Source organism: Leiobunum rupestre, chromosome 1 (genome assembly GCF_980474605.1).
Source record: "Leiobunum rupestre chromosome 1, qqLeiRupe1.1.hap1, whole genome shotgun sequence".
NCBI classification, from domain to species: domain Eukaryota; kingdom Metazoa; phylum Arthropoda; class Arachnida; order Opiliones; family Sclerosomatidae; genus Leiobunum; species Leiobunum rupestre.
Window position 1 is genome coordinate 63,903,326 of NC_143384.1, and position 552,949 is coordinate 64,456,274.

At 38.1% G+C, this 552,949-nt stretch overlaps 4 protein-coding genes, 1 long non-coding RNA gene, 273 other non-coding genes and 1 pseudogene across 278 annotated transcripts; 276 read left to right on the forward strand and 3 right to left on the reverse strand.

The window, feature by feature from the left end:
* Positions 1 to 397: 397 nt before the first annotated feature.
* LOC149964659 (uncharacterized) lies at positions 398 to 103,718 on the forward strand. The gene is made up of 3 exons (XM_090167259.1): positions 398 to 462; positions 532 to 1,026; positions 103,615 to 103,718. The coding sequence occupies exons 1-3, from the start codon at positions 444 to 446 to the stop codon at positions 103,716 to 103,718; spliced, it is 618 nt and encodes a 205-aa protein (XP_090023385.1). The 5' UTR covers positions 398 to 443.
* On the forward strand, positions 11,126 to 11,198 carry TRNAK-CUU (transfer RNA lysine (anticodon CUU)). Its single transcript has one exon. It is a non-coding gene; the product is annotated as a tRNA-Lys (tRNA).
* On the forward strand, positions 12,074 to 12,146 carry TRNAK-CUU (transfer RNA lysine (anticodon CUU)). The gene has a single exon. It is a non-coding gene; the product is annotated as a tRNA-Lys (tRNA).
* TRNAK-CUU (transfer RNA lysine (anticodon CUU)) lies at positions 13,022 to 13,094 on the forward strand. The gene has a single exon. It is a non-coding gene; the product is annotated as a tRNA-Lys (tRNA).
* On the forward strand, positions 13,970 to 14,042 carry TRNAK-CUU (transfer RNA lysine (anticodon CUU)). The gene has a single exon. It is a non-coding gene; the product is annotated as a tRNA-Lys (tRNA).
* Positions 14,918 to 14,990, forward strand: TRNAK-CUU (transfer RNA lysine (anticodon CUU)). The gene has a single exon. It is a non-coding gene; the product is annotated as a tRNA-Lys (tRNA).
* On the forward strand, positions 15,866 to 15,938 carry TRNAK-CUU (transfer RNA lysine (anticodon CUU)). Its single transcript has one exon. It is a non-coding gene; the product is annotated as a tRNA-Lys (tRNA).
* Positions 16,814 to 16,886, forward strand: TRNAK-CUU (transfer RNA lysine (anticodon CUU)). The gene has a single exon. It is a non-coding gene; the product is annotated as a tRNA-Lys (tRNA).
* TRNAK-CUU (transfer RNA lysine (anticodon CUU)) lies at positions 17,762 to 17,834 on the forward strand. Its single transcript has one exon. It is a non-coding gene; the product is annotated as a tRNA-Lys (tRNA).
* On the forward strand, positions 18,710 to 18,782 carry TRNAK-CUU (transfer RNA lysine (anticodon CUU)). Its single transcript has one exon. It is a non-coding gene; the product is annotated as a tRNA-Lys (tRNA).
* Positions 19,657 to 19,729, forward strand: TRNAK-CUU (transfer RNA lysine (anticodon CUU)). The gene has a single exon. It is a non-coding gene; the product is annotated as a tRNA-Lys (tRNA).
* On the forward strand, positions 21,553 to 21,625 carry TRNAK-CUU (transfer RNA lysine (anticodon CUU)). Its single transcript has one exon. It is a non-coding gene; the product is annotated as a tRNA-Lys (tRNA).
* On the forward strand, positions 22,501 to 22,573 carry TRNAK-CUU (transfer RNA lysine (anticodon CUU)). The gene has a single exon. It is a non-coding gene; the product is annotated as a tRNA-Lys (tRNA).
* TRNAK-CUU (transfer RNA lysine (anticodon CUU)) lies at positions 23,448 to 23,520 on the forward strand. The gene has a single exon. It is a non-coding gene; the product is annotated as a tRNA-Lys (tRNA).
* On the forward strand, positions 24,395 to 24,467 carry TRNAK-CUU (transfer RNA lysine (anticodon CUU)). Its single transcript has one exon. It is a non-coding gene; the product is annotated as a tRNA-Lys (tRNA).
* Positions 25,422 to 25,494, forward strand: TRNAK-CUU (transfer RNA lysine (anticodon CUU)). The gene has a single exon. It is a non-coding gene; the product is annotated as a tRNA-Lys (tRNA).
* Positions 26,451 to 26,523, forward strand: TRNAQ-CUG (transfer RNA glutamine (anticodon CUG)). Its single transcript has one exon. It is a non-coding gene; the product is annotated as a tRNA-Gln (tRNA).
* TRNAK-CUU (transfer RNA lysine (anticodon CUU)) lies at positions 27,480 to 27,552 on the forward strand. Its single transcript has one exon. It is a non-coding gene; the product is annotated as a tRNA-Lys (tRNA).
* TRNAQ-CUG (transfer RNA glutamine (anticodon CUG)) lies at positions 28,509 to 28,581 on the forward strand. Its single transcript has one exon. It is a non-coding gene; the product is annotated as a tRNA-Gln (tRNA).
* TRNAK-CUU (transfer RNA lysine (anticodon CUU)) lies at positions 29,538 to 29,610 on the forward strand. Its single transcript has one exon. It is a non-coding gene; the product is annotated as a tRNA-Lys (tRNA).
* TRNAQ-CUG (transfer RNA glutamine (anticodon CUG)) lies at positions 30,567 to 30,639 on the forward strand. Its single transcript has one exon. It is a non-coding gene; the product is annotated as a tRNA-Gln (tRNA).
* Positions 31,596 to 31,668, forward strand: TRNAK-CUU (transfer RNA lysine (anticodon CUU)). Its single transcript has one exon. It is a non-coding gene; the product is annotated as a tRNA-Lys (tRNA).
* TRNAK-CUU (transfer RNA lysine (anticodon CUU)) lies at positions 32,545 to 32,617 on the forward strand. The gene has a single exon. It is a non-coding gene; the product is annotated as a tRNA-Lys (tRNA).
* On the forward strand, positions 33,492 to 33,564 carry TRNAK-CUU (transfer RNA lysine (anticodon CUU)). Its single transcript has one exon. It is a non-coding gene; the product is annotated as a tRNA-Lys (tRNA).
* On the forward strand, positions 34,519 to 34,591 carry TRNAK-CUU (transfer RNA lysine (anticodon CUU)). Its single transcript has one exon. It is a non-coding gene; the product is annotated as a tRNA-Lys (tRNA).
* TRNAQ-CUG (transfer RNA glutamine (anticodon CUG)) lies at positions 35,548 to 35,620 on the forward strand. Its single transcript has one exon. It is a non-coding gene; the product is annotated as a tRNA-Gln (tRNA).
* Positions 36,577 to 36,649, forward strand: TRNAK-CUU (transfer RNA lysine (anticodon CUU)). The gene has a single exon. It is a non-coding gene; the product is annotated as a tRNA-Lys (tRNA).
* TRNAQ-CUG (transfer RNA glutamine (anticodon CUG)) lies at positions 37,606 to 37,678 on the forward strand. The gene has a single exon. It is a non-coding gene; the product is annotated as a tRNA-Gln (tRNA).
* On the forward strand, positions 38,635 to 38,707 carry TRNAK-CUU (transfer RNA lysine (anticodon CUU)). Its single transcript has one exon. It is a non-coding gene; the product is annotated as a tRNA-Lys (tRNA).
* Positions 39,664 to 39,736, forward strand: TRNAK-CUU (transfer RNA lysine (anticodon CUU)). Its single transcript has one exon. It is a non-coding gene; the product is annotated as a tRNA-Lys (tRNA).
* Positions 40,690 to 40,762, forward strand: TRNAK-CUU (transfer RNA lysine (anticodon CUU)). The gene has a single exon. It is a non-coding gene; the product is annotated as a tRNA-Lys (tRNA).
* Positions 41,719 to 41,791, forward strand: TRNAK-CUU (transfer RNA lysine (anticodon CUU)). Its single transcript has one exon. It is a non-coding gene; the product is annotated as a tRNA-Lys (tRNA).
* Positions 42,745 to 42,817, forward strand: TRNAK-CUU (transfer RNA lysine (anticodon CUU)). The gene has a single exon. It is a non-coding gene; the product is annotated as a tRNA-Lys (tRNA).
* Positions 43,773 to 43,845, forward strand: TRNAK-CUU (transfer RNA lysine (anticodon CUU)). The gene has a single exon. It is a non-coding gene; the product is annotated as a tRNA-Lys (tRNA).
* On the forward strand, positions 44,802 to 44,874 carry TRNAK-CUU (transfer RNA lysine (anticodon CUU)). Its single transcript has one exon. It is a non-coding gene; the product is annotated as a tRNA-Lys (tRNA).
* Positions 45,831 to 45,903, forward strand: TRNAK-CUU (transfer RNA lysine (anticodon CUU)). Its single transcript has one exon. It is a non-coding gene; the product is annotated as a tRNA-Lys (tRNA).
* TRNAK-CUU (transfer RNA lysine (anticodon CUU)) lies at positions 46,860 to 46,932 on the forward strand. Its single transcript has one exon. It is a non-coding gene; the product is annotated as a tRNA-Lys (tRNA).
* TRNAK-CUU (transfer RNA lysine (anticodon CUU)) lies at positions 47,888 to 47,960 on the forward strand. Its single transcript has one exon. It is a non-coding gene; the product is annotated as a tRNA-Lys (tRNA).
* TRNAK-CUU (transfer RNA lysine (anticodon CUU)) lies at positions 48,916 to 48,988 on the forward strand. Its single transcript has one exon. It is a non-coding gene; the product is annotated as a tRNA-Lys (tRNA).
* On the forward strand, positions 49,946 to 50,018 carry TRNAK-CUU (transfer RNA lysine (anticodon CUU)). Its single transcript has one exon. It is a non-coding gene; the product is annotated as a tRNA-Lys (tRNA).
* On the forward strand, positions 50,975 to 51,047 carry TRNAK-CUU (transfer RNA lysine (anticodon CUU)). The gene has a single exon. It is a non-coding gene; the product is annotated as a tRNA-Lys (tRNA).
* On the forward strand, positions 52,003 to 52,075 carry TRNAK-CUU (transfer RNA lysine (anticodon CUU)). The gene has a single exon. It is a non-coding gene; the product is annotated as a tRNA-Lys (tRNA).
* Positions 53,032 to 53,104, forward strand: TRNAK-CUU (transfer RNA lysine (anticodon CUU)). Its single transcript has one exon. It is a non-coding gene; the product is annotated as a tRNA-Lys (tRNA).
* On the forward strand, positions 54,061 to 54,133 carry TRNAK-CUU (transfer RNA lysine (anticodon CUU)). Its single transcript has one exon. It is a non-coding gene; the product is annotated as a tRNA-Lys (tRNA).
* On the forward strand, positions 55,090 to 55,162 carry TRNAK-CUU (transfer RNA lysine (anticodon CUU)). The gene has a single exon. It is a non-coding gene; the product is annotated as a tRNA-Lys (tRNA).
* Positions 56,119 to 56,191, forward strand: TRNAK-CUU (transfer RNA lysine (anticodon CUU)). The gene has a single exon. It is a non-coding gene; the product is annotated as a tRNA-Lys (tRNA).
* Positions 57,147 to 57,219, forward strand: TRNAK-CUU (transfer RNA lysine (anticodon CUU)). The gene has a single exon. It is a non-coding gene; the product is annotated as a tRNA-Lys (tRNA).
* Positions 58,175 to 58,247, forward strand: TRNAK-CUU (transfer RNA lysine (anticodon CUU)). Its single transcript has one exon. It is a non-coding gene; the product is annotated as a tRNA-Lys (tRNA).
* TRNAK-CUU (transfer RNA lysine (anticodon CUU)) lies at positions 59,203 to 59,275 on the forward strand. The gene has a single exon. It is a non-coding gene; the product is annotated as a tRNA-Lys (tRNA).
* TRNAK-CUU (transfer RNA lysine (anticodon CUU)) lies at positions 60,231 to 60,303 on the forward strand. The gene has a single exon. It is a non-coding gene; the product is annotated as a tRNA-Lys (tRNA).
* On the forward strand, positions 61,258 to 61,330 carry TRNAK-CUU (transfer RNA lysine (anticodon CUU)). The gene has a single exon. It is a non-coding gene; the product is annotated as a tRNA-Lys (tRNA).
* Positions 62,286 to 62,358, forward strand: TRNAK-CUU (transfer RNA lysine (anticodon CUU)). Its single transcript has one exon. It is a non-coding gene; the product is annotated as a tRNA-Lys (tRNA).
* Positions 63,313 to 63,385, forward strand: TRNAK-CUU (transfer RNA lysine (anticodon CUU)). Its single transcript has one exon. It is a non-coding gene; the product is annotated as a tRNA-Lys (tRNA).
* On the forward strand, positions 64,342 to 64,414 carry TRNAK-CUU (transfer RNA lysine (anticodon CUU)). The gene has a single exon. It is a non-coding gene; the product is annotated as a tRNA-Lys (tRNA).
* On the forward strand, positions 65,371 to 65,443 carry TRNAK-CUU (transfer RNA lysine (anticodon CUU)). The gene has a single exon. It is a non-coding gene; the product is annotated as a tRNA-Lys (tRNA).
* On the forward strand, positions 66,400 to 66,472 carry TRNAK-CUU (transfer RNA lysine (anticodon CUU)). Its single transcript has one exon. It is a non-coding gene; the product is annotated as a tRNA-Lys (tRNA).
* On the forward strand, positions 67,429 to 67,501 carry TRNAK-CUU (transfer RNA lysine (anticodon CUU)). The gene has a single exon. It is a non-coding gene; the product is annotated as a tRNA-Lys (tRNA).
* Positions 68,458 to 68,530, forward strand: TRNAK-CUU (transfer RNA lysine (anticodon CUU)). Its single transcript has one exon. It is a non-coding gene; the product is annotated as a tRNA-Lys (tRNA).
* Positions 69,486 to 69,558, forward strand: TRNAK-CUU (transfer RNA lysine (anticodon CUU)). Its single transcript has one exon. It is a non-coding gene; the product is annotated as a tRNA-Lys (tRNA).
* On the forward strand, positions 70,516 to 70,588 carry TRNAK-CUU (transfer RNA lysine (anticodon CUU)). The gene has a single exon. It is a non-coding gene; the product is annotated as a tRNA-Lys (tRNA).
* TRNAK-CUU (transfer RNA lysine (anticodon CUU)) lies at positions 71,545 to 71,617 on the forward strand. Its single transcript has one exon. It is a non-coding gene; the product is annotated as a tRNA-Lys (tRNA).
* TRNAK-CUU (transfer RNA lysine (anticodon CUU)) lies at positions 72,574 to 72,646 on the forward strand. Its single transcript has one exon. It is a non-coding gene; the product is annotated as a tRNA-Lys (tRNA).
* Positions 73,604 to 73,676, forward strand: TRNAK-CUU (transfer RNA lysine (anticodon CUU)). Its single transcript has one exon. It is a non-coding gene; the product is annotated as a tRNA-Lys (tRNA).
* TRNAK-CUU (transfer RNA lysine (anticodon CUU)) lies at positions 74,552 to 74,624 on the forward strand. The gene has a single exon. It is a non-coding gene; the product is annotated as a tRNA-Lys (tRNA).
* On the forward strand, positions 75,500 to 75,572 carry TRNAK-CUU (transfer RNA lysine (anticodon CUU)). Its single transcript has one exon. It is a non-coding gene; the product is annotated as a tRNA-Lys (tRNA).
* On the forward strand, positions 76,529 to 76,601 carry TRNAK-CUU (transfer RNA lysine (anticodon CUU)). The gene has a single exon. It is a non-coding gene; the product is annotated as a tRNA-Lys (tRNA).
* Positions 77,477 to 77,549, forward strand: TRNAK-CUU (transfer RNA lysine (anticodon CUU)). Its single transcript has one exon. It is a non-coding gene; the product is annotated as a tRNA-Lys (tRNA).
* On the forward strand, positions 78,587 to 78,659 carry TRNAK-CUU (transfer RNA lysine (anticodon CUU)). Its single transcript has one exon. It is a non-coding gene; the product is annotated as a tRNA-Lys (tRNA).
* Positions 79,859 to 79,931, forward strand: TRNAK-CUU (transfer RNA lysine (anticodon CUU)). The gene has a single exon. It is a non-coding gene; the product is annotated as a tRNA-Lys (tRNA).
* TRNAK-CUU (transfer RNA lysine (anticodon CUU)) lies at positions 80,969 to 81,041 on the forward strand. Its single transcript has one exon. It is a non-coding gene; the product is annotated as a tRNA-Lys (tRNA).
* TRNAK-CUU (transfer RNA lysine (anticodon CUU)) lies at positions 81,998 to 82,070 on the forward strand. The gene has a single exon. It is a non-coding gene; the product is annotated as a tRNA-Lys (tRNA).
* On the forward strand, positions 83,108 to 83,180 carry TRNAK-CUU (transfer RNA lysine (anticodon CUU)). The gene has a single exon. It is a non-coding gene; the product is annotated as a tRNA-Lys (tRNA).
* TRNAK-CUU (transfer RNA lysine (anticodon CUU)) lies at positions 84,218 to 84,290 on the forward strand. Its single transcript has one exon. It is a non-coding gene; the product is annotated as a tRNA-Lys (tRNA).
* TRNAK-CUU (transfer RNA lysine (anticodon CUU)) lies at positions 85,328 to 85,400 on the forward strand. The gene has a single exon. It is a non-coding gene; the product is annotated as a tRNA-Lys (tRNA).
* On the forward strand, positions 86,438 to 86,510 carry TRNAK-CUU (transfer RNA lysine (anticodon CUU)). The gene has a single exon. It is a non-coding gene; the product is annotated as a tRNA-Lys (tRNA).
* On the forward strand, positions 87,467 to 87,539 carry TRNAK-CUU (transfer RNA lysine (anticodon CUU)). The gene has a single exon. It is a non-coding gene; the product is annotated as a tRNA-Lys (tRNA).
* TRNAK-CUU (transfer RNA lysine (anticodon CUU)) lies at positions 88,496 to 88,568 on the forward strand. Its single transcript has one exon. It is a non-coding gene; the product is annotated as a tRNA-Lys (tRNA).
* TRNAK-CUU (transfer RNA lysine (anticodon CUU)) lies at positions 89,526 to 89,598 on the forward strand. The gene has a single exon. It is a non-coding gene; the product is annotated as a tRNA-Lys (tRNA).
* TRNAK-CUU (transfer RNA lysine (anticodon CUU)) lies at positions 90,636 to 90,708 on the forward strand. Its single transcript has one exon. It is a non-coding gene; the product is annotated as a tRNA-Lys (tRNA).
* TRNAK-CUU (transfer RNA lysine (anticodon CUU)) lies at positions 91,746 to 91,818 on the forward strand. The gene has a single exon. It is a non-coding gene; the product is annotated as a tRNA-Lys (tRNA).
* Positions 92,856 to 92,928, forward strand: TRNAK-CUU (transfer RNA lysine (anticodon CUU)). Its single transcript has one exon. It is a non-coding gene; the product is annotated as a tRNA-Lys (tRNA).
* On the forward strand, positions 94,047 to 94,119 carry TRNAK-CUU (transfer RNA lysine (anticodon CUU)). The gene has a single exon. It is a non-coding gene; the product is annotated as a tRNA-Lys (tRNA).
* TRNAK-CUU (transfer RNA lysine (anticodon CUU)) lies at positions 95,157 to 95,229 on the forward strand. The gene has a single exon. It is a non-coding gene; the product is annotated as a tRNA-Lys (tRNA).
* Positions 96,348 to 96,420, forward strand: TRNAK-CUU (transfer RNA lysine (anticodon CUU)). Its single transcript has one exon. It is a non-coding gene; the product is annotated as a tRNA-Lys (tRNA).
* On the forward strand, positions 97,458 to 97,530 carry TRNAK-CUU (transfer RNA lysine (anticodon CUU)). Its single transcript has one exon. It is a non-coding gene; the product is annotated as a tRNA-Lys (tRNA).
* TRNAK-CUU (transfer RNA lysine (anticodon CUU)) lies at positions 98,568 to 98,640 on the forward strand. The gene has a single exon. It is a non-coding gene; the product is annotated as a tRNA-Lys (tRNA).
* On the forward strand, positions 99,678 to 99,750 carry TRNAK-CUU (transfer RNA lysine (anticodon CUU)). The gene has a single exon. It is a non-coding gene; the product is annotated as a tRNA-Lys (tRNA).
* Positions 100,990 to 101,062, forward strand: TRNAK-CUU (transfer RNA lysine (anticodon CUU)). Its single transcript has one exon. It is a non-coding gene; the product is annotated as a tRNA-Lys (tRNA).
* TRNAK-CUU (transfer RNA lysine (anticodon CUU)) lies at positions 102,100 to 102,172 on the forward strand. The gene has a single exon. It is a non-coding gene; the product is annotated as a tRNA-Lys (tRNA).
* On the forward strand, positions 103,129 to 103,201 carry TRNAK-CUU (transfer RNA lysine (anticodon CUU)). The gene has a single exon. It is a non-coding gene; the product is annotated as a tRNA-Lys (tRNA).
* Positions 103,719 to 104,238: 520 nt separating the features above from the next.
* Positions 104,239 to 104,311, forward strand: TRNAK-CUU (transfer RNA lysine (anticodon CUU)). The gene has a single exon. It is a non-coding gene; the product is annotated as a tRNA-Lys (tRNA).
* Positions 104,312 to 105,550: 1,239 nt separating this feature from the next.
* Positions 105,551 to 105,623, forward strand: TRNAK-CUU (transfer RNA lysine (anticodon CUU)). The gene has a single exon. It is a non-coding gene; the product is annotated as a tRNA-Lys (tRNA).
* A 1,037-nt stretch (positions 105,624 to 106,660) lies between these two features.
* On the forward strand, positions 106,661 to 106,733 carry TRNAK-CUU (transfer RNA lysine (anticodon CUU)). Its single transcript has one exon. It is a non-coding gene; the product is annotated as a tRNA-Lys (tRNA).
* Positions 106,734 to 107,689: 956 nt separating this feature from the next.
* Positions 107,690 to 107,762, forward strand: TRNAK-CUU (transfer RNA lysine (anticodon CUU)). The gene has a single exon. It is a non-coding gene; the product is annotated as a tRNA-Lys (tRNA).
* A 956-nt stretch (positions 107,763 to 108,718) lies between these two features.
* On the forward strand, positions 108,719 to 108,791 carry TRNAK-CUU (transfer RNA lysine (anticodon CUU)). Its single transcript has one exon. It is a non-coding gene; the product is annotated as a tRNA-Lys (tRNA).
* A 1,037-nt stretch (positions 108,792 to 109,828) lies between these two features.
* TRNAK-CUU (transfer RNA lysine (anticodon CUU)) lies at positions 109,829 to 109,901 on the forward strand. The gene has a single exon. It is a non-coding gene; the product is annotated as a tRNA-Lys (tRNA).
* A 956-nt stretch (positions 109,902 to 110,857) lies between these two features.
* TRNAK-CUU (transfer RNA lysine (anticodon CUU)) lies at positions 110,858 to 110,930 on the forward strand. Its single transcript has one exon. It is a non-coding gene; the product is annotated as a tRNA-Lys (tRNA).
* A 956-nt stretch (positions 110,931 to 111,886) lies between these two features.
* Positions 111,887 to 111,959, forward strand: TRNAK-CUU (transfer RNA lysine (anticodon CUU)). Its single transcript has one exon. It is a non-coding gene; the product is annotated as a tRNA-Lys (tRNA).
* Positions 111,960 to 112,996: 1,037 nt separating this feature from the next.
* On the forward strand, positions 112,997 to 113,069 carry TRNAK-CUU (transfer RNA lysine (anticodon CUU)). The gene has a single exon. It is a non-coding gene; the product is annotated as a tRNA-Lys (tRNA).
* Positions 113,070 to 114,025: 956 nt separating this feature from the next.
* TRNAK-CUU (transfer RNA lysine (anticodon CUU)) lies at positions 114,026 to 114,098 on the forward strand. Its single transcript has one exon. It is a non-coding gene; the product is annotated as a tRNA-Lys (tRNA).
* A 956-nt stretch (positions 114,099 to 115,054) lies between these two features.
* Positions 115,055 to 115,127, forward strand: TRNAK-CUU (transfer RNA lysine (anticodon CUU)). Its single transcript has one exon. It is a non-coding gene; the product is annotated as a tRNA-Lys (tRNA).
* A 956-nt stretch (positions 115,128 to 116,083) lies between these two features.
* On the forward strand, positions 116,084 to 116,156 carry TRNAK-CUU (transfer RNA lysine (anticodon CUU)). Its single transcript has one exon. It is a non-coding gene; the product is annotated as a tRNA-Lys (tRNA).
* A 956-nt stretch (positions 116,157 to 117,112) lies between these two features.
* TRNAK-CUU (transfer RNA lysine (anticodon CUU)) lies at positions 117,113 to 117,185 on the forward strand. Its single transcript has one exon. It is a non-coding gene; the product is annotated as a tRNA-Lys (tRNA).
* A 956-nt stretch (positions 117,186 to 118,141) lies between these two features.
* Positions 118,142 to 118,214, forward strand: TRNAK-CUU (transfer RNA lysine (anticodon CUU)). The gene has a single exon. It is a non-coding gene; the product is annotated as a tRNA-Lys (tRNA).
* A 956-nt stretch (positions 118,215 to 119,170) lies between these two features.
* Positions 119,171 to 119,243, forward strand: TRNAK-CUU (transfer RNA lysine (anticodon CUU)). Its single transcript has one exon. It is a non-coding gene; the product is annotated as a tRNA-Lys (tRNA).
* A 956-nt stretch (positions 119,244 to 120,199) lies between these two features.
* On the forward strand, positions 120,200 to 120,272 carry TRNAK-CUU (transfer RNA lysine (anticodon CUU)). The gene has a single exon. It is a non-coding gene; the product is annotated as a tRNA-Lys (tRNA).
* Positions 120,273 to 121,228: 956 nt separating this feature from the next.
* TRNAK-CUU (transfer RNA lysine (anticodon CUU)) lies at positions 121,229 to 121,301 on the forward strand. The gene has a single exon. It is a non-coding gene; the product is annotated as a tRNA-Lys (tRNA).
* Positions 121,302 to 122,256: 955 nt separating this feature from the next.
* TRNAK-CUU (transfer RNA lysine (anticodon CUU)) lies at positions 122,257 to 122,329 on the forward strand. The gene has a single exon. It is a non-coding gene; the product is annotated as a tRNA-Lys (tRNA).
* Positions 122,330 to 123,851: 1,522 nt separating this feature from the next.
* Positions 123,852 to 123,924, forward strand: TRNAK-CUU (transfer RNA lysine (anticodon CUU)). Its single transcript has one exon. It is a non-coding gene; the product is annotated as a tRNA-Lys (tRNA).
* Positions 123,925 to 125,446: 1,522 nt separating this feature from the next.
* Positions 125,447 to 125,519, forward strand: TRNAK-CUU (transfer RNA lysine (anticodon CUU)). Its single transcript has one exon. It is a non-coding gene; the product is annotated as a tRNA-Lys (tRNA).
* A 955-nt stretch (positions 125,520 to 126,474) lies between these two features.
* TRNAK-CUU (transfer RNA lysine (anticodon CUU)) lies at positions 126,475 to 126,547 on the forward strand. Its single transcript has one exon. It is a non-coding gene; the product is annotated as a tRNA-Lys (tRNA).
* A 1,239-nt stretch (positions 126,548 to 127,786) lies between these two features.
* Positions 127,787 to 127,859, forward strand: TRNAK-CUU (transfer RNA lysine (anticodon CUU)). The gene has a single exon. It is a non-coding gene; the product is annotated as a tRNA-Lys (tRNA).
* Positions 127,860 to 129,098: 1,239 nt separating this feature from the next.
* TRNAK-CUU (transfer RNA lysine (anticodon CUU)) lies at positions 129,099 to 129,171 on the forward strand. Its single transcript has one exon. It is a non-coding gene; the product is annotated as a tRNA-Lys (tRNA).
* A 1,239-nt stretch (positions 129,172 to 130,410) lies between these two features.
* On the forward strand, positions 130,411 to 130,483 carry TRNAK-CUU (transfer RNA lysine (anticodon CUU)). The gene has a single exon. It is a non-coding gene; the product is annotated as a tRNA-Lys (tRNA).
* Positions 130,484 to 132,005: 1,522 nt separating this feature from the next.
* On the forward strand, positions 132,006 to 132,078 carry TRNAK-CUU (transfer RNA lysine (anticodon CUU)). Its single transcript has one exon. It is a non-coding gene; the product is annotated as a tRNA-Lys (tRNA).
* A 1,521-nt stretch (positions 132,079 to 133,599) lies between these two features.
* TRNAK-CUU (transfer RNA lysine (anticodon CUU)) lies at positions 133,600 to 133,672 on the forward strand. Its single transcript has one exon. It is a non-coding gene; the product is annotated as a tRNA-Lys (tRNA).
* A 954-nt stretch (positions 133,673 to 134,626) lies between these two features.
* Positions 134,627 to 134,699, forward strand: TRNAK-CUU (transfer RNA lysine (anticodon CUU)). The gene has a single exon. It is a non-coding gene; the product is annotated as a tRNA-Lys (tRNA).
* A 956-nt stretch (positions 134,700 to 135,655) lies between these two features.
* On the forward strand, positions 135,656 to 135,728 carry TRNAK-CUU (transfer RNA lysine (anticodon CUU)). The gene has a single exon. It is a non-coding gene; the product is annotated as a tRNA-Lys (tRNA).
* Positions 135,729 to 136,967: 1,239 nt separating this feature from the next.
* Positions 136,968 to 137,040, forward strand: TRNAK-CUU (transfer RNA lysine (anticodon CUU)). The gene has a single exon. It is a non-coding gene; the product is annotated as a tRNA-Lys (tRNA).
* Positions 137,041 to 137,996: 956 nt separating this feature from the next.
* TRNAK-CUU (transfer RNA lysine (anticodon CUU)) lies at positions 137,997 to 138,069 on the forward strand. The gene has a single exon. It is a non-coding gene; the product is annotated as a tRNA-Lys (tRNA).
* A 954-nt stretch (positions 138,070 to 139,023) lies between these two features.
* TRNAK-CUU (transfer RNA lysine (anticodon CUU)) lies at positions 139,024 to 139,096 on the forward strand. The gene has a single exon. It is a non-coding gene; the product is annotated as a tRNA-Lys (tRNA).
* Positions 139,097 to 140,052: 956 nt separating this feature from the next.
* TRNAK-CUU (transfer RNA lysine (anticodon CUU)) lies at positions 140,053 to 140,125 on the forward strand. Its single transcript has one exon. It is a non-coding gene; the product is annotated as a tRNA-Lys (tRNA).
* Positions 140,126 to 141,363: 1,238 nt separating this feature from the next.
* TRNAK-CUU (transfer RNA lysine (anticodon CUU)) lies at positions 141,364 to 141,436 on the forward strand. The gene has a single exon. It is a non-coding gene; the product is annotated as a tRNA-Lys (tRNA).
* A 1,239-nt stretch (positions 141,437 to 142,675) lies between these two features.
* Positions 142,676 to 142,748, forward strand: TRNAK-CUU (transfer RNA lysine (anticodon CUU)). Its single transcript has one exon. It is a non-coding gene; the product is annotated as a tRNA-Lys (tRNA).
* A 1,239-nt stretch (positions 142,749 to 143,987) lies between these two features.
* Positions 143,988 to 144,060, forward strand: TRNAK-CUU (transfer RNA lysine (anticodon CUU)). The gene has a single exon. It is a non-coding gene; the product is annotated as a tRNA-Lys (tRNA).
* Positions 144,061 to 145,016: 956 nt separating this feature from the next.
* Positions 145,017 to 145,089, forward strand: TRNAK-CUU (transfer RNA lysine (anticodon CUU)). The gene has a single exon. It is a non-coding gene; the product is annotated as a tRNA-Lys (tRNA).
* A 2,551-nt stretch (positions 145,090 to 147,640) lies between these two features.
* On the forward strand, positions 147,641 to 147,713 carry TRNAK-CUU (transfer RNA lysine (anticodon CUU)). The gene has a single exon. It is a non-coding gene; the product is annotated as a tRNA-Lys (tRNA).
* A 1,239-nt stretch (positions 147,714 to 148,952) lies between these two features.
* Positions 148,953 to 149,025, forward strand: TRNAK-CUU (transfer RNA lysine (anticodon CUU)). Its single transcript has one exon. It is a non-coding gene; the product is annotated as a tRNA-Lys (tRNA).
* A 2,551-nt stretch (positions 149,026 to 151,576) lies between these two features.
* Positions 151,577 to 151,649, forward strand: TRNAK-CUU (transfer RNA lysine (anticodon CUU)). Its single transcript has one exon. It is a non-coding gene; the product is annotated as a tRNA-Lys (tRNA).
* Positions 151,650 to 152,605: 956 nt separating this feature from the next.
* TRNAK-CUU (transfer RNA lysine (anticodon CUU)) lies at positions 152,606 to 152,678 on the forward strand. The gene has a single exon. It is a non-coding gene; the product is annotated as a tRNA-Lys (tRNA).
* Positions 152,679 to 153,632: 954 nt separating this feature from the next.
* TRNAK-CUU (transfer RNA lysine (anticodon CUU)) lies at positions 153,633 to 153,705 on the forward strand. The gene has a single exon. It is a non-coding gene; the product is annotated as a tRNA-Lys (tRNA).
* Positions 153,706 to 154,658: 953 nt separating this feature from the next.
* On the forward strand, positions 154,659 to 154,731 carry TRNAK-CUU (transfer RNA lysine (anticodon CUU)). Its single transcript has one exon. It is a non-coding gene; the product is annotated as a tRNA-Lys (tRNA).
* A 1,238-nt stretch (positions 154,732 to 155,969) lies between these two features.
* On the forward strand, positions 155,970 to 156,042 carry TRNAK-CUU (transfer RNA lysine (anticodon CUU)). Its single transcript has one exon. It is a non-coding gene; the product is annotated as a tRNA-Lys (tRNA).
* A 1,239-nt stretch (positions 156,043 to 157,281) lies between these two features.
* On the forward strand, positions 157,282 to 157,354 carry TRNAK-CUU (transfer RNA lysine (anticodon CUU)). The gene has a single exon. It is a non-coding gene; the product is annotated as a tRNA-Lys (tRNA).
* Positions 157,355 to 158,593: 1,239 nt separating this feature from the next.
* Positions 158,594 to 158,666, forward strand: TRNAK-CUU (transfer RNA lysine (anticodon CUU)). The gene has a single exon. It is a non-coding gene; the product is annotated as a tRNA-Lys (tRNA).
* A 1,239-nt stretch (positions 158,667 to 159,905) lies between these two features.
* On the forward strand, positions 159,906 to 159,978 carry TRNAK-CUU (transfer RNA lysine (anticodon CUU)). Its single transcript has one exon. It is a non-coding gene; the product is annotated as a tRNA-Lys (tRNA).
* Positions 159,979 to 160,934: 956 nt separating this feature from the next.
* TRNAK-CUU (transfer RNA lysine (anticodon CUU)) lies at positions 160,935 to 161,006 on the forward strand. The gene has a single exon. It is a non-coding gene; the product is annotated as a tRNA-Lys (tRNA).
* Positions 161,007 to 162,244: 1,238 nt separating this feature from the next.
* TRNAK-CUU (transfer RNA lysine (anticodon CUU)) lies at positions 162,245 to 162,317 on the forward strand. The gene has a single exon. It is a non-coding gene; the product is annotated as a tRNA-Lys (tRNA).
* A 1,985-nt stretch (positions 162,318 to 164,302) lies between these two features.
* TRNAK-CUU (transfer RNA lysine (anticodon CUU)) lies at positions 164,303 to 164,375 on the forward strand. The gene has a single exon. It is a non-coding gene; the product is annotated as a tRNA-Lys (tRNA).
* A 956-nt stretch (positions 164,376 to 165,331) lies between these two features.
* TRNAK-CUU (transfer RNA lysine (anticodon CUU)) lies at positions 165,332 to 165,404 on the forward strand. The gene has a single exon. It is a non-coding gene; the product is annotated as a tRNA-Lys (tRNA).
* Positions 165,405 to 166,360: 956 nt separating this feature from the next.
* On the forward strand, positions 166,361 to 166,433 carry TRNAK-CUU (transfer RNA lysine (anticodon CUU)). The gene has a single exon. It is a non-coding gene; the product is annotated as a tRNA-Lys (tRNA).
* A 956-nt stretch (positions 166,434 to 167,389) lies between these two features.
* TRNAK-CUU (transfer RNA lysine (anticodon CUU)) lies at positions 167,390 to 167,462 on the forward strand. Its single transcript has one exon. It is a non-coding gene; the product is annotated as a tRNA-Lys (tRNA).
* Positions 167,463 to 168,499: 1,037 nt separating this feature from the next.
* On the forward strand, positions 168,500 to 168,572 carry TRNAK-CUU (transfer RNA lysine (anticodon CUU)). Its single transcript has one exon. It is a non-coding gene; the product is annotated as a tRNA-Lys (tRNA).
* Positions 168,573 to 169,528: 956 nt separating this feature from the next.
* TRNAK-CUU (transfer RNA lysine (anticodon CUU)) lies at positions 169,529 to 169,601 on the forward strand. Its single transcript has one exon. It is a non-coding gene; the product is annotated as a tRNA-Lys (tRNA).
* Positions 169,602 to 170,557: 956 nt separating this feature from the next.
* TRNAK-CUU (transfer RNA lysine (anticodon CUU)) lies at positions 170,558 to 170,630 on the forward strand. Its single transcript has one exon. It is a non-coding gene; the product is annotated as a tRNA-Lys (tRNA).
* Positions 170,631 to 171,586: 956 nt separating this feature from the next.
* TRNAK-CUU (transfer RNA lysine (anticodon CUU)) lies at positions 171,587 to 171,659 on the forward strand. The gene has a single exon. It is a non-coding gene; the product is annotated as a tRNA-Lys (tRNA).
* A 956-nt stretch (positions 171,660 to 172,615) lies between these two features.
* TRNAK-CUU (transfer RNA lysine (anticodon CUU)) lies at positions 172,616 to 172,688 on the forward strand. Its single transcript has one exon. It is a non-coding gene; the product is annotated as a tRNA-Lys (tRNA).
* Positions 172,689 to 173,641: 953 nt separating this feature from the next.
* TRNAK-CUU (transfer RNA lysine (anticodon CUU)) lies at positions 173,642 to 173,714 on the forward strand. Its single transcript has one exon. It is a non-coding gene; the product is annotated as a tRNA-Lys (tRNA).
* A 955-nt stretch (positions 173,715 to 174,669) lies between these two features.
* TRNAK-CUU (transfer RNA lysine (anticodon CUU)) lies at positions 174,670 to 174,742 on the forward strand. The gene has a single exon. It is a non-coding gene; the product is annotated as a tRNA-Lys (tRNA).
* A 956-nt stretch (positions 174,743 to 175,698) lies between these two features.
* On the forward strand, positions 175,699 to 175,771 carry TRNAK-CUU (transfer RNA lysine (anticodon CUU)). Its single transcript has one exon. It is a non-coding gene; the product is annotated as a tRNA-Lys (tRNA).
* A 953-nt stretch (positions 175,772 to 176,724) lies between these two features.
* On the forward strand, positions 176,725 to 176,797 carry TRNAK-CUU (transfer RNA lysine (anticodon CUU)). The gene has a single exon. It is a non-coding gene; the product is annotated as a tRNA-Lys (tRNA).
* Positions 176,798 to 177,752: 955 nt separating this feature from the next.
* On the forward strand, positions 177,753 to 177,825 carry TRNAK-CUU (transfer RNA lysine (anticodon CUU)). The gene has a single exon. It is a non-coding gene; the product is annotated as a tRNA-Lys (tRNA).
* A 955-nt stretch (positions 177,826 to 178,780) lies between these two features.
* On the forward strand, positions 178,781 to 178,853 carry TRNAK-CUU (transfer RNA lysine (anticodon CUU)). The gene has a single exon. It is a non-coding gene; the product is annotated as a tRNA-Lys (tRNA).
* A 954-nt stretch (positions 178,854 to 179,807) lies between these two features.
* Positions 179,808 to 179,882, forward strand: TRNAK-CUU (transfer RNA lysine (anticodon CUU)). The gene has a single exon. It is a non-coding gene; the product is annotated as a tRNA-Lys (tRNA).
* A 951-nt stretch (positions 179,883 to 180,833) lies between these two features.
* Positions 180,834 to 180,908, forward strand: TRNAK-CUU (transfer RNA lysine (anticodon CUU)). Its single transcript has one exon. It is a non-coding gene; the product is annotated as a tRNA-Lys (tRNA).
* A 950-nt stretch (positions 180,909 to 181,858) lies between these two features.
* On the forward strand, positions 181,859 to 181,931 carry TRNAK-CUU (transfer RNA lysine (anticodon CUU)). The gene has a single exon. It is a non-coding gene; the product is annotated as a tRNA-Lys (tRNA).
* A 952-nt stretch (positions 181,932 to 182,883) lies between these two features.
* On the forward strand, positions 182,884 to 182,956 carry TRNAK-CUU (transfer RNA lysine (anticodon CUU)). The gene has a single exon. It is a non-coding gene; the product is annotated as a tRNA-Lys (tRNA).
* Positions 182,957 to 183,908: 952 nt separating this feature from the next.
* On the forward strand, positions 183,909 to 183,981 carry TRNAK-CUU (transfer RNA lysine (anticodon CUU)). Its single transcript has one exon. It is a non-coding gene; the product is annotated as a tRNA-Lys (tRNA).
* Positions 183,982 to 184,934: 953 nt separating this feature from the next.
* Positions 184,935 to 185,007, forward strand: TRNAK-CUU (transfer RNA lysine (anticodon CUU)). Its single transcript has one exon. It is a non-coding gene; the product is annotated as a tRNA-Lys (tRNA).
* Positions 185,008 to 185,959: 952 nt separating this feature from the next.
* On the forward strand, positions 185,960 to 186,032 carry TRNAK-CUU (transfer RNA lysine (anticodon CUU)). Its single transcript has one exon. It is a non-coding gene; the product is annotated as a tRNA-Lys (tRNA).
* Positions 186,033 to 186,985: 953 nt separating this feature from the next.
* Positions 186,986 to 187,058, forward strand: TRNAK-CUU (transfer RNA lysine (anticodon CUU)). The gene has a single exon. It is a non-coding gene; the product is annotated as a tRNA-Lys (tRNA).
* A 953-nt stretch (positions 187,059 to 188,011) lies between these two features.
* Positions 188,012 to 188,084, forward strand: TRNAK-CUU (transfer RNA lysine (anticodon CUU)). The gene has a single exon. It is a non-coding gene; the product is annotated as a tRNA-Lys (tRNA).
* A 953-nt stretch (positions 188,085 to 189,037) lies between these two features.
* TRNAK-CUU (transfer RNA lysine (anticodon CUU)) lies at positions 189,038 to 189,110 on the forward strand. Its single transcript has one exon. It is a non-coding gene; the product is annotated as a tRNA-Lys (tRNA).
* Positions 189,111 to 190,062: 952 nt separating this feature from the next.
* Positions 190,063 to 190,135, forward strand: TRNAK-CUU (transfer RNA lysine (anticodon CUU)). The gene has a single exon. It is a non-coding gene; the product is annotated as a tRNA-Lys (tRNA).
* A 953-nt stretch (positions 190,136 to 191,088) lies between these two features.
* TRNAK-CUU (transfer RNA lysine (anticodon CUU)) lies at positions 191,089 to 191,161 on the forward strand. Its single transcript has one exon. It is a non-coding gene; the product is annotated as a tRNA-Lys (tRNA).
* A 952-nt stretch (positions 191,162 to 192,113) lies between these two features.
* Positions 192,114 to 192,186, forward strand: TRNAK-CUU (transfer RNA lysine (anticodon CUU)). The gene has a single exon. It is a non-coding gene; the product is annotated as a tRNA-Lys (tRNA).
* A 953-nt stretch (positions 192,187 to 193,139) lies between these two features.
* TRNAK-CUU (transfer RNA lysine (anticodon CUU)) lies at positions 193,140 to 193,212 on the forward strand. Its single transcript has one exon. It is a non-coding gene; the product is annotated as a tRNA-Lys (tRNA).
* A 951-nt stretch (positions 193,213 to 194,163) lies between these two features.
* TRNAK-CUU (transfer RNA lysine (anticodon CUU)) lies at positions 194,164 to 194,238 on the forward strand. The gene has a single exon. It is a non-coding gene; the product is annotated as a tRNA-Lys (tRNA).
* Positions 194,239 to 195,189: 951 nt separating this feature from the next.
* Positions 195,190 to 195,262, forward strand: TRNAK-CUU (transfer RNA lysine (anticodon CUU)). Its single transcript has one exon. It is a non-coding gene; the product is annotated as a tRNA-Lys (tRNA).
* Positions 195,263 to 196,215: 953 nt separating this feature from the next.
* On the forward strand, positions 196,216 to 196,288 carry TRNAK-CUU (transfer RNA lysine (anticodon CUU)). The gene has a single exon. It is a non-coding gene; the product is annotated as a tRNA-Lys (tRNA).
* Positions 196,289 to 197,242: 954 nt separating this feature from the next.
* TRNAK-CUU (transfer RNA lysine (anticodon CUU)) lies at positions 197,243 to 197,315 on the forward strand. Its single transcript has one exon. It is a non-coding gene; the product is annotated as a tRNA-Lys (tRNA).
* A 953-nt stretch (positions 197,316 to 198,268) lies between these two features.
* TRNAK-CUU (transfer RNA lysine (anticodon CUU)) lies at positions 198,269 to 198,341 on the forward strand. Its single transcript has one exon. It is a non-coding gene; the product is annotated as a tRNA-Lys (tRNA).
* Positions 198,342 to 199,294: 953 nt separating this feature from the next.
* Positions 199,295 to 199,366, forward strand: TRNAK-CUU (transfer RNA lysine (anticodon CUU)). Its single transcript has one exon. It is a non-coding gene; the product is annotated as a tRNA-Lys (tRNA).
* Positions 199,367 to 200,319: 953 nt separating this feature from the next.
* TRNAK-CUU (transfer RNA lysine (anticodon CUU)) lies at positions 200,320 to 200,394 on the forward strand. Its single transcript has one exon. It is a non-coding gene; the product is annotated as a tRNA-Lys (tRNA).
* Positions 200,395 to 201,345: 951 nt separating this feature from the next.
* Positions 201,346 to 201,418, forward strand: TRNAK-CUU (transfer RNA lysine (anticodon CUU)). The gene has a single exon. It is a non-coding gene; the product is annotated as a tRNA-Lys (tRNA).
* Positions 201,419 to 202,371: 953 nt separating this feature from the next.
* TRNAK-CUU (transfer RNA lysine (anticodon CUU)) lies at positions 202,372 to 202,444 on the forward strand. The gene has a single exon. It is a non-coding gene; the product is annotated as a tRNA-Lys (tRNA).
* Positions 202,445 to 203,389: 945 nt separating this feature from the next.
* Positions 203,390 to 203,462, forward strand: TRNAK-CUU (transfer RNA lysine (anticodon CUU)). The gene has a single exon. It is a non-coding gene; the product is annotated as a tRNA-Lys (tRNA).
* A 953-nt stretch (positions 203,463 to 204,415) lies between these two features.
* TRNAK-CUU (transfer RNA lysine (anticodon CUU)) lies at positions 204,416 to 204,488 on the forward strand. Its single transcript has one exon. It is a non-coding gene; the product is annotated as a tRNA-Lys (tRNA).
* Positions 204,489 to 205,441: 953 nt separating this feature from the next.
* On the forward strand, positions 205,442 to 205,514 carry TRNAK-CUU (transfer RNA lysine (anticodon CUU)). Its single transcript has one exon. It is a non-coding gene; the product is annotated as a tRNA-Lys (tRNA).
* Positions 205,515 to 206,467: 953 nt separating this feature from the next.
* Positions 206,468 to 206,540, forward strand: TRNAK-CUU (transfer RNA lysine (anticodon CUU)). Its single transcript has one exon. It is a non-coding gene; the product is annotated as a tRNA-Lys (tRNA).
* Positions 206,541 to 207,493: 953 nt separating this feature from the next.
* TRNAK-CUU (transfer RNA lysine (anticodon CUU)) lies at positions 207,494 to 207,566 on the forward strand. The gene has a single exon. It is a non-coding gene; the product is annotated as a tRNA-Lys (tRNA).
* A 954-nt stretch (positions 207,567 to 208,520) lies between these two features.
* TRNAK-CUU (transfer RNA lysine (anticodon CUU)) lies at positions 208,521 to 208,593 on the forward strand. Its single transcript has one exon. It is a non-coding gene; the product is annotated as a tRNA-Lys (tRNA).
* A 954-nt stretch (positions 208,594 to 209,547) lies between these two features.
* On the forward strand, positions 209,548 to 209,620 carry TRNAK-CUU (transfer RNA lysine (anticodon CUU)). The gene has a single exon. It is a non-coding gene; the product is annotated as a tRNA-Lys (tRNA).
* A 953-nt stretch (positions 209,621 to 210,573) lies between these two features.
* Positions 210,574 to 210,646, forward strand: TRNAK-CUU (transfer RNA lysine (anticodon CUU)). The gene has a single exon. It is a non-coding gene; the product is annotated as a tRNA-Lys (tRNA).
* A 953-nt stretch (positions 210,647 to 211,599) lies between these two features.
* Positions 211,600 to 211,672, forward strand: TRNAK-CUU (transfer RNA lysine (anticodon CUU)). The gene has a single exon. It is a non-coding gene; the product is annotated as a tRNA-Lys (tRNA).
* A 953-nt stretch (positions 211,673 to 212,625) lies between these two features.
* Positions 212,626 to 212,698, forward strand: TRNAK-CUU (transfer RNA lysine (anticodon CUU)). The gene has a single exon. It is a non-coding gene; the product is annotated as a tRNA-Lys (tRNA).
* Positions 212,699 to 213,652: 954 nt separating this feature from the next.
* Positions 213,653 to 213,725, forward strand: TRNAK-CUU (transfer RNA lysine (anticodon CUU)). Its single transcript has one exon. It is a non-coding gene; the product is annotated as a tRNA-Lys (tRNA).
* A 953-nt stretch (positions 213,726 to 214,678) lies between these two features.
* TRNAK-CUU (transfer RNA lysine (anticodon CUU)) lies at positions 214,679 to 214,751 on the forward strand. The gene has a single exon. It is a non-coding gene; the product is annotated as a tRNA-Lys (tRNA).
* Positions 214,752 to 215,704: 953 nt separating this feature from the next.
* On the forward strand, positions 215,705 to 215,776 carry TRNAK-CUU (transfer RNA lysine (anticodon CUU)). The gene has a single exon. It is a non-coding gene; the product is annotated as a tRNA-Lys (tRNA).
* A 954-nt stretch (positions 215,777 to 216,730) lies between these two features.
* On the forward strand, positions 216,731 to 216,805 carry TRNAK-CUU (transfer RNA lysine (anticodon CUU)). Its single transcript has one exon. It is a non-coding gene; the product is annotated as a tRNA-Lys (tRNA).
* Positions 216,806 to 217,756: 951 nt separating this feature from the next.
* On the forward strand, positions 217,757 to 217,831 carry TRNAK-CUU (transfer RNA lysine (anticodon CUU)). The gene has a single exon. It is a non-coding gene; the product is annotated as a tRNA-Lys (tRNA).
* Positions 217,832 to 218,773: 942 nt separating this feature from the next.
* On the forward strand, positions 218,774 to 218,846 carry TRNAK-CUU (transfer RNA lysine (anticodon CUU)). The gene has a single exon. It is a non-coding gene; the product is annotated as a tRNA-Lys (tRNA).
* A 953-nt stretch (positions 218,847 to 219,799) lies between these two features.
* On the forward strand, positions 219,800 to 219,872 carry TRNAK-CUU (transfer RNA lysine (anticodon CUU)). Its single transcript has one exon. It is a non-coding gene; the product is annotated as a tRNA-Lys (tRNA).
* A 953-nt stretch (positions 219,873 to 220,825) lies between these two features.
* TRNAK-CUU (transfer RNA lysine (anticodon CUU)) lies at positions 220,826 to 220,898 on the forward strand. The gene has a single exon. It is a non-coding gene; the product is annotated as a tRNA-Lys (tRNA).
* Positions 220,899 to 221,851: 953 nt separating this feature from the next.
* On the forward strand, positions 221,852 to 221,926 carry TRNAK-CUU (transfer RNA lysine (anticodon CUU)). Its single transcript has one exon. It is a non-coding gene; the product is annotated as a tRNA-Lys (tRNA).
* Positions 221,927 to 222,877: 951 nt separating this feature from the next.
* On the forward strand, positions 222,878 to 222,950 carry TRNAK-CUU (transfer RNA lysine (anticodon CUU)). Its single transcript has one exon. It is a non-coding gene; the product is annotated as a tRNA-Lys (tRNA).
* Positions 222,951 to 223,901: 951 nt separating this feature from the next.
* TRNAK-CUU (transfer RNA lysine (anticodon CUU)) lies at positions 223,902 to 223,974 on the forward strand. Its single transcript has one exon. It is a non-coding gene; the product is annotated as a tRNA-Lys (tRNA).
* Positions 223,975 to 224,926: 952 nt separating this feature from the next.
* Positions 224,927 to 224,999, forward strand: TRNAK-CUU (transfer RNA lysine (anticodon CUU)). Its single transcript has one exon. It is a non-coding gene; the product is annotated as a tRNA-Lys (tRNA).
* A 952-nt stretch (positions 225,000 to 225,951) lies between these two features.
* On the forward strand, positions 225,952 to 226,024 carry TRNAK-CUU (transfer RNA lysine (anticodon CUU)). The gene has a single exon. It is a non-coding gene; the product is annotated as a tRNA-Lys (tRNA).
* A 952-nt stretch (positions 226,025 to 226,976) lies between these two features.
* Positions 226,977 to 227,049, forward strand: TRNAK-CUU (transfer RNA lysine (anticodon CUU)). Its single transcript has one exon. It is a non-coding gene; the product is annotated as a tRNA-Lys (tRNA).
* A 953-nt stretch (positions 227,050 to 228,002) lies between these two features.
* Positions 228,003 to 228,077, forward strand: TRNAK-CUU (transfer RNA lysine (anticodon CUU)). Its single transcript has one exon. It is a non-coding gene; the product is annotated as a tRNA-Lys (tRNA).
* A 950-nt stretch (positions 228,078 to 229,027) lies between these two features.
* TRNAK-CUU (transfer RNA lysine (anticodon CUU)) lies at positions 229,028 to 229,100 on the forward strand. The gene has a single exon. It is a non-coding gene; the product is annotated as a tRNA-Lys (tRNA).
* Positions 229,101 to 230,052: 952 nt separating this feature from the next.
* TRNAK-CUU (transfer RNA lysine (anticodon CUU)) lies at positions 230,053 to 230,125 on the forward strand. The gene has a single exon. It is a non-coding gene; the product is annotated as a tRNA-Lys (tRNA).
* A 7,089-nt stretch (positions 230,126 to 237,214) lies between these two features.
* TRNAK-CUU (transfer RNA lysine (anticodon CUU)) lies at positions 237,215 to 237,287 on the forward strand. The gene has a single exon. It is a non-coding gene; the product is annotated as a tRNA-Lys (tRNA).
* Positions 237,288 to 238,240: 953 nt separating this feature from the next.
* On the forward strand, positions 238,241 to 238,313 carry TRNAK-CUU (transfer RNA lysine (anticodon CUU)). Its single transcript has one exon. It is a non-coding gene; the product is annotated as a tRNA-Lys (tRNA).
* A 952-nt stretch (positions 238,314 to 239,265) lies between these two features.
* On the forward strand, positions 239,266 to 239,337 carry TRNAK-CUU (transfer RNA lysine (anticodon CUU)). The gene has a single exon. It is a non-coding gene; the product is annotated as a tRNA-Lys (tRNA).
* Positions 239,338 to 240,290: 953 nt separating this feature from the next.
* Positions 240,291 to 240,365, forward strand: TRNAK-CUU (transfer RNA lysine (anticodon CUU)). The gene has a single exon. It is a non-coding gene; the product is annotated as a tRNA-Lys (tRNA).
* A 951-nt stretch (positions 240,366 to 241,316) lies between these two features.
* Positions 241,317 to 241,389, forward strand: TRNAK-CUU (transfer RNA lysine (anticodon CUU)). Its single transcript has one exon. It is a non-coding gene; the product is annotated as a tRNA-Lys (tRNA).
* A 952-nt stretch (positions 241,390 to 242,341) lies between these two features.
* TRNAK-CUU (transfer RNA lysine (anticodon CUU)) lies at positions 242,342 to 242,414 on the forward strand. Its single transcript has one exon. It is a non-coding gene; the product is annotated as a tRNA-Lys (tRNA).
* Positions 242,415 to 243,367: 953 nt separating this feature from the next.
* TRNAK-CUU (transfer RNA lysine (anticodon CUU)) lies at positions 243,368 to 243,440 on the forward strand. Its single transcript has one exon. It is a non-coding gene; the product is annotated as a tRNA-Lys (tRNA).
* A 953-nt stretch (positions 243,441 to 244,393) lies between these two features.
* TRNAK-CUU (transfer RNA lysine (anticodon CUU)) lies at positions 244,394 to 244,465 on the forward strand. Its single transcript has one exon. It is a non-coding gene; the product is annotated as a tRNA-Lys (tRNA).
* A 944-nt stretch (positions 244,466 to 245,409) lies between these two features.
* On the forward strand, positions 245,410 to 245,482 carry TRNAK-CUU (transfer RNA lysine (anticodon CUU)). The gene has a single exon. It is a non-coding gene; the product is annotated as a tRNA-Lys (tRNA).
* A 953-nt stretch (positions 245,483 to 246,435) lies between these two features.
* On the forward strand, positions 246,436 to 246,508 carry TRNAK-CUU (transfer RNA lysine (anticodon CUU)). The gene has a single exon. It is a non-coding gene; the product is annotated as a tRNA-Lys (tRNA).
* A 953-nt stretch (positions 246,509 to 247,461) lies between these two features.
* On the forward strand, positions 247,462 to 247,534 carry TRNAK-CUU (transfer RNA lysine (anticodon CUU)). The gene has a single exon. It is a non-coding gene; the product is annotated as a tRNA-Lys (tRNA).
* A 953-nt stretch (positions 247,535 to 248,487) lies between these two features.
* TRNAK-CUU (transfer RNA lysine (anticodon CUU)) lies at positions 248,488 to 248,562 on the forward strand. Its single transcript has one exon. It is a non-coding gene; the product is annotated as a tRNA-Lys (tRNA).
* Positions 248,563 to 249,513: 951 nt separating this feature from the next.
* TRNAK-CUU (transfer RNA lysine (anticodon CUU)) lies at positions 249,514 to 249,586 on the forward strand. The gene has a single exon. It is a non-coding gene; the product is annotated as a tRNA-Lys (tRNA).
* A 953-nt stretch (positions 249,587 to 250,539) lies between these two features.
* On the forward strand, positions 250,540 to 250,614 carry TRNAK-CUU (transfer RNA lysine (anticodon CUU)). Its single transcript has one exon. It is a non-coding gene; the product is annotated as a tRNA-Lys (tRNA).
* A 951-nt stretch (positions 250,615 to 251,565) lies between these two features.
* On the forward strand, positions 251,566 to 251,638 carry TRNAK-CUU (transfer RNA lysine (anticodon CUU)). Its single transcript has one exon. It is a non-coding gene; the product is annotated as a tRNA-Lys (tRNA).
* Positions 251,639 to 252,590: 952 nt separating this feature from the next.
* On the forward strand, positions 252,591 to 252,663 carry TRNAK-CUU (transfer RNA lysine (anticodon CUU)). Its single transcript has one exon. It is a non-coding gene; the product is annotated as a tRNA-Lys (tRNA).
* Positions 252,664 to 253,615: 952 nt separating this feature from the next.
* TRNAK-CUU (transfer RNA lysine (anticodon CUU)) lies at positions 253,616 to 253,688 on the forward strand. Its single transcript has one exon. It is a non-coding gene; the product is annotated as a tRNA-Lys (tRNA).
* Positions 253,689 to 254,641: 953 nt separating this feature from the next.
* TRNAK-CUU (transfer RNA lysine (anticodon CUU)) lies at positions 254,642 to 254,714 on the forward strand. The gene has a single exon. It is a non-coding gene; the product is annotated as a tRNA-Lys (tRNA).
* Positions 254,715 to 255,667: 953 nt separating this feature from the next.
* TRNAK-CUU (transfer RNA lysine (anticodon CUU)) lies at positions 255,668 to 255,740 on the forward strand. Its single transcript has one exon. It is a non-coding gene; the product is annotated as a tRNA-Lys (tRNA).
* A 953-nt stretch (positions 255,741 to 256,693) lies between these two features.
* Positions 256,694 to 256,766, forward strand: TRNAK-CUU (transfer RNA lysine (anticodon CUU)). Its single transcript has one exon. It is a non-coding gene; the product is annotated as a tRNA-Lys (tRNA).
* A 952-nt stretch (positions 256,767 to 257,718) lies between these two features.
* Positions 257,719 to 257,791, forward strand: TRNAK-CUU (transfer RNA lysine (anticodon CUU)). Its single transcript has one exon. It is a non-coding gene; the product is annotated as a tRNA-Lys (tRNA).
* A 951-nt stretch (positions 257,792 to 258,742) lies between these two features.
* Positions 258,743 to 258,815, forward strand: TRNAK-CUU (transfer RNA lysine (anticodon CUU)). Its single transcript has one exon. It is a non-coding gene; the product is annotated as a tRNA-Lys (tRNA).
* Positions 258,816 to 259,767: 952 nt separating this feature from the next.
* Positions 259,768 to 259,840, forward strand: TRNAK-CUU (transfer RNA lysine (anticodon CUU)). Its single transcript has one exon. It is a non-coding gene; the product is annotated as a tRNA-Lys (tRNA).
* Positions 259,841 to 260,792: 952 nt separating this feature from the next.
* TRNAK-CUU (transfer RNA lysine (anticodon CUU)) lies at positions 260,793 to 260,865 on the forward strand. Its single transcript has one exon. It is a non-coding gene; the product is annotated as a tRNA-Lys (tRNA).
* Positions 260,866 to 261,818: 953 nt separating this feature from the next.
* On the forward strand, positions 261,819 to 261,891 carry TRNAK-CUU (transfer RNA lysine (anticodon CUU)). Its single transcript has one exon. It is a non-coding gene; the product is annotated as a tRNA-Lys (tRNA).
* A 1,844-nt stretch (positions 261,892 to 263,735) lies between these two features.
* On the forward strand, positions 263,736 to 263,807 carry TRNAK-CUU (transfer RNA lysine (anticodon CUU)). Its single transcript has one exon. It is a non-coding gene; the product is annotated as a tRNA-Lys (tRNA).
* A 952-nt stretch (positions 263,808 to 264,759) lies between these two features.
* TRNAK-CUU (transfer RNA lysine (anticodon CUU)) lies at positions 264,760 to 264,831 on the forward strand. The gene has a single exon. It is a non-coding gene; the product is annotated as a tRNA-Lys (tRNA).
* Positions 264,832 to 265,784: 953 nt separating this feature from the next.
* Positions 265,785 to 265,857, forward strand: TRNAK-CUU (transfer RNA lysine (anticodon CUU)). The gene has a single exon. It is a non-coding gene; the product is annotated as a tRNA-Lys (tRNA).
* Positions 265,858 to 266,810: 953 nt separating this feature from the next.
* On the forward strand, positions 266,811 to 266,883 carry TRNAK-CUU (transfer RNA lysine (anticodon CUU)). Its single transcript has one exon. It is a non-coding gene; the product is annotated as a tRNA-Lys (tRNA).
* Positions 266,884 to 267,754: 871 nt separating this feature from the next.
* Positions 267,755 to 267,827, forward strand: TRNAK-CUU (transfer RNA lysine (anticodon CUU)). Its single transcript has one exon. It is a non-coding gene; the product is annotated as a tRNA-Lys (tRNA).
* Positions 267,828 to 268,780: 953 nt separating this feature from the next.
* TRNAK-CUU (transfer RNA lysine (anticodon CUU)) lies at positions 268,781 to 268,853 on the forward strand. Its single transcript has one exon. It is a non-coding gene; the product is annotated as a tRNA-Lys (tRNA).
* Positions 268,854 to 269,806: 953 nt separating this feature from the next.
* TRNAK-CUU (transfer RNA lysine (anticodon CUU)) lies at positions 269,807 to 269,878 on the forward strand. Its single transcript has one exon. It is a non-coding gene; the product is annotated as a tRNA-Lys (tRNA).
* Positions 269,879 to 270,831: 953 nt separating this feature from the next.
* TRNAK-CUU (transfer RNA lysine (anticodon CUU)) lies at positions 270,832 to 270,906 on the forward strand. Its single transcript has one exon. It is a non-coding gene; the product is annotated as a tRNA-Lys (tRNA).
* A 951-nt stretch (positions 270,907 to 271,857) lies between these two features.
* TRNAK-CUU (transfer RNA lysine (anticodon CUU)) lies at positions 271,858 to 271,930 on the forward strand. The gene has a single exon. It is a non-coding gene; the product is annotated as a tRNA-Lys (tRNA).
* A 953-nt stretch (positions 271,931 to 272,883) lies between these two features.
* TRNAK-CUU (transfer RNA lysine (anticodon CUU)) lies at positions 272,884 to 272,956 on the forward strand. The gene has a single exon. It is a non-coding gene; the product is annotated as a tRNA-Lys (tRNA).
* Positions 272,957 to 273,910: 954 nt separating this feature from the next.
* Positions 273,911 to 273,983, forward strand: TRNAK-CUU (transfer RNA lysine (anticodon CUU)). Its single transcript has one exon. It is a non-coding gene; the product is annotated as a tRNA-Lys (tRNA).
* A 953-nt stretch (positions 273,984 to 274,936) lies between these two features.
* On the forward strand, positions 274,937 to 275,009 carry TRNAK-CUU (transfer RNA lysine (anticodon CUU)). Its single transcript has one exon. It is a non-coding gene; the product is annotated as a tRNA-Lys (tRNA).
* Positions 275,010 to 275,962: 953 nt separating this feature from the next.
* TRNAK-CUU (transfer RNA lysine (anticodon CUU)) lies at positions 275,963 to 276,034 on the forward strand. Its single transcript has one exon. It is a non-coding gene; the product is annotated as a tRNA-Lys (tRNA).
* Positions 276,035 to 276,987: 953 nt separating this feature from the next.
* TRNAK-CUU (transfer RNA lysine (anticodon CUU)) lies at positions 276,988 to 277,062 on the forward strand. The gene has a single exon. It is a non-coding gene; the product is annotated as a tRNA-Lys (tRNA).
* A 951-nt stretch (positions 277,063 to 278,013) lies between these two features.
* Positions 278,014 to 278,086, forward strand: TRNAK-CUU (transfer RNA lysine (anticodon CUU)). Its single transcript has one exon. It is a non-coding gene; the product is annotated as a tRNA-Lys (tRNA).
* A 953-nt stretch (positions 278,087 to 279,039) lies between these two features.
* Positions 279,040 to 279,112, forward strand: TRNAK-CUU (transfer RNA lysine (anticodon CUU)). Its single transcript has one exon. It is a non-coding gene; the product is annotated as a tRNA-Lys (tRNA).
* Positions 279,113 to 280,066: 954 nt separating this feature from the next.
* TRNAK-CUU (transfer RNA lysine (anticodon CUU)) lies at positions 280,067 to 280,138 on the forward strand. The gene has a single exon. It is a non-coding gene; the product is annotated as a tRNA-Lys (tRNA).
* A 953-nt stretch (positions 280,139 to 281,091) lies between these two features.
* Positions 281,092 to 281,164, forward strand: TRNAK-CUU (transfer RNA lysine (anticodon CUU)). Its single transcript has one exon. It is a non-coding gene; the product is annotated as a tRNA-Lys (tRNA).
* Positions 281,165 to 282,036: 872 nt separating this feature from the next.
* TRNAK-CUU (transfer RNA lysine (anticodon CUU)) lies at positions 282,037 to 282,109 on the forward strand. The gene has a single exon. It is a non-coding gene; the product is annotated as a tRNA-Lys (tRNA).
* Positions 282,110 to 282,984: 875 nt separating this feature from the next.
* TRNAK-CUU (transfer RNA lysine (anticodon CUU)) lies at positions 282,985 to 283,057 on the forward strand. Its single transcript has one exon. It is a non-coding gene; the product is annotated as a tRNA-Lys (tRNA).
* An 874-nt stretch (positions 283,058 to 283,931) lies between these two features.
* TRNAK-CUU (transfer RNA lysine (anticodon CUU)) lies at positions 283,932 to 284,004 on the forward strand. The gene has a single exon. It is a non-coding gene; the product is annotated as a tRNA-Lys (tRNA).
* An 870-nt stretch (positions 284,005 to 284,874) lies between these two features.
* TRNAK-CUU (transfer RNA lysine (anticodon CUU)) lies at positions 284,875 to 284,947 on the forward strand. The gene has a single exon. It is a non-coding gene; the product is annotated as a tRNA-Lys (tRNA).
* An 873-nt stretch (positions 284,948 to 285,820) lies between these two features.
* On the forward strand, positions 285,821 to 285,893 carry TRNAK-CUU (transfer RNA lysine (anticodon CUU)). Its single transcript has one exon. It is a non-coding gene; the product is annotated as a tRNA-Lys (tRNA).
* An 874-nt stretch (positions 285,894 to 286,767) lies between these two features.
* Positions 286,768 to 286,840, forward strand: TRNAK-CUU (transfer RNA lysine (anticodon CUU)). The gene has a single exon. It is a non-coding gene; the product is annotated as a tRNA-Lys (tRNA).
* Positions 286,841 to 287,793: 953 nt separating this feature from the next.
* On the forward strand, positions 287,794 to 287,866 carry TRNAK-CUU (transfer RNA lysine (anticodon CUU)). Its single transcript has one exon. It is a non-coding gene; the product is annotated as a tRNA-Lys (tRNA).
* An 874-nt stretch (positions 287,867 to 288,740) lies between these two features.
* TRNAK-CUU (transfer RNA lysine (anticodon CUU)) lies at positions 288,741 to 288,813 on the forward strand. Its single transcript has one exon. It is a non-coding gene; the product is annotated as a tRNA-Lys (tRNA).
* A 953-nt stretch (positions 288,814 to 289,766) lies between these two features.
* Positions 289,767 to 289,839, forward strand: TRNAK-CUU (transfer RNA lysine (anticodon CUU)). The gene has a single exon. It is a non-coding gene; the product is annotated as a tRNA-Lys (tRNA).
* A 953-nt stretch (positions 289,840 to 290,792) lies between these two features.
* TRNAK-CUU (transfer RNA lysine (anticodon CUU)) lies at positions 290,793 to 290,865 on the forward strand. The gene has a single exon. It is a non-coding gene; the product is annotated as a tRNA-Lys (tRNA).
* Positions 290,866 to 291,818: 953 nt separating this feature from the next.
* TRNAK-CUU (transfer RNA lysine (anticodon CUU)) lies at positions 291,819 to 291,891 on the forward strand. Its single transcript has one exon. It is a non-coding gene; the product is annotated as a tRNA-Lys (tRNA).
* Positions 291,892 to 292,762: 871 nt separating this feature from the next.
* TRNAK-CUU (transfer RNA lysine (anticodon CUU)) lies at positions 292,763 to 292,835 on the forward strand. The gene has a single exon. It is a non-coding gene; the product is annotated as a tRNA-Lys (tRNA).
* Positions 292,836 to 295,843: 3,008 nt separating this feature from the next.
* On the forward strand, positions 295,844 to 295,916 carry TRNAK-CUU (transfer RNA lysine (anticodon CUU)). Its single transcript has one exon. It is a non-coding gene; the product is annotated as a tRNA-Lys (tRNA).
* An 871-nt stretch (positions 295,917 to 296,787) lies between these two features.
* Positions 296,788 to 296,860, forward strand: TRNAK-CUU (transfer RNA lysine (anticodon CUU)). The gene has a single exon. It is a non-coding gene; the product is annotated as a tRNA-Lys (tRNA).
* Positions 296,861 to 299,860: 3,000 nt separating this feature from the next.
* On the forward strand, positions 299,861 to 299,933 carry TRNAK-CUU (transfer RNA lysine (anticodon CUU)). The gene has a single exon. It is a non-coding gene; the product is annotated as a tRNA-Lys (tRNA).
* A 1,896-nt stretch (positions 299,934 to 301,829) lies between these two features.
* Positions 301,830 to 301,902, forward strand: TRNAK-CUU (transfer RNA lysine (anticodon CUU)). The gene has a single exon. It is a non-coding gene; the product is annotated as a tRNA-Lys (tRNA).
* Positions 301,903 to 303,797: 1,895 nt separating this feature from the next.
* Positions 303,798 to 303,870, forward strand: TRNAK-CUU (transfer RNA lysine (anticodon CUU)). Its single transcript has one exon. It is a non-coding gene; the product is annotated as a tRNA-Lys (tRNA).
* Positions 303,871 to 304,741: 871 nt separating this feature from the next.
* On the forward strand, positions 304,742 to 304,814 carry TRNAK-CUU (transfer RNA lysine (anticodon CUU)). The gene has a single exon. It is a non-coding gene; the product is annotated as a tRNA-Lys (tRNA).
* Positions 304,815 to 305,687: 873 nt separating this feature from the next.
* Positions 305,688 to 305,760, forward strand: TRNAK-CUU (transfer RNA lysine (anticodon CUU)). The gene has a single exon. It is a non-coding gene; the product is annotated as a tRNA-Lys (tRNA).
* Positions 305,761 to 306,630: 870 nt separating this feature from the next.
* On the forward strand, positions 306,631 to 306,703 carry TRNAK-CUU (transfer RNA lysine (anticodon CUU)). The gene has a single exon. It is a non-coding gene; the product is annotated as a tRNA-Lys (tRNA).
* Positions 306,704 to 307,574: 871 nt separating this feature from the next.
* On the forward strand, positions 307,575 to 307,647 carry TRNAK-CUU (transfer RNA lysine (anticodon CUU)). Its single transcript has one exon. It is a non-coding gene; the product is annotated as a tRNA-Lys (tRNA).
* An 871-nt stretch (positions 307,648 to 308,518) lies between these two features.
* On the forward strand, positions 308,519 to 308,591 carry TRNAK-CUU (transfer RNA lysine (anticodon CUU)). Its single transcript has one exon. It is a non-coding gene; the product is annotated as a tRNA-Lys (tRNA).
* Positions 308,592 to 309,464: 873 nt separating this feature from the next.
* TRNAK-CUU (transfer RNA lysine (anticodon CUU)) lies at positions 309,465 to 309,537 on the forward strand. The gene has a single exon. It is a non-coding gene; the product is annotated as a tRNA-Lys (tRNA).
* Positions 309,538 to 310,408: 871 nt separating this feature from the next.
* On the forward strand, positions 310,409 to 310,481 carry TRNAK-CUU (transfer RNA lysine (anticodon CUU)). Its single transcript has one exon. It is a non-coding gene; the product is annotated as a tRNA-Lys (tRNA).
* An 873-nt stretch (positions 310,482 to 311,354) lies between these two features.
* TRNAK-CUU (transfer RNA lysine (anticodon CUU)) lies at positions 311,355 to 311,427 on the forward strand. The gene has a single exon. It is a non-coding gene; the product is annotated as a tRNA-Lys (tRNA).
* A 2,171-nt stretch (positions 311,428 to 313,598) lies between these two features.
* On the forward strand, positions 313,599 to 314,024 carry LOC149964930 (uncharacterized). The gene is made up of 3 exons (XR_016480243.1): positions 313,599 to 313,688; positions 313,762 to 313,899; positions 313,990 to 314,024. It is a non-coding gene; the product is annotated as an uncharacterized LOC149964930 (long non-coding RNA).
* A 312-nt stretch (positions 314,025 to 314,336) lies between these two features.
* Positions 314,337 to 315,545, forward strand: LOC149964931 (M-phase inducer phosphatase-like). The gene is made up of 4 exons (XM_090167270.1): positions 314,337 to 314,604; positions 314,697 to 314,797; positions 314,861 to 315,096; positions 315,169 to 315,545. The coding sequence occupies exons 1-4, from the start codon at positions 314,337 to 314,339 to the stop codon at positions 315,425 to 315,427; spliced, it is 864 nt and encodes a 287-aa protein (XP_090023396.1). The 3' UTR covers positions 315,428 to 315,545.
* An 8,793-nt stretch (positions 315,546 to 324,338) lies between these two features.
* LOC149964932 (signal recognition particle RNA) lies at positions 324,339 to 324,481 on the reverse strand (annotated as a pseudogene).
* A 13,236-nt stretch (positions 324,482 to 337,717) lies between these two features.
* TRNAR-UCG (transfer RNA arginine (anticodon UCG)) lies at positions 337,718 to 337,790 on the forward strand. The gene has a single exon. It is a non-coding gene; the product is annotated as a tRNA-Arg (tRNA).
* A 434-nt stretch (positions 337,791 to 338,224) lies between these two features.
* On the reverse strand, positions 338,225 to 338,521 carry LOC149964934 (signal recognition particle RNA). Its single transcript, XR_016473314.1, has one exon.
* Positions 338,522 to 338,643: 122 nt separating this feature from the next.
* TRNAK-UUU (transfer RNA lysine (anticodon UUU)) lies at positions 338,644 to 338,716 on the forward strand. Its single transcript has one exon. It is a non-coding gene; the product is annotated as a tRNA-Lys (tRNA).
* Positions 338,717 to 340,227: 1,511 nt separating this feature from the next.
* LOC149964936 (glutamate receptor 1-like) lies at positions 340,228 to 346,231 on the forward strand. The gene is made up of 7 exons (XM_090167274.1): positions 340,228 to 340,271; positions 340,393 to 340,483; positions 341,568 to 341,726; positions 341,867 to 342,005; positions 344,360 to 344,580; positions 344,636 to 344,931; positions 346,126 to 346,231. Exons 1-7 carry the CDS (start codon positions 340,228 to 340,230, stop codon positions 346,229 to 346,231), a joined length of 1,056 nt encoding a protein of 351 aa, XP_090023400.1.
* Positions 346,232 to 386,826: 40,595 nt separating this feature from the next.
* LOC149964937 (uncharacterized) lies at positions 386,827 to 389,246 on the reverse strand. Its single transcript, XM_090180929.1, has 2 exons — positions 389,088 to 389,246; positions 386,827 to 388,022 (listed from the first exon to the last, which is right to left on the reverse strand). Exon 2 carries the CDS (start codon positions 387,999 to 388,001, stop codon positions 386,907 to 386,909), a length of 1,095 nt encoding a protein of 364 aa, XP_090037055.1. The 5' UTR covers positions 388,002 to 388,022; positions 389,088 to 389,246; the 3' UTR covers positions 386,827 to 386,906.
* Between the last annotated feature and the right edge of the window lie 163,703 nt (positions 389,247 to 552,949).

Sequence of the window (552,949 nt, forward strand, 5' to 3'; positions counted from 1 at the left end):
TTGTGGTATTTTGAAAACGTTTCTACCGTAAAATTGTAACTTTTTTCACTGTAGTTCTCAAAATGGTATTAAAAGTATACTAATTTTATGTTAATTTCTATTAATTGTATTGTTTTCTAGGATATGATTGCATCACAACCTCTCGAGAGGAAACTACAATGGGTTTTTTTCTTCTTCCAAGTGGATTAATATGTGACGTCAATGGGAATAATTAGAGGCAGTTTCGAGCACGGGACGGTTTAATTTCGAGTGTCTAGAACTGTTATCTCAGAGTGACAGCCGATAGAATTTGAAGGTTATTTGAAGGTTATTTGAAGTTTAGATCACGTGATGAATTAATCTCAACAAGATAGGAACTGATTAATCACCCATGCGTCATTTCTCTCTGAGACGCTGAACTGAAAAGAAGTGCATCCGCTTTGCTCTCGACATCTACCGTAAACATGGAAAAACGATCTATTGGTAAGCATTATTTTATTAATACTATTACTATTTCAATAGACAAAGGCTTAACATTTTCATTTTCTATAGCCGAGACGCATACCGTATCCAAACGCCGGGGCAAAGAAAGACGTATCAACATAAAAATCACGTTAGGAGGATCAGTCTACATTTCTTTTGGTTTCGACGGATCAAAATTACAAGTTCTCTTCTTCAAAAAATCGAACGAAAATATTCTGTTCCTGACCTCCGAAGCTTTCACCAATCTACTCTCTCTTTGGGGAGAGCTTTTCGCCGCCGCTACGCAAACCGGAGCATCGTCTCTAACCCACAACATCATCGACTATCACGACAACAACGTATCCGTCGTCGCCACGATCAACAACATCAAATTGAACTCTGCCTACGGTCATGTTCTGGATCTGGGAGCTCGCGAAATCGGTGAGTTCCAAAAAAAAATTGATTTTATTCGGTTTCAAATAAATCTTTTAAACGAACATAAAAATGTTATCGAATGCATGTACTTAGCTATTGTTAAAAACCTTAAAAAAATTCACGAATTATTATATGGAAAACCTTTCGAGGGTTTATTTTTGTACCCAGATCAATTTAATTCGTACCATCAAGTAAAATCTTATTTTGGGTGTTTTAAATCACCCTCAGAAGTACTACAAGATTTTACTAATTTACTCGTAGATAATCAATTAACCTGTAAACTTAGCTACTTTAATTTGTTTTCATTGTGTAATGCACAAGATAACCATCTAATGGAATATCTGATAGTACCTACTAACATGTAAACCAAAGTTCTAAAATAAAAAAATTAAATGTAAATAACTTGTTTTTATTACCTAGAGATTAGAAATTAAGGGGTTCAGAAGCGATAAGCAAACGGGTAAAAAATCTAATCTCCAGATATCCGCGCGAGGAAAACAAATTCTGGAGAATGGGGATGGGGGAAAGCAACTGGTGATTAGAAGGGGTGAAAGCAATGGGGGAAAGGAGCTGGTGAACGAGAGATAAAGTATCCAGTGAATGGGGGTTGGGGGGAAAGCAACCCGTGAACGGGAGAATCTGGTGAATAGAAATTCTGGTGATTAGAAATTCTGGTGATTAGAAATTCTGGTGATTGAGAGAGAGGCGCGGGTGGGGGAGGAACGGGAGAGGCGCGGGTGAACGGCGGGAGCCAAGCTCTTTGTGTCTATTTGGTGATTGAGAATGAAATTCTCAATCACCAGATAGACACCCTTCTCTCTTGAAAACGTATTAAGAGTCCTTCAAAGTACTATAAAAGGATTTTATTTACGAACTTAATTCATATTTTCTTCAAACTTTCAATTCGCTTTTATTACTATTTAAATACGGTAAAATATAATTCTTATACACAAATATAGTCAGAAAGATACTATAAAACACTAAAATTAAAATTTAATTAAATTTGTGTGGATAAGATTTGTAAATATCATTTTGAAACTAATAACTTTCACGCTTTATTTAAGTCAAGCCAATAAAAACAATTACCTATATTTTAAATACGGTAAAATATAAATACATTTCCGATATGTAAATAGGTAGAATAACACTATTAAAAGTTCCTTTTTCTTCTTTTAATACGACAACACACAACTCTGATACGCAAATATATAAAGAAAAAAAAAATTACTCTACGTTCGATACGTTAAAATACATTTCCGATACACAAATATAGATAAAGAAATACTATAAAATGTAAAAAGGTAGAAAAATACTACACATTAACCATTATGAATTTAAGCTTACAACATCCTTCACGTATAGAGCATAACATATATGTTCAGAGTTAACTTGTTTCCTCGTTATCTTTATCGCATGTGTTTTAAATAGCGTATGGAATAAGTTAAGAATGTACTGAAATGGTGTATGTTTAAACCTCGTAGAATAAAGAGTAAAACATATGTTCAGAGTCGGCTTGATTACTAAAGCGAATAACACAGAGACGTTTCCGGTGTAGTCACGTAGGAAGAAAAATACTACAACACTCTCTATACTCTACATTCAACACGTTAAAATATACTTCCGAAATGCCAATATAGGTAGTAAAATACTACAAAATCTCTATACTTTACCTTCAATACGTTAAATTACATTCCAATATGTAAATATAGGAGGAAAAATACTACAAAAGCCTCTTTTCTTGGCGTTCAATATGTTAAAATAGATTTCTGAAATGCAAATGTAGGTAGTAAATACTACAAAATCTCTATACTCTACCTTCAATACGTTAAATTACATACCAATATGTAAATATAGGTAGTAAATACTACAAAAGCCTCTTTTCTTGGCGTTCAATATGTTAAAATAGATTTCTGAAATGCAAATATAGGTAGTAAATACTACAAAAGCCTCTTTTCTTGGCGTTCAATATGTTAAAATAGATTTCTGAAATGCAAATATAGGTAGTAATTACTACAATTTAAAAAACGTTGGTAAAAAGAATATCATTTTAACTTATTTAATTGTGTTTTTTACCCAACCAAGCATTTATTTGAATAAAAGTGGTATTTATTTAAATAACCAATAGTTAAATAAAAATTGTTAAATGTTTAAATAATCGAAAGTGAACAAGCCTATTTTTTAAATAAAACAAACAGACTTTAGAGTTGATAAGATTTGTAAATATCATTTGAAACTAATAATTTTCACGCTTTATTTAAGTCAAGCAATTACATTTGTAAATATTGTAAATATTTTTAGGTAATAAAGAAATTAAGAAATGTTTTAATTAAAATATCTTTCATTTTCTACTACATTTTTAAAAATGAAAGAAGTTTAACAATATAATTATTCTAATATAATTTCAAAATCAGGTATTATTTAAAGTACAAATGCATAATTTAGTGAAGCAATTCTTATTTAAATACTTTTATTTAATTAATTTGTGTATCTGAAATGTATTTATTGAAAAATAAGTGGGTTTTACTATTTATCACGGTTTTATATATATATATATATATATATATATATATATATATATATTGGAATTGTTACAAAAGGTTCTTTTAAACGTAACTTAGTACATTAATTTATTTTGGAAGTTCAAAACGTATTAAGAGCCCTTCAGAGTACTATAAAAGGATTTCATTTACAAACTAAATTAATATTTTCTTCAAACTTTCAATTCGTTATAATTCGAATTTAAATGAAAACATCATGGATTATAGGTGCGTAATCTACTATTAGACCGAACGGATTAAAAAATACTTAAAGTAAGTGGTTTTACTGATAAACTAAAGGAATTTAACTTTAAAGGGTATCTTAGATTATTGTTTTTAATATTATTCAAATTCAAAACGTATAAAGAGTCCTTCAAAGTAATTTAAAAGAATTTTATTTACGAACTAAATCCATATTTTGAAGTTAGTTTGTATGAAATACTTACTAATACCTGAAAAATGGACTTTAGAGTTGGTAAGATTTGTAAATATCATTTGAAACTAATAATTTTCACGCTTTATTTAAGTCAAGCAATTACATTTTTAAAAATGAAAGAAGTTAAACAATATAAAAATTTGTAAATATTGTAAATATTTTTAGGTAATAAAGAAATTAAGAAATGTTTTAATTTAAATATCTTTCATTTTCTACTACATTTTTAAAAATGAAAGAAGTTTAACAATATAATTATTCTAATATAATTTCAAAAGCAGGTATTATTTAAAGTACAAATGCATAATTTAGTGAAGCAATTCTTATTTAAATACTTTTATTTAATTAATTTGTGTATCTGAAATGTATTAATTGAAAAATAAGTGGGTTTTACTATTTATCACGGTTTTTTATATATATACATATATATTGGAATTGTTACAAAAGGTTCTTTTAAACGTAACTTAGTACATTAATTTATTTTGGAAGTTCAAAACGTATTAAGAGCCCTTCAGAGTACTATAAAAGGATTTCATTTACAAACTAAATTAATATTTTCTTCAAACTTTCAATTCGTTATAATTTGAATTTAAATGAAAACATCATGGATTATAGGTGCGTAATCTACTATTAGACCGAACTAATTAAAAAAATACTTAAAGTAAGTGGTTTTACTGATAAACTCTAAAGGAATTTTGGAATTTTCTAGAATAGCAAAGTAAAACTAAGACGTAAACCAAGTTTAAAACGAAACTAATAACTGGGAGAAAGGTTGAAGTAAGTAATTTTTTTTGATTTTTCGTTTTTTTAATTTTTGAGTTCCCTATATTATTATAAACTAAATTAAATATAATTTATGAAAATTTGTGATAAAAGATCTGCTCCTTCGTGTTTTACATATATTTAAAAACTCGAGATTTTAATGAATTGTTTTCAAAGCATGAAAAAAATAGCAGATCCTTTGATTTTAATTGTAGTTAGTAGTTACTTAAAAAAAGTCGCTAGCTGACTTGGAGCTGGTGTAGTTAAATTTTAAAAATGTGTATTTTAAATTTTGTTTGTAAAAGGTTTTTTTGAAAAAGTTTAGTATTATAGTTTAAATTTATTAAATAAAATAAAATATAAATTATACATTTGGTTTAGTATTTTACTATTGCAAGTAAAATTAATAGTAATTTCAATTACTTTTTTAGTTTTTTTTTGACAAATATGCAAACTATTTAGTTATTTCAAAAACAAATACGTCGAATTATTTGGTATTCGAAATACTATTGGTTAGTTTTTATATCTTTAATTTTATTTTTCAGAACAATTTCTCTTTGTCTAGCTTCTTCTAACTTTAATTTAGATGGCCTTAAAGCCAAGTATTTAACAAATTTTGTAACCATGTAGATGGAGCTTTAAACAATTTTTCTGTCATGTAGTCAAGGAAATGTTCAAATATACGTGTATTTGGTCATTTTGATGGTCAAATAGCCCAGTATGGAACTGCGAGATGATAGTCAGACATTGAGACGCGGGTGGCGCCCGTGCCCCAGCGTCCGCGCCAGCCCCGTCGGTGCCCCATTTCACATTTCAGACGTCGACGGAGGCTCGGGGCACCATCAGGGCGAGGGCGCGGACGCTGGGGCACGGGCGCCACCCGCGTCTCAATGTCTGACTATCATCTCGCAGTTCCATACTGGGCTATTTGACCATCAAAATGACCAAATACACGTATATTTGAACATTTCCTTGACTACATGACAGAAAAATTGTTTAAAGCTCCATCTACTTGGTTACAAAATTTGTTAAATACTTGGCTTTAAGGCCATCTAAATTAAAGTTAGAAGAAGCTAGACAAAGAGAAATTGTTCTGAAAAATAAAATTAAAGATATAAAAACTAACCAATAGTATTTCGAATACCAAATAATTCGACGTATTTGTTTTTGAAATAACTAAATAGTTTGCATATTTGTCAAAAAAAAACTAAAAAAGTAATTGAAATTACTATTAATTTTACTTGCAATAGTAAAATACTAAACCAAATGTATAATTTATATTTTATTTTATTTAATAAATTTAAACTATAATACTAAACTTTTTCAAAAAAACCTTTTACAAACAAAATTTAAAATACACATTTTTAAAATTTAACTACACCAGCTCCAAGTCAGCTAGCGACTTTTTTTAAGTAACTACTAACTACAATTAAAATCAAAGGATCTGCTATTTTTTTCATGCTTTGAAAACAATTCATTAAAATCTCGAGTTTTTAAATATATGTAAAACACGAAGGAGCAGATCTTTTATCACAAATTTTCATAAATTATATTTAATTTAGTTTATAATAATATAGGGAACTCAAAAATTAAAAAACGAAAAATCAAAAAAAATTACTTACTTCAACCTTTCTCCCAGTTATTAGTTTCGTTTTAAACTTGGTTTACGTTTTAATTTTACTTTGCTATTCTAGAAAATTCCAAAATTCCTTTAGAGTTTATCAGTAAAACCACTTACTTTAAGTATTTTTTTAATTAGTTCGGTCTAATAGTAGATTACGCACCTATAATCCATGATGTTTTCATTTAAATTCAAATTATAACGAATTGAAAGTTTGAAGAAAATATTAATTTAGTTTGTAAATGAAATCCTTTTATAGTACTCTGAAGGGCTCTTAATACGTTTTGAACTTCCAAAATAAATTAATGTACTAAGTTACGTTTAAAAGAACCTTTTGTAACAATTCCAATATATATGTATATATATAAAAAACCGTGATAAATAGTAAAACCCACTTATTTTTCAATTAATACATTTCAGATACACAAATTAATTAAATAAAAGTATTTAAATAAGAATTGCTTCACTAAATTATGCATTTGTACTTTAAATAATACCTGATTTTGAAATTATATTAGAATAATTATATTGTTAAACTTCTTTCATTTTTAAAAATGTAGTAGAAAATGAAAGATATTTAAATTAAAACATTTCTTAATTTCTTTATTACCTAAAAATATTTACAATATTTACAAATTTTTATATTGTTTAACTTCTTTCATTTTTAAAAATGTAATTGCTTGACTTAAATAAAGCGTGAAAATTATTAGTTTCAAATGATATTTACAAATCTTATCAACTCTAAAGTCCATTTTTCAGGTATTAGTAAGTATTTCATACAAACTAACTTCAAAATATGGATTTAGTTCGTAAATAAAATTCTTTTAAATTACTTTGAAGGACTCTTTATACGTTTTGAATTTGAATAATATTAAAAACAATAATCTAAGATACCCTTTAAAGTTAAATTCCTTTAGTTTATCAGTAAAACCACTTACTTTAAGTATTTTTTAATCCGTTCGGTCTAATAGTAGATTACGCACCTATAATCCATGATGTTTTCATTTAAATTCGAATTATAACGAATTGAAAGTTTGAAGAAAATATTAATTTAGTTTGTAAATGAAATCCTTTTATAGTACTCTGAAGGGCTCTTAATACGTTTTGAACTTCCAAAATAAATTAATGTACTAAGTTACGTTTAAAAGAACCTTTTGTAACAATTCCAATATATATATATATATATATATATATATATATAACCGTGATAAATAGTAAAACCCACTTATTTTTCAATAAATACATTTCAGATACACAAATTAATTAAATAAAAGTATTTAAATAAGAATTGCTTCACTAAATTATGCATTTGTACTTTAAATAATACCTGATTTTGAAATTATATTAGAATAATTATATTGTTAAACTTCTTTCATTTTTAAAAATGTAGTAGAAAATGAAAGATATTTTAATTAAAACATTTCTTAATTTCTTTATTACCTAAAAATATTTACAATATTTACAAATGTAATTGCTTGACTTAAATAAAGCGTGAAAATTATTAGTTTCAAATGATATTTACAAATCTTATCAACTCTAAAGTCTGTTTGTTTTATTTAAAAAATAGGCTTGTTCACTTTCGATTATTTAAACATTTAACAATTTTTATTTAACTATTGGTTATTTAAATAAATACCACTTTTATTCAAATAAATGCTTGGTTGGGTAAAAAACACAATTAAATAAGTTAAAATGATATTCTTTTTACCAACGTTTTTTAAATTGTAGTAATTACTACCTATATTTGCATTTCAGAAATCTATTTTAACATATTGAACGCCAAGAAAAGAGGCTTTTGTAGTATTTACTACCTATATTTGCATTTCAGAAATCTATTTTAACATATTGAACGCCAAGAAAAGAGGCTTTTGTAGTATTTACTACCTATATTTACATATTGGTATGTAATTTAACGTATTGAAGGTAGAGTATAGAGATTTTGTAGTATTTACTACCTACATTTGCATTTCAGAAATCTATTTTAACATATTGAACGCCAAGAAAAGAGGCTTTTGTAGTATTTTTCCTCCTATATTTACATATTGGAATGTAATTTAACGTATTGAAGGTAAAGTATAGAGATTTTGTAGTATTTTACTACCTATATTGGCATTTCGGAAGTATATTTTAACGTGTTGAATGTAGAGTATAGAGAGTGTTGTAGTATTTTTCTTCCTACGTGACTACACCGGAAACGTCTCTGTGTTATTCGCTTTAGTAATCAAGCCGACTCTGAACATATGTTTTACTCTTTATTCTACGAGGTTTAAACATACACCATTTCAGTACATTCTTAACTTATTCCATACGCTATTTAAAACACATGCGATAAAGATAACGAGGAAACAAGTTAACTCTGAACATATATGTTATGCTCTATACGTGAAGGATGTTGTAAGCTTAAATTCATAATGGTTAATGTGTAGTATTTTTCTACCTTTTTACATTTTATAGTATTTCTTTATCTATATTTGTGTATCGGAAATGTATTTTAACGTATCGAACGTAGAGTAATTTTTTTTTCTTTATATATTTGCGTATCAGAGTTGTGTGTTGTCGTATTAAAAGAAGAAAAAGGAACTTTTAATAGTGTTATTCTACCTATTTACATATCGGAAATGTATTTATATTTTACCGTATTTAAAATATAGGTAATTGTTTTTATTGGCTTGACTTAAATAAAGCGTGAAAGTTATTAGTTTCAAAATGATATTTACAAATCTTATCCACACAAATTTAATTTAATTTTAATTTTAGTGTTTTATAGTATCTTTCTGACTATATTTGTGTATAAGAATTATATTTTACCGTATTTAAATTGTAATAAAAGCGAATTGAAAGTTTGAAGAAAATATGAATTAAGTTCGTAAATAAAATCCTTTTATAGTACTTTGAAGGACTCTTAATACGTTTTCAACTTGAATAAAATTAAAAACAATAATCTAAGATACCCTTTAAAGTTAAATTCCTTTAGAGTTTAACAGTAAAACCACTTTAAGTATTTTTTCAATCCTTATACCTATATTTACATATTGGAATTGTTACAAAAGGTTCTTTTAAACGTAACTTAGTACACTAATTAAGTATTTTTAATTTACCGTAATTAAAATATAGGTAAGTGGTTTTTATCTTATTTTATACCTACGGAAGCGATAAATAAATTAAAGCAATAAATTTTTGGAGTTTGGAGATGGGTGGGAAAAAAAAAAATAAGGCTCTTCGTTTTTCCAACTGCTTTTCTGATGTACCCAAAAATGGACCAAAATAGAACAAAAGTACCCTTAAAACGACCAAAGTCACCATTTTCGGCCCTATGTACCCCATTTCGGACCAAAAGTACCCCAAACTGGACCTATTAGCTTTATTGTAATGTTAAACTCCCATAGAGATTCCCCTAAAAGAAAAAAACTTGCGGTCCAATTTTGGGTACATGAATTATTTCGGAGAGGGAATCCATGTTTTAAATTCAAATTAGCCGCGCGCCCGGGCAATCCGCGCCTCCCAGGTAATCCACGCCTCCCAGGTAATCCACGCACGCGCGCGCTATCTTCCTGCCTAGGTTATCAAGTATCATACAACTTACATAATTTCTACTTATTTCGTACGATAAAACGCGATCGAGATATACGTTTTAAGAAATACTCGTGAGATTGGTTCAAGTGTCAAGCATACTACAATGATATTAAAATGAAGTTTAAAAATATTTCCATTCTACTTTAACAACGAATATTCCATGACGTCAAAACACTTCAATTCAAATTAACCGCGTCCCCCGGGGTAATCTGCGCACGCGTCGCCTAGGTTATCAATTTTTACATCATTTCAACTTATTCCGTACGATAAAACTTGATAAGATATACGTTCAAGTATCTTTCGAGATAAGCGTAGATAAATGAACAAGTTGGCCTGGACACAATATGTTGATATACGGGAAAACAAATCGTCGCGAGAAATACCCTAAATACATTGACTTTTCGACGATTTTACCCCCATTTCACCCCTTAAATCCCGGACCCCGATCCCGAACCTGACCCCGTCCCCGGGATCGGAGCCTCGCCCTCACTTTCCTTCTACTTTCGTGACCTTGAAAAAAAGCGGAAGTTATTTATTTCCAAATCCAAATATTGAACTACTTACATCTGTTCGTCAGGCGTTGTTTTAAATGACTTATAGTCAGAGTCCTTTTCGTTGTTACTCGTAGCCCATACTGGAATTTAAATAAAAAATGTTGTATAAAAATCTTTTAATTTTTTTTCTATTGCATAGAAACTGTTTTTCATGTTTTAAAAAAAATGAATAGAAACTGACTTTCTTGGGTGGTCTGATAATTAAAACCGCACTTAAAGGCCAACCAATGACGGTTTCCCACGGGAAATTTTGTGTGCTGCATTAAGACCTTAGCCAGTTCTTACGTCGTTATAAAACCTTGTTCAGTTTGGGCTCTCCGAGTGCCCCATACTGACGGCAAATTTCACGCGGTAGTTATATCTCCACAGCCCGATGATCGTCAGAGTCTCCACCCTCATAAAATCCTCTAATTTATGCTTCCAAGACGCTGGATAACTAATGGACGCCTCAATTCCTAGTCAGCGCCAGTTGCCAAGGTGGAAACTTTCAATCATAATGACGTTTCTTTTTTAACATATGAATAAAAAGGGCTTTTAATATATTAACAGAAGAAAATGAATAAAAAGAAATTATCCGCAATTTTCAAGAAGATGAGCGCTGGAAGAGCCAGGATAGCTTAGTCGGTAAAGCTTGAGGGTTTTAACCTAAAGAGCCTCTGTTGAAGCCACAGTTTAAGAGGGAAGCCTGTTTGAAGAAAACTAAAATTTTTAAATTTCGTTCTCGGTTTTATTGAATGTTGTGACGTTACGATTTTGCCCGCTGAGGGTCGCCCGTGTAGCTCAGTCGGTAGAGCGTTAGGCTCTTAACCTAACGGTCCTGGGTTGGAGCCTCAGTTCGGGTGCTTAACCTTTTGCGGGAAGTTAAGAAACGTTCGACGGATGTGGTTTGCGATAAATTCGTGACCTTGAAGAAAAGCGGAAGTTATTTATTTCCAAATCCAAATATTGAACTACTTACGTCTGTTCGTCAGGCGTTGTTTTAAATGACTTATAGTCAGAGTCCTTTTCGTTGTTACTCGTTGCCCATACTGGAATTTAAATAAAAAATGTTGTATAAAAATCTTTTAATTTTTTTTCTATTGCATAGAAACTGTTTTTCATGTTTTCAAAAAAATGAATCGAAACTGACTTTCTTGGGTGGTCTGATAATTAAAACCGCACTTAAAGGCCAACCAATGACGGTTTCCCACGGGAAAATTTGTGTGCTGCATTAAGACCTTAGCCAGTTCTTACGTCGTTATAAAACCTTGTTCAGTTTGGGCTCTCCGAGTGCCCCATACTGACGGCAAAATTCACGCGGTAGTTATATCTCCACAGCCCGATGATCGTCAGAGTCTCCACCCTCATAAAATCCTCTAATTTATGCTTCCAAGACGCTGGATAACTAATGGACGCCTCAATTCCTAGTCAGCGCCAGTTGCCAAGGTGGAAACTTTCAATCATAATGACGTCTCTTTTTTAACATATGAATAAAAAGGGCTTTTAATATATTAACAGAAGAAAATGAATAAAAAGAAATTATCCGCAATTCTCAAGAAGATGAGCGCTGGAAGAGCCAGGATAGCTTAGTCGGTAAAGCTTGAGGGTTTTAACCTAAAGAGTCTCTGTTGAAGCCACAGTTTAAGAGGGAAGCCTGTTTGAAGAAAACTAAAATTTTTAAATTTCGTTGTCGGTTTTATTGAATGTTGTGACGTTACGATTTTGCCCGCTGAGGGTCGCCCGTGTAGCTCAGTCGGTAGAGCGTTAGGCTCTTAACCTAACGGTCCTGGGTTCGAGCCCCAGTTCGGGTGCTTAACCTTTTGCGGGAAGTTAAGAAACGTTCGACGGATGTGGTTTGCGATAAATTCGTGACCTTGAAAAAAAGCGGAAGTTATTTATTTCCAAATCCAAATATTGAACTACTTACATCTGTTCGTCAGGCGTTGTTTTAAATGACTTATAGTCAGAGTCCTTTTCGTTGTTACTCGTAGCCCATACTGGAATTTAAATAAAAAATGTTGTATAAAAATCTTTTAATTTTTTTTCTATTGCATAGAAACTGTTTTTCATGTTTTAAAAAAAATGAATAGAAACTGACTTTCTTGGGTGGTCTGATAATTAAAACCGCACTTAAAGGCCAACCAATGACGGTTTCCCACGGGAAATTTTGTGTGCTGCATTAAGACCTTAGCCAGTTCTTACGTCGTTATAAAACCTTGTTCAGTTTGGGCTCTCCGAGTGCCCCATACTGACGGCAAATTTCACGCGGTAGTTATATCTCCACAGCCCGATGATCGTCAGAGTCTCCACCCTCATAAAATCCTCTAATTTATGCTTCCAAGACGCTGGATAACTAATGGACGCCTCAATTCCTAGTCAGCGCCAGTTGCCAAGGTGGAAACTTTCAATCATAATGACGTTTCTTTTTTAACATATGAATAAAAAGGGCTTTTAATATATTAACAGAAGAAAATGAATAAAAAGAAATTATCCGCAATTTTCAAGAAGATGAGCGCTGGAAGAGCCAGGATAGCTTAGTCGGTAAAGCTTGAGGGTTTTAACCTAAAGAGCCTCTGTTGAAGCCACAGTTTAAGAGGGAAGCCTGTTTGAAGAAAACTAAAATTTTTAAATTTCGTTCTCGGTTTTATTGAATGTTGTGACGTTACGATTTTGCCCGCTGAGGGTCGCCCGTGTAGCTCAGTCGGTAGAGCGTTAGGCTCTTAACCTAACGGTCCTGGGTTGGAGCCTCAGTTCGGGTGCTTAACCTTTTGCGGGAAGTTAAGAAACGTTCGACGGATGTGGTTTGCGATAAATTCGTGACCTTGAAGAAAAGCGGAAGTTATTTATTTCCAAATCCAAATATTGAACTACTTACGTCTGTTCGTCAGGCGTTGTTTTAAATGACTTATAGTCAGAGTCCTTTTCGTTGTTACTCGTTGCCCATACTGGAATTTAAATAAAAAATGTTGTATAAAAATCTTTTAATTTTTTTTCTATTGCATAGAAACTGTTTTTCATGTTTTCAAAAAAATGAATCGAAACTGACTTTCTTGGGTGGTCTGATAATTAAAACCGCACTTAAAGGCCAACCAATGACGGTTTCCCACGGGAAATTTTGTGTGCTGCATTAAGACCTTAGCCAGTTCTTACGTCGTTATAAAACCTTGTTCAGTTTGGGCTCTCCGAGTGCCCCATACTGACGGCAAATTTCACGCGGTAGTTATATCTCCACAGCCCGATGATCGTCAGAGTCTCCACCCTCATAAAATCCTCTAATTTATGCTTCCAAGACGCTGGATAACTAATGGACGCCTCAATTCCTAGTCAGCGCCAGTTGCCAAGGTGGAAACTTTCAATCATAATGACGTTTCTTTTTTAACATATGAATAAAAAGGGCTTTTAATATATTAACAGAAGAAAATGAATAAAAAGAAATTATCCGCAATTTTCAAGAAGATGAGCGCTGGAAGAGCCAGGATAGCTTAGTCGGTAAAGCTTGAGGGTTTTAACCTAAAGAGCCTCTGTTGAAGCCACAGTTTAAGAGGGAAGCCTGTTTGAAGAAAACTAAAATTTTTAAATTTCGTTCTCGGTTTTATTGAATGTTGTGACGTTACGATTTTGCCCGCTGAGGGTCGCCCGTGTAGCTCAGTCGGTAGAGCGTTAGGCTCTTAACCTAACGGTCCTGGGTTGGAGCCTCAGTTCGGGTGCTTAACCTTTTGCGGGAAGTTAAGAAACGTTCGACGGATGTGGTTTGCGATAAATTCGTGACCTTGAAGAAAAGCGGAAGTTATTTATTTCCAAATCCAAATATTGAACTACTTACGTCTGTTCGTCAGGCGTTGTTTTAAATGACTTATAGTCAGAGTCCTTTTCGTTGTTACTCGTTGCCCATACTGGAATTTAAATAAAAAATGTTGTATAAAAATCTTTTAATTTTTTTTCTATTGCATAGAAACTGTTTTTCATGTTTTCAAAAAAATGAATCGAAACTGACTTTCTTGGGTGGTCTGATAATTAAAACCGCACTTAAAGGCCAACCAATGACGGTTTCCCACGGGAAAATTTGTGTGCTGCATTAAGACCTTAGCCAGTTCTTACGTCGTTATAAAACCTTGTTCAGTTTGGGCTCTCCGAGTGCCCCATACTGACGGCAAAATTCACGCGGTAGTTATATCTCCACAGCCCGATGATCGTCAGAGTCTCCACCCTCATAAAATCCTCTAATTTATGCTTCCAAGACGCTGGATAACTAATGGACGCCTCAATTCCTAGTCAGCGCCAGTTGCCAAGGTGGAAACTTTCAATCATAATGACGTTCCTTTTTTAACATATGAATAAAAAGGGCTTTTAATATATTAACAGAAGAAAATGAATAAAAAGAAATTATCCGCAATTTTCAAGAAGATGAGCGCTGGAAGAGCCAGGTTAGCTTAGTCGGTAAAGCTTAAGGGTTTTAACCTAAAGAGCCTCTGTTGAAGCCACAGTTTAAGAGGGAAGCCTGTTTGAAGAAAACTAAAATTTTTAAATTTCGTTGTCGGTTTTATTGAATGTTGTGACGTTACGATTTTGCCCGCTGAGGGTCGCCCGTGTAGCTCAGTCGGTAGAGCGTTAGGCTCTTAACCTAACGGTCCTGGGTTCGAGCCCCAGTTCGGGTGCTTAACCTTTTGCGGGAAGTTAAGAAACGTTCGACGGATGTGGTTTGCGATAAATTCGTGACCTTGAAAAAAAGCGGAAGTTATTTATTTCCAAATCCAAATATTGAACTACTTACGTCTGTTCGCCAGGCGTTGTTTAAAATGACTTATAGTCAGAGTCCTTTTCGTTGTTACTCGTAGCCCATACTGGAATTTAAATAAAAAATGTTGTATAAAAATCTTTTAATTTTTTTTCTATTGCATAGAAACTGTTTTTCATGTTTTCAAAAAAATGAATCGAAACTGACTTTCTTGGGTGGTCTAATAATTAAAACCGCACTTAAAGGCCAACCAATGACGGTTTCCCACGGGAAAATTTGTGTGCTGCATTAAGACCTTAGCCAGTTCTTACGTCGTTATAAAACCTTGTTCAGTTTGGGCTCTCCGAGTGCCCCATACTGACGGCAAAATTCACGCGGTAGTTATATCTCCACAGCCCGATGATCGTCAGAGTCTCCACCCTCATAAAATCCTCTAATTTATGCTTCCAAGACGCTGGATAACTAATGGACGCCTCAATTCCTAGTCAGCGCCAGTTTCCAAGGTGGAAACTTTCAATCATAATGACGTTCCCTTTTTAACATATGAATAAAAAGGGCTTTTAATATATTAACAGAAGAAAATGAATAAAAAGAAATTATCCGCAATTTTCAAGAAGATGAGCGCTGGAAGAGCCAGGATAGCTTAGTCGGTAAAGCTTGAGGGTTTTAACCTAAAGAGTCTCTGTTGAAGCCACAGTTTAAGAGGGAAGCCTGTTTGAAGAAAACTAAAATTTTTAAATTTCGTTGTCGGTTTTATTGAATGTTGTGACGTTACGATTTTGCCCGCTGAGGGTCGCCCGTGTAGCTCAGTCGGTAGAGCGTTAGGCTCTTAACCTAACGGTCCTGGGTTCGAGCCCCAGTTCGGGTGCTTAACCTTTTGCGGGAAGTTAAGAAACGTTCGACGGATGTGGTTTGCGATAAATTCGTGACCTTGAAAAAAAGCGGAAGTTATTTATTTCCAAATCCAAATATTGAACTACTTACGTCTGTTCGCCAGGCGTTGTTTAAAATGACTTATAGTCAGAGTCCTTTTCGTTGTTACTCGTAGCCCATACTGGAATTTAAATAAAAAATGTTGTATAAAAATCTTTTAATTTTTTTTCTATTGCATAGAAACTGTTTTTCATGTTTTCAAAAAAATGAATCGAAACTGACTTTCTTGGGTGGTCTAATAATTAAAACCGCACTTAAAGGCCAACCAATGACGGTTTCCCACGGGAAATTTTGTGTGCTGCATTAAGACCTTAGCCAGTTCTTACGTCGTTATAAAACCTTGTTCAGTTTGGGCTCTCCGAGTGCCCCATACTGACGGCAAAATTCACGCGGTAGTTATATCTCCACAGCCCGATGATCGTCAGAGTCTCCACCCTCATAAAATCCTCTAATTTATGCTTCCTAGACGCTGGATAACTAATGGACGCCTCAATTCCTAGTCAGCGCCAGTTGCCAAGGTGGAAACTTTCAATCATAATAACGTTCCTTTTTTAACATATGAATAAAAAGGGCTTTTTATATATTAACAGAAGAAAATGAATAAAAAGAAATTATCCGCAATTTTCAAGAAGATGAGCGCTGGAAGAGCCAGGATAGCTTAGTCGGTAAAGCTTGAGGGTTTTAACCTAAAGAGTCTCTGTTGAAGCCACAGTTTAAGAGGGAAGCCTGTTTGAAGAAAACTAAAAATTTTAAATTTCGTTCTCGGTTTTATTGAATGTTGTGACGTTACGATTTTGCCCGCTGAGGGTCGCCCGTGTAGCTCAGTCGGTAGAGCGTTAGGCTCTTAACCTAACGGTCCTGGGTTGGAGCCTCAGTTCGGGTGCTTAACCTTTTGCGGGAAGTTAAGAAACGTTCGACGGATGTGGTTTGCGATAAATTCGTGACCTTGAAAAAAAGCGGAAGTTATTGATTTCCAAATCCAAATATTGAACTACTTACGTCTGTTCGTCAGGCGTTGTTTTAAATGACTTATAGTCAGAGTCCTTTTCGTTGTTACTCGTTGCCCATACTGGAATTTAAATAAAAAATGTTGTATAAAAATCTTTTAATTTTTTTTCTATTGCATAGAAACTGTTTTTCATGTTTTCAAAAAAATGAATCGAAACTGACTTTCTTGGGTGGTCTAATAATTAAAACCGCACTTAAAGGCCAACCAATGACGGTTTCCCACGGGAAATTTTGTGTGCTGCATTAAGACCTTAGCCAGTTCTTACGTCGTTATAAAACCTTGTTCAGTTTGGGCTCTCCGAGTGCCCCATACTGACGGCAAAATTCACGCGGTAGTTATATCTCCACAGCCCGATGATCGTCAGAGTCTCCACCCTCATAAAATCCTCTAATTTATGCTTCCAAGACGCTGGATAACTAATGGATGCCTCAATTCCTAGTCAGCGCCAGTTGCCAAGGTGGAAACTTTCAATCATAATGACGTTCCTTTTTTAACATATGAATAAAAAGGGCTTTTAATATATTAACAGAAGAAAATGAATAAAAAGAAATTATCCGCAATTTTCAAGAAGATGAGCGCTGGAAGAGCCAGGATAGCTTAGTCGGTAAAGCTTGAGGGTTTTAACCTAAAGAGCCTCTGTTGAAGCCACCGTTTAAGAGGGAAGCCTGTTTGAAGAAAACTAAAATTTTTAAATTTCGTTGTCGGTTTTATAGAATGTTGTGCCGTTACGATTTTCCCCGCTGAGGGTCGCCCGTGTAGCTCAGTCAGTAGAGCGTTAGGCTCTTAAACTAACGGTCCTGGGTTCGAGCCCCAGTTCGGGTGCTTAACCTTTTGCGGGAAGTTAAGAAACGTTCGACGGATGTGGTTTGCGACAATTTCGTGACCTTGAAAAAAAGCGGAAGTTATTTATTTCCAAATCCAAATATTGAACTACTTACGTCTGTTCGCCAGGCGTTGTTTAAAATGACTTATAGTCGGAGTCCTTTTCGTTGTTACTCGTTGCCCATACTGGAATTTAAATAAAAAATGTTGTATAAAAATCTTTTAATTTTTTTTCTATTGCATAGAAACTGTTTTTCATGTTTTCAAAAAAATGAATCGAAACTGACTTTCTTGGGTGGTCTGATAATTAAAACCGCACTTAAAGACCAACCAATGACGGTTTCCCACGGGAAATTTTGTGTGCTGCATTAAGACCTTAGCCAGTTTTTACGTCGTTATAAAACCTTGTTCAGTTTGGGCTCTCCGAGTGCCTCATACTGACGGCAAACTTCACGCGGTAGTTATATCTCCACAGCCCGATGATCGTCATAGTCTCCACCCTCATAAAATCCTCTAATTTATGCTTCCAAGACGCTGGATAACTAATGGACGCCTCAATTCCTAGTCAGCGCCAGTTGCCAAGGTGGAAACTTTCAATCATAATGACGTTCCTTTTTTAACATATGAATAAAAAGGGCTTTTAATATATTAACAGAAGAAAATGAATAAAAAGAAATTATCCGCAATTTTCAAGAAGATGAGCGCTGGAAGAGCCAGGATAGCTTAGTCGGTAAAGCTTGAGGGTTTTAACCTAAAGAGCCTCTGTTGAAGCCACAGTTTAAGAGGGAAGCCTGTTTGATGAAAACTAAAAGTTTTAAATTTCGTTGTTGGTTTTATTGAATGTTGTGACGTTACGATTTTGCCCGCTGAAGGTCGCCCGTGTAGCTCAGTCGGTAGAGCGTTAGGCTCTTAATCTAACGGTCCTGGGTTCGAGCCCCAGTTCGGGTGCTTAACCTTTTACGGGAAGTAAAGAAACGTTCGACGGATGTGGGTAGCGAGAAATTCGTGACCTTGAAAAAAGCGGAAGTTATTTATTTACAAATCCAAATATTGAACTACTTACTTCTGTTCGCCAGGCGTTCTTCAAAATGACATATAGTCAGAGTCCTTTTCGTTGTTACTCGTTGCCCATACTGGAATTTAAATAAAAAATGTTGTATAAAAATCTTTTAATTTTTTTTCTATTGCATAGAAACTGTTTTTCATGTTTTCAAAAAAATGAATCGAACCTGACTTTCTTGGGTGGTCTGATAATTAAAACCGCACTTAAAGGCCAACCAATGACGGTTTCCCACGGGAAATTTTGTGTGCTGCATTAAGACCTTAGCCAGTTCTTACGTCGTTATAAAACCTTGTTCAGTTTGGGCTCTCCGAGTGCCCCATACTGACGGCAAAATTCACGCGGTAGTTATATCTCCACAGCCCGGTGATCGTCAGAGTCTCCACCCTCATAAAATCCTCTAATTTATGCTTCCAAGACGCTGGATAACTAATGGATGCCTCAATTCCTAGTCAGCGCCAGTTGCCAAGGTGGAAACTTTCAATCATAATGACGTTCCTTTTTTAACATATGAATAAAAAGGGCTTTTAATATATTAACAGAAGAAAATGAATAAAAAGAAATTATCCGCAATTTTCAAGAAGATGAGCGCTGGAAGAGCCAGGATAGCTTAGTCGGTAAAGCTTGAGGGTTTTAACCTAAAGAGCCTCTGTTGAAGCCACCGTTTAAGAGGGAAGCCTGTTTGAAGAAAACTAAAATTTTTAAATTTCGTTGTCGGTTTTATAGAATGTTGTGCCGTTACGATTTTCCCCGCTGAGGGTCGCCCGTGTAGCTCAGTCAGTAGAGCGTTAGGCTCTTAAACTAACGGTCCTGGGTTCGAGCCCCAGTTCGGGTGCTTAACCTTTTGCGGGAAGTTAAGAAACGTTCGACGGATGTGGTTTGCGATAATTTCGTGACCTTGAAAAAAAGCGGAAGTTATTTATTTCCAAATCCAAATATTGAACTACTTACGTCTGTTCGCCAGGCGTTGTTTAAAATGACTTATAGTCGGAGTCCTTTTCGTTGTTACTCGTTGCCCATACTGGAATTTAAATAAAAAATGTTGTATAAAAATCTTTTAATTTTTTTTCTATTGCATAGAAACTGTTTTTCATGTTTTCAAAAAAATGAATCGAAACTGACTTTCTTGGGTGGTCTGATAATTAAAACCGCACTTAAAGACCAACCAATGACGGTTTCCCACGGGAAATTTTGTGTGCTGCATTAAGACCTTAGCCAGTTTTTACGTCGTTATAAAACCTTGTTCAGTTTGGGCTCTCCGAGTGCCTCATACTGACGGCAAACTTCACGCGGTAGTTATATCTCCACAGCCCGATGATCGTCATAGTCTCCACCCTCATAAAATCCTCTAATTTATGCTTCCAAGACGCTGGATAACTAATGGACGCCTCAATTCCTAGTCAGCACCAGTTGCCAAGGTGGAAACTTTCAATCATAATGACGTTCCTTTTTTAACATATGAATAAAAAGGGCTTTTAATATATTAACAGAAGAAAATGAATAAAAATAAATTATCCGCAATTTTCAAGAAGATGAGCGCTGGAAAAGCCAGGATAGCTTAGTCGGTAAAGCTTGAGGGTTTTAACCTAAAGAGCCTCTGTTGAAGCCACAGTTTAAGAGGGAAGCCTGTTTGATGAAAACTAAAAGTTTTAAATTTCGTTGTTGGTTTTATTGAATGTTGTGACGTTACGATTTTGCCCGCTGAAGGTCGCCCGTGTAGCTCAGTCGGTAGAGCGTTAGGCTCATAATCTAACGGTCCTGGGTTCGAGCCGCAGTTCGGGTGCTTAACCTTTTACGGGATGTAAAGAAACGTTCGACGGATGTGGGTAGCGAGAAATTCGTGACCTTGAAAAAAAGCGGAAGTTATTTATTTCCAAATCCAAATATTGAACTACTTACGTCTGTTCGCCAGGCGTTGTTTAAAATGACTTATAGTCGGAGTCCTTTTCGTTGTTACTCGTTGCCCATACTGGAATTTAAATAAAAAATGTTGTATAAAAATCTTTTAATTTTTTTTCTATTGCATAGAAACTGTTTTTCATGTTTTCAAAAAAATGAATCGAAACTGACTTTCTTGGGTGGTCTGATAAATAAAACCGCACTTAAAGACCAACCAATGACGGTTTCCCACGGGAAATTTTGTGTGCTGCATTAAGACCTTAGCCAGTTTTTACGTCGTTATAAAACCTTGTTCAGTTTGGGCTCTCCGAGTGCCTCATACTGACGGCAAACTTCACGCGGTAGTTATATCTCCACAGCCCGATGATCGTCATAGTCTCCACCCTCATAAAATCCTCTAATTTATGCTTCCAAGACGCTGGATAACTAATGGACGCCTCAATTCCTAGTCAGCGCCAGTTGCCAAGGTGGAAACTTTCAATCATAATGACGTTCCTTTTTTAACATATGAATAAAAAGGGCTTTTAATATATTAACAGAAGAAAATGAATAAAAATAAATTATCTGCAATTTTCAAGAAGATGAGCGCTGGAAGAGCCAGGATAGCTTAGTCGGTAAAGCTTGAGGGTTTTAACCTAAAGAGCCTCTGTTGAAGCCACAGTTTAAGAGGGAAGCCTGTTTGATGAAAACTAAAAGTTTTAAATTTCGTTGTTGGTTTTATTGAATGTTGTGACGTTACGATTTTGCCCGCTGAAGGTCGCCCGTGTAGCTCAGTCGGTAGAGCGTTAGGCTCTTAATCTAACGGTCCTGGGTTCGAGCCCCAGTTCGGGTGCTTAACCTTTTACGGGAAGTAAAGAAACGTTCGACGGATGTGGGTAGCGAGAAATTCGTGACCTTGAAAAAAAGCGGAAGTTATTTATTTCCAAATCCAAATATTGAACTACTTACGTCTGTTCGCCAGGCGTTGTTTAAAATGACTTATAGTCGGAGTCCTTTTCGTTGTTACTCGTTGCCCATACTGGAATTTAAATAAAAAATGTTGTATAAAAATCTTTTAATTTTTTTTCTATTGCATAGAAACTGTTTTTCATGTTTTCAAAAAAATGAATCGAAACTGACTTTCTTGGGTGGTCTGATAAATAAAACCGCACTTAAAGACCAACCAATGACGGTTTCCCACGGGAAATTTTGTGTGCTGCATTAAGACCTTAGCCAGTTTTTACGTCGTTATAAAACCTTGTTCAGTTTGGGCTCTCCGAGTGCCTCATACTGACGGCAAACTTCACGCGGTAGTTATATCTCCACAGCCCGATGATCGTCATAGTCTCCACCCTCATAAAATCCTCTAATTTATGCTTCCAAGACGCTGGATAACTAATGGACGCCTCAATTCCTAGTCAGCGCCAGTTGCCAAGGTGGAAACTTTCAATCATAATGACGTTCCTTTTTTAACATATGAATAAAAAGGGCTTTTAATATATTAACAGAAGAAAATGAATAAAAATAAATTATCTGCAATTTTCAAGAAGATGAGCGCTGGAAGAGCCAGGATAGCTTAGTCGGTAAAGCTTGAGGGTTTTAACCTAAAGAGCCTCTGTTGAAGCCACAGTTTAAGAGGGAAGCCTGTTTGATGAAAACTAAAAGTTTTAAATTTCGTTGTTGGTTTTATTGAATGTTGTGACGTTACGATTTTGCCCGCTGAAGGTCGCCCGTGTAGCTCAGTCGGTAGAGCGTTAGGCTCTTAATCTAACGGTCCTGGGTTCGAGCCCCAGTTCGGGTGCTTAACCTTTTACGGGAAGTAAAGAAACGTTCGACGGATGTGGGTAGCGAGAAATTCGTAACCTTGAAAAAAGCGGAAGTTATTTATTTACAAATCCAAATATTGAACTACTTACGTCTGTTCGCCAGGCGTTCTTCAAAATGACATATAGTCAGAGTCCTTTTCGTTGTTACTCGTTGCCCATACTGGAATTTAAATAAAAAATGTTGTATAAAAATCTTTTAATTTTTTTTCTATTGCATAGAAACTGTTTTTCATGTTTTCAAAAAAATGAATCGAACCTGACTTTCTTGGGTGGTCTGATAATTAAAACCGCACTTAAAGACCAACCAATGACGGTTTCCCACGGGAAATTTTGTGTGCTGCATTAAGACCTTAGCCAGTTTTTACGTCGTTATAAAACCTTGTTCAGTTTGGGCTCTCCGAGTGCCTCATACTGACGGCAAACTTCACGCAGTAGTTATATCTCCACAGCCCGATGATCGTCATAGTCTCCACCCTCATAAAATCCTCTAATTTATGCTTCCAAGACGCTGGATAACTAATGGACGCCTCAATTCCTAGTCAGCACCAGTTGCCAAGGTGGAAACTTTCAATCATAATGACGTTCCTTTTTTAACATATGAATAAAAAGGGCTTTTAATATATTAACAGAAGAAAATGAATAAAAATAAATTATCTGCAATTTTCAAGAAGATGAGCGCTGGAAGAGCCAGGATAGCTTAGTCGGTAAAGCTTGAGGGTTTTAACCTAAAGAGCCTCTGTTGAAGCCACAGTTTAAGAGGGAAGCCTGTTTGATGAAAACTAAAAGTTTTAAATTTCGTTGTTGGTTTTATTGAATGTTGTGACGTTACGATTTTGCCCGCTGAAGGTCGCCCGTGTAGCTCAGTCGGTAGAGCGTTAGGCTCTTAATCTAACGGTCCTGGGTTCGAGCCCCAGTTCGGGTGCTTAACCTTTTACGGGAAGTAAAGAAACGTTCGACGGATGTGGGTAGCGAGAAATTCGTAACCTTGAAAAAAGCGGAAGTTATTTATTTACAAATCCAAATATTGAACTACTTACGTCTGTTCGCCAGGCGTTCTTCAAAATGACATATAGTCAGAGTCCTTTTCGTTGTTACTCGTTGCCCATACTGGAATTTAAATAAAAAATGTTGTATAAAAATCTTTTAATTTTTTTTCTATTGCATAGAAACTGTTTTTCATGTTTTCAAAAAAATGAATCGAACCTGACTTTCTTGGGTGGTCTGATAATTAAAACCGCACTTAAAGACCAACCAATGACGGTTTCCCACGGGAAATTTTGTGTGCTGCATTAAGACCTTAGCCAGTTTTTACGTCGTTATAAAACCTTGTTCAGTTTGGGCTCTCCGAGTGCCTCATACTGACGGCAAACTTCACGCGGTAGTTATATCTAAACAGCCCGATGATCGTCATAGTCTCCACCCTCATAAAATCCTCTAATTTATGCTTCCAAGACGCTGGATAACTAATGGACGCCTCAATTCCTTGTCAGCGCCAGTTGCCAAGGTGGAAACTTTCAATCATAATGACGTTCCTTTTTTAACATATGAATAAAAAGGGCTTTTAATATATTAACAGAAGAAAATGAATAAAAATAAATTATCCGCAATTTTCAAGAAGATGAGCGCTGGAAGAGCCAGGATAGCTTAGTCGGTAAAGCTTGAGGGTTTTAACCTAAAGAGCCTCTGTTGAAGCCACAGTTTAAGAGGGAAGCCTGTTTGATGAAAACTAAAAGTTTTAAATTTCGTTGTTGGTTTTATTGAATGTTGTGACGTTACGATTTTGCCCGCTGAAGGTCGCCCGTGTAGCTCAGTCGGTAGAGCGTTAGGCTCTTAATCTAACGGTCCTGGGTTCGAGCCCCAGTTCGGGTGCTTAACCTTTTACGGGAAGTAAAGAAACATTCGACGGATGTGGGTAGCGAGAAATTCGTGACCTTGAAAAAAGCGGAAGTTATTTATTTACAAATCCAAATATTGAACTACTTACGTCTGTTCGCCAGGCGTTCTTCAAAATGACATATAGTCAGAGTCCTTTTCGTTGTTACTCGTTGCCCATACTGGAATTTAAATAAAAAATGTTGTATAAAAATCTTTTAATCTTTTTCCTATGCATAGAAACTGTTTTTCATGTTTTCAAAAAAATGAATCGAACCTGACTTTCTTGGGTGGTCTGATAATTAAAACCGCACTTAAAGGCCAACCAATGACGGTTTCCCACGGGAAATTTTGTGTGCTGCATTAAGACCTTAGCCAGTTCTTACGTCGTTATAAAACCTTGTTCAGTTTGGGCTCTCCGAGTGCCCCATACTGACGGCAAAATTCACGCGGTAGTTATATCTCCACAGCCCGATGATCGTCAGAGTCTCCACCCTCATAAAATCCTCTAATTTATGCTTCCAAGACGCTGGATAACTAATGGACGCCTCAATTCCTAGTCAGCACAAGTTGCCAAGGTGGAAACTTTCAATCGTAATAACGTTCCTTTTTTAACATATGAATAAAAGGGGCTTTTAATATATTAACAGAAGAAAATGAATAAAAATAAATTATCCGCAATTTTCAAGAAGATGAGCGCTGAAAGAGCCAGGATAGCTTAGTCGGTAAAGCTTGAGGGTTTTAACCTAAAGAGACTCTGTTGAAGCAAGAAGATGAGCACTGGAAGAGCCAGGATAGCTTAGTTGGTAAAGCTTGAGGGTTTTAACCTAAAGAGCCTCTGTTGAAGCCACAGTTTAAGAACTAAGCCTGTTTGAAGAAAACTAAAATTTTTAAATTTCGTTGTCGGTTTTATTGAATGTTATGACGTTACGATTTTGCCCGCTGAGGGTCGCCCGTGTAGCTCAGTCGGTAGAGCGATAGGCTCTTAACCTAACGGTCCTGGGTTCGAGCCCCAGTTCGGGTGCTTAACCTTTTGCGGGAAGTTAAGAAACGTTCGACGGATGTGGTTTGCGATAAATTCGTGACCTTGAAAAAAAGCGGAAGTTATTTATTTCCAAATCCATATATTAAATTACTTACGTCTGTTCGCCAGGCGTTGTTCAAAATGACATATAGTCAGAGTCCTTTTCGTTGTTACTCGTTGCCCATACTGGAATTTAAATAAAAAATGTTGTATAAAAATCTTTTAATTTTTTTTCTATTGCATAGAAACTTTTTTTCATGTTTTCAAAAAAATGAATCGAACCTGACTTTCTTGGGTGGTCTAATAATTAAAACCGCACTTAAAGGCCAACCAATGACGGTTTCCCACGGGAAATTTTGTGTGCTGCATTAAGACCTTAGCCAGTTCTTATGTCGTTATAAAACCTGGTTCAGTTTGGGCACTCCGAGTGCCCCATACTGACGGCAAACTTCACGCGGTAGTTATATCTCCACAGCCCGATGATCGTCAGAGTCTCGACCCTCATAAAGTCCTCTAATTTATGCTTCCAAGACGCTGGATAACTAATGGACGCCTCAATTCCTAGTCAGCGCCAGTTGCCAAGGTGGAAACTTTCAATCATAATGACGTTCCTTTTTTAACATATGAATAAAAAGGGCTTTTAATATATTAACAGAAGAAAATGAATAAGAAGAAATTATCCGCAATTTTCAAGAAGATGAGCGCTGGAAGAGCCAGGATAGCTTAGTCGGTAAAGCTTGAGGGTTTTAACCTAAAGAGCCTCTGTTGAAGCAAGAAGATGAGCGTTGGAAGAGCCAGGATAGCTTAGTCGGTAAAGCTTGAGGGTTTTAACCTAAAGAGCCTCTGTTGAAGCCACAGTTTAAGAAGGAAGCCTGTTTGAAGAAAACTAAAATTTTTAAATTTCGTTGTCGGTTTTATTGAATGTTATGACGTTACGATTTTGCCCGCTGAGGGTTGCCCGTGTAGCTCAGTCGGTAGAGCGTTAGGCTCTGAACCTAACGGTCCTGGGTTCGAGCCCCAGTTCGGGTGCTTAACCTTTTGCGGGAAGTTAAGAAACGTTCGACGGATGTGGTTTGCGATAAATTCGTGACCTTGAAAAAAAGCGGAAGTTATTTATTTCCAAATCCATATATTAAATTACTTACGTCTGTTCGCCAGGCGTTGTTCAAAATGACATATAGTCAGAGTCCTTTTCGTTGTTACTCGTTGCCCATACTGGAATTTAAATAAAAAATGTTGTATAAAAATCTTATAATTTTTTTTCTATTGCATAGAAACTTTTTTTCATGTTTTCAAAAAAATGAATCGAACCTGACTTTCTTGGGTGGTCTAATAATTAAAACCGCACTTAAAGGCCAACCAATGACGGTTTCCCACGGGAAATTTTGTGTGCTGCATTAAGACCTTAGCCAGTTCTTATGTCGTTATAAAACATGGTTCAGTTTGGGCACTCCGAGTGCCCCATACTGACGGCAAACTTCACGCGGTAGTTATATCTCCACAGCCCGATGATCGTCAGAGTCTCCACCCTCATAAAATCCTCTAATTTATGCTTCCAAGACGCTGGATAACTAATGGACGCCTCAATTCATAGTCAGAGCCAGTTGCCAAGGTGGAAACTTTCAATCATAATGACGTTCCTTTTTTAACATATGAATAAAAAGGGCTTTTAATATATTAACAGAAGAAAATGAATAAAAATAAATTATCCGCAATTTTCAAGAAGATGAGCGCTGAAAGAGCCAGGATTGCTTAGTCGGTAAAGCTTGAGGTTTTTAACCTAAAGAGCCTCTGTTGAAGCAAGAAGATGAGCACTGGAAGAGCCAGGATAGCTTAGTTGGTAAAGCTTGAGGGTTTTAACCTAAAGAGCCTCTGTTGAAGCCACAGTTTAAGAAGGAAGCCTGTTTGAAGAAAACTAAAATTTTTAAATTTCGTTGTCGGTTTTATTGAATGTTATGACGTTACGATTTTGCCCGCTGAGGGTCGCCCGTGTAGCTCAGTCGGTAGAGCGTTAGGCTCTTAACCTAACGGTCCTGGGTTCGAGACCCAGTTCGGGTGCATAACCTTTTGAGGGAAGTTAAGAAACGTTCGACGGATGTGGTTTGCGATAAATTCCGTGACCTTGAAAAAAAGCGGAAGTTATTTATTTCCAAATCCATATATTAAACTACTTACGTCTGTTCGCCAGGCGTTCTTCAAAATGACATATAGTCAGAGTCCTTTTCGTTGTTACTCGTTGCCCATACTGGAATTTAAATAAAAAATGTTGTATAAAAATCTTTTAATTTTTTTTCTATTGCATAGAAACTTTTTTCATGTTTTCAAAAAAATGAATCGAACCTGACTTTCTTGGGTGGTCTGATAATTAAAATCGCACTTAAAGGCCAACCAATGACGGTTTACCACGGGAAATTTTGTGTGCTGCATTAAGACCTTAGCCAGTTCTTATGTCGTTATAAAACCTGGTTCAGTTTGGGCACTCCGAGTGCCCCATACTGACGGCAAACTTCACGCGGTAGTTATATCTCCACAGCCCGATGATCGTCAGAGTCTCGACCCTCATAAAGTCCTCTAATTTATGCTTCCAAGACGCTGGATAACTAATGGACGCCTCAATTCCTAGTCAGCGCCAGTTGCCAAGGTGGAAACTTTCAATCATAATGACGTTCCTTTTTTAACATATGAATAAAAAGGGCTTTTAATATATTAACAGAAGAAAATGAATAAGAAGAAATTATCCGCAATTTTCAAGAAGATGAGCGCTGGAAGAGCCAGGATAGCTTAGTCGGTAAAGCTTGAGGGTTTTAACCTAAAGAGCCTCTGTTGAAGCAAGAAGATGAGCGTTGGAAGAGCCAGGATAGCTTAGTCGGTAAAGCTTGAGGGTTTTAACCTAAAGAGCCTCTGTTGAAGCCACAGTTTAAGAAGGAAGCCTGTTTGAAGAAAACTAAAATTTTTAAATTTCGTTGTCGGTTTTATTGAATGTTATGACGTTACGATTTTGCCCGCTGAGGGTCGCCCGTGTAGCTCAGTCGGTAGAGCGTTAGGCTCTGAACCTAACGGTCCTGGGTTCGAGCCCCAGTTCGGGTGCTTAACCTTTTGCGGGAAGTTAAGAAACGTTCGACGGATGTGGTTTGCGATAAATTCGTGACCTTGAAAAAAAGCGGAAGTTATTTATTTCCAAATCCATATATTAAATTACTTACGTCTGTTCGCCAGGCGTTGTTCAAAATGACATATAGTCAGAGTCCTTTTCGTTGTTACTCGTTGCCCATACTGGAATTTAAATAAAAAATGTTGTATAAAAATCTTATAATTTTTTTTCTATTGCATAGAAACTTTTTTTCATGTTTTCAAAAAAATGAATCGAACCTGACTTTCTTGGGTGGTCTAATAATTAAAACCGCACTTAAAGGCCAACCAATGACGGTTTCCCACGGGAAATTTTGTGTGCTGCATTAAGACCTTAGCCAGTTCTTATGTCGTTATAAAACCTGGTTCAGTTTGGGCACTCCGAGTGCCCCATACTGACGGCAAACTTCACGCGGTAGTTATATCTCCACAGCCCGATGATCGTCAGAGTCTCCACCCTCATAAAATCCTCTAATTTATGCTTCCAAGACGCTGGATAACTAATGGACGCCTCAATTCATAGTCAGAGCCAGTTGCCAAGGTGGAAACTTTCAATCATAATGACGTTCCTTTTTTAACATATGAATAAAAAGGGCTTTTAATATATTAACAGAAGAAAATGAATAAAAATAAATTATCCGCAATTTTCAAGAAGATGAGCGCTGAAAGAGCCAGGATTGCTTAGTCGGTAAAGCTTGAGGTTTTTAACCTAAAGAGCCTCTGTTGAAGCAAGAAGATGAGCACTGGAAGAGCCAGGATAGCTTAGTTGGTAAAGCTTGAGGGTTTTAACCTAAAGAGCCTCTGTTGAAGCCACAGTTTAAGAAGGAAGCCTGTTTGAAGAAAACTAAAATTTTTAAATTTCGTTGTCGGTTTTATTGAATGTTATGACGTTACGATTTTGCCCGCTGAGGGTCGCCCGTGTAGCTCAGTCGGTAGAGCGTTAGGCTCTTAACCTAACGGTCCTGGGTTCGAGACCCAGTTCGGGTGCATAACCTTTTGAGGGAAGTTAAGAAACGTTCGACGGATGTGGTTTGCGATAAATTCCGTGACCTTGAAAAAAAGCGGAAGTTATTTATTTCCAAATCCATATATTAAACTACTTACGTCTGTTCGCCAGGCGTTTTTCAAAATGACATATAGTCAGAGTCCTTTTCGTTGTTACTCGTTGCCCATACTGGAATTTAAATAAAAAATGTTGTATAAAAATCTTTTAATTTTTTTTCTATTGCATAGAAACTTTTTTCATGTTTTCAAAAAAATGAATCGAACCTGACTTTCTTGGGTGGTCTGATAATTAAAATCGCACTTAAAGGCCAACCAATGACGGTTTACCACGGGAAATTTTGTGTGCTGCATTAAGACCTTAGCCAGTTCTTATGTCGTTATAAAACCTGGTTCAGTTTGGGCACTCCGAGTGCCCCATACTGACGGCAAACTTCACGCGGTAGTTATATCTCCACAGCCCGATGATCGTCAGAGTCTCGACCCTCATAAAGTCCTCTAATTTATGCTTCCAAGACGCTGGATAACTAATGGACGCCTCAATTCCTAGTCAGCGCCAGTTGCCAAGGTGGAAACTTTCAATCATAATGACGTTCCTTTTTTAACATATGAATAAAAAGGGCTTTTAATATATTAACAGAAGAAAATGAATAAGAAGAAATTATCCGCAATTTTCAAGAAGATGAGCGCTGGAAGAGCCAGGATAGCTTAGTCGGTAAAGCTTGAGGGTTTTAACCTAAAGAGCCTCTGTTGAAGCAAGAAGATGAGCGTTGGAAGAGCCAGGATAGCTTAGTCGGTAAAGCTTGAGGGTTTTAACCTAAAGAGCCTCTGTTGAAGCCACAGTTTAAGAAGGAAGCCTGTTTGAAGAAAACTAAAATTTTTAAATTTCGTTGTCGGTTTTATTGAATGTTATGACGTTACGATTTTGCCCGCTGAGGGTCGCCCGTGTAGCTCAGTCGGTAGAGCGTTAGGCTCTGAACCTAACGGTCCTGGGTTCGAGCCCCAGTTCGGGTGCTTAACCTTTTGCGGGAAGTTAAGAAACGTTCGACGGATGTGGTTTGCGATAAATTCGTGACCTTGAAAAAAAGCGGAAGTTATTTATTTCCAAATCCATATATTAAATTACTTACGTCTGTTCGCCAGGCGTTGTTCAAAATGACATATAGTCAGAGTCCTTTTCGTTGTTACTCGTTGCCCATACTGGAATTTAAATAAAAAATGTTGTATAAAAATCTTATAATTTTTTTTCTATTGCATAGAAACTTTTTTTCATGTTTTCAAAAAAATGAATCGAACCTGACTTTCTTGGGTGGTCTAATAATTAAAACCGCACTTAAAGGCCAACCAATGACGGTTTCCCACGGGAAATTTTGTGTGCTGCATTAAGACCTTAGCCAGTTCTTATGTCGTTATAAAACCTGGTTCAGTTTGGGCACTCCGAGTGCCCCATACTGACGGCAAACTTCACGCGGTAGTTATATCTCCACAGCCCGATGATCGTCAGAGTCTCCACCCTCATAAAATCCTCTAATTTATGCTTCCAAGACGCTGGATAACTAATGGACGCCTCAATTCATAGTCAGAGCCAGTTGCCAAGGTGGAAACTTTCAATCATAATGACGTTCCTTTTTTAACATATGAATAAAAAGGGCTTTTAATATATTAACAGAAGAAAATGAATAAAAATAAATTATCCGCAATTTTCAAGAAGATGAGCGCTGAAAGAGCCAGGATAGCTTAGTCGGTAAAGCTTGAGGTTTTTAACCTAAAGAGCCTCTGTTGAAGCAAGAAGATGAGCACTGGAAGAGCCAGGATAGCTTAGTTGGTAAAGCTTGAGGGTTTTAACCTAAAGAGCCTCTGTTGAAGCCACAGTTTAAGAAGGAAGCCTGTTTGAAGAAAACTAAAATTTTTAAATTTCGTTGTCGGTTTTATTGAATGTTATGACGTTACGATTTTGCCCGCTGAGGGTCGCCCGTGTAGCTCAGTCGGTAGAGCGTTAGGCTCTTAACCTAACGGTCCTGGGTTCGAGACCCAGTTCGGGTGCATAACCTTTTGAGGGAAGTTAAGAAACGTTCGACGGATGTGGTTTGCGATAAATTCCGTGACCTTGAAAAAAAGCGGAAGTTATTTATTTCCAAATCCATATATTAAACTACTTACGTCTGTTCGCCAGGCGTTTTTCAAAATGACATATAGTCAGAGTCCTTTTCGTTGTTACTCGTTGCCCATACTGGAATTTAAATAAAAAATGTTGTATAAAAATCTTTTAATTTTTTTTCTATTGCATAGAAACTGTTTTTCATGTTTTCAAAAAAATGAATCGAAACTGACTTTCTTGGGTGGTCTGATAAATAAAACCGCACTTAAAGACCAACCAATGACGGTTTCCCACGGGAAATTTTGTGTGCTGCATTAAGACCTTAGCCAGTTTTTACGTCGTTATAAAACCTTGTTCAGTTTGGGCTCTCCGAGTGCCTCATACTGACGGCAAACTTCACGCGGTAGTTATATCTCCACAGCCCGATGATCGTCATAGTCTCCACCCTCATAAAATCCTCTAATTTATGCTTCCAAGACGCTGGATAACTAATGGACGCCTCAATTCCTAGTCAGCGCCAGTTGCCAAGGTGGAAACTTTCAATCATAATGACGTTCCTTTTTTAACATATGAATAAAAAGGGCTTTTAATATATTAACAGAAGAAAATGAATAAAAATAAATTATCTGCAATTTTCAAGAAGATGAGCGCTGGAAGAGCCAGGATAGCTTAGTCGGTAAAGCTTGAGGGTTTTAACCTAAAGAGCCTCTGTTGAAGCCACAGTTTAAGAGGGAAGCCTGTTTGATGAAAACTAAAAGTTTTAAATTTCGTTGTTGGTTTTATTGAATGTTGTGACGTTACGATTTTGCCCGCTGAAGGTCGCCCGTGTAGCTCAGTCGGTAGAGCGTTAGGCTCTTAATCTAACGGTCCTGGGTTCGAGCCCCAGTTCGGGTGCTTAACCTTTTACGGGAAGTAAAGAAACGTTCGACGGATGTGGGTAGCGAGAAATTCGTAACCTTGAAAAAAGCGGAAGTTATTTATTTACAAATCCAAATATTGAACTACTTACGTCTGTTCGCCAGGCGTTCTTCAAAATGACATATAGTCAGAGTCCTTTTCGTTGTTACTCGTTGCCCATACTGGAATTTAAATAAAAAATGTTGTATAAAAATCTTTTAATTTTTTTTCTATTGCATAGAAACTGTTTTTCATGTTTTCAAAAAAATGAATCGAACCTGACTTTCTTGGGTGGTCTGATAATTAAAACCGCACTTAAAGACCAACCAATGACGGTTTCCCACGGGAAATTTTGTGTGCTGCATTAAGACCTTAGCCAGTTTTTACGTCGTTATAAAACCTTGTTCAGTTTGGGCTCTCCGAGTGCCTCATACTGACGGCAAACTTCACGCGGTAGTTATATCTAAACAGCCCGATGATCGTCATAGTCTCCACCCTCATAAAATCCTCTAATTTATGCTTCCAAGACGCTGGATAACTAATGGACGCCTCAATTCCTTGTCAGCGCCAGTTGCCAAGGTGGAAACTTTCAATCATAATGACGTTCCTTTTTTAACATATGAATAAAAAGGGCTTTTAATATATTAACAGAAGAAAATGAATAAAAATAAATTATCCGCAATTTTCAAGAAGATGAGCGCTGGAAGAGCCAGGATAGCTTAGTCGGTAAAGCTTGAGGGTTTTAACCTAAAGAGCCTCTGTTGAAGCCACAGTTTAAGAGGGAAGCCTGTTTGATGAAAACTAAAAGTTTTAAATTTCGTTGTTGGTTTTATTGAATGTTGTGACGTTACGATTTTGCCCGCTGAAGGTCGCCCGTGTAGCTCAGTCGGTAGAGCGTTAGGCTCTTAATCTAACGGTCCTGGGTTCGAGCCCCAGTTCGGGTGCTTAACCTTTTACGGGAAGTAAAGAAACATTCGACGGATGTGGGTAGCGAGAAATTCGTGACCTTGAAAAAAGCGGAAGTTATTTATTTACAAATCCAAATATTGAACTACTTACGTCTGTTCGCCAGGCGTTCTTCAAAATGACATATAGTCAGAGTCCTTTTCGTTGTTACTCGTTGCCCATACTGGAATTTAAATAAAAAATGTTGTATAAAAATCTTTTAATCTTTTTCCTATGCATAGAAACTGTTTTTCATGTTTTCAAAAAAATGAATCGAACCTGACTTTCTTGGGTGGTCTGATAATTAAAACCGCACTTAAAGGCCAACCAATGACGGTTTCCCACGGGAAATTTTGTGTGCTGCATTAAGACCTTAGCCAGTTCTTACGTCGTTATAAAACCTTGTTCAGTTTGGGCTCTCCGAGTGCCCCATACTGACGGCAAAATTCACGCGGTAGTTATATCTCCACAGCCCGATGATCGTCAGAGTCTCCACCCTCATAAAATCCTCTAATTTATGCTTCCAAGACGCTGGATAACTAATGGACGCCTCAATTCCTAGTCAGCACAAGTTGCCAAGGTGGAAACTTTCAATCGTAATAACGTTCCTTTTTTAACATATGAATAAAAGGGGCTTTTAATATATTAACAGAAGAAAATGAATAAAAATAAATTATCCGCAATTTTCAAGAAGATGAGCGCTGAAAGAGCCAGGATAGCTTAGTCGGTAAAGCTTGAGGGTTTTAACCTAAAGAGACTCTGTTGAAGCAAGAAGATGAGCACTGGAAGAGCCAGGATAGCTTAGTTGGTAAAGCTTGAGGGTTTTAACCTAAAGAGCCTCTGTTGAAGCCACAGTTTAAGAACTAAGCCTGTTTGAAGAAAACTAAAATTTTTAAATTTCGTTGTCGGTTTTATTGAATGTTATGACGTTACGATTTTGCCCGCTGAGGGTCGCCCGTGTAGCTCAGTCGGTAGAGCGTTAGGCTCTTAACCTAACGGTCCTGGGTTCGAGCCCCAGTTCGGGTGCTTAACCTTTTGCGGGAAGTTAAGAAACGTTCGACGGATGTGGTTTGCGATAAATTCGTGACCTTGAAAAAAAGCGGAAGATATTTATTTCCAAATCCATATATTAAACTACTTACGTCTGTTCGCCAGGCGTTGTTCAAAATGACATATAGTCAGAGTCCTTTTCGTTGTTACTCGTTGCCCATACTGGAATTTAAATAAAAAATGTTGTATAAAAATCTTTTAATTTTTTTTCTATTGCATAGAAACTTTTTTTCATGTTTTCAAAAAAATGAATCGAACCTGACTTTCTTGGGTGGTCTAATAATTAAAACCGCACTTAAAGGCCAACCAATGACGGTTTCCCACGGGAAATTTTGTGTGCTGCATTAAGACCTTAGCCAGTTCTTATGTCGTTATAAAACCTGGTTCAGTTTGGGCACTCCGAGTGCCCCATACTGACGGCAAACTTCACGCGGTAGTTATATCTCCACAGCCCGATGATCGTCAGAGTCTCGACCCTCATAAAGTCCTCTAATTTATGCTTCCAAGACGCTGGATAACTAATGGACGCCTCAATTCCTAGTCAGCGCCAGTTGCCAAGGTGGAAACTTTCAATCATAATGACGTTCCTTTTTTAACATATGAATAAAAAGGGCTTTTAATATATTAACAGAAGAAAATGAATAAGAAGAAATTATCCGCAATTTTCAAGAAGATGAGCGCTGGAAGAGCCAGGATAGCTTAGTCGGTAAAGCTTGAGGGTTTTAACCTAAAGAGCCTCTGTTGAAGCAAGAAGATGAGCGTTGGAAGAGCCAGGATAGCTTAGTCGGTAAAGCTTGAGGGTTTTAACCTAAAGAGCCTCTGTTGAAGCCACAGTTTAAGAAGGAAGCCTGTTTGAAGAAAACTAAAATTTTTAAATTTCGTTGTCGGTTTTATTGTATGTTATGACGTTACGATTTTGCCCGCTGAGGGTTGCCCGTGTAGCTCAGTCGGTAGAGCGTTAGGCTCTGAACCTAACGGTCCTGGGTTCGAGCCCCAGTTCGGGTGCTTAACCTTTTGCGGGAAGTTAAGAAACGTTCGACGGATGTGGTTTGCGATAAATTCGTGACCTTGAAAAAAAGCGGAAGTTATTTATTTCCAAATCCATATATTAAATTACTTACGTCTGTTCGCCAGGCGTTGTTCAAAATGACATATAGTCAGAGTCCTTTTCGTTGTTACTCGTTGCCCATACTGGAATTTAAATAAAAAATGTTGTATAAAAATCTTTTAATTTTTTTTCTATTGCATAGAAACTTTTTTTCATGTTTTCAAAAAAATGAATCGAACCTGACTTTCTTGGGTGGTCTAATAATTAAAACCGCACTTAAAGGCCAACCAATGACGGTTTCCCACGGGAAATTTTGTGTGCTGCATTAAGACCTTAGCCAGTTCTTATGTCGTTATAAAACATGGTTCAGTTTGGGCACTCCGAGTGCCCCATACTGACGGCAAACTTCACGCGGTAGTTATATCTCCACAGCCCGATGATCGTCAGAGTCTCCACCCTCATAAAATCCTCTAATTTATGCTTCCAAGACGCTGGATAACTAATGGACGCCTCAATTCATAGTCAGAGCCAGTTGCCAAGGTGGAAACTTTCAATCATAATGACGTTCCTTTTTTAACATATGAATAAAAAGGGCTTTTAATATATTAACAGAAGAAAATGAATAAAAATAAATTATCCGCAATTTTCAAGAAGATGAGCGCTGAAAGAGCCAGGATTGCTTAGTCGGTAAAGCTTGAGGTTTTTAACCTAAAGAGCCTCTGTTGAAGCAAGAAGATGAGCACTGGAAGAGCCAGGATAGCTTAGTTGGTAAAGCTTGAGGGTTTTAACCTAAAGAGCCTCTGTTGAAGCCACAGTTTAAGAAGGAAGCCTGTTTGAAGAAAACTAAAATTTTTAAATTTCGTTGTCGGTTTTATTGAATGTTATGACGTTACGATTTTGCCCGCTGAGGGTCGCCCGTGTAGCTCAGTCGGTAGAGCGTTAGGCTCTTAACCTAACGGTCCTGGGTTCGAGACCCAGTTCGGGTGCATAACCTTTTGAGGGAAGTTAAGAAACGTTCGACGGATGTGGTTTGCGATAAATTCCGTGACCTTGAAAAAAAGCGGAAGTTATTTATTTCCAAATCCATATATTAAACTACTTACGTCTGTTCGCCAGGCGTTTTTCAAAATGACATATAGTCAGAGTCCTTTTCGTTGTTACTCGTTGCCCATACTGGAATTTAAATAAAAAATGTTGTATAAAAATCTTTTAATTTTTTTTCTATTGCATAGAAACTTTTTTCATGTTTTCAAAAAAATGAATCGAACCTGACTTTCTTGGGTGGTCTGATAATTAAAATCGCACTTAAAGGCCAACCAATGACGGTTTACCACGGGAAATTTTGTGTGCTGCATTAAGACCTTAGCCAGTTCTTATGTCGTTATAAAACCTGGTTCAGTTTGGGCACTCCGAGTGCCCCATACTGACGGCAAATTTCACGCGGTAGTTATATCTCCACAGCCCGATGATCGTCAGAGTCTCGACCCTCATAAAGTCCTCTAATTTATGCTTCCAAGACGCTGGATAACTAATGGACGCCTCAATTCCTAGTCAGCGCCAGTTGCCAAGGTGGAAACTTTCAATCATAATGACGTTCCTTTTTTAACATATGAATAAAAAGGGCTTTTAATATATTAACAGAAGAAAATGAATAAGAAGAAATTATCCGCAATTTTCAAGAAGATGAGCGCTGGAAGAGCCAGGATAGCTTAGTCGGTAAAGCTTGAGGGTTTTAACCTAAAGAGCCTCTGTTGAAGCAAGAAGATGAGCGTTGGAAGAGCCAGGATAGCTTAGTCGGTAAAGCTTGAGGGTTTTAACCTAAAGAGCCTCTGTTGAAGCCACAGTTTAAGAAGGAAGCCTGTTTGAAGAAAACTAAAATTTTTAAATTTCGTTGTCGGTTTTATTGAATGTTATGACGTTACGATTTTGCCCGCTGAGGGTCGCCCGTGTAGCTCAGTCGGTAGAGCGTTAGGCTCTGAACCTAACGGTCCTGGGTTCGAGCCCCAGTTCGGGTGCTTAACCTTTTGCGGGAAGTTAAGAAACGTTCGACGGATGTGGTTTGCGATAAATTCGTGACCTTGAAAAAAAGCGGAAGTTATTTATTTCCAAATCCATATATTAAATTACTTACGTCTGTTCGCCAGGCGTTGTTCAAAATGACATATAGTCAGAGTCCTTTTCGTTGTTACTCGTTGCCCATACTGGAATTTAAATAAAAAATGTTGTATAAAAATCTTATAATTTTTTTTCTATTGCATAGAAACTTTTTTTCATGTTTTCAAAAAAATGAATCGAACCTGACTTTCTTGGGTGGTCTAATAATTAAAACCGCACTTAAAGGCCAACCAATGACGGTTTCCCACGGGAAATTTTGTGTGCTGCATTAAGACCTTAGCCAGTTCTTATGTCGTTATAAAACCTGGTTCAGTTTGGGCACTCCGAGTGCCCCATACTGACGGCAAACTTCACGCGGTAGTTATATCTCCACAGCCCGATGATCGTCAGAGTCTCCACCCTCATAAAATCCTCTAATTTATGCTTCCAAGACGCTGGATAACTAATGGACGCCTCAATTCATAGTCAGAGCCAGTTGCCAAGGTGGAAACTTTCAATCATAATGACGTTCCTTTTTTAACATATGAATAAAAAGGGCTTTTAATATATTAACAGAAGAAAATGAATAAAAATAAATTATCCGCAATTTTAGAGAAGATGAGCGCTGAAAGAGCCAGGATAGCTTAGTCGGTAAAGCTTGAGGTTTTTAACCTAAAGAGCCTCTGTTGAAGCAAGAAGATGAGCACTGGAAGAGCCAGGATAGCTTAGTTGGTAAAGCTTGAGGGTTTTAACCTAAAGAGCCTCTGTTGAAGCCACAGTTTAAGAAGGAAGCCTGTTTGAAGAAAACTAAAATTTTTAAATTTCGTTGTCGGTTTTATTGAATGTTATGACGTTACGATTTTGCCCGCTGAGGGTCGCCCGTGTAGCTCAGTCGGTAGAGCGTTAGGCTCTTAACCTAACGGTCCTGGGTTCGAGACCCAGTTCGGGTGCATAACCTTTTGAGGGAAGTTAAGAAACGTTCGACGGATGTGGTTTGCGATAAATTCCGTGACCTTGAAAAAAAGCGGAAGTTATTTATTTCCAAATCCATATATTAAACTACTTACGTCTGTTCGCCAGGCGTTTTTCAAAATGACATATAGTCAGAGTCCTTTTCGTTGTTACTCGTTGCCCATACTGGAATTTAAATAAAAAATGTTGTATAAAAATCTTTTAATTTTTTTTCTATTGCATAGAAACTTTTTTCATGTTTTCAAAAAAATGAATCGAACCTGACTTTCTTGGGTGGTCTGATAATTAAAATCGCACTTAAAGGCCAACCAATGACGGTTTACCACGGGAAATTTTGTGTGCTGCATTAAGACCTTAGCCAGTTCTTATGTCGTTATAAAACCTGGTTCAGTTTGGGCACTCCGAGTGCCCCATACTGACGGCAAACTTCACGCGGTAGTTATATCTCCACAGCCCGATGATCGTCAGAGTCTCGACCCTCATAAAGTCCTCTAATTTATGCTTCCAAGACGCTGGATAACTAATGGACGCCTCAATTCCTAGTCAGCGCCAGTTGCCAAGGTGGAAACTTTCAATCATAATGACGTTCCTTTTTTAACATATGAATAAAAAGGGCTTTTAATATATTAACAGAAGAAAATGAATAAGAAGAAATTATCCGCAATTTTCAAGAAGATGAGCGCTGGAAGAGCCAGGATAGCTTAGTCGGTAAAGCTTGAGGGTTTTAACCTAAAGAGCCTCTGTTGAAGCAAGAAGATGAGCGTTGGAAGAGCCAGGATAGCTTAGTCGGTAAAGCTTGAGGGTTTTAACCTAAAGAGCCTCTGTTGAAGCCACAGTTTAAGAAGGAAGCCTGTTTGAAGAAAACTAAAATTTTTAAATTTCGTTGTCGGTTTTATTGAATGTTATGACGTTACGATTTTGCCCGCTGAGGGTCGCCCGTGTAGCTCAGTCGGTAGAGCGTTAGGCTCTTAACCTAACGGTCCTGGGTTCGAGCCCCAGTTCGGGTGCTTAACCTTTTGCGGGAAGTTAAGAAACGTTCGACGGATGTGGTTTGCGATAAATTCGTGACCTTGAAAAAAAGCGGAAGTTATTTATTTCCAAATCCATATATTAAACTACTTACGTCTGTTCGTCAGGCGTTGTTCAAAATGACATATAGTCAGAGTCCTTTTCGTTGTTACTCGTTGCCCATACTGGAATTTAAATAAAAAATGTTGAATAAAAAACTTTTAATTTTTTTTCTATTGCATAGAAACTGTTTTTCATGTTTTCAAAAAAATGAATCGAACCTGACTTTCTTGGGTGGTCTGATAATTAAAACCGCACTTAAAGGCCAACCAATGACGGTTTCCCACGGGAAATTTTGTGTGCTGCATTAAGACCTTAGCCAGTTCTTATGTCGTTATAAAACCTTGTTCAGTTTGGGCTCTCCGAGTGCCCCATACTGACGGCAAAATTCACGCGGTAGTTATATCTCCACAGCCCGATGATCGTCAGAGTCTCGACCCTCATAAAGTCCTCTAATTTATGCTTCCAAGACGCTGGATAACTAATGGACGCCTCAATTCCTAGTCAGCGCCAGTTGCCAAGGTGGAAACTTTCAATCATAATGACGTTCCTTTTTTAACATATGAATAAAAAGGGCTTTTAATATATTAACAGAAGAAAATGAATAAGAAGAAATTATCCGCAATTTTCAAGAAGATGAGCGCTGGAAGAGCCAGGATAGCTTAGTCGGTAAAGCTTGAGGGTTTTAACCTAAAGAGCCTCTGTTGAAGCAAGATGAGCGTTGGAAGAGCCAGGATAGCTTAGTCGGTAAAGCTTGAGGGTTTTAACCTAAAGAGCCTCTGTTGAAGCCACAGTTTAAGAAGGAAGCCTGTTTGAAGAAAACTAAAATTTTTAAATTTCGTTGTCGGTTTTATTGAATGTTATGACGTTACGATTTTGCCCGCTGAGGGTCGCCCGTGTAGCTCAGTCGGTAGAGCGTTAGGCTCTTAACCTAACGGTCCTGGGTTCGAGACCCAGTTCGGGTGCATAACCTTTTGAGGGAAGTTAAGAAACGTTCGACGGATGTGGTTTGCGATAAATTCCGTGACCTTGAAAAAAAGCGGAAGTTATTTATTTCCAAATCCATATATTAAACTACTTACGTCTGTTCGCCAGGCGTTTTTCAAAATGACATATAGTCAGAGTCCTTTTCGTTGTTACTCGTTGCCCATACTGGAATTTAAATAAAAAATGTTGTATAAAAATCTTTTAATTTTTTTTCTATTGCATAGAAACTTTTTTCATGTTTTCAAAAAAATGAATCGAACCTGACTTTCTTGGGTGGTCTGATAATTAAAATCGCACTTAAAGGCCAACCAATGACGGTTTACCACGGGAAATTTTGTGTGCTGCATTAAGACCTTAGCCAGTTCTTATGTCGTTATAAAACCTGGTTCAGTTTGGGCACTCCGAGTGCCCCATACTGACGGCAAACTTCACGCGGTAGTTATATCTCCACAGCCCGATGATCGTCAGAGTCTCGACCCTCATAAAGTCCTCTAATTTATGCTTCCAAGACGCTGGATAACTAATGGACGCCTCAATTCCTAGTCAGCGCCAGTTGCCAAGGTGGAAACTTTCAATCATAATGACGTTCCTTTTTTAACATATGAATAAAAAGGGCTTTTAATATATTAACAGAAGAAAATGAATAAGAAGAAATTATCCGCAATTTTCAAGAAGATGAGCGCTGGAAGAGCCAGGATAGCTTAGTCGGTAAAGCTTGAGGGTTTTAACCTAAAGAGCCTCTGTTGAAGCAAGAAGATGAGCGTTGGAAGAGCCAGGATAGCTTAGTCGGTAAAGCTTGAGGGTTTTAACCTAAAGAGCCTCTGTTGAAGCCACAGTTTAAGAAGGAAGCCTGTTTGAAGAAAACTAAAATTTTTAAATTTCGTTGTCGGTTTTATTGAATGTTATGACGTTACGATTTTGCCCGCTGAGGGTCGCCCGTGTAGCTCAGTCGGTAGAGCGTTAGGCTCTTAACCTAACGGTCCTGGGTTCGAGCCCCAGTTCGGGTGCTTAACCTTTTGCGGGAAGTTAAGAAACGTTCGACGGATGTGGTTTGCGATAAATTCGTGACCTTGAAAAAAAGCGGAAGTTATTTATTTCCAAATCCATATATTAAACTACTTACGTCTGTTCGTCAGGCGTTGTTCAAAATGACATATAGTCAGAGTCCTTTTCGTTGTTACTCGTTGCCCATACTGGAATTTAAATAAAAAATGTTGAATAAAAAACTTTTAATTTTTTTTCTATTGCATAGAAACTGTTTTTCATGTTTTCAAAAAAATGAATCGAACCTGACTTTCTTGGGTGGTCTGATAATTAAAACCGCACTTAAAGGCCAACCAATGACGGTTTCCCACGGGAAATTTTGTGTGCTGCATTAAGACCTTAGCCAGTTCTTATGTCGTTATAAAACCTTGTTCAGTTTGGGCTCTCCGAGTGCCCCATACTGACGGCAAAATTCACGCGGTAGTTATATCTCCACAGCCCGATGATCGTCAGAGTCTCGACCCTCATAAAGTCCTCTAATTTATGCTTCCAAGACGCTGGATAACTAATGGACGCCTCAATTCCTAGTCAGCGCCAGTTGCCAAGGTGGAAACTTTCAATCATAATGACGTTCCTTTTTTAACATATGAATAAAAAGGGCTTTTAATATATTAACAGAAGAAAATGAATAAGAAGAAATTATCCGCAATTTTCAAGAAGATGAGCGCTGGAAGAGCCAGGATAGCTTAGTCGGTAAAGCTTGAGGGTTTTAACCTAAAGAGCCTCTGTTGAAGCAAGATGAGCGTTGGAAGAGCCAGGATAGCTTAGTCGGTAAAGCTTGAGGGTTTTAACCTAAAGAGCCTCTGTTGAAGCCACAGTTTAAGAAGGAAGCCTGTTTGAAGAAAACTAAAATTTTTAAATTTCGTTGTCGGTTTTATTGAATGTTATGACGTTACGATTTTGCCCGCTGAGGGTCGCCCGTGTAGCTCAGTCGGTAGAGTGTTAGGCTCTTAACCTAACGGTCCTGGGTTCGAGCCCCAGTTCGGGTGCTTAACCTTTTGCGGGAAGTTAAGAAACGTTCGACGGATGTGGTTTGCGATAAATTCGTGACCTTGAAAAAAAGCGGAAGTTATTTATTTCCAAATCCATATATTAAACTACTTACGTCTGTTCGTCAGGCGTTGTTCAAAATGACATATAGTCAGAGTCCTTTTCGTTGTTACTCGTTGCCCATACTGGAATTTAAATAAAAAATGTTGTATAAAAATCTTATAATTTTTTTTCTATTGCATAGAAACTTTTTTTCATGTTTCAAAAAAATGAATCGAACCTGACTTTCTTGGGTGGTCTAATAATTAAAACCGCACTTAAAGGCCAACCAATGACGGTTTCCCACGGGAAATTTTGTGTGCTGCATTAAGACCTTAGCCAGTTCTTATGTCGTTATAAAACCTGGTTCAGTTTGGGCACTCCGAGTGCCCCATACTGACGGCAAACTTCACGCGGTAGTTATATCTCCACAGCCCGATGATCGTCAGAGTCTCCACCCTCATAAAATCCTCTAATTTATGCTTCCAAGACGCTGGATAACTAATGGACGCCTCAATTCATAGTCAGAGCCAGTTGCCAAGGTGGAAACTTTCAATCATAATGACGTTCCTTTTTTAACATATGAATAAAAAGGGCTTTTAATATATTAACAGAAGAAAATGAATAAAAATAAATTATCCGCAATTTTCAAGAAGATGAGCGCTGAAAGAGCCAGGATAGCTTAGTCGGTAAAGCTTGAGGTTTTTAACCTAAAGAGCCTCTGTTGAAGCAAGAAGATGAGCACTGGAAGAGCCAGGATAGCTTAGTTGGTAAAGCTTGAGGGTTTTAACCTAAAGAGCCTCTGTTGAAGCCACAGTTTAAGAAGGAAGCCTGTTTGAAGAAAACTAAAATTTTTAAATTTCGTTGTCGGTTTTATTGAATGTTATGACGTTACGATTTTGCCCGCTGAGGGTCGCCCGTGTAGCTCAGTCGCTAGAGCGTTAGGCTCTTAACCTAACGGTCCTGGGTTCGAGACCCAGTTCGGGTGCATAACCTTTTGAGGGAAGTTAAGAAACGTTCGACGGATGTGGTTTGCGATAAATTCCGTGACCTTGAAAAAAAGCGGAAGTTATTTATTTCCAAATCCATATATTAAACTACTTACGTCTGTTCGCCAGGCGTTTTTCAAAATGACATATAGTCAGAGTCCTTTTCGTTGTTACTCGTTGCCCATACTGGAATTTAAATAAAAAATGTTGTATAAAAATCTTTTAATTTTTTTTCTATTGCATAGAAACTTTTTTCATGTTTTCAAAAAAATGAATCGAACCTGACTTTCTTGGGTGGTCTGATAATTAAAATCGCACTTAAAGGCCAACCAATGACGGTTTACCACGGGAAATTTTGTGTGCTGCATTAAGACCTTAGCCAGTTCTTATGTCGTTATAAAACCTGGTTCAGTTTGGGCACTCCGAGTGCCCCATACTGACGGCAAACTTCACGCGGTAGTTATATCTCCACAGCCCGATGATCGTCAGAGTCTCGACCCTCATAAAGTCCTCTAATTTATGCTTCCAAGACGCTGGATAACTAATGGACGCCTCAATTCCTAGTCAGCGCCAGTTGCCAAGGTGGAAACTTTCAATCATAATGACGTTCCTTTTTTAACATATGAATAAAAAGGGCTTTTAATATATTAACAGAAGAAAATGAATAAGAAGAAATTATCCGCAATTTTCAAGAAGATGAGCGCTGGAAGAGCCAGGATAGCTTAGTCGGTAAAGCTTGAGGGTTTTAACCTAAAGAGCCTCTGTTGAAGCAAGAAGATGAGCGTTGGAAGAGCCAGGATAGCTTAGTCGGTAAAGCTTGAGGGTTTTAACCTAAAGAGCCTCTGTTGAAGCCACAGTTTAAGAAGGAAGCCTGTTTGAAGAAAACTAAAATTTTTAAATTTCGTTGTCGGTTTTATTGAATGTTATGACGTTACGATTTTGCCCGCTGAGGGTCGCCCGTGTAGCTCAGTCGGTAGAGCGTTAGGCTCTTAACCTAACGGTCCTGGGTTCGAGCCCCAGTTCGGGTGCTTAACCTTTTGCGGGAAGTTAAGAAACGTTCGACGGATGTGGTTTGCGATAAATTCGTGACCTTGAAAAAAAGCGGAAGTTATTTATTTCCAAATCCATATATTAAACTACTTACGTCTGTTCGTCAGGCGTTGTTCAAAATGACATATAGTCAGAGTCCTTTTCGTTGTTACTCGTTGCCCATACTGGAATTTAAATAAAAAATGTTGAATAAAAAACTTTTAATTTTTTTTCTATTGCATAGAAACTGTTTTTCATGTTTTAAAAAAAATGAATCGAACCTGACTTTCTTGGGTGGTCTGATAATTAAAACCGCACTTAAAGGCCAACCAATGACGGTTTCCCACGGGAAATTTTGTGTGCTGCATTAAGACCTTAGCCAGTTCTTATGTCGTTATAAAACCTTGTACAGTTTGGGCTCTCCGAGTGCCCCATACTGACGGCAAAATTCACGCGGTAGTTATATCTCCACAGCCCGATGATCGTCAGAGTCTCCACCCTCATAAAATCCTCTAATTTATGCTTCCAAGACGCTGGATAACTAATGGACGCCTCAATTTTTAGTCAGCGCCAGTTGCCAAGGTGGAAACTTTCAATCATAATGACGTTCCTTTTTTAACATATGAATAAAAAGGGCTTTTAATATATTAACAGAAGAAAATGAATAAGAAGAAATTATCCGCAATTTTCAAGAAGATGAGCGCTGGAAGAGCCAGGATAGCTTAGTCGGTAAAGCTTGAGGGTTTTAACCTAAAGAGCCTCTGTTGAAGCAAGAAGATGAGCGTTGGAAGAGCCAGGATAGCTTAGTCGGTAAAGCTTGAGGGTTTTAACTTAAAGAGCCTCTGTTGAAGCCACAGTTTAAGAAGGAAGCCTGTTTGAAGAAAACTAAAATTTTTAAATTTCGTTGTCGGTTTTATTGAATGTTATGACGTTACGATTTTGCCCGCTGAGGGTCGCCCGTGTAGCTCAGTCGGAAGAGCGTTAGGCTCTTAACCTAACGGTCCTGGGTTCGAGCCCCAGTTCGGGTGCTTAACCTTTTGCGGGAAGTTAAGAAACGTTCGACGGATGTGGTTTGCGATAAATTCGTGACCTTGAAAAAAAGCGGAAGTTATTTATTTCCAAATCCATATATTAAACTACTTACGTCTGTTCGCCAGGCGTTGTTCAAAATGACATATAGTCAGAGTCCTTTTCGTTGTTACTCGTTGCCCATACTGGAATTTAAATAAAAAATGTTGTATAAAAATCTTTTAATTTTTTTTCTATTGCATAGAAACTGTTTTTCATGTTTTAAAAAAAATGAATCGAACCTGACTTTCTTGGGTGGTCTGATAATTAAAACCGCACTTAAAGGCCAACCAATGACGGTTTCCCACGGGAAATTTTGTGTGCTGCATTAAGACCTTAGCCAGTTCTTATGTCGTTATAAAACCTTGTACAGTTTGGGCTCTCCGAGTGCCCCATACTGACGGCAAAATTCACGCGGTAGTTATATCTCCACAGCCCGATGATCGTCAGAGTCTCCACCCTCATAAAATCCTCTAATTTATGCTTCCAAGACGCTGGATAACTAATGGACGCCTCAATTTTTAGTCAGCGCCAGTTGCCAAGGTGGAAACTTTCAATCATAATGACGTTCCTTTTTTAACATATGAATAAAAAGGGCTTTTAATATATTAACAGAAGAAAATGAATAAGAAGAAATTATCCGCAATTTTCAAGAAGATGAGCGCTGGAAGAGCCAGGATAGCTTAGTCGGTAAAGCTTGAGGGTTTTAACCTAAAGAGCCTCTGTTGAAGCAAGAAGATGAGCGTTGGAAGAGCCAGGATAGCTTAGTCGGTAAAGCTTGAGGGTTTTAACCTAAAGAGCCTCTGTTGAAGCCACAGTTTAAGAAGGAAGCCTGTTTGAAGAAAACTAAAATTTTTAAATTTCGTTGTCGGTTTTATTGAATGTTATGACGTTACGATTTTGCCCGCTGAGGGTCGCCCGTGTAGCTCAGTCGGAAGAGCGTTAGGCTCTTAACCTAACGGTCCTGGGTTCGAGCCCCAGTTCGGGTGCTTAACCTTTTGCGGGAAGTTAAGAAACGTTCGACGGATGTGGTTTGCGATAAATTCGTGACCTTGAAAAAAAGCGGAAGTTATTTATTTCCAAATCCATATATTAAACTACTTACGTCTGTTCGCCAGGCGTTGTTCAAAATGACATATAGTCAGAGTCCTTTTCGTTGTTACTCGTTGCCGATACTGGAATTTAAATAAAAAATGTTGTATAAAAATCTTTTAATTTTTTTTCTATTGCATAGAAACTGTTTTTCATGTTTTAAAAAAATGAATCGAACCTGACTTTCTTGGGTGGTCTGATAATTAAAACCGCACTTAAAGGCCAACCAATGACGGTTTCCCACGGGAAATTTTGTGTGCTGCATTAAGACCTTAGCCAGTTCTTATGTCGTTATAAAACCTTGTACAGTTTGGGCTCTCCGAGTGCCCCATACTGACGGCAAAATTCACGCGGTAGTTATATCTCCACAGCCCGATGATCGTCAGAGTGTCCACCCTCATAAAATCCTCTAATTTATGCTTCCAAGACGCTGGATAACTAATGGACGCCTCAATTTTTAGTCAGCGCCAGTTGCCAAGGTGGAAACTTTCAATCATAATGACGTTCCTTTTTTAACATATGAATAAAAAGGGCTTTTAATATATTAACAGAAGAAAATGAATAAGAAGAAATTATCCGCAATTTTCAAGAAGATGAGCGCTGGAAGAGCCAGGATAGCTTAGTCGGTAAAGCTTGAGGGTTTTAACCTAAAGAGCCTCTGTTGAAGCAAGAAGATGAGCGTTGGAAGAGCCAGGATAGCTTAGTCGGTAAAGCTTGAGGGTTTTAACCTAAAGAGCCTCTGTTGAAGCCACAGTTTAAGAAGGAAGCCTGTTTGAAGAAAACTAAAATTTTTAAATTTCGTTGTCGGTTTTATTGAATGTTATGACGTTACGATTTTGCCCGCTGAGGGTCGCCCGTGTAGCTCAGTCGGAAGAGCGTTAGGCTCTTAACCTAACGGTCCTGGGTTCGAGCCCCAGTTCGGGTGCTTAACCTTTTGCGGGAAGTTAAGAAACGTTCGACGGATGTGGTTTGCGATAAATTCGTGACCTTGAAAAAAAGCGGAAGTTATTTATTTCCAAATCCATATATTAAACTACTTACGTCTGTTCGTCAGGCGTTGTTCAAAATGACATATAGTCAGAGTCCTTTTCGTTGTTACTCGTTGCCCATACTGGAATTTAAATAAAAAATGTTGTATAAAAATCTTATAATTTTTTTTCTATTGCATAGAAACTTTTTTTCATGTTTCAAAAAAATGAATCGAACCTGACTTTCTTGGGTGGTCTAATAATTAAAACCGCACTTAAAGGCCAACCAATGACGGTTTCCCACGGGAAATTTTGTGTGCTGCATTAAGACCTTAGCCAGTTCTTATGTCGTTATAAAACCTGGTTCAGTTTGGGCACTCCGAGTGCCCCATACTGACGGCAAACTTCACGCGGTAGTTATATCTCCACAGCCCGATGATCGTCAGAGTCTCCACCCTCATAAAATCCTCTAATTTATGCTTCCAAGACGCTGGATAACTAATGGACGCCTCAATTCATAGTCAGAGCCAGTTGCCAAGGTGGAAACTTTCAATCATAATGACGTTCTTTTTTTAACATATGAATAAAAAGGGCTTTTAATATATTAACAGAAGAAAATGAATAAAAATAAATTATCCGCAATTTTCAAGAAGATGAGCGCTGAAAGAGCCAGGATAGCTTAGTCGGTAAAGCTTGAGGTTTTTAACCTAAAGAGCCTCTGTTGAAGCAAGAAGATGAGCACTGGAAGAGCCAGGATAGCTTAGTTGGTAAAGCTTGAGGGTTTTAACCTAAAGAGCCTCTGTTGAAGCCACAGTTTAAGAAGGAAGCCTGTTTGAAGAAAACTAAAATTTTTAAATTTCGTTGTCGGTTTTATTGAATGTTATGACGTTACGATTTTGCCCGCTGAGGGTCGCCCGTGTAGCTCAGTCGCTAGAGCGTTAGGCTCTTAACCTAACGGTCCTGGGTTCGAGACCCAGTTCGGGTGCATAACCTTTTGAGGGAAGTTAAGAAACGTTCGACGGATGTGGTTTGCGATAAATTCCGTGACCTTGAAAAAAAGCGGAAGTTATTTATTTCCAAATCCATATATTAAACTACTTACGTCTGTTCGCCAGGCGTTTTTCAAAATGACATATAGTCAGAGTCCTTTTCGTTGTTACTCGTTGCCCATACTGGAATTTAAATAAAAAATGTTGTATAAAAATCTTTTAATTTTTTTTCTATTGCATAGAAACTTTTTTCATGTTTTCAAAAAAATGAATCGAACCTGACTTTCTTGGGTGGTCTTCTTAATTAAAATCGCACTTAAAGGCCAACCAATGACGGTTTACCACGGGAAATTTTGTGTGCTGCATTAAGACCTTAGCCAGTTCTTATGTCGTTATAAAACCTGGTTCAGTTTGGGCACTCCGAGTGCCCCATACTGACGGCAAACTTCACGCGGTAGTTATATCTCCACAGCCCGATGATCGTCAGAGTCTCGACCCTCATAAAGTCCTCTAATTTATGCTTCCAAGACGCTGGATAACTAATGGACGCCTCAATTCCTAGTCAGCGCCAGTTGCCAAGGTGGAAACTTTCAATCATAATGACGTTCCTTTTTTAACATATGAATAAAAAGGGCTTTTAATATATTAACAGAAGAAAATGAATAAGAAGAAATTATCCGCAATTTTCAAGAAGATGAGCGCTGGAAGAGCCAGGATAGCTTAGTCGGTAAAGCTTGAGGGTTTTAACCTAAAGAGCCTCTGTTGAAGCAAGAAGATGAGCGTTGGAAGAGCCAGGATAGCTTAGTCGGTAAAGCTTGAGGGTTTTAACCTAAAGAGCCTCTGTTGAAGCCACAGTTTAAGAAGGAAGCCTGTTTGAAGAAAACTAAAATTTTTAAATTTCGTTGTCGGTTTTATTGAATGTTATGACGTTACGATTTTGCCCGCTGAGGGTCGCCCGTGTAGCTCAGTCGGAAGAGCGTTAGGCTCTTAACCTAACGGTCCTGGGTTCGAGCCCCAGTTCGGGTGCTTAACCTTTTGCGGGAAGTTAAGAAACGTTCGACGGATGTGGTTTGCGATAAATTCGTGACCTTGAAAAAAAGCGGAAGTTATTTATTTCCAAATCCATATATTAAACTACTTACGTCTGTTCGCCAGGCGTTGTTCAAAATGACATATAGTCAGAGTCCTTTTCGTTGTTACTCGTTGCCCATACTGGAATTTAAATAAAAAATGTTGTATAAAAATCTTTTAATTTTTTTTCTATTGCATAGAAACTGTTTTTCATGTTTTAAAAAAAATGAATCGAACCTGACTTTCTTGGGTGGTCTGATAATTAAAACCGCACTTAAAGGCCAACCAATGACGGTTTCCCACGGGAAATTTTGTGTGCTGCATTAAGACCTTAGCCAGTTCTTATGTCGTTATAAAACCTTGTACAGTTTGGGCTCTCCGAGTGCCCCATACTGACGGCAAAATTCACGCGGTAGTTATATCTCCACAGCCCGATGATCGTCAGAGTCTCCACCCTCATAAAATCCTCTAATTTATGCTTCCAAGACGCTGGATAACTAATGGACGCCTCAATTTTTAGTCAGCGCCAGTTGCCAAGGTGGAAACTTTCAATCATAATGACGTTCCTTTTTTAACATATGAATAAAAAGGGCTTTTAATATATTAACAGAAGAAAATGAATAAGAAGAAATTATCCGCAATTTTCAAGAAGATGAGCGCTGGAAGAGCCAGGATAGCTTAGTCGGTAAAGCTTGAGGGTTTTAACCTAAAGAGCCTCTGTTGAAGCAAGAAGATGAGCGTTGGAAGAGCCAGGATAGCTTAGTCGGTAAAGCTTGAGGGTTTTAACCTAAAGAGCCTCTGTTGAAGCCACAGTTTAAGAAGGAAGCCTGTTTGAAGAAAACTAAAATTTTTAAATTTCGTTGTCGGTTTTATTGAATGTTATGACGTTACGATTTTGCCCGCTGAGGGTCGCCCGTGTAGCTCAGTCGGAAGAGCGTTAGGCTCTTAACCTAACGGTCCTGGGTTCGAGCCCCAGTTCGGGTGCTTAACCTTTTGCGGGAAGTTAAGAAACGTTCGACGGATGTGGTTTGCGATAAATTCGTGACCTTGAAAAAAAGCGGAAGTTATTTATTTCCAAATCCATATATTAAACTACTTACGTCTGTTCGCCAGGCGTTGTTCAAAATGACATATAGTCAGAGTCCTTTTCGTTGTTACTCGTTGCCGATACTGGAATTTAAATAAAAAATGTTGTATAAAAATCTTTTAATTTTTTTTCTATTGCATAGAAACTGTTTTTCATGTTTTAAAAAAATGAATCGAACCTGACTTTCTTGGGTGGTCTGATAATTAAAACCGCACTTAAAGGCCAACCAATGACGGTTTCCCACGGGAAATTTTGTGTGCTGCATTAAGACCTTAGCCAGTTCTTATGTCGTTATAAAACCTTGTACAGTTTGGGCTCTCCGAGTGCCCCATACTGACGGCAAAATTCACGCGGTAGTTATATCTCCACAGCCCGATGATCGTCAGAGTGTCCACCCTCATAAAATCCTCTAATTTATGCTTCCAAGACGCTGGATAACTAATGGACGCCTCAATTTTTAGTCAGCGCCAGTTGCCAAGGTGGAAACTTTCAATCATAATGACGTTCCTTTTTTAACATATGAATAAAAAGGGCTTTTAATATATTAACAGAAGAAAATGAATAAGAAGAAATTATCCGCAATTTTCAAGAAGATGAGCGCTGGAAGAGCCAGGATAGCTTAGTCGGTAAAGCTTGAGGGTTTTAACCTAAAGAGCCTCTGTTGAAGCAAGAAGATGAGCGTTGGAAGAGCCAGGATAGCTTAGTCGGTAAAGCTTGAGGGTTTTAACCTAAAGAGCCTCTGTTGAAGCCACAGTTTAAGAAGGAAGCCTGTTTGAAGAAAACTAAAATTTTTAAATTTCGTTGTCGGTTTTATTGAATGTTATGACGTTACGATTTTGCCCGCTGAGGGTCGCCCGTGTAGCTCAGTCGGAAGAGCGTTAGGCTCTTAACCTAACGGTCCTGGGTTCGAGCCCCAGTTCGGGTGCTTAACCTTTTGCGGGAAGTTAAGAAACGTTCGACGGATGTGGTTTGCGATAAATTCGTGACCTTGAAAAAAAGCGGAAGTTATTTATTTCCAAATCCATATATTAAACTACTTACGTCTGCTCGCCAGGCGTTGTTCAAAATGACATATAGTCAGAGTCCTTTTCGTTGTTACTCGTTGCCCATACTGGAATTTAAATAAAAAATGTTGTATAAAAATCTTTTAATTTTTTTTCTATTGCATAGAAACTGTTTTTCATGTTTTCAAAAAAATGAATCGAACCTGACTTTCTTGGGTGGTCTGATAATTAAAACCGCACTTAAAGGCCAACCAATGACGGTTTCCCACGGGAAATTTTGTGTGCTGCATTAAGACCTTAGCCAGTTCTTATGTCGTTATAAAACCTTGTTCAGTTTGGGCTCTCCGAGTGCCCCATACTGACGGCAAAATTCACGCGGTAGTTATATCTCCACAGCCCGATGATCGTCAGAGTCTCCACCCTCATAAAATCCTCTAATTTATGCTTCCAAGACGCTGGATAACTAATGGACGCCTCAATTTTTAGTCAGCGCCAGTTGCCAAGGTGGAAACTTTCAATCATAATGACGTTCCTTTTTTAACATATGAATAAAAAGGGCTTTTAATATATTAACAGAAGAAAATGAATAAAAAGAAATTATCCGCAATTTTCAAGAAGATGAGCGCTGGAAGAGCAAGGATAGCTTAGTCGGTGAAGCTTGAGGGTTTTAACTTAAAGAGCCTCTGTTGAAGCAAGAAGATGAGCGCTGGAAGAGCCAGGATAGCTTAGTCGTTAAAGCTTGAGGGTTTTAACCTAAAGAGCCTCTGTTGAAGCCACAGTTTAAGAAGGAAGCCTGTTTGAAGAAAACTAAAATTTTTAAATTTCGTTGTCGGTTTTATTGAATGTTATGACGTTACGATTTTGCCCGCTGAGGGTCGCCCGTGTAGCTCAGTCGGTAGAGCGTTAGGCTCTTAACCTAACGGTCCTGGGTTCGAGCCCCAGTTCCGGTGCTTAACCTTTTGCGGGAAGTTAAGAAACGTTCGACGGATGTGGTTTGCGATAAATTCGTGACCTTGAAAAAAAGCGGAAGTTATTTATTTCCAAATCCATATATTAAACTACTTACGTCTGTTCGTCAGGCGTTGTTCAAAATGACATATAGTCAGAGTCCTTTTCGTTGTTACTCGTTGCCCATACTGGAATTTAAATAAAAAATGTTGTATAAAAATCTTTTAATTTTTTTTCTATTGCATAGAAACTGTTTTTCATGTTTTCAAAAAAATGAATCGAACCTGACTTTCTTGGGTGGTCTGATAATTAAAACCGCACTTAAAGGCCAACCAATGACGGTTTCCCACGGGAAATTTTGTGTGCTGCATTAAGACCTTAGCCAGTTCTTATGTCGTTATAAAACCTTGTTCAGTTTGGGCTCTCCGAGTGCCCCATACTGACGGCAAAATTCACGCGGTAGTTATATCTCCACAGCCCGATGATCGTCAGAGTCTCCACCCTCATAAAATCCTCTAATTTATGCTTCCAAGACGCTGGATAACTAATGGACGCCTCAATTTTTAGTCAGCGCCAGTTGCCAAGGTGGAAACTTTCAATCATAATGACGTTCCTTTTTTAACATATGAATAAAAAGGGCTTTTAATATATTAACAGAAGAAAATGAATAAAAAGAAATTATCCGCAATTTTCAAGAAGATGAGCGCTGGAAGAGCAAGGATAGCTTAGTCGGTGAAGCTTGAGGGTTTTAACTTAAAGAGCCTCTGTTGAAGCAAGAAGATGAGCGCTGGAAGAGCCAGGATAGCTTAGTCGTTAAAGCTTGAGGGTTTTAACCTAAAGAGCCTCTGTTGAAGCCACAGTTTAAGAAGGAAGCCTGTTTGAAGAAAACTAAAATTTTTAAATTTCGTTGTCGGTTTTATTGAATGTTATGACGTTACGATTTTGCCCGCTGAGGGTCGCCCGTGTAGCTCAGTCGGTAGAGCGTTAGGCTCTTAACCTAACGGTCCTGGGTTCGAGCCCCAGTTCCGGTGCTTAACCTTTTGCGGGAAGTTAAGAAACGTTCGACGGATGTGGTTTGCGATAAATTCGTGACCTTGAAAAAAAGCGGAAGTTATTTATTTCCAAATCCATATATTAAACTACTTACGTCTGTTCGTCAGGCGTTGTTCAAAATGACATATAGTCAGAGTCCTTTTCGTTGTTACTCGTTGCCCATACTGGAATTTAAATAAAAAATGTTGAATAAAAAACTTTTAATTTTTTTTCTATTGCATAGAAACTGTTTTTCATGTTTTCAAAAAAATGAATCGAACCTGACTTTCTTGGGTGGTCTGCTAATTAAAACCGCACTTAAAGGCCAACCAATGACGGTTTCCCACGGGAAATTTTGTGTGCTGCATTAAGACCTTAGCCAGTTCTTATGTCGTTATAAAACCTTGTTCAGTTTGGGCTCTCCGAGTGCCCCATACTGACGGCAAAATTCACGCGGTAGTTATATCTCCACAGCCCGATGATCGTCAGAGTCTCGACCCTCATAAAGTCCTCTAATTTATGCTTCCAAGACGCTGGATAACTAATGGACGCCTCAATTCCTAGTCAGCGCCAGTTGCCAAGGTGGAAACTTTCAATCATAATGACGTTCCTTTTTTAACATATGAATAAAAAGGGCTTTTAATATATTAACAGAAGAAAATGAATAAGAAGAAATTATCCGCAATTTTCAAGAAGATGAGCGCTGGAAGAGCCAGGATAGCTTAGTCGGTAAAGCTTGAGGGTTTTAACCTAAAGAGCCTCTGTTGAAGCAAGAAGATGAGCGTTGGAAGAGCCAGGATAGCTTAGTCGGTAAAGCTTGAGGGTTTTAACCTAAAGAGCCTCTGTTGAAGCCACAGTTTAAGAAGGAAGCCTGTTTGATGAAAACTAAAATTTTTAAATTTCGTTGTCGGTTTTATTGAATGTTATGACGTTACGATTTTGCCCGCTGAGGGTCGCCCGTGTAGCTCAGTCGGTAGAGCGTTAGGCTCTTAACCTAACGGTCCTGGGTTCGAGCCCCAGTTCGGGTGCTTAACCTTTTGCGGGAAGTTAAGAAACGTTCGACGGATGTGGTTTGCGATAAATTCGTGACCTTGAAAAAAAACGGAAGTTATTTATTTCCAAATCCATATATTAAACTACTTACGTCTGTTCGTCAGGCGTTGTTCAAAATGACATATAGTCAGAGTCCTTTTCGTTGTTACTCGTTGCCCATACTGGAATTTAAATAAAAAATGTTGTATAAAAATCTTTTAATTTTTTTTCTATTGCATAGAAACTGTTTTTCATGTTTTAAAAAAAATGAATCGAACCTGACTTTCTTGGGTGGTCTGATAATTAAAACCGCACTTAAAGGCCAACCAATGACGGTTTCCCACGGGAAATTTTGTGTGCTGCATTAAGACCTTAGCCAGTTCTTATGTCGTTATAAAACCTTGTTCAGTTTGGGCTCTCCGAGTGCCCCATACTGACGGCAAAATTCACGCGGTAGTTATATCTCCACAGCCCGATGATCGTCAGAGTCTCCACCCTCATAAAATCCTCTAATTTATGCTTCCAAGACGCTGGATAACTAATGGACGCCTCAATTTTTAGTCAGCGCCAGTTGCCAAGGTGGAAACTTTCAATCATAATGACGTTCCTTTTTTAACATATGAATAAAAAGGGCTTTTAATATATTAACAGAAGAAAATGAATAAGAAGAAATTATCCGCAATTTTCAAGAAGATGAGCGCTGGAAGAGCCAGGATAGCTTAGTCGGTAAAGCTTGAGGGTTTTAACCTAAAGAGCCTCTGTTGAAGCAAGAAGATGAGCGTTGGAAGAGCCAGGATAGCTTAGTCGGTAAAGCTTGAGGGTTTTAACCTAAAGAGCCTCTGTTGAAGCCACAGTTTAAGAAGGAAGCCTGTTTGAAGAAAACTAAAATTTTTAAATTTCGTTGTCGGTTTTATTGAATGTTATGACGTTACGATTTTGCCCGCTGAGGGTCGCCCGTGTAGCTCAGTCGGAAGAGCGTTAGGCTCTTAACCTAACGGTCCTGGGTTCGAGCCCCAGTTCGGGTGCTTAACCTTTTGCGGGAAGTTAAGAAACGTTCGACGGATGTGGTTTGCGATAAATTCGTGACCTTGAAAAAAAGCGGAAGTTATTTATTTCCAAATCCATATATTAAACTACTTACGTCTGTTCGCCAGGCGTTGTTCAAAATGACATATAGTCAGAGTCCTTTTCGTTGTTACTCGTTGCCCATACTGGAATTTAAATAAAAAATGTTGTATAAAAATCTTTTAATTTTTTTTCTATTGCATAGAAACTGTTTTTCATGTTTTAAAAAAATGAATCGAACCTGACTTTCTTGGGTGGTCTGATAATTAAAACCGCACTTAAAGGCCAACCAATGACGGTTTCCCACGGGAAATTTTGTGTGCTGCATTAAGACCTTAGCCAGTTCTTATGTCGTTATAAAACCTTGTACAGTTTGGGCTCTCCGAGTGCCCCATACTGACGGCAAAATTCACGCGGTAGTTATATCTCCACAGCCCGATGATCGTCAGAGTGTCCACCCTCATAAAATCCTCTAATTTATGCTTCCAAGACGCTGGATAACTAATGGACGCCTCAATTTTTAGTCAGCGCCAGTTGCCAAGGTGGAAACTTTCAATCATAATGACGTTCCTTTTTTAACATATGAATAAAAAGGGCTTTTAATATATTAACAGAAGAAAATGAATAAGAAGAAATTATCCGCAATTTTCAAGAAGATGAGCGCTGGAAGAGCCAGGATAGCTTAGTCGGTAAAGCTTGAGGGTTTTAACCTAAAGAGCCTCTGTTGAAGCAAGAAGATGAGCGTTGGAAGAGCCAGGATAGCTTAGTCGGTAAAGCTTGAGGGTTTTAACCTAAAGAGCCTCTGTTGAAGCCACAGTTTAAGAAGGAAGCCTGTTTGAAGAAAACTAAAATTTTTAAATTTCGTTGTCGGTTTTATTGAATGTTATGACGTTACGATTTTGCCCGCTGAGGGTCGCCCGTGTAGCTCAGTCGGAAGAGCGTTAGGCTCTTAACCTAACGGTCCTGGGTTCGAGCCCCAGTTCGGGTGCTTAACCTTTTGCGGGAAGTTAAGAAACGTTCGACGGATGTGGTTTGCGATAAATTCGTGACCTTGAAAAAAAGCGGAAGTTATTTATTTCCAAATCCATATATTAAACTACTTACGTCTGTTCGCCAGGCGTTGTTCAAAATGACATATAGTCAGAGTCCTTTTCGTTGTTACTCGTTGCCCATACTGGAATTTAAATAAAAAATGTTGTATAAAAATCTTTTAATTTTTTTTCTATTGCATAGAAACTGTTTTTCATGTTTTAAAAAAATGAATCGAACCTGACTTTCTTGGGTGGTCTGATAATTAAAACCGCACTTAAAGGCCAACCAATGACGGTTTCCCACGGGAAATTTTGTGTGCTGCATTAAGACCTTAGCCAGTTCTTATGTCGTTATAAAACCTTGTACAGTTTGGGCTCTCCGAGTGCCCCATACTGACGGCAAAATTCACGCGGTAGTTATATCTCCACAGCCCGATGATCGTCAGAGTGTCCACCCTCATAAAATCCTCTAATTTATGCTTCCAAGACGCTGGATAACTAATGGACGCCTCAATTTTTAGTCAGCGCCAGTTGCCAAGGTGGAAACTTTCAATCATAATGACGTTCCTTTTTTAACATATGAATAAAAAGGGCTTTTAATATATTAACAGAAGAAAATGAATAAGAAGAAATTATCCGCAATTTTCAAGAAGATGAGCGCTGGAAGAGCCAGGATAGCTTAGTCGGTAAAGCTTGAGGGTTTTAACCTAAAGAGCCTCTGTTGAAGCAAGAAGATGAGCGTTGGAAGAGCCAGGATAGCTTAGTCGGTAAAGCTTGAGGGTTTTAACCTAAAGAGCCTCTGTTGAAGCCACAGTTTAAGAAGGAAGCCTGTTTGAAGAAAACTAAAATTTTTAAATTTCGTTGTCGGTTTTATTGAATGTTATGACGTTACGATTTTGCCCGCTGAGGGTCGCCCGTGTAGCTCAGTCGGAAGAGCGTTAGGCTCTTAACCTAACGGTCCTGGGTTCGAGCCCCAGTTCGGGTGCTTAACCTTTTGCGGGAAGTTAAGAAACGTTCGACGGATGTGGTTTGCGATAAATTCGTGACCTTGAAAAAAAGCGGAAGTTATTTATTTCCAAATCCATATATTAAACTACTTACGTCTGTTCGCCGGCGTTGTTCAAAATGACATATAGTCAGAGTCCTTTTCGTTGTTACTCGTTGCCCATACTGGAATTTAAATAAAAAATGTTGTATAAAAATCTTTTAATTTTTTTTCTATTGCATAGAAACTGTTTTTCATGTTTTAAAAAAAATGAATCGAACCTGACTTTCTTGGGTGGTCTGATAATTAAAACCGCACTTAAAGGCCAACCAATGACGGTTTCCCACGGGAAATTTTGTGTGCTGCATTAAGACCTTAGCCAGTTCTTATGTCGTTATAAAACCTTGTTCAGTTTGGGCTCTCCGAGTGCCCCATACTGACGGCAAAATTCACGCGGTAGTTATATCTCCACAGCCCGATGATCGTCAGAGTCTCCACCCTCATAAAATCCTCTAATTTATGCTTCCAAGACGCTGGATAACTAATGGACGCCTCAATTTTTAGTCAGCGCCAGTTGCCAAGGTGGAAACTTTCAATCATAATGACGTTCCTTTTTTAACATATGAATAAAAAGGGCTTTTAATATATTAACAGAAGAAAATGAATAAGAAGAAATTATCCGCAATTTTCAAGAAGATGAGCGCTGGAAGAGCCAGGATAGCTTAGTCGGTAAAGCTTGAGGGTTTTAACCTAAAGAGCCTCTGTTGAAGCAAGAAGATGAGCGTTGGAAGAGCCAGGATAGCTTAGTCGGTAAAGCTTGAGGGTTTTAACCTAAAGAGCCTCTGTTGAAGCCACAGTTTAAGAAGGAAGCCTGTTTGAAGAAAACTAAAATTTTTAAATTTCGTTGTCGGTTTTATTGAATGTTATGACGTTACGATTTTGCCCGCTGAGGGTCGCCCGTGTAGCTCAGTCGGAAGAGCGTTAGGCTCTTAACCTAACGGTCCTGGGTTCGAGCCCCAGTTCGGGTGCTTAACCTTTTGCGGGAAGTTAAGAAACGTTCGACGGATGTGGTTTGCGATAAATTCGTGACCTTGAAAAAAAGCGGAAGTTATTTATTTCCAAATCCATATATTAAACTACTTACGTCTGTTCGCCAGGCGTTGTTCAAAATGACATATAGTCAGAGTCCTTTTCGTTGTTACTCGTTGCCCATACTGGAATTTAAATAAAAAATGTTGTATAAAAATCTTTTAATTTTTTTTCTATTGCATAGAAACTGTTTTTCATGTTTTAAAAAAATGAATCGAACCTGACTTTCTTGGGTGGTCTGATAATTAAAACCGCACTTAAAGGCCAACCAATGACGGTTTCCCACGGGAAATTTTGTGTGCTGCATTAAGACCTTAGCCAGTTCTTATGTCGTTATAAAACCTTGTACAGTTTGGGCTCTCCGAGTGCCCCATACTGACGGCAAAATTCACGCGGTAGTTATATCTCCACAGCCCGATGATCGTCAGAGTGTCCACCCTCATAAAATCCTCTAATTTATGCTTCCAAGACGCTGGATAACTAATGGACGCCTCAATTTTTAGTCAGCGCCAGTTGCCAAGGTGGAAACTTTCAATCATAATGACGTTCCTTTTTTAACATATGAATAAAAAGGGCTTTTAATATATTAACAGAAGAAAATGAATAAGAAGAAATTATCCGCAATTTTCAAGAAGATGAGCGCTGGAAGAGCCAGGATAGCTTAGTCGGTAAAGCTTGAGGGTTTTAACCTAAAGAGCCTCTGTTGAAGCAAGAAGATGAGCGTTGGAAGAGCCAGGATAGCTTAGTCGGTAAAGCTTGAGGGTTTTAACCTAAAGAGCCTCTGTTGAAGCCACAGTTTAAGAAGGAAGCCTGTTTGAAGAAAACTAAAATTTTTAAATTTCGTTGTCGGTTTTATTGAATGTTATGACGTTACGATTTTGCCCGCTGAGGGTCGCCCGTGTAGCTCAGTCGGAAGAGCGTTAGGCTCTTAACCTAACGGTCCTGGGTTCGAGCCCCAGTTCGGGTGCTTAACCTTTTGCGGGAAGTTAAGAAACGTTCGACGGATGTGGTTTGCGATAAATTCGTGACCTTGAAAAAAAGCGGAAGTTATTTATTTCCAAATCCATATATTAAACTACTTACGTCTGTTCGCCGGCGTTGTTCAAAATGACATATAGTCAGAGTCCTTTTCGTTGTTACTCGTTGCCCATACTGGAATTTAAATAAAAAATGTTGTATAAAAATCTTTTAATTTTTTTTCTATTGCATAGAAACTGTTTTTCATGTTTTAAAAAAATGAATCGAACCTGACTTTCTTGGGTGGTCTGATAATTAAAACCGCACTTAAAGGCCAACCAATGACGGTTTCCCACGGGAAATTTTGTGTGCTGCATTAAGACCTTAGCCAGTTCTTATGTCGTTATAAAACCTTGTACAGTTTGGGCTCTCCGAGTGCCCCATACTGACGGCAAAATTCACGCGGTAGTTATATCTCCACAGCCCGATGATCGTCAGAGTGTCCACCCTCATAAAATCCTCTAATTTATGCTTCCAAGACGCTGGATAACTAATGGACGCCTCAATTTTTAGTCAGCGCCAGTTGCCAAGGTGGAAACTTTCAATCATAATGACGTTCCTTTTTTAACATATGAATAAAAAGGGCTTTTAATATATTAACAGAAGAAAATGAATAAGAAGAAATTATCCGCAATTTTCAAGAAGATGAGCGCTGGAAGAGCCAGGATACCTTAGTCGGTAAAGCTTGAGGGTTTTAACCTAAAGAGCCTCTGTTGAAGCAAGAAGATGAGCGTTGGAAGAGCCAGGATAGCTTAGTCGGTAAAGCTTGAGGGTTTTAACCTAAAGAGCCTCTGTTGAAGCCACAGTTTAAGAAGGAAGCCTGTTTGAAGAAAACTAAAATTTTTAAATTTCGTTGTCGGTTTTATTGAATGTTATGACGTTACGATTTTGCCCGCTGAGGGTCGCCCGTGTAGCTCAGTCGGAAGAGCGTTAGGCTCTTAACCTAACGGTCCTGGGTTCGAGCCCCAGTTCGGGTGCTTAACCTTTTGCGGGAAGTTAAGAAACGTTCGACGGATGTGGTTTGCGATAAATTCGTGACCTTGAAAAAAAGCGGAAGTTATTTATTTCCAAATCCATATATTAAACTACTTACGTCTGCTCGCCAGGCGTTGTTCAAAATGACATATAGTCAGAGTCCTTTTCGTTGTTACTCGTTGCCCATACTGGAATTTAAATAAAAAATGTTGTATAAAAATCTTTTAATTTTTTTTCTATTGCATAGAAACTGTTTTTCATGTTTTAAAAAAATGAATCGAACCTGACTTTCTTGGGTGGTCTGATAATTAAAACCGCACTTAAAGGCCAACCAATGACGGTTTCCCACGGGAAATTTTGTGTGCTGCATTAAGACCTTAGCCAGTTCTTATGTCGTTATAAAACCTTGTACAGTTTGGGCTCTCCGAGTGCCCCATACTGACGGCAAAATTCACGCGGTAGTTATATCTCCACAGCCCGATGATCGTCAGAGTGTCCACCCTCATAAAATCCTCTAATTTATGCTTCCAAGACGCTGGATAACTAATGGACGCCTCAATTTTTAGTCAGCGCCAGTTGCCAAGGTGGAAACTTTCAATCATAATGACGTTCCTTTTTTAACATATGAATAAAAAGGGCTTTTAATATATTAACAGAAGAAAATGAATAAGAAGAAATTATCCGCAATTTTCAAGAAGATGAGCGCTGGAAGAGCCAGGATAGCTTAGTCGGTAAAGCTTGAGGGTTTTAACCTAAAGAGCCTCTGTTGAAGCAAGAAGATGAGCGTTGGAAGAGCCAGGATAGCTTAGTCGGTAAAGCTTGAGGGTTTTAACCTAAAGAGCCTCTGTTGAAGCCACAGTTTAAGAAGGAAGCCTGTTTGAAGAAAACTAAAATTTTTAAATTTCGTTGTCGGTTTTATTGAATGTTATGACGTTACGATTTTGCCCGCTGAGGGTCGCCCGTGTAGCTCAGTCGGAAGAGCGTTAGGCTCTTAACCTAACGGTCCTGGGTTCGAGCCCCAGTTCGGGTGCTTAACCTTTTGCGGGAAGTTAAGAAACGTTCGACGGATGTGGTTTGCGATAAATTCGTGACCTTGAAAAAAAGCGGAAGTTATTTATTTCCAAATCCATATATTAAACTACTTACGTCTGTTCGCCGGCGTTGTTCAAAATGACATATAGTCAGAGTCCTTTTCGTTGTTACTCGTTGCCCATACTGGAATTTAAATAAAAAATGTTGTATAAAAATCTTTTAATTTTTTTTCTATTGCATAGAAACTGTTTTTCATGTTTTAAAAAAATGAATCGAACCTGACTTTCTTGGGTGGTCTGATAATTAAAACCGCACTTAAAGGCCAACCAATGACGGTTTCCCACGGGAAATTTTGTGTGCTGCATTAAGACCTTAGCCAGTTCTTATGTCGTTATAAAACCTTGTACAGTTTGGGCTCTCCGAGTGCCCCATACTGACGGCAAAATTCACGCGGTAGTTATATCTCCACAGCCCGATGATCGTCAGAGTGTCCACCCTCATAAAATCCTCTAATTTATGCTTCCAAGACGCTGGATAACTAATGGACGCCTCAATTTTTAGTCAGCGCCAGTTGCCAAGGTGGAAACTTTCAATCATAATGACGTTCCTTTTTTAACATATGAATAAAAAGGGCTTTTAATATATTAACAGAAGAAAATGAATAAGAAGAAATTATCCGCAATTTTCAAGAAGATGAGCGCTGGAAGAGCCAGGATACCTTAGTCGGTAAAGCTTGAGGGTTTTAACCTAAAGAGCCTCTGTTGAAGCAAGAAGATGAGCGTTGGAAGAGCCAGGATAGCTTAGTCGGTAAAGCTTGAGGGTTTTAACCTAAAGAGCCTCTGTTGAAGCCACAGTTTAAGAAGGAAGCCTGTTTGAAGAAAACTAAAATTTTTAAATTTCGTTGTCGGTTTTATTGAATGTTATGACGTTACGATTTTGCCCGCTGAGGGTCGCCCGTGTAGCTCAGTCGGAAGAGCGTTAGGCTCTTAACCTAACGGTCCTGGGTTCGAGCCCCAGTTCGGGTGCTTAACCTTTTGCGGGAAGTTAAGAAACGTTCGACGGATGTGGTTTGCGATAAATTCGTGACCTTGAAAAAAAGCGGAAGTTATTTATTTCCAAATCCATATATTAAACTACTTACGTCTGCTCGCCAGGCGTTGTTCAAAATGACATATAGTCAGAGTCCTTTTCGTTGTTACTCGTTGCCCATACTGGAATTTAAATAAAAAATGTTGTATAAAAATCTTTTAATTTTTTTTCTATTGCATAGAAACTGTTTTTCATGTTTTCAAAAAAATGAATCGAACCTGACTTTCTTGGGTGGTCTGATAATTAAAACCGCACTTAAAGGCCAACCAATGACGGTTTCCCACGGGAAATTTTGTGTGCTGCATTAAGACCTTAGCCAGTTCTTATGTCGTTATAAAACCTTGTTCAGTTTGGGCTCTCCGAGTGCCCCATACTGACGGCAAAATTCACGCGGTAGTTATATCTCCACAGCCCGATGATCGTCAGAGTCTCGACCCTCATAAAGTCCTCTAATTTATGCTTCCAAGACGCTGGATAACTAATGGACGCCTCAATTCCTAGTCAGCGCCAGTTGCCAAAGTGGAAACTTTCAATCATAATGACGTTCCTTTTTTAACATATGAATAAAAAGGGCTTTTAATATATTAACAGAAGAAAATGAATAAGAAGAAATTATCCGCAATTTTCAAGAAGATGAGCGCTGGAAGAGCCAGGATAGCTTAGTCGGTAAAGCTTGAGGGTTTTAACCTAAAGAGCCTCTGTTGAAGCAAGAAGATGAGCGTTGGAAGAGCCAGGATAGCTTAGTCGGTAAAGCTTGAGGGTTTTAACCTAAAGAGCCTCTGTTGAAGCCACAGTTTAAGAAGGAAGCCTGTTTGAAGAAAACTAAAATTTTTAAATTTCGTTGTCGGTTTTATTGAATGTTATGACGTTACGATTTTGCCCGCTGAGGGTCGCCCGTGTAGCTCAGTCGGTAGAGCGTTAGGCTCTTAACCTAACGGTCCTGGGTTCGAGCCCCAGTTCGGGTGCTTAACCTTTTGCGGGAAGTTAAGAAACGTTCGACGGATGTGGTTTGCGATAAATTCGTGACCTTGAAAAAAAGCGGAAGTTATTTATTTCCAAATCCATATATTAAACTACTTACGTCTGTTCGTCAGGCGTTGTTCAAAATGACATATAGTCAGAGTCCTTTTCGTTGTTACTCGTTGCCCATACTGGAATTTAAATAAAAAATGTTGAATAAAAAACTTTTAATTTTTTTTCTATTGCATAGAAACTGTTTTTCATGTTTTCAAAAAAATGAATCGAACCTGACTTTCTTGGGTGGTCTGATAATTAAAACCGCACTTAAAGGCCAACCAATGACGGTTTCCCACGGGAAATTTTGTGTGCTGCATTAAGACCTTAGCCAGTTCTTATGTCGTTATAAAACCTTGTTCAGTTTGGGCTCTCCGAGTGCCCCATACTGACGGCAAAATTCACGCGGTAGTTATATCTCCACAGCCCGATGATCGTTAGAGTCTCGACCCTCATAAAGTCCTCTAATTTATGCTTCCAAGACGCTGGATAACTAATGGACGCCTCAATTCCTAGTCAGTGCCAGTTGCCAAGGTGGAAACTTTCAATCATAATGACGTTCCTTTTTTAACATATGAATAAAAAGGGCTTTTAATATATTAACAGAAGAAAATGAATAAGAAGAAATTATCCGCAATTTTCAAGAAGATGAGCGCTGGAAGAGCCAGGATAGCTTAGTCGGTAAAGCTTGAGGGTTTTAACCTAAAGAGCCTCTGTTGAAGCAAGAAGATGAGCGCTGGAAGAGCCAGGATAGCTTAGTCGGTAAAGCTTGAGGGTTTTAACCTAAAGAGCCTCTGTTGAAGCCACAGTTTAAGAAGGAAGCCTGTTTGAAGAAAACTAAAATTTTTAAATTTCGTTGTCGGTTTTATTGAATGTTATGACGTTACGATTTTGCCCGCTGAGGGTCGCCCGTGTAGCTCAGTCGGAAGAGCGTTAGGCTCTTAACCTAACGGTCCTGGGTTCGAGCCCCAGTTCGGGTGCTTAACCTTTTGCGGGAAGTTAAGAAACGTTCGACGGATGTGGTTTGCGATAAATTCGTGACCTTGAAAAAAAGCGGAAGTTATTTATTTCCAAATCCATATATTAAACTACTTACGTCTGTTCGTCAGGCGTTGTTCAAAATGACATATAGTCAGAGTCCTTTTCGTTGTTACTCGTTGCCCATACTGGAATTTAAATAAAAAATGTTGAATAAAAAACTTTTAATTTTTTTTCTATTGTATAGAAACTGTTTTTCATGTTTTCAAAAAAATGAATCGAACCTAACTTTCTTGGGTGGTCTGATAATTAAAACCGCACTTAAAGGCCAACCAATGACGGTTTCCCACGGGAAATTTTGTGTGCTGCATTAAGACCTTAGCCAGTTCTTATGTCGTTATAAAACCTTGTTCAGTTTGGGCTCTCCGAGTGCCCCATACTGACGGCAAAATTCACGCGGTAGTTATATCTCCACAGCCCGATGATCGTCAGAGTCTCCACCCTCATAAAATCCACTAATTTATGCTTCCAAGACGCTGGATAACTAATGGACGCCTCAATTCCTAGTCAGCGCCAGTTGCCAAGGTGGAAACTTTCAATCATAATGACGTTCCTTTTTTAACATATGAATAAAAAGGGCTTTTAATATATTAACAGAAGAAAATGAATAAGAAGAAATTATCCGCAATTTTCAAGAAGATGAGCGCTGGAAGAGCCAGGATAGCTTAGTCGGTAAAGCTTGAGGGTTTTAACCTAAAGAGCCTCTGTTGAAGCAAGAAGATGAGCGCTGGAAGAGCCAGGATAGCTTAGTCGGTAAAGCTTGAGGGTTTTAACCTAAAGAGCCTCTGTTGAAGCCACAGTTTAAGAAGGAAGCCTGTTTGAAGAAAACTAAAATTTTTAAATTTCGTTGTCGGTTTTATTGAATGTTATGACGTTACGATTTTGCCCGCTGAGGGTCGCCCGTGTAGCTCAGTCGGAAGAGCGTTAGGCTCTTAACCTAACGGTCCTGGGTTCGAGCCCCAGTTCGGGTGCTTAACCTTTTGCGGGAAGTTAAGAAACGTTCGACGGATGTGGTTTGCGATAAATTCGTGACCTTGAAAAAAAGCGGAAGTTATTTATTTCCAAATCCATATATTAAACTACTTACGTCTGTTCGTCAGACGTTGTTCAAAATGACATATAGTCAGAGTCCTTTTCGTTGTTACTCGTTGCCCATACTGGAATTTAAATAAAAAATGTTGAATAAAAAACTTTTAATTTTTTTTCTATTGTATAGAAACTGTTTTTCATGTTTTCAAAAAAATGAATCGAACCTAACTTTCTTGGGTGGTCTGATAATTAAAACCGCACTTAAAGGCCAACCAATGACGGTTTCCCACGGGAAATTTTGTGTGCTGCATTAAGACCTTAGCCAGTTCTTATGTCGTTATAAAACCTTGTTCAGTTTGGGCTCTCCGAGTGCCCCATACTGACGGCAAAATTCACGCGGTAGTTATATCTCCACAGCCCGATGATCGTCAGAGTCTCCACCCTCATAAAATCCACTAATTTATGCTTCCAAGACGCTGGATAACTAATGGACGCCTCAATTCCTAGTCAGCGCCAGTTGCCAAGGTGGAAACTTTCAATCATAATGACGTTCCTTTTTTAACATATGAATAAAAAGGGCTTTTAATATATTAACAGAAGAAAATGAATAAGAAGAAATTATCCGCAATTTTCAAGAAGATGAGCGCTGGAAGAGCCAGGATAGCTTAGTCGGTAAAGCTTGAGGGTTTTAACCTAAAGAGCCTCTGTTGAAGCAAGAAGATGAGCGTTGGAAGAGCCAGGATAGCTTAGTCGGTAAAGCTTGAGGGTTTTAACCTAAAGAGCCTCTGTTGAAGCCACAGTTTAAGAAGGAAGCCTGTTTGAAGAAAACTAAAATTTTTAAATTTCGTTGTCGGTTTTATTGAATGTTATGACGTTACGATTTTGCCCGCTGAGGGTCGCCCGTGTAGCTCAGTCGGAAGAGCGTTAGGCTCTTAACCTAACGGTCCTGGGTTCGAGCCCCAGTTCGGGTGCTTAACCTTTTGCGGGAAGTTAAGAAACGTTCGACGGATGTGGTTTGCGATAAATTCGTGACCTTGAAAAAAAGCGGAAGTTATTTATTTCCAAATCCATATATTAAACTACTTACGTCTGTTCGTCAGGCGTTGTTCAAAATGACATATAGTCAGAGTCCTTTTCGTTGTTACTCGTTGCCCATACTGGAATTTAAATAAAAAATGTTGAATAAAAAACTTTTAATTTTTTTTCTATTGTATAGAAACTGTTTTTCATGTTTTCAAAAAAATGAATCGAACCTAACTTTCTTGGGTGGTCTGATAATTAAAACCGCACTTAAAGGCCAACCAATGACGGTTTCCCACGGGAAATTTTGTGTGCTGCATTAAGACCTTAGCCAGTTCTTATGTCGTTATAAAACCTTGTTCAGTTTGGGCTCTCCGAGTGCCCCATACTGACGGCAAAATTCACGCGGTAGTTATATCTCCACAGCCCGATGATCGTCAGAGTCTCCACCCTCATAAAATCCACTAATTTATGCTTCCAAGACGCTGGATAACTAATGGACGCCTCAATTCCTAGTCAGCGCCAGTTGCCAAGGTGGAAACTTTCAATCATAATGACGTTCTTTTTTTAACATATGAATAAAAAGGGCTTTTAATATATTAACAGAAGAAAATGAATAAAAAGAAATTATCCGCAATTTTCAAGAAGATGAGCGCTGGAAGAGCCAGGATAGCTTAGTCGGTAAAGCTTGAGGGTTTTAACCTAAAGAGCCTCTGTTGAAGCAAGAAGATGAGCGCTGGAAGAGCCAGGATAGCTTAGTCGGTAAAGCTTGAGGGTTTTAACCTAAAGAGCCTCTGTTGAAGCCACAGTTTAAGAAGGAAGCCTGTTTGAAGAAAACTAAAATTTTTAAATTTCGTTGTCGGTTTTATTGAATGTTATGACGTTACGATTTTGCCCGCTGAGGGTCGCCCGTGTAGCTCAGTCGGTAGAGCGTTAGGCTCTTAACTTAACGGTCCTGGGTTCGAGCCCCAGTTCGGGTGCTTAACCTTTTGCGGGAAGTTAAGAAACGTTCGACGGATGTGGTTTGCGATAAATTCGTGACCTTGAAAAAAAGCGGAAGTTATTTATTTCCAAATCCATATATTAAACTACTTACGTCTGTTCGTCAGGCGTTGTTCAAAATGACATATAGTCAGAGTCCTTTTCGTTGTTACTCGTTGCCCATACTGGAATTTAAATAAAAAATGTTGAATAAAAAACTTTTAATTTTTTTTCTATTGTATAGAAACTGTTTTTCATGTTTTCAAAAAAATGAATCGAACCTAACTTTCTTGGGTGGTCTGATAATTAAAACCACACTTAAAGGCCAACCAATGACGGTTTCCCACGGGAAATTTTGTGTGCTGCATTAAGACCTTAGCCAGTTCTTATGTCGTTATAAAACCTTGTTCAGTTTGGGCTCTCCGAGTGCCCCATACTGACGGCAAAATTCACGCGGTAGTTATATCTCCACAGCCCGATGATCGTCAGAGTCTCCACCCTTATAAAATCCACTAATTTATGCTTCCAAGACGCTGGATAACTAATGGACGCCTCAATTCCTAGTCAGCGCCAGTTGCCAAGGTGGAAACTTTCAATCATAATGACGTTCTTTTTTAACATATGAATAAAAAGGGCTTTTAATATATTAACAGAAGAAAATGAATAAAAAGAAATTATCCGCAATTTTCAAGAAGATGAGCGCTGGAAGAGCCAGGATAGCTTAGTCGGTAAAGCTTGAGGGTTTTAACCTAAAGAGCCTCTGTTGAAGCAAGAAGATGAGCGCTGGAAGAGCCAGGATAGCTTAGTCGGTAAAGCTTGAGGGTTTTAACCTAAAGAGCCTCTGTTGAAGCCACAGTTTAAGAAGGAAGCCTGTTTGAAGAAAACTAAAATTTTTAAATTTCGTTGTCGGTTTTATTGAATGTTATGACGTTACGATTTTGCCCGCTGAGGGTCGCCCGTGTAGCTCAGTCGGTAGAGCGTTAGGCTCTTAACTTAACGGTCCTGGGTTCGAGCCCCAGTTCGGGTGCTTAACCTTTTGCGGGAAGTTAAGAAACGTTCGACGGATGTGGTTTGCGATAAATTCGTGACCTTGAAAAAAAGCGGAAGTTATTTATTTCCAAATCCATATATTAAACTACTTACGTCTGTTCGCCAGGCGTTGTTCAAAATGACATATAGTCAGAGTCCTTTTCGTTGTTACTCGTTGCCCATACTGGAATTTAAATAAAAAAATGTTGTATAAAAATCTTTTAATTTTTTTTCTATTGCATAGAAACTGTTTTTCATGTTTTCAAAAAAATGAATCGAACCTGACTTTCTTGGGTGGTCTGATAATTAAAACCGCACTTAAAGGCCAACCAATGACGGTTTCCCACGGGAAATTTTGTGTGCTGCATTAAGACCTTAGCCAGTTCTTATGTCGTTATAAAACCTTGTTCAGTTTGGGCTCTCCGAGTGCCCCATACTGACGGCAAAATTCACGCGGTAGTTATATCTCCACAGCCCGATGATCGTCAGAGTTTCGACCCTCATAAAGTCCTCTAATTTATGCTTCCAAGACGCTGGATAACTAATGGACGCCTCAATTCCTAGTCAGCGCCAGTTGCCAAGGTGGAAACTTTCAATCATAATGACGTTCCTTTTTTAACATATGAATAAAAAGGGCTTTTAATATATTAACAGAAGAAAATGAATAAGAAGAAATTATCCGCAATTTTCAAGAAGATGAGCGCTGGAAGAGCCAGGATAGCTTAGTCGGTAAAGCTTGAGGGTTTTAACCTAAAGAGCCACTGTTGAAGCAAGAAGATGAGCGCTGGAAGAGCCAGGATAGCTTAGTCGGTAAAGCTTGAGGGTTTTAACCTAAAGAGCCTCTGTTGAAGCCACAGTTTAAGAAGGAAGCCTGTTTGAAGAAAACTAAAATTTTTAAATTTCGTTGTCGGTTTTATTGAATGTTATGACGTTACGATTTTGCCCGCTGAGGGTCGCCCGTGTAGCTCAGTCGGAAGAGCGTTAGGCTCTTAACCTAACGGTCCTGGGTTCGAGCCCCAGTTCGGGTGCTTAACCTTTTGCGGGAAGTTAAGAAACGTTCGACGGATGTGGTTTGCGATAAATTCGTGACCTTGAAAAAAAGCGGAAGTTATTTATTTCCAAATCCATATATTAAACTACTTACGTCTGTTCGTCAGGCGTTGTTCAAAATGACATATAGTCAGAGTCCTTTTCGTTGTTACTCGTTGCCCATACTGGAATTTAAATAAAAAATGTTGAATAAAAAACTTTTAATTTTTTTTCTATTGTATAGAAACTGTTTTTCATGTTTTCAAAAAAATGAATCGAACCTAACTTTCTTGGGTGGTCTGATAATTAAAACCGCACTTAAAGGCCAACCAATGACGGTTTCCCACGGGAAATTTTGTGTGCTGCATTAAGACCTTAGCCAGTTCTTATGTCGTTATAAAACCTTGTTCAGTTTGGGCTCTCCGAGTGCCCCATACTGACGGCAAAATTCACGCGGTAGTTATATCTCCACAGCCCGATGATCGTCAGAGTCTCCACCCTCATAAAATCCACTAATTTATGCTTCCAAGACGCTGGATAACTAATGGACGCCTCAATTCCTAGTCAGCGCCAGTTGCCAAGGTGGAAACTTTCAATCATAATGACGTTCTTTTTTTAACATATGAATAAAAAGGGCTTTTAATATATTAACAGAAGAAAATGAATAAAAAGAAATTATCCGCAATTTTCAAGAAGATGAGCGCTGGAAGAGCCAGGATAGCTTAGTCGGTAAAGCTTGAGGGTTTTAACCTAAAGAGCCTCTGTTGAAGCAAGAAGATGAGCGCTGGAAGAGCCAGGATAGCTTAGTCGGTAAAGCTTGAGGGTTTTAACCTAAAGAGCCTCTGTTGAAGCCACAGTTTAAGAAGGAAGCCTGTTTGAAGAAAACTAAAATTTTTAAATTTCGTTGTCGGTTTTATTGAATGTTATGACGTTACGATTTTGCCCGCTGAGGGTCGCCCGTGTAGCTCAGTCGGTAGAGCGTTAGGCTCTTAACTTAACGGTCCTGGGTTCGAGCCCCAGTTCGGGTGCTTAACCTTTTGCGGGAAGTTAAGAAACGTTCGACGGATTTGGTTTGCGATAAATTCGTGACCTTGAAAAAAAGCGGAAGTTATTTATTTCCAAATCCATATATTAAACTACTTACGTCTGTTCGTCAGGCGTTGTTCAAAATGACATATAGTCAGAGTCCTTTTCGTTGTTACTCGTTGCCCATACTGGAATTTAAATAAAAAATGTTGAATAAAAAACTTTTAATTTTTTTTCTATTGTATAGAAACTGTTTTTCATGTTTTCAAAAAAATGAATCGAACCTAACTTTCTTGGGTGGTCTGATAATTAAAACCACACTTAAAGGCCAACCAATGACGGTTTCCCACGGGAAATTTTGTGTGCTGCATTAAGACCTTAGCCAGTTCTTATGTCGTTATAAAACCTTGTTCAGTTTGGGCTCTCCGAGTGCCCCATACTGACGGCAAAATTCACGCGGTAGTTATATCTCCACAGCCCGATGATCGTCAGAGTCTCCACCCTTATAAAATCCACTAATTTATGCTTCCAAGACGCTGGATAACTAATGGACGCCTCAATTCCTAGTCAGCGCCAGTTGCCAAGGTGGAAACTTTCAATCATAATGACGTTCTTTTTTTAACATATGAATAAAAAGGGCTTTTAATATATTAACAGAAGAAAATGAATAAAAAGAAATTATCCGCAATTTTCAAGAAGATGAGCGCTGGAAGAGCCAGGATAGCTTAGTCGGTAAAGCTTGAGGGTTTTAACCTAAAGAGCCTCTGTTGAAGCAAGAAGATGAGCGCTGGAAGAGCCAGGATAGCTTAGTCGGTAAAGCTTGAGGGTTTTAACCTAAAGAGCCTCTGTTGAAGCCACAGTTTAAGAAGGAAGCCTGTTTGAAGAAAACTAAAATTTTTAAATTTCGTTGTCGGTTTTATTGAATGTTATGACGTTACGATTTTGCCCGCTGAGGGTCGCCCGTGTAGCTCAGTCGGTAGAGCGTTAGGCTCTTAACTTAACGGTCCTGGGTTCGAGCCCCAGTTCGGGTGCTTAACCTTTTGCGGGAAGTTAAGAAACGTTCGACGGATGTGGTTTGCGATAAATTCGTGACCTTGAAAAAAAGCGGAAGTTATTTATTTCCAAATCCATATATTAAACTACTTACGTCTGTTCGCCAGGCGTTGTTCAAAATGACATATAGTCAGAGTCCTTTTCGTTGTTACTCGTTGCCCATACTGGAATTTAAATAAAAAAATGTTGTATAAAAATCTTTTAATTTTTTTTCTATTGCATAGAAACTGTTTTTCATGTTTTCAAAAAAATGAATCGAACCTGACTTTCTTGGGTGGTCTGATAATTAAAACCGCACTTAAAGGCCAACCAATGACGGTTTCCCACGGGAAATTTTGTGTGCTGCATTAAGACCTTAGCCAGTTCTTATGTCGTTATAAAACCTTGTTCAGTTTGGGCTCTCCGAGTGCCCCATACTGACGGCAAAATTCACGCGGTAGTTATATCTCCACAGCCCGATGATCGTCAGAGTTTCGACCCTCATAAAGTCCTCTAATTTATGCTTCCAAGACGCTGGATAACTAATGGACGCCTCAATTCCTAGTCAGCGCCAGTTGCCAAGGTGGAAACTTTCAATCATAATGACGTTCCTTTTTTAACATATGAATAAAAAGGGCTTTTAATATATTAACAGAAGAAAATGAATAAGAAGAAATTATCCGCAATTTTCAAGAAGATGAGCGCTGGAAGAGCCAGGATAGCTTAGTCGGTAAAGCTTGAGGGTTTTAACCTAAAGAGCCACTGTTGAAGCAAGAAGATGAGCGCTGGAAGAGCCAGGATAGCTTAGTCGGTAAAGCTTGAGGGTTTTAACCTAAAGAGCCTCTGTTGAAGCCACAGTTTAAGAAGGAAGCCTGTTTGAAGAAAACTAAAATTTTTAAATTTCGTTGTCGGTTTTATTGAATGTTATGACGTTACGATTTTGCCCGCTGAGGGTCGCCCGTGTAGCTCAGTCGGAAGAGCGTTAGGCTCTTAACCTAACGGTCCTGGGTTCGAGCCCCAGTTCGGGTGCTTAACCTTTTGCGGGAAGTTAAGAAACGTTCGACGGATGTGGTTTGCGATAAATTCGTGACCTTGAAAAAAAGCGGAAGTTATTTATTTCCAAATCCATATATTAAACTACTTACGTCTGTTCGTCAGGCGTTGTTCAAAATGACATATAGTCAGAGTCCTTTTCGTTGTTACTCGTTGCCCATACTGGAATTTAAATAAAAAATGTTGAATAAAAAACTTTTAATTTTTTTTCTATTGTATAGAAACTGTTTTTCATGTTTTCAAAAAAATGAATCGAACCTGACTTTCTTGGGTGGTCTGATAATTAAAACCGCACTTAAAGGCCAACCAATGACGGTTTCCCACGGGAAATTTTGTGTGCTGCATTAAGACCTTAGCCAGTTCTTATGTCGTTATAAAACCTTGTTCAGTTTGGGCTCTCCGAGTGCCCCATACTGACGGCAAAATTCACGCGGTAGTTATATCTCCACAGCCCGATGATCGTCAGAGTCTCCACCCTCATAAAATCCACTAATTTATGCTTCCAAGACGCTGGATAACTAATGGACGCCTCAATTCCTAGTCAGCGCCAGTTGCCAAGGTGGAAACTTTCAATCATAATGACGTTCTTTTTTTAACATATGAATAAAAAGGGCTTTTAATATATTAACAGAAGAAAATGAATAAAAAGAAATTATCCGCAATTTTCAAGAAGATGAGCGCTGGAAGAGCCAGGATAGCTTAGTCGGTAAAGCTTGAGGGTTTTAACCTAAAGAGCCTCTGTTGAAGCCACAGTTTAAGAAGGAAGCCTGTTTGAAGAAAACTAAAATTTTTAAATTTCGTTGTCGGTTTTATTGAATGTTATGACGTTACGATTTTGCCCGCTGAGGGTCGCCCGTGTAGCTCAGTCGGTAGAGCGTTAGGCTCTTAACTTAACGGTCCTGGGTTTGAGCCCCAGTACGGGTGCTTAACCTTTTGCGGGAAGTTAAGAAACGTTCGACGGATGTGGTTTGCGATAAATTCGTGACCTTGAAAAAAGCGGAAGTTATTTATTTCCAAATCCATATATTAAACTACTTACGTCTGTTCGCCAGGCGTTGTTCAAAATGACATATAGTCAGAGTCCTTTTCGTTGTTACTCGTTGCCCATACTGGAATTTAAATAAAAAAATGTTGTATAAAAATCTTTTAATTTTTTTTCTATTGCATAGAAACTGTTTTTCATGTTTTCAAAAAAATGAATCGAACCTGACTTTCTTGGGTGGTCTGATAATTAAAACCGCACTTAAAGGCCAACCAATGACGGTTTCCCACGGGAAATTTTGTGTGCTGCATTAAGACCTTAGCCAGTTCTTATGTCGTTATAAAACCTTGTTCAGTTTGGGCTCTCCGAGTGCCCCATACTGACGGCAAAATTCACGCGGTAGTTATATCTCCACAGCCCGATGATCGTCAGAGTCTCCACCCTCATAAAATCCACTAATTTATGCTTCCAAGACGCTGGATAACTAATGGACGCCTCAATTCTCAATCAGCGCCAGTTGCCAAGGTGGAAACTTTCAATCATAATGACGTTCTTTTTTTAACATATGAATAAAAAGGGCTTTTAATATATTAACAGAAGAAAATGAATAAAAAGAAATTATCCGCAATTTTCAAGAAGATGAGCGCTGGAAGAGCCAGGATAGCTTAGTCGGTAAAGCTTGAGGGTTTTAACCTAAAGAGCCTCTGTTGAAGCCACAGTTTAAGAAGGAAGCCTGTTTGAAGAAAACTAAAATTTTTAAATTTCGTTGTCGGTTTTATTGAATGTTATGACGTTACGATTTTGCCCGCTGAGGGTCGCCCGTGTAGCTCAGTCGGAAGAGCGTTAGGCTCTTAACCTAACGGTCCTGGGTTCGAGCCCCAGTTCGGGTGCTTAACCTTTTGCGGGAAGTTAAGAAACGTTCGACGGATGTGGTTTGCGATAAATTCGTGACCTTGAAAAAAAGCGGAAGTTATTTATTTCCAAATCCATATATTAAACTACTTACGTCTGTTCGTCAGGCGTTGTTCAAAATGACATATAGTCAGAGTCCTTTTCGTTGTTACTCGTTGCCCATACTGGAATTTAAATAAAAAATGTTGAATAAAAAACTTTTAATTTTTTTTCTATTGTATAGAAACTGTTTTTCATGTTTTCAAAAAAATGAATCGAACCTAACTTTCTTGGGTGGTCTGATAATTAAAACCGCACTTAAAGGCCAACCAATGACGGTTTCCCACGGGAAATTTTGTGTGCTGCATTAAGACCTTAGCCAGTTCTTATGTCGTTATAAAACCTTGTTCAGTTTGGGCTCTCCGAGTGCCCCATACTGACGGCAAAATTCACGCGGTAGTTATATCTCCACAGCCCGATGATCGTCAGAGTCTCCACCCTCATAAAATCCACTAATTTATGCTTCCAAGACGCTGGATAACTAATGGACGCCTCAATTCCTAGTCAGCGCCAGTTGCCAAGGTGGAAACTTTCAATCATAATGACGTTCTTTTTTTAACATATGAATAAAAAGGGCTTTTAATATATTAACAGAAGAAAATGAATAAAAAGAAATTATCCGCAATTTTCAAGAAGATGAGCGCTGGAAGAGCCAGGATAGCTTAGTCGGTAAAGCTTGAGGGTTTTAACCTAAAGAGCCTCTGTTGAAGCAAGAAGATGAGCGCTGGAAGAGCCAGGATAGCTTAGTCGGTAAAGCTTGAGGGTTTTAACCTAAAGAGCCTCTGTTGAAGCCACAGTTTAAGAAGGAAGCCTGTTTGAAGAAAACTAAAATTTTTAAATTTCGTTGTCGGTTTTATTGAATGTTATGACGTTACGATTTTGCCCGCTGAGGGTCGCCCGTGTAGCTCAGTCGGTAGAGCGTTAGGCTCTTAACTTAACGGTCCTGGGTTCGAGCCCCAGTTCGGGTGCTTAACCTTTTGCGGGAAGTTAAGAAACGTTCGACGGATGTGGTTTGCGATAAATTCGTGACCTTGAAAAAAAGCGGAAGTTATTTATTTCCAAATCCATATATTAAACTACTTACGTCTGTTCGTCAGGCGTTGTTCAAAATGACATATAGTCAGAGTCCTTTTCGTTGTTACTCGTTGCCCATACTGGAATTTAAATAAAAAATGTTGAATAAAAAACTTTTAATTTTTTTTCTATTGTATAGAAACTGTTTTTCATGTTTTCAAAAAAATGAATCGAACCTAACTTTCTTGGGTGGTCTGATAATTAAAACCACACTTAAAGGCCAACCAATGACGGTTTCCCACGGGAAATTTTGTGTGCTGCATTAAGACCTTAGCCAGTTCTTATGTCGTTATAAAACCTTGTTCAGTTTGGGCTCTCCGAGTGCCCCATACTGACGGCAAAATTCACGCGGTAGTTATATCTCCACAGCCCGATGATCGTCAGAGTCTCCACCCTTATAAAATCCACTAATTTATGCTTCCAAGACGCTGGATAACTAATGGACGCCTCAATTCCTAGTCAGCGCCAGTTGCCAAGGTGGAAACTTTCAATCATAATGACGTTCTTTTTTTAACATATGAATAAAAAGGGCTTTTAATATATTAACAGAAGAAAATGAATAAAAAGAAATTATCCGCAATTTTCAAGAAGATGAGCGCTGGAAGAGCCAGGATAGCTTAGTCGGTAAAGCTTGAGGGTTTTAACCTAAAGAGCCTCTGTTGAAGCCACAGTTTAAGAAGGAAGCCTGTTTGAAGAAAACTAAAATTTTTAAATTTCGTTGTCGGTTTTATTGAATGTTATGACGTTACGATTTTGCCCGCTGAGGGTCGCCCGTGTAGCTCAGTCGGTAGAGCGTTAGGCTCTTAACCTAACGGTCCTGGGTTCGAGCCCCAGTTCGGGTGCTTAACCTTTTGCGGGAAGTTAAGAAACGTTCGACGGATGTGGTTTGCGATAAATTCGTGACCTTGAAAAAAAGCGGAAGTTATTTATTTCCAAATCCATATATTAAACTACTTACGTCTGTTCGCCAGGCGTTGTTCAAAATGACATATAGTCAGAGTCCTTTTCGTTGTTACTCGTTGCCCATACTGGAATTTAAATAAAAAATGTTGTATAAAAATCTTTTAATTTTTTTTCTATTGCATAGAAACTGTTTTTCATGTTTTCAAAAAAATGAATCGAACCTGACTTTCTTGGGTGGTCTGATAATTAAAACCGCACTTAAAGGCCAACCAATGACGGTTTCCCACGGGAAATTTTGTGTGCTGCATTAAGACCTTAGCCAGTTCTTATGTCGTTATAAAACCTTGTTCAGATTGGGCTCTCCGAGTGCCCCATACTGACGGAAAAATTCAAGCGGTAGTTATATCTCCACAGCCCGATGATCGTCAGAGTCTCGACCCTCATAAAGTCCTCTAATTTATGCTTCCAAGACGCTGGATAACTAATGGACGCCTCAATTCCTAGTCAGCGCCAGTTGCCAAGGTGGAAACTTTCAATCATAATGACGTTCTTTTTTTAACATATGAATAAAAAGGGCTTTTAATATATTAACAGAAGAAAATGAATAAAAAGAAATTATCCGCAATTTTCAAGAAGATGAGCGCTGGAAGAGCCAGGATAGCTTAGTCGGTAAAGCTTGAGGGTTTTAACCTAAAGAGCCTCTGTTGAAGCAAGAAGATGAGCGCTGGTAGAGCCAGGATAGCTTAGTCGGTAAAGCTTGAGGGTTTTAACCTAACGAGCCTCTGTTGAAGCAAGAAGATGAGCGCTGGAAGAGCCAGGATAGCTTAGTCGGTAAAGCTTGAGGGTTTTAACCTAAAGAGCCTCTGTTGAAGCCACAGTTTAAGAAGGAAGCCTGTTTGAAGAAAACTAAAATTTTTAAATTTCGTTGTCGGTTTTATTGAATGTTATGACGTTACGATTTTGCCCGCTGAGGGTCGCCCGTGTAGCTCAGTCGGTAGAGCGTTAGGCTCTTAACCTAACGGTCCTGGGTTCGAGCCCCAGTTCGGGTGCTTAACCTTTTGCGGGAAGTTAAGAAACGTTCGACGGATGTGGTTTGCGATAAATTCGTGACCTTGAAAAAAAGCGGAAGTTATTTATTTCCAAATCCATATATTAAACTACTTACGTCTGTTCGCCAGGCGTTGTTCAAAATGACATATAGTCAGAGTCCTTTTCGTTGTTACTCGTTGCCCATACTGGAATTTAAATAAAAAATGTTGTATAAAAATCTTTTAATTTTTTTTCTATTGCATAGAAACTGTTTTTCATGTTTTCAAAAAAATGAATCGAACCTGACTTTCTTGGGTGGTCTGATAATAAAAACCGCACTTAAAGGCCAACCAATGACGGTTTCCCACGGGAAATTTTGTGTGCTGCATTAAGACCTTAGCCAGTTCTTATGTCGTTATAAAACCTTGTTCAGATTGGGCTCTCCGAGTGCCCCATACTGACGGAAAAATTCAAGCGGTAGTTATATCTCCACAGCCCGATGATCGTCAGAGTCTCGACCCTCATAAAGTCCTCTAATTTATGCTTCCAAGACGCTGGATAACTAATGGACGCCTCAATTCCTAGTCAGCGCCAGTTGCCAAGGTGGAAACTTTCAATCATAATGACGTTCTTTTTTTAACATATGAATAAAAAGGGCTTTTAATATATTAACAGAAGAAAATGAATAAAAAGAAATTATCCGCAATTTTCAAGAAGATGAGCGCTGGAAGAGCCAGGATAGCTTAGTCGGTAAAGCTTGAGGGTTTTAACCTAAAGAGCCTCTGTTGAAGCAAGAAGATGAGCGCTGGAAGAGCCAGGATAGCTTAGTCGGTAAAGCTTGAGGGTTTTAACCTAAAGAGCCTCTGTTGAAGCAAGAAGATGAGCGCTGGAAGAGCCAGGATAGCTTAGTCGGTAAAGCTTGAGGGTTTTAACCTAAAGAGCCTCTGTTGAAGCAAGAAGATGAGCGCTGGAAGAGCCAGGATAGCTTAGTCGGTAAAGCTTGAGGGTTTTAACCTAACGAGCCTCTGTTGAAGCAAGAAGATGAGCGCTGGAAGAGCCAGGATAGCTTAGTCGGTAAAGCTTGAGGGTTTTAACCTAAAGAGCCTCTGTTGAAGCCACAGTTTAAGAAGGAAGCCTGTTTGAAGAAAACTAAAATTTTTAAATTTCGTTGTCGGTTTTATTGAATGTTATGACGTTACGATTTTGCCCGCTGAGGGTCGCCCGTGTAGCTCAGTCGGTAGAGCGTTAGGCTCTTAACCTAACGGTCCTGGGTTCGAGCCCCAGTTCGGGTGCTTAACCTTTTGCGGGAAGTTAAGAAACGTTCGACGGATGTGGTTTGCGATAAATTCGTGACCTTGAAAAAAAGCGGAAGTTATTTATTTCCAAATCCATATATTAAACTACTTACGTCTGTTCGCCAGGCGTTGTTCAAAATGACATATAGTCAGAGTCCTTTTCGTTGTTACTCGTTGCCCATACTGGAATTTAAATAAAAAATGTTGTATAAAAATCTTTTAATTTTTTTTCTATTGCATAGAAACTGTTTTTCATGTTTTCAAAAAAATGAATCGAACCTGACTTTCTTGGGTGGTCTGATAATAAAAACCGCACTTAAAGGCCAACCAATGACGGTTTCCCACGGGAAATTTTGTGTGCTGCATTAAGACCTTAGCCAGTTCTTATGTCGTTATAAAACCTTGTTCAGATTGGGCTCTCCGAGTGCCCCATACTGACGGAAAAATTCAAGCGGTAGTTATATCTCCACAGCCCGATGATCGTCAGAGTCTCGACCCTCATAAAGTCCTCTAATTTATGCTTCCAAGACGCTGGATAACTAATGGACGCCTCAATTCCTAGTCAGCGCCAGTTGCCAAGGTGGAAACTTTCAATCATAATGACGTTCTTTTTTTAACATATGAATAAAAAGGGCTTTTAATATATTAACAGAAGAAAATGAATAAAAAGAAATTATCCGCAATTTTCAAGAAGATGAGCGCTGGAAGAGCCAGGATAGCTTAGTCGGTAAAGCTTGAGGGTTTTAACCTAAAGAGCCTCTGTTGAAGCAAGAAGATGAGCGCTGGAAGAGCCAGGATAGCTTAGTCGGTAAAGCTTGAGGGTTTTAACCTAAAGAGCCTCTGTTGAAGCAAGAAGATGAGCGCTGGAAGAGCCAGGATAGCTTAGTCGGTAAAGCTTGAGGGTTTTAACCTAAAGAGCCTCTGTTGAAGCCACAGTTTAAGAAGGAAGCCTGTTTGAAGAAAACTAAAATTTTTAAATTTCGTTGTCGGTTTTATTGAATGTTATGACGTTACGATTTTGCCCGCTGAGGGTCGCCCGTGTAGCTCAGTCGGTAGAGCGTTAGGCTCTTAACCTAACGGTCCTGGGTTCGAGCCCCAGTTCGGGTGCTTAACCTTTTGCGGGAAGTTAAGAAACGTTCGACGGATGTGGTTTGCGATAAATTCGTGACCTTGAAAAAAAGCGGAAGTTATTTATTTCCAAATCCATATATTAAACTACTTACGTCTGTTCGCCAGGCGTTGTTCAAAATGACATATAGTCAGAGTACTTTTCGTTGTTACTCGTTGCCCATACTGGAATTTAAATAAAAAATGTTGTATAAAAATCTTTTAATTTTTTTTCTATTGCATAGAAACTGTTTTTCATGTTTTCAAAAAAATGAATCGAACCTGACTTTCTTGGGTGGTCTGATAATTAAAACCGCACTTAAAGGCCAACCAATGACGGTTTCCCACGGGAAATTTTGTGTGCTGCATTAAGACCTTAGCCAGTTCTTATGTCGTTATAAAACCTTGTTCAGATTGGGCTCTCCGAGTGCCCCATACTGACGGAAAAATTCAAGCGGTAGTTATATCTCCACAGCCCGATGATCGTCAGAGTCTCGACCCTCATAAAGTCCTCTAATTTATGCTTCCAAGACGCTGGATAACTAATGGCCGCCTCAATTTATAGTCAGCGCCAGTTGCCAAGGTGGAAACTTTCAATCATAATGACGTTCCTTTTTTAACATATGAATAAAAAGGGCTTTTAATATATTAACAGAAGAAAATGAATAAAATGAAATTATCCGCAATTTTCAAGAAGATGAGCGCTGGAAGAGCCAGGATAGCTTAGTCGGTGAAGCTTGAGGGTTTTAACTTAAAGAGCCTCTGTTGAAGCAAGAAGATGAGCGCTGGAAGAGCCAGGATAGCTTAGTCGGTAAAGCTTGAGGGTTTTAACCTAAATAGCCTCTGTTGAAGCCACAGTTTAAGAAGGAAGCCTGTTTGAAGAAAACTAAAATTTTTAAATTTCGTTGTCGGTTTTATTGAATGTTATGACGTTACGATTTTGCCCGCTGAGGGTCGCCCGTGTAGCTCAGTCGGTAGAGCGTTAGGCTCTTAACCTAACGGTCCTGGGTTCGAGCCCCAGTTCGGGTGTTTAACCTTTTGCGGGAAGTTAAGAAACGTTCGACGGATGTGGTTTGCGATAAATTCGTGACCTTGAAAAAAAGCGGAAGTTATTTATTTCCAAATCCATATATTAAACTACTTACGTCTGTTCGCCAGGCGTTGTTCAAAATGACATATAGTCAGAGTCCTTTTCGTTGTTACTCGTTGCCCATACTGGAATTTAAATAAAAAATGTTGTATAAAAATCTTTTAATTTTTTTTCTATTGCATAGGAACTGTTTTTCATGTTTTCAAAAAAATGAATCGAACCTGACTTTCTTGGGTGGTCTGATAATTAAAACCGCACTTAAAGGCCAACCAATGACGGTTTCCCACGGGAAATTTTGTGTGCTGCATTAAGACCTTAGCCAGTTCTTATGTCGTTATAAAACCTTGTTCAGATTGGGCTCTCCGAGTGCCCCATACTGACGGAAAAATTCAAGCGGTAGTTATATCTCCACAGCCCGATGATCGTCAGAGTCTCGACCCTCATAAAGTCCTCTAATTTATGCTTCCAAGACGCTGGATAACTAATGGACGCCTCAATTCCTAGTCAGCGCCAGTTGCCAAGGTGGAAACTTTCAATCATAATGACGTTCTTTTTTTAACATATGAATAAAAAGGGCTTTTAATATATTAACAGAAGAAAATGAATAAAAAGAAATTATCCGCAATTTTCAAGAAGATGAGCGCTGGAAGAGCCAGGATAGCTTAGTCGGTAAAGCTTGAGGGTTTTAACCTAAAGAGCCTCTGTTGAAGCAAGAAGATGAGCGCTGGAAGAGCCAGGATAGCTTAGTCGGTAAAGCTTGAGGGTTTTAACCTAAAGAGCCTCTGTTGAAGCAAGAAGATGAGCGTTGGAAGAGCCAAGATAGCTTAGTCGGTAAAGCTTGAGGGTTTTAACCTAAAGAGCCTCTGTTGAAGCCACAGTTTAAGAAGGAAGCCTGTATGAAGAAAACTAAAATTTTTAAATTTCGTTGTCGGTTTTATTGAATGTTATGACGTTACGATTTTGCCCGCTGAGGGTCGCCCGTGTAGCTCAGTCGGTAGAGCGTTAGGCTCTTAACCTAACGGTCCTGGGTTCGAGCCCCAGTTCGGGTGTTTAACCTTTTGCGGGAAGTTAAGAAACGTTCGACGGATGTGGTTTGCGATAAATTCGTGACCTTGAAAAAAAGCGGAAGTTATTTATTTCCAAATCCATATATTAAACTACTTACGTCTGTTCGCCAGGCGTTGTTCAAAATGACATATAGTCAGAGTCCTTTTCGTTGTTACTCGTTGCCCATACTGGAATTTAAATAAAAAATGTTGTATAAAAATCTTTTAATTTTTTTTCTATTGCATAGGAACTGTTTTTCATGTTTTCAAAAAAATGAATCGAACCTGACTTTCTTGGGTGGTCTGATAATTAAAACCGCACTTAAAGGCCAACCAATGACGGTTTCCCACGGGAAATTTTGTGTGCTGCATTAAGACCTTAGCCAGTTCTTATGTCGTTATAAAACCTTGTTCAGATTGGGCTCTCCGAGTGCCCCATACTGACGGAAAAATTCAAGCGGTAGTTATATCTCCACAGCCCGATGATCGTCAGAGTCTCGACCCTCATAAAGTCCTCTAATTTATGCTTCCAAGACGCTGGATAACTAATGGACGCCTCAATTCCTAGTCAGCGCCAGTTGCCAAGGTGGAAACTTTCAATCATAATGACGTTCTTTTTTTAACATATGAATAAAAAGGGCTTTTAATATATTAACAGAAGAAAATGAATAAAAAGAAATTATCCGCAATTTTCAAGAAGATGAGCGCTGGAAGAGCCAGGATAGCTTAGTCGGTAAAGCTTGAGGGTTTTAACCTAAAGAGCCTCTGTTGAAGCAAGAAGATGAGCGCTGGAAGAGCCAGGATAGCTTAGTCGGTAAAGCTTGAGGGTTTTAACCTAAAGAGCCTCTGTTGAAGCAAGAAGATGAGCGTTGGAAGAGCCAAGATAGCTTAGTCGGTAAAGCTTGAGGGTTTTAACCTAAAGAGCCTCTGTTGAAGCCACAGTTTAAGAAGGAAGCCTGTATGAAGAAAACTAAAATTTTTAAATTTCGTTGTCGGTTTTATTGAATGTTATGACGTTACGATTTTGCCCGCTGAGGGTCGCCCGTGTAGCTCAGTCGGTAGAGCGTTAGGCTCTTAACCTAACGGTCCTGGGTTCGAGCCCCAGTTCGGGTGTTTAACCTTTTGCGGGAAGTTAAGAAACGTTCGACGGATGTGGTTTGCGATAAATTCGTGACCTTGAAAAAAAGCGGAAGTTATTTATTTCCAAATCCATATATTAAACTACTTACGTCTGTTCGCCAGGCGTTGTTCAAAATGACATATAGTCAGAGTCCTTTTCGTTGTTACTCGTTGCCCATACTGGAATTTAAATAAAAAATGTTGTATAAAAATCTTTTAATTTTTTTTCTATTGCATAGGAACTGTTTTTCATGTTTTCAAAAAAATGAATCGAACCTGACTTTCTTGGGTGGTCTGATAATTAAAACCGCACTTAAAGGCCAACCAATGACGGTTTCCCACGGGAAATTTTGTGTGCTGCATTAAGACCTTAGCCAGTTCTTATGTCGTTATAAAACCTTGTTCAGATTGGGCTCTCCGAGTGCCCCATACTGACGGAAAAATTCAAGCGGTAGTTATATCTCCACAGCCCGATGATCGTCAGAGTCTCGACCCTCATAAAGTCCTCTAATTTATGCTTCCAAGACGCTGGATAACTAATGGACGCCTCAATTCCTAGTCAGCGCCAGTTGCCAAGGTGGAAACTTTCAATCATAATGACGTTCTTTTTTTAACATATGAATAAAAAGGGCTTTTAATATATTAACAGAAGAAAATGAATAAAAAGAAATTATCCGCAATTTTCAAGAAGATGAGCGCTGGAAGAGCCAGGATAGCTTAGTCGGTAAAGCTTGAGGGTTTTAACCTAAAGAGCCTCTGTTGAAGCAAGAAGATGAGCGCTGGAAGAGCCAGGATAGCTTAGTCGGTAAAGCTTGAGGGTTTTAACCTAAAGAGCCTCTGTTGAAGCAAGAAGATGAGCGTTGGAAGAGCCAAGATAGCTTAGTCGGTAAAGCTTGAGGGTTTTAACCTAAATAGCCTCTGTTGAAGCCACAGTTTAAGAAGGAAGCCTGTTTGAAGAAAACTAAAATTTTTAAATTTCGTTGTCGGTTTTATTGAATGTTATGACGTTACGATTTTGCCCGCTGAGGGTCGCCCGTGTAGCTCAGTCGGTAGAGCGTTAGGCTCTTAACCTAACGGTCCTGGGTTCGAGCCCCAGTTCGGGTGCTTAACCTTTTGCGGGAAGTTAAGAAACGTTCGACGGATGTGGTTTGCGATAAATTCGTGACCTTGAAAAAAAGCGGAAGTTATTTATTTCCAAATCCATATATTAAACTACTTACGTCTGTTCGCCAGGCGTTGTTCAAAATGACATATAGTCAGAGTCCTTTTCGTTGTTACTCGTTGCCCATACTGGAATTTAAATAAAAAATGTTGTATAAAAATCTTTTAATTTTTTTTCTATTGCATAGAAACTGTTTTTCATGTTTTCAAAAAAATGAATCGAACCTGACTTTCTTGGGTGGTCTGATAATTAAAACCGCACTTAAAGGCCAACCAATGACGGTTTCCCACGGGAAATTTTGTGTGCTGCATTAAGACCTTAGCCAGTTCTTATGTCGTTATAAAACCTTGTTCAGATTGGGCTCTCCGAGTGCCCCATACTGACGGAAAAATTCAAGCGGTAGTTATATCTCCACAGCCCGATGATCGTCAGAGTCTCGACCCTCATAAAGTCCTCTAATTTATGCTTCCAAGACGCTGGATAACTAATGGACGCCTCAATTTATAGTCAGCGCCAGTTGCCAGGGTGGAAACTTTCAATCATAATGACGTTCCTTTTTTAACATATGAATAAAAAGGGCTTTTAATATATTAACAGAAGAAAATGAATAAAATGAAATTATCCGCAATTTTCAAGAAGATGAGCGCTGGAAGAGCCAGGATAGCTTAGTCGGTGAAGCTTGAGGGTTTTAACTTAAAGAGCCTCTGTTGAAGCAAGAAGATGAGCGCTGGAAGAGCCAGGATAGCTTAGTCGGTAAAGCTTGAGGGTTTTAACCTAAAGAGCCTCTGTTGAAGCAAGAAGATGAGCGCTGGAAGAGCCAGGATAGCTTAGTCGGTAAAGCTTGAGGGTTTTAACCTAAAGAGCCTCTGTTGAAGCCACAGTTTAAGAAGGAAGCCTGTTTGAAGAAAACTAAAATTTTTAAATTTCGTTGTCGGTTTTATTGAATGTTATGACGTTACGATTTTGCCCGCTGAGGGTCGCCCGTGTAGCTCAGTCGGTAGAGCGTTAGGCTCTTAACCTAACGGTCCTGGGTTCGAGCCCCAGTTCGGGTGTTTAACCTTTTGCGGGAAGTTAAGAAACGTTCGACGGATGTGGTTTGCGATAAATTCGTGACCTTGAAAAAAAGCGGAAGTTATTTATTTCCAAATCCATATATTAAACTACTTACGTCTGTTCGCCAGGCGTTGTTCAAAATGACATATAGTCAGAGTCCTTTTCGTTGTTACTCGTTGCCCATACTGGAATTTAAATAAAAAATGTTGTATAAAAATCTTTTAATTTTTTTTCTATTGCATAGGAACTGTTTTTCATGTTTTCAAAAAAATGAATCGAACCTGACTTTCTTGGGTGGTCTGATAATTAAAACCGCACTTAAAGGCCAACCAATGACGGTTTCCCACGGGAAATTTTGTGTGCTGCATTAAGACCTTAGCCAGTTCTTATGTCGTTATAAAACCTTGTTCAGATTGGGCTCTCCGAGTGCCCCATACTGACGGAAAAATTCAAGCGGTAGTTATATCTCCACAGCCCGATGATCGTCAGAGTCTCGACCCTCATAAAGTCCTCTAATTTATGCTTCCAAGACGCTGGATAACTAATGGACGCCTCAATTCCTAGTCAGCGCCAGTTGCCAAGGTGGAAACTTTCAATCATAATGACGTTCTTTTTTTAACATATGAATAAAAAGGGCTTTTAATATATTAACAGAAGAAAATGAATAAAAAGAAATTATCCGCAATTTTCAAGAAGATGAGCGCTGGAAGAGCCAGGATAGCTTAGTCGGTAAAGCTTGAGGGTTTTAACCTAAAGAGCCTCTGTTGAAGCAAGAAGATGAGCGCTGGAAGAGCCAGGATAGCTTAGTCGGTAAAGCTTGAGGGTTTTAACCTAAAGAGCCTCTGTTGAAGCCACAGTTTAAGAAGGAAGCCTGTTTGAAGAAAACTAAAATTTTTAAATTTCGTTGTCGGTTTTATTGAATGTTATGACGTTACGATTTTGCCCGCTGAGGGTCGCCCGTGTAGCTCAGTCGGTAGAGCGTTAGGCTCTTAACTTAACGGTCCTGGGTTCGAGCCCCAGTTCGGGTGCTTAACCTTTTGCGGGAAGTTAAGAAACGTTCGACGGATGTGGTTTGCGATAAATTCGTGACCTTGAAAAAAAGCGGAAGTTATTTATTTCCAAATCCATATATTAAACTACTTACGTCTGTTCGTCAGGCGTTGTTCAAAATGACATATAGTCAGAGTCCTTTTCGTTGTTACTCGTTGCCCATACTGGAATTTAAATAAAAAATGTTGAATAAAAAACTTTTAATTTTTTTTCTATTGTATAGAAACTGTTTTTCATGTTTTCAAAAAAATGAATCGAACCTAACTTTCTTGGGTGGTCTGATAATTAAAACCACACTTAAAGGCCAACCAATGACGGTTTCCCACGGGAAATTTTGTGTGCTGCATTAAGACCTTAGCCAGTTCTTATGTCGTTATAAAACCTTGTTCAGTTTGGGCTCTCCGAGTGCCCCATACTGACGGCAAAATTCACGCGGTAGTTATATCTCCACAGCCCGATGATCGTCAGAGTCTCCACCCTTATAAAATCCACTAATTTATGCTTCCAAGACGCTGGATAACTAATGGACGCCTCAATTCCTAGTCAGCGCCAGTTGCCAAGGTGGAAACTTTCAATCATAATGACGTTCTTTTTTTAACATATGAATAAAAAGGGCTTTTAATATATTAACAGAAGAAAATGAATAAAAAGAAATTATCCGCAATTTTCAAGAAGATGAGCGCTGGAAGAGCCAGGATAGCTTAGTCGGTAAAGCTTGAGGGTTTTAACCTAAAGAGCCTCTGTTGAAGCAAGAAGATGAGCGCTGGAAGAGCCAGGATAGCTTAGTCGGTAAAGCTTGAGGGTTTTAACCTAAAGAGCCTCTGTTGAAGCCACAGTTTAAGAAGGAAGCCTGTTTGAAGAAAACTAAAATTTTTAAATTTCGTTGTCGGTTTTATTGAATGTTATGACGTTACGATTTTGCCCGCTGAGGGTCGCCCGTGTAGCTCAGTCGGTAGAGCGTTAGGCTCTTAACTTAACGGTCCTGGGTTCGAGCCCCAGTTCGGGTGCTTAACCTTTTGCGGGAAGTTAAGAAACGTTCGACGGATGTGGTTTGCGATAAATTCGTGACCTTGAAAAAAAGCGGAAGTTATTTATTTCCAAATCCATATATTAAACTACTTACGTCTGTTCGCCAGGCGTTGTTCAAAATGACATATAGTCAGAGTCCTTTTCGTTGTTACTCGTTGCCCATACTGGAATTTAAATAAAAAAATGTTGTATAAAAATCTTTTAATTTTTTTTCTATTGCATAGAAACTGTTTTTCATGTTTTCAAAAAAATGAATCGAACCTGACTTTCTTGGGTGGTCTGATAATTAAAACCGCACTTAAAGGCCAACCAATGACGGTTTCCCACGGGAAATTTTGTGTGCTGCATTAAGACCTTAGCCAGTTCTTATGTCGTTATAAAACCTTGTTCAGTTTGGGCTCTCCGAGTGCCCCATACTGACGGCAAAATTCACGCGGTAGTTATATCTCCACAGCCCGATGATCGTCAGAGTTTCGACCCTCATAAAGTCCTCTAATTTATGCTTCCAAGACGCTGGATAACTAATGGACGCCTCAATTCCTAGTCAGCGCCAGTTGCCAAGGTGGAAACTTTCAATCATAATGACGTTCCTTTTTTAACATATGAATAAAAAGGGCTTTTAATATATTAACAGAAGAAAATGAATAAGAAGAAATTATCCGCAATTTTCAAGAAGATGAGCGCTGGAAGAGCCAGGATAGCTTAGTCGGTAAAGCTTGAGGGTTTTAACCTAAAGAGCCACTGTTGAAGCAAGAAGATGAGCGCTGGAAGAGCCAGGATAGCTTAGTCGGTAAAGCTTGAGGGTTTTAACCTAAAGAGCCTCTGTTGAAGCCACAGTTTAAGAAGGAAGCCTGTTTGAAGAAAACTAAAATTTTTAAATTTCGTTGTCGGTTTTATTGAATGTTATGACGTTACGATTTTGCCCGCTGAGGGTCGCCCGTGTAGCTCAGTCGGAAGAGCGTTAGGCTCTTAACCTAACGGTCCTGGGTTCGAGCCCCAGTTCGGGTGCTTAACCTTTTGCGGGAAGTTAAGAAACGTTCGACGGATGTGGTTTGCGATAAATTCGTGACCTTGAAAAAAAGCGGAAGTTATTTATTTCCAAATCCATATATTAAACTACTTACGTCTGTTCGCCAGGCGTTGTTCAAAATGACATATAGTCAGAGTCCTTTTCGTTGTTACTCGTTGCCCATACTGGAATTTAAATAAAAAATGTTGTATAAAAATCTTTTAATTTTTTTTCTATTGCATAGGAACTGTTTTTCATGTTTTCAAAAAAATGAATCGAACCTGACTTTCTTGGGTGGTCTGATAATTAAAACCGCACTTAAAGGCCAACCAATGACGGTTTCCCACGGGAAATTTTGTGTGCTGCATTAAGACCTTAGCCAGTTCTTATGTCGTTATAAAACCTTGTTCAGATTGGGCTCTCCGAGTGCCCCATACTGACGGAAAAATTCAAGCGGTAGTTATATCTCCACAGCCCGATGATCGTCAGAGTCTCGACCCTCATAAAGTCCTCTAATTTATGCTTCCAAGACGCTGGATAACTAATGGACGCCTCAATTCCTAGTCAGCGCCAGTTGCCAAGGTGGAAACTTTCAATCATAATGACGTTCTTTTTTTAACATATGAATAAAAAGGGCTTTTAATATATTAACAGAAGAAAATGAATAAAAAGAAATTATCCGCAATTTTCAAGAAGATGAGCGCTGGAAGAGCCAGGATAGCTTAGTCGGTAAAGCTTGAGGGTTTTAACCTAAAGAGCCTCTGTTGAAGCAAGAAGATGAGCGCTGGAAGAGCCAGGATAGCTTAGTCGGTAAAGCTTGAGGGTTTTAACCTAAAGAGCCTCTGTTGAAGCAAGAAGATGAGCGTTGGAAGAGCCAAGATAGCTTAGTCGGTAAAGCTTGAGGGTTTTAACCTAAATAGCCTCTGTTGAAGCCACAGTTTAAGAAGGAAGCCTGTTTGAAGAAAACTAAAATTTTTAAATTTCGTTGTCGGTTTTATTGAATGTTATGACGTTACGATTTTGCCCGCTGAGGGTCGCCCGTGTAGCTCAGTCGGTAGAGCGTTAGGCTCTTAACCTAACGGTCCTGGGTTCGAGCCCCAGTTCGGGTGCTTAACCTTTTGCGGGAAGTTAAGAAACGTTCGACGGATGTGGTTTGCGATAAATTCGTGACCTTGAAAAAAAGCGGAAGTTATTTATTTCCAAATCCATATATTAAACTACTTACGTCTGTTCGCCAGGCGTTGTTCAAAATGACATATAGTCAGAGTCCTTTTCGTTGTTACTCGTTGCCCATACTGGAATTTAAATAAAAAATGTTGTATAAAAATCTTTTAATTTTTTTTCTATTGCATAGAAACTGTTTTTCATGTTTTCAAAAAAATGAATCGAACCTGACTTTCTTGGGTGGTCTGATAATTAAAACCGCACTTAAAGGCCAACCAATGACGGTTTCCCACGGGAAATTTTGTGTGCTGCATTAAGACCTTAGCCAGTTCTTATGTCGTTATAAAACCTTGTTCAGATTGGGCTCTCCGAGTGCCCCATACTGACGGAAAAATTCAAGCGGTAGTTATATCTCTACAGCCCGATGATCGTCAGAGTCTCGACCCTCATAAAGTCCTCTAATTTATGCTTCCAAGACGCTGGATAACTAATGGACGCCTCAATTTATAGTCAGCGCCAGTTGCCAGGGTGGAAACTTTCAATCATAATGACGTTCCTTTTTTAACATATGAATAAAAAGGGCTTTTAATATATTAACAGAAGAAAATGAATAAAATGAAATTATCCGCAATTTTCAAGAAGATGAGCGCTGGAAGAGCCAGGATAGCTTAGTCGGTGAAGCTTGAGGGTTTTAACTTAAAGAGCCTCTGTTGAAGCAAGAAGATGAGCGCTGGAAGAGCCAGGATAGCTTAGTCGGTAAAGCTTGAGGGTTTTAACCTAAAGAGCCTCTGTTGAAGCAAGAAGATGAGCGCTGGAAGAGCCAGGATAGCTTAGTCGGTAAAGCTTGAGGGTTTTAACCTAAAGAGCCTCTGTTGAAGCCACAGTTTAAGAAGGAAGCCTGTTTGAAGAAAACTAAAATTTTTAAATTTCGTTGTCGGTTTTATTGAATGTTATGACGTTACGATTTTGCCCGCTGAGGGTCGCCCGTGTAGCTCAGTCGGTAGAGCGTTAGGCTCTTAACCTAACGGTCCTGGGTTCGAGCCCCAGTTCGGGTGTTTAACCTTTTGCGGGAAGTTAAGAAACGTTCGACGGATGTGGTTTGCGATAAATTCGTGACCTTGAAAAAAAGCGGAAGTTATTTATTTCCAAATCCATATATTAAACTACTTACGTCTGTTCGCCAGGCGTTGTTCAAAATGACATATAGTCAGAGTCCTTTTCGTTGTTACTCGTTGCCCATACTGGAATTTAAATAAAAAATGTTGTATAAAAATCTTTTAATTTTTTTTCTATTGCATAGGAACTGTTTTTCATGTTTTCAAAAAAATGAATCGAACCTGACTTTCTTGGGTGGTCTGATAATTAAAACCGCACTTAAAGGCCAACCAATGACGGTTTCCCACGGGAAATTTTGTGTGCTGCATTAAGACCTTAGCCAGTTCTTATGTCGTTATAAAACCTTGTTCAGATTGGGCTCTCCGAGTGCCCCATACTGACGGAAAAATTCAAGCGGTAGTTATATCTCCACAGCCCGATGATCGTCAGAGTCTCGACCCTCATAAAGTCCTCTAATTTATGCTTCCAAGACGCTGGATAACTAATGGACGCCTCAATTCCTAGTCAGCGCCAGTTGCCAAGGTGGAAACTTTCAATCATAATGACGTTCTTTTTTTAACATATGAATAAAAAGGGCTTTTAATATATTAACAGAAGAAAATGAATAAAAAGAAATTATCCGCAATTTTCAAGAAGATGAGCGCTGGAAGAGCCAGGATAGCTTAGTCGGTAAAGCTTGAGGGTTTTAACCTAAAGAGCCTCTGTTGAAGCAAGAAGATGAGCGCTGGAAGAGCCAGGATAGCTTAGTCGGTAAAGCTTGAGGGTTTTAACCTAAAGAGCCTCTGTTGAAGCAAGAAGATGAGCGTTGGAAGAGCCAGGATAGCTTAGTCGGTAAAGCTTGAGGGTTTTAACCTAAATAGCCTCTGTTGAAGCCACAGTTTAAGAAGGAAGCCTGTTTGAAGAAAACTAAAATTTTTAAATTTCGTTGTCGGTTTTATTGAATGTTATGACGTTACGATTTTGCCCGCTGAGGGTCGCCCGTGTAGCTCAGTCGGTAGAGCGTTAGGCTCTTAACCTAACGGTCCTGGGTTCGAGCCCCAGTTCGGGTGCTTAACCTTTTGCGGGAAGTTAAGAAACGTTCGACGGATGTGGTTTGCGATAAATTCGTGACCTTGAAAAAAAGCGGAAGTTATTTATTTCCAAATCCATATATTAAACTACTTACGTCTGTTCGCCAGGCGTTGTTCAAAATGACATATAGTCAGAGTCCTTTTCGTTGTTACTCGTTGCCCATACTGGAATTTAAATAAAAAATGTTGTATAAAAATCTTTTAATTTTTTTTCTATTGCATAGAAACTGTTTTTCATGTTTTCAAAAAAATGAATCGAACCTGACTTTCTTGGGTGGTCTGATAATTAAAACCGCACTTAAAGGCCAACCAATGACGGTTTCCCACGGGAAATTTTGTGTGCTGCATTAAGACCTTAGCCAGTTCTTATGTCGTTATAAAACCTTGTTCAGATTGGGCTCTCCGAGTGCCCCATACTGACGGAAAAATTCAAGCGGTAGTTATATCTCTACAGCCCGATGATCGTCAGAGTCTCGACCCTCATAAAGTCCTCTAATTTATGCTTCCAAGACGCTGGATAACTAATGGACGCCTCAATTTATAGTCAGCGCCAGTTGCCAGGGTGGAAACTTTCAATCATAATGACGTTCCTTTTTTAACATATGAATAAAAAGGGCTTTTAATATATTAACAGAAGAAAATGAATAAAATGAAATTATCCGCAATTTTCAAGAAGATGAGCGCTGGAAGAGCCAGGATAGCTTAGTCGGTGAAGCTTGAGGGTTTTAACTTAAAGAGCCTCTGTTGAAGCAAGAAGATGAGCGCTGGAAGAGCCAGGATAGCTTAGTCGGTAAAGCTTGAGGGTTTTAACCTAAAGAGCCTCTGTTGAAGCAAGAAGATGAGCGCTGGAAGAGCCAGGATAGCTTAGTCGGTAAAGCTTGAGGGTTTTAACCTAAAGAGCCTCTGTTGAAGCAAGAAGATGAGCGTTGGAAGAGCCAGGATAGCTTAGTCGGTAAAGCTTGAGGGTTTTAACCTAAATAGCCTCTGTTGAAGCCACAGTTTAAGAAGGAAGCCTGTTTGAAGAAAACTAAAATTTTTAAATTTCGTTGTCGGTTTTATTGAATGTTATGACGTTACGATTTTGCCCGCTGAGGGTCGCCCGTGTAGCTCAGTCGGTAGAGCGTTAGGCTCTTAACCTAACGGTCCTGGGTTCGAGCCCCAGTTCGGGTGCTTAACCTTTTGCGGGAAGTTAAGAAACGTTCGACGGATGTGGTTTGCGATAAATTCGTGACCTTGAAAAAAAGCGGAAGTTATTTATTTCCAAATCCATATATTAAACTACTTACGTCTGTTCGCCAGGCGTTGTTCAAAATGACATATAGTCAGAGTCCTTTTCGTTGTTACTCGTTGCCCATACTGGAATTTAAATAAAAAATGTTGTATAAAAATCTTTTAATTTTTTTTCTATTGCATAGAAACTGTTTTTCATGTTTTCAAAAAAATGAATCGAACCTGACTTTCTTGGGTGGTCTGATAATTAAAACCGCACTTAAAGGCCAACCAATGACGGTTTCCCACGGGAAATTTTGTGTGCTGCATTAAGACCTTAGCCAGTTCTTATGTCGTTATAAAACCTTGTTCAGATTGGGCTCTCCGAGTGCCCCATACTGACGGAAAAATTCAAGCGGTAGTTATATCTCTACAGCCCGATGATCGTCAGAGTCTCGACCCTCATAAAGTCCTCTAATTTATGCTTCCAAGACGCTGGATAACTAATGGACGCCTCAATTTATAGTCAGCGCCAGTTGCCAGGGTGGAAACTTTCAATCATAATGACGTTCCTTTTTTAACATATGAATAAAAAGGGCTTTTAATATATTAACAGAAGAAAATGAATAAAATGAAATTATCCGCAATTTTCAAGAAGATGAGCGCTGGAAGAGCCAGGATAGCTTAGTCGGTGAAGCTTGAGGGTTTTAACTTAAAGAGCCTCTGTTGAAGCAAGAAGATGAGCGCTGGAAGAGCCAGGATAGCTTAGTCGGTAAAGCTTGAGGGTTTTAACCTAAAGAGCCTCTGTTGAAGCAAGAAGATGAGCGCTGGAAGAGCCAGGATAGCTTAGTCGGTAAAGCTTGAGGGTTTTAACCTAAAGAGCCTCTGTTGAAGCCACAGTTTAAGAAGGAAGCCTGTTTGAAGAAAACTAAAATTTTTAAATTTCGTTGTCGGTTTTATTGAATGTTATGACGTTACGATTTTGCCCGCTGAGGGTCGCCCGTGTAGCTCAGTCGGTAGAGCGTTAGGCTCTTAACCTAACGGTCCTGGGTTCGAGCCCCAGTTCGGGTGCTTAACCTTTTGCGGGAAGTTAAGAAACGTTCGACGGATGTGGTTTGCGATAAATTCGTGACCTTGAAAAAAAGCGGAAGTTATTTATTTCCAAATCCATATATTAAACTACTTACGTCTGTTCGCCAGGCGTTGTTCAAAATGACATATAGTCAGAGTCCTTTTCGTTGTTACTCGTTGCCCATACTGGAATTTAAATAAAAAATGTTGTATAAAAATCTTTTAATTTTTTTTCTATTGCATAGAAACTGTTTTTCATGTTTTCAAAAAAATGAATCGAACCTGACTTTCTTGGGTGGTCTGATAATTAAAACCGCACTTAAAGGCCAACCAATGACGGTTTCCCACGGGAAATTTTGTGTGCTGCATTAAGACCTTAGCCAGTTCTTATGTCGTTATAAAACCTTGTTCAGATTGGGCTCTCCGAGTGCCCCATACTGACGGAAAAATTCAAGCGGTAGTTATATCTCTACAGCCCGATGATCGTCAGAGTCTCGACCCTCATAAAGTCCTCTAATTTATGCTTCCAAGACGCTGGATAACTAATGGACGCCTCAATTTATAGTCAGCGCCAGTTGCCAGGGTGGAAACTTTCAATCATAATGACGTTCCTTTTTTAACATATGAATAAAAAGGGCTTTTAATATATTAACAGAAGAAAATGAATAAAATGAAATTATCCGCAATTTTCAAGAAGATGAGCGCTGGAAGAGCCAGGATAGCTTAGTCGGTGAAGCTTGAGGGTTTTAACTTAAAGAGCCTCTGTTGAAGCAAGAAGATGAGCGCTGGAAGAGCCAGGATAGCTTAGTCGGTAAAGCTTGAGGGTTTTAACCTAAAGAGCCTCTGTTGAAGCAAGAAGATGAGCGCTGGAAGAGCCAGGATAGCTTAGTCGGTAAAGCTTGAGGGTTTTAACCTAAAGAGCCTCTGTTGAAGCAAGAAGATGAGCGTTGGAAGAGCCAGGATAGCTTAGTCGGTAAAGCTTGAGGGTTTTAACCTAAATAGCCTCTGTTGAAGCCACAGTTTAAGAAGGAAGCCTGTTTGAAGAAAACTAAAATTTTTAAATTTCGTTGTCGGTTTTATTGAATGTTATGACGTTACGATTTTGCCCGCTGAGGGTCGCCCGTGTAGCTCAGTCGGTAGAGCGTTAGGCTCTTAACCTAACGGTCCTGGGTTCGAGCCCCAGTTCGGGTGCTTAACCTTTTGCGGGAAGTTAAGAAACGTTCGACGGATGTGGTTTGCGATAAATTCGTGACCTTGAAAAAAAGCGGAAGTTATTTATTTCCAAATCCATATATTAAACTACTTACGTCTGTTCGCCAGGCGTTGTTCAAAATGACATATAGTCAGAGTCCTTTTCGTTGTTACTCGTTGCCCATACTGGAATTTAAATAAAAAATGTTGTATAAAAATCTTTTAATTTTTTTTCTATTGCATAGAAACTGTTTTTCATGTTTTCAAAAAAATGAATCGAACCTGACTTTCTTGGGTGGTCTGATAATTAAAACCGCACTTAAAGGCCAACCAATGACGGTTTCCCACGGGAAATTTTGTGTGCTGCATTAAGACCTTAGCCAGTTCTTATGTCGTTATAAAACCTTGTTCAGATTGGGCTCTCCGAGTGCCCCATACTGACGGAAAAATTCAAGCGGTAGTTATATCTCTACAGCCCGATGATCGTCAGAGTCTCGACCCTCATAAAGTCCTCTAATTTATGCTTCCAAGACGCTGGATAACTAATGGACGCCTCAATTTATAGTCAGCGCCAGTTGCCAGGGTGGAAACTTTCAATCATAATGACGTTCCTTTTTTAACATATGAATAAAAAGGGCTTTTAATATATTAACAGAAGAAAATGAATAAAATGAAATTATCCGCAATTTTCAAGAAGATGAGCGCTGGAAGAGCCAGGATAGCTTAGTCGGTGAAGCTTGAGGGTTTTAACTTAAAGAGCCTCTGTTGAAGCAAGAAGATGAGCGCTGGAAGAGCCAGGATAGCTTAGTCGGTAAAGCTTGAGGGTTTTAACCTAAAGAGCCTCTGTTGAAGCAAGAAGATGAGCGCTGGAAGAGCCAGGATAGCTTAGTCGGTAAAGCTTGAGGGTTTTAACCTAAAGAGCCTCTGTTGAAGCCACAGTTTAAGAAGGAAGCCTGTTTGAAGAAAACTAAAATTTTTAAATTTCGTTGTCGGTTTTATTGAATGTTATGACGTTACGATTTTGCCCGCTGAGGGTCGCCCGTGTAGCTCAGTCGGTAGAGCGTTAGGCTCTTAACCTAACGGTCCTGGGTTCGAGCCCCAGTTCGGGTGCTTAACCTTTTGCGGGAAGTTAAGAAACGTTCGACGGATGTGGTTTGCGATAAATTCGTGACCTTGAAAAAAAGCGGAAGTTATTTATTTCCAAATCCATATATTAAACTACTTACGTCTGTTCGCCAGGCGTTGTTCAAAATGACATATAGTCAGAGTCCTTTTCGTTGTTACTCGTTGCCCATACTGGAATTTAAATAAAAAATGTTGTATAAAAATCTTTTAATTTTTTTTCTATTGCATAGAAACTGTTTTTCATGTTTTCAAAAAAATGAATCGAACCTGACTTTCTTGGGTGGTCTGATAATAAAAACCGCACTTAAAGGCCAACCAATGACGGTTTCCCACGGGAAATTTTGTGTGCTGCATTAAGACCTTAGCCAGTTCTTATGTCGTTATAAAACCTTGTTCAGATTGGGCTCTCCGAGTGCCCCATACTGACGGAAAAATTCAAGCGGTAGTTATATCTCCACAGCCCGATGATCGTCAGAGTCTCGACCCTCATAAAGTCCTCTAATTTATGCTTCCAAGACGCTGGATAACTAATGGACGCCTCAATTCCTAGTCAGCGCCAGTTGCCAAGGTGGAAACTTTCAATCATAATGACGTTCTTTTTTTAACATATGAATAAAAAGGGCTTTTAATATATTAACAGAAGAAAATGAATAAAAAGAAATTATCCGCAATTTTCAAGAAGATGAGCGCTGGAAGAGCCAGGATAGCTTAGTCGGTGAAGCTTGAGGGTTTTAACTTAAAGAGCCTCTGTTGAAGCAAGAAGATGAGCGCTGGAAGAGCCAGGATAGCTTAGTCGGTAAAGCTTGAGGGTTTTAACCTAAAGAGCCTCTGTTGAAGCAAGAAGATGAGCGCTGGAAGAGCCAGGATAGCTTAGTCGGTAAAGCTTGAGGGTTTTAACCTAAAGAGCCTCTGTTGAAGCCACAGTTTAAGAAGGAAGCCTGTTTGAAGAAAACTAAAATTTTTAAATTTCGTTGTCGGTTTTATTGAATGTTATGACGTTACGATTTTGCCCGCTGAGGGTCGCCCGTGTAGCTCAGTCGGTAGAGCGTTAGGCTCTTAACCTAACGGTCCTGGGTTCGAGCCCCAGTTCGGGTGCTTAACCTTTTGCGGGAAGTTAAGAAACGTTCGACGGATGTGGTTTGCGATAAATTCGTGACCTTGAAAAAAAGCGGAAGTTATTTATTTCCAAATCCATATATTAAACTACTTACGTCTGTTCGCCAGGCGTTGTTCAAAATGACATATAGTCAGAGTCCTTTTCGTTGTTACTCGTTGCCCATACTGGAATTTAAATAAAAAATGTTGTATAAAAATCTTTTAATTTTTTTTCTATTGCATAGAAACTGTTTTTCATGTTTTCAAAAAAATGAATCGAACCTGACTTTCTTGGGTGGTCTGATAATTAAAACCGCACTTAAAGGCCAACCAATGACGGTTTCCCACGGGAAATTTTGTGTGCTGCATTAAGACCTTAGCCAGTTCTTATGTCGTTATAAAACCTTGTTCAGATTGGGCTCTCCGAGTGCCCCATACTGACGGAAAAATTCAAGCGGTAGTTATATCTCCACAGCCCGATGATCGTCAGAGTCTCGACCCTCATAAAGTCCTCTAATTTATGCTTCCAAGACGCTGGATAACTAATGGACGCCTCAATTCCTAGTCAGCGCCAGTTGCCAAGGTGGAAACTTTCAATCATAATGACGTTCTTTTTTTAACATATGAATAAAAAGGGCTTTTAATATATTAACAGAAGAAAATGAATAAAAAGAAATTATCCGCAATTTTCAAGAAGATGAGCGCTGGAAGAGCCAGGATAGCTTAGTCGGTGAAGCTTGAGGGTTTTAACTTAAAGAGCCTCTGTTGAAGCAAGAAGATGAGCGCTGGAAGAGCCAGGATAGCTTAGTCGGTAAAGCTTGAGGGTTTTAACCTAAAGAGCCTCTGTTGAAGCAAGAAGATGAGCGCTGGAAGAGCCAGGATAGCTTAGTCGGTAAAGCTTGAGGGTTTTAACCTAAAGAGCCTCTGTTGAAGCCACAGTTTAAGAAGGAAGCCTGTTTGAAGAAAACTAAAATTTTTAAATTTCGTTGTCGGTTTTATTGAATGTTATGACGTTACGATTTTGCCCGCTGAGGGTCGCCCGTGTAGCTCAGTCGGTAGAGCGTTAGGCTCTTAACTTAACGGTCCTGGGTTCGAGCCCCAGTTCGGGTGCTTAACCTTTTGCGGGAAGTTAAGAAACGTTCGACGGATGTGGTTTGCGAAAAATTCGTGACCTTGAAAAAAAGCGGAAGTTATTTATTTCCAAATCCATATATTAAACTACTTACGTCTGTTCACCAGGCGTTGTTCAAAATGACATATAGTCAGAGTCCTTTTCGTTGTTACTCGTTGCCCATACTGAAATTTAAATAAAAAATGTTGTATAAAAATCTTTTAATTTTTTTTCTATTGCATAGAAACTGTTTTTCATGTTTTCAAAAAAATGAATCGGGTGCTTAACCTTTTGCGGGAAGTTAAGAAACGTTCGACGGATGTGGTTTGCGATAAATTCGTGACCTTGAAAAAAAGCGGAAGTTATTTATTTCCAAATCCATATATTAAACTACTTACGTCTGTTCGCCAGGCGTTGTTCAAAATGACATATAGTCAGAGTCCTTTTCGTTGTTACTCGTTGCCCATACTGGAATTTAAATAAAAAATGTTGTATAAAAATCTTTTAATTTTTTTTCTATTGCATAGAAACTGTTTTTCATGTTTTCAAAAAAATGAATCGAACCTGACTTTCTTGGGTGGTCTGATAATTAAAACCGCACTTAAAGGCCAACCAATGACGGTTTCCCACGGGAAATTTTGTGTGCTGCATTAAGACCTTAGCCAGTTCTTATGTCGTTATAAAACCTTGTTCAGATTGGGCTCTCCGAGTGCCCCATACTGACGGAAAAATTCAAGCGGTAGTTATATCTCCACAGCCCGATGATCGTCAGAGTCTCGACCCTCATAAAGTCCTCTAATTTATGCTTCCAAGACGCTGGATAACTAATGGACGCCTCAATTTATAGTCAGCGCCAGTTGCCAAGGTGGAAACTTTCAATCATAATGACGTTCCTTTTTTAACATATGAATAAAAAGGGCTTTTAATATATTAACAGAAGAAAATGAATAAAATGAAATTATCCGCAATTTTCAAGAAGATGAGCGCTGGAAGAGCCAGGATAGCTTAGTCGGTGAAGCTTGAGGGTTTTAACTTAAAGAGCCTCTGTTGAAGCAAGAAGATGAGCGCTGGAAGAGCCAGGATAGCTTAGTCGGTAAAGCTTGAGGGTTTTAACCTAAATAGCCTCTGTTGAAGCCACAGTTTAAGAAGGAAGCCTGTTTGAAGAAAACTAAAATTTTTAAATTTCGTTGTCGGTTTTATTGAATGTTATGACGTTACGATTTTGCCCGCTGAGGGTCGCCCGTGTAGCTCAGTCGGTAGAGCGTTAGGCTCTTAACCTAACGGTCCTGGGTTCGAGCCCCAGTTCGGGTGTTTAACCTTTTGCGGGAAGTTAAGAAACGTTCGACGGATGTGGTTTGCGATAAATTCGTGACCTTGAAAAAAAGCGGAAGTTATTTATTTCCAAATCCATATATTAAACTACTTACGTCTGTTCGCCAGGCGTTGTTCAAAATGACATATAGTCAGAGTCCTTTTCGTTGTTACTCGTTGCCCATACTGGAATTTAAATAAAAAATGTTGTATAAAAATCTTTTAATTTTTTTTCTATTGCATAGAAACTGTTTTTCATGTTTTCAAAAAAATGAATCGAACCTGACTTTCTTGGGTGGTCTGATAATTAAAACCGCACTTAAAGGCCAACCAATGACGGTTTCCCACGGGAAATTTTGTGTGCTGCATTAAGACCTTAGCCAGTTCTTATGTCGTTATAAAACCTTGTTCAGATTGGGCTCTCCGAGTGCCCCATACTGACGGAAAAATTCAAGCGGTAGTTATATCTCCACAGCCCGATGATCGTCAGAGTCTCGACCCTCATAAAGTCCTCTAATTTATGCTTCCAAGACGCTGGATAACTAATGGACGCCTCAATTCCTAGTCAGCGCCAGTTGCCAAGGTGGAAACTTTCAATCATAATGACGTTCTTTTTTTAACATATGAATAAAAAGGGCTTTTAATATATTAACAGAAGAAAATGAATAAAAAGAAATTATCCGCAATTTTCAAGAAGATGAGCGCTGGAAGAGCCAGGATAGCTTAGTCGGTAAAGCTTGAGGGTTTTAACCTAAAGAGCCTCTGTTGAAGCAAGAAGATGAGCGCTGGAAGAGCCAGGATAGCTTAGTCGGTAAAGCTTGAGGGTTTTAACCTAAAGAGCCTCTGTTGAAGCAAGAAGATGAGCGCTGGAAGAGCCAGGATAGCTTAGTCGGTAAAGCTTGAGGGTTTTAACCTAAAGAGCCTCTGTTGAAGCCACAGTTTAAGAAGGAAGCCTGTTTGAAGAGAACTAAAATTTTTAAATTTCGTTGTCGGTTTTATTGAATGTTATGACGTTACGATTTTGCCCGCTGAGGGTCGCCCGTGTAGCTCAGTCGGTAGAGCGTTAGGCTCTTAACCTAACGGTCCTGGGTTCGAGCCCCAGTTCGGGTGCTTAACCTTTTGCGGGAAGTTAAGAAACGTTCGACGGATGTGGTTTGCGATAAATTCGTGACCTTGAAAAAAAGCGGAAGTTATTTATTTCCAAATCCATATATTCAACTACTTACGTCTGTTCGCCAGGCGTTGTTCAAAATGACATATAGTCAGAGTCCTTTTCGTTGTTACTCGTTGCCCATACTGGAATTTAAATAAAAAATGTTGTATAAAAATCTTTTAATTTTTTTTCTATTGCATAGAAACTGTTTTTCATGTTTTCAAAAAAATGAATCGAACCTGACTTTCTTGGGTGGTCTGATAATTAAAACCGCACTTAAAGGCCAACCAATGACGGTTTCCCACGGGAAATTTTGTGTGCTGCATTAAGACCTTAGCCAGTTCTTATGTCGTTATAAAACCTTGTTCAGATTGGGCTCTCCGAGTGCCCCATACTGACGGAAAAATTCAAGCGGTAGTTATATCTCCACAGCCCGATGATCGTCAGAGTCTCGACCCTCATAAAGTCCTCTAATTTATGCTTCCAAGACGCTGGATAACTAATGGACGCCTCAATTTATAGTCAGCGCCAGTTGCCAAGGTGGAAACTTTCAATCATAATGACGTTCCTTTTTTAACATATGAATAAAAAGGGCTTTTAATATATTAACAGAAGAAAATGAATAAAATGAAATTATCCGCAATTTTCAAGAAGATGAGCGCTGGAAGAGCCAGGATAGCTTAGTCGGTGAAGCTTGAGGGTTTTAACTTAAAGAGCCTCTGTTGAAGCAAGAAGATGAGCGCTGGAAGAGCCAGGATAGCTTAGTCGGTAAAGCTTGAGGGTTTTAACCTAAATAGCCTCTGTTGAAGCCACAGTTTAAGAAGGAAGCCTGTTTGAAGAAAACTAAAATTTTTAAATTTCGTTGTCGGTTTTATTGAATGTTATGACGTTACGATTTTGCCCGCTGAGGGTCGCCCGTGTAGCTCAGTCGGTAGAGCGTTAGGCTCTTAACCTAACGGTCCTGGGTTCGAGCCCCAGTTCGGGTGCTTAACCTTTTGCGGGAAGTTAAGAAACGTTCGACGGATGTGGTTTGCGATAAATTCGTGACCTTGAAAAAAAGCGGAAGTTATTTATTTCCAAATCCATATATTAAACTACTTACGTCTGTTCGCCAGGCGTTGTTCAAAATGACATATAGTCAGAGTCCTTTTCGTTGTTACTCGTTGCCCATACTGGAATTTAAATAAAAAATGTTGTATAAAAATCTTTTAATTTTTTTTCTATTGCATAGAAACTTTTTTTCATGTTTTCAAAAAAATGAATCGAACCTGACTTTCTTGGGTGGTCTGATAATAAAAACCGCACTTAAAGGCCAACGAATGACGGTTTCCCACGGGAAATTTTGTGTGCTGCATTAAGACCTTAGCCAGTTCTTATGTCGTTATAAAACCCTGTTCAGATTGGGCTCTCCGAGTGCCCCATACTGACGGAAAAATTCAAGCGGTAGTTATATCTCCACAGCCCGATGATCGTCAGAGTCTCGACCCTCATAATGTCCTCTAATTTATGCTTCCAAGACGCTGGATAACTAATGGACGCCTCAATTCCTAGTCAGCGCCAGTTGCCAAGGTGGAAACTTTCAATCATAATGACGTTCTTTTTTTAACATATGAATAAAAAGGGCTTTTAATATATTAACAGAAGAAAATGAATAAAAAGAAATTATCCGCAATTTTCAAGAAGATGAGCGCTGGAAGAGCCAGGATAGCTTAGTCGGTAAAGCTTGAGGGTTTTAACCTAAAGAGCCTCTGTTGAAGCAAGAAGATGAGCGCTGGAAGAGCCAGGATAGCTTAGTCGGTAAAGCTTGAGGGTTTTAACCTAAAGAGCCTCTGTTGAAGCAAGAAGATGAGCGCTGGAAGAGCCAGGATAGCTTAGTCGGTAAAGCTTGAGGGTTTTAACCTAAAGAGCCTCTGTTGAAGCCACAGTTTAAGAAGGAAGCCTGTTTGAAGAAAACTAAAATTTTTAAATTTCGTTGTCGGTTTTATTGAATGTTATGACGTTACGATTTTGCCCGCTGAGGGTCGCCCGTGTAGCTCAGTCGGTAGAGCGTTAGGCTCTTAACCTAACGGTCCTGGGTTCGAGCCCCAGTTCGGGTGCTTAACCTTTTGCGGGAAGTTAAGAAACGTTCGACGGATGTGGTTTGCGATAAATTCGTGACCTTGAAAAAAAGCGGAAGTTATTTATTTCCAAATCCATATATTAAACTACTTACGTCTGTTCGCCAGGCGTTGTTCAAAATGACATATAGTCAGAGTCCTTTTCGTTGTTACTCGTTGCCCATACTGGAATTTAAATAAAAAATGTTGTATAAAAATCTTTTAATTTTTTTTCTATTGCATAGAAACTGTTTTTCATGTTTTCAAAAAAATGAATCGGGTGCTTAACCTTTTGCGGGAAGTTAAGAAACGTTCGACGGATGTGGTTTGCGATAAATTCGTGACCTTGAAAAAAAGCGGAAGTTATTTATTTCCAAATCCATATATTAAACTACTTACGTCTGTTCGCCAGGCGTTGTTCAAAATGACATATAGTCAGAGTCCTTTTCGTTGTTACTCGTTGCCCATACTGGAATTTAAATAAAAAATGTTGTATAAAAATCTTTTAATTTTTTTTCTATTGCATAGAAACTGTTTTTCATGTTTTCAAAAAAATGAATCGAACCTGACTTTCTTGGGTGGTCTGATAATTAAAACCGCACTTAAAGGCCAACCAATGACGGTTTCCCACGGGAAATTTTGTGTGCTGCATTAAGACCTTAGCCAGTTCTTATGTCGTTATAAAACCTTGTTCAGATTGGGCTCTCCGAGTGCCCCATACTGACGGAAAAATTCAAGCGGTAGTTATATCTCCACAGCCCGATGATCGTCAGAGTCTCGACCCTCATAAAGTCCTCTAATTTATGCTTCCAAGACGCTGGATAACTAATGGACGCCTCAATTTATAGTCAGCGCCAGTTGCCAAGGTGGAAACTTTCAATCATAATGACGTTCCTTTTTTAACATATGAATAAAAAGGGCTTTTAATATATTAACAGAAGAAAATGAATAAAATGAAATTATCCGCAATTTTCAAGAAGATGAGCGCTGGAAGAGCCAGGATAGCTTAGTCGGTGAAGCTTGAGGGTTTTAACTTAAAGAGCCTCTGTTGAAGCAAGAAGATGAGCGCTGGAAGAGCCAGGATAGCTTAGTCGGTAAAGCTTGAGGGTTTTAACCTAAATAGCCTCTGTTGAAGCCACAGTTTAAGAAGGAAGCCTGTTTGAAGAAAACTAAAATTTTTAAATTTCGTTGTCGGTTTTATTGAATGTTATGACGTTACGATTTTGCCCGCTGAGGGTCGCCCGTGTAGCTCAGTCGGTAGAGCGTTAGGCTCTTAACCTAACGGTCCTGGGTTCGAGCCCCAGTTCGGGTGTTTAACCTTTTGCGGGAAGTTAAGAAACGTTCGACGGATGTGGTTTGCGATAAATTCGTGACCTTGAAAAAAAGCGGAAGTTATTTATTTCCAAATCCATATATTAAACTACTTACGTCTGTTCGCCAGGCGTTGTTCAAAATGACATATAGTCAGAGTCCTTTTCGTTGTTACTCGTTGCCCATACTGGAATTTAAATAAAAAATGTTGTATAAAAATCTTTTAATTTTTTTTCTATTGCATAGAAACTGTTTTTCATGTTTTCAAAAAAATGAATCGAACCTGACTTTCTTGGGTGGTCTGATAATTAAAACCGCACTTAAAGGCCAACCAATGACGGTTTCCCACGGGAAATTTTGTGTGCTGCATTAAGACCTTAGCCAGTTCTTATGTCGTTATAAAACCTTGTTCAGATTGGGCTCTCCGAGTGCCCCATACTGACGGAAAAATTCAAGCGGTAGTTATATCTCCACAGCCCGATGATCGTCAGAGTCTCGACCCTCATAAAGTCCTCTAATTTATGCTTCCAAGACGCTGGATAACTAATGGACGCCTCAATTCCTAGTCAGCGCCAGTTGCCAAGGTGGAAACTTTCAATCATAATGACGTTCTTTTTTTAACATATGAATAAAAAGGGCTTTTAATATATTAACAGAAGAAAATGAATAAAAAGAAATTATCCGCAATTTTCAAGAAGATGAGCGCTGGAAGAGCCAGGATAGCTTAGTCGGTAAAGCTTGAGGGTTTTAACCTAAAGAGCCTCTGTTGAAGCAAGAAGATGAGCGCTGGAAGAGCCAGGATAGCTTAGTCGGTAAAGCTTGAGGGTTTTAACCTAAAGAGCCTCTGTTGAAGCAAGAAGATGAGCGCTGGAAGAGCCAGGATAGCTTAGTCGGTAAAGCTTGAGGGTTTTAACCTAAAGAGCCTCTGTTGAAGCCACAGTTTAAGAAGGAAGCCTGTTTGAAGAGAACTAAAATTTTTAAATTTCGTTGTCGGTTTTATTGAATGTTATGACGTTACGATTTTGCCCGCTGAGGGTCGCCCGTGTAGCTCAGTCGGTAGAGCGTTAGGCTCTTAACCTAACGGTCCTGGGTTCGAGCCCCAGTTCGGGTGCTTAACCTTTTGCGGGAAGTTAAGAAACGTTCGACGGATATGGTTTGCGATAAATTCGTGACCTTGAAAAAAAGCGGAAGTTATTTATTTCCAAATCCATATATTCAACTACTTACGTCTGTTCGCCAGGCGTTGTTCAAAATGACATATAGTCAGAGTCCTTTTCGTTGTTACTCGTTGCCCATACTGGAATTTAAATAAAAAATGTTGTATAAAAATCTTTTAATTTTTTTTCTATTGCATAGAAACTGTTTTTCATGTTTTCAAAAAAATGAATCGAACCTGACTTTCTTGGGTGGTCTGATAATTAAAACCGCACTTAAAGGCCAACCAATGACGGTTTCCCACGGGAAATTTTGTGTGCTGCATTAAGACCTTAGCCAGTTCTTATGTCGTTATAAAACCTTGTTCAGATTGGGCTCTCCGAGTGCCCCATACTGACGGAAAAATTCAAGCGGTAGTTATATCTCCACAGCCCGATGATCGTCAGAGTCTCGACCCTCATAAAGTCCTCTAATTTATGCTTCCAAGACGCTGGATAACTAATGGACGCCTCAATTTATAGTCAGCGCCAGTTGCCAAGGTGGAAACTTTCAATCATAATGACGTTCCTTTTTTAACATATGAATAAAAAGGGCTTTTAATATATTAACAGAAGAAAATGAATAAAATGAAATTATCCGCAATTTTCAAGAAGATGAGCGCTGGAAGAGCCAGGATAGCTTAGTCGGTGAAGCTTGAGGGTTTTAACTTAAAGAGCCTCTGTTGAAGCAAGAAGATGAGCGCTGGAAGAGCCAGGATAGCTTAGTCGGTAAAGCTTGAGGGTTTTAACCTAAATAGCCTCTGTTGAAGCCACAGTTTAAGAAGGAAGCCTGTTTGAAGAAAACTAAAATTTTTAAATTTCGTTGTCGGTTTTATTGAATGTTATGACGTTACGATTTTGCCCGCTGAGGGTCGCCCGTGTAGCTCAGTCGGTAGAGCGTTAGGCTCTTAACCTAACGGTCCTGGGTTCGAGCCCCAGTTCGGGTGCTTAACCTTTTGCGGGAAGTTAAGAAACGTTCGACGGATGTGGTTTGCGATAAATTCGTGACCTTGAAAAAAAGCGGAAGTTATTTATTTCCAAATCCATATATTAAACTACTTACGTCTGTTCGCCAGGCGTTGTTCAAAATGACATATAGTCAGAGTCCTTTTCGTTGTTACTCGTTGCCCATACTGGAATTTAAATAAAAAATGTTGTATAAAAATCTTTTAATTTTTTTTCTATTGCATAGAAACTGTTTTTCATGTTTTCAAAAAAATGAATCGAACCTGACTTTCTTGGGTGGTCTGATAATTAAAACCGCACTTAAAGGCCAACCAATGACGGTTTCCCACGGGAAATTTTGTGTGCTGCATTAAGACCTTAGCCAGTTCTTATGTCGTTATAAAACCTTGTTCAGATTGGGCTCTCCGAGTGCCCCATACTGACGGAAAAATTCAAGCGGTAGTTATATCTCCACAGCCCGATGATCGTCAGAGTCTCGACCCTCATAAAGTCCTCTAATTTATGCTTCCAAGACGCTGGATAACTAATGGACGCCTCAATTTATAGTCAGCGCCAGTTGCCAAGGTGGAAACTTTCAATCATAATGACGTTCCTTTTTTAACATATGAATAAAAAGGGCTTTTAATATATTAACAGAAGAAAATGAATAAAATGAAATTATCCGCAATTTTCAAGAAGATGAGCGCTGGAAGAGCCAGGATAGCTTAGTCGGTGAAGCTTGAGGGTTTTAACTTAAAGAGCCTCTGTTGAAGCAAGAAGATGAGCGCTGGAAGAGCCAGGATAGCTTAGTCGGTAAAGCTTGAGGGTTTTAACCTAAATAGCCTCTGTTGAAGCCACAGTTTAAGAAGGAAGCCTGTTTGAAGAAAACTAAAATTTTTAAATTTCGTTGTCGGTTTTATTGAATGTTATGACGTTACGATTTTGCCCGCTGAGGGTCGCCCGTGTAGCTCAGTCGGTAGAGCGTTAGGCTCTTAACCTAACGGTCCTGGGTTCGAGCCCCAGTTCGGGTGCTTAACCTTTTGCGGGAAGTTAAGAAACGTTCGACGGATGTGGTTTGCGATAAATTCGTGACCTTGAAAAAAAGCGGAAGTTATTTATTTCCAAATCCATATATTAAACTACTTACGTCTGTTCGCCAGGCGTTGTTCAAAATGACATATAGTCAGAGTCCTTTTCGTTGTTACTCGTTGCCCATACTGGAATTTAAATAAAAAATGTTGTATAAAAATCTTTTAATTTTTTTTCTATTGCATAGAAACTTTTTTTCATGTTTTCAAAAAAATGAATCGAACCTGACTTTCTTGGGTGGTCTGATAATAAAAACCGCACTTAAAGGCCAACGAATGACGGTTTCCCACGGGAAATTTTGTGTGCTGCATTAAGACCTTAGCCAGTTCTTATGTCGTTATAAAACCCTGTTCAGATTGGGCTCTCCGAGTGCCCCATACTGACGGAAAAATTCAAGCGGTAGTTATATCTCCACAGCCCGATGATCGTCAGAGTCTCGACCCTCATAATGTCCTCTAATTTATGCTTCCAAGACGCTGGATAACTAATGGACGCCTCAATTCCTAGTCAGCGCCAGTTGCCAAGGTGGAAACTTTCAATCATAATGACGTTCTTTTTTTAACATATGAATAAAAAAGGCTTTTAATATATTAACAGAAGAAAATGAATAAAAAGAAATTATCCGCAATTTTCAAGAAGATGAGCGCTGGAAGAGCCAGGATAGCTTAGTCGGTAAAGCTTGAGGGTTTTAACCTAAAGAGCCTCTGTTGAAGCAAGAAGATGCGCGCTGGAAGAGCCAGGATAGCTTAGTCGGTAAAGCTTGAGGGTTTTAACCTAAAGAGCCTCTGTTGAAGCAAGAAGATGAGCGCTGGTAGAGCCAGGATAGCTTAGTCGGTAAAGCTTGAGGGTTTTAACCTAAAGAGCCTCTGTTGAAGCCACAGTTTAAGAAGGAAGCCTGTTTGAAGAAAACTAAAATTTTTAAATTTCGTTGTCGGTTTTATTGAATGTTATGACGTTACGATTTTGCCCGCTGAGGGTCGCCCGTGTAGCTCAGTCGGTAGAGCGTTAGGCTCTTAACCTAACGGTCCTGGGTTCGAGCCCCAGTTCGGGTGCTTAACCTTTTGCGGGAAGTTAAGAAACGTTCGACGGATGTGGTTTGCGATAAATTCGTGACCTTGAAAAAAAGCGGAAGTTATTTATTTCCAAATCCATATGTTAAACTACTTACGTCTGTTCGCCAGGCGTTGTTCAAAATGACATATAGTCAGAGTCCTTTTCGTTGTTACTCGTTGCCCATACTGGAATTTAAATAAAAAATGTTGTATAAAAATCTTTTAATTTTTTTTCTATTGCATAGAAACTGTTTTTCATGTTTTCAAAAAAATGAATCGAACCTGACTTTCTTGGGTGGTCTGATAATAAAAACCGCACTTAAAGGCCAACCAATGACGGTTTCCCACGGGAAATTTTGTGTGCTGCATTAAGACCTTAGCCAGTTCTTATGTCGTTATAAAACCTTGTTCAGATTGGGCTCTCCGAGTGCCCCATACTGACGGAAAAAATCAAGCGGTAGTTGTATCTCCACAGCCCGATGATCGTCAGAGTCTCGACCCTCATAAAGTCCTCTAATTTATGCTTCCAAGACGCTGGATAACTAATGGACGCCTCAATTCCTAGTCAGCGCCAGTTGCCAAGGTGGAAACTTTCAATCATAATGACGTTCTTTTTTTAACATATGAATAAAAAGGGCTTTTAATATATTAACAGAAGAAAATGAATAAAATGAAATTATCCGCAATTTTCAAGAAGATGAGCGCTGGAAGAGCCAGGATAGCTTAGTCGGTGAAGCTTGAGGGTTTTAACTTAAAGAGCCTCTGTTGAAGCAAGAAGATGAGCGCTGGAAGAGCCAGGATAGCTTAGTCGGTAAAGCTTGAGGGTTTTAACCTAAATAGCCTCTGTTGAAGCCACAGTTTAAGAAGGAAGCCTGTTTGAAGAAAACTAAAATTTTTAAATTTCGTTGTCGGTTTTATTGAATGTTATGACGTTACGATTTTGCCCGCTGAGGGTCGCCCGTGTAGCTCAGTCGGTAGAGCGTTAGGCTCTTAACCTAACGGTCCTGGGTTCGAGCCCCAGTTCGGGTGCTTAACCTTTTGCGGGAAGTTAAGAAACGTTCGACGGATGTGGTTTGCGATAAATTCGTGACCTTGAAAAAAAGCGGAAGTTATTTATTTCCAAATCCATATGTTAAACTACTTACGTCTGTTCGCCAGGCGTTGTTCAAAATGACATATAGTCAGAGTCCTTTTCGTTGTTACTCGTTGCCCATACTGGAATTTAAATAAAAAATGTTGTATAAAAATCTTTTAATTTTTTTTCTATTGCATAGAAACTGTTTTTCATGTTTTCAAAAAAATGAATCGAACCTGACTTTCTTGGGTGGTCTGATAATAAAAACCGCACTTAAAGGCCAACCAATGACGGTTTCCCACGGGAAATTTTGTGTGCTGCATTAAGACCTTAGCCAGTTCTTATGTCGTTATAAAACCTTGTTCAGATTGGGCTCTCCGAGTGCCCCATACTGACGGAAAAAATCAAGCGGTAGTTGTATCTCCACAGCCCGATGATCGTCAGAGTCTCGACCCTCATAAAGTCCTCTAATTTATGCTTCCAAGACGCTGGATAACTAATGGACGCCTCAATTCCTAGTCAGCGCCAGTTGCCAAGGTGGAAACTTTCAATCATAATGACGTTCTTTTTTTAACATATGAATAAAAAGGGCTTTTAATATATTAACAGAAGAAAATGAATAAAATGAAATTATCCGCAATTTTCAAGAAGATGAGCGCTGGAAGAGCCAGGATAGCTTAGTCGGTGAAGCTTGAGGGTTTTAACTTAAAGAGCCTCTGTTGAAGCAAGAAGATGAGCGCTGGAAGAGCCAGGATAGCTTAGTCGGTAAAGCTTGAGGGTTTTAACCTAAATAGCCTCTGTTGAAGCCACAGTTTAAGAAGGAAGCCTGTTTGAAGAAAACTAAAATTTTTAAATTTCGTTGTCGGTTTTATTGAATGTTATGACGTTACGATTTTGCCCGCTGAGGGTCGCCCGTGTAGCTCAGTCGGTAGAGCGTTAGGCTCTTAACCTAACGGTCCTGGGTTCGAGCCCCAGTTCGGGTGCTTAACCTTTTGCGGGAAGTTAAGAAACGTTCGACGGATGTGGTTTGCGATAAATTCGTGACCTTGAAAAAAAGCGGAAGTTATTTATTTCCAAATCCATATATTAAACTACTTACGTCTGTTCGCCAGGCGTTGTTCAAAATGACATATAGTCAGAGTCCTTTTCGTTGTTACTCGTTGCCCATACTGGAATTTAAATAAAAAATGTTGTATAAAAATCTTTTAATTTTTTTTCTATTGCATAGAAACTTTTTTTCATGTTTTCAAAAAAATGAATCGAACCTGACTTTCTTGGGTGGTCTGATAATAAAAACCGCACTTAAAGGCCAACGAATGACGGTTTCCCACGGGAAATTTTGTGTGCTGCATTAAGACCTTAGCCAGTTCTTATGTCGTTATAAAACCCTGTTCAGATTGGGCTCTCCGAGTGCCCCATACTGACGGAAAAATTCAAGCGGTAGTTATATCTCCACAGCCCGATGATCGTCAGAGTCTCGACCCTCATAATGTCCTCTAATTTATGCTTCCAAGACGCTGGATAACTAATGGACGCCTCAATTCCTAGTCAGCGCCAGTTGCCAAGGTGGAAACTTTCAATCATAATGACGTTCTTTTTTTAACATATGAATAAAAAAGGCTTTTAATATATTAACAGAAGAAAATGAATAAAAAGAAATTATCCGCAATTTTCAAGAAGATGAGCGCTGGAAGAGCCAGGATAGCTTAGTCGGTAAAGCTTGAGGGTTTTAACCTAAAGAGCCTCTGTTGAAGCAAGAAGATGCGCGCTGGAAGAGCCAGGATAGCTTAGTCGGTAAAGCTTGAGGGTTTTAACCTAAAGAGCCTCTGTTGAAGCAAGAAGATGAGCGCTGGTAGAGCCAGGATAGCTTAGTCGGTAAAGCTTGAGGGTTTTAACCTAAAGAGCCTCTGTTGAAGCCACAGTTTAAGAAGGAAGCCTGTTTGAAGAAAACTAAAATTTTTAAATTTCGTTGTCGGTTTTATTGAATGTTATGACGTTACGATTTTGCCCGCTGAGGGTCGCCCGTGTAGCTCAGTCGGTAGAGCGTTAGGCTCTTAACCTAACGGTCCTGGGTTCGAGCCCCAGTTCGGGTGCTTAACCTTTTGCGGGAAGTTAAGAAACGTTCGACGGATGTGGTTTGCGATAAATTCGTGACCTTGAAAAAAAGCGGAAGTTATTTATTTCCAAATCCATATGTTAAACTACTTACGTCTGTTCGCCAGGCGTTGTTCAAAATGACATATAGTCAGAGTCCTTTTCGTTGTTACTCGTTGCCCATACTGGAATTTAAATAAAAAATGTTGTATAAAAATCTTTTAATTTTTTTTCTATTGCATAGAAACTGTTTTTCATGTTTTCAAAAAAATGAATCGAACCTGACTTTCTTGGGTGGTCTGATAATAAAAACCGCACTTAAAGGCCAACCAATGACGGTTTCCCACGGGAAATTTTGTGTGCTGCATTAAGACCTTAGCCAGTTCTTATGTCGTTATAAAACCTTGTTCAGATTGGGCTCTCCGAGTGCCCCATACTGACGGAAAAAATCAAGCGGTAGTTGTATCTCCACAGCCCGATGATCGTCAGAGTCTCGACCCTCATAAAGTCCTCTAATTTATGCTTCCAAGACGCTGGATAACTAATGGACGCCTCAATTCCTAGTCAGCGCCAGTTGCCAAGGTGGAAACTTTCAATCATAATGACGTTCTTTTTTTAACATATGAATAAAAAGGGCTTTTAATATATTAACAGAAGAAAATGAATAAAAAGAAATTATCCGCAATTTTCAAGAAGATGAGCGCTGGAAGAGCCAGGATAGCTTAGTCGGTAAAGCTTGAGGGTTTTAACCTAAAGAGCCTCTGTTGAAGCAAGAAGATGAGCGCTGGAAGAGCCAGGATAGCTTAGTCGGTAAAGCTTGAGGGTTTTAACCCAAAGAGCCACTGTTGAAGCCACAGTTTAAGAAGGAAGCCTGTTTGAAGAAAACTAAAATTTTTAAATTTCGTTGTCGGTTTTATTGAATGTTATGACGTTACGATTTTGCCCGCAGAGGGTCGCCCGTGTAGCTCAGTCGGTAGAGCGTTAGGCTCTTAACCTAACGGTCCTGGGTTCGAGCCCCAGTTCGGGTGCTTAACCTTTTGCGGGAAGTTAAGAAACGTTCGACGGATGTGGTTTGCGATAAATTCGTGACCTTGAAAAAAAGCGGAAGTTATTTATTTCCAAATCCATATATTAAACTACTTACGTCTGTTCGCCAGGCGTTGTTCAAAATGACATATAGTCAGAGTCCTTTTCGTTGTTACTCGTTGCCCATACTGGAATTTAAATAAAAAATGTTGTATAAAAATCTTTTAATTTTTTTTCTATTGCATAGAAACTGTTTTTCATGTTTTCAAAAAAATGAATCGAACCTGACTTTCTTGGGTGGTCTGATAATAAAAACCGCACTTAAAGGCCAACCAATGACGGTTTCCCACGGGAAATTTTGTGTGCTGCATTAAGACCTTAGCCAGTTCTTATGTCGTTATAAAACCTTGTTCAGATTGGGCTCTCCGAGTGCCCCATACTGACGGAAAAAATCAAGCGGTAGTTATATCTCCACAGCCCGATGATCGTCAGAGTCTCGACCCTCATAAAGTCCTCTAATTTATGCTTCCAAGACGCTGGATAACTAATGGACGCCTCAATTCCTAGTCAGCGCCAGTTGCCAAGGTGGAAACTTTCAATCATAATGACGTTCTTTTTTTAACATATGAATAAAAAGGGCTTTTAATATATTAACAGAAGAAAATAAATAAAAAGAAATTATCCGCAATTTTCAAGAAGATGAGCGCTGGAAGAGCCAGGATAGCTTAGTCGGTAAAGCTTGAGGGTTTTAACCTAAAGAGCCTCTGTTGAAGCAAGAAGATGAGCGCTGGAAGAGCCAGGATAGCTTAGTCGGTAAAGCTTGAGGGTTTTAACCCAAAGAGCCACTGTTGAAGCCACAGTTTAAGAAGGAAGCCTGTTTGAAGAAAACTAAAATTTTTAAATTTCGTTGTCGGTTTTATTGAATGTTATGACGTTACGATTTTGCCCGCTGAGGGTCGCCCGTGTAGCTCAGTCGGTAGAGCGTTAGGCTCTTAACCTAACGGTCCTGGGTTCGAGCCCCAGTTCGGGTGCTTAACCTTTTGCGGGAAGTTAAGAAACGTTCGACGGATGTGGTTTGCGATAAATTCGTGACCTTGAAAAAAAGCGGAAGTTATTTATTTCCAAATCCATATATTAAACTACTTACGTCTGTTCGCCAGGCGTTGTTCAAAATGACATATAGTCAGAGTCCTTTTCGTTGTTACTCGTTGCCCATACTGGAATTTAAATAAAAAATGTTGTATAAAAATCTTTTAATTTTTTTTCTATTGCATAGAAACTGTTTTTCATGTTTTCAAAAAAATGAATCGAACCTGACTTTCTTGGGTGGTCTGATAATAAAAACCGCACTTAAAGGCCAACCAATGACGGTTTCCCACGGGAAATTTTGTGTGCTGCATTAAGACCTTAGCCAGTTCTTATGTCGTTATAAAACCTTGTTCAGATTGGGCTCTCCGAGTGCCCCATACTGACGGAAAAAATCAAGCGGTAGTTATATCTCCACAGCCCGATGATCGTCAGAGTCTCGACCCTCATAAAGTCCTCTAATTTATGCTTCCAAGACGCTGGATAACTAATGGACGCCTCAATTCCTAGTCAGCGCCAGTTGCCAAGGTGGAAACTTTCAATCATAATGACGTTCTTTTTTTAACATATGAATAAAAAGGGCTTTTAATATATTAACAGAAGAAAATAAATAAAAAGAAATTATCCGCAATTTTCAAGAAGATGAGCGCTGGAAGAGCCAGGATAGCTTAGTCGGTAAAGCTTGAGGGTTTTAACCTAAAGAGCCTCTGTTGAAGCAAGAAGATGAGCGCTGGAAGAGCCAGGATAGCTTAGTCGGTAAAGCTTGAGGGTTTTAACCCAAAGAGCCACTGTTGAAGCCACAGTTTAAGAAGGAAGCCTGTTTGAAGAAAACTAAAATTTTTAAATTTCGTTGTCGGTTTTATTGAATGTTATGACGTTACGATTTTGCCCGCTGAGGGTCGCCCGTGTAGCTCAGTCGGTAGAGCGTTAGGCTCTTAACCTAACGGTCCTGGGTTCGAGCCCCAGTTCGGGTGCTTAACCTTTTGCGGGAAGTTAAGAAACGTTCGACGGATGTGGTTTGCGATAAATTCGTGACCTTGAAAAAAAGCGGAAGTTATTTATTTCCAAATCCATATATTAAACTACTTACGTCTGTTCGCCAGGCGTTGTTCAAAATGACATATAGTCAGAGTCCTTTTCGTTGTTACTCGTTGCCCATACTGGAATTTAAATAAAAAATGTTGTATAAAAATCTTTTAATTTTTTTTCTATTGCATAGAAACTGTTTTTCATGTTTTCAAAAAAATGAATCGAACCTGACTTTCTTGGGTGGTCTGATAATAAAAACCGCACTTAAAGGCCAACCAATGACGGTTTCCCACGGGAAATTTTGTGTGCTGCATTAAGACCTTAGCCAGTTCTTATGTCGTTATAAAACCTTGTTCAGATTGGGCTCTCCGAGTGCCCCATACTGACGGAAAAATTCAAGCGGTAGTTATATCTCCACAGCCCGATGATCGTCAGAGTCTCGACCCTCATAAAGTCCTCTAATTTATGCTTCTAAGACGCTGGATAACTAATGGACGCCTCAATTCCTAGTCAGCGCCAGTTGCCAAGGTGGAAACTTTCAATCATAATGACGTTCTTTTTTTAACATATGAATAAAAAGGGCTTTTAATATATTAACAGAAGAAAATGAATAAAAAGAAATTATCCGCAATTTTCAAGAAGCTGAGCGCTGGAAGAGCCAGGATAGCTTAGTCGGTAAAGCTTGAGGGTTTTAACCTAAAGAGCCTCTGTTGAAGCAAGAAGATGAGCGCTGGAAGAGCCAGGATAGCTTAGTCGGTAAAGCTTGAGGGTTTTAACCCAAAGAGCCACTGTTGAAGCCACAGTTTAAGAAGGAAGCCTGTTTGAAGAAAACTAAAATTTTTAAATTTCGTTGTCGGTTTTATTGAATGTTATGACGTTACGATTTTGCCCGCTGAGGGTCGCCCGTGTAGCTCAGTCGGTAGAGCGTTAGGCTCTTAACCTAACGGTCCTGGGTTCGAGCCCCAGTTCGGGTGCTTAACCTTTTGCGGGAAGTTAAGAAACGTTCGACGGATGTGGTTTGCGATAAATTCGTGACCTTGAAAAAAAGCGGAAGTTATTTATTTCCAAATCCATATATTAAACTACTTACGTCTGTTCGCCAGGCGTTGTTCAAAATGACATATAGTCAGAGTCCTTTTCGTTGTTACTCGTTGCCCATACTGGAATTTAAATAAAAAATGTTGTATAAAAATCTTTTAATTTTTTTTCTATTGCATAGAAACTGTTTTTCATGTTTTCAAAAAAATGAATCGAACCTGACTTTCTTGGGTGGTCTGATAATAAAAACCGCACTTAAAGGCCAACCAATGACGGTTTCCCACGGGAAATTTTGTGTGCTGCATTAAGACCTTAGCCAGTTCTTATGTCGTTATAAAACCTTGTTCAGATTGGGCTCTCCGAGTGCCCCATACTGACGGAAAAAATCAAGCGGTAGTTATATCTCCACAGCCCGATGATCGTCAGAGTCTCGACCCTCATAAAGTCCTCTAATTTATGCTTCCAAGACGCTGGATAACTAATGGACGCCTCAATTCCTAGTCAGCGCCAGTTGCCAAGGTGGAAACTTTCAATCATAATGACGTTCTTTTTTTAACATATGAATAAAAAGGGCTTTTAATATATTAACAGAAGAAAATGAATAAAAAGAAATTATCCGCAATTTTCAAGAAGATGAGCGCTGGAAGAGCCAGGATAGCTTAGTCGGTAAAGCTTGAGGGTTTTAACCTAAAGAGCCTCTGTTGAAGCAAGAAGATGAGCGCTGGAAGAGCCAGGATAGCTTAGTCGGTAAAGCTTGAGGGTTTTAACCCAAAGAGCCACTGTTGAAGCCACAGTTTAAGAAGGAAGCCTGTTTGAAGAAAACTAAAATTTTTAAATTTCGTTGTCGGTTTTATTGAATGTTATGACGTTACGATTTTGCCCGCTGAGGGTCGCCCGTGTAGCTCAGTCGGTAGAGCGTTAGGCTCTTAACCTAACGGTCCTGGGTTCGAGCCCCAGTTCGGGTGCTTAACCTTTTGCGGGAAGTTAAGAAACGTTCGACGGATGTGGTTTGCGATAAATTCGTGACCTTGAAAAAAAGCGGAAGTTATTTATTTCCAAATCCATATATTAAACTACTTACGTCTGTTCGCCAGGCGTTGTTCAAAATGACATATAGTCAGAGTCCTTTTCGTTGTTACTCGTTGCCCATACTGGAATTTAAATAAAAAATGTTGTATAAAAATCTTTTAATTTTTTTTCTATTGCATAGAAACTGTTTTTCATGTTTTCAAAAAAATGAATCGAACCTGACTTTCTTGGGTGGTCTGATAATAAAAACCGCACTTAAAGGCCAACCAATGACGGTTTCCCACGGGAAATTTTGTGTGCTGCATTAAGACCTTAGCCAGTTCTTATGTCGTTATAAAACCTTGTTCAGATTGGGCTCTCCGAGTGCCCCATACTGACGGAAAAATTCAAGCGGTAGTTATATCTCCACAGCCCGATGATCGTCAGAGTCTCGACCCTCATAAAGTCCTCTAATTTATGCTTCCAAGACGCTGGATAACTAATGGACGCCTCAATTCCTAGTCAGCGCCAGTTGCCAAGGTGGAAACTTTCAATCATAATGACGTTCTTTTTTTAACATATGAATAAAAAGGGCTTTTAATATATTAACAGAAGAAAATGAATAAAAAGAAATTATCCGCAATTTTCAAGAAGATGAGCGCTGGAAGAGCCAGGATAGCTTAGTCGGTAAAGCTTGAGGGTTTTAACCTAAAGAGCCTCTGTTGAAGCAAGAAGATGAGCGCTGGAAGAGCCAGGATAGCTTAGTCGGTAAAGCTTGAGGGTTTTAACCCAAAGAGCCACTGTTGAAGCCACAGTTTAAGAAGGAAGCCTGTTTGAAGAAAACTAAAATTTTTAAATTTCGTTGTCGGTTTTATTGAATGTTATGACGTTACGATTTTGCCCGCTGAGGGTCGCCCGTGTAGCTCAGTCGGTAGAGCGTTAGGCTCTTAACCTAACGGTCCTGGGTTCGAGCCCCAGTTCGGGTGCTTAACCTTTTGCGGGAAGTTAAGAAACGTTCGACGGATGTGGTTTGCGATAAATTCGTGACCTTGAAAAAAAGCGGAAGTTATTTATTTCCAAATCCATATATTAAACTACTTACGTCTGTTCGCCAGGCGTTGTTCAAAATGACATATAGTCAGAGTCCTTTTCGTTGTTACTCGTTGCCCATACTGGAATTTAAATAAAAAATGTTGTATAAAAATCTTTTAATTTTTTTTCTATTGCATAGAAACTGTTTTTCATGTTTTCAAAAAAATGAATCGAACCTGACTTTCTTGGGTGGTCTGATAATAAAAACCGCACTTAAAGGCCAACCAATGACGGTTTCCCACGGGAAATTTTGTGTGCTGCATTAAGACCTTAGCCAGTTCTTATGTCGTTATAAAACCTTGTTCAGATTGGGCTCTCCGAGTGCCCCATACTGACGGAAAAATTCAAGCGGTAGTTATATCTCCACAGCCCGATGATCGTCAGAGTCTCGACCCTCATAAAGTCCTCTAATTTATGCTTCCAAGACGCTGGATAACTAATGGACGCCTCAATTCCTAGTCAGCGCCAGTTGCCAAGGTGGAAACTTTCAATCATAATGACGTTCTTTTTTTAACATATGAATAAAAAGGGCTTTTAATATATTAACAGAAGAAAATGAATAAAAAGAAATTATCCGCAATTTTCAAGAAGATGAGCGCTGGAAGAGCCAGGATAGCTTAGTCGGTAAAGCTTGAGGGTTTTAACCTAAAGAGCCTCTGTTGAAGCAAGAAGATGAGCGCTGGAAGAGCCAGGATAGCTTAGTCGGTAAAGCTTGAGGGTTTTAACCCAAAGAGCCACTGTTGAAGCCACAGTTTAAGAAGGAAGCCTGTTTGAAGAAAACTAAAATTTTTAAATTTCGTTGTCGGTTTTATTGAATGTTATGACGTTACGATTTTGCCCGCTGAGGGTCGCCCGTGTAGCTCAGTCGGTAGAGCGTTAGGCTCTTAACCTAACGGTCCTGGGTTCGAGCCCCAGTTCGGGTGCTTAACCTTTTGCGGGAAGTTAAGAAACGTTCGACGGATGTGGTTTGCGATAAATTCGTGACCTTGAAAAAAAGCGGAAGTTATTTATTTCCAAATCCATATATTAAACTACTTACGTCTGTTCGCCAGGCGTTGTTCAAAATGACATATAGTCAGAGTCCTTTTCGTTGTTACTCGTTGCCCATACTGGAATTTAAATAAAAAATGTTGTATAAAAATCTTTTAATTTTTTTTCTATTGCATAGAAACTGTTTTTCATGTTTTCAAAAAAATGAATCGAACCTGACTTTCTTGGGTGGTCTGATAATAAAAACCGCACTTAAAGGCCAACCAATGACGGTTTCCCACGGGAAATTTTGTGTGCTGCATTAAGACCTTAGCCAGTTCTTATGTCGTTATAAAACCTTGTTCAGATTGGGCTCTCCGAGTGCCCCATACTGACGGAAAAATTCAAGCGGTAGTTATATCTCCACAGCCCGATGATCGTCAGAGTCTCGACCCTCATAAAGTCCTCTAATTTATGCTTCCAAGACGCTGGATAACTAATGGACGCCTCAATTCCTAGTCAGCGCCAGTTGCCAAGGTGGAAACTTTCAATCATAATGACGTTCTTTTTTTAACATATGAATAAAAAGGGCTTTTAATATATTAACAGAAGAAAATGAATAAAAAGAAATTATCCGCAATTTTCAAGAAGATGAGCGCTGGAAGAGCCAGGATAGCTTAGTCGGTAAAGCTTGAGGGTTTTAACCTAAAGAGCCTCTGTTGAAGCAAGAAGATGAGCGCTGGAAGAGCCAGGATAGCTTAGTCGGTAAAGCTTGAGGGTTTTAACCCAAAGAGCCACTGTTGAAGCCACAGTTTAAGAAGGAAGCCTGTTTGAAGAAAACTAAAATTTTTAAATTTCGTTGTCGGTTTTATTGAATGTTATGACGTTACGATTTTGCCCGCTGAGGGTCGCCCGTGTAGCTCAGTCGGTAGAGCGTTAGGCTCTTAACCTAACGGTCCTGGGTTCGAGCCCCAGTTCGGGTGCTTAACCTTTTGCGGGAAGTTAAGAAACGTTCGACGGATGTGGTTTGCGATAAATTCGTGACCTTAAAAAAAGCGGAAGTTATTTATTTCCAAATCCATATATTAAACTACTTACGTCTGTTCGCCAGGCGTTGTTCAAAATGACATATAGTCAGAGTCCTTTTCGTTGTTACTCGTTGCCCATACTGGAATTTAAATAAAAAATGTTGTATAAAAATCTTTTAATTTTTTTTCTATTGCATAGAAACTTTTTTTCATGTTTTCAAAAAAATGAATCGAACCTGACTTTCTTGGGTGGTCTGATAATAAAAACCGCACTTAAAGGCCAACGAATGACGGTTTCCCACGGGAAATTTTGTGTGCTGCATTAAGACCTTAGCCAGTTCTTATGTCGTTATAAAACCCTGTTCAGATTGGGCTCTCCGAGTGCCCCATACTGACGGAAAAATTCAAGCGGTAGTTATATCTCCACAGCCCGATGATCGTCAGAGTCTCGACCCTCATAAAGTCCTCTAATTTATGCTTCCAAGACGCTGGATAACTAATGGACGCCTCAATTCCTAGTCAGCGCCAGTTGCCAAGGTGGAAACTTTCAATCATAATGACGTTCTTTTTTTAACATATGAATAAAAAGGGCTTTTAATATATTAACAGAAGAAAATGAATAAAAAGAAATTATCCGCAATTTTCAAGAAGATGAGCGCTGGAAGAGCCAGGATAGCTTAGTCGGTGAAGCTTGAGGGTTTTAACTTAAAGAGCCTCTGTTGAAGCAAGAAGATGAGCGCTGGAAGAGCCAGGATAGCTTAGTCGGTAAAGCTTGAGGGTTTTAACCTAAAGAGCCTCTGTTGAAGCCACAGTTTAAGAAGGAAGCCTGTTTGAAGAAAACTAAAATTTTTAAATTTCGTTGTCGGTTTTATTGAATGTTATGACGTTACGATTTTGCCCGCTGAGGGTCGCCCGTGTAGCTCAGTCGGTAGAGCGTTAGGCTCTTAACTTAACGGTCCTGGGTTCGAGCCCCAGTTCGGGTGCTTAACCTTTTGCGGGAAGTTAAGAAACGTTCGACGGATGTGGTTTGCGATAAATTCGTGACCTTGAAAAAAAGCGGAAGTTATTTATTTCCAAATCCATATATTAAACTACTTACGTCTGTTCACCAGGCGTTGTTCAAAATGACATATAGTCAGAGTCCTTTTCGTTGTTACTCGTTGCCCATACTGGAATTTAAATAAAAAATGTTGTATAAAAATCTTTTAATTTTTTTTCTATTGCATAGAAACTGTTTTTCATGTTTTCAAAAAAATGAATCGGGTGCTTAACCTTTTGCGGGAAGTTAAGAAACGTTCGACGGATGTGGTTTGCGATAAATTCGTGACCTTGAAAAAAAGCGGAAGTTATTTATTTTCAAATCCATATATTAAACTACTTACGTCTGTTCGCCAGGCGTTGTTCAAAATGACATATAGTCAGAGTCCTTTTCGTTGTTACTCGTTGCCCATACTGGAATTTAAATAAAAAATGTTGTATAAAAATCTTTTAATTTTTTTTCTATTGCATAGAAACTGTTTTTCATGTTTTCAAAAAAATGAATCGGGTGCTTAACCTTTTGCGGGAAGTTAAGAAACGTTCGACGGATGTGGTTTGCGATAAATTCGTGACCTTGAAAAAAAGCGGAAGTTATTTATTTCCAAATCCATATATTAAACTACTTACGTCTGTTCGCCAGGCGTTGTTCAAAATGACATATAGTCAGAGTCCTTTTCGTTGTTACTCGTTGCCCATACTGGAATTTAAATAAAAAATGTTGTATAAAAATCTTTTAATTTTTTTTCTATTGCATAGAAACTGTTTTTCATGTTTTCAAAAAAATGAATCGAACCTGACTTTCTTGGGTGGTCTAATAATTAAAACCGCACTTAAAGGCCAACCAATGACGGTTTCCCACGGGAAATTTTGTGTGCTGCATTAAGACCTTAGCCAGTTCTTATGTCGTTATAAAACCTTGTTCAGTTTGGGCTCTCCGAGTGCCCCATACTGACGGCAAAATTCACGCGGTAGTTATATCTCCACAGCCCGATGATCGTCAGAATCTCGACCCTCATAAAGTCCTCTAATTTATGCTTCCAAGACGCTGGATAACTAATGGACGCCTCAATTCCTAGTCAGCGCCAGTTGCCAAGGTGGAAACTTTCAATCATAATGACGTCCTTTTTTTAACATATGAATAAAAAGGGCTTTTAATATATTAACAGAAGAAAATGAATAAAAAGAAATTATCCGCAATTTTCAAGAAGATGAGCGCTGAAAGAGCCAGGATAGCTTAGTCGGTAAAGCTTGAGGGTTTTAACCTAAAGAGCCTCTGTTGAAGCAAGAAGATGAGCACTGGAAGAGCCAGGATAGCTTAGTTGGTAAAGCTTGAGGGTTTTAACCTAAAGAGCCTATGTTGAAGCCACAGTTTAAGAAGGAAGCCTGTTTGAAGAAAACTAAAATTTTTAAATTTCGTTGTCGGTTTTATTGAATGTTATGACGTTACGATTTTGCCCACTGAGGGTCGCCCGTGTAGCTCAGTCGGTAGAGCGTTAGGCTCTTAACCTAACGGTCCTGGGTTCGAGCCCCAGTTCGGATGCTTAACCTTTTGCGGGAAGTTAAGAAACGTTCGACGGATGTGGTTTGCGATAAATTCGTGACCTTGAAAAAAAGCGGAAGTTATTTATTTCCAAATCCATATATTAAACTACTTACGTCTGTTCGCCAGGCGTTGTTCAAAATGACATATAGTCAGAGTCCTTTTCGTTGTTACTCGTTGCCCATACTGGAATTTAAATAAAAAATGTTGTATAAAAATCTTTTAATTTTTTTTCTATTGCATAGAAACTGTTTTTCATGTTTTCAAAAAAATGAATCGGGTGCTTAACCTTTTGCGGGAAGTTAAGAAACGTTCGACGGATGTGGTTTGCGATAAATTCGTGACCTTGAAAAAAAGCGGAAGTTATTTATTTCCAAATCCATATATTAAACTACTTACGTCTGTTCACCAGGCGTTGTTCAAAATGACATATAGTCAGAGTCCTTTCCGTTGTTACTCGTTGCCCATACTGGAATTTAAATAAAAAATGTTGTATAAAAATCTTTTAATTTTTTTTCTATTGCATAGAAACTGTTTTTCATGTTTTCAAAAAAATGAATCGGGTGCTTAACCTTTTGCGGGAAGTTAAGAAACGTTCGACGGATGTGGTTTGCGATAAATTCGTGACCTTGAAAAAAAGCGGAAGTTATTTATTTCCAAATCCATATATTAAACTACTTACGTCTGTTCGCCAGGCGTTGTTCAAAATGACATATAGTCAGAGTCCTTTTCGTTGTTACTCGTTGCCCATACTGGAATTTAAATAAAAAATGTTGTATAAAAATCTTTTAATTTTTTTTCTATTGCATAGAAACTGTTTTTCATGTTTTCAAAAAAATGAATCGAACCTGACTTTCTTGGGTGGTCTAATAATTAAAACCGCACTTAAAGGCCAACCAATGACGGTTTCCCACGGGAAATTTTGTGTGCTGCATTAAGACCTTAGCCAGTTCTTATGTCGTTATAAAACCTTGTTCAGATTGGGCTCTCCGAGTGCCCCATACTGACGGAAAAATTCAAGCGGTAGTTATATCTCCACAGCCCGATGATCGTCAGAGTCTCGACCCTCATAAAGTCCTCTAATTTATGCTTCCAAGACGCTGGATAACTAATGGACGCCTCAATTCCTAGTCAGCGCCAGTTGCCAAGGTGGAAACTTTCAATCATAATGACGTTCTTTTTTTAACATATGAATAAAAAGGGCTTTTAATATATTAACAGAAGAAAATGAATAAAAAGAAATTATCCGCAATTTTCAAGAAGATGAGCGCTGGAAGAGCCAGGATAGCTTAGTCGGTAAAGCTTGAGGGTTTTAACCTAAAGAGCCTCTGTTGAAGCAAGAAGATGAGCGCTGGAAGAGCCAGGATAGCTTAGTCGGTAAAGCTTGAGGGTTTTAACCCAAAGAGCCACTGTTGAAGCCACAGTTTAAGAAGGAAGCCTGTTTGAAGAAAACTAAAATTTTTAAATTTCGTTGTCGGTTTTATTGAATGTTATGACGTTACGATTTTGCCCGCTGAGGGTCGCCCGTGTAGCTCAGTCGGTAGAGCGTTAGGCTCTTAACCTAACGGTCCTGGGTTCGAGCCCCAGTTCGGGTGCTTAACCTTTTGCGGGAAGTTAAGAAACGTTCGACGGATGTGGTTTGCGATAAATTCGTGACCTTAAAAAAAGCGGAAGTTATTTATTTCCAAATCCATATATTAAACTACTTACGTCTGTTCGCCAGGCGTTGTTCAAAATGACATATAGTCAGAGTCTTTTTCGTTGTTACTCGTTGCCCATACTGGAATTTAAATAAAAAATGTTGTATAAAAATCTTTTAATTTTTTTTCTATTGCATAGAAACTTTTTTTCATGTTTTCAAAAAAATGAATCGAACCTGACTTTCTTGGGTGGTCTGATAATAAAAACCGCACTTAAAGGCCAACGAATGACGGTTTCCCACGGGAAATTTTGTGTGCTGCATTAAGACCTTAGCCAGTTCTTATGTCGTTATAAAACCCTGTTCAGATTGGGCTCTCCGAGTGCCCCATACTGACGGAAAAATTCAAGCGGTAGTTATATCTCCACAGCCCGATGATCGTCAGAGTCTCGACCCTCATAAAGTCCTCTAATTTATGCTTCCAAGACGCTGGATAACTAATGGACGCCTCAATTCCTAGTCAGCGCCAGTTGCCAAGGTGGAAACTTTCAATCATAATGACGTTCTTTTTTTAACATATGAATAAAAAGGGCTTTTAATATATTAACAGAAGAAAATGAATAAAAAGAAATTATCCGCAATTTTCAAGAAGATGAGCGCTGGAAGAGCCAGGATAGCTTAGTCGGTGAAGCTTGAGGGTTTTAACTTAAAGAGCCTCTGTTGAAGCAAGAAGATGAGCGCTGGAAGAGCCAGGATAGCTTAGTCGGTAAAGCTTGAGGGTTTTAACCTAAAGAGCCTCTGTTGAAGCCACAGTTTAAGAAGGAAGCCTGTTTGAAGAAAACTAAAATTTTTAAATTTCGTTGTCGGTTTTATTGAATGTTATGACGTTACGATTTTGCCCGCTGAGGGTCGCCCGTGTAGCTCAGTCGGTAGAGCGTTAGGCTCTTAACTTAACGGTCCTGGGTTCGAGCCCCAGTTCGGGTGCTTAACCTTTTGCGGGAAGTTAAGAAACGTTCGACGGATGTGGTTTGCGATAAATTCGTGACCTTGAAAAAAAGCGGAAGTTATTTATTTCCAAATCCATATATTAAACTACTTACGTCTGTTCACCAGGCGTTGTTCAAAATGACATATAGTCAGAGTCCTTTTCGTTGTTACTCGTTGCCCATACTGGAATTTAAATAAAAAATGTTGTATAAAAATCTTTTAATTTTTTTTCTATTGCATAGAAACTGTTTTTCATGTTTTCAAAAAAATTAATCGGGTGCTTAACCTTTTGCGGGAAGTTAAGAAACGTTCGACGGATGTGGTTTGCGATAAATTCGTTACCTTGAAAAAAAGCGGAAGTTATTTATTTCCAAATCCATATATTAAACTACTTACGTCTGTTCGCCAGGCGTTGTTCAAAATGACATATAGTCAGAGTCCTTTTCGTTGTTACTCGTTGCCCATACTGGAATTTAAATAAAAAATGTTGTATAAAAATCTTGTAATTTTTTTTCTATTGCATAGAAACTGTTTTTCATGTTTTCAAAAAAATGAATCGAACCTGACTTTCTTGGGTGGTCTGATAATTAAAACCGCACTTAAAGGCCAACCAATGACGGTTTCCCACGGGAAATTTTGTGTGCTGCATTAAGGCCTTAGCCAGTTCTTATGTCGTTATAAAACCTTGTTCAGTTTGGGCTCTCCGAGTGCCCCATACTGACGGCAAAATTCACGCGGTAGTTATATCTCCACAGCCCGATGATCGTCAGAGTCTCCACCCTCATAAAATCCTCTAATTTATGCTTCCAAGACGCTGGATAACTAATGGACGCCTCAATTTATAGTCAGCGCCAGTTGCCAAGGTGGAAACTTTCAATTATAATGACGTTCCTTTTTTAACATATGAATAAAAAGGGCTTTTAATATATTAACAGAAGAAAATGAATAAAATGAAATTATCCGCAATTTTCAAGAAGATGAGCGCTGGAAGAGCCAGGATAGCTTAGTCGGTGAAGCTTGAGGGTTTTAACTTAAAGAGCCTCTGTTGAAGCAAGAAGATGAGCGCTGGAAGAGCCAGGATAGCTTAGTCGGTAAAGCTTGAGGGTTTTAACCTAAAGAGCCTCTGTTGAAGCCACAGTTTAAGAAGGAAGCCTGTTTGAAGAAAACTAAAATTTTTAAATTTCGTTGTCGGTTTTATTGAATGTTATGACGTTACGATTTTGCCCGCTGAGGGTCGCCCGTGTAGCTCAGTCGGTAGAGCGTTAGGCTCTTAACTTAACGGTCCTGGGTTCGAGCCCCAGTTCGGGTGCTTAACCTTTTGCGGGAAGTTAAGAAACGTTCGACGGATGTGGTTTGCGATAAATTCGTGACCTTGAAAAAAAGCGGAAGTTATTTATTTCCAAATCCATATATTAAACTACTTACGTCTGTTCACCAGGCGTTGTTCAAAATGACATATAGTCAGAGTCCTTTTCGTTGTTACTCGTTGCCCATACTGGAATTTAAATAAAAAATGTTGTATAAAAATCTTTTAATTTTTTTTCTATTGCATAGAAACTGTTTTTCATGTTTTCAAAAAAATGAATCGGGTGCTTAACCTTTTGCGGGAAGTTAAGAAACGTTCGACGGATGTGGTTTGCGATAAATTCGTGACCTTGAAAAAAAGCGGAAGTTATTTATTTCCAAATCCATATATTAAACTACTTACGTCTGTTCGCCAGGCGTTGTTCAAAATGACATATAGTCAGAGTCCTTTTCGTTGTTACTCGTTGCCCATACTGGAATTTAAATAAAAAATGTTGTATAAAAATCTTTTAATTTTTTTTCTATTGCATAGAAACTGTTTTTCATGTTTTCAAAAAAATGAATCGAACCTGACTTTCTTGGGTGGTCTGATAATTAAAACCGCACTTAAAGGCCAACCAATGACGGTTTCCCACGGGAAATTTTGTGTGCTGCATTAAGGCCTTAGCCAGTTCTTATGTCGTTATAAAACCTTGTTCAGTTTGGGCTCTCCGAGTGCCCCATACTGACGGCAAAATTCACGCGGTAGTTATATCTCCACAGCCCGATGATCGTCAGAGTCTCCACCCTCATAAAATCCTCTAATTTATGCTTCCAAGACGCTGGATAACTAATGGACGCCTCAATTTATAGTCAGCGCCAGTTGCCAAGGTGGAAACTTTCAATCATAATGACGTTCCTTTTTTAACATATGAATAAAAAGGGCTTTTAATATATTAACAGAAGAAAATGAATAAAATGAAATTATCCGCAATTTTCAAGAAGATGAGCGCTGGAAGAGCCAGGATAGCTTAGTCGGTGAAGCTTGAGGGTTTTAACTTAAAGAGCCTCTGTTGAAGCAAGAAGATGAGCGCTGGAAGAGCCAGGATAGCTTAGTCGGTAAAGCTTGAGGGTTTTAACCTAAAGAGCCTCTGTTGAAGCCACAGTTTAAGAAGGAAGCCTGTTTGAAGAAAACTAAAATTTTTAAATTTCGTTGTCGGTTTTATTGAATGTTATGACGTTACGATTTTGCCCGCTGAGGGTCGCCCGTGTAGCTCAGTCGGTAGAGCGTTAGGCTCTTAACTTAACGGTCCTGGGTTCGAGCCCCAGTTCGGGTGCTTAACCTTTTGCGGGAAGTTAAGAAACGTTCGACGGATGTGGTTTGCGATAAATTCGTGACCTTGAAAAAAAGCGGAAGTTATTTATTTCCAAATCCATATATTAAACTACTTACGTCTGTTCACCAGGCGTTGTTCAAAATGACATATAGTCAGAGTCCTTTTCGTTGTTACTCGTTGCCCATACTGGAATTTAAATAAAAAATGTTGTATAAAAATCTTTTAATTTTTTTTCTATTGCATAGAAACTGTTTTTCATGTTTTCAAAAAAATGAATCGGGTGCTTAACCTTTTGCGGGAAGTTAAGAAACGTTCGACGGATGTGGTTTGCGATAAATTCGTGACCTTGAAAAAAAGCGGAAGTTATTTATTTCCAAATCCATATATTAAACTACTTACGTCTGTTCGCCAGGCGTTGTTCAAAATGACATATAGTCAGAGTCCTTTTCGTTGTTACTCGTTGCCCATACTGGAATTTAAATAAAAAATGTTGTATAAAAATCTTTTAATTTTTTTTCTATTGCATAGAAACTGTTTTTCATGTTTTCAAAAAAATGAATCGAACCTGACTTTCTTGGGTGGTCTAATAATTAAAACCGCACTTAAAGGCCAACCAATGACGGTTTCCCACGGGAAATTTTGTGTGCTGCATTAAGACCTTAGCCAGTTCTTATGTCGTTATAAAACCTTGTTCAGTTTGGGCTCTCCGAGTGCCCCATACTGACGGCAAAATTCACGCGGTAGTTATATCTCCACAGCCCGATGATCGTCAGAATCTCGACCCTCATAAAGTCCTCTAATTTATGCTTCCAAGACGCTGGATAACTAATGGACGCCTCAATTCCTAGTCAGCGCCAGTTGCCAAGGTGGAAACTTTCAATCATAATGACGTCCTTTTTTTAACATATGAATAAAAAGGGCTTTTAATATATTAACAGAAGAAAATGAATAAAAAGAAATTATCCGCAATTTTCAAGAAGATGAGCGCTGAAAGAGCCAGGATAGCTTAGTCGGTAAAGCTTGAGGGTTTTAACCTAAAGAGCCTCTGTTGAAGCAAGAAGATGAGCACTGGAAGAGCCAGGATAGCTTAGTTGGTAAAGCTTGAGGGTTTTAACCTAAAGAGCCTATGTTGAAGCCACAGTTTAAGAAGGAAGCCTGTTTGAAGAAAACTAAAATTTTTAAATTTCGTTGTCGGTTTTATTGAATGTTATGACGTTACGATTTTGCCCACTGAGGGTCGCCCGTGTAGCTCAGTCGGTAGAGCGTTAGGCTCTTAACCTAACGGTCCTGGGTTCGAGCCCCAGTTCGGATGCTTAACCTTTTGCGGGAAGTTAAGAAACGTTCGACGGATGTGGTTTGCGATAAATTCGTGACCTTGAAAAAAAGCGGAAGTTATTTATTTCCAAATCCATATATTAAACTACTTACGTCTGTTCGCCAGGCGTTGTTCAAAATGACATATAGTCAGAGTCCTTTTCGTTGTTACTCGTTGCCCATACTGGAATTTAAATAAAAAATGTTGTATAAAAATCTTTTAATTTTTTTTCTATTGCATAGAAACTGTTTTTCATGTTTTCAAAAAAATGAATCGGGTGCTTAACCTTTTGCGGGAAGTTAAGAAACGTTCGACGGATGTGGTTTGCGATAAATTCGTGACCTTGAAAAAAAGCGGAAGTTATTTATTTCCAAATCCATATATTAAACTACTTACGTCTGTTCACCAGGCGTTGTTCAAAATGACATATAGTCAGAGTCCTTTCCGTTGTTACTCGTTGCCCATACTGGAATTTAAATAAAAAATGTTGTATAAAAATCTTTTAATTTTTTTTCTATTGCATAGAAACTGTTTTTCATGTTTTCAAAAAAATGAATCGGGTGCTTAACCTTTTGCGGGAAGTTAAGAAACGTTCGACGGATGTGGTTTGCGATAAATTCGTGACCTTGAAAAAAAGCGGAAGTTATTTATTTCCAAATCCATATATTAAACTACTTACGTCTGTTCGCCAGGCGTTGTTCAAAATGACATATAGTCAGAGTCCTTTTCGTTGTTACTCGTTGCCCATACTGGAATTTAAATAAAAAATGTTGTATAAAAATCTTTTAATTTTTTTTCTATTGCATAGAAACTGTTTTTCATGTTTTCAAAAAAATGAATCGAACCTGACTTTCTTGGGTGGTCTAATAATTAAAACCGCACTTAAAGGCCAACCAATGACGGTTTCCCACGGGAAATTTTGTGTGCTGCATTAAGACCTTAGCCAGTTCTTATGTCGTTATAAAACCTTGTTCAGTTTGGGCTCTCCGAGTGCCCCATACTGACGGCAAAATTCACGCGGTAGTTATATCTCCACAGCCCGATGATCGTCAGAGTCTCCACCCTCATAAAATCCTCTAATTTATGCTTCCAAGACGCTGGATAACTAATGGACGCCTCAATTTATAGTCAGCGCCAGTTGCCAAGGTGGAAACTTTCAATCATAATGACGTTCCTTTTTTAACATATGAATAAAAAGGGCTTTTAATATATTAACAGAAGAAAATGAATAAAATGAAATTATCCGCAATTTTCAAGAAGATGAGCGCTGGAAGAGCCAGGATAGCTTAGTCGGTGAAGCTTGAGGGTTTTAACTTAAAGAGCCTCTGTTGAAGCAAGAAGATGAGCGCTGGAAGAGCCAGGATAGCTTAGTCGGTAAAGCTTGAGGGTTTTAACCTAAAGAGCCTCTGTTGAAGCCACAGTTTAAGAAGGAAGCCTGTTTGAAGAAAACTAAAATTTTTAAATTTCGTTGTCTGTTTTATTGAATGTTATGACGTTACGATTTTGCCCGCTGAGGGTCGCCCGTGTAACTCAGTCGGTAGAGCGTTAGGCTCTTAACTTAACGGTCCTGGGTTCGAGCCCCAGTACGGGTGCTTAACCTTTTGCGGGAAGTTAAGAAACGTTCGACGGATGTGGTTTGCGATAAATTCGTGACCTTGAAAAAAGCGGAAGTTATTTATTTCCAAATCCAAATATTGAACTACTTACGTCTGTTCGCCAGGCGTTGTTCAAAATGACATATAGTCAGAGTCCTTTTCGTTGTTACTCGTTGCCCATACTGGAATTTAAATAAAAAATGTTGTATAAAAATCTTTTAATTTTTTTTCTATTGCATAGAAACTGTTTTTCATGTTTTCAAAAAAATGAATCGGGTGCTTAACCTTTTGCGGGAAGTTAAGAAACGTTCGACGGATGTGGTTTGCGATAAATTCGTGACCTTGAAAAAAAGCGGAAGTTATTTATTTCCAAATCCATATATTAAACTACTTACGTCTGTTCACCAGGCGTTGTTCAAAATGACATATAGTCAGAGTCCTTTCCGTTGTTACTCGTTGCCCATACTGGAATTTAAATAAAAAATGTTGTATAAAAATCTTTTAATTTTTTTTCTATTGCATAGAAACTGTTTTTCATGTTTTCAAAAAAATGAATCGGGTGCTTAACCTTTTGCGGGAAGTTAAGAAACGTTCGACGGATGTGGTTTGCGATAAATTCGTGACCTTGAAAAAAAGCGGAAGTTATTTATTTCCAAATCCATATATTAAACTACTTACGTCTGTTCGCCAGGCGTTGTTCAAAATGACATATAGTCAGAGTCCTTTTCGTTGTTACTCGTTGCCCATACTGGAATTTAAATAAAAAATGTTGTATAAAAATCTTTTAATTTTTTTTCTATTGCATAGAAACTGTTTTTCATGTTTTCAAAAAAATGAATCGAACCTGACTTTCTTGGGTGGTCTAATAATTAAAACCGCACTTAAAGGCCAACCAATGACGGTTTCCCACGGGAAATTTTGTGTGCTGCATTAAGACCTTAGCCAGTTCTTATGTCGTTATAAAACCTTGTTCAGTTTGGGCTCTCCGAGTGCCCCATACTGACGGCAAAATTCACGCGGTAGTTATATCTCCACAGCCCGATGATCGTCAGAGTCTCCACCCTCATAAAATCCTCTAATTTATGCTTCCAAGACGCTGGATAACTAATGGACGCCTCAATTTATAGTCAGCGCCAGTTGCCAAGGTGGAAACTTTCAATCATAATGACGTTCCTTTTTTAACATATGAATAAAAAGGGCTTTTAATATATTAACAGAAGAAAATGAATAAAATGAAATTATCCGCAATTTTCAAGAAGATGAGCGCTGGAAGAGCCAGGATAGCTTAGTCGGTGAAGCTTGAGGGTTTTAACTTAAAGAGCCTCTGTTGAAGCAAGAAGATGAGCGCTGGAAGAGCCAGGATAGCTTAGTCGGTAAAGCTTGAGGGTTTTAACCTAAAGAGCCTCTGTTGAAGCCACAGTTTAAGAAGGAAGCCTGTTTGAAGAAAACTAAAATTTTTAAATTTCGTTGTCTGTTTTATTGAATGTTATGACGTTACGATTTTGCCCGCTGAGGGTCGCCCGTGTAGCTCAGTCGGTAGAGCGTTAGGCTCTTAACTTAACGGTCCTGGGTTCGAGCCCCAGTACGGGTGCTTAACCTTTTGCGGGAAGTTAAGAAACGTTCGACGGATGTGGTTTGCGATAAATTCGTGACCTTGAAAAAAGCGGAAGTTATTTATTTCCAAATCCAAATATTGAACTACTTACGTCTGTTCGCCAGGCGTTGTTCAAAATGACATATAGTCAGAGTCCTTTTCGTTGTTACTCGTTGCCCATACTGGAATTTAAATAAAAAATGTTGTATAAAAATCTTTTAATTTTTTTCTATTGCATAGAAACTGTTTTTCATGTTTTCAAAAAAATGAATCGAACCTGACTTTCTTGGGTGGTCTGATAATTAAAACCGCACTTAAAGGCCAACCAATGACGGTTTCCCACGGGAAATTTTGTGTGCTGCATTAAGACCTTAGCCAGTTCTTATGTCGTTATAAAACCTTGTTCAGATTGGGCTCTCCGAGTGCCCCATACTGACGGCAAAATTCACGCGGTAGTTATATCTCCACAGCCCGATGATCGTCAGAATCTCGACCCTCATAAAGTCCTCTAATTTATGCTTCCAAGACGCTGGATAACTAATGGACGCCTCAATTCCTAGTCAGCGCCAGTTGCCAAGGTGGAAACTTTCAATCATAATGACGTCCTTTTTTTAACATATGAATAAAAAGGGCTTTTAATATATTAACAGAAGAAAATGAATAAAAAGAAATTATCCGCAATTTTCAAGAAGATGAGCGCTGAAAGAGCCAGGATAGCTTAGTCGGTAATGCTTGAGGGTTTTAACCTAAAGAGCCTCTGTTGAAGCAAGAAGATGAGCACTGGAAGAGCCAGGATAGCTTAGTTGGTAAAGCTTGAGGGTTTTAACCTAAAGAGCCTATGTTGAAGCCACAGTTTAAGAAGGAAGCCTGTTTGAAGAAAACTAAAATTTTTAAATTTCGTTGTCGGTTTTATTGAATGTTATGACGTTACGATTTTGCCCGCTGAGGGTCGCCCGTGTAGCTCAGTCGGTAGAGCGTTAGGCTCTTAACCTAACGGTCCTGGGTTCGAGCCCCAGTTCGGGTGCTTAACCTTTTGCGGGAAGTTAAGAAACGTTCGACGGATGTGGTTTGCGATAAATTCGTGACCTTGAAAAAAAGCGGAAGTTATTTATTTCCAAATCCATATATTAAACTACTTACGTCTGTTCGCCAGGCGTTGTTCAAAATGACATATAGTCAGAGTCCTTTTCGTTGTTACTCGTTGCCCATACTGGAATTTAAATAAAAAATGTTGTATAAAAATCTTTTAATTTTTTTTCTATTGCATAGAAACTGTTTTTCATGTTTTCAAAAAAATGAATCGAACCTGACTTTCTTGGGTGGTCTGATAATTAAAACCGCACTTAAAGGCCAACCAATGACGGTTTCCCACGGGAAATTTTGTGTGCTGCATTAAGACCTTAGCCAGTTCTTATGTCGTTATAAAACCTTGTTCAGTTTGGGCTCTCCGAGTGCCCCATACTGACGGCAAAATTCACGCGGTAGTTATATCTCCACAGCCCGATGATCGTCAGAGTCTCCACCCTCATAAAATCCTCTAATTTATGCTTCCAAGACGCTGGATAACTAATGGACGCCTCAATTTATAGTCAGCGCCAGTTGCCAAGGTGGAAACTTTCAATCATAATGACGTTCCTTTTTTAACATATGAATAAAAAGGGCTTTTAATATATTAACAGAAGAAAATGAATAAAATGAAATTATACGCAATTTTCAAGAAGATGAGCGCTGGAAGAGCCAGGATAGCTTAGTCGGTGAAGCTTGAGGGTTTTAACTTAAAGAGCCTCTGTTGAAGCAAGAAGATGAGCGCTGGAAGAGCCAGGATAGCTTAGTCGGTAAAGCTTGAGGGTTTTAACCTAAAGAGCCTCTGTTGAAGCCACAGTTTAAGAAGGAAGACTGTTTGAAGAAAACTAAAATTTTTAAATTTCGTTGTCGGTTTTATTGAATGTTATGACGTTACGATTTTGCCCGCTGAGGGTCGCCCGTGTAGCTCAGTCGGTAGAGCGTTAGGCTCTTAACTTAACGGTCCTGGGTTCGAGCCCCAGTTCGGGTGCTTAACCTTTTGCGGGAAGTTAAGAAACGTTCGACGGATGTGGTTTGCGAAAAATTCGTGACCTTGAAAAAAAGCGGAAGTTATTTATTTCCAAATCCATATATTAAACTACTTACGTCTGTTCACCAGGCGTTGTTCAAAATGACATATAGTCAGAGTCCTTTTCGTTGTTACTCGTTGCCCATACTGAAATTTAAATAAAAAATGTTGTATAAAAATCTTTTAATTTTTTTTCTATTGCATAGAAACTGTTTTTCATGTTTTCAAAAAAATGAATCGGGTGCTTAACCTTTTGCGGGAAGTTAAGAAACGTTCGACGGATGTGGTTTGCGATAAATTCGTGACCTTGAAAAAAAGCGGAAGTTATTTATTTCCAAATCCATATATTAAACTACTTACGTCTGTTCGCCAGGCGTTGTTCAAAATGACATATAGTCAGAGTCCTTTTCGTTGTTACTCGTTGCCCATACTGGAATTTAAATAAAAAATGTTGTATAAAAATCTTTTAATTTTTTTTCTATTGCATAGAAACTGTTTTTCATGTTTTCAAAAAAATGAATCGAACCTGACTTTCTTGGGTGGTCTGATAATTAAAACCGCACTTAAAGGCCAACCAATGACGGTTTCCCACGGGAAATTTTGTGTGCTGCATTAAGACCTTAGCCAGTTCTTATGTCGTTATAAAACCTTGTTCAGTTTGGGCTCTCCGAGTGCCCCATACTGACGGCAAAATTCACGCGGTAGTTATATCTCCACAGCCCGATGATCGTCAGAGTCTCCACCCTCATAAAATCCTCTAATTTATGCTTCCAAGACGCTGGATAACTAATGGACGCCTCAATTTATAGTCAGCGCCAGTTGCCAAGGTGGAAACTTTCAATCATAATGACGTTCCTTTTTTAACATATGAATAAAAAGGGCTTTTAATATATTAACAGAAGAAAATGAATAAAATGAAATTATCCGCAATTTTCAAGACGATGAGCGCTGGAAGAGCCAGGATAGCTTAGTCGGTGAAGCTTGAGGGTTTTAACTTAAAGAGCCTCTGTTGAAGCAAGAAGATGAGCGCTGGAAGAGCCAGGATAGCTTAGTCGGTAAAGCTTGAGGGTTTTAACCTAAAGAGCCTCTGTTGAAGCCACAGTTTAAGAAGGAAGCCTGTTTGAAGAAAACTAAAATTTTTAAATTTCGTTGTCGGTTTTATTGAATGTTATGACGTTACGATTTTGCCCGCTGAGGGTCGCCCGTGTAGCTCAGTCGGTAGAGCGTTAGGCTCTTAACTTAACGGTCCTGGGTTCGAGCCCCAGTTCGGGTGCTTAACCTTTTGCGGGAAGTTAAGAAACGTTCGACGGATGTGGTTTGCGATAAATTCGTGACCTTGAAAAAAAGCGGAAGTTATTTATTTCCAAATCCATATATTAAACTACTTACGTCTGTTCGCCAGGCGTTGTTCAAAATGACATATAGTCAGAGTCCTTTTCGTTGTTACTCGTTGCCCATACTGGAATTTAAATAAAAAATGTTGTATAAAAATCTTTTAATTTTTTTTCTATTGCATAGAAACTGTTTTTCATGTTTTCAAAAAAATGAATCGAACCTGACTTTCTTGGGTGGTCTAATAATTAAAACCGCACTTAAAGGCCAACCAATGACGGTTTCCCACGTGAAATTTTGTGTGCTGCATTAAGACCTTAGCCAGTTCTTATGTCGTTATAAAACCTTGTTCAGTTTGGGCTCTCCGAGTGCCCCATACTGACGGCAAAATTCACGCGGTAGTTATATCTCCACAGCCCGATGATCGTCAGAGTCTCCACCCTCATAAAATCCTCTAATTTATGCTTCCAAGACGCTGGATAACTAATGGACGCCTCAATTTATAGTCAGCGCCAGTTGCCAAGGTGGAAACTTTCAATCATAATGACGTTCCTTTTTTAACATATGAATAAAAAGGGCTTTTAATATATTAACAGAAGAAAATGAATAAAATGAAATTATCCGCAATTTTCAAGACGATGAGCGCTGGAAGAGCCAGGATAGCTTAGTCGGTGAAGCTTGAGGGTTTTAACTTAAAGAGCCTCTGTTGAAGCAAGAAGATGAGCGCTGGAAGAGCCAGGATAGCTTAGTCGGTAAAGCTTGAGGGTTTTAACCTAAAGAGCCTCTGTTGAAGCCACAGTTTAAGAAGGAAGCCTGTTTGAAGAAAACTAAAATTTTTAAATTTCGTTGTCTGTTTTATTGAATGTTATGACGTTACGATTTTGCCCGCTGAGGGTCGCCCGTGTAGCTCAGTCGGTAGAGCGTTAGGCTCTTAACTTAACGGTCCTGGGTTCGAGCCCCAGTACGGGTGCTTAACCTTTTGCGGGAAGTTAAGAAACGTTCGACGGATGTGGTTTGCGATAAATTCGTGACCTTGAAAAAAGCGGAAGTTATTTATTTCCAAATCCAAATATTGAACTACTTACGTCTGTTCGCCAGGCGTTGTTCAAAATGACATATAGTCAGAGTCCTTTTCGTTGTTACTCGTTGCCCATACTGGAATTTAAATAAAAAATGTTGTATAAAAATCTTTTAATTTTTTTCTATTGCATAGAAACTGTTTTTCATGTTTTCAAAAAAATGAATCGAACCTGACTTTCTTGGGTGGTCTGATAATTAAAACCGCACTTAAAGGCCAACCAATGACGGTTTCCCACGGGAAATTTTGTGTGCTGCATTAAGACCTTAGCCAGTTCTTATGTCGTTATAAAACCTTGTTCAGAGTGGGCTCTCCGAGTGCCCCATACTGACGGCAAAATTCACGCGGTAGTTATATCTCCACAGCCCGATGATCGTCAGAATCTCGACCCTCATAAAGTCCTCTAATTTATGCTTCCAAGACGCTGGATAACTAATGGACGCCTCAATTCCTAGTCAGCGCCAGTTGCCAAGGTGGAAACTTTCAATCATAATGACGTCCTTTTTTTAACATATGAATAAAAAGGGCTTTTAATATATTAACAGAAGAAAATGAATAAAAAGAAATTATCCGCAATTTTCAAGAAGATGAGCGCTGAAAGAGCCAGGATAGCTTAGTCGGTAATGCTTGAGGGTTTTAACCTAAAGAGCCTCTGTTGAAGCAAGAAGATGAGCACTGGAAGAGCCAGGATAGCTTAGTTGGTAAAGCTTGAGGGTTTTAACCTAAAGAGCCTATGTTGAAGCCACAGTTTAAGAAGGAAGCCTGTTTGAAGAAAACTAAAATTTTTAAATTTCGTTGTCGGTTTTATTGAATGTTATGACGTTACGATTTTGCCCGCTGAGGGTCGCCCGTGTAGCTCAGTCGGTAGAGCGTTAGGCTCTTAACCTAACGGTCCTGGGTTCGAGCCCCAGTTCGGGTGCTTAACCTTTTGCGGGAAGTTAAGAAACGTTCGACGGATGTGGTTTGCGATAAATTCGTGACCTTGAAAAAAAGCGGAAGTTATTTATTTCCAAATCCATATATTAAACTACTTACGTCTGTTCGCCAGGCGTTGTTCAAAATGACATATAGTCAGAGTCCTTTTCATTGTTACTCGTTGCCCATACTGGAATTTAAATAAAAAATGTTGTATAAAAATCTTTTAATTTTTTTTCTATTGCATAGAAACTGTTTTTCATGTTTTCAAAAAAATGAATCGAACCTGACTTTCTTGGGTGGTCTGATAATTAAAACCGCACTTAAAGGCCAACCAATGACGGTTTCCCACGGGAAATTTTGTGTGCTGCATTAAGACCTTAGCCAGTTCTTATGTCGTTATAAAACCTTGTTCAGTTTGGGCTCTCCGAGTGCCCCATACTGACGGCAAAATTCACGCGGTAGTTATATCTCCACAGCCCGATGATCGTCAGAGTCTCCACCCTCATAAAATCCTCTAATTTATGCTTCCAAGACGCTGGATAACTAATGGACGCCTCAATTTATAGTCAGCGCCAGTTGCCAAGGTGGAAACTTTCAATCATAATGACGTTCCTTTTTTAACATATGAATAAAAAGGGCTTTTAATATATTAACAGAAGAAAATGAATAAAATGAAATTATCCGCAATTTTCAAGAAGATGAGCGCTGGAAGAGCCAGGATAGCTTAGTCGGTGAAGCTTGAGGGTTTTAACTTAAAGAGCCTCTGTTGAAGCAAGAAGATGAGCGCTGGAAGAGCCAGGATAGCTTAGTCGGTAAAGCTTGAGGGTTTTAACCTAAAGAGCCTCTGTTGAAGCCACAGTTTTAGAAGGAAGCCTGTTTGAAGAAAACTAAAATTTTTAAATTTCGTTGTCGGTTTTATTGAATGTTATGACGTTACGATTTTGCCCGCTGAGGGTCGCCCGTGTAGCTCAGTCGGTAGAGCGTTAGGCTCTTAACTTAACGGTCCTGGGTTCGAGCCCCAGTTCGGGTGCTTAACCTTTTGCGGGAAGTTAAGAAACGTTCGACGGATGTGATTTGCGATAAATTCGTGACCTTGAAAAAAAGCGGAAGTTATTTATTTCCAAATCCATATATTAAACTACTTACGTCTGTTCGCCAGGCGTTGTTCAAAATGACATATAGTCAGAGTCCATTCGTTGTTACTCGTTGCCCATACTGGAATTTAAATAAAAAATGTTGTATAAAAATCTTTTAATTTTTTTTCTATTGCATAGAAACTGTTTTTCATGTTTTCAAAAAAATGAATCGGGTGCTTAACCTTTTGCGGGAAGTTAAGAAACGTTCGACGGATGTGGTTTGCGATAAATTCGTGACCTTGAAAAAAAGCGGAAGTTATTTATTTCCAAATCCATATATTAAACTACTTACGTCTGTTCGCCAGGCGTTGTTCAAAATGACATATAGTCAGAGTCCTTTTCGTTGTTACTCGTTGCCCATACTGGAATTTAAATAAAAAATGTTGTATAAAAATCTTTTAATTTTTTTTCTATTGCATAGAAACTGTTTTTCATGTTTTCAAAAAAATGAATCGAACCTGACTTTCTTGGGTGGTCTGATAATTAAAACCGCACTTAAAGGCCAACCAATGACGGTTTCCCACGGGAAATTTTGTGTGCTGCATTAAGACCTTAGCCAGTTCTTATGTCGTTATAAAACCTTGTTCAGTTTGGGCTCTCCGAGTGCCCCATACTGACGGCAAAATTCACGCGGTAGTTATATCTCCACAGCCCGATGATCGTCAGAGTCTCCACCCTCATAAAATCCTCTAATTTATGCTTCCAAGACGCTGGATAACTAATGGACGCCTCAATTTATAGTCAGCGCCAGTTGCCAAGGTGGAAACTTTCAATCATAATGACGTTCCTTTTTTAACATATGAATAAAAAGGGCTTTTAATATATTAACAGAAGAAAATGAATAAAATGAAATTATCCGCAATTTTCAAGAAGATGAGCGCTGGAAGAGCCAGGATAGCTTAGTCGGTGAAGCTTGAGGGTTTTAACTTAAAGAGCCTCTGTTGAAGCAAGAAGATGAGCGCTGGAAGAGCCAGGATAGCTTAGTCGGTAAAGCTTGAGGGTTTTAACCTAAAGAGCCTCTGTTGAAGCCACAGTTTTAGAAGGAAGCCTGTTTGAAGAAAACTAAAATTTTTAAATTTCGTTGTCGGTTTTATTGAATGTTATGACGTTACGATTTTGCCCGCTGAGGGTCGCCCGTGTAGCTCAGTCGGTAGAGCGTTAGGCTCTTAACTTAACGGTCCTGGGTTCGAGCCCCAGTTCGGGTGCTTAACCTTTTGCGGGAAGTTAAGAAACGTTCGACGGATGTGATTTGCGATAAATTCGTGACCTTGAAAAAAAGCGGAAGTTATTTATTTCCAAATCCATATATTAAACTACTTACGTCTGTTCGCCAGGCGTTGTTCAAAATGACATATAGTCAGAGTCCTTTTCGTTGTTACTCGTTGCCCATACTGGAATTTAAATAAAAAATGTTGTATAAAAATCTTTTAATTTTTTTTCTATTGCATAGAAACTGTTTTTCATGTTTTCAAAAAAATGAATCGGGTGCTTAACCTTTTGCGGGAAGTTAAGAAACGTTCGACGGATGTGGTTTGCGATAAATTCGTGACCTTGAAAAAAAGCGGAAGTTATTTATTTCCAAATCCATATATTAAACTACTTACGTCTGTTCACCAGGCGTTGTTCAAAATGACATATAGTCAGAGTCCTTTTCGTTGTTACTCGTTGCCCATACTGGAATTTAAATAAAAAATGTTGTATAAAAATCTTTTAATTTTTTTTCTATTGCATAGAAACTGTTTTTCATGTTTTCAAAAAAATGAATCGAACCTGACTTTCTTGGGTGGTCTGATAATTAAAACCGCACTTAAAGGCCAACCAATGACGGTTTCCCACGGGAAATTTTGTGTGCTGCATTAAGACCTTAGCCAGTTCTTATGTCGTTATAAAACCTTGTTCAGTTTGGGCTCTCCGAGTGCCCCATACTGACGGCAAAATTCACGCGGTAGTTATATCTCCACAGCCCGATGATCGTCAGAGTCTCCACCCTCATAAAATCCTCTAATTTATGCTTCCAAGACGCTGGATAACTAATGGACGCCTCAATTTATAGTCAGCGCCAGTTGCCAAGGTGGAAACTTTCAATCATAATGACGTTCCTTTTTTAACATATGAATAAAAAGGGCTTTTAATATATTAACAGAAGAAAATGAATAAAATGAAATTATCCGCAATTTTCAAGAAGATGAGCGCTGGAAGAGCCAGGATAGCTTAGTCGGTGAAGCTTGAGGGTTTTAACTTAAAGAGCCTCTGTTGAAGCAAGAAGATGAGCGCTGGAAGAGCCAGGATAGCTTAGTCGGTAAAGCTTGAGGGTTTTAACCTAAAGAGCCTCTGTTGAAGCCACAGTTTTAGAAGGAAGCCTGTTTGAAGAAAACTAAAATTTTTAAATTTCGTTGTCGGTTTTATTGAATGTTATGACGTTACGATTTTGCCCGCTGAGGGTCGCCCGTGTAGCTCAGTCGGTAGAGCGTTAGGCTCTTAACTTAACGGTCCTGGGTTCGAGCCCCAGTTCGGGTGCTTAACCTTTTGCGGGAAGTTAAGAAACGTTCGACGGATGTGATTTGCGATAAATTCGTGACCTTGAAAAAAAGCGGAAGTTATTTATTTCCAAATCCATATATTAAACTACTTACGTCTGTTCGCCAGGCGTTGTTCAAAATGACATATAGTCAGAGTCCTTTTCGTTGTTACTCGTTGCCCATACTGGAATTTAAATAAAAAATGTTGTATAAAAATCTTTTAATTTTTTTTCTATTGCATAGAAACTGTTTTTCATGTTTTCAAAAAAATGAATCGGGTGCTTAACCTTTTGCGGGAAGTTAAGAAACGTTCGACGGATGTGGTTTGCGATAAATTCGTGACCTTGAAAAAAAGCGGAAGTTATTTATTTCCAAATCCATATATTAAACTACTTACGTCTGTTCACCAGGCGTTGTTCAAAATGACATATAGTCAGAGTCCTTTTCGTTGTTACTCGTTGCCCATACTGGAATTTAAATAAAAAATGTTGTATAAAAATCTTTTAATTTTTTTTCTATTGCATAGAAACTGTTTTTCATGTTTTCAAAAAAATGAATCGAACCTGACTTTCTTGGGTGGTCTGATAATTAAAACCGCACTTAAAGGCCAACCAATGACGGTTTCCCACGGGAAATTTTGTGTGCTGCATTAAGACCTTAGCCAGTTCTTATGTCGTTATAAAACCTTGTTCAGTTTGGGCTCTCCGAGTGCCCCATACTGACGGCAAAATTCACGCGGTAGTTATATCTCCACAGCCCGATGATCGTCAGAGTCTCCACCCTCATAAAATCCTCTAATTTATGCTTCCAAGACGCTGGATAACTAATGGACGCCTCAATTTATAGTCAGCGCCAGTTGCCAAGGTGGAAACTTTCAATCATAATGACGTTCCTTTTTTAACATATGAATAAAAAGGGCTTTTAATATATTAACAGAAGAAAATGAATAAAATGAAATTATCCGCAATTTTCAAGACGATGAGCGCTGGAAGAGCCAGGATAGCTTAGTCGGTGAAGCTTGAGGGTTTTAACTTAAAGAGCCTCTGTTGAAGCAAGAAGATGAGCGCTGGAAGAGCCAGGATAGCTTAGTCGGTAAAGCTTGAGGGTTTTAACCTAAAGAGCCTCTGTTGAAGCCACAGTTTAAGAAGGAAGCCTGTTTGAAGAAAACTAAAATTTTTAAATTTCGTTGTCGGTTTTATTGAATGTTATGACGTTACGATTTTGCCCGCTGAGGGTCGCCCGTGTAGCTCAGTCGGTAGAGCGTTAGGCTCTTAACTTAACGGTCCTGGGTTCGAGCCCCAGTTCGGGTGCTTAACCTTTTGCGGGAAGTTAAGAAACGTTCGACGGATGTGGTTTGCGATAAATTCGTGACCTTGAAAAAAAGCGGAAGTTATTTATTTCCAAATCCATATATTAAACTACTTACGTCTGTTCGCCAGGCGTTGTTCAAAATGACATATAGTCAGAGTCCTTTTCGTTGTTACTCGTTGCCCATACTGGAATTTAAATAAAAAATGTTGTATAAAAATCTTTTAATTTTTTTTCTATTGCATAGAAACTGTTTTTCATGTTTTCAAAAAAATGAATCGAACCTGACTTTCTTGGGTGGTCTGATAATTAAAACCGCACTTAAAGGCCAACCAATGACGGTTTCCCACGGGAAATTTTGTGTGCTGCATTAAGGCCTTAGCCAGTTCTTATGTCGTTATAAAACCTTGTTCAGTTTGGGCTCTCCGAGTGCCCCATACTGACGGCAAAATTCACGCGGTAGTTATATCTCCACAGCCCGATGATCGTCAGAGTCTCCACCCTCATAAAATCCTCTAATTTATGCTTCCAAGACGCTGGATAACTAATGGACGCCTCAATTTATAGTCAGCGCCAGTTGCCAAGGTGGAAACTTTCAATCATAATGACGTTCCTTTTTTAACATATGAATAAAAAGGGCTTTTAATATATTAACAGAAGAAAATGAATAAAATGAAATTATACGCAATTTTCAAGAAGATGAGCGCTGGAAGAGCCAGGATAGCTTAGTCGGTGAAGCTTGAGGGTTTTAACTTAAAGAGCCTCTGTTGAAGCAAGAAGATGAGCGCTGGAAGAGCCAGGATAGCTTAGTCGGTAAAGCTTGAGGGTTTTAACCTAAAGAGCCTCTGTTGAAGCCACAGTTTAAGAAGGAAGCCTGTTTGAAGAAAACTAAAATTTTTAAATTTCGTTGTCGGTTTTATTGAATGTTATGACGTTACGATTTTGCCCGCTGAGGGTCGCCCGTGTAGCTCAGTCGGTAGAGCGTTAGGCTCTTAACTTAACGGTCCTGGGTTCGAGCCCCAGTTCGGGTGCTTAACCTTTTGCGGGAAGTTAAGAAACGTTCGACGGATGTGGTTTGCGAAAAATTCGTGACCTTGAAAAAAAGCGGAAGTTATTTATTTCCAAATCCATATATTAAACTACTTACGTCTGTTCACCAGGCGTTGTTCAAAATGACATATAGTCAGAGTCCTTTTCGTTGTTACTCGTTGCCCATACTGAAATTTAAATAAAAAATGTTGTATAAAAATCTTTTAATTTTTTTTCTATTGCATAGAAACTGTTTTTCATGTTTTCAAAAAAATGAATCGGGTGCTTAACCTTTTGCGGGAAGTTAAGAAACGTTCGACGGATGTGGTTTGCGATAAATTCGTGACCTTGAAAAAAAGCGGAAGTTATTTATTTCCAAATCCATATATTAAACTACTTACGTCTGTTCGCCAGGCGTTGTTCAAAATGACATATAGTCAGAGTCCTTTTCGTTGTTACTCGTTGCCCATACTGGAATTTAAATAAAAAATGTTGTATAAAAATCTTTTAATTTTTTTTCTATTGCATAGAAACTGTTTTTCATGTTTTCAAAAAAATGAATCGAACCTGACTTTCTTGGGTGGTCTGATAATTAAAACCGCACTTAAAGGCCAACCAATGACGGTTTCCCACGGGAAATTTTGTGTGCTGCATTAAGACCTTAGCCAGTTCTTATGTCGTTATAAAACCTTGTTCAGTTTGGGCTCTCCGAGTGCCCCATACTGACGGCAAAATTCACGCGGTAGTTATATCTCCACAGCCCGATGATCGTCAGAGTCTCCACCCTCATAAAATCCTCTAATTTATGCTTCCAAGACGCTGGATAACTAATGGACGCCTCAATTTATAGTCAGCGCCAGTTGCCAAGGTGGAAACTTTCAATCATAATCACGTTCCTTTTTTAACATATGAATAAAAAGGGCTTTTAATATATTAACAGAAGAAAATGAATAAAATGAAATTATCCGCAATTTTCAAGACGATGAGCGCTGGAAGAGCCAGGATAGCTTAGTCGGTGAAGCTTGAGGGTTTTAACTTAAAGAGCCTCTGTTGAAGCAAGAAGATGAGCGCTGGAAGAGCCAGGATAGCTTAGTCGGTAAAGCTTGAGGGTTTTAACCTAAAGAGCCTCTGTTGAAGCCACAGTTTAAGAAGGAAGCCTGTTTGAAGAAAACTAAAATTTTTAAATTTCGTTGTCGGTTTTATTGAATGTTATGACGTTACGATTTTGCCCGCTGAGGGTCGCCCGTGTAGCTCAGTCGGTAGAGCGTTAGGCTCTTAACTTAACGGTCCTGGGTTCGAGCAGCAGTTCGGGTGCTTAACCTTTTGCGGGAAGTTAAGAAACGTTCGACGGATGTGGTTTGCGATAAATTCGTGACCTTGAAAAAAAGCGGAAGTTATTTATTTCCAAATCCATATATTAAACTACTTACGTCTGTTCACCAGGCGTTGTTCAAAATGACATATAGTCAGAGTCCTTTTCGTTGTTACTCGTTGCCCATACTGAAATTTAAATAAAAAATGTTGTATAAAAATCTTTTAATTTTTTTTCTATTGCATAGAAACTGTTTTTCATGTTTTCAAAAAAATGAATCGGGTGCTTAACCTTTTGCGGGAAGTTAAGAAACGTTCGACGGATGTGGTTTGCGATAAATTCGTGACCTTGAAAAAAAGCGGAAGTTATTTATTTCCAAATCCATATATTAAACTACTTACGTCTGTTCGCCAGGCGTTGTTCAAAATGACATATAGTCAGAGTCCTTTTCGTTGTTACTCGTTGCCCATACTGGAATTTAAATAAAAAATGTTGTATAAAAATCTTTTAATTTTTTTTCTATTGCATAGAAACTGTTTTTCATGTTTTCAAAAAAATGAATCGAACCTGACTTTCTTGGGTGGTCTGATAATTAAAACCGCACTTAAAGGCCAACCAATGACGGTTTCCCACGGGAAATTTTGTGTGCTGCATTAAGACCTTAGCCAGTTCTTATGTCGTTATAAAACCTTGTTCAGTTTGGGCTCTCCGAGTGCCCCATACTGACGGCAAAATTCACGCGGTAGTTATATCTCCACAGCCCGATGATCGTCAGAGTCTCCACCCTCATAAAATCCTCTAATTTATGCTTCCAAGACGCTGGATAACTAATGGACGCCTCAATTTATAGTCAGCGCCAGTTGCCAAGGTGGAAACTTTCAATCATAATGACGTTCCTTTTTTAACATATGAATAAAAACGGCTTTTAATATATTAACAGAAGAAAATGAATAAAATGAAATTATCCGCAATTTTCAAGACGATGAGCGCTGGAAGAGCCAGGATAGCTTAGTCGGTGAAGCTTGAGGGTTTTAACTTAAAGAGCCTCTGTTGAAGCAAGAAGATGAGCGCTGGAAGAGCCAGGATAGCTTAGTCGGTAAAGCTTGAGGGTTTTAACCTAAAGAGCCTCTGTTGAAGCCACAGTTTAAGAAGGAAGCCTGTTTGAAGAAAACTAAAATTTTTAAATTTCGTTGTCGGTTTTATTGAATGTTATGACGTTACGATTTTGCCCGCTGAGGGTCGCCCGTGTAGCTCAGTCGGTAGAGCGTTAGGCTCTTAACTTAACGGTCCTGGGTTCGAGCCCCAGTTCGGGTGCTTAACCTTTTGCGGGAAGTTAAGAAACGTTCGACGGATGTGGTTTGCGAAAAATTCGTGACCTTGAAAAAAAGCGGAAGTTATTTATTTCCAAATCCATATATTAAACTACTTACGTCTGTTCACCAGGCGTTGTTCAAAATGACATATAGTCAGAGTCCTTTTCGTTGTTACTCGTTGCCCATACTGAAATTTAAATAAAAAATGTTGTATAAAAATCTTTTAATTTTTTTTCTATTGCATAGAAACTGTTTTTCATGTTTTCAAAAAAATGAAGCGGGTGCTTAACCTTTTGCGGGAAGTTAAGAAACGTTCGACGGATGTGGTTTGCGATAAATTCGTGACCTTGAAAAAAAGCGGAAGTTATTTATTTCCAAATCCATATATTAAACTACTTACGTCTGTTCGCCAGGCGTTGTTCAAAATGACATATAGTCAGAGTCCTTTTCGTTGTTACTCGTTGCCCATACTGGAATTTAAATAAAAAATGTTGTATAAAAATCTTTTAATTTTTTTTCTATTGCATAGAAACTGTTTTTCATGTTTTCAAAAAAATGAATCGAACCTGACTTTCTTGGGTGGTCTGATAATTAAAACCGCACTTAAAGGCCAACCAATGACGGTTTCCCACGGGAAATTTTGTGTGCTGCATTAAGACCTTAGCCAGTTCTTATGTCGTTATAAAACCTTGTTCAGTTTGGGCTCTCCGAGTGCCCCATACTGACGGCAAAATTCACGCGGTAGTTATATCTCCACAGCCCGATGATCGTCAGAGTCTCCACCCTCATAAAATCCTCTAATTTATGCTTCCAAGACGCTGGATAACTAATGGACGCCTCAATTTATAGTCAGCGCCAGTTGCCAAGGTGGAAACTTTCAATCATAATGACGTTCCTTTTTTAACATATGAATAAAAACGGCTTTTAATATATTAACAGAAGAAAATGAATAAAATGAAATTATCCGCAATTTTCAAGACGATGAGCGCTGGAAGAGCCAGGATAGCTTAGTCGGTGAAGCTTGAGGGTTTTAACTTAAAGAGCCTCTGTTGAAGCAAGAAGATGAGCGCTGGAAGAGCCAGGATAGCTTAGTCGGTAAAGCTTGAGGGTTTTAACCTAAAGAGCCTCTGTTGAAGCCACAGTTTAAGAAGGAAGCCTGTTTGAAGAAAACTAAAATTTTTAAATTTCGTTGTCGGTTTTATTGAATGTTATGACGTTACGATTTTGCCCGCTGAGGGTCGCCCGTGTAGCTCAGTCGGTAGAGCGTTAGGCTCTTAACTTAACGGTCCTGGGTTCGAGCCCCAGTTCGGGTGCTTAACCTTTTGCGGGAAGTTAAGAAACGTTCGACGGATGTGGTTTGCGAAAAATTCGTGACCTTGAAAAAAAGCGGAAGTTATTTATTTCCAAATCCATATATTAAACTACTTACGTCTGTTCACCAGGCGTTGTTCAAAATGACATATAGTCAGAGTCCTTTTCGTTGTTACTCGTTGCCCATACTGAAATTTAAATAAAAAATGTTGTATAAAAATCTTTTAATTTTTTTTCTATTGCATAGAAACTGTTTTTCATGTTTTCAAAAAAATGAAGCGGGTGCTTAACCTTTTGCGGGAAGTTAAGAAACGTTCGACGGATGTGGTTTGCGATAAATTCGTGACCTTGAAAAAAAGCGGAAGTTATTTATTTCCAAATCCATATATTAAACTACTTACGTCTGTTCGCCAGGCGTTGTTCAAAATGACATATAGTCAGAGTCCTTTTCGTTGTTACTCGTTGCCCATACTGGAATTTAAATAAAAAATGTTGTATAAAAATCTTTTAATTTTTTTTCTATTGCATAGAAACTGTTTTTCATGTTTTCAAAAAAATGAATCGAACCTGACTTTCTTGGGTGGTCTGATAATTAAAACCGCACTTAAAGGCCAACCAATGACGGTTTCCCACGGGAAATTTTGTGTGCTGCATTAAGACCTTAGCCAGTTCTTATGTCGTTATAAAACCTTGTTCAGTTTGGGCTCTCCGAGTGCCCCATACTGACGGCAAAATTCACGCGGTAGTTATATCTCCACAGCCCGATGATCGTCAGAGTCTCCACCCTCATAAAATCCTCTAATTTATGCTTCCAAGACGCTGGATAACTAATGGACGCCTCAATTTATAGTCAGCGCCAGTTGCCAAGGTGGAAACTTTCAATCATAATCACGTTCCTTTTTTAACATATGAATAAAAAGGGCTTTTAATATATTAACAGAAGAAAATGAATAAAATGAAATTATCCGCAATTTTCAAGACGATGAGCGCTGGAAGAGCCAGGATAGCTTAGTCGGTGAAGCTTGAGGGTTTTAACTTAAAGAGCCTCTGTTGAAGCAAGAAGATGAGCGCTGGAAGAGCCAGGATAGCTTAGTCGGTAAAGCTTGAGGGTTTTAACCTAAAGAGCCTCTGTTGAAGCCACAGTTTAAGAAGGAAGCCTGTTTGAAGAAAACTAAAATTTTTAAATTTCGTTGTCGGTTTTATTGAATGTTATGACGTTACGATTTTGCCCGCTGAGGGTCGCCCGTGTAGCTCAGTCGGTAGAGCGTTAGGCTCTTAACTTAACGGTCCTGGGTTCGAGCAGCAGTTCGGGTGCTTAACCTTTTGCGGGAAGTTAAGAAACGTTCGACGGATGTGGTTTGCGATAAATTCGTGACCTTGAAAAAAAGCGGAAGTTATTTATTTCCAAATCCATATATTAAACTACTTACGTCTGTTCACCAGGCGTTGTTCAAAATGACATATAGTCAGAGTCCTTTTCGTTGTTACTCGTTGCCCATACTGAAATTTAAATAAAAAATGTTGTATAAAAATCTTTTAATTTTTTTTCTATTGCATAGAAACTGTTTTTCATGTTTTCAAAAAAATGAATCGGGTGCTTAACCTTTTGCGGGAAGTTAAGAAACGTTCGACGGATGTGGTTTGCGATAAATTCGTGACCTTGAAAAAAAGCGGAAGTTATTTATTTCCAAATCCATATATTAAACTACTTACGTCTGTTCGCCAGGCGTTGTTCAAAATGACATATAGTCAGAGTCCTTTTCGTTGTTACTCGTTGCCCATACTGGAATTTAAATAAAAAATGTTGTATAAAAATCTTTTAATTTTTTTTCTATTGCATAGAAACTGTTTTTCATGTTTTCAAAAAAATGAATCGAACCTGACTTTCTTGGGTGGTCTGATAATTAAAACCGCACTTAAAGGCCAACCAATGACGGTTTCCCACGGGAAATTTTGTGTGCTGCATTAAGACCTTAGCCAGTTCTTATGTCGTTATAAAACCTTGTTCAGTTTGGGCTCTCCGAGTGCCCCATACTGACGGCAAAATTCACGCGGTAGTTATATCTCCACAGCCCGATGATCGTCAGAGTCTCCACCCTCATAAAATCCTCTAATTTATGCTTCCAAGACGCTGGATAACTAATGGACGCCTCAATTTATAGTCAGCGCCAGTTGCCAAGGTGGAAACTTTCAATCATAATGACGTTCCTTTTTTAACATATGAATAAAAACGGCTTTTAATATATTAACAGAAGAAAATGAATAAAATGAAATTATCCGCAATTTTCAAGACGATGAGCGCTGGAAGAGCCAGGATAGCTTAGTCGGTGAAGCTTGAGGGTTTTAACTTAAAGAGCCTCTGTTGAAGCAAGAAGATGAGCGCTGGAAGAGCCAGGATAGCTTAGTCGGTAAAGCTTGAGGGTTTTAACCTAAAGAGCCTCTGTTGAAGCCACAGTTTAAGAAGGAAGCCTGTTTGAAGAAAACTAAAATTTTTAAATTTCGTTGTCGGTTTTATTGAATGTTATGACGTTACGATTTTGCCCGCTGAGGGTCGCCCGTGTAGCTCAGTCGGTAGAGCGTTAGGCTCTTAACTTAACGGTCCTGGGTTCGAGCCCCAGTTCGGGTGCTTAACCTTTTGCGGGAAGTTAAGAAACGTTCGACGGATGTGGTTTGCGATAAATTCGTGACCTTGAAAAAAAGCGGAAGTTATTTATTTCCAAATCCATATATTAAACTACTTACGTCTGTTCGCCAGGCGTTGTTCAAAATGACATATAGTCAGAGTCCTTTTCGTTGTTACTCGTTGCCCATACTGGAATTTAAATAAAAAATGTTGTATAAAAATCTTTTAATTTTTTTTCTATTGCATAGAAACTGTTTTTCATGTTTTCAAAAAAATGAATCGAACCTGACTTTCTTGGGTGGTCTGATAATTAAAACCGCACTTAAAGGCCAACCAATGACGGTTTCCCACGGGAAATTTTGTGTGCTGCATTAAGGCCTTAGCCAGTTCTTATGTCGTTATAAAACCTTGTTCAGTTTGGGCTCTCCGAGTGCCCCATACTGACGGCAAAATTCACGCGGTAGTTATATCTCCACAGCCCGATGATCGTCAGAGTCTCCACCCTCATAAAATCCTCTAATTTATGCTTCCAAGACGCTGGATAACTAATGGACGCCTCAATTTATAGTCAGCGCCAGTTGCCAAGGTGGAAACTTTCAATCATAATGACGTTCCTTTTTTAACATATGAATAAAAAGGGCTTTTAATATATTAACAGAAGAAAATGAATAAAATGAAATTATCCGCAATTTTCAAGAAGATGAGCGCTGGAAGAGCCAGGATAGCTTAGTCGGTGAAGCTTGAGGGTTTTAACTTAAAGAGCCTCTGTTGAAGCAAGAAGATGAGCGCTGGAAGAGCCAGGATAGCTTAGTCGGTAAAGCTTGAGGGTTTTAACCTAAAGAGCCTCTGTTGAAGCCACAGTTTAAGAAGGAAGCCTGTTTGAAGAAAACTAAAATTTTTAAATTTCGTTGTCGGTTTTATTGAATGTTATGACGTTACGATTTTGCCCGCTGAGGGTCGCCCGTGTAGCTCAGTCGGTAGAGCGTTAGGCTCTTAACTTAACGGTCCTGGGTTCGAGCCCCAGTACGGGTGCTTAACCTTTTGCGGGAAGTTAAGAAACGTTCGACGGATGTGGTTTGCGATAAATTCGTGACCTTGAAAAAAGCGGAAGTTATCTATTTACAAATCCAAATATTGAACTACTTACGTCTGTTCGCCAGGCGTTGTTCAAAATGACATATAGTCAGAGTCCTTTTCGTTGTTACTCGTTGCCCATACTGGAATTTAAATAAAAAATGTTCTATAAAAATCTTTTAATTTTTTTCTATTGCATAGAAACTGTTTTTCATGTTTTCAAAAAAATGAATCGAACCTGACTTTCTTGGGTGGTCTGATAATTAAAACCGCACTTAAAGGCCAACCAATGACGGTTTCCCACGGGAAATTTTGTGTGCTGCATTAAGACCTTAGCCAGTTCTTATGTCGTTATAAAACCTTGTTCAGATTGGGCTCTCCGAGTGCCCCATACTGACGGCAAAATTCACGCGGTAGTTATATCTCCACAGCCCGATGATCGTCAGAATCTCGACCCTCATAAAGTCCTCTAATTTATGCTTCCAAGACGCTGGATAACTAATGGACGCCTCAATTCCTAGTCAGCGCCAGTTGCCAAGGTGGAAACTTTCAATCATAATGACGTCCTTTTTTTAACATATGAATAAAAAGGGCTTTTAATATATTAACAGAAGAAAATGAATAAAAAGAAATTATCCGCAATTTTCAAGAAGATGAGCGCTGAAAGAGCCAGGATAGCTTAGTCGGTAAAGCTTGAGGGTTTTAACCTAAAGAGCCTCTGTTGAAGCAAGAAGATGAGCACTGGAAGAGCCAGGATAGCTTAGTTGGTAAAGCTTGAGGGTTTTAACCTAAAGAGCCTATGTTGAAGCCACAGTTTAAGAAGGAAGCCTGTTTGAAGAAAACTAAAATTTTTAAATTTCGTTGTCGGTTTTATTGAATGTTATGACGTTACGATTTTGCCCGCTGAGGGTCGCCCGTGTAGCTCAGTCGGTAGAGCGTTAGGCTCTTAACTTAACGGTCCTGGGTTCGAGCCCCAGTACGGGTGCTTAACCTTTTGCGGGAAGTTAAGAAACGTTCGACGGATGTGGTTTGCGATAAATTCGTGACCTTGAAAAAAGCGGAAGTTATCTATTTCCAAATCCAAATATTGAACTACTTACGTCTGTTCGCTAGGCGTTGTTCAAAATGACATATAGTCAGAGTCCTTTTCGTTGTTACTCGTTGCCCATACTGGAATTTAAATAAAAAATGTTGTATAAAAATCTTTTAATTTTTTTCTATTGCATAGAAACTGTTTTTCATGTTTTCAAAAAAAAAATCAAACCTGACTTTCTTGGGTGGTCTGATAATTAAAACCGCACTTAAAGGCCAACCAATGACGGTTTCCCACGGGAAATTTTGTGTGCTGCATTAAGACCTTAGCCAGTTCTTATGTCGTTATAAAACCTTGTTCAGTTTGGGCTCTCCGAGTGCCCCATACTGACGGCAAAATTCACGCGGTAGTTATATCTCCACAGCCCGATGATCGTCAGAGTCTCCACCCTCATAAAATCCTCTAATTTATGCTTCCAAGACGCTGGATAACTAATGGACGCCTCAATTTATAGTCAGCGCCAGTTGCCAAGGTGGAAACTTTCAATCATAATGACGTTCCTTTTTTAACATATGAATAAAAAGGGCTTTTAATATATTAACAGAAGAAAATGAATAAAATGAAATTATCCGCAATTTTCAAGACGATGAGCGCTGGAAGAGCCAGGATAGCTTAGTCGGTGAAGCTTGAGGGTTTTAACTTAAAGAGCCTCTGTTGAAGCAAGAAGATGAGCGCTGGAAGAGCCAGGATAGCTTAGTCGGTAAAGCTTGAGGGTTTTAACCTAAAGAGCCTCTGTTGAAGCCACTGTTTAAGAAGGAAGCCTGTTTGAAGAAAACTAAAATTTTTAAATTTCGTTGTCGGTTTTATTGAATGTTATGACGTTACGATTTTGCCCGCTGAGGGTCGCCCGTGTAGCTCAGTCGGTAGAGCGTTAGGCTCTTAACTTAACGGTCCTGGGTTCGAGCCCCAGTTCGGGTGCTTAACCTTTTGCGGGAAGTTAAGAAACGTTCGACGGATGTGGTTTGCGATAAATTCGTGACCTTGAAAAAAAGCGGAAGTTATTTATTTCCAAATCCATATATTAAACTACTTACGTCTGTTCGCCAGGCGTTGTTCAAAATGACATATAGTCAGAGTCCTTTTCGTTGTTACTCGTTGCCCATACTGGAATTTAAATAAAAAATGTTGTATAAAAATCTTTTAATTTTTTTTCTATTGCATAGAAACTGTTTTTCATGTTTTCAAAAAAATGAATCGGGTGCTTAACCTTTTGCGGGAAGTTAAGAAACGTTCGACGGATGTGGTTTGCGATAAATTCGTGACCTTGAAAAAAAGCGGAAGTTATTTATTTCCAAATCCATATATTAAACTACTTACGTCTGTTCGCCAGGCGTTGTTCAAAATGACATATAGTCAGAGTCCTTTTCGTTGTTACTCGTTGCCCATACTGGAATTTAAATAAAAAATGTTGTATAAAAATCTTTAATTTTTTTTCTATTGCATAGAAACTGTTTTTCATGTTTTCAAAAAAATGAATCGAACCTGACTTTCTTGGGTGGTCTGATAATTAAAACCGCACTTAAAGGCCAACCAATGACGGTTTCCCACGGGAAATTTTGTGTGCTGCATTAAGACCTTAGCCAGTTCTTATGTCGTTATAAAACCTTGTTCAGTTTGGGCTCTCCGAGTGCCCCATACTGACGGCAAAATTCACGCGGTAGTTATATCTCCACAGCCCGATGATCGTCAGAGTCTCCACCCTCATAAAATCCTCTAATTTATGCTTCCAAGACGCTGGATAACTAATGGACGCCTCAATTTATAGTCAGCGCCAGTTGCCAAGGTGGAAACTTTCAATCATAATGACGTTCCTTTTTTAACATATGAATAAAAAGGGCTTTTAATATATTAACAGAAGAAAATGAATAAAATGAAATTATCCGCAATTTTCAAGAAGGTGAGCGCTGAAAGAGCCAGGATAGCTTAGTCGGTAAAGCTTGAGGGTTTTAACCTAAAGAGCCTCTGTTGAAGCAAGAAGATGAGCACTGGAAGAGCCAGGATAGCTTAGTTGGTAAAGCTTGAGGGTTTTAACCTAAAGAGCCTCTGTTGAAGCCACAGTTTAAGAAGGAAGCCTGTTTGAAGAAAACTAAAATTTTTAAATTTCGTTGTCGGTTTTATTGAATGTTATGACGTTACGATTTTGCCCGCTGAGGGTCGCCCGTGTAGCTCAGTCGGTAGAGCGTTAGGCTCTTAACCTGACGGTCCTGGGTTCGAGCCCCAATTCGGGTGCTTAACGTTTTGCGGGAAGTTAAGAAACGTTCGACGGATGTGGTTTGCGATAAATTCGTGACCTTGAAAAAAAGCGGAAGTTATTTATTTCCAAATCCATATATTAAACTACTTACGTCTGTTCGCCAGGCGTTGTTCAAAATGACATATAGTCAGAGTCCTTTTCGTTGTTACTCGTTGCCCATACTGGAATTTAAATAAAAAATGTTGTATAAAAATCTTTTAATTTTTTTTCTATTGCATAGAAACTGTTTTTCATGTTTTCAAAAAAATGAATCGGGTGCTTAACCTTTTGCGGGAAGTTAAGAAACGTTCGACGGATGTGGTTTGCGATAAATTCGTGACCTTGAAAAAAAGCGGAAGTTATTTATTTCCAAATCCATATATTAAACTACTTACGTCTGTTCGCCAGGCGTTGTTCAAAATGACATATAGTCAGAGTCCTTTTCGTTGTTACTCGTTGCCCATACTGGAATTTAAATAAAAAATGTTGTATAAAAATCTTTTAATTTTTTTTCTATTGCATAGAAACTGTTTTTCATGTTTTCAAAAAAATGAATCGAACCTGACTTTCTTGGGTGGTCTGATAATTAAAACCGCACTTAAAGGCCAACCAATGACGGTTTCCCACGGGAAATTTTGTGTGCTGCATTAAGACCTTAGCCAGTTCTTATGTCGTTATAAAACCTTGTTCAGTTTGGGCTCTCCGAGTGCCCCATACTGACGGCAAAATTCACGCGGTAGTTATATCTCCACAGCCCGATGATCGTCAGAGTCTCCACCCTCATAAAATCCTCTAATTTATGCTTCCAAGACGCTGGATAACTAATGGACGCCTCAATTTATAGTCAGCGCCAGTTGCCAAGGTGGAAACTTTCAATCATAATGACGTTCCTTTTTTAACATATGAATAAAAAGGGCTTTTAATATATTAACAGAAGAAAATGAATAAAATGAAATTATCCGCAATTTTCAAGACGATGAGCGCTGGAAGAGCCAGGATAGCTTAGTCGGTGAAGCTTGAGGGTTTTAACTTAAAGAGCCTCTGTTGAAGCAAGAAGATGAGCGCTGGAAGAGCCAGGATAGCTTAGTCGGTAAAGCTTGAGGGTTTTAACCTAAAGAGCCTCTGTTGAAGCCACAGTTTAAGAAGGAAGCCTGTTTGAAGAAAACTAAAATTTTTAAATTTCGTTGTCGGTTTTATTGAATGTTATGACGTTACGATTTTGCCCGCTGAGGGTCGCCCGTGTAGCTCAGTCGGTAGAGCGTTAGGCTCTTAACTTAACGGTCCTGGGTTCGAGCCCCAGTTCGGGTGCTTAACCTTTTGCGGGAAGTTAAGAAACGTTCGACGGATGTGGTTTGCGATAAATTCGTGACCTTGAAAAAAAGCGGAAGTTATTTATTTCCAAATCCATATATTAAACTACTTACGTCTGTTCGCCAGGCGTTGTTCAAAATGACATATAGTCAGAGTCCTTTTCGTTGTTATTCGTTGCCCATACTGGAATTTAAATAAAAAATGTTGTATAAAAATCTTTTAATTTTTTTTCTATTGCATAGAAACTGTTTTTCATGTTTTCAAAAAAATGAATCGGGTGCTTAACCTTTTGCGGGAAGTTAAGAAACGTTCGACGGATGTGGTTTGCGATAAATTCGTGACCTTGAAAAAAAGCGGAAGTTATTTATTTCCAAATCCATATATTAAACTACTTACGTCTGTTCGCCAGGCGTTGTTCAAAATGACATATAGTCAGAGTCCTTTTCGTTGTTACTCGTTGCCCATACTGGAATTTAAATAAAAAATGTTGTATAAAAATCTTTTAATTTTTTTTCTATTGCATAGAAACTGTTTTTCATGTTTTCAAAAAAATGAATCGAACCTGACTTTCTTGGGTGGTCTGATAATTAAAACCGCCCTTAAAGGCCAACCAATGACGGTTTCCCACGGGAAATTTTGTGTGCTGCATTAAGACCTTAGCCAGTTCTTATGTCGTTATAAAACCTTGTTCAGTTTGGGCTCTCCGAGTGCCCCATACTGACGGCAAAATTCACGCGGTAGTTATATCTCCACAGCCCGATGATCGTCAGAGTCTCCACCCTCATAAAATCCTCTAATTTATGCTTCCAAGACGCTGGATAACTAATGGACGCCTCAATTTATAGTCAGCGCCAGTTGCCAAGGTGGAAACTTTCAATCATAATGACGTTCCTTTTTTAACATATGAATAAAAAGGGCTTTTAATATATTAACAGAAGAAAATGAATAAAATGAAATTATCCGCAATTTTCAAGACGATGAGCGCTGGAAGAGCCAGGATAGCTTAGTCGGTGAAGCTTGAGGGTTTTAACTTAAAGAGCCTCTGTTGAAGCAAGAAGATGAGCGCTGGAAGAGCCAGGATAGCTTAGTCGGTAAAGCTTGAGGGTTTTAACCTAAAGAGCCTCTGTTGAAGCCACAGTTTAAGAAGGAAGCCTGTTTGAAGAAAACTAAAATTTTTAAATTTCGTTGTCGGTTTTATTGAATGTTATGACGTTACGATTTTGCCCGCTGAGGGTCGCCCGTGTAGCTCAGTCGGTAGAGCGTTAGGCTCTTAACTTAACGGTCCTGGGTTCGAGCCCCAGTTCGGGTGCTTAACCTTTTGCGGGAAGTTAAGAAACGTTCGACGGATGTGGTTTGCAATAAATTCGTGACCTTGAAAAAAAGCGGAAGTTATTTATTTCCAAATCCATATATTAAACTACTTACGTCTGTTCGCCAGGCGTTGTTCAAAATGACATATAGTCAGAGTCCTTTTCGTTGTTACTCGTTGCCCATACTGGAATTTAAATAAAAAATGTTGTATAAAAATCTTTTAATTTTTTTTCTATTGCATAGAAACTGTTTTTCATGTTTTCAAAAAAATGAATCGGGTGCTTAACCTTTTGCGGGAAGTTAAGAAACGTTCGACGGATGTGGTTTGCGATAAATTCGTGACCTTGAAAAAAAGCGGAAGTTATTTATTTCCAAATCCATATATTAAACTACTTACGTCTGTTCGCCAGGCGTTGTTCAAAATGACATATAGTCAGAGTCCTTTTCGTTGTTACTCGTTGCCCATACTGGAATTTAAATAAAAAATGTTGTATAAAAATCTTTTAATTTTTTTTCTATTGCATAGAAACTGTTTTTCATGTTTTCAAAAAAATGAATCGAACCTGACTTTCTTGGGTGGTCTGATAATTAAAACCGCCCTTAAAGGCCAACCAATGACGGTTTCCCACGGGAAATTTTGTGTGCTGCATTAAGACCTTAGCCAGTTCTTATGTCGTTATAAAACCTTGTTCAGTTTGGGCTCTCCGAGTGCCCCATACTGACGGCAAAATTCACGCGGTAGTTATATCTCCACAGCCCGATGATCGTCAGAGTCTCCACCCTCATAAAATCCTCTAATTTATGCTTCCAAGACGCTGGATAACTAATGGACGCCTCAATTTATAGTCAGCGCCAGTTGCCAAGGTGGAAACTTTCAATCATAATGACGTTCCTTTTTTAACATATGAATAAAAAGGGCTTTTAATATATTAACAGAAGAAAATGAATAAAATGAAATTATCCGCAATTTTCAAGACGATGAGCGCTGGAAGAGCCAGGATAGCTTAGTCGGTGAAGCTTGAGGGTTTTAACTTAAAGAGCCTCTGTTGAAGCAAGAAGATGAGCGCTGGAAGAGCCAGGATAGCTTAGTCGGTAAAGCTTGAGGGTTTTAACCTAAAGAGCCTCTGTTGAAGCCACAGTTTAAGAAGGAAGCCTGTTTGAAGAAAACTAAAATTTTTAAATTTCGTTGTCGGTTTTATTGAATGTTATGACGTTACGATTTTGCCCGCTGAGGGTCGCCCGTGTAGCTCAGTCGGTAGAGCGTTAGGCTCTTAACTTAACGGTCCTGGGTTCGAGCCCCAGTTCGGGTGCTTAACCTTTTGCGGGAAGTTAAGAAACGTTCGACGGATGTGGTTTGCAATAAATTCGTGACCTTGAAAAAAAGCGGAAGTTATTTATTTCCAAATCCATATATTAAACTACTTACGTCTGTTCGCCAGGCGTTGTTCAAAATGACATATAGTCAGAGTCCTTTTCGTTGTTACTCGTTGCCCATACTGGAATTTAAATAAAAAATGTTGTATAAAAATCTTTTAATTTTTTTTCTATTGCATAGAAACTGTTTTTCATGTTTTCAAAAAAATGAATCGAACCTGACTTTCTTGGGTGGTCTGATAATTAAAACCGCACTTAAAGGCCAACCAATGACGGTTTCCCACGGGAAATTTTGTGTGCTGCATTAAGGCCTTAGCCAGTTCTTATGTCGTTATAAAACCTTGTTCAGTTTGGGCTCTCCGAGTGCCCCATACTGACGGCAAAATTCACGCGGTAGTTATATCTCCACAGCCCGATGATCGTCAGAGTCTCCACCCTCATAAAATCCTCTAATTTATGCTTCCAAGACGCTGGATAACTAATGGACGCCTCAATTTATAGTCAGCGCCAGTTGCCAAGGTGGAAACTTTCAATCATAATGACGTTCCTTTTTTAACATATGAATAAAAAGGGCTTTTAATATATTAACAGAAGAAAATGAATAAAATGAAATTATCCGCAATTTTCAAGAAGATGAGCGCTGGAAGAGCCAGGATAGCTTAGTCGGTGAAGCTTGAGGGTTTTAACTTAAAGAGCCTCTGTTGAAGCAAGAAGATGAGCGCTGGAAGAGCCAGGATAGCTTAGTCGGTAAAGCTTGAGGGTTTTAACCTAAAGAGCCTCTGTTGAAGCCACAGTTTAAGAAGGAAGCCTGTTTGAAGAAAACTAAAATTTTTAAATTTCGTTGTCGGTTTTATTGAATGTTATGACGTTACGATTTTGCCCGCTGAGGGTCGCCCGTGTAGCTCAGTCGGTAGAGCGTTAGGCTCTTAACTTAACGTCCTGGGTTCGAGCCCCAGTTCGGGTGCTTAACCTTTTGCGGGAAGTTAAGAAACGTTCGACGGATGTGGTTTGCGATAAATTCGTGACCTTGAAAAAAAGCGGAAGTTATTTATTTCCAAATCCATATATTAAACTACTTACGTCTGTTCGCCAGGCGTTGTTCAAAATGACATATAGTCAGAGTCCTTTTCGTTGTTACTCGTTGCCCATACTGGAATTTAAATAAAAAATGTTGTATAAAAATTTTTAATTTTTTTTCTATTGCATAGAAACTGTTTTTCATGTTTTCAAAAAAATGAATCGGGTGCTTAACCTTTTGCGGGAAGTTAAGAAACGTTCGACGGATGTGGTTTGTGATAAATTCGTGACCTTGAAAAAAAGCGGAAGTTATTTATTTCCAAATCCATATATTAAACTACTTACGTCTGTTCGCCAGGCGTTGTTCAAAATGACATATAGTCAGAGTCCTTTTCGTTGTTACTCGTTGCCCATACTGGAATTTAAATAAAAAATGTTGTATAAAAATCTTTTAATTTTTTTTCTATTGCATAGAAACTGTTTTTCATGTTTTCAAAAAAATGAATCGAACCTGACTTTCTTGGGTGGTCTGATAATTAAAACCGCACTTAAAGGCCAACCAATGACGGTTTCCCACGGGAAATTTTGTGTGCTGCATTAAGACCTTAGCCAGTTCTTATGTCGTTATAAAACCTTGTTCAGTTTGGGCTCTCCGAGTGCCCCATACTGACGGCAAAATTCACGCGGTAGTTATATCTCCACAGCCCGATGATCGTCAGAATCTTGACCCTCATAAAGTCCTCTAATTTATGCTTCCAAGACGCTGGATAACTAATGGACGCCTCAATTCCTAGTCAGCGCCAGTTGCCAAGGTGGAAACTTTCAATCATAATGACGTCCTTTTTTTAACATATGAATAAAAAGGGCTTTTAATATATTAACAGAAGAAAATGAATAAAAAGAAATTATCCGCAATTTTCAAGAAGATGGGCGCTGAAAGAGCCAGGATAGCTTAGTCGGTAAAGCTTGAGGGTTTTAACCTAAAGAGCCTCTGTTGAAGCAAGAAGATGAGCACTGGAAGAGCCAGGATAGCTTAGTTGGTAAAGCTTGAGGGTTTTAACCTAAAGAGCCTATGTTGAAGCCACAGTTTAAGAAGGAAGCCTGTTTGAAAAAAACTAAAATTTTTAAATTTCGTTGTCGGTTTTATTGAATGTTATGACGTTACGATTTTGCCCGCTGAGGGTCGCCCGTGTAGCTCAGTCGGTAGAGCGTTAGGCTCTTAACCTAACGGTCCTGGGTTCGAGCCCCAGTTCGGGTGCTTAACCTTTTGCGGGAAGTTAAGAAACGTTCGACGGATGTGGTTTTCGATAAATTCGTGACCTTGAAAAAAAGCGGAATTTATTTATTTCCAAATCCATATATTAAACTACTTACGTCTGTTCGCCAGGCGTTGTTCAAAATGACATATAGTCAGAGTCCTTTTCGTTGTTACTCGTTGCCCATACTGGAATTTAAATAAAAAATGTTGTATAAAAATCTTTTAATTTTTTTTCTATTGCATAGAATTTGTTTTTCATGTTTTCAAAAAAATGAATCGAACCTGACTTTCTTGGGTGGTCTGATAATTAAAACCGCACTTAAAGGCCAACCAATGACGGTTTCCCACGGGAAATTTTGTGTGCTGCATTAAGACCTTAGCCAGTTCTTATGTCGTTATAAAACCTTGTTCAGTTTGGGCTCTCCGAGTGCCCCATACTGACGGCAAAATTCACGCGGTAGTTATATCTCCACAGCCCGATGATCGTCAGAGTCTCGACCCTCATAAAGTCCTCTAATTTATGCTTCCAAGACGCTGGATAACTAATGGACGCCTCAATTCCTAGTCAGCGCCAGTTGCAAAGGTGGAAACTTTCAATCATAATGACGTTCCTTTTTTAACATATGAATAAAAAGGGCTTTTAATATATTAACAGAAGAAAATGAATAAAAATAAATTATCCGCAATTTTCAAGAAGATGAGCGCTGAAAGAGCCAGGATAGCTTAGTCGGTAAAGCTTGAGGGTTTTAACCTAAAGAGCCTCTGTTGAAGCAAGAAGATGAGCACTGGAAGAGCCAGGATAGCTTAGTTGGTAAAGCTTGAGGGTTTTAACCTAAAGAGCCTCTGTTGAAGCCACAGTTTAAGAAGGAAGCCTGTTTGAAGAAAACTAAAATTTTTAAATTTCGTTGTCGGTTTTATTGAATGTTATGACGTTACGATTTTGCCCGCTGAGGGTCGCCCGTGTAGCTCAGTCGGTAGAGCGTTAGGCTCTAAACCTAACGGTCCTGGGTTCGAGCCCCAGTTCGGGTGCTTAACCTTTTGCGGGAAGTTAAGAAACGTTCGACGGATGTGGTTTGCGATAAATTCGTGACCTTGAAAAAAAGCGGAATTTATTTATTTCCAAATCCATATATTAAACTACTTACGTCTGTTCGCCAGGCGTTGTTCAAAATGACATATAGTCAGAGTCCTTTTCGTTGTTACTCGTTGCCCATACTGGAATTTAAATAAAAAATGTTGTATAAAAATCTTTTAATTTTTTTTCTATTGCATAGAAACTGTGTTTCATGTTTTCAAAAAAATGAATCGAACCTGACTTTCTTGGGTGGTCTGATAATTAAAACCGCACTTAAAGGCCAACCAATGACGGTTTCCCACGGGAAATTTTGTGTGCTGCATTAAGACCTTAGCCAGTTCTTATGTCGTTATAAAACCTGGTTCAGTTTGGGCACTCCGAGTGCCCCATACTGACGGCAAACTTCACGCGGTAGTTATATCTCCACAGCCCGATGATCGTCAGAGTCTCCACCCACATAAAATCCTCTAATTTATGCTTCCAAGACGCTGGATAACTAATGGACGCCTCAATTCATAGTCAGCGCCAGTTGCCAAGGTGGAAACTTTCAATCATAATGACGTTCCTTTTTTAACATATGAATAAAAAGGGCTTTTAATATATTAACAGAAGAAAATGAATAAAAATAAATTATCCGCAATTTTCAAGAAGATGGGCGCTGAAAGAGCCAGGATAGCTTAGTCGGTAAAGCTTGAGGGTTTTAACCTAAAGAGCGTCTGTTGAAGCAAGAAGATGAGCACTGGAAGAGCCAGGATAGCTTAGTTGGTAAAGCTTGAGGGTTTTAACCTAAAGAGCCTCTGTTGAAGCCACAGTTTAAGAAGGAAGCCTGTTTGAAGAAAACTAAAATTTTTAAATTTCGTTGTCGGTTTTATTGAATGTTATGACGTTACGATTTTGCCCGCTGAGGGTCGCCCGTGTAGCTCAGTCGGTAGAGCGTTAGGCTCTTAACCTGACGTTCCTGGGTTCGAGCCCCAGTTCGGGTGCTTAACCTTTTGCGGGAAGTTAAGAAACGTTCGACGGATGTGGTTTGCGATAAATTCGTGACCTTGAAAAAAAGCGGAATTTATTTATTTCCAAATCCATATATTAAACTACTTACGTCTGTTCGCCAGGCGTTGTTCAAAATGACATATAGTCAGAGTCCTTTTCGTTGTTACTCGTTGCCCATACTGGAATTTAAATAAAAAATGTTGTATAAAAATCTTTTAATTTTTTTTCTATTGCATAGAAACTGTTTTTCATGTTTTCAAAAAAATGAATCGAACCTGACTTTCTTGGGTGGTCTGATAATTAAAACCGCACTTAAAGGCCAACCAATGACGGTTTCCCACGGGAAATTTTGTGTGCTGCATTAAGACCTTAGCCAGTTCTTATGTCGTTATAAAACCTGGTTCAGTTTGGGCACTCCGAGTGCCCCATACTGACGGCAAACTTCACGCGGTAGTTATATCTCCACAGCCCGATGATCGTCAGAGTCTCCACCCTCATAAAATCCTCTAATTTATGCTTCCAAGACGCTGGATAACTAATGGACGCCTCAATTCATAGTCAGCGCCAGTTGCCAAGGTGGAAACTTTCAATCATAATGACGTTCCTTTTTTAACATATAAATAAAAAGGGCTTTTAATATATTAACAGAAGAAAATGAATAAAAATAAATTATCCCTAATTTTCAAGGAGATGAGCGCTGAAAGAGCCAGGATAGCTTAGTCGGTAAAGCTTGAGGGTTGTAACCTAAAGAGCCTCTGTTGAAGCAAGAAGATGAGCACTGGAAGAGCCAGGATAGCTTAGTTGGTAAAGCTTGAGGGTTTTAACCTAAAGAGCCTCTGTTGAAGCCACAGTTTAAGAAGGAAGCCTGTTTGAAGAAAACTAAAATTTTTAAATTTCGTTGTCGGCTTTATTGAATGTTATGACGTTACGATTTTGCCCGCTGAGGGTCGCCCGTGTAGCTCAGTCGGTAGAGCGTTAGGCTCTTAACCTAACGGTCCTGGTTTCGAGCCCCAGTTCGGGTGCTTAACCTTTTGCGGGAAGTTAAGAAACGTTCGACGGATGTGGTTTGTGATAAATTCGTGACCTTGAAAAAAAGCGGAAGTTATTTATTTCCAAATCCATATATTAAACTACTTACGTCTGTTCGCCAGGCGTTGTTCAAAATGACATATAGTCAGAGTCCTTTTCGTTGTTACTCGTTGCCCATACTGGAATTTAAATAAAAAATGTTGTATAAAAATCTTTTAATTTTTTTTCTATTGGATAGAAACTGTTTTTCATGTTTTCAAAAAAATGAATGGAACCTGACTTTCTTGGGTGGTCTGATAATTAAAACCGCACTTAAAGGCGAACCAATGACGGTTTCCCACGCGAAATTTTGTGTGCTGCATTAAGACCTTAGCCAGTTCTTATGTCGTTATAAAACCTTGTTCAGTTTGGGCTCTCCGAGTGCCTCATACTGACGGCAAAATTCACGCGGTAGTTATATCTCCACAGCCCGATGATCGTCAGAGTCTCGACCCTCATAAAGTCCTCTAATTTATGCTTCCAAGACGCTGGATAACTAATGGACACCTCAATTCCTAGTCAGCGCCAGTTGCCAAGGTGGAAACTTTCAATCATAATGACGTTCCTTTTTTAACATATGAATAAAAAGGGCTTGTAATATATTAACAGAAGAAAATGAATAAGAAGAAATTATCCGCAATTTTCAAGAAGATGAGCGCTGAAAGAGCCAGGATAGCTTAGTCGGTAAAGCTTGAGGGTTGTAACCTAAAGAGCCTCTGTTGAAGCAAGAAGATGAGCACTGGAAGAGCCAGGATAGCTTAGTTGGTAAAGCTTGAGGGTTTTAACCTAAAGAGCCTCTGTTGAAGCCACAGTTTAAGAAGGAAGCCTGTTTGAAGAAAACTAAAATTTTTAAATTTCGTTGTCGGCTTTATTGAATGTTATGACGTTACGATTTTGCCCGCTGAGGGTCGCCCGTGTAGCTCAGTCGGTAGAGCGTTAGGCTCTTAACCTAACGGTCCTGGTTTCGAGCCCCAGTTCGGGTGCTTAACCTTTTGCGGGAAGTTAAGAAACGTTCGACGGATGTGGTTTGTGATAAATTCGTGACCTTGAAAAAAAGCGGAAGTTATTTATTTCCAAATCCATATATTAAACTACTTACGTCTGTTCGCCAGGCGTTGTTCAAAATGACATATAGTCAGAGTCCTTTTCGTTGTTACTCGTTGCCCATACTGGAATTTAAATAAAAAATGTTGTATAAAAATCTTTTAATTTTTTTTCTATTGGATAGAAACTGTTTTTCATGTTTTCAAAAAAATGAATGGAACCTGACTTTCTTGGGTGGTCTGATAATTAAAACCGCACTTAAAGGCGAACCAATGACGGTTTCCCACGCGAAATTTTGTGTGCTGCATTAAGACCTTAGCCAGTTCTTATGTCGTTATAAAACCTTGTTCAGTTTGGGCTCTCCGAGTGCCTCATACTGACGGCAAAATTCACGCGGTAGTTATATCTCCACAGCCCGATGATCGTCAGAGTCTCGACCCTCATAAAGTCCTCTAATTTATGCTTCCAAGACGCTGGATAACTAATGGACACCTCAATTCCTAGTCAGCGCCAGTTGCCAAGGTGGAAACTTTCAATCATAATGACGTTCCTTTTTTAACATATGAATAAAAAGGGCTTGTAATATATTAACAGAAGAAAATGAATAAGAAGAAATTATCCGCAATTTTCAAGAAGATGAGCGCTGAAAGAGCCAGGATAGCTTAGTCGGTAAAGCTTGAGGGTTGTAACCTAAAGAGCCTCTGTTGAAGCAAGAAGATGAGCACTGGAAGAGCCAGGATAGCTTAGTTGGTAAAGCTTGAGGGTTTTAACCTAAAGAGCCTCTGTTGAAGCCACAGTTTAAGAAGGAAGCCTGTTTGAAGAAAACTAAAATTTTTAAATTTCGTTGTCGGCTTTATTGAATGTTATGACGTTACGATTTTGCCCGCTGAGGGTCGCCCGTGTAGCTCAGTCGGTAGAGCGTTAGGCTCTTAACCTAACGGTCCTGAGTTCGAGCCCCAGTTCGGGTGCTTAACCTTTTGCGGGAAGTTAAGAAACGTTCGACGGATGTGGTTTGCGATAAATTCGTGACCTTGAAAAAAAGCGGAATTTATTTATTTCCAAATCCATATATTAAACTACTTACGTCTGTTCGCCAGGCGTTGTTCAAAATGACATATAATCAGAGCCCTTTTCGTTGTTACTCGTTGCCCATACTGGAATTTAAATAAAAAATGTTGTATAAAAATCTTTTAATTTTTTTTCTATTGCATAGAAACTGTTTTTCATGTTTTCAAAAAAATGAATCGAACCTGACTTTCTTGGGTGGTCTGATAATTAAAACCGCCCTTAAAGGCCAACCAATGACGGTTTCCCACGGGAAATTTTGTGTGCTGCATTAAGACCTTAGCCAGTTCTTATGTCGTTATAAAACCTGGTTCAGTTTGGGCACTCCGAGTGCCCCATACTGACGGCAAACTTCACGCGGTAGTTATATCTCCACAGCCCGATGATCGTCAGAGTCTCCACCCACATAAAATCCTCTAATTTATGCTTCCAAGACGCTGGATAACTAATGGACGCCTCAATTCATAGTCAGCGCCAGTTGCCAAGGTGGAAAATTTCAATCATAATGACGTTCCTTTTTTAACATTTGAATAAAAAGGGCTTTTAATATATTAACAGAAATAAATGAATAAAAATAAATTATCCGCAATTTTCAAGAAGATGAGCGCTGAAAGAGCCAGGATAGCTTAGTCGGTAAAGCTTGAGGGTTGTAACCTAAAGAGCCTCTGTTGAAGCAAGAAGATGAGCGCTGGAAGAGCCAGGATAGCTTAGTTGGTAAAGCTTGAGGGTTTTAACCTAAAGAGCCTCTGTTGAAGCAAGAAGATGAGCGCTGGAAGAGCGAGGATAGCTTAGTCGGTAAAGCTTGAGGGTTTTAACCTAAAGAGCCTCTGTTGAAGCCACAGTTTAAGAAGGAAGCCTGTTTGAAGAAAACTAAAATTTTTAAATTTCGTTGTCGGTTTTATTGAATGTTATGACGTTACGATTTTGCCCGCTGAGGGTCGCCCGTGTAGCTCAGTCGGTAGAGCGTTAGGCTCTTAACCTAACGGTCCTGGGTTCGAGCCCCAGTTCGGGTGCTTAACCTTTTGCGGGAAGTTAAGAAACGTTCGACGGATGTGGTTTGCGATAAATTCGTGACCTTGAAAAAAAGCGGAAGTTATTTATTTCCAAATCCATATATTAAACTACTTACGTCTGTTCGCCAGGCGTTGTTCAAAATGACATATAGTCAGAGTCCTTTTCGTTGTAACTCGTTGCCCATACTGGAATTTAAATAAAAAATGTTGTATAAAAATCTTTTAATTTTTTTTCTATTGCATAGAAACTGTTTTTCATGTTTTCAAAAAAATGAATCGAACCTGACTTTCTTGGGTGGTCTGATAATTAAAACCGCACTTAAAGGCCAACCAATGACGGTTTCCCACGGGAAATTTTTTGTGCTGCATTAAGACCTTAGCCAGTTCTTATGTCGTTATAAAACCTTGTTCAGTTTGGGCTCTCCGAGTGCCCCATACTGACGGCAAAATTCACGCGGTAGTTATATCTCCACAGCCCGATGATCGTCAGAGTCTCGACCCTCATAAAGTCCTCTAATTTATGCTTCCAAGACGCTGGATAACTAATGGACGCCTCAATTCCTAGTCAGCGCCAGTTGCCAAGGTGGAAACTTTCAATCATAATGACGTTCCTTTTTTAACATATGAATAAAAATAGCTTTTAATATATTAACAGAAGAAAATGAATAAGAAGAAATTATCCGCAATTTTCAAGAAGATGAGCGCTGGAAGAGCCAGGATAGCTTAGTCGGTAAAGCTTGAGGGTTTTAACCTAAAGAGCCTCTGTTGAAGCAAGAAGATGAGCGCTGGAAGAGCCAGGATAGCTTAGTCGGTAAAGCTTGAGGGTTTTAACCTAAAGAGCCTCTGTTGAAGCCACAGTTTAAGAAGGAAGCCTGTTTGAAGAAAACTAAAATTTTTAAATTTCGTTGTCGGTTTTATTCAATGTTATGACGTTACGATTTTGCCCGCTGAGGGTCGCCCGTGTAGCTCAGTCGGTAGAGCGTTAGGCTCTTAACCTAACGGTCCTGGGTTCAAGCCCCAGTTCGGGTGCTTAACCTTTTGCGGGAAGTTAAGAAACGTTCGACGGATGTGGTTTGCGATAAATTCGTGACCTTGAAAAAAAGCGGAATTTATTTATTTCCAAATCCATATATTAAACTACTTACGTCTGTTCGCCAGGCGTTGTTCAAAATGACATATAGTCAGAGTCCTTTTCGTTGTAACTCGTTGCCCATACTGGAATTTAAATAAAAAATGTTGTATAAAAATCTTTTAATTTTTTTTCTATTGCATAGAAACTGTTTTTCATGTTTTCAAAAAAATGAATCGAACCTGACTTTCTTGGGTGGTCTGATAATTAAAACCGCACTTAAAGGCCAAACAATGACGGTTTCCCACGGGAAATTTTGTGTGCTGCATTAAGACCTTAGCCAGTTCTTATGTCGTTATAAAACCTTGTTCAGTTTGGGCTCTCCGAGTGCCCCATACTGACGGCAAAATTCACGCGGTAGTTATATCTCCACAGCCCGATGATCGTCAGAGTCTCCACCCTCATAAAATCCTTTAATTTATGCTTCCAAGACGCTGGATAACTAATGGACGCCTCAATTTATAGTCAGCGCCAGTTGCCAAGGTGGAAACTTTCAATCATAATGACGTTCCTTTTTTAACATATGAATAAAAAGGGCTTTTAATATATTAACAGAAGAAAATGAATAAAAAGAAATTATCCGCAATTTTCAAGAAGATGAGCGCTGGAAGAGCCAGGATAGCTTAGTCGGTGAAGCTTGAGGGTTTTAACTTAAAGAGCCTCTGTTGAAGCAAGAAGATGAGCGCTGGAAGAGCCAGGATAGCTAAGTCGGTAAAGCTTGAGGGTTTTAACCTAAAGAGCCTCTGTTGAAGCCACAGTTTAAGAGGGAAGCCTGTTTGAAGAAAACTAAAAGTTTTAAATTTCGTTGTCGGTTTTATTGAATGTTGTGACGTTACGATTTTGCCCGCTGAGGGTCGCCCGTGTAGCTCAGTCAGTAGAGCGTTAGGCTCTTAACCTAACGGTCCTGGGTTCGAGCCCCAGTTCGGGTGCTTAACCTTTTGCGGGAAGTTAAGAAACGTTCGACGGATGTGGTTTGCGATAAATTCGTGACCTTGAAAAAAAGCGGAAGTTATTTATTTCCAAATCCATATATTAAACTACTTACGTCTGTTCGCCAGGCGTTGTTCAAAATGACATATAGTCAGAGTCCTTTTCGTTGTTACTCGTTGCCCATAATGGAATTTAAATAAAAAATGTTGTATAAAAATCTTTTAATTTTTTTTCTATTGGATAGAAACTGTTTTTCATGTTATCAAAAAAATGAATCGAACCTGACTTTCTTGGGTGGTCTGATAATTAAAACCGCACTTAAAGGCCAACCAATGACGGTTTCCCACGGGAAATTTTTTGTGCTGCATTAAGACCTTAGCCAGTTCTTATGTCGTTATAAAACCTTGTTCAGTTTGGGCTCTCCGAGTGCCCCATACTGACGGCAAAATTCACGCGGTAGTTATATCTCCACAGCCCGATGATCGTCAGAGTCTCGACCCTCATAAAGTCCTCTAATTTATGCTTCCAAGACGCTGGATAACTAATGGACGCCTCAATTCCTAGTCAGCGCCAGTTGCCAAGGTGGAAACTTTCAATCATAATGACGTTCCTTTTTTAACATATGAATAAAAATAGCTTTTAATATATTAACAGAAGAAATTGAATAAAAATAAATTATCCGCAATTTTCAAGAAGATGAGCGCTGGAAGAGCCAGGATAGCTTAGTCGGTAAAGCTTGAGGGTTTTAACCTAAAGAGCCTCTGTTGAAGCAAGAAGATGAGCGCTGGAAGAGCCAGGATAGCTTAGTCGGTAAAGCTTGAGGGTTTTAACCTAAAGAGCCTCTGTTGAAGCCACAGTTTAAGAAGGAAGCCTGTTTGAAGAAAACTAAAATTTTTAAATTTCGTTGTCGGTTTTATTCAATGTTATGACGTTACGATTTTGCCCGCTGAGGGTCGCCCGTGTAGCTCAGTCGGTAGAGCGTTAGGCTCTTAACCTAACGGTCCTGGGTTCAAGCCCCAGTTCGGGTGCTTAACCTTTTGCGGGAAGTTAAGAAACGTTCGACGGATGTGGTTTGCGATAAATTCGTGACCTTGAAAAAAAGCGGAATTTATTTATTTCCAAATCCATATATTAAACTACTTACGTCTGTTCGCCAGGCGTTGTTCAAAATGACATATAGTCAGAGTCCTTTTCGTTGTTACTCGTTGCCCATACTGGAATTTAAATAAAAAATGTTGTATAAAAATCTTTTAATTTTTTTTCTATTGCATAGAAACTGTTTTTCATGTTTTCAAAAAAATGAATCGAACCTGACTTTCTTGGGTGGTCTGATAATTAAAACCGCACTTAAAGGCCAACCAATGACGGTTTCCCACGGGAAATTTTGTGTGCTGCATTAAGACCTTAGCCAGTTCTTATGTCGTTATAAAACCTGGTTCAGTTTGGGCACTCCGAGTGCCCCATACTGACGGCAAACTTCACGCGGTAGTTATATCTCCACAGCCCGATGATCGTCAGAGTCTCCACCCACATAAAATCCTCTAATTTATGCTTCCAAGACGCTGGATAACTAATGGACGCCTCAATTCATAGATAGCGCCAGTTGCCAAGGTGGAAACTTTCAATCATAATGACGTTCCTTTTTTAACATATGAATTAAAAGGGCTTTTAATATATTAACAGAAGAAAATGAATAAAAAGAAATCATCCACAATTTTCAAGAAGATGAGCGCTGGAAGAGCCAGGATAGCTTAGTCGGTAAAGCTTGAGGGTTTTAACCTAAAAAGCCTCTGTTGAAGCAAGAAGATGAGCGCTGAAAGAGCCAGGATAGCTTAGTCGGTAAAGCTTGAGGGTTTTAACCTAAAGAGCCTCTGTTGAAGCCACAGTTTAAGAGGGAAGCCTGTTTGAAGAAAACTAAAATTTTTCAATTTCGTTGTCGGTTTTATTGAATGTTATGACGTTACGATTTTGCCCGCTGAGGGTCGCCCGTGTAGCTCAGTCGGTAGAGCGTTAGGCTCTTAACCTAACGGTCCTGGGTTCGAGTCCCAGTTCGGGTGCTTAACCTCTTACGGGAAGTTAAGTAACGTTCGACGGATGTGGTTGGGGAGAAATTCGTGACCTTGAAAAAAGCGAAAGTTATTTATTTCCAAATCCAAATATTGAACTACTTACGTCTGTTCGCCAGGCGTTGTTCAAAATGACATATAGTCAGAGTCCTTTTCGTTGTAACTCGTTGCCCATAATGGAATTTAAATAAAAAATGTTGTAAAAAAATCTTTTAATTTTTTCTATTGCATAGAAACTGTTTTTCATGTTTCCAAAAAAAGGATTCGAACCTGACTTTCTTGGGTGGTCTGATAATCAAAACTGCACTTAAAGACCAACCAATGAAGGTTTCCTACGGGAAATTTTGTTTGCTGCATTAAGACTTTAGCCAGTTCTTATGTCGTTATAAAACCTTGTTCAGTTTGGGCTCTCCAAGTGCCCCATACTGACGGCAAAATTCACGCGGTAGTTATATCTCCACAGCCCGATGATCGTCAGAGTCTCCACCCTCATAAAATCCTCTAATTTATGCTTCCAAAACGCTGGATAACTAATGGACGCCTCAATTCCTAGTCAGCGCCAGTTGCCAAGGTGGAAACTTTCAATCATAATGACGTTCCTTTTTTAACATATGAATAAAAAGGGCTTTAAATATATTAACAGAAGAAAATGAATAAAAATAAATTATCCGCAATTTTCAAGAAGATGAGCGCTGAAAGAGCCAGGATAGCTTAGTCGGTAAAGCTTGAGGGTTTTAACCTAAAGAGCCTCTGTTGAAGCAAGAAGATGAGCACTGGAAGAGCCAGGATAGCTTAGTTGGTAAAGCTTGAGGGTTTTAACCTAAAGAGCCTCTGTTGAAGCCACAGTTTAAGAAGGAAGCCTGTTTGAAGAAAACTAAAATTTTTAAATTTCGTTGTCGGTTTTATTGAATGTTATGACGTTACGATTTTGCCCGCGGAGGGTCGCCCGTGTAGCTCAGTCGGTAGAGCGTTAGGCTCTTAACCTGACGGTCCTGGGTTCGAGCCCCAGTTCGGGTGCTTAACCTTTTGCGGGAAGTTAAGAAACGTTCGACGGATGTGGTTTGCGATAAATTCGTGACCTTGAAAAAAGCGGAAGTTATTTATTTCCAAATCCATATATTAAACTACTTACGTCTGTTCGCCAGGCGTTGTTCAAAATGACATATAGTCAGAGTCCTTTTCGTTGTTACTCGTTGCCCATACTGGAATTTAAATAAAAAATGTTGTATAAAAATCTTTTAATTTTTTTTCTATTGCATAGAAACTGTTTTTCATGTTTTCAAAAAAATGAATCGAACCTGACTTTCTTGGGTGGTCTGATAATTAAAACCGCACTTAAAGGCCAACCAATGACGGTTTCCCACGGGAAATTTTGTGTGCTGCATTAAGACCTTAGCCAGTTCTTATGTCGTTATAAAACCTGGTTCAGTTTGGGCACTCCGAGTGCCCCATACTGACGGCAAACTTCACGCGGTAGATATATCTCCACAGCCCGATGATCGTCAGAGTCTCCACCCTCATAAAATCCTCTAATTTATGCTTCCAAGACGCTGGATAACTAATGGACGCCTCAATTCATAGTCAGCGCCAGTTGCCAAGGTGGAAACTTTCAATCATAATGACGTTCCTTTTTTAACATATGAATAAAAATAGCTTTTAATATATTAACAGAAGAAATTGAATAAAAATAAATTATCCGCAATTTTCAAGAAGATGAGCGCTGGAAGAGCCAGGATAGCTTAGTCGGTAAAGCTTGAGGGTTTTAACCTAAAGAGCCTCTGTTGAAGCAAGAAGATGAGCGCTGGAAGAGCCAGGATAGCTTAGTCGGTAAAGCTTGAGGGTTTTAACCTAAAGAGCCTCTGTTGAAGCCACAGTTTAAGAAGGAAGCCTGTTTGAAGAAAACTAAAATTTTTAAATTTCGTTGTCGGTTTTATTCAATGTTATGACGTTACGATTTTGCCCGCTGAGGGTCGCCCGTGTAGCTCAGTCGGTAGAGCGTTAGGCTCTTAACCTAACGGTCCTGGGTTCAAGCCCCAGTTCGGGTGCTTAACCTTTTGCGGGAAGTTAAGAAACGTTCGACGGATGTGGTTTGCGATAAATTCGTGACCTTGAAAAAAAGCGGAATTTATTTATTTCCAAATCCATATATTAAACTACTTACGTCTGTTCGCCAGGCGTTGTTCAAAATGACATATAGTCAGAGTCCTTTTCGTTGTTACTCGTTGCCCATACTGGAATTTAAATAAAAAATGTTGTATAAAAATCTTTTAATTTTTTTTCTATTGCATAGAAACTGTTTTTCATGTTTTCAAAAAAATGAATCGAACCTGACTTTCTTGGGTGGTCTGATAATTAAAACCGCACTTAAAGGCCAACCAATGACGGTTTCCCACGGGAAATTTTGTGTGCTGCATTAAGACCTTAGCCAGTTCTTATGTCGTTATAAAACCTGGTTCAGTTTGGGCACTCCGAGTGCCCCATACTGACGGCAAACTTCACGCGGTAGTTATATCTCCACAGCCCGATGATCGTCAGAGTCTCCACCCACATAAAATCCTCTAATTTATGCTTCCAAGACGCTGGATAACTAATGGACGCCTCAATTCATAGATAGCGCCAGTTGCCAAGGTGGAAACTTTCAATCATAATGACGTTCCTTTTTTAACATATGAATTAAAAGGGCTTTTAATATATTAACAGAAGAAAATGAATAAAAAGAAATCATCCACAATTTTCAAGAAGATGAGCGCTGGAAGAGCCAGGATAGCTTAGTCGGTAAAGCTTGAGGGTTTTAACCTAAAAAGCCTCTGTTGAAGCAAGAAGATGAGCGCTGAAAGAGCCAGGATAGCTTAGTCGGTAAAGCTTGAGGGTTTTAACCTAAAGAGCCTCTGTTGAAGCCACAGTTTAAGAGGGAAGCCTGTTTGAAGAAAACTAAAATTTTTCAATTTCGTTGTCGGTTTTATTGAATGTTATGACGTTACGATTTTGCCCGCTGAGGGTCGCCCGTGTAGCTCAGTCGGTAGAGCGTTAGGCTCTTAACCTAACGGTCCTGGGTTCGAGTCCCAGTTCGGGTGCTTAACCTCTTACGGGAAGTTAAGTAACGTTCGACGGATGTGGTTGGGGAGAAATTCGTGACCTTGAAAAAAGCGAAAGTTATTTATTTCCAAATCCAAATATTGAACTACTTACGTCTGTTCGCCAGGCGTTGTTCAAAATGACATATAGTCAGAGTCCTTTTCGTTGTAACTCGTTGCCCATAATGGAATTTAAATAAAAAATGTTGTAAAAAAATCTTTTAATTTTTTCTATTGCATAGAAACTGTTTTTCATGTTTCCAAAAAAAGGATTCGAACCTGACTTTCTTGGGTGGTCTGATAATCAAAACTGCACTTAAAGACCAACCAATGAAGGTTTCCTACGGGAAATTTTGTTTGCTGCATTAAGACTTTAGCCAGTTCTTATGTCGTTATAAAACCTTGTTCAGTTTGGGCTCTCCAAGTGCCCCATACTGACGGCAAAATTCACGCGGTAGTTATATCTCCACAGCCCGATGATCGTCAGAGTCTCCACCCTCATAAAATCCTCTAATTTATGCTTCCAAAACGCTGGATAACTAATGGACGCCTCAATTCCTAGTCAGCGCCAGTTGCCAAGGTGGAAACTTTCAATCATAATGACGTTCCTTTTTTAACATATGAATAAAAAGGGCTTTAAATATATTAACAGAAGAAAATGAATAAAAATAAATTATCCGCAATTTTCAAGAAGATGAGCGCTGAAAGAGCCAGGATAGCTTAGTCGGTAAAGCTTGAGGGTTTTAACCTAAAGAGCCTCTGTTGAAGCAAGAAGATGAGCACTGGAAGAGCCAGGATAGCTTAGTTGGTAAAGCTTGAGGGTTTTAACCTAAAGAGCCTCTGTTGAAGCCACAGTTTAAGAAGGAAGCCTGTTTGAAGAAAACTAAAATTTTTAAATTTCGTTGTCGGTTTTATTGAATGTTATGACGTTACGATTTTGCCCGCGGAGGGTCGCCCGTGTAGCTCAGTCGGTAGAGCGTTAGGCTCTTAACCTGACGGTCCTGGGTTCGAGCCCCAGTTCGGGTGCTTAACCTTTTGCGGGAAGTTAAGAAACGTTCGACGGATGTGGTTTGCGATAAATTCGTGACCTTGAAAAAAGCGGAAGTTATTTATTTCCAAATCCATATATTAAACTACTTACGTCTGTTCGCCAGGCGTTGTTCAAAATGACATATAGTCAGAGTCCTTTTCGTTGTTACTCGTTGCCCATACTGGAATTTAAATAAAAAATGTTGTATAAAAATCTTTTAATTTTTTTTCTATTGCATAGAAACTGTTTTTCATGTTTTCAAAAAAATGAATCGAACCTGACTTTCTTGGGTGGTCTGATAATTAAAACCGCACTTAAAGGCCAACCAATGACGGTTTCCCACGGGAAATTTTGTGTGCTGCATTAAGACCTTAGCCAGTTCTTATGTCGTTATAAAACCTGGTTCAGTTTGGGCACTCCGAGTGCCCCATACTGACGGCAAACTTCACGCGGTAGATATATCTCCACAGCCCGATGATCGTCAGAGTCTCCACCCTCATAAAATCCTCTAATTTATGCTTCCAAGACGCTGGATAACTAATGGACGCCTCAATTCATAGTCAGCGCCAGTTGCCAAGGTGGAAACTTTCAATCATAATGACGTTCCTTTTTTAACATATGAATAAAAAGGGCTTTTAATATATTAACAGAAGAAAATGAATAAAAATAAATTATCCGCAATTTTCAAGAAGATGAGCGCTGAAAGAGCCAGGATAGCTTAGTCGGTAAAGCTTGAGGGTTGTAACCTAAAGAGCCTCTGTTGAAGCAAGAAGATGAGCACTGGAAGAGCCAGGATAGCTTAGTTGGTAAAGCTTGAGGGTTTTAACCTAAAGAGTCTCTGTTGAAGCCACAGTTTAAGAAGGAAGCCTGTTTGAAGAAAACTAAAATTTTTAAATTTCGTTGTCGGTTTTATTGAATGTTATGACGTTACGATTTTGCCCGCTGAGGGTCGCCCGTGTAGCTCAGTCGGTAGAGCGTTAGGCTCTTAACCTAACGGTCCTGGGTTCGAGCCCCAGTTCGGGTGCTTAACCTTTTGCGGGAAGTTAAGAAACGTTCGACGGATGTGGTTTGCGATAAATTCGTGACCTTGAAAAAAAGCGGAATTTATTTATTTCCAAATCCATATATTAAACTACTTACGTCTGTTCGCCAGGCGTTGTTCAAAATGACATATAGTCAGAGTCCTTTTCGTTGTTACTCATTGCCCATACTGGAATTTAAATAAAAAATGTTGTATAAAAATCTTTTAATTTTTTTTCTATTGCATAGAAACTGTTTTTCATGTTTTCAAAAAAATGAATCGAACCTGACTTTCTTGGGTGGTCTGATAATTAAAACCGCACTTAAAGGCCAACCAATGACGGTTTCCCACGGGAAATTTTGTGTGCTGCATTAAGACCTTAGCCATTCTTATGTCGTTATAAAACCTGGTTCAGTTTGGGCACTCCGAGTGCCCCATACTGACGGCAAACTTCACGCGGTAGTTATATCTCCACAGCCCGATGATCGTCAGAGTCTCCACCCACATAAAATCCTCTAATTTATGCTTCCAAGACGCTGGATAACTAATGGACGCCTCAATTCCTAGTCAGCGCCAGTTGCCAAGGTGGAAACTTTCAATCATAATGACGTTCCTTTTTTAACATATGAATAAAAAGGGCTTTTAATATATTAACAGAAGAAAATGAATAAGAAGAAATTATCCGCAATTTTCAAGAAGATGAGCGCTGGAAGAGCCAGGATAGCTTAGTCGGTAAAGCTTGAGGGTTTTAACCTAAAGAGCCTCTGTTGAAGCAAGAAGATGAGCGTTGGAAGAGCCAGGATAGCTTAGTCGGTAAAGCTTGAGGGTTTTAACCTAAAGAGCCTCTGTTGAAGCCACAGTTTAAGAAGGAAGCCTGTTTGAAGAAAACTAAAATTTTTAAATTTCGTTGTCGGTTTTATTGAATGTTATGACGTTACGATTTTGCCCGCTGAGGGTCGCCCGTGTAGCTCAGTCGGAAGAGCGTTAGGCTCTTAACCTAACGGTCCTGGGTTCGAGCCCCAGTTCGGGTGCTTAACCTTTTGCGGGAAGTTAAGAAACGTTCGACGGATGTGGTTTGCGATAAATTCGTGACCTTGAAAAAAAGCGGAAGTTATTTATTTCCAAATCCAAATATTGAACTACTTACGTCTGTTCGCCAGGCGTTGTTCAAAATGACATATAGTCAGAGTCCTTTTCGTTGTAACTCGTTGCCCATAATGGAATTTAAATAAAAAATGTTGTAAAAAAATCTTTTAATTTTTTCTATTGCATAGAAACTGTTTTTCATGTTTCCAAAAAAAGGAATCGAACCTGACTTTCTTGGGTGGTCTGATAATCAAAACTGCACTTAAAGACCAACCAATGAAGGTTTCCTACGGGAAATTTGGTTTGCTGCATTAAGACCTTAGCCAGTTCTTATGTCGTTATAAAACCTTGTTCAGTTTGGGCTCTCCAAGTGCCCCATACTGACGGCAAAATTCACGCGGTAGTTATATCTCCACAGCCCGATGATCGTCAGAGTCTCCACCCTCATAAAATCCTCTAATTTATGCTTCCAAGACGCTGGATAACTAATGGACGCCTCAATTCCTAGTCAGCGCCAGTTGCCAAGGTGGAAACTTTCAATCAAAATGACGTTCCTTTTTTAACATATGAATTAAAAGGGCTTTTAATATATTAACAGAAGAAAATGAATAAAAAGAAATCATCCACAATTTTCAAGAAGATGAGCGCTGGAAGAGCCAGGATAGCTTAGTCGGTAAAGCTTGAGGGTTTTAACCTAAAGAGCCTCTGTTGAAGCAAGAAGATGAGCGCTGAAAGAGCCAGGATAGCTTAGTCGGTAAAGCTTGAGGGTTTTAACCTAAAGAGCCTCTGTTGAAGCCACAGTTTAAGAGGGAAGCCTGTTTGAAGAAAACTAAAATTTTTCAATTTCGTTGTCGGTTTTATTGAATGTTATGACGTTACGATTTTGCCCGCTGAGGGTCGCCCGTGTAGTTCAGCCGGTAGAGCGTTAGGCTCTTAACCTAACGGTCCTGGGTTCGAGCCCCAGTTCGGTAGCTTAACCTTTTACGGGAAGTTAAGTAACGTTCGACGGATGTGGTTGGGGAGAAATTCGTGAACTGGAAAAAAGCGGAAGTTATTTATTTCCAAATCCAAATATTGAACTACTTACGTCTGTTCGCCAGGCGTTGTTCAAAATGACATATAGTCAGAGTCCTTTTCGTTGTAACTCGTTGCCCATAATGGAATTTAAATAAAAAATGTTGTAAAAAAATCTTTTAATTTTTTCTATTGCATAGAAACTGTTTTTCATGTTTCCAAAAAAAGGATTCGAACCTGACTTTCTTGGGTGGTCTGATAATCAAAACTGCACTTAAAGACCAACCAATGAAGGTTTCCTACGGGAAATTTTGTTTGCTGCATTAAGACCTTAGCCAGTTCTTATGTCGTTATAAAACCTTGTTCAGTTTGGGCTCTCCAAGTGCCCCATACTGACGGCAAAATTCACGCGGTAGTTATATCTCCACAGCCCGATGATCGTCAGAGTCTCCACCCTCATAAAATCCTCTAATTTATGCTTCCAAGACGCTGGATAACTAATGGACGCCTCAATTCCTAGTCAGCGCCAGTTGCCAAGGTGGAAACTTTCAATCAAAATGACGTTCCTTTTTTAACATATGAATTAAAAGGGCTTTTAATATATTAACAGAAGAAAATGAATAAAAAGAAATCATCCACAATTTTCAAGAAGATGAGCGCTGGAAGAGCCAGGATAGCTTAGTCGGTAAAGCTTGAGGGTTTTAACCTAAAGAGCCTCTGTTGAAGCAAGAAGATGAGCGCTGAAAGAGCCAGGATAGCTTAGTCGGTAAAGCTTGAGGGTTTTAACCTAAAGAGCCTCTGTTGAAGCCACAGTTTAAGAGGGAAGCCTGTTTGAAGAAAACTAAAATTTTTCAATTTCGTTGTCGGTTTTATTGAATGTTATGACGTTACGATTTTGCCCGCTGAGGGTCGCCCGTGTAGTTCAGCCGGTAGAGCGTTAGGCTCTTAACCTAACGGTCCTGGGTTCGAGCCCCAGTTCGGTAGCTTAACCTTTTACGGGAAGTTAAGTAACGTTCGACGGATGTGGTTGGGGAGAAATTCGTGAACTGGAAAAAAGCGGAAGTTATTTATTTCCAAATCCAAATATTGAACTACTTACGTCTGTTCGCCAGGCGTTGTTCAAAATGACATATAGTCAGAGTCCTTTTCGTTGTAACTCGTTGCCCATAATGGAATTTAAATAAAAAATGTTGTAAAAAAATCTTTTAATTTTTTCTATTGCATAGAAACTGTTTTTCATGTTTCCAAAAAAAGGATTCGAACCTGACTTTCTTGGGTGGTCTGATAATCAAAACTGCACTTAAAGACCAACCAATGAAGGTTTCCTACGGGAAATTTTGTTTGCTGCATTAAGACCTTAGCCAGTTCTTATGTCGTTATAAAAGCTTGTTCAGTTTGGGCTCTCCAAGTGCCCCATACTGACGGCAAAATTCACGCGGTAGTTATATCTCCACAGCCCGATGATCGTCAGAGTCTCAACCCTCATAAAATCCTCTAATTTATGCTTCCAAGACGCTGGATAACTAATGGACGCCTCAATTCCTAGTCAGCGCCAGTTGCCAAGGTGGAAACTTTCAATCATAATGACGTTCCTTTTTTAACATATGAATTAAAAGGGCTTTTAATAATTAACAGAAGAAAATGAATAAAAAGAAATCATCCACAATTTTCAAGAAGATGAGCGCTGGAAGAGCCAGGATAGCTTAGTCGGTAAAGCTTGAGGGTTTTAACCTAAAGAGCCTCTGTTGAAGCAAGAAGATGAGCGCTGAAAGAGCCAGGATAGCTTAGTCGGTAAAGCTTGAGGGTTTTAACCTAAAGAGCCTCTGTTCAAGCCACAGTTTAAGAGGGAAGCCTGTTTGAAGAAAACTGAAATTTTTCAATTTCGTTGTCGGTTTTATTGAATGTTATGACGTTACGATTTTGCCCGCTAAGGGTCGCCCGTGTAGCTCAGTCGGTAGAGCGTTAGGCTCTTAACCTAACGGTCCTGTGTTCGAGCCCCAGTTCGGGTGCTTAACCTTTTACGGGAAGTTAAATAACGTTCGACGGATGTGGTTGGGGGAAATTCGTGACCTGGAAAAAAGCGGAAGTTATTTATTTCCAAATCCAAATATTGAACTACTTACGTCTGTTCGCCAGGCGTTGTTCAAAATGACATATAGTCAGAGTCCTTTTCGTTGTAACTCGTTGCCCATAATGGAATTTAAATAAAAAATGTTGTAAAAAAATCTTTTAATTTTTTCTATTGCATAGAAACTGTTTTTCATGTTTCCAAAAAAAGGAATCGAACCTGACTTTCTTGGGTGGTCTGATAATCAAAACTGCACTTAAAGACCAACCAATGAAGGTTTCCTACGGGAAATTTTGTTTGCTGCATTAAGACCTTAGCCAGTTCTTATGTCGTTATAAAACCTTGTTCAGTTTGGGCTCTCCAAGTGCCCCATACTGACGGCAAAATTCACGCGGTAGTTATATCTCCACAGCCCGATGATCGTCAGAGTCTCCACCCTCATAAAATCCTCTAATTTATGCTTCCAAGACGCTGGATAACTAATGGACGCCTCAATTCCTAGTCAGCGCCAGTTGCCAAGGTGGAAACTTTCAATCATAATGACGTTCCTTTTTTAACATATGAATTAAAAGGGCTTTTAATATATTAACAGAAGAAAATGAATAAAAAGAAATCATCCACAATTTTCAAGAAGATGAGCGCTGGAAGAGCCAGGATAGCTTAGTCGGTAAAGCTTGAGGGTTTTAACCTAAAGAGCCTCTGTTGAAGCAAGAAGATGAGCGCTGAAAGAGCCAGGATAGCTTAGTCGGTAAAGCTTGAGGGTTTTAACCTAAAGAGCCTCTGTTGAAGCCACAGTTTAAGAGGGAAGCCTGTTTGAAGAAAACTGAAATTTTTCAATTTCGTTGTCGGTTTTATTGAATGTTATGACGTTACGATTTTGCCCGCTAAGGGTCGCCCGTGTAGCTCAGTCGGTAGAGCGTTAGGCTCTTAACCTAACGGTCCTGGGTTCGAGCCCCAGTTCGGGTGCTTAACCTTTTACGGGAAGTTAAGTAACGTTCGACGGATGTGGTTGGGGGAAATTCGTGACCTGGAAAAAAGCGGAAGTTATTTATTTCCAAATCCAAATATTGAACTACTTACGTCTGTTCGCCAGGCGTTGTTCAAAATGACATATAGTCAGAGTCCTTTTCGTTGTAACTCGTTGCCCATAATGGAATTTAAATAAAAAATGTTGTAAAAAAATCTTTTAATTTTTTCTATTGCATAGAAACTGTTTTTCATGTTTCCAAAAAAAGGAATCGAACCTGACTTTCTTGGGTGGTCTGATAATCAAAACTGCACTTAAAGACCAACCAATGAAGGTTTCCTACGGGAAATTTTGTTTGCTGCATTAAGACCTTAGCCAGTTCTTATGTCGTTATAAAACCTTGTTCAGTTTGCGCTCTCCAAGTGCCCCATACTGACGGCAAAATTCACGCGGTAGTTATATCTCCACAGCCCGATGATCGTCAGAGTCTCCACCCTCATAAAATCCTCTAATTTATGCTTCCAAGACGCTGGATAACTAATGGACGCCTCAATTCCTAGTCAGCGCCAGTTGCCAAGGTGGAAACTTTCAATCATAATGATGTTCCTTTTTTAACATATGAATTAAAAGGTCTTTTAATATATTAACAGAAGAAAATGAATAAAAAGAAATCATCCACAATTTTCAAGAAGATGAGCGCTGGAAGAGCCAGGATAGCTTAGTCGGTAAAGCTTGAGGGTTTTAACCTAAAGAGCCTCTGTTGAAGCAAGAAGATGAGCGCTGAAAGAGCCAGGATAGCTTAGTCGGTAAAGCTTGAGGGTTTTAAACTAAAGAGCCTCTGTTGAAGCCACAGTTTAAGAGGGAAGCCTGTTTGAAGAAAACTAAAATTTTTCAATTTCGTTGTCGGTTTTATTGAATGTTATGACGTTACGATTTTGCCCGCTGAGGGTCGCCCGTGTAGCTCAGTCGGTAGAGCGTTAGGCTCTTAACCTAACGGTCCTGGGTTCGAGCCCCAGTTCGGGTGCTTAACCTTTTACGGGAAGTTAAGTAACGTTCGACGGATGTGGTTGGGGAGAAATTCGTGACCTGGAAAAAAGCGGAAGTTATTTATTTCCAAATCCAAATATTGAACTACTTACGTCTGTTCGCCAGGCGTTGTTCAAAATGACATATAGTCAGAGTCCTTTTCGTTGTAACTCGTTGCCCATAATGGAATTTAAATAAAAAATGTTGTAAAAAAATCTTTTAATTTTTTCTATTGCATAGAAACTGTTTTTCATGTTTCCAAAAAAAGGAATCGAACCTGACTTTCTTGGGTGGTCTGATAATCAAAACTGCACTTAAAGACCAACCAATGACGGTTTCCCACGGGAAATTTTGTGTGCTGCATTAAGACCTTAGCCAGTTCTTATGTCGTTATAAAACCTGGTTCAGTTTGGGCTCTCCGAGTGCCCCATACTGACGGCAAACTTCACGCGGTAGTTATATCTCCACAGCCCGATGATCGTCAGAGTCTCCACCCTCATAAAATCCTCTAATTTATGCTTCCAAGACGCTGGATAACTAATGGACGCCTCAATTTATAGTCAGCGCCAGTTGCCAAGGTGGAAACTTTCAATCATAATGACGTTCCTTTTTTAACATATGAATTAAAAGGGCTTTTAATATATTAACAGAAGAAAATGAATAAAAAGAAATCATCCACAATTTTCAAGAAGATGAGCGCTGGAAGAGCCAGGATAGCTTAGTCGGTAAAGCTTGAGGGTTTTAACCTTAAGAGCCTCTGTTGAAGCAAGAAGATGAGCGCTGAAAGAGCCAGGATAGCTTAGTCGGTAAAGCTTGAGGGTTTTAACCTAAAGAGCCTCTGTTGAAGCCACAGTTTAAGAGGGAAGCCTGTTTGAAGAAAACTAAAATTTTTCAATTTCGTTGTCGGTTTTATTGAATGTTATGACGTTACGATTTTGCCCGCTAAGGGTCGCCCGTGTAGCTCACTCGGTAGAGCATTAGGCTCTTAACCTAACGGTCCTGGGTTCGAGCCCCAGTTCGGATGCTTAACCTTTTACGGGAAGTTAAGTAACGTTCGACGGATGTGGTTGGGGGAAATTCGTGACCTGGAAAAAAGCGGAAGTTATTTATTTCCAAATCCAAATATTGAACTACTTACGTCTGTTCGCCAGGCGTTGTTCAAAATGACATATAGTCAGAGTCCTTTTCGTTGTAACTCGTTGCCCATAATGGAATTTAAATAAAAAATGTTGTAAAAAAATCTTTTAATTTTTTCTATTGCATAGAAACTGTTTTTCATGTTTCCAAAAAAAGGAATCGAACCTGACTTTCTTGGGTGGTCTGATAATCAAAACTGCACTTAAAGACCAACCAATGAAGGTTTCCTACGGGAAATTTTGTTTGCTGCATTAAGACCTTAGCCAGTTCTTATGTCGTTATAAAACCTTGTTCAGTTTGGGCTCTCCAAGTGCCCCATACTGACGGCAAAATTCACGCGGTAGTTATATCTCCACAGCCCGATGATCGTCAGAGTCTCCACCCTCATAAAATCCTCTAATTTATGTTTCCAAGACGCTGGATAACTAATGGACGCCTCAATTCCTAGTCAGCGCCAGTTGCCAAGGTGGAAACTTTCAATCATAATGATGTTCCTTTTTTAACATATGAATTCAAAGGGCTTTTAATATATTAACAGAAGAAAATGAATAAAAAGAAATCATCCACAATTTTCAAGAAGATGAGCGCTGGAAGAGCCAGGATAGCTTAGTCGGTAAAGCTTGAGGGTTTTAACCTAAAGAGCCTCTGTTGAAGCAATAAGATGAGCGCTGAAAGAGCCAGGATAGCTTAGTCGGTAAAGCTTGAGGGTTTTAACCTAAAGAGCCTCTGTTGAAGCCACAGTTTAAGAGGGAAGCCTGTTTGAAGAAAACTAAAATTTTTCAATTTCGTTGTCGGTTTTATTGAATGTTATGACGTTACGATTTTGCCCGCTGAGGGTCGCCCGTGTAGCTCAGTCGGTAGAGCGTTAGGCTCTTAACCTAACGGTCCTGGGTTCGAGCCCCAGTTCGGGTGCTTAACCTTTTACGGGAAGTTAAGTAACGTTCGACGGATGTGGTTGGGGAGAAATTCGTGACCTGGAAAAAAGCAGAAGTTATTTATTTCCAAATCCAAATATTGAACTACTTACGTCTGTTCGCCAGGCGTTGTTCAAAATGACATATAGTCAGAGTCCTTTTCGTTGTAACTCGTTGCCCATAATGGAATTTAAATAAAAAATGTTGTAAAAAAATCTTTTAATTTTTTCTATTGCATAGAAACTGTTTTTCATGTTTCCAAAAAAAGGAATCGAACCTGACTTTCTTGGGTGGTCTGATAATCAAAACTGCACTTAAAGACCAACCAATGAAGGTTTCCTACGGGAAATTTTGTTTGCTGCATTAAGACCTTAGCCAGTTCTTATGTCGTTATAAAACCTTGTTCAGTTTGGGCTCTCCAAGTGCCCCATACTGACGGCAAAATTCACGCGGTAGTTATATCTCCACAGCCCGATGATCGTCAGAGTCTCCACCCTCATAAAATCCTCTAATTTATGCTTCCAAGACGCTGGATAACTAATGGACGCCTCAATTCCTAGTCAGCGCCAGTTGCCAAGGTGGAAACTTTCAATCATAATGACGTTCCTTTTTTAACATATGAATTAAAAGGGCTTTTAATATATTAACAGAAGAAAATGAATAAAAAGAAATCATCCACAATTTTCAAGAAGATGAGCGCTGGAAGAGCCAGGATAGCTTAGTCGGTAAAGCTTGAGGGTTTTAACCTAAAGAGCCTCTGTTGAAGCAAGAAGATGAGCGCTGAAAGAGCCAGGATAGCTTAGTCGGTAAAGCTTGAGGGTTTTAACCTAAAGAGCCTCTGTTGAAGCCACAGTTTAAGAGGGAAGCCTGTTTGAAGAAAACTAAAATTTTTCAATTTCGTTGTCGGTTTTATTGAATGTTATGACGTTACGATTTTGCCCGCTGAGGGTCGCCCGTGTAGCTCAGTCGGTAGAGCGTTAGGCTCTTAACCTAACGGTCCTGGGTTCGAGCCCCAGTTCGGGTGCTTAACCTTTTACGGGAAGTTAAGTAACGTTCGACGGATGTGGTTGGGGAGAAATTCGTGAACTGGAAAAAAGCGGAAGTTATTTATTTCCAAATCCAAATATTGAACTACTTACGTCTGTTCGCCAGGCGTTGTTCAAAATGACATATAGTCAGAGTCCTTTTCGTTGTAACTCGTTGCCCATAATGGAATTTAAATAAAAAATGTTGTAAAAAAATCTTTTAATTTTTTCTATTGCATAGAAACTGTTTTTCATGTTTCCAAAAAAAGGATTCGAACCTGACTTTCTTGGGTGGTCTGATAATCAAAACTGCACTTAAAGACCAACCAATGAAGGTTTCCTACGGGAAATTTTGTTTGCTGCATTAAGACCTTAGCCAGTTCTTATGTCGTTATAAAACCTTGTTCAGTTTGGGCTCTCCAAGTGCCCCATACTGACGGCAAAATTCACGCGGTAGTTATATCTCCACAGCCCGATGATCGTCAGAGTCTCCACCCTCATAAAATCCTCTAATTTATGCTTCCAAGACGCTGGATAACTAATGGACGCCTCAATTCCTAGTCAGCGCCAGTTGCCAAGGTGGAAACTTTCAATCATAATGACGTTCCTTTTTTAACATATGAATTAAAAGGGCTTTTAATATATTAACAGAAGAAAATGAATAAAAAGAAATCATCCACAATTTTCAAGAAGATGAGCGCTGGAAGAGCCAGGATAGCTTAGTCGGTAAAGCTTGAGGGTTTTAACCTAAAGAGCCTCTGTTGAAGCAAGAAGATGAGCGCTGAAAGAGCCAGGATAGCTTAGTCGGTAAAGCTTGAGGGTTTTAACCTAAAGAGCCTCTGTTGAAGCCACAGTTTAAGAGGGAAGCCTGTTTGAAGAAAACTAAAATTTTTCAATTTCGTTGTCGGTTTTATTGAATGTTATGACGTTACGATTTTGCCCGCTGAGGGTCGCCCGTGTAGCTCAGTCGGTAGAGCGTTAGGCTCTTAACCTAACGGTCCTGGGTTCGAGCCCCAGTTCGGGTGCTTAACCTTTTACGGGAAGTTAAGTAACGTTCGACGGATGTGGTTGGGGAGAAATTCGTGAACTGGAAAAAAGCGGAAGTTATTTATTTCCAAATCCAAATATTGAACTACTTACGTCTGTTCGCCAGGCGTTGTTCAAAATGACATATAGTCAGAGTCCTTTTCGTTGTAACTCGTTGCCCATAATGGAATTTAAATAAAAAATGTTGTAAAAAAATCTTTTAATTTTTTCTATTGCATAGAAACTGTTTTTCATGTTTCCAAAAAAAGGATTCGAACCTGACTTTCTTGGGTGGTCTGATAATCAAAACTGCACTTAAAGACCAACCAATGAAGGTTTCCTACGGGAAATTTTGTTTGCTGCATTAAGACCTTAGCCAGTTCTTATGTCGTTATAAAACCTTGTTCAGTTTGGGCTCTCCAAGTGCCCCATACTGACGGCAAAATTCACGCGGTAGTTATATCTCCACAGCCCGATGATCGTCAGAGTCTCCACCCTCATAAAATCCTCTAATTTATGCTTCCAAGACGCTGGATAACTAATGGACGCCTCAATTCCTAGTCAGCGCCAGTTGCCAAGGTGGAAACTTTCAATCATAATGACGTTCCTTTTTTAACATATGAATTAAAAGGGCTTTTAATATATTAACAGAAGAAAATGAATAAAAAGAAATCATCCACAATTTTCAAGAAGATGAGCGCTGGAAGAGCCAGGATAGCTTAGTCGGTAAAGCTTGAGGGTTTTAACCTAAAGAGCCTCTGTTGAAGCAAGAAGATGAGCGCTGAAAGAGCCAGGATAGCTTAGTCGGTAAAGCTTGAGGGTTTTAACCTAAAGAGCCTCTGTTGAAGCCACAGTTTAAGAGGGAAGCCTGTTTGAAGAAAACTGAAATTTTTCAATTTCGTTGTCGGTTTTATTGAATGTTATGACGTTACGATTTTGCCCGCTAAGGGTCGCCCGTGTAGCTCAGTCGGTAGAGCGTTAGGCTCTTAACCTAACGGTCCTGGGTTCGAGCCCCAGTTCGGGTGCTTAACCTTTTACGGGAAGTTAAGTAACGTTCGACGGATGTGGTTGGGGGAAATTCGTGACCTGGAAAAAAGCGGAAGTTATTTATTTCCAAATCCAAATATTGAACTACTTACGTCTGTTCGCCAGGCGTTGTTCAAAATGACATATAGTCAGAGTCCTTTTCGTTGTAACTCGTTGCCCATAATGGAATTTAAATAAAAAATGTTGTAAAAAAATCTTTTAATTTTTTCTATTGCATAGAAACTGTTTTTCATGTTTCCAAAAAAAGGAATCGAACCTGACTTTCTTGGGTGGTCTGATAATCAAAACTGCACTTAAAGACCAACCAATGAAGGTTTCCTACGGGAAATTTTGTTTGCTGCATTAAGACCTTAGCCAGTTCTTATGTCGTTATAAAACCTTGTTCAGTTTGCGCTCTCCAAGTGCCCCATACTGACGGCAAAATTCACGCGGTAGTTATATCTCCACAGCCCGATGATCGTCAGAGTCTCCACCCTCATAAAATCCTCTAATTTATGCTTCCAAGACGCTGGATAACTAATGGACGCCTCAATTCCTAGTCAGCGCCAGTTGCCAAGGTGGAAACTTTCAATCATAATGATGTTCCTTTTTTAACATATGAATTAAAAGGTCTTTTAATATATTAACAGAAGAAAATGAATAAAAAGAAATCATCCACAATTTTCAAGAAGATGAGCGCTGGAAGAGCCAGGATAGCTTAGTCGGTAAAGCTTGAGGGTTTTAACCTAAAGAGCCTCTGTTGAAGCAAGAAGATGAGCGCTGAAAGAGCCAGGATAGCTTAGTCGGTAAAGCTTGAGGGTTTTAAACTAAAGAGCCTCTGTTGAAGCCACAGTTTAAGAGGGAAGCCTGTTTGAAGAAAACTAAAATTTTTCAATTTCGTTGTCGGTTTTATTGAATGTTATGACGTTACGATTTTGCCCGCTGAGGGTCGCCCGTGTAGCTCAGTCGGTAGAGCGTTAGGCTCTTAACCTAACGGTCCTGGGTTCGAGCCCCAGTTCGGGTGCTTAACCTTTTACGGGAAGTTAAGTAACGTTCGACGGATGTGGTTGGGGAGAAATTCGTGACCTGGAAAAAAGCGGAAGTTATTTATTTCCAAATCCAAATATTGAACTACTTACGTCTGTTCGCCAGGCGTTGTTCAAAATGACATATAGTCAGAGTCCTTTTCGTTGTAACTCGTTGCCCATAATGGAATTTAAATAAAAAATGTTGTAAAAAAATCTTTTAATTTTTTCTATTGCATAGAAACTGTTTTTCATGTTTCCAAAAAAAGGAATCGAACCTGACTTTCTTGGGTGGTCTGATAATCAAAACTGCACTTAAAGACCAACCAATGACGGTTTCCCACGGGAAATTTTGTGTGCTGCATTAAGACCTTAGCCAGTTCTTATGTCGTTATAAAACCTGGTTCAGTTTGGGCTCTCCGAGTGCCCCATACTGACGGCAAACTTCACGCGGTAGTTATATCTCCACAGCCCGATGATCGTCAGAGTCTCCACCCTCATAAAATCCTCTAATTTATGCTTCCAAGACGCTGGATAACTAATGGACGCCTCAATTTATAGTCAGCGCCAGTTGCCAAGGTGGAAACTTTCAATCATAATGACGTTCCTTTTTTAACATATGAATTAAAAGGGCTTTTAATATATTAACAGAAGAAAATGAATAAAAAGAAATCATCCACAATTTTCAAGAAGATGAGCGCTGGAAGAGCCAGGATAGCTTAGTCGGTAAAGCTTGAGGGTTTTAACCTTAAGAGCCTCTGTTGAAGCAAGAAGATGAGCGCTGAAAGAGCCAGGATAGCTTAGTCGGTAAAGCTTGAGGGTTTTAACCTAAAGAGCCTCTGTTGAAGCCACAGTTTAAGAGGGAAGCCTGTTTGAAGAAAACTAAAATTTTTCAATTTCGTTGTCGGTTTTATTGAATGTTATGACGTTACGATTTTGCCCGCTAAGGGTCGCCCGTGTAGCTCACTCGGTAGAGCATTAGGCTCTTAACCTAACGGTCCTGGGTTCGAGCCCCAGTTCGGATGCTTAACCTTTTACGGGAAGTTAAGTAACGTTCGACGGATGTGGTTGGGGGAAATTCGTGACCTGGAAAAAAGCGGAAGTTATTTATTTCCAAATCCAAATATTGAACTACTTACGTCTGTTCGCCAGGCGTTGTTCAAAATGACATATAGTCAGAGTCCTTTTCGTTGTAACTCGTTGCCCATAATGGAATTTAAATAAAAAATGTTGTAAAAAAATCTTTTAATTTTTTCTATTGCATAGAAACTGTTTTTCATGTTTCCAAAAAAAGGAATCGAACCTGACTTTCTTGGGTGGTCTGATAATCAAAACTGCACTTAAAGACCAACCAATGAAGGTTTCCTACGGGAAATTTTGTTTGCTGCATTAAGACCTTAGCCAGTTCTTATGTCGTTATAAAACCTTGTTCAGTTTGGGCTCTCCAAGTGCCCCATACTGACGGCAAAATTCACGCGGTAGTTATATCTCCACAGCCCGATGATCGTCAGAGTCTCCACCCTCATAAAATCCTCTAATTTATGTTTCCAAGACGCTGGATAACTAATGGACGCCTCAATTCCTAGTCAGCGCCAGTTGCCAAGGTGGAAACTTTCAATCATAATGATGTTCCTTTTTTAACATATGAATTCAAAGGGCTTTTAATATATTAACAGAAGAAAATGAATAAAAAGAAATCATCCACAATTTTCAAGAAGATGAGCGCTGGAAGAGCCAGGATAGCTTAGTCGGTAAAGCTTGAGGGTTTTAACCTAAAGAGCCTCTGTTGAAGCAATAAGATGAGCGCTGAAAGAGCCAGGATAGCTTAGTCGGTAAAGCTTGAGGGTTTTAACCTAAAGAGCCTCTGTTGAAGCCACAGTTTAAGAGGGAAGCCTGTTTGAAGAAAACTAAAATTTTTCAATTTCGTTGTCGGTTTTATTGAATGTTATGACGTTACGATTTTGCCCGCTGAGGGTCGCCCGTGTAGCTCAGTCGGTAGAGCGTTAGGCTCTTAACCTAACGGTCCTGGGTTCGAGCCCCAGTTCGGGTGCTTAACCTTTTACGGGAAGTTAAGTAACGTTCGACGGATGTGGTTGGGGAGAAATTCGTGACCTGGAAAAAAGCAGAAGTTATTTATTTCCAAATCCAAATATTGAACTACTTACGTCTGTTCGCCAGGCGTTGTTCAAAATGACATATAGTCAGAGTCCTTTTCGTTGTAACTCGTTGCCCATAATGGAATTTAAATAAAAAATGTTGTAAAAAAATCTTTTAATTTTTTCTATTGCATAGAAACTGTTTTTCATGTTTCCAAAAAAAGGAATCGAACCTGACTTTCTTGGGTGGTCTGATAATCAAAACTGCACTTAAAGACCAACCAATGAAGGTTTCCTACGGGAAATTTTGTTTGCTGCATTAAGACCTTAGCCAGTTCTTATGTCGTTATAAAACCTTGTTCAGTTTGGGCTCTCCAAGTGCCCCATACTGACGGCAAAATTCACGCGGTAGTTATATCTCCACAGCCCGATGATCGTCAGAGTCTCCACCCTCATAAAATCCTCTAATTTATGCTTCCAAGACGCTGGATAACTAATGGACGCCTCAATTCCTAGTCAGCGCCAGTTGCCAAGGTGGAAACTTTCAATCATAATGACGTTCCTTTTTTAACATATGAATTAAAAGGGCTTTTAATATATTAACAGAAGAAAATGAATAAAAAGAAATCATCCACAATTTTCAAGAAGATGAGCGCTGGAAGAGCCAGGATAGCTTAGTCGGTAAAGCTTGAGGGTTTTAACCTAAAGAGCCTCTGTTGAAGCAAGAAGATGAGCGCTGAAAGAGCCAGGATAGCTTAGTCGGTAAAGCTTGAGGGTTTTAACCTAAAGAGCCTCTGTTGAAGCCACAGTTTAAGAGGGAAGCCTGTTTGAAGAAAACTAAAATTTTTCAATTTCGTTGTCGGTTTTATTGAATGTTATGACGTTACGATTTTGCCCGCTGAGGGTCGCCCGTGTAGCTCAGTCGGTAGAGCGTTAGGCTCTTAACCTAACGGTCCTGGGTTCGAGCCCCAGTTCGGGTGCTTAACCTTTTACGGGAAGTTAAGTAACGTTCGATGGATGTGGTTGGGGAGAAATTCGTGAACTGGAAAAAAGCGGAAGTTATTTATTTCCAAATCCAAATATTGAACTACTTACGTCTGTTCGCCAGGCGTTGTTCAAAATGACATATAGTCAGAGTCCTTTTCGTTGTAACTCGTTGCCCATAATGGAATTTAAATAAAAAATGTTGTAAAAAAATCTTTTAATTTTTTCTATTGCATAGAAACTGTTTTTCATGTTTCCAAAAAAAGGATTCGAACCTGACTTTCTTGGGTGGTCTGATAATCAAAACTGCACTTAAAGACCAACCAATGAAGGTTTCCTACGGGAAATTTTGTTTGCTGCATTAAGACCTTAGCCAGTTCTTATGTCGTTATAAAACCTTGTTCAGTTTGGGCTCTCCAAGTGCCCCATACTGACGGCAAAATTCACGCGGTAGTTATATCTCCACAGCCCGATGATCGTCAGTCTCCACCCTCATAAAATCCTCTAATTTATGCTTCCAAGACGCTGGATAACTAATGGACGCCTCAATTCCTAGTCAGCGCCAGTTGCCAAGGTGGAAACTTTCAATCATAATGACGTTCCTTTTTTAACATATGAATTAAAAGGGCTTTTAATATATTAACAGAAGAAAATGAATAAAAAGAAATCATCCACAATTTTCAAGAAGATGAGCGCTGGAAGAGCCAGGATAGCTTAGTCGGTAAAGCTTGAGGGTTTTAACCTAAAGAGCCTCTGTTGAAGCAAGAAGATGAGCGCTGAAAGAGCCAGGATAGCTTAGTCGGTAAAGCTTGAGGGTTTTAACCTAAAGAGCCTCTGTTAAAGATACAGTTTAAGAGGGAAGCCTGTTTGAAGAAAACTAAAATTTTTCAATTTCGTTGTCGGTTTTATTGAATGTTATGACGTTACGATTTTGCCCGCTGAGGGTCGCCCGTGTAGTTCAGTCGGTAGAGCGTTAGGCTCTTAACCTAACGGTCCTGGGTTCGAGCCCCAGTTCGGTAGCTTAACCTTTTACGGGAAGTTAAGTAACGTTCGACGGATGTGGTTGGGGAGAAATTCGTGAACTGGAAAAAAGCGGAAGTTATTTATTTCCAAATCCAAATATTGAACTACTTACGTCTGTTCGCCAGGCGTTGTTCAAAATGACATATAGTCAGAGTCCTTTTCGTTGTAACTCGTTGCCCATAATGGAATTTAAATAAAAAATGTTGTAAAAAAATCTTTTAATTTTTTCTATTGCATAGAAACTGTTTTTCATGTTTCCAAAAAAAGGATTCGAACCTGACTTTCTTGGGTGGTCTGATAATCAAAACTGCACTTAAAGACCAACCAATGAAGGTTTCCTACGGGAAATTTTGTTTGCTGCATTAAGACCTTAGCCAGTTCTTATGTCGTTATAAAACCTTGTTCAGTTTGGGCTCTCCAAGTGCCCCATACTGACGGCAAAATTCACGCGGTAGTTATATCTCCACAGCCCGATGATCGTCAGAGTCTCCACCCTCATAAAATCCACTAATTTATGCTTCCAAGACGCTGGATAACTAATGGACGCCTCAATTCCTAGTCAGCGCCAGTTGCCAAGGTGGAAACTTTCAATCATAATGACGTTCCTTTTTTAACATATGAATTAAAAGGGCTTTTAATATATTAACAGAAGAAAATGAATAAAAAGAAATCATCCACAATTTTCAAGAAGATGAGCGCTGGAAGAGCCAGGATAGCTTAGTCGGTAAAGCTTGAAGGTTTTAACCTAAAGAGCCTCTGTTGAAGCAAGAAGATGAGCGCTGAAAGAGCCAGGATAGCTTAGTCGGTAAAGCTTGAGGGTTTTAACCTAAAGAGCCTCTGTTGAAGCCACAGTTTAAGAGGGAAGCCTGTTTGAAGAAAACTAAAATTTTTCAATTTCGTTGTCGGTTTTATTGAATGTTATGACGTTACGATTTTGCCCGCTGAGGGTCGCCCGTGTAGCTCAGTCGGTAGAGCGTTAGGCTCTTAACCTAACGGTCCTGGGTTCGAGCCCCAGTTCGGGTGCTTAACCTTTTACGGGAAGTTAAGTAACGTTCAACGGATGTGGTTGGGGAGAAATTCGTGAACTGGAAAAAAGCGGAAGTTATTTATTTCCAAATCCAAATATTGAACTACTTACGTCTGTTCGCCAGGCGTTGTTCAAAATGACATATAGTCAGAGTCCTTTTCGTTGTAACTCGTTGCCCATAATGGAATTTAAATAAAAAATGTTGTAAAAAAATCTTTTAATTTTTTCTATTGCATAGAAACTGTTTTTCATGTTTCCAAAAAAAGGAATCGAACCTGACTTTCTTGGGTGGTCTGATAATCAAAACTGCACTTAAAGACCAACCAATGAAGGTTTCCTACGGGAAATTTTGTTTGCTGCATTAAGACCTTAGCCAGTTCTTATGTCGTTATAAAACCTTGTTCAGTTTGGGCTCTCCAAGTGCCCCATACTGACGGCAAAATTCACGCGGTAGTTATATCTCCACAGCCCGATGATCGTCAGAGTCTCCACCCTCATAAAATCCTCTAATTTATGCTTCCAAGACGCTGGATAACTAATGGACGCCTCAATTCCTAGTCAGCGCCAGTTGCCAAGGTGGAAACTTTCAATCATAATGACGTTCCTTTTTTAACATATGAATTAAAAGGGCTTTTAATATATTAACAGAAGAAAATGAATAAAAAGAAATCATCCACAATTTTCAAGAAGATGAGCGCTGGAAGAGCCAGGATAGCTTAGTCGGTAAAGCTTGAGGGGTTTAACCTAAAGAGCCTCTGTTGAAGCAAGAAGATGAGCGCTGAAAGAGCCAGGATAGCTTAGTCGGTAAAGCTTGAGGGTTTTAACCTAAAGAGCCTCTGTTGAAGCCACAGTTTAAGAGGGAAGCCTGTTTGAAGAAAACTAAAATTTTTCAATTTCGTTGTCGGTTTTATGGAATGTTATGACGTTACGATTTTGCCCGCTGAGGGTCGCCCGTGTAGCTCAGTCGGTAGAGCGTTAGGCTCTTAACCTAACGGTCCTGGGTTCGAGCCCCAGTTCGGGTGCTTAACCTTTTACGGGAAGTTAAGTAACGTTCGACGGATGTGGTTGGGGAGAAATTCGTGAACTGGAAAAAAGCGGAAGTTATTTATTTCCAAATCCAAATATTGAACTACTTACGTCTGTTCGCCAGGCGTTGTTCAAAATGACATATAGTCAGAGTCCTTTTCGTTGTAACTCGTTGCCCATAATGGAATTTAAATAAAAAATGTTGTTAAAAAAATCTTTTAATTTTTTCTATTGCATAGAAACTGTTTTTCATGTTTCCAAAAAAAGGATTCGAACCTGACTTTCTTGGGTGGTCTGATAATCAAAACTGCACTTAAAGACCAACCAATGAAGGTTTCCTACGGGAAATTTTGTTTGCTGCATTAAGACCTTAGCCAGTTCTTATGTCGTTATAAAACCTTGTTCAGTTTGGGCTCTCCAAGTGCCCCATACTGACGGCAAAATTCACGCGGTAGTTATATCTCCACAGCCCGATGATCGTCAGAGTCTCCACCCTCATAAAATCCTCTAATTTATGCTTCCAAAACGCTGGATAACTAATGGACGCCTCAATTCCTAGTCAGCGCCAGTTGCCAAGGTGGAAATTTTCAATCATAATGACGTTCCTTTTTTAACATATGAATTAAAAGGGCTTTTGATATATTAACAGAAGAAAATGAATAAAACGAAATCATCCACAATTTTCAAGAAGATGAGCGCTGGAAGAGCCAGGATAGCTTAGTCGGTAAAGCTTGAGGGTTTTAACCTAAAGAGCCTCTGTTGAAGCAAGAAGATGAGCGCTGAAAGAGCCAGGATAGCTTAGTCGGTAAAGCTTGAGGGTTTTAACCTAAAGAGCCTCTGTTGAAGCCACAGTTTAAGAGGAAAGCCTGTTTGAAGAAAACTAAAATTTTTCAATTTCGTTGTCGGTTTTATTGAATGTTATGACGTTACGATTTTGCCCGCTGAGGGTCGCCCGTGTAGCTCAGTCGGTAGAGCGTTAGGCTCTTAACCTAACGGTCCTGGGTTCGAGCCCCAGTTCGGGTGCTTAACCTTTTACGGGAAGTTAAGTAACGTTCGACGGATGTGGTTGGGGAGAAATTCGTGACCTGGAAAAAAGCAGAAGTTATTTATTTCCAAATCCAAATATTGAACTACTTACGTCTGTTCGCCAGGCGTTGTTCAAAATGACATATAGTCAGAGTCCTTTTCGTTGTAACTCGTTGCCCATAATGGAATTTAAATAAAAAATGTTGTAAAAAAATCTTTTAATTTTTTCTATTGCATAGAAACTGTTTTTCATGTTTCCAAAAAAAGGAATCGAACCTGACTTTCTTGGGTGGTCTGATAATCAAAACTGCACTTAAAGACCAACCAATGAAGGTTTCCTACGGGAAATTTTGTTTGCTGCATTAAGACCTTAGCCAGTTCTTATGTCGTTATAAAACCTTGTTCAGTTTGGGCTCTCCAAGTGCCCCATACTGACGGCAAAATTCACGCGGTAGTTATATCTCCACAGCCCGATGATCGTCAGAGTCTCCACCCTCATAAAATCCTCTAATTTATGCTTCCAAGACGCTGGATAACTAATGGACGCCTCAATTCCTAGTCAGCGCCAGTTGCCAAGGTGGAAACTTTCAATCATAATGACGTTCCTTTTTTAACATATGAATTAAAAGGGCTTTTAATATATTAACAGAAGAAAATGAATAAAAAGAAATCATCCACAATTTTCAAGAAGATGAGCGCTGGAAGAGCCAGGATAGCTTAGTCGGTAAAGCTTGAGGGTTTTAACCTAAAGAGCCTCTGTTGAAGCAAGAAGATGAGCGCTGAAAGAGCCAGGATAGCTTAGTCGGTAAAGCTTGAGGGTTTTAACCTAAAGAGCCTCTGTTGAAGCCACAGTTTAAGAGGGAAGCCTGTTTGAAGAAAACTAAAATTTTTCAATTTCGTTGTCGGTTTTATTGAATGTTATGACGTTACGATTTTGCCCGCTGAGGGTCGCCCGTGTAGCTCAGTCGGTAGAGCGTTAGGCTCTTAACCTAACGGTCCTGGGTTCGAGCCCCAGTTCGGGTGCTTAACCTTTTACGGGAAGTTAAGTAACGTTCGACGGATGTGGTTGGGGAGAAATTCGTGAACTGGAAAAAAGCGGAAGTTATTTATTTCCAAATCCAAATATTGAACTACTTACGTCTGTTCGCCAGGCGTTGTTCAAAATGACATATAGTCAGAGTCCTTTTCGTTGTAACTCGTTGCCCATAATGGAATTTAAATAAAAAATGTTGTAAAAAAATCTTTTAATTTTTTCTATTGCATAGAAACTGTTTTTCATGTTTCCAAAAAAAGGATTCGAACCTGACTTTCTTGGGTGGTCTGATAATCAAAACTGCACTTAAAGACCAACCAATGAAGGTTTCCTACGGGAAATTTTGTTTGCTGCATTAAGACCTTAGCCAGTTCTTATGTCGTTATAAAACCTTGTTCAGTTTGGGCTCTCCAAGTGCCCCATACTGACGGCAAAATTCACGCGGTAGTTATATCTCCACAGCCCGATGATCGTCAGAGTCTCCACCCTCATAAAATCCTCTAATTTATGCTTCCAAAACGCTGGATAACTAATGGACGCCTCAATTCCTAGTCAGCGCCAGTTGCCAAGGTGGAAATTTTCAATCATAATGACGTTCCTTTTTTAACATATGAATTAAAAGGGCTTTTGATATATTAACAGAAGAAAATGAATAAAACGAAATCATCCACAATTTTCAAGAAGATGAGCGCTGGAAGAGCCAGGATAGCTTAGTCGGTAAAGCTTGAGGGTTTTAACCTAAAGAGCCTCTGTTGAAGCAAGAAGATGAGCGATGAAAGAGCCAGGATAGCTTAGTCGGTAAAGCTTGAGGGTTTTAACCTAAAGAGCCTCTGTTGAAGCCACAGTTTAAGAGGAAAGCCTGTTTGAAGAAAACTAAAATTTTTCAATTTCGTTGTCGGTTTTATTGAATGTTATGACGTTACGATTTTGCCCGCTGAGGGTCGCCCGTGTAGCTCAGTGGTAGAGCGTTAGGCTCTTAACCTAACGGTCCTGGGTTCGAGCCCCAGTTCGGGTGCTTAACCTTTTACGGGAAGTTAAGTAACGTTCGACTGATGTGGTTGGGGAGAAATTCGTGACCTGGAAAAAAGCGGAAGTTATTTATTTCCAAATCCAAATATTGAACTACTTACGTCTGTTCGCCAGGCGTTGTTCAAAATGACATATAGTCAGAGTCCTTTTCGTTGTAACTCGTTGCCCATAATGGAATTTAAATAAAAAATGTTGTAAAAAAATCTTTTAATTTTTTCTATTGCATAGAAACTGTTTTTCATGTTTCCAAAAAAAGGAATCGAACCTGACTTTCTTGGGTGGTCTGATAATCAAAACTGCACTTAAAGACCAACCAATGAAGGTTTCCTACGGGAAATTTTGTTTGCTGCATTAAGACCTTAGCCAGTTCTTATGTCGTTATAAAACCTTGTTCAGTTTGGGCTCTCCAAGTGCCCCATACTGACGGCAAAATTCACGCGGTAGTTATATCTCCACAGCCCGATGATCGTCAGAGTCTCCACCCTCATAAAATCCTCTAATTTATGCTTCCAAGACGCTGGATAACTAATGGACGCCTCAATTCCTAGTCAGCGCCAGTTGCCAAGGTGGAAACTTTCAATCATAATGACGTTCCTTTTTTAACATATGAATTAAAAGGGCTTTTAATATATTAACAGAAGAAAATGAATAAAAAGAAATCATCCACAATTTTCAAGAAGATGAGCGCTGGAAGAGCCAGGATAGCTTAGTCGGTAAAGCTTGAGGGGTTTAACCTAAAGAGCCTCTGTTGAAGCAAGAAGATGAGCGCTGAAAGAGCCAGGATAGCTTAGTCGGTAAAGCTTGAGGGTTTTAACCTAAAGAGCCTCTGTTGAAGATACAGTTTAAGAGGGAAGCCTGTTTGAAGAAAACTAAAATTTTTCAATTTCGTTGTCGGTTTTATTGAATGTTATGACGTTACGATTTTGCCCGCTGAGGGTCGCCCGTGTAGTTCAGTCGGTAGAGCGTTAGGCTCTTAACCTAACGGTCCTGGGTTCGAGCCCCAGTTCGGTAGCTTAACCTTTTACGGGAAGTTAAGTAACGTTCGACGGATGTGGTTGGGGAGAAATTCGTGAACTGGAAAAAAGCGGAAGTTATTTATTTCCAAATCCAAATATTGAACTACTTACGTCTGTTCGCCAGGCGTTGTTCAAAATGACATATAGTCAGAGTCCTTTTCGTTGTAACTCGTTGCCCATAATGGAATTTAAATAAAAAATGTTGTAAAAAAATCTTTTAATTTTTTCTATTGCATAGAAACTGTTTTTCATGTTTCCAAAAAAAGGATTCGAACCTGACTTTCTTGGGTGGTCTGATAATCAAAACTGCACTTAAAGACCAACCAATGAAGGTTTCCTACGGGAAATTTTGTTTGCTGCATTAAGACCTTAGCCAGTTCTTATGTCGTTATAAAACCTTGTTCAGTTTGGGCTCTCCAAGTGCCCCATACTGACGGCAAAATTCACGCGGTAGTTATATCTCCACAGCCCGATGATCGTCAGAGTCTCCACCCTCATAAAATCCACTAATTTATGCTTCCAAGACACTGGATAACTAATGGACGCCTCAATTCCTAGTCAGCGCCAGTTGCCAAGGTGGAAACTTTCAATCATAATGACGTTCCTTTTTTAACATATGAATTAAAAGGGCTTTTAATATATTAACAGAAGAAAATGAATAAAAAGAAATCATCCACAATTTTCAAGAAGATGAGCGCTGGAAGAGCCAGGATAGCTTAGTCGGTAAAGCTTGAAGGTTTTAACCTAAAGAGCCTCTGTTGAAGCAAGAAGATGAGCGCTGAAAGAGCCAGGATAGCTTAGTCGGTAAAGCTTGAGGGTTTTAACCTAAAGAGCCTCTGTTGAAGCCACAGTTTAAGAGGGAAGCCTGTTTGAAGAAAACTAAAATTTTTCAATTTCGTTGTCGGTTTTATTGAATGTTATGACGTTACGATTTTGCCCGCTGAGGGTCGCCCGTGTAGCTCAGTCGGTAGAGCGTTAGGCTCTTAACCTAACGGTCCTGGGTTCGAGCCCCAGTTCGGGTGCTTAACCTTTTACGGGAAGTTAAGTAACGTTCAACGGATGTGGTTGGGGAGAAATTCGTGAACTGGAAAAAAGCGGAAGTTATTTATTTCCAAATCCAAATATTGAACTACTTACGTCTGTTCGCCAGGCGTTGTTCAAAATGACATATAGTCAGAGTCCTTTTCGTTGTAACTCGTTGCCCATAATGGAATTTAAATAAAAAATGTTGTAAAAAAATCTTTTAATTTTTTCTATTGCATAGAAACTGTTTTTCATGTTTCCAAAAAAAGGAATCGAACCTGACTTTCTTGGGTGGTCTGATAATCAAAACTGCACTTAAAGACCAACCAATGAAGGTTTCCTACGGGAAATTTTGTTTGCTGCATTAAGACCTTAGCCAGTTCTTATGTCGTTATAAAACCTTGTTCAGTTTGGGCTCTCCAAGTGCCCCATACTGACGGCAAAATTCACGCGGTAGTTATATCTCCACAGCCCGATGATCGTCAGAGTCTCCACCCTCATAAAATCCTCTAATTTATGCTTCCAAGACGCTGGATAACTAATGGACGCCTCAATTCCTAGTCAGCGCCAGTTGCCAAGGTGGAAACTTTCAATCATAATGACGTTCCTTTTTTAACATATGAATTAAAAGGGCTTTTAATATATTAACAGAAGAAAATGAATAAAAAGAAATCATCCACAATTTTCAAGAAGATGAGCGCTGGAAGAGCCAGGATAGCTTAGTCGGTAAAGCTTGAGGGGTTTAACCTAAAGAGCCTCTGTTGAAGCAAGAAGATGAGCGCTGAAAGAGCCAGGATAGCTTAGTCGGTAAAGCTTGAGGGTTTTAACCTAAAGAGCCTCTGTTGAAGCCACAGTTTAAGAGGGAAGCCTGTTTGAAGAAAACTAAAATTTTTCAATTTCGTTGTCGGTTTTATTGAATGTTATGACGTTACGATTTTGCCCGCTGAGGGTCGCCCGTGTAGCTCAGTCGGTAGAGCGTTAGGCTCTTAACCTAACGGTCCTGGGTTCGAGCCCCAGTTCGGGTGCTTAACCTTTTACGGGAAGTTAAGTAACGTTCGACGGATGTGGTTGGGGAGAAATTCGTGAACTGGAAAAAAGCGGAAGTTATTTATTTCCAAATCCAAATATTGAACTACTTACGTCTGTTCGCCAGGCGTTGTTCAAAATGACATATAGTCAGAGTCCTTTTCGTTGTAACTCGTTGCCCATAATGGAATTTAAATAAAAAATGTTGTTAAAAAAATCTTTTAATTTTTTCTATTGCATAGAAACTGTTTTTCATGTTTCCAAAAAAAGGATTCGAACCTGACTTTCTTGGGTGGTCTGATAATCAAAACTGCACTTAAAGACCAACCAATGAAGGTTTCCTACGGGAAATTTTGTTTGCTGCATTAAGACCTTAGCCAGTTCTTATGTCGTTATAAAACCTTGTTCAGTTTGGGCTCTCCAAGTGCCCCATACTGACGGCAAAATTCACGCGGTAGTTATATCTCCACAGCCCGATGATCGTTAGAGTCTCCACCCTCATAAAATCCTCTAATTTATGCTTCCAAGACGCTGGATAACTAATGGACGCCTCAATTCATAGTCAGCGCCAGTGGAAACTTTCAATCATAATGACGTTCCTTTTTTAACATATGAATAAAAAGGGCTTTTAATATATTAACAGAAGAAAATGAATAAAAATAAATTATCCGCAATTTTCAAGAAGATGAGCGCTGAAAGAGCCAGGATAGCTTAGTCGGTAAAGCTTGAGGGTTTTAACCTAAAGAGCCTCTGTTGAAGCAAGAAGATGAGCGCTGAAAGAGCCAGGATAGCTTAGTCGGTAAAGCTTGAGGGTTTTAACCTAAAGAGCCTCTGTTGAAGCCACAGTTTAAGAAGGAAGCCTGTTTGAAGAAAACTAAAATTTTTAAATTTCGTTGTCGGTTTTATTGAATGTTATGACGTTACGATTTTGCCCGCTGAGGGTCGCCCGTTTAGCTCAGTCGGTAGAGCGTTAGGCTCTTAACCTAACGGTCCTGGGTTCGAGCCCCAGTTCGGGTGCTTAACCTTTTGCGGGAAGTTAAGAAACGTTAGACGGATGTGGTTGGGGAGAAATTTGTGACCTTGAAAAAAGCGGAAGTTATTTATTTCCAAATCCAAATATTGAACTACTTACGTCTGTTCGCCAGGCGTTGTTCAAAATGACATATAGTCAGAGTCCTTTTCGTTGTAACTCGTTGCCCATAATGGAATTTAAATAAAAAATGTTGTAAAAAAATCTTTTAATTTTTTCTATTGCATAGAAACTGTTTTTCATGTTTCCAAAAAAAGGAATCGAACCTGACTTTCTTGGGTGGTCTGATAATCAAAACTGCACTTAAAGACCAACCAATGAAGGTTTCCTACGGGAAATTTTGTTTGCTGCATTAAGACCTTAGCCAGTTCTTATGTCGTTATAAAACCTTGTTCAGTTTGGGCTCTCCAAGTGCCCCATACTGACGGCAAAATTCACGCGGTAGTTATATCTCCACAGCCCGATGATCGTCAGTGTCTCCACCCTCATAAAATCCTCTAATTTATGCTTCCAAGACGCTGGATAACTAATGGACGCCTCAATTCCTAGTCAGCGCCAGTTGCCAAGGTGGAAACTTTCAATCATAATGACGTTCCTTTTTTAACATATGAATTAAAAGGGCTTTTAATATATTAACAGAAGAAAATGAATAAAAAGAAATCATCCACAATTTTCAAGAAGATGAGCGCTGGAAGAGCCAGGATAGCTTAGTCGGTAAAGCTTGAGGGTTTTAACCTAAAGAGCCTCTGTTGAAGCAAGAAGATGAGCGCTGAAAGAGCCAGGATAGCTTAGTCGGTAAAGCTTGATGGTTTTAACCTAAAGAGCCTCTGTTGAAGCCACAGTTTAAGAGGGAAGCCTGTTTGAAGAAAACTAAAATTTTTCAATTTCGTTGTCGGTTTTATTGAATGTTATGACGTTACGATTTTGCCCGCTGAGGGTCGCCCGTGTAGCTCAGTCGGTAGAGCGTTAGGCTCTTAACCTAACGGTCCTGGGTTCGAGCCCCAGTTCGGGTGCTTAACCTTTTACGGGAAGTTAAGTAACGTTCGACGGAAGTGGTTGGGGAGAAATTCGTGACCTGGAAAAAAGCGGAAGTTATTTATTTCCAAATCCAAATATTGAACTACTTACGTCTGTTCGCCAGGCGTTGTTCAAAATGACATATAGTCAGAGTCCTTTTCGTTGTAACTCGTTGCCCATAATGGAATTTAAATAAAAAATGTTGTAAAAAAATCTTTTAATTTTTTCTATTGCATAGAAACTGTTTTTCATGTTTCCAAAAAAAGGAATCGAACCTGACTTTCTTGGGTGGTCTGATAATCAAAACTGCACTTAAAGACCAACCAATGAAGGTTTCCTACGGGAAATTTGGTTTGCTGCATTAAGACCTTAGCCAGTTCTTATGTCGTTATAAAACCTTGTTCAGTTTGGGCTCTCCAAGTGCCCCATACTGACGGCAAAATTCACGCGGTAGTTATATCTCCACAGCCCGATGATCGTCAGTGTCTCCACCCTCATAAAATCCTCTAATTTATGCTTCCAAGACGCTGGATAACTAATGGACGCCTCAATTCCTAGTCAGCGCCAGTTGCCAAGGTGGAAACTTTCAATCATAATGACGTTCCTTTTTTAACATATGAATTAAAAGGGCTTTTAATATATTAACAGAAGAAAATGAATAAAAAGAAATCATCCACAATTTTCAAGAAGATGAGCGCTGGAAGAGCCAGGATAGCTTAGTCGGTAAAGCTTGAGGGTTTTAACCTAAAGAGCCTCTGTTGAAGCAAGAAGATGAGCGCTGAAAGAGCCAGGATAGCTTAGTCGGTAAAGCTTGATGGTTTTAACCTAAAGAGCCTCTGTTGAAGCCACAGTTTAAGAGGGAAGCCTGTTTGAAGAAAACTAAAATTTTTCAATTTCGTTGTCGGTTTTATTGAATGTTATGACGTTACGATTTTGCCCGCTGAGGGTCGCCCGTGTAGCTCAGTCGGTAGAGCGTTAGGCTCTTAACCTAACGGTCCTGGGTTCGAGCCCCAGTTCGGGTGCTTAACCTTTTACGGGAAGTTAAGTAACGTTCGACGGAAGTGGTTGGGGAGAAATTCGTGACCTGGAAAAAAGCGGAAGTTATTTATTTCCAAATCCAAATATTGAACTACTTACGTCTGTTCGCCAGGCGTTGTTCAAAATGACATATAGTCAGAGTCCTTTTCGTTGTAACTCGTTGCCCATAATGGAATTTAAATAAAAAATGTTGTAAAAAAATCTTTTAATTTTTACTATTGCATAGAAACTGTTTTTCATGTTTCCAAAAAAAGGATTCGAACCTGACTTTCTTGGGTGGTCTGATAATCAAAACTGCACTTAAAGACCAACCAATGAAGGTTTCCTACGGGAAATTTTGTTTGCTGCATTAAGACCTTAGCCAGTTCTTATGTCGTTATAAAACCTTGTTCAGTTTGGGCTCTCCAAGTGCCCCATACTGACGGCAAAATTCACGCGGTAGTTATATCTCCACAGCCCGATGATCGTCAGAGTCTCCACCCTCATAAAATCCACTAATTTATGCTTCCAAGACGCTGGATAACTAATGGACGCCTCAATTCCTAGTCAGCGCCAGTTGCCAAGGTGGAAACTTTCAATCATAATGACGTTCCTTTTTTAACATATGAATTAAAAGGGCTTTTAATATATTAACAGAAGAAAATGAATAAAAAGAAATCATCCACAATTTTCAAGAAGATGAGCGCTGGAAGAGCCAGGATAGCTTAGTCGGTAAAGCTTGAAGGTTTTAACCTAAAGAGCCTCTGTTGAAGCAAGAAGATGAGCGCTGAAAGAGCCAGGATAGCTTAGTCGGTAAAGCTTGAGGGTTTTAACCTAAAGAGCCTCTGTTGAAGCCACAGTTTAAGAGGGAAGCCTGTTTGAAGAAAACTAAAATTTTTCAATTTCGTTGTCGGTTTTATTGAATGTTATGACGTTACGATTTTGCCCGCTGAGGGTCGCCCGTGTAGCTCAGTCGGTAGAGCGTTAGGCTCTTAACCTAACGGTCCTGGGTTCGAGCCCCAGTTCGGGTGCTTAACCTTTTACGGGAAGTTAAGTAACGTTCAACGGATGTGGTTGGGGAGAAATTCGTGAACTGGAAAAAAGCGGAAGTTATTTATTTCCAAATCCAAATATTGAACTACTTACGTCTGTTCGCCAGGCGTTGTTCAAAATGACATATAGTCAGAGTCCTTTTCGTTGTAACTCGTTGCCCATAATGGAATTTAAATAAAAAATGTTGTAAAAAAATCTTTTAATTTTTTCTATTGCATAGAAACTGTTTTTCATGTTTCCAAAAAAAGGAATCGAACCTGACTTTCTTGGGTGGTCTGATAATCAAAACTGCACTTAAAGACCAACCAATGAAGGTTTCCTACGGGAAATTTTGTTTGCTGCATTAAGACCTTAGCCAGTTCTTATGTCGTTATAAAACCTTGTTCAGTTTGGGCTCTCCAAGTGCCCCATACTGACGGCAAAATTCACGCGGTAGTTATATCTCCACAGCCCGATGATCGTCAGAGTCTCCACCCTCATAAAATCCTCTAATTTATGCTTCCAAGACGCTGGATAACTAATGGACGCCTCAATTCCTAGTCAGCGCCAGTTGCCAAGGTGGAAACTTTCAATCATAATGACGTTCCTTTTTTAACATATGAATTAAAAGGGCTTTTAATATATTAACAGAAGAAAATGAATAAAAAGAAATCATCCACAATTTTCAAGAAGATGAGCGCTGGAAGAGCCAGGATAGCTTAGTCGGTAAAGCTTGAGGGGTTTAACCTAAAGAGCCTCTGTTGAAGCAAGAAGATGAGCGCTGAAAGAGCCAGGATAGCTTAGTCGGTAAAGCTTGAGGGTTTTAACCTAAAGAGCCTCTGTTGAAGCCACAGTTTAAGAGGGAAGCCTGTTTGAAGAAAACTAAAATTTTTCAATTTCGTTGTCGGTTTTATGGAATGTTATGACGTTACGATTTTGCCCGCTGAGGGTCGCCCGTGTAGCTCAGTCGGTAGAGCGTTAGGCTCTTAACCTAACGGTCCTGGGTTCGAGCCCCAGTTCGGGTGCTTAACCTTTTACGGGAAGTTAAGTAACGTTCGACGGATGTGGTTGGGGAGAAATTCGTGAACTGGAAAAAAGCGGAAGTTATTTATTTCCAAATCCAAATATTGAACTACTTACGTCTGTTCGCCAGGCGTTGTTCAAAATGACATATAGTCAGAGTCCTTTTCGTTGTAACTCGTTGCCCATAATGGAATTTAAATAAAAAATGTTGTTAAAAAAATCTTTTAATTTTTTCTATTGCATAGAAACTGTTTTTCATGTTTCCAAAAAAAGGATTCGAACCTGACTTTCTTGGGTGGTCTGATAATCAAAACTGCACTTAAAGACCAACCAATGAAGGTTTCCTACGGGAAATTTTGTTTGCTGCATTAAGACCTTAGCCAGTTCTTATGTCGTTATAAAACCTTGTTCAGTTTGGGCTCTCCAAGTGCCCCATACTGACGGCAAAATTCACGCGGTAGTTATATCTCCACAGCCCGATGATCGTCAGAGTCTCCACCCTCATAAAATCCTCTAATTTATGCTTCCAAAACGCTGGATAACTAATGGACGCCTCAATTCCTAGTCAGCGCCAGTTGCCAAGGTGGAAATTTTCAATCATAATGACGTTCCTTTTTTAACATATGAATTAAAAGGGCTTTTGATATATTAACAGAAGAAAATGAATAAAACGAAATCATCCACAATTTTCAAGAAGATGAGCGCTGGAAGAGCCAGGATAGCTTAGTCGGTAAAGCTTGAGGGTTTTAACCTAAAGAGCCTCTGTTGAAGCAAGAAGATGAGCGCTGAAAGAGCCAGGATAGCTTAGTCGGTAAAGCTTGAGGGTTTTAACCTAAAGAGCCTCTGTTGAAGCCACAGTTTAAGAGGAAAGCCTGTTTGAAGAAAACTAAACTTTTTCAATTTCGTTGTCGGTTTTATTGAATGTTATGACGTTACGATTTTGCCCGCTGAGGGTCGCCCGTGTAGCTCAGTCGGTAGAGCGTTAGGCTCTTAACCTAACGGTCCTGGGTTCGAGCCCCAGTTCGGGTGCTTAACCTTTTACGGGAAGTTAAGTAACGTTCGACGGATGTGGTTGGGGAGAAATTCGTGACCTGGAAAAAAGCAGAAGTTATTTATTTCCAAATCCAAATATTGAACTACTTACGTCTGTTCGCCAGGCGTTGTTCAAAATGACATATAGTCAGAGTCCTTTTCGTTGTAACTCGTTGCCCATAATGGAATTTAAATAAAAAATGTTGTTAAAAAAATCTTTTAATTTTTTCTATTGCATAGAAACTGTTTTTCATGTTTCCAAAAAAAGGATTCGAACCTGACTTTCTTGGGTGGTCTGATAATCAAAACTGCACTTAAAGACCAACCAATGAAGGTTTCCTACGGGAAATTTTGTTTGCTGCATTAAGACCTTAGCCAGTTCTTATGTCGTTATAAAACCTTGTTCAGTTTGGGCTCTCCAAGTGCCCCATACTGACGGCAAAATTCACGCGGTAGTTATATCTCCACAGCCCGATGATCGTCAGAGTCTCCACCCTCATAAAATCCTCTAATTTATGCTTCCAAAACGCTGGATAACTAATGGACGCCTCAATTCCTAGTCAGCGCCAGTTGCCAAGGTGGAAATTTTCAATCATAATGACGTTCCTTTTTTAACATATGAATTAAAAGGGCTTTTGATATATTAACAGAAGAAAATGAATAAAACGAAATCATCCACAATTTTCAAGAAGATGAGCGCTGGAAGAGCCAGGATAGCTTAGTCGGTAAAGCTTGAGGGTTTTAACCTAAAGAGCCTCTGTTGAAGCAAGAAGATGAGCGCTGAAAGAGCCAGGATAGCTTAGTCGGTAAAGCTTGAGGGTTTTAACCTAAAGAGCCTCTGTTGAAGCCACAGTTTAAGAGGAAAGCCTGTTTGAAGAAAACTAAAATTTTTCAATTTCGTTGTCGGTTTTATTGAATGTTATGACGTTACGATTTTGCCCGCTGAGGGTCGCCCGTGTAGCTCAGTCGGTAGAGCGTTAGGCTCTTAACCTAACGGTCCTGGGTTCGAGCCCCAGTTCGGGTGCTTAACCTTTTACGGGAAGTTATGTAACGTTCGACGGATGTGGTTGGGGAGAAATTCGTGACCTGGAAAAAAGCAGAAGTTATTTATTTCCAAATCCAAATATTGAACTACTTACGTCTGTTCGCCAGGCGTTGTTCAAAATGACATATAGTCAGAGTCCTTTTCGTTGTAACTCGTTGCCCATAATGGAATTTAAATAAAAAATGTTGTAAAAAAATCTTTTAATTTTTTCTATTGCATAGAAACTGTTTTTCATGTTTCCAAAAAAAGGAATCGAACCTGACTTTCTTGGGTGGTCTGATAATCAAAACTGCACTTAAAGACCAACCAATGAAGGTTTCCTACGGGAAATTTTGTTTGCTGCATTAAGACCTTAGCCAGTTCTTATGTCGTTATAAAACCTTGTTCAGTTTGGGCTCTCCAAGTGCCCCATACTGACGGCAAAATTCACGCGGTAGTTATATCTCCACAGCCCGATGATCGTCAGAGTCTCTACCCTCATAAAATCCTCTAATTTATGCTTCCAAGACGCTGGATAACTAATGGACGCCTCAATTCCTAGTCAGCGCCAGTTGCCAAGGTGGAAACTTTCAATCATAATGACGTTCCTTTTTTAACATATGAATTAAAAGGGCTTTTAATATATTAACAGAAGAAAATGAATAAAAAGAAATCATCCACAATTTTCAAGAAGATGAGCGCTGGAAGAGCCAGGATAGCTTAGTCGGTAAAGCTTGAGGGTTTTAACCTAAAGAGCCTCTGTTGAAGCAAGAAGATGAGCGCTGAAAGAGCCAGGATAGCTTAGTCGGTAAAGCTTGAGGGTTTTAACCTAAAGAGCCTCTGTTGAAGCCACAGTTTAAGAGGGAAGCCTGTTTGAAGAAAACTAAAATTTTTCAATTTCGTTGTCGGTTTTATTGAATGTTATGACGTTACGATTTTGCCCGCTGAGGGTCGCCCGTGTAGCTCAGTCGGTAGAGCATTAGGCTCTTAACCTAACGGTCCTGGGTTCGAGCCCCAGTTCGGGTGCTTAACCTTTTACGGGAAGTTAAGTAACGTTCGACGGATGTGGTTGGGGAGAAATTCGTGAACTGAAAAAAAGCGGAAGTTATTTATTTCCAAATCCAAATATTGAACTACTTACGTCTGTTCGCCAGGCGTTGTTCAAAATGACATATAGTCAGAGTCCTTTTCGTTGTAACTCGTTGCCCATAATGGAATTTAAATAAAAAATGTTGTAAAAAAATCTTTTAATTTTTTCTATTGCATAGAAACTGTTTTTCATGTTTCCAAAAAAAGGATTCGAACCTGACTTTCTTGGGTGGTCTGATAATCAAAACTGCACTTAAAGACCAACCAATGAAGGTTTCCTACGGGAAATTTTGTTTGCTGCATTAAGACCTTAGCCAGTTCTTATGTCGTTATAAAACCTTGTTCAGTTTGGGCTCTCCAAGTGCCCCATACTGACGGCAAAATTCACGCGGTAGTTATATCTCCACAGCCCGATGATCGTCAGAGTCTCCACCCTCATAAAATCCACTAATTTATGCTTCCAAGACGCTGGATAACTAATGGACGCCTCAATTCCTAGTCAGCGCCAGTTGCCAAGGTGGAAACTTTCAATCATAATGACGTTCCTTTTTTAACATATGAATTAAAAGGGCTTTTAATATATTAACAGAAGAAAATGAATAAAAAGAAATCATCCACAATTTTCAAGAAGATGAGCGCTGGAAGAGCCAGGATAGCTTAGTCGGTAAAGCTTGAAGGTTTTAACCTAAAGAGCCTCTGTTGAAGCAAGAAGATGAGCGCTGAAAGAGCCAGGATAGCTTAGTCGGTAAAGCTTGAGGGTTTTAACCTAAAGAGCCTCTGTTGAAGCCACAGTTTAAGAGGGAAGCCTGTTTGAAGAAAACTAAAATTTTTCAATTTCGTTGTCGGTTTTATTGAATGTTATGACGTTACGATTTTGCCCGCTGAGGGTCGCCCGTGTAGCTCAGTCGGTAGAGCGTTAGGCTCTTAACCTAACGGTCCTGGGTTCGAGCCCCAGTTCGGGTGCTTAACCTTTTACGGGAAGTTAAGTAACGTTCAACGGATGTGGTTGGGGAGAAATTCGTGAACTGGAAAAAAGCGGAAGTTATTTATTTCCAAATCCAAATATTGAACTACTTACGTCTGTTCGCCAGGCGTTGTTCAAAATGACATATAGTCAGAGTCCTTTTCGTTGTAACTCGTTGCCCATAATGGAATTTAAATAAAAAATGTTGTAAAAAAATCTTTTAATTTTTTCTATTGCATAGAAACTGTTTTTCATGTTTCCAAAAAAAGGAATCGAACCTGACTTTCTTGGGTGGTCTGATAATCAAAACTGCACTTAAAGACCAACCAATGAAGGTTTCCTACGGGAAATTTTGTTTGCTGCATTAAGACCTTAGCCAGTTCTTATGTCGTTATAAAACCTTGTTCAGTTTGGGCTCTCCAAGTGCCCCATACTGACGGCAAAATTCACGCGGTAGTTATATCTCCACAGCCCGATGATCGTCAGAGTCTCCACCCTCATAAAATCCTCTAATTTATGCTTCCAAGACGCTGGATAACTAATGGACGCCTCAATTCCTAGTCAGCGCCAGTTGCCAAGGTGGAAACTTTCAATCATAATGACGTTCCTTTTTTAACATATGAATTAAAAGGGCTTTTAATATATTAACAGAAGAAAATGAATAAAAAGAAATCATCCACAATTTTCAAGAAGATGAGCGCTGGAAGAGCCAGGATAGCTTAGTCGGTAAAGCTTGAGGGGTTTAACCTAAAGAGCCTCTGTTGAAGCAAGAAGATGAGCGCTGAAAGAGCCAGGATAGCTTAGTCGGTAAAGCTTGAGGGTTTTAACCTAAAGAGCCTCTGTTGAAGCCACAGTTTAAGAGGGAAGCCTGATTGAAGAAAACTAAAATTTTTCAATTTCGTTGTCGGTTTTATGGAATGTTATGACGTTACGATTTTGCCCGCTGAGGGTCGCCCGTGTAGCTCAGTCGGTAGAGCGTTAGGCTCTTAACCTAACGGTCCTGGGTTCGAGCCCCAGTTCGGGTGCTTAACCTTTTACGGGAAGTTAAGTAACGTTCGACGGATGTGGTTGGGGAGAAATTCGTGAACTGGAAAAAAGCGGAAGTTATTTATTTCCAAATCCAAATATTGAACTACTTACGTCTGTTCGCCAGGCGTTGTTCAAAATGACATATAGTCAGAGTCCTTTTCGTTGTAACTCGTTGCCCATAATGGAATTTAAATAAAAAATGTTGTTAAAAAAATCTTTTAATTTTTTCTATTGCATAGAAACTGTTTTTCATGTTTCCAAAAAAAGGATTCGAACCTGACTTTCTTGGGTGGTCTGATAATCAAAACTGCACTTAAAGACCAACCAATGAAGGTTTCCTACGGGAAATTTTGTTTGCTGCATTAAGACCTTAGCCAGTTCTTATGTCGTTATAAAACCTTGTTCAGTTTGGGCTCTCCAAGTGCCCCATACTGACGGCAAAATTCACGCGGTAGTTATATCTCCACAGCCCGATGATCGTCAGAGTCTCCACCCTCATAAAATCCTCTAATTTATGCTTCCAAAACGCTGGATAACTAATGGACGCCTCAATTCCTAGTCAGCGCCAGTTGCCAAGGTGGAAATTTTCAATCATAATGACGTTCCTTTTTTAACATATGAATTAAAAGGGCTTTTGATATATTAACAGAAGAAAATGAATAAAACGAAATCATCCACAATTTTCAAGAAGATGAGCGCTGGAAGAGCCAGGATAGCTTAGTCGGTAAAGCTTGAGGGTTTTAACCTAAAGAGCCTCTGTTGAAGCAAGAAGATGAGCGCTGAAAGAGCCAGGATAGCTTAGTCGGTAAAGCTTGAGGGTTTTAACCTAAAGAGCCTCTGTTGAAGCCACAGTTTAAGAGGAAAGCCTGTTTGAAGAAAACTAAAATTTTTCAATTTCGTTGTCGGTTTTATTGAATGTTATGACGTTACGATTTTGCCCGCTGAGGGTCGCCCGTGTAGCTCAGTCGGTAGAGCGTTAGGCTCTTAACCTAACGGTCCTGGGTTCGAGCCCCAGTTCGGGTGCTTAACCTTTTACGGGAAGTTAAGTAACGTTCGACGGATGTGGTTGGGGAGAAATTCGTGACCTGGAAAAAAGCAGAAGTTATTTATTTCCAAATCCAAATATTGAACTACTTACGTCTGTTCGCCAGGCGTTGTTCAAAATGACATATAGTCAGAGTCCTTTTCGTTGTAACTCGTTGCCCATAATGGAATTTAAATAAAAAATGTTGTAAAAAAATCTTTTAATTTTTTCTATTGCATAGAAACTGTTTTTCATGTTTCCAAAAAAAGGAATCGAACCTGACTTTCTTGGGTGGTCTGATAATCAAAACTGCACTTAAAGACCAACCAATGAAGGTTTCCTACGGGAAATTTTGTTTGCTGCATTAAGACCTTAGCCAGTTCTTATGTCGTTATAAAACCTTGTTCAGTTTGGGCTCTCCAAGTGCCCCATACTGACGGCAAAATTCACGCGGTAGTTATATCTCCACAGCCCGATGATCGTCAGAGTCTCCACCCTCATAAAATCCTCTAATTTATGCTTCCAAGACGCTGGATAACTAATGGACGCCTCAATTCCTAGTCAGCGCCAGTTGCCAAGGTGGAAACTTTCAATCATAATGACGTTCCTTTTTTAACATATGAATTAAAAGGGCTTTTAATATATTAACAGAAGAAAATGAATAAAAAGAAATCATCCACAATTTTCAAGAAGATGAGCGCTGGAAGAGCCAGGATAGCTTAGTCGGTAAAGCTTGAGGGTTTTAACCTAAAGAGCCTCTGTTGAAGCAAGAAGATGAGCGCTGAAAGAGCCAGGATAGCTTAGTCGGTAAAGCTTGAGGGTTTTAACCTAAAGAGCCTCTGTTGAAGCCACAGTTTAAGAGGGAAGCCTGTTTGAAGAAAACTAAAATTTTTCAATTTCGTTGTCGGTTTTATTGAATGTTATGACGTTACGATTTTGCCCGCTGAGGGTCGCCCGTGTAGCTCAGTCGGTAGAGCGTTAGGCTCTTAACCTATCGGTCCTGGGTTCGAGCCCCAGTTCGGGTGCTTAACCTTTTACGGGAAGTTAAGTAACGTTCGACGGATGTGGTTGGGGAGAAATTCGTGAACTGGAAAAAAGCGGAAGTTATTTATTTCCAAATCCAAATATTGAACTACTTACGTCTGTTCGCCAGGCGTTGTTCAAAATGACATATAGTCAGAGTCCTTTTCGTTGTAACTCGTTGCCCATAATGGAATTTAAATAAAAAATGTTGTAAAAAAATCTTTTAATTTTTTCTATTGCATAGAAACTGTTTTTCATGTTTCCAAAAAAAGGATTCGAACCTGACTTTCTTGGGTGGTCTGATAATCAAAACTGCACTTAAAGACCAACCAATGAAGGTTTCCTACGGGAAATTTTGTTTGCTGCATTAAGACCTTAGCCAGTTCTTATGTCGTTATAAAACCTTGTTCAGTTTGGGCTCTCCAAGTGCCCCATACTGACGGCAAAATTCACGCGGTAGTTATATCTCCACAGCCCGATGATCGTCAGAGTCTCCACCCTCATAAAATCCTCTAATTTATGCTTCCAAAACGCTGGATAACTAATGGACGCCTCAATTCCTAGTCAGCGCCAGTTGCCAAGGTGGAAATTTTCAATCATAATGACGTTCCTTTTTTAACATATGAATTAAAAGGGCTTTTGATATATTAACAGAAGAAAATGAATAAAACGAAATCATCCACAATTTTCAAGAAGATGAGCGCTGGAAGAGCCAGGATAGCTTAGTCGGTAAAGCTTGAGGGTTTTAACCTAAAGAGCCTCTGTTGAAGCAAGAAGATGAGCGCTGAAAGAGCCAGGATAGCTTAGTCGGTAAAGCTTGAGGGTTTTAACCTAAAGAGCCTCTGTTGAAGCCACAGTTTAAGAGGAAAGCCTGTTTGAAGAAAACTAAAATTTTTCAATTTCGTTGTCGGTTTTATTGAATGTTATGACGTTACGATTTTGCCCGCTGAGGGTCGCCCGTGTAGCTCAGTGGTAGAGCGTTAGGCTCTTAACCTAACGGTCCTGGGTTCGAGCCCCAGTTCGGGTGCTTAACCTTTTACGGGAAGTTAAGTAACGTTCGACTGATGTGGTTGGGGAGAAATTCGTGACCTGGAAAAAAGCGGAAGTTATTTATTTCCAAATCCAAATATTGAACTACTTACGTCTGTTCGCCAGGCGTTGTTCAAAATGACATATAGTCAGAGTCCTTTTCGTTGTAATTCGTTGCCCATAATGGAATTTAAATAAAAAATGTTGTAAAAAAATCTTTTAATTTTTTTCTATTGCATAGAAACTGTTTTTCATGTTTCCAAAAAAAGGAATCGAACCTGACTTTCTTGGGTGGTCTGATAATCAAAACTGCACTTAAAGACCAACCAATGAAGGTTTCCTACGGGAAATTTTGTTTGCTGCATTAAGACCTTAGCCAGTTCTTATGTCGTTATAAAACCTTGTTCAGTTTGGGCTCTCCAAGTGCCCCATACTGACGGCAAAATTCACGCGGTAGTTATATCTCCACAGCCCGATGATCGTCAGAGTCTCCACCCTCATAAAATCCTCTAATTTATGCTTCCAAGACGCTGGATAACTAATGGACGCCTCAATTCCTAGTCAGCGCCAGTTGCCAAGGTGGAAACTTTCAATCATAATGACGTTCCTTTTTTAACATATGAATTAAAAGGGCTTTTAATATATTAACAGAAGAAAATGAATAAAAAGAAATCATCCACAATTTTCAAGAAGATGAGCGCTGGAAGAGCCAGGATAGCTTAGTCGGTAAAGCTTGAGGGTTTTAACCTAAAGAGCCTCTGTTGAAGCAAGAAGATGAGCGCTGAAAGAGCCAGGATAGCTTAGTCGGTAAAGCTTGAGGGTTTTAACCTAAAGAGCCTCTGTTAAAGATACAGTTTAAGAGGGAAGCCTGTTTGAAGAAAACTAAAATTTTTCAATTTCGTTGTCGGTTTTATTGAATGTTATGACGTTACGATTTTGCCCGCTGAGGGTCGCCCGTGTAGTTCAGTCGGTAGAGCGTTAGGCTCTTAACCTAACGGTCCTGGGTTCGAGCCCCAGTTCGGTAGCTTAACCTTTTACGGGAAGTTAAGTAACGTTCGACGGATGTGGTTGGGGAGAAATTCGTGAACTGGAAAAAAGCGGAAGTTATTTATTTCCAAATCCAAATATTGAACTACTTACGTCTGTTCGCCAGGCGTTGTTCAAAATGACATATAGTCAGAGTCCTTTTCGTTGTAACTCGTTGCCCATAATGGAATTTAAATAAAAAATGTTGTAAAAAAATCTTTTAATTTTTTCTATTGCATAGAAACTGTTTTTCATGTTTCCAAAAAAAGGATTCGAACCTGACTTTCTTGGGTGGTCTGATAATCAAAACTGCACTTAAAGACCAACCAATGAAGGTTTCCTACGGGAAATTTTGTTTGCTGCATTAAGACCTTAGCCAGTTCTTATGTCGTTATAAAACCTTGTTCAGTTTGGGCTCTCCAAGTGCCCCATACTGACGGCAAAATTCACGCGGTAGTTATATCTCCACAGCCCGATGATCGTCAGAGTCTCCACCCTCATAAAATCCACTAATTTATGCTTCCAAGACGCTGGATAACTAATGGACGCCTCAATTCCTAGTCAGCGCCAGTTGCCAAGGTGGAAACTTTCAATCATAATGACGTTCCTTTTTTAACATATGAATTAAAAGGGCTTTTAATATATTAACAGAAGAAAATGAATAAAAAGAAATCATCCACAATTTTCAAGAAGATGAGCGCTGGAAGAGCCAGGATAGCTTAGTCGGTAAAGCTTGAAGGTTTTAACCTAAAGAGCCTCTGTTGAAGCAAGAAGATGAGCGCTGAAAGAGCCAGGATAGCTTAGTCGGTAAAGCTTGAGGGTTTTAACCTAAAGAGCCTCTGTTGAAGCCACAGTTTAAGAGGGAAGCCTGTTTGAAGAAAACTAAAATTTTTCAATTTCGTTGTCGGTTTTATTGAATGTTATGACGTTACGATTTTGCCCGCTGAGGGTCGCCCGTGTAGTTCAGTCGGTAGAGCGTTAGGCTCTTAACCTAACGGTCCTGGGTTCGAGCCCCAGTTCGGTAGCTTAACCTTTTACGGGAAGTTAAGTAACGTTCGACGGATGTGGTTGGGGAGAAATTCGTGAACTGGAAAAAAGCGGAAGTTATTTATTTCCAAATCCAAATATTGAACTACTTACGTCTGTTCGCCAGGCGTTGTTCAAAATGACATATAGTCAGAGTCCTTTTCGTTGTAACTCGTTGCCCATAATGGAATTTAAATAAAAAATGTTGTAAAAAAATCTTTTAATTTTTTCTATTGCATAGAAACTGTTTTTCATGTTTCCAAAAAAAGGATTCGAACCTGACTTTCTTGGGTGGTCTGATAATCAAAACTGCACTTAAAGACCAACCAATGAAGGTTTCCTACGGGAAATTTTGTTTGCTGCATTAAGACCTTAGCCAGTTCTTATGTCGTTATAAAACCTTGTTCAGTTTGGGCTCTCCAAGTGCCCCATACTGACGGCAAAATTCACGCGGTAGTTATATCTCCACAGCCCGATGATCGTCAGAGTCTCCACCCTCATAAAATCCACTAATTTATGCTTCCAAGACGCTGGATAACTAATGGACGCCTCAATTCATAGTCAGCGCCAGTGGAAACTTTCAATCATAATGACGTTCCTTTTTTAACATATGAATAAAAAGGGCTTTTAATATATTAACAGAAGAAAATGAATAAAAATAAATTATCCGCAATTTTCAAGAAGATGAGCGCTGAAAGAGCCAGGATAGCTTAGTCGGTAAAGCTTGAGGGTTTTAACCTAAAGAGCCTCTGTTGAAGCAAGAAGATGAGCGCTGAAAGAGCCAGGATAGCTTAGTCGGTAAAGCTTGAGGGTTTTAACCTAAAGAGCCTCTGTTGAAGCCACAGTTTAAGAAGGAAGCCTGTTTGAAGAAAACTAAAATTTTTAAATTTCGTTGTCGGTTTTATTGAATGTTATGACGTTACGATTTTGCCCGCTGAGGGTCGCCCGTTTAGCTCAGTCGGTAGAGCGTTAGGCTCTTAACCTAACGGTCCTGGGTTCGAGCCCCAGTTCGGGTGCTTAACCTTTTGCGGGAAGTTAAGAAACGTTAGACGGATGTGGTTGGGGAGAAATTTGTGACCTTGAAAAAAGCGGAAGTTATTTATTTCCAAATCCAAATATTGAACTACTTACGTCTGTTCGCCAGGCGTTGTTCAAAATGACATATAGTCAGAGTCCTTTTCGTTGTAACTCGTTGCCCATAATGGAATTTAAATAAAAAATGTTGTAAAAAAATCTTTTAATTTTTTCTATTGCATAGAAACTGTTTTTCATGTTTCCAAAAAAAGGAATCGAACCTGACTTTCTTGGGTGGTCTGATAATCAAAACTGCACTTAAAGACCAACCAATGAAGGTTTCCTACGGGAAATTTTGTTTGCTGCATTAAGACCTTAGCCAGTTCTTATGTCGTTATAAAACCTTGTTCAGTTTGGGCTCTCCAAGTGCCCCATACTGACGGCAAAATTCACGCGGTAGTTATATCTCCACAGCCCGATGATCGTCAGTGTCTCCACCCTCATAAAATCCTCTAATTTATGCTTCCAAGACGCTGGATAACTAATGGACGCCTCAATTCCTAGTCAGCGCCAGTTGCCAAGGTGGAAACTTTCAATCATAATGACGTTCCTTTTTTAACATATGAATTAAAAGGGCTTTTAATATATTAACAGAAGAAAATGAATAAAAAGAAATCATCCACAATTTTCAAGAAGATGAGCGCTGGAAGAGCCAGGATAGCTTAGTCGGTAAAGCTTGAGGGTTTTAACCTAAAGAGCCTCTGTTGAAGCAAGAAGATGAGCGCTGAAAGAGCCAGGATAGCTTAGTCGGTAAAGCTTGATGGTTTTAACCTAAAGAGCCTCTGTTGAAGCCACAGTTTAAGAGGGAAGCCTGTTTGAAGAAAACTAAAATTTTTCAATTTCGTTGTCGGTTTTATTGAATGTTATGACGTTACGATTTTGCCCGCTGAGGGTCGCCCGTGTAGCTCAGTCGGTAGAGCGTTAGGCTCTTAACCTAACGGTCCTGGGTTCGAGCCCCAGTTCGGGTGCTTAACCTTTTACGGGAAGTTAAGTAACGTTCGACGGAAGTGGTTGGGGAGAAATTCGTGACCTGGAAAAAAGCGGAAGTTATTTATTTCCAAATCCAAATATTGAACTACTTACGTCTGTTCGCCAGGCGTTGTTCAAAATGACATATAGTCAGAGTCCTTTTCGTTGTAACTCGTTGCCCATAATGGAATTTAAATAAAAAATGTTGTAAAAAAATCTTTTAATTTTTTCTATTGCATAGAAACTGTTTTTCATGTTTCCAAAAAAAGGAATCGAACCTGACTTTCTTGGGTGGTCTGATAATCAAAACTGCACTTAAAGACCAACCAATGAAGGTTTCCTACGGGAAATTTGGTTTGCTGCATTAAGACCTTAGCCAGTTCTTATGTCGTTATAAAACCTTGTTCAGTTTGGGCTCTCCAAGTGCCCCATACTGACGGCAAAATTCACGCGGTAGTTATATCTCCACAGCCCGATGATCGTCAGTGTCTCCACCCTCATAAAATCCTCTAATTTATGCTTCCAAGACGCTGGATAACTAATGGACGCCTCAATTCCTAGTCAGCGCCAGTTGCCAAGGTGGAAACTTTCAATCATAATGACGTTCCTTTTTTAACATATGAATTAAAAGGGCTTTTAATATATTAACAGAAGAAAATGAATAAAAAGAAATCATCCACAATTTTCAAGAAGATGAGCGCTGGAAGAGCCAGGATAGCTTAGTCGGTAAAGCTTGAGGGTTTTAACCTAAAGAGCCTCTGTTGAAGCAAGAAGATGAGCGCTGAAAGAGCCAGGATAGCTTAGTCGGTAAAGCTTGATGGTTTTAACCTAAAGAGCCTCTGTTGAAGCCACAGTTTAAGAGGGAAGCCTGTTTGAAGAAAACTAAAATTTTTCAATTTCGTTGTCGGTTTTATTGAATGTTATGACGTTACGATTTTGCCCGCTGAGGGTCGCCCGTGTAGCTCAGTCGGTAGAGCGTTAGGCTCTTAACCTAACGGTCCTGGGTTCGAGCCCCAGTTCGGGTGCTTAACCTTTTACGGGAAGTTAAGTAACGTTCGACGGAAGTGGTTGGGGAGAAATTCGTGACCTGGAAAAAAGCGGAAGTTATTTATTTCCAAATCCAAATATTGAACTACTTACGTCTGTTCGCCAGGCGTTGTTCAAAATGACATATAGTCAGAGTCCTTTTCGTTGTAACTCGTTGCCCATAATGGAATTTAAATAAAAAATGTTGTAAAAAAATCTTTTAATTTTTTCTATTGCATAGAAACTGTTTTTCATGTTTCCAAAAAAAGGAATCGAACCTGACTTTCTTGGGTGGTCTGATAATCAAAACTGCACTTAAAGACCAACCAATGAAGGTTTCCTACGGGAAATTTGGTTTGCTGCATTAAGACCTTAGCCAGTTCTTATGTCGTTATAAAACCTTGTTCAGTTTGGGCTCTCCAAGTGCCCCATACTGACGGCAAAATTCACGCGGTAGTTATATCTCCACAGCCCGATGATCGTCAGAGTCTCCACCCTCATAAAATCCTCTAATTTATGCTTCCAAGACGCTGGATAACTAATGGACGCCTCAATTCCTAGTCAGCGCCAGTTGCCAAGGTGGAAACTTTCAATCATAATGACGTTCCTTTTTTAACATATGAATTAAAAGGGCTTTTAATATATTAACAGAAGAAAATGAATAAAAAGAAATCATCCACAATTTTCAAGAAGATGAGCGCTGGAAGAGCCAGGATAGCTTAGTCGGTAAAGCTTGAGGGTTTTAACCTAAAGAGCCTCTGTTGAAGCATGAAGATGAGCGCTGAAAGAGCCAGGATAGCTTAGTCGGTAAAGCTTGAGGGTTTTAACCTAAAGAGCCTCTGTTGAAGCCACAGTTTAAGAGGGAAGCCTGTTTGAAGAAAACTAAAATTTTTCAATTTCGTTGTCGGTTTTATTGAATGTTATGACGTTACGATTTTGCCCGCTGAGGGTCGCCCGTGTAGTTCAGTCGGTAGAGCGTTAGGCTCTTAACCTAACGGTCCTGGGTTCGAGCCCCAGTTCGGTAGCTTAACCTTTTACGGGAAGTTAAGTAACGTTCGACGGATGTGGTTGGGGAGAAATTCGTGAACTGGAAAAAAGCGGAAGTTATTTATTTCCAAATCCAAATATTGAACTACTTACGTCTGTTCGCCAGGCGTTGTTCAAAATGACATATAGTCAGAGTCCTTTTCGTTGTAACTCGTTGCCCATAATGGAATTTAAATAAAAAATGTTGTAAAAAAATCTTTTAATTTTTTCTATTGCATAGAAACTGTTTTTCATGTTTCCAAAAAAAGGATTCGAACCTGACTTTCTTGGGTGGTCTGATAATCAAAACTGCACTTAAAGACCAACCAATGAAGGTTTCCTACGGGAAATTTTGTTTGCTGCATTAAGACCTTAGCCAGTTCTTATGTCGTTATAAAACCTTGTTCAGTTTGGGCTCTCCAAGTGCCCCATACTGACAGCAAAATTCACGCGGTAGTTATATCTCCACAGCCCGATGATCGTCAGAGTCTCAACCCTCATAAAATCCTCTAATTTATGCTTCCAAGACGCTGGATAACTAATGGACGCCTCAATTCCTAGTCAGCGCCAGTTGCCAAGGTGGAAACTTTCAATCATAATGACGTTCCTTTTTTAACATATGAATTAAAAGGGCTTTTAATATATTAACAGAAGAAAATGAATAAAAAGAAATCATCCACAATTTTCAAGAAGATGAGCGCTGGAAAAGCCAGGATAGCTTAGTCGGTAAAGCTTGAGGGTTTTAACCTAAAGAGCCTCTGTTGAAGCAAGAAGATGAGCGCTGAAAGAGCCAGGATAGCTTAGTCGGTAAAGCTTGAGGGTTTTAACCTAAAGAGCCTCTGTTGAAGCCACAGTTTAAGAGGGAAGCCTGTTTGAAGAAAACTGAAATTTTTCAATTTCGTTGTCGGTTTTATTGAATGTTATGACGTTACGATTTTGCCCGCTAAGGGTCGCCCGTGTAGCTCAGTCGGTAGAGCGTTAGGCTCTTAACCTAACGGTCCTGGGTTCGAGCCCCAGTTCGGGTGCTTAACCTTTTACGGGAAGTTAAGTAACGTTCGATGGATGTGGTTGGGGGAAATTCGTGACCTGGAAAAAAGCGGAAGTTATTTATTTCCAAATCCAAATATTGAACTACTTACGTCTGTTCGCCAGGCGTTGTTCAAAATGACATATAGTCAGAGTCCTTTTCGTTGTAACTCGTTGCCCATAATGGAATTTAAATAAAAAATGTTGTAAAAAAATCTTTTAATTTTTTCTATTGCATAGAAACTGTTTTTCATGTTTCCAAAAAAAGGATTCGAACCTGACTTTCTTGGGTGGTCTGATAATCAAAACTGCACTTAAAGACCAACCAATGAAGGTTTCCTACGGGAAATTTTGTTTGCTGCATTAAGACCTTAGCCAGTTCTTATGTCGTTATAAAACCTTGTTCAGTTTGGGCTCTCCAAGTGCCCCATACTGACGGCAAAATTCACGCGGTAGTTATATCTCCACAGCCCGATGATCGTCAGAGTCTCAACCCTCATAAAATCCTCTAATTTATGCTTCCAAGACGCTGGATAACTAATGGACGCCTCAATTCCTAGTCAGCGCCAGTTGCCAAGGTGGAAACTTTCAATCATAATGACGTTCCTTTTTTAACATATGAATTAAAAGGGCTTTTAATAATTAACAGAAGAAAATGAATAAAAAGAAATCATCCACAATTTTCAAGAAGATGAGCGCTGGAAGAGCCAGGATAGCTTAGTCGGTAAAGCTTGAGGGTTTTAACCTAAAGAGCCTCTGTTGAAGCAAGAAGATGAGCGCTGAAAGAGCCAGGATAGCTTAGTCGGTAAAGCTTGAGGGTTTTAACCTAAAGAGCCTCTGTTGAAGCCACAGTTTAAGAGGGAAGCCTGTTTGAAGAAAACTGAAATTTTTCAATTTCGTTGTCGGTTTTATTGAATGTTATGACGTTACGATTTTGCCCGCTAAGGGTCGCCCGTGTAGCTCAGTCGGTAGAGCGTTAGGCTCTTAACCTAACGGTCCTGGGTTCGAGCCCCAGTTCGGGTGCTTAACCTTTTACGGGAAGTTAAATAACGTTCGACGGATGTGGTTGGGGGAAATTCGTGACCTGGAAAAAAGCGGAAGTTATTTATTTCCAAATCCAAATATTGAACTACTTACGTCTGTTCGCCAGGCGTTGTTCAAAATGACATATAGTCAGAGTCCTTTTCGTTGTAACTCGTTGCCCATAATGGAATTTAAATAAAAAATGTTGTAAAAAAATCTTTTAATTTTTTCTATTGCATAGAAACTGTTTTTCATGTTTCCAAAAAAAGGAATCGAACCTGACTTTCTTGGGTGGTCTGATAATCAAAACTGCACTTAAAGACCAACCAATGAAGGTTTCCTACGGGAAATTTTGTTTGCTGCATTAAGACCTTAGCCAGTTCTTATGTCGTTATAAAACCTTGTTCAGTTTGGGCTCTCCAAGTGCCCCATACTGACGGCAAAATTCACGCGGTAGTTATATCTCCACAGCCCGATGATCGTCAGAGTCTCCACCCTCATAAAATCCTCTAATTTATGCTTCCAAGACGCTGGATAACTAATGGACGCCTCAATTCCTAGTCAGCGCCAGTTGCCAAGGTGGAAACTTTCAATCATAATGACGTTCCTTTTTTAACATATGAATTAAAAGGGCTTTTAATATATTAACAGAAGAAAATGAATAAAAAGAAATCATCCACAATTTTCAAGAAGATGAGCGCTGGAAGAGCCAGGATAGCTTAGTCGGTAAAGCTTGAGGGTTTTAACCTAAAGAGCCTCTGTTGAAGCAAGAAGATGAGCGCTGAAAGAGCCAGGATAGCTTAGTCGGTAAAGCTTGAGGGTTTTAACCTAAAGAGCCTCTGTTGAAGCCACAGTTTAAGAGGGAAGCCTGTTTGAAGAAAACTAAAATTTTTCAATTTCGTTGTCGGTTTTATTGAATGTTATGACGTAACGATTTTGCCCGCTGAGGGTCGCCCGTGTAGCTCAGTCGGTAGAGCGTTAGGCTCTTAACCTAACGGTCCTGAGTTCGAGCCCCAGTTCGGGTGCTTAACCTTTTACGAGAAGTTAAGTAACGTTCGACGGATGTGGTTGGGGGAAATTCGTGACCTGGAAAAAAGCGGAAGTTATTTATTTTCAAATCCAAATATTGAACTACTTACGTCTGTTCGCCAGGCGTTGTTCAAAATGACATATAGTCAGAGTCCTTTTCGTTGTAACTCGTTGCCCATAATGGAATTTAAATAAAAAATGTTGTAAAAAAATCTTTTAATTTTTTCTATTGCATAGAAACTGTTTTTCATGTTTCCAAAAAAAGGAATCGAACCTGACTTTCTTGGGTGGTCTGATAATCAAAACTGCACTTAAAGACCAACCAATGAAGGTTTCCTACGGGAAATTTTGTTTGCTGCATTAAGACCTTAGCCAGTTCTTATGTCGTTATAAAACCTTGTTCAGTTTGGGCTCTCCAAGTGCCCCATACTGACGGCAAAATTCACGCGGTAGTTATATCTCCACAGCCCGATGATCGTCAGAGTCTCCACCCTCATAAAATCCTCTAATTTATGCTTCCAAGACGCTGGATAACTAATGGACGCCTCAATTCCTAGTCAGCGCCAGTTGCCAAGGTGGAAACTTTCAATCATAATGACGTTCCTTTTTTAACATATGAATTAAAAGGGCTTTTAATATATTAACAGAAGAAAATGAATAAAAAGAAATCATCCACAATTTTCAAGAAGATGAGCGCTGGAAGAGCCAGGATAGCTTAGTCGGTAAAGCTTGAGGGTTTTAACCTAAAGAGCCTCTGTTGAAGCAAGAAGATGAGCGCTGAAAGAGCCAGGATAGCTTAGTCGGTAAAGCTTGAGGGTTTTAACCTAAAGAGCCTCTGTTGAAGCCACAGTTTAAGAGGGAAGCCTGTTTGAAGAAAACTAAAATTTTTCAATTTCGTTGTCGGTTTTATTGAATGTTATGACGTAACGATTTTGCCCGCTGAGGGTCGCCCGTGTAGCTCAGTCGGTAGAGCGTTAGGCTCTTAACCTAACGGTCCTGAGTTCGAGCCCCAGTTCGGGTGCTTAACCTTTTACGAGAAGTTAAGTAACGTTCGACGGATGTGGTTGGGGGAAATTCGTGAACTGGAAAAAAGCGGAAGTTATTTATTTCCAAATCCAAATATTGAACTACTTACGTCTGTTCGCCAGGCGTTGTTCAAAATGACATATAGTCAGAGTCCTTTTCGTTGTAACTCGTTGCCCATAATGGAATTTAAATAAAAAATGTTGTAAAAAAATCTTTTAATTTTTTCTATTGCATAGAAACTGTTTTTCATGTTTCCAAAAAAAGGAATCGAACCTGACTTTCTTGGGTGGTCTGATAATCAAAACTGCACTTAAAGACCAACCAATGAAGGTTTCCTACGGGAAATTTTGTTTGCTGCATTAAGACCTTAGCCAGTTCTTATGTCGTTATAAAACCTTGTTCAGTTTGGGCTCTCCAAGTGCCCCATACTGACGGCAAAATTCACGCGGTAGTTATATCTCCACAGCCCGATGATCGTCAGAGTCTCCACCCTCATAAAATCCTCTAATTTATGCTTCCAAGACGCTGGATAACTAATGGACGCCTCAATTCCTAGTCAGCGCCAGTTGCCAAGGTGGAAACTTTCAATCATAATGACGTTCCTTTTTTAACATATGAATTAAAAGGGCTTTTAATATATTAACAGAAGAAAATGAATAAAAAGAAATCATCCACAATTTTCAAGAAGATGAGCGCTGGAAGAGCCAGGATAGCTTAGTCGGTAAAGCTTGAGGGTTTTAACCTAAAGAGCCTCTGTTGAAGCAAGAAGATGAGCGCTGAAAGAGCCAGGATAGCTTAGTCGGTAAAGCTTGATGGTTTTAACCTAAAGAGCCTCTGTTGAAGCCACAGTTTAAGAGGGAAGCCTGTTTGAAGAAAACTAAAATTTTTCAATTTCGTTGTCGGTTTTATTGAATGTTATGACGTTACGATTTTGCCCGCTGAGGGTCGCCCGTGTAGCTCAGTCGGTAGAGCGTTAGGCTCTTAACCTAACGGTCCTGGGTTCGAGCCCCAGTTCGGGTGCTTAACCTTTTACGGGAAGTTAAGTAACGTTCGACGGAAGTGGTTGGGGAGAAATTCGTGACCTGGAAAAAAGCGGAAGTTATTTATTTCCAAATCCAAATATTGAACTACTTACGTCTGTTCGCCAGGCGTTGTTCAAAATGACATAAAGTCAGAGTCCTTTTCGTTGTAACTCGTTGCCCATAATGGAATTTAAATAAAAAATGTTGTAAAAAAATCTTTTAATTTTTTCTATTGCATAGAAACTGTTTTTCATGTTTCCAAAAAAAGGAATCGAACCTGACTTTCTTGGGTGGTCTGATAATCAAAACTGCACTTAAAGACCAACCAATGAAGGTTTCCTACGGGAAATTTGGTTTGCTGCATTAAGACCTTAGCCAGTTCTTATGTCGTTATAAAACCTTGTTCAGTTTGGGCTCTCCAAGTGCCCCATACTGACGGCAAAATTCACGCGGTAGTTATATCTCCACAGCCCGATGATCGTCAGAGTCTCCACCCTCATAAAATCCTCTAATTTATGCTTCCAAGACGCTGGATAACTAATGGACGCCTCAATTCCTAGTCAGCGCCAGTTGCCAAGGTGGAAACTTTCAATCAAAATGACGTTCCTTTTTTAACATATGAATTAAAAGGGCTTTTAATATATTAACAGAAGAAAATGAATAAAAAGAAATCATCCACAATTTTCAAGAAGATGAGCGCTGGAAGAGCCAGGATAGCTTAGTCGGTAAAGCTTGAGGGTTTTAACCTAAAGAGCCTCTGTTGAAGCAAGAAGATGAGCGCTGAAAGAGCCAGGATAGCTTAGTCGGTAAAGCTTGAGGGTTTTAACCTAAAGAGCCTCTGTTGAAGCCACAGTTTAAGAGGGAAGCCTGTTTGAAGAAAACTAAAATTTTTCAATTTCGTTGTCGGTTTTATTGAATGTTATGACGTTACGATTTTGCCCGCTGAGGGTCGCCCGTGTAGTTCAGTCGGTAGAGCGTTAGGCTCTTAACCTAACGGTCCTGGGTTCGAGCCCCAGTTCGGTAGCTTAACCTTTTACGGGAAGTTAAGTAACGTTCGACGGATGTGGTTGGGGAGAAATTCGTGAACTGGAAAAAAGCGGAAGTTATTTATTTCCAAATCCAAATATTGAACTACTTACGTCTGTTCGCCAGGCGTTGTTCAAAATGACATATAGTCAGAGTCCTTTTCGTTGTAACTCGTTGCCCATAATGGAATTTAAATAAAAAATGTTGTAAAAAATCTTTTAATTTTTTCTATTGCATAGAAACTGTTTTTCATGTTTCCAAAAAAAGGATTCGAACCTGACTTTCTTGGGTGGTCTGATAATCAAAACTGCACTTAAAGACCAACCAATGAAGGTTTCCTACGGGAAATTTTGTTTGCTGCATTAAGACCTTAGCCAGTTCTTATGTCGTTATAAAACCTTGTTCAGTTTGGGCTCTCCAAGTGCCCCATACTGACGGCAAAATTCACGCGGTAGTTATATCTCCACAGCCCGATGATCGTCAGAGTCTCAACCCTCATAAAATCCTCTAATTTATGCTTCCAAGACGCTGGATAACTAATGGACGCCTCAATTCCTAGTCAGCGCCAGTTGCCAAGGTGGAAACTTTCAATCATAATGACGTTCCTTTTTTAACATATGAATTAAAAGGGCTTTTAATATATTAACAGAAGAAAATGAATAAAAAGAAATCATCCACAATTTTCAAGAAGATGAGCGCTGGAAAAGCCAGGATAGCTTAGTCGGTAAAGCTTGAGGGTTTTAACCTAAAGAGCCTCTGTTGAAGCAAGAAGATGAGCGCTGAAAGAGCCAGGATAGCTTAGTCGGTAAAGCTTGAGGGTTTTAACCTAAAGAGCCTCTGTTGAAGCCACAGTTTAAGAGGGAAGCCTGTTTGAAGAAAACTGAAATTTTTCAATTTCGTTGTCGGTTTTATTGAATGTTATGACGTTACGATTTTGCCCGCTAAGGGTCGCCCGTGTAGCTCAGTCGGTAGAGCGTTAAGCTCTTAACCTAACGGTCCTGGGTTCGAGCCCCAGTTCGGGTGCTTAACCTTTTACGGGAAGTTAAGTAACGTTCGATGGATGTGGTTGGGGGAAATTCGTGACCTGGAAAAAAGCGGAAGTTATTTATTTCCAAATCCAAATATTGAACTACTTACGTCTGTTCGCCAGGCGTTGTTCAAAATGACATATAGTCAGAGTCCTTTTCGTTGTAACTCGTTGCCCATAATGGAATTTAAATAAAAAATGTTGTAAAAAAATCTTTTAATTTTTTCTATTGCATAGAAACTGTTTTTCATGTTTCCAAAAAAAGGATTCGAACCTGACTTTCTTGGGTGGTCTGATAATCAAAACTGCACTTAAAGACCAACCAATGAAGGTTTCCTACGGGAAATTTTGTTTGCTGCATTAAGACCTTAGCCAGTTCTTATGTCGTTATAAAACCTTGTTCAGTTTGGGCTCTCCAAGTGCCCCATACTGACGGCAAAATTCACGCGGTAGTTATATCTCCACAGCCCGATGATCGTCAGAGTCTCCACCCTCATAAAATCCTCTAATTTATGCTTCCAAGACGCTGGATAACTAATGGACGCCTCAATTCCTAGTCAGCGCCAGTTGCCAAGGTGGAAACTTTCAATCATAATGACGTTCCTTTTTTAACATATGAATTAAAAGGGCTTTTAATATATTAACAGAAGAAAATGAATAAAAAGAAATCATCCACAATTTTCAAGAAGATGAGCGCTGGAAGAGCCAGGATAGCTTAGTCGGTAAAGCTTGAGGGTTTTAACCTAAAGAGCCTCTGTTGAAGCAAGAAGATGAGCGCTGAAAGAGCCAGGATAGCTTAGTCGGTAAAGCTTGAGGGTTTTAACCTAAAGAGCCTCTGTTGAAGCCACAGTTTAAGAGGGAAGCCTGTTTGAAGAAAACTAAAATTTTTCAATTTCGTTGTCGGTTTTATTGAATGTTATGACGTTACGATTTTGCCCGCTGAGGGTCGCCCGTGTAGCTCAGTCGGTAGAGCGTTAGGCTCTTAACCTAACGGTCCTGGGTTCGAGCCCCAGTTCGGGTGCTTAACCTTTTACGGGAAGTTAAGTAACGTTCGACGGATGTGGTTGGGGAGAAATTCGTGAACTGGAAAAAAGCGGAAGTTATTTATTTCCAAATCCAAATATTGAACTACTTACGTCTGTTCGCCAGGCGTTGTTCAAAATGACATATAGTCAGAGTCCTTTTCGTTGTAACTCGTTGCCCATAATGGAATTTAAATAAAAAATGTTGTAAAAAAATCTTTTAATTTTTTCTATTGCATAGAAACTGTTTTTCATGTTTCCAAAAAAAGGATTCGAACCTGACTTTCTTGGGTGGTCTGATAATCAAAACTGCACTTAAAGACCAACCAATGAAGGTTTCCTACGGGAAATTTTGTTTGCTGCATTAAGACCTTAGCCAGTTCTTATGTCGTTATAAAACCTTGTTCAGTTTGGGCTCTCCAAGTGCCCCATACTGACGGCAAAATTCACGCGGTAGTTATATCTCCACAGCCCGATGATCGTCAGAGTCTCCACCCTCATAAAATCCTCTAATTTATGCTTCCAAGACGCTGGATAACTAATGGACGCCTCAATTCCTAGTCAGCGCCAGTTGCCAAGGTGGAAACTTTCAATCATAATGACGTTCCTTTTTTAACATATGAATTAAAAGGGCTTTTAATATATTAACAGAAGAAAATGAATAAAAAGAAATCATCCACAATTTTCAAGAAGATGAGCGCTGGAAGAGCCAGGATAGCTTAGTCGGTAAAGCTTGAGGGTTTTAACCTAAAGAGCCTCTGTTGAAGCAAGAAGATGAGCGCTGAAAGAGCCAGGATAGCTTAGTCGGTAAAGCTTGAGGGTTTTAACCTAAAGAGCCTCTGTTGAAGCCACAGTTTAAGAGGGAAGCCTGTTTGAAGAAAACTGAAAAGGAGTCTCGTTTGCTTTTTCGTCGGGAACGGTTGTCTTTTTTACGCTCTCGTTCTCGGTGTTTTCTTGCGGCGGTACGTACCACTTTAGCGGTTTTCTACCGTGTTTTCTTTTTCCCTTTCTCGTTGTTTTCATTTTTCGTGTTTGGATTTTATTTTTCTTCTTACGGTTGTCCCCGATTTCGGGAGGCCGCCACTATGGAGGCGCTAAAGCGTAGCGTCTTTGTGGTTGTCGAGTCATTGACTCCGGGTATTACTAAGGAGATTATTGCAGTATCGGTTAAAATGGTTTTCGGAACTGATGCTATTTCATCGGTTGTCCCTGGTGTAGGTGGTTTTTTTGTTTGTTTTTTTACTGAAGCGGACGCGGAAGAATGTATTAAGTCGGGGTTGATGGTCGGCGGCGTTTTACGGGCGGTCGAAAGTGTATCGGCGCGATCTGTTATTTTGAAGTTTCTCGAAGTGCCGGAGTTTGTCACGGACGACGCTATTCGCGTTAAACTAGAAGCTTACGGGTGTGAACTTAAAGGCGCTTTCGTGTGGGTAAAGTCCGATGGCTTGTACTACGGGGAGCGTAACGTTCGCGTCACGTTGCCTCAAGGTGTATCTTCGCTGCCTTACAGTTTAAAGGTATTGGATGTTATGGGTCGTGAAAACGTTTATCGCGTTCGCCACGAAGCACAGACCCGGGTTTGCAACGGTTGTCTCCATTCTGGACACCTCTATCAAGATTGTCCCAACAATATCTGTCGTCGCTGTGGTCATGGTGGTCATTTGGCCAGGTCATGCCCTGGGCAGGGTACTGCCGCCTCAAAGATGGAAGAGCGTCGACGCGATATTTCCGGTTCCCGCAATGAAGTCGCCGACAAAGGACAAAGGACGGAGGATCCCGCAATTGTACGACCTGCTGGGTCTGATATGTCAAAGCGGAAACCAGAAGGTGACATCGACATGGCTGATGCTGATTTAGACGACTCGCTTTTTGCCAACCGCCTTTCCAAGGTTGCGGTGGGCAGTGGGAAGCATTCCCTCCCCACTTCGAGTTCAGATTTGGATCCCGCCAAACGTCAACTACCTTTCAACCAACCTGGGTTCCAGTTTCCGTCGCTCGAGGCAGCTCGGAACGCGAGTCTTCCTCCGTCTACTACTGCACCGTCTCCGGGAGCTGCTTTGTCGTCGTCTTTCTTCCAACCTCCAAACGCTCATGGTTCTCCGGGTAATTTCTCTTAATATCAATGGTCTACGTGATGTCAATAAGATGAAAGAACTAGTGGAATATGTAAAAACATTTGACATTATTTTTTTACAAGAAACTCATTGGGATTCGTCTCATGTTGCGCTTTTTAAAAATATGTATTTCGGTAAATGTTTTTTATCTAACGATGACGCTACGGGGTTTTGCGGGGTATCAATTTTAATTAATCCGAAACTCGATTTTAAAACTGCAAATGTTTTTCATATTGTTCGGGGTCGTAGTTTATTAGTTTCGGCTGAAATATCCGGTGATCTATTTCATTTTTTAAATGTGTACGCGCCTAATTCGGCGACTGACCGTGAGTTGTTCTTTACAGTCATCGCATCTAACTGTCCTACCGGCCGTTTAATTTTAGGCGGCGATTTTAACGATATTTGTCATAGCCTATGGGACCGCCTTCCTGCTAGTTGTAGACCTAACAAGTCACAATTTACGGCCCTTCATAGACTTGCCGCCAAATTACATGTTACTGACACTTTTCGACTCAAAAACAATGACAAAAGGGACTTTACGCGTTCTGGCTACGTTTTTGGCCGGTTTATCCGCTCTCGCATTGATTACATTTTCGTAAAAAAATTTGATTCTTTGAATATTCAAAATGCTTTTATTCGTGACTGTCCGATTTCCGATCATCGCGCCGCGATCGCTCATTTTGATTTTGGAGGAGTTCCTAGGGGCCCTGGAACCTGGTCCTTTAACGATTCGCTACTTGAGGATGAGGTTTTCTGTTCGTGCGTCAGGCGAATTATCACTAGGAGTCGCTCACGCGAACACTATTCTACGGATATTTTTGACTGGTACGAAACCCTCAAACGTACAATTCGTGATTACGCAATATTTTACGGGAAAGCCGCCGCTTCCGAACGTCGGCACACCAGGACGCTCTTGGCTTGTCAGTTGGAAGAGTTGTCACGTCGTTTATCAATGCAAGACCCGGTTTGTGGCGAATTCGTCAAAGTTCAAAATTTGATCAAGGACCATGACCACTATCTATTGCGGGGCGCTGTAATTCGCTCCAATACCGAGTGGCGTGATTTGGGGGAGCAACCTTCGGGCTATTTCTTGAGTCTCGAAAAACATCGGCAAACCCGGCGGTCAATTAAAAACTTGACTTTAGCAGACGGCTCATCAATTCACGATGGCGCTTCCGTTCGTCAGGAAATATTTTCTTATTATGAAAACATGTATCGCGCGTCGGACAGTGATGACTCTCAAGCTGCACGTTTTGCCTCCTTTGTTGCCGGAAAGTTACCACCGGATTTGTCTGCCGCTTGCGAAAGTCCCGTTTCTTGGGAAGACATCCACAAATCTTTGAACGCTATGGCAATAGGCCGTAGCCCAGGTCTCGATGGCTTCACAGTCCATTTTTGGCGTTTCGTACTCCCGTTGATAGCCAAGGATTTCGTAAGGCTTGTTGAAGTCATGTTTGCCACGGGACAAATGCCTCTCTCTATGACTCAAGGCATGATCATTCTTTTACCGAAAGACGGCGACTTAACGTTATTGTCTAATTGGCGTCCCATCACGTTGCTCAACGTCGACCGTAAAGTTATTGGTAAAGTCTTGGCTACTCGCATGGCATTGGTGGCGCCTACAGTCATTTCGCCCTGCCAAACTGGAGCTATTCGTGGCCGTGATGTCGCGGGCACGACACGATACCTTGGCGACGTTGCCTCGTATCTGGCACTCCACAGACAGCCGGGACTTTTCTTAAAATGGACTTACGGAAAGCGTACGATTTCGTGAACTGGTCATTTCTATTCCGGGTACTGCAAGCTTTCGGGTTCGGTCCCCATTTTCTCCGATGGATTCAACTACTCCTGGTGGGTGGTCGTACAACGATCATGGTCAATGGTTTTTTGACGAACTTTTTTCGTCTTGGAAGATCTGTCCGTCAGGGCTGTCCTTTAAGCCCTTTATTATACACTTTTTCGACCGAGCCACTTTGCCTCGCGTTATCGCAGTCTTCGAGTATCCCGCGTCTGCGTATTTGCAACAGCGACTCCCCGGTACTCTTTCAACATGTAGACGACAACACTTTGTCTTTAGCGGCTGAAACTTCGGTACGCGTCGTGGTATCGATTTATCATGACTACGGCAGCGCTTCTGGGGCGGTTATAAATCTGGACAAAAGTAGCGGGCAATGGCTCGGGTCTTGGACAAACCGACCAGACAAACGGATTGAAGGAATTATGGTATCCAAGGAGCCATTAAAGGTCTTAGGGGTAGTACTTACTTCGAACCACGCTCTCTCTGACTCTCTCAACTGGGAACCGGCTATTTTACGTATTATGGCTGTCTTGCGCGCGTGGAAACGGCGCCCGCTTTCACTCTTCGGGAAAATAATAATAATAAATTGTCTGGCCACTTCCAAGCTTTGGCACCTCACTCGTGTATTGCCTTTGTCGAATAAACTTGCTGCCCAAATAAAAGCTGCTTTTCTGGATTTTATTTGGGGTTCTGGCTATCACGCTCTCGCTTATTCAACGCTGATCAGACCAAAGGTAGTCGGCGGTTTTGGCTTAGTGGATGTCGTCCAGAAACTACACTTTATGCGTATCCAAGAGTGCCAAACACTCATCCTGCGTGAGTTACCCGTTCATGACGAATCCATACACAACAACTTACTGTTGGAATACGGCAGTGGGTTGACAAGACAAGAAGAAACTTTCCGTCCGCCATTTAATCGGGCTCTGCTTGGGCGTATGCCGCCTCGGTACGTCGAACTCCTCACAAGTTGGCACTCGCATCTTACGACTATAGGCTCTACCGTGATGCCTCGGTCAGATCCACTTTCCGAACCACTGTTTCTGAATCCTCGAATTTCTTTACCACAGCGCTATCACAAAGAATCCCGTATTATGGCTCAGGCTGGCTTCAAAACACTGCGCGACATCCATTACGAAGTCATCCACGGTTTTATACGACCTCATGCCTTGATTGAACAGTGCCAGATCGAACTCCCTTATAGCGAATTACCTCTCGATCGACTTTTCGAATTGTACACCTTGATCCGGTCTGCACTGCCAGCTGACTGGGCTGTTCTCTTTCATGTTTCAGCGCCTCCGGTGCTCTCGTCGTCGGATCGGTCAATTCCTTACCTCGAAATCCGCCGTAACGCTAGTGAAATTTTAAATACGCCGCAAAGTTTAAAATCTATTGCCTTCGATCGTTTTGCGGGCACATTCCCTGAATCTTCCGGCGAAGAACGGTGGCGGTCTTTCTTTGGGGGTCCCCTCCCTCGAGTGAAGTTTAAAACTTTGGCCAACACTACCCTTGGAGCCACTTTATCCTCTACCAATTTAAAAATTATTCATCAAGCTCTCGCAGTGAAGAGTCGACTTTTCAAAGCTGGTCTTGTGACAACGGATCGTTGTCCATTATGTGACAATGCCCCCGAAACGGTTGCACATTTGTTCCTGTCTTGCTCGGTAACGCGAAACACCTGGCACCAAGTATTCACAATGTTGTCTGTCTATTTGCAACAACCAGGCTTTCAATTCGGTAGCGAACATTACGAACTTATTATTTATCACCGCGTTGATCGGAAATTGGGACAGTGTAACGACTTTTGGCATTGCCTTTTTCTATTAATTAGTGTAATTAAGCATGAACTTTGGAAGTATCGATGTAAAATAGTTTTTGAGCAGGAACTAAACAAACCTAGTGTGTGGTGCTCTCAACTATTTCTGGCCAACATACGGCGCGAAATTAGACTTCTCACCCTGGTATACTTGAAACATCCCTCTAAAATTGATCTTGTAAAGGTTTTAAACAATTTTCTTAAATTATTACCCTAACATTTTATCTGTTATGTGTTAAGTAGTAACAATTCTAAAAGTATTTATTTCTCTATTGACTTTTGATGTATGGCATTGTTGTATATGACGAATATGTATAGTTTTCTTGATGGTTGAATAAAAAAAAAAAAAAAAAAAAAAAAAGCGTTAGGCTCTTAACCTAACGGTCCTGGGTTCGAGCCCCAGTTCGGGTGCTTAACCTTTTACGGGAAGTTAAGTAACGTTCGACGGATGTGGTTGGGGGAAATTCGTGACCTGGAAAAAAGCGGAAGTTATTTATTTCCAAATCCAAATATTGAACTACTTACGTCTGTTCGCCAGGCGTTGTTCAAAATGACATATAGTCAGAGTCCTTTTCGTTGTAACTCGTTGCCCATAATGGAATTTAAATAAAAAATGTTGTAAAAAAATCTTTTAATTTTTTCTATTGCATAGAAACTGTTTTTCATGTTTCCAAAAAAAGGAATCGAACCTGACTTTCTTGGGTGGTCTGATAATCAAAACTGCACTTAAAGACCAACCAATGAAGGTTTCCTACGGGAAATTTTGTTTGCTGCATTAAGACCTTAGCCAGTTCTTATGTCGTTATAAAACCTTGTTCAGTTTGCGCTCTCCAAGTGCCCCATACTGACGGCAAAATTCACGCGGTAGTTATATCTCCACAGCCCGATGATCGTCAGAGCCTCCACCCTCATAAAATCCTCTAATTTATGCTTCCAAGACGCTGGATAACTAATGGACGCCTCAATTCCTAGTCAGCGCCAGTTGCCAAGGTGGAAACTTTCAATCATAATGATGTTCCTTTTTTAACATATGAATTAAAAGGTCTTTTAATATATTAACAGAAGAAAATGAATAAAAAGAAATCATCCACAATTTTCAAGAAGATGAGCGCTGGAAGAGCCAGGATAGCTTAGTCGGTAAAGCTTGAGGGTTTTAACCTAAAGAGCCTCTGTTGAAGCAAGAAGATGAGCGCTGAAAGAGCCAGGATAGCTTAGTCGGTAAAGCTTGAGGGTTTTAAACTAAAGAGCCTCTGTTGAAGCCACAGTTTAAGAGGGAAGCCTGTTTGAAGAAAACTAAAATTTTTCAATTTCGTTGTCGGTTTTATTGAATGTTATGACGTTACGATTTTGCCCGCTGAGGGTCGCCCGTGTAGCTCAGTCGGTAGAGCGTTAGGCTCTTAACCTAACGGTCCTGGGTTCGAGCCCCAGTTCGGGTGCTTAACCTTTTACGGGAAGTTAAGTAACGTTCGACGGATGTGGTTGGGGAGAAATTCGTGACCTGGAAAAAAGCGGAAGTTATTTATTTCCAAATCCAAATATTGAACTACTTACGTCTGTTCGCCAGGCGTTGTTCAAAATGACATATAGTCAGAGTCCTTTTCGTTGTAACTCGTTGCCCATAATGGAATTTAAATAAAAAATGTTGTAAAAAAATCTTTTAATTTTTTCTATTGCATAGAAACTGTTTTTCATGTTTCCAAAAAAAGGAATCGAACCTGACTTTCTTGGGTGGTCTGATAATCAAAACTGCACTTAAAGACCAACCAATGACGGTTTCCCACGGGAAATTTTGTGTGCTGCATTAAGACCTTAGCCAGTTCTTATGTCGTTATAAAACCTGGTTCAGTTTGGGCTCTCCGAGTGCCCCATACTGACGGCAAACTTCACGCGGTAGTTATATCTCCACAGCCCGATGATCGTCAGAGTCTCCACCCTCATAAAATCCTCTAATTTATGCTTCCAAGACGCTGGATAACTAATGGACGCCTCAATTTATAGTCAGCGCCAGTTGCCAAGGTGGAAACTTTCAATCATAATGACGTTCCTTTTTTAACATATGAATTAAAAGGGCTTTTAATATATTAACAGAAGAAAATGAATAAAAAGAAATCATCCACAATTTTCAAGAAGATGAGCGCTGGAAGAGCCAGGATAGCTTAGTCGGTAAAGCTTGAGGGTTTTAACCTTAAGAGCCTCTGTTGAAGCAAGAAGATGAGCGCTGAAAGAGCCAGGATAGCTTAGTCGGTAAAGCTTGAGGGTTTTAACCTAAAGAGCCTCTGTTGAAGCCACAGTTTAAGAGGGAAGCCTGTTTGAAGAAAACTAAAATTTTTCAATTTCGTTGTCGGTTTTATTGAATGTTATGACGTTACGATTTTGCCCGCTAAGGGTCGCCCGTGTAGCTCACTCGGTAGAGCATTAGGCTCTTAACCTAACGGTCCTGGGTTCGAGCCCCAGTTCGGATGCTTAACCTTTTACGGGAAGTTAAGTAACGTTCGACGGATGTGGTTGGGGGAAATTCGTGACCTGGAAAAAAGCGGAAGTTATTTATTTCCAAATCCAAATATTGAACTACTTACGTCTGTTCGCCAGGCGTTGTTCAAAATGACATATAGTCAGAGTCCTTTTCGTTGTAACTCGTTGCCCATAATGGAATTTAAATAAAAAATGTTGTAAAAAAATCTTTTAATTTTTTCTATTGCATAGAAACTGTTTTTCATGTTTCCAAAAAAAGGATTCGAACCTGACTTTCTTGGGTGGTCTGATAATCAAAACTGCACTTAAAGACCAACCAATGAAGGTTTCCTACGGGAAATTTTGTTTGCTGCATTAAGACCTTAGCCAGTTCTTATGTCGTTATAAAACCTTGTTCAGTTTGGGCTCTCCAAGTGCCCCATACTGACGGCAAAATTCACGCGGTAGTTATATCTCCACAGCCCGATGATCGTCAGAGTCTCCACCCTCATAAAATCCTCTAATTTATGCTTCCAAAACGCTGGATAACTAATGGACGCCTCAATTCCTAGTCAGCGCCAGTTGCCAAGGTGGAAATTTTCAATCATAATGACGTTCCTTTTTTAACATATGAATTAAAGGGGCTTTTGATATATTAACAGAAGAAAATGAATAAAACGAAATCATCCACAATTTTCAAGAAGATGAGCGCTGGAAGAGCCAGGATAGCTTAGTCGGTAAAGCTTGAGGGTTTTAACCTAAAGAGCCTCTGTTGAAGCAAGAAGATGAGCGCTGAAAGAGCCAGGATAGCTTAGTCGGTAAAGCTTGAGGGTTTTAACCTAAAGAGCCTCTGTTGAAGCCACAGTTTAAGAGGAAAGCCTGTTTGAAGAAAACTAAAATTTTTCAATTTCGTTGTCGGTTTTATTGAATGTTATGACGTTACGATTTTGCCCGCTGAGGGTCGCCCGTGTAGCTCAGTGGTAGAGCGTTAGGCTCTTAACCTAACGGTCCTGGGTTCGAGCCCCAGTTCGGGTGCTTAACCTTTTACGGGAAGTTAAGTAACGTTCGACTGATGTGGTTGGGGAGAAATTCGTGACCTGGAAAAAAGCGGAAGTTATTTATTTCCAAATCCAAATATTGAACTACTTACGTCTGTTCGCCAGGCGTTGTTCAAAATGACATATAGTCAGAGTCCTTTTCGTTGTAACTCGTTGCCCATAATGGAATTTAAATAAAAAATGTTGTAAAAAAATCTTTTAATTTTTTCTATTGCATAGAAACTGTTTTTCATGTTTCCAAAAAAAGGAATCGAACCTGACTTTCTTGGGTGGTCTGATAATCAAAACTGCACTTAAAGACCAACCAATGAAGGTTTCCTACGGGAAATTTTGTTTGCTGCATTAAGACCTTAGCCAGTTCTTATGTCGTTATAAAACCTTGTTCAGTTTGGGCTCTCCAAGTGCCCCATACTGACGGCAAAATTCACGCGGTAGTTATATCTCCACAGCCCGATGATCGTCAGAGTCTCCACCCTCATAAAATCCTCTAATTTATGCTTCCAAGACGCTGGATAACTAATGGACGCCTCAATTCCTAGTCAGCGCCAGTTGCCAAGGTGGAAACTTTCAATCATAATGACGTTCCTTTTTTAACATATGAATTAAAAGGGCTTTTAATATATTAACAGAAGAAAATGAATAAAAAGAAATCATCCACAATTTTCAAGAAGATGAGCGCTGGAAGAGCCAGGATAGCTTAGTCGGTAAAGCTTGAGGGTTTTAACCTAAAGAGCCTCTGTTGAAGCAAGAAGATGAGCGCTGAAAGAGCCAGGATAGCTTAGTCGGTAAAGCTTGAGGGTTTTAACCTAAAGAGCCTCTGTTAAAGATACAGTTTAAGAGGGAAGCCTGTTTGAAGAAAACTAAAATTTTTCAATTTCGTTGTCGGTTTTATTGAATGTTATGACGTTACGATTTTGCCCGCTGAGGGTCGCCCGTGTAGTTCAGTCGGTAGAGCGTTAGGCTCTTAACCTAACGGTCCTGGGTTCGAGCCCCAGTTCGGTAGCTTAACCTTTTACGGGAAGTTAAGTAACGTTCGACGGATGTGGTTGGGGAGAAATTCGTGAACTGGAAAAAAGCGGAAGTTATTTATTTCCAAATCCAAATATTGAACTACTTACGTCTGTTCGCCAGGCGTTGTTCAAAATGACATATAGTCAGAGTCCTTTTCGTTGTAACTCGTTGCCCATAATGGAATTTAAATAAAAAATGTTGTAAAAAAATCTTTTAATTTTTTCTATTGCATAGAAACTGTTTTTCATGTTTCCAAAAAAAGGATTCGAACCTGACTTTCTTGGGTGGTCTGATAATCAAAACTGCACTTAAAGACCAACCAATGAAGGTTTCCTACGGGAAATTTTGTTTGCTGCATTAAGACCTTAGCCAGTTCTTATGTCGTTATAAAACCTTGTTCAGTTTGGGCTCTCCGAGTGCCCCATACTGACGGCAAACTTCACGCGGTAGTTATATCTCCACAGCCCGATGATCGTCAGAGTCTCCACCCTCATAAAATCCTCTAATTTATGCTTCCAAGACGCTGGATAACTAATGGACGCCTCAATTTATAGTCAGCGCCAGTTGCCAAGGTGGAAACTTTCAATCATAATGACGTTCCTTTTTTAACATATGAATTAAAAGGGCTTTTAATATATTAACAGAAGAAAATGAATAAAAAGAAATCATCCACAATTTTCAAGAAGATGAGCGCTGGAAGAGCCAGGATAGCTTAGTCGGTAAAGCTTGAGGGTTTTAACCTTAAGAGCCTCTGTTGAAGCAAGAAGATGAGCGCTGAAAGAGCCAGGATAGCTTAGTCGGTAAAGCTTGAGGGTTTTAACCTAAAGAGCCTCTGTTGAAGCCACAGTTTAAGAGGGAAGCCTGTTTGAAGAAAACTAAAATTTTTCAATTTCGTTGTCGGTTTTATTAAATGTTATGACGTTACGATTTTGCCCGCTAAGGGTCGCCCGTGTAGCTCACTCGGTAGAGCATTAGGCTCTTAACCTAACGGTCCTGGGTTCGAGCCCCAGTTCGGATGCTTAACCTTTTACGGGAAGTTAAGTAACGTTCGACGGATGTGGTTGGGGGAAATTCGTGACCTGGAAAAAAGCGGAAGTTATTTATTTCCAAATCCAAATATTGAACTACTTACGTCTGTTCGCCAGGCGTTGTTCAAAATGACATATAGTCAGAGTCCTTTTCGTTGTAACTCGTTGCCCATAATGGAATTTAAATAAAAAATGTTGTAAAAAAATCTTTTAATTTTTTCTATTGCATAGAAACTGTTTTTCATGTTTCCAAAAAAAGGAATCGAACCTGACTTTCTTGGGTGGTCTGATAATCAAAACTGCACTTAAAGACCAACCAATGAAGGTTTCCTACGGGAAATTTTGTTTGCTGCATTAAGACCTTAGCCAGTTCTTATGTCGTTATAAAACCTTGTTCAGTTTGGGCTCTCCAAGTGCCCCATACTGACGGCAAAATTCACGCGGTAGTTATATCTCCACAGCCCGATGATCGTCAGAGTCTCCACCCTCATAAAATCCTCTAATTTATGTTTCCAAGACGCTGGATAACTAATGGACGCCTCAATTCCTAGTCAGCGCCAGTTGCCAAGGTGGAAACTTTCAATCATAATGATGTTCCTTTTTTAACATATGAATTCAAAGGGCTTTTAATATATTAACAGAAGAAAATGAATAAAAAGAAATCATCCACAATTTTCAAGAAGATGAGCGCTGGAAGAGCCAGGATAGCTTAGTCGGTAAAGCTTGAGGGTTTTAACCTAAAGAGCCTCTGTTGAAGCAATAAGATGAGCGCTGAAAGAGCCAGGATAGCTTAGTCGGTAAAGCTTGAGGGTTTTAACCTAAAGAGCCTCTGTTGAAGCCACAGTTTAAGAGGGAAGCCTGTTTGAAGAAAACTAAAATTTTTCAATTTCGTTGTCGGTTTTATTGAATGTTATGACGTTACGATTTTGCCCGCTGAGGGTCGCCCGTGTAGCTCAGTCGGTAGAGCGTTAGGCTCTTAACCTAACGGTCCTGGGTTCGAGCCCCAGTTCGGGTGCTTAACCTTTTACGGGAAGTTAAGTAACGTTCGACGGATGTGGTTGGGGAGAAATTCGTGACCTGGAAAAAAGCAGAAGTTATTTATTTCCAAATCCAAATATTGAACTACTTACGTCTGTTCGCCAGGCGTTGTTCAAAATGACATATAGTCAGAGTCCTTTTCGTTGTAACTCGTTGCCCATAATGGAATTTAAATAAAAAATGTTGTAAAAAAATCTTTTAATTTTTTCTATTGCATAGAAACTGTTTTTCATGTTTCCAAAAAAAGGAATCGAACCTGACTTTCTTGGGTGGTCTGATAATCAAAACTGCACTTAAAGACCAACCAATGAAGGTTTCCTACGGGAAATTTTGTTTGCTGCATTAAGACCTTAGCCAGTTCTTATGTCGTTATAAAACCTTGTTCAGTTTGGGCTCTCCAAGTGCCCCATACTGACGGCAAAATTCACGCGGTAGTTATATCTCCACAGCCCGATGATCGTCAGAGTCTCCACCCTCATAAAATCCTCTAATTTATGCTTCCAAGACGCTGGATAACTAATGGACGCCTCAATTCCTAGTCAGCGCCAGTTGCCAAGGTGGAAACTTTCAATCATAATGACGTTCCTTTTTTAACATATGAATTAAAAGGGCTTTTAATATATTAACAGAAGAAAATGAATAAAAAGAAATCATCCACAATTTTCAAGAAGATGAGCGCTGGAAGAGCCAGGATAGCTTAGTCGGTAAAGCTTGAGGGTTTTAACCTAAAGAGCCTCTGTTGAAGCAAGAAGATGAGCGCTGAAAGAGCCAGGATAGCTTAGTCGGTAAAGCTTGAGGGTTTTAACCTAAAGAGCCTCTGTTGAAGCCACAGTTTAAGAGGGAAGCCTGTTTGAAGAAAACTAAAATTTTTCAATTTCGTTGTCGGTTTTATTGAATGTTATGACGTTACGATTTTGCCCGCTGAGGGTCGCCCGTGTAGCTCAGTCGGTAGAGCGTTAGGCTCTTAACCTAACGGTCCTGGGTTCGAGCCCCAGTTCGGGTGCTTAACCTTTTACGGGAAGTTAAGTAACGTTCGACGGATGTGGTTGGGGAGAAATTCGTTAACTGGAAAAAAGCGGAAGTTATTTATTTCCAAATCCAAATATTGAACTACTTACGTCTGTTCGCCAGGCGTTGTTCAAAATGACATATAGTCAGAGTCCTTTTCGTTGTAACTCGTTGCCCATAATGGAATTTAAATAAAAAATGTTGTAAAAAAATCTTTTAATTTTTTCTATTGCATAGAAACTGTTTTTCATGTTTCCAAAAAAAGGATTCGAACCTGACTTTCTTGGGTGGTCTGATAATCAAAACTGCACTTAAAGACCAACCAATGAAGGTTTCCTACGGGAAATTTTGTTTGCTGCATTAAGACCTTAGCCAGTTCTTATGTCGTTATAAAACCTTGTTCAGTTTGGGCTCTCCAAGTGCCCCATACTGACGGCAAAATTCACGCGGTAGTTATATCTCCACAGCCCGATGATCGTCAGAGTCTCCACCCTCATAAAATCCTCTAATTTATGCTTCCAAAACGCTGGATAACTAATGGACGCCTCAATTCCTAGTCAGCGCCAGTTGCCAAGGTGGAAATTTTCAATCATAATGACGTTCCTTTTTTAACATATGAATTAAAAGGGCTTTTGATATATTAACAGAAGAAAATGAATAAAACGAAATCATCCACAATTTTCAAGAAGATGAGCGCTGGAAGAGCCAGGATAGCTTAGTCGGTAAAGCTTGAGGGTTTTAACCTAAAGAGCCTCTGTTGAAGCAAGAAGATGAGCGCTGAAAGAGCCAGGATAGCTTAGTCGGTAAAGCTTGAGGGTTTTAACCTAAAGAGCCTCTGTTGAAGCCACAGTTTAAGAGGAAAGCCTGTTTGAAGAAAACTAAAATTTTTCAATTTCGTTGTCGGTTTTATTGAATGTTATGACGTTACGATTTTGCCCGCTGAGGGTCGCCCGTGTAGCTCAGTGGTAGAGCGTTAGGCTCTTAACCTAACGGTCCTGGGTTCGAGCCCCAGTTCGGGTGCTTAACCTTTTACGGGAAGTTAAGTAACGTTCGACTGATGTGGTTGGGGAGAAATTCGTGACCTGGAAAAAAGCGGAAGTTATTTATTTCCAAATCCAAATATTGAACTACTTACGTCTGTTCGCCAGGCGTTGTTCAAAATGACATATAGTCAGAGTCCTTTTCGTTGTAACTCGTTGCCCATAATGGAATTTAAATAAAAAATGTTGTAAAAAAATCTTTTAATTTTTTCTATTGCATAGAAACTGTTTTTCATGTTTCCAAAAAAAGGAATCGAACCTGACTTTCTTGGGTGGTCTGATAATCAAAACTGCACTTAAAGACCAACCAATGAAGGTTTCCTACGGGAAATTTTGTTTGCTGCATTAAGACCTTAGCCAGTTCTTATGTCGTTATAAAACCTTGTTCAGTTTGGGCTCTCCAAGTGCCCCATACTGACGGCAAAATTCACGCGGTAGTTATATCTCCACAGCCCGATGATCGTTAGAGTCTCCACCCTCATAAAATCCTCTAATTTATGCTTCCAAGACGCTGGATAACTAATGGACGCCTCAATTCATAGTCAGCGCCAGTGGAAACTTTCAATCATAATGACGTTCCTTTTTTAACATATGAATAAAAAGGGCTTTTAATATATTAACAGAAGAAAATGAATAAAAATAAATTATCCGCAATTTTCAAGAAGATGAGCGCTGAAAGAGCCAGGATAGCTTAGTCGGTAAAGCTTGAGGGTTTTAACCTAAAGAGCCTCTGTTGAAGCAAGAAGATGAGCGCTGAAAGAGCCAGGATAGCTTAGTCGGTAAAGCTTGAGGGTTTTAACCTAAAGAGCCTCTGTTGAAGCCACAGTTTAAGAAGGAAGCCTGTTTGAAGAAAACTAAAATTTTTAAATTTCGTTGTCGGTTTTATTGAATGTTATGACGTTACGATTTTGCCCGCTGAGGGTCGCCCGTTTAGCTCAGTCGGTAGAGCGTTAGGCTCTTAACCTAACGGTCCTGGGTTCGAGCCCCAGTTCGGGTGCTTAACCTTTTGCGGGAAGTTAAGAAACGTTAGACGGATGTGGTTGGGGAGAAATTTGTGACCTTGAAAAAAGCGGAAGTTATTTATTTCCAAATCCAAATATTGAACTACTTACGTCTGTTCGCCAGGCGTTGTTCAAAATGACATATAGTCAGAGTCCTTTTCGTTGTAACTCGTTGCCCATAATGGAATTTAAATAAAAAATGTTGTAAAAAAATCTTTTAATTTTTTCTATTGCATAGAAACTGTTTTTCATGTTTCCAAAAAAAGGAATCGAACCTGACTTTCTTGGGTGGTCTGATAATCAAAACTGCACTTAAAGACCAACCAATGAAGGTTTCCTACGGGAAATTTTGTTTGCTGCATTAAGACCTTAGCCAGTTCTTATGTCGTTATAAAACCTTGTTCAGTTTGGGCTCTCCAAGTGCCCCATACTGACGGCAAAATTCACGCGGTAGTTATATCTCCACAGCCCGATGATCGTCAGTGTCTCCACCCTCATAAAATCCTCTAATTTATGCTTCCAAGACGCTGGATAACTAATGGACGCCTCAATTCCTAGTCAGCGCCAGTTGCCAAGGTGGAAACTTTCAATCATAATGACGTTCCTTTTTTAACATATGAATTAAAAGGGCTTTTAATATATTAACAGAAGAAAATGAATAAAAAGAAATCATCCACAATTTTCAAGAAGATGAGCGCTGGAAGAGCCAGGATAGCTTAGTCGGTAAAGCTCGAGGGTTTTAACCTAAAGAGCCTCTGTTGAAGCAAGAAGATGAGCGCTGAAAGAGCCAGGATAGCTTAGTCGGTAAAGCTTGATGGTTTTAACCTAAAGAGCCTCTGTTGAAGCCACAGTTTAAGAGGGAAGCCTGTTTGAAGAAAACTAAAATTTTTCAATTTCGTTGTCGGTTTTATTGAATGTTATGACGTTACGATTTTGCCCGCTGAGGGTCGCCCGTGTAGCTCAGTCGGTAGAGCGTTAGGCTCTTAACCTAACGGTCCTGGGTTCGAGCCCCAGTTCGGGTGCTTAACCTTTTACGGGAAGTTAAGTAACGTTCGACGGAAGTGGTTGGGGAGAAATTCGTGACCTGGAAAAAAGCGGAAGTTATTTATTTCCAAATCCAAATATTGAACTACTTACGTCTGTTCGCCAGGCGTTGTTCAAAATGACATATAGTCAGAGTCCTTTTCGTTGTAACTCGTTGCCCATAATGGAATTTAAATAAAAAATGTTGTAAAAAAATCTTTTAATTTTTTCTATTGCATAGAAACTGTTTTTCATGTTTCCAAAAAAAGGAATCGAACCTGACTTTCTTGGGTGGTCTGATAATCAAAACTGCACTTAAAGACCAACCAATGAAGGTTTCCTACGGGAAATTTGGTTTGCTGCATTAAGACCTTAGCCAGTTCTTATGTCGTTATAAAACCTTGTTCAGTTTGGGCTCTCCAAGTGCCCCATACTGACGGCAAAATTCACGCGGTAGTTATATCTCCACAGCCCGATGATCGTCAGTGTCTCCACCCTCATAAAATCCTCTAATTTATGCTTCCAAGACGCTGGATAACTAATGGACGCCTCAATTCCTAGTCAGCGCCAGTTGCCAAGGTGGAAACTTTCAATCATAATGACGTTCCTTTTTTAACATATGAATTAAAAGGGCTTTTAATATATTAACAGAAGAAAATGAATAAAAAGAAATCATCCACAATTTTCAAGAAGATGAGCGCTGGAAGAGCCAGGATAGCTTAGTCGGTAAAGCTTGAGGGTTTTAACCTAAAGAGCCTCTGTTGAAGCAAGAAGATGAGCGCTGAAAGAGCCAGGATAGCTTAGTCGGTAAAGCTTGATGGTTTTAACCTAAAGAGCCTCTGTTGAAGCCACAGTTTAAGAGGGAAGCCTGTTTGAAGAAAACTAAAATTTTTCAATTTCGTTGTCGGTTTTATTGAATGTTATGACGTTACGATTTTGCCCGCTGAGGGTCGCCCGTGTAGCTCAGTCGGTAGAGCGTTAGGCTCTTAACCTAACGGTCCTGGGTTCGAGCCCCAGTTCGGGTGCTTAACCTTTTACGGGAAGTTAAGTAACGTTCGACGGAAGTGGTTGGGGAGAAATTCGTGACCTGGAAAAAAGCGGAAGTTATTTATTTCCAAATCCAAATATTGAACTACTTACGTCTGTTCGCCAGGCGTTGTTCAAAATGACATATAGTCAGAGTCCTTTTCGTTGTAACTCGTTGCCCATAATGGAATTTAAATAAAAAATGTTGTAAAAAAATCTTTTAATTTTTTCTATTGCATAGAAACTGTTTTTCATGTTTCCAAAAAAAGGAATCGAACCTGACTTTCTTGGGTGGTCTGATAATCAAAACTGCACTTAAAGACCAACCAATGAAGGTTTCCTACGGGAAATTTGGTTTGCTGCATTAAGACCTTAGCCAGTTCTTATGTCGTTATAAAACCTTGTTCAGTTTGGGCTCTCCAAGTGCCCCATACTGACGGCAAAATTCACGCGGTAGTTATATCTCCACAGCCCGATGATCGTCAGAGTCTCCACCCTCATAAAATCCTCTAATTTATGCTTCCAAGACGCTGGATAACTAATGGACGCCTCAATTCCTAGTCAGCGCCAGTTGCCAAGGTGGAAACTTTCAATCATAATGACGTTCCTTTTTTAACATATGAATTAAAAGGGCTTTTAATATATTAACAGAAGAAAATGAATAAAAAGAAATCATCCACAATTTTCAAGAAGATGAGCGCTGGAAGAGCCAGGATAGCTTAGTCGGTAAAGCTTGAGGGTTTTAACCTAAAGAGCCTCTGTTGAAGCATGAAGATGAGCGCTGAAAGAGCCAGGATAGCTTAGTCGGTAAAGCTTGAGGGTTTTAACCTAAAGAGCCTCTGTTGAAGCCACAGTTTAAGAGGGAAGCCTGTTTGAAGAAAACTAAATTTTTTCAATTTCGTTGTCGGTTTTATTGAATGTTATGACGTTACGATTTTGCCCGCTGAGGGTCGCCCGTGTAGTTCAGTCGGTAGAGCGTTAGGCTCTTAACCTAACGGTCCTGGGTTCGAGCCCCAGTTCGGTAGCTTAACCTTTTACGGGAAGTTAAGTAACGTTCGACGGATGTGGTTGGGGAGAAATTCGTGAACTGGAAAAAAGCGGAAGTTATTTATTTCCAAATCCAAATATTGAACTACTTACGTCTGTTCGCCAGGCGTTGTTCAAAATGACATATAGTCAGAGTCCTTTTCGTTGTAACTCGTTGCCCATAATGGAATTTAAATAAAAAATGTTGTAAAAAAATCTTTTAATTTTTTCTATTGCATAGAAACTGTTTTTCATGTTTCCAAAAAAAGGATTCGAACCTGACTTTCTTGGGTGGTCTGATAATCAAAACTGCACTTAAAGACCAACCAATGAAGGTTTCCTACGGGAAATTTTGTTTGCTGCATTAAGACCTTAGCCAGTTCTTATGTCGTTATAAAACCTTGTTCAGTTTGGGCTCTCCAAGTGCCCCATACTGACGGCAAAATTCACGCGGTAGTTATATCTCCACAGCCCGATGATCGTCAGTGTCTCCACCCTCATAAAATCCTCTAATTTATGCTTCCAAGACGCTGGATAACTAATGGACGCCTCAATTCCTAGTCAGCGCCAGTTGCCAAGGTGGAAACTTTCAATCATAATGACGTTCCTTTTTTAACATATGAATTAAAAGGGCTTTTAATATATTAACAGAAGAAAATGAATAAAAAGAAATCATCCACAATTTTCAAGAAGATGAGCGCTGGAAGAGCCAGGATAGCTTAGTCGGTAAAGCTTGAGGGTTTTAACCTAAAGAGCCTCTGTTGAAGCAAGAAGATGAGCGCTGAAAGAGCCAGGATAGCTTAGTCGGTAAAGCTTGATGGTTTTAACCTAAAGAGCCTCTGTTGAAGCCACAGTTTAAGAGGGAAGCCTGTTTGAAGAAAACTAAAATTTTTCAATTTCGTTGTCGGTTTTATTGAATGTTATGACGTTACGATTTTGCCCGCTGAGGGTCGCCCGTGTAGCTCAGTCGGTAGAGCGTTAGGCTCTTAACCTAACGGTCCTGGGTTCGAGCCCCAGTTCGGGTGCTTAACCTTTTACGGGAAGTTAAGTAACGTTCGACGGAAGTGGTTGGGGAGAAATTCGTGACCTGGAAAAAAGCGGAAGTTATTTATTTCCAAATCCAAATATTGAACTACTTACGTCTGTTCGCCAGGCGTTGTTCAAAATGACATATAGTCAGAGTCCTTTTCGTTGTAACTCGTTGCCCATAATGGAATTTAAATAAAAAATGTTGTAAAAAAATCTTTTAATTTTTTCTATTGCATAGAAACTGTTTTTCATGTTTCCAAAAAAAGGAATCGAACCTGACTTTCTTGGGTGGTCTGATAATCAAAACTGCACTTAAAGACCAACCAATGAAGGTTTCCTACGGGAAATTTGGTTTGCTGCATTAAGACCTTAGCCAGTTCTTATGTCGTTATAAAACCTTGTTCAGTTTGGGCTCTCCAAGTGCCCCATACTGACGGCAAAATTCACGCGGTAGTTATATCTCCACAGCCCGATGATCGTCAGAGTCTCCACCCTCATAAAATCCTCTAATTTATGCTTCCAAGACGCTGGATAACTAATGGACGCCTCAATTCCTAGTCAGCGCCAGTTGCCAAGGTGGAAACTTTCAATCATAATGACGTTCCTTTTTTAACATATGAATTAAAAGGGCTTTTAATATATTAACAGAAGAAAATGAATAAAAAGAAATCATCCACAATTTTCAAGAAGATGAGCGCTGGAAGAGCCAGGATAGCTTAGTCGGTAAAGCTTGAGGGTTTTAACCTAAAGAGCCTCTGTTGAAGCATGAAGATGAGCGCTGAAAGAGCCAGGATAGCTTAGTCGGTAAAGCTTGAGGGTTTTAACCTAAAGAGCCTCTGTTGAAGCCACAGTTTAAGAGGGAAGCCTGTTTGAAGAAAACTAAAATTTTTCAATTTCGTTGTCGGTTTTATTGAATGTTATGACGTTACGATTTTGCCCGCTGAGGGTCGCCCGTGTAGTTCAGTCGGTAGAGCGTTAGGCTCTTAACCTAACGGTCCTGGGTTCGAGCCCCAGTTCGGTAGCTTAACCTTTTACGGGAAGTTAAGTAACGTTCGACGGATGTGGTTGGGGAGAAATTCGTGAACTGGAAAAAAGCGGAAGTTATTTATTTCCAAATCCAAATATTGAACTACTTACGTCTGTTCGCCAGGCGTTGTTCAAAATGACATATAGTCAGAGTCCTTTTCGTTGTAACTCGTTGCCCATAATGGAATTTAAATAAAAAATGTTGTAAAAAAATCTTTTAATTTTTTCTATTGCATAGAAACTGTTTTTCATGTTTCCAAAAAAAGGATTCGAACCTGACTTTCTTGGGTGGTCTGATAATCAAAACTGCACTTAAAGACCAACCAATGAAGGTTTCCTACGGGAAATTTTGTTTGCTGCATTAAGACCTTAGCCAGTTCTTATGTCGTTATAAAACCTTGTTCAGTTTGGGCTCTCCAAGTGCCCCATACTGACGGCAAAATTCACGCGGTAGTTATATCTCCACAGCCCGATGATCGTCAGAGTCTCAACCCTCATAAAATCCTCTAATTTATGCTTCCAAGACGCTGGATAACTAATGGACGCCTCAATTCCTAGTCAGCGCCAGTTGCCAAGGTGGAAACTTTCAATCATAATGACGTTCCTTTTTAAACATATGAATTAAAAGGGCTTTTAATATATTAACAGAAGAAAATGAATAAAAAGAAATCATCCACAATTTTCAAGAAGATGAGCGCTGGAAAAGCCAGGATAGCTTAGTCGGTAAAGCTTGAGGGTTTTAACCTAAAGAGCCTCTGTTGAAGCAAGAAGATGAGCGCTGAAAGAGCCAGGATAGCTTAGTCGGTAAAGCTTGAGGGTTTTAACCTAAAGAGCCTCTGTTGAAGCCACAGTTTAAGAGGGAAGCCTGTTTGAAGAAAACTGAAATTTTTCAATTTCGTTGTCGGTTTTATTGAATGTTATGACGTTACGATTTTGCCCGCTAAGGGTCGCCCGTGTAGCTCAGTCGGTAGAGCGTTAGGCTCTTAACCTAACGGTCCTGGGTTCGAGCCCCAGTTCGGGTGCTTAACCTTTTACGGGAAGTTAAATAACGTTCGACGGATGTGGTTGGGGGAAATTCGTGACCTGGAAAAAAGCGGAAGTTATTTATTTCCAAATCCAAATATTGAACTACTTACGTCTGTTCGCCAGGCGTTGTTCAAAATGACATATAGTCAGAGTCCTTTTCGTTGTAACTCGTTGCCCATAATGGAATTTAAATAAAAAATGTTGTAAAAAAATCTTTTAATTTTTTCTATTGCATAGAAACTGTTTTTCATGTTTCCAAAAAAAGGAATCGAACCTGACTTTCTTGGGTGGTCTGATAATCAAAACTGCACTTAAAGACCAACCAATGAAGGTTTCCTACGGGAAATTTTGTTTGCTGCATTAAGACCTTAGCCAGTTCTTATGTCGTTATAAAACCTTGTTCAGTTTGGGCTCTCCAAGTGCCCCATACTGACGGCAAAATTCACGCGGTAGTTATATCTCCACAGCCCGATGATCGTCAGAGTCTCCACCCTCATAAAATCCTCTAATTTATGCTTCCAAGACGCTGGATAACTAATGGACGCCTCAATTCCTAGTCAGCGCCAGTTGCCAAGGTGGAAACTTTCAATCATAATGACGTTCCTTTTTTAACATATGAATTAAAAGGGCTTTTAATATATTAACAGAAGAAAATGAATAAAAAGAAATCATCCACAATTTTCAAGAAGATGAGCGCTGGAAGAGCCAGGATAGCTTAGTCGGTAAAGCTTGAGGGTTTTAACCTAAAGAGCCTCTGTTGAAGCAAGAAGATGAGCGCTGAAAGAGCCAGGATAGCTTAGTCGGTAAAGCTTGAGGGTTTTAACCTAAAGAGCCTCTGTTGAAGCCACAGTTTAAGAGGGAAGCCTGTTTGAAGAAAACTAAAATTTTTCAATTTCGTTGTCGGTTTTATTGAATGTTATGACGTAACGATTTTGCCCGCTGAGGGTCGCCCGTGTAGCTCAGTCGGTAGAGCGTTAGGCTCTTAACCTAACGGTCCTGAGTTCGAGCCCCAGTTCGGGTGCTTAACCTTTTACGAGAAGTTAAGTAACGTTCGACGGATGTGGTTGGGGGAAATTCGTGAACTGGAAAAAAGCGGAAGTTATTTATTTCCAAATCCAAATATTGAACTACTTACGTCTGTTCGCCAGGCGTTGTTCAAAATGACATATAGTCAGAGTCCTTTTCGTTGTAACTCGTTGCCCATAATGGAATTTAAATAAAAAATGTTGTAAAAAAATCTTTTAATTTTTTCTATTGCATAGAAACTGTTTTTCATGTTTCCAAAAAAAGGAATCGAACCTGACTTTCTTGGGTGGTCTGATAATCAAAACTGCACTTAAAGACCAACCAATGAAGGTTTCCTACGGGAAATTTTGTTTGCTGCATTAAGACCTTAGCCAGTTCTTATGTCGTTATAAAACCTTGTTCAGTTTGGGCTCTCCAAGTGCCCCATACTGACGGCAAAATTCACGCGGTAGTTATATCTCCACAGCCCGATGATCGTCAGAGTCTCCACCCTCATAAAATCCTCTAATTTATGCTTCCAAGACGCTGGATAACTAATGGACGCCTCAATTCCTAGTCAGCGCCAGTTGCCAAGGTGGAAACTTTCAATCATAATGACGTTCCTTTTTTAACATATGAATTAAAAGGGCTTTTAATATATTAACAGAAGAAAATGAATAAAAAGAAATCATCCACAATTTTCAAGAAGATGAGCGCTGGAAGAGCCAGGATAGCTTAGTCGGTAAAGCTTGAGGGTTTTAACCTAAAGAGCCTCTGTTGAAGCAAGAAGATGAGCGCTGAAAGAGCCAGGATAGCTTAGTCGGTAAAGCTTGATGGTTTTAACCTAAAGAGCCTCTGTTGAAGCCACAGTTTAAGAGGGAAGCCTGTTTGAAGAAAACTAAAATTTTTCAATTTCGTTGTCGGTTTTATTGAATGTTATGACGTTACGATTTTGCCCGCTGAGGGTCGCCCGTGTAGCTCAGTCGGTAGAGCGTTAGGCTCTTAACCTAACGGTCCTGGGTTCGAGCCCCAGTTCGGGTGCTTAACCTTTTACGGGAAGTTAAGTAACGTTCGACGGAAGTGGTTGGGGAGAAATTCGTGACCTGGAAAAAAGCGGAAGTTATTTATTTCCAAATCCAAATATTGAACTACTTACGTCTGTTCGCCAGGCGTTGTTCAAAATGACATATAGTCAGAGTCCTTTTCGTTGTAACTCGTTGCCCATAATGGAATTTAAATAAAAAATGTTGTAAAAAAATCTTTTAATTTTTTCTATTGCATAGAAACTGTTTTTCATGTTTCCAAAAAAAGGAATCGAACCTGACTTTCTTGGGTGGTCTGATAATCAAAACTGCACTTAAAGACCAACCAATGAAGGTTTCCTACGGGAAATTTGGTTTGCTGCATTAAGACCTTAGCCAGTTCTTATGTCGTTATAAAACCTTGTTCAGTTTGGGCTCTCCAAGTGCCCCATACTGACGGCAAAATTCACGCGGTAGTTATATCTCCACAGCCCGATGATCGTCAGTGTCTCCACCCTCATAAAATCCTCTAATTTATGCTTCCAAGACGCTGGATAACTAATGGACGCCTCAATTCCTAGTCAGCGCCAGTTGCCAAGGTGGAAACTTTCAATCATAATGACGTTCCTTTTTTAACATATGAATTAAAAGGGCTTTTAATATATTAACAGAAGAAAATGAATAAAAAGAAATCATCCACAATTTTCAAGAAGATGAGCGCTGGAAGAGCCAGGATAGCTTAGTCGGTAAAGCTTGAGGGTTTTAACCTAAAGAGCCTCTGTTGAAGCAAGAAGATGAGCGCTGAAAGAGCCAGGATAGCTTAGTCGGTAAAGCTTGATGGTTTTAACCTAAAGAGCCTCTGTTGAAGCCACAGTTTAAGAGGGAAGCCTGTTTGAAGAAAACTAAAATTTTTCAATTTCGTTGTCGGTTTTATTGAATGTTATGACGTTACGATTTTGCCCGCTGAGGGTCGCCCGTGTAGCTCAGTCGGTAGAGCGTTAGGCTCTTAACCTAACGGTCCTGGGTTCGAGCCCCAGTTCGGGTGCTTAACCTTTTACGGGAAGTTAAGTAACGTTCGACGGAAGTGGTTGGGGAGAAATTCGTGACCTGGAAAAAAGCGGAAGTTATTTATTTCCAAATCCAAATATTGAACTACTTACGTCTGTTCGCCAGGCGTTGTTCAAAATGACATATAGTCAGAGTCCTTTTCGTTGTAACTCGTTGCCCATAATGGAATTTAAATAAAAAATGTTGTAAAAAAATATTTTAATTTTTTCTATTGCATAGAAACTGTTTTTCATGTTTCCAAAAAAAGGAATCGAACCTGACTTTCTTGGGTGGTCTGATAATCAAAACTGCACTTAAAGACCAACCAATGAAGGTTTCCTACGGGAAATTTTGTTTGCTGCATTAAGACCTTAGCCAGTTCTTATGTCGTTATAAAACCTTGTTCAGTTTGGGCTCTCCAAGTGCCCCATACTGACGGCAAAATTCACGCGGTAGTTATATCTCCACAGCCCGATGATCGTCAGAGTCTCCACCCTCATAAAATCCTCTAATTTATGCTTCCAAGACGCTGGATAACTAATGGACGCCTCAATTCCTAGTCAGCGCCAGTTGCCAAGGTGGAAACTTTCAATCATAATGACGTTCCTTTTTTAACATATGAATTAAAAGGGCTTTTAATATATTAACAGAAGAAAATGAATAAAAAGAAATCATCCACAATTTTCAAGAAGATGAGCGCTGGAAGAGCCAGGATAGCTTAGTCGGTAAAGCTTGAGGGTTTTAACCTAAAGAGCCTCTGTTGAAGCAAGAAGATGAGCGCTGAAAGAGCCAGGATAGCTTAGTCGGTAAAGCTTGATGGTTTTAACCTAAAGAGCCTCTGTTGAACCCACAGTTTAAGAGGGAAGCCTGTTTGAAGAAAACTAAAATTTTTCAATTTCGTTGTCGGTTTTATTGAATGTTATGACGTTACGATTTTGCCCGCTGAGGGTCGCCCGTGTAGCTCAGTCGGTAGAGCGTTAGGCTCTTAACCTAACGGTCCTGGGTTCGAGCCCCAGTTCGGGTGCTTAACCTTTTACGGGAAATTAAGTAACGTTCGACGGAAGTGGTTGGGGAGAAATTCGTGACCTGGAAAAAAGCGGAAGTTATTTATTTCCAAATCCAAATATTGAACTACTTACGTCTGTTCGCCAGGCGTTGTTCAAAATGACATATAGTCAGAGTCCTTTTCGTTGTAACTCGTTGCCCATAATGGAATTTAAATAAAAAATGTTGTAAAAAAATCTTTTAATTTTTTCTATTGCATAGAAACTGTTTTTCATGTTTCCAAAAAAAGGAATCGAACCTGACTTTCTTGGGTGGTCTGATAATCAAAACTGCACTTAAAGACCAACCAATGAAGGTTTCCTACGGGAAATTTGGTTTGCTGCATTAAGACCTTAGCCAGTTCTTATGTCGTTATAAAACCTTGTTCAGTTTGGGCTCTCCAAGTGCCCCATACTGACGGCAAAATTCACGCGGTAGTTATATCTCCACAGCCCGATGATCGTCAGTGTCTCCACCCTCATAAAATCCTCTAATTTATGCTTCCAAGACGCTGGATAACTAATGGACGCCTCAATTCCTAGTCAGCGCCAGTTGCCAAGGTGGAAACTTTCAATCATAATGACGTTCCTTTTTTAACATATGAATTAAAAGGGCTTTTAATATATTAACAGAAGAAAATGAATAAAAAGAAATCATCCACAATTTTCAAGAAGATGAGCGCTGGAAGAGCCAGGATAGCTTAGTCGGTAAAGCTTGAGGGTTTTAACCTAAAGAGCCTCTGTTGAAGCAAGAAGATGAGCGCTGAAAGAGCCAGGATAGCTTAGTCGGTAAAGCTTGATGGTTTTAACCTAAAGAGCCTCTGTTGAAGCCACAGTTTAAGAGGGAAGCCTGTTTGAAGAAAACTAAAATTTTTCAATTTCGTTGTCGGTTTTATTGAATGTTATGACGTTACGATTTTGCCCGCTGAGGGTCGCCCGTGTAGCTCAGTCGGTAGAGCGTTAGGCTCTTAACCTAACGGTCCTGGGTTCGAGCCCCAGTTCGGGTGCTTAACCTTTTACGGGAAGTTAAGTAACGTTCGACGGAAGTGGTTGGGGAGAAATTCGTGACCTGGAAAAAAGCGGAAGTTATTTATTTCCAAATCCAAATATTGAACTACTTACGTCTGTTCGCCAGGCGTTGTTCAAAATGACATATAGTCAGAGTCCTTTTCGTTGTAACTCGTTGCCCATAATGGAATTTAAATAAAAAATGTTGTAAAAAAATCTTTTAATTTTTTCTATTGCATAGAAACTGTTTTTCATGTTTCCAAAAAAAGGAATCGAACCTGACTTTCTTGGGTGGTCTGATAATCAAAACTGCACTTAAAGACCAACCAATGAAGGTTTCCTACGGGAAATTTTGTTTGCTGCATTAAGACCTTAGCCAGTTCTTATGTCGTTATAAAACCTTGTTCAGTTTGGGCTCTCCAAGTGCCCCATACTGACGGCAAAATTCACGCGGTAGTTATATCTCCACAGCCCGATGATCGTCAGAGTCTCAACCCTCATAAAATCCTCTAATTTATGCTTCCAAGACGCTGGATAACTAATGGACGCCTCAATTCCTAGTCAGCGCCAGTTGCCAAGGTGGAAACTTTCAATCATAATGACGTTCCTTTTTTAACATATGAATTAAAAGGGCTTTTAATAATTAACAGAAGAAAATGAATAAAAAGAAATCATCCACAATTTTCAAGAAGATGAGCGCTGGAAGAGCCAGGATAGCTTAGTCGGTAAAGCTTGAGGGTTTTAACCTAAAGAGCCTCTGTTGAAGCAAGAAGATGAGCGCTGAAAGAGCCAGGATAGCTTAGTCGGTAAAGCTTGAGGGTTTTAACCTAAAGAGCCTCTGTTCAAGCCACAGTTTAAGAGGGAAGCCTGTTTGAAGAAAACTGAAATTTTTCAATTTCGTTGTCGGTTTTATTGAATGTTATGACGTTACGATTTTGCCCGCTAAGGGTCGCCCGTGTAGCTCAGTCGGTAGAGCGTTAGGCTCTTAACCTAACGGTCCTGGGTTCGAGCCCCAGTTCGGGTGCTTAACCTTTTACGGGAAGTTAAATAACGTTCGACGGATGTGGTTGGGGGAAATTCGTGACCTGGAAAAAAGCGGAAGTTATTTATTTCCAAATCCAAATATTGAACTACTTACGTCTGTTCGCCAGGCGTTGTTCAAAATGACATATAGTCAGAGTCCTTTTCGTTGTAACTCGTTGCCCATAATGGAATTTAAATAAAAAATGTTGTAAAAAAATCTTTTAATTTTTTCTATTGCATAGAAACTGTTTTTCATGTTTCCAAAAAAAGGATTCGAACCTGACTTTCTTGGGTGGTCTGATAATCAAAACTGCACTTAAAGACCAACCAATGAAGGTTTCCTACGGGAAATTTTGTTTGCTGCATTAAGACCTTAGCCAGTTCTTATGTCGTTATAAAACCTTGTTCAGTTTGGGCTCTCCAAGTGCCCCATACTGACGGCAAAATTCACGCGGTAGTTATATCTCCACAGCCCGATGATCGTCAGAGTCTCAACCCTCATAAAATCCTCTAATTTATGCTTCCAAGACGCTGGATAACTAATGGACGCCTCAATTCCTAGTCAGCGCCAGTTGCCAAGGTGGAAACTTTCAATCATAATGACGTTCCTTTTTTAACATATGAATTAAAAGGGCTTTTAATAATTAACAGAAGAAAATGAATAAAAAGAAATCATCCACAATTTTCAAGAAGATGAGCGCTGGAAGAGCCAGGATAGCTTAGTCGGTAAAGCTTGAGGGTTTTAACCTAAAGAGCCTCTGTTGAAGCAAGAAGATGAGCGCTGAAAGAGCCAGGATAGCTTAGTCGGTAAAGCTTGAGGGTTTTAACCTAAAGAGCCTCTGTTCAAGCCACAGTTTAAGAGGGAAGCCTGTTTGAAGAAAACTGAAATTTTTCAATTTCGTTGTCGGTTTTATTGAATGTTATGACGTTACGATTTTGCCCGCTAAGGGTCGCCCGTGTAGCTCAGTCGGTAGAGCGTTAGGCTCTTAACCTAACGGTCCTGGGTTCGAGCCCCAGTTCGGGTGCTTAACCTTTTACGGGAAGTTAAATAACGTTCGACGGATGTGGTTGGGGGAAATTCGTGACCTGGAAAAAAGCGGAAGTTATTTATTTCCAAATCCAAATATTGAACTACTTACGTCTGTTCGCCAGGCGTTGTTCAAAATGACATATAGTCAGAGTCCTTTTCGTTGTAACTCGTTGCCCATAATGGAATTTAAATAAAAAATGTTGTAAAAAAATCTTTTAATTTTTTCTATTGCATAGAAACTGTTTTTCATGTTTCCAAAAAAAGGAATCGAACCTGACTTTCTTGGGTGGTCTGATAATCAAAACTGCACTTAAAGACCAACCAATGAAGGTTTCCTACGGGAAATTTTGTTTGCTGCATTAAGACCTTAGCCAGTTCTTATGTCGTTATAAAACCTTGTTCAGTTTGGGCTCTCCAAGTGCCCCATACTGACGGCAAAATTCACGCGGTAGTTATATCTCCACAGCCCGATGATCGTCAGAGTCTCCACCCTCATAAAATCCTCTAATTTATGCTTCCAAGACGCTGGATAACTAATGGACGCCTCAATTCCTAGTCAGCGCCAGTTGCCAAGGTGGAAACTTTCAATCATAATGACGTTCCTTTTTTAACATATGAATTAAAAGGGCTTTTAATATATTAACAGAAGAAAATGAATAAAAAGAAATCATCCACAATTTTCAAGAAGATGAGCGCTGGAAGAGCCAGGATAGCTTAGTCGGTAAAGCTTGAGGGTTTTAACCTAAAGAGCCTCTGTTGAAGCAAGAAGATGAGCGCTGAAAGAGCCAGGATAGCTTAGTCGGTAAAGCTTGAGGGTTTTAACCTAAAGAGCCTCTGTTGAAGCCACAGTTTAAGAGGGAAGCCTGTTTGAAGAAAACTGAAATTTTTCAATTTCGTTGTCGGTTTTATTGAATGTTATGACGTTACGATTTTGCCCGCTAAGGGTCGCCCGTGTAGCTCAGTCGGTAGAGCGTTAGGCTCTTAACCTAACGGTCCTGGGTTCGAGCCCCAGTTCGGGTGCTTAACCTTTTACGGGAAGTTAAGTAACGTTCGACGGATGTGGTTGGGGGAAATTCGTGACCTGGAAAAAAGCGGAAGTTATTTATTTCCAAATCCAAATATTGAACTACTTACGTCTGTTCGCCAGGCGTTGTTCAAAATGACATATAGTCAGAGTCCTTTTCGTTGTAACTCGTTGCCCATAATGGAATTTAAATAAAAAATGTTGTAAAAAAATCTTTTAATTTTTTCTATTGCATAGAAACTGTTTTTCATGTTTCCAAAAAAAGGAATCGAACCTGACTTTCTTGGGTGGTCTGATAATCAAAACTGCACTTAAAGACCAACCAATGAAGGTTTCCTACGGGAAATTTTGTTTGCTGCATTAAGACCTTAGCCAGTTCTTATGTCGTTATAAAACCTTGTTCAGTTTGCGCTCTCCAAGTGCCCCATACTGACGGCAAAATTCACGCGGTAGTTATATCTCCACAGCCCGATGATCGTCAGAGTCTCCACCCTCATAAAATCCTCTAATTTATGCTTCCAAGACGCTGGATAACTAATGGACGCCTCAATTCCTAGTCAGCGCCAGTTGCCAAGGTGGAAACTTTCAATCATAATGATGTTCCTTTTTTAACATATGAATTAAAAGGTCTTTTAATATATTAACAGAAGAAAATGAATAAAAAGAAATCATCCACAATTTTCAAGAAGATGAGCGCTGGAAGAGCCAGGATAGCTTAGTCGGTAAAGCTTGAGGGTTTTAACCTAAAGAGCCTCTGTTGAAGCAAGAAGATGAGCGCTGAAAGAGCCAGGATAGCTTAGTCGGTAAAGCTTGAGGGTTTTAACCTAAAGAGCCTCTGTTGAAGCCACAGTTTAAGAGGGAAGCCTGTTTGAAGAAAACTAAAATTTTTCAATTTCGTTGTCGGTTTTATTGAATGTTATGACGTTACGATTTTGCCCGCTGAGGGTCGCCCGTGTAGCTCAGTCGGTAGAGCGTTAGGCTCTTAACCTAACGGTCCTGGGTTCGAGCCCCAGTTCGGGTGCTTAACCTTTTACGGGAAGTTAAGTAACGTTCGACGGATGTGGTTGGGGAGAAATTCGTGAACTGGAAAAAAGCGGAAGTTATTTATTTCCAAATCCAAATATTGAACTACTTACGTCTGTTCGCCAGGCGTTGTTCAAAATGACATATAGTCAGAGTCCTTTTCGTTGTAACTCGTTGCCCATAATGGAATTTAAATAAAAAATGTTGTAAAAAAATCTTTTAATTTTTTCTATTGCATAGAAACTGTTTTTCATGTTTCCAAAAAAAGGAATCGAACCTGACTTTCTTGGGTGGTCTGATAATCAAAACTGCACTTAAAGACCAACCAATGAAGGTTTCCTACGGGAAATTTTGTTTGCTGCATTAAGACCTTAGCCAGTTCTTATGTCGTTATAAAACCTTGTTCAGTTTGCGCTCTCCAAGTGCCCCATACTGACGGCAAAATTCACGCGGTAGTTATATCTCCACAGCCCGATGATCGTCAGAGTCTCCACCCTCATAAAATCCTCTAATTTATGCTTCCAAGACGCTGGATAACTAATGGACGCCTCAATTCCTAGTCAGCGCCAGTTGCCAAGGTGGAAACTTTCAATCATAATGATGTTCCTTTTTTAACATATGAATTAAAAGGTCTTTTAATATATTAACAGAAGAAAATGAATAAAAAGAAATCATCCACAATTTTCAAGAAGATGAGCGCTGGAAGAGCCAGGATAGCTTAGTCGGTAAAGCTTGAGGGTTTTAACCTAAAGAGCCTCTGTTGAAGCAAGAAGATGAGCGCTGAAAGAGCCAGGATAGCTTAGTCGGTAAAGCTTGAGGGTTTTAAACTAAAGAGCCTCTGTTGAAGCCACAGTTTAAGAGGGAAGCCTGTTTGAAGAAAACTAAAATTTTTCAATTTCGTTGTCGGTTTTATTGAATGTTATGACGTTACGATTTTGCCCGCTGAGGGTCGCCCGTGTAGCTCAGTCGGTAGAGCGTTAGGCTCTTAACCTAACGGTCCTGGGTTCGAGCCCCAGTTCGGGTGCTTAACCTTTTACGGGAAGTTAAGTAACGTTCGACGGATGTGGTTGGGGAGAAATTCGTGACCTGGAAAAAAGCGGAAGTTATTTATTTCCAAATCCAAATATTGAACTACTTACGTCTGTTCGCCAGGCGTTGTTCAAAATGACATATAGTCAGAGTCCTTTTCGTTGTAACTCGTTGCCCATAATGGAATTTAAATAAAAAATGTTGTAAAAAAATCTTTTAATTTTTTCTATTGCATAGAAACTGTTTTTCATGTTTCCAAAAAAAGGAATCGAACCTGACTTTCTTGGGTGGTCTGATAATCAAAACTGCACTTAAAGACCAACCAATGACGGTTTCCCACGGGAAATTTTGTGTGCTGCATTAAGACCTTAGCCAGTTCTTATGTCGTTATAAAACCTGGTTCAGTTTGGGCTCTCCGAGTGCCCCATACTGACGGCAAACTTCACGCGGTAGTTATATCTCCACAGCCCGATGATCGTCAGAGTCTCCACCCTCATAAAATCCTCTAATTTATGCTTCCAAGACGCTGGATAACTAATGGACGCCTCAATTTATAGTCAGCGCCAGTTGCCAAGGTGGAAACTTTCAATCATAATGACGTTCCTTTTTTAACATATGAATTAAAAGGGCTTTTAATATATTAACAGAAGAAAATGAATAAAAAGAAATCATCCACAATTTTCAAGAAGATGAGCGCTGGAAGAGCCAGGATAGCTTAGTCGGTAAAGCTTGAGGGTTTTAACCTTAAGAGCCTCTGTTGAAGCAAGAAGATGAGCGCTGAAAGAGCCAGGATAGCTTAGTCGGTAAAGCTTGAGGGTTTTAACCTAAAGAGCCTCTGTTGAAGCCACAGTTTAAGAGGGTCCTGGGTTCGAGCCCCAGTTCGGATGCTTAACCTTTTACGGGAAGTTAAGTAACGTTCGACGGATGTGGTTGGGGGAAATTCGTGACCTGGAAAAAAGCGGAAGTTATTTATTTCCAAATCCAAATATTGAACTACTTACGTCTGTTCGCCAGGCGTTGTTCAAAATGACATATAGTCAGAGTCCTTTTCGTTGTAACTCGTTGCCCATAATGGAATTTAAATAAAAAATGTTGTAAAAAAATCTTTTAATTTTTTCTATTGCATAGAAACTGTTTTTCATGTTTCCAAAAAAAGGATTCGAACCTGACTTTCTTGGGTGGTCTGATAATCAAAACTGCACTTAAAGACCAACCAATGAAGGTTTCCTACGGGAAATTTTGTTTGCTGCATTAAGACCTTAGCCAGTTCTTATGTCGTTATAAAACCTTGTTCAGTTTGGGCTCTCCAAGTGCCCCATACTGACGGCAAAATTCAGGCGGTAGTTATATCTCCACAGCCCGATGATCGTCAGAGTCTCCACCCTCATAAAATCCTCTAATTTATGCTTCCAAAACGCTGGATAACTAATGGACGCCTCAATTCCTAGTCAGCGCCAGTTGCCAAGGTGGAAATTTTCAATCATAATGACGTTCCTTTTTTAACATATGAATTAAAAGGGCTTTTGATATATTAACAGAAGAAAATGAATAAAACGAAATCATCCACAATTTTCAAGAAGATGAGCGCTGGAAGAGCCAGGATAGCTTAGTCGGTAAAGCTTGAGGGTTTTAACCTAAAGAGCCTCTGTTGAAGCAAGAAGATGAGCGCTGAAAGAGCCAGGATAGCTTAGTCGGTAAAGCTTGAGGGTTTTAACCTAAAGAGCCTCTGTTGAAGCCACAGTTTAAGAGGAAAGCCTGTTTGAAGAAAACTAAAATTTTTCAATTTCGTTGTCGGTTTTATTGAATGTTATGACGTTACGATTTTGCCCGCTGAGGGTCGCCCGTGTAGCTCAGTGGTAGAGCGTTAGGCTCTTAACCTAACGGTCCTGGGTTCGAGCCCCAGTTCGGATGCTTAACCTTTTACGGGAAGTTAAGTAACGTTCGACGGATGTGGTTGGGGGAAATTCGTGACCTGGAAAAAAGCGGAAGTTATTTATTTCCAAATCCAAATATTGAACTACTTACGTCTGTTCGCCAGGCGTTGTTCAAAATGACATATAGTCAGAGTCCTTTTCGTTGTAACTCGTTGCCCATAATGGAATTTAAATAAAAAATGTTGTAAAAAAATCTTTTAATTTTTTCTATTGCATAGAAACTGTTTTTCATGTTTCCAAAAAAAGGATTCGAACCTGACTTTCTTGGGTGGTCTGATAATCAAAACTGCACTTAAAGACCAACCAATGAAGGTTTCCTACGGGAAATTTTGTTTGCTGCATTAAGACCTTAGCCAGTTCTTATGTCGTTATAAAACCTTGTTCAGTTTGGGCTCTCCAAGTGCCCCATACTGACGGCAAAATTCAGGCGGTAGTTATATCTCCACAGCCCGATGATCGTCAGAGTCTCCACCCTCATAAAATCCTCTAATTTATGCTTCCAAAACGCTGGATAACTAATGGACGCCTCAATTCCTAGTCAGCGCCAGTTGCCAAGGTGGAAATTTTCAATCATAATGACGTTCCTTTTTTAACATATGAATTAAAAGGGCTTTTGATATATTAACAGAAGAAAATGAATAAAACGAAATCATCCACAATTTTCAAGAAGATGAGCGCTGGAAGAGCCAGGATAGCTTAGTCGGTAAAGCTTGAGGGTTTTAACCTAAAGAGCCTCTGTTGAAGCAAGAAGATGAGCGCTGAAAGAGCCAGGATAGCTTAGTCGGTAAAGCTTGAGGGTTTTAACCTAAAGAGCCTCTGTTGAAGCCACAGTTTAAGAGGAAAGCCTGTTTGAAGAAAACTAAAATTTTTCAATTTCGTTGTCGGTTTTATTGAATGTTATGACGTTACGATTTTGCCCGCTGAGGGTCGCCCGTGTAGCTCAGTGGTAGAGCGTTAGGCTCTTAACCTAACGGTCCTGGGTTCGAGCCCCAGTTCGGGTGCTTAACCTTTTACGGGAAGTTAAGTAACGTTCGACTGATGTGGTTGGGGAGAAATTCGTGACCTGGAAAAAAGCGGAAGTTATTTATTTCCAAATCCAAATATTGAACTACTTACGTCTGTTCGCCAGGCGTTGTTCAAAATGACATATAGTCAGAGTCCTTTTCGTTGTAACTCGTTGCCCATAATGGAATTTAAATAAAAAATGTTGTAAAAAAATCTTTTAATTTTTTCTATTGCATAGAAACTGTTTTTCATGTTTCCAAAAAAAGGAATCGAACCTGACTTTCTTGGGTGGTCTGATAATCAAAACTGCACTTAAAGACCAACCAATGAAGGTTTCCTACGGGAAATTTTGTTTGCTGCATTAAGACCTTAGCCAGTTCTTATGTCGTTATAAAACCTTGTTCAGTTTGGGCTCTCCAAGTGCCCCATACTGACGGCAAAATTCACGCGGTAGTTATATCTCCACAGCCCGATGATCGTCAGAGTCTCCACCCTCATAAAATCCACTAATTTATGCTTCCAAGACGCTGGATAACTAATGGACGCCTCAATTCCTAGTCAGCGCCAGTTGCCAAGGTGGAAACTTTCAATCATAATGACGTTCCTTTTTTAACATATGAATTAAAAGGGCTTTTAATATATTAACAGAAGAAAATGAATAAAAAGAAATCATCCACAATTTTCAAGAAGATGAGCGCTGGAAGAGCCAGGATAGCTTAGTCGGTAAAGCTTGAAGGTTTTAACCTAAAGAGCCTCTGTTGAAGCAAGAAGATGAGCGCTGAAAGAGCCAGGATAGCTTAGTCGGTAAAGCTTGAGGGTTTTAACCTAAAGAGCCTCTGTTGAAGCCACAGTTTAAGAGGGAAGCCTGTTTGAAGAAAACTAAAATTTTTCAATTTCGTTGTCGGTTTTATTGAATGTTATGACGTTACGATTTTGCCCGCTGAGGGTCGCCCGTGTAGCTCAGTCGGTAGAGCGTTAGGCTCTTAACCTAACGGTCCTGGGTTCGAGCCCCAGTTCGGGTGCTTAACCTTTTACGGGAAGTTAAGTAACGTTCGACGGATGTGGTTGGGGAGAAATTCGTGACCTGGAAAAAAGCGGAAGTTATTTATTTCCAAATCCAAATATTGAACTACTTACGTCTGTTCGCCAGGCGTTGTTCAAAATGACATATAGTCAGAGTCCTTTTCGTTGTAACTCGTTGCCCATAATGGAATTTAAATAAAAAATGTTGTAAAAAAATCTTTTAATTTTTTCTATTGCATAGAAACTGTTTTTCATGTTTCCAAAAAAAGGAATCGAACCTGACTTTCTTGGGTGGTCTGATAATCAAAACTGCACTTAAAGACCAACCAATGACGGTTTCCCACGGGAAATTTTGTGTGCTGCATTAAGACCTTAGCCAGTTCTTATGTCGTTATAAAACCTGGTTCAGTTTGGGCTCTCCGAGTGCCCCATACTGACGGCAAACTTCACGCGGTAGTTATATCTCCACAGCCCGATGATCGTCAGAGTCTCCACCCTCATAAAATCCTCTAATTTATGCTTCCAAGACGCTGGATAACTAATGGACGCCTCAATTTATAGTCAGCGCCAGTTGCCAAGGTGGAAACTTTCAATCATAATGACGTTCCTTTTTTAACATATGAATTAAAAGGGCTTTTAATATATTAACAGAAGAAAATGAATAAAAAGAAATCATCCACAATTTTCAAGAAGATGAGCGCTGGAAGAGCCAGGATAGCTTAGTCGGTAAAGCTTGAGGGTTTTAACCTTAAGAGCCTCTGTTGAAGCAAGAAGATGAGCGCTGAAAGAGCCAGGATAGCTTAGTCGGTAAAGCTTGAGGGTTTTAACCTAAAGAGCCTCTGTTGAAGCCACAGTTTAAGAGGGAAGCCTGTTTGAAGAAAACTAAAATTTTTCAATTTCGTTGTCGGTTTTATTGAATGTTATGACGTTACGATTTTGCCCGCTAAGGGTCGCCCGTGTAGCTCACTCGGTAGAGCATTAGGCTCTTAACCTAACGGTCCTGGGTTCGAGCCCCAGTTCAGATGCTTAACCTTTTACGGGAAGTTAAGTAACGTTCGACGGATGTGGTTGGGGGAAATTCGTGACCTGGAAAAAAGCGGAAGTTATTTATTTCCAAATCCAAATATTGAACTACTTACGTCTGTTCGCCAGGCGTTGTTCAAAATGACATATAGTCAGAGTCCTTTTCGTTGTAACTCGTTGCCCATAATGGAATTTAAATAAAAAATGTTGTAAAAAAATCTTTTAATTTTTTCTATTGCATAGAAACTGTTTTTCATGTTTCCAAAAAAAGGAATCGAACCTGACTTTCTTGGGTGGTCTGATAATCAAAACTGCACTTAAAGACCAACCAATGAAGGTTTCCTACGGGAAATTTTGTTTGCTGCATTAAGACCTTAGCCAGTTCTTATGTCGTTATAAAACCTTGTTCAGTTTGGGCTCTCCAAGTGCCCCATACTGACGGCAAAATTCACGCGGTAGTTATATCTCCACAGCCCGATGATCGTCAGAGTCTCCACCCTCATAAAATCCTCTAATTTATGTTTCCAAGACGCTGGATAACTAATGGACGCCTCAATTCCTAGTCAGCGCCAGTTGCCAAGGTGGAAACTTTCAATCATAATGATGTTCCTTTTTTAACATATGAATTCAAAGGGCTTTTAATATATTAACAGAAGAAAATGAATAAAAAGAAATCATCCACAATTTTCAAGAAGATGAGCGCTGGAAGAGCCAGGATAGCTTAGTCGGTAAAGCTTGAGGGTTTTAACCTAAAGAGCCTCTGTTGAAGCCACAGTTTAAGAGGGAAGCCTGTTTGAAGAAAACTAAAATTTTTCAATTTCGTTGTCGGTTTTATTGAATGTTATGACGTTACGATTTTGCCCGCTGAGGGTCGCCCGTGTAGCTCAGTCGGTAGAGCGTTAGGCTCTTAACCTAACGGTCCTGGGTTCGAGCCCCAGTTCGGGTGCTTAACCTTTTACGGGAAGTTAAGTAACGTTCGACGGATGTGGTTGGGGAGAAATTCGTGACCTGGAAAAAAGCAGAAGTTATTTATTTCCAAATCCAAATATTGAACTACTTACGTCTGTTCGCCAGGCGTTGTTCAAAATGACATATAGTCAGAGTCCTTTTCGTTGTAACTCGTTGCCCATAATGGAATTTAAATAAAAAATGTTGTAAAAAAATCTTTTAATTTTTTCTATTGCATAGAAACTGTTTTTCATGTTTCCAAAAAAAGGAATCGAACCTGACTTTCTTGGGTGGTCTGATAATCAAAACTGCACTTAAAGACCAACCAATGAAGGTTTCCTACGGGAAATTTTGTTTGCTGCATTAAGACCTTAGCCAGTTCTTATGTCGTTATAAAACCTTGTTCAGTTTGGGCTCTCCAAGTGCCCCATACTGACGGCAAAATTCACGCGGTAGTTATATCTCCACAGCCCGATGATCGTCAGAGTCTCCACCCTCATAAAATCCTCTAATTTATGCTTCCAAGACGCTGGATAACTAATGGACGCCTCAATTCCTAGTCAGCGCCAGTTGCCAAGGTGGAAACTTTCAATCATAATGACGTTCCTTTTTTAACATATGAATTAAAAGGGCTTTTAATATATTAACAGAAGAAAATGAATAAAAAGAAATCATCCACAATTTTCAAGAAGATGAGCGCTGGAAGAGCCAGGATAGCTTAGTCGGTAAAGCTTGAGGGTTTTAACCTAAAGAGCCTCTGTTGAAGCAAGAAGATGAGCGCTGAAAGAGCCAGGATAGCTTAGTCGGTAAAGCTTGAGGGTTTTAACCTAAAGAGCCTCTGTTGAAGCCACAGTTTAAGAGGGAAGCCTGTTTGAAGAAAACTAAAATTTTTCAATTTCGTTGTCGGTTTTATTGAATGTTATGACGTTACGATTTTGCCCGCTGAGGGTCGCCCGTGTAGCTCAGTCGGTAGAGCGTTAGGCTCTTAACCTAACGGTCCTGGGTTCGAGCCCCAGTTCGGGTGCTTAACCTTTTACGGGAAGTTAAGTAACGTTCGACGGATGTGGTTGGGGAGAAATTCGTTAACTGGAAAAAAGCGGAAGTTATTTATTTCCAAATCCAAATATTGAACTACTTACGTCTGTTCGCCAGGCGTTGTTCAAAATGACATATAGTCAGAGTCCTTTTCGTTGTAACTCGTTGCCCATAATGGAATTTAAATAAAAAATGTTGTAAAAAAATCTTTTAATTTTTTCTATTGCATAGAAACTGTTTTTCATGTTTCCAAAAAAAGGATTCGAACCTGACTTTCTTGGGTGGTCTGATAATCAAAACTGCACTTAAAGACCAACCAATGAAGGTTTCCTACGGGAAATTTTGTTTGCTGCATTAAGACCTTAGCCAGTTCTTATGTCGTTATAAAACCTTGTTCAGTTTGGGCTCTCCAAGTGCCCCATACTGACGGCAAAATTCACGCGGTAGTTATATCTCCACAGCCCGATGATCGTCAGAGTCTCCACCCTCATAAAATCCTCTAATTTATGCTTCCAAAACGCTGGATAACTAATGGACGCCTCAATTCCTAGTCAGCGCCAGTTGCCAAGGTGGAAATTTTCAATCATAATGACGTTCCTTTTTTAACATATGAATTAAAAGGGCTTTTGATATATTAACAGAAGAAAATGAATAAAACGAAATCATCCACAATTTTCAAGAAGATGAGCGCTGGAAGAGCCAGGATAGCTTAGTCGGTAAAGCTTGAGGGTTTTAACCTAAAGAGCCTCTGTTGAAGCAAGAAGATGAGCGCTGAAAGAGCCAGGATAGCTTAGTCGGTAAAGCTTGAGGGTTTTAACCTAAAGAGCCTCTGTTGAAGCCACAGTTTAAGAGGAAAGCCTGTTTGAAGAAAACTAAAATTTTTCAATTTCGTTGTCGGTTTTATTGAATGTTATGACGTTACGATTTTGCCCGCTGAGGGTCGCCCGTGTAGCTCAGTGGTAGAGCGTTAGGCTCTTAACCTAACGGTCCTGGGTTCGAGCCCCAGTTCGGGTGCTTAACCTTTTACGGGAAGTTAAGTAACGTTCGACTGATGTGGTTGGGGAGAAATTCGTGACCTGGAAAAAAGCGGAAGTTATTTATTTCCAAATCCAAATATTGAACTACTTACGTCTGTTCGCCAGGCGTTGTTCAAAATGACATATAGTCAGAGTCCTTTTCGTTGTAACTCGTTGCCCATAATGGAATTTAAATAAAAAATGTTGTAAAAAAATCTTTTAATTTTTTCTATTGCATAGAAACTGTTTTTCATGTTTCCAAAAAAAGGAATCGAACCTGACTTTCTTGGGTGGTCTGATAATCAAAACTGCACTTAAAGACCAACCAATGAAGGTTTCCTACGGGAAATTTTGTTTGCTGCATTAAGACCTTAGCCAGTTCTTATGTCGTTATAAAACCTTGTTCAGTTTGGGCTCTCCAAGTGCCCCATACTGACGGCAAAATTCACGCGGTAGTTATATCTCCACAGCCCGATGATCGTCAGAGTCTCCACCCTCATAAAATCCTCTAATTTATGCTTCCAAGACGCTGGATAACTAATGGACGCCTCAATTCCTAGTCAGCGCCAGTTGCCAAGGTGGAAACTTTCAATCATAATGACGTTCCTTTTTTAACATATGAATTAAAAGGGCTTTTAATATATTAACAGAAGAAAATGAATAAAAAGAAATCATCCACAATTTTCAAGAAGATGAGCGCTGGAAGAGCCAGGATAGCTTAGTCGGTAAAGCTTGAGGGTTTTAACCTAAAGAGCCTCTGTTGAAGCAAGAAGATGAGCGCTGAAAGAGCCAGGATAGCTTAGTCGGTAAAGCTTGAGGGTTTTAACCTAAAGAGCCTCTGTTAAAGATACAGTTTAAGAGGGAAGCCTGTTTGAAGAAAACTAAAATTTTTCAATTTCGTTGTCGGTTTTATTGAATGTTATGACGTTACGATTTTGCCCGCTGAGGGTCGCCCGTGTAGTTCAGTCGGTAGAGCGTTAGGCTCTTAACCTAACGGTCCTGGGTTCGAGCCCCAGTTCGGTAGCTTAACCTTTTACGGGAAGTTAAGTAACGTTCGACGGATGTGGTTGGGGAGAAATTCGTGAACTGGAAAAAAGCGGAAGTTATTTATTTCCAAATCCAAATATTGAACTACTTACGTCTGTTCGCCAGGCGTTGTTCAAAATGACATATAGTCAGAGTCCTTTTCGTTGTAACTCGTTGCCCATAATGGAATTTAAATAAAAAATGTTGTAAAAAAATCTTTTAATTTTTTCTATTGCATAGAAACTGTTTTTCATGTTTCCAAAAAAAGGATTCGAACCTGACTTTCTTGGGTGGTCTGATAATCAAAACTGCACTTAAAGACCAACCAATGAAGGTTTCCTACGGGAAATTTTGTTTGCTGCATTAAGACCTTAGCCAGTTCTTATGTCGTTATAAAACCTTGTTCAGTTTGGGCTCTCCAAGTGCCCCATACTGACGGCAAAATTCACGCGGTAGTTATATCTCCACAGCCCGATGATCGTCAGAGTCTCCACCCTCATAAAATCCACTAATTTATGCTTCCAAGACGCTGGATAACTAATGGACGCCTCAATTCCTAGTCAGCGCCAGTTGCCAAGGTGGAAACTTTCAATCATAATGACGTTCCTTTTTTAACATATGAATTAAAAGGGCTTTTAATATATTAACAGAAGAAAATGAATAAAAAGAAATCATCCACAATTTTCAAGAAGATGAGCGCTGGAAGAGCCAGGATAGCTTAGTCGGTAAAGCTTGAAGGTTTTAACCTAAAGAGCCTCTGTTGAAGCAAGAAGATGAGCGCTGAAAGAGCCAGGATAGCTTAGTCGGTAAAGCTTGAGGGTTTTAACCTAAAGAGCCTCTGTTGAAGCCACAGTTTAAGAGGGAAGCCTGTTTGAAGAAAACTAAAATTTTTCAATTTCGTTGTCGGTTTTATTGAATGTTATGACGTTACGATTTTGCCCGCTGAGGGTCGCCCGTGTAGCTCAGTCGGTAGAGCGTTAGGCTCTTAACCTAACGGTCCTGGGTTCGAGCCCCAGTTCGGGTGCTTAACCTTTTACGGGAAGTTAAGTAACGTTCAACGGATGTGGTTGGGGAGAAATTCGTGAACTGGAAAAAAGCGGAAGTTATTTATTTCCAAATCCAAATATTGAACTACTTACGTCTGTTCGCCAGGCGTTGTTCAAAATGACATATAGTCAGAGTCCTTTTCGTTGTAACTCGTTGCCCATAATGGAATTTAAATAAAAAATGTTGTAAAAAAATCTTTTAATTTTTTCTATTGCATAGAAACTGTTTTTCATGTTTCCAAAAAAAGGAATCGAACCTGACTTTCTTGGGTGGTCTGATAATCAAAACTGCACTTAAAGACCAACCAATGAAGGTTTCCTACGGGAAATTTTGTTTGCTGCATTAAGACCTTAGCCAGTTCTTATGTCGTTATAAAACCTTGTTCAGTTTGGGCTCTCCAAGTGCCCCATACTGACGGCAAAATTCACGCGGTAGTTATATCTCCACAGCCCGATGATCGTCAGAGTCTCCACCCTCATAAAATCCTCTAATTTATGCTTCCAAGACGCTGGATAACTAATGGACGCCTCAATTCCTAGTCAGCGCCAGTTGCCAAGGTGGAAACTTTCAATCATAATGACGTTCCTTTTTTAACATATGAATTAAAAGGGCTTTTAATATATTAACAGAAGAAAATGAATAAAAAGAAATCATCCACAATTTTCAAGAAGATGAGCGCTGGAAGAGCCAGGATAGCTTAGTCGGTAAAGCTTGAGGGGTTTAACCTAAAGAGCCTCTGTTGAAGCAAGAAGATGAGCGCTGAAAGAGCCAGGATAGCTTAGTCGGTAAAGCTTGAGGGTTTTAACCTAAAGAGCCTCTGTTGAAGCCACAGTTTAAGAGGGAAGCCTGTTTGAAGAAAACTAAAATTTTTCAATTTCGTTGTCGGTTTTATTGAATGTTATGACGTTACGATTTTGCCCGCTGAGGGTCGCCCGTGTAGCTCAGTCGGTAGAGCGTTAGGCTCTTAACCTAACGGTCCTGGGTTCGAGCCCCAGTTCGGGTGCTTAACCTTTTACGGGAAGTTAAGTAACGTTCGACGGATGTGGTTGGGGAGAAATTCGTGAACTGGAAAAAAGCGGAAGTTATTTATTTCCAAATCCAAATATTGAACTACTTACGTCTGTTCGCCAGGCGTTGTTCAAAATGACATATAGTCAGAGTCCTTTTCGTTGTAACTCGTTGCCCATAATGGAATTTAAATAAAAAATGTTGTTAAAAAAATCTTTTAATTTTTTCTATTGCATAGAAACTGTTTTTCATGTTTCCAAAAAAAGGATTCGAACCTGACTTTCTTGGGTGGTCTGATAATCAAAACTGCACTTAAAGACCAACCAATGAAGGTTTCCTACGGGAAATTTTGTTTGCTGCATTAAGACCTTAGCCAGTTCTTATGTCGTTATAAAACCTTGTTCAGTTTGGGCTCTCCAAGTGCCCCATACTGACGGCAAAATTCACGCGGTAGTTATATCTCCACAGCCCGATGATCGTCAGAGTCTCCACCCTCATAAAATCCTCTAATTTATGCTTCCAAAACGCTGGATAACTAATGGACGCCTCAATTCCTAGTCAGCGCCAGTTGCCAAGGTGGAAATTTTCAATCATAATGACGTTCCTTTTTTAACATATGAATTAAAAGGGCTTTTGATATATTAACAGAAGAAAATGAATAAAACGAAATCATCCACAATTTTCAAGAAGATGAGCGCTGGAAGAGCCAGGATAGCTTAGTCGGTAAAGCTTGAGGGTTTTAACCTAAAGAGCCTCTGTTGAAGCAAGAAGATGAGCGCTGAAAGAGCCAGGATAGCTTAGTCGGTAAAGCTTGAGGGTTTTAACCTAAAGAGCCTCTGTTGAAGCCACAGTTTAAGAGGAAAGCCTGTTTGAAGAAAACTAAAATTTTTCAATTTCGTTGTCGGTTTTATTGAATGTTATGACGTTACGATTTTGCCCGCTGAGGGTCGCCCGTGTAGCTCAGTCGGTAGAGCGTTAGGCTCTTAACCTAACGGTCCTGGGTTCGAGCTCCAGTTCGGGTGCTTAACCTTTTACGGGAAGTTAAGTAACGTTCGACGGATGTGGTTGGGGAGAAATTCGTGACCTGGAAAAAAGCAGAAAATATTTATTTCCAAATCCAAATATTGAACTACTTACGTCTGTTCGCCAGGCGTTGTTCAAAATGACATATAGTCAGAGTCCTTTTCGTTGTAACTCGTTGCCCATAATGGAATTTAAATAAAAAATGTTGTAAAAAAATCTTTTAATTTTTTCTATTGCATAGAAACTGTTTTTCATGTTTCCAAAAAAAGGAATCGAACCTGACTTTCTTGGGTGGTCTGATAATCAAAACTGCACTTAAAGACCAACCAATGAAGGTTTCCTACGGGAAATTTTGTTTGCTGCATTAAGACCTTAGCCAGTTCTTATGTCGTTATAAAACCTTGTTCAGTTTGGGCTCTCCAAGTGCCCCATACTGACGGCAAAATTCACGCGGTAGTTATATCTCCACAGCCCGATGATCGTCAGAGTCTCCACCCTCATAAAATCCTCTAATTTATGCTTCCAAGACGCTGGATAACTAATGGACGCCTCAATTCCTAGTCAGCGCCAGTTGCCAAGGTGGAAACTTTCAATCATAATGACGTTCCTTTTTTAACATATGAATTAAAAGGGCTTTTAATATATTAACAGAAGAAAATGAATAAAAAGAAATCATCCACAATTTTCAAGAAGATGAGCGCTGGAAGAGCCAGGATAGCTTAGTCGGTAAAGCTTGAGGGTTTTAACCTAAAGAGCCTCTGTTGAAGCAAGAAGATGAGCGCTGAAAGAGCCAGGATAGCTTAGTCGGTAAAGCTTGAGGGTTTTAACCTAAAGAGCCTCTGTTGAAGCCACAGTTTAAGAGGGAAGCCTGTTTGAAGAAAACTAAAATTTTTCAATTTCGTTGTCGGTTTTATTGAATGTTATGACGTTACGATTTTGCCCGCTGAGGGTCGCCCGTGTAGCTCAGTCGGTAGAGCGTTAGGCTCTTAACCTAACGGTCCTGGGTTCGAGCCCCAGTTCGGGTGCTTAACCTTTTACGGGAAGTTAAGTAACGTTCGACGGATGTGGTTGGGGAGAAATTCGTGAACTGGAAAAAAGCGGAAGTTATTTATTTCCAAATCCAAATATTGAACTACTTACGTCTGTTCGCCAGGCGTTGTTCAAAATGACATATAGTCAGAGTCCTTTTCGTTGTAACTCGTTGCCCATAATGGAATTTAAATAAAAAATGTTGTAAAAAAATCTTTTAATTTTTTCTATTGCATAGAAACTGTTTTTCATGTTTCCAAAAAAAGGATTCGAACCTGACTTTCTTGGGTGGTCTGATAATCAAAACTGCACTTAAAGACCAACCAATGAAGGTTTCCTACGGGAAATTTTGTTTGCTGCATTAAGACCTTAGCCAGTTCTTATGTCGTTATAAAACCTTGTTCAGTTTGGGCTCTCCAAGTGCCCCATACTGACGGCAAAATTCACGCGGTAGTTATATCTCCACAGCCCGATGATCGTCAGAGTCTCCACCCTCATAAAATCCTCTAATTTATGCTTCCAAAACGCTGGATAACTAATGGACGCCTCAATTCCTAGTCAGCGCCAGTTGCCAAGGTGGAAATTTTCAATCATAATGACGTTCCTTTTTTAACATATGAATTAAAAGGGCTTTTGATATATTAACAGAAGAAAATGAATAAAACGAAATCATCCACAATTTTCAAGAAGATGAGCGCTGGAAGAGCCAGGATAGCTTAGTCGGTAAAGCTTGAGGGTTTTAACCTAAAGAGCCTCTGTTGAAGCAAGAAGATGAGCGCTGAAAGAGCCAGGATAGCTTAGTCGGTAAAGCTTGAGGGTTTTAACCTAAAGAGCCTCTGTTGAAGCCACAGTTTAAGAGGAAAGCCTGTTTGAAGAAAACTAAAATTTTTCAATTTCGTTGTCGGTTTTATTGAATGTTATGACGTTACGATTTTGCCCGCTGAGGGTCGCCCGTGTAGCTCAGTGGTAGAGCGTTAGGCTCTTAACCTAACGGTCCTGGGTTCGAGCCCCAGTTCGGGTGCTTAACCTTTTACGGGAAGTTAAGTAACGTTCGACTGATGTGGTTGGGGAGAAATTCGTGACCTGGAAAAAAGCGGAAGTTATTTATTTCCAAATCCAAATATTGAACTACTTACGTCTGTTCGCCAGGCGTTGTTCAAAATGACATATAGTCAGAGTCCTTTTCGTTGTAACTCGTTGCCCATAATGGAATTTAAATAAAAAATGTTGTAAAAAAATCTTTTAATTTTTTCTATTGCATAGAAACTGTTTTTCATGTTTCCAAAAAAAGGAATCGAACCTGACTTTCTTGGGTGGTCTGATAATCAAAACTGCACTTAAAGACCAACCAATGAAGGTTTCCTACGGGAAATTTTGTTTGCTGCATTAAGACCTTAGCCAGTTCTTATGTCGTTATAAAACCTTGTTCAGTTTGGGCTCTCCAAGTGCCCCATACTGACGGCAAAATTCACGCGGTAGTTATATCTCCACAGCCCGATGATCGTCAGAGTCTCCACCCTCATAAAATCCTCTAATTTATGCTTTCAAGACGCTGGATAACTAATGGACGCCTCAATTCCTAGTCAGCGCCAGTTGCCAAGGTGGAAACTTTCAATCATAATGACGTTCCTTTTTTAACATATGAATTAAAAGGGCTTTTAATATATTAACAGAAGAAAATGAATAAAAAGAAATCATCCACAATTTTCAAGAAGATGAGCGCTGGAAGAGCCAGGATAGCTTAGTCGGTAAAGCTTGAGGGTTTTAACCTAAAGAGCCTCTGTTGAAGCAAGAAGATGAGCGCTGAAAGAGCCAGGATAGCTTAGTCGGTAAAGCTTGAGGGTTTTAACCTAAAGAGCCTCTGTTAAAGATACAGTTTAAGAGGGAAGCCTGTTTGAAGAAAACTAAAATTTTTCAATTTCGTTGTCGGTTTTATTGAATGTTATGACGTTACGATTTTGCCCGCTGAGGGTCGCCCGTGTAGTTCAGTCGGTAGAGCGTTAGGCTCTTAACCTAACGGTCCTGGGTTCGAGCCCCAGTTCGGTAGCTTAACCTTTTACGGGAAGTTAAGTAACGTTCGACGGATGTGGTTGGGGAGAAATTCGTGAACTGGAAAAAAGCGGAAGTTATTTATTTCCAAATCCAAATATTGAACTACTTACGTCTGTTCGCCAGGCGTTGTTCAAAATGACATATAGTCAGAGTCCTTTTCGTTGTAACTCGTTGCCCATAATGGAATTTAAATAAAAAATGTTGTAAAAATATCTTTTAATTTTTTCTATTGCATAGAAACTGTTTTTCATGTTTCCAAAAAAAGGATTCGAACCTGACTTTCTTGGGTGGTCTGATAATCAAAACTGCACTTAAAGACCAACCAATGAAGGTTTCCTACGGGAAATTTTGTTTGCTGCATTAAGACCTTAGCCAGTTCTTATGTCGTTATAAAACCTTGTTCAGTTTGGGCTCTCCAAGTGCCCCATACTGACGGCAAAATTCACGCGGTAGTTATATCTCCACAGCCCGATGATCGTCAGAGTCTCCACCCTCATAAAATCCACTAATTTATGCTTCCAAGACGCTGGATAACTAATGGACGCCTCAATTCCTAGTCAGCGCCAGTTGCCAAGGTGGAAACTTTCAATCATAATGACGTTCCTTTTTTAACATATGAATTAAAAGGGCTTTTAATATATTAACAGAAGAAAATGAATAAAAAGAAATCATCCACAATTTTCAAGAAGATGAGCGCTGGAAGAGCCAGGATAGCTTAGTCGGTAAAGCTTGAAGGTTTTAACCTAAAGAGCCTCTGTTGAAGCAAGAAGATGAGCGCTGAAAGAGCCAGGATAGCTTAGTCGGTAAAGCTTGAGGGTTTTAACCTAAAGAGCCTCTGTTGAAGCCACAGTTTAAGAGGGAAGCCTGTTTGAAGAAAACTAAAATTTTTCAATTTCGTTGTCGGTTTTATTGAATGTTATGACGTTACGATTTTGCCCGCTGAGGGTCGCCCGTGTAGCTCAGTCGGTAGAGCGTTAGGCTCTTAACCTAACGGTCCTGGGTTCGAGCCCCAGTTCGGGTGCTTAACCTTTTACGGGAAGTTAAGTAACGTTCAACGGATGTGGTTGGGGAGAAATTCGTGAACTGGAAAAAAGCGGAAGTTATTTATTTCCAAATCCAAATATTGAACTACTTACGTCTGTTCGCCAGGCGTTGTTCAAAATGACATATAGTCAGAGTCCTTTTCGTTGTAACTCGTTGCCCATAATGGAATTTAAATAAAAAATGTTGTAAAAAAATCTTTTAATTTTTTCTATTGCATAGAAACTGTTTTTCATGTTTCCAAAAAAAGGAATCGAACCTGACTTTCTTGGGTGGTCTGATAATCAAAACTGCACTTAAAGACCAACCAATGAAGGTTTCCTACGGGAAATTTTGTTTGCTGCATTAAGACCTTAGCCAGTTCTTATGTCGTTATAAAACCTTGTTCAGTTTGGGCTCTCCAAGTGCCCCATACTGACGGCAAAATTCACGCGGTAGTTATATCTCCACAGCCCGATGATCGTCAGAGTCTCCACCCTCATAAAATCCTCTAATTTATGCTTCCAAGACGCTGGATAACTAATGGACGCCTCAATTCCTAGTCAGCGCCAGTTGCCAAGGTGGAAACTTTCAATCATAATGACGTTCCTTTTTTAACATATGAATTAAAAGGGCTTTTAATATATTAACAGAAGAAAATGAATAAAAAGAAATCATCCACAATTTTCAAGAAGATGAGCGCTGGAAGAGCCAGGATAGCTTAGTCGGTAAAGCTTGAGGGGTTTAACCTAAAGAGCCTCTGTTGAAGCAAGAAGATGAGCGCTGAAAGAGCCAGGATAGCTTAGTCGGTAAAGCTTGAGGGTTTTAACCTAAAGAGCCTCTGTTGAAGCCACAGTTTAAGAGGGAAGCCTGTTTGAAGAAAACTAAAATTTTTCAATTTCGTTGTCGGTTTTATTGAATGTTATGACGTTACGATTTTGCCCGCTGAGGGTCGCCCGTGTAGCTCAGTCGGTAGAGCGTTAGGCTCTTAACCTAACGGTCCTGGGTTCGAGCCCCAGTTCGGGTGCTTAACCTTTTACGGGAAGTTAAGTAACGTTCGACGGATGTGGTTGGGGAGAAATTCGTGAACTGGAAAAAAGCGGAAGTTATTTATTTCCAAATCCAAATATTGAACTACTTACGTCTGTTCGCCAGGCGTTGTTCAAAATGACATATAGTCAGAGTCCTTTTCGTTGTAACTCGTTGCCCATAATGGAATTTAAATAAAAAATGTTGTTAAAAAAATCTTTTAATTTTTTCTATTGCATAGAAACTGTTTTTCATGTTTCCAAAAAAAGGATTCGAACCTGACTTTCTTGGGTGGTCTGATAATCAAAACTGCACTTAAAGACCAACCAATGAAGGTTTCCTACGGGAAATTTTGTTTGCTGCATTAAGACCTTAGCCAGTTCTTATGTCGTTATAAAACCTTGTTCAGTTTGGGCTCTCCAAGTGCCCCATACTGACGGCAAAATTCACGCGGTAGTTATATCTCCACAGCCCGATGATCGTCAGAGTCTCCACCCTCATAAAATCCTCTAATTTATGCTTCCAAAACGCTGGATAACTAATGGACGCCTCAATTCCTAGTCAGCGCCAGTTGCCAAGGTGGAAATTTTCAATCATAATGACGTTCCTTTTTTAACATATGAATTAAAAGGGCTTTTGATATATTAACAGAAGAAAATGAATAAAACGAAATCATCCACAATTTTCAAGAAGATGAGCGCTGGAAGAGCCAGGATAGCTTAGTCGGTAAAGCTTGAGGGTTTTAACCTAAAGAGCCTCTGTTGAAGCAAGAAGATGAGCGCTGAAAGAGCCAGGATAGCTTAGTCGGTAAAGCTTGAGGGTTTTAACCTAAAGAGCCTCTGTTGAAGCCACAGTTTAAGAGGAAAGCCTGTTTGAAGAAAACTAAAATTTTTCAATTTCGTTGTCGGTTTTATTGAATGTTATGACGTTACGATTTTGCCCGCTGAGGGTCGCCCGTGTAGCTCAGTGGTAGAGCGTTAGGCTCTTAACCTAACGGTCCTGGGTTCGAGCCCCAGTTCGGGTGCTTAACCTTTTACGGGAAGTTAAGTAACGTTCGACTGATGTGGTTGGGGAGAAATTCGTGACCTGGAAAAAAGCGGAAGTTATTTATTTCCAAATCCAAATATTGAACTACTTACGTCTGTTCGCCAGGCGTTGTTCAAAATGACATATAGTCAGAGTCCTTTTCGTTGTAACTCGTTGCCCATAATGGAATTTAAATAAAAAATGTTGTAAAAAAATCTTTTAATTTTTTCTATTGCATAGAAACTGTTTTTCATGTTTCCAAAAAAAGGAATCGAACCTGACTTTCTTGGGTGGTCTGATAATCAAAACTGCACTTAAAGACCAACCAATGAAGGTTTCCTACGGGAAATTTTGTTTGCTGCATTAAGACCTTAGCCAGTTCTTATGTCGTTATAAAACCTTGTTCAGTTTGGGCTCTCCAAGTGCCCCATACTGACGGCAAAATTCACGCGGTAGTTATATCTCCACAGCCCGATGATCGTCAGAGTCTCCACCCTCATAAAATCCTCTAATTTATGCTTCCAAGACGCTGGATAACTAATGGACGCCTCAATTCCTAGTCAGCGCCAGTTGCCAAGGTGGAAACTTTTAATCATAATGACGTTCCTTTTTTAACATATGAATTAAAAGGGCTTTTAATATATTAACAGAAGAAAATGAATAAAACGAAATTATCCACAGTTTTCAAGAAGATGAGCGCTGGAAGAGCCAGGATAGCTTAGTCGGTAAAGCTTGAGGGTTTTAACCTAAAGAGCCTCTGTTGAAGCAAGAAGATGAGCGCTGAAAGAGCCAGGATAGCTTAGTCGGTAAAGCTTGAGGAATTTAACCTAAAGAGCCTCTGTTGAAGCCACAGTTTAAGAGGGAAGCCTGTTTGAAGAAAACTAAAATTTTTCAACTTCGTTGTCGGTTTTATTGAATGTTATGACGTTACGATTTTGCCCGCTGAGGGTCGCCCGTGTAGCTCAGTCGGTAGAGCGTTAGGCTCTTAACCTAACGGTCCTGGGTTCGAGCCCCAGTTCGGGTGCTTAACCTTTTACGGGAAGTTAAGTAACGTTCGACTGATGTGGTTGGGGAGAAATTCGTGACCTGGAAAAAAGCGGAAGTTATTTATTTCCAAATCCAAATATTGAACTACTTACGTCTGTTCGCCAGGCGTTGTTCAAAATGACATATAGTCAGAGTCCTTTTCGTTGTAACTCGTTGCCCATAATGGAATTTAAATAAAAAATGTTGTAAAAAAATCTTTTAATTTTTTCTATTGCATAGAAACTGTTTTTCATGTTTCCAAAAAAAGGAATCGAACCTGACTTTCTTGGGTGGTCTGATAATCAAAACTGCACTTAAAGACCAACCAATGAAGGTTTCCTACGGGAAATTTTGTTTGCTGCATTAAGACCTTAGCCAGTTCTTATGTCGTTATAAAACCTTGTTCAGTTTGGGCTCTCCAAGTGCCCCATACTGACGGCAAAATTTACGCGGTAGTTATATCTCCACAGCCCGATGATCGTCAGAGTCTCCACCCTCATAAAATCCTCTAATTTATGCTTCCAAGACGCTGGATAACTAATGGACGCCTCAATTCCTAGTCAGCGCCAGTTGCCAAGGTGGAAACTTTCAATCATAATGACGTTCCTTTTTTAACATATGAATTAAAAGGGCTTTTAATATATTAACAGAAGAAAATGAATAAAAAGAAATCATCCACAATTTTCAAGAAGATGAGCGCTGGAAGAGCCAGGATAGCTTAGTCGGTAAAGCTTGAGGGTTTTAACCTAAAGAGCCTCTGTTGAAGCCACAGTTTAAGAAGGAAGCCTGTTTGAAGAAAACTAAAATTTTTAAATTTCGTTGTCGGTTTTATTGAATGTTATGACGTTACGATTTTGCCCGCTGAGGGTCGCCCGTGTAGCTCAGTCGGTAGAGCGTTAGGCTCTTAACCTAACGGTCCTGGGTTCGAGCCCCAGTTCGGGTGCTTAACCTTTTGCGGGAAGTTAAGAAACGTTCGACGGATGTGGTTTGCGATAAATTCGTGACCTTGAAAAAAAGCGGAATTTATTTATTTCCAAATCCATATATTGAACTACTTACGTCTGTTCGCCAGGCGTTCTTCAAAATGACATATAGTCAGAGTCCTTTTCGTTGTTACTCGTTGCCCATAATGGAATTTAAATAAAAAATGTTGTATAAAAATCTTTTAATTTTTTTTCTATTGCATAGAAACTGTTTTTCATGTTTTCAAAAAAATGAATCGAACCTGACTTTCTTGGGTGGTCTGATAATTAAAACCGCACTTAAAGGCCAACCAATGACGGTTTCCAACGGGAAATTTTGTGTGCTGCATTAAGACCTTAGCCAGTTCTTATGTCGTTATAAAACCTGGTTCAGTTTGGGCTCTCCGAGTGCCCCATACTGACTGCAAACTTCACGCGGTAGTTATATCTCCACAGCTCGATGATCATCAGAGTCTCCACCCTCATAAAATCCTCTAATTTACGCTTCCAAGACGCTGGATAACTAATGGACGCCTCAATTTATAGTCAGCGCCAGTTGCCAAGGTGGAAACTTTCAATCATAATGACGTTCCTTTTTTAACATATGAATAAAAAGGGCTTTTAATATATTAACAGAAGAAAATGAATAAAAAGAAATTATCCGCAATTTTCAAGAAGATGAGCGCTGGAAGAGCCAGGATAGCTTAGTCGGTAAAGCTTGAGGGTTTTAACCTAAAGAGCCTCTGTTGAAGCCACAGTTTAAGAAGGAAGCCTTTTTGAAAAAATCTAAAATATTTAAATTTCGTTGTCGGTTTTATTGAATGTTATGACGTTACGATTTTGCCCGCTGAGGGTCGCCCGTGTAGCTCAGTCGGTAGAGCTTTAGGCTCTTAACCTAACGGTCCTGGGTTCGAGCCCCAGTTCGGGTGCTTAACCTTTTGCGGGAAGTTAAGAAACGTTCGACGGATGTGGTTGGGGAGAAATTTGTGACCTTGAAAAAAGCGGAAGTTATTTATTTCCAAATCCAAATATTGAACTACTTACGTCTGTTCGCCAGGCGTTGTTCAAAATGGCATATAGTCAGAGTCCTTTTCGTTGTTACTCGTTGCCCATAATGGAATTTAAATAAAAAATGTTGTATAAAAATCTTTTAATTTTTTTTCTATTGCATAGAAACTGTTTTTCATGTTTTCAAAAAAATGAATCGAACCTGACTTTCTTGGGTGGTCTGATAATTAAAACCGCACTTAAAGGCCAACCAATGACGGTTTCCCACGGGAAATTTTGTGTGCTGCATTAAGACCTTAGCCAGTTCTTATGTCGTTATAAAACCTGGTTCAGTTTGGGCTCTCCGAGTGCCCCATACTGACTGCAAACTTCACGCGGTAGTTATATCTCCACAGCTCGATGATCGTCAGAGTCTCCACCCTCATAAAATCCTCTAATTTATGCTTCCAAGACGCTGGATAACTAATGGACGCCTCAATTTATAGTCAGCGCCAGTTGCCAAGGTGGAAACTTTCAATCATAATGACGTTCCTTTTTTAACATATGAATGAAAAGGGCTTTTAATATATTAACAGAAGAAAATGAATAAAAAGAAATTATCCGCAATTTTCAAGAAGATGAGCGCTGGAAGAGCCAGGATAGCTTAGTCGGTAAAGCTTGAGGGTTTTAACCTAAAGAGCCTCTGTTGAAGCCACAGTTTAAGAAGGAAGCCTTTTTGAAGAAAACTAAAATATTTAAATTTCGTTGTCGGTTTTATTGAATGTTATGACGTTACGATTTTGCCCGCTGAGGGTCGCCCGTGTAGCTCAGTCGGTAGAGCTTTAGGCTCTTAACCTAACGGTCCTGGGTTCGAGCCCCAGTTCGGGTGCTTAACCTTTTGCGGGAAGTTAAGAAACGTTCGACGGATGTGGTTGGGGAGAAATTTGTGACCTTGAAAAAAGCGGAAGTTATTTATTTCCAAATCCAAATATTGAACTACTTACGTCTGTTCGCCAGGCGTTGTTCAAAATGACATATAGTCAGAGTCCTTTTCGTTGTAACTCGTTGCCCATAATGGAATTTAAATAAAAAATTTTGTAAAAAAATCTTTTAATTTTTTCTATTGCATAGAAACTGTTTTTCATGTTTCCAAAAAAAGGAATCGAACCTGACTTTCTTGGGTGGTCTGATAATCAAAACTGCACTTAAAGACCAACCAATGAAGGTTTCCTACGGGAAATTTTGTTTGCTGCATTAAGACCTTAGCCAGTTCTTATGTCGTTATAAAACCTTGTTCAGTTTGGGCTCTCCAAGTGCCCCATACTGACGGCAAAATTCACGCGGTAGTTATCTCCACAGCCCGATGATCGTCAGAGTCTCCACCCTCATAAAATCCTCTAATTTATGCTTCCAAGACGCTGGATAACTAATGGACGCCTCAATTCCTAGTCAGCGCCAGTTGCCAAGGTGGAAACTTTTAATCATAATGACGTTCCTTTTTTAACATATGAATGAAAAGGGCTTTTAATATATTAACAGAAGAAAATGAATAAAAAGAAATTATCCGCAATTTTCAAGAAGATGAGCGCTGGAAGAGCCAGGATAGCTTAGTCGGTAAAGCTTGAGGGTTTTAACCTAAAGAGCCTCTGTTGAAGCCACAGTTTAAGAAGGAAGCCTTTTTGAAGAAAACTAAAATATTTAAATTTCGTTGTCGGTTTTATTGAATGTTATGACGTTACGATTTTGCCCGCTGAGGGTCGCCCGTGTAGCTCAGTCGGTAGAGCTTTAGGCTCTTAACCTAACGGTCCTGGGTTCGAGCCCCAGTTCGGGTGCTTAACCTTTTGCGGGAAGTTAAGAAACGTTCGACGGATGTGGTTTGCGATAAATTCGTGACCTTGAAAAAAAGCGGAAGTTATTTATTTCCAAATCCATATATTAAACTACTTACGTCTGTTCGCCAGGCGTTGTTCAAAATGACATATAGTCAGAGTCCTTTTCGTTGTTACTCGTTGTCCATACTGGAATTTAAATAAAAAATGTTGTAAAAAAATCTTTTAATTTTTTCTATTGCATAGAAACTGTTTTTCATGTTTCCAAAAAAAGGAATCGAACCTGACTTTCTTGGGTGTTCTGATAATCAAAACTGCACTTAAAGACCAACCAATGAAGGTTTCCTACGGGAAATTTTGTTTGCTGCATTAAGACCTTAGCCAGTTCTTATGTCGTTATAAAACCTTGTTCAGTTTGGGCTCTCCAAGTGCCCCATACTGACGGCAAAATTCACGCGGTAGTTATATCTCCACAGCCCGATGATCGTCAGAGTCTCCACCCTCATAAAATCCTCTAATTTATGCTTCCAAGACGCTGGATAACTAATGGACGCCTCAATTCCTAGTCAGCGCCAGTTGCCAAGGTGGAAACTTTCAATCATAATGACGTTCCTTTTTTAACATATGAATTAAAAGGGCTTTTAATATATTAACAGAAGAAAATGAATAAAAAGAAATCATCCACAATTTTCAAGAAGATGAGCGCTGGAAGAGCCAGGATAGCTTAGTCGGTAAAGCTTGAGGGTTTTAACCTAAAGAGCCTCTGTTGAAGCCACAGTTTAAGAAGGAAGCCTGTTTGAAGAAAACTAAAATTTTTCAATTTCGTTGTCGGTTTTATTGAATGTTATGACGTTACGATTTTGCCCGCTGAGGGTCGCCCGTGTAGCTCAGTCGGTAGAGCGTTAGGCTCTTAACCTAACGGTCCTGGGTTCGAGCCCCAGTTCGGGTGCTTAACCTTTTACGGGAAGTTATGTAACGTTCGACGGATGTGGTTGGGGAGAAATTCGTGACCTTGAAAAAAGCGTAAGTTATTTATTTCCAAATCCAAATATTGAACTACTTACGTCTGTTCGCCAGGCGTTCTTCAAAATGACATATAGTCAGAGTCCTTTTCGTTGTTACTCGTTGCCCATAATGGAATTTAAATAAAAAATGTTATATAAAAATCTTTTAATTTTTTTTCTATTGCATAGAAACTGTTTTTCATGTTTTCAAAAAAATGAATCGAACCTGACTTTCTTGGGAGGTCTGATAATTAAAACCGCACTTAAAGGCCAACCAATGACGGTTTCCCACGGGAAATTTTGTGTTCTGCATTAAGACCTTAGCCAGTTCTTATGTCGTTATAAAACCTGGTTCAGTTTGGGCTCTCCGAGTGTCCCATACTGACTGCAAACTTCACGCGGTAGTTATATCTCCACAGCTCGATGATCGTCAGAGTCTCCACCCTCATAAAATCCTCTAATTTATGCTTCCAAGACGCTGGATAACTAATGGACGCCTCAATTTATAGTCAGCGCCAGTTGCCAAGGTGGAAACTTTCAATCATAATGACGTTCCTTTTTTAACATATGAATAAAAAGGGCTTTTAATATATTAACAGAAGAAAATGAATAAAAAGAAATTATCCGCAATTTTCAAGAAGATGAGCGCTGGAAGAGCCAGGATAGCTTACTCGGTAAAGCTTGAGGGTTTTAACCTAAAGAGCCTCTGTTGAAGCCACAGTTTAAGAAGGAAGCCTTTTTGAAGAAAAGTAAAATATTTAAATTTCGTTGTCGGTTTTATTGAATGTTATGACGTTACGATTTTGCCCGCTGAGGGTCGCCCGTGTAGCTCAGTCGGTAGAGCTTTAGGCTCTTAACCTAACGGTCCTGGGTTCGAGCCCCAGTTCGGGTGCTTAACCTTTTGCGGGAAGTTAAGAAACGTTCGACGGATGTGGTTGGGGAGAAATTTGTGACCTTGAAAAAAGCGGAAGTTATTTATTTCCAAATCCAAATATTGAACTACTTACGTCTGTTCGCCAGGCGTTGTTCAAAATGACATATAGTCAGAGTCCTTTTCGTTGTAACTCGTTGCCCATAATGGAATTTAAATAAAAAATTTTGTAAAAAAATCTTTTAATTTTTTCTATTGCATAGAAACTGTTTTTCATGTTTCCAAAAAAAGGAATCGAACCTGACTTTCTTGGGTGGTCTGATAATCAAAACTGCACTTAAAGACCAACCAATGAAGGTTTCCTACGGGAAATTTTGTTTGCTGCATTAAGACCTTAGCCAGTTCTTATGTCGTTATAAAACCTTGTTCAGTTTGGGCTCTCCAAGTGCTCCATACTGACGGCAAAATTCACGCGGTAGTTATATCTCCACAGCCCGATGATCGTCAGAGTCTCCACCCTCATAAAATCCTCTAATTTATGCTTCCAAGACGCTGGATAACTAATGGACGCCTCAATTCCTAGTCAGCGCCAGTTGCCAAGGTGGAAACTTTCAATCATAATGACGTTCCTTTTTTAACATATGAATTAAAAGGGCTTTTAATATATTAACAGAAGAAAATGAATAAAAAGAAATCATCCACAATTTTCAAGAAGATGAGCGTTGGAAGAGCCAGGATAGCTTAGTCGGTAAAGCTTGAGGGTTTTAACCTAAAGAGCCTCTGTTGAAGCAAGAAGATGAGCGCTGAAAGAGCCAGGATAGCTTAGTCGGTAAAGCTTGAGGGTTTTAACCTAAAGAGCCTCTGTTGAAGCCACAGTTTAAGAGGGAAGCCTGTTTGAAGAAAACTAAAATTTTTCAATTTCGTTGTCGGTTTTATTGAATGTTATGACGTTACGATTTTGCCCGCTGAGGGTCGCCCGTGTAGCTCAGTCGGTAGAGCGTTAGGCTCTTAACCTAACGGTCCTGGGTTCGAGCCCCAGTTCGGGTGCTTAACCTTTTACGGGAAGTTATGTAACGTTCGACGGATGTGGTTGGGGAGAAATTCGTGACCTTGAAAAAAGCGGAAGTTATTTATTTCCAAATCCAAATATTGAACTACTTACGTCTGTTCGCCAGGCGTTCTTCAAAATGACATATAGTCAGAGTCCTTTTCGTTGTTACTCGTTGCCCATAATGGAATTTAAATAAAAAATGTTATATAAAAATCTTTTAATTTTTTTTCTATTGCATAGAAACTGTTTTTCATGTTTTCAAAAAAATGAATCGAACCTGACTTTCTTGGGAGGTCTGATAATTAAAACCGCACTTAAAGGCCAACCAATGACGGTTTCCCACGGGAAATTTTGTGTTCTGCATTAAGACCTTAGCCAGTTCTTATGTCGTTATAAAACCTGGTTCAGTTTGGGCTCTCCGAGTGTCCCATACTGACTGCAAACTTCACGCGGTAGTTATATCTCCACAGCTCGATGATCGTCAGAGTCTCCACCCTCATAAAATCCTCTAATTTATGCTTCCAAGACGCTGGATAACTAATGGACGCCTCAATTTATAGTCAGCGCCAGTTGCCAAGGTGGAAACTTTCAATCATAATGACGTTCCTTTTTTAACATATGAATAAAAAGGGCTTTTAATATATTAACAGAAGAAAATGAATAAAAAGAAATTATCCGCAATTTTCAAGAAGATGAGCGCTGGAAGAGCCAGGATAGCTTACTCGGTAAAGCTTGAGGGTTTTAACCTAAAGAGCCTCTGTTGAAGCCACAGTTTAAGAAGGAAGCCTTTTTGAAGAAAAGTAAAATATTTAAATTTCGTTGTCGGTTTTATTGAATGTTATGACGTTACGATTTTGCCCGCTGAGGGTCGCCCGTGTAGCTCAGTCGGTAGAGCTTTAGGCTCTTAACCTAACGGTCCTGGGTTCGAGCCCCAGTTCGGGTGCTTAACCTTTTGCGGGAAGTTAAGAAACGTTCGACGGATGTGGTTGGGGAGAAATTTGTGACCTTGAAAAAAGCGGAAGTTATTTATTTCCAAATCCAAATATTGAACTACTTACGTCTGTTCGCCAGGCGTTGTTCAAAATGACATATAGTCAGAGTCCTTTTCGTTGTAACTCGTTGCCCATAATGGAATTTAAATAAAAAATTTTGTAAAAAAATCTTTTAATTTTTTCTATTGCATAGAAACTGTTTTTCATGTTTCCAAAAAAAGGAATCGAACCTGACTTTCTTGGGTGGTCTGATAATCAAAACTGCACTTAAAGACCAACCAATGAAGGTTTCCTACGGGAAATTTTGTTTGCTGCATTAAGACCTTAGCCAGTTCTTATGTCGTTATAAAACCTTGTTCAGTTTGGGCTCTCCAAGTGCCCCATACTGACGGCAAAATTCACGCGGTAGTTATATCTCCACAGCCCGATGATCGTCAGAGTCTCCACCCTCATAAAATCCTCTAATTTATGCTTCCAAGACGCTGGATAACTAATGGACGCCTCAATTCCTAGTCAGCGCCAGTTGCCAAGGTGGAAACTTTCAATCATAATGACGTTCCTTTTTTAACATATGAATTAAAAGGGCTTTTAATATATTAACAGAAGAAAATGAATAAAACGAAATCATCCACAATTTTCAAGAAGATGAGCGCTGGAAGAGCCAGGATAGCTTAGTCGGTAAAGCTTGAGGGTTTTAACCTAAAGAGCCTCTGTTGAAGCAAGAAGATGAGCGCTGAAAGAGCCAGGATAGCTTAGTCGGTAAAGCTTGAGGGTTTTAACCTAAAGAGCCTCTGTTGAAGCCACAGTTTAAGAGGGGAGCCTGTTTGAAGAAAACTAAAATTTTTCAATTTCGTTGTCGCTTTTATTGAATGTTATGACGTTACGATTTTGCCCGCTGAGGGTCGCCCGTGTAGCTCAGTCGGTAGAGCGTTAGGCTCTTAACCTAACGGTCCTGGGTTCGAGCCCCAGTTCGGGTGCTTAACCTTTTACGGGAAGTTAAGTAACGTTCGACGGATGTGGTTGGGGAGAAATTCGTGACCTTGAAAAAAGCGGAAGTTATTTATTTCCAAATACAAATATTGAACTACTTACGTCTGTTCGCCAGGCGTTGTTCAAAATGACATATAGTCAGAGTCCTTTTCGTTGTAACTCGTTGCCCATAATGGAATTTAAATAAAAAATGTTGTAAAAAAATCTTTTAATTTTTTCTATTGCATAGAAACTGTTTTTCATGTTTCCAAAAAAAGGAATCGAACCTGACTTTCTTGGGTGGTCTGATAATTAAAACCGCACTTAAAGGCCAACCAATGAGGGTTTCCCACGGGAAATTTTGTGAGCTGCATTAAGACCTTAGCCAGTTCTTATGTCGTTATAAAACCTGGTTCAGTTTGGGCTCTCCGGATGCCCCATACTGACGGCAAACTTCCCGCGGTAGTTATATCTCCACAGCCCGATGATCGTCAGAGTCTCCACCCTCATAAAATCCTCTAATTTATGCTTCCAAGACGCTGGATAACTAATGGACGCCTCAATTCCTAGTCAGCGCCAGTTGCCAAGGTGGAAACTTTCAATCATAATGACGTTCCTTTTTTAACATATGAATTAAAAGGGCTTTTAATATATTAACAGAAGAAAATGAATAAAAAGAAATCATCCACAATTTTCAAGAAGATGAGCGTTGGAAGAGCCAGGATAGCTTAGTCGGTAAAGCTTGAGGGTTTTAACCTAAAGAGCCTCTGTTGAAGCAAGAAGATGAGCGCTGAAAGAGCCAGGATAGCTTAGTCGGTAAAGCTTGAGGGTTTTAACCTAAAGAGCCTCTGTTGAAGCCACAGTTTAAGAGGGAAGCCTGTTTGAAGAAAACTAAAATTTTTCAATTTCGTTGTCGGTTTTATTGAATGTTATGACGTTACGATTTTGCCCGCTGAGGGTCGCCCGTGTAGCTCAGTCGGTAGAGCGTTAGGCTCTTAACCTAACGGTACTGGGTTCGAGCCCCAGTTCGGGTGCTTAACCTTTTACGGGAAGTTAAGTAACGTTCGACGGATGTGGTTGGGGAGAAATTCGTGACCTTGAAAAAAGCGGAAGTTATTTATTTCCAAATCCAAATATTGAACTACTTACGTCTGTTCGCCAGGCGTTGTTCAAAATGACATATAGTCAGAGTCCTTTTCGTTGTAACTCGTTGCCCATAATGGAATTTAAATAAAAAATGTTGTAAAAAAATCTTTTAATTTTTTCTATTGCATAGAAACTGTTTTTCATGTTTCCAAAAAAAGGAATCGAACCTGACTTTCTTGGGTGGTCTGATAATTAAAACCACACTTAAAGGCCAACCAATGACGGTTTCCCACGGGAAATTTTGTGAGCTGCATTAAGACCTTAGCCAGTTCTTATGTCGTTATAAAACCTGGTTCAGTTTGGACTCTCCGGATGCCCCATACTGACGGCAAACTTCACGCGGTAGTTATATCTCCACAGCCCGATGATCGTCAGAGTCTCCACCCTCATAAAATCCTCTAATTTATGCTTCCAAGACGCTGGATAACTAATGGACGCCTCAATTCCTAGTCAGCGCCAGTTGCCAAGGTGGAAACTTTCAATCATAATGACGTTCCTTTTTTAACATATGAATTAAAAGGGCTTTTAATATATTAACAGAAGAAAATGAATAAAACGAAATTATCCACAATTTTCAAGAAGATGAGCGCTGGAAGAGCCAGGATAGCTTAGTCGGTAAAGCTTGAGGGTTTTAACCTAAAGAGCCTCTGTTGAAGCAAGAAGATGAGCGCTGAAAGAGCCAGGATAGCTTAGTCGGTAAAGCTTGAGGAATTTAACCTAAAGAGCCTCTGTTGAAGCCACAGTTTAAGAGGGAAGCCTGTTTGAAGAAAACTAAAATTTTTCAACTTCGTTGTCGGTTTTATTGAATGTTATGACGTTACGATTTTGCCCGCTGAGGGTCGCCCGTGTAGCTCAGTCGGTAGAGCGTTAGGCTCTTAACCTAACGGTCCTGGGTTCGAGCCCCAGTTCGGGTGCTTAACCTTTTACGGGAAGTTAAGTAACGTTCGACTGATGTGGTTGGGGAGAAAATCGTGACCTGGAAAAAAGCGGAAGTTATTTATTTCCAAATCCAAATATTGAACTACTTACGTCTGTTCGCCAGGCGTTGTTCAAAATGACATATAGTCAGAGTCCTTTTCGTTGTAACTCGTTGCCCATAATGGAATTTAAATAAAAAATGTTGTAAAAAAATCTTTTAATTTTTTCTATTGCATAGAAACTGTTTTTCATGTTTCCAAAAAAAGGAATCGAACCTGACTTTCTTGGGTGGTCTGATAATTAAAACCGCACTTAAAGGCCAACCAATGACGGTTTCCCACGGGAAATTTTGTGAGCTGCATTAAGACCTTAGCCAGTTCTTATGTCGTTATAAAACCTGGTTCAGTTTGGGCTCTCCGGATGCCCCATACTGACGGCAAACTTCACGCGGTAGTTATATCTCCACAGCCCGATGATCGTCAGAGTCTCCACCCTCATAAAATCCTCTAATTTATGCTTCCAAGACGCTGGATAACTAATGGACGCCTCAATTCCTAGTCAGCGCCAGTTGCCAAGGTGGAAACTTTCAATCATAATGACGTTCCATTTTTAACATATGAATTAAAAGGGCTTTTAATATATTAACAGAAGAAAATGAATAAAAAGAAATCATCCACAATTTTCAAGAAGATGAGCGCTGGAAGAGCCAGGATAGCTTAGTCGGTAAAGCTTGAGGGTTTTAACCTAAAGAGCCTCTGTTGAAGCCACAGTTTAAGAAGGAAGCCTGTTTGAAGAAAACAAAATTTTTAAATTTCGTTGTCGGTTTTATTGAATGTTATGACGTTACGATTTTGCCCGCTGAGGGTCGCCCATGTAGCTCTGTCGGTAGAGCGTTAGGCTCTTAACCTAACGGTCCTGGGTTCGAGCCCCAGTTCGGGTGCTTAACCTTTTGCGGGAAGTTAAGAAACGTTCGACGGATGTGGTTTGCGATAAATTCGTGACCTTGAAAAAAAGCGGAAGTTATTTATTTCCAAATCCAAATATTGAACTACTTACGTCTGTTCGCCAGGCGTTCTTCAAAATGACATATAGTCAGAGTCCTTTTCGTTGTTACTCGTTGCCCATACTGGAATTTAAATAAAAAATGTTGTATAAAAATCTTTTAATTTTTTTTCTATTGCATAGAAACTGTTTTTCATGTTTTCAAAAAAATGAATCGAACCTGACTTTCTTGGGTGGTCTGATAATTAAAACCGCACTTAAAGGCCAACCAATGACGTTTTCCCACGGGAAATTTTGTGAGCTGCATTAAGACCTTAGCCAGTTCTTATGTCGTTATAAAACCTGTTTCAGTTTGGGCTCTCCGGATGCCCCATACTGACGGCAAACTTCACGCGGTAGTTATATCTCCACAGCCCGATGATCCTCAGAGTCTCCACCCTCATAAAATCCTCTAATTTATGCTTCCAAGACGCTGGATAACTAATGGACGCCTCAATTTATAGTCAGCGCCAGTTGCCAAGGGTGAAACTTTCAATCATAATGACGTTCCTTTTTTAACATATGAATAAAAAGGGCTTTTAATATATTAACAGAAGAAAATGAATAAAAAGAAATTATCCGCAATTTTGAAGAAGATGAGCGCTGGAAGAGCCAGGATAGCTTAGTCGGTAAAGCTTGAGGGTTTTAACCTAAAGAAACTCTGTTGAAGCAAGAAGATGAGCGCTGAAAGAGCCAGGATAGCTTAGTCGGTAAAGCTTGAGGGTTTTAACCTAAAGAGCCTCTGTTGAAGCCACAGTTTAAGAGGGAAGCCTGTTTGAAGAAAACTAAAATTTTTCTATTTCGTTGTCGGTTTTATTGAATGTTATGACGTTACGATTTTGCCCGCTGAGGGTCGACCGTGTAGCTCAGTCGATAGAGCGTTGGGCTCTTAACCTAACGGTCCTGGGTTCGAGCCCCAGTTCGGGTGCTTAACCTTTTACGGGAAGTTAAGTAACGTTCGACGGATGTGGTTGGGGAGAAATTCGTGACCTTGAAAAAAGCGGAAGTTATTTATTTCCAAATCCAAATATTGAACTACTTACGTCTGTTCGCCAGGCGTTGTTCAAAATAACATATAGTCAGAGTCCTTTTCATTGTAACTCGTTGCCCATAATAGAATTTAAATAAAAAATGTTGTTAAAAAATCTTTTAATTTTTTCTATTACATAGAAACTGTTTTTCATGTTTCCAAAAAAAGGAATCGAACCTGACTTTCTTGGGTGGTCTGATAATCAAAACTGCACTTAAAGACCAACCAATGAAGGTTTCCTACGGGAAATTTTGTTTGCTGCATTAAGACCTTAGCCAGTTCTTATGTCGTTATAAAACCTTGTTCAGTTTGGGCTCTCCAAGTGCCCCATACTGACGGCAAAATTCACGCGGTAGTTATATCTCCACAGCCCGATGATCGTCAGAGTCTCCACCCTCATAAAATCCTCTAATTTATGCTTCCAAGACGCTGGATAACTAATGGACGCCTCAATTCCTAGTCAGCGCCAGTTGCCAAGGTGGAAACTTTCAATCATTATGACGTTCCTTTTTTAACATATGAATTAAAAGGGCTTTTAATATATTAACAGAAGAAAATGAATAAAAAGAAATCATCCACAATTTTCAAGAAGATGAGCGCTGGAAGAGCCAGGATAGCTTAGTCGGTAAAGCTTGAGGGTTTTAACCTAAAGAAACTCTGTTGAAGCAAGAAGATGAGCGCTGAAAGAGCCAGGATAGCTTAGTCGGTAAAGCTTGAGGGTTTTAACCTTAAGAGCCTCTGTTGAAGCCACAGTTTAAGAGGGAAGCCTGTTTGAAGAAAACTAAAATTTTTCAATTTCGTTGTCGGTTTTATTGAATGTTATGACGTTACGATTTTGCCCGCTGAGGGTCGACCGTGTAGCTCAGTCGATAGAGCGTTGGGCTCTTAACCTAACGGTCCTGGGTTCGAGCCCCAGTTCGGGTGCTTAACCTTTTACGGGAAGTTAAGTAACGTTCGACGGATGTGGTTGGGGAGAAATTCGTGACCTTGAAAAAAGCGGAAGTTATTTATTTCCAAATCCAAATATTGAACTACTTACGTCTGTTCGCCAGGCGTTGTTCAAAATGACATATAGTCAGAGTCCATTTCGTTGTAACTCGTTGCCCATAATGGAATTTAAATAAAAAATGTTGTAAAAAAATCTTTTAATTTTTTCTATTGCATAGAAACTGTTTTTTATGTTTCCAAAAAAAGGAATCGAACCTGACTTTCTTGGGTGGTCTGATAATCAAAACTGCACTTAAAGACCAACCAATGACGGTTTCCTATGGGAAATTTTGTTTGCTGCATTAAGACCTTAGCCAGTTCTTATGTCGTTATAAAACCTTGTTCAGTTTCAGCTCTCCTAGTGCCCCATACTGACGGCAAAATTCACGCGGTAGTTATATCTCCACAGCCCGATGATCGTCAGAGTCTCCACCCTCATAAAATCCTCTAATTTATGCTTCCAAGACGCTGGATAACTAATGGACGCCTCAATTCCTAGTCAGCGCCAGTTGCCAAGGTGGAAACTTTCAATCATAATGACGTTCCTTTTTTAACATATGAATTAAAAGGGCTTTTAATATATTAACAGAAGAAAATGAATAAAAAGAAATCATCCACAATTTCCAAGAAGATGAGCGCTGGAAGAGCCAGGATAGCTTATTCGGTAAAGCTTGAGGGTTTTAACCTAAAGAGCCTCTGTTGAAGCAAGAAGATGAGCGCTGAAAGAGCCAGGATAGCTTAGTCGGTAAAGCTTGAGGGTTTTAACCTAAAGAGCCTCTGTGGAAGCCACAGTTTAAGAGGGAAGCCTGTTTGAAGAAAACTAAAATTTTTCAATTTCGTTGTCGGTTTTATTGAATGTTATGACGTTACGATTTTTCCCGCTGTGGGTCGCCCGTGTAGCTCAGTCGGTAGAGCGTTGGGCTCTTAACCTAACGGTCCTGGGTTCGAGCCCCAGTTCGGGTGCTTAACCTTTTACGGGAAGTTAAGTAACGTTCGACGGATGTGGTTGGGGAGAAATTCGTGACCTTGAAAAAAGCGGAAGTTATTTATTTTCAAATCCAAAAATTGAACTACTTACGTCTGTTCGCCAGGCGTTGTTCAAAATGACATATAGTCAGAGTCCTTTTCGTTGTAACTCGTTGCCCATAATGGAATTTAAATAAAAAATGTTGTAAAAAATCTTTTAATTTTTTCTATTCCATAGAAACTGTTTTTCATGTTTCCAAAAAAAGGAATCGAACCTGACTTTCTTGGGTGGTCTGATAATCAAAACTGCACTTAAAGACCAACCAATGACGGTTTCCTACGGGAAATTTTGTTTGCTGCATTAAGACCTTAGCCAGTTCTTATGTCGTTATAAAACCTTGTTCAGTTTGGGCTCTCCAAGTGCCCCATACTGACGGCAAAATTCACGCGGTAGTTATATCTCCGCAGCCCGATGTTCGTCAGAGTCTCCACCCTCATAAAATCCTCTAATTTATGCTTCCAAGACGCTGGATAACTAATGGACGCCTCAATTCCTAGTCAGCGCCAGTTGCCAAGGTGGAAACTTTCAATCATAATGACGTTCCTTTTTTAACATATGAATTAAAAGGGCTTTTAATATATTAACAGAAGAAAATGAATAAAAAGTTATTATCCGCAATTTTCAAGAAGATGAGCGCTGGAAGAGCCGGGATAGCTGAGTCGGTAAAGCTTGAGGGTTTTAACCTAAAGAGCCTCTGTTGAAGCCACAGTTTAAGAGGGAAGCCTGTTTGAAGAAAACTAAAATTTTTCAATTTCGTTGTCGGTTTTATTGAATGTTATGACGTTACGATTTTGCCCGCTGTGGGTCGCCCGTGTAGCTCAGTCGGTAGAGCGTTAGGCTCTTAACCTAACGGTCCTGGGTTCGAGCCCCAGTTCGGGTGCTTAACCTTTTGCGGGAAGTTAAGAAACGTTCGACGGATGTGGTTTGCGATAAATTCGTGACCTTGAAAAAAGCGGAAGTTATTTATTTCCAAATCCAAAAATTGAACTACTTACGTCTGTTCGTCAGGCGTTGTTCAAAATGACATATAGTCAGAGTCCTTTTCGTTGTAACTCGTTGCCCATACTGGAATTTAAATAAAAAATGTTTAAAACAATCTTTTAATTTTTTCTATTGCATAGAAACTGTTTTTCATGTTTTCAAAAAAAGGAATCGAACCTGACTTTCTTGGGTGGTCTGATAATCAAAACCGCACTTAAAGGCCAACCAATGACGGTTTCCTACGGGAAATTTTGTTTGCTGCATTAAGACCTTAGCCAGTTCTTATGTCGTTATAAAACCTTGTTCAGTTTGGGCTCTCCAAGTGCCCCATACTGACGGCAAAATTCACGCGGTAGTTATATCTCCAAAGCCCGATGTTCGTCAGTCTCCACCCTCATAAAATCCTCTAATTTATGCTTCCATGACGCTGGATAACTAATGGACGCCTCAATTCCTAGTCAGCGCCAGTTGCCAAGGTGGAAACTTTCAATCATAATGACGTTCCTTTTTTAACATATGAATTAAAAGGGCTTTTAATATATTAACAGAAGAAAATGAATAAAAAGTCATTCTCCGCAAATTTCAAGAAGATGAGCGCTGGAAGAGCCGGGATAGCTGAGTCGGTAAAGCTTGAGGGTTTTAACCTAAAGAGCCTCTGTTGAAGCCACAGTTTAAGAGGGAAGCCTGTTTGAAGAAAACTAAAATTTTTCAATTTCGTTGTCGGTTTTATTGAATGTTATGACGTTACGATTTTGCCCGCTGAGGGTCGACCGTGTAGCTCAGTCGATAGAGCGTTGGGCTCTTAACCTAACGGTCCTGGGTTCGAGCCCCAGTTCGGGTGCTTAACCTTTTACGGGAAGTTAAGTAACGTTCGACGGATGTGGTTGGGGAGAAATTCGTGACCTTGAAAAAAGCGGAAGTTATTTATTTCCAAATCCAAATATTGAACTACTTACGTCTGTTCGCCAGGCGTTGTTCAAAATAACATATAGTCAGAGTCCTTTTCATTGTAACTCGTTGCCCATAATGGAATTTAAATAAAAAATGTTGTTAAAAAATCTTTTAATTTTTTCTATTGCATAGAAACTGTTTTTCATGTTTCCAAAAAAAGGAATCGAACCTGACTTTCTTGGGTGGTCTGATAATCAAAACTGCACTTAAAGACCAACCAATGAAGGTTTCCTACGGGAAATTTTGTTTGCTGCATTAAGACCTTAGCCAGTTCTTATGTCGTTATAAAACCTTGTTCAGTTTGGGCTCTCCAAGTGCCCCATACTGACGGCAAAATTCACGCGGTAGTTATATCTCCACAGCCCGATGATCGTCAGAGTCTCCACCCTCATAAAATCCTCTAATTTATGCTTCCAAGACGCTGGATAACTAATGGACGCCTCAATTCCTAGTCAGCGCCAGTTGCCAAGGTGGAAACTTTCAATCATAATGACGTTCCTTTTTTAACATATGAATTAAAAGGGCTTTTAATATATCAACAGAAGAAAATGAATAAAAAGAAATCATCCACAATTTTAAAGAAGATGAGCGCTGGAAGAGCCAGGATAGCTTAGTCGGTAAAGCTTGAGGGTTTTAACCTAAAGAAACTCTGTTGAAGCAAGAAGATGAGCGCTGAAAGAGCCAGGATAGCTTAGTCGGTAAAGCTTGAGGGTTTTAACCTAAAGAGCCTCTGTTGAAGCCACAGTTTAAGAGGGAAGCCTGTTTGAAGAAAACTAAAATTTTTCAATTTCGTTGTCGGTTTTATTGAATGTTATGACGTTACGATTTTGCCCGCTGAGGGTCGACCGTGTAGCTCAGTCGATAGAGCGTTGGGCTCTTAACCTAACGGTCCTGGGTTCGAGCCCCAGTTCGGGTGCTTAACCTTTTACGGGAAGTTAAGTAACGTTCGACGGATGTGGTTGGGGAGAAATTCGTGACCTTGAAAAAAGCGGAAGTTATTTATTTCCAAATCCAAATATTGAACTACTTACGTCTGTTCGCCAGGCGTTGTTCAAAATGACATATAGTCAGAGTCCTTTTCGTTGTAACTCGTTGCCCATAATGGAATTTAAATAAAAAATGTTGTAAAAAAATCTTTTAATTTTTTCTATTGCATAGAAACTGTTTTTTATGTTTCCAAAAAAAGGAATCGAACCTGACTTTCTTGGGTGGTCTGATAATCAAAACTGCACTTAAAGACCAACCAATGACGGTTTCCTATGGGAAATTTTGTTTGCTGCATTAAGACCTTAGCCAGTTCTTATGTCGTTATAAAACCTTGTTCAGTTTCAGCTCTCCTAGTGCCCCATACTGACGGCAAAATTCACGCGGTAGTTATATCTCCACAGCCCGATGATCGTCAGTCTCCACCCTCATAAAATCCTCTAATTTATGCTTCCAAGACGCTGGATAACTAATGGACGCCTCAATTCCTAGTCAGCGCCAGTTGCCAAGGTGGAAACTTTCAATCATAATGACGTTCCTTTTTTAACATATGAATTAAAAGGGCTTTTAATATATTAACAGAAGAAAATGAATAAAAAGAAATCATCCACAATTTTCAAGAAGATGAGCGCTGGAAGAGCCAGGATAGCTTAGTCGGTAAAGCTTGAGGGTTTTAACCTAAAGAGCCTCTGTTGAAGCTAGAAGATGAGCGCTGAAAGAGCCAGGATAGCTTAGTCGGTAAAGCTTGAGGGTTTTAACCTAAAGAGCCTCTGTTGAAGCTAGAAGATGAGCGCTGAAAGAGCCAGGATAGCTTAGTCGGTAAAGCTTGAGGGTTTTAACCTAAAGAGCCTCTGTGGAAGCCACAGTTTAAGAGGGAAGCCTGTTTGAAGAAAACTAAAATTTTTCAATTTCGTTGTCGGTTTTATTGAATGTTATGACGTTACGATTTTTCCCGCTGTGGGTCGCCCGTGTAGCTCAGTCGGTAGAGCGTTAGGCTCTTAACCTAACGGTCCTGGGTTCGAGCCCCAGTTCGGGTTCTTAACCTTTTACGGGAAGTTAAGTAACGTTCGACGGATGTGGTTGGGGAGAAATTCGTGACCTTGAAAAAAGCGGAAGTTATTTATTTCCAAATCCAAATATTGAACTACTTACGTCTGTTCGCCAGGCGTTGTTCAAAATAACATATAGTCAGAGTCCTTTTCATTGTAACTCGTTGCCCATAATGGAATTTAAATAAAAAATGTTGTTAAAAAATCTTTTAATTTTTTCTATTGCATAGAAACTGTTTTTCATGTTTCCAAAAAAAGGAATCGAACCTGACTTTCTTGGGTGGTCTGATAATCAAAACTGCACTTAAAGACCAACCAATGAAGGTTTCCTACGGGAAATTTTGTTTGCTGCATTAAGACCTTAGCCAGTTCTTATGTCGTTATAAAACCTTGTTCAGTTTGGGCTCTCCAAGTGCCCCATACTGACGGCAAAATTCACGCGGTAGTTATATCTCCACAGCCCGATGATCGTCAGAGTCTCCACCCTCATAAAATCCTCTGATTTATGCTTCCAAGACGCTGGATAACTAATGGACGCCTCAATTCCTAGTCAGCGCCAGTTGCCAAGGTGGAAACTTTCAATCATAATGACGTTCCTTTTTTAACATATGAATTAAAAGGGCTTTTAATATATTAACAGAAGAAAATGAATAAAAAGAAATCATCCACAATTTTAAAGAAGATGAGCGCTGGAAGAGCCAGGATAGCTTAGTCGGTAAAGCTTGAGGGTTTTAACGTAAAGAAACTCTGTTGAAGCAAGAAGATGAGCGCTATAAGAGCCAGGATAGCTTAGTCGGTAAAGCTTGAGGGTTTTAACCTAAAGAGCCTCTGTTGAAGCCACAGTTTAAGAGGGAAGCCTGTTTGAAGAAAACTAAAATTTTTCAATTTCGTTGTCGGTTTTATTGAATGTTATGACGTTACGATTTTGCCCGCTGAGGGTCGACCGTGTAGCTCAGTCGATAGAGCGTTGGGCTCTTAACCTAACGGTCCTGGGTTCGAGCCCCAGTTCGGGTGCTTAACCTTTTACGGGAAGTTAAGTAACGTTCGACGGATGTGGTTGGGGAGAAATTCGTGACCTTGAAAAAAGCGGAAGTTATTTATTTTCAAATCCAAAAATTGAACTACTTACGTCTGTTCGCCAGGCGTTGTTCAAAATGACATATAGTCAGAGTCCTTTTCGTTGTAACTCGTTGCCCATAATGGAATTTAAATAAAAAATGTTGTAAAAAATCTTTTAATTTTTTCTATTCCATAGAAACTGTTTTTCATGTTTCCAAAAAAAGGAATCGAACCTGACTTTCTTGGGTGGTCTGATAATCAAAACTGCACTTAAAGACCAACCAATGACGGTTTCCTACGGGAAATTTTGTTTGCTGCATTAAGACCTTAGCCAGTTCTTATGTCGTTATAAAACCTTGTTCAGTTTGGGCTCTCCAAGTGCCCCATACTGACGGCAAAATTCACGCGGTAGTTATAACTCCGCAGCCCGATGTTCGTCAGAGTCTCCACCCTCATAAAATCCTCTAATTTATGCTTCCAAGACGCTGGATAACTAATGGACGCCTCAATTCCTAGTCAGCGCCAGTTGCCAAGGTGGAAACTTTCAATCATAATGACGTTCTTTTTTAACATATGAATTAAAAGGGCTTTTAATATATTAACAGAAGAAAATGAATAAAAAGTCATTATCCGCAATTTTCAAGAAGATGAGCGCTGGAAGAGCCGGGATAGCTGAGTCGGTAAAGCTTGAGGGTTTTAACCTAAAGAGCCTCTGTTGAAGCCACAGTTTAAGAGGGAAGCCTGTTTGAAGAAAACTAAAATTTTTCAATTTCGTTGTCGGTTTTATTGAATGTTATGACGTTACGATTTTGCCCGCTGTGGGTCGCCCGTGTAGCTCAGTCGGTAGAGCGTTAGGCTCTTAACCTAACGGTCCTGGGTTCGAGCCCCAGTTCGGGTGCTTAACCTTTTGCGGGAAGTTAAGAAACGTTCGACGGATGTGGTTTGCGATAAATTCGTGACCTTGAAAAAAGCGGAAGTTATTTATTTCCAAATCCAAAAATTGAACTACTTACGTCTGTTCGTCAGGCGTTGTTCAAAATGACATATAGTCAGAGTCCTTTTCGTTGTAACTCGTTGCCCATACTGGAATTTAAATAAAAAATGTTTAAAACAATCTTTTAATTTTTTCTATTGCATAGAAACTGTTTTTCATGTTTTCAAAAAAAGGAATCGAACCTGACTTTCTTGGGTGGTCTGATAATCAAAACCGCACTTAAAGGCCAACCAATGACGGTTTCCTACGGGAAATTTTGTTTGCTGCATTAAGACCTTAGCCAGTTCTTATGTCGTTATAAAACCTTGTTCAGTTTGGGCTCTCCAAGTGCCCCATACTGACGGCAAAATTCACGCGGTAGTTATATCTCCAAAGCCCGATGTTCGTCAGAGTCTCCACCCTCATAAAATCCTCTAATTTATGCTTCCAAGACGCTGGATAACTAATGGACGCCTCAATTCCTAGTCAGCGCCAGTTGCTAAGGTGGAAACTTTCAATCATAATGACGTTCCTTTTTTAACATATGAATTAAAAGGGCTTTTAATATATTAACAGAAGAAAATGAATAAAAAGTCATTCTCCGCAAATTTCAAGAAGATGAGCGCTGGTAGAGCCGGGATAGCTGAGTCGGTAAAGCTTGAGGGTTTTAACCTAAAGAAACTCTGTTGAAGCAAGAAGATGAGCGCTGAAAGAGCCAGGATAGCTTAGTCGGTAAAGCTTGAGGGTTTTAACCTAAAGAGCCTCTGTTGAAGCCACAGTTTAAGAGGGAAGCCTGTTTGAAGAAAACTAAAATTTTTCAATTTCGTTGTCGGTTTTATTGAATGTTATGACGTTACGATTTTGCCCGCTGAGGGTCGACCGTGTAGCTCAGTCGATAGAGCGTTGGGCTCTTAACCTAACGGTCCTGGGTTCGAGCCCCAGTTCGGGTGCTTAACCTTTTACGGGAAGTTAAGTAACGTTCGACGGATGTGGTTGGGGAGAAATTCGTGACCTTGAAAAAAGCGGAAGTTATTTATTTCCAAATCCAAATATTGAACTACTTACGTCTGTTCGCCAGGCGTTGTTCAAAATGACATATAGTCAGAGTCCTTTTCGTTGTAACTCGTTGCCCATAATGGAATTTAAATAAAAAATGTTGTAAAAAAATCTTTTAATTTTTTCTATTGCATAGAAACTGTTTTTTATGTTTCCAAAAAAAGGAATCGAACCTGACTTTCTTGGGTGGTCTGATAATCAAAACTGCACTTAAAGACCAACCAATGACGGTTTCCTATGGGAAATTTTGTTTGCTGCATTAAGACCTTAGCCAGTTCTTATGTCGTTATAAAACCTTGTTCAGTTTCAGCTCTCCTAGTGCCCCATACTGACGGCAAAATTCACGCGGTAGTTATATCTCCACAGCCCGATGATCGTCAGTCTCCACCCTCATAAAATCCTCTAATTTATGCTTCCAAGACGCTGGATAACTAATGGACGCCTCAATTCCTAGTCAGCGCCAGTTGCCAAGGTGGAAACTTTCAATCATAATGACGTTCCTTTTTTAACATATGAATTAAAAGGGCTTTTAATATATTAACAGAAGAAAATGAATAAAAAGAAATCATCCACAATTTTCAAGAAGATGAGCGCTGGAAGAGCCAGGATAGCTTAGTCGGTAAAGCTTGAGGGTTTTAACCTAAAGAGCCTCTGTTGAAGCCACAGTTTAAGAGGGAAGCCTGTTTGAAGAAAACTAAAATTTTTCAATTTCGTTGTCGGTTTTATTGAATGTTATGACGTTACGATTTTGCCCGATGTGGGTCGCCCGTGTAGCTCAGTCGGTAGAGCGTTAGGCTCTTAACCTAACGGTCCTGGGTTCGAGCCCCAGTTCGGGTGCTTAACCTTTTGCGGGAAGTTAAGAAACGTTCGACGGATGTGGTTGGGGAGAAATTCGTGACCTTGAAAAAAGCGGAAGTTATTTATTTTCAAATCCAAAAATTGAACTACTTACGTCTGTTCGCCAGGCGTTGTTCAAAATGACATATAGTCAGAGTCCTTTTCGTTGTAACTCGTTGCCCATAATGGAATTTAAATAAAAAATGTTGTAAAAAATCTTTTAATTTTTTCTATTCCATAGAAACTGTTTTTCATGTTTCCAAAAAAAGGAATCGAACCTGACTTTCTTGGGTGGTCTGATAATCAAAACTGCACTTAAAGACCAACCAATGACGGTTTCCTACGGGAAATTTTGTTTGCTGCATTAAGACCTTAGCCAGTTCTTATGTCGTTATAAAACCTTGTTCAGTTTGGGCTCTCCAAGTGCCCCATACTGACGGCAAAATTCACGCGGTAGTTATATCTCCGCAGCCCGATGTTCGTCAGAGTCTCCACCCTCATAAAATCCTCTAATTTATGCTTCCAAGACGCTGGATAACTAATGGACGCCTCAATTCCTAGTCAGCGCCAGTTGCCAAGGTGGAAACTTTCAATCATAATGACGTTCCTTTTTTAACATGTGAATTAAAAGGGCTTTTAATATATTAACAGAAGAAAATGAATAAAAAGTCATTATCCGCAATTTTCAAGAAGATGAGCGCTGGAAGAGCCGGGATAGCTGAGTCGGTAAAGCTTGAGGGTTTTAACCTAAAGAGCCTCTGTTGAAGCCACAGTTTAAGAGGGAAGCCTGTTTGAAGAAAACTAAAATTTTTCAATTTCGTTGTCGGTTTTATTGAATGTTATGACGTTACGATTTTGCCCGCTGTGGGTCGCCCGTGTAGCTCAGTCGGTAGAGCGTTAGGCTCTTAACCTAACGGTCCTGGGTTCGAGCCCCAGTTCGGGTGCTTAACCTTTTGCGGGAAGTTAAGAAACGTTCGACGGATGTGGTTTGCGATAAATTCGTGACCTTGAAAAAAGCGGAAGTTATTTATTTCCAAATCCAAAAATTGAACTACTTACGTCTGTTCGTCAGGCGTTGTTCAAAATGACATATAGTCAGAGTCCTTTTCGTTGTAACTCGTTGCCCATACTGGAATTTAAATAAAAAATGTTTAAAACAATCTTTTAATTTTTTCTATTGCATAGAAACTGTTTTTCATGTTTTCAAAAAAAGGAATCGAACCTGACTTTCTTGGGTGGTCTGATAATCAAAACCGCACTTAAAGGCCAACCAATGACGGTTTCCTACGGGAAATTTTGTGTGCTGCATTAAGACCTTAGCCAGTTCTTACGTCGTTAGAAAACCTGGTTCAGTTTGGGCTCTCCGAGTGCCCCATATACTGACGGCAAACTTCACGCGATAGTTATATCTCAACAGCCCGATGATCGTCAGAGTCTCCACCCTCATAAAATCCTCTAATTTATGCTTCCAAGACGCTGGATAACTAATGGACGCCTCAATTCCTAGTCAGCGCCAGTTGCCAAGGTGGAAACTTTCAATCATAATAACGTTCCTTTTTTAACATATGAATAAAAAGGGCTTTTAATATATTAACAGAAGAAAATGAATAAAAAGTCATTCTCCGCAATTTTCAAGAAGATGAGCGCTGGAAGAGCCGGGATAGCTGAGTCGGTAAAGCTTGAGGGTTTTAACCTAAAGAGCCTCTGTTGAAACCACAGTTTAAGAGGGAAACCTGTTTGAAGAAAACTAAAATTTTTAAATTTCGTTGTCGGTTTTATTGAATGTTGTGACGTTACGATTTTGCCCGCTGAGGGTCGCCCGTGTAGCTCAGTCGGTAGAGCGTTAGGCTCTTAACCTAACGGTCCTGGGTTCGAGCCCCAGTTCGGGTGCTTAACCTTTTACGGGAAGTTAAGTAACGTTCGACGGATGTGGTTGGGGAGAAATTCGTGACCTTGAAAAAAGCGGAAGTTATTTATTTCCAAATCCAAAAATTGAACTACTTACGTCTGTTCGTCAGGCGTTGTTCAAAATGACATATAGTCAGAGTCCTTTTCGTTGTAACTCGTTGCCCATACTGGAATTTAAATAAAAAATGTTTAAAAAAATCTTTTAATTTTTTCTATTGCATAGAAACTGTTTTTCATGTTTTCAAAAAAAGGAATCGAACCTGACTTTCTTGGGTGGTCTGATAATCAAAACCGCTCTTAAAGGCCAACCAATGACGGTTTCCTACGGGAAATTTTGTTTGCCGCATTAAGACCTTAGCCAGTTCTTATGTCGTTATAAAACCTTGTTCAGTTTGGGCTCTCCAAGTGCCCCATACTGACGGCAAAATTCACGCGGTAGTTATATCTCCAAAGCCCGATGTTCGTCAGAGTCTCCACCCTCATAAAATCCTCTAATTTATGCTTCCAAGACGCTGGATAACTAATGGACGCCTCAATTCCTAGTCAGCGCCAGTTGCCAAGGTGGAAACTTTCAATCATAATGACGTTCCTTTTTTAACATATGAATTAAAAGGGCTTTTAATATATTAACAGAAGAAAATGAATAAAAAGTCATTCTCCGCAATTTTCAAGAAGATGAGCGCTGGAAGAGCCGGGATAGCTGAGTCGGTAAAGCTTGAGGGTTTTAACCTAAAGAGCCTCTGTTGAAGCCACAGTTTAAGAGGGAAGTCTGTTTGAAGAAAACTAAAATTTTCAATTTCGTTGTCGGTTTTATTGAATGTTATGACGTTACGATTTTGCCCGCTGTGGGTCGCCCGTGTAGCTCAGTCGGTAGAGCGTTAGGCTCTTAACCTAACGGTCCTGGGTTCGAGCCCCAGTTCGGGTGCTTAACCTTTTGCGGGAAGTTAAGAAACGTTCGACGGATGTGGTTTGCGATAAATTCGTGACCTTGAAAAAAGCGGAATTTATTTATTTCCAAATCCAAAAATTGAACTACTTACGTCTCTTCGTCAGGCGTTGTTCAAAATGACATATAGTCAGAGTCCTTTTCGTTGTAACTCGTTGCCCATACTGGAATTTAAATAAAAAATGTTTAAAACAATCTTTTAATTTTTTCTATTGCATAGAAACTGTTTTTCATGTTTTCAAAAAAAGGAATCGAACCTGACTTTCTTGGGTGGTATGATAATCAAAACCGCACTTAAAGGCCAACCAATGACGGTTTCCTACGGGAAATTTTGTTTGCTGCATTAAGACCTTAGCCAGTTCTAATGTCGTTATAAAACCTTGTTCAGTTTGGGCTCTCCAAGTGCCCCATACTGACGGCAAAATTCACGCGGTAGTTATATGTCCAAAGCCCGATGTTCGTCAGAGTCTCCACCCTCATAAAATCCTCTAATTTATGCTTCCAAGACGCTGGATAACTAATGGACGCCTCAATTCCTAGTCAGCGCCAGTTGCCAAGGTGGAAACTTTCAATCATAATGACGTTCCTTTTTTAACATATGAATTAAAAGGGCTTTTAATATATTAACAGAAGAAAATGAATAAAAAGTCATTCTCCGCAATTTTCAAGAAGATGAGCGCTGGAAGAGCCGGGATAGCTGAGTCGGTAAAGCTTGAGGGTTTTAACCTAAAGAGCCTCTGTTGAAGCCACAGTTTAAGAGGGAAGCCTGTTTGAAGAAAACTAAAATTTTTCAATTTCGTTGTCGGTTTTATTGAATGTTGTGACGTTACGATTTTGCCCGCAGAGGGTCGCCCGTGTAGCTCAGTCGGTAGAGCGTTAGGCTCTTAACCTAACGGTCCTGGGTTTGAGCCCCAGTTCGGGTGCTTAACCTTTTGCGGGAAGTTAAGAAACGATCGACGGATGTGGTTTGCGATAAATTCGTGACCTTGAAAAAAGCGGAATTTATTTATTTCCAAATCCAAAAATTGAACTACTTACGTCTGTTCGTCAGGCGTTGTTCAAAATGACATATAGTCAGAGTCCTTTTCGTTGTAACTCGTTGCCCATACTGGAATTTAAATAAAAAATGTTTAAAACAATCTTTTAATTTTTTCTATTGCATAGAAACTGTTTTTCATGTTTTCAAAAAAAGGAATCGAACCTGACTTTCTTGGGTGGTCTGATAATCAAAACCGCACTTAAAGGCCAACCAATGACGGTTTCCTACGGGAAATTTTGTTTGCCGCATTAAGACCTTAGCCAGTTCTTATGTCGTTATAAAACCTTGTTCAGTTTGGGCTCTCCAAGTGCCCCATACTGACGGCAAAATTCACGCGGTAGTTATATCTCCAAAGCCCGATGTTCGTCAGAGTCTCCACCCTCATAAAATCCTCTAATTTATGCTTCCAAGACGCTGGATAACTAATGGACGCCTCAATTCCTAGTCAGCGCCAGTTGCCAAGGTGGAAACTTTCAATCATAATGACGTTCCTTTTTTAACATATGAATTAAAAGGGCTTTTAATATATTAACAGAAGAAAATGAATAAAAAGTCATTATCCGCAATTTTCAAGAAGATGAGCGCTGGAAGAGCCGGGATAGCTGAGTCGGTAAAGCTTGAGGGTTTTAACCTAAAGAGCCTCTGTTGAAGCCACAGTTTAAGAGGGAAGCCTGTTTGAAGAAAACTAAAATTTTTCAATTTCGTTGTCGGTTTTATTGAATGTTATGACGTTACGATTTTGCCCGCTGTGGGTCGCCCGTGTAGCTCAGTCGGTAGAGCGTTAGGCTCTTAACCTAACGGTCCTGGGTTCGAGCCCCAGTTCGAGTGCTTAACCTTTTGCGGGAAGTTAAGAAACGTTCGACGGATGTGGTTTGCGATAAATTCGTGACCTTGAAAAAAGCGGAAGTTATTTATTTCCAAATCCAAAAATTGAACTACTTACGTCTGTTCGTCAGGCGTTGTTCAAAATGACATATAGTCAGAGTCCTTTTCGTTGTAACTCGTTGCCCATACTGGAATTTAAATAAAAAATGTTTAAAAAAATCTTTTAATTTTTTCTATTGCATAGAAACTGTTTTTCATGTTTTCAAAAAAAGGAATCGAACCTGACTTTCTTGGGTGGTCTGATAATCAAAACCGCACTTAAAGGCCAACCAATGACGGTTTCCTACGGGAAATTTTGTGTGCTGCATTAAGACCTTAGCCAGTTCTTACGTCGTTAGAAAACCTGGTTCAGTTTGGGCTCTCCGAGTGCCCCATATACTGACGGCAAACTTCACGCGATAGTTATATCTCAACAGCCCAATGATCGTCAGAGTCTCCACCCTCATAAAATCCTCTAATTTATGCTTCCAAGACGCTGGATAACTAATGGACGCCTCAATTCCTAGTCAGCGCCAGTTGCCAAGGTGGAAACTTTCAATCATAATAACGTTCCTTTTTTAACATATGAATAAAAAGGGCTTTTAATATATTAACAGAAGAAAATGAATAAAAAGTCATTCTCCGCAATTTTCAAGAAGATGAGCGCTGGAAGAGCCGGGATAGCTGAGTCGGTAAAGCTTGAGGGTTTTAACCTAAAGAGCCTCTGTTGAAACCACAGTTTAAGAGGGAAACCTGTTTGAAGAAAACTAAAATTTTTAAATTTCGTTGTCGGTTTTATTGAATGTTGTGACGTTACGATTTTGCCCGCTGAGGGTCGCCCGTGTAGCTCAGTCGGTAGAGCGTTAGGCTCTTAACCTAACGGTCCTGGGTTCGAGCCCCAGTTCGGGTGCTTAACCTTTTACGGGAAGTTAAGTAACGTTCGACGGATGTGGTTGGGGAGAAATTCGTGACCTTGAAAAAAGCGGAATTAATTTATTTCCAAATCCAAAAATTGAACTACTTACGTCTGTTCGTCAGGCGTTGTTCAAAATGACATATAGTCAGAGTCCATTTCGTTGTAACTCGTTGCCCATACTGGAATTTAAATAAAAAATGTTTAAAACAATCTTTTAATTTTTTCTATTGCATAGAAACTGTTTTTCATGTTTTCAAAAAAAGGAATCGAACCTGACTTTCTTGGGTGGTCTGATAATCAAAACCGCACTTAAAGGCCAACCAATGACGGTTTCCTACGGGAAATTTTGTTTGCCGCATTAAGACCTTAGCCAGTTCTTATGTCGTTATAAAACCTTGTTCAGTTTGGGCTCTCCAAGTGCCCCATACTGACGGCAAAATTCACGCGGTAGTTATATCTCCAAAGCCCGATGTTCGTCAGAGTCTCCACCCTCATAAAATCCTCTAATTTATGCTTCCAAGACGCTGGATAACTAATGGACGCCTCAATTCCTAGTCAGCGCCAGTTGCCAAGGTGGAAACTTTCAATCATAATGACGTTCCTTTTTTAACATATGAATTAAAAGGGCTTTTAATATATTAACAGAAGAAAATGAATAAAAAGTCATTCTCCGCAATTTTCAAGAAGACGAGCGCTGGAAGAGCCGGGATAGCTGAGTCGGTAAAGCTTGAGGGTTTTAACCTAAAGAGCCTCTGTTGAAGCCACAGTTTAAGAGGGAAGCCTGTTTGAAGAAAACTAAAATTTTTCAATTTCGTTGTCGGTTTTATTGAATGTTATGACGTTACGATTTTGCCCGCTGTGGGTCGCCCGTGTAGCTCAGTCGGTAGAGCGTTAGGCTCTTAACCTAACGGTCCTGGGTTCGAGCCCCAGTTCGAGTGCTTAACCTTTTGCGGGAAGTTAAGAAACGTTCGACGGATGTGGTTTGCGATAAATTCGTGACCTTGAAAAAAGCGGAAGTTATTTATTTCCAAATCCAAAAATTGAACTACTTACGTCTGTTCGTCAGGCGTTGTTCAAAATGACATATAGTCAGAGTCCTTTTCGTTGTAACTCGTTGCCCATACTGGAATTTAAATAAAAAATGTTTAAAAAAATCTTTTAATTTTTTCTATTGCATAGAAACTGTTTTTCATGTTTTCAAAAAAAGGAATCGAACCTGACTTTCTTAGGTAGTCTGATAATCAAAACCGAACTTAAAGGCCAACCAATGACGGTTTCCTACGGGAAATTTTGTGTGCTGCATTAAGACCTTAGCCAGTTCTTACGTCGTTAGAAAACCTGGTTCAGTTTGGGCTCTCCGAGTGCCCCATATACTGACGGCAAACTTGACGCGATAGTTATATCTCAACAGCCCGATGATCGTCAGAGTCTCCACCCTCATAAAATCCTCTAATTTATGCTTCCAAGACGCTGGATAACTAATGGACGCCTCAATTCCTAGTCAGCGCCAGTTGCCAAGGTGGAAACTTTCAATCATAATAACGTTCATTTTTTAACATATGAATAAAAAGGGCTTTTAATATATTAACAGAAGAAAATGAATAAAAAGTCATTCTCCGCAATTTTCAAGAAGATGAGCGCTGGAAGAGCCGGGATAGCTGAGTCGGTAAAGCTTGAGGGTTTTAACCTAAAGAGCCTCTGTTGAAACCACAGTTTAAGAGGGAAACCTGTTTGAAGAAAACTAAAATTTTTAAATTTCGTTGTCGGTTTTATTGAATGTTGTGACGTTACGATTTTGCCCGCTGAGGGTCGCCCGTGTAGCTCAGTCGGTAGAGCGTTAGGCTCTTTACCTAACGGTCCTGGGTTCGAGCCCCAGTTCGGGTGCTTAACCTTTTACGGGAAGTTAAGTAACGTTCGACGGATGTGGTTGGGGAGAAATTCGTGACCTTGAAAAAAGCGGAAGTTATTTATTTCCAAATCCAAAAATTGAACTACTTACGTCTGTTCGTCAGGCGTTGTTCAAAATGACATATAGTCAGAGTCCTTTTCGTTGTAACTCGTTGCCCATACTGGAATTTAAATAAAAAATGTTTAAAAAAATCTTTTAATTTTTTCTATTGCATAGAAACTGTTTTTCATGTTTTCAAAAAAAGGAATCGAACCTGACTTTCTTGGGTGGTCTGATAATCAAAACCGCACTTAAAGGCCAACCAATGACGGTTTCCTACGGGAAATTTTTTTTGCTGTATTAAGACCTTAGCCAATTCTTATGTCGTTATAAAACCTTGTTCAGTTTGGGCTCTTCAAGTGCCCCATACTGACGGCAAAATTCACGCGGTAGTTATATCTCCAAAGCCCGATGTTCGTCAGAGTCTCCACCCTCATAAAATCCTCTAATTTATGCTTCCAAGACGCTGGATAACTAATGGACGCCTCAATTCCTAGTCAGCGCCAGTTGCCAAGGTGGAAACTTTCAATCATAATGACGTTCCTTTTTTAACATATGAATTAAAAGGGCTTTTAATATATTAACAGAAGAAAATGAATAAAAAGTCATTCTCCTCAATTTTCAAGAAGATGAGCGCTGGAAGAGCCGGGATAGCTGAGTCGGTAAAGCTTGAGGGTTTTAACCTAAAGAGCCTCTGTTGAAACCACAGTTTAAGAGGGAAACCTGTTTGAAGAAAACTAAAATTTTTAAATTTCGTTGTCGTTTTTATTGAATGTTGTGATGTTACGATTTTGCCCCGCTGAGGGTCGCCCGTGTAGCTCAGTCGGTAGGGCGTTAGGCTCTTAACCTAACGGTCTTGGGTCGAGCCCCAGTTCGGGTGCTTATTCTTTTACGGGAAGTTAAGAAACTTTCGACGGATGTGGTTTGCGAGAAATTCGTGACCTTGAAAAAAAGCGGAAGTTATTTATTTCCAAATCCTTTTCGTTGTTACTCGTTGCCCATACTGGAATTTAAATAAAAAATGTTGTAAAAAAATCTTTTATTTTTTTTCTATTGCATAGAAACGTTTTTTCTGGTTTTCAAAAAAAGGAATCGAACCTGACTTTCTTGGGTGGTCTGATAATCAAAACTGCACTTAAAGGCCAAGCAATGACGGTTTCCTACGGGAAATTTTGTTTGCTGCATTAAGACCTTAGCCAGTTCTTACCTCGTTTTAAAACCTGGTTCAGTTTGAGCTCTCCGAGTGCCCCATACTGACTCGGTTTAAACAAAATCGGTGTGTAACACCTCGGTTCGTCTCCTTTGTTAGTGTCATTAATCTATTGAAATATTGTTAAGCCGAAGCCAATCCCTCAAAAGCAATAACAAACGTTAAGATGGTTTAAAATTAAACAATAAATTTTAACGCCTCCTAGAAACTGGTTTCTATCCCTTTTTTATGTTTCTGTTTCTTAATAGTGAAAACTAAAATGATAATAGATAATAATTCATTAATAATAATTAATATGATGTCTATTTTAGAAAACTATAAACAATTAACAAAACGATTTATTGTGTTAAATGCCGCGGGTACTTTACGGTTTTTCATATTTAGTAGAGTGATGGCTATCTGTTGGTAAAAATATTATTTATTAAAAGTTTCAACGCGTTCAACTAGAGGAAAGTATTCAAATTAAAAAATTATATAGAAAGTAAAGCATATTTAAAAATATTTAATTAGTATTGTATTAATTTTGCGTTTTAATTTAATTTCTTTAACAACATATTTGTTTTTATCTATTAAGAACCGACGCCATTATTTCTCGAAAAAGAAAATGTTACACCACAACCAAAGGGAGGAACTGCGGATGATGATGAGAATGTTGAAAACCTCAAAGAAATTGGCGACGAAGTCGAAATATCATACACAGTCCCTCTTACCCAGGGAAGCCCAACCAGTACATCTCCCCTCGGAATTAAGCGATATTCAATCAGATCTCACTCGTTCGCTGGAAACTCGGATTCGTATCCTCAGAGTGACTACGATTCCCAAGATAGTGGTTGCGTGTTTTCTGCTGATGAAAGGTCATCTCAAAATTCATTACTCTCAGCTGAATCCTCAGATTCAATTCGTTTTACAAAGTCGGAAATATTTCACCAACCATTAGGAGTGGCTCCTCGCAAATCTAAATTAAGTCTTGAAGACTCTAAATCTGATGTAATTTTTTATTTTTTATTAAATTTTAAATTAGAGTGCTTTCAATTGTTAAATTCTTTGCTTCTCCTTTCAGGGTTTTGATAGTCCATTTTTGCTTCGACGTCCTTCGAACAGCAGCATTCGCAGCTCTGTTTTAGCAGATGCTGAAAGTAGTGATGAAGATGATTTTGATGATGGGTTCCTTGACGTTTTTAATGATTTAGATAAAGTGGTAAAATATCAATCTTAGTTTTGCAATAAAATATTATTCCTAGTTTTTAAATAATATCAATGTGAATTACTTCATTTTTTTATTTTGCAGGAAGATTACTTTGAAAATGGCAGTATCATACCTCGTAGTTTTGACCGATATTGAGAGCTCATGTAGAAGAAGTTCAATCTGAATTTTCCAGCGTGGAGGCCAATTCTTACCTTCTATTAATTAGCGAATCGCCTCCTGAACCATCTGAGAGACCCGCTAATATGAGAAGATCATTTTCAATGCCGGCCAGAATTGGAGATGGGATGGTAAAGTTTTAATGCGAAAATAATCCATATTTGTGCCAATCTTATTAATATGTCATTGTAATTTAGGAATCGGGAAATAAATGACCAGTTGTGTTGAGAGAAACTGATGAAAATCAGACATAAACAGCTGAATCATACTCCATGATATCCGCTAGTCGTAAAAGAATGATACAAAACAGTTGCGAGAAACCTCCTTTTAAAAGACCGGATCTACCTGGAGAAGTATGCTTTCTTCTGGAATCAAAACGACGAAAGAGTGTTTCCGCTTTTGTGGCTGCCCACAGATACTCCAATGCTTCAGATTCACCAGTATCTTACATGAAAGTGACAGTGCTGACCGTAAAAAAGTCTCCTTTCCAAAGGTCTCAATCCATGTCTGATGTACACATCGACTCAGCCCTTAGGAGATGTAAGGACTATTTTATTGCTCATCTTGGAGTGTTTGATTTTAGCATTATATTTTTATATTAGTGTTTATAATTAACACATATTTTCTTACAGCTGAAATGGAATCAAATTTATCAGGGGATTATTCAGCACGAAACATGTTACCAGTTCTGAAAGGACGGCATCCTGATCTTAAAACAATTTCAGCGGAAACTGTAAGATTAATTTCATCTTTTAATTATTTACGAAATTGCAATAACAAATTATTTTCCCTCTAGCTAAGTAAATTATTATCTGGAAAATTTGACATCATTTGGAAATACACAGTCATAGATTGCCGCTATCCATACGAATATAAAGGGGGACACATTCAGGGGGCGCAGAATATATATACTAAAGAAAACATTTTCAATTCCTTTCTGATCAATGCCATGAACAGCGATTATTCTATTTCTTCTGAACGACATATTTTAATATTTCACTGTGAATTCTCTTCAGAAAGAGGTCCTAATTTGTAAGTATCTGCGAATTGACACCCTAGACACATCTAAAGTGCTAATAATAACCGAAATAATTTATTCTTAAGGTATCGTTTTTTGAGGAAGAAGGATCGCGAGGCAAACAATGAAAATTATCCAAACCTATTTTATCCGGAAATCTATCTGCTTGAAGGTGATTACAAGGAGTTTTTTTCAAAATTCAAGGAGCTTTGTCAACCTCAGCAATATCTGCCAATGAATCACAAAGACCATCGGCAGGATCTGTGCCATTTCAGAGCCAAGTCAAAATCGTGCACTGGGGATTCTAAAGCCAGAAGTTCTTTTCGGCCAGGACTTAAACTATGAATTGCCGGGTTCTTTAGGTCATTGAATTATTTTAGCTAAATCAGTATTTTTTTAATCCATGGAGAGTTTATTGCATGGGCAATGAAAAGGGTGTCCATAATTTTATAAGAAATTTTCAACTTTGTAAAACAAATTGATATCACTTAAGAGTGACCTTTTTGAAATGATTTCTGTCTTAAATATGAAATAAATAGAAATTTTGTATAAATTTAATTAATGGTACTTTCCTATTTTAATATCTTTAAAAATTAGAAAAGGGTCTTTCTTGTTAGCTCTTTGGGAATGCTAGTTATATTACAAATTACTTGTATATTATAATTTGCTTTTAGTATTTTTTTAATTGTTTTTTAGTTCTCGACTAGTAAATTTGTAATGAAAAAGTTTCTTTCTAATTCCCTTATTTTATTGAAAAAGGTTTAATTTAAAATTTACGGTATAAAATCGGGTTAATATGTAATGATTTTGCTATTTTGCTTTGTACAAAATGTATGGGAGATTCTTCATTAACAGAACAAACTTCATTAAAAATTTGTAGGAAAATATTTTTGAATTCTTTTGATTTAACTTTATCAAGGTGGATACTATTAATTTGTTCTGGGATTTCTGATTCTGTAGTGGCATAGACACTCAATTTAAATTGAGCATCCATGGTGGTGGTGAATAGTTTAAGTCACGATTTAAACGTTTTCCCAAAACGGCTACCAGTAGGCTTGGAAATAAGCGTTGGTCACTGGGTCAAAGATCAGTTTATTAATTGCTCGGACCAGTTTTTTTATTCAAAAGCTAGGGGTTCACTGGTCCAGTGTCCAGTTTATTAATTCAAAATTATCTACCGTATTATTAACCAACTGGTGTACGTGACCACTTAAATATTTCAAGAGTTGGGAGTCACTGGCCAAATAGACCCGTTAGAAATAAACCTTATTTCCAAGCCTGGGGCCCTGGCTACCAGTGCCCATTTTAGCAGATAAATAGACCGATTCCAAAATTACATACAGTGAAACAAGCCAAAGGGGTAAAAAATACATACTCGATATAATTCGTTTTGACGCTAGGACACACTAGATGGCGCAGCGAACACCCCGCGAAATCGTCGGCTTATATTAGAATATGGCGACGTCCTAAGAATACGTTAGGGTTATATTCAGTGTCTTAAATTTAGTTAGAATTATATAATAAAATGAATTTATACGCGGTTCTTGAAGGTGGTTTGATATTCCCTCTTGTGGGATATAAAAAAACTATAACTGAGGTTCCCAAATTAACGAACGAAAATATAGAAGAGTTTTACAAGTCAAGGTCTAACACCGCAAAACATTACAAAAAGTGCTATAAGTATTTAATTGAAGGATACATAAATTCAGAAGCTTTATTGAGTAAAGTAGCTCTGTGAGTAGAATTTGTATAATTAAGACACGGATTGAAATTAAAATATTCGGTACGAACAAAGAGTGACTATCTGTAGCCTCCGTTATTAATAACAGAAGCTACAGATTATCGGTATCTAAGATAATGGTTAGTTTCAATAAGTTGAAATGTTTCTATTGCAACAAAACCTAAATACATGCCTAATTAATATTTTTTTTAGGAGAAACGACATAGTCTATGAAAAAAACCAAATGCTACCGAAGCTACCGGAAAAATTATAATCCTCACACAGTTTGTGCCACTTTACAAATTTCAAGCCCCACAATTTTGAATGCAAACTGCTCGTGTGCAGCTGGCATAAAAGGAACTTGTAACCATGCAATATCTCTTTTGAGGCTGCTATGTATTTTAAAGTCAAAAGACATAAGCACGCCTCCTAATGAGTTGTCGTGCACAGACAAACCACAACAGTGGAACCGCCCTAGAGGCAAAAAATAATTCCCTTCTACGTCATTGATGTTAATACTCAAGACCCTAAAGAAGGTGGAAAAAATAAGCCAATTTTCTGCAAGATATACAATGCGACCTCGCCTAGTCTGGATAAATCGGAGGTTGTTTCTGCTAGCAAACAATTAATATCGGATCTAAATAGTAACGGAGAAGATGGCTGGGCAAGCATACTCCCAGATTCGGAAGAGTTTTTGAAATTGTTCACAACCTACGTGTTTTTCCATGTACTCTGTTCCATCAAACAACACCAACTGAGCGATTTACGATACCATCGTATTTATCTAAAGTTAGAGGGTCTATTCCTTGGAGTCCTACGAAAATTCCTAGTCAATTTGTACAATCTGAATTATCTGTATTACAGGTATATTTATTTTATCACCATATAATGAAATATAAAAACGTTCTTATATGTTAATTTCTATGAAAGAAAATTCACGTTTCATATCAAGGAGCCGAAAACTTGGAAACAAATTCCAGAGATCAATCTGACTCACAACTATGGAAGAATGAAAGAGCAATCCGACTGATTTCGTCAATTTTCGGGCAAATATATAAACGAAGAAACGAAAATTGGACAGAGGTCGGTGTGAAGAAAATCATAATAAATAAAAGTTCAATTTGTTTAGGAATAGGAATATAATAATGGTGGGTCGCCGCTGCTGTGTTCCGGGCTGTACAAGTTCAACATTCAAAAACCACAATGTATCTTTCAATACATTTCCAAAAAATGAAGAACTTTGAAATCAATGGATTGAGGCTATTACTTTAAATGCCTATGAAATTAGTAAAAGCTCTGAGAAAAGACCTTGGTGTACACCTGTGACACGCCAGCCCATAAGCCAGAAATATCACGCAGTTTGCGGTTATCATTTTAATAGAAGTGGTCGTAAAGAATATAGTGACAAACTACCAAAATATTTTGGAAGTAGTTTTATTTATCATTGTGTGGAGGTTTCTCATGAAGTGGAGATAAGCGAAGTAAAGGAACCGGACGCAATACTGTTTAAGCTTCATTTTCATCTAACTCTTTCAAACAGCCGTAATTTTGTTGGTTTTTTTAATCTTTCTTTAAGTGCGTCACCAGACTTCCCAGGAGTATACCTAACAAAATCAAGCTCGTTAAAGGTTTTCTTACCGAGACTCCCTGGGGTTGTTGGCGCACTCCATGTACGTGCTTTTTGGGTGCAGGCTTGGTCTTCCGGAACGAATGTTTTTCCAGCCCTTTAACAGTCGAAAATAAACCATAATGCAGCTCCTACATGTTTACACACTCCTCCAAATCTGGCTTTACCACCACACCAAGCTGAATCTACCACACCCGTGTGTGTATTTATTTTAATTTGAACATTGTACTTTGAATGTATAGTAAAAGACCCTTCTACTTTGTTCTTGATGTATATACTTGTAGGAGGAGGATGTGTATTGCTTGTACTAGGGAGATCAGTACCCAACTCTGTGCTTAATAGTACGTTAGACACTTTACTAGCTTGGAACATATTATAGGCTAACGTTAAATGCTTTTGGGCTTTAGAATTTCAATGATGTTTCGTAATAGAGTTTTCTTTAAACATCTTTGGCACTATTTTCAGCTGCTTGGTTCAATTTCCAATAGGTATCACAAACTTGGTGTTGATTGCCTTGGGTTTATCACATTGTTTCTTTTGCCTAAGTTAAATATAATAAGCTTGTTAAAAATAATTTTAATAAACATTTAGGAAGATTAACAGCTTACTTTTTAGCGGATAAGTCCATTTTATAAGTAGCCGTGCAGAAACGAATAGATAAATTTTAAATAAACTATGACTAGGTAGCACTAAATGCAAGCGGCGAGGCACGTGTGGCTAAACTGCTAAAGGTTTAAAAGTTTTTATTTTATACGGATACCACGGACGAAAATAATGATTAAAGTTGGCCGTGATATGACGATTTTGTGACGTCGAAGTACCCATGTTAGACAAGTTGAGTAAGCCCCAAAAATTTATAGAAAGAACTATTTCATCTTCACCTTAAATCCACTCTTGCTCTTCCCACAATTGCTCTTGTTCAACCTGCCAAATTTCAGGTTCCCGTATTTCTTCTTCAAAGTCATCTAAATCGTTGTAATTAGTACCATTTCCAGGTTCTAAAATTCCATCGTAATGATCGGAATCAGTGCTGACATTTAGTCTGTCGGTGTTTTTGATTATTGGAGTTTGAAAATTTGACAAAATGGCGATGACTGTCACCATTTGATTAGTAACTGGTGCAAGACTTAAGGGTACTAAATGGCCAAGGATGTGAAAACCCCTAATTCGGGCTATTCTTCTTTCGACATGGATTCGAAGAGAGGCACTTTTTTGAGTTTCCTCTAGTTCGGCTTTGGAAAATTGTCCTTTCTCACCAAGAAAAGGTGGCATATTTAGTTCGACGCCTATTTTACCTGACATATCTTTGATTACGAATCCCTTATCGCACATAACACGACCATTTTTAGAAATGTTTAATGACAAAAAAACTCGTCGAGTTATTTCTTGGTCTGAAATACTGCCAGTAAAAAGGTGAGAAACGAACGTCACATACCCATTAGGGCTAATTCCAAGAAGGCCTTTGAAAGTATTGCTCGACTTATAGTTTGAATACGATCCTGACTGCAATACTAATGATTTAGACGTTTGACCTTTAAGTTCACTCGCATCGAGTATCACACGAGTATTTGGATAATCGCGTTTAAAATTATCTGGCATAGTATCGTTAATTTTCTCACGTGTTGAAAATATATTTATTTGTCCGGGACGAAAGTACATAAAAATAATCCATGTTATTCAAATATTACTTGCCGTACTCATTGCCACTCCAAATCAATCAGCCAAATCCTTAACAAACAACCTCAATTTAAGGCGCATTAGATCTTGAACATCTAGTTTCCGAGGCCGTCCAAGCGGGGAAGTTACTGAAATCCTTTTTTTCCATTCCACAAATTTATGTTCTCACCATCAGGGCCTGGGTAAAGGTGATTATACAAAGCCATAAGTTTATTGTAGTTTGATAAACCGGTGTAAAATAATATATCCATATAGTTGTCTTTAATTTTATCAATACTGGGCTTCGAAACTTTGAATCGTCTTTCCGCTTCTTCTTCGTTTCTCTTTGATGTTTTCAATTCAAGTTCCATTTTCCTTAATTTAAAATATTTTACTTTTAAAACTTGTTTTTGGATTTGCATTTTCAGTTCAAGTTCAATTTTTTTAAAGCAAGCATAACAACTGAAAGTATTAACCGAGTCACCGGGAACTATATCGATTATCACATCGTCCATTCTTGTGATATCATTATTAATGCAACTTGAATGTTATTATTTGTCTCAACAACATCAATAACACTTGATAAGGTATCTTTAACGACCGAAGTGAGATTTTCCAACTCTTTATCAGGTGCTTGATGAATAGGATTCGCCGTAGCTGACGTTGATTTTGTTTTATTAGTTCCAAAATTCCAACTTAAAATTGATGGCCATTTGCTCGTTTAGTTTGATAATCGGACTCTTTGAAATGTCTTGAGCAAATGAAGATGTGTTCTTTTGGCTCGTAAATGTAATCCCGACGGCGAATTAATTTCAGCCATAACTGCCGCAAAGAGATTCGTGTTATAGAAGGCAACTTATGATAGCATATCTAAAAAAACTTATAAGATTCACAAATCTGATCTCATATTGATTGTTTTCAAACAATTACATTTTGCATAGTTCCTCTTTGGTTGCAATATAATACAGTACACACTTTGCCTGGTTGAACCATAGTAAAACGCTAAGGCTTACGAACCTAAAAAGATAAATAAACTAATACATTATTTTTATACCTTTATTTTTGTTTTTTAAACTTACCTTTTATCCTTCCAAATATCTTTATTCAATATATATTAATTTTACGTGACTGCTAGCAATTAAATAATAAAAACTAGACTATTTAGGCAAGATAACAGTTATTTTTCTCTTCGTGAAATTTAAATAAGAAGAGTAAAAAAACTAAATTTCTAACCAATCAGGACGCTCGAAAAAAAGCGCCTTCTTTTACGATTTTTGGGCGTAACAATGTTATCGAGTATGAATTTCGCCCCTTTAAAGGCATCTTCACCCTTCCCATATATGTATCGGTCTATTATGGAGAAGCAGACGAATTTATTTATAAAAAAGGAGCCTCCGCCTTAATTCTCCAGAACAAACGAATAGTTTATGGGACAGAGTAAATGATCCTTTTCTTAACAGACGAATATAACGTATTAGCATATGTATCATAATTACTCATCAGTATGACACTGTACCTTTATTCCATTCAAAAATCTTCACTAACGGTTTGTTTCACCACGAACCAGTAAAAAGTTGGACTACGTTAGATTATTATCTTTTTATTCATCCTAGTAATTTTGGGAGTCATACTATTGCACTATGTTCCGAAACGCCCAAAAAACGGCTAAAATTCCCCATAGAATATTTAAAAAAACCTTTTGCATATTATGAATCAGTGTAAAATCAGATTTCACCCACAGAAATTTCTATTCTCTGCGACCCCTGGCGGCGAAACTAGCCCCCCTGGCGGAATATCACAACAACACTTATCACAATCTGTAGTTTGCCATCGGGCTAGTAATTTTTAAAATTTTCAGAATTTTTCCACTGCCCAATTTGTTGCCGCCACCGTAAGAAAAGTGAAAAACCCCATTTTCGTCCATGTTGGTAGAGGTTTTTCTCAAAAACCCGCAGGTACCTTTTCAAAAGTTTAACGACGTCTCCTAGTACAATACCCCAACATTACGTTGTAATTACTTTCACGCGTTGATCTCCGCGCATTTTAAAGAAAAATTCGTTTGAAATTTAAAAAGAATATTTCTAAATTAGCCCAAAAACCGCCAAAGTTTTGGGCTAGCTTTGGCTGAAAACAAAATAAGTTAGTTTTTTGAAACCAAATGTTTCATTCGTGTACCTGGCTTTATTCAGTTTTATTTTTCCATGTTACAATGTAAAGAGTAAGACTAACGCCTTATTTGCATTTATATTCTTAATTATCGAGTTCCATTTCATCTTCTATTTCTAATAGAATATTATTCAATGTGTTTATTCGGGACTCGCCTGCATGTTCGCTTAACATGCCCATAGGCAAAGTCGAACTTTGAATTATTTCTTGACCATGAAAAAGAATTTTATGAACTGTAACTGGCAAATAATACCATGGCCATGGTATTATTTGCCAGTTACAGTTCATAAAATTATTTTTCATGGTCAAGAAACAAATTATATCGCAAGGATCGGGAGTTACACGCTCGAAAAAGTTCAAGAATTGACAATTTAACAGATATATTCAATAGAGCTATGGACTTTTCTGATCCAATTGTCTCCAACTATTCATTACAAAAGAGGCTAGAAAAACGAAGCGCCATTCAACTTCCGAAAGCCGCGCTAGAATTACTTAAAGAACCCGACGAACCGCCATTTCCAAACAATGTATTTTCTTCAAACGAATCAACTGATATCTCTGACGAGGACCAATTACTTGAAGACTTCACTAGAAACACATTGAATAATATTCTATTAGAAATAGAAGATGAAATGGAATTCGATAATTAAGAATATATATGCAAATAAGGCGTTAGTCTTACTCTTTACATTGTAACATGGAAAAATAAAACTGAATAAAGCCAGGTACACGAATGAAACATTTGGTTTCAAAAAACTAACTTATTTTTTTCAGCCAAAGCTAGTCCAAAACTTTGGCGGTTTTTGGGCTATTTTAGAAATATTCTTTTTAAATTTCAAACGAATTTTTCTTTAAAATGCGCGGAGATCAACGCGTGAAAGTAATTACAACGTAATGTTGGGGTATTGTACTAGGAGACGTCGTTAAACTTTTGAAAAGGTACCTGCGGGTTTTTGAGAAAAACCTCTACCAACATGGACGAAAATGGGGTTTTTCACTTTTCTTACGGTGGCGGCAACAAATTGGGCAGTGGAAAAATTCTGAAAATTTTAAAAATGACTAGCCCGATGGCAAACTACAGATTGTGAAAAGTGTTGTTGCGATATTCCGCCAGGGGGGCTAGTTTCGCCGCCAGGGGTCGCAGAGAATAGAAATTTCTGTGGGTGAAATCTGATTTTACACTAATTCATAATATGCAAAAAGTTTTTTTAAATATTCTATGGGGAATTTTAGCCGTTTTTTGGGCGTTTCGGAACATAGTGTATTGGCTAGTAACATATTTATTTAAGCCAATGGAAAACCTCTAATGTGAGAAGGAATTTTTTGCGTGGGAATTTTGTCTGGAGAACGTAAGACAAATCAGCTAACGGTCTTGGGTAGAGCCACGGCTTGAACGCTGTTCCTTTAATTTGATCTGGTTAAGGATTTATTCGTGACCTTGAAAAATAACGAAATATGGGAAAAAATTATATTAACTGGAGAAAATCAATGCCCCGTCAATTACCACATTTTTCATGAAGTTAGGTTACGGCTGAGCCCGGATAGCTCAGTCGGTAGAGCGTTAGGCTTTTTACCTAACGGTCCTAGGTTCGAGCCCCAGTTCGGGCGGATAAATGTAGCGATTTTTTATTCGTTGTCGGTTTTATAACGAATGGCAATGTAACGTCTTTGCCACCTTGAGAATCGCTCAATTAGCATATCCTGGACTACGTTAGACAAATCAGCTAACGGTCTTGGGTAGTGCCGCGGCTTGAACGCTGTTCCCTTAATTTGAACTTAAGAAACGTTCGGCCGATCTGGTTAAGGATTTTATTCGTGACCTTGAAAAAAAAGGAAGTTATGTATTTAAAAATCCAAAAATTAAACCATATATCTACGTTCGTCTGGCATTGTTAGAAATGACAATTGGTCACAGTCACCAACATTATTTATCGTCGGCGATAATGGAATTTAAAAAAAGTTTTGTTTTCAAAAAATATTCCCTTTTTTCTTTTTCGTAGCAACTCTTTATCATGTTAGCTTGAACAAAAACCAAAAGAATCGAGTTTGACTTTCTTGGGTGGTCTGATAATCAGACCCTGCTCTTAAACGCAACCCTACGACGGTTTTCCGCGGGTACTTTTGCTTGCTGCATTTCTGCCCTAAGCCTGTACGTACCTCGTTAAGAAACCTGGTTCACTCCGAGCTCACCCGAGCGCATAATATTGACGGTAAACTTCGTGCGGACTTTACAATTTTTGGTAGTTCATTTATAAATTTTTTTCCCCTACTTATGGTAAGAAATCTGGAAATTTTATTTTTTAGCGTCCTATTCACTCTCGCATACGCTGCTTTTTTATCGCCGTAACAAACGAAATCCCCTGCCGGGAGTAGTGGCTCACTCCTGTAATCCCAGGCGTCCGGGAAGCAGAGTTTGTGGAAGGCCGTGTGAGGACGACTACCAATCCCCCAACGGGTGGTCGGGATACTTCCGCCACGAGTGTCCCCACCCCTGTCCCCACGTATCCCCCCGTTGGCGTGGCCGTTACACATATCTCACCCTGATTAATCAGTTATTGTGTGTGTGCTGGTGTCTAAGGCCTCGGGTCGACACCGATGTTTGTGTATCTCAAGAAAAAAAAACGAAATCCCCTGGTCCTTGAAATAGCGTTGCACGCTACGATTTAAAAATTCAAAGCTTTGGTCAGTGTTAATTTTCAAAGGCTTACGTTGTTTGTGGATTTTTTTGAAAGCCTCTAAGATATCGCTCGCTCTCTTGGTTTTCACGGGAATAGCTAATAAATATCGGGACAGAATATCGATATTAGTAAGAATATAATTAAATTTATTAATATTTTTTAATTCGTTTAACTCGATTAAATCAGCCTGATGTTCTTCGTCCAAGCTCGTGACATAAGTCCTATCAAGAATGTATTGAAGTTACTAAGAATATTGGACGACAGGATTCTGATTCCCATCCTCGCAGCCTTTGGAGCTTAAATTCGTCTGCTTTCCCATTCAAGTTTGCTATATGGTATAACCTTGAATGCCCCTTAAATGCAGACGATCTTTCTCCACAAAAGCTGTGAGGATGGTACCAGGGGTTAATGCTATACTCAAATATTCTTAGTAACTTCAATACATTCTTGATCCTATATCTAGGAAAATTAAATTTTCTATCTTTGTGCAACGTAAACGTGTCTTGGGTGAGCGCCCAATCTTTAATTTTTTTCTTGGAAATAGAGGGTAATTGTTCGGATAAACGTTTTAGTCCTCCCAGACTTCCGGGATTTTCTGGGTCAAAATAAATAGATTCTATATTCATGTCTTAACAGTTCAAAGTGTGCTACATTATTAAATGAAAGACCAGCAAAGTTTACATTTTTATACATTTTAATGGAAATTTTTAATACATCAGCTCTGATAAAATTTCAGATTCATTTTGCATGATATTATGATATAAATTTTCTACCCCCAGTTTATAGTCGGGAAACTTTGTCATAGTTCATGAGGGGTATCGCCATCTTGACATTTTTTTTGAATCTTTCGCAGAAATGTGACGCGATCGCTTTACAGCTGATGTGATGGGCCAATTGATTATGGCAGGGCAGGTTTGGGCATGCCTCGGTTAACGTAAATAATACACTTTTTAATTCGTCTAAAATCGCCATTTACATTCCTTCAAAAGCGTCTTTTCGGTCAGTTATTTCTTTATTGAGACTCGTACAGATAATCTTCAAACGATCCCAGGCTTCTTTATCCAGGGCGACCCCGTTGGCGGAGGAATACACAACGTAGTAACTTGAATTAGACCCGCGAATATAGCCGCGAATATCAATAATTCTTCCACGCTGACAGAAGAACCCTTCCAACTTGACATTATCCGACAACCAGCTATGAAAACATATAGCTTCTGTAGTGTTATTGAAAAATCTTTCAATTTCTTGTTCATAGTTCCAGAGATTCTTCCACACTTTTACGCTAAAATTGACATATTTTCCATGTCCTTGACGGTTAATTAAAATTTCAGGCTCCGCGAGATTCGCCGATAAAAAAATGTCGAGTTGGTTGGAGACAAATGGGGGCGTGTCATTCTCAATCAAAGGCGCGCGTCGAACTAATCGAATAGAAAACAGGGTGGCTCATTTTATTCGATACTATAAATCACCTTTCTGCCCCGCGTAATTAAAATCTCATTATCAAATTCAAAGTACATTATACAAACAACATTAGTCGGTAGGTGGTCTTTCAATTGAACATCTAAACGTAGAGACCCCTGTCGAGGAATACTCGTATGATCAGCCGAGGCGTTCTGGTCCGCCGACATATCGAAAGTGAAGACCGTATAACCCGCCTTAAAATTCGCAAAATTTAGATAATTACCCTATCTTCGGAAGCTATGCCCATTGACTCGAATAAAGCTTGATAAGGTAAACAGTAATTTGAATTTGCGTAATCCATTTGAAACCGTCAGGAGGGTATCTATCCGGTCCGACTGACAAAGATAAGTCGGTGATATTTAAATGTTCAAATTGCAAGCTATTTGTGATCAATGACCCGTTGAAAGCTTCTTCTTTGACAAAAACTACAACGGCCCTTTTTGGTATTCTTCCGAGTATTACGTTATCGCGATTTATGTTTTCAGACCTTGAGCGATAGAAAAACTTTTCATAATCGTTTGCGTAATGGGATATCGCTGGTATTCCGCTTTCTAACATCCTAGCGTGGACTAAACTTATCTGCGGAGCCACCTTGACTTTAGTAACGTATAAATACGCCTGTTCTAAAATTAGCTTATAATCTTTTCCCTGCTCTAAAGCTATTATACAAGTTAAACGAGGGCTTCTTACTAAGCGGAATCTTACGGGTAGTTGATTGACAATAAACTTATTCATGTGGCAAATATCGAGGGGTAAATGGCCCAGTAACTCAAACGTGGTCGATTCTTTCGTTCACGCTCATCTCTTCAGCATTCCGTTACGATCATTGTTAAAAAGAGGTTCCCACATGTCTTCCGGTTTAGAAGTCAAATTCATATAATACATTCCATTCTCCAGTTGCGTTTTTTAGCGTCTTCACCAAAATTCAGCAATTTCGCCAAGTACGCGTTATATGCCGAAAGATTATTTAGAGATTGTACAGACGTGTCGCCCAGATAAGCGTCGATTTGCGAAAAAAGAGTTCCAATAAGATTATTCGTGACCCCGACTTTAACTTCAGTGGCTGGTACGTCTGTACCATCGAAATGCACGAGTTCCAATTTTAGTTTGAGCATAGTTTTGGATAAATCAATGTTTAAATCATCAATTGCCGGAATAAAAAATTCGAGAGGTCCATTGTCGGTCAAGTTATTCGTGGGTAGATATCGTATTTCGGTCGTAGCTAGTATGTTAGTATTTAACACGGGTCGCTCGAACAAGTCTAACGAACTTAGCATGCCTTCTCGTAGCGCCATTGTTTCTTATCCCAAAAATCGTCTTTCCTCCTTGATTTTTTCGTTTTCTTTTTCCGTTGTCTAGGAGGCGCGCGTCTCTTACGAGTTCCACTGCCTAACTGGGGCTTACTCATTCTGTCAGCGGCTTTATGTAACAAATTGCTTCCGGGTGATCGTAAATTGTTGCGGATAGCCAATTGCGGATCTACACCGGATTCCAAATCACCGAACATACGCTTTCCGAGACCTAGCGCTTCGCTGCGAAAAGGTTTTACCATCGGTGTAATATATCTCATTAATTTCTTAAATATTCCACCCAAACCACGCCCTCTCTGGTAAACGGGGCCGGCAACACTCCTCCTCCATATTGAGACTTATAATAACGGAAAAAACTGTCACTCTCTGACATCTTTCTTGAAATGAAGTCGAACGACCGTCTTCCCCGCGTTAAATATCAAATTTTCTCCAAAATCAGTTTTAAGTCTATGTCGATCAACTCTAACTCTCTAGATTTAACCGGGTAATAGTCTATTTTGTCGTATATAATAGAATTATAACGAGGCTTATCATTGCTCGCTAACGGTATAATTTTCATGAGAGGAGCGAAAGTATCTCCAGTATACCGGGGGTATATTAAATTCGAATACAGATAAAGCGTACTCGCTCCTCTAGATAAATCGGGGGGATAAGTACTGACGTCACCAACCAGGTCGAAATCTAAAACCGTAAATCCTAATAATTCGCCTAAGCCTTTCTTACTCGATTTGATCGGGTATAGCGTATGACATGGCGTCTAATATTGCTTGAATACTTAAATAAGTTCCAATCGGAATATTACAGTCAACTTCTACGTTGCGTGTAAAAGTCATATCGAGTAGATGATTTTCTTTGATTTCCATATAATTTATATCATTGAAAATTATGCTCCTCGTATAGGGGGTTACCGGTTTTGACGGCTGATATACATCCGATTTATACCCGTGTCATCCTTGCCCTCGAAACATAACAGTTCTTTCAAAGGTCCGTCAGGAATAAATAACTCGAAATTTTTCTTCTTCTTCTTGGTCAGGTCCGCGGGGTGATGTATTGTCGGATCGTAAATCCAATAAAGTCCATCGGGTTTTTCCCAGATTTTGAACGAAATGTAGGCGTCCAGTCCATTTTCCCTTATTCCTTCGTTAATAGCGCGTACAACCTTTTTAATCAGACTATATTTGATGACGTATCCGGCAGTGTCTTTTTCGGCTTCCAATTTAGCGACTTTTAATGAGATTTTATAATAGTACGGTCGTTTTTTATGATAGTCAGCGGCTACCGTTTTTAATTGAAAATTATTAGTTTTATTCGTGATATTTTCCCAGTTGGGAGGCAAAATTACTTCCGACACGCCAACAACAAATTTGTCCAGTAGTGTTATAGAATGACCCAGGTTTGCTTTAAAGTTTGACTGAGTATTTGCCGGATAGAGGTCGCTAGAGGCGTTACTCGGTAGAGTTACGTAAAAGTCGTCCATTTTTATAAAAAGAATGACGGTCTCTTATTTGTAGGGGATTCAAACTCTTGACTATTTTAATTTGCTATTTACAAAGTTGTTCGTCCTACCAAGTAAGCTACCGTCATCCCTATTCGACATTCGTTTCGTTTCCTACAGATTGTCCTTTCATGAAAGGACAAAGTGGTATCTTTTCCAAGTGTCGAATGAGGGCTACCCTTTTCCAATCGGTTATGACTAGCGGACAGAAGGCGAACTTGACCGATACGTTGTCTGGTAACGAATACAACCCTTGCGCTGCCAAGTCTGATTTATGTACACCTGGTACATTCCAATTAACGAAACTCATTAATCTTTTTTTCCGAAAGAAATTTTAAAGGAATATCGTGGCTATTTAACGCAGCCATTTTTCTTTCGAAAGTTACGTATACAACGAAATCGTCCCGAATAAAAATCTAGAGTTTCCTCTAACAGCGTACTGGGTAACCTAGCAACGGCGCATTTCAAGAGTCTTCCCGATAAACATCTGCTCTTAATCAATCAAAACCTGTCACAACGTTAACAATGGAAAACGGGGATCGAGTATAGCGAGCCTGGGAATTCCCTTAAAGGAGCACTGACCCCTTTTTTTACAATTTCGCGCCAACCAATCAGCGCGCAGTACACACGCCGCGTGGTAACCGCGTGGTCACCTGGCGGGAGTAACCTGACGTCCGTGGCCACGCCCACAATGTCGTCCCCCCTCACGCCACCTGCCGGAAGTGACAGGGGGGAAGGAAGCGGGGATTTCCGTTGCCGACCCCCACTCTACCTGTACAGGCCCTAAATGGGTTAGAGTGTGCAATAACTGGTGGCTTTACCGGGGAGTCGGGGTCCGGCTCTTGTAACCCATAAGGGCGGTGGCGCACTGGGAGATGTTAGCTCGGATCAAATGGTCCTATCTCCACCTCCGACTTCGGTCAGGTTTGGGCTGGATACTGAACTTCGGTTCAGGCTAACGGAGAGGGTCCAGGCAAACTGGCCGCCTCGGCGGATTGGGTAGCCTGCTGTGGGGCGGCGAGCCTCCATATGCGGGCACGGCGGTCCTGTTTCCCGGCCTTTTGGGGCCCACCGGGATCTCCGGTGCCAGCTGTGCCGGGTTACTTGGGCTGCTGTGTGCTCGTCGTTCCCCTTTAGGAGCTCTTTCCGAAGGGTTTGGCTCCTTACCTTCATAGGTAGGGTGTCGGCTGGAGTTGCTATAGCATCCATTCTAAATCCCACTGCTGTGTGCGAAGTGGGGATTGGTCCACCCATTGCTGCACCTTCTGCTGGGTTGAGTGGCTTGCGTCAAAGGTGCGACCATCAGTAGTAGGGTTCTGCTACCCATGCTGGATTTGTCACCTGTCCGGGCTAGGGGGACGCTGTCGTAGGGGACTATGATGATAGGCCTCCGGTGGTATGGTCTCTGTTACTAGGTACACCGGGCTATAAATTCTGACACACTCTACCTGTACATGGAAAACTGGCAAAGACGTTAGTACATCCTACTCACATCATCCTCGAATTCCGACTTCCAAGACGCTGGATTAAAAGAGGACGCCACACCTCCCAGTCAACGACGCTTCTCGAGTTGCGACCTTTCAATCATTAGAACGTCCCTAACGAAATATGGGAAAAAAATTATATTAACTGGAGAAAATAAATGTCAAGTCATAGAAAAAAACAAAATCACCACTGTTTGTACAATAAAAACGTTCATTTTATTGAACTATCCCAAGTAGCAAATATGAGTCGGCCCAACCACCACGGATTCAAGTCGGCCTACTCAGTCGGGTAGCTATCCGTTCGACAGTACCAAATGTCCTAGGAGGCCCAACGCATCTTTTAGGGTTGGCCGAGTTTATTACCCGACTATATTCTGGTTGTCGGGCCTACTTAAAAAAGCTCTTTTATAAGCCTTTTTTTCAGATACGACATATTACTACGGGTAAATACGACCTTTTCGTAGTCGGGCCAACTTATTAATATGGAATAACATTCGTCCGTAAAGAGTCGGGCCAACTTCCTGGCTCTTAATTTAGAAGCTATACTTTGTGCTATACATTCCAAATTGGTAAAAATTAGCAAATTTCAGTTGTAAAAAATATTTAATGAATTGGAAATAGTTCAGGTACAGTGCAGAATTATGAAAAGATATTTAATTCATTTGTCAACATTTAAAAAAAATTTAATCTTCATTGTTGTTTGCTCGCGAAGTTGCTGCAGCTCTAACGCTCCTTCCACCTTCTCGATCCTTAGCATGCTTAATCCACTTTTTTATGACTCCTTCAATTTGAAAGTCTGTAACTAGTCTTAGTTTTGCATTAAATCGAACAGCATCTAAAAAATATAACAAGAATAAGAGGAAAACCAATTTTAAAACTTAAGGTGCAGTTTAAAACACTAAATATTTATATATAAATTAAAAACTAGTATTACCAATAATCACAGTCTTTAGAGATAAATTGTGAAATGCTTGTTTGCGATTAGCACCACTCCAATTACACTGTAGAATTACTTCATGTGAAATCACGTTTCTTAAGATTCTCCGGGTTGTATCTTGAACGTTTTTTCCTCCCCAAACTGCAAATTTTCGTGACTAAAAAAAGTATTTCAACTTTAAAAATATTTGAAGAAATATATATGTTTTTCAAGATATATTTACTGCGGCACTCCTTGCAGTTTGTTCTGATAAAAAAATTTCAAATGATTTTAGTTGTTCCATGGAAGTCAGCGGCATCGATGGAACTTCCACTCCGACTTCAAATGCAACATTTGACGCACCACCAATTTGGTTATGCTATCTAACTTAACGTTAATATCTATAAGCATTGTAGAGATTCTGTCCATCTGGTTGAACCCTAATACAGGAATGAAAAAAATTTAAATTTCTTAAGTCCATAAACTGAAGTAAAACTACTATTATAAGCTCATGACAACCAACCAATAGGTGACACTCTTGAACTTCTTAAAAGTGGTGTGGCTAGTCCGGGAGATTGGAAGTTTTCTGATCTTGAATAAGTTAACACGTTGTTTGTAGAAGTTGAACTTTTACTAAAACTATAATCACCAATCCTTGTCCCTGAAAAAAAAAGGTTGATTATTAAAATAATTTAAACCAAAAAGTATAAGTTTTACCCAAATTTATGATATCCTGAGTGTTGTCATCTTCCTCGCTTGAGTTTAAGTGGTTAAGAGCCGAAACACCTGGTGTGTTTTTTGAAGGTGTTCCTTTGTTAGTTGATTTAAAATTTTTAGAAAATCTCTCTTTTGTAGTTGGTGCTTGCATAGAAGTTACACTTCCTGGTGTATCAGGATTTAAAGTACTAGTACAGCTTTGAATTGAAGGATCACAGTTTTCCAAATTATTTTGGCTCCGACCGACCAGATTGTTGCTTGTCTTTCTGTTTTTACTTAATTCTTGAGGTGAATTAGGTGATTTTTCAGCTACTTTCGATGCTGGTTATAAAACATAAATATAATATGGCATCTTTCGACCTTTACATAAACATGACTAGTAATTCTTACATTCTTCAGGTCTGTCATTTTGTTCATTATCTAGTATTCTTTCAATTTGACTTTCGCACAAATTCTTAGATGGTGCATGCGAAGGTTTTAGGGTGGATTTTACACTGTCTAATAATAATAAAAATTCATTAAATTTTAGCACACTAAAAATGAGATTAGGATAGTGTTCTATAACAATCACAAAAACACCTACTTCTTTTTAATGCAACTTCCTTAAATGGCGGAGGCATACCGATAGTGGGCTTAGTACTACCACTAGGGGTGTTTTGCTTCACCTTTTTAAAAGGTTTCTTAGTTCCATTTATTTCATCTAAAATTGTTTCTGTTGTTAGAAGTTAGTTTTATTGAAATTTTAAAAATAAACCAACCATTTTCTTCGTCGTCATCAGATATTTGTCGTTTTTTACTGTTTCCTACTGCTGGTTTTACACGCATTCCTCTCCCTAAAAGCATTTCCGATTCACTTGCAGTTCCAATATCGGACTCCACCAATAATTTGTTTAACTTTTCACGAGCTCTTTCATATGAAACTATAAAGAACATAATTTAGAATGTTTTAAATTCAGTAAATATATTTTCAAACATTATCTTACAAGTTTCATAAACCAAATCAATTTCATATTCTTGCCAATTTTCTTCAGGATGAACTCCTTTTCTCGCAAGTTTTGAAATATCACAGTTGCTAGGGGCCATTTACAAGTTTTATTGCCAGTCAGCCACGAAAGAGAGATTACGTCAGCTGAATTTCCTTCCAAAAATTTAACCACTCCATACATCTAAAAACATTTTAAAAACGGAAATAAATATTCTAAAGAAACTGAAAATTTAGATTTATTTATAATAGATCCTTAATCCATGATAAATATATGATACGTATTTTTAAAATTAGCTAAAATTCTTAGTGTTTTTATACAACTTTAAAATCTTAACAAAACCAAATTAAAATCATTATTTTAAAAATTAAGGTATGAAACTATCTCCTAATTTTAATGAAGGTTAAAAATTAATATCAGCCTATGCATTGTGTAATAATGGAATAATTGCTACTTTATTGTCTTTGCTTGGGAGCAAAACACATTTTTGTTTCAGCGAAGAACTCTGAAAAATTCTATTCCAACGAGAAATAACACCCTCAAAAATTCCCAGTTTCGACGAATCCGTTGGTAATTTAAAAAGATCCCCATTAAATTGGCAAATTCTTCCACACACGAATATTTCAGAACTAGCTCTTTTCTGAAATATATCTGATATTTCAATTATTTCGCCAGTATCTAATTTAAAACAGTTGTCCCCTGATTTAATTGATACCAAAAATGATTTATCATAAAGCTTTTTAAAATTTTGTACATTTGGAGGGAGATAGTCACGTGTTACATCAAATGGTTGCTTAAGACCAATTTTTTTGGGTCGAGAATTTCCGCTGACTAGTCCAGATGATTCGCTTATTCTCTTCATTACCTGTTGTAATGGTTTATAAGGTGATCGAATTTTTTTCTTTAATAACTGAAGGCAATTTTCGAAGGGAAAAGCACTAAAGTAATCTAAAGGGCCATAGGTGGTCACATCGTTTGAGAGATGTATTAAAGAATGAACATTCATACTCATAAATGCTTTGCCGTAAAAATCTGGACATTTAAAAACAAATAATTTCAACAACTCATTTGCATAACTGGTTAAACTCAAATAAAGTTGAGGGCTTGCTAGGATATAAATTGCCACATGAAAAAACATAAAATGATTTAAAACTTCTTCCGATAAAACATCTTTCAAAATTACTGGACCAGTATACAACAAAAATTGACGCAACTCAGTGGCCTTCCACCTATCAATATGTTTGAGAGAGCGAGGTTTTCTGCAAAACTCACTGGGAATTCTATTACGACAGGAAATAAGTTTCTCAGAAAGAATGTTACGAAGTCGAACACTTAATCTTTGTGTGGATTTCCCTGATTTAACCCAACAATTTAATAGCTTTCGCATTACACCCAAACACGTTAAATGCATGTAATCTAACGGAAATTGTTGTACTAAATCTATATTTAAAATTGTTAAAGGAGTTGGTTCTCCTAGATGGTGGCCTACATTATTTTGGTTTCTAAAGGAATTATCAGATCTTAGATTGGATCCATTTTCAGGCTCTATGAAAATTGTTCTACCATCAGCTCGCTCCCCGTGAATCGTGCATTTATCACAAGACTCATAGCCGGTATGACCTTTAGAACTTTTCAAAAAAGATCTAGCAGGTGTATCCAATACAAATGGTCCCTTTAAATTACAAGGAAAAGTTTTTCCGGCATACTGAAATCCTTCATTTTCTAGACATATCATATCACTTATAAAATACTTCAAATACTCTGATAAATTTCCCGGTTTAGCTTAACCACAAAAAATTCCTACTGGAAATGGATCACACAAAAAACCTCCTTCAAAACTATATATACAGGCTAATATAGGCCAAAACTGTACACCAGTACTTTTATGAAGTGGTAGGCCATCAATATTTATTCCAAATGAAATTTCGTTTGGATAGTTAGGATTCGTGTCTAGAAATTTAGATATACCATCGTTAAAACCTAAATGCCAATATTGCCCATTTTCCATAGTAATAATTTCATCAGTATTGCGTTGAGATTTAAGTAGCGTTCGACTATCTTTGGGTAATTCATGACCATAATTTCTTAATAGAGTTAGCAAATCATTTAAAGCCGAATGACTGGTACTATGATTTGAAGACCACTCTCGTAAGGCCTCAGCTATTTCTATATCTGGTTCGTCATCGGAATCAGATTTACTACTTGAACTATCGGTAAAGTCAGAAATACCCGCAACATTATTCTCATTTTCATCATCGGTGGCGTCATCAATTTGTACATTATTATTTTCGTTTAAATTGTCATTTTCATTTGACTCTTGTTCTAAATATGGGTCCAAAACCTCATTATCGTTAACACAACCATCTACCCTTAAAGGAACCATATTTCCAAGTGCAATTTCATTACCAGTATTGTGTAGCATCTTTGATTTATTTAGCCTCTGAATAACATTTTTAGCATATGAAACTCGTTTTCTTCGTTCTTGGCGTTTAGATATTCCTAAAGGTACCTTTCTAAATCGATCCATTTCAATAATTTAAATATTACCCTAGGTACAATTGTTATGTTTAAAAATTTCATTGGAATTTAAAAGTTATAAATGAATTCATAAAGAATGTAATTTCTTAACTAGGTACCATGCGTTCCGTTAGGCCTATCTAGCCTAGTCTTAAACCTCGATCCCTTTCATTCAATGTAAACCAAATTCAGGTGTTTTAAACTTACAGTTAATTTCCTTTCGCCAAACATTCTAACGATTTTAAAGTTAAACAATGTAATTCTAAATTAATCAATTAAAATCTAGCAAAAGTATTAAGCCTATACGCACTTCGTCGTGGCCGCAGGGAGATTGAGAATGAGAAGAAAGTCACTGATGATGGTTGATGCCAGGATTTAAGAATTGTTATTACCGTCTGATCGGAAAGTTGAAATTTCCCATTTTATGAAAAATTTTCCTCGTTATAGAAATTACGTAATTATCACTAATTTCGTTAGGCGGAAATGAAATATTTTTCCAGCTTATAATAAATCGATACTAAAATAGCGTTTTAATTAACTGGCCACTCTTAATGGAATATTTCCCGAAGAGAAATGAAAAATACCAATCAATGAAGGAAATAATTTAAATGTGCAATTTTTTTGCTACCTTGCTTCAAATGGGAAGTTTTGGAAAAGATCATGTGACTGATAACGGCCGTGCGTGAAAAAACCTAAAAAATATATAATAATTTTGGAAAATAATTAATTAGCTTCCGAAAAATACCGCTACTCTCCTTTCCGTGGCGGTCAAAAACATTTAGAAGTTTTTGCTCGCTCTATTCTTCCCAATAGAGGAATATTTATTTTTTATTTTCGTATTCTTGTAACGACGTGTATTTAAACAAGCTCTAAAGCGATGCATAACGGGACGAATCTGGCCGAATGGTTAGCGTGCTTACCTTCAGAGTAGAAATTCCTAGGTTCGAATCCTCACTGCTACTTCTTATTCATTTTAAATGCAGTTTACAATTAAAAATAATTTATCATATATATTATATAAATGCTGCATTTGAAATTTAAATTTTACTTTCTTTTAAATTCTTCAATTTGGTTAAAGGCAAAATTCGCAGGTATAATCTTCGGTACGATTCAAATAATTATATTTATAACTATTGTTTTGTTTCTTTAGTTATTATATAGTGTTTGGAAACTATTAATTAATTGATTAAGATATTTTTTTGATTTACTTTTTGAGGTTTGTATATCGAAACTATTTGTCTTCGTCCCAACTCTAAGATAATTTTTTTTGGACGGCTCACTTTTTGAAGTTGGTATTTCGAGACTATTTGTAGGTGGCCCGACTCTAAGATAATTTTTGGACGGCTCACTTTTGAAAAGTTAATTTCGAGACTATTTGTAGTTGGCCCAACACTAAAATGAAGTCTGATAAGAGTAGAACATTTCTACTTGTAGCCGACTCGGATATGGTAGTCGGCTAACAGTCGAGGATTCCTATCACGCCGACCATTGCAGTCACCTGACTCCTCAACCCTTTACCGACTCAAATGCGACACTTGTGGGCTACCATATCAGTCGTCATTGAGTCGGCGTGACGCACACTAGCCGACTCCGACTACTACCCGACAGCGCGACCCCTACCCGACCATAAAACGCACTACGTGTGCTACTGGGGATGCTACGGCCGTTTCGGCGCCAAAACTAGCGCCTTCGTCAGGCTAACTTAGTTGTAAGTAAGTTAGCCTGACGAAGGCGCTAGTTTTGGCGCCGAAACGGCCGTAGCATAATTCAATAAAATGAACGTTTTTATTGTACAAACAGTGGTGATTTTGTTTTTATCTATTATGACATGTACAAGACAGTCCGTCTACATAGTTAAATGTCAAGTCAATTACCATCTTTTTCATGAATATAGGCTACGGCAGAGCCCGGATAACTCAGTCGGTAGAGCGTTAGGCTTCGAACCTAGCGGTCCTGGGTTCGAGCCCCAGTTCGGACGGGAAATAAGTTGGTAAACATAGCGATTTATTATTCGTTGGCGGTTCTATAACGAACGGAAATGTAACGTCTTTGCCGCCTTGAGAATCGCTCAATTAGGTTATTCTGGACTACGTTAGACAAATCAGCTAACGGTCTTGGGTAGATCCGCGGCTTGAACGCTGTTCCTTTAATTTGAACCTAAGAAACGTTCGGCCGATCTGGTTAAGAATTTGTTCGTGACCTTGAAGTTATGTATTTCGAAATCCAAAAATTAAACTATTTATCTACGTTCTTCTGGCATTGTTAGAAATGACAATTGGTCACAGTCACCAACATTATTTATCGTCGGCGATAATGGAATTTTTAAAAAAAAAAGTTTTGTTTACAAAAAATATTCCCGTTTTTTTCTTTTTTCGTAGCAACTCTTTATCATGTTAGCTTGAACAAAAACCAAAAGAATCAAGTTTGACTTTCTTGGGTGGTCTGATAATCAGAGCCTGCTCTTAAACGCAACCCTACGACGGTTTTCCGCCGGTACTTTTGCTTGCTGCAATTCTGCCCTAAGCCTGCACGTACCTCGTTAAGAAACCTGGTTCACTCCGAGCTCCATCGAGCGCACCATATTGACTTTAAACTTCGTGCGCACGTTAAATCTCCACAGTGTGATGATCGTCAGTCTCCTCCCTCACATCATCCTCGAATTCCGACTACCAAGACGCTGGATTACAAGAGGACGCCACACCTCCCAGTCAACGACGTTTCTCGAATTGCGACCTTTCAATCATTAGAACGTCCCTAACGAAATATGGGAAAAATTTTATATTAACTGGAGAAAATAAATGTCCCGTCAATTACCACATTTTTACGGCAGAGCCCGGATAGCTCAGTCGGTAGGGCTTTAGGCTTTTAACCTAACGGTCCTGGGTTCGAGCCCCAGTTCGGGCGGGAAATATGTTGGTAAACATAGCGATTTTTTTTCAGTGTCGTTTTTATAACGAACGGAAATTTAACGTCTTTGCCGCCTTGTGAATCGCTCAATTAGCTTAGTCTGGAGAACCTTCAACAAATCATTTAAAGGTCCGGGGTAGACCTGCGTTACGCATGGATAAATACGAGGAACACGAGCGTCGCGGAGGGAGGGAAACGCAGTTCCCCGCTTCATACCCCCGTTACGCACCAGTGCACACGCGGTGGGGGACGCTGCGTCCTCCGCGTATGTGTAAGAAGACGGGGGTTAATACTCAGGCTTTATTTCTTTATAGTGAACTTTGGTATTTTCCCAGAAATACGTCAATAAATACTGCGTTTATTCCTCGAATTGGAAATAATGCTTTTCTCACGTGAACAACACAGAATCAACGCTTAACCGTGTGCTTCCACTTTGTGTACCCTTGAAAAGCTCTACGTCCCATATCATAAAATGTATCTGAACTGAAAAGATTTATTTTCCTCTAAGTAAAGTTACCGTTAAGGCATTTGCCTTGAAAAGAAGGTATTCGCACAAACGCAACTTTCGAAGTCGAAACACATTTGGAGTTCGGTATATGTGGTATCTTTCGCAATTTTCATAATTTATAAATGGCTGTTATTTCTCAGCAGTATATTTGAAATATGTTAAATATTACCTACCGAGCTGCTATTTCTCCGGTAAGTACCAATTATCAAGGTGTATCATTTAGTATAGTAGTAAAGGATCAGGGTCTAAATATTTTATAGGAGTATACACAAATTAGGTATCCAAACTGAAAATTAAACTCTAAAATTCCACTTTCTTTAATACAATAAAAATCGTATGTGTGTAAAATTGCAGTATCCAGAAATTCATTAACGGGATTAGATCCAATGATAATTGGATGCTGTTTTGAATTAATTATAGGCTTTTCTATGAGTATTAAAGTTACATTTTAATTTATCAGCTAATGATAATGTTTGACAATGATTGCGCTTTTGAAAACCAATGTAACTAGGGAAATATTTATGAGTAGCCACCGAAAAAATGGCACCACTAAGTACTAGGGGCTTAAGCTATTTTAACCAATACGAAAGCGGGAGAAAGGTTATTGCCTATTACCCTTTCCTAATGAAAAAGCATGACCTTTACCCCTCTCATTCATAGGTGAAAATCATTTAACTCCTTTAAGCAAATTGGTGTTATATAAAATATATCAGACACTGTCTAGTTGTTAAGATAAAAAGTTCTGAAAATAAATACATTTAAATTTTCTATTGGATCCTAAAATGGAAACATTGTCTTCGCTTCAAATCAGCATTAGTAATCGCAGGAACGGACGTTTTTAATTATGAATTACTTTCATTGCACCCGTGATTTTGAGTACTACATATAATTTAGCTTCTGGAAAATACTTTTAACTTTCAAATGTTTAAAATCATAGTGGTGGCCGTGGATATCGTTCAATAAAACCGAGCATGGAACACCTACTGATTTATATGGACCAATGGCAAAACTTTTCAAACACTTTGAAACTAGTTTAAATATCAGGTAATAATATGAAAATTGGCAAAATGATATAAAACTTACTCTAGCACGAATTATATAATCAAACATCCACTACACTTTAAAGAAATTTAAAGCTTAATAATTAAACCATTTCCTTGTATAGGTTTGATTACCAAGAACCACCGGACGATATTTGGGGCGGTAGAAATGAAGATGGTTCTTACAATGGCATGGTTGGAATGATTCACAGAAACGTCAGTATAATACCGAATGACATCGTTTTATCTATAGTGCCTACACTTAAATCATCAAAGCTTCCAAAACCTTGGGCGAATTATCTTCTGGACACTGCACCCAACCAATGTATGATAAGAGACCAAGGTATCCGAACGCCATGACCGACAGAAAGACAATTCTTATTTACTCAAAATAAATCAGGCTTTAAAGCCGTCTTCGTTTCTCTCTCTAACGCTGATTTTTCCCGTTCTCCGTCACAGCTGCTAAAGCTAAAATAGCTAGCGAGGCTTGTAGATTTGCTTTGTATATAGATGTATCCTTTTCAATCATGAATATCGAGCCGTATTATAGGAGGGGCTTCGTTTTAATGACGTTGATCACGCACACCGCTTTAAAATTTATTTTTTAAAGAAACTTTTCATTTCCAAGAATTAGCGCAAAATTTATTTCGTAAATTTTATAAAACGTTTTCATTACTGAAATAAGGTAAAAATATAAACAACAAATACCTTAATCAACTGACAGATGGAAGGAAGGGTAATGATATAATTCAATATTTATCGTAAAAATTAATTAATTCATGGTTTTACCCACTCACATTATTTCACGTTCATAATTTACTCGAAATATGATTATTTTTCCATGTAACGCTTTTAAAATGAATCATAAGAGCACCTAGTAGCGGTAATGTTTGTGGCCATTACTTGCCCGTGCTGCCAAATGGTAATCAGAAAACCGTTAATTTAGTTGACGGAGGTGGCAAGAAAAACCTCTAAGACGTCTGAAAGAACCAAATACTAACTTCCTCAAGTATGGGTTTAAAAAAATGGTTTATAAGCGGACACAGTGGTACCACGTTTTGTACTGTACCAGAAGTTAATTCACTCAATTCGAATTCATCTAAGGTTTATTTTCATTATATTAGTTTTACTTAAGATCACACACCTTGATAATTTTACTTAATTTTATTTTAATATTAATAAATTGAAATGAAAAGAAAACATACGAAATTTTTCCTTTAATAATAGTACCTTTTAATGTTTACGGGTCTTGCCTCTAAACTTATGTTGATAATAATATTTGGGTATTTTATAATTGTAGGAAGTGGATTTAGCTGTCGGACCATTCATAATGAGTCATGAAAGATTCGAAGTGGTTAATTTTGGTAAGCCGTTGTATGTCGAGAACACTGCTATTCTTATTGGGACACAGAAAGATATCAGATCAATTTTTCAATTCCTCAGAGTGTTTGAAACAAAGGTCAGGAAAACCACTTTAATCCATCCAACCAAAGGGGAATAAAAATCATGTAGCCTTTTTCAAGATGTCTCTTAACCAATTTCATTCTTATCATTTAAAATATGCCGTTTTTCTATTGATATGCATGTTATTTTTATAAGGTTTGGCTATTTGTGGCAGTTATACTCCTCTTTTGTACCTTCGCAAATGGTCTAATGAACGTTTCTGCAAACCAAAGATCTATCTTAGATGGAATTGGACTTTCGTTTATCCAATACTGGTGTTTATTGGCCAATAAATGTGAGTAATCTTATACTTAAAAAATGGTTAAACTTTTGCAAAAGTAAAATATTTTATTGGGTTGTAGTGAAATTAAATAAATACAGTGCATAATCGGTAAAAAAAAGAAAAGTATTATTCAGTACCCATAAAGCTAGTAACGGGAAATCAACGTTTTCAAGTGTTTGAAAACCTAAAAGAATTGGCTATTTTGCTGTTTTCGGCAACATAATTCTGCTTAGCGAAACATAAGTAAAGGCGATTCCACGTGTTATTTCGCGTTTAAAAATGCTTGCTATCTAAATAATCTCATTAGAGGAAAAGTTGCGACCATTCCACGATTTTCTTTTTAGACGACTATCATGAAATATTTTTCCAAAACAATCCATGTTAATATATAAAATTAAGTTCCATGAAATTAGGGCTTATTTTGAGGGATTTAATTATAGATACCGTTTAAAATCTTAACGTTTATGTTACCAACTATAAAATATTGGGTTTGGATCAAAATTGGACGACTCCTTTTGAAATTGTGCTCTCTATACACACTAATTTCACAGATATTTTTACCTCTCCGAGGGTACTATGTACCCTAGGAGGGGTTTTAAAATCACCGTGTCTGTGGGTGGGGTGTGTGTCTGTTTGGGCTGCGAAAGCGTACGCATTTTCGGGGAAAAGTGTATTCAGTTTCTTAGAATTAGGGAAAAGGTTTTTCCAAAAACGTCCTCTTTTTGTCATTGGGTGTATTATATATTTCTTTTGAGAATTGTGATTGTACGTGAAGAATCTTCGTCGTTTGGGACGGACCGAGTGCTGAGGGTAACGGTAAACGTCTCAACGTCCGAATGGCAGCATTTCCCCCAAATGTTCACGGTTTACGTCATAGTATCATTTTGTGATTGAATCGGTCATTGCTAAGTTTAAAACAATATATTTGTTAATTGTGGAAAGTATTTATTTGGTCCCATTTTAAAGCCGAACGAAAGCTCTACGCCACAAAATTAATTGGGTATACTAGTACCTTCGCAATTGTAATTGCAAGACCTTAAAAGATTGTAAAATAAATATTCTGTAAAAACCACAGAAAATTAATCTTTTGCACATCGATAATAAGGTTCAGCTTGTAAATAATAGTTGCTAATGAGAGCGAATGGGAATAATAACCTAATATTTTAAACTATTTCACATAATACCATGCAGCATCTACACATAAGGATATGTGAAAATGTTTGCGATTCATAAGCGAATTATTATAACAACTGAAATAGCTTAAGTTTGGACAACCTTAATTGTCCAATTTTAGACCTAATTGTCCATTTTTGCCCATTGGAGTCCATAGTTACTCTTATTTGGTTCAAAGTTATCCATTTGGTATTTGATTTAGGTGTTACCGACACTGTCTGAGATTATTCAAATAAATTAGGGCCAATATATTAGAAGAAAATATTTTCTTAAAAAAATATGATGTCATAGCTCGTAAGATTCTACGTGAAAAGGTTCAAGAGAAATCACCGCGAGCTTATTTTAATTGCATTCAAGGCTTAGTTAAAATAAAAAATGCGTCATAAATAAAAAAATAATAAATCGTAATATTAAACGGACTATAATTATCACTGGTTTTGTATTGAAGGGTAAATGTTTTGGACTTTGTGTCGGCTTTTATACGCAGACCTAGCCTTGAAAGATTTTTACAGACGAAATTTAATATCCGTGGCGATGATTCCATTTAAGCATTGCAAAGAGTTGCACATCACATTCCATTAGGGAATTTTTGGAAAAAACGTTTGAACAGTAAATATTAATTTAATTTATTTCCGTGGGATCGTATTATTTCAGTTTAAGTGTCTGTAACACTTCAAACAGAATTATATCCAATCTTCCATCGGCTGTGGTGTCGAAGGTCAATTAAATCAAGATATGTCCAATGTTAGACCCTTTTGTCCAAAGTCATCTATTAGTGTCTATAATAAATTTTATTTCGTCCACAGGTATTCAATTCTACATCCGAGTGTCCAAAGTTAGGACACCCTCTGCCCAAATCAATCCTATTGTGACTAATCTTTGACTGACATTCTTAATTTCTTAAAATACTTATTTTTCGAAATTTTTTGAGAAAAAAATAATTAAAACAAATGGGTAATTTAAAATAAAATTCGTTCCTTACAATTTTATTTAATATTCTTAAATAGTCATTCCTGAAAATATTTTGGGCGATTGAACTTTTAATTAATTGTTCAGTCTAGCCCTCACTCACCCCTAGATTACAATCTTGTATTTTTCAATCCCAAACCGTAGAGATTAGTCAACTACGCTGTTGGTAACCTCTAACCAGGAAATTACACTTATATAGTACTGATTAAATGTTATGCCTTTAGCGTCATATTGGCCTTACGTACCATCATCTGCGCAGTGTATGATATTTTTGCCATGGATATATTGCACAACTTTGTTCGGTTGGCTCTTTTCTGGACAGTTGCTTACACGATTGCTCATTAAAGAAAGGGAACATTTTATTCATTCGCTGGAGGATTTTCAAAAATTTCCAAACGCCGTGCCATTAGTCGAACTGGGAACGGTTTTACCAAAAACTTTCAAGGTGATAAATATGATTTATGTTCTAAAATGAAGCTAATAATGTTTTGTTAATTTAGTACAGCAGCTTTGAGATAGAAAATTTTATTTGGAGAAGAATTGAAGAGAACTTACCACATTCAATATTATCCTATAAAACGTTACAAGAAAAGTCTACTCTTGATCAGGTATTGAATAGCAGAAAGTACGTAGCTATATTGGATATGTCAACCATTATGTCTCTATTGGTTGAGAGGCTGGATAATAGATGGAAGTGTGGTTTTCAAATTGCTGAAGTCACTTACCATTTGAAACCTTTGTCCATCGCACTCAACAAACACCTTAACCCTCTAGTGTCCGAAAAATGTTCGATTTTGTAAGTATATGCTTTCTTTAAAGATTCGCTTTAAACACTTCTTTACTTGATGCCTTTTAATCCATATGTTTGTTGTGTTTTTCAAAATTACTGAAAAGATTCCAGATCATTTTTTTAGCCCAAACATATCCGTAACAAAAAGAAATTAATCCAACGAAATTCACACGAGGCTAACTTTGCTTCACAATATTAGATTTTAAAGTTCCAAAGAAAATTGGTACTATATTATCAATCTTAAAAAGAAAATTATTTTATTTTCATTAATAAATTGTTATTATCATCTTCTAGTATGACGACAATTTTTGAGGCACATGTTAGGTTAGGGGAACAACGTTGATTAAAGTAACTTTTAGTTAAATCTTCAAAACGTTTTAGCTTGATCGTAAACTTATAAATTAAAATTATTTATCTTTCAAATTCCATATGTGTATCGGATTCGGGCATTCCCTCTCCATTCTTTTGACGTTGGCCGTCAGAGAGGACTGTGTCTTGGATTAATTAAACACAGGGATATGCCGCTCCCGCTTAAAACTCTATTATGTAGAAGAACAGATTATTATAAACCCTCTATCAGAAGAAATCGGCGAATAAACGGAAGTCCCCATTGCGCATGCAAGAAATGTGTGTCAAACGTTATCTTCACATTTTAAGCCAAGGCTTAGTAACACCCTTTCTTTTCACCTAAATAATTTGTTAAAATCTTAATTTATATACTCTCAGACTACAAATTTCAGTAATTAAGTTCTTACCATTGACTCGGTTGCTTATATAGCTTGGTTCTGATGGTGTAATACCTAGTTAGTCAAATGTATGATCCCTCAACATTTTTAGTTTCATTTGCTATGATGGAGAATCGTCATGCCTACGTTTACCTCTCTCTCTCCTCTTTATCCACTTATCGCGCATGCGCTTTAGTTATTTCCGTTTGGGCGCCGATTTCAACAAAAGAGGTTTCATAGCAATAATTTCCGCGTTTTGGCTTTTTAGGGTTATCCCTGTGTTTTATTAATCCCAGACTGTGTGAACCAGCTGTTCTTAGCTGAGCCCATTTTCTCTGTAATGGCTACGGACCGAAGGCCCGTTGTCGCCTTGGGGTCCATGGTGGTTCATGGCCAAAAGCCGTGCCCCGTTTACAATCTTAGGATTTTGTTGACGTTCTCTTAATGGTATAAACGGGTTGTTCCCTCTGCCAAGTGATTGGCTGGCTCCGACCAAGGACGATAAACACGATACTGGTGATTGGATGGTGACCAAGGGTCCCAGAACAAAACCTGGAACCCAAAAATTGTGTTTCAGCTGAAGCAAGACAGAATTGAAACCCAAATTAGCCAGAGTAAAATAAATGGTTGGGACGCTCAAAAATTCTTAACTTTGCTGGTGCGTGAACTGATTTAGACGTTTTCAAAAGTTTCGTTAAATAATGAAATTTGTTACTTAACGAAACCGATTTAACGAGACCAAGACCAGAGTTAGGAAAACGCGTTCTGGAGATATTTGAACGAGACTTCTTAAATTCGTTTTCTCGAATTTTTGGCCATTTTATATAAGCTCCGCGCACGGCGGAATCCAATGAAAACGCCGGAAAACATGTGTTATACGTATTGTTAAAGTTTCGTTTTCCTACATTCTCTGAAAAATAGATTGACATAAATTTACATTTTGGTATTCCTGTTAAAGGTGATAAAATAAGCCACATAAAACATCATACCTGTGTCCGCCGAACCTATTGCTCCTAGCAGAACCGAAACATTAGTTCACGTTGCTCTGTCTGTAGTAAATAATCAGAAACGATTCAATGGGCTTAAGGAAATAATTCTAAACGAAATGCGCAAATTTGGAGTCATTTGGACAATACCAATAAAATTCTGGTAGCCATACACAAGTCTTTTGTTCGGGTTGAAAAGGAAATTGAAAATTTTAGTTCAGTGATGTCGCGTTTATAAACGAATAATTGATATCCCTGAAACATAATTACATTTACCAACAGTATGTCTACTACTTTAAAATAAATTTAAGGAATATTACTTAATACCTTTTCTCTAGCTTTGAGAGGTAAAACTTCCCACAACAATGAAACTATTTCTTTTAATTGTCAAATGGAGCTGTCTCCATCTTCATGCTTATTTTCCTCTTAATATCAGCTTAAAGAAACAAACACAGCGCCCTTCACAAGGAGAAAGCAACCCGTCAAACGTTGTGCATTATCATGTGTACATATTTCATTGGTTAGACGCTTCAGCGCCTGCTGCCGTCAAAAAGGGAAAATTCGGAAATTGTCTCCACCCCCCGACCGTAAAACAATCAGCGTAAAAATTCGTCCAATGAAGTTTGTACACAACACTGCGTTAGCGGGATTAAAGACTTGCTCCTTGTGAATATTGCTCCTAGATATCAGTTTGGTGTTGATTTAAAGATAATTTGTATATTTTTCAACGGTGGTTATCACCTTCCCATAAAAGTAGTCTGGGGCTCAATAAACATTTCATAAGGTAACTTTGGGAGTTTTTATAATTGGGAATCAGGTCGAAAGGGAGATGTATCCCTCTTTCTCTTTAAGTGAAAGCTAATAAAATACTTCTATTTTAATTTTTTTATTATTATAAGTTAAAATACCAAAAATAATTTGACTGATGTTGTGAACTATTCGACAAACACTCAACTTGACAGTTCAGTGTCGATAATAAGTCGCCGTCTTTCCAAAACAAATACGGCATATGATTATGAGGATAGTAAGACTATTTTATAATACAATTGCTCCCAAAGTGACAGTTTAAATATATAAAAACGAAATGTTCGAAGTGTGCTTTTTACTTTGACCTCTGCAGAGCAGTGAGTGTATAACCATGTTTATTTTATTATTGACTAACTAAACTTAATATTTTAAAAATTAATAACACGGCCACCCTTATTTATAAAACTTACGCTTATCTCCCCTAGACAACTCCTACTCGTTAACCCCAATAGCGACGTTATAAGAGTTTCTCCAGATCCAAATATATTGTAGGCCGGTCAAAGGCTGTCCTTCAGGTTGGTGCAGCGTGTGAGTCGAGATTTGGTAAAGTGGAAGAGAAATAGCTACACTATATTACTTTAAATACCCCAGGAAGTTGAGTAGATCAGCCGTTTTTGGTCAAGGTTTTATAGTTTGAACAGCTTTAAGAAATTTGCTGCAAATTCAACATTTAGATCTAAGTGCCAGAGCTAATCCCCTGCTTAATTTCCGATTGCCTTTTGTATTCTTAAATATCATCTTTCTTTCTACTCACACATTTTAGAAAATAATATAATATACATGTATGTTTCTTAATTAATTCTGTACCTCTTTTTACATACATATAGATGTCTACAAGTTCTAGAAAATGGACTAATTAATCGAGGGATATCCAAAAGCACTGAAAAGTATCGGCGGTGTCTTCAAACTTCTCATCTCGATTCCCAATCCAGGATTTATATTGGAGATATTTTGGGAATTATTTTAATTTTCTGCTTTGGAGTTATATTTTCCATTGCCACAGCTATTGTAGAAAATTGTACACTTAATATAATATATAATAATAACCGTATCCCTCAAAATAATACAAACTTAATAACCTAAAATTTCAATTAATTTACAAACGTTTGACTGTTCTCGTGGTAAAAGTAAAACAAAAATGTCCGTTAAGTTACCAAAATGAGGTATTTATTACAGTAGTAAATTTAAATAAGCGGCCCTGGGCCCAAGTATTTAACTATCAGATTGAAAGTGTTTATTTATGTGTAAAGTTTGCCTGAGAAAGTTGTAGAACCATGTTGACTACCCATTTTAAAACATATCGACGTGCATTTTTCACTTCATTTAACACTTGATATGGGTGATAGCTGTTACCACTGAAAACCCTCCAGACATAATTATTTATTTACCAATTCATGTTGTTTGACTAATGATATTCTACCAAGTAGGTGAATGTTAAATGCCTAGTGTTTCTTCTACCTATCACCTTTGAAATAATTTTCTTACCCTGGATTCTTGCATCTCCGCCTGCCGCAAAGCATGTTATTGGAGAAGGTTGAGCGGCCTGCCTGCTTTGCGAAAGGTACCCTTTCTGGCTGCCGTGGACACCCTTCTGCTTTACGACGAATAATGCTCGCTCACCTATTCCTTTGGAGGCCTAACTGGGGCGGAGTGCTTCGAAACACACAACTTCCTTCCAATCGAACAACCTTCGCTAAACTCCTTCCTAGGTGCCACTTTCGTTCTTTGCGAGGGGGGTCATTATTTGTCTCTATGCCACTGCACCCATCATCCGCTTCCCAAGAGAAAGATTGGGGAACGGCACGCCTTGTGCCGCGTGCCGCTAAAACTGCTATCGCTATCAACGACTTTAGGTTGATAGATTTGTATCGGATATAATTGGTTAGGGTTTTAATCAGTTAGTTATTGGTAGCGGTTATAAACAGTTAATTATTGGAATCTGTTAAAATCGCTATTGGTACATGTAATTATTATCGGTAAGATATAGTTATCGGTTATAATCGGTATGGGTTATAATCGGTTAGATATAGGTTTCGGTTATAATCGGTTAGAAGCGGTATTAGATGGAAAAGGGCACCAGTGTACGGGACTATTGTATGAGGTAAGGTATTCAAGTTCCGTTACCATCATTTTCTTTGTAGTGTTTGACGCCATCTTCGTTTTGAATCTTGACAACGTTTAAATTAGTGTTGGCATCGATACCGATTATTTAACCGATATTTGAAAATCAAAAATTGTTACCGTTACCGATATCTTAAGAAACTAATATCTAACCGAACATTACTAATACCAATTATAACATCGATATCTAACCGATTAAATCCAATACTTTCATCTAACCGATTATTACCAATACCGATTTTTACCGATACCAATAACCGAGTATAACCGATTATAACCGATACCAATAACCCATTACATCCTAAACCGATATCTATCTGATTTATACCCATACCGATTATAACCTATCCATATTTTACCGATAATAATTACCAATAGCGATTATAACCGATTCCAATAATTAACCGATTATAACCGATACAAATCAATAATCCTAAAATAGTAGACGTCGAGAGTACAGTTTTAGCGGCTAATGGGTGCAGTGTCATAGAGACAGATATTGCTCCCTGTCCCCTTCGCAAAGATCGAAAATGGCACTTAGGAAGGAATTTTCGCGATGGTTGTTCGATCGGAGGGAAGGAAGTGAACGTTTTCTCACTCAAGTCAAGGGGGTCAAAAACATCACAAAGACAACATAACTCTACATCAGTAGGACTTTCAAACTTAGTTATTATTGTTTTTGAAAATTCTGCTTGGGCTCAGTAGGGTGGAGTGAAAATGACTAATTTCAATTAGAAGGTGCCAATACTTATTTAGAAAACTGTTTAAAAATTTTAAACATGTTCCACAATTTGTTTCCTTCTCCACTTTTTATTTTACAGTATATATCACTATAACAATATAACCATTAAGAATATAAAAATGGTTTCGGTTACCGTTATTACGTCGGTCCGTTGATGTATTAACTATTCAATTTTCACGATGTTGGTTGTTGAAGTTGACAACGAATGTTTACTTTTAACGGATTTTTGGTAAATTTCCAATATACTAGCTTATAGAAATTTTAAAATAATTTTTGTCACTGAGGACACGTCCCTAGTGCGTAGTTCTATTTTGATGGAAATTTCTAAAGCGTTACCCATTAAGTCGATTTTCAAAATATAGCTGAGGTAGTCTGCGTAAATATGGTGTATTTCAAAGAATAGAACATCCATAACTGCTTTATTAACATAATCAACGAGATATAGTAAAATAACTATTTACAATGGTTGGTATAATACTATAACGGTTAAATGACACGGTTTTTTATCCTAAATCCACTATTTAGCCAAATAACTAGGGCTGCGTTCAGAAACGCTCACCGGTGAGTCCGCTGAGTCACCGCTGACACCGGTGTTTTACTGAACGGAATTTAAATTTCGGGTATTGACGTCACGATAGTCATCGGTGAGACACCGAAGTCACCGAAAGAGATAGTCGGTTTTTCCGACGACTGACGTAAAACTACTATTAATGCTACGCTATTTTAAAAAACACCGATGACTGAATATATAAAAGCGTTCAGCAACTTACGACCTCATTATGACGAAAAAGCTTATCGGTGGAAAATATCAAATCCATTGGGTTTTTTTCCGTTGACTGTTTCTGAACGTACCCAAGGTTGGTAAGTTTGCCAGATAATCCTATTTTGAGCCTCCCTGCTTCATGAAAAATGCGAACAATCAAGAATGTAATAATGTATAGAATAGATTATTGTTATCGAGTGCACGATATCGAAATGAGTGATAGGGCAATTAAAAAGAAGCGTACAAATCTTCGTTCACTCAAGCTTTGCTTCACAGTCGGAGCAATGAAACTCGAAACGAAAAGGGCCCCTTAACTTCAAGCCCCCCTTCCCCCTCAGTTGCGGGGTCTTCTGCACCACCGCTATACCTAGCCTCGGTGACTGTTTATCTGGGTCCGCTACACGTTTGGTAAATTTAAAATGACGTCAAGCAAAACGAAATACCTGGCTTTGGAAATTCCAATTAGGAATTCCCGAGTGCACGTGTTTCATAAGGCTGGCATATTACTTAATAATTCTAAATACTTTTAACTTCCTTTTACAGTACTTTAATTGTAATAATAAATAGATTAAAAATAAAAATCTGTGTATTTTAAATAAAGGTTTTAAGACTCGCTTGAATTTGGTTTCAACTAGCGAAATAGTTTAAACGGTGTATCCCATTGCAATAAGAGACCTATGAACTTTATCTGTGGTTAATCGTATTGTGACGATGAATAATCCGACGCGGCTAAAAATATTCATATGGATGTTTCATTATTCTTTTAAATTAAAATGTGCAACGTAGAAAATATTATTTTATAAAAAATATAGACTTATCTGATAGATAAGGTATTTTTGGCATGGCTTTCTCGGATGAAAGACGATAAGTTATAAGCGAAGTTTTTTTATCCGTAAATACGTATCTTTTGTTATTTTAATTTAGTCATACTATTTATTGGTAATATAACTCAAAGGGCGATTATCCAAACGGATAAAACTATTTTAAAGAACCTAAAAATGTTACACATTTAAAAATATATTAGTTTGCTCTTTAGCCGAAATTAAAGATAGATGTACTTTGTTTATCGGATAGCCATCCGTGAATAAATTGTCAAAAATTAAATGAATAACTCATGAATATGATTAACCGATTCCGAGCAATAATATCATCTGTGAAGATAATTTTTGGTTCAATAACTCGCTGGCATTTCTCTCGGACTTGGTGTATTCTTCAATGACGTTTCAATCGTTCCCTTCGCTCAAACATATTTCCACAAATATCGCATTGATTTTATTCTCATTATGCTGTTCATCGTTGTACCGATTTAAATTTGATCAACGTGAAAATCGCTTTAAGCATACAGTACAAGAAAACATGATAATTTACAAGACCCGTATCCCGAAATGAACTTAGTAGAGAAAATATTTTGTTATTTATATCGGAATTTTTTTACAAGTACCCACATTCTAGTGTTTACGATAGTGGGAAGGAGATCGGCAAGGATTTTAATTTGATAAATTTTCTTTTAGTGTATAAAGGTTTTTTTAATATATAAAATGTCATTAATTTTTCTTCGCTATACTGGAATCCCCAACGTTGCTGCTGTCTAGTGAAGGACGGAGTTAAAGAGCGGCCTTCTTCTCTAATTCAATCAATTTGTTTACGTCTGGAGTCTCAATGATTTGATTTTCTTTTTTTGGTCACTTTCCCAGATTTTTTGAGATTGTGAACCAGATGTAATAGAAGTCGACGGTGTAGCGGTTGGAACCGTCGGTGTTGCAATTGAAGTCGATGTTATAGTGGCTGAAGTCGGTGGTGTAGCGGCTGAAGTCGGTGGTGTAACGGTTGAAATCAGTGGTACGATTGGGTTTGGTGGTGGGGTAAACCATTTCTCCCCTGTTACTACACCTGGTGGATAGCTGAAATATCTCTGCAGCTTTTGCGTATCCGCGTCCGTTTCCCCTTCAATGGGGAATTCCGACTTTTCAATCTGAAAAACGACGTTATTAGAAAATTCCAATGTACATAACCAAAAGTGTATAATAATGTTCCACATATAAGTGTTTAAGTTCCTTTTCTTCCACGTGTTCCCGCTAGAGGTCTTAATTTTTGGTACAACCTTATTTCTACTTCACTACACACAACTATCAGTAATTTTATTGATTAGCTGACACACTTATGATAAATAATTATGGACTTATGGAATTACATAGAAGGGGAACTTCATACCGTAATGTAGTCAGAGGCGAAATCAAGTTTCAAATTGCAGTTGGCCTGGTTCGGGTGATACTGAAGATGTACAGTGACGGAGTTTATTGCCTCGTCCGGGTAGAACCCTTTATTCCACATCTGGTTTTTCTCAACTCGATACTTTAAATACTTAAAGGACATAACTAACTCATTACCACCAACTATTCGAACCATATTTCCCGTATACGTTAGTCCACAGACAACTGGTTTGTCAACGTTTAACTTTAATTAACTCATTTCTCTTAACTTGGTTTCTATTAAATAATAGATGGTGGTTTACTACCATACGAATTAATAATACCCTTTTCTTCCAGCCACCAGCTTATAAACCCTAGAATGTTCTTACTCGAAAAAATAACTTATCGTGTTTCAAGTATTATTGCATTTATTAAAATATTTCCACAAATAAATATGCTTTAAATCAGTTGACATTCGCTTTTCAACCAGAGGAAAATTTTGTACGCTTTAAAAAGAGCGAAGTTCCCGGGATTAGAAAGATAACTATACGTCACATTTGTGGGGTTGGATAATGATATAAATTTTGGGCAGTCTAATTTCTAAACATTAATTATTTTAAATCCTAGAAATCGGAAAAATCTAAAGACTTCTCTAGACCATTCGTATAAAATGCTTTTCCCTTTCCGCTATCCGAGTCGCGATATTGTTTAATTCCGAGTATTGAAAATTTCCATTGTTCCACTTGAGATCGCAAATATTGTTCGATTTCCAAGAGCATAGCTTCTTGTCTTTGCACGAGAGTTGCTCCCAGGAAAATGGTGGCTTAAATGAAAAATACACCCTTTTCGGTCGTTTCTAAAACGTAATATCCGACTTCCTTCAAATGTTGTTTGCTCAAAGAAAAAAATTGTTCTATAACGACTTTCATTTTGAACGATTTCACTTAAAAATATAGAAGGATTAGAAGCTTAAATTTTCGAACAATCCACAATCAGGTCTCAACATTGGAATGAATTTTAAACGTAGTCTATTCCCTTTATGTACCAAGATATTCTTGAATGAACTGCATACACATTCCCCACCCTTTATATACAGATTTTCCAGGTGTATGGTATCTTTAAATTCGTTAAATATTTAATTTCACTCCCCATACTGATTAATTTCGCTACCCATGCCGATTTTGCTCCACGCTGTAACACGTGGTTTGCCTCCCGCAATATTTCTATTGGGAGAACTCCCCGCGATCTAATCCACTTATTCATTACATACTCTCATTTAACAAATTGGTTCGCCTCTTCTTCTAACCCATTTCAACACGGATTTATTGAAGGAAAGAGCGTTAAAACTAACCACGGGACATTTTTAAACACCGTAGAACCCTGTGTTGAAAATCAACAGCAGGTAGACGTGATATATTGACAGGGTATCGCATCATTACCTACTCAAAAACCTCGGTACGGTATTCATAGCGACTTACTGGATTGGGTCGCTGATAATTTAAGACACCGTTATAACATCCTAAAACGTAACGGAGTGGTATAACAGATGTGACTGACCTCGTCGCTTACGGAGTCCCTCAGGGCTCCTGCCTTGGGCCACTCCTTTTTAACATCTACATTTATGATCTACAATTTTAATTAAAGCAGACAAAATTATAGCAATTCGCGGACGACAATAAGTAACTAACGTCTTGTTTTGATGCGCAAGAAACAACCGATTTTTGGGCCGTACAATGTTTTTTAAAATGTACTTTCTAAATATTATATGACGATATCACAGCCTCACACCATACATGGGCAAAACTCCGGTGTGCTATCCGTTATCAGATCCTCAGCCCTCCGGAGAAAAGGTGTGCCCTCCTAAATTGGACCTTCAGCCCCTCAGCCCTCCGGTGCATAGGTGTGCCGTCCATAATAAGATCCCAAACCTCCGAAGCTAGAACCTCAACCCCCCTTTAAAGGGTATATATTTATACAGAATACAGTGGCGAAGCGAGGCACCCGCATACATGGGAACACCTCCGGAGGACTCTGTGGGCCTCATTGAAATTAACGTTATGCCCTCCGACGTTCCCTCCGACGTTCCCTCCGGAGTTTTGTCCCCGTAGACTTCCACAATTGGGGTGAGCCTTGAAGTTCAGGGGGAGCTATTCATTTCAATTTACTGGAGGGGGATATATTTTTAAAATAATACTTTTCTAGGCTAATACCCTAGGCCCCACCACAGGCCCTAGTCAGCTTGCGACTTTTAATGCCTTATTTACCGGTGGCCGGGTTACAATGCGTAGGAAGGTGGTGGAATTAAGCCCTTCATGCCACGCAAGCTAGCCGACAGCTCCCTACACTAACTGTTACCGTTATCCTCGGCAAGTTTTTATGGGAAGGGGAAACTGAAGATCTCGGGGAAACCCCTTTTACCAGTGGGGAGATAACTGGCGATTAGTATTTTTCTACATGAGCTAACTTCTTACAAAGAGAATACCCGAGGTGATAATCACCGATTTGGTTGAGACTAGCTGGGTATGTAGACCTTATTGTAACATGAAATGTCTCCAAGTCAAAAGTTACAATGGGCCTTAGTTTTGCCATGTCAACCGAAAATGTTTTTTACAACACAATATGTCAATTTTCCCATTGAAAAAAACATGAGGATCTGTGCATTTCTAAGGGTCCATATTTGGATCAAATTGACCAAAATTCATCAAAATAACATAAAATTCATTTCATTTGTCAATTTAGATATAAATTTTCACAGGGAGGACCCTAAGAAGTGCTCAAATTCCCATGTCATTTTGAATTTGAAAATTTACCTACTGTGTTGTCAAAAACATTTTCGGTTGCCATGGCAAAACTAATGCCCATTGCAATTTTCCCTTGGGGAAACTTCATGTTACCATAAGGTCTACATACCCACCTAGCCGTCCATTCCGAATGCGTAGAAAGGGGTAGGAATTATTGGCAAAAGATAGTACAAGTTTAGTCAGAGTAAATGCATTGCGGATAACCTAACACGTTAGAAAAAAGGCGATTTGGGCGGATGTGTTTATTTTTAAGGTTGGTTTTGTTTCAGAAACGACACTCGTCTATATTTATTGAGCATAAGCATTATTGAACATACAATCTTAAAAGCGCTTGCAACCTTGTTCGCCCTATAAAAAAGTATCGACCCATTTGTGTAGTTCATACATATAAAGCGACAAACGACAATGACACTGTCACCGCTTTTGTGTAACCTTCACGAAGAATCTCTTTCAGGAGCCTAAAGCTAAGACCCATTGAAAATCAATACGTTACTAAAGGTGAAAAAGATGCTTAATTTGGCCAAATAATGAAAAAATTTGATGACTTGGATATTTCAATCAAATTTATCGCTATCGACGTAGCCTGGCAGTCACACACGTTGGCTAACCTACGGAGGGAACGCTATTTTCAATGAGGCCTACAAAGCCCTCCAGAGGTTTGCCCGAAGCGGAGGTCTCTACTATGCCTTTTGCAGAGGCGTAGTGAGGGGGGCAGGGGGCATCCACCCCAGGCGCTGTTGGCCAGGGGGCACACAAGGGGAGCCCACAGTATTAAATCGTATATTGAGAGAGAGAGAAAGAGAGAGAGAAGAGAGAGAGAGAGAGAGAGAGAGAGAGAGAGAGAGAGAGAGAGAGAGAGAGAGAGAGAGAGAGAGAGAGAGAGAGAGAGAGAGAGAGAGAGAGAGAGAGAGAGAGAGAGAGAGAGAGAGAGAGAGAGAGAGAGAGAGAGAGAGAGAGAGAGAGAGAGAGAGAGAGAGAGAGAGAGAGAGAGAGAGAGAGAGAGAGAGAGAGAGAGAGAGAGAGAGAGAGAGAGAGAGAGAGAGAGAGAGAGAGAGAGAGAGAGAGAGAGAGAGAGAGAGAGAGAGAGAGAGAGAGAGAGAGAGAGAGAGAGAGAGAGAGAGAGAGAGAGAGAGAGAGAGAGAGAGAGAGAGAGAGAGAGAGAGAGAGAGAGAGAGAGAGAGAGAGAGAGAGAGAGAGAGAGAGAGAGAGAGAGAGAGAGAGAGAGAGAGAGAGAGAGAGAGAGAGAGAGAGAGAGAGAGAGAGAGAGAGAGAGAGAGAGAGAGAGAGAGAGAGAGAGAGAGAGAGAGAGAGAGAGAGAGAGAGAGAGAGAGAGAGAGAGAGAGAGAGAGAGAGAGAGAGAGAGAGAGAGAGAGAGAGAGAGAGAGAGAGAGAGAGAGAGAGAGAGAGAGAGAGAGAGAGAGAGAGAGAGAGAGAGAGAGAGAGAGAGAGAGAGAGAGAGAGAGAGAGAGAGAGAGAGAGAGAGAGAGAGAGAGAGAGAGAGAGAGAGAGAGAGAGAGAGAGAGAGAGAGAGAGAGAGAGAGAGAGAGAGAGAGAGAGAGAGAGAGAGAGAGAGAGAGAGAGAGAGAGAGAGAGAGAGAGAGAGAGAGAGAGAGAGAGAGAGAGAGAGAGAGAGAGAGAGAGAGAGAGAGAGAGAGAGAGAGAGAGAGAGAGAGAGAGAGAGAGAGAGAGAGAGAGAGAGAGAGAGAGAGAGAGAGAGAGAGAGAGAGAGAGAGAGAGAGAGAGAGAGAGAGAGAGAGAGAGAGAGAGAGAGAGAGAGAGAGAGAGAGAGAGAGAGAGAGAGAGAGAGAGAGAGAGAGAGAGAGAGAGAGAGAGAGAGAGAGAGAGAGAGAGAGAGAGAGAGAGAGAGAGAGAGAGAGAGAGAGAGAGAGAGAGAGAGTTTTTTTTTTTTGTTTTCATAATAACTCGATTTTAATTATCGTTATAGGTTAAATACAACACACACTAAGTAATATAACATAAGATATAACACTTATAAATATTATACAATTTTTTCATTTTTGGTCAAATATAAATACATTTTTAAAACCAATTGGGTTCATCTTGTAACCCCCATAAAGTATTGAAAGAGTCAATAGTTCCCCGTCTTAATGCAGTTTTACGATTCGCACGATAACGCGCGATTACCCGATTTTTAATACCAATAAACACTTTATTTACATAATTTTCGAAAGGGGTCGTTGCTAAAGATATTTGCTGAATATCGCTGTACATTTCACTTAGCGCTACTTTTACTAGAACGAAAACAAAATTACAAAGGTTATGACAAGCGTTAGAGTCACTCACCAACGTCCAAATTTCTGTCGGCGAATGATGGTGGGAATTACAATTAAAGACAAACTCTAATATTAATTGCGATATAGCTTGGGAAAGTGGGCATTAATAGTAACAATGTTCCGGCCTTCCCTTGGTTGGGCAAAAAGGACAAGAATTCGAATCTAAGCTTTCGACAACGTGGAAAAGCCTAGCCGGGGCGGGAAGAGCTAAATGAAAAGCTCGCCACTGCACACAAAGTTCAGCTCTCGAGCTGATTTTAGAAATTTTTTGTAAATTCCAGGAGTTGAAAGAGACCAGTGTTGGATCGGCTATAGGAATAGATGGCAGTTTTCCAGGAAAATTTTGGCTAACGAGACATCGGTAGATGTCTCGGGTGACTGGCGCATCAGTTACCATACTACGAGTTACCCGAGAACCGGTAGACCACTCGATTGATATCGAAAGCTTGTCATCGTCACTAAATAGCGCGTCTGGTTTAATACCAGAGGCGTTAAACGTTTCGGGAAAGCTATGTATCAGGGTGGTAACGAGTTTTCTCTGTTGTTGGACGAAAAGACGGGACGGCGCGCGGGAAGAAAAAAGCTGCCTCTGCGTGAGCCAGCAACCGTTTCTGTCGAGCAGATGAGATAAACGCGTAAGGCCTCGCGTGGATAATGAGGTAACGTCATTAGCTTTCAGACAGATGCCTTCAACGGTCCTCAGGAACGTAGAACAGGCAAAAGGGACGTCTAAGAAAATATCGCGAGAAGAGAACGTTGGTTGAAGCCTTAGAGGCATGGCAAACCAACAAGAGAGAGCCGTCGAATAAAAAGGTATTTTAAAATTTTGGCTAGTTTGGTCACTTAGGATCTCGGTCGGCGATAAATTTCGGGGCATAAAAGAGTCGAAGATCGACTTGGTACATACGATCGCGGGATCATCACGATCGCTGGATGATAGATATAGAGCGAGAGTTTGAACTCGAAAGGCTTTGACCTTAAGTTCAATGTTAGCGATTCCAAGTCCACCCGCGAAGGTATGGGGGTAAAGGTAGTGGGAGGGCACCCAGTGAATTCCCGCCCAAAGGAAATTAATAAAGGACGATTGCCACTCGCGTACGAAGGACATAGGTGGGGTCAAAACCTTTAACCTATGCCAAAGAATCGACGACGCTAGTTGGTTTATTAATAACACTCTACCCGTTAAGGAGCATAGGTGCCGATAGGTAATCCAGCGCCCTAAAACTCGCGAAATGCGCGTAGACAGTTCTGGCCAGTTCTGAGCCTCGTAGGCGGGGGTATTTCCTAAGTAGACACCTAGAAATTTTCCACCGTCTGAACGGGAGGGATAATGTAGTTGGAGGTCTGGTGGTTTGTGGCGCCATTCGCCACACCAGAGTATAAAAGATTTATCGGTATTTACCACCGCGCCGGAGGCGACGCAGTACGCGGTGAGACAATGATCAAAGGTGTTGAACTCCGCGGGATACCGAAGGAGGCCGTTGAGGTCATCGGCGAAGGTAGCGTTAACGATTCGTGTATGAGGGGACCCGAGAGGTCTCCTGATAGCGGTACGTAATGAAAATAGAAGAGGTTCAAGGGCCAGAACGTATAGTAAGCCAGAAAGTGGGCATCCCTGTCGGATTCCACTGCCAAAAGATATTGCACGAGTGATAGTGTTATTAACGCGTACCCGAAAAACAGGGTCAGTGTAAATAACTTTTAAATAATCCATAATATCGCTAGGAAAACCGAAACGAGAAAAGCACCTCAAAAAGGTACACATGATCGACGCGATCAAATGCCTTTCGAAAGTCAATATTGACTACGGCTAACTTCTCGGCTTTCGAGTTGGCCAGGGTAATCAAGTCACGTAAGACCGAAAGGGAATTGTATATGCTTCTCCCGGGGATAGAATAAGTTTGTGAAGGATGAACGATATTGGCAATTACCGAGTTTAAGCGATTAGCGAGGACCCTCGCGTACAGCTTGTAATCGGAATTTGACAATGAAATTGGACGCCAGTTCGATAAATCGATCAGATTTCCGGTCTTTGGGAGGAGGGAGACGATGGAGCAACAAAATTTTTTTCCAGAATGTAGGCGACGAAAGTAGTCCGTTAAAAACATCCACTAAAATCGGACCAAGAATATTCCAAAATACCAAGAAATATTCCAAGGGAAGACCGTCGAGGCCGCATGCCTTACCACGTGACAGTCCCTTTACAGCGTTGGTAGTCTCTAAGAGGGTAAAAGGGCCTGAGACGGCAGCGGATTCACTATCGTCCAGGGTAGGTAAGTCATTGGGCAGAAATTTGGAAATATTGGACTGAGTGACGTTTTGGTCTTTGGAATAAAGACTACCGTAATAGTTACCAACAACCTCTCGTAAAGCGTCGGGGTCGGTGATTATAATTCCGTGGGAATCGTAAACTGCTGGTATTACGTTGGAAGCTACGGCCTTTTTTTCGAGCTTATAAAAATCCTTACTAGGAGTGTCGATAGATTTGTAAAACGTTTCTCGCGCGCGAACGAGAGAATCGACAGAGCGTTCTAGTAATAAGTCTTTTAGGTTTTCACTATGCCGGAGATGGTCCGGGGAGCCAGAGGGGAAAGCGCCCGCCATAGCTTCGAGGTGATTAATCGCGGCATTTTCACGTAAGTGGCGACGCTGCCAAAAAATCATTGAAAACGACTTAATTTCCGGCTTCATAACGTCAAACCACCACGAGGTCCAGGATCTCATCGGTGGCTTGGCGTCAATCAAATCCAGTAACAATTGGCGGGATTCGTTTACGAATTGCTGGTCTTCGAGGCAACGAATATTCATTCGCCAAAAGGGCGGAGAACGAGGGATAGAAAATATGTCGAAAAAGGAGCAGAGTACAGCGTCGTGGTCCGAGAAACCCGAAGGGATATGGCGAACGCTTTTCAACCGTAGGTTCGAACGTAAATAGAGACGGTCTAGGCGGGCGGAAAACAATTTGTGTCTTATTTTGTTTCGCCACGTAAAACTATTGGCGTTTGGATTTAAAAATCTAAAACCGTCAATAAAATCAAAATTGGCGACTAGATCGGATAAAGTAGTACATACATTTTTTCTATACTCGTTACAGTTCTTACGATCGATTGAACTTAAACAACAATTAAAGTCGCCTAATAACATAACAGTATCGGAGGGGTCAATGGCTTCTAATTGGTTTTTAATATAGTTAAGAGTATCGATGGCGACAGCGTCACTCGACGACGAAACATACGTACAAAACAAATGAATTGCCTTATCACACTGAAAAACTCCAGTATTAAGACGAATGTAAAGACATCGGTCTTGAAAGCAATCAACGGAGTGAACGTAAGTACGAAGAGACGGACGTATCGCAATCGACACCCCAGAACTACGAGGTTGCAGCGAGGGAGCGTGATAAAACACGTATGGCCATTGAGACCAAATATATGACTTCGAAAAAATGGAAGATACGTAAGTCTCTTGGAAGCAAATTATATCGGGCTTGAAGCGATTTACAAAATCGCGCACACGGATTGAGGTCAAGGGTTGACCCATTCCGCGAACATTTAAAGACATAATATTAAAAACCATTAAAAATATCAAAAGGAGTGTACGCGATTTAAATATCTTAGGCACTTTCCACATCAGAAAGGTCAGGAAATATTGCGCGAATCGCGGCGGAGAGACGGTAGTAACGGTTTCGTTCGTTACGTCGTTGGTTATTGTTGGCGATAGCGATAATAGCGGGATCGGTGTAGGCAGCAACGAGCACCTGACGCGATAAGGCACGGACGGTCGCGGGGTCACTCGCGTATTCGGTGCACACGGTACGAGCGACTTGAGCCGGTTGACCCAAAGTGCGTCGGACGAATTTTAAGGTTTCGTCGTAAGAAAAGACTGGCTTGAAATTCCCCTTAGGATCGATCCACTCGTTTTTTACTTGGTCGTAGTGATACTTCTTAGGCTCTGGACGTCGTTTAGGCTTTTCGGTTGGCGGATCCATTGGAAGCTTCCTCTTGGAGTTGTTGTCGGTCTGAGAATTTTTTCGTCGCGGTTTGCGCTCGACGGTTTTAACGGAGGGGTCTGTGTCGAAATCCATGTTCGCGTCTTCGAAATCAGCTTCAGAACCTGAAACGATTGAAGACGGGTCGACGTTGCTGGTGGGGCGATCAAAGGACGAGTCACGTGACTGAGGAGTTATAGTTGAAGATGTCGATTGCGCTGGTAAGGTTTCCGTGACAGTCGAAGCCATAGTAATAGACGGCGATGACACGGTTTTTACTTGCGTATTGTCAGGAGAACAAATTTTATTGGAGGTGGTGATAGCGTTTGTTGTCACGATAGATGAGGTGGTAGTGGTTGAAGCGTTTATTGTAGTCGCGGTCGAAGTAGTTGTAGCACGGGATGTTACAACACGATTTCGCGGACAGTCGCGGTTGAGATGACCCGTTTCTCCGCACGTAATACATCGAACGGGAGCGTTAACCGGTAGTACAAACATTTCGTGATTCACGAAAACGGTGAAAAAATCCGGAAGAGCGCGAAAATCGTCATCCGAATCGAAAATTACCGATAGTTCGCGTCGAGCGCTCTTTATGTGCTTAAATTCCTGGCGGGTAACGGCGGCGGGGAGAGTACGAACTGCTCCCTGTACAACACCGTACTTAGATAGAATAGAGGTAAGCATAGAATCTTCAATAACGGGGTTAACATTTGATAATAAAACTTTTTTCGGAGCCATCCCGAGTGGAAGACATTCGAGTAAAGTATTTCGAAAATTTAGCCCGTCAGCGATTAACTGGCGCGCCCACGATATGTCCGAAAAGTAGACGTGGATATAGCCGTTAGCGCGAAAGATATCGGTAATATTTCGCGATGGAACGACATCGGCAATCGCTAATACATAGTCCTCAATAGTTGTAACTCTGTGTGAAGAGCGAATGGCAATACCACGGTCGTTAGGGTGGGTCCTTGAGGTTGCTCTCGAAAACGAAAACGTATGGGAGGGGTGTAGACCGGAAGTAGTTTGCGAAATCGTTGACGGGGCACCGCTCGAGGCTAACGTGTGAGATGAGCTCCCGGCAATATTAGCCCAAGACCCGGAACTCGTGGAAGGAGAAGCGGTAGCGGTAGAAACCGGTAACGGCGACGTCGGAGTGTTAGATAATGTTTGTGAATTGAGGGTGAACGTATGAGGTGAATTTGGAGTAATAATAGGTTGTTGAGTACTTGAAAAAGAGCCGCTCACGACAGTATTAGTAGATAAAGTAGCAGGTGACGTGTTAGTCGACAAGCTTGGAGGTAGTGGTGAAGTAGTGTTAAAGGTGGATTGTCGGTAATTGTCCGCGCATTGCGCTTTAATGGCGTGATACGTAGAGTTTATTGGGGTGTAGTTGGTAGTTGCAAACGAAAAAGTCGGAAAAACGTGTGAATCTGGAACAGGTAACCCGTAATAAGGCGCCGAGGCAGACGGGAACGAAGCCGCAGAAACGGACGGCGAGATTAAGTACGGCAACGTCGAAGGTGGAGCTAAGCCTCGAGACGCAAAAACGCCGGGGAGAGGAAGCCCGCTGTAACAGAGAGGGCTAGTAGCGGACGCGAGAAAACCAGGCGGCGCTGACGAAGCGGCGCCCGGCTCGAAGCCGTCGCCCGCGGGAAGGCTGCCGCTAGACATCGGCCGAGACGCAAAAAAACGCCAAGGCCCGAAAAACGGCGTAAAGTTCAAAAACGCGAAAACGCGAAACACAAAATCACAATAAAAACAAGCGAAATTAGGGAAAATAAATACAGTACTTTTAAGCTGGACAATTAAAACACCGAAAATAATGAAAAACAGTGGCGGTACTGTTGAAAAAACTTAAAAACTCAACTAAAAAAGCGGAGCAAATAAATAGCGACAATCACTGTCTCAGAGAGAGAGAGAGAGAGAGAGAGAGAGAGAGAGAGAGAGAGAGAGAGAGAGAGAGAGAGAGAGAGAGAGAGAGAGAGAGAGAGAGAGAGAGAGAGAGAGAGAGAGAGAGAGAGAGAGAGAGAGAGAGAGAGAGAGAGAGAGAGAGAGAGAGAGAGAGAGAGAGAGAGAGAGAGAGAGAGAGAGAGAGAGAGAGAGAGAGAGAGTTTTTTGAGTTTTTAAATCAATTTAATCAAACCAGTAATCGTTGGGTGAATGATTGTGTCCAATAAAGGATTTTAAAAATATTAGATATAGTTTGAGCGCTTCAATAACGAGTGGGCATGATAAATACATATGTGAAATGTCACCTATAGCATGGCAGGGTCTAGATGGATTAAACGATGCGGAATTGGCAAAGCGGCGTGCAACAAACGCCAGTGCGTGACGTTAGCCAACCGAGTTGAAAGGCGACTGGCACGAAGGACGTCCCAAAAACGAAACGTTGAAGGGACTAAAATTCCATGAGGATGACAAGGAAACGGGGTTACGGTCACTCTATGAAGTATTTCCTGATAAATTGCCCGAGCTACCCCCTTTCCCACCAGGGGAATAGAGGAGGGGGATGGTAAAGCTAAAACCGGGGACGCATTTTCTCCAAATACATAACCCTCGGTAACTCCACGTGCGTCAAAAATGGCCGGAAAAGTACGGCATAGCGAGAGACGTAGGTTGGCATGGGCTTGAACGAGAAAGCGAGAAGGACGAGCACCGTTTGGGAGGAAATCACCAAACGGGCGCCACGAGAGTGAAAAAGGATCGAGGAGGTTCGCGATGGTGAATAACCCGCCATCGACGAGAGGCGAGTGAAGAGCCTGATCAAAAGGGAGCCCGTTTGTGGAAAGAATGGTTGGGTTGTTAAAGACGGGGATAAGGTCAAGGGCGTCGCGATCAGAAGCGTCGAGACAGATGCGAAAATTGAATTTAGACCAAGAAACAATAAGGGACGTGTAAAAGCGACTCGGGACGATGGAGGAAGGTCGAGATAAAAGGAAAAGAGGAAAAGAGGAGACGTTGCAAATTGATGCGGCGGTTGTAGTACTTGGCGCGGAAATGAGAGGTAAGTCGGGAAGGCGTAGACCATGCGAGACCCGAAAGCTGTGGATTTTTTCCGGTAAGGATACGAGCGCGAGACCGCCGGATGCGCCGGGCAGGGTGCAAGTATCGCGTGGGACCCAATGAACCCGATCCCACAGGAAATCGTTTAAGAGGCGCTGGCAACGTCGAATGAAAGAATTGGGCGGCTCGAGGACCTGAAGACGGTGCCAAAGTACAGACGCGGCGAGGCTATTGGCAATAAGAACGCGACCGAAAAGAGAACAGTGATATTTTAATGGGCGCCATCGCGCTAGAACGCGCGCGAGCCTTTCCTCAAGATCAGAGCAATTACGGTTCGAGAAAGCGGCATTATTACCTAGAAAAACGCCGAGAAAACTACAGCCGTCCGAGTTGAAATTTAGAGCTAGCGGGGAATCGTTCCGCCCGATCCACGAGCCGCACCACAAGCCAACGGACTTGGTGCCGTTGATGCGCGCGCCTGAAATTCGGGAATAAACATCGAGACATTCACGGAGAATGATAAATTCGGGATTTGACCTGATGATGGCGGTCAGGTCGTCGGCAAATGTGGAATTAGTCAAGGCATGATAGGGTTTGGGAGAAAGAGGGCGAGAAAGGTGTTTATCCAAAAGACGGAGAAGTGGTTCTAGAGCGATAACGTGTAAAAGACTCGACAGGGGGCATCCCTGACGTATGCCACGTCCGAAAGGTACAGCGGTAGTGAGGCAGTCTTTAACTCTAATGTGGACTCGGGGATCCAAATATAGCAACGAAACAATTTGTAGAAAAAAATGGTGGAAAACCCATGGAAGAAAGGACGTGACTAAGATAGGCGTGGTCGACACGATCGAATGCCTTTTCTTGATCGATGTTGAACAAAGCCAGCGGTTCGCCATTGGCGATGGCTAAATCGATAACGTCACGAATGACGTGGATGTTGGCGGAGATGCGGCGACCGGGAATCAAATATGACTGTGAAGGAGAAATGACGTCGGGAAGGATCTGACCCAGGCGGATGGAAAAACACTTTGAGATAATTTTATAATCGGAATTAGGCAACGATATAGGGCGTTTATTAGACAAGGAGCGTGGGTCTCCCGTTTTCGGAATTAAACACAAGACCGAGGATGTAAATTGGGGCGCGTAGCGACGAGCGGCTGGATTACTGAGAAGTTCACGATAAACTTGAAATATAACGGGGCCGATAAGGTCCCAAAATTTGGAATAAAATTCCGTCGGGATTCCATCCATGCCAGGAGCGCGACCATGTGACAAGACACTCAGGGCATGGGTAATTTCGCCCATAGATAGATTTTGGCCGAGAAAGTCGAACGAAGTTTCAGATAGGTGTGGTAAATCATCTAAAAATTCGAGGATTAGGTCGGGAGGTGCGGTGTTGAATGCCTGATCATTGGAACTGTATAGGTTCGTGTAAAAAGAGACAATTGTGTCGCGTAAGGCCGGTGGGGAAGTCACGACTACACCGTTAGCGTTGTAGAGGGAGTCGATCGCCGTGGATTGCGTGGAACGGGAACACCAGCTGAAGAAATCTTTCGATGGCGTATCGACGTGACGGATAAATTTAACCCTTGAGTTAAGAAGTGCTGAGCGCGCGCGCCGATCGACAAGATCAGCGAGCTCACGACGTAAAACGGCCGTACGCGTGAGATTTGAGTCGGCTAAAAGAGCGAGTTCATTTTCGAGAGAGCGAAAACGACTTCGCTCTGTTGCAATACGGGCAGTCCAATATTCTTTGGCAAAGACGCGGAATTTGGGTTTAAAAGTGGAGAACCACCAAGCGCAGTAAGCGTGTGGTTCGGGACTGGCCTTGAGCGAATGGATGAGCTCAACAATGAAAGAACGCGTGTCTGCGATAAAAGCCTCGTCTTCGAGAGATGAAACATTTAGTTTCCAATATGCGGGGCGAGGTTTGCCAACTCGAGCGATGGTATGGAATTGAGTAAAAACCGCGTCGTGGTCCGAAAATCCACACGGGACGTGACGGACGGACCGAGGGGTGGTAAGGGTATCGAAATATATACGGTCACGACGGGCGTGATACCGAGACGAGGCATCTTTAGAATTCCAGGTAAATTCGCGGGTGAAGGGTGCAAAAATACGGAAACCGTCACGAAGGTTAAAGGACGAGACGATGTTTTGAAGGGAGTGAGCTAACGCTATACGGCGTTCTACGCAACCGGTACGATCAATAGAGGGGTCGAGAGTGCAATTAAAATCGCCGGCTAAGACAATCTGGTCTGAGCCGGGAATGGTCGCTAAATGGGTCGAAACCCAAGAAAATAACGCTAGGCCGTCTGGGTCATGGCGAGCGGGAACGTAGATGTTAAAAATGTGTACGAAGCATTGAGAAGGGAGGGCCAATTTCACATAAATGCCGTTAGATGCGTGCGTGTCTCTGAGAACGATACGCGAAAATAAAAAGGGAGAAAAACCAATCGAGGCACCCGATCCGGAAGGGGTCGGGCATGTTAGGTGAATAAATTTTAAGGACCAATCAAACCAAAGAGGAGACTGTAGAAACTTATCATGGATATTGGTTTCTTGCAGACAGAGGATATCGGGAGCCAAGTCGCGAGCGAAAAGGCGGGCAGCCGTGTTCGAGACTGGGGTCCCGATACCCTGAGCATTGAGAGATAAAACCGAGATCATTATAAAAAATAATAATTTTGAACCAAAAATACTACTAAAGGAACTTAAAAGGAAAAATAAAATTTGAATTAACCAGAAACAAATTAAGAATAAATTACTGGCTGCTAAATTGCTGCGCCCGTTCGGCCTTGAGGGCGGCAGCAACCTTACGTTCCCACTGGTAGATGGCTCCACATGTGAAGTTGGAAAGAGCGCTGGCTGCGTGAGTAGGTCCATGTAGTCGAATGGAGGCGAGTTGACTAAGGAGAGCCGGAATGTTAGTTGTGTAGGTTCGGACGTGTTCTAGTATTGGGATTTTAGATCTGTAGGTGACATCAAATAGAGCGGCGAGATCCGATTGTGGCAGGTGATTAGCGGTGGGATCTCTGACGGCAGAAGAGTTGGTGGCGTCCATAAAATCGTCCAAATTTATGTCCGAATAATGGCTGACCTCTGAAAACGTGTCGGACTGAGCTTTCGCCTTTGGAGCGGGTGTGGGGAATGGAAGCACAGCTGACTTTCTGGGTGAAGATTGAATTTGTTGAGAAAGGGATTGACGTTTGCCTTGTCTGATTGGCAGTTTCGAAAATTGTGTTTTTGGAAAAGTCTTCGATAAATCGACGATTTTCCAAGCTGGATCTTCTGATTCGTGGTCATTTGTAGGGTTGGTGGGAAGAACCTCGGAAGATAATTTTGATGATTCAGATGGAAGAGTTGCGGTAACTGGCTCCAAAACTGGCGTAATCGGAGACATGTCAAAATCGGCGGTTACGTCATCGAATGCTGTGCGAGGCACATCCTCCGGGGGGCGTTGTTTGTCGAGTTCTGGGTTTACGATTTGAGGGCAATTTCCGCGAACATGGCCGGAAACGCCGCATTCATGGCATTTGATGGATGTAGAAATGAAAAACGTTAGTGGAGAATCGTCGTAATCCACGAATATGCGATCAGGCAGTGCGTCACGGGCGGCGGACGTCGCGAACTTCATATTGACTTGGCGGCGAAAACTTAGCATGCTCGGCAGATCAGGATCGGTGAAAGAAGTGCGTAAGGTCTTGATCGGTCCAACAACTTGACCGTATTCAGACATTATTTCGCGCAAGTGGTTATTTTCGAAATGGGTCGGAACGTCCGAAACAGTTACTCGGGTAGGCGGTTGTCCGACTGGATGGCACGGAACGTGGACTTTGTCGGGCATCGATAGGCCGTCAGAAATGAGCTGCGCGGCCCAGGACGAATCGTTGAAGTATATTTGAAACTGACCTTGAACGCGAGAGAATGAATGAAATTGCTGAGGGGGTACTTCTTTCTTAATGATGTTGATGTAGTCTTGAGTCGAATAAGGATAGATAGATAGAGAGAGAGAGAGAGAGAGAGAGAGAGAGAGAGAGAGAGAGAGAGAGAGAGAGAGAGTTTGTTTTGTTTTCAAAATATCTCGCTTTATTGCAGTTGCAAAAGTTTCAGCAAATCAAAAATTCAAGTTTACATAGATATAAGTTTCAAGTTTACATAGATATAAGTTTCAAGTTTACATAGATATAAGTTTAACATAGATATAAGTTTAATATACACTAATAACAATATTAAAAATAATTATAATACTTATTATTTACACGGAAAACTATGACCACTGGGGTTCACGGGTCATACCCCAGAGGTCATTAAAAACATTTTCAGTTCCACCCGCTATAGCGGATTGTTTATGAGCCCGATACCGAGCGATTACTCGGTTACCTATCGATTGATGGATGCGATTAACGTACTGGCCAAAAGTGTTAGTGGAGAGAGAAATTTTGGAGAGTTCGTTATTTATTTCGAAAAGCGCAACTTTTATCATGACAAAAGCGAAATTGCAAAAGTTATGCGTCCGGTTTTCGTTGCTCGCTAACGTCCACGCGTCAGTTAAGGAGTAAAGGTGGCCAGTTGCACGATACACGCTCTCCAAAACTCTGTCACCAACACCCTTGGCGAGGGGACAGTCGAAATAACAATGCTTGACCGTGCCTTTCGCCGGGCAAAAAGGGCACGAATTGCAATCGAGGATCTCCACGATATGGAAAAGCCGGGCTGGAGCGGGAAGAGCGAGGTGAAGAGATCTCCAGTGGGTACAGAGATCCGCTCTGGAGCTAATGGGCGAAAGGCTACGAACGAGCCATGAGGAATGGCGGGTTGTAGTAAGATCCATGGTTGGCACGATCGGAGGCCGGCCGGGAAAAGAGAGGCTAACGAGGCATTGGTAAATGTCGCGAGTGGCGGGGTTGTCTGTTAGTAGAAACCGGCTGACTTTGGGACCGCTATGGGTCTCAACCGAGATAGATAAGAGGTTTTCATCGTTAAACTCCGCGTTTGGCTTGATGCCAGTAGCGTCGAAGGTTTCGGGATAGTTACGGATACACGTTTGAATAAGTTGTCTATGTTGTTGGGTGAAGATTCGGGAAGGGGATCTAGACAGCAGTAGACGCTGTTGAGGAAGCCAGCGGCCTTCCGTGTCTAGAAGGTCGGAAAGGCTATTAAGGTTTTGGTTCGCGAGGGCTGAAACATCTCGAGATTGAAGAAGAGTACCGTTGACGGTCTTAAAGAAAGGGGAAGTGGCAAACGGGATATTTAGTAATTTAGTACGGGAGGAGAGTGTGGGTTGAATACGAAGAGGCATTTTAAACCAGGACGAAAGGGCGGACGAATAAAACGGAATTTTAAAATTTTGAGTGGACGCGTCGGAGATAATCGCTTCGGCTGACGGGAGACGTGGGAGAAAATGTCTGAGAATGGCGGCGGCGCACCTTACGTTAGGGGTATCGCGGTCGGCAGAGCAAAGAAATTCAGAAATTTGTTGGACTCGGAATGCGTCAATCTTAAGCTCGATATTGACGAGCCCGAGACCCCCCGCAATAGCCTGTGGAAACAAAAGCTCGGACGGAACCCAATGAATTCCGGCCCAGAGGAAATAGACGAGTTTGGTCTGCCATTCGCGAACGAAGGAAGGCGGAGGATTGAGTATTTTTAGTCTATGCCAAAGAATCGAGGATGCGAGCTGATTGATAAGGAGGATTCGGCCTGAGAGAGTACATAAATGGTTATAGTGGAGCCAGCGCCCGAGAACGCGGTGAAGGCGACTAGTGAGTTCTGGCCAATTTCGAAATTCGTAATCCGGGGAGTTTCCTAGGTGGACGCCTAGAAACTTGCCGCCGTCATTACTGGTGGGATAGGGAACGTCAATATTAGGCGGGTTGTTACGCCACTCGCCGCACCAAAGGACGAAAGATTTATCGTAGTTAACGCTGGCGCCAGAAACGGAAGAAAAAGCCTCGAGACAGTCGCCCATGACGGCGAACTCGGACTCGTTTCGGAGAAGACCGTTAAGATCATTGGCGTAGGTGGTGTTAGTGATGTCGTGGTAGGTAGGACCGAAGGGCCTATGTAAGGCGGCGCGTAAGTGGCATAAGAGATTCTCGAGGGAGACTGCAAATAGCAGACCGGAGAGCGGACAGCCCTGCCGAATGCCTCTAGCGAAAGGGATATCGCGGGTGACGGTATTGTTAACCCGAACGCGAAAAGACGGGTCGGTGTAAATTACTTTGAGAGAGTCGAGAAAACTGCTAGGAAGGCCGAAGTGGGCGAGAGTCTTAAATAGGAAGACGTGATCGACGCAATCGAACGCTTTTCTAAAGTCAATGTTGGCGATGGCTAGACGCTCGTTCCGCGAATTAGCGAGATTAATGAGATCGCGTAGAACCGCGAGCGAATTATAGATACATCTACCCGGTATAGAGTAGGTTTGGGAAGGGTGGATTAGCTTCGCGATGACGGAATTTAAGCGGTTAGCCAAGACTTTAGTGTAGAGCTTATAATCGGAATCATTAAGGGATATAGGACGCCAGTTCGCTAAGTTCATCAGGTCGCCCGTCTTTGGAAGGAGGCAGACGACGGAGCGAGAGAACTTTTTCCAAAAAGTAGGGGAGGTCAGAAGGCCATTAAATACCTCGACGAGGATGGGCCCGAGTAAGTCCCAGAAAGCGACGAAATACTCGATGGGGATCCCGTCAAGACCACAAGCCTTGCCACGAGAGAGCCCCTTTAAAGCGCTAGTAGTTTCCGAGAGGGAAAAAATACCGGATATAGTATCTGCCTCGTTAGCTTCGAGTACGGGCATATCAGTCGATAGGTAAGCGTTGATGTTAGAGATACGAGTATCGGTTGGTTTTTTGTAAAGGTCCGTGTAATAGTCGGCAACTACATCACGGATATTGTCAGGGTCAGAGATCGTAACACCCCGAGGATCGTAAACGGATGGAATGATATTGGTGGCACTAGCTTTCTTTTCAAGCTTATAAAAGTCACGGGAGGGAGTATCTATACAGTTAAAAAAGGATTCACGCGCGCGAAGTAGTGAGTCGGTAGAGCGGTCCATTAGAAAGTTTTTCAAATTTTCACTATGTTCTTGATGTTCGGGGGAGCCAGCTGGGAAAGCCGACACCATAGCTTCGTGGTGGTTTATGGCGGCCGTATCTCGAACGTTTCGACGGTGCCAAAATAACATCGAAAAAGTTTTTATTTCGGGTTTTAACACTTCGAACCAGTAGGAGGTCCAAGATCTCATGGGTGGCTTCGCGTCGAGCAGAGTCACAATCATGTCGCGAGACTGCGACAGAAAAACTGAATCTTGGAGGTAGCGCGGGTTCATACGCCAGAACGGCGGCGAACGTTGCACCGAGAAAGTGTCGAAAAATTGGCAGAATATCGCATCGTGGTCGGAGAAACCGGATGGGATATGGCGGACGTTCTTTAACCGGAAGTTAGATCGAAAGTACATACGGTCTAACCGGGCAGAAATAAGTTTGTTATGATTTTTAGCGCGCCACGTGAAACTGTGGGTGGATGGATTTAAAAAACGGTACGCGTCACTGAGATCAAGATTGGTTACGAGATCGTTTAAATTTGAGCAAATGCCGTTTCGATATTCGGCGCAGTTTTTACGGTCAATCGGGTTTAGGCAACAATTAAAGTCGCCAATAAGGAAAACAGTATCGGCGCGATCAGTATTTTCAATAATACCGGTAATAAAATTTTGCATGTCAAACGCGACGTCGTCGCTCGAGGAGGAGATGTAAATACAAAACAAATGCACGGGGGTTTGGGAGGAGAAAATTCCCTCGTTAAATCGGATATATAAACAGACATCACGAAAAGAGCTGACGGTGTTTACGTGAGGCTGAAGAGACGGTTGTATCGCGATTGACACACCCGAGCTGCGCGCCGTCAACGAAGGCGCGTGGTAGAGAATATAGGGCCACTGCGACCAAATATACGAATTAGAAAAATTGGAATTAACGTACGTTTCTTGAAAACAAGCAATGTCTGGCTTAAAGCGAGTTACGAAATCGCGGGGGCGGACGGACGTTATATCCTGACTCATGCCGCGTACGTTTAACGACATAATATTAAAAACCATAAATGTAAAAATAATCATTATTAAAATCGATAAAATTTGCGCGAGGGGGATACGATTGATGGCTTAAAAGTATATCAAAAAATAGTTATTTTTCTTGAGAGTTTTCGAGATCGGAGAGGTCAGGGAAAATGCCACGTATGGCGTTAGAGAGACGGTAGAATTTGTTTCGTTCATTTTTGCGTATGGAGTCACTCGCGATGGCGGCTATTGCGGGGTCGGTGTGTCCGACGACTAGAATTTGCCGCGATAAGGTGTGAGCCTCCGCGGCTTCGTTGGTAAATTGTCGGCACACGTCGCGGGCGACATGGGCTGGAGATCCGAGAGCGAGTTTGATGCACTCTTGAACTTCGTCGTGTGTGAAAGATGGTTGAAATGGGCCTTTTGGATCAGTCCATTCGTTTGTGTTAGAATTGTAGCAGTACTTTGTAAACGTGGTTCGCTTCTTAGAGACCTTAGTCTCGGGTGGACCCATCGCAGCGTTTTGAAACTCGCAAATAATAATTAAAAAAATTACGAACACACTACTACCAAAAGACCTTATCGCTCAAATGAATTTTTGTCGTTACTACTGGCGACAGTTATTCTTTTTCGGAGAGAAACCCGGGCCCCCAAGGGTATGTTAGCAGTGGCATCACTACAATTGGTGTCACGCTTTGCGGTATCGCACCTTCACCCTGTATTGGCTTTGCCTCAGTCGTTGCCGCGATTGGTTATTTCTTTGCAAAATAAATATTATTATTATTACTACCAGGAATCCATACCTTTACTTTTAATGATTATCGCGGCAGATTTTCGTCTCGATGTGACTGATGGGTTTTTTGACGTCACTATGTTAATTTAACAAACAACTACGTGAGAGGAGAGCGCGCGCAGAGGGGATTTTTTCGATTTATGCCCACTAGCGCAGTTCCCATTTGTGAAGTTCCCATTTGCGTGGTTTCCTAAAAGCGCAGTTCTCAAAAGCGCAGTGTCCCAAAAGCGCGGTTCCCATTTGCGCAGTTCCCAATAGGGTTCTAATAGGCATATACCATTTTTTCTCTCGTAGACGGGGTCAAAGCCGTCAGAGTGATCTTACCATACGCGATATGGCAGGATAATCATTCTAAATAGAGGAATGGATTCCCGTTACTATCTACGCTCTATATCCGTAATAGGCCACACATAAAATTCACTGATGAGCATTTAAAAAAAAATCCAGCCCGGCGTACAAAGCTTTCATAGTATATTGAAGCTAGGAGCAACAAACACAGCACCCCACACAAGGAGAACGCAACCCATCAAAAGTCGTACATTTTCTGTTAATTTACAGCTATTAAACTCAAATAATAAACCTACGCCTTTTTAAAAACTTTTAAATTACAAACTGGAACAAAAGTTAAAATTCAGTTTACAAAAATGATCCTACAAACTCAATGTAAAACAGTATTCTGTGTATACTTTGGGAAAATGTTTATAGTGACACCTAGGAGCAACAAACACAGCACCCCACCGAAGGAGAATGCAACCCATCAAAAGTCGTACATTTTCTTGCGTACATTTTTCATTGGGTAGACGCTTTACCGCCTGCTTCCGTCGGAAGGAGAAAATTCCAAAATTGTCTTCCCCCCACCCATAAAACGTTCAGCGTAAAAGTTCGTCCAATGGAATTTGTACACAACACTGCGTTAGCGTGTTTAAAGGCCTGCTCCTTGTGTTTGTTGCTCCTAGATTGAAGTAAAAAACTCTCGTACTCCTCCCTTAAGCGGTTCGAGCACATCGCTCTAGCGCAGCTGCTAAGATATTTGGCTAATTATTACTTGCTCAGTTTTCTAAAGGTGGTGCCAGGGGCGGTTTCACGCCTGGGCGCGTTCTTAGAGCCCGCGATGGTAAAGCTATAGTGGCGAAGACAAGGGGTATTCCGTTATAAACTCCCCTTCATTATACCAAATTCCACGCCTTTTGACCACTTCTGAACTTTTACAGTGTGAAAATCCTTTGGACGAATTTCTGGCAACGCCACGGTAAGGGCCCCTTTTTTTCCACTCGAGGCCTCAAGTGGTATAGACGTCAATGGAAAAACCTATTATTTACCCCTCTTTGCGATTTCAGTATAAACCGATTGTATTGAAGGGCCTACTATAAACATGGGTGTAAATTACGAACTGCAGGATATTGTTATTAAAATTATTAAATTGTAGATTATTGAAGAAGTGCTTAAATGCGCCAAAACCTCGTTTGAATTACTTGTTCTGGGTATGAATCACCAAATTAATTGAAAGTGAGGCAGATGCAGGGATTTGAGGCAGACAATTTCGGTAAGTCACTTACGCAGACTGCGTTATAAGAGTTAGTAACGGGACTAACGCGGTGTGCGTACATCGAGGGGTTAGAACAAAGGATTAACAAAATGCCCCCTAATTCGTTCAAAATGACGGGACCCAGATAAATGCCCTTTAAAAGGAACGACCTTGATTAGTAGTTCTGGGAAATAGTTATTATAATGCGTATAAAATCACTGAAACTTCACTAACTACCTAAATTTTACAGGAAAGTAGGCAACACGTTTCTGGGCTATTTGGTTGAACGGGACCATTAAAACGGCCAACCTTTAACCCCTTCTTTTGGGCGGCGAAAGCTCGCCAGATTTGCAAGGGGTCCCAGGAAATGCGCCACCAAATCGTGACTAATTACTTTTGATCGATGGAATTTTACTTTGGAAGAAACAGAAATAAATATTTTCGAATAAGAATCGGATTGATGGGTTAATTAATTAGTTTTAACGGATTAAACTTAGTTTGGCAATTACAGAGGAACCCTAGAAGTATTTTGGAAAAAACCGCATAGATAGATTATCCCCATCGATTTTATCGGATTTTATGGAAGGGTCACAGGCTTCCGAGAATTCGCCGCGTGGCCATCTGTGTTTGTGTCAAGAGTCTTTTAAGATAAGTAAAAAAATGAGTTTGGGGGTTCTACCTGAATTAGGTAGATAATGTAGGGTTACATAGCAAAAAACATTGGGAATCGCTGAACTAGAGAAATTGAAGCTCTGAGTCACGATCATACACGAGCCAAACGTCCTTGAAGACTTATATCCAAGGTTATGTTATAGAAATTTTTTTTAAACTATTTTACCTTTCCCCAATAACAAAACTCTTATCGAGTAGGGTTATAAAACAGCTAAGCGAATACCCACAGGGGCTGATTAACTACCGCCAGGGCCCATAGGCCCTTAAGGGTCCCCGGAAATTTAGACAAGTCCCGGGCGTTTTTCCGATTAATTTTACAGATTTATCAAAAAATTAATCGGATAATACATAAATATAAATTACTTGATCAAAACGTTTTACGAATAATTTTCTGAGCTTTATCTATTGAATAAAAGCTAACCATTCCCGACCTCTATAGGCCTATCTGTACAAGAAAAAAGTAAAAAAGTTTGAATAATAAACTTTTTAAAAATTTGAAGGAAAACGAAAATTATAACTAACAATATCAAAGTCGTATAAGTCCTCGCCTTCCATTTTGAATTGTAACTCGAAACCAAACTACAAATGCCGTGACCCTATTGACTTTTATAATTATCTTATTAGATTTTAATTTTCTAACACATTTTCGTCAAAGGTAATAGAAATGAGCTAGTTATTACTTAAACGCAATTTTTGGTATTTTAACAAACATTGATTTAATAATCAGATTGTCATGAGAAAACGTTTGTTCACGTGATTTCCAACTAAAATTGCTTCAAATATGATTTAAAGTATTTGTCCTTTGACATTTACCTTTAACAACAATTTCAAATTAACCGCAAAACTCTAAAATTAGAGAAAACATATTTAACCCTAGTTTCACTTAAATCGATTGTAAAAAGGACCGTAGGGTGCAAAACCGCTAATGATGATCCACTTAAATTTTTATTGAATGTGGCGCCATTTTAACAAATCGGAGCCCTCTTTGAAATTCCACCTATGCTGTAGCCATTTGATAAAAATTCAATTCATTTTTAAAACTAAATTGAAAGCACAGTCTTTGTTCTCTGAAAAGAACTCAATGGCGCCGATCGCATTTTTCCCAATGGGGGCCGAAGATCACTAATAAACTTGGAATGAGGCTGCTGGCAACACTTTCTTGCTACGGATGCTTAAAAGTAAACGGCCTTTAACATCGGCGATTTTTCCCAATGGGGGCTTCGGCCCCGCCGCCACCATGGCATCGGCGCCACTGAAAGAACTTTGAACTAAAAGGTCAGATAGGTTCGCACTTACACCTAAAATCGCTTCGTTTTAGATAACTAGTTTCTAAAAACAGAGTGAGAAATCGCTTCGTGTTGGTTCGGGAAGCAACTCGTCCAAGTCGGTTCGCTTAAAATCGCTTTCAAAACAACAAGTAAAATTGCTAGTATTTTCAAAAATAATGGGATTAAATTCTAAATAATGTCACATAATATTACTTTATGAATAGTAAACATGATTAACTATTTGTTTTGGGATACATTTTAGTATTTTCGAAATTCTGGTCATAAATTGAAATGAGGGTTAAGCCTTGGCTATAAGCGACCCGGGGTGAAGCGATTTTGGATGAGTGAACCAAGAATTATTATCGAAGGCCAAAACTGGCATTCAAACCGACCATATCTGGGCTTTCAGCTCTAGTGTGACCGTGGATAGCGAACCACTTATTCCAGTTCCTTTATCAAATATGAAAGATGGTTTGAATACACTGTGTAGTTGTGAATTCGTTTGGTGAATTTCAGGGTTTAAAAGTCGGAGCAAATCGTAGTCAAACCAATGCTAATTTTGGATTGGTAGTTATAATAATAATAATAATCAGCTAGGCTAATACCCAAGGCACCACCTTACTACTTAGGCCTAAGTCATCAAGCGACCTTTAAAGCCATTAATTCAGGTGGCCGGGTAACAATGCGTAGGAGGGTGGTGGCAAGCCCTGCATGCCCCGCGATTAATTCATAGAATTATAAAACATAGCACACTTCAATATAAAACCCGTGTTTTCTAGACTATGCTATAGGGTTATTCGTTTTAAAATCGACTTCGCTTATCTTTGCTAAAGCATATCGAATTTGATTTACTATGACTAGCAGTTGACGATCCAAAATTTATGTTTGCTATGCTTTGCTATAGCATTTGAATTTTAAAATTGTCTTTCGCTATTCTATTCTATAGCATTCAAAGTTTGAAATCCACGATTGCTATGCCCGAGCATTTGAATTTTAAAATAGCCTTTCGCTATGCTATTCTATAGCATTCAAAGTTTGAAATCCACGATTGCTATGCCAGAGCATTTGAATTTTAAAATCGCCTTTCGCTATGCTATTCTATAGCATTCAAAGTTTGAAATCCACGATTGCTATGCCCGAGCATTTGAATTTTAAAATCGCCTTTCGCTATGCTATTCTATAGCATTCAAAGTTTGAAATCCACGATTGCTATGCCAGATCATTTGAATTTTAAAATCGCCTTTCGCTATGCTATTCTATAGCATTCAAAGTTTGAAATCCACGATTGCTATGCCAGAGCATTTGAATTTTAAAATCGCCTTTCGCTATGCTATTCTATAGCATTCAAAGTTTGAAATCCACGATTGCTATGCTATGATATAGCAAATTTTATTTAAAAACTCCTCTTTGCTATGCAACGATACAGCATTTTACATTGCAAAACCACTTTGATATACTACGCTATATCTTTCAATGTTCAAAATATATAAAGGCTGTCGATGATGATTGTTTTATCTATGCGATTGAAATTATCGTTTTCAGTGAACATAAAGCCATCTAGCAGTCAATGCGAAAGTTTCACTTACCTACTGAATTATTATCCGCTAAGCAGACGCTTTGCGTTCGTCGCTAGGTGGTTCTATATTAACTGAAAGCCTTTTTATATTTTCCTTTTTTCTAATAGCTTAGCAAGGTTTTACAAAAAATAAATTTAAACTTTGAAGCTCAGTGTTTAATAGTTTAAGCCCTTCAAATTGCTTCCAGCGTAGCATATTTTAGCTGCTTCGTTTTGTGCTTGTTGCAGCCTACTTCCAGGGGCTAGTAGGCCACACTTTGAAGCTCTCTGGCGCTCTTATAACTCATCGTAGGAAAATGGGGAAAAAACAGGCATACTTCTCAACTCACCCCCGACAACTCCTGAAAATTTTAGCATAACCTTTTGAAACACCATGTATTTATAATCTTCAGTGCTCTTTATTATTGCGACTCTCAGTTCCGGATACCTGATCATGTCTTCGAAAACTTCAATTTGATGAGGCTTATCCGGAAGGGTCATTTTCAACAGGATTCCTCCAGAGAACGAACTGGCCAAGCAAAGTGCAGACAGTTTCCAAGTGCCCCAAATTATTCTACTTGGGTTCCCGGACAAGTTCAAAGAGCTTGCTGCGTAGCAAACAAACATGTAAATAAAAAGCAAAGTTCTGGAATTATTGACCATCAGTATAGTTGTATAGTAGTGTTATCGCGAGTAGATGTATGTAGCAACATCACGTAATTATGTAAAGTATTAAAATTTATAACGTTGAAATAAAATTACTTTTAAACGTCATGATTTGTCTGTAACTCAAATAACCTATCACCATGACAAGAATCAGCCTCTCTATCAGTATAGCTATTTTCATATAATCTGCACATTGATCAATCGGAAAAAGCTTTTTTTGGTGAATGTTTAAAGTAGTTCCTTTAACGAAAAACTGTATACGCCTTTATTACATTAAGTGTCTGTTTTATACTCCTGCTCCACGGAAAAAAAAACTATAAAAGCTTCCACTACAAGAGTTATAAATTAATTTAAAGATAAGTAAAAAAATGCCAATTAAAACGGCATATTGAGAGGTATAGAAAAAGAAAGATAGGAAGGCTGAAAAGGGAAGGGTTAGAAGAACCCATGTACAAATGGGGAAACTAGAGTAAAGGATAGTAGATAAAATGAGTTAAGAAAATGGTTAGTACAAAGCAGAAGGGAGGGTACCGGAAGTGGAGGTGTTACTCAGAGAGCTCCACATAACCGGTACGTTGCTTACGTAGTTCCAACTCCCTCTTATAGAGGGGACAATTTGGGTCGATGGAGTTGTGACCAGTTTTGAAAGAAGTACCACGAGTTGTATTATTCAGATGGCATGCCCTACAACATCTAGTTGCGGCCTTACACTGTTGGTAACCATGCTCATCACCACATGAAGTACATAATTGGGCGGGAGCGGTTCATGTTTTTTTGCGTATGCCCCAAGAGGCAACACTTAAAGCAGCGTGGTACCAAAAAGTACTCTTTCAGAGGACACATGGCCCATCAATGTGGATCTTTTTAAGCGTACGACAAATTGTTTTGATCGAGGATAAGGGAACTAACAGTCTTTTTTTCATTTGTATATGCCTTTATTACAGACATTTTCAACATTAAAGATGAATAGAGATGAATGAGATAGTCATCGAATGAAGCCCCTGGAGGGAAGGATTTCAGTATAGAAGCCATATAACTGCGCTGAACAGCAACAGCGATACGCTGCATTGGGTATTTAACCATGGACACTGTATCTCTAACCGGACGGGAAAAGTCCCCCTCACTGTCCGTTTGCAACCTACTTTGTATAAGCTGAAATAGGCAGCCGTACTCGATTCGCAGGGCCGTCAAGGTCATTCGAAAGAATGTAAATCCCTCTTTGAAACGGAACGTTTTGTCGACCACGTGACGAATTATATGGCCTTGACAGCCCGAAACTTTCAAAATTCTTGTACCCCACCCCCCCTCCCCCCTCCCTTTACAGAGAGACGGTGGCGGCGGCAGGTGATTTTGTATGGTGGAAGCTACAGCTTTTCCCGTCCGGTTAGCAGTTGCGGCGCTAAGGTTTTTTCACAGGTGGGCTAATTATTTTGTGGCCCCTAAGAATTTTGTGGCCTTTACAACCATGGAGTGTAGCTTCACTTCATTTTACAAATTTAGTGACCCCTTATACATTTTTCAGGAAGCGAGAAGAGCAAGGTCGTTTTCTTGTTGCGGCTCTCGTCGGGTTTACTGGACCCCTATATGACCTTGTATCCGACCTGGAGGGGACACGTACATGCCCGGGGTATTTCCATAAATTTCCTTTCTTTTCTTTCTATTGTCCATTCAACTTTCTCTCAATTTCCGCTCCCTTCCTCCCGAACAAATTTCTAGAGATAAAGAAAATTCATAAATTAAAATATGTGGCCTCTTAATTATAAATTTGTGGCCCCTTTAATATAAATATGTGGCCCCTTTAATATAAATATGTGGCCCCTTTAATATAAATATGTGGCCCCTCTCAGAAATGCAGGGGGCTAAAGCCCACTTCAGCCCACCCTTAGCGCCGCTACTGCCGGTTAGAGATACAGTGTCCGTGATTTAACTGAACGCGGCTATAATCAAATTATTTACAAATTTACAAACGAGGGGTACTTGTCCCGCTTTTTGGGTCAAGATGTAGCTGAAGTATCTTGTTTTGATCTCAACGTTAGTGACATCTGTTGAGAAAAGAATTTACGTCGAGACAACACTAGTATTAAGCAAAGTCAAAATATACTAGACAATATTATAAGCCAATTTGGGCCATTAATATTTGAGTAAAATTTTGCATTTTCTTTAACAAAAATTGCGCTTACGGATTTGGCTTTTGATCTTACTTTGAGATTGTTTTTACCTAGGAGGGGTTTTACAATCACCGTGTCTGTCTGTCTGGGCTGCGAACAAGTACGCATTTTCTTGGCAAAGTGTAATCACTGCGTTCACAGTTTCTTGGAATTAGCGAAAAGCTTTTTCCAAAAGAGCCCTCTTTTGGTCATTGGGTGAAGTTTTCTTTACGAACCTTGGGTGTAGTATAAAACGTTTTCAATTTGCAGTAGTATCGGTTGGGATTCGAACCCGAATCCTTCTGCACGACAGGTGAGCGTTCTACCACAGAACCGAGGTAAGGTATATTTTGGCTTGCCAACTTGTTTTTAATGACATTTTTAAAATTTAATTTGAACTCTTTGAACGTAAAAATATCGTCGATCCTCAAAACCGCAACGAAGTAATTGCGGAACGAAAATACGGAAAGGCAACGCCTTGTACATTCACACGCTCAATTAAATAATTATAGATCAATGCGCAACTAGTTCATTCCAGAGGTAGGTGTAGGAACTAGTGAGAGTGGATGGATATCGTTGCCATGACAACGAGGCGATTTCAAACGTAAAGGCTAACGGTTATAACCATGATATCATTAGGCTCAGATAAATTTATGTAATATTTTATGAAGTTTATGAAATACATTTCGTAGATTAAATATTCAATAAATAAAAACTGTAACTAACCATTCTTGACACTATTAGTAAATGCAATATTTAAGATTGTATCTTGTTTCGGTAACAAAGCTTTTCTAAGTGCAAAGTAAATTTAAATTTCATGGCATTTCTTAAGTAATACCAGAAGTTAATATAATATCCATCTATGCCATTAAAATGAAATTTCCCGCCAAACATGGGCCATTGACCTAAACATTTACATAATTTATGGGACTATCTATTGGTGAATAACAAAATCTCCATTGGGAATCACGGCTCAAAGTTTACCATACTTTAACCATGAAATATGTTAAAATTACACGGCATAAGAATATATACTAGTTAATTAATCATTGTACTGATGTAATAGCTTTAAAATATCGTTGTATGATGAATGTTTTCTTCCAAAAGGCATTTTGTACTTGTGAACAGGGGCGTGCCAACATTTTTACGAGAGGGGGGGGGGACAATATTATAAGCACATACCTTATCCTGCTTATGTTATTAGCTTGATATATCTACCTTCGCGGATTCCCGATGATTATTCAAAATGCCTTTTGGAAGAAAACATTCATCATACAAAGACATTATAAAGCTATTCCATTGCATAGAAAATTTTCCGCAATTCGGAAATTTTTCAGCATTTTATTTTTCCGGAAAATTAACAACATTAGAAAAATCCTGGATACGTCCTTGACAAACGCCTCTTGTTACACCTAAGCTTTTAATTTCCGGTAAATGTAGTTTCTAATTAAGCATATGCGTAATTGTTTCTAGGGACAGCTAAACTATTACATAGGTAAAATATGGTTTAAAAACCATTAAAAATTTCTACCCAATGTAAAGTTTCAATTTAGCAGTGTTGTAGTGTATACAACCGGGTATTGATGGAAAATTCACTTGGAAGGCGTAGAAGGACCTGTAATTATACTTTAATCCCAGACATTGTATATGCATGTAGCAAAGATCGGTTTGAGGGCCTTTACTTAAAATCTTTTTAAAGAAAAGTATTTTATTTACAAAACCGGAACAGGCTAATCTAGCATGGTCCAGGTGACGTTATGTTTGATATACATTTACCCTGTATAGTCAGGAATCCATACCTCTACTTGGAATGCTGTTTGTGGCAGATTTTTGTCTCAATGTCGCTGACGGTTTTTTTTGACGTCACTATGTTAACTTAACAAACCACTACGTGGGGGATTTTTTCTCTCGTAGTAGGTGCCAAAGCCGTCAGAGTGATCTTACCATACGCGATACGGCAGGGTAAGCAGTGGAAATAGAGGTATGGCTATCTGGTATATTGTATAAAAATGATCTCTTTATTTCTATGTATGTAGTGAAACCACCTTTCGTTTTGTCTCGATGTTATCGCACATTTTTTAACTTTTTTGTGATCCTCCTTGGTAGGAGTTTAAGACCCCATTTCAAATTTCTACGTATGGGTGGGAATTATGGGTAATCGATATATGGAAGTTTGGCATATTTTCTTTCTATTTTCTGCAGCCACAGAGAGATGTCAGGTTAACGAGAGATTTTCATCGATACCCGATTTACGTGTTTAGAGGCTCGAACGAACATAGCAAAGACTATTATATAGAAAATAAGTATTCCTTATACGCGTTCAATATTAATTTAGGTGGAAAACCAACGGTTGGTTAGTGGGTTAAGGTATTGTATTTTTATAGCAAGGTGTTCGACTTTTTTTGGAATAACTTATCGTGCTTGAATACAAATTCATTCGGAGGATCTCTTCATTCTTTTAGTGCCGAATTCTGGGCTTCGAAACATCTTCACAACAATTTTCACTGGAAATTGGTCTATTTTAGCAGCTCTCTTTAATGATATTAGAAGTGTATATTATTTATCATACGAGAGATGAATTCGACTTCTTGTAACGTGTACCTTGGCAGGCTTTTCAAACGATTTTTGTAAGAAAACCTAGGGCTATTAAAAAACGATTAAGCAATTAGTACATAATAATCAGCTAGGCAAATCACTTTTGATTGACACCACCTTAGGCCTAATCCATCAAGCGACTTTTAAAGCCATTCATTCAGATGGCCGGGTTACAATGCGTAGGAGGGTGCTGGCAAGCCCTCAAGCCACGCGAGCCAACAGCTTCTTACACTTAACTATTACCGTTAACCTCAACAAGTTTTTATGGAAGGGGGAAACAGAAGGACTCGGGGAAAAACCCCTTGAAGCAGTTGGGAGAGAACTTGAAACTCAACGCGGAAGGAGTTCTCATGCAGTGTCATTTTAACATTTTGCAGGCAGACCTGAGCCGACATTAGAGGTTTGTTGCGGAATTCACATTTTGAAACGAAACTACCTAATTTTAGAAACAATAGTCCATTTTTGTACTTCTGTGATGCTTAGACTGAATTATAATTTGACTTTTCCAAATCGTTATTGGTATTTAAAGAAAAGTTTTGTGTTTTATCTCACGTAAATGCTATGAAATTCAGTCCGAAAACACATTTTTCCAAATTACCTCCAAAACATTTGTTTTTACGACGTTCAAGTGGATGCCACCATTGGGACTTAGTGGTATCCTGGTCAATGCATTTGAAAACGGCGCAGGCATGAACTTACGGGGTTCTTTGAAAAGCGACAGTTAATGATTCGAAAATGAAGTGTTTCTTCTTGAGTTTCGTTACGTGCTTTATGACAAAAGTTGGTTCTTTTTTAGAACTCACACACTAACGATTTAAGGGCTAACAAGTCAACCAAAAGACTTAGCCCTACAACCATTGTAAAAACCAAGGTAAATATATAATAAACTTGAACTTGAACTTCAACTGACGTGGTTTAAAATAGAATAAATTTCTGCACGACATTTTCTCCAATTTCAGACACATAATTTTAAAACAAAAACTCGAAGTTGGAAATTGAGATTCATCCTGTAAAATACACTTGCAAATCTGAGACGAGCAGTTTAATTTAACTGAGACCTTGTCTTATTCTTAAGTGGACGTTCTTTACCATGAATTAATTAATTTAAACCATGAATATCGAACTATATCCTAAGATTCCCCGAGGCTAAGATGGCCGGTACCTTTCGGCATTTACGTAATTACTTAAGCCAATCAAAAGACAGAGGTTTGTTTTTGACTCTATCCACAAAAGGTTTGTGGTATTGCGCGTTTTAAACTCCCAAGACAATTACTTGTTATTATAAGAAATTATATGTACTGCTACAAACTCAGTTGCAAATCGTAAATAATAGAATTTGCCAATAATATTTTAACCTAGTGTAGGTTCAGTGAAACACAATCAGAGCCGTTGCCTCTCAATTGTTACGTGACGTCAAGGTTTCTGAACGCATTTTTGTAGATATCAAACAGTGATTGATACAATAGCATCTGCTTTTGCATTATTGAACACGTCCCCAGGTCCGTTCGAACGATTTAAAAACCTTAGTTCGCGACCATATTTCTTATAAAAAAAGCCTGCTTGACGCCAGGGGTCGGACATTCACCAAAAATGTCTACGAGCTTTTTAAATCCGGGATTTCAAGCTGGATTACAAGATTTCTTGTTGTATTTCGGATTTCTAAACTTCTGTCCCGGATTTCGAGATTTCTTGATTTCTCGTCGGATTTCGCGATTTGGCCATTTTTCGGGATACTTTACTGGATTTCGAAATTTCTTGTCGGATTTTGAGATTTAGCGTCGGACTAAAAATCTCCGAAATTTTAAAGGAATCCAGGCTGGTTTTTGGCTTCCTTAGTTTGACTAGCCCAATATTCCTTCAATACAGAAGATACGTATACAAATTTAAGATATAAAACTAGCGTTAAGTTTCAAAACGTTGCCCATCAAATGAATTTTTATGTAACGGTGATTGTCTAACCTCATTTATGGTTGAAAATAACTTCGGTGGCACGTTCCAAAAACACGTGCCACCGAGCATGCGTCGCGAGCCATTAATAAATGGAAGAGGGAAAGCCCTCTAGTGTTGGTAAGCGCCATCTTCTGTAGAGCCGGAGTAAAAATCTTCAACAAATAATTTTACTCAAACTATTTTTTCTTAAAAAGGTTTTGGCCGTTGGAATTTTAAGATGCCTTGCTATAAATAACTTTTCACCAAACTATAAAATTAAACTATTTTAAAAAAGTTACTTTATTTTTGTGCTATATTTTACAAATTTGAATAAATGATTTAATAATATTTTCGTTTTAATTGTTTGAAATTCGTTTCAAATGTGCGACATACGCGTATCGGTTTTTCACCATGGATTTTCGAAATTCGCGCGCTTCACGAATAAAATTGGCATCGGTATTCATTTTCGACACACTTTCTAAATAAAATTTTAGTCCTTCGACTGATTCTTCAAAAATATCACTAAATTTCTTTATTTCGCATTCAAATTCATCAACTGAGGCATCCGTGTTCTGAAAATATTTAGCTGGAATGCGGGTATACGTGTAGCGGTCTCCTTGAACCGGGTCGTTTGACTTCCGAGTGAAACGAAAATAGGCTTTATCCAAATAGCAAACAACCATAGCCCGAAGTAATCCATCCACGATCCGATATTTGTAGATTGGAATGAACGGCAGGCAAGTCAGTTTCATAACGCCGTCAGAATTGAGGAGAGCCCCACCAACGAAAATTGCGTATCGCAGGTCATTAATTTCACCCCCCGATGAATTCTTCGTGATTTCTACAAATCGGGACCCGTGAGATCGACAGAGCATGCGCACGTTACTCGAGGATTCAAACTGTTGGGTCTCATTTTGCAATAATAGAATTGGGTGGTCAAATCTCTTCTTTATTTCCATAATTATGTACGCTGTTTTATCATAGATTTGGCACCTAATTGTTGGCATAGTGTGAGCCATGAAATTGTAAATGTGCAAGTACTTGCTGGGCTCTACTTCGCTGTTCATTTCCCAATCGCAAATTGCGGAAGTAGTGACGTATACGCATTTCTCAATATCAGGATAAATCCAAACTAGTTTATCGCGCAGTAACTCTTTAATTGCCAGAGCTCGTCCTATGCATGTCCAATTGCCTCTTTTGAAATCGTAACTATGAGGTTTGTAGTTGGAGAAGAACTGCTCAAAAGGTTGATCTTGCGATTTGAAATCCAGATAAAGTTTGCGCTGTCCATAAACTGCGTTGCTGAAGTTGTTCTCATATTCACCCATAACGTCGCACACCTTTTCGTAGAACTCTTTCAAATCGAGATCACTTTTAAAAGTCATCGTAGGCACATCGTATGACCACCAGTCACGCATCGGGAGATAGTCACAATCTTTGTAATCCTCCATTTCAATTTTTCAGCAAGGTTCCTAAATTGAAATATACGACCTTTTAATTTTAAAATTAGGAATTGGCAATTTGATTTGAAAATCAATAATGAGGTAGGTCAGTTAGATATAGTTCAATTGACTATCTTTCCTGTAATCTATAATAAAATAGCCCTCTGATTAGAAACACGGGCAAAGTTTTACGTTTCCTAGTACTTAGGAGTTTGGGTTTTAGTGATTATCAATTAAATATTTCTTTATTATTCGGAACTATTAATTTCTATTGCGAGATCAGTGATGGGCATGCTCCGCTCATTTTAGAGTCAGAATGAGTGGAACAGCCTCTACATTTATCCATTAATGTGAGAGGTGGTGGGTAGGGGACCTTAGAAATGATCACCTAAATGAGTAATAGTTTGAGCGAACAAAGAGCGAAGCTGTTATTTTTACTCTTAAATAAAGTGAGATGCATAGATATAGGAAACGTATATAAAGGTCTAGATAAAATATTCCAAAGGGAGTGAAAACACGTTTTTCGTTAACAGCGCGCGTTGGGAAAAGCACCCGTGAACTCCTAGTCATGTCTCCTGTTAATATCTCTTAATTTATTGTATAACAATTATGATCATTTATTTTTTAACGAAGTGCACTCCGTCCACATTGGTGACAAATGTCTGCTCTGAATTTTGTAGCGTCGTTGTTGAAATTTTCGAGAGACTAACCACTAAAAATTACCGTCTACAGCTGTATCATGGCAAAATCTAGTGAAAGGCATTTATGAAAATTTCGAGTTAGTAATAAACTCCAGTACACACGTTAATTTTACACCTGTTGTAAAAATTTCAACCCACGAAAACATAACTGTGCGAGTTAAAGCAGTAAATACCACTTGCCTTACATTAAGAAATAGTGAATATCAAAATGAAGTAACTTAAATGTCGAAAATTAAAAAAATGCGTTTGCTAGTTTCTGCCCTTTAACAGCTGAGTGATTCCAAATTGAATGCTGATCGTTTTAGTATTAGTGAAGACTTATTTTGGCTAGTGATTATTTTTATACATTTTAATATTTGCAGAAATTAAATAAATGAAATTCTTTTTCAAATACCTTTGTTCCTTGTAAGCGACGTAGGATTATATTCCGTGACAGCCTCTCACCAGAAGTGCTTCACGAATATCGGCTTTAGCTAAAATAGAATTTATCCGCGATTTATTGATAGTGTTTGGGTTTGGAAAGAACGAACATTGAGATTAAGTTAAGATAACAGCGGCCGTAGACTGAAACTACGCCCCACTTCAATTGAGGGCACAAAGTTCGGTTAGTTATATTTTTTGTATGCACGAGCATGGGGGTTAAACAGAAAAAGGGGATGGGGCTCATTTGTGAAAGAAGCGTGCGCTGTGTGTGTGTTGGGAAAGGCATTTTGTCAATTTTTTATTTGTCTGTTATTTTCGATGCATAGAAATATTTTTCTTGGTTATTAAAAAAAATATATATTTTTTATTCGGTTTAACGAAATTATTGATCTTTTTTAAAAGAGAGTAGGAGAACGCGAACTTCTATGCGAGATCCGATAAATTTATCTGTCCATGGACCAAGAATTTAAGGGGACTGACTGTTCCCGATATTTTGGCACAGTCGGCGTGGCCTAAATCGGAAGGCTTACTGAGGTACATCAGCCGCTTTGAAGCGCCTTAAGAATTCTGTTCAATTATCACTGCGAGTTGGGGCTTAGGAGACAGTACAGTCTGTTACCAAAGTCTTCGAAAAAGGGAGTTTTTACATTTTTCTTAAATTTTCTCGAAACGTGGAAACGATAGAAAAATGAAATCATTTCCTTTCACGTAGTGTTTTTTCAAAGCGACAATAGTTTCGGCGAATCGGCGGTAACGCCAGATGTAGTTTTTCACAACTTTTTTAATAATGGAGTTACGCCCTTGCAACCGGAATTTTCGGATTCTGGGTGGTCGATTCATATTAAGAAAGTGTCACTGTCATCGCTTTACGACCAATGGTTGAGGAGCTATAGTTGGTTGCAATTTTGGTTTTGATCTGGGAAAGACTAAAAGACGTCAAATATCACTTGTGGCATTCCCCCGATAATACAAAGCGTTTCAACAACATTTAATATTGCATTGGTAAAGTGACGAGAATGGAAGCAATGAAAGTAGAAAATAGGTGTAAAAAAATGTAATTTCTGGTTTAACATCCTTTCCTCGAGTGAATGGCGTTTTTTACAATATTTTGATAGACACAGTGACTAAAAGTTTTAACATTGAAACAATGGAAAGTGTCATACTAATAGAGTCAGTAGTGGGGCCAGCAACAGGCCGAGGTAGGCTTGGGCCTACTTGAAATTTTGGAAGGGGCCTCCAAAAGTCGTCTTAAGGGGCCTCCAAAATTTAATATAGGGGCCTCCAAATTATTATCTATCAGAAAATTCTGTAATTTATTTGCGAAATAATTTATTTATTTATTAATTTTTCACTTAACGACACTGCTGGTTTTATTCCTTTCGAAGGTACGAGTATCTTTTCTTTGACAGTTGTTTTTTTTTTAGTTTTCATTTTTCGCGAGCGCTACTGTATCCAAATTGTAACTTTAATTTTATCTTTCCAAATAAATGGTTCTTATACTTACTTTACATTCATTTTCGTAAAGTTGTAAGTTCTGATGTAAGGAATGTACATGCGAATTACCGAAGGAATGAATGTAAATTGACCGACTGGAGTTCAGTAGTAGAAATATTTAAATAATCGACCACCCTGAATCCGAAAATTCGGGTTGCAAGGGCGTAACTCAATTATTAAAAAAGCTGTCAAAAACGACATCTGGCGTTACCGCCGAAGCTATTATCACTTTGAAACCAGTTGGCCAGCCAAAATATACCTCTACTCGGAAGAATGGTCCCTAGTGGTCTTAATTCCTCGACACGACCCCCAAAGATATCTCCGCAATTCAGAGTTATTTACGAAAAACGTATTTTCGGTTCAAACCCTGCCCGGTATAAAATTTTAATTTTAATTTAAATAATTGAGACGAAACAATCGAGTTTAATTTATTCAGAATATTATAAATTAAGTAGTTACAATAGCGAGTTGGACTTACTAAAACAATGCGCAATTGAATTTAACCCTTTTAACAGTACATGTTTATCAGTTGAATATAATACTAAGCAAATTTTAATGAAAGAAATATCTACAGATGGTATTTGTATTTTTCTCGCTTACGAAATACTTGCCGCATCTTTAACGCTCATTTTATTTCAACGCTCGTAGACTTCCAGTTGACGTTGTGACACATACCGCATGAAAAAGACCAATGCCGTCCAATTTATTATATGATATAATGACTCGCATACCCAGGAAATCATTGACTGCGTTAGAAATCGTAGATATCCAAATATCCACACCAAATATATTTACAAGAAGCAAAAACCTTACCATCAACAAAGAACAGAGAGCCACTTGACTAACCGCCAGCTCTTAAAGCAATTAACGTTAAATTATCTCCTTTGAATTAACACAACTATATATAGGTCGTTAAAAATACCCGTAAATAAATAACAAAAAAACTAACAAAGTGGACCACCCACAGGGTCTACCCTTTAACCCTCTTATCTCGGCTGACTGCGCTAAAACAAGATTTAACCTTAAAAAAAACCAGATTAGGCCTTCATAAATTCATTAATAAAAAAAGACTTTATGGGTTCGAAACCTGGGTGGCGCATTTGTTTTTAATCAATAGAGAAACGCTAAATTAGAATTTCTTCGATGCAATAATTTCAATTTCAATTATATTTCAATTAAACCAAAATTTCGTACTCTATTAAATACGCTTCCGATAAAGCTGAAGGTCTAATTTTCAATAAGGCGTAACAAGTGTCGGTGGTTCTGTGGTAGAACGTCCGCCTGTCAATCAGGAGGTCTCGGGTTCAAATCCCGCCCGATGCGATCGCAAATTGATACTAAGACGAATACCGTGTACAACTGGTGGAAACCCTGCCATTGGACGTTGAGAGGTAGCATTACACTCAGCACTCGGTCCGTCCCAAAGTCATTAAGAAGAAGTTGGAGAGAAAACGCCCATATAAACACAACAGACTCAACATGCACAACCATCAGAACACAAACACAACAAATTCAACACTCACAACCTACGCATAAACATTACAAAAACGTAATACACCAAACCGTCAAGACGGAGAGCGAAAAAACACCATCCAAACCAAACCGCAAATGCATTCGTTAACGCTCACCGTCACCCGGTGGTTTTGCCAACCATTTGAGAAACTGCGTACGCAGTGATTACACTTTGCACCGAAAATGCGAACGCGTTCGCAGTCCTGACAGACAGACAGACCCACAGACCCACCCACAGACCCACAGACAGACACGGTCGTTGTATAACCCCTCCTAGGGGACTTTGTCCCCTCGGAGAGGTAAAAATATTTAAAATTGCTTCTGGTTTCATTTTTCTATCGTTTACACGTTTCGACAAAACAAAAACTCCCTTTGTCGAAGACTTTTGTAACAGACTGTACGTGTGAGAAAGTTAGGTTAGGCTTAGTTCCTTAAATTTTTTTAAGTTTAGAAATTAAATGGATTCTAATAAATTTTATTAAAGAAGTACAGCCATACGCGGCTTAACAGTTATTTTTACTTAACACAATGGTTAATTACCATTACTTAAACTTTTAAAGGCCCAAACCAGGGAGTAGTAGGGGAGTAGAAATGTGGGGGAACTCGACATTAAATAATGTTTTTGGCGATGGTAGAGTAAATACATTTTTAAAAGCCTCATAAGTTGATGGAGATTTGGCTCTTACATAAAGACACCACTGTATAATTGAAGGGTGCCATTTCTTAGGCCTAGATTTTTTGGATTTTATTAGTTTCAACTGTTCCTTCATTAATAATTTTTGAAATTTATTTGAATTCTCGAAAGGATTTTCTTTTAAAATATTTTCAAATTCTAAACTATCATCTTCTGATAACAGGATATCATACGGGTTAATTTTTTTCCTTATTTTTTCTTGCAAGCCTTTAATTTGGCGTTTCAGGGCTTTGGTTTTAATCTTCATGGTTGTTATTCTCTTTTGTATTTCATCTTTGTACATATATTTTAAATTTCTCCTTTTTTTCTATTTTTATCGTATCTCCTGCCACAGTTTCTTTCTACCGTTTCATCCTTCTTTGCAAATAAATTTTGGTTGTTCGGCAAGGTTGACAGAGATTCGTAAGCTTGCTTTTTTACAGCTGCTGACAGTTTTTAGATCTCATAGAATCAGTTTGTTGACAATAATATGCTGATTTATAAAAAACGTTTTTACATGTTGAAATTATTTCGCCCCTTACTCCATTACAAACCTTCCATTTGTCAATTTTTGACATTATTCGAAGTAAATCTTCAACTGAGGAAATAGGTTCATCCATTATTACAGTGCTACTTGAAAAAAGAGAATGATCTTTTTGTAATTCTTTTCCAAAGGAATGTACAGTTACTAGCAAGGATGATGATACACTAATTCTTATAAATAAGCTTTCATTGAACGATTTTTTAAAACCAATAGGTGTATTAAAATCTTCAAAATCTACGTTATTCATTAGCTCGAGGCACCATTTCATTTTTCTCAAATTTGCTGTTTGAAACATCAAGAAATCTTGAATTATCTTTACAAGTTTGTTTTTGGTTTCAGGAAGTGTTATAGTATATATAGAACATGTAACTGAAGGAGTAGTTGAAATGTTGCCCGATAAAGATGATGAATTTAAAATAACTGAAGGGCTTGAAGAAATAACCGGCCCTATAGGCTCATGTTGAGATGGATCACACAACACACTCATCCCTTTTTTTATGCAGATGTAATTAACATCAATATTGCGCATAGTGGTTGTTTCTTGGTTTGCGTCTTTAAAACTTGACTGTACGATTCTTTGTTCACCCTCAAAAGAGCAACTCTGTAAATTACATACAATTACTCATAATCTCACTAAATCAGGTTTACCTAAATGTCACTTTTTGAGAGAAAAATCCTTGCAAGTAGTATTAAAATTGAAAAATAGTAACAAATAGTGGTTAATAAATAATAATAATTTATAGCAGTAAATTGATATAAGTAAGCCCAAACAAATAATTCAATTTTTTAAACATTTTCAAAATGTTAGTCTTAATTAACTAAAGTTCAATTGTAAAAAACCTAGCTTACTGGCAATACTGAATCATCTCGGCTTTCGATTAAAGAACCGGAATGTGACATTTCTATACCATCTTTTGGATTTAAAGATCTCGGTAAAATTTCTTTAACAGGCTCCTTTGAAAAGAGAAAAGTATTACAATCTTCAATATTGATTAAAACTCTTCTATCTACACTGTTAAAAAATAAGGTGCATTGTGGTACCGACTAAGGTATTTTATGTTGCATCCCCAGACGAACCTTTAAAGGTATCAAATAATGCCTCTTTAAGGAGGTGCTATAAGGTACGTCTTGATGAAGGTATTTATTAAAACCTCCTTAATCTCAAAGGTACTGTACCATACTTAAATGGGTATTTTATAATACCAAGAACAGTTTCCATTGATACCTACGATTTTGAGGAAGTATTTAATAGTACCTTAATGGGTATTTGATTATACCAAGAATGGTTCCCATTTGTACTTATAATTTTGTGAAGGAACTTAATAGTACCTAAACGGGTGTTAGATTATACCAAGAATGGTTCCCATTAGTACTTATAATTTTATGAAGGTACTTAATAGTACCTAAACGGGTGTTATATTATACCAAGAATGGTTCCCATTTGTACTTGTAATTTTATGAAGGTACGTAATAGTACCTAAACGGGTGTTATATTATACCAAGAATGGTTCCCATTTGTACTTATATTTTTGTGAAGGAACTTAATAGTACCTAAACGGGTGTTAGATTATACCAAGAATGGTTCCCATTAGTACTTATAATTTTATGAAGGTACTTAATAGTACCTAAACGGGTGTTATATTATACCAAGAATGGTTCCCATTTGTACTTATAATTTTATGAAGGTACGTAATAGTACCTAAACGGGTGTTAGATTATACCAAGAATGGTTCCCATTTGTACTTATAATTTTATGAAGGTACGTAATAGTACCTAAACGGGTGTTATATTATACCAAGAATGGTTCCCATTTGTACTTATAATTTTATGAAGGTACTTAATAGTACCTAAACGGGTGTTAGATTATACCAAGAATGGTTCCCATTTGTACTTAAAATTTTATGAAGGTACTAGATAGTACCTACATGGGTGTTAGATTATACCAAGAATGTTTTCCATTGGTACTTAAAATTTAGTGAAGGTAGAGAGGGGTGTGTCTATCCGGTGATTGAGAATTTCATTCTCAATCACCGGATAGACACAAAGAGCTTGGCTCCCGCCGTTCACCCGCGCCTCTCCCGTTCCTCCCCCACCCGCGCCTCTCCTCCCTTGATCACCAGAATTTCTATTCACCAGATTCTCCCGTTCACGGGTTGCTTTCCCCCAACCCCCATTCACTGGATACTTTATCTCTCGTTCACCAGCTCCTTTCCCCCATTGCGTTCACCCCTTCTAATCACCAGCTCCTTTCCCCCATTGCTTTCACCCCTTCTAATCACCAGTTGCTTTCCCCCAACCCCCATTCACTGGATACTTTATCTCTCGGTCACCAGCTCCTTTCCCCCATTGCTTTCACCCCTTCTAATCACCAGTTGCTTTCCCCCATCTCTAGGCAATAAAAACAACCATAATTGTTATCTCTCATACTATCGATCCCAATCGCTAGAAATTGGCTTTTTCCCCATTCGCTATAAATCGCAGCAGTTTGCCAGAATTAGTTTTATCTCTCCGAAATAATTAATGTACCCAAAATTGGACCGCCAGTTTATTATTCTTTTTAGGGGAATCTCTATGGGAGTTTAACATTACAATAAAGCTAAAAGGTCCAGTTTGGGGTACATTTGGTCCGAAATGGGGTACATAGGGCCGAAAATGGTGACTTTGGTCGTTTTTGGGGTACATTTGGTCCATTTTTGGGTACATCCCTGCTTTCCCCCATCCCCATTCTCCAAAATTAGTTTTCCTCGCGCAGATATCTGGAGATTAGATTTTTACCCGTTTGCTTATCGCTTTCGAACCCCTTAATTTCTAATCTCTAGGCAATAAAAACAAGTTATTTACATTTAATTTTTTATTTTAGAACTTTGTTTTACATGTTAGTAGGTACTATCAGATATTCCATTAGATGGTTATCTTGTACATTACACAATTAAAACAAATTAAAGTAGTTAAGTTTACAGGCATTTAAATGGGGTGAAACGATCTCCTGCAACTTAATTAAAAGTTCTAACTCACGTATTTGTAGTGTTTAGCAACAGTATCGTCTGACATCCGAGGGACAGTTACAAACGTCTTCTTCTGGTACAGGTGAGAAGCTTTTGTCAGAGACCGTAGTTGCTTTTGGCGTCGGGGGAATGTCCCATTCTAGCGAAAGGTACTTTTTTTCCGATGGTGAATTATCCCTAGCCGGACAGTTTGGAAAGAATCTAGCATGTTCAAGTTCTGGTACGTCTCCTGATTTCCATCCTTCTAATACGCCATGGCATTTGTAACATCGTACTTCATCGCCCTGCTGAATATAGTAGAATCCAGCCTTCGCTAGTTGCTCCTTAGTGACGTGCGGATTTTTCCAGTGACGAAACGTTTCAAGTCGATACACTTCAATGTCCATAGCTGATCTAGACCAAATACGTTCTATAGTTTCAAATGATACATTCTCTAAGCCTACATTTACCCCTAAGTCTACTAAACCTAATTTTATCAATATGGTTAAATTTCTACGCTAAAATTATCAATATAAATGCTTTTTTCAATATGCAAATTGTTTTAAATATGTCTAAAAATATAGTCTATTACCAAGAAAAAATAGTTACTTACTTTATGGGTAGAAATCCTTTGTCAAGCTGTAGAAAAGACTGAGCGATCCGTCAGCAGGTCTTTACTCGTCAATGTGCCGTAGAGAAATGACGCACGGAAGATTAATTTATTCCTATCTTGTTGAGAATAATTCATCACGTGATCTAAACTTCAAATAACCCTCAAATTCTATTGGCTGTCTCTCTCTGACAGTTTAAACTGCCTCTAATGATTGACGGCACATATTAACCCACTTGAGTATTTGGAAAAAACCCTTTGCTACTCGAAGGATAGTTTTGGAAATACCACGTTGACGATATCAAAATCGAGCTCTCACTTGAAAATGTTTACGGAAAACAATCCTCTTGGAAAATTGAGTTACGTAGAAGATTGCTAAAAAATGGCTATGTGTTAAGTTTTTTTCAATAATGAGTCTTATTTTTTACATTTTAAAGTATTTATTAAGAGTGAAAAATCCTATGACTACACTGACGGCATATCTTAAGTACCGGTGGAAAAATCCAGTGCTCAAAGTTCAGTTATCTTATTAAACGTGCGCGTGCACAGAAAAATGAACGAGTCACGTGATAGTAACTTAATTTCTACGCTAATCTTACCCCTACTAGACCTAATTTCTGTCTAATACATTTCCAATATATATATATAAAAGAATGCCTAAAAATTTCATTTTAAATATAATAAAATAGCCTAGCTGATTATTATTATTATAACTTACTTTTCAGCGTGACCTTCAATGACTATTCCCAATGCTAAGACTCTTTATTGAGATAACTAAGAATTGATTCCCATGACTACCCTGACGGCATATCTTAAGTACCAGTGGAAAAAAAATCCATTGCTCAAAGTTCAGTTATCTTATTAATCGGGTGCGCGCGCACAGAAAATGAAAGTCACGTGAGAATCGGTACGTCACTGAAAATAGTGGAAGTGTCATCACTAGAGTTCTTTTATCAATATATTTAATTAAGGATTATTTCAAAGTTTAGATGGCGCCATGGTTCTCAAAGCAGTGATATTAAAAGATCTCAACGGGTGGAATTGGAGAAACGCTAAAAATATTTTCGACATATTCATTCTCCCTGAGTATAAATAAATAAATAAATAAATACATTCTTGGCATAGTAGTAGGATTTTAAGAAAAAAATTAAATACGGAAAATCAATTATTTTATTTTAAAGGTTTTGTGATTTCTCACCAAACAATTTCAACATCTTCAATGTAGGCTATCACATCAGGGGCATCTCAAAAATCTTTTTCCTCTGATCTCCTAGTTTCTGCCTCTGTCTTTAGTATTTATAAATATTTTCCTATCCATAAACCATTTCCTAACTGGTGGACATTGATAACACTAAAAGTTTACTTATAATAATATGCTGAAATACATTTTCCAATACGCAAAAAATTAAAGCTAGACCTAAAAACCTGTAAAGTGTAAATAGTTAAGACTAAATTTCTAAGCCTAGCCCATGAAAGTACATTTTCCGTAAATCATATCCTAACATGAATGCTAATAGAGCTAGTACATTCTCGATAAATATACATGTTCTTGGGAAATAAGAGACGTTTTTTATCAAAGTAAGCCAAGTTTAAAGCTTATTGTCATTGGTTCCATAACAAAAACCACATTCGGATCAAAATAAATTTATTTATTTTATTTTTATACAGATTTTTTTTCATTTTTTTTGCCTTAATTTCAATTTTGGGAGTCGGTACCCGTTTCACCGAAGATGAAGATGCTTCGTTTTATTCAGCGTTGGGTAAATCGCCGTGTAAAAAAACATCTAGCATTGCATTAACTTTTTCCTCGTCCTCGTCCGAGACCCCTACAATACGTCTCTCGATCTATAAAGTAAAGAAATCAAAATAATAAGCTAAACGATAATCCATACCTTCTATTCACTAGTTCAATTTATCACTGTCTCATATATCCACTATCGTACATACATACATACATACACTAACTTACTAACGCTTTAGTCTCCGCAAGTTTTTATGTTGTATAATCAAAGTTTTGAATCGAATAATAATAATAATAATAATAATTAGATCAAAACAAATTTCAAGCTTACGTTAATGTATTCCCTTGAGTGAGGGCCCAATCTTTGAAAAATCTTCTCAATGACGACATGGGTAGCTAGATGGACGTCGATGTAACCTTCGTCCTCTTGCAGGTTCAATTCACGTAAATACCAGTTTTTATATTTTCTTAACATTATTTCTAACGTTCTAAACGAAAATTGTTTTTCGTTTGGCATATCAGGCTTAAAAGAAAACCTAAGAACTGCTTTAGTTACACGCATATCCACGTTATTTTCCATAGCTAATATTTAGCCCTTAAACTTGCTCGTAATTACGAAGAATGTAAAAATGTAGAATGCTCGCTCCTATATTTATGCCAAATCAGAAATCACTTGAAATAATAACTTCATTTGGTACTTAAAAAACGGTGAGAGGTGGGAGGAGGGGTTTGGTAATTTATAAATTTTTATAATCAAATGTACCATAGCAAAAGTATATAAATAATACAAAAAGTGCACTAATTATTATTTTCGCTCGCCAGGTAATTTCGTTTGATTTCCGTTTCGCACGGACGCAGATAACATGGTAACGCGACTACAGCGAACCGATAAAGCTAATTAATAAAATATTGTCAACCATTTGATATTAGAAATGTTAAAATAAAACTTTTACAGATAAATCTAATTTATAAAATATTGCCAATTGAGGGTTTGCAAGTTAGTTTGATTATAGGTTTTGAGTGTTAGAATAGAAATAACGCTAAATACAGGGTTAAATTCAATTCAAAATAAAAGACCATGACAATAAAAAATAACCTTTAAAATATAAATCGCGAAGAAAATGAAGTAACGCGACTTTTAAAATTAGTATAAAATGTTTAATCCCTCTGAAAACGTGAAAATTCATATAGGACAAAACCCAAATACATGTTTACTGAGCTTAGCACTCTACTTTTTCAATCCTCTATTCTCAATGGTGGCCTCTATTTTTACCATCGTCTGCTTCGTAAACTTTATGGATGCATTGGAAGGGCTCAAATTAAGCTAAGTGGGTACACTTCTTGTTTAATTTATATACTTCTAACCATATTAAAGTATCAATTTTAATAAAAGGAATTCAACTTAAGTGTTGTTTTGCTATCTGAAATTCGAAAACAAAGAAGGTAGTACAGGGGTACTTAAGTTGATTTTAATATTTTTTTAGAAATAACTTAAGTATACAGCGAAATAATCATTAGTGGTATCTAATTTTTTAAGTGCCCACATACTTCTCATCTCGTATAAAAGAGGGTCATTTTTGTACTATAAAACCATTCCATTCCTGAAATCCGCTACAGGAAAAAAGTTGATTAAGCTAAGCAATTTACGAGCGACGTCCTAGCGTACTTGTAATTAAGAAAGTAAGTACTTAGTTTTACGATTTTGCTTAAAACTATGATTTTAAATCGATAAAGTGAAACACGTAAAGTGTCCCTGACCAAAATTGTTTCACAAACATCTGTACCGTTTAATAAGATACGAGTATGATAACGATTTCTAGAGCCCTATGTTCGATAATGATTCATTAGGAAAATTTGAATATAGTTTAAATTTTTAATTACTTATTTTTTGGTTTGACTACCAATTTGGAGGACTACTGTTTTGATTTTGATATAACTAAATTTGATTGGTTTTCGAAAAGTTTTCTCTTCTACCCCCGCCCCCAGTTTATAATTATGATGTCAGTTGTAAATTGTTTTTTTCGAGTATAAAAAGGGTAAACAGAAAAATTGAGAGATAGTATTAAGAAAACAGCCAATTCGAATTGTTTCGGAATCGGCTCGAGGGACTAAGTACGTAGATATACGTCAATTGTAAATTCTAAACTTTGTATATATATTATATTCAATCATTCATTCTTACTAATTTTATAGTAATGGATCCTATTTCCATAACTTTGGCCTCGGGAAATGAGTACGTCGGTACGACAACCGAATCTATGATTTGCTTTCACTGCGGCGAATGTACGGAAGAATTGGCAGTAAGAGGCGGAGGACTCTTCTTTTGCTGGGGTCGAGAGTGCGCGCATTATCAAATGGGAGTAATTTTTCGACATGGTAATGTCTATACCAAACACATCACAGGGCATCTTATAAAGGAGTTCCCGCCCCATCTCCGCTGTACGTACTGTGGAAGAAGAGGGTCGAAGAGAAGCCGTCGACGGGAGGAGTGCTCAGCGTTCGATTTCATGGGATGCTGTCATTACCCTAAGCCTCCCAGAGACCGAACTGTAGTTCGTTTTATAAATAGATAAATAAATAAATAAAATTGCGAATAATTTACAAATAAATGTCTATTGACTTTTCTTCATCCTATAATATAAGTTTATTCCTAAATTTTTAAGCTTATTACAATAAGATTTCTTTAAGAGAGAGAGAGAGAGAAAAGAATTGCTTAAATTAGGAAGTAATAATGAATCTATTGAATCCAATGTAAAGAAAATGCATCAAGATATTAACTTGGAAAATCCAAAAGATGATTCACCAGTAAGCGGTATTCAGTTAATTAAAAATCATAAACAAAAACCGACTGATTACGGTGCATCAAGATATAATATTTGTATATCTTCGAAAAAAGGTGAATCATTAAACATCAACAATGCGGTAATTTACTTATAATATATTTTATATGAAAATAATTAAAGGTTTTATAAATGATAAATTATATTATAGATTATAGGTGGATCTAATAGCAAAATAGTATACCTCCAGGTAAAGTATTGTTTTATTTAGAAGTTTAAATATTAAGTTAATGGTTTATTTTAGAATAACTATATGTTAAATGATTTATTTTAGAATAGCGTTGATACATATGGTGGTAGGACAACATTAGAAAGTAGGTATATTGATTAAAAAAAACTATCGATTAATTAAACATTTTAATAATATTTTTACATAGCTTCGATAGTATCCAGAGATTGTACGATTGTTATTACAAAATGAAACTAATTTATTTTATAATAAATATAGGTAGTGAAATGCTGCAAAAACCTCTGACTCTACGTTCAATACGTTAAAATAGATTACAATACGTAAATATAGGTGAAAAAATACTAGAAAAACACGCATACTATTATTTTTTTTTAATTTTTGGAAATACACAACATCCACCAGTTACTTCGCAATGACGAACTGGCTGCTCTCTTTGTCCCAGGAGACATGACCAATGAGTTGGCAAAGTACGGAAAAGACTCGTACATCCAAGAATTGGCAACAGGTGGCGCAAATTAAGTTCCGTACTTTAAAGGCGTAATTTTTTGCGCCACCTGTTGCCAATTCTTGGATGTACGAGTCTTTTCCGTACTTTGCCAACTCATTGGTCATGTCTCCTGGGACAAAGAGAGCAGCCAGTTCGTCATTGCGAAGTAACTGGTGGATGTTGTGTATTTCCAAAAATTAAAAAAAAATAATAGTATGCGTGTTTTTCTAGTATTTTTTCACCTATATTTACGTATTGTAATCTATTTTAACGTATTGAACGTAGAGTCAGAGGTTTTTGCAGCATTTCACTACCTATATTTATTATAAAATAAATTAGTTTCATTTTGTAATAACAATCGTACAATCTCTGGATACTATCGAAGCTATGTAAAAATATTATTAAAATGTTTAATTAATCGATAGTTTTTTTAAATCAATATACCTACTTTCTAATGTTGTCCTACCACCATATGTATCAACGCTATTCTAAAATAAATCATTTAACATATAGTTATTCTAAAATAAACCATTAACTTAATATTTAAACTTCTAAATAAAACAATACTTTACCTGGTGGTATACTATTTTGCTATTAGATCCACCTATAATCTATAATATAATTTATCATTTATAAAACCTTTAATTATTTTCATATAAAATATATTATAAGTAAATTACCGCATTGTTGATGTTTAATGATTCACCTTTTTTCGAAGATATACAAATATTATATCTTGATGCACCGTAATCAGTCGGTTTTTGTTTATGATTTTTAATTAACTGAATACCGCTTACTGGTGAATCATCTTTTGGATTTTCCAAGTTAATATCTTGATGCATTTTCTTTACATTGGATTCAATAGATTCATTATTACTTCCTAATTTAAGCAATTCTTTTCTCTCTCTCTCTCTCTTAAAGAAATCTTATTGTAATAAGCTTAAAAATTTAGGAATAAACTTATATTATAGGATGAAGAAAAGTCAATAGACATTTATTTGTAAATTATTCGCAATTTTATTTATTTATTTATCTATTTATAAAACGAACTACAATTCGGTCTCTGGGAGGCTTAGGGTAATGACAGCATCCCATGAAATCGAACGCTGAGCACTCCTCCCGTCGACGGCTTCTCTTCGACCCTCTTCTTCCACAGTACGTACAGCGGAGATGGGGCGGGAACTCCTTTATAAGATGCCCTGGGATGTGTTTGGTATAGACATTACCATGTCGAAAAATTACTCCCATTTGATAATGCGCGCACTCTCGACCCCAGCAAAAGAAGAGTCCTCCGCCTCTTACTGCCAATTCTTCCGTACATTCGCCGCAGTGAAAGCAAATCATAGATTCGGTTGTCGTACCGACGTACTCATTTCCCGAGGCCAAAGTTATGGAAATAGGATCCATTACTATAAAATTAGTAAGAATGAATGATTGAATATAATATATATACAAAGTTTAGAATTTACAATTGACGTATATCTACGTACTTAGTCCCTCGAGCCGATTCCGAAACAATTCGAATTGGCTGTTTTCTTAATACTATCTCTCAATTTTTCTGTTTACCCTTTTTATACTCGAAAAAAACAATTTACAACTGACATCATAATTATAAACTGGGGGCGGGGGTAGAAGAGAAAACTTTTCGAAAACCAATCAAATTTAGTTATATCAAAATCAAAACAGTAGTCCTCCAAATTGGTAGTCAAACCAAAAAATAAGTAATTAAAAATTTAAACTATATTCAAATTTTCCTAATGAATCATTATCGAACATAGGGCTCTAGAAATCGTTATCATACTCGTATCTTATTAAACGGTACAGATGTTTGTGAAACAATTTTGGTCAGGGACACTTTACGTGTTTCACTTTATCGATTTAAAATCATAGTTTTAAGCAAAATCGTAAAACTAAGTACTTACTTTCTTAATTACAAGTACGCTAGGACGTCGCTCGTAAATTGCTTAGCTTAATCAACTTTTTTCCTGTAGCGGATTTCAGGAATGGAATGGTTTTATAGTACAAAAATGACCCTCTTTTATACGAGATGAGAAGTATGTGGGCACTTAAAAAATTAGATACCACTAATGATTATTTCGCTGTATACTTAAGTTATTTCTAAAAAAAATATTAAAATCAACTTAAGTACCCCTGTACTACCTTCTTTGTTTTCGAATTTCAGATAGCAAAACAACACTTAAGTTGAATTCCTTTTATTAAAATTGATACTTTAATATGGTTAGAAGTATATAAATTAAACAAGAAGTGTACCCACTTAGCTTAATTTGAGCCCTTCCAATGCATCCATAAAGTTTACGAAGCAGACGATGGTAAAAATAGAGGCCACCATTGAGAATAGAGGATTGAAAAAGTAGAGTGCTAAGCTCAGTAAACATGTATTTGGGTTTTGTCCTATATGAATTTTCACGTTTTCAGAGGGATTAAACATTTTATACTAATTTTAAAAGTCGCGTTACTTCATTTTCTTCGCGATTTATATTTTAAAGGTTATTTTTTATTGTCATGGTCTTTTATTTTGAATTGAATTTAACCCTGTATTTAGCGTTATTTCTATTCTAACACTCAAAACCTATAATCAAACTAACTTGCAAACCCTCAATTGGCAATATTTTATAAATTAGATTTATCTGTAAAAGTTTTATTTTAACATTTCTAATATCAAATGGTTGACAATATTTTATTAATTAGCTTTATCGGTTCGCTGTAGTCGCGTTTCCATATTATCTGCGTCCGTGCGAAACGGAAATCAAACGAAATTACCTGGCGAGCGAAAATAATAATTAGTGCACTTCTTGTATTATTTATATACTTTTGCTATGGTACATTTGATTATAAAAATTTATAAATTACCAAACCCCTCCTCCCACCTCTCACCGTTTTTTAAGTACCAAATGAAGTTATTATTTCAAGTGATTTCTGATTTGGCATAAATATAGGAGCGAGCATTCTACATTTTTACATTCTTCGTAATTACGAGCAAGTTTAAGGGCTAAATATTAGCTATGGAAAATAACGTGGATATGCGTGTAACTAAAGCAGTTCTTAGGTTTTCTTTTAAGAATGATATGCCAAACGAAAAACAATTTTCGTTTAGAACGTTAGAAATAATGTTAAGAAAATATAAAAACTGGTATTTACGTGAATTGAACCTGCAAGAGGACGAAGGTTACATCGACGTCCATCTAGCTACCCATGTCGTCATTGAGAAGATTTTTCAAAGATTGGGCCCTCACTCAAGGGAATACATTAACGTAAGCTTGAAATTTGTTTTGATCTAATTATTATTATTATTATTATTATTCGATTCAAAACTTTGATTATACAACATAAAAACTTGCGGAGACTAAAGCGTTAGTAAGTTAGTGTATGTATGTATGTATGTACGATAGTGGATATATGAGACAGTGATAAATTGAACTAGTGAATAGAAGGTATGGATTATCGTTTAGCTTATTATTTTGATTTCTTTACTTTATAGATCGAGAGACGTATTGTAGGGGTCTCGGACGAGGACGAGGAAAAAGTTAATGCAATGCTAGATGTTTTTTTACACGGCGATTTACCCAACGCTGAATAAAACGAAGCATCTTCATCTTCGGTGAAACGGGTACCGACTCCCAAAATTGAAATTAAGGCAAAAAAAATGAAAAAAAATCTGTATAAAAATAAAATAAATAAATTTATTTTGATCCGAATGTGGTTTTTGTTATGGAACCAATGACAATAAGCTTTAAACTTGGCTTACTTTGATAAAAAACGTCTCTTATTTCCCAAGAACATGTATATTTATCGAGAATGTACTAGCTCTATTAGCATTCATGTTAGGATATGATTTACGGAAAATGTACTTTCATGGGCTAGGCTTAGAAATTTAGTCTTAACTATTTACACTTTACAGGTTTTTAGGTCTAGCTTTAATTTTTTGCGTATTGGAAAATGTATTTCAGCATATTATTATAAGTAAACTTTTAGTGTTATCAATGTCCACCAGTTAGGAAATGGTTTATGGATAGGAAAATATTTATAAATACTAAAGACAGAGGCAGAAACTAGGAGATCAGAGGAAAAAGATTTTTGAGATGCCCCTGATGTGATAGCCTACATTGAAGATGTTGAAATTGTTTGGTGAGAAATCACAAAACCTTTAAAATAAAATAATTGATTTTCCGTATTTAATTTTTTTCTTAAAATCCTACTACTATGCCAAGAATGTATTTATTTATTTATTTATTTATACTCAGGGAGAATGAATATGTCGAAAATATTTTTAGCGTTTCTCCAATTCCACCCGTTGAGATCTTTTAATATCACTGCTTTGAGAACCATGGCGCCATCTAAACTTTGAAATAATCCTTAATTAAATATATTGATAAAAGAACTCTAGTGATGACACTTCCACTATTTTCAGTGACGTACCGATTCTCACGTGACTTTCATTTTCTGTGCGCGCGCACCCGATTAATAAGATAACTGAACTTTGAGCAATGGATTTTTTTTCCACTGGTACTTAAGATATGCCGTCAGGGTAGTCATGGGAATCAATTCTTAGTTATCTCAATAAAGAGTCTTAGCATTGGGAATAGTCATTGAAGGTCACGCTGAAAAGTAAGTTATAATAATAATAATCAGCTAGGCTATTTTATTATATTTAAAATGAAATTTTTAGGCATTCTTTTATATATATATATTGGAAATGTATTAGACAGAAATTAGGTCTAGTAGGGGTAAGATTAGCGTAGAAATTAAGTTACTATCACGTGACTCGTTCATTTTTCTGTGCACGCGCACGTTTAATAAGATAACTGAACTTTGAGCACTGGATTTTTCCACCGGTACTTAAGATATGCCGTCAGTGTAGTCATAGGATTTTTCACTCTTAATAAATACTTTAAAATGTAAAAAATAAGACTCATTATTGAAAAAAACTTAACACATAGCCATTTTTTAGCAATCTTCTACGTAACTCAATTTTCCAAGAGGATTGTTTTCCGTAAACATTTTCAAGTGAGAGCTCGATTTTGATATCGTCAACGTGGTATTTCCAAAACTATCCTTCGAGTAGCAAAGGGTTTTTTCCAAATACTCAAGTGGGTTAATATGTGCCGTCAATCATTAGAGGCAGTTTAAACTGTCAGAGAGAGACAGCCAATAGAATTTGAGGGTTATTTGAAGTTTAGATCACGTGATGAATTATTCTCAACAAGATAGGAATAAATTAATCTTCCGTGCGTCATTTCTCTACGGCACATTGACGAGTAAAGACCTGCTGACGGATCGCTCAGTCTTTTCTACAGCTTGACAAAGGATTTCTACCCATAAAGTAAGTAACTATTTTTTCTTGGTAATAGACTATATTTTTAGACATATTTAAAACAATTTGCATATTGAAAAAAGCATTTATATTGATAATTTTAGCGTAGAAATTTAACCATATTGATAAAATTAGGTTTAGTAGACTTAGGGGTAAATGTAGGCTTAGAGAATGTATCATTTGAAACTATAGAACGTATTTGGTCTAGATCAGCTATGGACATTGAAGTGTATCGACTTGAAACGTTTCGTCACTGGAAAAATCCGCACGTCACTAAGGAGCAACTAGCGAAGGCTGGATTCTACTATATTCAGCAGGGCGATGAAGTACGATGTTACAAATGCCATGGCGTATTAGAAGAATGGAAATCAGGAGACGTACCAGAACTTGAACATGCTAGATTCTTTCCAAACTGTCCGGCTAGGGATAATTCACCATCGGAAAAAAAGTACCTTTCGCTAGAATGGGACATTCCCCCGACGCCAAAAGCAACTACGGTCTCTGACAAAAGCTTCTCACCTGTACCAGAAGAAGACGTTTGTAACTGTCCCTCGGATGTCAGACGATACTGTTGCTAAACACTACAAATACGTGAGTTAGAACTTTTAATTAAATTAAGTTGCAGGAGATCGTTTCACCCCATTTAAATGCCTGTAAACTTAACTACTTTAATTTGTTTTAATTGTGTAATGTACAAGATAACCATCTAATGGAATATCTGATAGTACCTACTAACATGTAAAACAAAGTTCTAAAATAAAAAATTAAATGTAAATAACTTGTTTTTATTGCCTAGAGATTAGAAATTAAGGGGTTCGAAAGCGATAAGCAAACGGGTAAAAATCTAATCTCCAGATATCTGCGCGAGGAAAACTAATTTTGGAGAATGGGGATGGGGGAAAGCAGGGATGTACCCAAAAATGGACCAAATGTACCCCAAAAACGACCAAAGTCACCATTTTCGGCCCTATGTACCCCATTTCGGACCAAATGTACCCCAAACTGGACCTTTTAGCTTTATTGTAATGTTAAACTCCCATAGAGATTCCCCTAAAAAGAATAATAAACTGGCGGTCCAATTTTGGGTACATTAATTATTTCGGAGAGATAAAACTAATTCTGGCAAACTGCTGCGATTTATAGCGAATGGGGAAAAAGCCAATTTCTAGCGATTGGGATCGATAGTATGAGAGATAACAATTATGGTTGTTTTTATTGCCTAGAGATGGGGGAAAGCAACTGGTGATTAGAAGGGGTGAAAGCAATGGGGGAAAGGAGCTGGTGACCGAGAGATAAAGTATCCAGTGAATGGGGGTTGGGGGAAAGCAACTGGTGATTAGAAGGGGTGAAAGCAATGGGGGAAAGGAGCTGGTGATTAGAAGGGGTGAACGCAATGGGGGAAAGGAGCTGGTGAACGAGAGATAAAGTATCCAGTGAATGGGGGTTGGGGGAAAGCAACCCGTGAACGGGAGAATCTGGTGAATAGAAATTCTGGTGATCAAGGGAGGAGAGGCGCGGGTGGGGGAGGAACGGGAGAGGCGCGGGTGAACGGCGGGAGCCAAGCTCTTTGTGTCTATCCGGTGATTGAGAATGAAATTCTCAATCACCGGATAGACACACCCCTCTCTGAAGGTACTTTACAGTACTTAAATGGGTACCTTATAATACCAAGAACAGTTCCCATTGCTACTTACCATTTGCTGAAGTTTCTTTACCCTACTTAAATGGGTAACTTATAATACCGAAATAGTATACCATAACAAGAAATAACTATGCTATAAATAAACAAGTTACTCAATTGTTAATGCATTTTTATTGTAGACAAGCAATCTGTTTACTACATTTTTTATGGTTATTGGCACTTTGCTCCGGAAAGGACCAATTTCGAGAACAATTTTTTGGATAAATTCCAAAGTTTTATTTAAACATTTCGGGTATTCCATTTTGAATACATAGTATGTCATAAATAAAGTAGAAAATCCTTTTAATAAGGATGAGGAAGAAATCACTGAAGACTATGTAAGTTTTTACGGGATTTTCCAAAAAATCCTCTTTTTGGATATAAATTACAGCATTTTTGTGACTAGGAATCTAAAACAATTGTCACCATAAGTCTAAGTTACACAAGTGTGTCAGTTACTTTAAATATTTACTGATATCAGAATGTCTCTTACAATAGTATATATCTAGTTGCGCTCTCCTTGCGTTTGTTGCTCCTAGGTGTAAAGTGACTAAGTAATATTCTTAATCGATAATTCAAAATCACGGTCGAAAAAGCCGCAGACCAATTTAGGAAACAAATTTTGGCGGCACATTTTCGTATCAAAAACCAGTGTTGCCAGATAAAGGTTTATTGGCCAGGCTAAAAAAGATAGCAGTGTTTCCAGATTTGTTTATTTTGTTCAAAACACTCCGAAATTCAAGTACTTTTATTGTTTACGTAAAAGTAAAAATGATATTTTTGCGGCGTAGTTACCGATTAAGACTATTCAAAATCTGGCTAAACACATCTGTATAACGCGGGAAAACCGTTGAGCGGCCAAAGTCCAGGGTTCATGGGTTACGTCGTTTTGGTTTGAAGGGGTGAAGTTAAAAACAGTTAGGAGTGGGCCTAATGCTTTTGTATACAAAAGAAAGGAATCACTGAAAATGTATATGGGTTAAGACCGCAACAAAAAACGTGTTAGGTAGGAGCATGTGAGTGGCGTAGCCCGAAATCCGTCAGGGGGGGGGTTAGATTATGAAAATACCCGAGGGGGGCCGAGAGGGTGTGAAAATTTAGTACAACCAAAGCTACAACCAAGGGGTGTTTTAACATGGAAACTCCTCGTCTACGCCACTGCCTAAGCATTTTCTACGCTGCGCTTAGACGTAGCACAATTCTTACAAGTGTTTCTCTTGGCTAATTTATTCACTAGTTCCAAATATGTAAATGAGTATTAATAAAATTTAAAAGCATCAAAAACCCTTTTTTTATTAACAGAGCATGCTATATACCAATACGAAATGCCTATTTTTACTATTAAATAAAAAATTAAATTACCATTAAATTTCTTCTGGTATTTTAATTTATACTCAAGTATCCTCGTCTGAAACTGCTTCCCTGTAACTGTATCTTCCACAGATTTGTGATTCTACAAATGATTGATTAGAGTAAACAAGTTGTTTCTAACTTGTATATCAAAAGCTGATTTATTTACCTTTTAAATGATAAATCTTTAGGTTGCAGAAAATAAGTGTGTTCCATCGCAAAGAAACGGTAGAATGAAATGGCAATAAAACGAAAAATTGTGAAATTGGTACGCGCGGAGTTGTCCGGTAGGACGATGTAATTTTTTGTCTCCCTCAAGTCAGTTCCCCGAACTGCCCCCTGCTGGGTTTTCGTCAGTTGCACTTTGCCCGTTCTTAACCCTTATTATGAGAGCGAGGAAAAGGCGCGAAAAAGAGTGTAGACGGGGATACCGGTTATAGCAATAGCTACATATTTTATTTAGTCATCCATCGGGTTTTTTGGCGCTGACACCCAAAAACCATTCGGTTTAGTTTAAGATTTGAGAATTTATGTAGGAAACATTTTCCTCAACCTATTCGAATATAGCTAAAGATAAACAAAATTTTAGTATTTATAAAATTTACAAGACTGTTCATAGAGTAATTTCACACCTTTTGAAATAAGTCATTGGTTTGTGAAAAAAATTTGGTACTAATTCAAATAGTAATAATCAGCTAGGCTAAGCCCAAGTCATATCTAGCGACTAATAAAGCCTTTAAGCAGGGGGTCGGGTTACACAATCTAAACCGTTACAACAGTCAAAGGCTAAATTCGGGTAACTGTTATGACCAGAAATTAATAAAACATATCCATTCACGAAGTCATGGTTAGTTAATTATTATTAAATCGTTTAACATATACTTCCGATATCCTCGTGGTGACAATTGACATTTATAATTTAATAACGACTTTCCACAACCAAAAACTACAACCAGCCAGGACAACAATGAGGAACCACCTTCGAAGAGTGTTCCTGATGGTTGTCTTGGCTGATTTTCGACCTTTATGGTTCGCTGAAAAACAGTGAGAATATCAGCTTAGCAAATATTATAAGTACTTTGTCAAAATAAATTTAATTATGAACTAAAATTTATCCACAGTTAAATGAAACTAAAAACATTATTACATACAAATGTTATAAATATTTTAATCGTAATATTTTGTAAGTATTTACTAAATGGAAATATATAATTTGATTGTAATTTTTAAAATATTATGTTATGGTATAAAAATATAACGGGAGCATTCTCATAACTATCTGAAACTATGGAATTTATATCGTATTCACAGCCGCTGCCTCGTATACCCGTAAAAGGCGTATTATAATTATACTATACGCCATATTCTTTATTAGAACTGGGGAAAAAAGACTCTAGACCCGTAGTAGGCCATTTTCTTTATTAGGTCTAAAAAATAAAACGAATGATTTTTTTATTTATAAGATAAACAACAATGTTACGGTATTACATTAATTTGTATTATTATTCTGAAGTTTATGAGTAAATGAGATTGTGATTTTAATTTTTAGTTTAGTATTTCTAATTTTTAAAGCAGATAATTAAAGGATTTACTGGAATAGGGAAAAAATTAGATAGGCTACTCCCAATTGAATAGATAAGGGTAGGGATAGCGTGAGGTGAGGTCCGCTCAGTCAGCTGATCAGCGTACGAAGGCGCGTTTTTATCAGCAAACAAGTCTGGAAATCGAAACCCAAACTAAAACTTTGATACATAATCAGTGGTCGTTTTGTTTTAATATTTCTTAACGAATAATCGGTTTGATTTAGTAAATTGTAATATTTTATAGTTCAATTTAGAATTGATTAGAAATGATATTTTTTTTCATTATATTAGCATATGGCTCTTATTTTACTTAAGGTTTTAATTATTGAAAAAAAAAATATTTTGAAATATTCAATTCAGTAACTAAGGATTGCGTATATTACAACCTTTAAAAAAAATATTATTTAAATGAATTGAACTATTCATTGTGGTAACAAAGAATTTTGTATATGAAAATATAACAAATGATATCTTTCAACAGTATGGAATGAAGTAAATAATTTAAAATTATATGTTTATTTCAGACCCCCGAATTGTTTCATTTAATTTAAAAAATGGCGAAATATTTACACCTAGAAAACAAAGCGAAATGGTGCTGCCATCTGTAATTCAGATGTCAAAAAAATGAAAAGATAGAATCACTGTCGCCATCTCTTAGTAAATATACAAAATTAATAGATAAGAAAAATTATGGGCAACACTGAGTTACGACTAATTATTGTGAAAGAAACTTTTGGTTACCAAAACAATTTATTTATTTATAAAATTGATGGTTTCGTACCACCTCAGGCGATAAAACTCAAAAAGGATTCGTTAAATGCCATAAATGTACAACATCAAGAGTTCAAACCCAAAACGTTTTCCGTAAATACCTTTAATGGTCTGAAATACCTTTCCCGTATCTTTTAATACCTGTGTCGATTAAACAACGCAAGACTACCTTTCAAGGTACTATTAAATACCACGATATAGTTGTAAATACCTTTCCGGTATCACTTAATACCTGTGCCGATTAAACAACGCAAGAGTACCTTTCAAGGTACTATTAAATACCATGATATAGTTGTAAATACCTTTCCGGTATCACTTAATACCTGCGCGGATAATAAAACGCAGGAGTACCTTTCAAGGTACTATTAAATACCATGGGGTCTTTTTAGGTTCCTTAACAATACCTTTATTTTTTACAGTGTATTGTGATTACTTACCAGTAAGTTATATACTGTCGTATCTAGTATAGGGTCATTTCCACCAACAAAGTGTTTAGAGCAGACATAGTGGTGACTTTTTATCGTTTCAGTTCTTATTTCTTTACGATTAATAGCAGAAATCCACTTTTTACATTTTACAGGATTTGTTTTAGGTTTTGGTACAGGGATAAAGTACACTTTTTTACTAATAATGTCCTTATTTTGGGAACGAGAGTGATTTTTACATGTACGATAAACGCAACTTTTAGGCATGACAAAAGGAAAATTTTACTAGCTAGGATTAATAATTATAAATTTCTTTCAGTACATGCCCAGTCCTTTACCGTGCAAAGGCCTAATGCCAAGATGATACAAAATATAATAACTAACCTAAAATTTTACCTACAGTAATATATGAAGGAATTATTAGTATTTAGCACTATTTGCTTCTACCTACAACGCTTGAATATTATTTACAATTTTTATAATGAAAAAATATAATTTTGGCTGGAGGACTTTCTTATTTCAACGCGCACTTGAGTTGACCCGGGATCAATTTAACAAAATATTACTGATTTTCGATAGATGGCGCTGAAAACGGTATTCTGTCCCATATTATTCCAAGAGGGGGTAGAAATTCCCCCCTACTTTCGGGGTCACTCTGCTCACGCTGGGGAACAAAAAAATTCGTTCTAAACAACTCCCCTAATACTCCCTGCCCAAACTCAAAAATAAAAGTTCAAAAACTTACTAAGCCTAATCATTTAACCGACAACAACGGCGCCATTTTCTCAAAATTGAAAGTGAACACTCCAGCTTCTCTATGAAACTATGCCGGAAATCGACTTCAGCGAAGCAAAGTTTGTCCACAATGAACTAAAATTAACCGTGATTTCCCTATTCCCAGTATTAACGCGTGCTATATAAAGCCTTAACAGTGACTCCCTTTAGATTCTTGGTCCCTGATCTGACATTGGGAACATCGGCAACACAGGAATCCGGGATTTGAAAAAGCAGACGACGAGTAAAACTTACAACAATGGCCATTTTTTTAAACTATTTTGGTACTCGTACAACCTAAAAAATGTTGTGGCACTTTTTTTTTCTAAATTAAGTTTTAAAGCTAGAAAGGTGTTGCTGGTGCAAATGGCAACGTGGCTTTATTTCACCTCACTAGACGTAAAAAATTTGTTGCTGAACGAAATTTTGACTCCCACGTCGGGAAACGAGGTAGACGTTCGCGTTTACGCCTAGAAATGGTTTGCTGGAACTCTCTAATAGTTTCATCAAGCAGGAAATACATTAATTAAAATATTTTTTTGTTGTTTCAGTTTTATTGGTTTAATATGTTGTTTTATAACGCAGTATTTTACTGTTAACGATAATCAAGGAAATTGCGTTTTTACCGCGAGAAATTTAGAATATATTTATCTAACTATTCGGTTCGTTAACGTCGGATAATACTGTAACAAAGATACTGAAATGGGTGATTTTTTAGTAAATTCCATCTTCGAAATAGTTATCTCGACTTCTAGAATTCTGAGTTGGAAAACAATAGTCTTGAAAGTAATTTTTTCAATGTAGGTCGTTCAAGGTCAATATGGTCACTACATCTGAAAGGGAAGGTTAAAAGGTTGTTTCTAGGTCATTTAACGTCCAGTCTTGATTGCTAGCCTTCAGAGACGGATTGGCCACGAGAGTGCCAGGTCAAAAAGCCACGGGGCTAAACACATTTTGTAAAGCGGTCCTATAGTTTAAAATAGAGTGGCTAATCCATTGGGGAAGGGGTTGAGTGGATGCCATCGGAATTTGAACCAGCCACCCTTCCTCGATGTTGATCTCCTAATTGTTCCGGCTTCACATCCCTTGAGTTTCAAAGTTTGAAAAGTTTCGCTAGTCCCCTTAGGGAAAGCCCTTTTTAGGGTTGAAATCACCATTAACTAAAGACTTCAGATTAACTTCCCTTCATTTTCAGTCATCGATTTTAGAAAGGTTATGGCTAACTGACAATTATTTCTTAATAGCCCTTTATTTCTAGAAAAACTATTTGTAACTCAAACAATAGACGCTTCAATAAATCATCCTCCCAAGAAATGGTGGGAAACTTCAATTTGGCAAGCTGACTCTCACGAGATTGCCCTGACATCTAGTGACTGCGTCAGTTGGCTGTGTTCTCAAGAGCGTAGAACGTAATGAGGAATTTGAGGTCGGAGTTTTGGGAATAAACGTATTTTGCAAGGAAAATGTCTTCAAATATACCAGAAATAGGGTTTAAAACAAACTTGAAATCTTTACTGAATGCTATTTCTTTAGTGTTATTTTTTAAAATTTGCTCTCAGTTCAAGAAGAAGTACTTTTAATACATATAGCTCGCTTAAGCCTTTGCAACTGGGATTGCGTTACACCAACAAATCTTGTTTTGGCGGTACGTTGAAAAGAGACCACGGCTGTTCCATCACGACAGGCAATACATAAAAAAATCGTGCATACGAACGATATGCGAAAATAATTCAGAGTTATACGGCATTCCTGAAAATCACGAATAGTTCTGAGTTATATCGCATCCCTGACAATCAAGAAAAGCTCAGAGCTATATCGCATTCCGGAAAATCACATATAGTTCAGAGTTATCACATTACTGAAAATCAAGAAAAGTACAGAGTTATATTGCATTCCTGAGAATTACGAATAGTTCAGAAGTATATCGTATTCCTAACAAGTTGGCAAGCCAAAATATACCTCTCCTCGGAAGAATGGTTCCTAGTGGTATTAATTTCTCGAGACGACCCTCAAAGATATCTCCGCAATTCAGAGTTATTTACGAAAAACGTATTCTCGGTTCAATCCCTGCCCGGTATAAAATTTTAATTTTAATTTAAATAATTGAATATTGAATATTAAAAATTAAGTAGTTACAACAACGAGTTAGACTTACTAAAACAATGCACAATTGAATTTAAGCCTTTTTACAGTACATCAGTTGAATATAATACGAAGCAAATTTTAATGAAAGAAATATCTACAGATGGTATTTGTATTTTTCTCGCTTACGAAATACTGGCCGCATCTCTAACGCTCATTTTATTTCAACACTCATAGACTTCCAGTTGACGTTGTGACACGTACCGCATGAAAAAGACCAATACCATCCAATTTCCAATATCATATAATGACTGCGTTAGAAATCGTAGATATCCAAATATCCACACCAAATATATTTACAAGAAGCAAAAACCTTACCATCAACGAAGCACAGAGAGCCACTTTACTAACCGACAGCTCTTAAAGCAATAAACGTTAAATTATCGACTTTGCATTAACACAACTATATATAGGTCGATAATAAAACCGGTAAACAAATTGGACCACCTACAGGGTCTACCCTTTAACCCTCTTATCTCGGCTGACTGCGCTAAAACAAGATTTGACCTTTAAAATTGCATACATAAAATATAATTCACAAAAGCGTAAAATGTTGTTGAAAAAAAATTTACAAAAGTGTAAAATGTTGTAGGAAAAAAATTGACTCAATAACTTTATAACAGCGTAAAGGACTATCGCTTAGCTGTTTTTGAAAAAAACCCAAGCTTAACAAGCGTCGGTGGCTGAGGTGTTAGAGTAAATCTCTCCACGCAGCGGACCCGGGTTCGATTCCCGGCCGGCGCCAATAAATCGCAAATAGCAGTGATGGATTTACCATAAGGCTGAAAAGGCTGGAGCCTAGGGCGGTAGATTTTAGGGGCGGCAAATTTGGGGACCGTTTTTTTGTTAGCCGGTTTTCTGATGTCTTGCAACTAAAGAAGTCTACAAGAAATTTTCCAGTGACTTTACCCTTTTCAATTTCATTGTACATTCTATGCTAAAACACCCAGTTCCCGGCCCACAACCAGTAATCGTCTTCTGCGTCTCTGCCTGTACTTTGTATGAGTGAGAAGAGAGCAAAAGTGCGGCTAATATATTTTACACTACCCCTGTCATACAAGTCCGACTATTGTAACTGGTTTGGGGCGGCGAAATAGTGTAAGCACGGTACGCAACTGCGTACGGGCGCAAGGGTTTTTGGGGGCGCAAAAAATTCTAGGACTATTAGGTAAGCAAATTTTTTTAGTTGGCGCAGTGGCAGCGTTGGGAAGTTGTTTTAATTTTATTTAAAAATAGAAACATTTATCCTGCAAAATGTATCTGATACACGTTAAAAAACTAAGTTACGGAGTTAAATATAAGTAATAAATAAATTAAATAATAAATATAAATGCATCTGTATTAGTATTATCAGGCGGCTATTAACATTGACGTTTAAATTTGTAAGTTTTTTTTTTCTGTATTTTTTATTACGGCATTAATTTTACATGGCATTGATATATATAGGTATTTGTTATTGTTAACCAAGTTTATTCACTATTCATATCGAATTAACCTTCGAAATCGAAAATTTTACACAACCGAAACGCCCGGAAGTAAAACTAAACTAAAATATATTTTTAACACCTTTGTAGTTATTATCTATATTCTTTACCGAAAATTCAAACACGCGTAAACAATTTTATTCTCTTAAAAATTAAAAAAGCCTAATCAGTATCACATGTGCACTTTAGGTATTGTAAGAACTTTCATAGCTTCATTCAATTTGTAATTTTTTTAACTGTTTGTAAGCAGGGTTCGAAATAAAAAAAACCCATACAAAAAAACCCGCGAGTGCTTTTGGGTTCGACCCACTTAACATTTTAATAAAACCCAAAAAAACTCAATAAAACCCGATGTATCCGGGTTTTATTAAAAAAAACCCGGGTTTTTTAAAACCCTGAAAATTGCGGAGTTTAACGGTTAAGTGTGAGTGTAGGGAGCTGATGGTAAACTCGCGTGGCATGAAGGGCCACTCGTAAATAAGGCAATAAGTCGATTTTTTATTAAAAAAAATACACCCAAAATCTATTTCCTGTGCAATTTCAACCAAGTTGTTGTATTGTAAAACAAGTTGGCAAGCCAAAATATACCTCTCCTCGGAAGAATTGTCCCTAGTGGTATTAATTTCTCGAGATAACCCTAAAAGATATATCTCCGCAATTTAGAATTATTTGTTAAAAATATTAACCCATTTCTATCCCGCCCGGTATAAAATTTTAATTATAATTAAAATAATTGAGACGAAACGACCAATTTTAATTTATTCAGAATATCATAAGTTAAGTAGTTACAACAGTAAGTTAGACGTACTATAACAATGCACAATTGAATTAAAACCCTTTTACAGAACAAGTTTATCAGTTAAATATAATACGAAGCAAATTTTAATGAAAGAAATATCTACAGAGGCTTTTTGGAATTACTCGCTTACGAAATACTTGCCGCATCTTTAACGCTCATTTTATTTCAACACTCGCCCTTGATGAAGATACCGTAGATATCTGGTAGTGGACGACTCGTTCACTTCCTGTTGACGTTGTGACACATACCACATGAAAAAGACCAATGCCGTCCAATTTCCAATATCATATAATGACTCGCACACCCAAGAAATCATTGACTGCGTTAGAAATCGTAGATATCCAAATATCCACACCAAATGTATTTACAAGAAGCAAAAACCTTACCATCAACAAAGCACAGAGAGCCACTTGACTAACCGCCAGCTCTTAAAGCAATTTACGTTAAATTATCTCCTTTGAATTAACAGAACTATATATAGGTCGTTAAGAAAGTGGACCACCCACAGGGTCTACCCTTTAACCCTCTAATCTCGGCTGACTGCGCTAAAACAAGATTTAACCTTTAAAAAATACCAGATTAGGCCTTCATAAATTCATTAATAAAAAAAGACTTTATTACCTATTATGCTTACGATGCCTGTCTTAATTTCAGTGAATCTAAGCAGCTATCGGTGGTTCTGTGGTAGAGCGCTCGACTGCCAAGCCGAATGGTCTGGGTTCGAAACCTGGGTGGCGTATTTGCTTTTAATCAATAGAGAAACGCTAAATTAGAATTTCTTCGATGCAATAATTTCAATTTCAATTCTATTTCAATTAAACCAAAATTTCGTACTCTATTAAATACGCTTCCGATAAAGCTGAAGGTCTAATTTTCAATAAGGTGTAACAAGTGTCGGTGGTTCTGTGGTAGAACGTCCGCCTGTCAATCAGGAGGTCTCGGGTTCAAATCCCGCCCGATGCGATCGCAAATTGATACTAAGACGAATACCGTGTACAACTGGTGGAAACCCTGCCATTGGACGTTGAGAGGTAGCATTACACTCAGCACTCGGTCCGTCCCAAAGTCATTAAGAAGAAGTTGGAGAGAAAACGCCCATATAAACACAACAGACTCAACATGCACATCCATCAGAACACAAACACAACAAATTCAACACTCTCAACCTACGCATAAACATTACAAAAACCGTAATACACCAAACCGTCACGACGGTGAGCGAAAAAACACCATCCAAACCAAACCGCAAATGCATCCGTTAACGCTCACCGTCACACGGTTGTTTTTGCCAACCCTTTGAGAAACTGCGTACGCAGTGATTACACTTTGCACCGAAAATGCGAACGCGTTCGCAGTCCTGACAGACAGACCCACCCACAGACCCACCCACAGACAGACACGGTCGTTGTCCCCTCGGAGAGGTAAAAATGGGAACTGACAATTGCAAAGGTAAGGGCGGCAAAATGTGAACAGCCTCCTTTTGGGAAATGTGTAAATCCGCCACTGGCAAATAGACACTAAGACGAATACCGTGAACAATTGGTGGAAACCCTGCCATTGGAAGTTGAGAGGTTGTTAAACACTCAGCATTCGGTCCGTCCCAAAAGTCAACAAGAAAAAGTTGGAGAGAAAATGCACGTACCCACAACCAACACTAACATAACACCCATAGTAAATGTGTTTCTAAAAATACGGGAGGTCATGTGACAATGTTTTGCCTACGTCACTTACCTGTAGCTCTTGAAGGTAGAGAGCACGCGCTGCAGTCGTTAGTCCCTTTGGAATCTGAAACTCGCGTGCAAAACTCGCATGCAAGTATAGCACTTAAATAACTTGCGCTCGTGATGCAGATAAAAACATTTTATACTTCTAATATTTAATGTTTTATTTTAAAGAAACACCAAATGTCTCCCTAAACTTAAGTCAAGGGTACACTGATAATAATGGGCTCTCTAAACTTTAGACAAAGGTCTACCCATAGTAATTGACTCCCTAATTTTTAGACCAAGGTACAAAAAAGAAATTGACTCCTTAAGCTTTGGACAACTGTAATTGACCCACTAACATTTAGAAAGGAGAACAGTCAAAAAATAGCATCCCTTATCTTTACACGTGGGTACACTCCAAATTATAAGCTTCCTAAATTTTGGACATGGGTATACTAAAAATAATTGGCTCCCTAAACAAGTGTACACTCTAAATTGGCCCTCTAACTTTAAGACTAGAGTACACTAAAAAAATTGTCTCCCTAAACTTCCGACAAGGGTACACTAAAAGAAGTGGTTCCCTAAATTTGGTCAAGGGTACACTCAGACTAATAAGCTACCGAGACTTTGGAAAAGTGTAAACTTTAAATAATTTGTTTCGTTACTAAAATAATTGAATCCCTAAGCTTTAGACAAGGGTATACCTAAAGCAATTGACTCCCATAATTTAGGCAAGGCTACGCTTAATCAAATTCGCTCCGAAACATTAGACCAGGGTGCACTCAAAGGAATTGCCATCCTAAAATATATTTTATATTTAAATATAACACTTATTCGGATCTTAAGCAACTACGGGTAAAAATTTAAAGACCACTTTGGCGTAGTGAAGATACGATTCAAGACTAGTTTCGTTAACCAATCGGTTCCATTAGCAGGTGAGATTCTCAAAGTTTGAGGGGAGGTTACTGATTAACTTCGCTAAAAATTTAAACGAGGGCAACGGTAAATCTTATACAACATGAAACAAAAAGATTTAAACAATACGAGAGATAAAAAAGTACAGTTATAAAAAATCCAATGTAAGTACCGGTCCTGTCATCTCTATTGAATACTTCATTATGATTTTTATGGTCTAAAATTTCAAGGTATTCTCTAACGTTTATTTTAAAATAATTATCTATAGTTAACATATTAATTTCGTATCATCAAATAAAATTAAATGTTTAGGGATTTTTTACACAGGTTCCGCTTACGTCATTCTTACGTTCGTTTAGTCTATATTTTGGATATCGTTTTGTTCGTTCAATGTAGGTCTGGAATAACTGCTGGCGCTGCAGAAGGCAGAAAGCGTGCCACGTGGGATGTTGTTGTGTTAACATTTCTTAGTCTATGCTTAGATCAAGTCAACAATTTCGGAAATTCGCCACCCTCGTCAGCTCTCCTTATTACCAGACCCATTCATATCCATTGTTACCTTGGGTTTTGCTGGGCTTTTTTATGAAGAAATGAAAACGTTGCCCTATGTTATTTGAATGCGACGGCAATGCGAAGCAATGTGATAGCGTAGTTACAGAGATAATTAGCTAAGGAAATGATGAAGCTAGGTTAACGATTGCCCTATGTTATTTGAATGCGACGTCAATGCGAAGCAATGCAACAGCGTAGTAACAGAGATAATTAGCTAAGGAAATGATGAAGCTAGGTTAACGATTGCCCTATGTTATTTGAATGCGACGTCAATGCGATGCAATGCGATAGCGTAGTTACAGAGATAATTAGCTAAGGAAATGATGAAGCTAGGTTAACGATTGCCCTATGTTATTTGAATGCGACGTCAATGCGAAGCAATGCGACAGCGTAGTTACAGAGATAATTAGCTAAGGAAATGATGAAGCTAGGTTAACGACTGCCCTATGTTATTTGAATGTGACGGCAATGCGAAGCAGTGCGACAGCGTAGTTACAGAGATAATTAGCTAAGGAAATGATGAAGCTAGTTTACGAGTGCCCTATGTTTTTTGAATGCGACGTCAATGCGAAGCAATGTGACAGCGTAGTTACAGAGATAATTAGCTAAGGAAATGATGAAGCTAGGTTAACGATAGCCCTATGTTATTTGAATGTGACGGCAATGCGAAGCAGTACGACAGCGTAGTTACAGAGATAATTAGCTAAAGAAATGATGAAGCTAGGTTAACGATTGCCCTATGTTATGTGAATGCGTCGCCAATGCGAAGCAGTGCGAAGCAGTGCGACAGCGTAGTTACAGAGATAATTTGCTAAGGAAATGATGAAGCTAGGTTAACGATTGCCCTATGTTATTTGAATGCGACGTCAATGCGAAGCAGTGCGACAGCGTAGTTACAGAGATAATTAGCTAAGGAAATGATGAAGCTAGGTTAACGATTGACCTATGTTATTTGAATGCGACGTCAATGCGAAGCAATGCGACAGCGTAGTTACAGATATAATTAGCTAAAGAAATGATGAAGCTAGGTTAACGATTGTCCTATGTTATTTGAATGCGACGTCAATGTAAAGCAAAGTGAAAGTCTTAATTTAAATATAAATTAAATACCCTTTTAATCAAAACCGGTTTTTTTTGACGTAACATGGATTTGTGCTCTTCAATTTTTTTTATCTCATCAACAGGGCTGTTGTGTTCGATATTGAAACTGTCGCATTGCTTTGCAATGACGTCGCATTCCAGTAGGCGTGATTTTGGGTCATTACAACAACAGGTGGCTATTTGGAACCTAGCCTTAGTTTTTTATATTTGTATATATTTATATCTTATATTTTCGCATTCCAATTTTAGGATCGTTTTGCTTTACCCATTTCCTCCCCCCTGCTCATGCGAGTGATGGCTCAGAGATAACTCACATTTGTCAGTCTTTTCCTCTCTACTCCCTTTTCATTATTGGCTCACATTTCGTTAAACTCGAAATTAACTAAAAAGTATCAAAGTTAAATATTGCGTTCATTCGTAACAAAAAATACTTAAAGGAAAAGTCCAGGTTGGGTAAAACTTGGATCTATTTGAAAGATCATATTTAAATATACTCAAAAATATCAGTCTTAAAATTGTATCTTTTTTTAATGACGATAAATTAATTTTTAAACGAGCGAAATTTACCCGCGAAGCGATCTGCCATTTTCTTTCGCGGTGACGTTTTAGGACTTTAATCACGCGCTGTTCACGCTATAACAGCGCTCTGTTCCCTGCGCGCGCTTGCTCCGCGCGCGGTCTGTCTGAGGGAAGACGAAAGAAAATGACAGCTCGCTTGGCAGGTAGATTTCAGTCGTTTAAAAATTAATTTCTCGTCATTAAAAAAAGATACAATTTTAGGACTGATATTTTTGAGTATATTTCGACATGATCTTTCAAATAGACCCAAGTTTTATCGAACCTGGACTTTTCCTTTAAGAAAAATTAATTTAGTTTAGGTACCATGGTCAGAAAAATAAATTCGAATTTGACGATTTTCTTTAACAAAATCCAGTATTAACATAAACATAACAACATGAGAGTTAAGTGATTCCTAACTGGCCTTGAATCTGATAGTAATAATCATGTATTCTTTATAAGGACACATTTCCTGATATATCGTTTTATAGACATGTTGTTAGTTTGTTTGGTATAATGTCATTTATAGAAAGACCCATTTCTTTGACTTAAGATAATTTTTTCTTCATCAAAAAATACCCTATCTGGAGAGGCACCAATTATAGGAAAGCCAGGATTCACAACATACCTAATACCGAGTACACGTGGAATTTTTGGATTTAAAGCAAACAGTGTTTTGAAACAGCCACTTCACATATTTCACGTGACTTATGGAAGTACCACCTCGAATGCCTTTTAAAAATTCTGAAATAACAATTTTTCTTGGTTTTACAATTTTACCATATTTGAAGCGGTGAGGCGTATTGATCTTTCATTCTTCTAGAGCTCACTCTCCGATGGATCCATTGTTGCTTCTTCGAGACTATTGGCCTCCTCCTGATTAATTTCGCAACATTTTAGCATTTTATTCTTTGACATATCAAAGGTTATCATTTGGCCTGATAATTCTTGGCGCGGGTATTTTGGCACAACATTTTCAATATCACTTAGCGCCACTTGTGCTTCTTCAGCGTATTTAATGGCTTCTGATTAAACAGCTTGGTAGTCATATTCTTCCTTAGTCGTTACTCATATAGGCCTGATACCAACAGTATATTTGATCATCGGATCTTATAAATTAGGGGACTTTGAGTCCTCTGAAAATGAAGAATAAATTGCCACGTAGGTTTTTTCTTCGCTTTCTTTTGGCTCCACTTTTCCTAATTTTGTGATTGCTAACTTGAGGGAGCTCAAGTTAATGGTAGACAATTTCTTGTTGACATATTTGAAATGTCACCACTTCTGCGCCCTTTCCCTGCATGTCGAATCCTTTGGGACCAGCTTCCGTCTTTCTAACGTACAGTCTAAAATGTACCACAAAGTACCCTCCCTGGCTACAAGAGCATTCACACAATTCCTAAAAGCCATATTTCCATTACGAGCATCCATTGAAACAAAGCAGTTATAAGTGTTGCTTGGTTTGTAGGAAGCGCGAGCTATCGCTTTTATGTACAAAAGGCATTGACTAGGTTGGTGTGATAAGAAACCGTTCGTGACTCAGTCGGATTTGAACATACGGTAGCCTTTAGTTTTGTGCTTTTTACTTTTGGAGTAAGGTCATCTGAAAATTATTTGGGAATATTTTTTAGCAGTTTAGTCCCATTTCCTTTTGGGATTCATTATGCAATTTGATTTCAACTAATATTAGGTCTTATTTGTTGCATATTAAATCGTATAGTAGTCGTGAATATTATCCATAAATTAACAGTTAATCGAAATTTTTATGATTAATTAAAATATTGGGGGTTTATTTATCGGTTTCCCTGAGCTCTGCAACTTCTTGTATAAAGAAAAATCAAATTGAAAATTAAATTTAAATCGAAATTGAACTGAAATTAATCCTCTTTTTCACAGGTTAAAGCGGGAGAAGTACTATTGATTAGTTTCTTCGTATGATAATATTTTTATTGGCCTATTCAAAAAAATAAGAATCAATTTTCAAGTTTAATATACTAAGAATAACGCTTAAAGATTACCTATTTGAATGCGAAAGAAAAAACATTGAAAATCCACGAGCCTCAATTTTAAGAATAATTTAGACCTTACGTCGTTTGTAAAACATACTGATAAAACACAAGAAAATTATTTAATAAAATTCCAGAAATCAAGTACTATAATTTACGAAAACGGTCAATTTAGAGCATTTTCGAATCTGAAATAAATGCCATTTACGCGAACTAGATCGACAGAACAATAGCGAGAAAATGAAGCGAAAAACGTGAACAAACAAAGTTTCCCAAAGTGAAGACGCGATTAAAACCGCTGTTATATTTCGGAATTTACAATATACGCTACCAGAAGGTTAAGGCACTTTCCAAAGCAACTCCGTGTTGAAAAACTTCTAACTGACCAGATATGAATACTATATTACTTGGTTTTGTTCTAATGGCTATAGTATCTTTAGCAATGGCGGAGGAGAAAAACCCATCACTGGTTTCTGGACTCGGAGACACTCTCTCTGGCCTTTTGAAATTTCTTGGGAAGACGCTCAATGGGTTGCTTGGACCCGTGGACGGTCTGGTTTCTTCATTGGGCAAGACCCTCAGCTCCCTCGGAAAAGGACTGGGATAGTCAGTTACCATTGTATGTAAAAACGTTAAATACTTAGCAATTGTATTAACGAATGTATTTTGGATAGTGAAGTATTAAATTACTTATAGTTACGCTGTAATTTGTTTATTATTTCATGTCTAGAATAGACGTGACGATATTTTAAATTATTTTGAGAGAGTCCATTGTCTTTTAACGCTAAATTATGAGCAATGGAATCGGTATTGTAATTTAAAATAATAGTTAGGTTACTGATACTGTTACAATTAACAATGATATTTGTAACGTAATTAAGAGATTTTTGGACTTTCTAATTGTCAACTATACTTAAGTAACGAAAGGGGAGATGTGTCAATAACGTAGATCCGTTGAGTACCGTAACGTTATGTATATAATCATGAGTAAAAATGTAATTCTAATTATTAGGACCTTTTTATCGACACTAATGCTTTTAGCTGGTTCCGACTTGGACTGAATTGATACTTTGTACTAACACATTTGAACACCAAGCAGTGGCGTAGCTAGGGTGGGGGCCCGCACCAGGTGTGACCCATTTAGGGCCGTTTTGGGGTAACACCCGACCATGAAAAAAAAACTTACACAAGTTAGAGAAATCCCAAAAACGTTTTTACACTTTTGACTAGTAAGTAGCACACCATGATATCCGCACCAGGTGCACCCCCGCTAGCTACGTAACTGACACTAAGGAGGCTTAATGAAATAACTTTCAAAATCAGTTTGGTGATAAGATTTGCTATAGTGGTCTTACCTATTTAGAGGTCGGGGACGGTTAATCATTATCCATGTTTAAATTAATTTTTTTCGGGAAAAAAATGTAAACAAAGAAATTTGCCGGTTAATATTTCAGAAAATGATTAAATTTGAGCTTTTTATCGATTAATTTTACAAATTTATCAAAAAAATAATCGGATAATACAGAAATAGAAATTACTTGATCAAAACATTTTTCGAATAATTTTGAGAGCTTTATCTTTTGAATAAAAGTTTACCATCCCCAACCTCTATACCTATTGTTCTTATGTGACATATGATACAGCATAATAAATTACATTTCGATTAATTTTTGTCTCCCCAACACACGCACAAATTTTCAGATTACAATATTTAACAAAATATTGCAATTTATGCAAATTATCGGTGTGAAATACATTTCTTAGGTAGCACGGATTCACGAGTAAAAGCTTATTGGAAGGCAGTTCCTGTTAACTCGCGTAAAGAAAGCGGAGCCATTTTACTGGTGTTACCAAAGAGTAGTGTTTATCCTAATTAATGATTCTGCTATTTACATTTGTTAGTTTTCTGCTTATAATTTCCAAATCCCTTTGTGTCGCCAATGTTTGAAATAATACTTCAGAAGAATGACAATGTTGATAAGATCAGAGGACATCATGATCAATGCTTTCCTGGACACGATGGGTGGAGGAACAACGTCAACATCGTGCGCTTCAATCAAGCCGGAAGATCTAAGCTTTAGAGAGCCAATATAATAATCATCAGCTAGGCTAATACCCAAGGCGCCACCTTAGGCCTAAGTCATCGAGCTATTTTTAAAGTCTTTCATTAGGTTGACCCGGTTACAATGAATAGGAGAGGGTGGAAAGCCCTTCATGCCACGCGAGCCAATTCAGTATTGCCGTAAATGCCGGGCTGATTTGATTTATTTCAATTTAGAGATGATTTTTAGCTAAACGCTTAGACCCGGCATGATGTGGTGTAGTCGGGCCAGGGCGTCACCCCAGTGCTTTTTTCAAAGGCAGGGTGCCGCCCTGCCTTTGTTTTTCCATTTTGCCCGGACGCGCCCTGCTTCATTTTTTTTCAACTTGCCAGGGAGCGCCTTGCTTCTATTTCGTAAATTATTTTTCTCGAATAAAGGGTGCGTTAATTTATTATAAATTTTGTTACCTTGGTACGGCCAGCTTTGATCACTCTAAAAATCGAAGTTGGCTGTATATTTATAGCGGACGGCACAGCCAACTTCAATTACGCGTGAATTCGAAGTTGGCTGTACATTTATAGCGGCCGGTACAGCCAACGTCGATTACACAACCTGTTCATTTACAGGTTTCGTCTACCACCTAGCGTTAAAAAAATACAAATTCCAAAACCGTGAAAAATATCATGAATTTTCTGAAATTTACAAAAAAGTTTAACAACGACCTTCCCCTATAGTGTACAGTAGCTGGGAAACGCGCCCTTCAGCCAGGCCCCAGCTAGAACTAAAATCCCGTTTTGACTGAGTCATGGCACAAACAAAACTCTACCGCCCCCCCCCCCCCCCCCAGCGCAGCAACTAAATTGACTGAGGCAGAAAAATATTGGTTGTATAGGTGTGTGTAGCCTTCGGCCAAACCCCAGCTAGAACTTAAACCCCGTGGAGACTGAGTCATGGCATAAACAAAACTCTACCCCCCCACCCAGGTTGCAGGGTTCACGGCACCTTTCCAGGGGCAAAAGTACATTATTTAATTAATTAAGTTAATTGGAAATCGATGAAAATAGCGTAACTCGCTGTCTTCGCGCCATAAGAAGCGCTGTGCAAAATTTGGCGCCAATCACCGCTAGCTTACCGTTTTTTTACCAGAAATATGGAAGTACATACTGCCTTTAAAGGAATATGAAGAATTTAAAGCTTACTCTTTGGTCTTTGGTACCCTAAATGTTACAATGGGGAGGGGTCTCCGAAATTTTACGTTACATTACCCCCCCCCCCCCCCTGTCTCCATTCAACAAGTGACGATGACGCATCCGCGAAATTGACTGAGGCAGAAAAATATTGGTTGTATAGGTGTATGTAGGTTGCAGGATTCACGGCACTTTTCCAGGGGCAAAAATACATAGATTTCGACTCGCTTTTTACAATTATTTAATTAATTAACTTAACCCAAATTGGAAATCGATGAAAATAGCGCGCCTCGCTGCCTTTGTGCCATAAGAATAGTTGTGAGAAATTTGGAGGTCCTAGGTTGAACGGCTCGGACGTCTATAGAGAAACAGACGCAAGACAGACAGACAGACAGACAGAAGACACTTAGGAATATAGTATAGAAGAAGAAGATAGAATAGATAGATAGATCCTGAAAATTTCACATTTCTAGGTAATATAGTTTTTGAACAAAATGCCTGGGGCGATCAAATTAAAACACCCTGTATATATAATTATGATAAAAGCACGACACTTTTGGGACGACATTCATTTTGTTTATGAACACCGCAGGCTCCTTGCAAGATGGAACCAAAATATTAAACATTTAGAGCATAAATAAATTGCATTAGACCAAAGCGTTATTTTCGTTATAATTTTAACTTTCAATTTCAAGCTAAACATCATTGGAAAGAGAGCACAGGGGTTTGCTTGAGGATAAGTAGTTCTTCTTTCTATTTATCAAACCTGATAAAGCGTAAATAAGCGTTGAAAATACGCTATGTTTAATGTTCGATGCTAAACCTTATGGTATGGCATAAAAGTTCAAATAAGTTACCTTTTTCATGATAAAATTCTAAAACGTATGTGTTTTGAAGAAACATGTCTAATTTATTTTATCAGGCTTTTTTCTATATTTTGATAAATGCATTAGCAGTTCTATAAAACTTCATTTGGAATAAACTCATTATTGGCATTCTAAACGTTATTCTTAACGTCTCTTTTTCTAAGTACATAAATAGAGATAATAACTGTCATGGGGCAATGTATTTAATCTGTTAACAAACTTTATCCAGGATCTCGGTAATATCATTAAAGTTTATTGTAGAATTGTAAATAGATATTTTGTTTGAGTAACAAAATATGGTCGAAAACCAGATCATTACAGCTAATGCATTTTTGCAGCGATCAGTTGTAGAAGCCTTAATTCGAATTTTCGCGAGAAAGCGACTTGAAATATTTTACATCAAGGTAAATTTATTTTTGTTCAATATTATTTGGAAACTGCTACGATCCCTATAATTTGGCACATCTCATTGGATTGTTATCGTTTGTAACGCGAGCCTCCTTATATACAGGGTGTCTTCGGTTGATCGGCCCAGGCATTTTTCTCAAAAACTATGCTTTCCAGAAATTTTCAGTATGTACTCTCTAGGAGGAGATCGTTGTTATTTGAAAATTTCAGAAAAATCGTGAAATTTTTCACGGTTTTAGAAGTGTTAGTTTTTGAACGCTACGTGGTAGTACCAACTTGTTTGTTTTTCATGACCAAGTTTTTCAGGGACGAAATGTCCGATTTCCACCATACCAATCCCATTAAAAGTTTTCGAGTAGGCTCTACAACTTGCTTAATGAAAATTTTCGTCTACCACGTAGCGTTCAAAAACTAACAATTCCAAAACCGTTAAAAATTTCACAATTTTTCTGAAATTTACCAATAACAACGATCTCCCTCGAGAGAGTACATACTGAAAATTTCTGGAAAGTATAGTTTTTGAGAAAAATTCCTGGGCTGCTAAAATGAAGACACCCTGTATAAAGTCTCAAGTTTATGAATTGAAAATGAGACGTAACCACAGTTTAAATTACCAAATGTATCTAAGGCTTCGGAGGAAAACTTGCTCTTTCCTCACGGACATTCATTTTTTTAAGTTCATTTTATTCTGATTTTAAACTGATATTTACATTTCAATATTAATTGTGTCCTTTTGACAAATAGTTTCTCACTTGATCTTTACTTACAACTTGGTAAATGCATTCATGTGCTTCTGTGCCTTTTATTCTGGTGGCCGGGTTACAAAATGCGCAGGAAGCTTGTGGAATTTTAAAACGTATACAACGTTTAATTTTTTTTTCTGAATAGATGATGAATAAATCAATCAATCTTTATATGCTCTTTAAGGTAATTTTAAAAAAAAATTCTTTTGAAATGAAACTTGATCTTGATAGTTTAAAAATGTGAAGTTGAAACCCCTGTTTTAACCATTACAATTTGTTAAACGCAAAGGATTATAATTTATGCTTCTATAGTTATGAGTTTTTATTTGTAACTTGTTTTTGAATGTGACAAATCTATAAATACCAAAATGGGAGTGTTTTTCAGAAAATTGAGTTGTTTAAATTAGAGTAGTTTCTCTTTATTAAAGCGCGTATTATTAAAGCGCGCATTTTAGATGTGTCTTTTTCTGAGAAATACTAAATATAAATAAATTTTAATTGAAATTATTTTATACAGATTTATCCACTAATACATTTTAAAGGTGAAAATCCAAAACTGGAGAAGTGCACAGGCATAATTCCTGCGATCTTCGCCAGTCTTGTTAAAACTCACAAGTACGTATTTTAAAAAATTCACGCCCTTTTTAAAACGCTTTCAATACAAAACTCGAAGAACTTTTTTGTTCGTTTCCAAGGCAATGCAATTCGCAACACGCATTACAAATAATATCGAACACTGCTAATTGAAAGATATTATTAAGATCACAAATTCATCGCGTGAAGATCACAAAAAAAACATGTGTACTGCGTCTTCTAATAGTTAGTGTAGGGAGCTGTTGGTTTGCTACCACCCTCCTACGCATTGTAACCCGGCCACCCGTTTAAAGGCAAAATAAGTCGCTAGATGACTTGGGCCTAAGGTGGTGCCTTGGGTATTAGCCTAGCTGATTATTTTTTTTATGAGCCTGTGCGTTGTAGTACCGTGTAAATTATGACCTTAAACTTGTGTTCCCCATGTGTGCTACTAGATAATTTTCGTAACCAAATAAGCTAGCTTCCTTCTGCATTTCAATCACATTTAAGACTTAATGTGACCTCTTAGAGCACAATAAGTAGTTATTTTAAAGATAATACTAAATTCTGTGTGATGAGTTTAAATCTATAATAAATGGATAAATTATGGATTGTCGGTAAACTAATTTCGACATGTTAATAAACAGTGTGCAGCTAAGGTTGTCTGCTATATAAATATCATGTACGAGAGTTCAAATTAAAGCAAGTGGCATTGAAATCAAAAAAGATACTTAAGCTACATTTTGAGCCGAAAGGTGGGACATAAAAGTGTTCCTCATATTTATTGGCCCGTTTGTAAATTCGACCAAAACTTAAGTTAAAGTAATTTTTAACAATATATTTTATACGGGATATATAATTCAGGTTAAATCCACTAACAAGGAGACTACCCGAGGTGTTACACACCGATTTTGTTCAAACTCGGGGGATTGGTAGACCTTCATGTAACTTGAAAAATTCTAAAGGGATTTTATTCAATGGGCTACGGGTTTGCCATGGCAACGAAAAATGTTTTTGACGACATAAAATAACATGGGATTTTGACCACTTTCCCTGTGAAAAAAAATTTAAAAAATTGATAAAAATATGACCAATTTAGATTTTTTTCGTAAATGTTTATCAATTTTTTTATATTTTTGGTATTTTCATTTTTTTTTCAATTTTGTAAAATGTTTCACAGGGGGGGGGGGGACCATTGGATCGGTCAAAATCCCATGTTATTTTCAATGGGAAAATTTCCAATTTATGTTGTCAAAAACATTTTTCGTTGCCATGGCAAAACCGTTGCCCTTTGAATAAAATCCCTTTAGGATTTTTCAAGGTACATGAAGGTCTACCAATTCCCCGAGTTTGAACAAAATCGGTTTGTAACACCTCGGGTAGTCTCCTTGTAAGTGAGGTATAAGTTTTTTATTATAATACTTTACAATGATTTTCTGACGACATTATTGTTTCGATATTTTGAATTTTAGCTTCCTTTGCCATTCTCCACGCTGTCTAATAAAGTAGTTTCTTCGAAAAATCGGATAGATTCATTGCCATGTCTAATAACCAAGGCCTTATCATTAGACAGGTGGCAATAACAGATCTGAGAGTGCAGTTGCTTTAAATATATTCAAGTTGAATAAAACCATAATTATCACTGTGTCGAAAAACAGTTGGCTATGATTCGGTCAAAGAGCAAACAATATCGTGCGTTCTGACAGGATGTGTAAACCATCTATACTCATTAATGATCTCTAAGCGTCCGAGGCTCACTGTTTTAAAAAATTGCTTTGCACTTTTTAAAATACACCAAGCTCAGAACAAGATTTCTTAACACTTCAGTGGATCACATTCACATGTAGTACATATTAAGATTATATTTAAATTACATAGTGTTCTAAATGTGTTCTTAAATTATCTTAGTGCGTTTTTTAAATTTGCAGTGATATCTTTAAAACCGCTTTTCAGAATTCAGTGGATTTTTTGCACCTAGTCTTAGATTAAATTAAAGTAATGATTTTATAATATTTAGGCTAGAGTTGTTAATTTTCCGGACAAAATTAAATTTCCAGAAAAATAATAATAAATTGAAACACATATTACTTTTTATGGGTGATTACTCTAGACTAGTCTACAGGTTTAGTTTATACTTTTCGGTTCGACAAAATGAGGCAAAAATGCCGCGAAAATAAAATTTGCGAACATTATTAGGCTATGCATGGAATGAAAAACTTTTTTTCTGTTTTCGGAAAAACCCCAAAAAAAATCACAACTCTAATTCAGGCTAATTATAAAAAAATTATAAAATGAAGGTCGTAAAGAGATTTTGTTACATGCGCGTGATGTCAGAAGCGAAGACAACTTTTGACGTGCTCTCCCATGTTAGAAATGTTGACGGCAAGACTATTTTATCAAAAGATTAGTTTAAAAAAACCAGTGTAATTTGTGAGAATTTGGTTATTTGTTGCCAAACCCAAAAATAAATAAGAAATTGCTTAGTTTTTTCGTCTTACGGTTTACATTTTAAATGTGCTATATGTTTTCCGAAATTAAATCTAAAGTTTAAGGAACGCAGTTTTGTTTTAGTTGCATTCAAAAATATATTGGAAATACCAAGAATTAATTAACGCGTACTCAGGGCTTTAGTGTTTTTAGTGTTAAAACTAAGGTATCGATTATTACTCCTTTCGCGGAATATAAATCGCTGAGTACGTTTTAGCCTGGTTTTCACTTGGCGGTTTTTGGCCGAAAAAGCCCGGCGTCGACGGAAAATGGGCGAAAATTTCCGTCGACGCCGGGCGGAAATTCCGTCGCTTTTCGGTTTTGTGTGGCGATTTTCATTTCTATTTTTTTCGCTCAGTTGGGCGATTTCGCTCTTTTTAACGTGTTTTTTTTTTTCATGATACCCTTGTTGCCTTCTTTTCCAGTATGTTTCTTTCACACAAACCGATCTTTCATAACTCATATTTCTTAGAACACGATAGATCATGTAAAATAACATTAAATTTAAAATGCTTACATGAGCTTTAAGCCTGGTTTTCACTTGGCGGAAAATCACCGACAGAAAGTTTGACGTCGGCGATATGGTTTTCGACGTTTCGCTCACTGTCGGCGTTTTAGCATTTTCACTTGGCGTTTTTTTAGGGCGGAAATAAAGCGATTTCTTTCAGGCAGCGAGTTCGTCGGTTTTCGTCTGATAGTGGAGATTTAAGCCTAGGCCTAAAAATGGATGATTTATCTGATCATAATAGTGAACTATTGATTAAAGCTCATGTAAGCATTTTAAATTTAATGTTATTTTACATGATCTATCGTGTTCAAAGAAATATGAGTTATGAAAGATCGGTTTGTGTGAAAGAAACATACTGGAAAAGAAGGCAACAAGGGTATAAAAAAAAACACGTTCCAAAATTCACAGAAAAGCACGTGGCCGAGTTCCGGATGCAAGAAGCGGGAAATTAACCATCCCCCTGACGTCACAGTCACCTTTCGAAAATGGTTTTTGATTGGTTGAAAAAGAGCGAAATCGCCCAACTGAGCGAAAAAAATAGAAATGAAAATCGCCACACAAAACCGAAAACCGACGGAATTTCCGCCCGGCGTCGACGGAAATTTTCGCCCATTTTCCGTCGACGCCGGGCTTTTTCGCCCAAAAACCGCCAAGTAAAAACCAGGCTTTAATCAATAGTTCACTATTATGATCAGATAAATCATCCATTTTTAGGCCTAGGCTTAAATCTCCACAATCAGACGAAAACCGACGAACTCGCTGGAACAAAATCGCTTTATTTCCGCCCAAAAAAACGCCAAGTGAAAATGCTTAAACGCCGACAGTGAGCGAAACGTCGAAAACCATATCGCCGACGTCGAACTTTCTGTCGGTGATTTTCCGCCAAGTGAAAACCAGGCTTTTGAAGAAAATGTTCTTATCGCGGAATATAAATATAACAAAGAAAATGTTCTTATCCTTTATTATTCTTTACATTTTAGCTTGACGTACAAAGTCACAAAGAAAGTGAGTAAATATTAATTATCGACCAGTAAATTGAATAGTTAAAAGATGGTATTTGCTATTTAACCGAAAACATTTTGGACGTCATATATCTAGAATATTTTATTTTCCCAGCCCAATGGCGTTTTTTTGGTAAATGGGCTTTACGTAAGATATCTATTGATACGATTGCTAGATACCATATCCTCGACGTAACTATCCCAGACGACGCAGTGTGATTAGTGGTATTCCAAGGGGCAGGGATGGAGCCCCCTTTACAATAAATAATTCCTTTAACTTTTCCTTTATATAGCGAATTAAAAATATATATATAACGTTACTAAAAAAAAACAAAAATAAATACTCATTGTACTATTAACCTAATTTAATTTTCGATAAAATGAATGGAATTAGGTCGAATGAACTACAATCGTTAAAAGCTAATTTGGATTTTTATGGCACGAAATGCCAAAATAAAGAAATAACAGCCTCAATATGGGCAAAAAAGTGTTGAAAACCCCAAAAGAAGCGAGATTAATAGATTAAAATACATCTAAGCTCAAACAACCACGACTCTTCTATGAAACGATATCTAGAGGCCTACTGAATAATTGAATATGGATTAACTTTAGTCTTGCAACCGTGATTGTCAGTGTTTGAGGTTAAAATATTAAGAAATGATATTTTTTGCAAGAGCTTGAAACAAACCCTGCGAATTTCGAAGATCACTGACAAATATTTGGTGCCCCCGAACAAAAGTGATAAGAACTTAATTTATTTTCATGAAAATCATCAGCATGACGAAGTAAATTGTAAGAAATCTGATGAGCTGTCATCAGAACTGTTCAATCTTGTTTTGATGCCACGTAAAAAAGTGTTTAAAATGTTTGCTATGGTTGTTTAATAATCTTATTACTATCAGTCATTTCGACAATCGAACTTTAACTTAAGATTTCAATCTTGTTAAAAGCGTTTTGCTTCCATTGTCCAAGAATTGGAACCTCTGGGAGCTAATTACGCTAGTATGATTAGAATTTAGAATCTACCTAAAAAAATTGTACAATTAAAATTTGTACGTATTTCCATTGACCTTCAACTTCATCTAGTCTGTAAATTCCTTGACTACCAAAAGTGGTAAAACTCTCGTTTTTGAAAGCAATTCAGAGTGGTATCAAGCATAAAATATAAATAATCTTATAAAACAGCAACAAAAAGTCCCATGTTGAGTCCTGGAGCCCATCTACGCACATATGGCGGCACTTATGCTATAAAATGATTAATAGGAAATAATTTGTTTAAAAACTTTGCCGTTGAACCGTTAGTATTAATTGTCCTTTGTTTCCAACCCAATCTAACTGATCTATAGTGGGTATTTTAATTTGATCGCCCAGGATTTTTGCTCAAAAACTATGGTACCTAGAAATGTCAACTTTCTAGGAAGTACACTATCGGGAAAGGTCGTTGTTTTTGTAAATTCCAGCAAAATCGTGACATTTTTCATGGTTTTGGAATTTCAAGTTTTTTAACGCTAGGAGTTAGATGAAAACTGTCAATGAACAAGTTGTAGAGCATACTCGACAACCTTAAATGAAATGGGTTTGGTGCGAATAGGTCAATTGGTCACTCAGAAAAGTACCAAGTTGGTAACAAATCAGTTTAAAAAACGTAAACTTTTAGCAGTCATACAAGCATTACAATTTAGATAGGTTTCTTTTTAAATTAGTTGTGAAAAAGTTAGGCCACCTACTACCAACTTGTTATTTTTCATGACCTAATATCTCAATGACAAATTGACCTGTTCCGACCAAACTAATTTAATTTAGGGTTTCGTATACCACCTAGCGTTACAAAAATAAAAATTCCAAAATCGTGTAGAATGTCACGATTTTGCTGATATTTACAATAACCACGACCTTCCACCATAGTGTTAATCTTGAAAATTTCGCATTTCTAGAATATATAGTTTTTGAACAAAATGCCTGGAGCGATCAAATCAAAGCTACCTGTATAAAAATAAATTAAAGTTTGATCTCCCAATTTTAGTTACCAAAAAATTAGTTGAATTGGATTATGGCTTCCAAATTCAGTGAAGGCCATTGCTGCGCCAAAGCACATATCTTAGATTTGTTTATGGTCTGTGAACTCTGTAATATAATTTACAGATGGAATAACAAATTTTGACATTTAACCAGAAACATTTTAGAGTGGAAGAGTTCTATTTATAATCTAAGTAGTCAATTAAAACTAGTTTTCTAAATTTAAAAAATTCAAGTGATAATGGCTTTAACCAAAGTTAAGTACAATGCTATTTTTTAAATACTTTTTTTGAATAAAAAAGATTTTAATTAGTTTTAAATGATTAATGAGGTGAATCATTCAAAACTTATCACTCTTTAGCATTGCTTTTATAATAGTAATTTAAAAAAAGAGGAAAATTTTACAATTTTCCCTTCTAGCTCAACAAGTTCGACGTCAAATTGTATCAAAACGTTGTCTCCTACAATCGATTTTTAGAAAACAAATTTACAACGGAACTGTATTAATAATAATAATAATCAGCTAGGCTAATACCCAAGGCACCACCTTAGGCCTAAGTCATCATGCGACTTTTAAAGCCCTTATTCAAAGGTTTATATGTATTCAAAATATCCAGTGGTTCAACCTAGTAGTTTTCTACTTAATCTTTTACAGTTTGATTCGAGAGTACGTATCAGATTTTTTATTCAATCAAGTTATTGTAACTTAATAATGAGAATTTATTTTGGTTATTACGCAGCAATTTTAACTTCATGTAACTTAATATTGAACAGCGTCGAAGAGGTAAAAAAGACCATATTTTGGGGAAACTAAAATATATTTTTTTATTAAATAGAGCGTTCTATAAAATCGGCCGAAAACCAGCCAAACGTTTCATACAGACTATAGAGCTAGTTCAACAGGAATAACAACTTTTGTTATTCTTTGGTTTAAGAGAATTCGGCTTATGTCCTGTCTTTATATGAATATTTTAGAGGCGTACCTTTTAGGAGTTGTAGGAGGGACCCTACTCCCTTGGTGTGGAATTATGTTTGGGGTTAAGAATTTCTCCATGACCTAAGTTTCTTTTTAAACCCAATGATTAATTTGGGACTAGTATTTTGCTTATTTGCCATCATACATTTATTACAAAAATCATTTAAAATAAGAAAAACGGCGCGGAAAGCCGGAAATTAGTGAAGCCTAGGCTAGCAACTACGCTACTCCTAAAAATCGACTGCTCTCAATTTCTTACGGGTTTGCCAGATAAATATTTTTCTCTCACGTGAAAAACCGACCAAACCTTCACCAACTCCGAACTCAGAAGGGCGAAAGCACAACTAACCGATTTTATAGAACGCTCTATTGAACCGATACGCGGTACTTTGGCCGATAGGCCTTCAAGGTGAAGTTACAAGTTAAAACTTACGGAAGTTTTAACTTGTAACTTCGCCTTGAAGGTCTATCTGTTCAATTTAATAAATAAATATATTTTAGTTTCCCCAAACGGTGTTGGTATTTTTTACCTCTTCGACGTTGTTCAATGTTATCTTTAGACCAATGGTGGTTCTTGTTTTTTGCATTTAATGTAATGTAACGAAAAATATCCAATTAAATAAAAAGAAGAAAAGATTTTAGTTCAAATGGAATAGTTAAACAAATCTACTGTTTTTAGGCAGTGACATTGAGGATTTCTGTTTTAATGCAAGTGTGCGCGCTGGACGCCGAGGAGACGATGGGTCATCATTGTCAGTACCTTTAATTGAACCCTTCCTGAGCTCGTCGCCCGACCAATATCCGCTCGCTTCACTAAATTTGTGGATTATAGCGGATTGTTATTTTTAAAATTATATTCCCCCTTTGCCCTAAAAATCTAAACGACGGTTGCCAAGCCTCCTATTGATATAAATAGATATTGTTTAAAATTGTATTTGTTTATTACAAAGAGAAGATATAAGCGCGAAACTTTTGTAGGACGTGTCTTTTGAAAATGTAAGGCTTGGTTTCCACCGGTGCGCGTCAAAAAGCGACACTCAGCTTTGAAACGTGCAAATGTTCTTACGCGCGACAAAAAATTAACATTATGACGCGCTCTTACGCGCGTTGGTGGAAACCAAGCTTCCCATGTAGCATTTTAGAGTCGGGCCGACGTCGGCTAGTGTCTTAAAACAGAAAGGTCGGCCTACTGTCGGGCCACCCCACTCTGAAAGGTCAAAATGTCCTAGTAGAAAAGTAGTCGGCCGACCGTCGATCGACAAAAAAATTCGACTCACTTCCGATGTATGTCCTACTCAGAAAGGACTATGGACCGACTCAGAAATGACTATGGACCGACTCAGAAATGACTATGGACCGACTCAGAAATGACTATGGGCCGACTCAAAAATGACTATGGGCCGACTCAGAAATGACTATGGGCCGACTCAGAAATGACTATGGGCCGACTCAGAAATGACTATGGGCCGACTCAGAAATGACTATGGGCCGACTCAGAAAGGACTATGGGCCGACTCAGAAAGGACTATGGGCCGACTTCACAGAGGAATATTTCCGACTCGAAAATGATGTTGGCCCTACTTCACAAAGGCGTATTTCCTACTCGGAAACGACGTAGGGCTAACTTCATATACATACAATTCCGACTGTGAAACCACGTTGTGCCGACGTCAAATTAAAATCGGACTTCGGAACTCCCACTTAATACCAATTTGATGCCTTAACAGTATTTTAGCTGATATTGAATCGATAATAATTTTCAATTATTTTGTAAACAATATACAAGACTGAAAATCTTTTTGCGAAGCACATAGAATTAATATAGTAGTGATATAGAAAATAAACATTTTAATTAAGCTTCTAGATTTTAATACGTAAAAAAAATTACAATTCAAATACTTTTAACAAATATCATTATCTTTTAATGTTGTAGTCTATTTTGCACATGACCTTGTAATTGCCAAGGCCTAACAGCTCATGCAAAACATTGTTCACAAAGCTATAATTAATTGATATAGATATTATTTATATTGATATATTATTGAAAAACTTACTTTGTTAGTTTCGATTTAATGTATTTCTCAAGATTTCAATGATTTTTCCATTAATTTTTAATAGAAAATTAAGCGCACAAGTCAACAATTACACCTCTCATCTCAAGCGAGTTCGCCAATAAACTTCTAACCAATGAGTTAGAATAAATAGAGATCCAAATCCGCCTTCCAGGACCTACCGTTTCGCGGTACAGTGTTTGTTGAGTTGGAGAGTTAGGCCTAATAAATGAACTTAATCAAATCGTGTTGGCGCCATCTATCGTGTTATTGGAAAACTAAAACTTCCTATATTTTGTAAAAGTGTCTGCTTATAGAAACAGATGGCGCCAACACGATTCGATAGAGTTGAAACTAAAGCCTAATTCTATTACTCAAATAAAACGTGTCCCGCGAATCCCAGATTTGCTTGGATCTCTATTTATTCTACCTCATTGCTTCTAACATGCTGCTAGTCCGGAGATGGCGCTGCGAAAGTATCAACTGGCGTGTGCTTTTGAATTTTTTAAAATATGAAGCGTTTGAAAAACGTTTGTGCTCGTATCAATAGGCCTATTTATTAATACATTTTAAATTTCTTAATCTATTTAGAGTATAATTAATCAATATCAATAAAAATCAGGAATTAATATTTTAAAATAATATCGTAAATCGCAAACCCCTGTAACACATGAAGTCGGCTTAGAGCAAAGACTATATACGCTTCGCTTACTAGACAGGCGTCTCCATACAAAAAACCTGTTAACACTTTCGAAACACGGGAGAAGCATTTGACCAGCCGTTAGAGGCGCCACTAGTAGCACTCTGAAGCGCGGGGAAAATTTTGACAAGCGTCTGCTATCGTTTGCAAGTTGAGCCATTGAACACGCCAGTCTATTTATATTAGAGTCGGGGTATGGTCGAAAAGTCGGTTTATAGCATTGAGTTGGGAATAAATAGAGGTATAACTAAATCTGGCTGGCGCCGGACCAATTTCGTTCCATAAGGAGACTTTATCAACTTTATCGTTCTACCGTGGTGGCATCTGTCTCTATTGGTGGCAACTATTGCAATTTAATTTTTTAATGTGAAATTGAAATGTATGATTTATCGTAACAAACAAACCTTTGAAGTTGTTTAAAAATAATTTTATTCTGTCAACGCGATTCTTTTTAACTCACGTTACGGTGAGGTAGCTAATAATTATTTATTTTTAGCCATATAACTTTACAAAATATAGATGGCGCTACCGCCTAATTATAAAGATGAATTTCGTAGTCTTATCAGATTTGGTCCCGCGTAACCATGGCAACTGAAATCGTAATTTTAATTCTAGCAGTATTATTCCCAATTCGATGGTTTATAGTCGACGACCAAATGCCGACACTAAAACCGTAAATCCTTTTTTGGGACTATATATAGTCGGTTGGCTGACCATTATCCAACTTAAATTAGACCTTACATTTAATTATTGGATTTGACATTAACTTTATGAAACCGACCATACTTATTTAGGAAAAGGCGATATTTTAATTATTTTGTGACTATTTGATGATGATGAATTTTTTTATTCACTATTATTTTTTCTTCAAACTTATTTGTATTCGAAAATCTAATTATGAGATCAGTTTTGGGTCGGAAATAAGAATTAATATAAAGTCGGCCCGACGTCGTTTCGGAGTCGGTTCTTAGGTTAATAATTGTTGGTTAAGAGTCGACGTTTTACCCCTACGACATTTCGACCCTCAATCCAAAGGTCGGCCGACTTTAGTGTTTAGTACCTTTTGCCGACTTCGGCCCGACTCTAATTTGCTACAGGGGAAGTAACTTCTTATGCAAATTAATTTTTAAAAATTAATTAATCATAATTAGTAAAAATTAACTTCAAGTATAATTATACATAAAAATACAATTATTTGAAAAATTTTAAAAAAAATACATGTGTGGTCTTTATTAAGTCGGCATATCGACTGTACATTAAAGTCGACTTGCCGACTTTATAAAGTCTCAAAATGGAAATTTGTAATTTTTGGGGTTTGAAAAAATTGAACAATTTGAGTCGGCATACGGTCGTCGACCTGACAACGACTTTTAGACCCATACCCGACACTTGACCGACACCCTAATGCTACAGGGGTTAAAGCTTGGTTTCCACCAACGCGCGTAAGAGCGCGTCATAATGTTAATTTTTTGTCGCGCGTAAGAACATTTGCACGTTTCAAAGCTGAGTGTCGCTTTTTGACGCGCGCTGGTGGAAACCAAGCTGAACGCGTGCTCGCGATAAATAATAGTGAGTTGTGGTTTTTAAGATTGATGATTTAGGGCTATGAAAAAGAGTTCGGTTATTTTTGTTTAAACGTTTAAAAATGGATCCAAGATAATTGTATTCGTAGTATAAATACAAACGTGCGTGTGTTTGACCAACTCCGATTAAAGACGTAACAGGCCAAATATTCACCACCGCTCTACATTCCTTAGAAAAACTACTTTCGATTTTTAATCTGCGGTCATGCTGCGCTAACACGGTGGTAACTCACCATCAACCATCACTGAACCCAGTATCAGAATACCTTGCCTTCCCCGCCAGCAACTTTCCCGAACTTCAAAGAATGGTTTCGTTCATGACTTGGAAAATACACATTGCATGTCGGATTTTTAGAGAACTTTCAAGCGCCTAGTGTCTTCTTTTACGAACAAAGTGCAATCAGGAAACTATAGAGGTATACACTTGGAAAGTCTAAGGTTCCATTGGGACGGTGATACGAAAGCGCGTCGAAAAAAAGGCGGGGCTTAACTACGTCAAGTGTAAAGCCAGGTTTTCATGGGCGCTTGTAGCTTGAAAAATTTGGCTTGAGCTAGAAATAGTCTAAAGTTCGCGCTCACGCTGCAATAGCTTCTGTTTTCAAGAACGCTTGTATTTTGCACTTGGAGTGTGCACTTGTGAAAGTAGATTGGAACACGCTTCTAGCGCCGATCAAATCCAATTAGATATTTTTACGCCGAAGCGAAAATTTCGCGCGTGACGTCGGTCTATGTGACCAAAGATAATTTAAACTCGTACCCTAGATTCGAATACTGAGAGCTTTCCCATTGACGGTTTTGTTACGAAGCGTTTACCCTTTTCCGGCACGTGACCTCAGAAAAATCGGGCTCCATCGGTTGTGGCACGGCCAACTTCGATCACACGCTGCCGCCCTATATAGCGCGTGATCGAAGTTGGCCGTGGTTGCGGTAAGGCGCAAACCATGGAGCGAATTTTTTCTGAGTTCCGGCGGGAAGTGGGTAAACGCTATCGGCAACGCGCGAGAGAGTGATTTCGAATCTAGGGTACGAGTTTAAATTATCTTTGATGTGACTTCAGCCAGCCAATGGGTATGAAGTATGTGCTAGTGTTGGTACCGAGGCTTATCACACTATCGTTCGCTGTTCGAAACAAATAACAATGAGTTCAACCACAACCAAATTAACGAAAAAGCAGCAAAAAGGAATTGAAAGAAAAGAGGAAGAAGAGAAAAAACAAAGGGAAATAGAAGTGAAAAACAATTTTATAAGCCATGTAAAGGATAGCCCAATAATTTGGAACCGAAAATTAAAAGACCACCGAGACAGAGATGCAGTAAATGTTGCATGGACAGAGTTGAGCAAAATTATTCAAATACGGCGCACCCACCATCGTTGGTTTTTATACCTTCTTTTATTGTTTTTGGCTTTGACAATTACTAAAAGTTTAAGTAATAAATTTTTTTTAATCAAAAGACGTAGAAGCTGCGATTCAGAACCGCCATTTTTATTTCGGTAAAAAAAACGCGGCAGCCGCCAGCTCACGCGACACGCTAGAAATATCTTGCATCATGAAAACGCGAAGCGCATTCTTTGCAGCTTGAGCGCGAAATATAAAATAAAGTATACGCTTTCCGCAAAATGGAAAAATTTCAATGTTTTCTTTTCCATGAATACCCGGCTTAAGACGTAACACGACATTTCAAATTCATTGGCTCGAGGTTTCCATGACTAGGCTTATTGACGAGTTTTCGTCAAATTAGGGTAGCGAGACGGGAGAGTTTTTCTCGTTACTTTTCCCGCTTTAAGACACGCCCGTTTCTACGAGCTTCACCACGGCGGTAAAAATCTTCCTTATAAATTCCAAGTGTATAATTATATAGTTTCCTGGTACTATATAGAACACCCCGTTATATTTTCCTCTACTACAGTAACTTAATACTAAATCAACTTTGAAACCCAGCCACTTGATTAAAGGCACTAAAAAAGTCGGTAGATGACTAACTTATTATTATAAGGTTCAAGGTAATAAATTCGCTATAGTCATAGAAGACTTTCCAACCTTAAAAACGAGAATTACCTAAAATAACCGATGATCAGAAGAGTGGAAAGACGCGAAGTAGAGATTCAGAAAATCTTCACTGTGGATTTGAAAATAGGTTACACCTTAAGTGGATCATTCTCTCTAAGTATAAAAATTCCGGGTCTCGGTCGGGTATCTTAGTCTGGGTTTCGGGACGTCAGAGTTTGTATAGAGAGCAAACTCCAGAGATAAATATTTTGAAAATATTTCGGCGGAGGCGCCACCGAGTGGTCAAGACGGCAACTAAAGGGGCGTTTATTGAACAGAACTCTACACTGAAACTGACCTTGAACAAATATGGTACAGGTTTTTTGGGGGGAGAAATTCGAAGAGCCAACCCCAAAAATTTCTCTCTCTGGGGCACTCGAGACACGTTTCAGACGTGAGACGTACCATAAGAGATGTATGAAACGTTAGATTCGGCAGTATCAATTCAGAGTGCAGTTGAGGTGATACACAGTATAGGGCGGTTGTAAAGGGCTGCCAGACCGGCACCGACAAAGACTCTAGTCATAGGTAGCATAGAGTTTTGTCTACTTAGAGAGAATGATCCACTTATGGTTACACATAAATAATCAACAAGGAAGTGTTGCCACTCCCTCCCAACAGATTTAGATGCGTTATTTTTTTATATGCTTAGCTAAGGTAAGGTAATCTTAGGTATACATGTAAGATACAAGTTACCAGAAGATTAGTGTATCATGGCTAGCCCGAGGATCCTAAAGTTACTTTAATAATCTGGGAAACAGATATTCATCCTTCCAAAAAGAATTTGCGAAACCAAAACTTAGAACATAAGGTTTGCAATTTGAATATAATACAGATCTCTCGTTCCTGTATACTTACTTAGACATCAACGCTTAGAAATTTTAAATACCTTACTAGGAAAATATGTAAATTGGAAATATACCATATTGTTAACATGCAAAGTGAACAGTGCTGGATCAACCTATTTGAATTTTTTTGGCTGCCACTTTTTAACAAAAAAGAATATACTCCTTTTTCAAACCCTAGCTGCCATTTCTTTTTGACATTATTTCCTAGAAGAGGGCCTCCAGTGGTTCAAACCCTAGCTGCCATTTCTTTTTGACATTATTTCCTAGAAGAGGGCCTCCAGTGGTTCAAACCCTAGCTGCCATTTCTTTTTGACATTATTTCCTAGAAGAGGGCCTCCAGTGGTTCAAACCCTAGCTGCCATTTCTTTTTGACATTATTTCCTAGAAGAGGGCCTCCAGTGGTTCAAACCCTAGCTGCCATTTCTTTTTGACATTATTTCCTAGAAGAGGGCCTCCAGTGGTTCAAACCCTAGCTGCCATTTCTTTTTGACATTATTTCCTAGAAGAGGGCCTCCAGTGGTTCAAACCCTAGCTGCCATTTCTTTTTGACATTATTTCCTAGAAGAGGGCCTCCAGTGGTTCAAACCCTAGCTGCCATTTATTTTTGACATTATTTCCTAGAAGAGGGCCTCCAGTGGTTCAAACCCTAGCTGCCATTTCTTTTTGACATTATTTCCTAGAAGAGGGCCTCCAGTGGTTCAAACCCTAGCTGCCATTTATTTTTAACATTATTTCCTAGAAGAGGGCCTCCAGTGGTTCAAACCCTAGCTGCCATTTCTTTTTGACATTATTTCCTAGAAGAGGGCCTCCAGTGGTTCAAACCCTAGCTGCCATTTCTTTTTGACATTATTTCCTAGAAGAGGGCCTCCAGTGGTTCAAACCCTAGCTGCCATTTCTTTTTGACATTATTTCCTAGAAGAGGGCCTCCAGTGGTTCAAACCCTAGCTGCCATTTCTTTTTGACATTATTTCCTAGAAGAGGGCCTCCAGTGGTTCAAACCCTAGCTGCCATTTCTTTTTGACATTATTTCCTAGAAGAGGGCCTCCAGTGGTTCAAACCCTAGCTGCCATTTCTTTTTGACATTATTTCCTAGAAGAGGGCCTCCAGTGGTTCAAACCCTAGCTGCCATTTCTTTTTGACATTATTTCCTAGAAGAGGGCCTCCAGTGGTTCAAACCCTAGCTGCCATTTATTTTTAACATTATTTCCTAGAAGAGGGCCTCCAGTGGTTCAAACCCTAGTTGCCATTTCTTTTTGACATTATTTCCTAGAAGAGGGCCTCCAGTGGTTCAAACCCTAGCTGCCATTTCTTTTTGACATTATTTCCTAGAAGAGGGCCTCCAGTGGTTCAAACCCTAGCTGCCATTTCTTTTTGACATTATTTCCTAGAAGAGGTCCTCCAGTGGTTCAAACCCTAGCTGCCATTTCTTTTTGACATTATTTCCTAGAAGAGGGCCTCCAGTGGTTCAAACCCTAGCTGCCATTTCTTTTTGACATTATTTCCTAGAAGAGGGCCTCCAGTGGTTCAAACCCTAGCTGCCATTTCTTTTTGACATTATTTCCTAGAAGAGGGCCTCCAGTGGTTCAAACCCTAGCTGCCATTTCTTTTTGACATTATTTCCTAGAAGAGGGCCTCCAGTGGTTCAAACCCTAGCTGCCATTTCTTTTTGACATTATTTCCTAGAAGAGGGCCTCCAGTGGTTCTTTCGCTGCACGCGAAACCATTCCTTCAAACATAAATGTGCAACCTATTTAAGGTGATTCAACATCACCATGTAATACACGATTTTTTAAAGTATTAATAGTAATAGGAATTAAATGGTTTTAACGGCCCGTGTTTGCGTCAGATTGTTGTGAATTAGCACAACGTTTAACGATGAGAAACAGCTCAAGCCTCGTGAGCTAAATTCGCCAACTATAGAAAATAAAAATGTAAAGTCTAACATCGGCAATCGGGGCCAATAATAAGCAATTAATACACTAATAGCGGGATAAATTTGACGTGTCAGAATATTTATGAGCATCGGACTCTTTAAAAAATATATGCGCCCATGAAGTCCAATTAATTAACATTTGTTTAATTTGTTACATCCAACATCGCTTAAAGCCAACGTGCTGCTATCTAGGTTTAAATCATGTGCAAAAGTGATGAATCTGAGATAATACAAGCTTTTCAATCAATTCTACACATGTGAGCTAATTTTCACATTCATTTAAATGTTCAAATATAAACGTTAAACATGGTAACTTGGAACAGGGTTATCAACCAAACCAGTCAACTTGGATTATATGAGATTTTTCTCATATGTTAAAAACCCAAAACCATTGTGAAATAGTATCTATTGGCAAACGCTCACTTATACATATTACCATTAAAGGAGTTTATATTAACAATATAACATTTCAAACTAAATGTGTTGAATGTTCTTTATTCATTTCTGAAATGCGATTTGATATTATTTGATAACTTCCATCGTCAGCCGAATTATGGTAGTTTATAAAATTAATTTAATAATTTAAATTAAATAATAATTTAACTTCAATTAATTTGATATTATAAAACCGCTATAACATATTTCGTATTCAAGATTAAATTCGATCCCTAAGGATATTTTACACTTCAAAACACTTTTATATTGTTTGTGTAAATAACAAATTCATTTATTTTTTTAAATAAATCGCCTACTATCTTTATGTCCTTTCACTGCGGTCCAAAAACTGATCCCCTGTAAAGTTTTCTCAGCCTGTCAGACTTTGTAGTCAAAACACAGATGTAGTTAAAACAAACGTAATAAAAAGTGTTCAGCTACGTGAAAATTTGCATGAGTACTTCCTTGCAATAACTTATTAAATGACATTTGGTGTGATATAATTATATCTAGTCTTATTAATTTCATAAAATTTTGACTTTTATTTGACATTTTGCTAAATAAGTGTCGTGCAAAATAGATATTCTGCAAGAGTGCACTATATATTTTGTTTAAAACTTATTTTTATTTATATATAATAGAATATAATACTTATAAATATAATTAAATCTCATATGTCAATGCAATAATAAAGTTTTATTTTTCAGTTCTTTTGTACACTATTGGCTATAGTGTTTTCGTATTCTGTATTAACAACTTTAATGGAGAGATTTGCTTCTAATTCGAAACCTTTTGACTTGAATTTCTTGATTTACATGGCACCTGTTTTTCAACAAGGTACGGAAATTTAAAATTTTACATAAAGTTTTTTACTATAATGAATTTAATATAAGAATGAATTAACGACGATATTTACTTTTAAATCAACAAGTCAATTTCAGCCAGGTGACGAGCTTACTCGTTCCCTTTCCTGGCGGTATAACTACACCATATTGACCAAGGATAGTGTCACATAGGAGCAACAAACACAGCACCCCACACAAGGAGAACGCAACCCGTCAAAAGTCGTGCATTTTCTTGTGTACATTTTTCATTGGTTAGAAGCTTTAGCGCCTGCTGCCTAGGAGCAACACACAAAAGGAGAACGCAGCTAGCCTTTAAACACGCTAACGCAGTGTTGCGTACAAATTCCATTAAACGAACCTTTATGCTGAGCGTTTTACGGAAAGGGGGAAGACAATTTCCGAATTTTACTCTTCCGACGGCAGCAGGCGCTAAAGCATCTAACCAATGAAAAATTTACACAGAAAATGCACGACTCTGACGGGTTGCGTTCTCCTTCGGTGGGGGGCTGTGTTTGTTACTCCTAGGTGTCACTATATACATTTTCCCAAAGTATACACAGAATTTTGTTTTACATTGAGTTTGTAGGATCATTTTTGTAAACTGAATTTTAACGTTCGTTTCATTTTGTAATTTACAATTTTTTAAAGGGCGTAGGTTTATTATTTGAGTTTAATAGCTGTAAATTAACAGATTAATGTGGAAAAAAGGTACTTATTTCTAATGTAGTAGGTTTAATCTAAGAAAATTATGATTTTGAACTGGAATAAACCAAGAGTTATCTAAAGGAAAAATATTTCGCAATTTTGTATGAAAGTTAATTCCTACCTTTAACATGAGAGTCTCTACAGTTGACCTAATAAATATTTTTGCCACACTTAGCAGTGATTTAACTATTACTGAAATGAAATTTAAACCCATTCAAACCTTTTCCCTAGCGCATCACTTGTGGTAGGGCTCTTACGAGGAGTGTACCCGAGGTGTAAATCACCGATTTTGATGAAACTCGAGGGGTATGTAGACCTTGGGGTAACATGAATTTTCACGAAGGGAAAAGTTACCCTGGGCTTCCGTTTTGCTATGGCAACCGAAAATGTTTTTGACAACTTAAAATGAAAAAATCTACATTTAAAAAACATGGCATTTTCTCGGTTTCACGGGGTGGCTACTTGATGAATTTCACACCCAAAATTGTTCAAATTTAGCATTTAAGTTTAAATTTAAATTTTTATTTTTTTTGGGTTTTCAAAAATGTTCACTGGGTACCCCCATGTGAAACCGAGAAAATCCCATGCTTTTTTTAAATGTAGATTTTTTCATTATAAGTTGTCAAAAACATTTTCGGTTGCCATAGCAAAACGGAAGCCCAGCGTAACTTTTCCCTTGGTGAAAATTCTTGTTACCCAAAGGTCTACATACCCCCCGAGTTTCATCAAAATCGGTGATTTACACCTCGGGTACACTCCTCGTTAGTGTAAACTGGGAAATTACTCTAGTAAATACCTATTGCATTATGTAAACTAGAAAATTACAAATTTAAATGCAAATGCCAATTCCAAAAATGTTCCATGTGTTTCGAGTTAATTGAATGGTGGTCAACTCAGGTCCCGCTGAAATAAGTTAGACGCTTAATGGTAGAATTTCCTTATTTTGATTATATCTCGAGTTGCGCGTCTATATTTTGAATAGCGAAACTGCGTTGCATTGGAGTCGACAACAAAAAGGTTTCGCTCGCTTCAATGAAAACGAACCGGTGTCTGCCGTCCAAAAGTCTCGAGGGGTTGGTCACTCCGCGAACTCGGTGTACACTGTCGTACCTCTGACTGTGCTAATAAGAGTTCGTGAACTCTTTAAAATCCGTACCTTTAACAGTACTAAGTACGCGAACTCGGTGTACAGATCATCCGAGAGTGACTTACCCCTCGAAAAGTCTCTACCAATTTCGCCAATGGTTACATCTTAACGATTTAAATAGAGTTTTAAAAACTTCCTAGAAAAAAATACAAATAATAAAAGTTTTGAGAATGCATATTTGGCAGTTTCCAGGGGCTAACCACTCTCTGAAAATCTGTTAACCGATTAAATAAATATGAAAATGAGTACACTGAGAGAAAAAACTGTAGTTGCTGCAGGACATTTTTACATGGAGATACAGCACAACACGTTTACAGAATAGTTCAGTTAATATTACCGCGTTTTTGTAGTTTTCAAAGGGAAAATGTACAGGAATAACGTTTATTCAATAAAAACAGGTATTTACCGTAACAAGTACCGGAGAGGTTTTTAAAACCATTATCATACTTTCAATCTGTAAATATTACAGGTAAAATGTCTGTAAACTCTTCAGTTCACAATGGAAAATTTACATAAATATAGTGCATTCGCTAAGTAAGTTAGCTTATGTTAAAAGTACAGTTCGATGCCGTAAAAAGGTTTTACATTATTTAAAACTGTATGTTTTACATATATGCTAAGCGTAAAATATTCGTGTTTGAAGGGATACATTGTATGATCATTTATATTTTCGCAGACGTTATTTTTTATGACAGTATGTTTTTCGAATTAAAATATAATTCATTGCGTAAGTCTCCGCGAATTTTTACTAGATTTTGCATGGGATCGTAACGCTTACAAAATAATAATAAATTATTGAATCAGAGCGGAACGTTTATTATAAACGATCACTAAAGGTTGTATTTTTTTAACTTGAGATCTAAACGCGTTTTCACTCTTACTTATCGTCATCAAAATATATAGACTGGAATTTATTTTGTCAACGAAAAGGGAAGGAATTAAGGAACAGGTTTCTGAGATTTCCTGATGTTCTGAAAATTACACTTTAGTAATCTTTTTACGACCGACTATCATTAACCGAAATCGATCTGCTTCATACTTATGTTTATTATGTTACTTTGATAACACTAGTATGACACTTGTAGGCCTCTGTAGGGTTTTAGCTTTTTTATCCATTTTATTTTGATTTTTTTAACCTTTTCGCGTTTTTAATGTTCGGGGAAAAATTGGGGGGTGTGAGGGGATACTCCTAAGCCAATCCTAAACATGACATTATTGCCATTTTAAATTCACATCATTAGCGCCTCTGAATTTCAATCGCATGCATTCTGGAAGTTCACTTGCCCTAAATAAGGCTTCCCTTTGCATATACACTTACAACCGAACAGCTCCTTTTTCCATTTTACAGAGTCGAGCGAACATAACTTAAAGGTAAATATTTTACTTTTCCGTATTAGTATATTTTAGACGATAATCAATATTTAAAATGAAAAACCTTTATTTTGCGGATAGCTACTAGTCCACTAGAGTCTCTGTAACGTCTATAATCTGTAACTGGACTGAAGGACGTTCCAAGTCAAAAAGTAATTAGGGTAAGTTGTATGACCATAAGCTATTTACTACCTTGAAAAATTTAATTTATTTTAATTAGATTTTTAAGCGAAATATAATTTTGATTTAAGTTGTATTTCATTCTGTTTAAAATTGTATAAAATCACCTTGATTGTGTTTGTCGTTTTTAGGGTTGTAGATAAATTTGGATAATTTGGAACAATATGCCCGCAACCGAGCCCGCAACCCTCTTTCTTTCCTCGTCGCTGATTGGATGACAGTATTCCACGGATATCTTACAATTTTTACATCGATTTTTTTAATATATTGTTTTTTTAAGGTTCGTAGCCGTTATGACTCCGGAAAACCCCAAGGATTTAGTTAATACCAAAGTTATTGGATTGATTAATAAAGTGTCCGCTTTTGAGTGGACCCAGCCTAAAATTACTGGCATTAAACTTATTTTTTGTAGTTTCTGAAATAAAATATGAAAAGATCTATATTTTTTAATTAGTGAAGTTCATGTAAAACATAAAACTCCGAACTGTATATTTTACTTATTCTTCTATACAATAAACATTATTTACTATAAAATGTACTGTACTTCGAGCTGTTTATTTTCATATTATTTACGATAATAAACACAACTACAGTACAGTACTCCCAATGTATATTTTACATTCATAAAATAAACAAAACTACCCGTAAAATCTGCAGTTCTCCAAACTGTATATTGCACACATTCTTCGATACAATAAACATAACTTACTGTAAAATTTACAGTCATTTGAGCTGTATATTTAACATAATCATCACTAAAATAAAGATAACCTACTGTACAATCTACAGTTCTTATAACTGTATATTTTAGATATACTTAATGAGAATAAACTTAACTTACTGTACAATCTACAATATTACCAATTGTATGTATTACACAATCTTCAATATAATACACATAATTTACTATAAAATATACAGTAAATTGAGCTGTATATTTTACACATTCTTCACGACCATAAACCTAACTTACTGTACAATCAACACTACTCTTAACTGTATATTTAACATATTCTTCAATATAATAAATATAACTACCCGTAAAATGCACAATACTGCAGACTGTATATTTCACATACTCTTCAATACAATAAACATAACTTACGCTCAAATATACTGGGGCTGACCTGTAGTTTACACATTTTTAACTCGAAACTTTTCTAGAGTTTATGTAAAATGTACAGAGTTACGTAAGTAATTTTTTTATATTTTAATGTGAAAATAATATCATCTACCGTAAACTTTTTACTGTAATATTTACATATTTTTCGACGTACATAGATTTCACAAAAGGCCAGGTACAATCTACGTAAAGACATGGACACTCTTGGGTCCGTGATTTTCCTGTAAAATCGACCGAATATTTTTCTCTCAGTGTACAGCCTTTGGTCGTGAACTTTCTTGGAAAATAATGCGCAGTTTCAATTTGGAGAGATAGTAAATTATTATTAATTGCTTCCGACAGAAATACATTTACGCATACAATCTGTCATGTTACCACCAATCTTCGTTTCTTAATATAGCGAAGGTACACTCGACTATCAACAAATACAAATTAAGATTTGTATTTTATATCGTGTGCATTTAATTTTCATTTCTTACGTAAGCACGAATGAATTTTCGAGAATAACCAATTTCAAGAATAATTCCTGATTAAAATGTGCAGAAAAGACGTTTACTCATAAATCATGTAATTTTCAAAGAGTTAAAGCGAGTATTAAAATGTCTAGAAGACTGCGATAATTAAATATTTAGTTGAATATCAATTTCAATGTTTTACATAATATTATATTAATTTTAAATTTATTCAAGTTTCCTTCTAAAATCTAATTATAAGCCTGAATTTAAAAGACTCTTTGGATATTTATAAACTGATCAATGTCTTTAGGTTTCTAGTGGTAAATACCCCCTTCCATAAGAACTTGTTGAGGTTAACGGTAATAGTTAGTGCAGGGAGCTGTTGGCTCGCGTGGCATGAAGGGCTTGCCACCACCCACCTATATACGCATTGTAAACCGGCCACCTGAATTAATGGCTTCAAAAGTCGCTTGATGACTTGGGCCTAAGGTGGTGCTTTGGGTATTAGCCTAGCTGATTATTATTATTATAATTATTATTATTATACCTTCTAAACTATAACCTATCTTATAACTTTTATTAATTTTCGTTTATTTCTCACCTGTTAGCAGATCGCTGTGCCAAATTATTCTTAGTACCATAAGTGGTATTACTCTAAGTACCCAAGACGCGCTGTTCTCTGGGAAGTGTTCTCCCCCTTTTCGTGACGTCAGGGGGCCGTTGCGAGCGCGAAAAATCCTCGAGAGAATCGAAGAGAGAAAGATTTGAATTTTATTTCTGCTAGTGGCGCCCACTAGTGTGCCAAACGGGAATTAACGGGGCGGAGGGTTAGGCAGGGTTAGGCCGTTTCCCTTGTATAGAAGATTTTGGGGGACAGAATATTCAAATCTAACCCCCCCTCCGCGAATCGAGCCGAGCCTCGGGAATCGAGAGGAAACTCGAGAGACATTCGTTTTTTTCTTCCCATTCGGTTTTCTAGTAACCGAGCACTCTTTAGTAAGCCTACCGCGGCAATGGTTAGCATTCATTTTAGTAGCAGGTATAGATAGTACTATTTTAGAGAGAGAGAGAGAGTTTGGCACACGGACAGGCATGGCCTCCATAGAACCCGTTCGAAGTTGGGTACTTAGAGTAATACCACTTATGTTAGTACGTATATGGATTCTTAACGTATTTTAATTATTTTGTCTAGTCAATTCAAGGTCAATTTGGAAAAGCAATTCGAAAAAAGATTTACGAAAAACAGGTAAAAACTCCTATTGACGCAGCGAGAGGGGCCCTTGTTTAGGAAAGCTAGGTACTCTTCTCACAAATTTATCCCTGACAATGTGTTGTTATCTACCGTATTATCGGCTCTCTTGGCCCAGGTCCGCTTGCGATGGCCCATTTAATACTTGGGTCTTCGTTGGTGCAAGATAATATCTTTCAGAAAATCAGATTTTTGTACTAACAGGAGAAGATAGAAAATGCTTTATGAAATAAACAAAAGAAAAGTTTATGTAAATTAGAAAATAAATAAAAGCATTAAACAACGTTATGAGGCTATTGAGAAGAGCATTCCTTAAAAATTATTGTTTAATAAGGAGGAAAACCAAAGCCATTTTTTATTCACTTAAGCTCAGCTATTTCATTTTTCATAATTGCAGTTTCAACATTTTTCATTGTGTCGTTTTCGCGATTACAGAATCCGGCAGGTGGCCGCAATGTCAATCGCGGACAATGACGTCCAACGAGCATTTTGGAAATTGTTCAACGGCTGCATTTCACTGACAGTCAACAACGACGAAGTTGATTTAAAAATTTGCCGTGAAAGTAGGATGCTACTTTGAAGATTTATCTTGTGAGCCTTGGATTAATTGTTATTGCTAAATTTTACGAAATTTGTCGTTGGACACTTACTCACGAATTTCACAAGTAAAAAATGTTTGTTAGGTAGTGTATATGCACTTCATAAAGAATAATATAAAATGTAATTTTTTCTGATCTAGTTAAAGGTAACATTTTAAAATAATTATGTTATATATTAAGCAACGTTCATTGCAACGTTATATTTACTGTAGACAAAAGTACTAAGTTTAATCCAGATTAGTTTAGTTAATTTTCCGGAAAAATAAAATGCGGAAAATTTTACGCAAATCGGAAAAATAAAAACTGTTCAAACAAATTATTTTTAAAAGGTTTTTATTGTTTTTAACTTTTCATCGATATAAAATGTCTAATATCAGTAAACGTACAACAAAACATTAATAGTGTTACATTGTTAATCAGTTTAAACTAGTCAAGAGGTTTAGTTTTACTTTTAGATTCGGAAAAATGAGGAGAAAATGCCGCTTTATTTAAATTTGCAAACAATATATTACACTAATCATGGAATCAACACTTTTTTTTACAATACCAATCCAGAAAAAAGTGGGGTGGCGGAGTGGTTAGCACTTTTGCCTCGCAACAAGTTGAGCCGGGATCGATCCCAGTTTGTGGCGCTGGGTAAAAACTCGAAACAAACCTTTTTGCGTTGAGTTAGTAAGTTATATACCACTTGGTTAGAGGAGTTTTCTCCCTAGGTTAATCCTAATAGTAAGTGGCATGAATTGCATGCCACAACCCTCCTCCGCATTTTACCTCAGCCACCGGTAACTGCCTTGGCAAGTCACTAAGTTGATTTAGGCCTGTGTGGTTCCTTGAGTATTAGCCTAGCTGATTATTATTTATTAAACTCTAATTAGTCGTTATTATCTAAATTGTGTTATTCACAAATTGCACAAGTAAAAAACTGTTTGTTATGTACCGTGTTTTAAACGTATGTGTCTAATATTATTAAACGAAATAATTTTGAAATATCTATGTTAAATAATTAATACAATTACGTTTTATTCTAACTCTAATAAGACTTTTTTACCAATAATGTTCATATATTATTCATGCATTGTGTAAATAAACTAATCAATCAAAATAAATAAATATATGGAAGTCTTACTTGTCAAAGTGTTAGCAGATGGATCCAAAAAAATTATGTTGACTTTGAGAAGTTCAATTTAAAATTTCAGTAAATTTAATGATGTACGTCCAACCCGTTCTTAAAGGAAAAGTGTAAAGCTATACAAAATATTACCTTAATTAATAACCAATTAATTAATTTGTTCGACTGCTGGTAAAATCATTTGCTCAATAAAAATAATCATTAAAAATGCTTATTCTGCTTATATTATTTTTTCTGTCTTTTGATTTAATTTCCGCTAACTTTTATATTATTGCCAAATATTTTATTGAAACTACAAAAGCTTTAAAAAAAATTAAAAAGACAGGTCTATGAAAAATTATTTACATGGCAAATCTGTGTTCAGTCTCGAAAAAAAATGTCTCGTAATATTTCTTAAAAAGTGAAATATCTGGCCCACAAAAAGACCTAAAAAAGGAAAATTTTGAAACAAAAGAATAGTGACAATTGCTAGTCCAACTAACTTGGACGAATAGTCTTTGTTAAATGTTGGGTCGGTTTGGCTTGGATTTTATAGAATGGGCTATTTAAAACTTGAGAGGTGAAACATTGTTATTTTGAAAAGGCGCTTTACGCCCCGTAATGCATAATTAGGGGTCACCAACCCCAGCCCGGAACATATCCATTGAATATTTTACGGACCTTAGTGTCTCACATAATTTAGAGTGCCTCCTAGGTTCATTTGCTTGTCTGTTCGGGCTTGGGAACGATGGCGTAGGGCATTCTGATGAAACCACCTGTGTAGTAGGCTTTTTGATTCGCTTGGAGCACTGGTATATTAATTTCTGACCACATGTCTTAGAGATGTTTTCGAAAGTTAAAACATCGAAGTCTACCGAAGAAAGGACAAAGCATGGGAATGGTGTTCACTGGATTCATTATTCAACGGGATGCGTCTCACCGGTAGTTTCCCGTATTCTGCGCCTTACGGCGAGCATTAGAGTCAAAGAGTCACACCTGAAAAAACCGCGAGTTTCAAGTGCCAGGACCTCTAACGAATACTGATTCTCCAGCCCGGAGAATTTGGATATCTTATTCAATTATCCCAGTTAGCGGGCCAGAGAGGGTAAGTTCTGTAATTATATACAACACAAGAATTGACGGAAAGGCCTTAATAAGATTATAAAACCAGTAAATTAAAAAGGATACTCGAGGTCTATTAGAAATCTAAACCAGAGGTTTAATGCCAGAGACATATCGAAATAGTTATTAATCCTTTTGTTTGAAAGTTGACCAGAAAGGTCAATTACTAGATTAATATTAAAAATGTTCTACACCCGAAGGCCATTGAAAGTTTCTGATACCTTAGTACTAGTTGAAGAAAATTCTTTACGCATAGTTCACCATAGATTGTGGTTAGTGAGGAAGTTGCGACGAATCGCCTTTAAATGTTAAGGCATTAAAATGATACTCAAGTGATTTCACAAAGTCCAATGAAGTTGGCCACATGAGGTGATGTTCGTAGGATCACGTTATCGAGTACCACACAAAGTGAGTATTGGTATCGAGGAATCGTTAACGAAAGAACCGGAGACTTCTTAGATTTTATCACCGGAGCTGTAAGATAAGTCTCACTGGAGATGAGACCTCCGGAAGACGATGGCCCAAAAACTTCTGTCTTCTGGTTTTAATCACAGGGGCACGTGACCTATTTCATCCGGGTCGGATATAGTGTCACTTGGAATCAATAACCTTTTGGCGTCCATATTTAAATTCCCCAATAGACCGACGTGGGATGTACCAAATTTTAATAACCGAGGGGCACTTATTCTTGATGACCCTCAGGGTCAGAAGTCAGGACACACTCACTGGAAGTTGTTAAATCCCACACACCACGCGTAAGATCCAAGGTCAGAGACCATAAATAACACTTTAAGTTTTACACATTCAATATTTAAAAGCAATATAAAAAAATTCTTTCTAACATAAAAGCATCGATACCGATGGTTTATTTTACACAATACTGGTTTTATGGCAATTCTCAGTTCTTGGAAAAAGAGTTCAACTGTATGGGACAAACATTTGGGAACGGGCGATATAAGACAAAGTGCCAAAAGAAAAAGGGGGAGAGCGAGGGGTCAGCCTATCGGACCAAGGACAAAGACGGATTCGGGGAATAGAGACTATGCGCACTAGTCTTCTAAACCAATTTGGAATGAATGTGCTAGAGTGCCTAGGGGCACCTTCGCTGAACACCAATTGCGAATATAACAATCGTCAGAGAGAACGGCCAGCATTCAAACGCAATGAAAGGTATTTAAAAAAAGCTTAAAGTAAAGGAGCATGAGAGGGATATTTATGGCTGAGAAAACTTAACGAAAGAGCCATATGTTCTGGGATTTAATATTTAGGCATTACACTTGTCTGTGAAATCTGGTTTCCTTTCAACGACCGGATCGAAGCTCGTTAAGCCTAACGCGAGTGTCCACGAAGAGATTAGCTTAAATCTACGATTACTTTACGACAATAGCTGTTCATATTGTAATGAAAAAAATATTCTTTAAAAATATTGTTTCGTTGAAATTGCCCCCAAATCAAGAATTTTGGCCGTCCATGTAAAATTTTGCAAAAGCTTCTGTTCGTCTCGTATCCATGGAGATAGCCGTTTCCGCTATCGACGGAAGTTGAAGAAGTTAAAAATATTGTAAAAAGTCACAGCCGGGAGTCACCTTATACCGGTTCTGATTTTCTATCAAAGAAATTGCTCTCAACGTTAGCTCTATGGCGGATTCTAACTTAAAGAGAGCTTTATATACACATTTGCTGGTACCTTAAAGCGCAGTCCCTTTTACTGAAGATTTGAATTAGGACAATTCTTGATATGGCTATAAATAAAATGGTCAGTTTCCTTAATAAGTAGTTGCCAAATTTAAAAATCTTAAAATAATCCTTATCTGGGCTGCTTTTCATTAAAAGGCAGTTCTCTATAAGCGCAGTTCAACAAAAGCCAGTTCCGTAATAGCGCAGTTCAAAAAAGGCAGTTTCCTAATAGCGCAGTTAAAAAAGGCAGTTCTCTATAAGCGCAGTTCAACAAAAGGCAGTTCCGTAATAGCGCAGTTCAACAAAAGCCAGTTCCCTAATAGCACAGTTCAACTAAAGGCAATTCCGTAATAGCGCAGTTTAAAGAAAGGCAGTTCCCTAATAGCACAGTTCAACAAAAGGCAATTCCGTAATAGCGCAGTTTAAAAAAGGCAGTTCCCTAATAGCGCAGTACAAAACAGGCAGTTCCCTAATAGCGCATTTAAAAAAGTAGTTCCCTATTAGCGCAGTTCATGTAGGCGAAATTAAAAAAAACTAGTTTTCCAAAATTATAAAAAAATATGTCTAAACCTCTCATCTTTCGATAACTCTGTTAATTTACTCCGAATTAAACCTTTCATTAAACTAATTATAACCTATTCAAATGAACCGTTATTTCCAAAACCCTATCATTTTAATTAATTTAAATATATCTCTTATTTTTAATGTTTACCTTTTTCTCTGTTAAAAACAAAATTGTCGCAGCCTCTTCCTTCAATATTATCTTCAAGGCGCCATGCATCGTTGACGTGGCCCAATCCCTCCTACCACCTTTCTATGTCAGATGCTTTGACCAGTTTGGCGAGAGGTGCTCCAATATCTTCTTCTATTTTGTAGAGTCGGCCCATAATTTCATTTTGCTCCTTTTATGGTGGCCATTCCGTTTTTAAATTCTATGAAGTAGCCCACGAGCGGTAGCCCATTTCTTCTATGCGGCCAACGGACATTAGGTTTCCGTCTAGTTCAGGTACATATAAAACATCTTCTAGCTTGAGAATATAATTGTCCGTCGCAGACTTTGATGTGAACTCCATATCACCCTTTCGCTATAGGGCCGATTACTCCACAACAGTAACATTTACACATCTAATCTCGGCTTGACCAGTCTTCTTCGAAATGTTCTGCTTTAGAGGTTTCTTCTTGAGCGTTGCGCTCGACTCTGCATTGTCGTTGTGGTTTTCTTCCTTTCTATCTTTAATCTTTTCTTGACGTGACTTGACAATTTGTGTAGTGACGTTACTTATATCATGTTGCAACGTCAGAATACCACTTTCATAGGGCGAAGGTAAGCCCATAAGCATGATCAAAGCTACTTCTTTGTCCTAAAAACCATAGCCACACGCTGGTAATTTTGTGTAGGTCCATGATTCTTCCTAAGAAAACTTGCATTATTTCTTCATTTCCCTTATTTATATTAAACATGTCTCGCAGCAATTGCTATACGTGCTACAATCCATACTTCGTATGCATATCTTCGAGCGTAAGCCGTGCATTTTTAGCTCTAACGTGACTGCCAATATCATCCAAATAATGGTCTTCGACTACAAGGTATGAGAAAGAAAGAGCTTTTTCATTTATTTTCCTTTCTGTGTCTGTCATTGCGGGGGAAAATCCTGGGTCTATGGCTTCCCAAATTCCTTTGCTGATCAATGCCGCTTTAGTCCTTAATGACCAAGTATGATTATTAAATTAAATCTGAACTTTGGTGATACTACGAACTTTTCCGTTTAAGTACAAATACTTTGAATCGCCTTTTCTCTGAGAAGTAGCATGAAGTTACTTTCATAATAAAGCCACCAAGACGTATCTTCCATTGTGCAAGAACCACGAAGTGTTTTTCACAATACAAGTCCTATGGAGTTTTCTACAAGAAAAGTACCATCAGTTGATTTACCCAGTCTAAATACCATAGATCTGCTGTTTCTAACAGTATAAGGATCATCAATACAAGCATAACGTATCCTCAAAAACACATAATCCAGAGATCATATATTAGCTGCGCTAAGGGAGATATGAAACTTTTCCCCAAAGCCCGTACAAGCGTATCGTGGCACCATCTACTGGTACGGAGTAAAACTAACCAAAGAAAAAGGGGGAAAAATCCAGAATCACGTAGTAAATTTTATAAGAATGATTAAGCATGGCTCCAAATAGATGAGCGTCCAAAAATTGTTATTATATTTATAATAAATCGTCATTAAATTTTATTACTTAATCAAGAAAATCTAAGTTATATTAAAGCAAATGAATGGAGTATAGGTCCAAAACATGGCTTGAAAACATTAATTTAGGAAAAACCTTTTTTAGGAAAACAGCTGAACAACTCAAGCACTTTGAAGATAGTTAAATTTTTAATCCAAATACCAAAAACAAGTTGATTAAAAATGCGATTCCAACAAATTTTGGTAGTCAAAAAGAAGGACTATTGGAAGCCGGGGTATTCAAAACGATAGCTAAAAAGGTTATACCATCTGATATATATAAAAAAGGTGAGTATGTTATTGCTATTAAATTGAGATAAGCTCAATTAATTCTCATGTTAATGTCTATTCTAGAAAAACATGATGACAAAGAATCGACGATGGCTTATTCTCCAGGTTTGATTGTAAAGAATTAAGGGAGGTATTTCCTCCAGTTTGAAATAATATCACGGGCTGAACAAAGTTATTATTTTAGTTATATATTTGATTCTGAAAGTACTAATATGAATCCTTATATAGCCGTGAAATCAGAAACAAATTTATCCACATGTCGGTCACCACTTTCATCCGTTTAGAAGCGCAGGCTTCTATTTCACCCCAAGTAAGATCTTGGATCGAAGAAAACATTTCTAATGTCCGCATTACTAATCTAAGCAACAACTTATTTTTTTTAAATAGGAACCACAATCCTCGTTTGGTCTATGGAAATTATGGGCCAAATTCAACCAACACTTAATCACCCATTGCAACTACCACGAAATTTAACTCTGATGCATTTTCTTTATACTGTAATTTGCAAAACGATTCGTAAAGTTTAAAATTCGTGCGTCTTTTAGGCTATAAACTATATAAATTACACAGAAACGCGTCCACTTGTCTCATAATTTGTCTGTGGAAAATAATTGCTTTTAATCTATGCCACAGAGGCGCTAGCGTAGAGTAGGGAAAAACTGGGGTAGACACTGAACGGATTTATTCTATTGGCGAGGCATAGAGTTTCATATCTCCCTTAGCTAATATAGTATCTCTGACAGAATCTCCCTTTAACCCCAAAGTAATAGTAAATTGTGTTCAAACCAAATGAGTACCATTCCTGGTCTTCAATACTAACCTTTCATTAACAAATACCAAGGTCATTCCATGACAGATGGACAAGTCGTTTAAACTTTTTATCCCTAGATATTATTGTAATTTCGCCTAAGGGGTTATTTTATGGGATTAGCCAATTTCTGAGTTATTTAGGACAAATCCAATCAACTATTTTTGAAATTAATGACGTAGACCAATTGAAGAAACGATAAAAATGATCTTAGCTCCTAAACTACAAAAGATAATATATTTTTTGAGGAACAGTCAGATTTTAGAATTGCAACGCTTGTTTTAAAGCAACTATTCCGTGTACTTCCCAAAATGCATAATTTAAAAAAATTGGGTTTATTAATGCACCCTCTAAATCTTGTTCAAAGTGTTTGACCTTGACCTTGACGTGTAACCGCGTATTCAATTAGAACGGTTTACTTTTTTTTTATTACTTTATATTTTCTTGATAATGGTTTCTAAAAATGGCCGAAATAAAGTTCATTGATTAACAAGGGATATAGAAAATATTAATAATTTAATAATATATATTATTTTATTAATTTATTATATAAATTACAAATAATTTTATAGTAAAACGTATCCGGGAAAATCGAATAATTGTATAATATTTAAATTAAAAGCATTGATACACACCAAAGTTTAATGTCAAATATTTTAAACTGAGTTTAAAGATACATACATTTCAAAATGTTCTTTAAAAAACACAAAAATGTTTGCGTTAGATTTGTAATTCTCCAATTTGACTATTATTTAAAAATATATTATCTGCCTAGTTTATGGGTCATGCGTATTATTACTACTTTTTAAAATATTTTTAATGTCCATTATCTCAAAAACCATTCTTATATTACAAATAACGTTTGCATATACAAGTTCCCCTTAAAATAAACTCTAATGAAGAAGGGTTAACATCGGTCATGGAATGATCCATTACTTTCGACCTGTATCATGCCTCGTCTTTAAGATAACAAGTACTTTTCTCCCCTCGGAAGAATTTGCCCTTGGGTGTATTAACTTCTGGACACGGTACTCAAAGTAACTCAATGATATTTCGCCATCAAACGCGTCCTCCAAAAAATTGTTATCCCGGTGATAACCCAACCAGTAGATTATTTTTATTTTTATTATAAATATTACAAATGTTATTGCATTAAACAAATTTCCAATATCAATAGAACAAAAAACCAACTTTAGACCCAAAACTTTATTAAATTACCAAAGCAACAAAATGAGAAGGAGAAAATACAAAATTTAAAATTATTAAAACGCTCACGAAACGTAAAATATACGTGCAAGAAACTATTTTATAGAGAAAAACCAACCCATTGTATTATAGGTCTTAAGCAATCAAATTTATATGGAACAACAAAAGTTGAAGCGAAAACCAAAACTATTTGTGAAAGCACTAATAAAAAAACTGCGTGAGCTCATGACGACAACCGAACGAAGCCGATAAAAATCAATGCAAATAAAAAATCGTAGACATGAATTATCCCCCAAATTATCAACAAACAAGAAAAATAACCAATATAAAAATATATAATAATAACCCAACTTAAGTAAAAAGTTAATTAAATTACTTAGGAATCAAGAAAAAGGCAATCTAAATACCGTCAGTAATAAACATTTTATTAACAGCAATATGCAATAAAAATATATAATAATAACCCTATCAAACAACAAGGTACATGTAATTCAAATACTTAGAAATCCAGAAAATGTTAATCCATATACCCACGGTAATGAAAATTGTAATAGAAAAAACCAAAAACACCTCACCGTAAACAATTCCCGGCGTATAATGCCTACAAAAAAAACCTTAACTGAATAGTGAAGGCTAAACAACAGCGCATATCTCAAAATATAAATCAGCGTAACCACATTATTGAAAATGTATCACACATTGAAAGTTGATAAGAAAACACGTAAAATAAATTAGGAAGTTACGAGTAAAGTAAGCAAAGCGAAAAAAGCGCGTTGTATACCCCTTGAAAACGTATTCATAAATGACCCTTAACGGTTCAAAAGTACCGATAGACAAAAAACTAAGTGGCCCACACATGGCCATGGGTTCTACCCTTTAACCCTCTTATCTCTGCTGACTGCGCTAAAACCAGATTTGACCTTTAAATATTCATACGTAAAAAACTATTAATATACTCTTATAATTTTCAATCCTTCCACGTGGATTATTTAATTTTTTTGAAGCAAGTGGTGAAATATTTGGGTAAAATGGGTACGCGACGAAACAATTAGAGTTAATTATGAATTTAACCATGACTAAAAGCAGAGTGTGTGTTGATCCTTTTTTGTGTACCGATAACACTTAACAAATGAGTGGTTTATTACTTTTTTCTACGACTGAATTCTAGTCTATCAATTTACATACATTCCTTCGGTACTTCGCATGTACATCCCTTACATCAGAACTTACGAACTTAACGAAAATGAATGTACTAACGTCGTAAGAAAAGTAAGTATAAGAACCATTAATTTGTAAAGATAAAATTAAAGATACAATTTCGATAAAGTAGCGCTCGCGAAAAATTAAAACTAAAAAATAAACTACTGTCAAAGAAAACTCACTCGTAACTTTGAAAGTTAAGCAAAACACTCGCATTGAATATTGGAAATTTAAAAAATAAATAAATTATTTCGCAAACAAATTTCAGAATTTTTTTATATTAAATAAGTTGGAAGCCCCTTAAGACGACTCTTGGAGGCCCCTACCAAAATTTCAAGTAGGCCCAGGCCTACCCCGGCCTGTTGTTGGCGCCGCTACTGGTTCAAAACTCGTCCGATGCGGTCGCGAAATGATACTATGACGTATACCGTGAACATTTGGTGGAAACCCTGTCATTTGGACGTTAAGACATTTATCGTAACCCTCAGTACTCGGTCGTTCCCAAACGTCGAAGATTAATCACGTACAATCACAATTCGCAAAGGAAAATTATAAAACCTCCAATTACAAAAAGAGGGCGCTTTTAGAAAAACCTTTTCCCTAATTCTAAGAAACTGCGATTACACTTTGCTCCGAAAATGCGAACGTGTTCGCAGCCCAGACAGACAAACCCACATACCGACAGACACGGTGATTGTAATACCACTCCTATATGTACCCTTCAATACACATGCAAACTATAAGATAAGTTTACAACTTTATTCCGTCAAACGCATTAGGAGTAAGATAAAACACGTATTTTTAATATTGTCTTTAAAGACATTAGAAACTCGATAAAAATATTTATTCTTTATAAACTCATTAATGAGATTCACTGTATTTTCGAAATATATATTTATATATCTAAATAGATAAGCTTGCATTAGAAAACGCCATTAGTTAGTACACAATAAGGCTAATTTACATTTTCTCTATATTATCTTTGACATCATTAAAAGTTAATGAGCTTTGGGAATTATAGTTTCACAAAAATGAAGCTCTAAACGAAATAAATGATAATGGGGAAATTTTGGTAAATAGTTATGTTATTTGAAGCAAGCAATATTATTTCCAAAAACCAGTCTAGTTATTGCAGCGATCAGGCGTCACTTCAATTTCATCATTTAGTCGTATTATCCAGAAAAAGACCTTACAGTCGGGAAATTTATTTTGAAAATTCTTAATAGATGATGAATAAGTCAATCAATCTATATATATTGTACAACGTAAGTGTACCATTTATATATTTGCACACTAATGCTATATTTTTCTAGGGATTAACTAATCAAATTTCGAAATAAACTCAAATAAGCATTTTTGACCTCGAAAATTGAGATCCTTCAAATTATAAATTTGTTAAATATTGGTTTAACGCCTACAACGTATCCCAAACACTAATTAAAATAAAAGTAATCAAACCCCAGAGCAACTAGCACATTTTAATGCCATTAATTGAGGTGGCCGTGTTATAATACTTTCATACCACACGAGCCAACAGCTCCCTACATTTTCTATTACCATTAATCTCAAAAAGCTTCTTTGGAAAGAGAAAAACAGAGTTCTTGGAAGAAACCCCATTCAACCAGCGAGGAGTGAGCTTGAAATGGACTTGATTCTTCTTTACTATATCTCAAGGATTCCAAAATGGGCAGCCTTAAGTAAAAGGCAATTAAAAAAGTGATCCTGACCTTCAAATATAAAACAAAATCGTATAATTAAAAATAACTTCTGAAAACAGTTCGGTTTCGACCTTGAAAATGGTGATCTCTAATTTCAAAAAGTCGATTGTTTAAATTTCAAAGTTGTGCACCCCTGTTAATCGGGTGCCTTATGTTTGAATCGTTTAGATTAAGAAACTCATAAAAGCGGACAATTTCTTTTTCCGAGAAAGAATTTATTGCGTAAGATTAAATTTTATTATAAATGATCATTTAAACAGATTTATCCGCTAATTCATTTTAAACACCGTTATCATCATCTGGAAAATTACAAAGGCATAATTCCTTCGATATTCGTCAGTCTCGTCAACACTCACAAGTAGGTTAATATTTCTAGACACAATATAATGCCTTTGAAATAAACGACCTATTAACCAAAGCAATCACCGTGTCTGTCTGTCTGTCGATCAGTCTGGGCTGCAAACGCGTACGCATTTTCGGGGCAAAGTGTAATCACTGCGTTCGCAGTTTCTTTGTAATTAGGGAAAAGCTTTTTCCAAAAAAGCCCTCTATTAGTCATCACAAATTTTTTCAACTTGCGTTAGTATATGGCAGGATTCGAACCCAAGCCTTCCTGCACGACTGGTGAGCGTTCTACCACAGAACCGCGAGGAGAGGTAAATTTTGGCTCGGCAACTTGTTCTAAATGTTACCATTACCAAAACGTAAATGATTTATTAGGTTCTTAAGGGTATCTCGACCAAATAAAATGCTTTTGAAAAAAGCGTAGTTTTTTAGAGTGGCCAAATAAAATGCTTTTGAAAAAAGCGTAATTTTTTGGAGTGGCCAAATAAAATGCTTTTGAAAAAAGCGTAATTTTTTAGAGTGGCCAAATAAAATGCTTTTGTAAAAAGCGTAATTTTTTAGAGTGGCCAAATAAAATGCTTTTGAAAAAAGCGTAATTTTTTGGAGTGGCCAAATAAAATGCTTTTGAAAAAAGCGTAATTTTTTAGAGTGGCCAAATAAAATGCTTTTGAAAAAAGCGTAATTTTTTAGAGTGGCCAAATAAAATGCTTTTGAAAAAAGCGTAATTTTTTGGAGTGGCCAAATAAAATGCTTTTGAAAAAAGCCCAATTTTTTAGAGTGGCTTTAGGGTGCCACATTACGTTAATTTCTTAATTAAATATAACGATTAGAAAAACAGTTTAAAACTCGAAGAGCTTTTCATTTTCTATATAATTTTAAAATACATAATAGTTTTTCATTGCTCACGTTCTAGATATCCAGATATATTTGAAAGAACCTTTCAACAAATACTTAATTAATTTTCCCAAAAATTTAAATGCGGATAATTTTCCGCAAATTGGAAAAATAAAAAATTTAAACATATATTACTTTTAGGGGCTTTTATTTTAATCTAGCTCAGAGGTTTAGTTTTACTTTTGTTTAAAAAAAGGCTAAAATGCGGCAAATTTTTAACTTTCGAACAATATGAAAAACGTTTTTTATTTTTTCGGTAAAATACGCTTTTTGAAATTGCGCACGTTTCTCTAGTATTGGTTCAGTTTGTAAATCATTCTGAACGTTCTCAGGAGTAACATCTTCCAGAATTATGTCCTGAAAATTAGGTGATAAATCATTATAGTTTACTGTGCCCGTCTGTCCTACACTTGCCGATACTTCTACAAAATTGGAAGCACTAGGAATTTCAATGAGTTCTTGACTAATATCAGCCTCCCTATCGTTAAGCTTAGTTGGTTTGTTAGTTGTTAATAAAGCAGTGTTTCTTTCAGAAAATTTTCTTAGGGGGTTTCCCAGACATTCAGGGGTGCCGGTATCCAGTGGCGAGCGTAGCGCTCCCTGCACGCCTGGCAGTGGCGTCGAAAAAGGGTAAGCTCCGGGGGGGCGGTGGACTTTTTCCAGGGGGGCGAAGCCCCCCCGGAGAGATGCCTGAAAGAAACACTGTAATAAAGTTACGCTGAAATAGCGTTTTATAACAGTAACCTTCAATAAATTAGTATATTTTAGTCACGTTGTAATAAATGTAATTTGGTAAACCAGTGGCATAACGACAGGGTTTGCAAAAACCCAGCAAAAACAGGTTTTTGCCGGGTCATGTGGGAAAAACTGGTAAAAACCGGAAAAAATGGAAAAACCTATTTTCATGCTAAATTAAACATTGATATATCTATTAAGTGACTAATTTGGTCATTGCGAATGGGCGAGATGAAAAAAGGCCAGAAGAAGAGTGAATAGAATAGAAGAATATACTGCTTGTTTTATTTATTTTTTATTGAATTTTGCCACTAGAGGTGGAAAAAACCATGTAAATACGATTTTCCACATGGTTTTTAACAGGAAAACAATAGGTGGAAAAACCGCAGAAAAATCTAGTTTTTTCCACCCTTGGCAAAATTGTGCCAACTCTGCATAACGATGATCTTGTTCCTGAAAGGGGTCCCTTTGAAAAGTGTATTGTACTTTTCCTCCTCTAAGGCTCTAACCACTCAAATTAATTCTAATGGTTGCACAAAATTCCTTTTTTACCCACAAAGTACTTCGACCTTCCTCCGAACTAATGTTTGGATACGATCAAATGAGTTTTCAGTTTCCTAATAGTAACCTACAAAAATATAGGGCTTTTAAGTTATGAACTTATCATAAGTATTTATTTATTTGGGTACCATGGAAAATTAGTAACTACTAACTACAATTTATATCAAATGATCAGCTATATACTTCATGGTTTGTCTTACGAAAATGCCGCAGCATAGTAGGTCATTTTAAACGGAGCTTATTGTCCAAAATACAATTACGAGATACTCAGATAGCAATGAATCTGCCCCAAGAAATGTCAAGACGTGAGAACCATCAATTTTATGCGGCGGAAAGTCTTTTTGATTTAGTAGAACCCATTTCACGAGTTCTACTAAAAGTGGACCAAGTTCAAAACTTGTACCTTCAGAATGAAAATCACTAGCAGCCTTTGTAAATGTATTAAGACCTTTTGAAGAAGCCACGAGGATAACTTTGGGAGACTCTTATCCTTCTTTTTCTCTTATTTTCCTATTTTTGAAGCGGATGGAAAATTCAATTAATATTGTACACGGCTCTAAATGAGTCTGAAGATGATGACGAAGCCAACGAAAACCATGTTGATGACGAACAAAAGGATCTAGAAGAGTCATTTGCTAAAACATTCGTAACACCTCTGAATGCTAGGTTCAAAGATTATAAAACAAATTAACTTTTAATGAGTATCGTGTAAGACCCACGTTTTCGGTTGCTATTATGGGAAAACGAGGAAACTCAAAGATAATCTTCTTATTAAGTTGAAATCTATGAATAGAACTCCCGAAGAAAATGTAGGTCAGTTACCTTAAAGCAACGAACAGTCTTCAAAGACTCTAAGCACTATAGTTCAACTTCATCTTAGTTTTATCAGTCAAAAAAGAAAGGAAGCCAAAATTTGCAAGAAAAGGTGGACCGACAAGAGATCGAAAGTTATTTTACACTAAAACTAATAGAACTTGATGAAAACGTATACGATTGGTGGAAGTCCCATAGGTCATCCTTTAAAAAACTCACGACTACGGAAGAAGTATACATGTATTTCAAAGCCCGCTACATCTGTGGTTAGTGATATATTATTTTCAAAAAGTGGAAATATATCACCAGAGAGAAAAGAAAGGATACTTCCACAACACCTAAATGAGCTCCCCACTTTGCGCAGCAACTTTAAAAATTAGCTTTTTCTTAAAGAAATCGCTGAAGTAAGACCGATAGTTGGTTCTTGTTATTTCAAAATTTATAAAAACTGAAGCCGTTTAATTCCCAGAAAATGGTACAAGTATAACCTAATTGTTCAACTTACATATTTTTTTAAATTTCGAATAATAAATGTTTTCTTCTTTGGAAAAGTCTAGTACTGCATTTTGCTAATATAAAAAAAATATACTTTTGGTTTAGTATTTTCTCATTTTGCTATTTGCAAGTATAATATCCCGTGATTTCAATTATTGGTTTACATGTTTTGTACAAATATGCCAATACTCCCGTGATTTCAATTATTTTTTAGAAAATTTTAAACAAATATGCAATTTAATAATGCAAACTATTTGTTTATTGGAAAACTAAATACGTTTAAATATTGGTTATTCGAAATAATAATTGGTATTTGATTAGCTAATTGGCTTGGAGTTTAGCCCTAAGACTATTCGACCAAATTATTTGACGTTTTAAATATTCGATTCGGTATTTAACGTACCTCGAAATAAAATATTTTATATTGGATTCGATCCCTAAAAATGGTATTTTCACACCTCCATACTTTACCATTTTGGAATCTTCGGCTTTCGTAGTGGCTTTAGTACGGAAACTCAACTTCTCTGCCGCATTGAGGCTTGGTCCGTCGGTCTTGAACAGACTGGCCGAGTCGACCTTATCTTCCTGAATTTCCGTAAAGCCTTCTACTCTGTCTTCCATGAACTCCTAAAAACCAAGCTCCACTCCTATGGAATCCGTGGCCACACCCTGCTTTGGCTGTCCGCCTACCTGGAAAATAGGCGTTTTCTAGTGGTAATTCCAGGGGCTGCATCTGATTGGCTTCCAGCGGCCTCTTGTGTCCCCCAGGGCTCCGTTCTTGGCCCCCTCTTGTTCGTCATTTTCATCAACCACATAGGGGATAACATCATTTCCCAGCTGTATATATTCGCCGACGATGTAGCGCGCTCTCGGCCAATCTACACCTCCCTAGATGCCAGCACCCTCCGAGATGATCTTACTCGTATCAAATGTTGGAGTGACACAAACAGACTGCCCCTGAATACCGCCAAATGCTCTGTACTCTCCCTCCATCGATCAGGCCAACCAGCCCACTCTCCCAGCTATACTCTGGCCGATACTGAGCTTAAATCTATTATATTCATAAAATATCTTGGTGTAACCATAACTGGCACCCTCGATTGAAAACCTCACATCTCGACTGTCACCTCCACTTGGGTAAAGTCGCACACTGGGTGTGCAGGGAATGAAAGGGCTGACTTTCTTGCAAAGTCAGCAACCGATCTTCCCGAGGAGAAGGAGATGAAGCCAACTAAGTTGGTGATTAAAAGGTGGCTCAATGAGGTGACGACTCAAAGGTGGCAGGAGTCGTGGGATGAGAGTGAGAAGGGAAAGGTAACTAAGAGGTACTTTCCTAAGGTCAATGGTAGCTTCAACACGAATTACTATTTGACGCAAATCCTAAGTGGACACGGTAAGTTCCCACTCTAGCTGTTCAACTTGGGTCATATTGCATCGCCCAAATGCATATGCGGTGCTCTGGAAGCAGACTCAGAGCACTATGTTCGTAATTGTCCTAGAACGAACCATTTGTTAAGGAGACCAATCCGCGAGAATGGACTCCACAATCTGGATAACGAAACGATCAACGATCTTGAACGCGTAATGCGTTATATCGTTGTGAATTTTGACGAACTCACGAGTGAGTCGTGAGTAGGAGTTACAGGTATACGGGTGTATACCGTTGTGTGTATATGTTTTAGGAAGCATTTCCTATCTTTGTATACAGGTCGACGGCTCGGCCGGGACAGATGATGAGTAACCCCTGTAATGCTTTGGCGGTGCACGGGGTATATAAATACAACAATCTGATGTCACCTCCAGGGCCGCGCGCGCACTCAGCTTCGTCCGACGTCATCTCTCCCATAGCTCCTTCCAGACAAAAACCCTAGCCATCAATACATATGTCCTCCCCATATTGGAATACTGCTCCACGGTCTGGTCCCCTCACACCGCCAGTGGCATGCACTCCATTGAAACTATTCAACGAAAATACCTCTGTTTTGTTGCCAGCATCGGCTTTTCCTGGAGTACCAGCATGACTCGTGTCATGAAAAACTTTCGGTGGGACTCTCTCTCCGATCGCCGCCGCGTCACTCCTCTTACGTCTGCCATTTGGTCTTGGCGTCGTAAACCACGAGGTACTAAATCCGCGGCCCTCATCCTCCCTGATTTCCGCATCTCTGTTCGATGGCACTCCTTCCTCCCTTCTTCAATACGTGTCTGAACCTCCATCCCGGACTTTCTAACCCCAAACAGTTCCGTAAAGAACTTACTGTGTTCCTAGGACTCTATAATTAATTAATGTGTATTGCCTTTACCCTCCGTGGTACAAAGTTCCTCTACTCCTGTATATATTTTTCCACTGTATATATTTTTAACCGCTGTCTTAACGTGATGGGTCTTTGACCTTTTGTTTTGCAATAAACGAACTTAAGAACTTAAGAACTCCAATAAGAGTGTGAAAAAATATCCCACTTTTCGAGGTGGCGCTACAAACAAATTCTGATATGTATCAGATCATGGCAGTAATGGATAATGTTATCCTAAAAAGTTATTACTTCATGTGTTTATCATTTTTATTTTTTATTTTAGTTTGACGTACAATATCACAAAAAATGTGAGTAGAAAATGATAATAAGTTATTGAATTATGCAGTAAAAATTAAATATCGCAAAACATTCAAAATGAAAGTAATACACAGAAGGGTGCCTTAAAATTTTAAACAGGCTTTAAACGTTGAAAACACTATTATATTAAATATTAAAAGGTCTCTTGTAGTTTAATTCACTCCAAAAATTTTTTGTTATAGCACAAAGCCAGTATAGCTCACACGAAAAATCTTGGAAAGTGTTTATACAGGATGTCCCCTAAAAACGACCGAGAGCTAATATTTGAAAAGCTATTTTTCCTAGGAATTTTATATTTTTAGATCGTATAGCACGCGCAGGGAGTCATTAGATGAAACAAATTCAATGACCTTGAACCATGTACTCAAGGTCACCCAAAAATCTATCTCGTGAACCGATGGGCTTAGAGACTCGGTTTCAATGAAAAAGGTGTGTGCCATCGCATTTTATGCCCAAGTGGATCTGAACCGATGAAAATTCTTCAATAGTAAGCTAAGAAAATTAACACCAAAACAAGAAGATCAACAATAAAGGTTATTTCAATTAAGCTCAGCTTAGGTGGGTTAAAATAAATTGGAATCTTTAAAGTGATGGTGAACACTTTCCGAATTGGAACCGACCTTCCAAACCTAACGGTTTTCATTATACATTTTAAATGACCTTGAAGACTTGGTTCAAGGTTAAACGAATTTTAATAGAAGGTCTTACCAGAATGAATTCGTCACGAAAATGTCGATACCGTAGCACAAGTTCTTTCTAAATTATTAACACCTAAGGAAGATCTCTTGAACATTTTCAATTGAAGTTTATAATTTATTACAATTTTAATTAGTTTTACATAAAACATCGCAATCTGGCAAATAAAATTAATCAAACTCAATCATTGTTAATTAGAATAGTAACTTAAAAATTATTAGCTACAATTTGACATTTATTTTGTTTTAGATCAAGAGATTTGATGTCAAGCTGTATCCAAATGTCGTCTCCTATAATCGGTTTTTAGGAAACAGATTTACTGCGGAACTGTATTATTCAAAAGTTTATATCTATTCGAAATATCCAGAAGTACAACCAAATTGTTTTCTATCAGATCTTTTTCAATTTGACCCTAGAGTAAGTATTCATGGTTTTAATTATGAATTACATGCAGATATTATAAATACAATTGATTAAATCATTATAAACAAATTGAACCAATACAACAAAAAATTTAACCAGGCAGAAATGCGAATAAATTTGGTTCAATGATAATAAATTAGGTAAATGCGAATATATAAGGGTAAAATTTAATATATTTGCGTAAAATTTTAAGTTGCCACATGTCTTGAAGGAACTTCGTTGCCAGATATATCCCCGAAAGAAAACGATAAGTGGTCTGAAGCCTAGATCCAGATGAGTCCCAGCGTCTTGATGGTTTCATCCTTGTTAATTTGTAGCAGACTCCGGATAGCACGCAGTTCTGGCAGTAATGATTCCAATAGTGCTGAATATATAGGAAACTCAATTCAAGTCCCAAAAATGAAAACAAACTAATGCTCGTGCATCCTACGTTATTCCAGCTAGAAGCAACAAACACAGCACCCCACACAAGGAGAAGTCAACCCGTCAAAGGTCATGCATTTTGTTGTGTACATTTTTGATTGGTTAGACGCATTATCGTCTGCTGCCGTCGGAAGGGGAAAATTGTCTTCCCCCTTTCCATAAAACGTTCTGTGTAAAGGTTCGTCCAATGAAATTTGTACACAACACTGCGTTAGCGTGTTTTAAGGTTAGCTGCGTTCTCCTGGTGTTTGTTGCTCCTAGATTCCAGTTTCTGTTAGTAGCGAACGCATAGTGTGCGATACCCAAAACGTGAGCAATCTGTTACCTCTTTCTAATATCAGATGTTAATCGGACAGATAAATGGATCTATTTGGTTATCTGCCAAGAAGTTAGTCTGATCTGATATAATCTGAATTGTTAATCTAGATTAAACATCCGAAGTGCTTCGGATTTGGAAAGTAAATAAAAAGCAGATAAGCATAACAGATGTCTGTCTACCAAGTGATATAAGAAAATATTATATCGATATTTTAGTCTTTTATTTGTTAATTTTGGTCTATTCCAATTAAATAGCGAAAGCCTATCGAACCGCTCAGTTGCACCTATCGCGGATATTTAAAAAAATCAGAGAACAGACATCAACTGAAAAACGTAAAACTATTTCAGACAAGCAGATTGATTTAAAAATCTGATAATCCAGAAACTCATATTTGGGTATTTATCTCATTTGAAAGATTTACCTAATATCTAAAAAAAAATTCCAGTCACTAGTAACAAAAATCTACCTATAAAATACACATGGTTAAATTATTCATACTTTCAATACAATAATGTTTTATTTCCAGATTCTTTGCATACTATTGACTATAGTATGTTCATATTCACTGTTATCGAATTTATTAGAAAGATTTGCTTCTCGTGTCAAACCTGTTGACTTTAATTTGTGGAGATACATCGCACCTGTTTTTCAACAAGGTACATCATTTTATCTCCGAAGCTCCACAATTACTGGTTTGGCTAAAAAAAAGTATTTAATGGAGGCTTTAAGTCGAATAGATTTATTTTTTTCTCTAAAAAATAAATTTATTTTAGATTTTGTAAATATAATACAGCAAAAACTCGGAGTGAAATTGTGCGAGTAGTTTCCCCTCCACACTTTTCTCCAGAGCACTTAAATGAATAAAGACAGCCCTTAAAACATTCCTCTTGTGTTTAAAATTATTTTCGTCATTTTTGTTAAATCGTTAATGATAAGAAGCTTCAATGCGATAAAACTAATTAACTACTGAATTAAAAAAATTCATCATCAGTACGTGAAAATAAGTTTGACAAGGGCAAATTTAATAACAATTTCCGGTGGGGGAGATAGAAACTTGGTAGCCACCACATCATTTAATACGCCATTGATAACTCCAGAAAAGTAAAGATGAGAGAACTCGTATTTTTTTTAACCAAATTCAATTTTCCCGTCTTAATTTTAAAGTTTAGCGTCAAAAATAAGAGTGAAAGCAGTGACCTTGACTAATCTCACTCTTTTGGCAAGAGTGAACTCAGCGAGTGGGAAATAGTTACGATTTTTATTTAGATTTGGCCCATGTCTGCAGGTATGTGATTTACATTGACAATTCCAACTATGGCGTAGAAATAACCAAAGATATGTCCTTTATTTATCGTTGTGATCTCACACCGGCAATTCTTTTTCGCAAATGTATTGTGCCGTTTGGTGGTACAAGCTTCAAGGGATGACCTCTTGTAGCACAGTCAAAATGTCAGAAAAATTCATTGTGTTGTTTGTTTTATAAAAGATTGTTAAACCTAGGAGCAACAAACACAGCACCCCACACAAGGAGAACGCAACCCGTCAAAAGTCGTGCATTTTCTGTTTACAATTTTCATTGGTTAGACGCTTTAGCGCCTGCTGCCGTCGGAAGGGGAAAATTCGGAAATTGTCTTCCCCCTTTCCGTAAAACTTTCAGCGTAAAGGCTCTTCCAATGAAATTTGTACACAACACTGCGTTAGCGTGTTTAAAGGCTAGCTGCGTTCTCCTTGTGTTTGTTGCTCCTAGGTTAAACCATAAGCCTATCAACCCTAAGTTTGAATCGAAAGGCAGTGTTGGTTCAAGCATACGCCTGGCGAAAGTACAGCGCTAAATCCACCCGGTGGCGGAAAAGAGAAACGTAACGCGTCCCGCAATGCATGATGCCAGCTGCTTCGGTAAGAGAGAGGTGCGTAGAGAGAGAAAGGGGGAAGGAAGAAGCTTTAATTTATCTCTACCAGGTGCCGATACTTTCGCCTGATTTCTTCTTTTTCGCCCATCCAGTGGTGGTACAAAGGGTGCTGTGCGCGTTTCAAACTTAGAGGTTATAGGCTTATGGTTAAACAAACAGTTCATATTTTGAAGCTAGTGAAACGATGACAAAAACGTACTTCAAACTTAGAAACTCTACAAGAAACCAAATTGTACGGTACAAAATGACTTTATCCGGAAGCTATTTACGGAAATTATCAGCGTTTGCGAAAAATTATAAATAATATTTTAGAATAGAATGTATTTAAGAAAATTAAATAAAGTTTTGATAATTTTTAGTTCATATTTTGTTCATTTCTAAATAATCACATTGCTTTGTTTAATTTTTTAATCCAGATTTCAGTTCCTCATTCCCTCATAATGTTTCAGCTCTACTTTTGAACATCTGGAATTTATATATTATCATCATGAATATTTTTGTGCTTTCCGCCATTACCGCATACTACATTTCAAAAGGAGCTCTCATTTTGGACGACTTAGAAGACATCTTGCGTACTGAAAACCTTAACATTTGTTATCGTCGTACAGACGCCCAAGACGATTTCTTCAAAGTAAGTACAATTGGAAATGTATTTTCAACGTGAAACAAAACCGCAGAGGTTGAGAATACTCAAGAAACAAATTCATTCAAGAAGTGAAAAGAAATATATTATGTTACCACGATTGTAGTTTTCTTCATATGCATTTAATTGAAGATTTAATTTTTAACATCTTTCCAATTAAAAAAACGACTATTAGCAAAAACACTATTAAGGAACGGTTAATTAACTAACTAATCATTTGCTTTATACAGGATGTTTTAATTTAATCGCCCCATGCATTTTTCTCAAAAACTATATATTCTGGAAATGTGAAATTTTCAGGATGTAAACACATCTTTACAATTTGTAAATTTCAACAAGTATTTTTCACCGTTTGGATGGGAGACGAAAACTTTCAATGAAAATGTTGTAGAGCGTACTCACAAACTTCAGGTTAAGTTGGTTCGGGCGAAAAAGGCAAATTTTTCACGATATAAGTTTGTAGGTATGAAATAGCTTTCTTCAGCTAACAATTGTATTTTAAGCGTAGCAAAACGATATGTACCAGAGGCTAATTTTTATCTTTCACCAAAATAGGTAGGTGTTAAAAAAGAAGTCTTCAAAAATTGAATAACGTTTAATTAGGTCTCTTCAATTGAACAAAGCAATTTTAACACTTCAGTTTCATTTGCCTCCATTTAGTATTTAAACTGCCATCTTTTTAATTTTAAAATCATTTTCGGAATTAACTTCATTCAAGAATTAAGTATCGTTATTCATGTGAACAGCGCGCCTTGATGTAACAGTTATACTACGTTGAAGGTAATCAAAACGTACGTCTAGTAAGTCAATTGTTTCGAAGGAGCTATCCCCATAATCGACCAAATCACCACACTATAGGTGTTCGTGACTTCGAAAATAAGGTCAAAATGAATCCTAGATACCATGGACATGGACATCACAACATTATTATGGAAGACACAGACCTCGCCAACTTTGTCACCTACCTTGAGCAAGTATAAGAATAGCATGCTTTTATTTGAATTTGTAATAATATTATGTCTGGAGTGTCCTAGACCACCACCATTTTCATCCATTTCATGCCCCGCTTCACCAAGAACTTCACGATGGTGATAGAAAACTCTGATTGGATTTTTGTAATTGGTTCAGTACCATGACCGATGAACATCTATATTTCCTTCGTTTGCAGAGCAACCACATGTGAAGCGAAGAAAATCTGTACTGGGGATTTCCTCACCACGACCAGGTCAAATATTACCTAAACGTCTTGGCTGGTCTACTAGGAGATCGCGTTATTGGACCTTTTTTATACCTAGCATTCCTTCAGATTAAGTTGCAGATCCATTGGATGACTAAACTTTGATTCTTATATAAACACATTTGGTTCCAGCATGACGGAGCACCAGAGTCCGATTTTCTAGACCCGTTTGAATATGTACTCAGTGGATAAATGGTTAAGAATAAATGTTTGCTGCTTAAATGGTGTCAACATTACTGCATACCAATATTTTTACTCTTAGAGAAAATCATTAAATTCGTAGATAATTTTTTTAAATCGATTGGTATGGAAGGTAATTTTTGATACAGTATCTTAACAAGTTCCCAAGATGGAAGGTACGGTTCAGTTCGATGGCCTCCTAGGTCCCCAGATCTGACACAGCTCGACTTCTAGGTGGGGTTTCGGAGTGGTTAGCACTTTCGCCTCGCAGCTAGAGGAGCCAGGTTTGATCCTAGCTTGTGGCACTGGGTGTAAACTCGGAACCACTCCTTCCGCGTTGAGTTAGCAAGTTCTCTCCCTACTGGTTTAAGGGTTTTCCCCGAGCTCTTTGGTTTCCCCTTCCATAAAAACTTGTTGAGATTAACGGTAATAGTTAGTGTAGGGAGCTGTTGGCTCGCGTGGCTTGAAGGGCTTACCACCACCCTCCTACGCATTGTAACCCGGCCACCTGAATCAATGGCTTTAAAAGTCGCTTGATGATTTAGGCCTAAGGTGGTGACTTGGGTATTAGCCTAGCTGATTATTCTTTTCTGTGGGGTCCAATTTGATGGCGTCCTAGGTCCCCAGATCTGACACCGTTTGACTTTTTTCCTGTGGGGATTTGTGAAGGAGGAAGTTAATCAGACGCCAGTCACTACTCACTAGCGAAGAAGACTTGCGCCAGAAAATTATTGAAGAGTTTCGCCTCGTAACTCCAGCTACGATCCTTAAATTTTACTATCTGGCGCAGCCGTGTATCGCATTGGATGCCAGAATTATTGAACCTCATTTATAATAAGAAAAGTACATTTTGATTCCTTAAAAAGTTTAATTCCTATAATTTTTTTGAAAAATTCATTATCATTAAAAAAACATTTGGAAATGGTGATTATTAACAATCATACATAGGTTTATTTGTAACTCACTTGGAAAAGTATTTCCACCAACTACAATTTTTTTGTGATGACCTTATATATCCGTTAAAAGTTGTACTTTTTCGACCAAAAAACTTTATTTTAAGTTTGTGAGTAGGCTCTACAACTTTTTATTGAAAGTTCTCGTCTACCATCTAGCAGTAATTTTTTTGCCAAAATTGAAGAATATTCTAGGGCTTCTCTGAAACTTACAAATTGCAAAGATCTCTCCAAATTGTACACATCCCGAAAGTTTCACATTTCTAGAATAAATAAATTTTGAGAAAAATGGTTGGGGCGATCAAATAAAAAAAAAAACCCTATATTTTTTGAGGTAATATAAAAAGGTATTATTCCTAAAGTAGACGAATTAATAGTGGCAACATTAATGCAAACCAATATTTTTACTTAATTTTTTATACACCTAGATAAAAAAATGAAGTCGCTTGGTATGCAAGGTAATTTTTGATAGCTTAATATAATTGTTAATATAATGTATATCGACAGATAAATTATATATTAATCTATCTAGCATCCTATACTATCCACCCTAATAACAAATTGCTTCACATTGTGAAAAATAGTAGTAGTAGTTTTTGAATTGCCGCAGTTTTATAGTTTAATAATTTTTTTAGTCAATACCAGGTCAATTTGGGAAAGCAATCCGGAAAAATGTTTACAAACACCAAAGAACAACTAGAATTGATAAATGCATAGCATTCACCCGCGAAGGACGGATGGCTTATGTTGACTGGCACGAGGAACTAACCGACATTCGAGACTTTTGTAAGGACCAGTACAGCAATGACGGCAAAGCTCTTTTCTATCGTGGATCGTCGATTCTGAAAACCGATTCAGTTGCTTTTATGCTGGGAGCCAATCATGGAATTAGCAAATATTTATTAGAAACAATAAATAAAAAGTACACAATTCACCTACATTTACATATACAATTAAACGCCATTAACAAAATGTTTTTAACTATAAGGCGAGTGCAATAATTGATTAAATTTGAACCAGTTTCAAAACCTTTATGTGCAAAAGTATTGATATGTACTCACAAATTTTATCAATGTTGCTTATGCGCCATATGTTAAATAGTATTTTTATTGAACAAATTGAAAATTATTTTACTTATAAACCTGTTTAGTTAAATTAAAAGTTTTAAACAAACATGGTATTAAACTAATTTTAGGGTAAAGTTTTACAAGTTTCGAAATATAAACTTTTAGAAAAAACCTTACGAAAATAGTTGATCAAAGTTTAATCCCATTTATATCAAAAGCTGAAACAGTCAAACCATGATAAAAATATTAACATATAGTAAACCGATAATTCTTGATCAAGAAATGATAAAATTTTTTATCGGTTCTATTTGTAATTAATAACTGAACAAACAATTTCGTAAGGCAAGATAATGCTATTAAGCAAGACGATTATACAAGGTGCGAGTCAACTGTGAGGGGACCCAGATGTGAGGTGGGGGGTGAAAATTAAGTTTCCTTGACACTCTTCACAATCAGGTACTCCAATAAGAAAAATGTGTTCGAAAATAGGCGATACATTTTGGGGTACGCCGTTAATCAACTTATATATTATTGTGAATGTCGCTGTGATAACCTTTTTTATTGTGTTTTTTTCCGTGAATACAGAATCCGGCAGGTGGCAGCAATGTCTGTCGCGGACAAAGAAGTGGAACGAGCATTTTGGAAATTGTTCAACGGGTGCATTTCACTGAGAGTCAACAACGATGCGGTTGATGTAAAAATTGGTCACATTAATAGAATGTTTCTTTTAAAGATTTACATAGTTAGCCTTGGGTTTTCGTTTATTGCTTCATTTTACGAAATTTGTCGTTTGTTGCTTAGTCACAAATATTGTAAGGAAGAAAAATCTCTTAAGTACCGTACTTCAAAAGCAAGCATTTAAAATATTTTGCTTTATAATTTTGTGAAAAATAATGCTTCTCAAATAATCTAGATGTTAAATAATAAATACACTTTAAAGAATCGAAATTAATTTTTGAGCAACCTTACAGTGTTATGTAACTAAAATATTCATAAACGGAAAAGTTACAGTTTTGCTTTAGCAATCAAAAATGGTTTTAACAACCCCAGATTATCATTAAAATATGGAAAAATCTGTTTTTAAGAGTGATTATCCGTGTTAAATTTCATAGTGCTATTACTGTGTTCAGTTGCCAAGTATCGCTTTAAGTTTTAATGACAAAACGAAAGTCCATTGTAATTTTCCATTAGGAAGTTACATGAAGGTCTACCATCTTTAAAAACCATGGTTTCTTAATGGTATATTAAGGGTCCAAAATATATAATATATCCACCCTTAAGGGTTTTTTCTTGTCCCAAATTTAAAACAAGAAAAGGTGTATAAACGGTGCTATACCGTAAATAGAATGAATAAACATCCGATAGGGTGTAGCTCCCTAAAACCAGTAGTTTAGTTCCCTAAAAGGGGAAGTTAATTAACACATTAAAGGGATTACTGTAACACCCTGATCAAAGGGAGTCACTTCGTACCCAAAGAGGAGTAATCTTGTTTTCTAAAGGAAGTAGTTTTATACGAAAAACGGTGTAATAACGGAACCAAAAAGGAGGACAATAGCACCACAGTGTAAAAACACCCTAAAAGGAAAAATTCCATTAAAGGTGTTGAATACGAACATCCTTTATAAACCTGTTAAGGCTTTAATAATGAGACAATAAAAATCCCTTAAAGGTTTGAAAATAAACATTTTTTTAAGAGTGTATTTAAGCTCTGAGTTTGAACAATACGTGGTAAATATTTCGAAAAGTGTTCAAGTAAGTTAGCCCTGTTACCACGTTATGTTCCAAGCTTTAAGCGGGCAAATTGAAAATGCAATTATGTCTTATATCGTTGAAGGTAATACTAGTCAAATTAATATTATTTTATATAAACAAATACGGTTTAGTTAGACAAAGGCACTTAGTGACGTAGGGAGGACTAGAAGTAATATTATCCATAATGGTCATGAATTTTCCATAAATTATGCTAATGCATTGTGCAAGAGTTAGGCGTCCTTCGCCGTAGTTTCTTGAGCTTACAACTTCGACGCTCATGTCGTACTCTTAGAGTGACTCCTATCAGAGTTCTAATGCTGATCTATCTCGCGCTTAATCCCGTGATAAATGTTTCCTGTAGATTGAAAGATTATCATTGCTATGATGCAATTCTAACCAGTTCTTAAAGGGAAGTATTGTGTTATTTTTAAAAATTAAACAACAAATTTCTCCAACAATAATTATTTTACAAATGGTATTTTTCTTGCAGTAACTAGTGGCAAATAAAATAATAAAAATATTGCCTTTTGGTTTTGCATTTAAACTTCAAATCAATATAAAAATAATTAATAACGAAATTGTATTTTTTTCACTGAAAAGTTCAAATTCCTCCTAACAACCATGAAATGAGTGTCGTGACTCAAAATGGCAGCACCAACTTTTTGGCACGAAATGAGGTTTATTGGGGGATAAATGGGAAAAAGGTTGAATGAAACCAAAGGAAAAAGGAAGCATTAAGTCTTTCTAAGACAAACTCTCACTGCCCATTGACTTAAATAACACATCCGTTCAAAATTGGCGAAAATTAAGCAATGCCGAACAAAGGCCGAAAAACAGGATGTGGGAAAATAACCCGTGACGTTAGTCATGTGGTAGATGTGGCTGAAAAGATGTTCATTCTTTGCTGGCATCTTTCTGATAACATGCTTTCTAAACCAGTCAGCAAGCTGCTAGTCAGATTCACCGACTTTGAGCAGACTACCGGAAATAAAGTATTATTTTAATTTCACGTGAATTATAAACATTTCACTTCAGATATTCATTTTAATTTACCAGTCAGTGGAAAAGCTGATTTGAGTTGTACAAAGAGGTATACTTGATGTATTACAGCACATTTAATATAGAGTTTAATTGAAATATTGTACAGTATATTATTATGATATTCAAATCAAAAAAGCGTTGACGACGAGACGAAGAAAGAGGTAATCGGTTTGATTTCGAAAATTATTAACTTTTGGCGCACTGTTTTTTACACAAAATCTCAAAGAGATTTGTTTGTACTAAGATCACGCAGAGTGTAGCCGATGTCCTTGCCGCCGTATTCTACATAACTCTCCAAGAATTTGGGTAACCAGAGCCAGGAATATATTAATCTAATGCATATATCATGACCTCGGTAGCCCGTTATGAATTTTCGATATTGGGGGCCCACAGGTTGTTTTTGGCGATTTTTGAATTCATACTTTTTTAAATTGAGAACGACTTGATAGAAATTTATATTTTTAGTTAGTGCTGATCATTTTGGAGCAACGTTTACGGTTGCATTAAGAAATCTGAATGTTATTTATTTCCAATTCGTTTCGCTACCTTATTTCCAAAACCAGGTTATTCGAAAAATTTGTTTTCTTTATTATCCCTCTCGGGCTTCTTAAGATAATGTACAAGATGATACAAACAAATTTAAAATTTAAATTTAATATTGAAATATATTTAATAAATTGGGGGGATTATTTGTACTTATATGTCAGTGTCAGTGACATCTTGTACGCTTTCGGTGTCAGTTTATGGAAACAGTTGACACGGACTAGTTTTTATTAGGAAGGGAGTTCAAAAACGGTGATCACATTGATTACTTTGTAAAGTTTTTAAAATGGCACTTTATGTGGATCCTCTTTTTTTCAATTAAGAATTAAAATTTCAGAATCAAATTAAGAAGAACTAAACGATTTATCGTATTGAACTATTAAATCAACGAAGACAAACGTTAAAATAATAATAACATTTGTGAGACGAAATCTTTTTTGATTACGCTAAGAAGCTTTCTTTACATTGTTAGAATCTATTAACTAAAATTTATCCAATTTTGCAAGCTTCTGACCAAACCTGCACAGGTCAATAAATTACTTTCCAAGTTGCACGCTTCTGATTGAAGCTAACCAGTTTATTAAAAAATTGGCTTTTTGTTGCATTACATAAAAGAGCGTTAGTCTATTAAATTGAAGAAACAATTGTAAAACATTCTTATGTAATAAAAATTAACACTAAAATCGTTACTTCCACGAATATATTTTTTCCCCAACAGATGTCGCTAGTGTCGTTATAAAAACCAGAGGCTTAAGCATAAAGAATTCTTTGCGTTGATTAGCTCGTTTGTAATATTGAAAATTACTTCAATTATAGAAATTTGTATCAATATATTTTATATGGAATTTATAATTAAAATGTGTTATACTAACAAGGAGACGACCCGAGGTGTAACACACCGATTTTGTTCAAACTCGGGGGTTTGGTAGACCTTCGTGTAACTTGAAACACCCTAAATGGAAATGTCTCCATAGGCAACCGTTTTGCCATGGCAACCAAAAAGGTTTTTCACAACACAAAATGGAAATTTTCCCATAGAAAATAACATGGGAATCTGACCAATATTAAGGGTACCCCATGAAAAAAAATTTAATTTTTGAAAATGCTAAAAATTGAAAATAGAAATAAGAAAATAATGAAAAAGTTCGAAGTTGATTAAAATCTTTACAGGGGTACCCATACATTTGGTCAGATTCCCATGTTATGTTCAAAAGGAAAATTTCCATTTTGTATTGTCAAAAACATTTTTGGTTGCCATGGCAAAACGGTTGCCTATGGAGGCATTTCCCTTTAGGGTTTTTCAAGTTACATGAAGGTCTACCAAACCCCCGAGTTTCAACCAAATCGGTGCGTTACACCTCGGGTCGTCTCCTTGTAAGTAAACTATAAGTTGCCTAATTATAATACTTTACGGTGGTTATTTGACGACATTATTGTTTAGCTATCTTTACCTCCCCGAGGGGACTTTGTACCCTAGGAGGGGTTATACAACCACCGTGTCTGTCAGTCTGTCTGTGGGTCTGTCTGTCAGGCCTGCGAAAGTGTTTGCATTTCCGGGGAAAAGGGTAATCACTGCGTACGCAGTTTCTCGAAATTTTGCGTTCGCAGTTTCTCGAAGGTCTGACAAAACCACCGTGAGACGATGAGCGTTAACGGATTGTTTTGCGGTTGGGTTTGGTTTCGATGGGCTTTTGTTCGTCAACGTTCACCGTCGCGTCAGTTTTGATCAGGTTTGATGGTATATTTCGTTATTTGCAATGTTTTGATGGTTGTGGATGTTGAGTTCGTGTTGTGACGGTTGTGGGTGTTGAGTTGGTTGTGATTGTGTCATGATGGTTGTGGATGTTTAACGTCCAATGGCAGGGTTTACCTCATTGTACACGGTATTCGTCTTAGTATCAATTTGAGATTTATTGGCGCCGGCGGGGAATCGAACCCGGGTCTGCCTCGTGCAAGAGATTTTCTCTAACCACTCAGCCACCAACGCTTGTTAAGTTGCGGGGTTTTTCTAAAAAAGAGCTTTGGCGAATGTCCTTTACAAAGTTCTAACGTTAGGTACTGTAATTTATTCTACATCATTTTAAATATTTGTAAATTATATTAATATTATATTTAATTAAATATTAATAAATTATATTAATCTTATATATTTAATGTAATATTTATAAATTATATTAATCTTATATTTAATGTAATATTTATAAATTATATTAATCTTATATTTAATGAAATATTTATAAATTATATTAATCTTATATTTAATGAAATATTTATAAATTATATTAATCTTATATTTAATGAAATATTTATAAATTATATTAATCTTATATTTAATAAAATATTTATAAATTATATTAATCTTATATTTAATAAAATATATATAAATTATATTAATCTTATATCTAATGAAATATTTATAAATTATATTAATCTTATATTTAATGAAATATTTATAAATTAAATTAATCTTATATTTAATTAAATATTTATAAATTATATTAATCTTATATTTAATTAAAGGAAAAGTCCAGGTTGGGTAAAACTTGGGTCTATTTGAAAGATTATGTTTAAATATACTAAAAAATATCAGTCGTAAAATTGTATCTTTTTTTAATGACGAGAAATTAATTTTTAAACGAGCGAAATTTACCGCCAAGCGAGCTGCCATTTTCTTTCGCCTTCCCTCCGCAGACCGCACGCGGAGCAAGCACGCGCGGGGAACAGAGCGCTGTTAAAGCCTGTTATAGCACAGCAGGGGTTAGAAACGTACGCGATATGCGTTGTCTCAAGCGATTCCCTAGTGGAAGAGGTGGGGGTGGAAGTTTAGTCTGAAAAGTTTCAGCGGGTTCGTCTGCTTCGGTATCTCGACCTCGTTCGGTCCTCGGGCTAAAAATGGATCACGCTTATTGTCAAAAGCCGAATGGTTAGTATTACAATTTTAATTCTCATCGATATAGTCATAAATTGTTTGTTTTAAATATAATTTCAGGGGTAAACCGTAAACTTTAAAAAACGCTTCAAAATTAAAATTTTTGCCCAATGAAGAGATTGAATCTCCTGATTTACCTTATGTAAAAATTAGCTTTAAATGCTTTATTTCAAATGTTTTTCTATATTTTTATTCTTTTTTAACGGCTTTGCTTAGAAAAAATTAAGGCAAATCCAATAAAATTATGACAAATGAAGCATTCCATTACTTGTCCATATTTACAATTGAACGCAACGTATTAATAATCTTCACTACAATTTCAATTTAACCGAACTTATGATTAAAGATGACTTGTGATAGTTCTTACAACTCTTGAATTGGCAAGATTTTCCCATATTTAATTTACACCTTGGTAAAATAAAATAAACCTTAGTTTAATATTATATCTGGTTAATGTAACTTAAAACAAATACCTTTGAAATCCAATCAGTAAAATAAAGAAAATTTACGCTTCAAATCAAACTTGGTCGAAGCCTCGCGGCTCGGGCCTCGTCCTCCAGTGCTGATTTTTTGTTTAGACTGCCAGCAGCCAGCACCGACCGCGAATACGAGATTTAAAACAGAACCGAACTGAATTTTTCAGACTTTTGACCCCCATGCTATTACATTGCCCCCGGCAACTAGGGAATCGCATGGTTAGACGGGGGCCCGTAGGAATCTCGCCGCATTTCCAATCTAGGGTACGTAGTGTAGATTATCTTTGAGCACAGACAGCGCGTGATTAAAGTCCTAAAACGTAACCCCGAAACAAAAAATGGCTGATCGCTTGGCGGTAAATTTCCCTCGTTTAAAAATTAATTTCTCGTCATTAAAAAAAGATACAATTTTACGACTGATATTTTTGAGTTTATTTAAACATGATCTTTCAAATAGACCCAAGTTTTACCAAACCTGGACTTTTTCTTTAAATATTTATAGATTATATTAATCTTATATTTAATTAAATATTTATAGATTATATTAATCTTATATTTAATTGAATATTTATAGATTATATTAATCTTATATTTAATTAAATATTTATAGATTATATTAATCTTATATTTAATTAAATATTTAAGTATTTTAATGTAAAATTTGATCGTGATCAGGAATTGAACTCGGGTCGCATTGTAACAATGCGGATAGTTCACCGCCGAGCCATTGACTTCTTTAGGGAAAATATTAAAGTAAAGGAACCATTATGGTAAGACGGGTTTTTTTACTAAACGCATCTATTCCAAGCCTAAATCTAGACGGCTATGTATTGTTTGCAGTTATGCAGTATTTAAGAGAAGTTATTTCCTTTAAATATTCATTCAGATTGGGTTTAACCGCTTCTAAAGCTTACATTATTATGTGATACAAATTCGAAGCCCAAAATTGTTTAATTTGAACTTTTAATTAGCACAGTAATAATGCAAATGTAAATGTGAAATTTTAATTTTGGTTTAAAACAAGGTTAGCGAAGCAACACCAGAGCTAGTTAAATTTAACAAATGTCATACTTATACTTTAACCTATGTTAAGAAATATAAAAAATAAAAATAAAAAAACGGAGTTTAAGCTCGGGTGTAAACCTCGTCTGAAAAGGGTATAAGGAGGATTGTGAAATGCATATGACTGTAAGAAAATCCAACAATATTTCCTTATTTGAAGTTTAACAGAAATGGCATACGATGAAAGAAGTATTTTTTAATCAAGGAATACCTTACACGCATGAGAAAAATCATTTAGCCTGTGTCAGGTATTGAAACTGTGACTTTTGGAGTACCATCCCAACGCTACTTCCATTGGAATACCTCGGCCATGTTTCTATAAGCCTCAGACGTTTAACTTTGGAAGGACTATCGGGTTCGCTTATTTATAGACTCGATTGATTCCTTTGAAAATTCGACATGAGAATTAAGAGTTGAAGGGGAACGGCCAAGATTTTTCCAAATATCGCCTTATTTGCATAACAAAAGATCAACAAGACGTTCAATATACTTACACGTACCTTATTTTGTCTTGAAAACTATTTTTTGACCTAAAAAGTTGAAACGCAAAATAACGCAAAGTATTTCGGTTTGAATTTTCGCCGCCATCTTAAGGTGTATCGCTAGCGCCAGCAAGACCTTATAGTGAGTGATTTGCGAACTATCCTAACTTATAAAATCACGCAATTTAGGCTTAGGTCTCGTATAACTGGAACGCGTGCAAATCAAATCTTTATCGTCTTCAGCAGCGCGCGCTTTTATGTTGTTTTTCCGTTTGATCGATTTCACACCAGCAGACGCGCTTTTCAATTTCCAGAAATTTCTTTATTTTATTAAAAATTAACCACTGATTATTTTTTTATGAGGTTTTCGCCATAAATTATAGTTTTTAACGGGTTATAGTGCTATCTAACTGGTTTAAGCTTGACAGTTTCCCTTTAATATATTAAGTAAATAAGCCAAAACCAAGGTAAAAAAGCCGCCTCAAAAACCATATTTCTAGCTAGAAATATCCATTAAAATCCTAATATTTGATTAAATAAAACCAAAATCAAATGCATTTAGCTTCCTCGGTAAGAGAATGACATTTCAGACTAGGAAAATTTATTCTATTAATGGTATTTGAAAAAAGGCTTAAGAAAAGTCATTTGCATTCAAGAAAGCCGAAAAATATTTCCTTCGTCAGAAAATAGAAGTGCAATTAGCTTCCACTATGGCACAATAATATTTCCGGCTAGAAAATTCATTTTAATCAATTTTTGTTTAAGGCAGTGTTTTCCAAACTGTGTATACCACAGAGCCCCGGTTTTCCCCGGCCGGATTTATTTTGAACGTTTTAATAAACTGTTGGGCCCCTTGACCCTTTTGGTTCCGTGGATTATCTTTAAGCTAGAAAAGGGTTGCGAGGAAAAAGGTTGGAGAACCACTGGTTTAAGGCGTGAGAAAATGTTCTTTGTTTTTACTGTTTAATCTAATAGATTCTTACAGTTAATCCCCAAAAGAAATGGAGGTTCAGTCACCTTATTTGTAGCATCTGTCGGACCTAATAGTTAGTACACAGTAAAACTATTAGTACAAAAAAGAAATGACTTCGTTAAACTTGCAGATATATCAATGATATTTACAATGATAGGCTGACTGGTTTCGAAAAGCCGGGTCTTTGATGATGAAGTGCCAGACACAGGGACGCCATTTGGGTGGGGCCAGGGGGGCATTTGTCACTCCCTGAATTTTTTTAACTAAAAAAAGTTAATGAATAACTTTGCATTTAGTTACATTAGAAATTTGCCCCTGGAGACCCAAGTTTTGGCCCCTTCTGAAAAATCCTGAAATGAGGGCCCTGGCCAAGCACTTCGAAAACGGTCACACTATCATTGTAAATATCATTGATTTGATAAAACATGCAAGTTTAACAAATTCCATTCTTGTATTTTATTTCTAATGAACCATAATATTGGATTTACAAAAAAAAAACTACCTAAGCCTTACAGTAAAATTACCGATACAAGTAGGGTTTAACCTCTCTAGATCAGATTCATTGCTACTCGCACTAGATTTTAGATGGGGTTTCACTTTTTTAATTTTAGGGTTGGTTTTGTAGTTTGAATTTTACCTTTGTGTTTAAAAATATTCTATAGAAGGTTGCTCTTTAAAACGCTTGGCAACAACAGCGAATCTTTCAATAAAGGATTTGAAGGGTTCCACCCCTGGGGAACTTCAATTATGTCACTGACAGTGCACCTGCATTGCTGCATAGCTGCATGGGCTTGTGAAGGGTTCGGGCTGAACATGTTATTTTACTTCGGGACGGTCTAATTTCAGTCTTGCATTTGTATTACATCAATTAAATAACGGACTAATGAATCCTTAACCCAACAACGAACTTGTCGCCATTATTAGGCAAAATGTGAAACGGGAATTTCGCGCACACCTCCTTGTGTTTCCAACAAATAATCTCGCTGCCCTTAGAACTCGTTGTGAATCTTTAGAAGAAACCTTTAAAGAAATAAGTCACGCGAATAGGTGAACGAATTCGAATCAGCCACAAGGCACCGCTTTTGACTATACGCGTTCGCATAGTATTCAGCGCCTTGCACCTACGAATTCTCGTTCGGGAACTCGCGGTCATAATATTCGACCTGATTCGAATACCAGTAGATCTAATCAACAAGGGTTTACTTCGAGTGGACCCTAATGGCTCGATAAATAATAATAACACACAACGCAGCGGAAACACTGTTAATACATTCCGAGTAACGACACAAAGTCAACGTTCCCGAGGACAACGCAATAAATGTTATAACTGTCAGGGTTTCGGACATTTTTGACGATACTGACCCTCGCCTCGTTCGGTAAACGGAGGAACGGGCCCTGCCGCGGGAACAACAGGTGTAGGGGTTTTATACTCAAAACCTTGCGTCGCCCTCCTAGCCTAAAGGAGACCCAGCGACCAAGCCTACAATGGTGAGTTTGATCCTCCCTCCCGCGTAACCTTCGGGGTTAGCGAGTTTGAAAAGGGATGTCTAGGGGATAGTTGCTTAAACATTAAATTGAGAGTTGCCATTACACGAAATTCAAAATTAATTATTAACATTTAATTAAAGCAGGTAAACCAAATAGAAACAATTACAAACACTAAACACATACTAAATAAAACACTTAACAATATGTCACTTGAAAGAATTCAATTTAAATAACAACTGACGGCCACAGCCATCCTCCTTATTTTACAATACTTAATTTTACGGTCCGGATTGGTGGTCCATGTTGGTCGGAGTCTTCAACCGCACCTCTTGCCGCTCACGATCCCGCACACATACGCGGTAGCTTCCCCGTAATTGGGTTCGACTAATCGAAGTTTTATTTTGGTCATTTCTGACCGAGAACTTCTCTAGTTCCGCGAGACCGTAACGGTACCCGCACTTGCGGTCGAAAATCTCGCGGCTTCACTGATTCCCGCCACCTCGCATTTTTAAAGGCCGTTCCCGGGACAACTTAGAGAGTCTTCGACCTTATCGAATAAAGGTGAGACCCAAGCCAGTTCTGACCAAAAGGGCGCCAACACCCTGGTTTTGTTCGTGGCCAAAGTCACGTGGCTCACGAGGCGCGCACATTCACTCCAATAAGAGGAGCCGGACCATAAGTCCTGGCCGGATCCAACCAATCGCCAGAAAAGCGTCATCACGCTAATTTGAATTTTTCTGTTCCCACAAGCGGGACACCTCAAAGGGTCAGCCGTAGCGTCCCCAATAAATCAAGGTTTGCAATTATGTCAAGCCTGGCGCCACCGAGACGCCAGGCATGTATCACACATCACTTAAACCTATTTCTAAAAATATAACACAAAAAGGAGAAATACTCCGAATAAGATAATTGGCAACCCTCAATTCGGACTTGTTGTAAAAGAAACTGCAGGGAAAGAGAGAAAGGGTTTTTAGGGAGTTCACGGTGAATTGTTCATATAATAGGGGGACTCGCTAATCCCGAAGATGGATGTACGGAGAGAGATAAAATAACGAAGGGGGAATTTAGGCTACCTCTGGCCACAAGGTCACCTTTTACAACCCCCCTCACATAGTGACCGTCCGAAGCGCGGCGCGGTCACTTCAATGAGAACAGTGTAGGCTAAGAATAATTTATCACGGGTCCCCCTGGTGGTGACGACCAGCATCCCCATCAGGTGGCCCAAAATTACACCAGCCCGCAAACTTTCCTGGAAACGACAAGGTCAAATTCTGACTAACGTGGGAAAGAAAACATTATTACAGAATAAAAATTAAATCGGGTTTCTAAATTAACTAACATAAATACCTTACTAAAATTGGTCGCTACACAGGGTCCAGACAGAATACAAATACCGAAGGTTCCCAAAGTCATTAGGTACTTTGCAAAAGAAAAGCAAACCACCCGTTGCGATTAATGCCCGTTTCTCGCATCGAGTTTTTGCTGTTCAGTTGGACTCTGGAGCTGATGTCTCGTTCATGAGTCTAACACAATTTCTAAAACTCCATGGGCAAGACAACCAAAATTTAATTAACAACCCACTGACGAAATGGAATGTATAGTATGAGGCGACGGTCGCTAGACCTTTACAAAGGGGTCTGAATTAATTCCTTTCGAAATCAGCGTGAAATTTGACCACTCTTTTCACATTGTTACGACGCTATTATGTGATTTTATTTTAGGCCAAGATTTTATGCGAAATACGTCCACTGCTCTTAATTTTGGAAAAAATACTTTTTGATTAGGTAGCATAATTGTACCTTTTGTAAAAGAAAACACTGTAAATAGGCCTACTCCGACTATGATAAAGAATATCGAGCAGGCCGTTCGTAATTCTAAGCTCCCCTCTGATCAGACATGGCCAAATCGCTAGTAATTTTTAGAGATTCACTCTCCCGCAATAGTGAGAGTGGAACTAAATAAAAGTCTTCACTCTTTTCCACATTCGCTTTTCGACACTCGCAGAGTTCACTCTTCCACAAAGAGTGAGTCAAGGTCACTAATTTCACTCATATTCTTTGCAGAAAACTTGAAATTTAAGTTGGGAAATTGGAATTCGTTCCAAAAAGTATATTTTAGTGAAGTTCCTTAGCGCCGAAATTTAGCCGGATCATTACAGAAATGATTGAAGCACCAAACTTGGTACAGTGAATGGACACTATAAATACACTATTTTAAAAATAGGGTGCCCAAGCTGAGCGTCCACCATCTTGAATTACGACGCCATCTTGGATTTTTACGGGGCCGGTCACAAAAACCGACATAACTCGCGTTCTATATGCTAAATTTGCATGTTTTATATTTTAAATTAAAGTTTGAAATGCGATTCATTGATTTATAGAAAATTTAAAGGATTAATATAATATTTCTTTAATTAAAATGACATAAAACGCAAAATTTTATATTTCCGTTTTTCAAAAATTCACATTTAAAGAGAGAGATAATCTTTTTCAAAAAAACTTCGTCTCTGAGGTTTGTCAGAACAACCTTTCGGTTGTCTATTGAACCACCGAGCTCGAAGATGCACTACAGGGGCGGATTAACCCTTGGCATTGGTCAGGTAAGGAGGGGCGTACCGGTTTTTAAAAAAAAGGTAAATATATTTTAGTTTTCCCAAATCTTTTCGGCGTTATTTTGAGTTGGGGCAAGCCAAGTACATGGACCGTGGGGCTTTATCAGAGTTTTGGCGCCCCTAGAAAAATGGCGCCCTAGGCACGTGCCTACTTTGCCTAATGGCCGGTTAATACGCCCCTGATGCAAGCACGTAGATATAGAAAGTCTAAGGGGGGGACGGGTTATAACACAACCAGATGAAATCGCGAGCGCAGCTAGCGCGAAATTTTTCGTTAGTAATAACGCATATTTAAAGTACTGGCTAGACTCGGGACGAGTGACAATGACATTTCCGCACGTGTATCAAACGAAGTTTTTTAATATTTAAATTCAGTTTTACGTCAGGGGTTAAAAATTGTTATACTCTCTTTTCTGAAAAAGCGGCGACACTAGCCATGGTAAAACATGGAATGTCATTCGTAAAGAGCGTTGTCGAGTATTGCAATCCAGGACAAATTCCGGTTTTTGTTGGAGATAAAACAATTTTTGCATTCGCGAAACAAATACAATGGCAATGGCCTGATGCATTTGGTGATAAGACTTACAAAGTAATACTCGGTGGACTTCACATTGAAATGGCAATATGGAGGGCCTTAGGGAATCTAGTTGAAGATTCGGGGTGGACTGCAGTATTAGCTGAATCAAGTATTGTCTCCACAGGATTCACAGAATCTTTAATCAAAGTAACTCATCTAAAGAAGGCACGCCATTTTTATGAAGTAACAACCGTGGCTTTGCAATTGATGCAAAGAGACGCGTGCTCTAAAGAAAATGGCGGAGTTTATAATAATGTTATTTTCAAACAGTGGCACGAGCAAAAACTAACTTGCAGCCCAATGTTACCATTTTTGAATATGATTCTGAAAATTATTTACTACGTATTGATATTAGTACGGTCTCACAGGCAGCGAAACTATCAACTCTATATCGAAGTTTTAGAAACTCTTACTCCGTGGTTTTTTGCTTTAAATCATCCTAATTATGCCCGCTGGCACATTCAAGACTTGAAATCAATTCCAGACCCATTAAGAGACGAATTTATGAAGAATTGGTCCTTTGCCAAGAAGTCTAGTTCCTTTTCGTCGATACCTTTAAACCAGGCTCGCGAACAGAACAACAAGAAAGTTAAGAAATCAGGTGGAGCTGTTGGGTTAACGGAAAATCCATCGGCATTTAAACGATGGATGATTTCGGTCCCGAGCTCTCTAGACTAGCAGAAGAATTTCCCGCGAGCTTCGGTGTTGTAGAACATAATCTAGAACATCATGAACAAGGTCTCGCCACTCAAGAAACCTTCAATACACACGTAAACAAACGAATACAAACTATCTCCTCTTTACCCTTTTACTGATCATCAAGAACTAGCAAACTTAACGACTCGTGACATTACAGATCCCCTTTTAAGTAAAGCTATGAGTGTCATTGAGCATGTAGGTAAAGAGCAGTACCAATCATTCGTTTCCAACGTGCTTACTTGTGGTATTAAATCTGTAAAAAAAGCAATTAAACGGAACAATTTTCCACTGTTCAAAAGACCTCCAATAAGGGTCGAACCAAAATCTAAGCAAAAGATAAATGACTTAAAATCTGATACGGTTCTTTTTAGTCAACTTTACGTAGCTTGTCAACTACGCCAAGGAGACTTAGCTGATTTTTTTCTCACGGAAACCATCTGGCCACCATCTCTTTCCGAAAGCGCGGAAGGAGACGTTCCCTGTTTTCACACTAAAATATTTGACGGGGCTACAGTCATTCACTGACTGTCTACAGGAGTAGCGATTACTTTTAAGGATTACTGTTTTGCTGTATGTTTGCCTTGGCTACAATATATAGTTTTTGATACCTACAGAGACGACAGCCTAAAGGAACCAAAGAGAAAAAAGAGGCGAAGGCGTGAGAAAGAAAGTGGCAAATGACACGAGACTTCCAAAGGATTTCTCTCTTTTTTTGAGAAATTCAAAAAATAAAGTAGAACTATTCGGGCTTTTAGCAGAATCGGTTAAAAGCGTACAAATTGAAAGTGGAAAAACAGTTTATATTACGCATGGTGAAACTGTGATATGCAATTCTTCAGATAACAATATGTCCAACTCGAATCACGAAGAAGCGGATTCGAGGATGATCCTTCACATAATACACGCTGCTCTGAACGGTTCAAAGACCATTATGATAAGCTCCGTCGATACTGATGTTTTTGTCATCCTGGTTAGCCAGTTCTACCGTTTAAAACACGTTTTTCCAGATACTGACTTGTGGCTTTCTTTTGGGAAGGGAAAATTCTTCAGATACTACCACATAAATTCTGTATGCTGCGAGATGGGTGAAGATAAAGCAAGGAGTCTGCCATTTTTTTTCCACGCATTCACCGGATCCGACACAACATTCCAGTTTGCTGGAAAGGGAAAGAAATCTGCTTGAAAAGCTTCGACAGCGCGGCGTTTCCCGCTGCAACTGAAGTATTTTCATTACCTTGGCGCCAACCATTTTCACCATTTGTAAATGAGAGTAAAGAGTTTGCGCTTATAGAACAATATACATGCCTCCTGTACAGCAAAACTACATCTTGCAGTAAAACCAGTGATATTAGGCAAGAGCTTTTCACAAAAGGAAAAATGGGAAAAGTAATGCAAAGTCTTCCTCCTTCACAAGACGCTCTATTTCAACATACAAATAGACCGCTATATCAGGCAAGTATATGGATATCAAGCCATATTCCTATAATTGAACTACCAAGTCCAGATAGATTTGGATGGAAGAGAGCCGAAAGCCACAGGAAGCCACTTCGGATAACAATGCCAGAAGCTTCAGCGTCGTGTAGTGAATTAATCAAATGTGGGTGACAAGCCATTCCACTTTGCTCAAGAAACTGTATTTGCAACAATAACTCCTTAGAATGTACAGCATTGTGTGAGTGCAAAGGTGTATGCGAAAGGGTTATAGAATAAAATAATTTTACGAGTATAAATTTCTTGTTAATAAAGTTTGTAAACAAAACTGAAGATTTGAGAACATCACGCAGATAATGATAGGGGTGACAATCAAATGCTTATTCCTTTGCAACGTTCAAAGATATATTAATGTATAAGATATCATTTGAAAGCCTATTGTAAGGGCCGTCAGGTTGTCCAATTTGTTTTTATCAGTGTCGTTATTGTTCTTTAAATGTGCATTTTTAAAAAAAGGAAATATAAAATTTTGCGTTTATGTCATTTTAATTAAATAAATATTATATAAATCCTTTAAATGTTTCATTTACTCAATTAATCGCATTTCAATCTTTAATTTAAAAAATAAAACATGTAAATCTAGCATATACAACGCGAGATATGTCGGTTTTTGTGACAGGGACCGCAAACATCCAAGATGGCGGACGCTCAGCTCGGGCACCCAATTTTTAAAATAGTGTATTTATAGTGTACATTCATTGTACCAAGTTTGGTACTTTAATCATCTCTGTAACGATCATTTCACTAAGCGACCGCACTTCTAACGAGTGGATTTTTTTTATTAAGGAGTGGGGAGAGAAAAGTGTGGGAGAAAATCACTCGCAAAAATTCACTCCGAGTTTTGCCTAACTCTGCCTCTGATAAGGCTAGAGAAACTCAGGCCTTGTTCTTTAATTACCTTGAAGTTTTCAGTAATGAAGACCTTACGAATTTAGTCTATCATGAAATTGAAATGACCGAAGATAGACCTATAAAAAGTCGTCCTTGCCGAGTTATGATAAGAAGTGAGTTATAGAAGAGCATATCCGCGAGATGTTGCGTGAGAAAGTGATCAGAGGGGACGGTAGTCCTCACAGCAAGGTCCGGGAAAGCTTTTCGAGACCGAGCTAGTATTATCCCGAAGCCACTAAGGGCCGATTTCAGCCCCTTGTATCCCCTCAAACACTCAGAATAGCGAGACAACTCCTTCTGCGTTGAGTTTGCAAGTTCTCTCCCCACTGGTTTAAGGTGTTTTCCCCCGACTTCTTCGGTTTCCCCTTGCATAAAAACTTGTCTAGGTTAACGGTAATAGTTAGTGTAGGGAGCTGTTGGCTCGATCTCGTGGCATGCAGGGCTTGCCACCACCCTCCTACGCATTGTAACCCGGCCACCTGAATTAAGGGCTTCAAAAGTCGCATGATGACTTAGGCCTAAGGTGGTGCACTGGGTATTAGCCTAGCTGATTATTATTATTATTATTAATATACCATTGGAAAGACCAGGCGCATACGACAAACATTCAACAAAACTATAAATCTAGGGCTGTTATGCTAATAATGCGACGTAGTTCAAAGATAGCCCAAATGTCAAAAAAAACTTTCATCATCTTCTTCCGCTTGCAGACCGCTCTAGAGAAAAAACTACTTATCCGATTTGCATAAGAATAGGTGACCACCTTCCACTTGTTTAAGACAGGATGAGTCTTAATGCCTAACCATCGTCGAGTTGATGAGGAAAAACTTTACCACACCACAATATTTAATAAATTTTTTTAATTGCGTCCAAACATCCTATTTGTTTCCGTGGTTTCGTGTCTTTGCTATATCTACAAATGTATTATCATAACGATTCAGACCTAAACTATAGAACCAGTGGTGTAGTCCTAAAATAAAAAGAACCGGGGCGCTACCTAGGTACAACCAACTTCGATTACGCGCGAAATCGAAGTTGGCTGTACCGGCCGCTATAAATGTACGTCCAACTTCGATTTTTAGCGTGATCGAAGCTGGCCGTACCTAGGTAACGATTTGAAATGGACGCTTCAACAAAAGATACTCGGTTTTTACTCCCCTCTCCAAATTCATCTGGGAAGGAGCTATTTCCGGTCGGTCGGTTAAACGGTTAGAATGGCTAGCCAAAAAAATCATAATTAAGCCAATTGGAGACGCGTTTTTGCCCTCATGAGAATTTTGCGTCAGGTAAGAAACGCGTCGGCTCACGTGTATAAGGAACATACTAATGTTAATTTTCGATAAGATATTTTAAAGTAAAATATATAATGTTACTAAAACTAAGTACAATAAGATAATATTATTATTATTATCATTGTCTTATGGTATAAATAATTAAAATTATACGGAATATTTTTTATAATACCGGGCAATTTTAAAGCTTCCCATGGAGGCAGAGTTAATTCATTTCGTTTAAAATTATCTTTTGGAAAAAGATGAAAACTCATTCATTTGGAACTAAACATATAACTTTTGCAGTACGGTATGCAACAAGTGGTTCCTTTTAACCAGGTAACCTTTTTGGCATGTTATAGTGAGAGCGCATGGTTACAAAATATACCCGAATTGTTCGAAATTGGTATACAGCTCTGAAAATTGATATACACGTGCCTTGAACTATACTCTCGACTACCTAAATTTTATTTTTCAAAAAAACCGACTGGAAAAACTTTTATAAGCAATAAAACTCCCTTGTTGCCGATGACGCGCGCATCTTAGTTAATTTTTTTTTTAAATAACATGTTCTACGTTCCACCGCATCTCCGCAACTTTAGGAATAAAAAATGGTAAATCGCGTGTAGCTCGCGTGGTAAAGGTGGAAAAGTTATGAAATTTTTTATGGTAATACGTGTAACAGTGCTACTTAAAACCTGATATGGAACCACATCGAGATATTTTTTACTTGACGTTTTTAACGATTTTTAGTTTTTCTCCATAGGGAAAAATGGCATATCAGGTTTTAAGTAGTACTATGACACGTATCACCATAAAAAATTTCATAACTTTTCCACCTTTACCACCCGAGATACACGCTATTTACCATTTTTCCCTATGGAGCAAAAATGAAAAATGGTAAAAAACGTCAAGTAAAAAAATACCTCGATGTGGTTCCATATCAGGTTTTAAGAAGCACTGTGACACGTATTACCATAAAAAAAATCATAACTTTACCACCTTTACCACGCGAGCTACACGCAATTTACAATTTTTTATTCCTAAAGTTGCGAAGATGCGGTGGAACTTAGCATCAATATTTTAAAAACACCATTAAACTAGGATGCGCGCGCCCTCGGCAACAAGGCCGTTTTTTGCTTATAAAAGTTTTTCCAGTCGGCTTTTTTGAAAAATAAAATTAAGGTAGTCGAGAGCTGTATACCAATTTCGAACGATTTATCACTATGCGCTCTCACTATTAAGGCTTAGCAAAAACCGATGTTACGTTCGAGAAAGTTTCCAGCTTTCTAATATTTCCACAAGCACTATATAAATAATAACTTATGAGCACTGGCTGTCGGAAATATTACTTCTTGGCAATTTCTGGGAAGATGTTTTATTTAAGCGCCTATTGTTATGGTATTTTTCTGCGGGCAAAATTTATCATAAATTCACCCACCCTTTATTCCAGAAAAATGATATACGAAATAGAAGCAAGGCCCTGGCAAGTTAAAAAAAAATAGGCAGGGACCACCCTGGCAAAATGGAAAAACCAAGGCGGGGCGGGGCCCTGCCTTTGAAAAAAGCACCGGGGCGACGCCCTGCCCCGACTACACCACTGTATAGAACGCTTCGTCACGTTTCAATTTAAAATAGTTTCCGTAGTTTCGTGTCTCCGCTATATCTACAAATGTATAATTACAACGATTCAGACCTAAACTATAGAACGCTTCATCACGTTTCAAATTAAAATAGTTTCCGTGGTTTCGTGTCTCCGCTATAACTACAGATGTATTATTATAACGATTTAGACCTAAACTATAGAACGCTTCGTCACGTTTCAATTTAAAATAGTATTTACGATATTTTAATTAAAATATACATTCTCATATAATAAGAAAAGCTTGTCATAACTCCATCTATATTTATTTAGCGGAATAGTTTGAATCTGGAACTACAAAAATATATTAAATCTGGCCAAAAACCTTAAGGTTAAAATTCGCAAGGTCCTCTGCCCAACACTACTTCCTATTGTCTCAGCCCATGAACGTAGTGAAATCAAACCATCGTCAAGGTCTTAAATTTTCCTCCAGTATTCGTTGTCAAATCAGCAGTGGCATAGACAAGGGGGTTTCCGTGTCAAAAACCCTCTCCTTGGATCTACCTTTAACGGTACTAAATTTTCACCAATTTCGCAACCCCCTCTTAACATTCACATACTTCGACCCCCTCCTTGCAGAGGCGTAGCTGATGGTCCGCAGGGCCCGCGGTGCGGGGGGGATCGAGCTTCGGGGGGGCCCCGCTAACAATAAAAAAATAAATAGGGGGCCTCCAAGAGATTTTTGCGTTCTCAGTTACGCCACTGCCTCCTTGACGAATTTCTGGCTACGCCACTGCAAATTAGAAATATAGACTAGTTCTATATGGGCCTGTTCATAACTCTTAGTAAAGAAAAGCCCGCATATCACGCTAGTTGACATCAAATACGCTAGACCTTGCGCGCCCTTTTTTTTCATGATTTGCAAGATCTATTTCAATTATGAAAGAAAGGCCGCGCAAGGTTGTGTGCTAAACTTTTCAAATATTTATGGTCTCTCCCCATCGCAAGTGCTACAAGGTTTCCTGGCAAATGAAACTCCCTCTATTGTCCCCCATAGTTGTGCTGAGGCTGGTGTATCAGCTGGTGTACCAATTAACAAGCCTGTAAACCAACTACCATCATTTAGAAAGTCTAATCTATTTTTTAAGTTATTTACAGCTTCAATAAATTCTGTTAAAATTAGTTTTATACCATAAAGCTTTACATCGGAAGACTTGGCAATGCCTAGAAGTGGTTTTACGTTTAAACGTGATCTAAATTGGGGTGGAATGTTCGCCAATTCATAAGAGAAGACAGATAATTTACGAACCTTCCTATGCACACTAAATGGATTCACCGTCTCTATGTCATCAACATGGAGAACAATTTGAAGGCATAGGGGCGATGCAATTTGATGTTCGTTTTAATAAGCCCCATCACACCAATCCCTGAGAACTAAATCCTCATTAGAGTGAGAATTTTACATCCAAAAATTAAAATCTGGTGTTATGATAAGTGCTTTTAAATTATCTAAAAAGGGAACCATGTAACCAAAATACGACTTTTGTAAATCGGATTGGCATCCAAAAGATTTAAGTTTTCCTTTGCCCGAGGGGCTGATCACTCCGCGTAATCGGTGTACAGAGCCGTACCTTTGACTGTACTAATGGGACTACGCGTAATCTTTGAAGTCCCTGCCTTTGGCAGTGCTAATCTAAGCGTAATCCGGTGTACAGACTTTCTAAGAGTGGTTAGCCCCTCGCCTTTGCCCTTAAGGAAGTCAGTAGTTAATGACGGAAAAGTAAATAGAGACTCATTGTAAATATCAATTTGGGAAGAGCTATTTGCTTTGATCGCAGTGCTTATTTATTTTCTCAATAGCTGCCCAGCTTCATTCAATAAATATTGAATTTCTAATCCAATATTATTTAGGGCATTTTTGCTCATGCCATGTTTTGCTTCCATCTTTAGAAAAAATTGTCCCAAGGACAGCTTCAGATAACCTTGATTGTCTTCACCTATTTGACCTAAATTATTATAACTTTCATTATTTTCAATGGGTAAAAAATCGAATTCACTTTCCTCACTGAAATGACCCGGAGGTTCAATTCAGTTTGGAGCAGTTTGTGACTGAGCTACAGATTTGTGCTGCCTACTACAGTGCTATCTAAAAGCATCGTAACAATGGCTTTTATATGGACAGATGTCACATGATACGGTGAATGTACCATCATTTCTATGCAGCGATAACATGTGCTTATTATATAATTCAATATCAGGTGATATCAAACTGCACATCTCACAACGGAACACACCGGGGTCTTGCATTTCAAATTTTAGTGTGATGTTACTTACAACAAATATAAAACATTAAGAAAATGAAAATATTATTTTAATAATTAACTATACTAGTTTTAAAGAACAATTTACGCCATTGGTAGAGATATATGTTTTAAAGGGTTAAACAGCCACATTGACAAAGTAAGAATGGTATTGGTGGTACGATTTTACTATGAGGGTCGCAAAAGCTTCGTGGGAAAATTTATTATATACATAACAAATCAAACAAAGGAACAGTAAGGTACTATAATTATAAGAAAGATTTTAGTTCAAAAACCTAGGAACCCTATGATATCTCCCGATAGTCGTCTTCTTTGGCCTAAAATAAAGAAAATGCTCAAAAAACGGCACGTGCATCACGTGCTCCAAGTGCTCAAAACGCGGAAACAATCCCCTATTTTTAGCCATAATATAACAAAAAACTCAAATCGTATAGTGATGTTAATTCAAATATAGTTTTAAGAAGAAAATTATACATTTTAGTTTAGTCTAAAATATTTCAACCTTCGTCACGTACCCTGCTATACCTAAATTTCCTAAATCTAGAATAACTAACATCTTACCAATCAGATAATCAGAATTTATATTGACCCTTAATATTGCCAATGCGTAAAATTGTTTACTGTCACTTTGTCTTGAAAACTTAAAAAATACGAAATTGACAACGAACAAAAGTAATGGAAAAGAAATAAAATTCAAATAATTACCAGTTTACAATCCAGCAGTTAATTTGAACTAATTGAAAGCGTAAATAAATGTAGGAACTCAGCAGGGCAATTTCGGGAAATTAAGTTGTAACTTGTCAGCCGCGCCAATTAAGCAGACAGCTTTGAGGTTTAAAATTCATTAAAGACGTGGAATAAGAAACGAAATGTTTTTCTTAAGTTTTTGCATCATCTCTCTATAAAATGACTGTTTGTAGAAAAAAATGGAGAGTGGAATTAATTTTATTGTGACCATTGGATTCCACTACTCTCTTGGGACCCGGAATTTTCCCAATGTAACACGTTTTTTTATTGGAGCGATCCGAGAGCGCTCGTATCAGCGTAGTGGACAACATCGTTATCCATATAGGGTTGTTTATAAAATATGCATCGTCAAGACTTAAATTCCAATGAAATAAAAGATTCTAAGCAACTCACTACCTCCTATGGGAGTATAACAAATGCTGATTTAGTTGAGTATGAAATGGTGATTTAAAATAAAATTTCTTCCCACAATTTAATTTTTAAAAAACGTACTTTTTGAAAATATTGAAACGAAGAACACCAACAGATGTAATACAGGCGGTCTTTCAATGAGCTACGGATGTGACGTAGGAGCCCCATGTTCAACAGATGATCTCGGAACATAAACGGTACACCTCGGAACACAAAGAGTACACATTGGACATCTGGATGACATTTGATATTTGGCGAAAACACCTAAGTTGCATATAGGGAACATCAGTACGACATCTGTTGACGGTTTATGTGTTCAACAGATGTACTTAAATGTTCTTTAGGTGTGATAAGGATTTGCAGTATACTCCGTATGGAACCAAAACAAATTTCCTTTAAAAGCGGAAAACAATTTAAATATTTTCAAGATTGATGATGATGACGTGTCAAAGGTTATACGCTTAGAAACATTACCAAATTTCCTTTGGCGTAGATTAAGCAAATAAATATGCTTATAATGTCATTACGCATTAGAATTTAGATTAAATACGGGTTATAAAACATGTCCTTAACGGCATGAGAAACTCGATAAAAACAATTATTTTGCATAAGCGCATTAATGACTTTATAGAAACGTTCTCTAACACCATATCGTTTTCTCAGTACTAAAATAGAAAGGTTAACCGACTTCGGAAGACGCTATTTGAACGCGCATAATCAGGCAATTTCACATCATTAGAGGTTATAATGGTTTCGGTTTTTCAATAAACTGAAAATAAAACTGCTTTTATGTTGGGCATTTTTTGTAAATAATTATGCTATTAGAAAAATATTATTATTTGAAAGAACATTTCCAAGTCTCTCCACGATCAGTTGTTACTTTCATTTAGTTCTTCTATCGTGAGTAAGGAACTTCGACTCGGGAAATTTAAAATAAAGGTAACTTTTGTTCCTGCTTAGTTTTTTATTAATAAAAGACCTCTTAGATTTTAACAATTGTTTTATTTTTGTAATTGAAATTTACTAACTTGATAGTGAGGCATATATTAACCAAAAACATTTATTTAAAAATAAAATACTTTGAAGGAATATTTTTATCTATATCAGGTATAATAAAGTCGAGATACGAAGGTGCTTTTGCATAAGGATTATTTAATCCTTTTTTTTCTAAATATTTTTGAACTTTTAAATTTGTGGTAATAAATCTAGATTTAAAACCAAAACTTGTTTTTCTCAAATAAAGGGTTTTAGATTGGCTTGACTTGCTCAATTCTAGATATAAAATTTTATGAAAATTAAATACAACATAAAATCGGGATACAATTAGCCAAGAAAATAGAAGATATATTTTCTTATTATTTTTTAGACAAACATTTCTATAAACATAGTTAATTTTATGTGATTCTAAATATTGCAACATTTAACCTACTTGCTATTTCTAAGCTCATTTCACCTTCTTTGTTTCGAATGATTTAAGTAAAAACTTATTTTTATATATTTTCCTCGCAAACAGTTCTAATATTATAATAAATTTTACATTATTTTTAAAATTCTTAACAGATGTTAAATAGATCAATAAGGTTATATATTGTTTACCAAGTAAGTTTATTTCTTTTTGCAATTCTATTTTAATAATAAACTTGATTCTACTTTGCTTAAGCTAATGATTTAGGGTTGCGTATTTATCTTGTTTCCAAAGATTTAAAATCGATTATTAGATAACTGAAAAAAGGTCATGGTTAATTTGAACGATTGAATAATGAGTATTTGCATATTAATTGAGCGCCAATAAAATGCTTTTATTAAGGCGACTCGTTCTGAGAAAGATTTCACAATCTGTAAGACTTTGGCGTGTACTCGAAACACGGATGGCGTTATGCTATAAAAAGTTTTAAGCTGCGTCAAAACTCTTAAGTGTATTCTCTTATGAAAAGGGCTCTGACTGAGAAAGGCTCTGTAATGAATGGTAATATTTTAATTTCAAGTAACTCTTCAACAGATTTTTCCGTTAATACATTATAAAGAACCGTCAAAACATCTGGATAAATACAAAGGCATCATTCCTTCGATCTTCGTCAGTCTCATCAACACTTACAAGTACGTTAATAATTCGGACAACTTGAGTTTGTGTGGTAGGTGGACTATCTCGACCATAGATAAAATAACTTCGTATATAGATAAGAAACTTCATGTTGTAGAAGTGACGCCAGAATTTTGGCCGACATCTGGTGGCGGCACCCGAATAATATTATTTGGCTAAGTTCGCACTACTCGAAGTACGTACTAGAACCTTGGTGTAACGCAATCCCAATTGCAAAGGCTTAAGCGAGCTATATGTATTAAAAGTACTTTTTCTTGAACTGAGAGAAAATTTAAAAATAGCACTTAAGAAATAGCATTTAGTAAAGATTTCAAGTTTGTTTTAAACGCTATTTCTGGTATAATTGAAGACATTTACCTTGCAAAATACGTTTATTCCCAAAACTCCGATCTCAAATTCCTCAATACGTTCTACGCTCTTGAGAACACAGCCAACTGGCGCAGTCACTAGATGTCAGATCAATCTCGTGAGAGTCAGTTTGCCCCATTGAAGTTTCCTATCTATATTCGAAGTTATTTTATCTATGACCTCGACATAGTGTAAAAGGACGCTCAGACTATACATCTTTCAAAGTTCAATTAGATTAGCCACCACATTTGTCAAACAAATTGGGAATGAAATGTATAGCAAAAGATTGAGCTATTTCGTGAAGTTTATGAACTTTGAAACTTTTTATGCTTAGCATATAATATTTTTATCATTGAAATGACACCTTAGTAATATAGTTTTAATTTAATTGACATAAATTATTCATATAGGAATAAGAATAGCAGTAATAATCCCAACACATTAGCCACTAAAATTTAATGTACACGTTTTTGTGTGTAAAGGGGTGAACAGCATATGGTGACCAATTAGTTGGTACGACGAACAAAACATCTTTTAAATTGCATAAACTGAATGTTACTTTAATTCGGAAATCAATACAATTTCATTATTATATCAAAAAAAAATATTGTGTAGAGTTTTGTTATCCAGTTTGAGGGCTGAGGTGCTTTCGTAGAGTATTTATCAGGGTGGAGAAATAACGTGTATGTAATATGTTTTTGAAGTATACCAGAAAATGATTGAAAATTGCTTATTTTGTATTTTTAGCTTAACCTACAAAATCACAAGACACGTAAGTACATAAGGTTTATAGGGAATCTAATCAAATAAAAAAAATTGGTGAGAGCTGTTGGCCATTTACAGATGGGTTCTCAAAATGTTTAATTGGCAAAATATGCAAATTCAACTTATCTCTTTTAGAGCTACAGCCTACAGCTCTTCAGAAACATTACGTTCAAGATTTCCATAACATCGTCATAACAATGTTCATTAACATGGTCCACTATCAGAAGAACGTCTTTATCTAATATGCATATGAAATGACAATATTTACATTTAAAACAATTAATAGTTAAAGAGACTAAAAACCGTCATATTTTTTTGCCGATTGATAGTAAAATGTTTGCAGTAAAAAATTATAACTTTTAATTTCAAAGTTTAAATATCTCTTTGTTATACATTTAACTATTAAATTTAATTTTTGGTACTTACGGTTGTAAGGACAGAAAAGAATAAACACTTTTTGCGCATTAATTGTTTTTGTAGCTATTCTGAAAAAGGTTTTACGGCCGTTTGAGATTGAAATCGTATTTAACTTAATTATTGTTTTTTATTAGCGCATTTCTTTACAAAAGTTTATTTTGTTATTTTTTAGCATGCAAATTTTGACGTCAAGCTGTATCCAAACGTCGTCTCCTATAATCGGTTTTCAGGAAACAGATTCACTGCGGAACTGTATTATTCTAAAGTGTATATCTATTCAAAATATCCAGAAGTACAACCCAGTAGTTTTCTTTTAAACCTTTTGCAATTTGACACTAGAGTATGTATTCATTTTTTAACTTAGAAACTAAATTATTATTATTATTTTATAAATTCGAATAAAAATTATTCCTAACTTCAGAAATACTCGCGAACTTAATTGACTTTTAACCAATTTAAATGATTCACGGCCTCAATAATAAATTAGGTCTCGAAAATCATTAAATCCAATTTATCCCAAGCAAACTAAGCAGACGCACACAGTTAATGTAGAGATGAAGAAAAATCTCATTTTTACTAGAAATTATAAAAAGAGGGTACAAAACGTAATCATCTAAAAAAAGTTTCCCCCAAAACAGCTTGAATTTTATTTCATATTTTATTTTACATTAAGTTAAATTAAGTAACTTTACTTTTCATTTAAAAAAATAGAACTTCGAACACGCGATTTTACAGATTAGTTGAGGTTAACGATAGTAGTTAGTTAACCACATTGAAACCAGCCACCGGATTTAAAAGTATGCAAAATTGCTAGTTGGCTTGGTCCTAAGGTGGTGCTTTCCCAAACGTCCTTGCAACGTTTAAAATGCGCACCGAACACCACTTTTATCTCCTGAAATAGGAGTTGACACTACCATGCACTACATAGAAAATTTCAATGTTATAAAAATATTAAAAACTAACTTTAGATTTTGGTTTGGTAATTTCAGAATACAAAATTTATTTTCAATATGTTCATACATGTTACTAATCATGTCAATGCAAAAATAAAATTATCTTTTTCAGTTTTTTTGTTTACTATTGGCTATAGTGCTTACATTTTCTCTATTGACGAAATTATTAGAAAGATTTGTTTCTAATGTCAAACCAGTTGACTTTACTTTGTGGATTTACGTGGCACCTCTATTTCAACAAGGTACATCATTTTATATACGAAAACAAGTTCCACCTTACCACGAATGTTTCTGTACGAATACATTCATGGCCTTATCGTTTATCTTAAAGGAAAACTACTCAACTTTTTAACTCATGAACCAATAAATATTGTAGATGTTAATTTAAATTTATATAAGTATTTTCCAAAATAATTATAACTTAATTCATTAATTGACGGCTCTAAAGTCACATCCACGCCAAGTAGATTTAAAAGCCTTACACTTTAAATGATTAGCAGAGAGGGTTTCAAAGCTTATTTCAATAATGAAGAAAATATAAATAAGAAACCTTTTGTCTAATTTTCAATTTGCAAAGTTCTAAGTAATAATATTTTTTATGTTTTAATAATTTTAATTAGGTTATCCTTCTCCGTTTGGCCATAAAGTTTCCACTCTACTTTTGAACATCTGGAACTTATGCGTGATCGTCCTGAATATTTTTGTTCTTACCGCCATTACCGCTTTTTCCATTTCAAGAGGAGCTCTGATTTTGAATGATCTCGACGATATCCTTCGTGCTCGAGGCATTCATATTTGCTACCGTGACTCAGAAGCTCTCGACGATTTCTTAAACGTAAGTTCAATTAAAGCAAGTGTTGACTTTAGTGTAGGACCTCGATTCTACGTAAGATGTCATGTGGATGCTAAGTGGATTTTTTTAGATTTCCAAGCTTAGGTAGGCGGGCTATACAGGGTGTTCCGAATTGGGTGGTCCGGGCATTTTTCTCAAAAAACGTTTACTATAGAAAACTGAAATATCCCGGATTTACTTTTTACATTAGGAAAGCATTATTTTGTAAATTTATGAAAACTTTGAGCATTCTCGAAAATCTACTAGTAACGTTGGTTCAGTCAGAAATGGTCAATTTTTCACAAAGCTATTTGTCAGAGAGCTGTAAGCATAATGGTCTGCTCTTAGAATAATTATTTGAAAAAATCAAATTGAGGAAAACCACTAAGATTATTTCTTATACTTCAGGCATTGTCTTAGATTTGAAGTGTCGTATAAATTTTCTTGAATGTCCATATTTAAAAATCATTCCTTATTGCAATCTGAATAAAGGAAATCACAATTTTCAAATGAGTCATATATAAACTGTTTACTTAAGAAATTTTATTATTTTGGGTATTTTTGTTGGTGAGGGAACTCTTATATTATTAAATTAAAAATATCAGTAGGTAGCCATGAAAACGTTGTACAGCATACTCTGAAACACAAAATTATAACTAATTCCATTGATAAATTTTAGTTGTTCACTAAATTGGTGTTACCCAAATTTAAGTTTCGTGCCAAACATGTATATCTATTGGCCGAAGCTATTCCGGCCGAAACTTTCAGCCGGACTAGCTTTCAACTAAAATGGGGCTAAAACGGCCGAAACTTTCGGCCGGAATAGCTGACGAATTGTTGGAGGCTATTCCGGCCGAAATTTTCGAAACCGAAAGTTTCGGCCGGAATAGTCGTCCATCAGCAACCAGCTAATTCGGCCGACATTTTCCCGTAGTAAAAGTTTCGGCGGATTTATCCAGCCCAGTGAGGGCCGTCTAATCCAGCCGAAACTTTCCTTTTATAAAAAAATTACTTAACCTTAATTTTAATGGTAAATCGTGTATTATTGAGAAAAAGAAGCAAACTTATCGAACCATTAATACTAACCATTTAACTGACTTTTTGCAAATTATTATTTTTCGTTTTCAACTTGGAGAGTACAGACACGAGGCGATAAATTCCCAACGAACTTTATCTCGAATAATTTTACTCTTCCGGTAATCCGGGACAGACGAATAAAAGTTTTCGTTTGGATTACACTACACTCGTTTTGGAATCGTTATGTTTCTAATAATGAGTTTGCAAGTTCTCTCCCCACTGGTTTAAGGGGATTTCCCCCGAGTTCTTCGGTTTCCCGTTCCATAAAAACTTGTTGAGGTTAACGGTAATAGTTAGTGTAGGGAGCTTTTGGCTCGATCGCGTGGCATGCAGGGCTTGCCACCACCCTCCTACGCATTGTAACCCGGCCACCTGAATTAAGGGTTTCAAAAGTCGCATGATGACTTAGGCCTAAGGTGGTGCCTTGGGTATTAGCCTAGCTGATTATTATTATTATTATTCTTACTGAATATGAAATAAATTAATTGTTTTCTAGTTGAATAACATAAATATAGTGAGAGCTAAAAGTCGCACTGAACATTGTTTTTAAAGGTAGTACGTAGTTCCATGTTTATGGTGGATCAAAGAATTTTGCATGTCTGCCACCAGGTTTGACAAAGCTAGGAGTGCTTGATGCTAGTTACCCAAAAACGAGTTTAAGTAGACGATTTTTGTATTTACTAGGTACTCCCTTTAATGATAGTCTGTCGTAGAGGGATTGCGTAATCGGAAGTTTTGGATCGGGTACGTTTTTGCGTACTATCCAATAGCAAAATAGCTGCCGGTTTCGGATCTTTATCAATACGAGCAAAAACACGTTTATTAGTAAAGGAAAGTTAGCTCAAAATTTAGGTGAACCCGCAACAAATTAAAACAAAGCTGAAAGTTTCCTACTTTATAGATTTTGTGGCGCTCTTTCACGTGGTGTGGTTTCCGGTGTTCTCCCATTGGTGGAATTTCCGCCATCTTGGAAAATAGTGGCCAAAATGCAGTGAAAATTCAATATCTTCCGTATGGCTTATCCAATTTACATGAATATGTCGCATCTTTTATGTTCTTAGGTATTTAGTCATATTATGCACCGGAAGTGCGTAATTTGAGCCGGCAGCTAAGACCAATTTCACAAATTTGGTAATTATCGACGTTATAAGCATAATATAACGTTATAAGCATGTCTTAGGTAGAATTTTTATTCTTGAAACACTGACATAGTTTCCTCCATTTTATATATTGGCGGGAAAAATAAATGTTACATCAACTTTGGTTTTATTAATTTAAGAAATATTTTTGGAACAATTTACTTTCAAATTGTCTAGTAAAGATTCTAGAAAACGTTTTAAAATAAATCCTACATATCAAGCACAAACTATTTTTAATAGATATTATGAAAATTATCTATTTATCGGCATCCTCGTCTAAAAGTTCCGTATCGAAATCTCTACGTTCATTAGTACAAGATATTCCCTCGCATCGCCTACAAATTGAGGAACAGATTAGAACAATCTTTCGGCATTCACATTTCAAATCGCAGACGTCTTTGCATTTACAAGAGATCATCTGAAGAATCTCGGCCGGTGCTGGTTCAAGAGTGGTTATGATGGGACAAAGTTCACTACCCACCTGTTTCCAACCCCATATCTATTGCGTTAAGGCCGTTACCTAGCGAAGTTTGAACTTGGTGAAAGACACACACATACGGTATGAGTGTTGTTTCGCAGCTGCGCTATTTGGTGGTAGTGATGCTAGCTCAAAATTTGAAATAATAGAAGACCCAGCGGTTGCTTTTGTAAATGCGTGGAACCGTTGTCCGTCCAATGTATCCGTTTCATTTGCTCCATAAAGTCTCAACAAAAACATTTCACCGACTCTAGATACTTCGTCATGGGTTGAGCTAAATATTTTTACGGCTTGTCGAAGTTTTTCGTTCTTCTTTAAAATATTAAACGCCTTTTTCTTTCCTTGTCGATAAAGTGCTGATGTTGTGTCGCAGCCAGTCATAGCGTGAAGGAACGGTAAAATCTGAGTCATATCAACTAATGTCTCTTAAACGTCTTTTATTTTAATAATTTTATCGGATTTATTTTCGTATTTGGGCTTTACGAAATAAATATGACTTTTAAACGTGGGACGCGAAAGCGCAATGAGCAAAACCAGTAAGTCAGTGTCTTCTCCGACCAGCGCTATATTTTCATGAATTTCTTCAAGCGCTAATTCAACTTTAGTGTTAACAATAAGGGTATCGGAATCTTCTTTCGCTTGCTTTACTGTGAATCTGTGTTCCTGGAACTTGATTAACCAGTTCTCAATAAAAGACTGCTTGTTTCGAGGATTTTTCACGAATGTTTCTTAAGATGTCGATACTTGAATATTGCCTTCTATTTTCATGTCAGTAGCCATAATTTTAGAATATCTCCTACGTTGCTCCTCACCTTTTGTCGTTAGTGTTTCGTTGTATCCATCAAAAAATATAGTGGCATTAGCAACATAATGTGTTTTAACAAATTCTAATTACAGGGAAAGAACTTCACCGTAAGTGCATGGACGAGGCCACACTACTCGGTGAAGTAGAAACCCACCATCTACGACTAAATGATTGAAATCCAAGTTCGATGGGTTTGATGAGCTATTTTCTTCTAGTATGTTGGCTACAGTAGCTTTGTTGGTTTTCCTAAATGAAATTTTGTCAAAGAGTGACGGGGCGATTGGTGACAGCTCAAATTGAAGATATGTCTCTATATTTGCTCCACGTTGTAAGGCACTGGCAATTCTACCAAAACGTTGCTGTGGGTTTACAATTACCTCGTCTTCGTCAAATCGAACGGAATTTTTCATCGCTGCTAATGGTTTTACTTTGTCATTTCTTCGTAGCTTCACTTCAAAAAACGTCCTTCCTACCATGCGCTTTATGGATTCACTATCTACTTCTAAAGCTGAATCACTATTTATTGTAGTATCTGCATTTAAACCTGAAGCAAGAGACACCAGGGAAGACTCTTTCTTAAATGGCGAGTGGTCTCTTAACCATCCATAAAGTTTTGACGAGTCTTTGACGTCACGTGCTTGTCTAGAGTCTCTAACTTCGACGTGTTGTTCAGATGTAGCTGCAGTGACGTCACAATAATCTTCTATGGCCTTACTTATAAGGGCACATACTGGAGTTGTTAACACCAATCTAACAATTGTACTTTCAGTTAAACCACGTCCGCATGTTAGCCCACCCAATCGTAATTTCACTGCTCTTAACCATTCATCACTTCGAATTGCTGTACGATTTTATAGAGTTGTTTTTATTTGAAAAGTTTCAAACAAATGTACTTTTCCTTTATTTCCCAATGGTTTTCGAACTGATCTAGATACATCTTCACCACATAACAAGCAATATTGTTTAAAGTCAAAAGTTGAAGTCTTCGATCTTAAATGTGTTTCCTCATTTTCAATAGACGTACTGGCCTCTTCTAATTTTTAAATGTTATCGTCACGAATATATTCCCTTCTGCAGTTGTCATGTAACCGAACATCGGACAGATTTTGGAGTTTTTCATGCAGCCCGTCTTTCCTTCTTAAACTTGCACTAACGAGGGTTGGTAATCCGCTCGTAACTAATGTAGTTTTTCTACTATTTAATAACTCGTCACAGATTATACATTTATTATCCATTTTTAATGAAGAAAATACGAAATATTTTAGAGTTTTAACATCTTTCTTCTGCTAAAACTCAATCGCGACTGACCCCATGCTTAGGTAAAAATGAACTCAATTATTTTTGTTTTCTTTATGGTACGAGGTCCAATTTCGGTGTTTCGATGCCCTCTCACCTAAAAGGTCGTTTCGGCGAACACCCGTACGAAGATCGAAAAAAAAGCCGTAGGTCGTAACAGCTCGGAGATAGGTCGTCGTGTCCATATTTGTCAAAGGGGTTTTTTTTAACAGCTGCGAAATTCAAGTATTTCTCCCTTGCGTAGGGTCACACGAAGTAATTACATAACCGGAATTAAAATTATGCCAAACTATTAAAAAGATAGTTTTCAATCAAATACCCAAATAATTAAAGCAATTAACAGTGGTTCTAATCGAAAATAAGCTCTGATTAGAAAGTACGATCAGTTGAAGCGTAATCGCGATTCGCGAGTAAGGCGGGTCGGACTACACGTGACGTGTGACCAATGCACAAAATTATACCCTAGTATTATATGTAAATAATTCCATACTGCCGGGATTGTGCCTAAAAAGAATAAGTGCAATTTGATAGTTTACGTAACTTCTAAAAAGTAATAAATCACAATTCTTTCCAAGTGGCCTAACATATCAAGCATAATTACGCACTTCCGGTGCATAATATGACTAAATACCTTTGAACATTTTAAGTATTTTTTCATGTAAATTGGATAAGCCATACGAGAGATATTGAATTTTTACTGAATTTTGGCCGCCATTTTCTAAGATGGCGGAAATAACACCAATGGGAGAGCACCGGAGAACACACCGGAGAACACACCACGTGAAAGAGCGCCCCAAAATCTATAAAGTAGGAAACTTTCAGCTTTGTGTTAATTTGTTGGGGGTCAAAACCTATTTTTCCTGTGCTATATGTTTCAAATTCGAAAATAACTACCTTCTGAAATTAAACGAATGTTTAGTTATTTTTTATATTACGATTCAATTCGCGACCGAAAACTACGGGTACGACCTCTTTAACGGCAGAAGAAAACAGTAAGAAGTAATTGCTTTATTATTACAATTCAAAACGAGAACAGCATTGAGTGCCAGCTTTACACATTTTTGATTCTAGCAGACGCTACACACTCAAGAAGTGGCGTGAAAACTTCAGCGAATAAGCAGTTTTAAAAGCGTTTAAATTTTCATTGAGCCTTGGCTGCATCAAGCCGCGATTTCGTTACTTGGCAGTTCCCAAACACAAGGAGCAATTCACAGAAGCTTGTTAGTCCTTACAATGTTTGTCACATAATGATTTACCTTGCATTGGCGAAACCGACTATCATTTAATAATTTTGCACTATATGAATGGGAAGTGTCATACTTATGCTATATCTCGCTCGCACTCACTAGCTTGAGATCTGCTGATGCTCGCAGATTTTTTAGCGCCTAAATCGTTGATCCTAACATTTCACTCTTTTTGGATCTGCTTAAATTGGCGCTCCTCTCATTTTCGATTTGTGATATTTTAATTGCTTAAAAACCGCTCAAAATTAAAGGAGCGCCCATAAAATTCTTCAATGTACGTGTTCCATAAAAGCAATACGAATAGTCCGGGCCATGCAGGCGAGTCGCAAGGGGAGGGGGGAGGTTGAAAATTGAAAATTTATTAAAAAAAACCACACTTAAAAGGCTGGAAGTAGGGGTGCTAATCAACCACATTTCTAATCCGCTCCAAGGGATAGAAAGGGGGGTGGGAATCAACCACATTTCTAATCCGCTTCTAGGGATCGAAGGAGGAGGGGGCGGCAAATAAGAAAATCTATAACAATGATTTAGAGTTTCGAGGGAGTCGGGTAATTGAAAAGAACCAGCGACTATTGCTCCAACACTTGGGAAAAATGCTTATCGCCGCCCCTGTTTAAACCAGACAGTCTCGGAAACCATGTTTAAAGCCAGTGAGGTTCTAAACTTAATGTACTAAATATATACCTCAGTATCTTACCCGAATTTTTTTAGAAATGTAAAAACGTCTTTCTGTAAGACCGACGATAAATATCCAAAACCCTAGCACGAAGGCATTGCATGACGGTGTAGTTTTTCCTACACTCTAATTTCCTAAAAAACACATATTGAAGGGTTGAAATGTCAGCATAGGCATACTGTGCATTCTCTAGTACTAGGCCTTTATGTGGGTAAATTATGGCCACTCGAAAAACCAAAACGCGACCCTAAGTTGTAACTTTTTCCGTGTGGAATTTGTATATTTCATTTCAGTAAGTAAATTATCAAATAAGACTAATAATATCATTCAATTTAATGAAATATAAATTATATAAAACATTATGCATTGTTATAATACATTCTAAATAAATTAGACCAAACAATTAAACTTTTCCGTTAATATTCATAATCATACTTAAATTATCTTCCGTCGCGTACCCTACTTCGTCGTAAAATGTATTTTTCCATCCTACAGAATGTTGACAGATTGAAACTTGAAACTGGTAAACCTAGGCTTAGTAGTAGTACTACTACTACAAAGTAGTCTACAAAAGAATCTGTACAAAGCCGCAAGCGGGAAATGTTGCTCCTGGGGCCAAAACAACAAAATTGTGCCTTCGACGGAATCTATTCACTAATCAAGCACTAATCACTACTCACTAGGTATTTTCGAAATTCTATGAAAAGTGTGATTTTAGATACAGTAGAGCTGACGACGGGCAGCATTTAGTTATATGCAGAAAACAAAATATAATTGTTATCAAGAATAAACAATCAAGCAATATATTTATAATATTAATATAAATTTAAAACCTTAATTTTTTTATTTTTTTTTAACTCAATATATACACGACGACGAAGTATTACATATGTACTGAAATCTTAAGGGTTTTTTTTCCAATGATATACATGGTGACACGTCACGCTTGTAAATTAATTTTCAAGGGGTAATTCTATGGAAAGTAGTTATGAAAAATGCCCTATATAAATACAACCCACCGGGTAAGGTTCCATAGATAGGAAGTCAGAAAAACTTCATCTACAATTGAAACTTTCCGTATAGAGGCGAAACTTCTTAACTCCAAACATATAGCAGACATTCGCTCTCCGTGGGGCTTTAGTTTTGCTTTGTCTTGTTCAAGCGGTTACAGAGGCCACTAGAAAACAATTAATTTATTTCATATTATTAGAAACATAACGATTCCAAAACAAGTGTAGTGTAATCCAAACGAAAACTTTTATTCGTCTGTCCCGGATTACCGGAAGAGTAATATCAGAGATCCTGGCAGTTATAGAGATGCGAAACTCCGCCGAAAACCTGACAAAAAAATGCAAGCATCAGCGCCGCCCTTCAGCCGAGAGACACAAAAATTGTAAACGCGTTTTATTTTCGAAATAAAGTTTTAAAATGCCTGGAACCTATTGTTTTTGTAATTCTTGTAAAGAAAAACAGCGCATTTCTTTATTTAAGTTTCCAAAAGAAAAAGAACGGTGGGATATAACATAAGTTATTTTAATTAGAGTTATATTTTAATCTTTGTTTTTCAAAATACAGTTCAAAACAATGGCTAGAAAATGTAGGAAGACGCGATCTTTTTGAAAAAGATACCAATAACAAGGCCCAGAAACGTTTAGATCGCAAGTTACTTAAAGTTAATCACTAAATATTAACAAACTTTAAAATATTAGCGTAAATCCTTGATTTAGTCCTAATTTCTCAAAAATCCTGTTTCTTATTTCTTTATTGTGGTTAAACAAGGCCTAAAATATTTTAAAATGATAAACAGTTAAAATATGAACTTTATTTCAAATAAAGTTTAAATATATACTAATGTATAAAAAATACTTAAACTAATAAATTATAGTTCAATTCCAGTTTCAACTTGGTTTCTTCTTCGTTGGCGTTAGCCCAAAAAAAATTTAAACAACGGTAACAATCCTAGGATCTCTGCGATTACTCCCCACGTACAGGCGTCGCTGCGATCGGCAAAAATTTGAAAAAAACTGGTTTGCTTAGGGTATAGGGAGTTTCGCATCTCTATAGCTGCCAGGATCTCTGGTAATATTATTCGAGATAAAGTTCGTTAGGAAATTATCGCCTCGTGTCTCTGCTCTCCAAGATGAAAACGAAAAATAATAATTGGCAAAAAGTCAGTTAAATGGTTAGTATTAATGGTTCGATAAGTTTGCTTCTTTTTCTCAATAATACACGATTTACCATGAAAATTAAGGTTAAGTAATTTTTTTATAAAAGGAAAGTTTCGGCCGGATTAGACGGCCCTCACTGGGCTGGATAAATCCGCCGAAACTTTTACTACGGGAAAATGTCGGCCGAATTAGCTGGTTGCTGATGGACGACTATTCCGGCCGAAACTTTCGGTTTGGAAAATTTCGGACGGAATAACCTCCAACAATTCGTCAGCTATTCCGGCCGAAAGTTTCGGCCGTTTTAGCCCCATTTTAGTTGAAAGCTAGTCCGGCCGAAAGTTTCGGGCGGAATAGTCTGGGGCTAATGCGGCCGGAATTTTCGGCCGAAATAGCCACTCCGATATCGGCCAGAAGTTAGCTTTCAACAAAACCTATGAAATACTGGATGATAAAATTGGCGAAAAAGTAGATAAGTCCATTATGAAAAGGGATAATAAAGCCAAACCCTAAACAATTTTGAAGAAATTTACAAACTTACTAATAGCTCGTACCGATAGGTCTTCGAGTGAAGAAAAAGACGCGAAACTCGGACCAAATAGATCTTCGAGTGAAAAATTAAATTAAATAAAATAGCCAGAAATTCCAACGGTAGACCAGTTTCGTCCTATTTGGGACTCGTCAGTACCGTGTGGGAAATCTGGCTTGCGACTATAACACCGAATCATGGAGGAAGCACATGACTGATACTGCGTTCAGTCAATAGGAGCGGACATCTCCATAGAAGAGGAGGGGTTCAAAAATCAAGTGGCTCTGTCGAACGGCGGAGACACGAACTGAGTCTAAGCGGACGAATTTTCGTGAAAATTGTTTTTTCTCCCTAATGCTTTTCCTACGGGAATTTGTTTTCCTAACTGTGTTGCAATTCGGAGACTTTTTAATAATTTTAGTGTTTGTACTCAACTTTGAATTTTTCATATGATTTTTAGTAAGTTTCCAGGTTTTATTTAAGACTACTTTCATAATTTTCCCTTAATTATTTCGCTCGTAATCTACTTTTAAAATCGACGAAACTTTTAAGGCGAGGAAATAAATTCCCCGCCTTTGGGACCTGTATTTGTGCTAGGCCTCGATATTGCGCAATGATTTTTAAATTCCAAACATTAAACATTACTTTTATCATCTACTTTTAGTCGATACCAGGCCAGCCTGGAAAATCAATCAGGGGAATAGTTTACAAAAACAAAGAGTATATCTCTAGAACAGAAAAAATTGAAAAATGCGTAGAATCAACTCGTAAAGGACGGATGGCCCTAATTGATTGGCACGAAGAACTTCTAGAAATTCAAGGAAATTGTAAGAAGGAATACAGAAATGACGGCAAAGCTCTTTTCTATCGCGGATCGTCGATTTTGAAAACCGATTCAGTTTCGTTTATGCTCGGAGCAAAGCATCGCATCGGCAAAGATTTATTAGAGAAAATTAATCAAAAGTACGTAAGTCACACTTTCGTTTCTATATTTGCGGAGGAACGCTCGTGTAAATAAACATAATTATTAAAAAATATATCTCGATACTCTGTAATTAAAGGAGAACGGTAAAGTTAAAAACTAAAATTTATGGTGAAAACCGCTTAAAAAATATTAAGTGGTCAATTTTTAATAATATAAAGAAATGTCGGGAAATTGAAAAGCGCGCGTCCGCCACGACACCTGGTGAGAAATCGGTGAGACAGTAAAACAACATAAAAGCGTGCGCTGCTGAAGACGTGAAAGATTTGTTTTGCACGCGTTCCAGTTTTACGAGACCTAAGCCTAAATTGCGCGATTTAAAAAGTTAGGATAGTTCACAAATCGCTCACTATAAGGTCTTGCTGGCGCTGGCGATATACCAATTACTGGGCGTTCTTTTTCGTTTCAACTTTTTAGGCCAAAAACAATTTTTTCAAGACAAAATAAGGTTACTTGTAAGTATATTGAACGTCTTGTTGGTTTTTTTATATGCAAATAAGCCGAGATTTGGAAAAGCTTGGAAACTCCCCTTTAACAGGCGAACATCAACAATTACTCATATTTATACAGTTCTGGAAGCTATGTATATACGTTTTGGGATGTAAACGACTTATTTCCTACTTGTTTAAATTTTAGTTTTGTTGTTTATTTTATAAAGTTTTTAATTAGAAAAGAAATCTAAATATAAGATGATACATTTCGCAAAAAAAATATTTAAGGCAACGTGATTAGGCTTGAAAGAATGACATTCATAAAAAAGAGTATTTTGATTCGCATTGGTAAATTTCAAGTTATGATTATGGTGGCCATTTTCTAAGACGGCGTAAATCCTTTAAGAACCGGGTAACGTACATCGACTTTTAACATCTCCTATTGGACATTTTAACAGTGTAAATAGAAACTGATCATCCGTCAACGTACGATAGGAAGCATAGTCCACTGGGCAGTGCCAGATAGCACTGTATCACCTTCTGCAGCAGAGAGATTCCCGAGTCTATACCTTAAATCCTCCAAAGGTCTCCAATTGTTTTAATCTTTCGCTGTCGGGTGGTAGAGAAAAGACTAGCTTAACGTTAACCCAAATGAACCAATGTTCCAAATTATTTATTAAATTTTAATATTTTCAAACTCGCGACATTTTTTGATTTATATTCGACGTTACAGAGTCCGTCAGGTGGCAGCGATGTCCATCGCGGACAAAGAAGTGGAACGAACCTATTGGAAATTTTTCAACGGTTGCATTTCACTGACGGTGAACAATGGCCAAGTTGACTTAAAAATTGACCATAAAAGCAGAATGTTACTTTTGAAGATTTATGCTGTTAGCCTTGCTATCTCTTCTATGACTGCAGTTTACGAAATTTTTCGCTGGATTCATATTCGTAAATTTCGCAACTAAAAACTGAACTTGGTACGCACGAATTTAAAATGTAATTGTGTATTGTGTCTTGTATTTGTACTTATCAGATAATTATGTAAAATAATAAATTCTTACAATTGTAGCGTAAATGTTGATGTAAAATTAAAATTGTCGTTAAATTTGCTCATTTTATTTCAATTAATTATAATCAGCTAGGGTATTACCCAAGGTACCACCATAGGTAAAAGTCATCAAGCGACTTTTAAAGCCTTTAATTCAGGTGGCCGGGTTACAATGCGTAGGAGGGTGGTGGCAAACCCTTCATGCCACGCGAGCCAACAGCTCCCTACACTAACTATTACGGTTAACCTCAACAAGTTTTTATGGAAGGGGAAACCGAAGAGCTCGGGGGAAAACCCCTTAAACCAGTGGGGAGAGAACTTGCAAACTCAACGCGGAAGGAGTTGTTCCGAGTTTTCACCCAGTGCCACAAGCTGGGATCGAACCCGGCTTTTCTTGTCGCGAGGCGAAAGTGTTAACGATTTAGCCACCTTACTACATTTATAATTTTTATACATTGAAACGTCTGACCGGTTTCGCAAAGCCTAGCCTTTCGTCCTTCAGTTGGTCGCCATAAGGTCCCAAGGGTAGTTCGTCGTCATTTTATTATACAATTTTTGTTCCTTATCCTAAATGTCTGAACTACACTAACGAATAATCGTTTGACTGAATCTTTCGAAAGTTAAACCTACTGCCGTTATAGTTTGGAGCTTGGGGCCCGCCCATCAATGGACACCTATTCCAAGGAAAAAGGCGCTGATGCTTTATTATAAATAGGTTGAAGACTGTAATTAATGTTTATTCAGGAACGTCCCGACATTCCTTAGAGTTATCTTTTAACGTCTACATGACTGAGGTATAATTTGTGTAGTCATAATCAGGTTTCGAAAATATTGTTTTTTCAAAAACTGATTGGGAACTTTATCTAGCTTAATTAGTACTTATCACTTTAATAATTAAGATAAAAACAAAGAAATTATTGGGTAGCAATTGTATTTTTTTATTAGTTAACCAATCATATGTTTTGAAATAAATAGAAAGAACGCCAATTGAAACCAATAAAAGGACATCAAAACTGTGTCGAATAATTCGGTTACAACATCACCCTTCAGTGATGCTCCTGATATAAGCTATCAAGACGTACGTGGCTTAGAAACCCCGTTAGGGCAGTCTTCAGCCTCTTAGAGGGGAGACATTAAGACTTTCGAAAGCTTCGACTTCTTGAGACACACAAAAACAGTGAAAAAGACTGATCTAAGAGTTCTGTTGAGCGGTAGATTTGAGACGATATCACTATTTAGAGACTATAAACAAAGATTAAAAAATAGATGCCTAGTGATGGTTGTTGTCCCGTGTTTGCCTTCCAACTTCTTCTCTTAAACACACACTGTTAAAAATAAAGGTTTATAAAACGACCAAAATTGGACTTTTAATTTATTTCAAACCATATAAAATATTAAAAATGAAATAACGTATACGTTATTTCATTTTTAATATTTTCTTTAAAATAACATAATGCGAAGAAATTCCAATCACCAGGAATATTTAACTAAGGTTAAGTCTTTAAAAATTTGATAACAGATTTAAATATAGGGGATATTGAATATGGCGTCAAACTATTATAACCCAAATATCGGCCCCACAGATTTCTTGCTACGTGTATATCAAAAACTGAAAGCATTAATTGATACTTTACGTGATCAACTCCCTTCGTTCAACGACTATTTCCAAATAGCGAAAACCAGCTTAATCTGGCCATGTTAAAGGTTAATCTATTGAGTCGTATTGAATAATAATAAAAAAGTATTAAATAAGGGCCTATAAAGGACTGAAAATAAAGTCAAAAAGGATTACCTTCTTATTGTTTATGAAGTAAATTGGATAAAAGAGTGTAAATTAAGTACATAAACACTCCACAAAAGGACTGAATATGGGGAGCAGAAGGTTTAAATATGTTCTATGATAAAACCCTGAATGGTCTTAAATATTGGAAAATGTTTTAAGCACTTTAGAGGTCTAAAATAAGTCCTTTATTTTTAACAGTGCAGAATGGATTCCAGCTTTTATTTTGGTTGATATTATATCTGAGGTTTCACGTTTTGAACTCCCATCTTAGGACCAATAAACATTGGAAATGTGGTGTTTCCTTGAATTATTACATGAGCTAGAGCCTTGTCTCGGGTCAAAAGTACATTCGAAATTTAACTACAATTATAAAGCCTATAGACCTGGAAACTGCAGATATTATCCTCTTGTGGAGATAGAGGATTGGTAACCCAAATTTTCGACGGTTGCCCACCGTTAATACGCAGCTGGGGTGGCGTAGTGGTTAGCACTTTCACAAAGGAGCCGGGTTCGATCCCAGCTTATGGCACTGGGTGGAAACTCGGAACAACTCCTTCCGCGTAGAGTTTGCAAGTTCTCTCCCCACTGGTTTAAGGGGTTTTCCCCGAGCTCTTCGGTTTCCCCTTCCATAAAAACGTGTTGAGGTTAACCGTAATAGTCAGTGTAGGGAGTTGTTGGCTCACGTGGCATGATGGGATTGCCACCACCCTCCTACGCATTGTAACCCGGCCACCTGGTGTTGCCTTGGGTATTAGCCTAGCTGATTATTATTAAAAAAAAACAAACCTTGCGTTCGTGGGGTCTTCTAATAGGTTTATGGTGCAGTCGAATTGATAATGCCTTCGTTCATATTTCAGAAAGGGTCAAGTATTACAAAAATGGTTCTTTGAGTATTCGAAAAATTTAACTATAGAAGTGAAACACTAAAAGACAAAAGAATGGAAGGTCTAGATATATTTCCCCTTTTTAATTTAGTTTAAGTTTTGAGGATCATTTTCATATATCGTTAAATGATAATAATGCGTTGCTGGATTCTAACCATTCACTCAGGGCTCTTTTGTCAACCCTTTACTAAAATGGCGCCAGAAACTCTGTCCAAGGAACACAATTTGGGCACTAAACAGCCTTATCCTACATTTCTACGTGCCGATTTGGTAACTCACTTATATTCATATTTTAATATATTCCTATATACAGGATGTTTTTTTATTGCTCGAAAAAGTGTTTTTTTTTTCAAAAACCATGTTTTCTAGAAAGTTAAAATTTGTACTGTACATTATACGTGCTGGGGGACACTTTATACCAAAATTGCATCTAAATCGAAAAATATTTTCACGTTTTTTGAAAATTTAAATTTTAACCGCTAGGTGCTATAAGAAAATTGTCAAAGAGAAAATTGTAGAGCGTCACCGAAAACGTACAAATAGCGTTGGCGACCTATTTTCCTACATGCTTATATTTCAAGAATTCTACAAGTCTATATTTTTACTGGCCAACAAATCTACCTTCCTATTTGTCTAAATTCCTACTTGCCGATTCACCACTATTCTTACATTTACCTATATATCTACCTACATTCATTCGTACTTACATTTCTTCGAATATTTTATTGGAGACAACGGACTGACCCCCGAGAAACCCAACCCAGTTCATCAAGAAGTATCTCAATCTAACGAAAACACTGTTTGCGAATTTTTAGCATACTACGGAAACGCCTAACTCTAGCACGTGACGAAAACAGCCTATGATGAAGTTGCCCCGTTTTTCGTGCGCGCCGCCAATCGAGAGAAAGAGTAACCAAGCGGTCGCATCAAAGTTCATAGCGTAAAATCGTAGGCGTGAGCCGTCCTGTATTTATTCGTCTAAGGTGGAACCTTGAGACTAAAAGTCTTGTAGTGTCTAAATGAGAAATGCCACCCGTCAGAGTAACGTTAACGCGAGTCATCCTTTACTTAATGATAATTTCTTAAAACTTTCAAAACCTGCAGTCGTTTTCGCAGACCTGATTGTAGTGGTACGGTTGCTTATCCACAGAATTTTGCCCAATATGCATCCTTCGAAATCAATCTTAGATGAAATATTAAGCATACATGATATATGTGGCGTACTCTTTTATAATCGTACTTTGTATTTAGGTCATTTTAACTTAGGAAGCAACGATGTTAATTAAAATATTAAAGCTGACGCCATTTCAACAGTCTTCTTCCGGGTCCTTGTTAATAATATTATTTGTGCTGTATACAAGGATTGTAGTTAGCAAACGTTCTCTAAAAATAGACAACATCAATTCCCACCGTGTTCGCGTGTTACTGATTTATTGTCCTAAATAAGATTGTTGTATTTAGGGCGTCGAAACTTCCGACCCTTATCCCCGCATCCTCCACTATCAGTACAGTAACTTCATCTTCAACTTGCAACAAACCTTAAGCCATAATAATTCGCAATTATTTATTAATAATTAACCAAATTGCATTAAGCGTTTGACAAATGTAGTTTGATTTTTCGAGTTTAAATTTTTTGAAAGATTATAAGAAACAATAAAATCTTAAAACTTTTTTCGATAAAAGCTAATAAGCATTTTTTAATTTGATGAACAGTTTTTTTTTAAATATAGTCATGTTTAAAAATAATCCGTTGAAAACTTAGAAAAGAGCTTTTTTAATTTTATGGAACAATATACCTGTAAACAAAAAATTTATTTAGTTCAAAGATGAATTAAGAAAACTATTGAACTTTAGAACGTTTAATGGCGAGTAATAAATAAGATATCCATTCACTTGAATGTGGTTTGGGTATTAACATCTTGATTTAGCGAATAAAAATCTTCAGATTTACTATCTTCAGTTTCTTCTTCCACGAATCAAGACGAGCGTTGTATATTTGCTTTATTAACCATTATTTTTCTTACTGGGAACTAACACACTCATTAAGGACAAAGCCGCTGATTTCTTTCAAAACGTTTTACTGCGGAAGATTTATCATCAGTAACGCTACCATTTACATGTTTAGTAGGAAGCCAATCAGCGTTTGTCGTGTCATACAAAAATGACGGCCCTAAACTTATGTATTTCAATACTGATCGAAATTTTATTATTTTTATTTCCATACCGCCTGAATGGAAATGCCTTGAGGACAATCTCATATAATCACGGAAGGATTCAGTTGTAAGACTTGATAATTTCAGCCACTTTTGGCGCCTTTCTCTTGAAAGATCTTCGACCTTTTTATCTTTGTACAGTGGGACTTTTGGAATTCGATTAAAGCTTAAACCTTAAACTTTATTTTTCGAAGAGTCCTTACTACCACATCCTTTAACGTACGTTGTAACCATTTTAATAAACCAAAAATTATGTCTAAACAGCTTCTTCAAGCTTGAGTTAAGTTGAGCCTAGTCCCTAATAATCAAGCAATATGGCGGCGAAATTATGTGCAGATGATTTATCATTATACTGAATAGCGGCTATGAGCTTGCTGAACTGAAGCGAAATCGAATCGTCAAAGCAGTGACGTCAGCCACTAACGTGGCCTTCTTGTTTTATTGTTGCTATTATGTCACAGTCTGTTACTTTTACAAGTCTACGAGCACGCGCTGCAGTTGCGAGGAATATAAGTTTCTTGATCGCACGTGCAAATCGCTCGTGCGAAAAATGTACTAATAAAGCTGCGTCTTATGACGTAAGAGCAATATATCTTTTTTTTCATTTTATTTTATAGAAAAATATGTCATAATATGTTCCAGATTATTGATGATAACGTATTAAAATGCCATACGCTTAAAAATGTTCGCAAATTTCCTTTTGCATGGATTAGGCAAACAAATACATGATTCCATTATTTTGTCCACAAAACATCAGAATTTTGATTTGAAATGACTTTTAAAACATTAGAAGCTCGACAAAAATGCTTATTTGGTATAAATGTATTAATGATATAATAGAAACTATCTCTAACAACAACCCTTTTTCAAAAATAGAGAGATTAACGAGCATTAGATTATTGCACCTAACTATTTCTAACATGAAAAGCTATTATTGTTAATAAACTGAAAATTTAATCGACATAAATGATATCTGGAATAGTTTAGCTATTTTGATAGAAAATTATTTTGAAAACAAGATCATTACAGATCGTCCATTTCTCGCAGTGGTTCAGATTTCACTTTTATAGTTTAGTCCTTTTATCTGGAGATAGGTAACTTTTATTGATGTTCTGAAAACTCTGACCCCTTAGATGTTTTTATATGACACGCTTTTAGCATGATTATTTTTTTAACGCAAAGTTACTTATTTCTACTCTTGGATTTATAATTTACAACAATGAAGCGATAAATAATAATGCGACGTAAACCTTTTTAAAACGAATAAAAAATATTCAGAGAAATTGTCCCTTCGCCACATTTCTAAATCTAATTAAATTACACAAAACAACGTTTCGCTGCGCACTACTTAAAAACTAAACTTAACTCGTAAACGTACCGAAATAAGGATATTATCAAGTGTTATTTTAAATTTAAAAAAAAATATTATCAATCTCCTACTCTAAATATTTTCATAATATTTGAAAATTACTATTATTCGAAAGTTTGAAAAGAAATATCTTTCTGCAAATTATTTAAAAGTGTTGTACTTGTGTCTTTTCTTCAAGACCAGTTTATCTCAAATTGCTGATGAATAATTCAATAATTCTAAATGTTTTTTCATACGTAAGTTTCCCATTTTAATTTCTTTTTACTTTAACAACACTATAACGTTATACACATACCCCTTTTAAAACCTGGATCACACTTCAATATTTTGCAGACAATAAATAGATCTTCAAAATGTTTTTCTCGAAAATGTGGAAACATCGTATAATAGTTAAAGAATGCCCTTGTTTAACCGGTACACTTGGGTTTCAACGCAAAGAAATTAGTCTAATTCTTGTTGGCTATATCCTACGATTTAAAGTTGATAATTTAAATCCTTTCTGAAAATTAATAATCTGCAATAATAATAATAATATTTATTTCGCAAAGAAAAACCAATGCAGGCAACCACGGAGGCAAAGCCTTTACAGGGTGGTTACCAGGACGATACACAACACATAAGTATATAAATACAAATTGAAACACCTAAAAAATTAACTAAATTAAATTAAAATTAAAATTAAATTAAGAATTTTGACTGATCCAAAGCGCAAATAGAAATTCCGAAACCAGGGAACGAAACTGGGAAACAGATAGGCTAGTGGAATTTTCCCGGATGTCATCAGGCAAACTGTTCCAGGTTCGAGCAGTTCTGAAGAAAAACGAATTTTCTAACGCCAGGCATCTAGCAAACTTTATATAGTAAGTAGGGAGAGTCCGCCTGGAAATCAATGTCAGATGTTCACCGAGATCGAGAGTCGTAGACTTGACGAACTTGAAGAGCGTAATCAAATCTGAAACATCCCTTCGAACAGATAGAGGTAAAAGATGGAGAGTTACGAGGCGCTGTTCATAAGGAATATGGCCAGGTGAATTAGATCGTGGAGTTTTCAGAACGAATCGAGTGAAGTTACGCTGTATACCTTCCAACGATGTAATATCTTTCTTGAAGTAAGGATTCCAAACAGGAGACGCGTAATCATCGAACGAAATAGAGTGGTAGAAGCGCGCGTAAAACCAGTTGTTCTTCGAATAAGGCCACATAGTCGATTTCCAATGTAACAAATATGGGACGACCATTTCAGATCTCTAGAAATAACGACTCCGATAACTTTCAAATTATGTACGCGAGCTAGTGGGACGTTGTTTATCGTGTAGGTGACGTCATCGAGAGGTTTCCTCCGATAAATCACAAAAAAACTGCACTTCTTGATGTTGAGAGAAATGTTATTGGTAACACCCCAATGGAACATCCTATTGACGTTATCTTGCAGAATCAAATGGTCCGTCACAGATCGAATCGGGAGCGATATGTAACTGTCATCAGCGTACTGAGAAATAGAACAGTCGGGTGTCAGCGCAAACGGTAAATCCGAGACGAAGATGTTAAACAGTAGTGGTCCTAATATCGACCCCTGAGGAACCCCAGAGAGCACTGGTCGGTAACTGCTGAATTCACCACGATATATAACACGTTGGAAACGATTAGATAGAAAGTTCTTTAACCATCTCAAAAGTTCTCCACTGACACCAACTTTCTCAAGTTCGAAAATCAACCGCTTGTGGTAAACCGAGTCAAAAGCCTTCGACCAATCAAACGCAAGCACGTGAATGTCAGGCAGGTTACGTTCGTCTAAAACGGATGACCACTCGTGGAAAGACTGTATAAGTTAGTGGGTACAAGAGCGACCTTGGCGGAATCCATACTGTGACGTTGGTATTACGGAATTGTCATCAAAGAACTTAGTCAGTTTCTCGGAAACTATCGATTCGAGTAACTTGCCAACGACAGACGTCAGAGATATAGGGCGGTAGTTTGCAAGATCATTACGCTTCCCAGACCCTTTAAAGACGGGAACGACATTAGCAAGCTTCCAACTCGAAGGAAGAGAAGACGTTGAGAGCGACAAGTTAAAAAGCTTCACTAGCGGATCAATAATAGCTGGAGCCATCATCTTGAGAAGTCTAGGAGTAATACCATCTGGACCGCAGGCAGAGCCGTTCTTTAAACGCTTTAAAGACCGATCCACACTAGGAATTTTTCGCGATTTCGCACGCTTGCACGCATAATCGCTTGAAACGTGTCTCATCCACCCACGAAAATTTAGAAAACTTCCTGTGTGAACGAGATGCGTTTCAAGTGATTATGCATGCGAAGCGTGCGAAATCGCGAGAAATTCCTAGTGTGAATCAGTCTTAAGGCCAAAGCTACATCCGATGCGTCAACAGAAGAGAGAGAGAGAAACATCTATCCGGAGGTCTAATCGAGGGTAGAGTTCTTCTTCGAAGGACGTTGCTAAAATTTTTGTATTTTGTCCAGTCCAATTCTCTCCGTGATTTTTTGGCCTTATTAAAAAGGGAATTCTTAACGTGACTGTAGTGGACAATATCACCGGTAATCCATGGCGAACGCTTTTTCCCACAGATGGAAATTGATGGAATATTATCTTTAACGCATGCCCAAAAAATATCCAGCCAAAGTTCCCAAGTTACATCGACATCACTTGAGTTAAAAACCATATCCCACGGAGCGTAAGACACAGTCTCAAGAAGATTTCTCTCAGACAAATCCTTGTAGCTGAGTATAGTTCGACGAATTCGCTGGACAAATGGCCGGGGTAAGTTAAGGGTCCCAGAAACAGCAGAATGATCGCTTCGTAGGTTGGCTTTGCTTTCAATCTCTTTGAGAAAACGTTGGTCATTTATAAAAACCAAGTCTAGGGTATTTCTTTTTCGAGTCGGAAATGTCACAGTTTGTTGTAGTCCCAATCCGAGAAGAGTATCGCAAAAAATTTGCTCCTTGGCAGAACTAGGAGATGGATTTACCCAGTCAACGTGCAGGTTTAAATCTCCCATCAGGAAGAAAACATCATGAGGCGGAAGAGTCTCGTGCAAAAATCCTAAAATTTCACAGAGTCTGGCTACGTATTCTACGGAAGAACTCGGTGACATATAGGCGCAACCTGCCACAACAGTTCGTGTACCACACGTAAAAGTCGAAAAAGATTGCCTCAAGGACCACACCGTCATCAGTTAGTAGTAATTAATTTGGTACATGTACTGGAAGAGGATGGAGAGAGTCGTGAATGGCGAGAAGGGCACCACCACCACGCGTAGGACGGTCACAACGAAAAGTAACATAATCTTGAGGAAATAATTCCGAGTCCAAAACAGAGGGGTCCAGCCACGTTTCAGTGAGACCAATAACGTCATAACGCTCCAAATTTAAAATCGTTGAATCCTTGATCTTGTTACGCAAGCTACGAACGTTTTAGAGAAGAAAGGTGACATTGCTGGAACGTTTTGGCGGCTTTGAAATCGATAGAGAATCATCAAATCCTGTTGAATTGGTAAACGTACAGTCCCCAACTAAAGCCTCTCAACAAAACCAACAGTCTTAATGTGGCGGCCCTAAATGGATTAGAGTGTGCAATAACTGGTGGCTTTACCGGGAAGTCGGGGTCCGGCTCTTGTAACCCATAAGGGCGGTGGCGCACTGGGATATGTTAGCTCTGATCAAATGGTCCTATCTCCACCTCCGACTTTGGTCAGGTTTGGGCTGGATACTGAACTTCGGTTCGGGCTAACGGAGAGGGTCCAGGCAAACTGGTCGCCTCGGCGGATTGGGTAGCCTGCTGTGGGGCGGCGAGCCTCCGTATGAGGGCACGGCGGACCCATCTCCCGGCCTTTTGGATTCCCACCGGGATCTCCGGTGCCAGCTGTGCCGGGTTATGAGGGCTGCTGTGTGCTCGTCGTTCCCCTTTAGGAGCTCTCTCCAAAGGGTTTGGCTCCTTACCTTCATAGGTAGGGTGTCGGCTGGAGTTGCTATAGCATCCATTCTAAATCCCACTGCTCTGTGCGAAGTGGGGATTGGTCCACCCATTGCTGCACCTTCTGCTGGGTTGAGTGGCTTGCGTCAAAGGTGAGACCATCAGTAGTAGGGTTCTGCTACCCATGCTGGATTTGACACCTGTCCAGGCTAGGGGACGCTGGCGTAGGGCACTACGATGATAGGCCTCCGGTGTTATGGTCTCTGTTACTAGGTACACCGGGCTATAAATCCTGACACACAGTCTTAATGTGGCTCTATATTTTCATAATGTCGGACTGAACTTAAACTGAAATTATTCTTTGAACAGATTTATCCACTGATACATATTCCAGAGCATTCTCAGCACCTGGAAAATTACAAAGGCATAATTCCTTCGATATTCCTCAGTCTCGTCAACACTCACAAGTAGGTTCACAATATAAAGTCTTTGAAATACGCGACCTATGAACCAAAGCAATCACCGTGTCTGTCTGTCGGTCTGTCTGTCGGTAGGTTCATATTCAGAACAATTTTAGTGCGTGTCGTAGGCAAACTAATCTAATCATATCTGAAGAACATTTCTATTTAAATCTAGTGTTTAAAGAACTCCATTCTTTTAAAATGCGTAAAAAATACTCATAAAATACGTCATTAGTATTTTGCGTTCTTAAATATTCATACCAATTTTTAATTATGTCATGATTTTTTATCATTTCATAAATTATTTGTCAGTGCTCCGAATTAATATTTGAAGTGTACCAAAAATGTGTTTATTATTGCTGATTCTTTGTTTTTCAGTATGACGTACCGAATCACAAATGATGTGAGTACATATGGTCTATTTACCATTAGATGAATTATTGAAAATATACTATTGTAAAATATTGTAACACCGCAACGAAAATAAAATGATTGTAACTTTGGTTATCATTCGAAATAACATTTCATGTTAGCACCTTGTTTGGTTCAAAATCTCAAATAATTATATAAGATTTTTTAAGTGAAACACGAGCCTTGACCCAAAATTAAATCAAAGTTGGGTATCTACAACTTAAAATTATTTCAAATTAAACGATTTTAAAATGAAAATATTTAAAAATTTAATCATTATACTTCAAATAATTTAATATGAAATTCGATAAAGTTGTATCTCCTAGTTTAAAATAACTTTGATTTTGCTAAGTTGAGATTTTAAACCACCCTAAGTAATTTTCGCCACAAACACAATATTTTTTAGGAAGTATTCAATGTTATAAATAGTTTGTAACTTAATTTCATCAATAATAAACATTTTTCATAGCACAAATAATTTAACATTTCAGAACAACTTAAAAATAGATCTTCAAACTCTTTAGTCGAATCATAACAAAATCATTGGAGTAGGCAATTAAAACTTAATTTCTATACTGAAAAATATTACATCAGAGTAACTTCAACTTTTATTTTTCATAATCTCTGCAATTTCCAGCTTAACCCAAATTTCGAATGCATGGAAATTTTTTTTTCATTTAGGTTTGTAAGAAGATTCTCTAAATTAACTATAACAAATATAATAGTAACTTCAAAAGAAGTAGTTCAATTTTCACATATCATTTTCTTTTAGATGGACATTATTGACGTTAATTTGTTTCCAAATGTTGTCTCGTACAATCGATTTTTAGATAACAAATTTACTGCCGAGCTGTATTATTCAAAAGTTTATATGTATTCAAAATATCCAGAAGTAGAACCTAGTAGTTTCCTACTTAATCTTTTGCAATTTGACCCCAGAGTATGTATTCGTTATATCATCTAAAAAGCTAATACTCATATTTTTTATACATGATTATCGGATATCAGATTTGTGAGCCGACGATATCAGAATGGTTAATCGACAACTTATTCTTTTAAAGAAACCTAGTATTATTTTATCTATACCGGCCGTAGTTCAAAAAACGTTTTATAAAAAATATATATAATTTAAACAGTTGTCTGTTCAGATATTTTTTTATTGCACAGATAAAGTAGCTGTATCAGTTATCATTATCGGATATTTAAAAGTTACCGGATCAGATCAGATCTATTTTCTTATTAGATATCGAAATTAGACCTAACTGTTTACGAGTTATAAAAGCAGATATCGAAATTAGATGTAGAATAAGCTTCAAAAGATCAAAATTTTAAGCACTAAATATGATATTAAAGGATTTATATACTTATTTCATAATGAAAAAGTTTAAGTAGAAGTTAAGATTAAGAGTCTCAATAATTGACTAGTCGCCTAACGCATTAAAGCCAATTTGCTCTAGTCAAAAAAAGTACTTAAGGTCACTGATGTTTCGAAGCTTTAGTCGAAAGACACTAATTAGAGATTAAGAAATAACTAATCTTTACTAGGTATCTGAAAATATGGTATACGCACGTAGTCAACCTTGAAAACAATCCCCTGTCGATTTTGAAATACAATTCCAAAAATATGTGTAAATAATATATTTTATATTTTACTTAGCTTAGGTAAATTATTATCATGAGACAATTAAATAATAATAATAATAATCAGCTAGGCTAATATTGTTGCTCTCAATTCCCTCAAAATCGAAACGTAAGGAAGAATGTTTGGATATGCATTAAGCCCAGTTCACACTAAACAATTAATTGGACCAACGAAGTGTAAGCAAGAAAATTGAACAGTGTGGGCAGAAAAAGTTGGAACAATGGTTACAATTTTTCTGTTCACACTCTTCAATTTTCTTGCTTACAAATAGTTGGTTTCAATTAAGTGGCCATATTAATTGTATAGTGTGAACTGGGCTTTACAAGAATATTTTGTCGGTTGTTCAGAGATTTGCTTTATACAGTTTTTAGATCGTTTTGGACCTTAGTTTGATACATAGGTTGTATTCAAGTTTTCTAAAGGCCTTTTCACACGAGCCAACTTTTTGATACAACTAGATGAGTCAACTTGAGTTGAGTCAACTAGTTGGTTCGTGTGAATAAAAGTTCGATGAGTTGATCCACCAAAAAAGTACGCGAGAAAAAAATGGATTTGAAAAGTTGGCTCTTGTGAAAAGGTCTTAAGTATATCAAATTATCAGATTTAGAAATTAACTTGGTGTCAAACTTGGAACGTAAATGGTTTTACGTTGTCTATTATCGAAGTGGAATATTAAAAAAGTCAATAATTAAACTAATATGTTCCTGAAATCGTAAACCATAAAAATATTTCTGATCTGACTTTAGTGTTAGAGAGATCGTTTTAAACACCAATTTAGTTTTACTAAAAGGAATTCTAAATTAACAAAACTTCGATTTTATTCGACATTTTATGAATTAAGCATACATTAGGTGTACTTGAAGAGAGCAAAAAGTATTTGGTTTTAAAAAAATATTTTACTTTTCAGGGCATTTCTACTCATTATTTAAAACCAGTAATGTTTTATTTTTCAGTTCTTTTGTACACTTATGGTTGTTGTGTTTACTTATTCTATATTAACAACGTTATTAGAAAGATTTGCTTCTCATAAGAAACCTTTTGACTTAAATTTGTGGATTTACATCGTAACTCTATTTCAACAAGGTACAATAATTTAAAAAATTTGAGCAACAACAACGAGTTTGTAAGGCAATAACTATTGCACCCAAAAGCTATGACTTTGTAATCGTACTTAAATGTGTTTTACCCTGCGAAACTTGTAAATTTTTACTTTTTTCGTCCTTGTTGGTTATCACTATAGCCTATCGCCGACTTTAAATTTTGATCCAACCGCCGAATTTTTTTTGAGATTTTCTAGGTAACTTAATTTTTTCAAAAGGGGGGATAAACTTTTGTCCATTTCCGCTGCCGAAAATATTCAACGCCGCCGGCTATTTTAGAAAAATCGGTGCGCCGCCACCAGGTGATTTTCGCAAAACGTCGCCACTGACCCAAATCAAATCGGCACTATGCTATAGTTATAACACCCCTAAAACATGTATATTCTTGTACGACCTATCTTCAATATTTAAAATTGGGATCATATTAAAACCCAAGGAAAATTTTGTGTTAAAGTTATTATATTTCTGTAGGAGGATAAATATTAAAAGTATTTCAAACTCAAAAATGTACTTCAAAAGTCTAATGTAAACTAAAAACTGAACCTCCTTGTAAAGTTTCTTAGGATATGCGAATATAATCAAAACGAACCAGTGGTGCGTTGAATGGTAATCGCTAGCGGTGCAGTAGGATACACCTTTTCAAGAAAAGCATTTCATAAACTTGAATTAGAGGATTTGCTTAAACTTTTCACAAATAAAATATAAATTGCGAAATTTAGCGAGTGCATATTTGACCCTTGTAAAATTCTGATTAATCCCATAGAGTTTCTTTAATCGTACGAACCAGGTTTTTCAAAGCCATTTGATCACCATGTTTCCACTCTACTTTTGAGCATCTGGAATTTATGCGTGATCGTCCTGAATATTTTTGTTCTTACCGCCATTACCGCTTTTTCCATTTCAAGAGGAGCTCTGATTTTGAACGATTTCGACGACATCCTTCGTGCTCGAGGCATTCATATTTGCTACCGTTATTCAGGCGCCATGGATGATTTCTTCAATGTGAGTGCACCTATAGAAATAATAATAATAATCAGCTAGGCACCACCTTAGGCCCAAGTCATCTAGCCTCTACTTCAAGTATCCGGGTTAAAATTCGTAGGAGGGTGGTGCTAAGACCTTTGTGCCACGTGAGCTAACAGCTCCCTACGTTTACTATCACCGTTAACCTCTACAAGTTTTTATGGAAAGGGAAAACCCTTCAACCACTCTGCCAACCCACTCCGAATTTCAACATCAAATCATTATTTTGACATAAACATTCATCTTCAATGTGCTGGAAAAATATGTTTCATACATTCATACGAAACAAGTGGGTCAGAACCCAAATTTAGTTTCATTGCCCGTTTTTAACATTTTTAAAATTAAACGTGTACTTTGGCACATGCGCATTCTAGAAAGATCCCCAGCTACGTTGAGTACTTCTTATAGGCTAACCAAAATATTGTGAAAATTTTGCTTACGTTACGATTTTGGCTTAAAACGAGTTCTTTCCAGTATTAGAAACCTTTGAGGAACGACAGAAATAGAAGATTTTTTAAACTTTCTTGGAAAAAGGCCTAGTTTTAGTGTTTAAGCATTTATTATGTTACTACGATTTCTTATTTATCTTGCTTGGTTGGTTTAATAATTAGAGCTCGAGGAAACGGATAAATTAATCGCCAAAATCTCAATAAATCATAAAAAATCTGATGAACTGTTTATTTATGGATATTATTCACAACAATTAGACGATTAAATATGCAACAAATAAGTTTTTATTTGGATAATTTTCGGATATGGATTTAAAAGAAATGATCGGAAAATTTCCTATCCGGACACCGAGTCTTAAGTTTAATATGTATTTCTTTGCAGCTTTTGTCGTTTGTTGCTTCTTTAAGACTAGTTGTTTCAGGATTTAAGGTTTTAATAATGTAGTAAGTTAGGTTTGTAAATTTGTGTACGTGCATAGGTTTAATAATGTTTATGTATTTTTATACGTTTATTGGATTGATTGGGTTTGCCTATTCCCACGAGTTATTCACCTTTTTGGTGAATATAATTTTCCATATGAGTTCGCAACCCGTTGTGAACGCTTTAAAGTGCTTCACTCAAAATTGCTAAGATGTCGCGAGGTAACTAGACACTAACAAGGCTTGTAATTTTTCAAAATATAACTTTACTATTACAAAATATTTCAATTTACATTTAAAATTAATATTATCGTTTAATTTTGTGAAATCAAATGGATGTGTACGAAATTAGTTATAAGAATTTGAAGCTAAGCAAAAACCGGCCATTTGTAGAAACAGTGTCCAGTAAGTTGGGTAAATGGTTAATTATTTCATATGGAGGAACTCTGCTTGCCAAAAATGTTTCGCAAAAAGGTAGGTTGTTGTGAATAGTCGATTAGTGTGAATAGTCCATTAGTGTGAAAATCGATTAGTGTGAATAGTCGATTAGTGTGAATAGTCGATTAGTGTGAATAATCGATTAGTGTGAATAATCGATTAGTGTTAAAATAGTCGATTAGTGTGAATAGTCGATTATTGTGAATAGTCGATTAGTGTGAATAGTCAATTAGTTTGTCTAGGGACGCAAAATTTTTACTTCATGATAAAATGAGAAAATTAATGGATATATCATTTTAAACTGTAGGTAATAACACGTGTAGGTAATATCTGATATCTGATTTAAGAAAAGAATCAGATAAAAATGATTTTTTGATAACATTACCCAGCAACTAATTAGCAAATCGCCGAACACTGCGTAAAATCATTCCTAGTAGTGTTGTACGTCGGAAAATTTTCCGAGGCCTTTTTTCCGGAAAGTTTTCCGTATTTTTCCGAAGAAAATAAAAAAAGTTTTCATTCCATGATTAGTCTAATATAGTTTGCAAATTTAAATAAAGCGGAATTTTCGCTCATTTTTTCGAATCTAAAAGTAAAACTAAACCTCTAGACTAGCTTTAAACTGATTAACAATGTAACACTTTTAATGTTTTGTAGTACCTTTACGGCTATCTGGAACAATAGCCCCGCCACATGTTTTCCACTTTTTAGTTGCACCTTACCAACGTACTTCTTAAGGGGAACCTAAGGGTGCAAAAATTATTAGCCGCAAATAATTAATTATAAAGATACACTAATTTTAAAGATGTACGAAACGGACGGTTCGGGTCGTAGAAACGGTAGAATTCACTCAGCGGCGAAGATAGCTCGCCGTCGCGCCGTTTTTGCCCTTTCGGAAATCAACCTTTCTTTACTTATTTTGAGTGGTAACAATATTCCCGAAATATACTGCTGTAGTAGACGTGGGGTCTAGGGAAACAAAAAGAAACATTTCACGAAACGTATTCATTATCCGCTAACCATGCCCGATACCGGCTCTAAGCGTAGTTCCGCAAGTTCGGAAGATATTTTTAACAATAGGTACTTTAGGTTTTTGTTTATTTTTTAAGTTGTATTATTTGTCAAGGGTGATTCTTGTTTATTTTTTAAGGTGTATTATTTGTCAAGGATTACAGTAATTCAAAAAGTTTTAACCTCAATTTATTATTTAGAAATATATGATAAATATAAAATTGTTACTTGTCAGCAATTTTTACCTCGTAGAATACGACATATTTCGAGATTTTCTAGGGAAATACGAGATTTTTGTACGTGTTGGATAAGGTAGGACTAATGACGAACACATTTAACGGCAAAATATTACAAAATGTTTTAAAAGTGTCCAAACCAAAAATGTGTGTTTTTTGACGGCGAATTCAATTTACTAGATACTAGGTAAGCTTTCACTGGTACGATGTCCGTAGGGGGAAGTCCTATTTTGCATACTTTTGCCAAACTAGTAAGAACTGGCCAATTTCAAGACCTATTTTGCGGAAAGAATAATTTGCATACTTTTGCAAAACTAGTTCGAACTGGCAATTCTCAAGAAAAGCGCACCCTCCTATATATTTGTTTTGATTGTGCTATAATATAGTACTTTTCGCAAGGAATCTATTGCGGTTTTCATTTTTTTTCGGAAATGAATACTTAGGCAGATTTAGTTAATATAAAATTATATACTTGATGCGTAAGGCTTGGTACTGTCCCCAATGTGGCGTTATAGATGGCCCATGACTTTTTTTAGTACGGGGTTGGGGAGGCGCCACGCCTACCCCCCAGCGCTCAAGCGAAGTGAGTGCGCGGCGCCGTCAGGCGCCAATGTATATTCTTTGGGCAATTTTTAAATAACTTTATAAATAAAGCTTTGCGGGAAATGATTTTTGCACCATTGGAATCTCCTTAAGAAGTACTTTACGAGGGTTCGAGAAACGGGAGCAAAGCGAGTGGCGAGGCTATTGTTCCAATTTACCATATTTACTGTGGTTAGACATTTTATATCGATAAAAAATAAAAAAAACCTTAAAAATTAATTTATTTTAAATTTTTTATTTTCCCGATTTGCGGAAAGTTTTCTGAAAATTTTTCCGCATTTTATTTTTCCGGAAAATTAACAACTCTAATTCCTAGCCAGTTTATTGATTCTTGCATTTGCATTTCTTAATATTCCTCTTTTAGTCTATACCAGGGAAGTCGGGGATAGCAATCAGGAAAAGAATTTATAAAAAGCAACAAATAACTTCAGTTGATCAATGCATTGTATTAACCTGCGAAGGACGAATGGCCTATGTCGACTGGCACGAAGAACTAATCGACATTCAACACTTTTGTAATAACCGTTACAGTAACGACGGAAAAGCTATTTTTTATCGTGCCTCATCGATTTTGAAAACCGATTATGTTGGTTTTATGCTTGGAGAAAATCATGGAATTAGCCAAATGTTCTTAGAAATTATGAATCAAAGGTAGGCAATTCACTTTCACGTATCGATAGAGGTAAATAAATTAAAAATATTTATATTTATACTTACAAGGAGACATGTAATTCGGGGGTTAAGTAGACCTTCACGTACCTTGAAAGCTCCTAAGGGGAAAAGTTTCAATGGTCATTCGTTTGGCCATGACAACCAAAAATATTTTTCACAACTCAAATTTGAACTTTCTCAACGTAAAATAACATAGAGAAATCATGAATTGTAAACCCTTACGATTTTATCGAATTTTATTGATTTTACCTAATTGTTTTGCCAATTTTTTTTTAATAGTAAAGGGGGGACCCTTACAACCGTGATTTTCCATGCTATTTTACGTAGATAAAGTTTAAACTTTAGTTGCGAAAAATACTTGTTTTCCATGGCAAAACGAATAGCCCTGGAAACTTTTCCCTTTAGGAGCTTTCGGGGTACATGAAGGTCTATTTAACCCCCGGGTTTGACGAAAATCGGGGAGAAACACCTTGTTAGTACCAAATGTTTCATTATCACTCATAAAAATGCCTCTTTGCAACCTTTCCATAGACAAAATATTCAATGAGACATTGTTTCACAGGGAACATGCAAATTGGGGACAGTAAATGGAAATGTTTTTCATTTCTTGCGCTATTGAAAAAGGTTGCCATGGAAACCAAATCTTTTGATTTCGAGCCAGTTTTCTTTTAAAAAATCCTTTAGCGTTCCAAAGTAATATTTCAACATATAGTATAGTAACTCAATTTAGCCTAAACCTAACCTTATCGTAATCTTACCTTAACTAATTAATTAAAACAGAGTGAAAAATTAGTCCTAGCCATAAATTAACGATTTCCATAGAACCCGGAAAACTTTCCATCTAAAAAGTTGATTCCTCGTAGTAACATAATAACCGTCACATGCCTTGAACAAGGTTTCTTAATTTAATTATGTTTTTATAAAAAAGTCCAAACATTTAGTGATATTTGTACAGGCATAAAAGTCATTATGAGTAAAACTACTGAAATGGTTCCACAATTTTTCATGTTATATTTATTTAACCGTTTCGTAATATTATAATATTCAAGTTATAGCTACGCAAGAGATCAAATAAAAAACGCTTGTTACGACTTAAAATTTTTACAGACGTATAAAATAAACATTGTTTTCAGTTAAAACTGACAATTTTACCATACAAAGCGCTACTTCGTTGGATGCTCACTTGGCTAAATGATACAGAAATTAACTCTTTTAATCCAGGCTACGAAGATATTTTGAATGGTTTCCAAATAGCCATTGAATTAAAAGTTTTACCATTATCTCTGTTACATATTAATATTTTTGCATTTTTTTTGGTTGACGATGCAGAATTCGGCAGGTAGCAGCAATGTCCATCGCGGATAAAGAAGTGGAACGTGCCTTTTGGAAATTGTTTAACGGATGCATTTCACTGACCTTGAACAACGACGAAGTTGATTTGAAAATTGATCATAAAAGTAGAATGTTACTTTTGAATATTTATATTGTGAGCCTTACATTCTCCTTTATTGCTTCATTTTTTGAAATTTGTCGCTGGATTTATATTCGTAAATTTCGCAAATAAAATCTGAACTTCATACGCACGAGGTTAAATTGTAATTATGTCTTATGTCTTGTATTTATACTTAACAGATAACTATTTTGAATAAAAAAAAATTTAAATTGTAGTGTAAATGTTGATGTTACATTAAAAAATTCGTTAAATTTGAACATTTTATTTACAATGAAACATCTGACTGGTTTCGTAAAGTTAAGCCTTTCATCCTACAGTTGGTCGCCATAAGGTCCCAAGGGTAGTTCGTCGTCATTTTATTTTATAAGTTTAGTTCCTTATCATAAATATTTGATCTAGACTAACTAATATTCGTTTAATTTAATCTTTTGAAAAATTAACCAAATGTCACATCTATTCATAATTTATTCTATTCAAAGCTTTATCAATTTTTTAAAATAAGAATAAATAATGTAATCGTTGTCAAAGAGCTTTGTGTAAATAATTTAATGAAAGGACCCAAAGCAATGATTAAAAAAATTACAGTCTTAACAGTATAATGGCCTTAGTTATTCCGAAAACTTTATACTTATTTTTTCCAAAATGAAACTTCACTTAGGCTCGCTTGAAATGAAGAATGTTCCTACACTTCTTCGTATAACATTCTTCTCTTAAATATCGTGACTAATTCTAAATCATCGCTTCATCTTCCTCATTCCTTCATGTTTGAATGTGATTGAAAGCTTCTCCTTTTGGGAATAATTTCAAACAGGATAATGAAAAACCGATTATCTTATATTTTACTGATTCCTAATCCTAAACCAGTACCAAAAGTGCCAGTACAAACATCATAAACAAATTTTCAAATAATTGAAATTGAATCATTGCCACCTGTATTATGATAACTAAAGGCCCTTGTTATTAGAGATGGCATTGAATCTATCCAATTCTTCGAAAAAACGACTTTACTGGAGAGCGTGGTGCCATCTATTTATTGCAAAGGAAGCTAAAATTCAAAATAGGCAAACAATGACGTCGTCAGGGAACCATTTATAATTTTTAAAATTAGACAACATTTACTTCACTTAACCTAAATTATATATCCCATATAAAATATATCGTTAAAAATTACGTTTTTGTTGAAGTTTTATAGCAGCAGCGCGTCGCAGAGATCAACAAGAACTTTCATAAAACGATAAACTGGTTATATTTATTCAAAACAACAGGATCTAGTTACTTGATTGAAAGTGACACACTGATATGCAGTGTAAAGGGTATTTTCTTTCGTGCTGCGTTCGTCGTCGATCTTCAACAGTTTGAATGATTTTTTGTGTTGCAGTTACACCTCGGATTTTAAGTGAAACGTTTTATTCACGTACGCAGTACCGTTGTTGGAGACCAGGGCTCTAACGGTGTGCTCGTAGCTTCTGCACAATGCATAAAATCATTGAAGCGGTTGTCGTTTCCCAATTTCGTTTAATGGAAAAGCTGGTATTATCGTTAAACCTTGATATATGGCATCTGTGATGGCTCTTCAGAGATCGGAAAGTAAATGTTGCCCTGATTTCGTTGTTTTATCCAATAGAATGCTATTACTTGGCTGTGTCATATCACTATAGACAAAGCCCTCTTAGAGCTTGCCGTTCTTTTAATCAATGACCTCGAAGCCTAATTTCTTCAACTTACCTTGTGGGTAAGTGGCCACATGAACAGAATTTGATGTCTGTTCTACCTACACGTCAAGATGGAAAAGGTAAATGATTTTTTCAAGCAGGTGAAGAAGTTTTCTCCCTTTTATCTTCTAGTACAGGCCTCAGGACGTCGTTGTAGCTTAGAATTCCAGTTCGGCGTTCCTTTTCAAAGAGCTTGTGAAAGAGAGGAGGTTCCAAGCGACACATCTGACTTGCCAGATATTGTAAATGTCTTTCCGATAGAGATTATTTCCAATTCGGAACTGCACTTTGATATCTCCTTCGTCATCACCAACAATATCTGAGCTTTATTCCAAAATTGAATTGCGACTTTCCTGAACCGGATGAAGTTCGTGGCGTCAATTGTTTTGTGCTGCGTAACTCCAGAAACCAACTTTCTGTGAGCAACCAAGCCGTTTGCTGCGAAGAGACCTACGCCACTTTTCCGTTCACTTCGTTTTTCGAAAACGCACTTCTCGGTTCTGGACAATTCTTTGATAATTATCCGTCACAGTTTTACCATTTTGGCCTGCATCTCAGCTTTTTCTATGCCTTCACACACTCCGGCCAAATCCAGTTCTCAGCCAAATCTTCGAAGACATTTGCGCTACGTGTAGCTCGATTGATAAGTACTGGTTGTGTCTCCCACCGCATGCCAAACTCTCGAAACTCTTCTTTTGGCAGTGACTTCAAAATGCAAGCAATGATAATGCAGTCATCAAATGCAACGTTTTTCTCCATATTTGCTGTCGTCAATGTGTCTGCCTACAATGAACGCATCTGTACGAGATGAGTTGCCACGTCGATGTCTTGAGACTTGTTGTTCTCATCAGTTGGGCAAAAAGCTTACTGAGATGGTTTGACAACTTCTGCTCAAACATTTCCAGAAGCTTGTCCCACATCTCCTTCGGCGTATCATAGTTGGTGATCATATTCCAAACCTTCGTCGATAAAGTTGACCAGACGACAGTGCGTGCCATATTGAACGCTATACTTCACTGGTTTTAGGGTGCTTTCGTGCATCGTCCAGGAATCTGACCTTTTCCCGTTAGCAATCCCATAACCTCGTATCGTAAGGCCTTTTCTAGCTCCACCAGTTTTCCGGACCAGGCAGCTTATTTTTGTAATGATGCCGAAGACCATCAATCATTAACTATACGTTAAGAAGAATTTGCACTATTGTCCGGAACCAAGATAAAGTTGCAAAGGATATAGTCGTTAACCTCTACTGGGAAGCGTGCTGGGCCGATAACCTGTTGAAGTTAGATTTCAAAATTAGCAAATCATGATGAATTAATCAAGCAATAGGCGATAACATATATTGTTTTGGTCTTAGCTAACTTGTTAAAATGTTTCCGGAAATTCGTCATAGCACTGCCAACTTCTACAACGCGCTTCCGCGATCGAAGTTGGCTGTGGTCCAAACATAAGGGCTTCTTCACTAAGCCTAGGTTAAAAACGTGTTCAAGTCTAAGTATTTATTTTTTTTAACATTTTCTAGTCGGAGAATTAACATCACTATCACAATAATATTAAATTAAGTTTAATAAATTAATATTTTTTCTATTAAAAAAGTATAAATATTTAAAAACATAACACAAAATTTTAAGTATGACTTTCTTTAAAAATTAAACTTTTAAAGATTTGTTTAACGTTTCTACCGTTTGATGGCGCTCATATGTTTCCCGAAAGAAATTTTACCCAGTATATCTTGCAATTTACGCTATCGCCTATTAATAAATTTAAAAACTGATTAATTTATTATATCGACATTGTAAAGAAAATAACGCTGTAATAGTTCCAAACGAACAAATTGGAACTCACTGATTAAAACTAACACAGGGTGAGTACATATACAGTAACTAAAACAACCTTTATCATTCGAACACTATTTACAATCATTAGACTTAAGGCGTGTAGTGTTTTAAAAAGTTATTTTTAATCATCAACATACATACATTATTGAGGAAAATACATTCAAGTTACGCTAGAAACGAAGTCAGCACGCCGATTAATTTTAAAGCAAATTTCATTATTTGTTTAGAAATATTTATTTTTAATGGATACAAAATACAATAAATAATTATTATTCGTTTCCCATCTCGCAAACTTGTTATACTTATTTTAAAATTCCAAAAAGGTTGTAACATGCAAGTCTACGGCAAAAAAATCATCAGTAGGGCGCTTGAAATATATCCATAATTTTCGTGAGATGTTATGTAAGCCCTCGATAAATTAAAACTTTAAGTGTTAACGTGCAAAAATTGGTTTCTTAAATGATGCGAATGCCATTTCTTTAATAATTTAATTAGTAATTTATTTTATTTAATCAGATTCTATGTACTTTCCTGCGCTAACAACTTAAGCCTTACAAATAAAACGAACATAAACACGTGATTATTTTTATTAAAGACTCGTGCATGCGCGTAAGGGGTATAGAAAAAGATAGTGGCATTTATTGAATTAAATCATTAATTAGATTAGCTACTAATTAGCAAAGTATATTTATCAACTCAAGTTGTAGATATTTCTAATTTTCTTATTGCATTTTTATTTAAAATAACATTTTAATTTTAAATTTATTTTAACATAATTAATACTCTAATTTTATTCAAAGTTCTAAATACAGAAACAGGCTGTCATAACTATTTTAGAAGAAAAAAACTATTAAATATTAAAAAAAAATTAAAGAAACTCATGACTTTCACGAAAAACTGGATAGTTAATATAACATTATTACTGTTTATTATTAATCACAAGTCGTTCCACATCAAGAGTTGAATATCAGACCAAAATCTGAAGGATGATAAAGTACTGATAGTAAAGAACAAAATTAAGCCCTAATTAGAAACCTAAATGAGTAGTTACGTAGATAAATGGCATTTTGTGCCCAATTAATGTCAAGTTAGTCCAAAGCGCGGTTGAAATAAAAAATTTAATTTTTAACGATTTAGCTTTGGTTTTTTCCCATATTTCCTTTATGAAAATCATTTAATCAAATTTTAGACATTGGATCAGGATTCGATCAAGTCATTTCAAGAAGGGATTTTATTTTTTGGGATTAAATAAAACATAATCGAGATTCGATCAAGTTATATCAAGAAGGAATCAAATGTTTTATGATCAAGTAAAACCTAATAAAGAAATAAAAGTTAACATAAAGATATTTCCTATCCGGAGGTAAACGCGAATTATGGATAATGTCATTAATGTCATTATGAAATTGACAAAAGCACTTAATTTTCAAAAAGATCGTTAATAGCATATTATAAATTATCTTTAACACCATTTATTTTTCCAAGTAGAAAAATAGAGAGATTAGCCAGAACGTAAAATTTCTTTATTTTGTGCACATTAAGATTATTATTCATTGCTCCATGCTTTTATTAGTATCATTAAAGGTTATTAGGGTTTTTGGGATAGCTTTTCGTTCTAACGACTTTTCGATAAACTGGAAACTTAAATGATATCTGATTATTTTGGCTAAAATTTATTTGAAGATCAAAATATTGTCGACAAAGACATCATTAACGTAAACTCATTTCTAACAGCAACCAAGAGTCACTTTAATTTCGAGAGAAAGGGAGTTAAAGTCGGGAAATTTCAAATCAAGGTAAATTTTAAGGCAGTTCAATATTTTGTCTTTAAAAAATTGGTCCTCTTAGCCTACTATTATGAAACATCTTAGCCTTCTATTGTGGCACATCTTAGCCTTATATTATTGAACATCTTAGCCTACTATTAAGGCACTTCTTAGCCAACTGTTATGGAACATCTTAGCCAACTATTATAGCACATCTTAGCCAACTGTTATGACACGTCTTAGCCAACTATTATGGCACATCTTAGCCAACTGTTATGACACGTCTTAGCCAACTATTATGGCACATCATAGTCTACTATAATAGCTCATCTTAGCCAACTGTTAGGGCATAATCTTAGTCAACTATTATGGCACATCATAGCCTACTATTATAGCACATCTTAGCCAACTATTATGGCACATCTTAGCCAACTATTATGGCACATCATAGCCAATTATTATCGTACATCATAGCCAACTGTTATGGCACATCTTAGCATACTATTATAGCACATCTTAGCCAATTATCATGTTACATCATAGCCTAGTATTATAGCACATCTTAGCCAATTATCATGTTACATCATAGCCTAGTATTATAGCACATCTTAGCCTACTATTATAGCACATCTTAGCCAACTGTTATGGCACATCTTAGAGTATTTATTTTTCTATATATAAATGAGACGTAAAAACCGGTTTAAAAAAGCAAATAAGTCGATTTAAAAGACCACGGTTTTAGAAGAACTTCAATCTGGGATATAAAAATTTCGAAATAAAATAAATCGTGAATTTAGTCCGTTGTTACGTCTTATTGATAATAATGTACAATGATTTTCACTTCATGAATAGACACTTTGATTGAAACAATTACTTGTATATGCCAAATATAATATAAATAGTGGGGGAAATCTGTTATTTACCCAAAACAAACAAAGGATAATATTAATAAGCCAATTTCAATTTTTTTTAAAAGAAAACCTGAATACAATGTAAATTAACTTATTTATAATACTTTAGATATAAACAAGCTCTCTAATCTGATTTAGTCAAAACACATTCAATGTTTTGAATTAATTTTAATATTCTTAATAGATGGTGAAAAATTCAATATCACTTTACACCTATTTTAGAGTAAGTTTGCAAATTTTATACTATTTTATTAAACAGTGCAAAATCATGTTCACATTTTATTTTTAATAGTATTGTATTTTACTATACACGGTGTCTGAATTTGCTCCAACATCGCATTTTTCTCCAAAACTATAATAGGTAGAGTTTTTAAATTTTCAGGGTGTACGTAGGATGTATTTGTTCGTTTTCAAGCATGCGCAACAACTATCTCTCTGAGAGATTTCGTCTATCAGCTACTAGTGAAAAAAATTATTTTTTGAAAAACATGAACATCTTTTTAGAATTTTCTGAAAATTACGAATTAAAATGTTTCCTACGTCATACGTAAAAACTAATTATTCAAAACTCTTCTAATATAGTTTTTGAGAGCAATTCGATATCAGAGGCTCAGAGCCAAATCAGATTTGATGATAATTAATATACTTTCAAAACCTATTTTTCAAAAATGTACTGAAATCTTACTAAAATAAATTGCTCGACCCCATTTAATTCGAAACAATTTGAATCAAACGGAAAAAAATTTACTTAATTATTTTTTGCTAAAGTTCATGATTAACAGCTGTTCATTCAATTTGTTACTTTTTTTCTTTAAAGTATATTTTTTTCCAATCACCCAATTAATCTCCAAATAATTGCTTTAACGAATAATTGTTTCACAGTCATAACCTTAAAGGTAGAATATACAATATTGTTATGAAACCGGTATGGAACATTTATACACGTTTTTACGAGTTTATTTTGGGCTTTAACAAGTGGACTGATGACATTTTTTGTAGCAGAGCCCAAGCTATAATACCGTAATTAATCATAGATTGTACAAGAACATAGTAAACCATTCGCAAAAAACGCAAATCAAATATGTTACCCAGTAATCTGAAGTCATGCAAACAGTAGCGGCGTCAGCAACAGGCCGGCGTAGGCCTGGGCCTACTTGAAATTTTGGTAGGAGCCTCCAAAAGTCGTCTTAAGGGGCCTCCAAATTATTTAATATTTATTAATTTATTTATTTATCTATTTATTAATTTTTCAATATTCTACGCGAGTGATTTGCTTAACGGCACTGCAGTTTTTATTCCTTTCAAAGGTACGAGTAACTTTTCTTTGACAGTAGTGTATTTTTTAGTTTTAATTTTTCGCGAGCACTACTATATCCAAATGGTATCTTTAATTTTATCCTTCCAAATAAATGGTTCTTAAACTTACAACTTTACGAAAAGGAATGTACGTAGTAAAGTAAGTTCTGATCTAAGTACCGAAGGAATTAATGTAAATTGATTGACTGGAATTCAGTCGTAGAAATAAGTAAATAACCACTCATTTGTTAAGTGTTATTAGTTCTAATTTTTTCGTCACGTACCCATTTTACCCAAAAATTGCACCACTTGCTTAATAAAAATTAAATAATCCACGTGGATGGATTTGAAAAAATTGTGGTGGATGGGCCTCCATAATTTTGAGGGGCCTCCAAATGGTTGGCCTACCTCCCCAAAAATCCTGGCGCCGCTACTGCATACAAAAGGTATCTGAGGCTTTTACACAGATTATTGATATGATTAGTCCACTTTAAATCAGAATCAAAATAAATTTCATTTTAAGATTTCAAATTAAATAATGCGAAAAAATTGTTGGCCGTTTAATTATACGAGTAGTTTCTACCAAGAACATCGTGAAAAGCTAGTGCCATTAAAACCCTGTCATAAATATTATTTTTGGAACAGATTTATCCGCTTATTTATTTTAATGGCCATTCTCAGCATCTGGATAAATACACAGGCATCATTCCTTCGATTTTCGTCAGTCTGGTGAACACGCACAAGTTCGTAACAGTTTTAGTTTGTGTCGTACGCGGCTCATTTTGACCAAAAATCAATTTAATTTTTTAATTTTTATTGCAATACTATATTTTTAATTAAATTAGGTTTTTAAGTGACGTAATCCTCTTTTTGCATTTTTTTCAAATACATAACTTAATGAAATTTTCCGATATATTTAAACCACATTAATTGTTTGTTCCAAGGATTAGTACTTATTAATTTATCAGTGTAGATAAATATCAATCATCGTTTTGTGTCCTTTTCAGCATGACGTACGAAATTACACAGAATGTGAGTAATTATTGTTTATTTAATGGTAAATGAAATAAAATAAACTTCTAGCGATTAATGAAAACTGTAACAGTTTTTAAAGCAACTGTCGGCTCTAACATTGCCACCTGCATTATGATAAAGCCCCTGTTATTAGAGATGGCAATGAATCTATCCGATTCTTCGTAAAAACACATTACTGGAGATCGTGCATGGTGCCATCTTTTAATTGAAAAGGAAATTAAAATTAAAAATAGCGAAACGAAAACGTCGTCAGGGAAACGTTTATAATTTTTATAATTAGATAACTCTTACTTTACTTAGTGAACTTTAAGGGAGAAACACATGGCTTATGTGTTTCTTTCTCCTCTTTGAAATGCAAATTTTAGATTTTATAAATGGACCACGAACTCTTTTGAAAAAATTCGGTCCGTATTGCAGGTAGCTCCTCCTCTTCCGTCACGTGACTCAGGCATATCTTCCTGCTTCCCAAAACACGTGATACTGTAACCCCATACTCTAAATTCAAACGATTATGTTACCCTTTAAACAATAAAAAGCGCGTGTAACCAGTGAAATAGTACCAAAAGTAAGTTTTGCTGATTAAAATAACAGTAATATAAATTAAAAGATACATTTTGATTTTATGTATTTTAGGTTAAAACGTTTGACGTAAAAATGTATCCCAATGTCGTCTCCTACAATCGGTTCTTAGACAACAGATTTAGTGCTGAACTCTATTATTCAAGAGTTTACATGTATTCAAAATATCCACAAGTAGAACCTAGTAGTTTTCTATTAAATCTTCTGCAATTGGACCGGAGAGTAAGTTTTTTTTTATATAAATAGGTTACCTGGAGATATAGTTATAAATTAAAATAAATAAATTCAATTTCATGCATAATTTTGAACTTTAATTACTTATAATAAGTCAAAATAAGACATTTTGCAATTTTGTTTATCGAGAGCGAAGAAGTTGGAAAAGCTACAAAAAAGCTATTTAAATCTTTTCTACAGGGTGTTTCAAAAGGTAATGTAAAAATTTTAAGGAGTTGTAGAGGGTGAGTTGAGAAGTATGCCGTTTTTTTCGCCCATTTTCTTACGATGAGTGAAAAGAGCGCCAGAGAGCTTCAAAGTGTGGCCTATACTAGCCCCGGCAAAGTAGGCTGCAACAAGCGCAAAACCAAACAGCAGGGACTTTAAATACTGGTTAAGTTTACTTTTTGCGCTGATTATCTGATTTGTTTACAAAGTTCTTTTTTATCTATCACACGAACCCAAACCTTAATGTTCGCATTTCTCTGCTGCTTGGTTTTGCGTTTGTTGCAGCCTACTTCCATATAAAAATAAGTTGGCTAAAAACCACTTACGACAACTTGTATTTCAACTTGGTTTTCAGTTTGTATTTGGGACAAATGCCTACTAAAAAAAAAACTCAAATCGTCTTTATTAATCAACTTATTTCTAACTAAACCAGAATCAACATTTATTTACACTGAGAGAAATTTCTGTACTTTCTACAGAGTTTTTGTATAGTATTAATGTGTGCGAAATTTTTGCAGTACGTTTCTGTAAGCAAGTAAAACGGTTCAGTCATTTTATTACTGTACAATATCCTTATGTATATTTTAGTTACAGAACTGTTATTTGTACTAAGAACTGTAGAGATTACAGAACTATTTCTGTAATCCATGATCAACGGTTTTGGCTGTTAAAATGACCAAATATGTTTATTTGTGGCACTGTAATTTTCACCAAAAACTGCAAAAATTACAAATCTCGTCTTGTTATTTGCGCTACAATTATTTAATGTAAGTTTTACATGTATATCCGTAGTTGTAATAGAAATATTTTATAGAAATGAAATTTTCTAAATTTCTGCGGTTATTACCATAAGCCTATGATAGCCACTCTCTCACCTAACGGAACGCGCCTCTTGCGACCGCGGTAAAGCACGGCTCCTATCTGTCAGTTCAAAGGAATCCGGCGCCTGGCTGAACGCGCTTCGTTCTCCGTCTCTGGGTACTCATCTCGACGATGATTCATTTAGAATCGCCATCGGTCTTCGCTTGGGTGCCCATATCTGCGTTCCGCGCATCTGCAACTGTGGTGCCCATGTCAACTCGTTCGGGACCGATGGTTAAGTTGCAAAAAAAGTGAGGGTCGTCTGTCCCGCCACGCCACCGTCAACGACATCGTACGGCGCGCTCTCGTGACATGTCCCCCTGTGTGCCCTCCGTCCTCGAGCCCCCGCGTTTTGTCGCGGGACGACGGTAAACACCCACATGGCATGACCCTTGTCCCTTGGTCCGGTGGTAAATCTTTAGTACGGGATTTCACATGTTCCGACCCCATAGCGCCTTCGTATTTGGCTTCGTCTTCTGGCGCCCCTCTCTGGGCCGCCATCCAGGCTGAATTGAAGAAAAACACCAAATATATGTGGGCCTTGGTCTTCGCTTCCAGTTCTGTGCTTTGGCTGTTGAAACTCTTGGCTTGGCCCTGGAACACGCGACTGGCCGGAAAATTTGGAAAGTAACCAGGTAGCCGCGTTCGGTGGAATTCATCAGC

Coding starts and splice junctions, on each gene's coding strand:
- LOC149964937 (XM_090180929.1), bottom strand. CDS start 388,001: ATGGAGGATTACAAAGATTGTGACTATCTCCCGATGCGTGACTGGTGG.
- LOC149964936 (XM_090167274.1), top strand. CDS start 340,228: ATGGCAAAACTTTTCAAACACTTTGAAACTAGTTTAAATATCAG. Junction 340,272..340,392: donor GAAACTAGTTTAAATATCAG/GTAATAATATGA, acceptor TTCCTTGTATAG/GTTTGATTACCAAGAACCAC. Junction 344,932..346,125: donor TCCGAAAAATGTTCGATTTT/GTAAGTATATGC, acceptor CCCTCTGCCAAG/TGATTGGCTGGCTCCGACCA.
- LOC149964931 (XM_090167270.1), top strand. CDS start 314,337: ATGATATCCGCTAGTCGTAAAAGAATGATACAAAACAGTTGCGAGAAA. Junction 314,798..314,860: donor AAACAATTTCAGCGGAAACT/GTAAGATTAATT, acceptor TTTTCCCTCTAG/CTAAGTAAATTATTATCTGG. Junction 315,097..315,168: donor TCAGAAAGAGGTCCTAATTT/GTAAGTATCTGC, acceptor TTTATTCTTAAG/GTATCGTTTTTTGAGGAAGA.
- LOC149964659 (XM_090167259.1), top strand. Junction 1,027..103,614: donor ATATGGAAAACCTTTCGAGG/GTTTATTTTTGT, acceptor AACCCTGTTCAG/ATTGGGCTCTCCGAGTGCCC.